At 37.1% G+C, this 576,716-nt stretch overlaps 2 protein-coding genes across 2 annotated transcripts; both read left to right on the plus strand.

The window, feature by feature from the left end:
* The first annotated feature begins 7,298 nt into the window (after window positions 1-7,298).
* SEMA3E (semaphorin 3E) lies at window positions 7,299-66,200 on the plus strand. Its single transcript, XM_084206030.1, has 16 exons — window positions 7,299-7,409; window positions 14,872-14,931; window positions 19,585-19,704; window positions 34,363-34,456; window positions 40,703-40,822; window positions 41,373-41,515; window positions 43,264-43,378; window positions 43,714-43,783; window positions 45,121-45,265; window positions 49,803-50,025; window positions 52,593-52,684; window positions 53,844-53,885; window positions 57,146-57,312; window positions 62,837-62,904; window positions 64,353-64,492; window positions 65,491-66,200. The coding sequence occupies exons 1-16, from the start codon at window positions 7,314-7,316 to the stop codon at window positions 65,941-65,943; spliced, it is 2,148 nt and encodes a 715-aa protein (XP_084062156.1). The 5' UTR covers window positions 7,299-7,313; the 3' UTR covers window positions 65,944-66,200.
* Window positions 66,201-155,964: 89,764 nt separating this feature from the next.
* On the plus strand, window positions 155,965-475,255 carry PCLO (piccolo presynaptic cytomatrix protein; the record flags this gene model as incomplete). Its single annotated transcript, XM_084205371.1, has 26 exons — window positions 155,965-156,206; window positions 162,665-163,913; window positions 175,194-176,576; window positions 295,932-297,152; window positions 303,274-308,344; window positions 308,720-310,731; window positions 338,539-340,747; window positions 345,881-346,029; window positions 353,903-353,984; window positions 366,403-366,528; window positions 394,122-394,230; window positions 394,846-394,913; window positions 397,399-397,610; window positions 402,330-402,380; window positions 403,239-403,369; window positions 404,987-405,013; window positions 408,421-408,514; window positions 414,531-414,602; window positions 417,204-417,384; window positions 418,551-418,745; window positions 419,998-420,180; window positions 431,127-431,268; window positions 434,567-434,634; window positions 469,749-469,883; window positions 470,506-470,651; window positions 475,115-475,255. 26 exons carry the CDS (start codon window positions 155,965-155,967, stop codon window positions 475,253-475,255), a joined length of 15,699 nt encoding a protein of 5,232 aa, XP_084061497.1.
* Window positions 475,256-576,716: the final 101,461 nt, after the last annotated feature.

A 576,716-nucleotide genomic window follows, 5' to 3' on the forward strand; every position in this document is an offset into this window, starting at 1 on the left:
GATATTTTTTATTGGACCAGCATGTAAATTTAGAAATGTATCTTAAAATTGCTGTAAACTCAGCTTGTATGAATATGGTGTGTGATTTCCTTTAAACTGATGTACACTGTAGAAATTTCCCGCAAGCACTAAAAGTATTATAAAATACTGTGTAAGCATACATGTTTTTACAGTTATGTAATGTACTAACACTGGAAATTCTGGTATTTTTGTAATGCTTATATTTCTGTTATTAAGTGACTGAAGCCAAACCAGCTACAGTGTTGCTAACTGAATATCCTATTTTTCTACTAGGGAAGAAAAAAAAAGTATTTTCTAGATGTGACATGTTATATGTATATCACAGTATGTATGTGACATTTAATAGTTTGAAATGGAAATATCAAGGATTGGGACTTGAGCTGCATTAAGGACTTTCAAGCTGTGTTAGCTGTGTTAAGGACTTTCAAGTTACACAGATATTTTCTGTCATTATCTGAGTGTAATTAGAAGAAACTAAAATATTTCCTAAAATTTATTGCATTTTTCAGTTTTAGGTTTTTCCAATATTCTTAGGGGGAAAAAAAGCCAGAAGAGTGTTTTGTCTTCCATACAGATTGAAACTATTCTTGTCTCCCCAAACTGTACCTTTTAATTTCAGAAACTTTTGCCTCTGTAATTTTGACAGACTGACAGGGAAAGATTTTGTTTGAAGTTTTGACTATAATTTAAACTTCATCACTAAATCCAGAACACTTGGAAAAAGAGAACCAAATAACCAAAATTATTCATGGGCTTTGCTGCACTAGCTCCCTTCATGAAGCCAATTGCATTCCCCAAATAAAGCTCGACAGCCAAACTCACCTGCTGCTAAGAGCAGAGGTTGGATCATATGAAAGTAGTTATGGACTAATGGGTTTTTGCTTGTTGTTACCAGAGTTTGTTTTCTGTCTCCTTCTCTGCCAAGTTTCTGAGGCATCTGCCTGGCAGCCACATAGATAAAACCTCAAGCAGTGAAAGCTCATACTTCAGTCTCCCTCACAGACTTTTAAACCTATCTCCTGCTGATTCATCTTCTCCCAATAAAACACTGAAGTATCTTAAGAAGCATGCTTTAAAATTATAGTGGTGTCTCTCAGCATTACTGCTACCCTGGATTTTTTAGTTAGTTTACTATTTGCAATTAATTCTGCTCTTACGGTCCTTAGCTCAGATTTTGCGACCAAATCTAATGCAGGAGGATTTACTTTGGCCACTGCTGGCCAGTTAACACTGCTCCCTTTTTACTTCCCAACCAGTTTAGTTCCTTGCTGTTTGACCTGAGTTAATGTAACTTTCTATTACCTGATAATCACTATCATGACTTTATAATTATTGTTACAGGGTTATATTTGACTGAGGACTGTAAGCACAGAAAAGTAAAAATTGCCAAACTCTTATTCAACAGAATTGGGGGGTTTAGGTGAATTTTACTCTCTACTTTTTCCCATGGGAAGAAATCTTTTGCTTCCTACTAATTTTATATAGAATATTCCCAGTTAGAGGTCTTACCCTTGTCCAAAAAGATTGAACCACTGGTAAGTTTATATTTTTGTCCTTGTGATGGATGAGTCTTTAGAGTGCCCTCAAATAAATATGTGCCTTTAAGTATCAGTGTTTTAAGATACATATATTGCCTGGTCTTACGGTTGACCTCTAGTTCATAAACTGTGTCACAGATATTTCAAGCTCTCCTCTATGTATCTTTTTATTTTTTCTCATTTTTGTTTCTGTCTCTTTCTTTTCGCATGTAAGCAGATTTTGTTATCGCTTGTCAGCAATATAGCAAAAAGCTAAATTAATTCAAATTACATCAGGTTCACAAAGTTCTTGTAAAACTTGTTCCACTGCAGTATCTGTATTCAGGACTTTTCCAATAATTTGAAGCATAAGATGTCATACAGGTGCTCACATTACCTAGACTTTATATCAGTGGCCTTTCACATTATTGATGGGGACAGAAGGCAACCCCAGCCATTAACTCTTCCTGTAAAGCAGCACTGAAACATCCACCTTATGTGGGCTTATTTGTCAGTGCCCTGCATCTGGAAAACATCTTTGCTGGGAGAATGATCTGCAGCATGGAGTAGTGTGGGAGGTGAGACTATATTTCTGAAGAATTTAAAAGGGGAGCCAAAGATTTTTATGAGGGCAAAAAAGGGCAACGGCAATAGACTTGTGCAGTTGTGATGACATAATGCTATGAAGAACAGAGCAGAGCAACAGCAGCTTTGTCACTCCCTGAGAAAAAGAAAAAAGATTAAAAATTTGCAGTGGTTTTTGTCTATATACGAGGTCCAAAATTATATGTTACTCAAAGTGTGCCTAAATTCTGAGAATATGTTAAGAATGAAGTGGCAATATAGTCTGGTTGCTGTGAGCAGCATTGAGATTTTTGCACTAAATTTTCTAAGCATATTTAAGTTATCAATAATTTATATTTAAAAAACATTGAAATAAAAATAGACTGATTTTTTTTTTCTAATGGAAGAAATGACTGTTCTAAAATAATCTTAGAAGTTAGAATTATATACTTCTCATTAAAATATCAAATAAATTGCCTATTAGGAATATAATTACTATAGTTAGACCAATGTGTAATAGAATCCATTTTGTCAAACAGGATGCAGTGTGAATACATTCACCAAAGCAGATCTGCTATAAGAGATGGTGTGCTAAGCATGATCAGCCTGAACATTGCCAGCAAGCTCTGTCAGACAGATAGCAAACCATCAGGTTTGTTCTCAGCTTTTAAAACAGAAAGAAATAAGATTTGTTCTCTTATGAAATGTAATTCAGCAGCGCAGACTTGCTTTAAAGCTTTCACAGGTAAAGTGAAGTGCCCTATAGGAGTATGTAAATATTGAAGTAGTCTTTCCTTTGTTGAGTAAAATGCTGTTTGTGCTGCAGTGGGGTGGGTTTAGTTATGGTCTTGAGAGTTTAGATTAAAAAAGCAAAGCACTGTTGCACAAAAGATAACATTTTCTCAAATTTATGGATCAGTACTCCAGAAGATTTGTTTTTTACCAAAAGATAGGAAAGGTCTTTTGTCTTTTTTTCTATGTGCTGAGTACTCACAATATATTCACCCTGAATAATTCATTAATTCATCCTCTGTGTCTCTGGCTTTTTGCTTCTTTATGCCAGATCTTTACAGAAGAAGTAACTTTTTTTGGTGGTTTGTTTGGGTTTGTTTTGTTTTGTTTTGTTTGCTTGTTTTGTTTGTTTGGTTTTTTGTCAATGAAATCTATAGAAACTCAGTAAAAGGAAGGGTTCTGCTCAACTGAAACCCTTAGTCACTCCCACATGAAGGAGAAGCTGAGGGTTTCTAACCCATGTGCTGGAACAGTTTGTATAATTTCTTAAATATAAAATATTTATATATTTTGTTGCACAGCTTCAACAGGAAATGGATAAAGCATCCATCCTTCTCTACCAGTCTAGTAGCTAATAACTTGGGATTAGACCTCTTTACAGAAGGAGAAAAATCTGAGTTTCAAGACCTTTAGAAAAGGAAATTGACCTCATGTCTTCAATTCCTCAGGTGACTGATTTAGCCCTAAAAATATTTTAAAAATTTTAGGTAGCACTATATTTTCTCTGGCCAGGTTGTTGGAAAAAATTGCACTTGTACCTGAGCTTGTAAGTGTGCTAGATGTGCCCAGCATAAACATGGACATTAAAACCTAATATTAGGTAAAGGAACAATGTCTTTCTGGGTTATGCTGAAGTTTAGACATTGTCTAGAAATTGATTTGCCTGAAGAAGAGAAAACTTTAGGAACATCTTTCAGCAGCTTTCAGTATTTAAAGGGGCTAAAAGAGAGCTGCAGTGGAATTTTTCACAAGGACAAGTGGAGAAAGAACGAGGCATAATGGCTTTAAGCTGTAAGAGCATAGGTTGAGGTTAGATGTTAGAAATCTTTTACACTTGCACAGATTGTCCAGAGATGTGGGTGCCCCATCCCTGGAAGTGTTCAAGGCCAAGTTGGACAGGGCTTGGAGCAACCTGGTCTTGGAGAAACTGTGGCAGGAGGGTTGGAGCCAGATGATCTTTAAGGTCCCTTCCAGCCCAAACAATTCTGTGGTTCTTAGGATCACAATGCACTTGTGTGAGCATGAAAGCTGAGCCATGTGTGGAGGCAGCAGCTCATCCAGAAGCAGTACAGCTTCATTCCTACCCTGAAGCCAACCAGATTTCCTGAAGGGGCATAGCACAACACAAAGTATGTTCTACTGCTTCAGAACCTGTTTCATTTACAACAAACCACACCATGGTGAGATTCACTTGCCTAGAAATGGCAAGCTTCTAGTGCTGTTTTAGACTCCCAGATATACCACTCATTCTCCAGGTATTCAGGATGTGCTGCATTATCCTAATACCTCATGTATCCTACAATGTATGGAAATTCTACTACCTATCAAAGGATCTACATAATACTGCTGCATTTGTGATTCAGTACCAAGTCACTCTCCAAACCAACCTGTTGGGTTCCAGTCCTTTCAGATGTTGGGTTCATTCCTATTCTTGTCTCTATCCCCACAGAAACCCCATGTCTGTGTACTTTGCTGGACATAGTCCTAGAAACATATCTTCTTGCAAGTTCTTTCTTAAAAGATATTAGTGTTCTCAACTTCCATTTAAGACAATAAGATTTGCAGGTGTGCTTTGTGGGACTGAGTCTTATTTGAGCAGTTATCAGTTTGTGTGATCAGGTAGAGAATTGTTCATCATTATGAGAACACATGAGTCATATCTCTGATCTATGTAAAGAAATATTGTCTCATTTATGAACAATTTGCCTTCAGGACAACATGAAAATAAATCAGGGGAAGCTACCACAGTAACCTTTTGTTGCTTGTATATAATTAGAATTTAAAATGCAAATCTTTTCACTCCAAGACTGATTAAAAAATAAAATATATTGAATGATTTATATTCTTGCAAATAAAAACTGGCTTTATTTAGGACGAAAAACATATTTCTAGCTCTGCTTTCATTTCATTTCTAATCTGTTCAGAAACAAGCAATGTTCTTCCAAAACAGCAATCTGCTCATTTGCTTGGCAAGAGCAAGCTTTGAAAGTGCCATTTCCACATTGCTGTGCAGCTGTGTGCTGAGTGTGTCACTGTCAAAAAATGTGTATCTATGCACTGGTTAGTATGCAATACTTAGACAAAAAAGTCTCTTGTTCTCTTCATCATGATGTTCCTCTCTGTGACTTAGTTCTCCATTTGTTAGGTGAGGCCAGTCACACACAGGTACAACTACTTAATAGATTCTGCTTGAAGATCAGTCGAGAAAGACATCATATGCCAGGCTGAATTTTTAGTACAGCTCCTTTGATGTAAATTTTATCATCATCTATGGAAACAACTTTCAGAAACTAGTTACTTTTAGCCTCTGCTGACCTGTACTCAGCCTACCTAGTAAATGGAGTAAAATATTAATCCTATTACTAAAATCGCTTATCATCACCCACACAATATACATAATAATTTAAAATTAATAGAAATGTTGTCAATTTGTTGGATTATATTAATGCCCTTTTTGAGCATTAAATTTTTTGCTTACAGAACATCAGCTGTAGTTTCTATGTTCATGTTGGTAAGAGGCAGCATGGACAAATGAACATAACTGCTGGTGTGGCATGTGAGCAGGAGCCTCCAAATTGGATTGGGACTCATTTGTCCTCTCTAGCTCAGGGACAATCCCACTTCTTCCAACATCAGCTTTAGGACCCCAACCAAATAATTGAAAAAATTATGCCTATGGAAAGCTGTGAGGATAAGCATATTTGAATAATTTACCAAAAGAGATTTCTTAAAAATAAAATAATTTGCCAGAGTACAGACATAACATAGTTGCTTTCCCCCAGTTCAAACTCTGTTGTTTTGGAGAGAGTCCAAGGGAACTCTCTCAAATGACTCCTTTTGAAGCTTCTCAACAACAAAATTATTTTCAGCCTTTCTGATCTGCTCCTAGCCAGGTTGTGCTCTACACCACAGTGCAGAGAGATCCCCATGTTTTGCCTTTCTTGGTTCTCGAGGCCTGAATCCAAGTTTCTGCAACATTACCCAGAATGAATTTCCTTTTCTCAGTGGAACTGGCTTTAGCCTAGATCATGTACAGCTAAACTTCAGATTCCCTTATCAGGTCAGTGCATTTCTTGACAAAATCAGTGTTGGAAAATTATTCATATGCATTTCACAGATTTCATATTGTTTTCACTGAATTTAGAGGCAATATACTCAGTGAACTAAGTGAAGACAGTGCTAAGCTTAAAACCCCCAATACCATCCTCCTAAAAATACAAACCCAGGAAAAATAGTGTGTACACTGAACACCTGAAGTTTGACATACCTGAAATACAAGGACACAATTTCCAGTATTTTTTTTTTTAATTTCCACTAATTTATTAAGTTTTTCCTCATTTGCAGTTATTGTTCTAAGTACTATTCTATTTGCAGGGAATGCCTTGACAAAGGCAGGAATGGTGCATCTGACTCCATGTTCTCAGAAGGCTAATTTATTACCTTAAAATACTATATTATATTAAAGAATACTATACTATACTATACTATACTATACTATACTATACTATACTATACTATACTATACTATACTATACTATACTAAAGAATACAGAAAGCATACTGACTAAATGCTAAAAAGATAATAATGAAAACTCCTGACTCTTTCCAGAGTCCTGACACAGCTTAGCTCTGATTGGCCAATGAGTCAAAACAACTCACACCAGAATCCAATAAAACGATCACCTTTGAGTAAACAATCTCCAAACACATTCCACATGTGAGCACAACACAGGAGAAGCAAATGAGATAAGAATTGTTTTCCTTTTCTCTGAGGCTACTCATTTCCCAGGAGAAAAATCCTGGGCAAAGGGATTTTTTCAGAGAATGTGAATGCCACAAAGTGCTTTTTCCTTTTCAGAATATGTCCAGGAGAAACCTAATTTTCATCTCTCCCTATCTTGTATTTTAGGCATAAAGATTATGATGGAAAGACTCAGAGACAAACCTCCTTGAGAACTGGCTTAGTTTAAAAATTGTTCCCAGGCGTTTTGTGTCTCATTCTTACTCTAAGATTATATGTTTAGCGTTTTAATGTCCCACAACTTCTCACCCAGTTCCCTAGGAGGATATGAAAATGAAGCCATGAAAGCTAAGCTGTTTGGTATTTATCACAAGCACTCTGATTGTATTTCAGAGCTCTGGGATTTAAACAGGACGTCAGTCTTTCGTAGCCCGTTTGGATATCTTGGACTTCATGTAATGCTGCTGGATGAGTATCAGGAGCGACTGTTCGTGGGAGGAAGAGACCTCTTGTATTCCCTCAGTTTGGATCGGATCAGCGACAACTACCGAGAGGTGGAGTAAAAAGCCATATATATATATTTATATTTATAAATATTAGTCACTTCATGTCACAACATGTAGCACAGGATATTAGAACTTGCAATGGAGTAATGGAGTTTTTGTAGGTGTTTTGTGCATGAACTCTAAGGCCATATTTATATTTAAGAAAAATACACTAATTATCTTTTTTTACCCCCCTCTTCACCTGTAAGGCTCACTCTGTATGAGGAGACTGGGGGTCGTATAACTATCTCTCACTGAATTTCAGCATGGTTACAGATGTTTAGAGCACCTCACATTTGCAGACATCTGATTTATCTCCACTACATTATTGAGGAATTATATCTCCCTGGTATTTTTGGGGGTTTTCAGAAGTGAAAATGTTAAGGGAAGAAAAAGTAGCATAAATAAAAAATAGTGTAGTATTTTTACACTTTTTATTTTTAGCATATAGTGTACTACGTACTAAGAAATAGCACATGGTAAACTATAAGAAGTTTTCAATAGCAGCTTAAACCTTGAAGTTTTTTGGGTTCTTTTAACTTTTGCAAATGGGATTTTGCATTGGTTTGAGCCAGAGGTGCTATTACATAATGACTGAAAGTGGCATTTGAAGGCTACTCAGTGGTCTGTGGGAGAAAGGTGGGTTAAGTCATAATCCTGCCAGAAAACTCAGAACATTGCAGAAACCACAACTGATTGGCAAACTGACAACTGAAGTGGAGAGGCTGGAGTCTGAGCTGATGTGAGCTTTGGGTTCCATACTGCCTTCTGCCCTTGGAAGCTAGAATTGGAAACATACAGTGGCAAGGGAAGCTGGCAGGAGCATTGTTCCATTTTGAATGCAGATAAATGATCTCTTGAAATATTTCAGTATTTTCTTTATCTACTTTAAATTTTCCCAATGTGTTTTGATGTATTTTTATTTATTTGCAAATTCATAAGTAGAATAAAAAGTGAATAAAATAAAATAAAGTCACTTGGGAGAAATATTTTTGTTGATTTCTATACTGCAATGACCGCTGATGTTTCAAGTTCTTTTTTTTTTGCCCTCTTGCTTAAAGTGAATATCACTATTCTTAAGTCAACACCAACTTTACCATAAGTATCTTTGCTTATCTCCAAGCATAATTAGCACGTTCCACTACTGTGAACAGGTATAATATGTTTTATACTTTTTATAAAGTATGTCAATCCTTGTTATGGGATATGAATCTATTCAGGGAGGCTATTTGAGAATTTATCTACATTTAAAAAAAAACAAAACAAAACAAAACCACTCAGAATTAAACTCCTCAGGGGGCAAAGTTACATACTGAGCTTTGTTCCTCAACAGTGAGATATAAGCTAATTCCATTTCACTTTGATACAAATTATTAATATGCTGTGACAAGATGTTAGAGCTCACAGATATGAAAACATTTAGACAGCATTTGTTTCTATAAAACAAACTTTTTGTCCCCACTCTCTTCTTCTCCCTCTGGCAGGAAATCTGTGAGGAAAGATGACAGGATAGAGCACTTCGTGCTTCTGTCCAGCCACCATCATCCCATCTCCAAGTTCATTTCTCCCCTTCTAGTTTTTAAGTGGAATATCAGCCATTTACTCTGAAACCATGTTCTCTGTCAGGAGACCTGTGTAGGGTATGGCAAAGGGATGAAAACTCTTCTTGCCTTTTTTTTAATGCCAAAGATGAGAAACTGAAATAAATGAAGTTCAGCCTGGCACGTTTAGAACGATGATCCCACTGGGACATATCTGCCTTGAGTACAAATGGCCTGAGCTTTTTCTCTTTTTCCCAGAGTTCACTCAGTGCAGATCTCATTCAGGAACAGTGAAGGAAAGTATGATCGTTCTACAGCTTTATCAGAAAATGTGTGGAATGAGACATTTCTGTTATAGGAATCCTTGATTGCTGAAATACATTAGAGAAAGTTCCTGGAGTTGAGAGAGTGGTTGATTAATTATTACCAAAGTTCTTAATTAATCTATGTTTAACTGTGTCTTGGTTAGGTTTTGACCTTTTCTTTTGACTGAAGAGTTTAATTAATCTAAACTGGAAGTTGTAATCTACTGAAAGGATATGAGTGCAGGCAAGTTCCTGGATTTTATGCCCTTTCTGGTAACCACAATGACTCACTATCTGCAAAGGAAAGGTTTCATGAAATTTTGGGCAGATTTGTATTGATCTTCATCTTCTGTGACCCAGAAAAGGGTTTGTGTCTTTTAATTCATAGTCATCCATTTCTCCACAATTTAGAATATGGGTATGCTTTCTAAAAACCAAACTGAATTCCATTCCCAACTAGAGATTTATGCCTTTTTGCTGTAAAATGACCAAAGAATTCAGTTCTAGCCAGCATTTTAGAAGTTATCCCAAAGAAAAACAACTAAATGCTGAGTGGACATAAAATGCTTTTGCATTGAGACCTGCTGACTGCCAAAGTAATCCAACATTTCCAAAAAACTTAACTTGTGATCCATATGAGGTATGCCTCCTATAAATCTGTGTTTAATAGACTACATGTTTTCTTCAGGTTCAATTCTCTTCATCTATCAAATACATTGCAACACTCTGAAGGGTAGATTATAGGTTTTTCATGTAACCTAATGGCCATTTATAAATCTCTACAAAATTATTTTAAATAAATTTTCTCCTCACCGATTTTCATATACACTAAAAAATTCCTAAAAAAATCGGGGAAAAAGACCTTCAGGAAAAAAATACTACTACTGTCATTCTTGCATTGGTGGGGAAATCCAGACATTTGGGTTGAGCTCTCAACTGTGACAAAAACCTTCCACGTCACTGGGAAAGGGAATGACTCTCACTTCTCTATTTGTCAAATAAACATTATTTTGTCCGTTTTGCTCTCTGTATCTCTCATTTATTACATACAGAGTGTATTATATTCTTGCTTAGAGTATTTAATATATAAAGCTTTATGTTTTTGAACATTACTTAGATGTCTTGTTTCTATGTGAAGAGTGCCCATACACTAAGAGTACCAAGAATGAGGGAAAATATGAAATGTGAGTATCAGTGTTTACAGAGAATTGGAGCCAAATAAGCACTCAAAACCTTGTGTAAAGACAAAGCTTTGTAGGCACATTTCATTTAACCTTTGTTTTCCCTAAGAGCTCATTCCCTTTGACACCATCTTTGCAATTAATCCTTACTCATATTTGAGATTTGGTCCAAAGCCTTAGAGGCTTGTGGTGATCTAACAGATAGAGAACTTTCTTTGGTATCTGATGCCAAACTTGTTTTAAAAACGTTGCAGTTTGTTGTCATTGGTGCCAGAGAGGATCTTTGTTAACAGCAAACTTGAGCCAGTGCCAGTAGCTCATCACCACTGGTCAAACAGCTCATGAAGAAGAGGGACCTTTGTTCCTCCTTTGGTCTCATGTTGGAGTGAAAATAAACTGCTCTTCCTATGTGCCTACAAATTCCTTACAGATAGCTTCTGCTTCAAGGGCCTTAGTAAGATCTCAGTCTGAATAGAAACCTTCCTGCTTCTCTAAATGGGCTTGTGCCGGCAGATTTAAATTGTGCTCTTTCTCACCTTGTGTGAGATGGCTCCAGATTCGGTTTTATATCTCTGCTGCAATAAATTATGGAGATCTCATCATATATCTTGCCTCTAGTGGAGCTCTACTTCACTCCAGAGCTGGCTGAACACAAATCTGCAAGATCAGGGCCTGCTTGTGTCTTCTTTGAATACTGTGGAGGAATGTGCACTAATGTAAACTGAAATAAGAAGCAAACAATTTAGTGAATTTGATTATCCATTGGAATAACCTTCCATTTGTTTGTTGATAAATATATGCAATATTCACTCATCAGCATATATTTTTAAAGAAATTATGTTTCAGCCAAGTACAAGTTAGCTGTTAGTTAAGCACTATTTATTGACTAAAACTGGGGACAGGCTGGTTGAATTGCTTAATTGCCCTGTCACACATTAGAGTTCAGACTAGAACACACAGTGGTCTATTTTGGCCTGAAGTGCTTAAAAGCTCATATAATTTCTTTAAATTTGTTTTCAATATAGATATCATCCTGTTTTTTAAGGCTAGTGGCTGAATGGAGAGGACGTTTGCAGACACTGATTATCATTCCAGCTCCAATTAAAGTTTCACCCATATCTGTACTTCAACTCCATTTTTTGCCCATGATGAGTATATTTAAAAATATCTTTTCCCTGCAGTGTTTTACCCTTTACAGAGCTAAAATTACATCATCGAGGTCAAGGATGAGAATACTGTGGTACAATAGGAGAAAACATCACTAAACAAGCAATTTTAAAATTTAATTCACAGGAATCTAAAGTGGTGAAAAATTTTGAAAAATTATGTTCAAACCAATAGTTATGTCAAGACTGCAGCCCAGTGGGATGTATGCCAGTGTGATGATAGTACAGTCTATATACCCAGGCAGATTTCCCAAAATACTTATTGATAGGTTTTCAAATGATTGTAATCCCAGCAGAGAACCAATTAAAAATTAAGGCTGGTAATTGTCACACCTCTTAAATATAAATATCAGGAAAAGTAATCCATGGCAGGTTAAAGACTACTATTGCAGCTGATTAATATCTGGATTTTTGCAATGCAAACACATGCTATGTTAGGCTAATTTAAAATTTGGTATGATAGCAAAATCTGACATGCAGAGATTTTTTAGTCTCAATTCTAAAATACTCTTGAAGATATTAAAATTGCAATACTTATTTATGTTAAAACTCAACAGCCTTGCAAAAGTTATGAGTTTTAAAAATGATTCGTGGATAGAAACACTTCTTCAGGAGACATATATCTATTACAAGAGTTATAATTCAGACGTGTGTACCTCAGGCAATGAACATGGGCTTGCCTTAGAAGTCAGTAATTTTTGAGGAGGGCCACAAAATTGTCAGAGGGCTGGAACATCTCTCCTATAAAGACAGGCTGAGAGAACTGGGGTTCAGCCTGAAGAAGAGAAAGCTCTAGGGAAACCTTATGCTGGAGTTTCAATTTGTAAAGGGGCCTTACAGGAAAGCAGAGAATTTTCTCAAGGACTGTAGTGACAGGACAAGAGACAGAGGTTTTAAAATAGAAGACTGTAGATTTAGATTAGATACTAGGAAGAACTTCTTAACTATGAACGTGGTGAGAGCCTGGAGCAGTTTGCCACACAGAAGTTGTGAATCCTCAATGCCAGGAACTGTTCAAGGTCAGGCTGGATGGAGCCTTGAGCAATAGTGAAAGGTGTCCCTGACTATAGCATGTGGTTACACTAGTTGGTCTTTAAGGGCCCCTTCCAACCCAAACCATTCTGCAGCTCCATGGTTTATTCTTTTTTTTGTGTCAAGGACCAAATTTATGTAGCTCCACTGCAGCTGCTTTTCGACATTCCAGACAAAGCCGGAGCCTTAAGGTTACCTCTTTGGCTTTTTTCTCTTAATTCTGTATATGTATTTAATTCAGTATATCTTAAGTGGAAAATGTACATACAAAGTACTTTCAACAGCACTGGGACTAAGTCTCCAAATGCCAAAATAATCCCCTACACACAGTGTATTTAATATCAGGTTACAGAGTCAAGTGTTTTATTCCCTCGGTGGTTTCTCTGTTCCTAACAGCCACCTACACCTGGTGTGGGCAAAACCTCTCATTTTAGCCTGCTAGTAAGAACAAGTCTTTGGGAAGTGAAAGCTGTGTTTTCATACTTTTAGCCTCGAGAGATCTTAGAGATCTCATAACTTAGAGGTTTTTTGGATTAAGGACAGGCTTAACCCAAGCTTCATTCAGTTCTGAGCAGTGACTAAAATAAATGACTGTGGACCCTGAGTTTTGCAATGAATGAACCATGAATGGTCTGGCCAGGATGACTGGATGAGTGCCTTGATGGGAGTTCAGCAGAGTCCAGGTACCTTTCCAGACTGTACAGCAGCAATGTAGAGACTAGATGAGAGTAATTTTTGATCACTCCTAGATAACTACAAGACCACGTGACTGAAAACATGTTCTGATTAACTTGGGTTTAGATGGTGTGAGACCTAAACACTGCCAGGGCTCTGCTGACCACTCAGTTTGCCATTGACCAGGACCCCCAGGTCCCTTTTTTCAGCTGCTCTTGTCTCGTTCCCTGATCCATCCACAGCACTGAGGCTGCACTGTCCCAGGTGCAGAATGTACTTGCTCCTGTTAAAATTGATACAGTTGGTGATTGCCTGGCCCTCTGATTTGTCCTGGTCTCTGCAGTGCCTTGGCCCTGAAGAGAGAGAACAGCTCCTCCCATTTCAGTGTCATGCAAATTTATTTAGTATTTCTTTGATTTCCACAGCCCATTTGTTAAGGAAGATATTAAAGGGAGGTGGGTCTTTTACTTTCAAGCCCCAGGAATCTAGGATTAATAATTTATCCCCATTTGTCTGCAATTAAGTTTTCTAATAATTTATCCTTTTCTCAGATTGGAATTATTTCAAGAAAACTAAGAAAGTTCAATTACCTAAAAAAAATAAAAAATAAAAGGAGAAGAAAAAAGCTTAGCAGAAGAATTTCATTTAAAAATGTTTTCCAGACAGAAAAAAAAAAATTATTGGATTATTGACAAAAATGTCTTAATGATGACATCAGTTTTTGGATATTTACTTGGTTTCAGCCAAGCCTGATATCACTGATGTGAACATGTTTTTGTTTTCACTTTTAAATGTTGTAAGATATTAAGTAATCATTCCAGTGTGATCAGTCATTGTTTAATATTGTTTTCATCCAAACAAATCATGCATCTGGGATGAAACCTAAATGTTATACAGTAGATAGCTGAAGAAAAACTCACTTGTGTAATTTGGCTTCACTTCTAGTAACTGACTGTGAAGAGCCAATCCTATTCCCATAAGGTCAATTGCTGACCCTTAATAACTTCACTGTAAGCCATTTTCTTTCCTAAGTGTCACTTCAAGCAGGAAATCAGTAGTTCAAGATTAATAACTATGTTGAAAATCACTTGCAGTTTAGCATAGATTTTTCTACTGAATTTATTTAAAATGTTCCAAACATTGGCTACCTTTAAATTCTGTTGACTGCTAATAAATTTGCTGTGCTGCCCTAATCAAGGGAGTTGTGTTCCAACAAAGGAGAGGCTGAAGGTCTTTCCTCTCAGGGGAAGGAAGGCTCAGGGGGAGCTCATCACTGTATTCCAGTACTAAAGTATTTAGGTGGCATCTAAAGAGGAACTCCCCCTTCACCAGGAGCCAGGGACGTGGTGGAGTTTCTGTCAGTGGGGCTTTAAACATGTCCAGGGCAGAGTGATAGATAATCTCACCTGGGCTCCCATTCCCACCAAACCTGGACCAGATGATCTCTGAGGTACCTCCCAACCTGGGCTGTTCTATGGTTTTGTACTTCTGATCTGAGAATGTTTCACATGAGAAGTAATGGAAAAGCTGCATTTCCATGATCAGACTGCCTTTTTTTTTTTTCCCCTCAGATCCATTGGCCTAGTACACCTCTGCAGGCAGAAGAATGCATAATTAAAGGAAGAGATGCCGTAAGTATCACTAATTACAGATCAAATATACTTTAATTATACCAGTGGCTGGTCCAAAACAAGGATTCAGGCATCCCTAATTTAAGAGAGATTAAAGCACAGATATAAAGTGAAGTGTTGCAGGTTAAAAAACATGTAACTACTGTGAACACATTAAATTATTAGTTTAATTGATCTTAAACCAGCTCATAAACAGGTAATGAACACTTTTGATCACCTGAACTTTCTTCTAATTCTTAATCTGGTGCTACCAAAGAAGGTACCTGAAAAATTTTCCTTTTCCATTTCTCTGTCCTTTTCTTTTCATAGACATGGATTATCTTCTCCATATCACATTCAAGTTTATCTTTAAAATTCACATTTTCTAGAATACATTAAAAAAACAGTTATTAATAATTATAAAATACACTGTAATTTATATTTTCCTATAGGTTTCTTGCTCTATTAATAAAAATACTCTGTTTTAATGAACCTCAGACTTGTTCTGTTCTTGTGATTCAGTGTAATCATTTCCTGGGAAAAGACTTGAAAGCTCACTGACACACAGCAGCTGATATCATTGGCAGCACAGGATGAAAGTTCTTCTGGAGGGCAGCTCTCTTTAATTCTGCAGTGCACCAAGCTCATTATCTGCACCTCATAAACACACAGAGAGTACACCTAATAAATCCCACAGCTGAGAGAGCTCACACTGAACCAAGGGATGTGAAAATTATGGTAGTTTTACAGCAACAGTGACAGGAATGTAGGACATGGAAGGAACATGCAAGCTTTGCCTAGAAACACAGCAAACAGCAGCCTCAATGGTAACCACCATAAATTCCCAGTAAATTAGGAAGCTATAAAGATTTCTTCTGAAGTCAAAGCTTGAGAACTGTCCACATTAAAGCACTGGAACCAAATTGGAAAGTAGCAGTAGTAGTAATAATAATAATAATAATAATAATAATAATAATAATAATAATAATAATAATAATGAAATGCTAACTCTTCCTCTTCGCCTGGTCTAGAACTGATCCTTTTTGAAGATTCTTAAGAGTTCATTGTAGTTTTTCAGGTTATTTTTATATCCTTGATAATTTCAGGTGGCTTTGTTTGAAAATGGTGCTTTTCTACAATGGCTGAACTTTATGGTCATATTAAATGAATTTCAAACCTAAATAATTTGGCCTTTATTTGATACTACCTCTAAGCACTGGCTGTTGTTATTTAAAGCTCTACCATCCTTCTTTCACCACTACATGTTTTCTGCTAGTCTGACAATATCTGTTTATTTAAAAAATGCAGAAATAGGTACTGTTGTTTCAAAACAAAGATAGCTCCCTCAGGCTTATGTTTCCCTCAATCTCAAAACCTTTTTGCAATCCAGTTTGTTGTTATAAATCCTCAAATTTGCATTCTATGAATGTGGTCATTTAAAGAGCTTCATGTGTTTCCCACATTTCTCTGCACATGAAGATTTGGAGTAACTACTGCTTTTACAGAAAAAACACAGAACTTTTAAATGATCACAAGATTCTAGAAGTGGAGTCTTTAAGAAAAATGTATTAAAATTTTAAAACTTCATAATATTGTAATACCAAAAAATATTCTGATCCTCACATGAGACTTAATTATGTACGAACTATGTGAATGAATAACACTAATTAATATCAAGGAAACCTTAGTAATTTTCATCAGCATGCCCAGCATTCAGTAAGATAAATTACTCAACCTGAAAGTAATCTAAATTAGAATAAAAAAAACTTTCCTACTATTTTTATTTTCACCCTTATTTATGTTGCCATAAGCCAATATTGACTTAACAACATAATGTCTTAAAATCAACCCTTTGTCAATTTAAATTTCTTAATGCTTTTTTTCCCACTACGAACACTAGAAAAAAAATTCTGTATTTCAAACTTTTTTGCTTATTTCCATGCTGTTTCTATTTTTTTATTTTCCTTTGCAAAAGACCTGTTACCCAAGGCATAATTATTACGTAGAACTGGTATTTTAATAAGCTTCTCAGCACTGAAATACTTCCCATGTACTTTGCTGCCTCTTTCTATATCATAGAACTGGCCACTTTTACAAGCTTGTATAACCTTAAAAAGTTATCAGTTCATGTTGTAGCAGTAAAATGGCAAGTACTGTAGTCATAAACATTTTCAGAGCTTGTAATAGACTTAATAGGACAATTAAAAAAGGCTTGTCCTAACAACACATGTATACTGCTAAAATAAGGTCATGCATTTCTGATTTGAGTGAAGGCAAAGAAAAAAAATCCTTCAGCTGTCATCCAGTGTTCCAGGAATCACACCTGTTAGCCTGTGGTGTGAGAGTTTTCAATTACTCTGATTTACTTTATCAGAATTGGAAATCATTCAGATATAAATCAAGTTCTGTAGAGATGCCTCACTCCTCCACACTGAAAAGTTTCAGATTAATAAAATTCCACAGATCTATTAATATATCTGTGGAGCATCCTAAAGACAACCCTGGTATTTAATAATTGATATAGTATAAAGTCTTATTTTAATGTCGCCTTGGATGATGCATCTCTTCCCTGCTCTGTGTAAAGTACATTATTAGTAGGGTTATCAGCAATGCCTTTTTTCCTGACACTGCCCAGAACAGCACCTTTTGTCAGCTGTTTATAAATGAACAAGTCTAGCCATTTTGAATTAGTATTTTTCTGTGTTTGTTTGCAAAATCCTAGGGGGGGTTCTGCAGATTTTTTTCAGCCAATCCTACAAAGGCACAGAAGAAAAAAAAAAAGGTGTAGATTTTTCCCATTTAAAAGAAATCTTAAATCCCAACAATGATTTTGGTAAAAGATCAAGAGCTGAAGGCACATATGGATAAAAAAGAAAAGCATGGAGTCAAGAGCAGACCCCCACAGAGAGTAAACAAAGGGAATAATTCAAGACAGAGGAGAGGGAGAACCAGGAACAGCACCAGCACCCAGTAAAGCATCTATTCAAAAACTTCATGGCATCATAAAATACTTATGGAATAGCATTTTGCTACCACAAGTCAGCAAACATTTGGGAAATGAACATAAAAAGTGGACACCTCTGTCTTTGAGTGCTGATCCATACAAGGAGGATCACGTGCTGTTGATTTAACCCCATACTTCTCTCCATCGATCTGAATTTATGTTTGTATTTCCTTAAAGAAAAGGAACAAATTAGTTACAAATCAAGACATTCCAAAAATTAGATATTAAAAGGTTGATTTGTCCTTTGTATATGCATAGTATTTAATTACAAAATAGGTTATATCTTGTGTAGGTTACTTACTTCTGTGAATTAGCATGATGTATCCTGAGGATGAACAGTTAAGGACAATCAGGTGGAGGGGGGAGATTTCTTTCCTTCTTTATTTGCTGGAGAATTTGGAAGACTTACATGTAATGATTCAGGGATTTGAAGAAAGAAGAAAGATGGTTTCTTAGTTTTGAACCTAATGTGGATTTGCAAGTGTTGAATTCTGCCCCTGAATTCCCTGAAGACCCTTCCTTTTGATATTAATTTCTTTCATTTCTTTACTAAGATCCAGGATTGTTCTCACACAAACACAGCAGTCCAAAAACGAGAGTAGCTATCAGTGAAAAACTGGAAATTTTCAAAGAAGGATATTCCTCCACTCTGTTTTACATGTTCATTTCAGGATGTATTAGTTGCCTTTTGGAGATGTCTGGCCTGCTTCACTGGCTATTGGAAAAGCCAGAGAGAATTCCATAAATTACATGTCTAAATGCCAGAACAGCTAAAGTTAGCTCAGATTAATTCCATTTTAAATGGAATTAAATGTCTAAACTTGATGTGACTCTTAAAGCTCAGGGTTCTAAGTTGCAGAAATGTTGAGCAATGAATTGAAATGAACAGTAATTTTGCTCCACTCACAGAAACCATTGCAAAATGCCAAAAAAAAAAAAAAATTAACAACCAAATCCCAGGAATCCTAGGAGTCCCAAAATCAAGGGGTACTTTTATCTCACTGTCTCCATTTCTAGTTTAGCACAGGAATAATGACCCCACATCTCAAAGGAATGTTTGAAAATGTTTTAATTGCAAAATTTATTAAGCTGCAAATACACTAATGAGTCCCAAAGTATTGCCCTGGGGGAAATGAATATTTCTTCTTCAAAGGTGTTTAAACAGTGGAAACGGACAAAGTATGTATCTATACGATATAAAAAAATATTGATCAACAATTAATTATACAATAAATTAATGGTGCAATTAAAAATATTTTTTTATTGAGATAAAGTTTATTTAACTCTATAGAGAAGCTGTTTGCTGGCCATTCACATCTTATCCTCTGAATCTTATGTTTGTCTCATATATATCTAATAATACATAGTAAAAATCTATTCAGGTTTGGAGACTGTCTCCAAGACCAAAGAAGCACAAAAGTGTGTTTTTATAATTTAGTAACTCCTAACTGGTTAAGCATCTAAAAGAAGACATGATCAATCAGTGCTCTAAATTTGCTTTTTTAATGTAAAAGTGCTCACCCATTGAACGTATGGTACAGAGTTAGTAACATGAAGTGAAAACGAATAGAAAGACTCAATACTAGAACATCACCTCTGGGCACATAGATAATAAAAAAAAACAATTTAAAAGCTAATATTTCCCCATGTTTCTTTTTTTTGTAAAATAGGATGAATGTGCAAATTACATCCGTGTCCTTCACCGATACAACAGGACCCATCTTCTGGCTTGTGGAACAGGAGCTTTTGATCCTCTCTGTACTTTTGTAAGAGCTGGACATCCTTCAGAGGTAAGAAATTTGGTTTACAGTACTGATTCTTTTTGGTCTAGATTCCAGCAAAGCCTCTGTGTTTAAAAAAAAATATTTAAGTTCAATTTTTCACACCTCTCATCTTATAGACATTTTCCGTGATGAAATGAAATGCTGGATTATAATTTATTTTATGATCAGAGGAACTCACTAATATTTGAAAGTATCTTCAGGAGAATTATGCAAAGAATCCAAAGACTTTTTCATCTTAGGTTTTTTGGTGTGTTTTTCAGTAGGAAAGCTGATATAGTATTTCTCAAGAAAAAAAATATTAAATTGTTGAGGGAGTAATAGCTAAATCTTTTGGGGTCTGTTTTTATTTTTTTCATTGTTGTTGTTTTTTGTTGATTTAAAAGAAATTACATCACATCAAAATATGTGCTAGTTTGATGGGAGATTGAATTTCTTATCAAATCTTTGGTAAATTCTGCTAGTTTATATTGCTCTAGTTCAGCAAGTGCATGTAAGCTCCTTAATGATGCTTACAGCTGAGTGAAACAGTACTGCAGAGATCAATTGGAAGAACATATCATCAATATTTTGAATATATGTCTTATGCAAAAATAGAAATTGTCTGGACATCTCAGGAACTGGGATCCTTTGTGTCTCAGCTATATTAGAACAGGTTTAAAGACTCAGCAGAGGAACCAACCTCTCATTTTAAATTAGCATGTTAAACTCCTTGGGCATCAAATCTAGGCTGATGAAGGCACATGTCATGACAGCTTTAGGAGCTGAACCAGGGATTCTTGGAATTGCACTTTGTGACGTGGGACTTAATAGATGGAGATGATCTATAAGCCAGAGATAGGATTGCTTTTAACTGGCAGGTGTCAGTAAGGGTTGCTGGTTTTGGTTTTGTTTGGTTGGTCCACATGATGTCTCCTGGAGCTGAGCACTTGTCATGGAGCTGATGCTACAGCATCATCCAAGGGAATTCTTGTTTTCCCCTATGGACAGGAACTCTTGTCTTGAATAAATATTAATTTTATATATAAATTTTTTTAAAGTGTACTCATAGAAATCAGGTAAGGGATGTTCTTCAGGCAAATGTTTTTGATTAATCTTTTCTGAGTATGATACATCCTTTTGACAAAACAAACGAGAACAACATCAGCAGAAGCAATCTCCAAGGATCCAATCCATGCTGTGCACCTCCAACTGCTGTCAAAATGAGAAGCATCTCAGAAGTCAGGACTCCAGCTCAGCACTTAGATTCAGAGTTGTATGAATTGCAGAATCACACTGTCTTCTACAATTAAGGAAGGAGCTAGATAATAAGCAATGCTAAAAGAAGGAGAATTTGTATGTCTTCCTTGCTCCTCTCACAAACCTCCTGTCAGGCTTCCCGGTGCAGTTTGAAGGAAGCAATGGCTGTATATGTAGGAACACTATTTTGGAAAGCATAAACAACAGACTAATAAAAATAGAAGCCAACAAAAAAAAAAAGACAAACAAGATATATATAAGACTGGGTTACCCATGATCATCCCCTTATCTTATCCTTCCTTCCTTTATTTTTGTTTATTATTCTCCCTTGTCACACTGAGGTTCTAAAATTTTACCCACACTGAAATCATGGGAAAATTTCTTTTTTTTGTTGTTTTTTGTTTTGTAGACAGGAAATATATTTTCCACACTAACAAGTAGCTATAGTTTTTCCTGTTATCTGAAAAGCTGACCATCAGGATTAAAAAAGACAGATGCCATTTATATGGCAGGTTAAAAATACCACATGGTATGTGGTTGAATGGGCAAATTGTAATCTTGCTTTCTTTGAGTGATAAGGACGTGGTGTAACTGCAGGAAGTGAAAGGACAAGATCCTTGTGCAGAAAGCTGCAGCTCAGTCTCTGCTGGTCTATCTGGTCAGAGTATCCTCTTCCCAAAACATTTGATTACTGTCCTCTGTTTCTTCCACCTTATCTCTCTGGCCATTTTCTCATTGCCTGACTGTCATGGAAAGGACAGTAGCAAATGAAACAGTATTTAAAATATGACTATATACCTCTTTACACCTCCTCATGCCTGGGTGGCACAATTTATGTTTGAGGCTCATATATATTTGAACAATGCCCCTTCTCAGACATGTTGAGATGTAAGGTGTGGGATGTAGGAAAGGAGGGAGCCTTTTATGACAAACTTCTGTGTATCCAGATACATAACTAATGCAGCATATTAGGGTGGATGCACACATTCATATGGAATTATTAACCAGCAGTATCAGCACAGAAAAATATTTGCTCTGTGGTCAGGGACCTTAACTACAAGTTTCAATAGTGCTCCCTGAGCTGATGGAGTGGGGAGGATGGGACACTCTCAGTAAAAACTGAAGGGTTCTTAAGTTATTAATGGTATATAAATGTAACCTAGAGATGAATTTAGAGAGGCATTTCAGCAGCTGACAGAATAACAGGACTGTATCTTCTGCAACACTGCCTCTTTCCCTTTACTGAGCAGGCCAAAGAGGAACCTGTTGGAACCTCACATCCAGCTCTTGGGAACCTCACATCAGGATCTTGGTGATCACTAGTCCTTTGTTGCAGGGATGTTTATTTAGTAGTTGGCTTCCTACAGAAGTTTACATAGTCACCCATTTCTGAATAGCCATTTGGTAAGAAAATGAAGCATTGCTGGTTTCCCTTTGAACAGTGAAGATTTCCCAAAGCCATGATCACAAGCCCACTGATTTACCATGGGTATGTGAGATGCATCAGTTTGTGAAAAGGAACATTCTGCCTCCTGTGTAAAATCTTACATCCTTGTACACCCACAAATTCATCTTTTCATATCAAAACCAGGTTTGAGCTGTGCCTTGCAGAACACTGAGCTCTTGTCAACAAATCATGAAGCAAAAAGGAGACTTCCAAAAATAGGCAGAATTTGATTGCCTCATTGGCAGGTTATTATACCTTGGAACTGCCTTAAAAACAAAATGTCTCATGTTCTTGAAAAACACAGCAATCATGCCCATTGCCCAGCCAGTCTCTGTAGAAGGCATTAATCTTACAATGCAGTGAATGGAATGTGCTTTGAAATCCTTCACATGCACATTGTGCTATGATACATTACAGCTTCTTTTGTGCTTTCCCTGGTTATAGAAATTTCATTATGCCGTGCATTTTGTCTTAATATGTTGGTCATAGAAACCAACAAGAAATAAATATTGGTTTTATTTCATTCTACATCAAACTTGTGTTGTACCACCAGAGTATAACCAAGTGTATTTTTCTAAATCAAATTACTTATAAGTTCTATTATACGCTATATATCCATTTGAAAGATTAAATATAAAATGGTTTACTGCATTCTATTTCAATATTGGTTTAATTGATTTCACTTTGGAATTCCAGAATGTTGGGTTTCATAAAGCTGTTTCAGTTGCTATATGTCTAAAAATATATAAGTATAGTCAGTGACTGCAGCTTTTTATCTTTTTCTCTGTTTCTAATTACTTTGATCAATGTTGATTTTCCAAATTTAAACATTTCAGCAAAATACCCAATGTTCTTCTGCCATTTAGAAATAAGTTACAAATTAGCAAAAGTAGTAGTGCTGACTTTGCAGACAGAACAAATACTGGTGTTTGCAACAGAACATATTACAAAGTCTTGTCCAGGAAAACATAGCCAGCCAGTAAGTGAATTCATTATCTCTGACTTCATGAAATGCTTCCAAATGTCAAAAATCAGTGTAGGTCAGAAAAGATTTGGTTCTTCCAGGGTTTTTTTGGTTTTGGTTTTGTTGTTTTTTTTTTTTTTAATTGTTTTTTTCCTTTGAGTTTTTTGTTTTGTTTTGGGGTTTTTTTTAAAATTTGTTTGTTTCTTTGTATTTCATCCTGAAATTAAGGTGAATTAATTAAAATAAACATTATTTTTCCTGAAGAAAGCAAGAGTCAGAGACCCTGAACCCCAAATGTCTCATGAGGAAATGCATATGCATCATTCCCATGTACTCTGTGAGAGAAAGTCTGAGATAAGTGTTCAAACAAAATATAGAAGATGAAGAAAAGTTCAGAAAAAAATCTTATTTTGCTTTGATTCTCACCAAATTGACATTTGTCTCTCTTGTTGACATTGATGCCAGCAAGGAAGGGTGGGGCAGAGAAGGGGGGAAGCACCTGCATTTAGGGTCTTCCTTTTGCATTTATATAAATTTCTCAGTTTTGGCAGGTGACAAGTGTTGAAGGAAGTGCTTTCCTTACTCAGTCTATGTTTCACCATATCTAGCTGCTAGTGAAAGAGTGCTCTGGCTCTGTTCTGCATAGCTGAAAATAGCCTGGGTGAGTTTTAATGAACCTTAGATAAATCAAAGGACCTATCTGCAGTCAGGTAATGATTTATCTTTATGAGTTATCTATTCAGTCGAGCAACAGGTTGTAGGGGTGTCCTGGAGGCTTTCCAATGATCCCTACTGCCTTATTCATGAAGTCACAAAACACCTTTAACAAGTCCACATGGGAGATTCACCAACTACAGCTAAAAAATTACTCTGCCTCCATAGGACCTGCAAAATTAGTAGAAATTCCAAAAGAAAACCATGTACAGAAGCAATATCCCAAGTTTTTGCAAGCTACATGGGGACAAGATAGAGCTGATTCCTGAAGAGGAAGGCATCTCTGCTTGACAAAACCTGTTGAGGGAATTTAATTTATGAGAAAGAGCTATGCATGAAGAATTTCTCCTCCATAACACACTGTAAATTTTTAATATGTACATGGAGCTGGCAGGGTGCCATTTCAGTGCCTCATTTAACTCAGTAAACTGCCTCCAGCTGTATTTCTCCACTTCGGAATGCTGATGGATTAAGCCACCCTTTCCACAAAATGCACTGGTGGTTTTTGGAACTCTCCTCTAGGTGTTCCTAATCTGATATATTCCTTATTATGTCATTATGTTATTTGCTCCTCAGTTTGCCAATTGAGATTCTGCTTATCAGGGAAGACCAGATCTAAATTCTGAGTCTTCAGTCCTGTTAGAGAGGACTTGTTTTTAGTAAGCAGCAGCTGTATTTTTTTGCTTGGAAGACAGTTCAGTCAAGTTGGAACTTTTTCTTTCTAATCTACATTGCCTTTAACATTTTGTTGAGTGTGGGGAAGGACCCTTCTTTCTCTATACACTCTGTGATTCAATGCAAAACCAAGACAAAGTTCAATTGTGCAATAAGACTTCTGTTTACCCCTCTACACCAACCAAACATAGGCAACATGAGCTCCTCAGCTCTTGCTTTAACAAACTAGAGTGAATTCACAGACAAGTTGTAAGATAATATGCCAGTCTTATCTCAGCTTATCTTTGACATGACATAAATATTCTGCTCTTGACCAGCACATGGTAATTGCCATCATTCTTCCATCTTTGTTGAGAAGCAAAATTGCAAAAAGCAAAATTGTAGACATATTTCTATCTATTATTTTACAATAATAAAGTTGTTTCTGATGTGTTTTTATAATCAAAACAAGCAATGACCTGCCAAGTTGATCCCTCTCCATGCTTGTTCCTATTACCTCATCTCCACACTGTTTTCAGAGGATTAAGGAGGAGGAACATCTGGTTCCACTGACCAAAGAGAAGTGGGTGTTGGTCAGTTCTTCATTAGATAGAATGTGTGACAAGTTCTTGCCCTGAAAATATTTGCTCAGAGACACAGTGTCCTTCTGCATGAGTGAAAAGCCAGCATTTGGAGCACCATCCACTAAATAGATATGAAATTCTGCCAAGTGGACAACTGATGTCATAAAATCTTTTATCAGAAGGGTTCATTTACATGCTCTGGTCAGCATGCTCCCACCACAGACTGCCAAATTGTACCAAAACATCCATACACCCCACACATCATTTAGGCTAAAGCATTTCATATTCTGGAAGTTGAATATGCAAATATTTCAAGAGAGGTTAAAATGGTACCTAACTCAGACAGAAAATTAATTAGGTGAAGACATGTATGCTCACAGCAAACAACAAAGGTGCTGCAAAAGAGGAAAAGGGGTAACACCACCATTTCTCTGACCTAAATATTAGCTGTTCTAATATTTAATTACTTGTGTTATGAAATAGCCACTTATTCAAGGGCAATTTTTTCTAACTTCAGCTTCCTGTCATTTAACCTTGATATTCCTTTGATAGCAAAGTTGAAAAGTCTCCCACTATCTTTTCCACATCTTTTTCTCCTGTAAGTACCTATGCACAAAGATCAAGCCACCTCTTCACTTTTTTTGATAAGCTGAACAAATATACCTCCTTAGACCTCCTATCACCAGGACTCCTCAGTCTTATTTGTGTCCTTCCTGTGAACTCTCTGCAGTATTTTCACATCTTCTGGAAGTGCAGACACCAGAATCACACATGCTATTCCATGGTGTGTGTGTACAGGCAAGGTCACTGCCCCACCTCTGTTTGAGATTCCTCATTCATGGACTCAAGTGCTGAGTTCTCAAATGCACAGTATCTCAATGAGAAATCTCTTTTTAGCAGTTTGCACTTAACCCAAATTTCTTCACTTGAGCACAAAGTTATCCCAGGTTACACGCTCTGCTGAGGCACCTAATTATCAGTCTTGTATAACAAGGGAAGTGAAGAGATTTCTGTTGTTGCCTGTCAATGTCAGATTTAATAAGGCTTCTGGGATATCCAAGATCATAAATGAATCTAATCCATGAAAGCAGTCTGAAGAAGGATCTGAACTTCCATCTTCTAGGGTGTTCTGATATACTTCAGATACAAACTCTGTTCCTTATTCCAAGATGCAACTCTTTGGATATGGTAATATCAAAATCTACTTAGCAAGCTTCAGACCTTTAACTCAGTATTCCAAACATTCCATAACCTGAGCTCTCATTAACCTTTTCTCTTTCTTATTTTGGCCTCCTCACTACTTTTGTGAACTTGAGTAGGAAAGAAATAATGTGATTGTTCAAATCACAGCTAAATTTAAAAAAAAAATCATCTTTCTAGCAAAAAATAAAATTTAGGGAAACCTTCAGTAAAAGAGGATTCATCAATGATACCTCATGAAACTGTGCTTTTATATATGTCAACTGTTTGTATTTCTTAACAATTCTACAATGCACATTGTTTATCAAATATCTATGTACTTAGTGAAATGCTCTGGAGAAAGTCAAGTATTCTATAACAGCACAGTTGCTATTGTCATTCTTACATTTATAACAGACAACACATTTTTTGAAAGTGCTCTCCATCCATAAAATGAGGTGAATAACATTCATTACTTTTGAATATTGTCTAAATATGGCCATACATGAAGTGTTAGTTCAATTTGGGAGATTGGTAGAGTATGTGAATTGATCTGCCATATGAAATGAATTTTCCATCATATTAGACCTGCCCCTTTGCAAGATTAAACACAGATGGTCCAGGGAGAATGAATCCATACAGAGGAATAATAGTGTTATACCACAGAGAAAAAAATCCTCCACCTGTGTGGTAATTAGATGGGGGTAACTGAAATATTCCAGCTCTCATTATAATGATTTTTAGATTCTGCCACATTTATTTATGAGAGAAAGTATTTTTCTAAGTGACAGCACCTGGTGAAGTCTATATCATTGTTTGAAGAATAGACTTACTAATCAATAATTAAAACAAGGAAAAAATGTTTCATTAATATTTTTACATAATGAGATGAACCCTTAATATGGCATTATCCTTCTATGATATATGACTGATATTTTTTCTTATTAGACTGATATCTATATAGAAAGTAAAAAGAAATGTTGCTAGCAGTTCATCTGTGTCATCAGGAGCCGATGGATCCAGTCCTCTGTCCCTTTTTCCAGAACAGCCAATTCAGCCATGCCCAGCTGAAGCTCTGCAAAGGGGCTGTTGGCTGTCTAAGGCTGCACCCCATGGGGACAGACAGAACAGGGTATGTGAGTCCTTCTGAAATCCATTCCCTGTTCAATGTAGCTGTTCTTTTCATGCCCAACACACCTCTTCCTCCTTTCACCACCAAAGCCTAGACAGAAGTTCAAACCTTAGAGCTGCATCCTTCTTTTTTTTATTTCTTCATGACCATTGTACCCAGTTGTTATGATAGCAATCACTAGATTAGGTCATTAGAAAGGGTTTTATTTGGTGTTTGCTCTGATATGACCCTCACAATCTCAGCACAAGTTTAGCCTGTCACAACCAGGGAAGAGGAAAAGCCTTGGTTAGTGGGGCTCTGTGTAAAAACTCTGCACTTACCACAGAAATCCCTTCCCTTTTGTACAGTATTTATGGACTCTCTTTACCTTCTCTTTCACTTGGCTATAAGGCTACATCACCATATACAGCTACTCATACATTTTAATTCTAGAGAGCCTTTCATACATATTAACTATCACATTAGTGCAATCTAATCAACATTTCTAATGGCTCTATTCTTTGCCATAAGACCCCTAACGAGTTCATGTGACCAGTCCAAGGTTGCACAAAGGTGTCCCTTCTAAAATTCTGATCAATGAATACACATCTGCTGAAACACTGTGAGCTGCTGAGGATAAATACCTCTGATTTCTATGTGCACTGCTGTGGGATCTTTTTTTCTTTTGCCAGATTTTTTCACATTCATTAAGTTAGGAAAATATATTATTTCAGTCACTTTAGGCCAGATATTTTGACACAAGTCACAAATTGCTAATCCCTTTGCAAACTCAGACAGCAGTCTGACACAGCTCCAGATTTTAAACACGTTTTCAGATCGGAGCCCAATGTGTCTCAATCATTTAACTGTGGAATAAAATGCACAGACCTGAAAAATGCATCTGAATTTTTAGGGAGGATTTAATGTCTATAATATTTTATGTACTCTCATCCCATAGGGCGATTGATCTTTTCAGTATGTCAGTGGATAGTAAAGAGGATTGAAAACAGATCCTCAGAAGAAATGCTACCTCCCAAATAATCTTAATTATGTCAAATAGCAGAGACCTGACTATTGCAGACAGTTTTTGAGGACTCTATTCCTAATATTGTATCCCCATTTGGCTTGGAAAATAAAGTCGAGTGAATACTGAAGGTATAATTTTAAAAGTTAGTAATCCTCTGACAACGAGAAGAGATTTTTTTGCCAGTGCTTAGATCCTTTTGAAAATTAATGTTTGGATTAGTTAAAGAAGATATTACATGAAAAGTTCTTTCCCTGTTGGAGCATCCTTGTCTTGATCACCCATATACCTGTATGCCTGTTTTAAGATGACTTAAATAGGGCAGCGTGTGCAATAGGAACTTGTTAGTATTATTGTAAGTATCTGGAGCACAGGTTCCTTTCTATAAACTGAATTATAATCCACTGGGTTTAGATTTTTAATTTTTCAATGAATCCGTTGGCTTTGTAGCAACTAGGCACCTAGCTAATCTTTGAGTCTATATTTATCAAATAATGCTGGTGCACATTTTTCTTAGCCACAGAATTTAGTCTGCTAAATACAAATGGCCAAATAATATGAGACACCTTTTCTGACCCAGTAAGTTATTTTCTGCTGTTTTACAAGGACAAACTATTTTCCTGTAGATCTTTTTTACCACGTGCCTTCTTGATGAGGCAAGTGTACAGATTAAGGCAGGTCATGGAGTTGAATGTTCGTTTTGGAGACTTATATCTGAATTATATTTTCTGCTGATTTACAGACATGTTCTGTGATATTTCATTTTTTTTTTTTAATGGGGAAGTCAAGGTTCATCCTTCCTAAAAGAAGCCTCTGCACAGCATAATCAGTGTGTCTGTCTATGTTGAAATACAAACGTAAGGATAAGTATAAAAGAAAGAGAAAAGATGTGAAAAATACTGTTTTGAGAATATACAAAACAAAAGAATATTTGCGAAAAAAGTAAATTTATATGTGAATTGATACTAAAACCATTGTAGTGTGAAAGAGAATGGAAATCAAGATGAGGTTTGTAAAGCATTTCAGTGGTGTAACTGGATTTTTTTCTCATGTGAGTGATTGAATACTGAGTTAATGCATACAAATTTTTTGATCACGACAAAAACTGTAGTGCAATGTACACTCCCATTTTTGATGGCTTAAGAATTACTTGAATATAAAAACGAATGCAACATGTATGACACTAGCACCATGTGGCTTTATTAACAGTTTTAAAAGAATGTTTCTAATAGCTTTGCACAAGCAGAGAATCTCTATTTTCTCTAATTTTATGCTTTTCCTTTCAATTCACTGTGCATATGAACCTCGTTTTTCTAGTTGTCTTCAAAAAAGTACAAATCACATGACCCCTAGAAATGGATAGCAACAAACAGCTCTTGGATGTAATATCATTCTTACTCTAAGTTGAAGAACTATGAGATTGTTAAAGCTGAGAAAGAATTTTGTCCAGTGTTTTAGAGCAGTAGTGAATAGTATAGCCAGTGTTTAAAAATACACTCAAAAAAATCCTCACAGACTTTCCCCACTGTACTCTAAATATGATTTACTATCCGACAAGGTAAACAATATGGATTTGTTAGGGGAAAAAAAAGGGAAAACAGAAATCAAAACACCAGGAAAAAAAAAAAAAACAATTAAAATTGCTACCAACCACAAAAATGCACAGGCTTCCTTGAGAGCAGACCATGTCAGTAGTGTTGCAATGAACATGGACACAGTTAAGGGTGTAATTAAAGATTATGAAATGGTTTCAATCTCCTTTATAAAATACCACTATGATATGTTTTACTTTTTTTTTGTTGTGTGGAAAATAATAAAATTTACAGTGAAATAACCAAAACACCACAAATTCTTGTAGAAAATAAAATTATTTTTCTCTCATAAAAATAATATCCCAGGAAAGAAAACACAAGTAAAACCTCTGTATCTTTAAGTCCCTGGTTTAGTGAAAAGATACAGCTCTTATATTAATGTTCAGAATAGGCTTAGGTACTTTGCTGAATAGGAATGGAAGTAAGCATATGTTTTAAATTAATCACATGCATAAGTGTTGTCTTGACCCAGAGCAAAGCAGCACTTCGCATTAGTGAAAGCAATTTTCTGCAACAAAAGTTAAATTCAGTCTTTAAATTTTAATGCCTCTGATTGACCTTTTCTTTCACTATTGTGTATAGCCTACATTATTCTAGCTTTCATTTTCTAAAATTATCAATTCATATCAAGGTAATGGCAAAATGTTGGATGCTTTGAAAATATCTTCTATTTCTTTGAAAGAACATTATTATTTTAACAATAGTTGAAAGTGTCTTATGTTTCCTGAGTCACTGGTATCATAAATCAAACCCAGAAGCCCATTTCTTTTCCCAAGCTACATGTAGAAACACGTAATTCCCCTCCCAGCCCTCCATATGTGCTTTTGCATGGTTTTTACCCTAACCACTGAAAAATGCCCATAAAATAAATTGTGATGTTGAATTGAAGGGCTGTATAATCTGTGAGGAAACTGTCAGTTTTACTCTGATGTTTCTCAAGGGATTTCAATGTCAAAAACTGCAAGGAGGGTTAGAATTATGGAATTAGCCTTCAAAGCTGATTATTAATGTGCAATGCTTATTTCATTTAAACTGGCATCCCATGGAAGCTGACACATCTTACACCTGAACTTCAGTTACTTGCCCCAGTGATAGGAATAACTTATTGCAACCATGGAATATTTGGCATGCTGTCCTAAAAGGTGGAAAATATCTCTTGGAGGAGTCATTGCTTACATATTCAGCAACTTTTCAGACAGTTACATGTGTCTGTAAGCATTTATGAGCTACACATCCTGCTTTATATCAAAACTAGTGACATCCACTTAAAAATTCCACCAAATTGCACTAAAATCCAATTTTTTTGTCTACCTCCAGTGTTAACACTAGATTGTATATTTAGGCTACAATCCTTATTCATAAATTCCAGACAATGAAGGATGCTATGCATATTGTTTAGCATTTACATTCCATAGTCATATAGTTAGCTGTTATAAACACATTCATGTTATGAATGTTAAAAGAGAGGGATTTGTCTTTACCATTGATTTAATTCTGGTTCTCAGGGAAATGATTAACTACCTCATTTTGTGTACAGTGTTGAAAAGTTCTTCCACATCATCCAGGAAACTCCTCTACTGGCCACATCTCCCTGCTGTGAGGACCAGTGGCATCATGTCAGGGAAAATATGAAGTGTGTTTTATGATGACCTGGTGGGATCATGTCTCCTCCAACAGCAGGAAAGCTTTCTGTTTCTATTCCCTTTGCAGGACAGAATGAGAGCCACAAACTATAAACCAGTAAGAGCTAAATAATCTATCAATTTTTGGTTCTTGGTTTGTCTCTACTTACTTCTAAATCTTTATTGAACCAATTCACTGACAAATAGCTGAGCTCCTGGTTTAGAAAATTTTCATGAGTAACTTTATTTTGAGTACCCAACTAGAGAATACATAACTTCAGATGTTTTTTAGAAATATTTCCTTTACAGCAAATTTTATGCCATTATGACTCCAAAGTATTTTTTTCCTTATTTCAGAAAGGTTTTCTTTTCCTTCGTGAGTTCACCTCACTCTTTTTTTATCCATTGTTGATTCAAAATGTTACAGTATTTAGTTTTGAAAAATACATGGTATGTGATGTTTGAAAAGTATGGAATGGGACTGAGATTTCCACACACAGGGAAATATTTCTTCACTGTTTGACATTTACCCAACAGCAGAGGGGGAATAGTTACTACTGATGTGAAATTGTTGCTGATACAGCATAAAACAATATTCCTGCACCATAAGTCTCTGCACCACAAGACAGCTATTTTCTGCTACATCAGCTTTAACAACCAGGCACTAATATACCAGGGTTGGGCCAACAAAGAAGCTTTTAGAGAGGTGAGATTATAGATATTTTGTTACCTCATGAGCTTTAGGTCCATTACCTAAAATTTTTATGACATTTATTTTATTTTATTTTATTTTATTTTATTTTATTTTATTTTATTTTATACTTTTTCACTGCAAGTACACATGAAACAGATGTCCTCCTTTTACAGAACTGCATTCTGAGTTGCATCCCATTTTTTGTAGAAACTCTCTAACTACTGGGAATATTCCTCTTTGACCAGAAGTTGCAGCAAAATTACATGTGTGATTTAGACAGTTGAGAATGGAAGACAGGTACATCAGCTTGTGTGATGAAGGGATTAAGATGTGAATAATGCTTTGAAGTCAAGGGGCTTATGAGAAATTTAAGAGTGACTCTTTTAAATTAAATGCACATAAAGATTCAATTATTTGTCAATTAGAAGGAACTAAGAGCTCTACAACTTTTCACTTTCCTTATATATATTTTATTTCTGTCCTTTTAAAGTATTATTTTATTACTATTATTATTATTATTATTATCTTTCGTTTTTCCACCTTCTGCTTCTTTGGCTCTTGTCTTTTTAGGCTGGGATTTTTTTTGCAGGAGAGCATTACTGTCATGAAGTCACCTGAAGAGAATATTCATTTAATTTCTGGGGCAATTGCACTTGCTTGAGAATTTTTTTCTGTTTTAGATTACCAAGATTTTTTTTTTCTGTGCAAATACTGAGTTAGTCTAATAAATATGTGAAAAATCCAGTCTAATAAAACTTGATTTTTATGTCTAAAAAGTCCCTTGGACATTATTTTTGGTAATGTCTTCTGTAAGGGAGACACTGAGGCAAGTATTTCTCAAAATTCTGGGAGATTTATTTTCCTGTTGCATGTAACTTTACTCCTCACAAAATATTGCCTCATATATTAGGAACATGAACCTGAGATTTAGTTCAATGAAAAGGTAGGTTAAATTTATCCGAAATATTTATATAATCTGCATTTCAGCAGACTTTTGAGTAAGACTACAGAACTGGAACTACTAAATTGTCCAAATATTTGCTTGTCACACATTTGATGGCTGTGTGGCATATTTTTTATCAAGCTTTCATAGCTTTCTATCTATTTGCCCTTTTATTTTCCCCCTTCTCTATGTTTTTGGCATGCTGTTCTGTCAATATCTAAATTAAAAATATTGTGCTCTCACTTGATATTTTAATCAGACATTAATGGGCTTTTCTGTGAAAGCTGAGACAAACGTACCATTGCAAATGAAAATTTAAATTGTAAATTCTTTCTCAGTCTTTACAGCCTTATACAGACAATTTAAACCAAGTTGCCAATATTTTTTATACTGATATTCTGTTAAATCCACTGAAGAAATCACATCTGCTATGAAAACCATAACTGGGGATTCATTCCTAAACATACATCTATGAAGAAGATATATAAACATCTCCAAGCTATGAAGGGAAGATAACACAGTCTGATATATTTAACAACTACTGGGAAAAAAAAGGTTTAAAGGGGGAAAACACATTCCATGGAGAGATATCTATAAAATGTTTAGACAATTTGGAGAAAATATAGAGGAATCTTTCCTCCCTACTCCCACAGAAATGAAAAAAGTGCAATTTTAGTGCATATCTTTCGGATTCTTTTTGGGCAGTGCACAACAAAGGTGATTTGTAGAAACCCAGAGAATTTTTACTAGTACATCAGTGAGCAACCATAATTGCATTTTCTTCCTAATGAAGTCAATCCTCTACAAAGGTTCAATGAAGTTAAAGCTTGTCATTAAGGACTGTGTTTCTTTGCCTGTAGGGTTTATGGTGTTCTCTGTCTTTTTCTTTTTTAATTTAAGGATCATCTGTTTCAACTGGAATCGCACAAATTCGAGAGAGGACGAGGCAGGTGCCCTTTTGACCCCAGTTCTTCCTTCACCTCCATCTTAATTGGTAATGATCTTTATGTCACAAGCTTCACAGTCCTGTCAATCTGTCATTCTGAGTCTCTTTCTCCAGCACACCAGAGTGTTGTCAGCCTTCCATTGCAATCTTCCACATGTCAGACTTCATCCTCATGGTGCTGCCCACATTAATATTGCATTCCAGGCAGCATTAACGCAGCAAGGGCGTCTCACTGAAGTGAAATGTTGAATGACATGTGCCATCCTGGAGGTAATTGATTGTTCTGTAATTATGGAAATGATCATTTCCTGCTTTCCCTAAAAGCAAAGAAGCATGACTGGCTTAGTCATTTACACCGCTTTTGTTTTCATCTACTGAGATGAATCTCAGCAACGAGCACCCTGTAAAAATCTGAATTTAACTGTTTTTATATCAAGCTTTATTGATTATATAAATTACCATTTTTGAGATGATTTTTTTTTTTAATTTCAATGCTGCCTTCTAACAAAGCTATCACAAACTGGTGATTCTGTGTTAGAAGAGCTGATCTCATGCTCAAAAGTTATAAAAATAGAATTCAGTCTAAGTCCTGCCTTGCCAGGATGCTGTGCTGAGATAGTGCTCCTCTGGGCCTTGCTGGGAAGTGTGGCACTATAGGACTGGGATCTTTGGAGCTGTGATATAGCAAACCATATGGGCTTTCCTCAAGAAATGTTTTCTTAAAATATTTTGTGAGATGAAGCAAAGACAGTCTTGGCACTATTGACTAACTGTACAATGACCAAAAATAGCCTGGAACAGCAGGTAAATGGTAAAAGCTAGATGGAGTTAGGGAGGAGCACAACGATTTCTGGGTTTAGGAAATGTGAACAGAAACTGAGCATTCAAAAGGGATAGAGATTAAAAGAAAGCTAGAAAAAGAAGCTAAAGATTAAGTGAATGTTCTATTTTTCAGGGATAAAAAAAGAGGATTTTAGGGACTTTTTGATATTCACATTTGTCTCTGCATCTTAAAATCAGGCAACTAAATTCTCTGATGGTTAATTACAATGGTATTTCTCATCCATGGTGGTGATGAAATATTGGACATGAGTGGCAGTTGTATTCTTACATGCTAGGTTTATTTGTTCCTTTACATTAACAGATTAATTAAAAGAACAATCTTCAGCAGTAATGACAAATCTTTCACACGGCAGCAATTCACCAAAATATCCCTTAATTTAATTTTAAGAAAGTAAATTAGAGCTCTGATTCTTGAGAGTTAGTGGGTTAAGAAGTCATAGAAAAATCAGAAAAACATACTGTATTTTGCCTGACCCTTCAAAATCCATGAAGCATAGATTGTCATGCTTTTATCCCACCCTTATTTCTAAATTGTTTCTACAGTTTTTGACAGATTCCAGTCTCAGTTTAGCCTGGGAACAAAGACTCATGGAATTGCTGTAGGCCTGAAACCTCACGGTCTAATCTTGAAGTCCTTCTCAACCTTTCCTGAGATAGAACTAAGTAAATAAATTAACCTGATCATGTTCCTACTGTGAGATCAATGTGAATTTTATTTGCTTAAATGGAAGCCAGATTGTCCCACTGAGCTTTAAGAGTTTGCCTGAATTATGGGAGGTCCTATGGATCCTCATATTTTTTTCTGAAGGAGAAAAGAATTCTTTTATCTTTCCCTGGTAAAGGCTGATGAGAGTCTTGGAAGTCCATTGACAAAGATATCTGACAAAGCTAAAAATTCTGCAATGTAGCAAGATTAACAAGAAAATAATATTTTTGTCAGATCACTGATACACCAAAAAACAGACTCACTTTCATCTCTTCATCAAAACTAGCACAGTATTTAGAGGGTGTTTTTCTAGCTATCCATTAGGAAATTCTACAATTTCAAGTTATCCTGCAATGATATTTTAAAAGCATAAGAAAATTCTTCCCAGATTTTATTATTTGTTTCATATTTTTAATTATTGGAGTTAAACACTTCCAACACTTAGGAAGAATATCTTAAGGAAGTTTAAATTTCCATTTATTCTATTTTGTTCTACCAATTTCTACTACCAGAGACACACATTTCACAGAATACAATGCTGCACCTTAGACTCCAGGATGTATGTCCTCTGTCTCTGCAGGTAGCCAGCTTAAAAGGTTGGAAGACCTAGATGCAAACACAGTGAATAATAATCTTTTAATTGACATTTGAGAATGAGAAGACTTCTAATGCCAAACACACTGAGAAGGAAGGGATGCTCCTTCAGTCAGACAAGCACTGAGTTCAGCTCATGACGGACATTACCCCATGACAGGAGATGCAAACTACACCATGGACCCTCCAGGACTGGTCTTCCAGTCTTTCTTCCAATGCTTGGAGGTTTAATTCTTCTTCATGCACTTCAATTTCCTTAGAAAGTGAAATCTGCTCCAGGTATGAAGTCAGCATTGCCTTGGAGGCTGCAGCCCACAGCTGTCTGTACTCTCTGATGCAGGTTCAGCCAATGTGCATGTCCTTGAAAAAGTTTTATGCAAACCTGTTAGCAAAGCACACCCCAGCACCTTCTTCCTCCTAAGGAAAGTATTCAAAACTTGCTCCCACTTCTGCCCCTCACATTAACACAGCACCTACACCAGCATGGCCATTGACTAACAGTGAGGATTAGGCTAACAAGAAAACTTTACATACCCCTCATAAAGTTTTAAAGCTTTTAAAATTGTGATCTTGAAACATCATTTGCACCATAACCATTTAGGACCAGCTTTAGTTGGATTAATTTAAGAAAAAGGATATCCCTTTTTCCTCATCTCCTTATGGATTTCAACACAAGAGTTAAAATACCCACTCCAAGAAAACAACAGTTCGTGACTTGGCTTTAAAATGAAATATCTGTGCTGTTGTAAGCATTATTGCAGGTTATCTGACCCACTAGTGAAGTAGCTTGTGATGAATTCCTCAATATATGAAGAATTAATTTATTGCCAGCATCAGGAAACAGAATGGAAGTTGGATGGCAGACAGGCTGAATAAAATGTTTATGTTTAGCTCAACGGTATATAAAACTTTTAGACTTTTATTCCTAATGAACTCCCCCATCTGCTTTCAATAGCCAGAACTATTTTTTGATCCCAGATCTTGCACACTGATTAACTTAGACCACACTAGCTGAGAAATTAGTTTATGTTCACATATTCTTACCTGCAATATATCAGAAGCAAGTGGTGAAAAACCTAAAGTACATCTGAATAGATTTAGTTCCAGGGAATCCATTCCAAAAATATTTTCTGTTTTTACAGTTTTAAAAGTTAGGTATTTCTGTCTTTTATTCTAGTCTAGACAAAAATACATTTTTCTCAAAACAAAAGACAAAATATTTTTCTAAAATGTGAATTAGTATTCTGATTTTATTCATCATGTGAGTAATAACTGACTGACAGTCAAAGACATGCATGAAAGGTGCAGTTTGTATTCTGCTCATTACATTCTAATGCTTTATTCATAAAATAAATTTTCAATTTTACACAAAAATGACTACTGATGAATAATAGCTTGTGTTTGCATCTGTACCTTCCAATTTCATGCAGGTACAAAAACCATGCCACCTTTAAGGTGTAGCAGCCTATTTATAGAAATCATTTGTATGAGTAATTTAATTTTAATGCTTCAATCTGTTTTGCTTTAGGGTTGTCACCTAGGAATTTTAAAGAGTTTAGAAGAAAAAGTTTGAATTTTAATTTTTTAATATTTTGCCTTGAATAAAAGGCAAAATGAAGGTATTTTAAAATTATCACCATTGAATTTTGATATATTTGTTAGCTCGAAAAGATGCTAGCTAAAAGATGGAAAAATGCTTGCTAAAAAGTGTGTGTGTATCATTTGAGCTAAAACTGGTCTTTGAGGTCCACGGGAGTTTTCTGTTTGCTTAAATAAGTAAAGAAGAAACTCTTCATTCTTTTTAGAACTTGATTAACCAGGCTGTTAACCTGATTTACAAAACCTAAATTTCAGCATTTTAACATGAAGCTGAGGTTAGACTGGAAGAGGGGAGGAGTAGTGATGGTTTCTGAAGTTACTCAGCTGATTTTCACTGGAAGGTAGAGGTTAATCAGTGTGATGTGCAGCAATATAAAACCCTGCAACCAAGACAGGATTGAATTGATATGTGATAGTAGTTTTTCAAGGGAGGAGAAAAAAGTAGAAATCTTTCCAGAATTCTTCAAGCCTCAATCTTTGGTTATCTCTAAATCTGGAATTGGTCAACACCTGTAAAAGCGTAGCAGTGTTCAAAATTTTTAATTTACATTTACAGAAGAGTATTGAAAAGGACAAGAGAAGATCCTCTTAGTGCCAAAAGTGAAAAATATCTTGGAATTATTATTATTATTATTATTATTATTATTAGTCAGCATTATGCTGAATGTTTTTGTGCTGAGATATTATTTGATAGTCACATTTGTCAGTACTGTCTTAGGTGAAATGACCTGTCTGCTCACACATAATACTTGTATTTAGTTTAGTAACTGCTCAGTGTAAAAATCAGATTTAATTTCTGTATCTGTACAATATCTTCCATGGAACAATATCTCCTCAGGACTGGAACTTCCATTTACCCCCCTCAGGATCTCACAGGTACAATCAGTTGTAACTTCTTCAGTACACACTAGAATGCTATACCAACATGTTATTTATTTATAACAACATTTTATACCTATGTCAAACAGAAGGAATAGACTTTATATTCAACTTGGGAACATCTGGACTCCCAGATGTCAATCCTGATCATTGGCAATATGTGAGGAATCATTTACCCTACATTGATGCATTTTCCAAGATTCATTATACTTCTGAAAAGATGAAATGTCTTGTTTTGGATTACACACCACCTAAATAAAAAGAATACCAACCAGTCTGATATATATTTTTCCAATGGAATTCCCAAAGGGGGATATATGACTCATTAATTAGGGATTATTTAAAACAAATAAAGTTATAAAGACGCTGGCAAATTCTACAGTTTAGGCAGCTCTGTGTTGTTTGAAAAATAAAGTTCTCTATTAATTTTGGTCAACCTTCACTTCTACAGATGCTATAATTTATACTTACTTTTTACTTCACTTGCCAGTATTTTACACTAAATCTCAACCAATGTATTTTCCAGGGCAATAACCATTCTGTATATGATGAGGCCTAAGGCAAAACTATGCTCAGCTCTGGCTCAGCAGAGGTGTCAGAACCAGCCCCAGCTGCCAAAATATTAACTTTTTAGAATGATTATTCACAATTATCATTCCACCATTGAATTGAATGCCATAATTCAATTCATGTGTCTCTCTTAAAAGAAACAAAATTCACACTTGGTGGGAGACTTGCAAACAAAATTCTTGCTTTCTGCTATCATCTTTTGTAAGTGCCAGCAAACGTTATTTGGATGTATCAGTCATGTTTATTTGGATTAGGATGCAGGAAGCTGTGTCACTGAAGCCTCCACTCAGATTAGCCTTCAACTGGAAATAATTTTTTTTCCTCTCCTTGCAGTTTAATTCCTTTTGTGTTATTTTCTAGTATAAGGATGCCACCTAGTGACAATTGCTTGCTGAAGCTGCCTGCTTCTTAAATTGGAGCTAATAAATTTGCAAGCCAAGTCCACAAGGATATGAAATTAGTTATTGTTAATGCTTGGTCAGTTACGAGGAATAGTGTCCATGCAAAACTGAAAGGCAGAAGTATGGATGGCATTTTCCCAAGGTGAAATATATCCAATATCACAACTTAAAAGGGGTTGGAGATAGGCTTGATTTTTGAACATATTAAATTGTAACTATATACATATTTATTTTTCAACAGTGTCTGTCATTCAGTATATTATTTCTAAATTTTCTGATGATTGCTTAATTTGTGAATGCCATCTAAATCCTTTGAAAATGAGACCCAATTTCTGTTTTCATAAATTTTTCAAGAACTATTAATCACCAGTTGTGGAAGAAGTATGAAATCTCCGGTTCTGTCCTGGCGCTGGTAAATATTTCAATGCTAGGAAAACAAGTTATTGCTGGACCAGAGAAAATAATCCCATTTTTTTGTGTCCACTGAGCGCAGATTCCCCCCAGCCAGCAAGTTATTCCCAAACTGTAATTATTCCAGATGAAGTGGAACAGCTCCAGTAGGATGCCTGGAAAACCTCTCAGCCTAGTAATTAGCACATACCATATTTATAATGCAGCTCCTATAACGTGCAACGAAATTAATATGTAGAGTACTGCCAAATTGTTTAATTTTAGGTTTTTGTTGGAATGTCTGGTCTGCAGGTGGTGAACTTTTCAGTGGTCTCTACAGCGACTACTGGGGAAGAGACGCCGCCGTGTTTCGCTCCATGAACCGCGCAGCCCATCTTCGCACAGAGCCTGACAACGAGCGCCTGCTCAAAGGTGTGGGGCAGAAGGAGCTGAAACCAGAGGGGTTTCAGAGGGCTGGGGGCAGAAGGAGCTGAAACCAGAGGGGTTTCAGAGGGCTGGGGGCAGAAGGAGCTGAAACCAGAGGGGTTTCAGATGGCTGGGGGCAGAAGGAGCTGAAACCAGAGGTGTTTCAGAAGGCTGGACCATTTCTGGTTTGCATGGGATCACAGATTGCCGTGCAAATATTAGCGTCGGGTTTTAGGCTAGTTCAAATTAAAGTGTGGAAAACACAGAGAATGGGACGGGAAAACTGTCTTTGGCAAAAATACAAAGGAATATTAATTTGTCAACTGAAGGTAGAAATATACTTCAGCATTAATCTATTCTACATGTTCTATGCACAACTACTAAAAAACCCCTTTTTTTACTATTACTAGTAACTATTTTACTATTTACTATCACCCAATTGCTCTCTGACTGACAGAGCTCTTACCTCTAGTTTTATTTTTGGGTTGCTATAGGCTAAGAAAATAAGGCAGTATTTTAATTACTGGAATTAACTCCTTTGTCTTTTTTTTTAAAGAACCAAAATTTGTTGGCTCATACATGATTCCTGACAATGAAGACCACGATGATAACAAAGTATATTTCTTCTTTACTGAGAAAGCTTTGGAGGCTGAGACAAGCACTCATGCCATATATACCAGAGTGGGGCGTGTATGTGCGGTAAGAGCCTTTCTCTGATTGTGCAGATAAGAAACTAGAACAAACGATGAATTGTCCAGCAAATTATTATCACAAACAGACTGAAGTTTTACCAGGGGAAGAAAGATCATGAAGAAGGATTATGCTTCCCTGAACTGCTCTGTTCAATACTCCATTTCCCACTCGGGCCATCCTCCTGGTGTTGATCTCATCCCTTTTTGGCTCCCTGGCCCCACACACAGCAGTAAGGTCTCGGGCACTTGCAGGAGAGGAGCACTATGAACATATGATCTCCCAGCTGCCCATATTGGTGCTCTTTAAACACTGAGGAATTTTGGGTGCTTTCTTCTTCTAATAACCAGCTATTGTAAGGCTGATGAGAGGAGCTCTCCCATTTTCCCACTGGGACTACATCAGCTTGATTAAAGGAAAGAAGGAGAAGGTTATTTCTTAACACCTGATTTTTATTAAAAAAAAAAGTTTGTATTCCCCCTCCTAACTGTAGGGAATACAGTTTTGGGCATAGTTCAGAGGATTCCTAAAACTATTGAGCAAAGAGCAAGATACAAGTTAATTATTTTCTGTCACCCCAATAAGTGGTATTTGTCCTGTATGCTCATCAGCATACCACCCCTTAAACTTTCTTAGGTACTCCTGTCTAACTTAAAAACATCTGATGTATGCAAAGTACCAAACTGCAGCCTCAGACATTAATGTTCACAAAGCCACTTGGATTTCTGGATTCCAACCTTCATCAAGATCCAAGCTGGAATTCTTTGGCTTCTGTTCTGAATAAATGCCTGGATAGATGATTTTAATAGTTCCCCCTACTCTGCAATATATCCACCTGGAAGTCTTATCTCTAGCTATGGGTTAAACCAAAATCCCACTGACCTTTCTCTTGCATTTCTCCAAAACTTAACTGGCCATTAACTTCACAGCTGTATGTCACAATTCAGATTTGATTTAGTGAATACAAAAAAGTACCAAGCTGATGATTGAAGAACTGGCTTTTTTTCCCCCACCTTTTACATTTTTATCTGAGAAGTAACAGTTTTTATAACACAGAGGCATCTACTCTGCATATTTCTACTTTTCTAAGGAAGACAGATCTCTTTTTGTAAGAGGAGTTTTGCAAGCCTATTGCAGCGCCTTCAATAACCAGTTACACAGATCTTGAATTTAAGACCACAGATTGAGGATGCATCCTAAAACAAGTAGTACTAAATGTTCCCTTTTCTTCACAGTACTAACAGTTGCAAGGGCAAGAAAAAGGTGAGACAGCCATAGCAAGGCAGGTGTTATTTAAAGTCGGTGAAATTGTTAGAAAACCATGTAAATAAATGCCTCAGAGTTGCCCCAGCTGCACCAGGTCTATAGATATATTCAGGGCTTCAGTTTCCAGATACATTGAACTGAGCTCTTAAAGCAAAGCTAAACTTCAGTAATGTACTCAGTATATCTAGTTTGCAAAAATGAGCAACAAAAAAAAAGGTTTACAACAGCTGTATAGCTAAAACTATGCAGGGATGTAGTGCAGAATTTAAAAATTCTTATGAAACCACAGATCTTAATGAGACCTGGACTTGATCAGTGCAATCCTGCTTGAAAACTGACTCCAGAGAAATAATTCTAGTAATAGAGATGTGATTTGAAAATGGATGCTTTTGACATTAGAAGATATAATGAGCAGCTAATTCATCAGAGATGTTTGTGCTTCTAGACTTACTCATTCATGTTACCACTGGCATTTGTTTCTCTCTACACAGAATGACATGGGAGGCCAGAGAATGCTCGTCAATAAATGGACCACTTTCCTCAAAACCAGACTAGTTTGTTCTGTGCCTGGGAAAAATGGAATTGATACACATTTTGATGAATTAGGTAAATATCCTAGCCAGCAAACAACTAGAAACCATGGAAAAAAATATATACCTTCATCATAACACATCTACTGTCAGATATTGCACTTGTGTTCATTATCAGGGAATGGTGGTTAGTGTTGTTTCCAATGTGTATGAAGTTTTTACACATGTGGAGTTCACTATCACCAATTACTCCTTTATGTACTGCATTGTTATTAAAAGATTAAAATTTGCATAAAATAAAATGGAATAAATGAATAAAATACGATTATGCTTTTAAGAATCAATGAATTTTCTTTTGGCAGGCTGAGAAAAGTAGCTTTTTAACAATAACATTGCATTTAAATTTTACAGAGGATGTGTTTTTGCTGCAAACCCGTGATAACAAAAATCCAGTGATATTTGGCCTCTTCAACACGACAAGGTAAGCAGCTAGAAGAAGTAATAGCAGCCATAGAGGAATGTTTTAACAGTCTATTAATGAGCTAGAAGCTGGATGATATCTATCCCTCAGCAACTATATAGTAAAGAGTTTCATCTCAGTTCTATTCACAGCAGGCTTCCTTGTTAATGTAAAAACTTCTCCATAACACTCAGGGGCTTGAAGTCTCATTCTGTGATTCAGTATATCTGTATCACAAATTAATTAAGTGTTTCTCAGCTTGACAATTTCCCATGTCAAAGCATATGCACATCTGCATGCTTATAAGAACAGCATCCCAGAGCCACCTCTCTGCCTTTAAGAGCTCCACTGTAATTCAAGGTTAAGTGGATAGCAGCTTTAATTCCTACTAACTTCTTAGTGAAGCCTAAAGCAGCAGCTGCACTGTCACTGGTGGCCTCTTTTTCCTTTTCCACTGCAGCCTAGCTCAGGTGCAAGCACACAGTTCTTTCAGCTTGGAAGCTGACTATTATTTTAGGATGTAACTGGTAGAAAAGAACATCTCTGCTTTTGCCACTTTCTCCTGATTTGTTTTTTTTTAGTAACAAAAGGCAGATCTGCTCTTCTAGGGTTGCAAACACCTATCATTTCCTCATGACTCTTGATGCCAATAGAGAAAGTTGGGCACCAAACTGAAATTTTCTGGATCACCTTCTGCAGTCTTCAGAAATAATTTGTTTGCAGAGAGTACTCATGACTCTTTAAAAAACAAACAAAGAAAAAAAAAAAAGAAAAACAAACCTGAAAAAAACTAAAAATTATTGTCCTTCTGGAACAAAATAATATAAAATTTAAATATGAACCAGAAACTTTTATCTGGATGGTTTGACATAAAGTGATCTGATCTAACTAATAATACCAACCAGCATTCCCACTCAATACAAAAATGACTCATTTCAGGACTGCTTATTTTAGTCAGCATTGGTTGGTTCCCATCTTTCGAGGCAAAAAACAGTAGGAAAAATGTTAAAATCTTAAACAGTTTAAGTCACTAATCAAAGACATACAGGACCTGAGTTCACTCTGTTTTGCTTTTTCTGTTTCTAAACAAATAATTTAGAGTTTGTGTACACTAGCATCAAATTTTGGCATAACAACACAGGGCTTCCTTGGAGAACTGTTATGAATACAAATAAATTAAAGACTTTTGAAGAACATTGGATGCACTATTTAGAAAAAAAGCATATAGGAAAGAATAAGTGTTTTCTCCCTGAATGCTGTTGAAATGTGACTTGTTTTTAATTACATAATAATGCCACTACTATCTGGACAGAATGTGACATATTGCTTTAATGATGTCTTTAAATTTCACTTCCTAGCAATATATTCAGAGGATATGCTATATGTGTTTACCACATGGCAAGTGTCAGAGCAGCTTTCAATGGACCATATGCTCATAAAGAAGGACCTGAATACCACTGGGCTCTCTATGAAAGAAAAGTACCTTACCCTAGACCTGGTTCAGTAAGTACAGTCTATATTCCACTGCTTTGCTATGTAAGTGATTTTGGAAAGAAAAAGCAGACTGCTGCTAATGTAGAAATCCAGGACATTCCTTGAGTATCTACATACTCCAGTTGTTCCTGGAAAAGTGTGGAATGGCTCAGCAATGGGTTTAATCAACTACTAGAACCATACATTTTCCAAAGGAAAATAGTGGGATTAAATAGACAAGATTTTTCAGAATCCTGTTGGGACATGATTTTATCAACATTATATAAAGGTCCTAAGGACTCAAAATTAGAACCCCAGGCAAAAGGGATAGAAGGAGCCAGATTAAATGCATTCAGTTTCATTCAGAAACATTAAGTGCATTACCTGTGAAGGAACCTTTCTTTTTTTCTTTAACATGTTAAAACTGGGACATTTAGCAAGTGTTGAAGGAAGGGGAAAAAACGCCACCACCAACAACAAAAACCACACCAAGAGAATCCGCTATTTCAATGGTTTCAATATTTCAATAGTTTCAATATTTCAATAGTTTTCAGGAGGTTCTCGTTCCTTTTTTCCACCTCATTTTCCAAAAGGATCAAATTTAAATACTTCTGTAATTTAGATCAATGAGCAGGTAAGAAATCAGACATATTTTAATAAAACTGACTAATCAGAATAAATGCATTTGTAGATAAGGAGCAAATTCTCCATTATTCAAAGTCCTTTGCTCAAGATTGGTTCTTTCTGACACCCTCACAGTCCATTGATTTTCTTTCAGACATCACAGAGTGAGATTTTTCTACCCTTCAATCAGGTTTCTAAGCTTATCTACATTCTTGCTCTGTACCAATTACAGAGAATATAAAAATATTAAAACAACACTGTAAAAAACCAACCTCATAAAAATCACTCATACTTTTTCACACAAGTTTCTTTATAAACTTTTTTTTTCGCAATGGTTATTAACTGAAGGAAATAAACAAGATGTATTTTGAAAATGCAATTAAATGAGAATTAATGCAGCGAGCAGCTATAGAAGAGCTGTCATGTATGGAGCTGTTCCTGTCTGGTACTTAGATTTCTGGAGGAAATCACAAACTCATGACTTAAGAGACAAATAATTAACTCCTACAAGGAATTGCTATGTTGCTTTCTCAAGGGCATCAGAAGTAATCTTCACCTCAAGCCCTTTTCCTGTTTCAGTGGTTTTTTAGGGGTTTCTGCATTTTCTGTGCTGGATGCTCACATCCCCACCCGTTGGTGCAGGTCAAAGGTGCCCTTTGCATTGCAGGGCCTGTCACCATCTCACAGGGCAGGCACAGCCTCCAGGAGGAGGCAGGCAATGCCAGCCTAACTCAGGGAAGCACAGCATCCAGGATTTCTTTTTTAACTTTTTAATCCTTTTGGGATTACACCTACCCAGCCATGGCAATTGTCATGTGCTGCAAAGCTGCTTTTGTTTACACTCGTGAAGGTCTGCCCCTTGTCATGTCAGCACTGGGCAGATTTCTAACTCTGAGCAAAGACATTTCTAGCAGCTGTCTAGCTAAATCCTTCACCCCCCCCAATTTTTCACACTTCACCTCCTAATCTCCTCTCAGATTTGGGGCTCACTTCCTTGAATTTAAAGGTGTAATAAACAGTTGCTGAACATTCCCTTCAGTGCTGTTTTCCCTCTGCTAACTGAATCAACATTCCCTTTTATACTAAAAGCAGTCATTTCTATTAGTAAGCATTGCATACAATTAATTCATCATCTAATCTCATGAATGAGAGGTGGAAAGGCCTATTAGCTTGTCTACTCCATTGCAGTGATGCCTTTCTCCCTGTTGTATGATTTCAAATTCATCTACTTTCTCATTTTTAATTTATTATTTAAAATTATTACTTTTTTGTACTTCTCTTGAAGTTACAGATGGAAGTCAAAACTTAGAAGCAGATACTCCAAAATAGAGATTATCTAGGATTTAAACATTGTGAATATGATTTCACCATCTTGGCCAATGAGCTACCCCTGTAGCAGTGCTGGCATCAATATCAATTTTTTTTTTTGGTTGTTTGACATCAATTGAATTCATTAGTACTTAGTCAGGATAGAAAAACAGGTAAATAAATTATCAGGTTTTAGGAAAAATGGTTGAATTCACAGGAATTATTGGTTTACTATTTGATATTTTATATAGCAAATGTATGGGTTTTGCAGTTTTACAAAATAATGAGAATATACTGTGCATGGATTGCACAATAGATGCATATTTTGCAAAGATGATGCAATCCAAGTTCTTTGAGTGGTATTCATTTTTTTCTGGGCAGTAGAACACCTCACATATGTTATTTGGACTAGCATTAAACACAGGCATGAATTCAGTGCTAATGACTGCAGTTATTACATTCATATCTCCTAGCACTGAAGATTAAATGGTGTCTTTTTGGCAAGAAGGAGAGAACACAGAGCCAGCACTTCAGCAAGGTTGACAATGATTTATAGGAAGACTGTCCTAAGTTCCACTTGCTTCCAATGCTTCTCTTCCTGGCTGTGTTTGGGTCAGGCTAGAGTGTCACCTCCCCAAAACGGCAAGGCATAGGAACAGAAAAAGGAGCTAAAGAGTGCCAGTAATTTCACTATATCTGGGAAAGAATTAGCTGAGGAAGCAGGTCTCTCCTGAGTCCTGATTTAATTGTGGATTTCTTTATATGTTGCAGAGCACATCAGAGGCTGAGGTGGATGGCTCTGCCAGGTAACAGAGCATTAATTGATTCATTAGGACACAGTTTCGAGGTCTTTTCAATGTTTATCCAGTAGCACAAAGAGAAATTGTGTAGCAGGCTGTAGCCAAGTGTTAGGCTTCACACTCATATGTGCAGTATGTTGGTAAATTAAATCCCATTCCCTTTCCTATTACAGGAGTGACAGTGACAAGAGGCAAAAAATAACCTGCTAATGGGTGTCTCTGAGAGTCAGCACTCATTGATCTCAGGTTTTGAATGAGCAAAGAAAAAGTCTATGGGGAATGAGAGTAGAGCTTAAAGCTAAATAAACAGAGAGGCACTGTTAAGAGTCACACAGGTTCTGACAGACTCCACAATCCTCTGCCATAATCTCTCCTGGTTTTTTAAGTTCATTTAGGCTGTGATGCTTCTGGAAATGACACCAGCTACATCAAGTGGGGTTGATAGACTTCAGAGACAGCTGCATCTACTGTTTCCTTTCTAGACTACTTGATTTTATTTAATTAAAATGAAAAGCCTGTGAATGATTATTTTTATTAAATCTCTCCAGGACTAGAAGTTTGCAAAGGGAACCTGGCAATGCCTATTCACTTGACATGATGAGCAGTGTATGGGAAGCACAGGCTCAGCCTGTCTTTGTGCTCCAGCTCTGTCTCTTTATTGCAAACAGCCAGAAAAATCCCATCACTAGGTTGATTAGACAATTACTTTTAAGTCAACAGTGAACAAATACATTCCTGCAGCTAAACCCAAAAAGTGGAAACAAACATTGCCATGCTTGACAAGTGCAGGAGTTTGTTATTGTCGATTACAGCTGACCACAAGTTTAAAATTACTGTTTCTAGTAAACTTAAGGCGTATTGTATTTCATTTTATTGATTGAAAAATCCAATTTAAATAGAGAAAGGCTGCTACTGTGGCTTTGCTTGAAATGTTTCTTAAAACCACATTGTCTTATGAATATTTAGAGAAAGTAAATGATTACTGAGATATTTCCAGCTTGATCATAAATGGTTTCAATTAGACTTCATGAAGCAAATTGGATATGTAGGATCTATGTTCAGTTGGGAAACACTATCTCATTCACAAAGCATCCTAAAATTGACTTCTCTCTTTAATGCAGTAAATTATCTCTAATTGCACATTTAACTGAAGGAGTAAGCCTCTTTTAATCAGTCATTGACATAAAGTTTATTTGCTTTACAAACTGGTAGATTGATCAGTGCAAACATTGGTATTTGAAGCTAAACTGTGATATACAATACTGTCATCAAGAGCCAGGAATCAGAATCAAACATAATACTGTTAGAATGCCTGAAATCAAGAATTACTGTTGGCATAATTTTTAACTGTGTTTAGTTTCTTATGGTAATACATTTTACAATCAAAAAATAACAAGACTAGAGATTGATTTCAAGCATTAGTGTTCTGCTGACTTTGCATGGCTGTTTCTCTATTGGGATAGAAAAGCCCTTTCTTCCTACTCTGTCCATGGCCATTTTGATTACATCTTCAATATGAGTTTGGGGAAGAAATAAGCACTATGGCTTTTCTCAAAATCTCAAAGTGTTACCCTTTATTCTATCTTAGTATGCCAAAGAGGGACAAACTCCTGCTTCCTAAACACTACAATGCCAAGGCACTGTTCAGCATTTCCTTTCTTCTCATGATTAATAATCCACACTTGCATAAAGTACAGGGTTCACTGTCCTAATTCCTGCTGTGGTCTTGAGGGCTTGGTTTTCTGTAGACTTATCTTTATCCCTGAAAACAAGATCCTTTTCTGACAATTTCTTGGGCAAACCTCCAGGATAATCTGTGTTCTGTGCTTTTGCAGTGTGCCAGCAAGGTGAACGGCGGGCTGTACACCACCACTAAAGACTACCCTGATGAAGCTGTGCATTTTGCCAGGAGTCACCCACTGATGTATCAGCCCATCAGGCCTGTTCATAAGAGACCAATACTAGTTAAAACAGATGGAAAATACAATCTTAAACAAATAGCAGTGGACAGAGTGGAAGCTGAAGATGGGCAATATGATGTTTTGTTCATTGGCACAGGTAAATAAAGAAAGCAAGAAAGAATTTTTATATTTATGATTTTGCAAGGGTTTTTTTGTTTTGTTTTGTTGTTTTTTTTTTTTTGTTTTGTTTTCCAGGATGAAGCACATCAATACAATATTTATTTTTATCAGCTTTTATTTTCATGCCTTCACCTTACAGAGGATGTTAGTCATTCTAGACTTGTGCTTCACTGTGATGCTAACGTATAGGAAAGTAATGGTAGGGAACTAGCAAGAGAAACAAGTATAGGATTCCATTTTAATTTATTTTCTTTTCAAAAAACAGTATTTAAAAAATGACAAAACAACCAGCCTTATTTTTTAAACTTCAAAACACTGTCATGTATCTAAGCTGAGACCTGAGAGAAACAAAGGTGATATGATTTCCAAAAATATCTGTTCAAGTTATTGGCCCAATTCCACAGTTTCTTTTTCCCAGTTCTGGAGACAACAAGTCTAGCTGATACCATTAAAAAACCACCCAGCATCCAAATTTGGGTTTCAACACAGATCAAGGAAGGAAGGAGGAAATGCCCAATTTCAAAAACCCCAAAACTTTTAGAAGTTTCCAGCCAAGTTTTCTTGTCTTTCCTCTGTGCCACTTTATTAAAATATAGAGAGCTTGTTTAGCAAGAATTTGAAAGCATCTTCCTAAGAAACACAGTAAAGGCAAAATATGGCATATAGCTGCACTGAGTCTAAGAAAGCAGAGGAAAAATAAATACCCAAATGGTATTTGAAAAATAGAAAAACTTAAGAAAACAAGAGGAAAGGCTGGAACTACACAAGACTTAAGTCACATCTAATCTGTCTGGAAAAAACCCAAGGATTCTTACATTCACATTTAATCAATCTAACAACAGGAGTGGTATCACAAATCATTTTGACCATTTTGTCTAGGAAAGCAGTTCCAGTGAATTATTTTTTTACTAATGAAATTCCTCTGATAAGTACATTTCAGTGTTGAGAACATTCAAAAAAATCGTGCTAATAGAATAGCAAAGGCCTATTTATATTAGTGCTGTTTTCTAAGGTTTTAAATAGCCTCAGAACAGTCTTGGTAATGGACTTAACCATGGTCTGTAGAACATCTTATCATGTGTCACTTATTTTTGTACAGCAGATTTTACACTGGGTCCTACATCCTTCATATTTTCTCCCTGCATTTCTAATCGAGACTGTGACAGGTATCCTTGTACACAAGTCTTTTGTTCAGCAAAGTTGAATCCAAAGTGGCTTAAGTGTGTGCTTTAGATCTGTGCTGGATTGGCCCCCAACAGCTGCCTGGTGTTCTCAGGCTACCTGATCTCAGGTGACATGAAATCCCAGAAAAAGAATTTGGGTTTTAGAAACTCTGAAATTAAACTTGCAATCACTCCTCCATCAAAGCTCGCATCAGAAAACTCACTGCTTATTTGGGCAATATAATGTTAGACAGGGTTGTTATATTTTTTTTTCCCAGTCCAATACCTGCTGTGTAACATAAGTAAGCAGCATCTTACTGCTGAGCAAGTTTCCTTAGGGTAGCAGTGCAGGTTAGAAAGGTTCATCAAAGGCAAAGTCTGAACATCAGAGCTTTCACATGTCAGTCAGCAGGATTTGAAGAGGGACTTATGAAAATCACAGCTCAGAATACAAATTCTTTCCACTGTTCTACTACAAAACGGTTGCCTTTGATTACATAGTCTCTTTGAAAAATGGTGTATGACCCCAGTTTAATGGTTCCTCTTTTTGTTCTACCCTTTGATCTTTTGCTGAACATTTTCCCCAATGCTTCCCAGCTTAATATGTCCCCTGTAAATCAAAGGTGACTGAAAAAAACAGAAGAAAAAAGTGATATTTGCCATTGTTGATGACAGATTTTCAGAATAAGGAGAGCAAGGCTTTTCTATAAATAGCCAGCAATGCAAAACCAAAGTGGTGGAAGACCAGGTGTTATTTGCATGTTTTACTTTCCTGCAAGAGTTGCAGAGACAGAGAGGTTGATAAATCTAAGTCCAATGTGTTTTTTTGAATGTGCTTCTTCTATTTTGGTTCATCTCCCTTCTACTACACCTTCATTTCAACATTGTGCACAATGAGACCCTGAAGGTTTTTTGTACTTTTGCCTGGGAGAATGGAGCTGCTGTCAGCAATTAAGGATATTAGTAGTTTGCTATCTAGTGTAAACACTCAGATCCTATAATTAAAGCTACTTTATACTTGCTTTCCTCAATGCACTAGGCTTCCACCTACTCCCATTTCTTTTTCTGAAATATGGTTGCCCTCTGTGATCCTTTTGCTATTCACAATGGGTTATGACCCAAGGTTTGAAAAACAAAATTAATTGTGTATCTTGCAAGTATCTAAATTGACTCTTATTTGCCAGGGACAAATTGTCATATATTTCATTGTCTAAGAGTAAGAATTCCCATTAGTGAAAGCACAATGCAACTAAATTTTCATATTTATTAATTTCAATCCATTATCAATTTGAAGCCATTTCAGGTATTTGAAGGCCATATAAATGTTTCAACCAATCATAACCTTTACTTTTGTTTTTTTTTGTTTGAAATTTGTGTCCAGATAATGGTATTGTGCTGAAAGTCATAACAATTTACAATCAAGAGACAGAATCAATGGAAGAAGTGATTCTTGAAGAGCTGCAAGTATTCAAGGTGAGCTGTGCTGTATACGAAGTTTATACACAAGTCTTGAATTTTCTACAGAAATAAAATGTCAAAAAAATCTGAGGATAGTCGAATATATAATACTCGTGTGCAAGAAATTTTCTAATTATCTAGCAATTTTATGACAGGAAACCTCCTTTTTCAAATGAAGTTTTTCTAATGTCCCAAATACCAAAGCACACTGAAGCAAATCACAATCACTGCCTTTGTATTTTTGTGCTTGGACACTGGAGTGCAACTTTTAATTAGAAACTTACTGCATTTTGTTTAATTTTCCCCTGTATCCAATTAAAAAATTAAAAAAGTACAACTGCATACATAAAAATATGCCTGCTACAATCTTGGGAACTTAAATGAGATCCAGATAGAAAAAGTTCATTGAGAAAGAGTAAATCAGTTAACCTGTCTCTACAGTGGGCAAACATGGGTCCCAGTGAGGCAGAACTCCATTCTCCTAAAGAATAATCTATGACTAAAGCTCATTTCTTGGCATGTAACAAAGCTAACATAATGAAATTCTCTGAGTATTCTTATCACATCATGTTACCCAAATAAAGCAGGAGGCTAACCTGCTTCAAGCTATAGGGAAAATCTAATATCAAAAGTTAGACATTTAAATCTGGTCCCTGAATTTAAGGAGTGTAACTATTGACTTGTTGCCTGCAGGGAAAATAAGAGAATTTGCCCTTCTTCATAAAGCCAGTTATCAATAGAACTATGAGGGGCTATGTATTGCTCCAAGAAATCTGAGCAGACAGCAGAGAGGACAATGGTAAAAGAAGGAATTCCTGCTATTTTTGTCTTATCTTCAATGAATGCTTTGTTATAAAGAACACTCCACTTATCACTCTCAAGCAGGACAAAAGACATTCAGTGGTGACAAGAGCTAATGTCATGTTTGACAGGGAAATTGTAGTGTTCCTGTACCTCTGATAATCCTGAATTAAGTGTTGGCTGCTTGTTTCCAAATAAACTGTTTTAAAGCAATATTTCTTAAAGTCACAATTTCCTCACATCTTTCTTAAAGTCAAAGTATCTAGCAAAGCTGAATGTGATAAGTAAATACCAATGCTATTTTACCTGATTTATTTTCATAGCAGAAAGATATTCTTTTTTCTAAGCAAACAAATATTTCCTAATTTTTTAGATGCCAGTTCCTATTATTTCTATGGAAATCTCTTCAAAAAGGGTAAGTATTTTACAAGTTTGAAATATGACGATTGTGACTCAAATATAATGAAGCTGTAAACTGCTCAGAGCTAGGTGCATGGATAGACAGATGTACATCATCTATAATGAGATCTAGTTGGATATATGTAATTGTTCTGTAATATAAACTTATGGCTATATGCTCTGTTCCTTTATGATGTATTTATGTTTTTCAATTCTAGTGTAAATATCCTTAGCTCACAACACCATACATATCAAAGCAAGTAAAAACCAATCTGTGTCATAAGGTACTATCACACCAATCACAGTAGGGATCGGCTTGGTGGATATGGCAATTCACAGAAAAGTTCTCTGCTGATAAATGCAGACAGACTTCAGCCCCATGGGGATATCAGCAAAAAGAGCTGGCTCTCCCACATATTCAGTTGCCCCATAGGGCTGCTTGGATCTGAGTTCTTTTTGAGTTTCTGAAAATTTCTGCTGATATAAACACCCAATTTATTACTCTTGTGGGCAGATTCTCTCCCATATCATATCATATCATATAATCATATCATCTCAGCAGGGAGCTGTGGTAAACATCCGAGGATAGTTATATCTTAGTGTTAAACATGTTCAACAGTGATGTTAGACATCTGGGGCAATGTAGGTGCACATAAGTACAGAGAAACACGAGTAAAAAAGAATGAAAACTGCAGTGTTAGGAGGTGTGACTGGGTGTCTGGGTGTCTAATCAGCTTGCATTCTTCCTGTACATAATGCAGAAAGTCAAAGTCCTGTGATGGTAATTCAGAGAAGGATTTGGGTGGAAGTATTTTGAATTCTTTCCTGCCTCAATCTTTTCCCACAGACTGTGAAAGCAGCTCTGGAGACTAGATTACCTAACACTTCACCAAAGTGATTATTTGGAAAAAGACTTGGTGTCTTTTCAGATGCCTCTCCTTTAACTCTCAATGAATTGTCATGGTTAGAGGTTTGTGTTGGAAGAATAAAACAGAGATATCATAAAATATGAAGTAGCGTTCATCCATTATATTCATCTCCCAAGAGGTGTGCTAACTCTACTAATTCAAGGCATATCTGGAAAATCTGGACAGTTCTGCAAAAAAGCCACCAGAGCAACCCAATAGTTGAAATAAAAACTTCTTGTGAGAAGTAAAAGTTGCTTTACTTTTTCAAGAGATCAAAAAAGAATAATGAGAGAGAACAGGAAAGTCATATATATATATATTTTACTGTGTGAAGTGACTTTCTACTGTGTATATGAGGATTCTTAAACATTGATAGCAAAGCAATATCAGATTAAAAAACTCAGATCAGATTGTTGAATGTAGATAAACTTCTTGAAATAGGATACAGTTTTCTGACACTGAGGACAATTAAATGTTGGAATTTGTGCTAGGGTCAGAGTTGGCACCAAGTAATCTCGTCTTTAAAATCAGCAGGAATATAACATAGTTGAGCATACATGAAAAAAAATGTTGTACCTCAAGCATTTTCACTGATCCCTTTTGAACTTGGAGTTACTGAGCCTGTGGAGATCTCCTTGCTACCTATGTCTCCATATCCTTATAACACTGACCAGTCTTCACCAAGTCATGGTACAGTAAAATATCACATTTCAGGGCTGAGCTTGTTATCTGCAGAGACTGGGAAAGAATGTCCTTTGATGTTCAGTTGGCTAGATATCAGATGCTTCTTTTCCCTCCTGTGATTTACCAAGACTTAAAGAAGTCTTTTCCCTTGCTAAAAGATAAAAGAGAAAATCTCATCTCATATGTCTCATTGAAAGTGTTGTTCATGTCTTCTGGGACAATCCACTGCAGCACTTGCAGACAAAGAATTCCCCTCAAACACGTATCCTAGGTTTTCTCTTCACTCCAGTTGGCAGATTGAGTTCCTGCTACTATACTCTGGTTTATCTCACCAGAAAAAGTCTTCAAGCATTGCTGCTACCTGCCTTTCCTAGTTTATTCCCCTAGCATCTCTGAAAATTAAATTTCTATGATCTAAAGAGATATAAGAAGTATAATAAGGAACAAGAACAGACTATCCAGATTAAAATTTATATTTTGTGATAGACTAAATAAGGTGTCAGTATTTTCTAGCTTTAAGTAACTTCAAAATACCAGATTTTGACAGCTTAATCGAAGAGTAGGAATTATGGACTAAGTTTGGCAACTCGGATGAGCACAACTTAGGAATCCTTTTTCTGACTGGTAAAACTGTGGAAGTGAGCTGTGCATAAGCAGTTTCTATTGCAGTGCACAATGCATATTTCTGTGTTCAGAAAATTTACATTCACCAGCAACAAGACTTTTTCTCAAATTCCTTTCAATTCAAGCTATTCTCTTCTGAATTTATTGTGCTAGCCTCTGAAGAATTAAATTGATTATCTGTTATTTGATTTGAAAATGACATCTATGTGAGCTGCAAAGATTCAAACAATGAATGCTAATGCTGAAAAACCCCCACCCAAACCTTGCAAATAAATACTAAAGAAGTAGATAGTGACCAGGTAATTTGTAAGGAAAGACTGCATGGCAACAGGAAAATAATTAAATATCTATCTATCTATCTATCTATCTAGTCTATCTGTCTATCTATTGAGTCTGTCTATCTATCTAATCTATCTATCTATCTATCTATCTATCTATCTATCTATCTATCTATCTATCTATCTGTCTATTGAGTCTGTCTATCTATCTAATCTATCTATCTATCTATCTATCTGTCATCTATCTCCTGTGTACTGAGGTATTATACAAACCATAGCACTACTGTGCAAGTAAATATATGACCATATTCTAAATAGCTGCATCAAGAGTTAAATTTACTTGAAGACTCCCATTTTAAAAATGAGTTTGCTTGCAACCCTTGCATATTTGAACTTCTTTGTTTAAGATCTTTCATGTCAAGTTGGGGGTTTTTTTGCAGATCAGTTGGGTGACAGACAAGTGTAAAGAGGGAGGCATTGGAAAATATCTTGATGAAGAAAAAGAAATGTAAACCCTTGCCTATCCAAACACAAAGCTGAAACTTCAGAGGCAAGAAAATGCCAAAATAAACTTGTTCATTTTGCCTTCTTTCTGTTTCTCTGTCCTCAGTAGGAGAGTTTAATCTGTAATCAGATATTTTCCTGCAGAGTAACTCTGCCTCCCTCAGGTCACAGGCTGGAAGCACAACAAGCAACGATTAATTTACCAATTTCAGTACCTGCATTGGGAAGGGAAGTTTTAGTGGGCATTCTAGGAAGCCTGTGTGGTGCATTTTTTGCAGCAACAGCTCTACGTGGGATCGGAGGCACTCGTAGCCCAGGTGAAGTTCCACCAGTGCGACATGTACGGCACAGCCTGCGCCGACTGCTGCCTGGCTCGGGATCCCTACTGCGCCTGGGACGGCATCGCCTGCTCCCGCTACTACCCCACCGCAGTGCAGGCCAAGAGGTGAGAGCCCTGCTTCTTCTGGTGCTCTTTCTGTAAATGTCTGCATCCACAGTGTCTACTGCAACACAGAGCACTTCGTATTGCCCCCTCAGACATAAGCCGTGAGACGTCGCCTTCTAATTTCTCAGCATAACCTTAGAGGATTGCAAGGAACAAAACTCACAGGGTGGCAGAAACTGCACTAGCAGGAATATTTTTATGACTACAGCTAAGACACTTCGCAATTATCTGCATCCCACTGTAAACCCTGATTTCCTCAAACGTCTTTTCGTGTCTTTGCAACATCAGAGACCTGGTTTGGCAGTATTATGCAGCAAAAATATCACAATGCAGTAACATATATGACAGAATTTCTAAAAAAAAATCAAAGATGCTTTGTTATTAGCAATACACCTTCACCAATCAAAATCCATCAGAACAGATGTTCTGCAAAAGCTAAGTTTGGGTTTAGGTTTTCTGCAGTGGATTGAAAGGCAAATTACTCTAGAGGGAAATTCAAAGCACAGACATGATTTGGATGCTTTAATTCTTTCTTGTGGAGACTCTCGGTATCACCCTTCACTTATTTATGGTTCTTGACATTCACTCTTTCATTTAATGATTTCCCTGGGACTTGTCCTCCCTTCCCTCTCAAACCCAGGTTCTGCAATTCAGCTACACAGATCAAGTATCTAGAGCACGCATGTCTTAACCCAGACATTTTCATAAATATGAGTCAGCTCTGACACCTAGACAGAGCAATTTCTTACCTGAATCAGCAATATTTCAGTATTGCATAATTCAAATAATTTCTGTGGCTTTTTTAGCAATTACTGGTTTTAAAAATATATCCTTATTTATATTAGGCCTACAAGGACTATAAAAATAAATTGAATAAATTCCAGAGAGAGTTTTAAAAATTTATGGAGATGCTTAAGTCCAAACCAAGTCACAGTATCCCAAATATATTATTGTTTCTTAAGGAAAATCAGGACTATGAGGCTTTGTATTTAGTTATTTTTCATCTGGCATAGTTTATTCCATGAACCTGGATGCACTCAAATGCATGCTGACTATTGTCAGGCATAACAAACATTTCCATATGCTTTTTTAAAAGATAATTAATCCAGTGATGTTACCTTTGGTAGCATCATCTTTTGGATAAGGCACATTTAAAAGTACAAATGAGAAACACTGTGTGTGACTCAGCATAATTGAGAATCTCTTGGATTTACTGCACTAAGACAGAGGTTAAACCAAGCAGGAAACCTACACAGCTTTTGTAAGCAGGACTGCATCATTTTCTTGTGCCTTTTGTGAATATAGGGAAGGGAAGAAGCGGGCTCTGGTTGACTGCTCAGGGTGAGATGAGTGTGGTTAAACCCTGGATTAAGAAAGATGAGCAGCTATACAGGGAGCCAGGGAGATTAATGTCCTGCAGTATAAGTAGAAATTGGATTATCATAATGATAAAGCATATGGGTTACTCATCTGATGATGTAAAAGTCATTTGGGAGGGAAGGGGGGGTTAAAAATTTCCCATCAGCATTTTAGCTTGCTGGCAGTGTCACCATTTATGTTGTGCAGGCTACTTGTTGTCTAAGAAAAGATGAGAGGAGCTGACTGTGTCCTGGACTTTGTTGTACATGTTTCTCACCTAAGACAATTTCCAGAGTACCAGCCTTTAAGTTCCCTGAAAACAATTTTATCCAGGGTGGAGTGATATGGGCAGCACCCAGGCACCTTCCTGTGCCTTACCTCCTCAACATTCAGCAGGTCAGCCTCTAAAAGAAGAAAATGCTGCTATCTCCCTCCTTCTCTTAAGATAAGCACTGTAGCAGTGGAGAAGGGATTTACACTCAATTGAATGTTCTTGAAGTCTGAAAAACTTGTTTTCCATATCAGAGTTGGGGTGGGGGAACAGCCAGCAAGACTAACAGTGTTGAGAGGCATGAAAGGCATTTGCTTTGTTCACTTTAGGTCTCAGCTGAAGCTCAAAGCATTTCTAATTTAAGGCCTGACACTAACTGTGTGGTACAGGGAGAGGCACTAGAGACATGTGTATGGAAATTGTTTTAGGTTGCTTCCTGCCATGTGAAGAGGACTAGAGGACAAGGCAGGTCCTGGCAGGCAGCACGGAGCTCTCTGATACCAAGTGGCACCGGCTAGTTGATAACCCTACCATGGCTTTTAATTTGATTAATGCCATTACCCAGGGCATTCATATCTTAGTCTGGCCTTCTCTCAAGGGTCCAGAATTCTGCTCAAGCTGTAATGGAAATACAAGTAATGTGAGTGCAAGGGGCATTGCAGAGCACTTGTTTCTCCTGTTCCTGGGACCTGTCCCTTTATGGGAGTCATGGAGTTGTGCCTTACGTTGCAGCACACTTGAGCTGACCTTAGTACCACCTATCTCTGCTCAAATGTGGCCTCCATTCTGTACATTTATGTGGACTTTTGATCTGTAAGAGCTGTGCTGCTAGTGGGTAAGGGCTCTGCTCAAAGCTCTCCTTTTAATTCCAGTCCTACTGGTGAAGAATTGAATTGGGGCAGGGATGTGTCCTCCCCATTTTGGTCCAAATGCTGTCTGCTTTAGATCCTGATGCCTCCAACCTACAAGTGTTTAGAGCAACATTAAATAGAAATCTGTAAACTAAGGCATGTAACAGATTTAGAGAGAAGTGAAGCATAAATATAAAAGCCTTATGCTTGGCATCTGGTAATAATTTTTTAAATTTTAAAAACCCTTGTACATATATATCCTGGATACCTAATTTAATGTGGGGTTTAATTAAGGAAAAATAAAAATTGAGTCCAAAATCCCATATCTTGATGCTGGCAGCACAGCAGAATTCCATGGTAATTACAGGTGTATGGCTCCTGAATACTGCAAATACCTCAGATGGCAGAAGGAATTTCTATTGCATTCAAATTTCATGAAGTGCACTTGAGAAAGTAGAGGTCCAGGACTTAAATGCTTTAGTTTGCTATTAGGTCTGCAATCTGATTTAGTCAGTTTCAATTTTTATCTTCACAAGCACCAAATTCTACAAGTGAGACTCTTTGCTGTACCAGCTCACCATCCAGGCTGAAAAAGGGCTGAAGTAATTTAAGTCTTTGAACTTGGGTAGGCATAGGGTGATTCTTTAGCTAATTTTTAGAAGCTGACAGTCTCTCCCCTGCCTCCTCTCCCTCTCTTTCTCCTCCATCACTTACTCCACCAGCAGGCATGCAGTCTACTGATTTACTTATGAAAACATAGTGGTGTCTTTTCTTCCCAAGACTTTTTGATTTTGCCTCATACATTCCTGGGAAATAATAAAGAAAAACAAAAATTATGGTGATGGTAATGATGATGATGATGACTGCATTGTTTCTTGCAGATCATTTTTACTAGGTTCCTGGAAGCACTGAGTTAAGGGTTGAAATCTAAATCAATGAAATTATAGATTGCAAAAGATATTTCCCTACATTCAGAACATTTGTGAATCACTGAAAATTGTTCCTTACAGTAATTTATCTCAGGGACTGTCTGATACTCTATTATTCTGAGTAAAATAATTTCCAAGAAAAAATAAAATAATACCATGCTTATGTCAGTATTTGTGAAATGAGTTTATCTCCCAGCATCTCCCTCTCTTTCAGCACCTCTCTCCATTTTTTCCTTCTGTTTGAGAAAATAGTAAGTGAAGGCACTGAAAATAGTAAGTGAAGGCACTGTATTTGCCCCAGTCTTCACAGCTGCAACAGTAAAATTCCATCAAAAAAACATTTCATTTTCTTTAATGATTCTGACATCTGGAGAAATAATCCTGTCTTACAGAACTAGGTTTTAAGCTTTACAGTGATCTTAAGGAACTCATGAGTAAATAGAACGTGCTTGCTACCTGTTCCTGCTAGATAGGGCTGTTGGACCTGACAGCAGCAGGATTGTCTCCTTTGTTTTTTTAAAGGCTAATGCATATCCTACAGTGTTTATGTATATTGCACAGGAGAACATCTCTCCTGAGTCATCTACACACACAGACTTGCAAACCTGGTGACAACATTTACCAGCACTGACACGACACATTGCAATGACAACACCCAGGGCAGAATAAGGCCCAGTTGCTACCTCTGTTTTTCTTTAATAGGATGCAGGTATTGTTAGCATTTCTCCCTAAAAGCCTAATGCAGTCCTTGCTGAATTTCCAGATTGCCCTGAAACAACAATGGAAAAGCACTGGTTCTTCTCTGAATATCAATGGAGGTTAATCTTTGTCCACCAAGAACACTAGATCCTATGGGTGACAGAAGTCAGAAAATAATCACTGTCTATGGCCAGATTAAAAATGAAATTAATAACATCCATGGACAAGACTTTTAGATGGTGTAAATCTAAATAGTTTAAGTAAATTCGATTTGAGACAAATTAAAATTTTGCATTTTAGGTTCACATAGAGCTGGAGGATAACCTTATTTCACTAGTAAAATGCAAAGAATAACAAAACTCTTCGGCTTTGTTTGTTTCTAACGTAATTTATACTGTACACATACCTACTGTGTAAGATTTGCTGCACTGCATATTTCTTCTGTTAATCTGTTATGTATGGAATTGGCAGTACTGTATAGAATTACTCTTTATACAAATATAGGAACAGTAGCCTCAGAAAAACTACATTTGAGGTTTCTGGACATACTAATGCAGCAAGATACAGCATTCCAATAGGCTCTTTTATTTCCCAAGTAAACAATCTTAATTTAATTTTCAAGGCGCTCAAGGAAAATAAATGCTATATGAAGGCACAATTATTCTGGGAATACACTCTACAATAATGATTTTAATTTTTTTTTCTGTAAATTCAATGAAAAACTGAAACCTCAAAAGTCAGAATGATTTTTCTTTCAAAAGGACCTGTATTTTTTCCAGGTCAAAAAACAGGGCTCACATGTTCTGACCCCAGTTCTTCTTCCGCCAGTTCACTTTCTAGGCATGGGCATTCATGAATGTGTATATTTCCCTGTTGAGAAAAATGAGCTCAATAACTGTCTGGCACAAAGGTGAAATAAAATAAAGTATTTCTTCCACACGTTGAGATTCTCAAATGAAGAAAAAAACCCAAAAAAACCCCATGAGAGTAAAGGATAAAAAAGTACCATTCACATACATGGGAAACTATGCTGAATTAAAAAAGGAAAATTTCCTTCCTTTCTGGAGCGAGAGAACCCAAAGACAGGCGAAAGATCCCTATGACTGAATGTTACCCTGTCAGTTCAAAGGATCTTGTTTTTGTATTTGTAACATTTAGTAGAGTTACATATAAAATGGACACATAACTATATCTCTTCTTCAGATAAGTATTTCTTTTTTTCAGACACACGACTCCCAGTAGGTTGAGTAGAGACAAAATACTGATTTATAAATGAGCACTTCTCACCACAATGGTAAATTGTTAGCAATCAAGGTTTAACTCCTGAAGTTTTTAAGGAAGGCTAGTTTAGCATAAGCCAAACAACATGCAAGCTTAACATGTTCTCTCAAATAATTCCACTTTTTTCCCTGCAGACGTTTCCGCAGACAAGACGTTCGGCACGGGAACGCAGCGCAGCAGTGCTTTGGCCAGCAGTTCATTGGTAATCTGTTCTCTCACGTACAAGTGCTTGTAAAGGCTGGAACAGCCAGCACAGAGCTTGCCAGGAACATGAGCCAGACCATGATCTCACCTGCTGTTTTCCCTGGCATGTTCCTGCAGTGTTGTAAGAGCCGTGGCGCTGAGCCCCTGCCATCCAGGTCTAAGGGTGACTGTCTCATGGCACGTCAGGTGCATCCCAAAATGTTCATGTGGTGCTGCAGCACTGACATTCAGACTAAAGATGTGGAGAATGCATCACAATGGGTCCCAACAGAAAAAAAAAAAAAGCAGAAAGATGAGGCAGGGATAAGAAACAATGGAGCTAAATCCTGAAATGTGTATGAAATAGTCACTTAGAATTTAAGAACAGGCATGAGCAGTGACATGACAGAATAGAAATGTGTATTTATGATCAAATTTTCTCTTAAAAAAAGATAGAATACTGTTATCCAAACCTTGAAAAGTGAGGATTTCAAACATGGGTATTGGGAATAGAAAACCAGAAAGAAAACGATTACATGCAAATCGTCTCTATTTTGCAGGATGATACACAATACATTTATAGAAGAAAAATAATAAAACATAAAAGTTTCTTCTAGAATGATATCCAGAGAAACCCTATTTTATATATTTACATATATGTATATTTTACCAGAGAAAACTTCATTAAAATTGAAGTCCATTGGAGGATATTGTACATTTTGGAAAAGTATATTCCCATATTAAGTGCTAATTTTTCCACAAGTTTGAATACAACAGAGAAATCACAATTATATAAAACAGTGTATTTTTTTTAAGATATAAAGCTATTTGGGCTCAAGAATCTTTCTCACTATTATGGAATAAGATGATTTCATTAATGAAGCAGTTGGTTTTGTCCAGTGTAACAACTATTTTATCTTCCTCCAGATGTTTTGTTGGATTGAAAACCAGAATTAAATTTTGATTTAATTCATTCACCTTGTTTTTATTAGCACCGTTGGGCCCAAACTGCACATTCAGTTAATACATGTATAGCATGGGTATGTATAATATTGGTTAGAGTATTTATAGTATCATTCTGCAAACAGTTATGTGCTGTAATTATCCCTAAAAAATTTGATTTTTTAAATTATATTTGAACATGTTTTGGATCCTCCTGTTTCACTGAGTGAAAATGAAATTAACTATCCGTAAGAACCAGGCACAAGCAATTAGCAGTGTGAAAAGCTGAGATCTGTTTCTCTGTAATGTTAGGTGAGTCCCAGCACAACTTGGTCAGATGCTGTGAAAGCCTAGGATGGTGGGAAAATTAATTTAGCAGGTCAGATCTTCCTTAGACATTACTTTCCAGTCACTGTCTGGTTGGATCTGAATTCAGCTTCACTCCTAAAAGTAAATATACCCTGAACATGGAGTGTAACAAGTACTTGCAGTAAAACATTTTTGAAACATTCATTTCCCTTCCAGGTGAAGTTCTGGAGAAGACTGAGGAAAGACTTGTTTATGGAATAGAGTACAACAGCACCCTTCTGGAGTGCACCCCTCGGACCTTGCAAGCAAAAGTCATCTGGTTTGTCCAGCGAGCACATGACACTAAGAAGGAAGAGGTAAATATTCTAATACACTAACTTTTCTTAATAAAACAGCCCATTGTTAGGAACATTACCTTTTCACTGAATTTCTGCCACCAGTTGCTGAAATGCACATGGGTGTCAGGGAAAATCACTATGTTCATCTGGTCTCTTGAATAAATAGACCTGAGAATTTCACCTGGTGTTTGCATTCCACATCTTGAATGCAGATGTTAGACATGTAGTGAAGCTAATTTAGGATCTCAAAACAAAGGAAAATCCATCACTTCTCTTGGTATGTTTCTGCATGGAAGAAATGTGTATGCATTATTTACAGCGTTAGTCTAGCTTAACTTCTATTCATTCTTGCTGCCTCACCCATTTATTACAATTTTTAAAATTTTTTTGCAAATGAGTGTTGGTGGATTCTCTGCCTCTTTTACATGTACTTTACCATTATGAAAGTGCAATCATATTCATTCCTCAATATCTCTCTGACTGCAGTGTAGATATGTCACTATAGGGCCTGGTAAAAAAGTGCCCATCTTTCTTATAAGCCCACTCTAAGTGCTGAAAGTCAAAATAAGGCCTGGGACCTCCTCTCCTCTCCTCTCCTCTCCTCTCCTCTCCTCTCCTCTCCTCTCCTCTCCTCTCCTCTCCTCTCCTCTCCTCTCCTCTCCTCTCCTCTCCTCTCCTCTCCTCTCCTCTCCTCTCCTCTCCTCTCCTCTCCTCTCCTCTCCTCTCCTCTCCTCTCCTCTCCTCTCCTCTCCTCTCCTCTCCTCTCCTCTCCTCTCCTCTCCTCTCCTCTCCTCTCCTCTCCTCTCCTCTCCTCTCCTCTCCTCTCCTCTCCTCTCCTCTCCTCTCCTCTCCTCTCCTCTCCTCTCCTCTCCTCTCCTCTCCTCTCCTCTCCTCTCCTCTTCCTCTCAAAATTTACTATTACAGTCATGAAAGTACAGTTCAGAAATAATTGAATTGGTTTAATGTAATAGCAAAGGCCTGTGCTCTATAACTGCATTTTATGTTTTTTTTTTCAGGTGAAGACCGATGATAGAATAATAAAAATGGACCTTGGCCTTTTATTCCTGAAGTTGCATCGACTGGATGCAGGGACTTATTTTTGTCAGACAGTGGAACACAGCATTGTTCACACTGTCAGGAAAATCACCCTGGAAATAGTCGAGGAGGAGCGTGTAGATGAAATGTTCAATAAAGACTATGAGGAGGACATCCCTCACAAAATGCCATGCCCAATGCAGAGCAGTATACCTCAGGCTTCAAAGCCATGGTATAAGGAATTTCTTCAACTGATAGGTTACAGCAACTTCCAGAGGGTGGAAGAATACTGTGAAAAAGTGTGGTGTACAGATAAGAAGAGAAAAAAGCTGAAAATGTCTCCATCCAAGTGGAAATATGCCAGCCCTCAGGAGAAGAAGGCAAGGATCAGGCCAGAGCATTACCGGCTGCCCAGGAACATAGCTGACTCTTGATGGACAAAATCCATCCACTGTTTCTGAGCAAAATTTTATTTGGACTTAAGAGGGAGAAATCAGTCTTGGTTTGAGTGAATTTCACAGGTTTATATATGTAAAATATTGGGACTGAAAACAAAAATGCTATGGTAAGTTATATTGTACACTCATGATGACTGTTTAGAAGCATTTTAAACAAAATCTTCCCAACTATCTGGTTCTAAGTGAGTAAATGCAATCAGAGTTTTGCATTAGGGAGGACATGACAATCTTCAGGTTTTGAGTGCTTGAATCAGTTCCCTGTGTGGATCGTGCTTGCGCTGTATATTGTCGCACATGATGGCATATTTAACAAATTCAAATAGCTAAACATTCACAAGTGGATGAAAAGTATAAGAGACATCTTTTCTTTGTTTCACAAATTTCTCATGCTTCTGAAAGCAGCACGTCTTCAGATCTTATTCCTTTTGATTGTGACCTGTCTGAGTTCATCACTGAGAACAATGAGTTGTGTTAATACAGTGTACTGCTACTTCTAAAGATAATGAAGGGAAATCCTATTTACTTCCCACCTTTTTTTCAGTATCAGCCATTTATGAAGCTCAGTGTGCTTCCACAGCCAAATAATATTGCCTAGTAGCTTCATGTAAGCCACATGCATGCTAAGAACACAGACAGAATGAAATTCACCAGTTTATCTACATAAGAAGCTGAAATAATGGTTTAGATAGAAAACGAGTCCATCTTGTGTCGGTGCGTTGCCTTAGTGGACATGAATTAAGGGATCGCCCTCTTGTGGCAAAAGAAAGCAAAACACGGTATTTAAATTGCTTTTTTGAAGAAATATGTATAAGCAAAGTATTACTGAGATCCCCAGCTGGTTTGCTTTCAGCAGACACTTTCAGTCTCCATGTGCTAAAGCCACAGATTTAGAAGGTTGTTTTGGAAGTAATTTATACTGGGAAGGCAGCATTTTAAATACGTGATGTTTTATGTTGTTAATGTGCTTTTGGGGTAAAATGCAGTCACAAAAAGTTAGGATGCAGATTAAAAACAAAGCCAGCATTATGCAGCTGTGTTTCTATAGTTTCAGGATCTGGTCCACATAAATCTTTTTCTGATGTGTGATCTCTGTTCAGAAGGGATGCTTTGCTCCTCTTGTGAATGATACCAGGAAAGGAGATCAAAAGAACTAAGTCATTTACAATCTAGGTCTTAGTTTATATATATGAGAAAAGTTTGCTTTAAGAAACCAGATCCAGAAAATGCAGAAAACCTAGCATTTCAATACCTGAGAATTTTAATATTACAGCATGAATTGGATTGGGGATTTTTTTTAAATTAAAAATTTAAAATAAGCAAGAGAAGTTAAACATAAATTAAGCATAAATGCAAGCTAAATGTAAATACAAATGAGTAAAAAATGAATTTACTCCTAAAATAAGAACATGATGCCAGTAGGGGAAATAGCCAAGCTGATCCAAACTTTTACACTATGAAGAAAATATACAAGGGATTCATCGCCTACAAAGAGTTTCATGTCAAGCTTCAACTTCAAGCCCTGGAAGAGTGGGAAGCAGCAGCCTGGGTATCAGAGGTTTGTGGTTTGCAATCAGTGCTAACCCAGTGTTTTCCAAGCAGGTGTTTGTGAGAGGAGCTCACAGCTGCAGACAGGACCAGTGAGCTCTGCTGTGCTCCTCTGGGAGCAGAGACCAGCCCCGTGTTTGGAAGGAGCACATGGCACCCTGCCAGCAACCAGAGTGTGAGGAAAACAGGGTTTCACCTGGTGTGGGTACAGCAGCATCAGCCTGCTAGGGAATCAGTGTTTCTGGGGGTTTGCACTTGGTTTAGCTACAATATCTAAGAGATGGGACTGGACACTCTGCAGATCCTTGCATGAATTCATGCAGCTGCTAGATTTTGATCTGAGAGAGGAGACCGGATGAACTCGTGCTTCTGGGACAGTTTAATGGAACTTAGTTGCATGTAGGATCTCCTATTTGTATACAGCTCTGAGAGTTGTGGCAAAGAACACACACAGAACGAGCATCCCTGATCTGACCTTAATGCCCTGCACAAACCTCATTGACACCCTTGGTGAAAAACTTCTAAAACACTACTAAAATCCTTTTCTGATGAATGATGGAGTCCCTTTCCTTCAAACAACAGTGGGAGTTATTTTTAATTTTTTTATTCATTTGCAAGTATCTAGTGCTAAATGTATCATTAATGAATGATTGGAAGGGAATTACAGCATCTCAGCCTCATGGAACAAATATAACTTTGTGTCTCATTCTCTGAGATTTCAGGTGGAAATCATCTTATATGGAAATCAGGATTCTTGATTTAATATGAGAGTGTATATTTTTAGCTACCCATCCCTTTAGTGTTTACATGTGGAGAATTACATTATCTTTTTATTTAATGTGGAGAATTGCATTATCTTTTTATTTGCCTTTTAAAACTTAAATTTTTAGCTTACACCTTGCTCCTTTCACGGTTGCAATGCCTGTGAGAATTCAGAACTACAAGGTCTTATTCAAAGAGTGCTCAGACATCTATGGAAGAAGAGAAAACGTGACAGTGTATTTTGGAAGGATATGCACAAATGTGCATTTAGCACAACGTTATTTAAATGCTTCTTTGTATATTTGGGGGCCATTGTCTGCTTCTTATCATTATGAGTTTGATGTATTTTGTACGTGCATGAAGTGGTCAAATTATAAATATAATTAAGAACCATATTTGGCTGAAATAATCTTTATTATTTCTTATCATTTATTTTCCCCAGACAGCATGATTATCTGCAGCTCACTAGTCACACATTGTTAATTTCAGATCTCCTTCAGCATGCATTTTATGAGCAGAGGCCACAGATAAGGACAGAAAGATGTATGTATAGAGTTGCCAAGTGGGAAATGTGGAACAGGGCAATGAGTAGATATAGTCTGCCTGATGCATGAATGTATTTTGAGAGGGGAAAGTGGTCACTTAAGCCCAGAAGATGCTAACCAATGGAAATTCACTGAGAAGCCACAATTTGGATGAAGCTTTGGACTCTTCCCTGTTACATGATGAAGGAAAATCCGGAGTACTTGGATTAACACTTCCTTTGCTTTGCTCTTGCTCTTTGTTGTCAGTGAGATTACTTGTACAAACTGCTGTGCTCTCAGATTGTCTTGGGACATCAGAGCACGAGGGTGTTATCCTGATGTGCAACTCCTGGCTTTTATATCTCAAAAGAGGCATTTAGGGTATATATACACTGCTGTTCTGTAGCATGAAACAGATCTCCTTCTGTAGGCAATCAAGAAAAATAATTGCCCCAAAGGGGAATTATTCAGGTACCTGAATAGCACAAGTAACCATCATATTTGAAAAAGTGCTTGAATCAATATAATTATCAGAGTTATAGAGTTTATCTTGTTTTTCTATTTTCTCTTAAGTTTCAAGAGTATGCTGTTTTTTTGGCTGGTGTAGAGTTAATTCTCTTACAGTGGCTGCTGTGAGGAAATGTTTTGGATTGGTTCTGAATTGGTTGATAATACAGAGAGGGTTTTTGTTGTTTTGTTTGTTTGTTTGTTTGTTTGTTTGTTTTTATTGCTGAGCAGAGCCATGACCTTTCTTTGCTTTTCATACTGCCACACTGGTGAGGGACCTGGGGATGTGTAAGAAGTTGGGAGGAGATGCAGCAGGGACAGGTGACCCAAACAAATATTCCAAACCAGGCAACATCATGGTCAGTTTATAAAGTGAGTGGAAGAATGAGGCTGGGGGGAAATTTGGAATAATGATGTTTGTCTTCTCAAGTCACTGTTACATGTGAGGAGGCCCTGCTCTCCTGGAGATGGCTGAACACCTACCTGCCATGGGAAGCAGTGAATTAATTCCTTGCTTTACTTTGCTCGTGTGCATGGCTTTTACTTTCCCTATTAAACTTTCTTTATCTCAACTCACAAGTTTTCTCTCTTTTACTATTCCAGTTGTCTCCCTGATCCTGCTTGTTGGGGGAGTTTCTGAGTTTCTGCTTTGGGGCTTGGTTGCTGGCTGGTTCTTAACACTGACATAGGAAAAAAGAAATCAATTTTCTCCTAAATGTCGGTCAGTCAGGTTCCCTCTATTAAAAAAAACCAACAAAACCAAACAGTAATCTCCTTATTCTACCTTGGAGCACTGAGACTGGAGCTATTTATGCAACTTTATATCTCTGAGTCCAGAAGGCACAAATGTCTCTGAAAGCTGCACTGTCCAGATAAGAGGCACTGAAAGTGAGCTTTTTTACAGCTGTAACCAAGCAGGATGCTTGCAATTCCTATCAGCCCTGGAATCCTGTTCACTTCACCAAATTACTCGTTTTAATGGAGAATTCCTATCCAGCTGACATGAGTATTTATTGTAAATGAAGCCATGATTGGCAAGTTTTCCCTTTGGGTGATTTTTTTTTTTAAACTCTCAATGAGTGATTTTTTTATTATTAACAATTTTTTTTCGAAATAAGTTATCTGACTAGCACTGTAAAGATGGCAGAGCTAGCAATGTCAAGTAAATCTCTTATCACTACGAGTTAATCAGCTTTCTACAGGGATGCACATCTTGAAGAACACATTTGCCAAACATCAACCTCATCCATTACTGTAATTACATTTCACAAAAGAGCTTTTTTCCTTTGAGACATGGCTCTCATGTAATGTTGAACCAGGAAATACTTTGTTAAGGACATGTGCTCATAATCTTCTGTAGTGAGAGTAGCAGAGGAGAGCACAACTGAACAAACATGAAGCACAGAAGCCTTATCTGCCTAATTCATAGATTTCTTGAGGTTCTTAGAGATGCCCATCTAGAAAGAGCACATGTGGCTGCAGGAGGAGAAGCCTGGATCAATGAATGGTTTGGTGCAACACAAGTCCTATCTCAGGACATCTGTGGGCTGAGGATCCTTTGTGAAGTTGTTACAGTAGATTTCCCCAATAGCAGCACACAGAGAACTCCACTGAAACAAAGCATCTCTTTACTTGCAATGTCAGTGAATTCAACAGCAGAATTTCATGTCTTTGAAAGTGTTTTTGCACATCTTTGGAAAGCTATGTTTTAAGAAGAATAGTCCAGGGTTACATTTGATGTGGCTACATTTGTTGCTTATAATTTATGAACTCTCAGAATATCTCTAGTCAATTTGGGTTTCAGCATTTCCAGCATACATGCAGCTCATGATGATTTTTTCTCCCTCTGAAGAATCACATTTGCCAAGTCCCCTCAGCCTGGACTTCAAGTATGTCTGTGAAGGCACATAATAATGCCAATAACCAGCATCATCATCATAAACCACAACAGCTGGAATTCAATGTCTTCTCCCTTTCCCAATAATAAGAGCTGAAATTTGCAGACCAATGCACATCATTAATGCACCATGAGCATTTTTTTCATTTTAATTTGTTAGGTATATTAAAAAGGGCTGTTAATTAGAACTTGAAGAATGCACTATGGACCTTATCATAATCAAGGTAATAGAAATATCCCACCTGTAGCTTTACCTCAAGCATACAGATCATAAGTATTTAATTTACTGCATTTTCTTCTGCTTCAATATTTTTACTTGATACAATATTGCTCTTCAATCATTAAAAAAAAATCAACATTTGCTAGTGTTTTTTACATTTGACATTGGCTTAGCTTCACAATAGCCACCAGAGATATGAAAATACTTTTTTGCATCCCTTGATCTCTTCCTTACAGACCCTAATCTCTTATTTATTTATTTATCTCTTTGGCCTGTGGCCTAAGCTCCACCTTTCACAGTGCAGTGTCCTGCTGGAGCAATGAAGAGCAATGCCAGGTGAGCAGGGAAGCTGAAGCAGCAGGAGGACCCCAGCTTGCAGTCCAAAAGCAGAGAGGGAATTTGTACTAATCAATATTTTTTCCCAGGCAGTTTCTGGTACTATAGTCTAACACAACCTCCTCAGCCACTCCTGTTATAGAGTGGAACCTTCTGGAAAAGGGTAAGAGTGAAAAATCAGAGGTTAGTAAGTCTGTTAAGGAATACAAATTCTTTTTACAGTGATGTTCACTCATGCTCTTGTCAGATGGAGTCTAGAATACAGCCCATACAAATACTCAAAGCACAAGAGCAGCAGTTGTTCAGATGTCTTCAATTTTTAATTTTTTTTTTTTTGGTGGGGTGAAGGGGGAAGCTGTGAGATTTTGATTTTATGTTTGGGAGTTAGTATTTTTTTAAAGTTTTTCCATTCTAATTGTTGATGAAAAAGAAACATAAATTTTTAAACTGCAATCTGTCCTTTTAAGATGTGTTCATTACAATGAGAGGATTCATCAGATTAACTCCACCATGATTACATTTCAGGTAATCAGAAAAAATATTTCAAGCTGATTTTTGTCTCAAAATAAATACTCCAAAATATTAGAGCTATCAATATACATGAAAATATACTTCTCAGCAATTTTGCTTTAGAGAACTACTAAACAAAGTCACTGGGGAGGGTGACATTGACAGCATTCAACAAGAAAACATATATTGCACAACAGTTTTGTTCAGAGGAATTTTTTCAAAATGTATTCTCATCTCTCATATTTCATTAGAGAATAATTTTAAGGAACAATTATTATTTATATTTGCTTAGAATCTGGGGGATTAAATTTTCTCACTCTTTTATACCACATTTCTGTAAAAAAGATATATTAATGAACCTGAAATATAATTTTCAAATAGTATCTGCCTTTTTATATTCTGCCTTTTAATCATCTTGGAAAAGATCAGAGATGAGATTTTTTTTATAATCTGAAAACTATAGTATTCTTTTTTTAATGTGCACTGACCTTTTTAGAATGTGTACATGAAAAAAAATTAATTTAACCTCCTATATATAAAATTATGGCTCCCCCAGGCCAGGACATTACTCTGTCTGTTCTGTGCTGTGGCTTTTTGACTGTTTTCCACACTTTCATGGCATTGTTTCCCAAATTTCATTAAATGTCACAGGGAATTATCACCTGGCAGAAGAATATTGGGCTGTGAGTTATTTATATTGGTGTGGGGTTAGTGTCTAAAATGATATAAGAACTGCTCACCCACAGAAGATTTTGAGTTGTGATTTTTATCATAGTTTTTGTGCCTGGATGGATTATGAAATGTGGAGAAATTTTTAATTGCAAAGACAGTATGCTCCAGAAAAGCAGAAACGTATTTTATTGCAAAGGGTGCTGTGGGAGGACTGGAATGTGGGGAAGCCTTTCTCATTTACAGTTCACTGCATTTGATACTGCACAATGCAGGGGAAGGAGGCAGAAAAAAGAAATAATTGTTAGCAACTTCTGCAGTTTGAATTTTCCCTCTTGAAAGCTGGATTTACAAAATTAAAATTAAGTGAATGGAATCTTTGGTCAGCAGATGTGATATGCTCCACAGAGCTTCCAGCTGCAAAGCAACTGCAGAGAGGGCCATCAACTCTGTAATTGCACAAAGGACACAGGAAAAGAGAATTTATCAGTCTTTTAGCTTGGTGGGAGCTGAATATGAACATGAGCTAAATTTGAAAAGGTTGCAGAATAATAATGTCAGTCCCCATTCTATTCAGGCTATAGAGGAAGTGTGTTTGCTTCCCTTTCACTAGACACAAGGCTATAAAGGACTTAAAAGGAAGGAGAGATGAGAAAGAGACTGATCTCTTTCTTGTCTCATATTTAGTCCATCTCCTTCATAAGAATTCATGGGTTTAAGCCACATAAAAGCAATGTATCAAATGAAGCAATTAGTCTATTTTTGTAGCCATAAACAAAAGGCACGCTGTGGGAAATCTCTTCTTACCTGAAACTGAACCTTCCTGTCATCAGCATAACAAAGGCTGTTCCCTCACACAAGATCTAGGCTGGCAAAGAGACCAAGGGCTGAATAATTAAGGGCATAGCCAAGGCAGTGATTTATGCAGCACAGATGGTGTGTCTTTCTTTAATGCATACAAGAAGTTTACCTGAAATAAGTAAAATCAACCCGATGAGTTTGAAATCAGCAGCTACTTTGCAATAGAATTAAAGTTTCTACTTAGTTTCTTTGGCAGCAAACTATTTTTTTTCTTACAGCGAGAGCTGGTTATTGTGAGTGACTGAAATGTTAATGACTCAAAAAAACCACAGGGTTGTCTGCTGAGGCCATGTCTGCACCCCCAGAGGGTGGAGAGGTGAGTTTTTGGGTGGGTAATGGCAAGGTTCTGGTCTGCCTAAGACAGATGAGGTGAACAATCACTACCAAAGATAACAAGCTTGGCTTTGAGGCCAATAAGAGACAGATCCCAAAAGGTGGGATGGTGCTTTTTATCATGGCAATGGTCCTCCCTTTCACAACTGGTTCACTTGTAAACCCACAGGCACTCACCCTCTTCTCCTGGAGAAGTTCCTGACAGAACCTGATGGTTGCATCCAAAGAGTTGCAGGCAATGGCTCGGTGTCCAAGTGGAAATCAGTAAAAAATGGCCTCCCTCAGGAGACTGGGACATCTTCAACACCTTCATTAATGACAGACAGCGAGACTGAATGCACCCTCAGTGTGTGAGGGACACCCAACTGAGCAGTGCAGTTATTTGCTAGAGCACAGGGAGGCCATCCAGAGGGAGCTGGAGTGGGAACTGAGAAACTCATGTAGTTCAACAAGGCCAAGTCCACGGCCCTGCACTGGGGTCAGGGCAAACCCCAGCACCAAGACAGCCTGGGGCATGACTGGGTTAAGAGAAACACTTGGGGATATCAGGAGAGGAAAAATTCAATGCGACGTGGCCGTGTTGACTTGGAGCTCAGAAAGTCGCCCCTATCCTGGGCTGCCTCGCAAGAAGAAAGGCCAGAAGGTCGAAGAAGGTGATCATCCCTTTCTACTCTGCTCTTGTGTGACTCCACCTGGGGTACTGCATCCAGCCCTGGTGTCCCCAGCCAGGAAAGACCTGTTGGAGCAGGCTGAGAAGAGGGGCACAAAGATATCAGAGCAATTCAGCACCTCCTCTATGCAGAGAGACTGAGAGCTGGAGCTTGGCATGGAGAAGAGAAGGCTCTGGGGAACAGCATTCTGTCAATATATAGAGAGGGCTTATAAGAGCAGTGGGGAAGGCCTTTTTACTAGTGTAGTAACATGACAAGAGCTAATTATTTGAAACTGAAAGGGGGTACAGTTAGATTGAATAAAGGAAGATTTTTTGATTTTTTTTTTTTTGTGCGACACTGGGATGGGTTGCCCAGAGAAGTTGTGGTTTCCCCATCGATGGAAGTACTTAAGCTCAGTTTAGACAGGGCCTTGAGCAACTTGATCTAGTGAAAGCTGACCCTGACCTTGGTAGGGGGAGTAGGACTGCATGGTCTTCACAGGGGCCTTCCAAATCAGGCATTCCATGATTCCCTAATTCTATGATTCAAAGTCCTGCTGTATCTGTAAGCCACATGTATGGCTCATGGTCATAACAAAGATGGTAGGAATCTGCTTCACATGGTATGAGCTGAACCTTTTAGAGTTCAAGATTGCCCAGTTCTAACAAAAGTACAGACAAGAGTGGCAATTATACATTAGCTGCCAGGGACTACTGAATTAACAGATAATTACTACACATGGTAGTGTGCCTGTAGACAACTGCAATTTCTATTAGTACCTTGAGATTTTCCTAGTCCTGCCATTTTTATTTATGTCATAATTTTAAAATATTTTCAAGTTACCTGCAAAACTAGTGCACCATTTGGGCTTTCTAAATGAAAACCTGCATTCTATTCCCAGAAAATGAGGATTTTATGCTAGAAGTTTTCTGCTATGACTGTGTTCTCAAATCTCTTACTATATCAGTGTGGTTTTTCTTGCATCAGCAGTCTTTTGAGTTCCCCTTATTTCTGCAGTGAAGATTTTTTAAAATATTACTGTATTTAAAAACACAATTGCTTAGAATCAAACACCATGCTAGGCCCTTCACAGATACCAGCTAAAGACTTTCTTCTTAGCAGGGAGAGATTCTTCTTCAGATCAGGGATTTAGCTTGAGGAACTTGAAACCAATCTATTAGCACACTTGCCATGCTTAATATTATTAAAAGAGAAATATCAGCAGTGGATTAGATTTACACAGCAATGTGTCTGGTCTTATTATATTTTTATTAAGTTTTTCTGTATGCTAATAGGTTGGATGCATACAGCGTTTGCTATTTAGGTAGATTGCAGGGTTCAAATTAAAAAACCCAATCATTTAAATATCTGTAGAAATATACAGAAAAGAGATCTGGACAAACACATTCAGATAATTTGTTTACTGTATATTTTTTCCAAATTCTCATTTCTGCACCACAACTCAATTCCTTTGCCCATAGCTGAGATAATGGCAAAGAAGCAATTTTGCTGCTCAGCAAATAAGTAACATATGTCCTACTTTTTGAAAGGAACAAATAATGACACTTTTGTTATCCGACATTGCAGACCAGGACAGCTGTAAGACATAACACTCTTGCACCCACTACACACATCAGAAAGAGGGGGCAAACAAATGGCACAGCTTATCAACCCTACCACTTCTATGAAAATCGAATTTTGACCCCATTTCATTCCATAATCATATTCTCAATTCTTGAGCAATTTTTGCCTTCCAACTACACCAGCATTGGCCCCTCATTACTTTCCCTGAGTACATTCTCAGCTGTGTCTGAACAGGGGTTTGTGGGGCTCCCTACAGGGACCAAAGCCAAGGATTCACAAACTGATACAATTATGCAAGAGGCACAGAGGGTCAAAGGACAGTAGGAACAGAAAAAAAACCCAAACAAAACAGGATGAATTTATTTGTAAGCTGACTTTCCTATTGCAAAAAGGATCTATGACCATTTCACATACTCATTTGCATCAGAAACATTTTTGTTTTAGATAAAACTCACACATTTGTTTGACAGCTATTTGATTTCCAGAGCTATTTCAATTATTTCCTTGTGTTGCCCTCTGTGTATGAGTTAGGGACATATCTGAGGATTTGTAGTCACATAAACATGTACAATGTACATACAAAATACACCTCTTAGCAAATAGTGCTGTAGAATATGTGTTTACAAGCTAAGCCTAAGAAGTTAAAACTTCTCTAAATTAAAAGTATCTGACACTTGCATGAACTGGCCTGGCTGTTATCACTGCTGCATTGAGTGAGCACCATAAATATCTTCATTAACAGATGGAAAAGCTCCAATACCTGGCTCAAGAAAGTCCAGAAACTGAGAATTCAGAAAAACTTTTGACATATGGCCCCTTTAGACTTTGTTGGTGCAGCTAAAATATAACAAACCTGAATAAGAATCAGAATGAACAGCTTTCAAATAACTTTTTTCTTAAAAATACTGAAAACCCATATTTGTATCTGTCAGGAAGAGCTGAAATTTATGAGCAATTAAACACAAAGGAATATGTCTCCAGCTTGGACTGTAAGTAGAGGAAGACACAGAACTGAAATGTTCAGGAATAGAACTTTATATATTTAAAATGCAAATTAGCACAATTCTAGGCTCAATAACAGAGTAAAAAGTCTGCCTTTACCCCAACAGAAAGTCCCCAAAATGGGATATTTTATCTGCCTGGTTTCATTTCCTCTTACCAAAATACAAGGTCCTCTGCTCTGGTTCTTACACAACCTGCTCCAAAACCTTCTACCTCTGACAAGTGGCTTGCAGACATCTCACCTGTGCAGTGCAATAATCTATTGTCTTACAGTTATTTACAATCTGCTCCTAGGGCACAAATAATGGTACTTGCAGCTGGACAACCCCAGGAACAGCTGGAATCCACAGGTGATTTCACGTTGAGTGCTGTTTACTCTCTACTCTCACAACCACCACAAATGTGTACATGAAAATGTGTTTTGCAGTGCTTAAAAATGTGAATTATGAATTGTGGGGAGGAACACAAGGCCCCAGCTGGCATTCACATGAAGATGGAGAGCTGTGAAATAAAGGTGTCAAAGAATGAGCCACAGCTGTGTTCCTGCTGCCTCTCTCAGATCTGTGCTTGAGAGGCTCAAGATTTACATAACACAGGATGGGGAACTGGAGGGTAAGTTAAAAAACCTGTGTTCAGGGGGATTCTGGTTCTAGAGTCCATTGAATGCAAACCAGGCACAAGAGACTGAAGCAGCCTTTTAAAGGGTGCAGGAGGGGGGCTGGTGATTGGCAGCTCTTACAGACACCACAGAGGTTCTTGATGGCAGATGTAGACTTTTGTCTGGAGGTTTGGATCAGAATTTCTTGGACAGTGTTCTTTGAAATATTTCTAACTCTAACTAACAGGGATATACAGGCAGGCAGAAAGACAGTCCTCTCACTCAGTGAAGAGAAATTGTTTAAATTTGACAAAAAACAAGTGAAAAATCTTCAAGAAATATGGAATATGGAGAAAAATGTGTTCAGTTGCCTGCACTTAATTTTTTTTAAGTTTTAGAACTAAGCATCAATAAAGATAAAAATAAACAAGCAAAAAAAAGAATAAAGAAAAAAGAGTTTGAGGTAATTAATTCCTTGCAAGGATTGTTATAAAGAAAAGGCTGTAAAAGCAGTAAAAAAAGCAGGCAAGCAGGGAAATAAATGCTAAAAGCATAAAATTCGGTTAAATGGGGAAATAAAAATAAGCACCTGGATTTAGAGTATCTGTACTGGTAGTTTACATTAAATTACTTTTCATATAATGCTACTGTGTAATTATATTTTTTGCAAAATCCTGGATGATGAAAATACCCAGTTTTGAATAACATATATTTATGATGAAAAACATACTTTTATAAGACAAATATATATTTAATATGCCAGTTGGAAACTTGATAGAAAGAAAATAATCATTATGCTGTCTATTATTGTAGTTCAATAATATCAGAATGAGAGTCTACTGCATTGGTGAAGAGGAGAGGGGTTATATCAGAAAATAATAGTCAAATAAGCCTTTGCTGTCACAGTGTGTCACATAGTCTTCACAGATTGAAATTCCTGCTTCAATGAGGAAAAATGTAAAAGTAGAGTTATTGACAGAGCAAATTGTAAAAGGAAAAATATGCTCTGAAAATGATGAAAAATATTATAATAATTGTGAATTCAAACAAGAATTTTGTAAATCTTCAGTGAACCCTCCTAAATCAAAGTGAACATGGGAAACATGGCATATAAACTGCACTTTAAAACTGCTGTTGTGTATTGGAGTAGTTAGAGCATTCACAAGAGAGCAAATGACTTTTACATCAGAGCCATCCTAGCTCAGGACAGAAGACTGAAGTGGCAATAATATATCCTGGGGCCATACAGCAGTAAAGTCTGATAACGCTTGGAGGATACTCCTCTATAAAGGTGGAATCCACACATGCAGGATGAAGAAAGTTTGAAGGAGATAAACCAAACTGCTGACAGGATAAAATACTTCCAAGAAAAATTGGTTAAAAATGTCTTAATAGTTAAATTAAAAATATACCACTAATCAGAAGGTGAGAAACAAAATGTATGAGGAACACACACAAACACACACACAAAGAAAGAAACAAACAAAAAAACCACAACCAAACAAAATCCAGATATAATGGTTAAATAGAAAAGAAAATAAGTATTAAGAACAAAAAAATCAACTTTCCAAAAAGGGAGGCTTTGCAACATAAAGACACACAAGATGATAAAATGTCAAATTAGATATAAAACTGCAATGAGGGAAGCTAGAAAAGAATAAAAAAGAAAAGAAAAATATTTTAGGGAGAAATTTGCTAGAGGCATGAAAACCAATAATGAAAATTTTCAAATACATCAGAAGAAGGAAACCTGCTAGAGAATTTGCAAGGCTGATAGATGATACCATTTAAAAAAATGTTTAAGCAGGATAGGAAAAACAGCTAAACCAAATTAATTTTATGTACTGTTCAATAAACACAGGCTAGAAAGTTTCCTAAACAAAGTTCACACATATTCCCCAGAGAATGAGATAAACAAGTGTTCCAAATAGAATAGAATAGAATAGAATAGAATAGAATTCAGTTGGAAGAGATCTACAATAATCATCTTGTCCAGCAGCCTGACCAGCTCAGGATTGACCAAAATTTCAAGTGTGTTATTAAGGGCATTGTCCACTTGACTCTTGAACACTTGGGGCAAGCTTGGGGCATTGACCACCCATTGACCATTGCTCCAGGAAACCAGTTCCAGTCTTTGATCCCCCACTCTGTAAAGAAATGCTTCCAAATGTCAAGTCTGAATTTCTCTTGATGCAGCTTTGAACCATTCCCATGTGTACTATCCCTGGATATCAGGGAGCAGATATCAATATCTCTCTTTCCACTTTTTTTTGTGTGATTTTGGAAGAAATGGATAAAAGGAAGAGCAGCAATTTTCCAGGATTGGTTGGCATCCACCCAAAAATCCTTAAGAATTCACCAGTTTCATGAAAGTGACACTGATAAATTGCCATTTGTTGTGTATTTTATGAAAGAAATGAGGCAACCAACGCTAATGAAACCAGCCTGGTTTACCAGAGGGGATGTAGAATTCTGCAGAGTCTTTTTGAAAGCAATTTTTGTTTGGTGAACAGTATGACAAGACATGCCAAACATTATTATCTATCATTTATGAAAAAAAAAAAGCTAAAGAATCTGATTTAATCTCTGCACTTCACAATTTGAGTTTCCTTAACTGTCACTTAAATTTAACACTGTTGTAAATGGAATGCTGGACCAGGATTTGTCATGGGAAGTAACAATGGCCATGCAAGCTGAAAGCACCTATCTACCAATCATATAATTGATAAGCTCACTTGCAGCATAAAAAGAAAAGAGAGGTGCAAAAAAACCCATTTTTCCTTCTCATCTTCTGTAAGTTAAAAAAAGAAAAAAAAAAAAAAGCTCTGAAACTTTGACATTTATCCCTTTTTTAAAACTCCAAAGTTACCAGAAGACCCAATTTCATGTACTAGACAAAGAATCTTTTGTCTTTCAGTACAGTACTCCAAGCAAACAGATATTGGGAAAATGAAGTGAAAAAAATGAAATCTGTACTGTTACATTTCTCTATGTAAATTGGGGGCTTTAAAACTAAGTATTTGCCTTAATATAAAAGACAAGGCTCTTGACCACTGAAGCTGCCAGGATCATGAAAGAGGAAAGGGGAGGGACTTACATTCTGTCGTGAGTTTGGCTTGGATAGAGTTTATTTTCTGCCTGCTAGCTGGTACAGTGCTGTGTTTTGGATTCAGATAGAGAATATTGTTGCCTGATGTTCCTAATAGTGATGTTTTAGTTGTTGCTCAAAAGTACTTACTCTAAATCCAGGACTTTTCAGTTTCCCAGGCTCTGCCAGTGGGCAGGTGCACAAGAATCTGAAGGGGAAGCGTGGTCTGGACAGCTGACCTGAGCTGACCAAAGGGATGTCCCACACCATGGAGCATCATGCCCAGTACATAAATTGGGGGGATTTGGTCAGGAGCTGCCTGGGGACAGGCTGGGCACTGGTCAGTGCATGGGGAGCAATTGCATTGTGCAGCACTTGTTTTTATTAGGCTTTATTCCTTTCTCCCATTATTGGTATTGCAACACAGACATTATGTGTAAGTAACCATTTGAGGAAGATTATTCAAGGAAAATATTATAACTACAGATACATATTAAAATAGGTATAAATATATAAATAAATGTATAAATACAGTTTATATACAGTTATATAAAATGCTTGAATATATACATGTATTTGTAGAGAGGGGTCCTAATAAATTTCTACCGTGTGTCTGAAAAAAGACATTCATTCTTAAGGATAGCTCTAAAATATGTATTACTCTTATCTACCATTAAACAAAAAGCAAACCAATGCACAGAACTGTCAGTAGTTTTAATTAATCTGTGGAAAACATACATTAGGTTGTATCTTCTGTGTGGAGGAGTCTGTGAATAATGGTGACTTAATTTTCTTTTTAATTAAAAAAACCCCAACACCCTGTACATTGAAAGTTATAAATTGGATGTAAAATATTGGGTTAGTCTATACGTCATTCCATTTTTTTCAAAATATCTTGGAAGCTACTGAAGGACGCTCCACCATGATCAATGTCCTGGCAGTGCTTTAAAAATTTATTTTACATCTGCTATCGAACACCAAAAGCTAGCTGCATCCTAGAAGCTTGGTAATGAACTAGTGAAATCAGCAGAGCAGTGTTGCTGCCTTTGCTCAGAATTAAGGTGGAAGGCAGGGTATCCATTCCAAACCTGGCTGGGGCTGCAGTGATCCGCAGCGCACAGCTGCAGAGGCACAGCTGCGTAGAGTCGCTATTCGTGAGTGGGAATGCTGGGATCCATTTGCAAGGATGTCACTTGATATGAAGACCACAGATGTCCTGGATGAAGAAAAGCTCTTCCACCCCGTGTGTATGTCCATGAGGAGGAGGAACTGCGGCACGCGTCTGCAGAACATCTGACTGCCCTCAGATCATCTCTCAAAGAGCCTGTGGATCACAAAACGATGCTGCCTTTACCATGCCTCTTCCTCCTTTGTCTCTTTACCATTTGAAGGGATGAGTATCTGAATCTCAGGCCTGGAAGTTGTCCAAATTCAAGTATCCAAATGAAGGTACTCTTGTGGGAAGGCAAAAAGTTAAATCCATCTGTCACAGAGTGAAAGAAATAAAATAAAATGTAGCCTATCTGAGGCATAGAGGTACACCTTTTTGGTGTATAATGCTCTGTTCAGGGCTCTTGTCCTAGCAATCTTTGGGTTAGAGAAGAGATTTTCTTTTCAAATCCTTCAGTAACACTACAATAAAGCATAAATATTCATTGCCATCTCTCCCAGCAATTAGAAGGGAATCCCTCTTAGTTCCTGAAAACGCCAAGCTCTTTGTCAGACAGACAGACAGAGTCTATTCCCTCCATACAAACTGCAGAGAGGCATACTTAATCCTGGAATTGGAAATCACTGCACCACTGATCATAGTGACAAACTTATTTCTCAGTTCACTTATTTCTGTGCCTGGATGAGCTCAACTGGGCCAGGTGATTTTTGCCGAACGTTTTTGAAGCTTCTCAATCCAGGTCAAGGTAGACAAAAATAAAAAATAATGATGAAAAAAGACAAGAAGCTGTGCTGACAGTCCTTATTATACTAATGAGCAGATTGGTCCCTTTTGCTATGAGATAGTAGTTTCCCTGGGTGATGATGGAGAAGAAGAGCAGGCTGACATCTAGTAAAATAGGGAAAGCTATTCTGTGCTTTACAGATGCCTTATCTGACCCTTGAGCTAGGTGTACTTGCCAGCTCATCAACTTCCCAGTGTTTGGGACATTTTCTTAGAATCCTAAAAATGGAAACGATGGGAATTTCTTGACCAGTGCAACAATTCATCTACCTTTGGGGACAGGTCTTTTTGAAATGAATCATTTAGCATTAATTATGCATTCAGATACCAGACTACCAAAGAAATGAAAAATTTTGCTCTTGGATGTGTTCAAATAATGCAACAATAGTACTGTAGTAAGGCATCAACAGTACAAGCAAAGTATTGAATAACCTAGCATTCCTTTGGTGCCCTGAATAAGGGAAGGATCCTATTGGAAGAGCTGTGATTTCTTTTAGTTTCACATTTTAAAGAGTGATTATGCATGAAAGGATCAAATGAAAGCTACAAATATAACATGATGTTTATTTTCTTTTAGATTATTTCTCGGATTTACTATTTTTAATAATATTTTAATTTGTTTGTGTACAATACATGGTCTAGTGCAAGTGTCTATCTCTGCTGAGGTGCATTTCAGAACAGATTTTAAGCCACTGATTTTTCAGATTGATGTGACTGCATTTTTTTCCACTGTGAGTTGCATCCAATTGCTAATAATAATAGTAGAAAAATAATAACAGCAAAAATACAATATAAATGTTAAGACAGAAGCTATGAGAATAATTCAAAGAGTCTGTGGAGAATCCAGATGAACATGCAGTAACCATCTGATAGCCAGAGATTTATTTTTCATCATTTTCTTCTTTGGTCAGAGGAGAGGAAAAGTCCTCTCTTTGATCTTGGCAAACAGATCCTCATCCTCAGAATCAAGTTCAGGATGGGTCAAATAGTTATAAAAAAAATTATTCAAGTTATGACTTTTATATACAAATACTAAATTTTACATTAAAAATAGCACAAATGAATACATAAAGTATGAGTGCTTGTTATTGAGGAAAATTTAATATTTGCATATGTGCACTGCTCATCTTAATCTTCCTTCTGATTTTTTGTGGGGAGAAATGTTGGTTTAGATTTGGAAGAAAAGTTCAGTGTTCACCTTCTAAGTAAGTGTTGATTTGGAAAAGCTTCAAAGTATTCATTTTATCACTTCATTGCAAGACTTCTGATATGTCATTAACACTTTAAAAATATAGAGGAAAAATCAAAGTAATTCTTACTGAAAAAACGATTTAATGAAAGGCTTAAATATATATAAATAACATTTTTAGCTGTTCCTGATAATTTGGAGGCATTTTCCAGAAAGCATATCACTTTATTTCAAACATGCTCCATGGCCTCTGAGCTTTAGCTAAGAAGTCAGCATGGGACAGTATTTTAAATTTTGATGCTGTTATTTGCCACCTTAATTAAATAGTATTGAGCTGTGGTATCTCAGTCCTTTTTTCAGGTCCCTTTTATCTCCAATACAGATGGTTCAGGATTTAATTTTAAAAGATTTTCCTTTTTATTTTTTTTTTTTACTTTTTTCTAGCAGCTTTGAGCAGCATGTGGACAGGAACAGACTGACAGGCAGCAGCAGAGGATGGGGACGTGCCACCTTTGTCCACAGGGCAGTGGCCTCAGCAAGCAAGACCAGTCCCCCTGCAGCTCAGTGGGGTGGGTAGCACAGGCTGGGCACAGCACCTGTGCTCAGCCCAGAGTCCAGGTGACCAGAGAAGTCCATGGCAATGCAGCAAGTCCAAGATTTGTGTGGGAAGCCAGCTCTGATGATCAGGGTCATGCTCAGCAAACCCAAGGCATGTTTGAAGTGTAACTCAGGTGTGGTATTTTCAGGGTCCCCTGCGGGAGGAAGGAAAGATGAATCTGACTCTATGCTCTTTGAAGGCTAATTTATTATTTTATGATATTATATTCTATTAGAGAATACTATACTAAAGAATAGAGAAAGGATACTTACAGAAGGCTTAACAAGATACTAATGAAAAACTCGTGACCTCTTCCAGACTCCCAATACAGCTGGGCGGTTATTGGTCATTAAGTCAAAACAATTCACATGTTGGATAAGCCATCTCCAAACCACATTCCAAAGCAGCAAAACAGGGAGAAGCAAATGAGATAAAATATTCTTTTTCTCTGAGGCTTCTCAGCTTTCTAGAACAAGAAATCCTGGCAAAGGGACTTTTCAGAAAATATGACAGTAACGCTCAGGCAAGGACCAGGACAGGTTCTGAACTTAAATGCAGTTGCTAAGGAAAGGGCCAATAGACCTCTTTTCAAAGAAATCAGCAAGTTAACACAGCTGCTCCATATCAGAGCTGACCTCCAACATCACTGCCCAAACTCCTGGAGAGGCAGAGTCTGCACTCAGGTTCCTGCCACAGACCTTGTTCCACAGCCCAGTGGCTTTAACGTGACAGCGTGTCACCATCTGTTATGTCCACCACAGCCACATTACAAGCCCTGCCAAGGAGCTGTGCATACCCTGTGAGCACAGAACAGCCCTGCAGCTGGGCAGGGTGAAAAGCTGATTCTTAATTTTTTTTTTGTCCCCTGGCTGTAACCAGTTTTCTCACTCCAGCTGTGTTCGGGTGGTGAGTCATCCTCAGTGCTAAAGGTGTAAGAAGCACTCACAGAAACATAAGGAGCAGACATTACAGGGCTGAATTGTCAAAACTTCCCTGAATGTCTCAGATTTTCGTGAAGCAAGAATCACAAGTCTCATATTTAATGCATGAAGGGAAATAACTTAAAATTCCTTCTATGCAAAAACCTTAGAATAAAAGTGTCACATCCTGAAAAATCGTGCTCTACAGTGAGGACCTATATAAAAAAAGTTCCTCTGTCCATAAAATACGTGGAGTTGATAGGACTGTGAGGTAGGACTAAGAGGAAAATAGAGCTCCTCTCTGTGTTGGCAAAGAGCCCTTGGAAAGCCAAAATCTGTATCTGCAGCACTTGGCAGTGGGCAGCATTATCCTGACTGCACACACTTCAGAGACTCTCTGAAAGTGAACAGATCTAGACTAAGTCATTTTGATGCTTCTGAGATAAGAAGAGATATAAAATTCATGTTTTGGAAAAGAACACAAGCCACCATATCCTTCTTGATAGCTATTATTTGATATGTTTGACTACCTTTTCTTGTTCTGTGTCATCTGAAAAGTTTAAGGGCAGTTTTTGTTAGACTAGTAATGTCTTGCTGATATCATGACACAAACACGGATTACACCAAAACAGATGCCCAAAATGGCTGACACAGACTGATATTGCTGGAATATTTATGGGCAATCTTCTATTTCATCACTGTAGAGGCCCTTATGTAATGTTAAGTTTAACAGAAAAAAAAAAAAAGCATTACTTTGTCTAAATATTAAAAGATCAAAGCAATTAAACAATACTGTTTCCTTCTCCTCAAAAGAGGCCCTTCTCAATCCAATCTTGAAAATCAAGGAGTGCAATTTTCTGTAAGAGGAATCCACTTCTGTTACTGGAGCATCCATCTTTACAGCATGGTATTTTAAGCAGTACTGTCAACCTCTAAGAGGTAGTCTTGAAAAATCTGAAGATCTATGATCTTTCTTGCTTTCTCAATAGTCACAAAAGTTGCTAAAATAGTCACAAAGTTGATAAAAAGTAGCTTGAACCCTGTGATGCAAAATTTGTCACAGGTGAGACCAAGCCCTGTGGGAAGGGCTTGGTCATGCATGTTGATTTTGTTGAAAACTTTTACCACTCTCTGATGACTTTCTTCTATCATGAAAATCTGATAAACTTCAAAAACAACCTCTTTTCATGCACTCTGACACTGCTAACACTTGAGCATCTTAAAGATTTTTAAATAGTTCTAATTTGATTATGAGAGCATATTTTTGTGTTTTAGGACAGTGAGTTGTATGTAAGTGTGAATTGCTGTATTTTTGGTTATAGAACAGGAGGACATTTTTAATTGATGCTATATTCCAGTCTACTTTTTTCCTACATACATCTAGTTTGTGAATTCTTCTAATACTGGGAAAATATGAAGATGATTCAGCTTTCCTGTAGCCTGCTGGTAGGGGTACTAAATGCAGTCCTTTATTCTGGTAGTGGGGAGGAAAACAAAGATAAGTGATTTTTCTTGTGCTAGCCTGGGTTATTTGTGCTTTCAGTTTCTTGAGTGTGAGGTCAAGTACAGCATCAACATAATCACAGCTGCCTGGATGTATTCTAGGAGCTGGTCTGGTCTGAGGATGCACAGAGGGCAGGAATTCATTTTCCTTGTGTGAGGTTAGAGGAGGTTAGAGGAGCTGTTGGTTTTCAGCTCAGTATCAATTGCTAAGCATTTTCTTTCAGACTAGCGCTGAAAACACCATCCTCTGCAGCAGCACTGTGCTCCAGTTCCAGGAGGAAAAGCCACAGCATTCTAACACTGCAAATTGGAGTGAGGGACAAGGAGCTATAAGCCATGCCCTCTTTCTGTGCTATTAAACTGCATTAATCATCATGTCATCTGAGTGTTTGCTTTCCTTTGCAGGTTTTGTGAGCTACTCAGGTTATTTTACTCCTCTGATTTAATATTGATTTCCTTCATTCTGTTCTCTGTACTAGCCAGCTAATCATTAACTCTGTGTGAGAAGTATGAACAATTATAAATACAATAAAAATAATGAGAATTCTATCATGCAACTACTGTGAAAAATAAACAGATGATAGTTTTAATAGTCTTCAGAAAACAATGTACTGAGAAAAACCAGAATAAAGGAGTAGTGGTGTTAAAAGTAAGAATCCTTAAAAAAATGTATTGAAAGCACAATAATAAGAAAAAAAAATCACTTTTATATCCTAAAAAAAGCAAATTTTAAAACTAAAGTTATATAGCAGTTTGTAGGAACCCCAGCCTATTTCACTGCACAGACTGTAGATCAAATAAAACACCAGACTTCCATGTTTCTGCATTAAGGTATGAGACAGTGTGTCCTGATTCCCTGGTTTGAAAGAGGCCTCAGGCATGTCAGGTAACTTCTGCTTCTATACCTTTTCATTCCTGCTCTGCACTCAAGCTGCATCCCTGGAAACCTGCAACTACTGACTGCAGACTGGAGCTACAAAGCCAAGGTACTGTGAAAACCTAGATTTATATACTGGGTAACCAGAATATCAGCAAGCCCCTTTGTAGATATAGCTCTGCTGCTTTTTCAATGATGGCAAAAGATAAAACAAATTTAATTGTTGATAGTAGCTGTGATTTTGCTGGTAGCCAAGAAAAGAAATTCTCAGTGGTTGAAGCTGCTGCCCATTATCAGCTGAAATTGCAGGTCTGACTCAGTTCTTTCTCCTGATTCCTTCTACTTGTGGGGCAAAATAGGCTGGATTGTGCAGCTGTCAGCCTAAATGCATCCTGTTTCATAAATGAGAGAGTGAAAATCATGTCAAAAGGGCCAGAAAGGTAGCACAGCTGTGAAGGGATAAGTTGCTAAGCTGCTGCAAGTCACACTCAGTCACATAAGCGCAGCCCAGGAGCCAATGGTCAGTGTGTCACCTCTTACAGCACTGCCACTGCTGGCTTTAAGAGCAGTATGAAGTGCAATGATTGATTTCTTGTTGCTCATTCTGCTCAGCACATTGTCATGGGACATTTCAAGCTATTTTTGGCCTCCTTCTACCCATCACATTTTCAAGACAATGGGAAGACAATGTGTCTGTGTCTCATTCCCACTGTTATAATGATTTAATATTGTGCCATTCTCTGTTCTCATTAATAACCTTCTTAGAGAAGCAGTATAACAGGAGATACACCAGTCAGAAAAGCCTTCAGTGACAACTCAGCATTGTGATAAAACATGCTGCAGTACAAGAAGAAACTTGTATATGCTCATTGTGAGGAAATGGAAGATGGAAAGAAGAGAATGGAGAGCAAATTAACCCCTTCTGATAACTGAAGCTCATAAACCTCTGGAAGCTTCTCTGCCTTAGTCATAAGATGTGACAGTCGAGGACACAATCTCTATTGCTCCCCAGGGGATATTTTTCCCCTTTGTAGCAAAACAACCCATTAGGTAAACAGAGCTTTGTTGCCCATAGCAACAGAAAATTGCATTCCGGCAGGATAACAATGTATTTTAGCTTTGCTTATTTCTTTCAAAATTAAAAGTAAAGATTAGCAGGAAAACAGAAGTACAATTAAAATTAGGCCATGCTTAATTAAGACCAGAGAATTAAAAGAAGGAAGAACAAGATTCATTAGCCAAATGAAAAACACAGTAAAATTGTCCTGTATTTACCTGCTGCTTACTTTATTTACAGCAGTTATAGTCTGGCATTCAGTTATTTCCACACTGCCAGACAGCTTGACCAAAAGAGGCTGACATTGTCCATATTATAGAATTAGTGCATGCCCTGAGTTGTTAGGGACCCATGGGGATCACTAAGCCCAGCTTCTAGCCATGCACAGGACACCCCAAGATTCACACCCTGTGCCTGAGAGCATTGTCCAAACACTTGAGCTCTGTCAGGATTGCTGCTGTGAGCACTTCTCTGAGAAGCCTGTCTGGTGCCCAACCACCCTCTGGGTGAAGAATCTTTTCCTAAATCCAACCTAATCCTCCCCTGACACACCTTCAGGCCATTCCCTTGGGTCCTGTCACTGTTCACCAGGTTGGTAGCACACATCTTGTCATTAGGAAGGGTGGATGTAGGATTTGGGTATCCTGCAGGGGCAAGGATAAAAGGGGATGAGGCTATAAGTTTTATATCTGTGCTTTTACTTCCTTTAGAAATGCTTTGGAAAACTTTCCTTTTGACCTTTTATCTTAATGGCTCCTTTTTTTCCCTAACAGTCCTTGGCTTAAAAATTTTTTTTCAAGGAAGTCTATGGATAGCATTGGTTAAAATACTACTACAAAGAAAACACTACATTGAAGCAGAATAATGGTAGATTTTATCTAAAGTAGTGGATTGGGGATACTTTGTAATCATCTAGTTTTCTTCAGTTTTCATTACAACTGAGTTACAAGGGTGGGGAATAAGCTTTGCAATTTTTTTTAAAAAGCTACAGACCTGGCTACATGGATGGTAGGTAGTGACACAAATTGAGATGTATTAGTGTTGCTATGGGGAGAGAGTTTCCAATAATTCATAAGTCATGAGGGAATTAGAGTCCATTTCTCATACTCAGTTTAGCAGCAAGAACAGTCTTGAGAACCTTTTGGTCTGTTTCTAAAAATAAGTGAAAATAAATTCCAGCAAATTACTTTCCAAATATCTCTTGATTTTTTTTGTTTGTGAGAAACTCAGAGACCCTCTGATAAGTGTTCCAAGGATCACCATCTGCCATTTTACAATGGAAGATCATGGAATCAAGTTATTTTAGACACTAACTTTTTAATATGCTTTTGAAAATGAAGATTTGGATCATAAAACTGAAACAATGTGAAAATGTTGAATTCAAATGCATTTTTCAGAATGCATGGAGCAAACGTCGGTAACAAATATTTATATGTTTCTGTATTTCAAACGATTAATTATTTTAAGGATAAATTCATGATTTGTTAGTACTTTACACCTGATTTCATTTTCCTTGATTGCATACTATAATGTAACTTCAAGAATCACATTTCTAAAATAAATGCTATAATTCAAAATGTATTTTCTGTGAATATTCTGAAATACTAGCTAAAAAATTCACATTTCATTGCTGTATTTGTCAATGTGGAACTGTGTCAATGTGATTGGTGCAGAAGAAATAGAGAGTGAAATTACCTGGGAACTGATGAGACTCTTTTGGCTACAAAATGCAAAAAATCACCCTTAATGGAAAAATAACCCTCTCAACCAACTGTTGCCTCTAAAGTGCCTCCAGGGTGACCTTGGTCATGACCCCACATGCACTGTTGTGCTTTGACCATGGCTTGATGCCAAGTGCCCACCAAAGCCATTCTGTCACTGCCTTCCTCAGCAGGACAAAAAGTATGACAAAAGGCTTGTGGGTTGAGGTAAAGGCAGGGAGAGATGGCTCAGCAGTTATGGTCAAAGGCAAAACACATTTGACTTGGGGAGACTAAGTGAGTTTATTATTTATCAAATTGGAACAGGAGAATAAGAAAACATAACAAAAAATCTTAAAAACACCTTACCTGACCCTTCTCCCCAAGGCTTACCTTCACTGCCAATTGCTCCACCTTGTCCTCCCCAGCAGTGCAGGGAGAATGGGATTTGGGGTCGGTTCATCACGTGCTGTCCCTGCCTCTCCCTCTTCCACAGGGAAGGTCTGCCCAAACTCTTCCCCTGTTCCAGTGTGGGGTCCCTCCCACAGGGGACAGTCCTCCACAAACTTCTCCAACATTGCCCCTTCCCATGGGCTGCAGTTCTTCACAAACTGCTCCAGGCTGAGTTCTCTGTGGGGCCACAAGTCCTGCCAGCAAACCTGCTCCAGCGTTGGCTTCTCTCTGGGTTGGTTCTCAGACCCAGCTGGAGCCTGAGCCAGCCTGGCTTTTCCACAGGTCACTGCTTCCTTTGGACACCCTGCTCCAACACAAGGTCCTCCACAGCCTGCTCCACCACCACCACATCATCAGGTGTGGACTGACCCTTTGGTCAGTTTGGCTCAGCTGTCCTGGCTGTGTCCCCTCCCAGGATCTTGCCCACCCCAAGGGCACTGGGAGGGGGGACTGCTGAGGGATGGCACTGGAGCTGTGCCCACCCTGCTCAGCAGCAGCTCAACACTGCTCTGTTACCAACACTTTTCTGGCTACCGATGCAAAGCACAGCAGTAGGAGAGATGCTGTAGGAAAAATTAACTCCATCCCAGACTGACCCAATAATATCAAAAACTATGACCCAACTATCAAAAGCATCTGATAGCTGAGAAGGTTTTATATCACATAAATTTTAAAGAAATCAGTTCCAAAATATAAAGGATCTGCCATCCTATGTTTCTGATAACTTCCCGTGCTTTTGAAGACATGTAATTAATGCAGTCTCTTTCATACATTTTTTTTCTCTCTCAACTTTTTCCTGACTCATCACCATTTTTTTTCTCTCACTACTCCATTTATAGATCTTGCCAAACCACAGAAATGCCTTTTTTCATATATTCAAATGTTTATATTTCTTAGACACCAAATGTTTAGTTATACATAGGATCTTATTTCTTCAAATCTGCTTGTGAGTTCTTTCATATTAAGCATCACCTACAGAATATTTTTATAGTCAAACCACTCCTCAAATAAAATGCAGTTAATTTCTCTTCTCTATACATAACAGACTAACCCCAGGGGTGAGGAAACAGCTCTTTTGAATTAGTGGCCATTATCACAGTCACAGGCAATTTACATGCCAAGAGTTAGAATCAGGACTGGCACACGGACATTTCTGATTGCCTGCCTTGCATCTACTGATCCAGACTGTTAAATAAAGTTTAGCTAAATAGAAACTAATAGACTGATTTTGTCCCAACATTCTCCATGTCTACAATATTCCATGTATTCAGGGATACTTTTATTTCCAAGTTATGCAGTGCAGTCCAACTATATTCTTTCTAGATTTTTTTGAGTATTTCACTTGACTGTGACTTATTTGTGAAAGGCTGTATTAAAGTATGATTAGAATTCAGAACATATCTCCAAACCATTTTCTACAGGATTTTGTTCACAGGCAAGAACTTTTCTCCATTCAAGCAGTAGTGCCAGATCAAAATCAATACAGATAAACACTCATGATTTCTCTGAACTTGGCAGAGGTAGGAACTGGTTTGGAGCCACTATGAGCAAATTATAAACAAAATTTTTAACCAGGGATCAGGAAATTGCTGTAGTGATTTCAATGTGCTTCTTTAAAACTAGTAATCCTTCCTCTCCACTAAAGTCAAATAGTATGGGTCAGGAAGAAAAAAAAAAAGTAATAAAAGAGATACAGGATATTTTGCACTCTGGAAAGTGGAAAAAAACATAAAGGTTGAAGTGTGTGGGAGTAGCAGAAAGAGATTGTGCAAAAGAACCAAGATCTGTTCCTAAATCATTAAATGGTGACAACTGTATATAACAACCACTAATATTTACCTTACAGTCTTTCTGAGATGGATTTTTCTTTCTTGGTTCTCTGTAATAATCTTAATTTTTTTACCACAGCTGTCAATGTTATTTTTACCTAAGGAGCTGATAGCTGGTGTGATTAATACAGACACAGCACAGCTAAGGGAGAATGACCAGGCTTGCAAAACAAAGGTGAGCTGCAGAGCTGGAAGTGATTGATTGGAATGTCTGGGAAATGCAAAGGACCTATCATTTAGTATGTAGAGGCAGTCACATCAGAAATCTGGTAGAAATCAGGCAAGGCAGGAGTGTACACATTAACCTTGGTGGTGGGATAGAACACTGTATTTCAAACACAATTTTGTGTCACTTGGATGACTGAGAGCAAACACAAGCTTTGCTGGAAGTACTTAGATGCATTTTTACCCAACTTTGAGGTTTCATATTTTACAGGGCTGCAAGGTGCTCCTGGGTTAACTGGATTTTTTGGTATAAAGTACACATGGTCTTGAATTAGAAAATGAAAAACAGCACTGGACAAATGGACATGGGTTAGCCTTGATCACCATAGGATTGACAATTAAATAATCACACAATGACTAAATATCATATTGTGATGATTTATAATTTTAACTATTGAGCCCAATATGCTCTTTGAACCCAACCACTTGAAATCAAATCTGATTAAGCTGGTGGTTCTTCTTTCAATAATTTCAGCTAACCTTGAAGCACCCCCAAATATATTACTGTGACTATTTCCTTTTACATTGGCAAAGTAATGGTTGAGACCTCCAAACACAGGTGAGGTATTAGGATCCAGAATATGCTGTTTAGTCCAACTCCATGGTCTGAGGTTTATGGCAGATTTTCCTTCAAGCAGCAACACAAGTAGTGACATTCCCAGATAAACCCATTGCAAGCATAAACGATATAATTTTGTAAATTATCTGCCTTTCTTCTGATAGTAGGAGGTCAGTCCTATCTTTCTAACTGCTAAATAATTCATATTAATTTCACTGTCTGCTCATTTAAATTTGAAGAAAAGCCCTTACTTAATCCTTCAGGTATTGACACTGCACAAAGCTATTCAGTATTTCTTGATTAGGTAAGATGTGAAAAAGCAATGCCAAGCACACAAGAGTCAAAAAATGAACCACAGAGAAAACATTATGAACTATTGTCTGTTTAAAATAGCTGCTTTTCCAGGTTATCCTGTGAATTATTATTTAACTTTGATTTCTTTCACTAGAGCTAGATGTGAGATTTTCTCTTCCCTTAATGACTTTTTAATCTGTCTTTTGTATATTTACATACAAATGTGATTAAGAAGAAACTTGCTTTTATGTCTTCAACATATTTAATAAATGGCATTGTTTAGTCTGAAGAAAAGGAGTGCCAGAGGGACCTTATTGCTCTCTACAACTACCTGAAAGGAGATTGTAGCCTGATGGGGGTCAGCCTTGCTCCCAGGCAATAGAATAAGAGGAAATTGCCTCAAGTTGCAACAGGCTGGGGTTTAGACTGAACATCAGAAAAAAATTTCTTCACCTAATAGGTTGTCAAGTATTGGGTCAGGTTGCCCAAGGTTGCCATCTGTGGAAGTATTTAAGAGATGTGTAGCAGAGGTGGCACTTGGGGACATGGTTTAGTGGGGAACTTGGCAGTGCTGGGTTAATGGCTGGGCTCAGTGATCTTAGAGGTCTGTTCCGACCCAAACAATTCTGTGACTCAATGACTGGCAGAAAGGCAAGACATACAAAATCAGTTTGATGTGACAATCCTGTATTGTATAACTACCTGATCAGTGGATGCCAAACTCAGGTGGAAGTGTTGGATCTTGTAACCAGACAGATCTCTGGCTGTCCTAACTCCAAAAGTAAACATTAAGTTTGTAATGCACACGGGTAGGCTCAGGACACTTACGCTTGTCACCTCTGTTGGAACTGCTGATAATGTTAATTTATAACTCTGTGGTGCACCTATTATGTGTTGTCCTGTTGTCAGTCCCTGTCTGGCTACACAGGAAGCCTACAGGGGTCTGAGCTCTGCAACATCTGGTGTCTGGAAAGAGAGGGAGTCTGATGTCCTGAGCAGAGGGTAGATCTGAAACATCATTGTATACAGGTTTGGGCAAAACTTCTTCTGTTGCCTTATAAATTCAAGACATATGATTAAAAAATTATCTTGAAAACAAAGGATTAGGTATGGGAAAGTAAGTCAAAAATCCAAAATGTGCTACAAAGATATAGCAAAATGCAGAAACAGAATTATTACCCAGCTATGATTTTAGAATTATTGGAGGTGGTAGTCAGGATTTTTTTTCAGTTATTTTAATGGAGCTAGGCACTGTCCTCCACTGCTAATAAGCTGTTCATATAGTTGTAGGAAACAATACCTAGGATGTGAATATCATTTAAGTAAAGAGATATAATGTAAAGGAAAATTTTCTAAGTTCCCTTATCTCATTATTACTAATTCTAAGCAAGTTCCTTTAATACAGGCTAATTATCTTAATAAATTAATCCTCCACTACATTCTACCAGGCTGTTTATTTCCTATCCAGTGTACCTCTAACAGGGACAGCATCCAGGTTATGTCCTGTGTGCTATTTTGTTTTGTTAAAAAAGCTGTACTGCAAACAATCAAGTCCATGAAGTTTATGTCCAACAGTCAAAATGCCCTGGTTGTGAATGTCATTCATCTAATCTAAGACTGTCAGAAGAAAACATATGGGCTATTTTAACATTCTCAGGCTAATACCTACAAATTTAACTTTTGTTAAGTTTGCTCAACAAAAAAAGAAAAAAAGACACATTTACATCCCTCCATGTTTCATTTCCTGTGGCTGAGTATTTCCCAATTTACATATTAATTCAGCTTAGCCAAAAAGGTTTACAAGACCACCCTGGAAAAATTCCACTAGATGGATGGTCGCTGCAACACTGGAAACAGAGTTCAGCTGAGTATTTTCCTCATTGCTCTAAATTTAAAAATGACAGAGTTAATGTCAAATACAGGACAGAGTCTTGAATGCAGTCCAGAATCCAGGATCACCTTAGTGAGCTCCCAGAAGAACAGTGATGCTTTGACTTTTTTTGTGTTTTGGGCCAAATGTATATTGCAAAGCAGTCCTGTTTGCCCACTGGGATATTGTCACACCCGATTATCTGAAAACAATGACGTTAGGGCAATGTTAAAATTAATAAATTTTTCACTTAGAGATTTTCAAGTTATTCTGGTTAACTTGAACTCAAGCCACTCTTTCAAGAAATGTCTGCTTTTTCATTCTTGATGTTTGGAAATAAAGATATTGAAAATCCTTCATTTTGTGGGGAGTAAATAAACATGTCCAAATGCAATATTATTCTCAGTGAGAGTAGCAAAAACAGGACATACAGATAGTTTTTCTATTTACATCTTATTTAATAATTTCTTCTGCATTTCCAAACTCTAATACAGTTTTAGAGTTAAAAGGGTCTTTTTTGAAGGGCAAAAAAACCAAGCCACAGTGCATGATGCTGACAGGAATTTCTTGCCCAAGAAGTAAAGCAAGGCCTTTCACACAGCCTTGGTACCTCCCGACAGCAACAGCCAGCTCTCTGCAATATGCCAAAATGAAAACCAGTCATCCAAGCCTGCCCTTTTCCTGTTGTTGTTAAAGGTGTCACAAACTTCTGTATAATAAATTTCTGGCAAAAATGAAAGACTTCAAAGAATAGCCAGGTCACTCAGCCTCGCTCAGAAACATGGCACCGTCTCCTGGGGCATATTGTCCAGCAATGCCTGATTCAGAGGATGAGTTTGCTGGTTTTACTCTCAGTCCTTTCCTTTTCTACACTGTGAAAAACAGGTGTGTCCCATGGTTTGGATCAGACTTATTTAGCCCTAATTTGCTGCTGCATTTCTGTCCATGGAACCCCAAGATGAATGACTTTTCTTTGGTCTGATAAGGTCCCCTTTTCTAGGTATGTCAGAGTTGAATATTCCCTTCAGGAAGATGCCCAGCAGCATTATTTCCACACACATCTCCAGTTATCCCCAGCATGTTTTTCTCCCCTGTAGAGCTGCCCCCATGTCCATTATTGAGATTCATTACATACACAGGCAAGTGAGAGTGACTCAGCAGCAATAGGGACATTATTCCCTTTTTCACATGTCTACAAGATGGGTGCCTGTGGAATAACAGCAGAGAGAAAGACACATTATTGTGTCACTAGGGTGATGGCAGCTGGAGCTCCAATTTATAGTAAAGTGTTTCTGCACACATTTGCATCCATTTTTTGTATTTTGATCTGACAAAACTGCTCTATGTTGGGACTGTCAGTGTGTGTCTGTGTGAGGTGTAAATGCTTTGCCCAGACCATGGGGTTATTTTAAGGGGTTTCTGTTTCCATCATGAAAACCACAAACCCTGGAAGTGCCAAAGTCAGAACCCTGACATCATTTTTATGACTATATCATCTTCTGTCCATGACACTTGAAAAAATCTGACAGGGAGAGCAAGAAAAATTTGTTAGTCTGCTACCAATTTTCCATGTGGCTTTGGAAATTTCTGTCTTTCATAATTTGTTCCATTAGCTCTTCAGGAGAGCACTTTCCCTTTCTGTGCAGTGGATAGTCTAAATGGGATCCTGCCCTCAGCTTCAGCCTTCAAGTCCTGCCATAGAACAAAGACCTGTAATAAATATATTTTCTGGCCTTCTCATTAAGGTGCCTTTTGTGACATCTGTTTGAAGGAATTGTTTCATAATTACCTCAGAGTGAAATCCCAGGGCTTTTAAAGATGGAAACCAGGTCACATACAAGTGTGTTCATCTGAATTTATTTTAAAAATAAAGGCACTTTGACTGCCATCACACATTTCCTTATACTGTTCTCACTAATTAATGCTTTCAGTGCAGGTAACAGCTACATTTAAAAGTTGTTTTAGTATTTAAAATAAAAACAACAATCTAGGATTGAAATGAGAACTCCTGAAAGAAATAAAAACCACCCAAACTCAGATATAAAATCATCTTTTTTTTTTTTTGCTTTGTGGAGTTTTGTGAAGGAGAGAAAAGCAGGGGTTTTGTTCTGAAGTAACAAAAAATATAGAAAACTATAATAAAAATCACGCTCTAATGATAGCTGTCGTGGAGGGACTGATATATAATTCATGACTCCACTAATGCATTCTGGCAGAGGATTATTTCACATGCATGGCAGGATGTGTCAGACCCTTTGATTTAGGGTCTTCTCTAACAGACTCCATTTTCAAAGAAGGGCAAGAGGGCTCTTCTTCCTCCCCCATAAGCACTATCAAATTCAATAGCAATATTCTAAGTGATTGACTACACCCAAAGAATATTGGGTGCAGATCAAGCAAATCATACCCACAAGATATAAATTAACTAAGCTTTTGGAAGCCCAAAGGTACATTTGAGAAAATCTGGCAAAACTGCTTCTTAATATTCTTGGTGAGAAAACATATGTGGATCCTTATACATTTTAGCATTCTACTTCCTATTCTCATACTGGAAGATTAGTTAAGTAGCACTTTTTTGTAAAAGAAATAAAATTCCCTGTATGTCTATCTAACAAAAAAACCAAAAATTTTTGGATTGACAATGAATGTAATTTACTTTTACTGTCTCTCCTGAATTGCATATCAACCAAAAGGATTTCCATTCTTTTCACTACATGGCTTGAGCTACACATGCAACTGTTCTACTCCCCACATATCCATCACCTGACCAAAAATCAAACTCCATGTGCCAAAGTTGTCTAAATGCACAAAAAAATTAGTCATTCTAGGCCTTCTGATATTTCAATTTTCATAATTAATCCACATTAGGGAAATTGGAAAAGAGAAAATAGACTTAGCAAAGTGTGCCTATTTTCAGTTAATCTAATTCTTATTAAACTGTTAGTGATTAGATTAATTTAAAAAATGCTGTCCCTTAGAAGACCCTCAGTCCCCCCTTGACTAAAGGCAGCTGAATTAGCTGATTTCCTCCAGCACAGTTGGTGGTGAACACTTTTCTCTCCAGCAGTTACATGGAAGATAGAAGTTGACAAAGTTCCTAATCTAAAACCCAAAGCTGTTTTTTAAATGAAAGGGTGAGAATAATTTTCCCTGTTTTCCTTGATGCAGGAAATAGACTTGTTTGCTTCAATTATAAAGGGCTTTAAAACTGCTCTTAAAGCATACTGGCTTAAAGCCTGGCTTTATTTTTGTACTTGAAAGTTTATGATTTAGTCTGTGAAGCTGTGTAAGGCAGCATGATTTAATAATCTTCTCTAATCTGGAAATCTGTCTGTATGAAAGATTACTCAAGAAAAGAGAAGCTATTCCTTGCATTTTGATTGGATTTTCAGACCTGAGTCAATTTAGTCCTCAGAGGTTCTAGAAACTCTTATTTATAGAATACATGTCTCTCATGTTCTGTTCAGGAACTTTGGACATGATGGCTCAAACTTTCAGGATTGCATAGTTTTAATCATTTTAATCTTCAAATTTCAGGTTTTTTACATCTATCTTTAGGATCTCCCAGATTTTCTGTTTCCTGTTTTCACTTTTCTTTGACAAGCATCTGGAAATTTTTGCAAGCCAAGTGCACATTCTGTATCTATAACATTAGAAGATGAGATTCTCCATCTTGCTCTAGTTTTTAATTCCCTCTCCCACTTTCCTCTTTTCATATTTTGTAACCAATTACAATAATCATAATTACCATAGCCTATCCTACATAGCATCGATTTACATTTTTTCTAAGAGCAACCATACAAAAGATGCAAATGTCCTGAAAGCAGATCAAAGCTCATTCTTCCATTGAAAAATATTTAAAATTTATCAGGAAACATGATTTACAATTTGTGCTGCGGGGCTGAATCAGAAAATAAATTTTGGGCTGAGGCTGGCCATCTGTTCTTAAGTCATTAAAAAAAAAAAAAGTCCTACATGACTTAAGGACAACATTTTCAGCCTGAATTGACTTCCTTGGGCTCTTGCCTCTCAAGACTAAGTTAAGGCACGCAGATTTATAGTGTATATTTCACACCGTTTCTCTCTTACTTATTTTATTGTCCCAAAATAGTGACTATGTTTGTTGGTATTCAGTAGGTAAAATTATTAACCCCAGTGATATTCAGTTTGATAAACATAGACTGGAAGATAATCACAGAAATTCTTGAATGATTTTTTGGGAATTATTTTTAGCTATGAACAGAGGCAGCACCCTTTTAGCACCTTAATCTTCCATTTTTACTTTAATTGCTGCTTGAAACTATTTTCCAAAGCTTTTGACTAACCCTGTTACAATGTCTTATTATTCTTACCGTATTCTTAATGTGCTCCTAGAAAATTAGATCATTTTACATCAACACATTCGAGATCCAATTTCAAAATTTTATCTTTGAGGCTGTCTTAGAGTTTCGTAGGGGGGCTTAGGTATAATATATTTGGGTCAATTTCTTCAAGGCTTTTTTTTTGGGTTTCTTGAATTTCTTTACAATAAATACAGTCTTAGTTTATGCTGAACAAATTCCAAGGTGTGACTACTTATTAGACTACTTTTAATGGATAAGCTATTGAGTTACCTTTATTTGCCAAATAATTGCCTCATTAAATTTATTAGATATTGAGCGTACAGGACTTGATCATGAACAAAAAAAAAAAGACCTTACTAATATATTCTTAGAAAATGGAGAGGAAAAGAAATGGAGAGGAAAAGTATGTTGGCTAATACAAATAATCTTTCAATGCTAGTTTTGCATGACTCAAACTAATTCTCCTGCTCACTGTGTTTACATTCTGATTCTTCTAGCAGGTAAGTTGTGCAATTATCCTACTTTATTGTGTGTTAGTGGGTGTGTGAAATGTGTACTCTATATCTACAAATATCCACAGCTCATTTGGCAACAAAATGGGCAAAAGAAAGATATGCCTCGTGGTCTGTGTCCAATTGGAACATTATTTATGAACAGCTACTTGTAACAATTCCAGTTTCAGGATGGGAATTATTGCCATGGTCTGGCTGGAGTTCTGCAAGCGCTAATTTGGATGTATATGGACAGATTAGTTGTTTTAAGTTCATTTGAGCAGTGTACTGATGTCAGTAAAGGGGGCTGTTTAGAGCTCAGCAGCCTTGGAGCACATTTGCATGAGCTGCAAACATCAGTGATCACATGGCACCTCTGTAGAGCTTTGCTTTGCTCGGGGGATCATCTCAGCAGCGGAGCTCTGCCAGAGAGGCTTCAACAGATGTTTCCAACAGCTGGGAGCTTTACTGGCTCCTCTCTCCTCCCTCACTACCACCCTTACAACTCATGTGGAGATTCTAAAGAGGGATGGCTCATCAGAGAGGGACTGTCAGGGTGTTTCTCAGGCCAGCACAGCCTCTTCTCTCTGCCTCCCACAGAGCTTCAGGTCTTGGGGTGCCGCAGCCCTGGGAGTGCACAGCCCTGTGTCTCAGAGCCCGAATCTTGACTCCCACCCACCAGCTGATGTCCCAGAAAATCTCCATCCTCAGGGAGAAGCCTGGTGCCAGGGGCTGTGGCTGACCCCCACATGCCCTGCCCTAGCCAGGCTGAGGCATCAGGCTCTGTCTGCTGGGTTCTGCTCACCTGGGAGCCCCTGAGATCCCTGGCCCCCAGCCCAGGGAGCTGCCATCTCCCCAGCATCCCATCAGATTCACTGGAAAACTTGACTTTGTCTTTGAAGCTTCAAGAGTAGTGACCTTAATACTCAGATGGAATTAAAATGCACTTTTTTATTCAAGAAGGTAAGAGACAACTCGGTGAAAAGTACAGTTGTTCACTTTCTAGTGACTTCCTTACTGTAAATACCGTGGAAGTATAAATTTGAAGAAATAAAATTCATGCAGCTCATTTGTTCCAGTTTTGATATCTTATCCATTGTTCAGGATGAGTATACTGATTGAAAAATCAATAATATGAACATATCCATCTTCCAGCAGGATGAATAGGGCCTAAGACAATACATACAGCATTGTCTGGGCTAATCTACCAGATTATCTGAGTCAGCCACAGAAAATCTGAGCTATTTTTAGGCTCTGACATGTGGTAGGAGAATTTGGTTTAGTCCCAAGGTGAATGGACCATATATTCTTGTTCACTTATAAGCAAGCTGATCTTCTCCCTTGCTGCTGATTAGAAACTGCTGTCAAAGAGCTTATAAACTGAAAAGCATTTTCAGCTTGAAGACAGCAATTCTGTGTATTTCCATCACATTGATTTTCAATCTTGGATATTCATTTTTGACACTCAACACCCACACTCACTAGTTTTTACACATCCACATGATTACACCCAGTGACCTCCAGCTGAGGTGTGGAGATAAAGTAGTGGAAATGTGCCTCTTGAGCAAGAGAGAAAATTTTCTCAACTTGAAGACTGCATTTCATATTAGATTCCTAATCAGATGTTTTACCTTGATGAGAAAATAAAATGCTGATCATGAAAATTTTCAGGAAAGTCAGTTGTCAGGATTTGTCAAAAATGCTGTGTAACCCAGGAAATATGATTTTTTCCATAACCAGGAAAATAATTGAAATAATGTGGCATTGCAGGATGTCAGAACATGTCTTTGTCTTCGTTTCAGCTGAGTTTTGTATTCACCTGGTGGCAAAGTAACTTTTGCTTCATATTTGTATGAGCTGGAGCTTTGTGAACACCTAGAATGGTAAAAGTCTGGCAGAGCTGGAGAGGCACTGCCTTGCAAGAAACAGGCCTTGATGTCAGCTGGGGCTTGGGGGAGAAAACTTTCTGACTTCAAGGGAATAAGAGGATGATGAAGAGGAAAACTACAATACAAAAATATTTAAATATAGCTCTAAGAGAACCTCAAGAGGAACGAGGAAGAAACTCTTATCCACTGAGAGTGAACATCAAACAGGCAGAAGATGTGAGTTTCAGAAGTAAAATTAGGAAGCATTTCTCGTGGAAAGGTGGCCAAACACTGGGACAAGGTTCCTGGAGAGGTGGGCAATGCCTCAAGCCTGTCTGTGTTCAGGAGGTAATGCCCTTAATAATATTCTTTAGCTTTTGGTCAGCCCTGAAATAGTTGGGCAGCCAGACTGGATGAATGTTGCACATCCCTTCCACTGCAAATATTCTATTTGACTCAGCTTGATTCCTACTTCAATTCAACAAAAATGACAAAGGCTGACAACTCAGCCCAATTCCTGTTTGAAGAAATCTGCAACTGTAGATGTCAGCCTTAAGACAAGAGGGGCATTGGATCATAACATGAGAGAAAAAAAGGACTTTAGGATATAGGAATATGTGTTCTGTGTAATGATTTTAAGTGTATTGTTAATATGAATTGCTGTTTCAATTAGATAAATTGGAAGATTAGACTATTAAAAAAGTAGTTTAAATTATATCAGTTATTAATTCAGTTATATTCTTGTTAGTTTGTTCATTATTCTTTATGTTTCAATTCTATGCATGCAGTGTATCTCTCTTGCCAGCAACATTTTATCTAACACAAGCCATACTGTGAAACCCAGTCTCAGAACCAAGCTGAGATTTGGCTGTAGAACATAGCTGTATTTGTTTATATGATGTTGAATTTCAGCTCCCATGAGTATATTTTGAAATGGCAATGCTTTTAACTAGCATATTGCTGCTCAGTTGGCCTATTACTCATTCATTTTTCTTGTCCCTAACATATGCAGAGAACACCCACAGTTACATATAAAGTGCTTTCGATAAATACAATATCATCAGGAATGAGGAAGTGATATGGTAGCACTTGTCCTTTTATTTAGTCTCAGGACAGCACATAGGGTGGGATAACTGAGTGGGTTGGGCCATTCACCCATCTGTCTTTATTTTGCAGGTCTTCTGTTGAAACACAGGAATTATACTTCTCTGCCATATTTACTTTAGCTAGATGTTCTCTTGTCCTTTTGTAAGTCCAGCTCTTGGAAGATCTAGGTGCTCATTTTATTCTTTAAGATAAAGATCTTTTTTTTAGAATTCATGATTGTCATGGAGGCAGTCATACATTTTAAGTGGTATTACTCAGACAACCGGAGGTGTAACATCTTGCACGGTAAAGCCTTTAGAAATCATGCCAGGTCTTTAAGGTTATTTCCAACCCAAGGCATTCTATAATTCTATTTTTAAAAATGTTGGTCCTTCAAAGAACATAAAATGCTAAACTCTCCTGCCACCCTACAGGGAAATTTTCAATATTTACAAGTTAAATACTGTGAATTTAACCTGCTTTCTCTGCTAAATTTCTAAAGGTATCCAGAGTTTTTCTTCTGCATGTGATTAAAAATTCTGCCTTTTTTGGTAAACATGACCAGCTCAGCAATTTTTTTGTCTTGTTCAAGATCTCTAAACTGCTTCTCTGTCTGCTAAGCAGATCAATACATGAATTGTCCTCAAAGTTCTCTTTATGTGATGATTGTATTAAGGGCTAAACAAAACAACTTCTATTGAAATAATTATATAGATGATAGTTGCTATCCATTTTTTTAATTCAAAAGCTCTAGGTTAAAGGGAGGAAAACAGATTCCCTCTACTCTCAGCAACTCCTGCCCTACCAGCAGCCAGTTCTAAGGAAAAGCTTTCCACCTGTGTGGTGAAGTCTTAGAATCATAGAATTTGCTGAGTTGGAAGGGACCTATCAGAATCATGGAGTCCAACACCTGGCCCTGTGCAGGATGCCCCAATCACAACAAGTATTTCTTGAACTTTGTCAGGCTTTGTGCTGTGACCACTGCCCTGGAGATCCTGTTTCAGTGCTCAGCCACCCTTTGAGAGTAAAACAATTCCCTGATATCCAACATAAACCTCTCCTGACTCAGCTTTAGGCCATTTGCTCAAGTCCTGCCACTGGGCACCAGAGTGAAGAGATCAGTGTCCTCCCCTCCTCTTCCCTTCATGAGGAAGGTGAAGACCACAATTAGGTCTGACCTCAGTTTCCTCCAGGCTGAAAAAACCAAGTGACCTCAGCAAATCCTCACAAGGATTCCCCTCCAGACCCTTCACCATCCTCATGGCCTCCTTTGGACACTCTCTAATAGCTCAATCTCTTTTTAATATTGTGGCTCAAAACTGTCCCCTGCTCTGTAGGTGAGGCCACCCCAGTGCACAGCAGAGTGGGACAGTCCCCTCCCTTGCCCAGCTGCCAGTGCTGTGCCTGATGCCCCCAAGACAGGGATGTCCCTCCTGGCTGCTAGGGCACTGCTGGCTCACATTAAATTTACCACTTGTTATCTTAATGTGGAGCTCCCATGCCTTCTTGGTAATTGCTCATGGGCAGCTCCTTGCAGCACTGACTCCATCCTCCTCACAGCACAGCCAACAAACCCCAACTCTCTTCTCAGCCACCAAACCCACTCTTTTATAGCCCTCATCCTTATTGAACACAGCTATGTCCTGCTGAGGGCAGGCCTGTTCCTAATCTTTGGTGATTAGTACAGCTGCAACTTTTCAGGGGTGAGATAGCCTTCTGCACTCTCTTTATTTTCTTACATTCTATCCCCTCCCAGACACTGACCAGGACCCCCAGGTCCCTTTCTGCAGCTGCTCTCCAGCCTCTTGCTCCCTCCTCTGTACATCCCCACCTCAGCTGCAGAACCTGGTTCTGTCCCTTGCTAAGCCTCACATGCTTGGTGAGTGTCCATCCCTCTAATTTGGCAGTGTCTCTGCAGGGCCACCCTGCTCTGACACCTTCTCACAATTCAGTGTTGTCAGCAAACTCAGCATTCCTTACAGGCTGGGTTTATGAACCCAAAGTCTAATACCTCTGCTTCAGGGAAAGAACATATCTGCTTTTTCATGTAGACTCTTAGTTTAGGAGCAGGTAACTGAGAAAATCCTGGTCTCTTCTCCAAGAGTTAATTAAAATATATACAAACAGTTACAAAAAAAAGAACTTTTTAGTGCTAAAGTCCTGTGCTAGTTGTTATAAGTTCTAGCTTTTATATTTTAAACCCCTTAAACTTTAAATAAAAATTCTTGCTCCACATTTTGAAAAGTGGTGATATTGACTCCTGAGAGTCAGAGTAGCTATATCTGATTTTGATCCAATTCAGGAATCCCCCTCTAATCTTTATTTAGTTGCCACACCACCACAAAAGTGGTGTGTCTTTGCTCCACTCATCCCAGATTTCCCTGTTTTAGGCTTCATGTTACTTACTAAGGAAATGATAATGAATTCTATTTTGCGGTACTTAATTCCCTCCAGGCACTGATTAAGGAACATTAGGTATTTAACTCAGAGATATAAATCAAAGCCAACTTCAAAGTTTGGGTTTAGATTTGTTCAATGCCTCTTGAAATTGCCTTTCTTATTGGCAAGATTCATGAAGGTGACAGCGGTTCTATTCTGGTGAAGGAACACTGGAAGCTGTAAAAATTAAGTATACTTTTAGAAATATAGGATTTTTTTGAAGTTTCTTTGTCTCTGGGGCAGGGGGGGGGACAGACAGGTCCTTTTGAACTGAAAGTATATTCAAAAGAAAGCAAAACAAACCCCAAAACACCCAAGCATATGGAAATTCTGCTTTTCATCCAGTCATACAGATTTTATTCTTGTTGACTAAATTCTGGTGTCTAGTACCTGATTAATAATCCTCTGAATGATTTAACCTTATTTAATGTGTGGGCTACAATACCAGTTAAAAAAAAAAAATACCAACAAAACCCTGAACTGAAGAAGACAATAGAAAAGCACTAGTAAATATTGTCATTTATGGTTCAGTACCAAAATTCATTACAATCCCAGATGGCCTCGAGGTTCTTAGCAGGTAATTTGTTCTTAACTGGAAGAAGCATTCCTCTTAGGCAGAGCTGAATTATCTTACTTTATTTTGTTTGTTTGGGGGTTTTTTTGGGGGGGGTGTTTTTTGTTGGTTTTTTTTTTTTTTTTTGGTAGAGAAAACTACATGAGGGACAGGCCTGGTGGAAGGCATTAATATTTTCCTTCAGGGGAAACATAGGAATTCACGAAGGAAAAATGGAAGAATGGTGCCTGCATGAAGAGAAAGTTAAAATTGCATCTATATCTATCTATGTTTGTATCTCTATCTATCTATCTATCTATCTATCTATCTATCTATCTATCTATCTATCTAAATATATCTTGGATATAGCTATGTCTGGTAGCTTTAAATTAGACCCTGGCTTCCCTCGAGTCCATTGCACACTTCATTTGATCTCCTTGGGGACAAGTTTTCTATTTAAATTTTCTTCACCTAAATTTATGGGGTCAGACTACGTTGAACAACTAATGAGTAGGTGGGAGCATTTTTTGAGGGAGAAATATCTCTCAAAATCTCAAAATTAGCCTTATTTTCTCAAAGCAAACAGTAAATTTTTCATTAATACCATGTAATTTATACTTCTCATTTAAACATTTTAAACCTGAATTTGCTCCTTGGCTTTTTTTATTTTAGACATTTTTTGGTGCACCACCACTTCCCTGAATGATGGCACTGAAGACAGATTGGTGATGTGAGCATGGTACAGAAACCCAGCTAGAAGGACAACTGATTTTCAAAGACAGTGCAAAACTCTGGATGCCCCTAAGGTCTCCACACTTTTTACTGAATTTGCAGTGTTTCAAAGAGGGCAGGAGGGAATGGAAGAAAGAAAGTGATGGAAATGTATCAAGTTCATTATCAGAAAGCAACATAGAAAAGCAGAGCCTCAATAACACCAGTGGTCCTCCTCTGATTGTCCTTCAGTTAATGGATCTCTTGAAAGAATCACTGCATTCTGTCTCCAGCTGCCTGCTGGACTTCACCTTTCCTCTTCTTGACTCCAGCCTTTATTATTCAAAAGGGTTTTAGACGTACAGAGCAAATAGTTGGAAGACCTGAAAGTGGTTTTCTCATTTGTAGTTGACTAATAATGAAGTTTTTTCTAAGTTCTCTTTGTATCCAAGTGAAATGGGGCTCAAATGCACCTAATTTCATAAAGTACTGAAGATTGAACTGCATGGTAATTGCACTAATTATTACTATAATAATATAGTAATTTTTGATTCTGCTCTTTGCAGCAACTTTTTAAGGAACAAAACAATTTGTGTTTCCCAGGAAAATGTTGATTACTGTAAGTATTTTTAAAATTAGTTTTCATCTTGGTTGCAAAGAAGAAAAGAAGAATATAGATTTATATTTAAGGAGTAAAAAAAAAAAATCATCATAATAAGAGCAGACTAAGTATTACTTTAATCACCAATCCAATTAAACAATAATAATAATAAAAGTAGAGGTACTCCAGCTAGCTTATTAGAGCTAAGACAGTTTTTAACATCTAAGGAACATCTTGATAACCACCCTGCTGTTATAACACACACAGCTGCCCTGCTCCTCATCCCAGACAAGGTGTCTATTTGAAAGGAAGATCTGCATCCTCAAAAGTCAGCTGGAGCAGATCTTCCTCCTGCATCTAAATTCAAGTGTCAGAGCAATCTGCATTGCTGAAAGTTCGGGGGTATGGCTTTTAGTGCTTCATTCTCGAAGGAGGAGCGGCCGGCCGAAGTTCACTAGATGGTGCTAGGCGCAGCCGGGCGGCACAGCCCGCCTCGGGAGCATCCCTGCACCGCGGCAGCTGCCGTCGGAATGGGGGGAAAAGGAACCGGTGGTGAGCATTTGTTGGATCATCCCTGTACGTTAAAGAGGCTTTTCTGTCTTATAATAAACAACTTGTTGCAGTTGCATCAGTATTCCCCTTTTTATCTCGCTTTAACGTTGTCTTTTGCTGTTCCATTTTTCTTCACTTCCATATTAATTACCTCATTATTGTTTATTTTCAGCTCCTCTTTGAGTGACAAATGTATCATCTTGTCAACAGGTTGTTTTCCTCAGTGTTGGTTCCTGCGTGTAGTTTTGAGCCCACCAATTCTCCTCTTCACCCTGCCAGCTCTCCTTGGGGTCACCAAGAAGAGCTGTTTCTCACTTCCAGCCCATCTCCTGTTTCTCACTTCCAGCCCATCAATACCTGCAGCTGAGCCTCCTGCAAGCCTGATTTATGCTGAGCTGCATCCTGCCCCAGGCCAGAGACAGTGAAGTGTTTCCCACCCGTGTGGCTGCTGGCTGGTGCAAGAGCAGCACCAGAGTCTCATCCACGCCTCAGTGCTCCCATGTGTCAGTCCCACCCCATCAACTCTTTTCTGGCTGAACTTTTGGATGCAGACAACATGCATTTGAAAAGCAATAATTCCTTAAAGAAATGCTGTGGTGTCAGTCAGCCCAGCACCTCACGTTAGTCTGATGAGACTGTGTAAATCACAGAGAAAATGTTGGGTTTTACTTTACAGAGCGCACAATGCCACGTGAGTTTTTAAGTAGAAGTGTATTTCTTCCTCTTAACTGGTGAAAACACTACTAGAGATATTTGCTGCTGGATAACAGGTAAATATTGTAATGTTAGTAGTAATTACTCTGTACTTCAACAGGTTTTTAACTTGATGGTTTGTGGGACAAGACAGCAGCTGCCTGTTGAGGGTTACCAGGTGGGACAGGCAGGTGAGCACAGACTGGTACACAGAATCAGATTTGTAACTTTTAATTCATGGTTCTTTCCAACTAAGACTCCCATGATGACTTTCTCCTAAGTTCAAATTAAAAAAAAAAAGAAGAATGGGAAGCCTGATTTAAAAACAGGGCCCTGATCTGCATAGAATTTTCCTTTAATGGCAGACTTACAAGGCCCCAGGAAATATTATCCAGATGCATGACTTCTAGCAGATGACAAAGCCTTTGATGTCCCTTATTACATGGAATTAATTCTGAGATTGTAAGTATGTGTTTAGGTATGCAAGATGCATTCTACCCCGCACAGCTAAAAAAATAAATAAATGCCACCACATTCCTAAGGTTTTTTTAAATCTTGCATCCAAGTCTTCCTTCTAATTTGCATATTTATTTCTTAGTAGTTGCACTGGTATAATGCATCAGTTTCTCAACAGGGTGTGTGGGTTGATTCCTACCAAAGTGGCAGTAAAGCTACAAACTACCTATTCCTGTACTCTCACTGTCTGAAATTTCTATTTTATAAAATATATCACAGGGGTAAAAATAAAATAAAACAACAACAACAAACAAAAAAGACATAGACAATACAGTTCACTTTTTTATTCATTTGAAACAGGCAGTAGATTTAGGCAGGTACAATATGTGAACTATATAGGAAAATTTGCCAATTTCAGCCCTTTAGTCTTCTTAATGACTTCCAGTTAAAAATGAAGCTAAAAAAAATTAAAAGTATATACAAAAAGTCTTGGCACACACACAAAAAAAAAAAAAAAGAGAGAACAACTACATTTTGAAATGCTTTTACTCAGCTGAGTGGACCTGACTGCCATGGAAAATGTTCCATTTTTGGGGCTGGTAGACTGTACCTATCAGCATTTAACAAATTGGCTCTGAATAAAATTACTTTGAGAAAGGATGCTTATAAGTAATTTTTCTGAGTTTGTGCTCAGAAATCTACTGTAGACCTCCCATGGTCAGACTGAGATTTGGTTAGTCAAATGATTTTTTCAGGGGTGTTAGTGAAACAAATCATATCAGAGATTCTCTCATAATGAGGATGTAAAACTGAGATACTGATTGGAATGAAAGGCTGCTAATGCAGCTGTAGGGCACAGCAATCCCTGGATGTAATTGCTCTCATTTCCTACTAAATAGTTGTTAACCAACCTGAGGCAGCATTGGGTGGGAGTTGATTCTGGTAAAAAATGAAGTTCCCCTACAAGGTCTGTTTGTCAGAATTAGTCAGAAATAGAATTTTATCAGATTTTTCCAATTATGCAATATGAGTTTAAGTAAAAAAATATGTAAATTGGGATTTAAAAAATAAATAAATCTCTAAGTTAGCTGATTAAAATCATTGAATCAGAGCAAGGACACTTTTGATACGTGACACTGTTGCTGGCATTAGCTAATAGAAATAAATTCTCAGCGGTACAGATTAGGATACTGGTTTAGATCAATTTTCAGTTTTTAAAAATAATGATTAGCTACAAAAACTGCATAATATGACCATAACATTATTGATTAAAATGATAACTGGTATTTTGTGTTTGACTTGTGTATCAATGAAGCCAGTTTGGATTTTTAGCCCTTCATGGCCACGCCATATAGGTATTTTTGCCCTCTGGTGTACCAGAATATTGTGATTTCTTGCACTGGGTAAATAAAGAAGCAACAGTCTGATATCAAGTTGAGCTTTTAGCCTCCAGCTTGGGGCAGAAGGAAGTGGATTATTGGTTAACACAACCTAGAAGAGGAGATCTTTATGTTCCACAGTTTAAAAAAGTGTAAATTCTGATGATGTATGTGGGTTTTTAAATTAAATTCCCCCAATTTAGGAGCTGTAAGTTTCAGTTTGGAGAAATCTTTGAAGTTAAAGCAGCAAACTCTATATTAAGCTTTTATTTAAATAAGAGGTGAAAATTTCCACTCCCAAACAAGTGGAGTAAACAGCTTCATCTAGAGAGATATCAGGAAATAATAAATATTAGCTGTAGAATGTAGGAATGCTCAACAACAAAGTCCTGTAAGCCCTGTAGAGATGAAGTAAGCTTCTTAAAAACACAATAATTTTAAATTTTCATGGGAAGATGGAAAAAATAAAATGCCTGGGTGCATAAATAAAAAATATAATAAGAAATTTAACTTTTATATAGGAAGACATTAAAGAGAATATAAAACACTTGGGTCAGCTGTCCCCAGAATTAGTAATTAATTGTTCAAAGATATATATGGTAGCATAACAAGAATAACAATAAAGCAGCAGTCCTTTGAGGTACATGTGAAAAGGACAAGAGGCAACACACTTGCTACAGCAGGCATGCGTACCAGAAAATTATGAAGCTGAAATGTTTTTAATGAGTGGTCAGAAATTGGAACAGTTCCTCTATAAAGGCATCATCATTTTCATCCATGAAGGTCCAATAAAGTCTACTGGACAAAGCCCTCAGCAACCTATGATTTTGAACTTAGCTGTCCTTTGACGTGCATCTGGTACAGATGACCTCTAAAAGTTTATTCCAATTTAAATTAATCTGTAATTCTGTGATCTTTCTTAATTAAGGTAATTGGTTTTCTATACTTATTGAATGTGATTGGCTTAACGTCCCTGGACAAATCAGACTCAAAGGGAGTGACACCAGAAGTTCTTTAAATGTGGTATTTGAACTATAATTTGGTTTATACGTGTGTAATTCCAGGGCAAAGTGGAAAAGAAGTGTCTGTACAGCTTTCCTAGGCTCGTAGTAATGAGTGGCCTCATTCAGCTCTGGAAGGTTTAGGGAGTATAATTTCGAGCTAAACTTAGATGGGATCATCTTTGCCTTATCAGCACTTTTTCCCTGTCTAGGAAAGAAATAATATGCATCAAGATCTCCTGAAGTTTCTGGATTGATCTTTATTTTGTAGATTTTAGAGGCATCCCCATGCATTTTAATAATTTTCTTGAATGGTTTTGCTTGGTGTGCTGTCAGATTTATTGGCTCCTTCACAACTTGTATAATTTTAAGTTTTAATGATGAAGCAGATGCCAGCTTTTGTTGTTTGCTTATTTGTTTGCTCCTTCACTTGTTTGTTTTTAAAGCTGGAACTTCCTTATGTTTTGTCTGTATGGCTCAATCTAGTATCATCTCCACAGCATCAGGAATAAATCTACAAGTGCAGTTTTTTAGCTACTGATCTCTTGAATGTTTGATCACTATAAACAGTTTAGCTATGATGAGTCCTTGACATAGTACCCTTAAGTAGATGCTTTTATGCTTTTCCAATATGATTTTATAACAAGCCACTTTTACCATTTACTTATATGTAATCAAGTAACTTGCTTCTAAGTTTTTAATCATGCAATATTTCAGCAATTTCTGTGTCAGTTTTCAAAGTGCTGATCCATTGTGTAGTAGTACCAAGAAGAGATGTGACTTTGCAGGTTTTTTGAAATGTCCTTTCAATGCTTTCAACTTCATTTCACACAAAACTATAGAGGGTGAATGCCAGAAATCAAAAGCAATATGGTTACAATCATAGTGTACTTGTGTTCCCCCCAGACTAAGGAAAGAATGATGAATCTGACTCCATCTTCTCAGAAGGCTAATTTATTACTTTATAATACTATATTCTATTAAAGAATACTGTACTAAAGAATACAGAAAGGATACTTACAGAAGGCTGAAAAGATAATAATGAAAACTCCTGACTCTCTCCAGAGCCCTGACACAGCTGGGCCCCAGTTGGCCATTAGTCAAAACAACTCACAGCAGAAACCGATGAAACAATCTCCAAACACATTCCAAAGTAGCAAAACACAGGAGAAGCAAATCAGATAATTATTGTTTTCCTTTTTCTCAGAGGTTTCTCAGTTTCCCAGGACGAAAATCCTGGGCAAAGTGTTTTTCCAGAAAATGTGAATGCCACGACAATCATAGTTTTTTTCAAAAGGACTTAAACTCATACTAGCCAACCTGTAAGTCCCACCCCTGCTGCAGTGGGTAGGTCACATCTCAAAGCTGAAGGCGCAAATCAGGGTCATACATTTAGCAATTACATTCTTTACTGATGTTATTTATGGACAGCATTTCAAGAGTAGTGAAAAATAGATACATATTATGCCATTATTTCCAGTATTGTTACCTGTGGCATTCACATTCTCTGAAAAAATTCCTTCTCCCAGGGTTTTTCTCCTGGGAAGCTGAAAGGCAGCGAGAGGCCTCAGAGAAAAGGAAAACAATTCTTATTCTCATTTGCTTCTCCTGTGTTGTGCTCACATGTGGAATGTGTGTGGAGATTGTTTACCCAAGGTGATTGCTTGATTGGACTCTGCTGTGAGTTGTTTTGACTCATTGGCTAGTCAGGGCCAAGCTGTGTCAGACTCTGGAAAGAGTTGGGAGTTTTCATTATTGTCTTTTTAGCATTAAGTATCTTTTTTGTACTCTTTAATATAATATAGTATAATAAAGTAATAAATTAGCCTTCTGATAAGGTGGAGTCAGATGCATCATTCTTCCCTGCCATGGGGCTTGCTGTGCATTTACAATAATTACCAGTATTATTTTCAAACATACATCAACAGCAAAGTAGTGAGCTACTTTTTTCTGCCTCTTCAACTACTTTATGGGCAGTGTCTCTCTTTTTAACAATATTATATGCTGATGAATTGCTTTAACACTTGTGGACCAGAAAGATTATTCCTTTTTGCAGGGCACACTTGTTGAAACAGACCCAGCTCACAGTTTGATGTCATCTGGCTACCTTTGAGCCAGTAACCCAGAGCCCTTTAGAGGTGGCTAAGAAAAACAAACATCTAGGGCATGACTCATCCAACCTATTTTAGACAGCAGCTTCAGGAGATGAGATGAATTCCTGAGAACATTTGTGCTTTCCACTGAATATAGAGAGGGGTAAAACAGGTAACCCATGGGAAGATCCCTATGCTGTGGGTTACTGGGTTTGGTCTTATGATTTCTGATCTTAGCCCCCTGATTTTAGACCTGAAAAAAACTCCCAGTTTTATTATTATTATTTCTATTGTTGATATTGTTATTTTTGTTATTAGTATTATCATGATCATTACTATTATTGTTTTTACTGAATTTTTGTTTAAGGCAAGGGATTACTTAAAATACAGATGCTCAGAATTGTCATCTCAATGGTATATTCACATACTTACTTGCTTTAAAAAACTAAAATGAGGCATAATTCTCAAACTGTTTTTTTGTTTAGTAAAATCAAATATCTTATGACATGCTGAAGTCACAATGTTCTAGCATCAAAAACTTTTTTATATGTTTGGTTCTGGGTTTTTTGATGCAACTTGGAAGGAGAATTTGAGGGGACTCAGCTTTTGCAAATTTTCAGTGTAATTTCTAAGCTGACTGCATAAATTTCAGTAAGTTTCTTTATGTTGCAACATATTTTTGAAGTACTATCTAGGAAAAATCTACAGTAGGATACTTCTGAAGACAGTTTGTAGACTGTGAATTTCCTATTAAATATGCCATAATAAATGTTAATTTCATCTTTATCTTTTACAATATTTTATGATTAAGCCCTCTTTGACAGAACAATTTGCAAATAATGCTAGTCTATAATTTTAAATTGTATTGAAATAGAAATTTATTAATGTTCTGCATTCAACATAACCTTAAGTAGCTTCTTTCCTCTCAGAAATTTTTCTTTTCAGGGAATGAAGGAATCTCATAAGAACATTTTTTGTCATGATTATTGTCTCAAGGCATATTTGCATGGATGTAAAGTCTTATACAAATGATACAGCACTCAAGATCTGTGAAAGATAATATTTGTAGCTAATAGTTAATATAGTTAATAAATATATAATATAGTTCATAAATCCTTGGAGTCTTCTTTCAGGTCATATAAAAACTGTTTTCCAGGTCAAATTAAGCACTAAAAGAGTATGGAAGTACATTTTATTAATTTCAAAATGAAGCTATGTGGAGAGAATAAATATTACCTGGTAATGATACAGCGACTCCATGTAGCTAAGCATTGCTTTAGGTTGTGAGAAGCAGTGTGGAACTACAGGATCTTATCCTCTGAGATTGCCCTACTTAAATCTCCTTTTTTTTCTGTTTGCTTCAGAAAAAGGTACTTGTCATAGTAACATAAAAATAAAATAAAGCAAAATTAAGACTCCTTTCTGTGAAGAAATAGGTAAATACTTTTATTAATTTCACAGAAGCCTTTCTTCAGCCACTAGAGTAGGAGGCATTTCTGATTCAGCTCAGGTTGATAGTGACTTGAGTGGCAGATTAACATAAAGGTCAAAGCTGTTTCATAAGGCATTTGAGAATTTCTAGCTTTCATTTAAGTATCATTTAAACATTTATCTTTTAAATACAAGAACAATTAAGCAATTTGAGATCACTATCACAGGTTATTTTTATCATTAGGTGAAAACATTTTTCCTCAAACATTTGTTGCACATTAAGTAAATTCTTCTGTGTTCAATTTGCAAATCAAAAAGTTTCACTGGTTTGGGAGGCACAAAAGAAACCAAACTAGATGGTCATATTGATCCTTCCATTTTTAAAATATATTTATCTGCTTCTAATGGATGGAATGTTACAGGAATAGTTCACCAAAAATAAATCAAATAGTTTAAAAGAATAGTTATTCATAAAAGTGCTGACAGGTACCTTCTGTAAGTGTAAAATCAGACTTGAGGTGGAGTACAGTTAGGCACTTCTGTAAATGCCCTCTGTCATCAAAATTACTTTGGGCAATTTATGCTTTGACAGTAAAAATATTAAATAAAACAGTAAAAGACCATCTAGCATTTCCTCCTGCCTATAAGGTGACATATATATATATTTATACTCTTTTATTTTTTATCTTTTTTTGTTTTAATGGATTTAGGTGCCAACAGCATTAATATTTGAGCTGTAGGTGCCTCAAACCCACTTGGAAGTGTGATTGAGCTCTAACAGACCCAATTCCTTTATCTATTAAGCTGATAATTTTTTCAATATAAGAAAAGATATTTGACAAATATTTGAACAAAAATATGACTGTATACAATCTTCAGTGGAATATACAGATAGTCTAGGCCCATGTACAGTGCTCCATTTCTTAGACTTACCTGTTTATTTGGGGGAAAATCTAGGCTTTCTCACATATTGCTCCTATGAACTATGTGGCTTCATTCTCAAAGGAGAAGAAAATAAAGTCTGAAAGTTCACAGGAGCCAGAACTAGAGAAACTGTGGTGCTGGTTCATGAAAATGTTATAAAATGGCTTCTGGTGAAGGTAATCATGACACTAAGTTTGGTATCAGACATTTCACTTAGTACTCCCTTGCAGTCTTCAAGCAAGAGATAAGTGAGAGTGGAGGAAAAATGTGCTGCATAAAAGATGTGTGTTGAGAGAGCAAACATTCTCATCTAGTGTTCTGAATCTGTGAACACAGACTTCGTGGTTTGGTTTCTTTTAGAGGGAATTTCACTGTTTTCTGATTTAGGTGCATGTTTTCCAGGGTAGGAAGACAGGCATAAGAATTTGGCCTGTGTGTTAGTCTGACTGCAAATGGGAGCACTGTAAATTAATCTGAGGTGTATTCTCTACTTCTTTTCAGCCATTTCTCCGAACCTAAGGCAAACAGATGGCTGAGGATTTCTCTGAAAGATTAAGTGCTTCGATATGAACCTCTCTCAGGATGTAATTTACATGCTACTTGAAGCCTAACTTTTTTTAATGTGATTGGGTTTTTTCTTCCCAAAAATATTAAATCATGAGGGAAGAAAAGCTAGAAGACATAACAATAACGTTTACATCACAAGCTACTTGTTCCTACTGTGACATTGTGTTTTAACTTATTATTCAAGCACTCATTATAGTTCCTCTAAGTATATCTTTTTCATCAATTCAAAGAAACAATATAATATTATGATTCCTTAATTTTTAATGTACCTAAGTATGTTTATATGGGTCATAAAAGCCTCAGGGATAGCAGGAGGCTTTTGATAGATTGTGTTCTTCATGGCTACTTTCCAGCTGATCAGAGTTGCTGATTCCAGCAATAATGTAAGTTCTTGACTACCATGATCCTGTATTTTTCTCACTGCAGCTTCAGATGCAAGGGGTGACAGAAGCTGTATAGTCTCTCCTGCAGCAGTACCAGAGAGCAGCCTTCTATCCTAAACTCAGAGAAGACAGAGAGACTGGAGACTGGCTTTTTTTCTGTGAAAAAGGAATGCTGAGATATTCTCATTCCTTTTCTAGAGGGCAGATTTGATTAATAAGGTGATATTTTTCTTTGATATTGTAAAAGCCTTTCCAAAGATTGATTTACTCATCCAAATTTAATTTTAATCTGCTTAATCTAAATATTGGCTTACTATGTTGATTTTGTTAGCATAGATCAGTATTTAAGTGACTAAAACATATATGATTTAACACTTTTGAAGCTGAGATGGGATGTCCAATAAGAACTCAGAATCACAGGACTGCTCTGTACTTTACTCAGTAATGCTGTTCACTCAGTGACAAGTTTACCTGCCATACTGTATCATCTTTTGTCTTTCCTTCACTAAAACATCTATTCTCTTGTGGAGCAATTACTGCTAAACACAAATATTTGCTTGGGTGGCTGTACTTAGCACAGAAAAAAAATCATGAGATGACATTTCACAGTTAGAGTATTCAACAACTTCCAAAGACATTCTCTATTTTGTTTTCAAACAGTCCATGTTTCTTCCACTTTGAAATAAAAAAAAGACATCAGGGATAATCCATCTCCACTGAAAAGTAGAAAATACTCTACAGGTTGTTCTGATTTAGATGGTCGTAAAATGTTTGACTGATCAAAATTTTGTTCTTGACATGTGCAACCTCTGATCCACTGTAACCTCAAATCTTGGTCTGCTGCCTGCCTGGTCTTTCTTCACCCTGTGTTTCGTTAACTGGATGGGCTTGTTCAAATAAGTAAATTGCAGTATTTACCTACAGAATTCCATAACTATCAAGACATTTTTTTAACTTTTCACTGTAATGAAGTTAGAGTTAAATATTTTCTTTCAGCATATTTATAGGTTCCCCCAGACCAAAGTAATCCAAAGAAAAAAGCTAGCAAGTTTTTTGTTTTTTTCCATAATCTCAGGACAGATTTTCTATGCAGTATAACTTGATTTGTTTTTCATTATTTGCCAATGCATTACATTGTTCTGCAGCCATGGCTATCTTACTAGTCTTACATTCAACTGTAACACTTTTATTTATGCTGTTTTCCTTTCAACTTTATGAGCTTTAATGGACCCAAAATAGAACATCTATTTCTTCCCCCCAGCTGCAAGGCCTACTACTGTTATAGAAGACACTTACACTGGTTGGATATGTGCCAGATTCTACTAATTCTTCCTCTTTCATTTTTCCCAGGTCATTAAAATACTTTGGTTATGACTCCAGTGTTTGTCTGCTTTGCAAAAAGAAGATCCAAGAACTAGAATAATAGGAAAGCAGGTAAAAATTGGTGTGCCTTGCAGAGGTGCTCAAGAACTCTGATTGTTCAGCCATCTAACTTTTCTAAGACAGTTTGAAGCTGAGACATTTGCATGTGGAAAATATTTTCCTCAGAGAGTTGTGAGTGCCAAAAAAAAGGTTTTGATTCTGATTTCATTTACACCAGTGCTTCAGTGAAGTAACAGAGAAAAGCATATAAAAATGGTGTCATTATCAAGCACCACCTAATTCCCTTTTGTCTTGTACATCTGCAAGTATGCTCCTATTGAAAATAACTGTAAAATAACATAGGAAGGTCTTTGTTTTCTAAAAATTATTCATTGGTGATCTCATGGATTTACATTTTTAATGGATTTTTTATTTCTTATAAATAATTTACATTTTTAGTAGCTATATATTCTTCTTCACAGCTACAGATGATGGTACGTTGATTGTTTTGGAGAAAGGGTGAGAGATCTTGTGGGGGTGGAGGAGCTGTAGACAAAATGTTGCTTTGTCATTATTTGTGCTAATCATGTCTTCCCAAATGCTTGTGATGCTTTTAGTTTGTGAAAATTCAGCTGAGAATTTAACTTCCCTGTGGAAGCAGGGTAGCTTCTAGTAATGAGATTATTCTCCCAATTCTTTGGCTATGCTAAGCCCAAACAGTGCATTCAACTTTGATTCAAAGCCATTATTTAAAAACAATGTCATTTGGAAATTAACAATGAGGTGAAAATATCTTGCTACAGTAATTCCTTCAGGCTTCTCTTGGCTGCCTCAACTTCATCCCATCTAAAAAGTGATGTATCATCACCTTGGCAAAGATTTCAGATGTTGTGTTCCCAAAAATGAATGTAGCACTTGCATTCATTTTGCCTGTTGCTCTTGGTTTGCTTTTTTAAATTTTAAATCTTTTTATTTACTTCTGAGAGCTCCACTCCTTCTTCTCCATCATAAGCAGTAATGAATGTATTCATATCTTCTTTTCCATAAACAAAGAAGTGTGTATCAACATTAGCAGTGCACAAATGGTTCAAAGGTGCTAAAATTCATGCCAGATGCTTCAGTGACTCAGTACCAAATGGTGAAATATATGAAAGCTTAACAAGAGATTCATTTTTCTGTTGAAAATGTCTTCCTACAAAGGCCTTTTTATGTTAACAGACATCATTGCTCACAGTTCCTCAGTATGCAGAATCAACAAGCTGAGCAGTCAGCTTACCAAACAGAGCAATTTCCTTCTGCTGCTTGTATTAAGCCATGATTTTATAACAGTCAATTTTTGAGAGAAATTTAAGCAAGATACCTTACAGAAAAAGATTCTTTTAAAAATAGTGTTAATATGTTGTTTGTTGAGGTTTTTTTCAGCTTTAAAGGCAAGTATTAGTTTGGACTCTGTGATTTTCTTTTTTATTCCTTACAGCTTGATTAAAAACAAAATCAGTTGTCATTTGGAAAGAGAAAAGGATGTGAAAGTTGTAAATAATAAGTCAAAAGAAATTTAGAAAGAAATCATTCAGTCTGATTGGAGGTTTGGTAAGTGCCTCAGCCTCATACCTGTGCCTCTTCTGACTCACTTTTATTTCACTTTCGACAAGATGGTGACTTATTTCAACCAAATCAATTCAGAAAATAGAGAAGAATTGTGAATTGTAAATTAATAACCATTATTTTCCCTGTCTCATCTGATTTTCACTCTGATATACGAAACACTCACATTTCAAATGGACTCGTGTCCTGAGACACAACATTGAATATCACATTGAAGATTATTTTTTATTAATCAACATACCGATTCTTTAAGCTGTTTTAGTGGCCCTTAGGACACTTGGATAGTTGAACCTGACTTCTACTTGATCACTAGTGGTGAGCTGCATGATGTCTTGATTTCAATGCATTTTCATTTTTAGTACTTTTTGACTAAACTGATCACTAAAGCAAAACATGTAGTGAATTGAGAACACAGAGATTTTCTTTTTATTAATTGATGAAATTAAATGCCATGAGGACAATGCCAATACATTTTCTCTTTAACATGTGGATACCCACAGAAGTTACTGTACTTTCAATATTAAAAAAGAACCTATAATTTATATCTTTTAATCCATTTATTCTGTAGATAATATTTTCAGTTTCCATGCTAAGTGGAGGAAGCAATGTGGGTAGAGTCCCATTCCTAAGCAGTATCACTTAGATGTGAGGCAGTACTACATGGATACTTTGATTAGAATATTAATGTTATGAGGAACTGTGGATCAAGCAAAAGTTTTTCATGGATTGACATTTTTTTCTTGTAAAATTTAATGAAAATGTAATCCTCTGAATTAACAGCTTGATATAAATGTCATTAAAATAGATGGAAATGTATCCATTTATTTAACAAGTCTTTAGAGCAAGCATTTAAGTAGCTTTTAATGCTTTTTGCTCCAGCCTGATGAGTATTACTGCCGTTATACAGATGATGTTGTGAAGTCATGGAAAAGTTAAATGTTGATACCAGGGCCACAAAAATGAGACACTTGGAAACTCAAAAACTTAAATATTAATAGTTTTCTGTCTGTACTTCATGTTTAAGTTAGTTTTTATCTAAATAAATGAAATGTTAGATAATTTTTTTAAAAAGGCAAAATATATTAAAATATTTCTTGATCTTTATACCATAAAAATCATGATCTGAACACTTTTTATTTACAACAAAGAGTCTATGTGGTTCTAGAGAGACTGTAGTCAAGACTTGCTAGATAATATTATGCATCAAAGTGAATAAGAAGCCTGTGTAGGATATATTCATATATTGATAAAAAATATTGTTTACAGTGGTCCTTGCTAATAACTGAAATTATATTTTCTTAGTTTTTATCTTTGTTCTCTCTGATATACTGGTGGAGGTAGTAGGAACATTTTCAGTGGTATTTTGACTGGATTGCTTAGGTTAATTGTTAAATTAGAGAGGAATGCAAATAACATTATATCTGCAGAAAAATCAGCATCCAAAGTTGACCATACAAAGTGCTGTGAGAAGAGAGGAGAAAGGCAATATGGAAACCAAGCACCATAACACAGTGATAAAAAAAGAATTGTGCAAAACTGATGAAAAACAACACAAGAAGATTAGAAATCATGCACCAGTGACTATTTAGCAAGGAGCCATCTAGGCAACCAGTTGTAATGGATTTAGATGAAAATTACACATGCGTTTACACAGGAATTAAATGCAGAAATTATTTATGTGCTTCTTAAAATGTTCCAGATATGCCCATGTAAGTTATCAGTGCACTTAAAATGTTGCAAATATGCCCATGTAAGTTACCAGTGAAGTATTAGCTATTATTGCAATGCTATTAAGTCTTGGAGAGGGTGATACCGGAGCTTTGGAAGAAAAAATCCCTTCTGCCATGTGCTGCAGAGCAGCTTCCATTGTGGGGTTTCATTTAATCTAATGTGAGCATGGACAGTCCTGGGGCACTTCCTTCAAGCAAGGAAGGAAGGAAGGAAAGCCCTCTTCCCATTCCTCATCATTCCTCAAGCAAAGCCTCCGTGGGCAGAGGTGTTGTGGGTGCCCAAGGAATTAGGAGGGTCAGCCCTCACCATATGGAGTTGACCTCAGGGGGCCAGAACAGTAATCCTGGCAATCACAAAATTAAAGAATCATTAAATGATTTGGGTTGGGAGTGACTTTAAGGTTATCTAGTTCTGACTCACTTTCCAGAGCAGGGATACTTTCCACTAAACTCAATTGCTCCAAGCACCATCCAGCCTGACTTTGAACATTTCCAGGGATGGGGCATTCATAATTTTGGCCAGAAAAGTTCTTTAGTTCTCTTTTCCAGAAGAAAACATCCTGCAGTTTACACTGACTGTTCAAATATGCCTAAAGTCTTGACCTAGCAAACATTTGGAAAGACATGATCACTCTCAAGGCTGAAGGTATGTCCCATGTGAACATGGAATATGGAAGGATTGAATTATGATCTTGAGAATAGTCCCTGAAGATGAAACAAAGATCAAAATACAAATGCTTTAAGAGAAACTCTAGAAACATTGGAAAGGAAGTTAGAAGGTTAAAAAAAGTGGTATAAATTAATCACTCCCCAGTAAAAGAGAAGTCATTTGAGACTTATGGTTGGTTTTATTTTGCCCCAATCAAAGCTTTAATCTCAACCTAACCATGAAATATGTTGAGGGAAATTGACACAGCTACAGTCAAAGTAATATCTGTGGAATTTAGTTTATAAGTATGCTGGTAAGTCAAGAGAAATTGATTTAAAATGAGTGGTACTCACACTGCATATCTATGCAGCTATACATTAGGTCATTTCTCACATTGCCCTCCTGCATTCCAGCATCTGCAGGGAAAATCCAGCTTCTCTGTAAATTGTATTGGCTTTAAGAGACCAAAATATAATCTGTTTAATTTTTCACTCCCTTTAGGTGCCCAAGACAATATAATTGACATTTCCAAAAAACACATACTGTAAAGCTGAGCTTTGAAAAGGAGGTCTAGAAAGTCCCAAGAATCACAGCTAGAAGCATAAATCAATATATTTAGTATAATTTAACTAAACTACTGCCTCCAATTTGTGTTCAGAATCGCTTTGTCAGTGCCTTGACAAGAAACGGCCAAAAACTCATTGCCAAACAACTGTCTGAAGAGGAATGAGATGGCAAAAAATTCTCCACTCAGTTTACTTATGTCCTCCACTATCTTCACACAGTACAATGTGTTCACATTACAAAAATGTAAAATGACATATATTCCTGGATTAAATGATGCAGAAAAAAAAAATCACAATTGCTTTACACTGAACTTTATATCTAAATGTCAGGTTATATTTTGAAGGCTTTTCATCCTAATGAAAAACTTCTTCAAAGTCCAGAAGATTTTGTAGAGCAGAAAAACTGAGTTAAAAATCTCAGGTCTGATCCAAAAGCTGAACAGAAGTTCTTAAATGTATCTAATTAAATCCTGGTTCACTTTTGCTGCTAGTAATTGTTCACATTTTCTCTTTCATTCTATAATAGGAAGAAGGGAGAGTCCGGAGAGCAGAAAAATATTTGGGTTTTAAATGGCATTATTATAAGGGAGCAAAGGGAACTGGGGTGGTTGTAGATCTTTACCACTCATCCCAAGACAGTATTTGCAAGCAAGCTGTATTTTTATTAGCATCCTATTATGCATTTTTGTTGTGGTTTTTGGAGAGGATTTTTTGTGTGCGTGTGTGGGGGAGTGTTTCTGTGGGGTTTTTTGTTTTGGTGGTGGTGGGGCAGGGGGGTTTGTGGGTTTTTTGTTTGTTTGGGGTTTTCTGTGGTTTTATTTAATTTTTTTCCCCTTGAGATCTTTTAAATTCTACCCTTTCTACTCATCTCTGCTTTTTTTAACCTTATTTCCATTCTCTGTCACAATTTATATTTATTGCTACTGTCACCCCAAAGGTAGTTTACATTTCTGCACTAAGAATTATTAGCAGAATATTAACAGCTAATACTTCTTTAAGAGGGATAAGACATGTCCTGAGGGCTGAGACATCTTTTGATTTGTTCAGCATCATCTTAACTCTAGAAGTAGTTGTTTTGTTTAACATTGCTTGATGGAGCATGCTCACCATGAGCAAAGCTTAGACTGTGTCCCCAGAACTTTTCCTGTTACTTATCAGAGCAGTTCCCAAACTCTGCTTTGCAGAAATGGGGTGCTGGATTCCTAGGAGAAGGACTGACCCATGGCATTGCTTCCTGAGCTCCCTTGCTATCCAAACAGCAAAGTAGGGAAAGGGTTATTCAACTGATTTGCTGCATTTTCTTATTTTCTGTTTAAGCCGCCATGCAGAAGATGGGCTGGCTGTCACTTAAAGCTGACATTTGATTTTCTGTGGAAGTGAATCCACACACTCTCTGATAAATGTTCAGATAAATAATATAATAAAAAATTTTCATATCAATTTTGCAAAGACATTCCTGGGCTACTAAAGGTCCTGATCATTTTTGTCATGCTGAATACTCAGCTGTTCTGCTTTCCCTTGTGCTGCATACATAGCTCTTCACTATATATAGTAACTCACCCATTATATTTTTTGGAGTTACATGAATTCTTCTACTATAAATGTCAGATTAGTCTTACACCTGTTTTGAAAATGTTCTCCATCACCATCCTTACAAGGCCTGTGTACAGAGATTTTTTTTGCAGTGGATGTATTCAGCATGGAAGAAGGCAGTCTCCTTGCCTCACTATTGCATCTGTTGCTCTCTTTAGCAATTTAATTCTGGATATCTTGAGTGAGGAGTCTCCTGTGCAGTGACCCTACCACACTGTGTTGGCCAGGTTATCTGTGAATTTACAAAATGGGTTTCAGTTAATATTTTCTCACAAACCAAGAGAAGTAAAGCACTATGGTTTTATTTGATCAGAGATATACAAAAGAGCAACATAAATAATTTAATATAAAATTCCAAACAGTGCCAACAAAAAGCACAGATGTGAAGAGGAAAATAATTTTCCCCTTAAAAAGTCCCCATGGAAACACACACACACACACATAAACAAGACCCTACCAGATAATCTTTATGATATAAATACATGGGTATTCTTTGATTACAATCCATTGGCAGGACTGGATACGGTAGTTTTCCTACATGAGACCTGAAATTCAAAAGATATAAAAAAACATGACAAATTTTTTGAACTTCAGAGCTTCTAAGCCCTGAGCTATATTTTTTTTTTTTCTCATTTTGTACAAGAAAAATCACTGAAGTTGAGAATAGAGATCAAAAGATATGTCCCCTTCCTCTTCAGTCTTGCCAGGATTTCTCTCTGCGTTTGTGAATAAAATAAAAAGTTACAGTCTTTATCAACTTGTTTTCCTATTTATATTTCTGATGCCTTATGGTAAAAATCCCCTACAGGTATAGTGTGATGGCCAGTGCATTCTGCCTTCAAATCATTCTAAATAGTCTGGAAAGAATAAGGGATCCTGGGGAGTGGAATATCATGCATGACAAGTCCAGCAGCTGGTCAGAGCTGGGCTGGGCAGAAGCAGGGCTGCTCAGAGAGATCTGTCTCATGACATCCATTCTAACAAAGAAAATCTTTGGTCTCAGGTATCAGAAAAGTTTGGGAAATATTGCCTGTTCTACCTGGATTAATTAATAAGTTCTACTAACATGCATTAAAACATGCAGCCATGATTTATTTTTTTTTCTTTTTGTGCAGTCAGGGATCTCTTCTCTTTTAAAAGAAAGTTCAGTATGTCACATTTTTTGTTGCTCTTGTGGGAATTTCTGAGCATGCAAATCTTTAAGATACTGTGTAAAAACCTCGATGTCTTCTTGGAAAGTCTTCCTGACCTCATCCAGAACTGGAAGACTTGAGTCAACAAATCTTTACTTCTTCATTCAGGTTCTAGTCCTTAGGGATCTGAAGACTTTTGAATAATTGAGTTCCCACTCTTCATCTCCTCCAGTGGGAAACTACCAGGAAGAAAACATTTCTGATTAAATGTGAATTGGAAAGAAAAGACAATGATTGAACCATAGACTGTCAGTAAAAAAAATACCCAGCCAGGCCTTTGTCACCCCACAACAAGCTTGAGGTTCTGTAGTTCCAAATCATCTTAGTTTATTTACAAAACTGAACTAAAGATTCACTGGTATGAACACATACATCTCCCTGTGAATACTTACACCATTGCAGAAAAGCAGGAGTATCTGGTGCAAGTAAAGGGATATTTCTTCAAAATAATATAATTTAAAATATTTTAAACAAAATTCCAAAGTATATCATTCTCAAAAAGTGCTAAGTGCAAAAAGTTGATTATGTATGACTATATGAATAAAGCCAAGTAAGATTTTTAAACCTGCTACTAAAATATATTAGAATGCCCAAAAGCTGTAATACCTCAATCTAAAACACAGAGAGTTTGCAAAAAACGTCTTAATCCTAATTAGAATAGGTCACAACTTACATAAAATAATATTTGGTTTGCATCTAGCTTTTTATTAATTTTTTTTTCCTCATTCCTGAATCAGTTGCCAAACAATCTTTAACTGTCCATGCAACTGCTCTGGTTCCAATAGTTCCAAAGTACAGAAAATTTTAAGAACACAGGTTTATGCATTAAACCATCAGCTAAGACATTAAATATACCATGTAATAAATAATCAGTCACCATATTTAGGAGTATTTTTAATGGGAACAGCTATCACAATTGGCCATAGGGACAAATCAGATGAAGATTGTTGTAATACCAGGATTTCTTTTTTGTGCTCTTATGCTCTGATGTCTATTTTGTCATGAAGATTAAAATTACTGAAAACAAAATCTGAAACCAAGCCACTCATGAGCATACTAGGAAGAAGAACTGAAAAGTATAATGCTCATTTCTTTTCTTAGTTATGCAAGTCTCATTTTCTGGGAAGCTCTTATATTCTACTGATGGGCAATTTAGAAAATTCTTAGATGATTTGTCGTCACTAATTGGGAGCATTTAATTTATTTGGGCAGATAAGAAATGTGAATGTAGGAGCTGCATACTTTTAAGACAGTCAAGAGCCAAGACAAAGAAGAGGGAGAGAAAAGAGACCTAAATTTCCCCGTGCCAGCCTGACACTTTGGTCTGGCAATTAATCTCTTTGTTTTAATTTGTTTTAAATCAGAAATAATTATATTTCTGTAATCTGGAAGGACTCTGAGATTCTAAATTTAGTGGTGCTCATAAGGCCTTTGAGAGGCTTCACTGGTAGATGCTCTAAATTAGCACTATGTACTTACAAATATCCTCTAATTTTCTTAAAGGTTGATAATTCCTGGCAGCATTAACTCAATATTTTCAAGGGAGAAATGACTAATTAATTTTATAGTATAGTAGAAGCACACTAAAATTAATAATTCCTACTTAGCACAAATTATTTAACGCTAAAGAATTGCAGTGCTGTGTTTCAACACATTTGTCATATTATGAATATCTAATTTAAGTTTAAAAAGGATTATGTATGAAATAACATAAGGCATAATATGGAAAATAGGGAAAATTGTCTCTACTATTGATGGAATTATAGGAACCAGGTATTTTTTCTTTTCCTTTCCATCACAACTCCCAGATGTTCCTTCCAGGAAAAAAAAAAAAAGACAAAATAAAACCCCAAACCAACAAAAACCAAGCATACAAACCCCCAAAAACACCAACCAAAAAAAAAGATCAACCAAACCAAACTTAAAGAAATAAAGAAAAAATCCAACAAAAACAACCAAAAAAGCACTATAGTTATAGCCCAAACCTGAACAATAAAGCAACTTCAGTGTTCTGAAAACCTCCTGCAGCAATGATTGAACAGTTCCTGCCACATGTGGTTTACTGCAAACTCACTTTTCCTCCTTATTTAGACTCTACAAATCAGCTTTGTTTTGTAGCCTTTTCATCTTCTCACAGTGTCTCATTCCTTTTGCTTTTTTTCTGCTGACTGGTAGCTTCTCCTAAATAAAATCCCTCACAGCTATCCAGTAATGGATAATTGGTACATAAAGGAACTACAGATGGAGTTTTTTATGCCATTCTTAGCTTTCCATGTCTTCTGACTTTTTCCCCCTTTTGTACCTTGAAAATTAACATAATTAGTTGTGGTTTCTACAGTGAGCTCACCAGAGATTGCAAGTTTGATAAAATGAAAAGTGGAGTGATTGCTTTTCAATAATACATATTTAAAATGTAGCAAATGCTCCTAAAAAGACCAGGACTAGCTGGAAACCCATTTAATTTAGGAGGGTATTCTGAACAAAGAACAAATTAAGCTTGTAAAAGGAGAGACTTAGGAAAGATAAACAGAAGTGTCTGCATTTGTGAGGTGTGGGAGCATCTCCTCAGATGAGGTGTAAAAACAGGGAGAGGAAGGGAAAACACAGATTTGGAACAAAAAGAAGGAGCCTAGACTCCTCATAGGCAGTCTCATCCAGGAAGGTGGATGGTCCTCTAACCTTGAAACCTGAAATTTGTTTCTGGAAGGCATTTCCTGGGGGTAAGGTGAACCTAGGTAATTATCTTGACTTCTACAGCTGATAAACTTCAAGAAATCATAAATATCATCTAAACCAAGAAGCTGGATACTAGGATTAAATCACAGGGCATATTTTCTTCTTTTATACTTTTTTTCTGTAACACCCTATACAGCTGGGTGAGGACAATAAGGAAGTTGACATAACTTTGCTAAAATAAAAGCTCTTATTTTCATTTTAGGCTTGACTAGTATATAAAGTAATAATGCACTTTTATATTGGTCTTTCTTCTCCTAAAAAAAAAAAATCAAAATAATTGCATGTTAGCAAATAAGTCACTTAATATCTATTCAAGCAGTTCTAAAATCTCAGGTCTTGTGTATTTGTAATTCACCTGCAGAAGTCAGGCTGGTGCCTGACCCCCATAGTGTGTGAAGCCTACTCCTTTATTTATGAGTGGTTCTGCCAAGAAACAGATAGTGAAAGGACAACCTATGACTCCAGGAGAGCACATTTGCTTTCCAGGGTAATAAATTACTGGTGACGATTTCAGTAGAGAGCAGCAGTGTCCACAGAGTTTTCCCCAAGAATGTTGAAAAATGCCTCCTGATTCTATAGCAATTTCCTTCACTTGTCAATGATCTGCATGTAAACCAGTTTCTTTGGCACTTGTATACATAGAGGTTATTCTGAACAATCTTGTAGCAAAAAAATGAAATTACCATCATAATTAGCAAGAAAAGGCCATTTGAGTTCCATATAGTAGAATTCTGCTTATTTATTTTTTAAATGTCAAGAGTATCTTGTTTCCAAAAAATTATGTTACTCAATAAATAAATTATCTCCATTGCAGTCTCGTTTAATTAATAAAATGCAATCCTCACAGAGAAGGAACAGAAAAATATACACCTGAGAATGGGCTTTCTTCTTCCTAGAGAAGACAAAAAAATTCATATTTCACTCCAGATGTTTTATTTCCAGAAAGGATTTCAGAGCCTTTAATAACTAGGTTATCAAGAAAAAATAAATTAGAAGACAAAATGTTCAGAGCATAGTAAAAGAAACTGTTTTTTTCTCTTTTTTTGTTGGTTTTTTTTTTTTTTTGGTTGGTTCATTGGTTGGTTAGGGTTTTTTTGCAGACTCTTTGAATATTGCTGTTTTACAAGTAGAAGCCTTGCACCTTTTGTCTAAAGCCTACTGAAGGATAATAAAAACTGCCTATAAGCTTTTTGTCAGATTGCATGAAAACAGTTTCATTTTTCCAAAAAAAAATCCCCTCTATTCATGTGACATAAATAGCAAAACCAAAAAAAAAAAAATTCTGCAAATTTTTCACATTTCAGTAGAACCTTTAAATACTCTAATACTGATGTGGCACAAAAAGAAGTCAAGTGTTTGGTTTTTTTAAATTAGTGTTGTCTCTTATTATTTGATCCTGATTCTCATGCTTTTTGATATTTCATTTTAAGTTCCATACCTTGGGAGAAATTAGTTGGTTCAAATTCTTAGCCTGTTCATTGGAACAGAGGTTTTAAATAAAATACTGCATGTAAAGAGATTCATAATGCTATTAGTTCTTAATATTTTATCTGATCCTTTGCCCTTCAGGTTGTGGAGAAAACCCAAGATCATCATTCTTACACATTTGTATCAGATGGGAAATAAAAATAATTTAATCTATAAGAAGCCTTAAAATTAATGAGTTCATGAATTCTTTTTTTTTGTTTGTTTGTTTTTCCAGGAATCTCATGACTTATTGTGCCTGGATTTTTTGAGTGTCTGGCTTTGACAGCAAAGTTAAGTATAGAATGTTCATTCATTTTCTTCAATTTTCTTTCTAAAACTTAGCTGTCAAAATCTTTCTACCTATTCAATCAGGTTCTCATTTGACTATCTGATTGCTTTTCAGAAAAAACAATCAAATTTTTACTTAGCTATAACTTAATTGTTCTAAATATTTTGTTTTGTTACGATAATGTAATAGTGTTCAATACTCCAAAAACAGGTTTTTTTAATTTTTCTATGTTGCTTTCATAAAGTTTTATGCTCTTCTTAAAATCTTAATTAAACATCTACTAAGGCACTTTGTACCTCAGAATCCTGTTACTACTGAAACTATTGAGTGAAGAAGATGGAAACACCTAGAACATGTTTAAGAGTGAAAAGTATATAGATATGCTAGTGTGGTAAGCAACAAGACAGGCTGCTTAGGAGCACTGATAAATATTTGTTGGGAAAAAAAATTGTAGCATTAATACAATTAGAGGATAGAACAGTTTAGACAGACAAAACAGAACCACTTTTTTTAATTCACATTTTATTATCTGATCCAATAAGTATTCATCTTAATTGCAAAATGTTAAAAATGCCCAAAGGGAAATAAACAATCTTACCACTGAACTGACATTACAAATTCAGCCAAGCATATTGGGGAGTGAGATTCATCTACCTCTTCCTCTGCATGTGAAAGGGCTTTCTAATCTCTACAATCTTTCTCTGTTTATTAATATAATATTTGATTTTGAAACTCTTCATTTCAGTGCTGGCAGTATAAGTAACCTATTCTTTATTCTAGCAGAGGAAATGGAGTTTGTCCCTTCCTCTGATCAGAGAGACACAGTCATACCTTTACCCTTCATTGATCTCATATATAATCTACCCAACACAGCCCAGGTGCATTTGTAGAATCCATCATGCAGTTCAACAAGGGGAAGGGCAAAGTTCTGCAGCTGGGGAGAAAGAACCACTTTAGGCACTGGTGCTTGCTGGGGCCAATCACATGGGACACAGCTTTGAAGAAAATGGATCTGGGAGTCCTGGTGGACATCTAGTTGAAAATAAACCAGCATATACCATGGCAGAAAAAGTGTCTAATGCAGCGCTGTCCCCAGGCTGAGGGACACAGGTCACAGCTGGAGTCCTGTGTCCAGTTCTGGGCTCCCCAGTACCAGAGACACAGGGACCTGCTGGACAGAGTTCAGTGAAGGGTCACAAATATGGTTAAGAGCATTACTTCTATGAGAAAAGCTGAGCTGGAATTGTTCAGAACAAAAGGCTTGGGAGACCTTAGTAATGTATAGAAATGCCTGAAAGGAGAATACAAAGGTGGAGTCAGACTCCTTTCACTGGTGCCCAGGGACAGGACAAGGAGCAGTGGACACAAACAGAGATGCTGAAGGCTCCATCTGAACATCAGGAAACAAATTTTTTCTGTAAGGGTGACCAAAGACTGGAAGAAGTTGCCTTGAGTTGTGAAGTTTACTACCCTGGAGATATTAATGACCTGATATGGTCCTGGTCAGCTCTAGCTGACCTTGCAGCAGCAGAGATTGCACTAAATGATGCCAGAGGTCACTTCCAACCTTATCAGGCTGTGCTTCTCTAAATTGCTATCTGTTGTTACAACATTTCCAAAATTAGTTTTTCCACTGGGTCTTGGTTTGGGAATTATATCCCACTGAATTTGAACAGAACTTATAAAAAGCGTGATGAAAATCAATCTGCTGTGCCTCGTTATCTAAGCTAAGTAAGATTGAAATAACATTAAAATGTTTTTGCAGTTGGCTTTGATTATAGTTAGGTCCAATTCTATTTGAGTAAAATAAATACCTGGCAAAATATTTTTTTTCTGTGAAAGGCTGATTTTCCTTATTAGTTGTCTTCAGTCCCTCCATTCATGTACCTTTTAAAAACAGATCTCTTATTAGAATGCTTAGACACATGATCAAAGGTAACTTTTTTTCTATAACTTTGTCTTAAAATAAATATCAGTGCCCAGTATCTCTATCAAATGTTCTGTTAATTTATGGTCCTCAGAACAATTTTGCTGTCCTGCCAATAATTCATTCCTATTATATGTTTTAGGGGAAAGTGTTTTAAAACATAACCTTTTAGATTAAAAGCATCAATTAAATGAAGTAAATGTGCTATAATTACAACAGAGATACATGGATAGGTCTCAGAGAAGATTAACTTAAAAGCTAGCTGTGAACACTTAAATGTCAGTTTAATTATTAATGCACAATGTACTGTTTGTCACAGATGATTAAATACACTCCTAGACAGTAGTTATTCCTGTGCAAATAGGAAGGTGCTGCATATCTTACTGTTTCATATCCTACTGATTATGGATGCAGTCTACTCCAGTAAAAGCTTTCTCTAAAGCTGGCTGGTCGGTCTTTATGCAATTTAATGTGTGGCATACCTACTTTGAGTGTCATGACATAAACTGTTGCTCCTGTTCAAGCAGAAAGTCGTGCTCTGGATATTTCCATGGAAATGTATCAACCTTTAAATGTTGTATTTACAGGTCAAAAAATGTTCATGTTTATGCTTCATAAGCATTAGATCTCAGCATTTGAACAAAAAAGTATTAATATTAGGTCTGTGTTTGTTGTGCATGGCAAGGTTTTGGTAGGCAGGAGTTACGGGGTAGCTGCCAGAATCTTCCCCCATGTTCAACAGAGCCAGAGACACCCAGTTCCAAATCAGACCCACTGCTGGCCAGGGCTGAGCCCTCTGTGATGGTGGTGGTAGGGAAAAGTTACTGTGCAGGAGAAATTGCAGCTGGAGAGGGCAGTGAGAGCGTGTGGGCAGCAGCCCTGCAGACACAAGAGCCAGCAGAAGGAAGGGCAGGGGGTGCTCCAGCAGCAGAGAGATTCCCCCGCAGCCGGTGGGGAAGACGTGGTGGCACAGCTGTGCCTCCCTCCTGGAGCCCAGGGAGGACCCCACATGCAGGTGTGGGGCCAGGGAGGCTGTGTCCTTGTGGGAAGACCACGCTGGAGGCAATCTCCTGGCAGAACCTGTGGACCCCTGAAGAAAGTAATCCATGCTGCAGAGTTTTTTGCCCATGCTGGCAAGGCTTGTGATTTGAAGGACTGTTTGTCCCTGTGTCAACACTGTCCTGTGGATTCTTGCCTTCAATTGCCTTCAATTCTTGCCTTGCTTGTTTTTCTGATGCAGGGGCATACAATCATAACCCTTTTTCAGCCTCCATTTTACCAGGATTTAAAGAACTGCAGTCATTTAATACCAACTCCAAAACCAGGCTTTGTGATACCTCTGACTGAATTTTTTATCTGTTTTATTTCAAGTTATTTTCTCTTGAACCAGAGCTACCATACTTAATATAACCAGTACTGCAGATGGGAGTAAGACCTTAAGGTCTTTCATAGTGACATAAAAAATTTTCTTTCTTTACTGCAAATACAAAGCCTGAAACAGTTTTAAAATGTCTTTGCTGTTTTTCAGAACTTTTTCGCATCAATGATTTCTAGTCATCCTGTAACTGATATATTTACCCATGTTCTTTTCCTCTCCTGTTTCAGACTCACCCTCTCTGCATTGTGGCATCAATTCCTGTTGTTTAGCCTTAAGTTCACAAGCTATTGAATTTCACTTCATTTCTATTATTACCATCCTCAAGGTCATCCAATTTTTCCTACATAGGAGAGAATTTTCAATTCTTTTCTGTACAGATGATGACTCCAATTCTTTTTAATCAGACAATCTCATTAACCCACTCTTCCACTTTGTGCCAAGGACATCAGATAGCATATTAAAAAGATTAACCTCATGACCAGTTCTCAAAAAGATCTACTTGTAAGCCTTCCCCAAGCTTGTTCTTCTCTTTATTGTGCTTTTCTATATTTCTTGCTTTTCAGTTCCCCACAAATGCAAATATCTCAATATTATCCAATTTTCCCCAGTGTGGCACTATCTCAGGTATTTCACTGATGCCCAGATAGGTAAGATGCACCCAGCTTCTAAGGAAAATGAAAATTCAGTCTCTTATCAGTAGAAAATTTAGGTTAATCTAGACCAGTAACTCATTCTTTCTCATATATTTTTACATCAATATATCAAGATAAACATCTCTTTTTTCAGTATGAACATTTATAGGAGCAAAAAGGTTCTGGAATGGCAAAGTAATTTGATAGATGAAAGGAAAACTTGGAGTGTTACCTTGCTTTCTCTCCTCTTGTGAGTGAAACGAGCGGGAGATGCATAAAAGGAAATGCACATGTAGTTTTGTGTACAGAGAGGTAAAAACTAAGGATCTGCAAGAAAGTTCTTCTGTTAGTTACCTAAAATATGACAACCACAATATCTTTCTGTGTCCTTTACAATGGTGGTCATCTTCTCTTTTTAATCCCTGGTTTAATGAAAAATCTTTTGTACATTCCCACTCTTTGTTCTTTCCACGTCCCCTTTTTTTCCCCTGCTCTCTAGTGGCTAGCCTGAGAAGCAAGCTGAAATCACTAGCAAATTGGCATCTAACTTGTTACATCTTAGAAAATGTGATTCTTGCCTGCTGACATGTACAGGTGCTCACACAGTGTACAAGCTGTGGCCCTGGCAATTTATGGATAAAATAAATACCTAGTCAAGGCTGGCTAAACTGATGCAAAGGGTCATTCCTTTGATCCTCTTGTTCACTTTACCCATTCTCTTCCCTGTGCTTGACTGGAAAAGAAAAAGGAAAGGAAAAAGCAAACAAGAGACAAAACCTCAAACCTTTCTCAAAAATTATGTCTTGTCCTGCCAAGGCGTTAGCATTAAGTTTAGCTTAGCTCTGGCCTTTTATGAACCTTTGACTGCTTCTTACTAGAAGCAATAAATCATTACCACTGCAAACTTTTATTCTGCAGTATTATACACATGGAAACTAGACTTAAAAGGCACATTGCAGACCAAAAAGCAAAGGCAATGTTTTCAACCCAAAGGCAAGTGATTTCAACCAGAGTCATGCAATTTGCTGCTTTAGACTTCTGCTCTTTGCATACCACATCATTTTCTCTGTGCAAAGTCTCATAATACTTTGCACCACTTTCTGAAGACCTGGCCTTTTCATCCCTCCCTCCACACTTTACATTATTAAAATGATTAAAAATATTTTTTTAAATAACCTCTCAACAATAAGAACAGTGTTGGATCTCATTCTTGTTCTGTGAATTACCATAAAGAATAGGAATACATGTAGGAGGAAGTCAACTCCTATATTAGATTTTTTAGGGATGGTATTAATTGTTTGGGCTGTGAGTAGTGTGAAATTTCCTTCATCTTCCATATTAAATTGGGGTTTTTTTCACTGATGCTGACATCTTTGTGCTTTTATGGACTTTCCTCTGAATACTTAAGACATTTGTCTGCCTGTGAATAAGCAACAGTAGCATTTTGAGAATTTTCTCAAGAAACTTTGAGGAACTGTCCATTTACCATATGCAATGCCTTAACTCCGTAAAACTAAATAAAGAAATAGTTATGTGAATAGTTGTGTTGCAGTGAAAACTGCATGAACTCTCTGTCCAGTGCAGCCATGGTCACCTCTGTCAGCAGTTGGCCCTTCTGTGCCCTGCAATGGAACACAGCTCAAGGGAACAGCATGGCAACCTCAGGGAAGGAGAAGCCCTGGCACAAGGTGACTGTAATCTCAGTAATTTCTTTAGATAATGAAAATTGCAAGAGGTTGTTTGTCCTGCACTGTAAAGGACAAGGTAAATAATTAATTACAGCTGTAAAGTACCTGCAAGTAAAACTTTATTACGGTAAAAAAAAAAAAAGGTCCTCTTCTTTATGATTTTTTTTCCCTTCTGTCTACATTTCACACTTGTATCATTAGATTATTGAAGTTAAATACTTCTGACCTTTGAGTGGAGTTTGGAAAAGGAAACTTAAATGTGCTTTTAAAATACTGTTTTCTCCTCCTGATGCTCCCTGAAGAGTTCATTTTCCCTCTTCCACACGATGTTAATTATATAGCAGATTGATGTTCTAATGAAAACAGTAGTACATTTGGTGTCCTTTTTAGAAATCTGTATAACTATAAGCAATATTTCCAGTAATTACAGCTCAGTTGGAGGAAAGGTTGAAAAACATGGCAAAGTGTATACAGAAAGGGTTGTAACAACAATAAGGCACACAAAAATATCTTCTGAACACAGTGAACTTTTGAGACCTAGTCAAATCTATGTTCTTTCTAAAGGGTAGAGGTCTCAGGGACTCTTTTTTAACATTTGTCATTATTTCTCTCATCAGTGTTATGAAACTGAACCTGCTGTTCTCACAGATGACCACACAGCCCTAGAAATAGCATTACTTTTCTTGTCACAAGACAATTAACAGTAATGAGTTTGGGAATATTCTTTCTCCACAGCTGAAGAAAGTAATATCTTTCACCAGAACTTGACAGAAAAATCTCTAAATCGTGTCTAGGAATATTCAGAAGATTTTACCACAGTGTAGGACAAACAAAACAATTTCTTTTTTTTTTTATAGTATAGTAAAATTAGGAGAACTGTGCAAGAGCCAATCCTGACTGAAATTAAATCAGGGTAGACTTTTACAGAAGTTATATTGAATTTGACAGTCACAGGTAAAAGAACTTGCCTAAAGTATTAGGAACAAGGTAATAAACTGCATTTACAGAATTTTTTTCCACTAAAGGAAAACATCCTTCAAAGCTATATCACAATAAGTCATAAATATGTTTTTACTTTTGAGAAGAGAGAATGGAATCTTTTAAAAGAGTTTGTTAATTAGGAGTTAAAATGTTTGAAGTAAGAAAAAGCATTTGTACTAGCAGCATAAGCAGTTGTTTTGACTTGCTTCTGTTTATGCCTGTGGAAATGTCTAGCAAGCTTGCAGGCAATGGAAGGAAACATGATTTATAATAGATATAAAAGGCAAAGTTCCACCTTCAAGCTTGAGGGCAGGAAATAGGATTGTGGCTGAGCATAAATGTGCTTCACAATTCAAGCTTCATTTCTTCTGGTGCAGTCCCATGGCATCAATGTGTTGAAAACTATGGTAGAAGTTACCCCATAACTAATTCCTGCAAATTGTGTGATTTCATTTAGGGCTGAGGTTATAAGGTTGCTGAACAGATCCCTGTGTGTTTCAGAGGAAAAAATAATAGTTTCTTCTGTACCAGAATTATCTGCTAGTTTAATCACTCTATAAATCATAAGTCCTTCCACAGGGTGAGTGCAGGGGATAGTCCATGGTGCTGGGCTCTGTACCAGGGCTCACAAATCATGGTGGTGTTCAGACACTGTAAGCCTTGATGCAGGACTAAAGGGAGTCAGTGGGATCGTTCACTGATCAATGATTTGCAGTTGTAGACTTCTGTGGAATTCAAAAGCCACCTGCTGGCGTGTCTCTTCGGGGAAGATGTCAATCCAATTAACTGTTAAGAGGTTCAGCACACAAGAAATGAATGTGTTTAATCAGCCTTATTTTGCTAGCACATACAGAGTCTGTGTTTCCTATTTTTGCCATTAATTAGGAAGCATTTGGTGATAGGGTATGCACCATTCAAATTTGCAGCAATGTCTGCTGGCATTTTTCTGATTTTTAAGTTCAAGTATTGAGACATATTATAAAAATAAAACTACAGATGGATGTTTAAAAATAAATACTAATGTCTTTATAATTTGGAATTATTTGCAAAATTCATGTCTAGAAGCTGAATGGATGCTCAAAATATAGAAATAACCAATTAGAAAGGTATAAACTACAATACTTTTTTTCCAAAGTTCTTCAAAATTTAGATTAATCACATGTGTATTACGCTTATATAATTACATGCTTCCTACCCTAAAGAAGCAGAAGGAAGATTAAAATGAGGAGACAATAGAAAGAATACTGCATCCTCATAAGTTAATGATGAAAAAACCACTAATTTCAAGAGGATAATAATTTTATTCTTTATGTTTTATAGCTTCAGTGGATATATGTTAGTCAGTCTTGCTGAATTAAGAATAAAAATTGGAAATGGGTATTTACATTAAAAATATATGACCCTTAAAGACATTAAAGTGCTTGAAGCGTGAGATTTTATTTCACATGTTCTGATAATCAAAATTCTGAAATGTATCAACCAGCTTTATTGCTTCATATGTTGGCAAGGAGATACCACACTTTAAATGGTAAGCTGTATTCATAACTGAGATATCTTTGGAAGAGATTATTAATGAATACTATTTTTTTAATATGTTATTTGGAATATCATGAAGAAGTAGCATTGGTCAGGAGAGATACTCATTAGTGGAAAGAAGCCTTTGCTTTTATGCAAATAACTAAGAGAAACAATAGCTCCTGTTTCTCAGAGGTCTGCAAAAGAGACCTTATATCTGCAGAAGTAAGTACGTTTTCTGCAGAAGTAATATAACAATTTAATTACAGTTAACCTTAAAACACTAAAGGCTGTTCTAGAAGGCTTTTTCTGCCAAATGATCTCCTACATTTCAGGAAAAATAAAAACATCTTCTTGCAAAATCACTCTAGCACAGAAGAGTAGGAAAATGTCATCTGAGAGAGCATACATGAGATGGAAATGAAAGTGGTTACTGCGATTTTCTTTGGTTCAAGTCCAAGGATAATCACTGTTTCTTGTGAAGGTGAAGCAATAATTACCTTGGATTGGAAAGGATTTTTTTAAATGTTGAGGCAAAAATGTAGCAGTTGCCTCTCACCTTGTATTGTCCCTTCATCTGTATCCAGAGACATAACTTTGCAGAAAGGTTAAGACAACCATGGAGATAATGTTGAACAATATTTGCATAGAGAATTTCTGCTCATGTTTCTATCAGTAACAGAAAACTTGTAATCAGATACCAGATACCTGACAGATCTTCCTGTTTGCTTTCATCACTGATTTTAGAGCTGAAATGTATAATTTTATATATGTATAGGTATATAAATTGTAGTTTATAGAATTATAAAATGAACAGCCTGGTTACCCCATAAGTCCTTCAGAAAAAGTATTCAGTATGGGAGCAGTAATGACAGCACCAGACAAATTCTTGTCAGGAGCCTATTCCAGTGTAGGTCCTTCCTTCAGGGAATATTCACTGGCTCCATTGTTGGGTCCTCCATGGGCTGCAGTGTGGATATCTGCTCTGGCATTATTCCCTCTCTGGGCTGCCAGGAAGCCCTGCTCCCAGGAAGCCCTGCTGGAGTGCCCCTTCCCTGACCCCTGATCTGTTTGCACTTCTGTTGTTCATCTCTCAAAGGTGTCTATGGCATTGAAAATAAATGAAGCAATTACTTTTAAAAATATTATTTATAGTTACAGTAAATTATAGTTTATAGTTATGGTTTATAGTCATAGTTGTTATAGTTATATTTTTAAAGGAAAATAAAGGTCTATAAGGTGTATTAGGTGTAAGGGGGAAGAAAGTGGCCTCTTAGAAGTGATGGAAATAGTCTAACCAGTGAGGATACAGCTCTACACATGATGTACTCTATGTCACAGTAAGCTTCATAGTAACAGAATTCAGCATTTTCTGTTTAGTCCTGCTTTTTCCATATTTTAATGAGCAGATATGTTAATTTTGAAGTTAAAGTTCTTGGACAAAGTTACATAGACTATATTGTAATTCTGAAATATTTTGCTTACACAAAATCTTGAGAAGTTTGAAGATACTGGATATTTTGTGTTTGAACAATTAACATTCCTTAATGGCACCTTTATACTGGTCATGTACAGCAGAAGCACATGGGAATTGAAAATTTTAAACAGAAGTTCTGATCTGAAGACAGACACTTAATTTTTCACTTCTTTATTTCTTAATTTGCAAGTTTCTTTTCCTACTTGCCTCAGGGATCTCTTACAACTGTTACAGTGAAAAGAAAGACTTGAAGAAAATGGCAGTGTGACAGAGTCAATCACTAGCACAGCAAATCAGGAAGGTGGCAGCTCCCCCACGTTGAACTCTGCTATTGATCCAGAGTCAAGGAAAATGCATAAACCCCCTTACACCAACTCCAGTGACAGGCAATCTGCAAATCCTGAAAACCAATTCAAAGCTACTGGTTTCCACATAAACCTTAAAACTGGCCAGCAGAATGTTGAAGTGAAAACATGTCACCTGAAGCTTCAGCTTTTCAATCCACAGTTGATAGCTTCAGTCAGTGGGGACAACTAATCAATTACCTGGCATGAATAATGATGGGCTATTAGAAACTTTCTTCAAACTGTTACTCAGCTGCTAAACTGTGTTAAAGCATGACATTGATAATGAATGCAGCATCATGATTTGGAAGAACTGTTGCTTGCAGACAGCAAGGACATTTCCCTTCACCAATATACATAAATTTTAGCATAATTCATTTTTCATCTGACAGTGGAATACACAGGTCACTACAGGAATTAAAGCATACCAAAAGTAGAAGTCCAAGATTGTAATATGAACTCCAACATTGTAGTGGTCTAAGATAAGCTTCAACCATGTGATTATGAGATCAGGGAAAATACAGCAGATTTTTATAGGAATTTTCAAAATATTTAAATAAGATTTTTAATATATAAATGGATTGTTTAGTTGCAAATGTCTGCAGTGCAAGGTTTTACTTTCTACAGGTATACTGAAGCATAGTATAAAGCAGAGTGAGATTTTAAAGGTATTTCAGCAATAGGATAGCTGTGTCTAAAGGATTAAGGACCGGTCATGTGGACAGTTTTGTGTCACAGGGAAACAGAGGTTACCTCATTTGAATTTTTTCTTGGGGACTTTCATTCCAGTACTGCCTGTTTTTTTCTAAAGGAGCTTCTTAAGACCCATCTAGGACAGGTCATGTCTGTTATGGATGTGCACAAGGGCAGCTGGTAGAAGTAAACAAACAGCTGTCACGCTAATTTTCAATCAACCTAAAACATGACGTAGCAAATGCACAGATGAAACTGCACATGTGAAAAGGCACTGAATGAGCCCACCCAAATGTTAAAGTTACAGTAAAGAAAAGAAATCTGAGCTCTTCATAGACATTCATAGAATCAGCAGAGTAATCTTAATCTATAATCCTTGTGTGATGTAATGTGCTTTGGTCTACCGGCAGAAATCATGCTGGGTCAGCTCATTCCAGTTACGCTTTGGGTTTGTTCTTTTCAATTCTACTAACTCAGAATTAAGGGGGAAAATGAAGTGGGTAACAAATAATTAACTGTGACTATTAAAAATCTTTACCCCTATAATACATTTAAGAATTTGCAGAAACCAGCAAGTAATTTGGAGAAGTTATTGCGAAGAAAACAGGTTTTACTAGTTGCATTGCCATTAAATCCTTTAAAAAAATAAATATGACACTGATTAAAAACAGTCAGCACAAATATGTTGCTAACTAAATGAGAAACCCCACCTTGGCCATTAGTTTGCTTGAGGAATAGTGTTTATCAGTGGTAAGATCCCAGCTCAGACAGGAAAAGTAACTGTGAACTGGCAGCTGTCCAGATTTGGGTTTGTGTGTGTGAGAGTCGGGCATGTGGCAAATGGGTTTTGGATCAGGATTGGCTATGCTTTGTATCTTATTTGTTCTCTGCTGCCTAAAATTAATTAATTATATTACTGACAGTTTTCTAACTTAACAAGGACTATTTGGAAAAATGCATAATGAAGCAAGGTATACCACTGATATATGATATATTCCTGCCCTGAAACAAATGGGTTTCTAAACAAAAATATCTTGGATGAGCTAAACCTTATATAAGATGGGTATGTTATAAAACAGTATGTGAAATTGAATTACTCTCCTGCTATGATGAGTTGGAATCACTGATTTTGCAGTCTGTGTTCAGTATTAAGGGCTACACAAAATACTCAGCTGCGCCAGGGAGGATATGAAGAGATTAGAGAGACTAATATATCACAGACTAACCTCTTTGCTCTGGACATTCACAGGGACACAGGCAATTCTCATTCCACGGCTCTCTGGAGCCACTAGATATCAAAGCAAACAAAAAAAAATCAAGATTATAAGAAAAGCTGAAGTTCAAGGTAAGCAACTCTTTTATTAGTTATAATTTTCCATGTTGAGCTGATTTTCCATACTGAATTGTGAATTTAAGTACCAGCTATAATTTTTTTAGAAGAACATCACTGGTTGAATGGTTACTAGCAGCAACTAATTCACCTTTTGTTTTATACCTCCTTAGTGGAATTCCAGAATGATAGTACTGTTGATCTCAGCATTTTGGAATGGTGGTAATAAAGGTACTTCCAGCTAAGTGGTAAAAATTAGAGTATTATTAGGAGATGCTTATTCCTTGAAAAATATCAAAAGTCTCTATCGATACATAAAAATCACATGCTAAAAAACAGATAAGCCACACAAATAATTTTTTATTTTTATAAAATCATATATTATGTTGAAGGGAAATGTAGTCTTATATAAAATAATCTTTTATCATAACTAATTTTTTATAAAATAGGTTAATAGTAGATAAGAAGTTCTAATTAAACAACACTTGTAGGGCTTTGTCATACAGGAAAGATGTCCCAACAGGAGAGATAATCTAGTTGATTTTCTTCATATTTTAGAAACACATAATAAACTGCAAGACTTAGGCTAAAATTTCTGATTCTTGTGTGGTTTACCCTTTTCTGGCTGTGTTCTCCATCAGTGGTATCAGGAGTCCTGTGAGGAGGTTTAGGACATCATGAATACAGCCACTAAACAGTAAAACATCAAGTCCATGCTATGGAGAGAGTGGTGTTTCCTAGAGATGTTCACAAACAGTATAATAATTGTATTTCAGATGTCTGCTTGAGGAAGGGAAAGAAGAAGGAACAATTATCAAAGATGGGAGTAAAAACTGAAGCAGAATAACAACTTCAATCCAACTATTGCAGTCTTAACTGTTGTGTAATACTCTGTGTAATCGTGCAGAGAAGGGAACAATCAAATTAGTCATATTGCTAAATGCTACTGTTTTGCATTGCTAAACTTTCATGTATGTAGGAAAAATGGTCCTAAAAATAGTTTCAAGTAAGTTATTTTGATCTTTTTGGAAATTACTGTGATCCTCATTGCTGAAGATATTTACTAATTCTAGAACTTTGTAGATCTTAAAAATATCTGGTGAAGAGGCACTCCACTTGCCACTTATAATTTTTTTAAGCAGTAAATGTGGGTTAAAAATGCAATTTTGACAAAAATTTATTAAAGGCATGAAGCTTTATGCTACTTTTAATTAATTTATAGAAAAAATTCTTAAATGTAGGTATAAAATAAGAATTCTCAAATAGACATCAATAGAAGCTCAGTGACAACAGCAGGAGTTTAAAATTGAGCAGGACTTGAAATTCTTTTTTAATGTTGTCTGTAAGCCTGTTCATACTGTAAAGGGAATTTTATGCTTATGCCTACAGGGTTTTGTCCAAAAATACTGATTTTTAGCAACTGGGCTTTTGTGCTTCAATATTTTTTTTATTTTTATGAGAATAAATAACTTCTCAAATTATGTTCTAGGCAATTTAGGGCCAAAATGCAATAAATAAGGCAAGGTGGTAGTCCTCTGGTGCTTGTGTGATCCTCATGGTAGCAGAAAAAACCCGTTTCTACCAGCTGAATAATTCAGCATTTCATAGAATTACCAAAGGCAAGTAAATGAGTCAGGAACTTCTGGTGAGGAGTTACAAAGGGACTTAACTGGGAAGGGATTTGAAAAAACAAAATAAAATTTTAAAATGGAGCTAGTCCTTAGAGAGGAACTGAGTCAAGATAACGGAAAGATAATACAGAAACAGCTCAAAGTTCAAACCTGAGACTGTTGGGAGTTAACAAATCTCGGCCTTTTCAGAGCTTTGATTTGTTGCTCTTGAGCTGTTTCTGGAAGGAGATATCTTCAATGAGTGGGAATTTTGGCTGTGTAGTGGATTTCCTTGATTTAAGTTTATTTTGTGGATTTTTAGGTTCAGGGGGCATAGTCAGTAGCAAACATTTCTGTACTAGAATTTGTCTATGAAATTTTGGGTTGTAGATGATATTGGGAGAGAGTTACCTCTTTAACATGGAGGAAAACATTTGAATTTATAGAACTCTTCTCCCATATTTTGCTGCAGGCAAACTCAGAAAGTAAACCAGTGAAAGGCCTAAAAAGTGTCTAGATCATACTTTAAAAAGATAAATCTTAGATTTCAAAGTCACTTTTCTAGGTCAACAGAAAGAATATAAAGGAGAAAAGAGAAAATCCATTTATTTAGCAGAGCACTGTAGATGCATATTTCTTCTTAATCTCTGCATAAATCCATTCTTTTAATGATAAAATGGCTTTTTTCTTCTCTACAGTTATAAGACTGTCAAAGACACTGGTGATGGGCAAAGTTGGGAACTCAGTTAGGTCATACCCCACCACTCCCATCAGGACCCGTGGGGAGTGCTCAGCTGCGCTTTGATTCACTTTGTGTGCCTTCTAAGTTAGAGCTGATTATTTTTACTTTTATTTTTGTAAATGTAGTACAGGTGTTAAGGGAATTATAGATAGACAAAATGATGGCTTAAAGATACTTCAGGGCAGGGGAAGAGGAAAGATGAGATGAAAGAAGGAAGAGGACCCATGTGGGAGGGAATATTTGCTTGTTTTAGCTAAAATTGTAGATTCATCTGTCGTTGCATCCTCAGAATTGCTTTGTGTGAATTAGTACAAAGGACTTCAGGAACTGTTAAGAAACTTGATTAAATTTGCTACAACTCTGAGTATCTCTGTGCTATATAAATGAACTCTGTTAAAGTGGAAATTCTCTTTCAGCTGCTGAGAGTTAATCTGGGATGTTAAAATCAATGGATGCAATTGAAAAAAATAACCAAGCCCAAATGGGTGAGGTTTATTTCAAGCTAAATGAGTTTATAATAGTAATTTAAATTTTTTATGAGTTATTTTTTCAGCTGGTTACTACATTTTATTTAACAGTAAAGCTGGTAAGTGAAATGGACTGGGTACTTGCATTCATAGTGTACTTGCTGCTGTCCTGCAATCTCTAAAAGCGACTGTATTTTGTTGGTTGTGCTGCTTTGGGAAGCCCTGTAGCTGAATTAAATCACAGGCATGTTTGTAACTTTGATGCTATATTATTGCAAAACAGCAAGTTTTTTAGCAGTATTCTACTGAATTAGAGAAAAGCAGTGGAGTCTCCACCCTCAGATGTATTCAAAAGCTGTCTGCACATGCTCCTGGGCAATCAGCTGTGCATGATCCTGCATGAGTAGAGGACTTGAATGGGGTTGTGCAGAAGTTCCTTCCAACCTCAGCCAGTGTGTCATTCTGTGAACATAAAAACATTCTACCGAATCTGTAAAAATATATTTCAGGCCTACGAAAGGCTTGATCATTTTTCAGAAATAGCACTTGAAAGAGTTCTCATAACCCTCTTCCTCCATGCCTCCAGCTGTTACACAGATTTTTCCTTGAGGCTTAGAAACTGTTCTTGATCTTAACTGCAGGTGTTATTTGCACTGGATTTGTCAGCCAGGGGCTTGTACTGTGAAGGAAGAGAGCATTTAGGAAAGGCTTATAAACTTTACCTTTTCAGGATACACTAAAACTGAGATTCAGCTTAAGACGTGGGGACATCTAAATTTCAAGATGTGGCTTCCCACAAAGCTGTCTAACTTTATTAGGCATGCACTGCTCCCTTAAGTTATGTGCCCACAGGCAGGTATGTAATGCCATTTAATGTGCCTTATGGTAGGGCGGGCAGATATGACTGAGAATTTATAAAATAAATTATAGATCTTATAAAAGATCTCTTTCTCTCTGCACTGGCAGCTGGAGTCTTAAGTAGCATATAACATGTTTATGCAATTGCATCCCATCTGTTATTCACCTGATTCCCCCTTAATGGTTTATGGACTGGCTCTCATCCAGCTGCAATGGGAGTCTGAACACTCATCTCACATGTAGAGTTTGTTTGTGGGTATTTAAATGTAGGCATCCTCTTAGCTTAGTTAAATCCTGCTCTAGAATCCAATTGCTTAGTGTGAAAATGATGGTAAGGACTCTGAAAATCTGAATGCTTATTTAAAGAGTGCAAAAGCTGTTAAGGGCAGTGGACCTTGGGACCTAGGGGAGTTTTCCTGCCATGCCTCTTGAGATAAAGCTGCTGTGGTTCCCTGTTTGAAGTCCACCCAGTAGCAAGGCCGACCTTGTATAATCAGTACACACATATATGCACACTCAATTGTTCCCTGAGTAAAGACACAGCAAGCAGATGAAGTTGTGAATTGCAAATAACAAGAAATCATGAGATACTTTTTTGTACGTCATGGCTAGAGCATGTGAGTTTTTAAATTCTTAAACCATAAATTACCACTGTTAGAATAAGATGTGTCACTGTTCCCATATAATAGACAAGAAAGCCTCCTACACAGTGGTATCCAGTTAATCACTAGAAGTGATTATCTTCTAGTGGCTACCTACAGGTATATTAAAAAAAAAAATCTGTTTAACAACAGGAAGTCTTGATTTCTTAAGCTGTGGATCATCTTTTAGGTTTAGCAACTTGTTGAGGAAAAAGAGACTTCTACATTTCCAGATGATACAAGCCACTGCAACATGCCTAATTATCTAAAGAAAGTGATATTGTAAGAGTTAGAAAAGTGTACTGAATAGAGTAAACTTGGGGGTTTTGGACTATACTGAGCTTCATTGTTTCTTATTTCATTATAGCAAAACTTTGACATACAGGCAACAAATTATAAAAATATGTTTTTGTTTGTAAAGGCACTAGATATTTAATAAGAGAAGATCTGTTTCTAAAGTTGAAATTGCACCATGTGGAGTTATACTGCTGCAGAAGTTGTAAGAGGCTAATGAAAGTTGCACATGGCATTGAAAAGTATCACACAACCAATGGTAATTTACATTTTCAGGTACTGGATACTATGAAGGATGTCCTGTGTGGTATGAGACCTATGATAAATGAGAGCAAGATTGTCACCCCATTTTATTAAGTTTTTCTAAGCCTTCTGATGTTTACATTCTTGTAACTAACTTTCTCACGCACTTTATGTAAATAACATATTGTTTTGCATTCTTTTATGGAGGAGGAGAAATTTGATGGACTGTTGGTTTGTCCAGTGTCATTGGAGAGGTGGCACTGTCATCCTGCAATCCACTGTCACTTTTGGAAATCTATAAATGTTGGAGTCAGAAATTAAACTTCCCTTCCTTTTACCTTGGAGAGCTGCGTGTCCGCGTTGTTTTATTTCGTGTCCTATAGCGACAAAAGATATTATGCATTCCTGGGTGCTCATCCACATGGGCACCAATGACACTGCCAGGGAAGATCCTGAGGCTTGCAAAAGTGACTAGAAGGGTCTGGGTGCAATGGTGAACAGCATGGGAGTCCAGGTTTTATTCTCAACCCTCCTGGAGAAAAGGACAAGCTTGGGCAGGAGTAGATGTGCATTTCATGAGATCCCAGGTCTGTCTGAGGTTTAGTGGGGTCCCTTGTGTGCCTGGTGTGCTGAGATGGACAGAAAGAATGTCTTTACAAAAGATAAAGGTAAAGAGAAAGGGAATTGCTGCTAATGTAAAGGAGCATCTCTTCTGTGGCATGGGCAACAGTGTAGTTGAGAGCTTGTATGTCAGGGTCAGAGGAGAGGCCAGTAAACATGACATTGTGGCAAGAGCATGTTACAGACACTCTGAATGTGACTGAAGAAGTAGACAGCCTTCCTTAAATAGTTGAATAAAATCTTTGTATTACAGACTTTGTTTTTCAGAGGATATTCAAGCCTCCCTGACACCTGCCAAAAGGGCAGTACAGCAGGACACGTCCCCAGAAAATTCTGGAGGTTGTCATGTACAGCTTCATAATACAAATATTGTGTGTGACAAGCAGAGGTGATGTTTTCCTGGACATTCATGGCCTCTGAAGAGCTTGTTGGGGATGTCATGGTCAGTGACAGGCAGGCTTGGTCAGTGACAATGAAACTGCAGAGCTCAAGATCCTGAGGGGATTCCCGAGGAAGGCAAGAAACAGAACCCAGACCCTGAATTTCAGGAATGTAGATTTCAACTTAGTCAGAGAACTGGGAAGCAGTATTGAAGGGCAAAGGAGCTCATGAAAGTTAGATCTTTAAGATCAGTCTCCTTGAAACAAAGCAATGATCCATCCTAGTACTCACAAAAATTAGTGTATATATCAGGAGTCTGTCTTGGTTAAACAAGGACCTGGCTGCGGTCCAGTGCAAAAAGAACATTTATAAGAGTAAAGCAGGCTAAGGAGGAATTTAGAAACATTGCTTGGGTAGGTACAGATGGTGTTAGGTAGGTCAAACAGTGGAAGATGATAGAGTCAGTGATCTGAGTAATCTCAATATATACAGATCCACAGGAATATAAGAGATGCATCTGTGAGTACTCAGAGATTTGGCCGATGTCATATGAGGTAAGTCTTAGGTGTCCTTGAAAGGTTGTGGAGACTGGGGGAGTTCCCTGATTACTGGGGAAAGGAAAATGCTGCAACCATCTTCAGAAAGAACTAAAAATAATAGCAGTAAACAAAGAGCAGGTCAACCTCACCTTTGTTCCTGGAAAAATCGTGGAGTGAGTCCTGTTGTAAGCCATTTCCAGACAAATGAAGAGGAAGATGGTGAATGAAAATATCCAATATAGATGTACAACATGTAGGTCATGCTTTGGCCAATTGGATTGCCCTTAACTAGTTTAATAAGTGTATCAATGATCTGGAGGAGAAGGACCCTCATGTTTGCCCATGATTCCAAACTGGCAGATGAGGTCAATGTGCTCTATGGTAGGGCTGGCATCCAAGGAGATGTAGACAGAGTGGAGGAATGGGCAGACATGAACCCATTGAAATTCAGGAGGGATTTGTGCAAAGACCTTCACTTTAGATGGTCAACAGTATATTGGGCTGTATTGTAGCCAAGAAATTGAGGGAACTGATTATTCCTTTGTACTCAGCATTTGTGATATTGCATCTGGAGTGCGGCAGCCAGGTTTGGGTTCCTCTGCATAAGAAAGAGATTGACAAACTGGAATAAGTCCAATGAAGGGTTGCCCAGACTGTTAGGAAATTGGAGTAACTGTCCTCCAGAAGCTGAGAGATCTGACTGAATTTGACTGAAAGTTGCTCTGAGCAACCTAATATATTTTGGCCTTGTTTTGAGAAAGTGGTTGGTTGGGGTGACCATTGTAAAATTGGTTTTGGACTAAAATGAAAATCAAAGCCTTTGGGATATATGACTGGTTTGGTGCCCTTATGAGCAAGGAGCTATTTCTAATGCCAAGAGTATAAAACCTCTAAGTACATATCTGAAGAGAAGGATAAACTTTCTTAGTCCTGAAGAGTTCTACTTTTTGGGATAAAGACTGTTGTTTACTTTACCTGAAATGAACAGTATTCAGAGCCCATTTTAAGGACTATAGAACAAAGAGAATGTTTTTACATTTTTCTTTCTAATTCTGTCACAGAGACAGCTGGTAGCTCATGCCAGTAAACCTAGTTAGTGTATTAAACGTGCTCTACAGCATGTCACTCAATATGTGGTAAGCAATGGAGCAATGGGCAGAACCCACTGGAAATGTATGCTCTGCATTCCTGTTATCATTCTACTTGTGAGCTCCTACGGAAGGAAGTGCTTAACTCTAATCTCTTATCCTTGGAAATGGTAACCTTGGCCAATATTTAGGGGTTTTGGTTAAAATTCATGTAATACAGAAGAGTTACATTTGATTTAATATCCACTCCCCTCTACCCACTACCAGCCCCCCTGCCCCCCCCCCCCCCACCCCACCCAACCCCCAACCACCTGGATTCATTTAGAAGGAAAAAAATATGTAACATTATGTTTAAAATGACCCTGTTCTCTGTGGCATAGGCAGGACCTGAACATATAATCTGTATTTGTACTTCACTAGCAAGACTTTCCTCTGTTTAGGCTATGAGGTGTTCCTACTGTGTTCTTGGCATGAAAGAGATAACTGCTAGGGGAATTAGAACATTCAACACTCTTATGTTACCAGTTAAAATCCTAAGAGAAAGATCCTGAGGGTCTCACTGTTATGCTCGCTGGTACAAACCAAATTCTTTATTTTAATTTGATTTATCAGAACTGGCTGCTAATGACAGCTCCAATCTTCCCCTAGGTTCTTCCTTGGGTTTGCTTTTGAATTGTAATAATTACACATATGAGTCTTTCACCATATAAGCAAATAAAAATTGAACTCTTTGTGGTGGCATCTGTACCACATTAATTTGGACTCAACTGCTGCAGGTGAATTTGCTCATATTAAAGAAAGCAACAGGAGAGCAATAGGACAGAACAACAATATTGCTGTTGCGTGTTGTTTAGGACACAGTCTTTGAGATTAGTGGCTTTTTTCCCATCCTTCACTTTAAGATGCAAATCACTATTTGTGTAGTAAAAATACTGATTGCAAATTATGTTTAACATTGTGACTAATCTGTGCTATGCTCATATTGTGAGCATGTCAGGATTCCTGTGCTGTACTCAGGTGCCAGACCTTGTTTTGCTGAAGTAAGAAAATGTGGTTGTGAGATTGCTGTGAAAACTTAGCCAGGTGCCCATGCCCTGGCTATTCAGTAGGGTAAAGTGCATGTACTAATCCTGTTTCACTTAGACTATGATAATGAGGCTAGATATCTGCAGAAGCTTCTCAGAAGTGATTCATTTAATCTTAAAAAGGATGCTATAACAGTAATGCTATTATATCAGTGTGCATGGTGTCCCAAAAGCCCAGACACTCAGGTATTCTGGAGTACCACAAATGATTCTGCCCAGGACATTTTATAATACCTGGTAGTTTTAATGCTGTATTCAGTTTTGGGTTAGGTGGGTTGTTTTCCCTTAAATAGGTGAGTTTTGAAGGAGTTTTGAAACAGGGTAGATCACTATTCCACTGGTTTCTCAACCTGCATTTAAAAAGTAATGGAATAGAGAGTTCTATGCAGAAAGAGAAGAGTTATATATGTTTGAATAGAAGAGCAAAAACACACAATGCTTTGCAAGGTACCTTGTTATCATAATTTACTGGTTGTTTTGGTGAGTAGTAATTCAGGTGAGACTGGAGAGTAGTCATGACCTTCAAGAACATTTGCTGTGCAGTATTTAGCCAAACTTTGGTTGGTATGTGGATGAAGACACAGAATTTTGACACAGAATTAGAACTTGTGAGGCAAGCCTTGCTGGTGGGAGCTATCATTACAAGGCACTGCTCATTCTGTATAGCAGATGGACTTAACTGCTGGAGCATCTCTTTTAAACTCCACAGTCTCTGTATCTCTGAAATGAGGAGATAAATGTGATAGGGACACTGCAACATTTACCTAAAAATTTATACAAATTAGAATAAAAAATATTAATATGTAAAGTTTTAGAAATATGTTTATGCAAATTCTAGCTTCTCTGCTAGTTTCCTCTATCTTATTTTGTGGTACTGATCAGTACAGCCTCTGGTAATCACTAACAATTAACACAACTCTACCCTCTTCACTTTTGTCTGGGCACAGTGCCAGGCAGATTATTAAGGTATAAAAGTTTCTCTCATTTTGCTAGTTCATGCCAAGGTGTTACTGACCTCTTCCTCTCTTCTGATGATCTTAGCATTACTTCTCCAACTACTCTGCACTAAATGACTTTTTCTCAACTGTAAAATGTAAAGAGCACATCTATACTAAGTAGCCCGGTGATGAAAAAATTGGATGTCTTCAATGTTGTTAATCAGTATATTAACTTCCAGCACTCATTTTAGTGCTGCAGATATACTCTTAACTGAGATTCCCTTACCCCAGATTGCATTCAGCACCGGCAAAGGATGAACTAGTGTCCTTGTGCTGCTTCTGCATCCTCAGCTCTAACATGGACTGGCTCCTTTGGAGATTTGATGTATCTGTTTGCATACCAAATTGGTCAGGCCTTGTTGAAAGTACTGCATTACTGATAAAGCACAGTGTTTAGTCTGAATGAAGTTATATCACTTCAAATATATGGTGCCTCTGTTTTGCAGGAATAAAGATGCCATGTATGTCTCAATGTAAAATATAAAAATGTTTGTGATTGTGCTCTTCTATTTTGGATTCAAACAGATACAATTAAGATTCTACAAAAACTGTGATCAGGTCCTCGAAGGGCAGTTTGATTTGCTGCTATTCATGATTATCCTTTTATATTACCTAGTATCAAAGAAAAGGTAACTTGCTTCTGTATCTCTGCCTCTAAATTTTCAGAAATTTGCATGCACTTTAAAAAAGACTGTTTTATCTCTGAAAAGGTTTTAATCATATTTTTCTGTGCTAGAGATTAAGCAATTTTTTTATAAGGGTTTTTGTACTGCCACCAGTGAGATGTTTCTTGCAAGTTAGATATTACAATTTTTGAGAAATGGGCTGATTAATTTGATAACTTTTCTTTCCTTGCTACATCAGAATCTTAAGACTCATTAGTTTGTGCGTTTCATCGTTTACACCAAAATGAGAGAGTTCTTGTGACTTTTGGACAGACCATAAAGTACATAGGGAGAAAGATGTGGAAATTATAGGATGCAGGGAAACAGGCCTGCAGCAGAACTTCTGGAACAGATACCTATTTATTTCATGCTCTTTCAAAACTGTGAAAAGAGACTGTTTCCACAAAAATCCCTAAGATATTTGAAATCATATTTTAAGGTGAAATCCTTGGCTTCAGTGAAGCCAATAACAAACTTCCCACTGATGGTCATTTCTCATCCTTTGCCTCTTTTTGAGCTCATCTTACTTTCTTAGGCCTTAATGTCTCTTCCTCCTATTTTCTATCTCTGTTTTGTACTTGTCTTCTTCCAGGCAGCAGCACTTTGCACACCTATTCATAATTATATATATGATGTCCATTTGTGCAAAATGATGTTGGGATGTGTTTCTTTCTAACCCCCTTAACTGAACTTTGTCTTTCCTTCCCATGTCAAGGGAATCCACCTTTCTTTAGGTGTGACTGCATTGTGTGCAGGCTCTCCCACAGGCCTTTCTAATATCTTTACCTAGAACATCATGTAAAGAGGCAGCCACTTACACTCATGTCATGCTTCTCCACTAAGACAGTTTTCCCTCTGTGCTTTATCATGTTCTCTGCTGAGCTGTTCTCTTGATGTGTTACTTGGAGCCACTCAGGAGAAAAGTAGTAAGCCCCCAGCTGCTACTAGTTTCATCACTTACTGTGAACCAGTACTGGAAAAATGATCGCTGATTGCTGCACTACAAGAGTACTATAAATATTTGTACAGCATCCCTATGTAGGTCATTTTGGGAGCTCATATGCATACAGCTGTGTCTGAAGCAAAGCACTAATGAAGCTAAAGGAGACAAGCAAGAGTACCAAATGCTAGCACATCTTCCTCAGTAAAACAAATTATATTTGCGAAGAACTAGTTGCTTAACAAACATATTTGAATATGCAAAATATGGCCACAATTTAGTAAGATCTCTAGAAAGGATTTGGTAAAAACTTGGCTTTGATCAATGAGGCAGGAAAACTAGTGGTAAAGACATAGAAAGGCCAAGGCATTTAGTGGCTTTTATGGATTGGGTTTGTCCTTTAGTCTCCCAGGTCTCTGAGGGAAAGTATGAGCTGTAGTAGAGAGTACTTAAACCAGTTGGACACGCAGAAGCTTATGGCACTAAATGGGATGGATCAAAAAGTGATGAGGGAGTTGATGCTACTGCAAAGTCAGTAATCTTCAGAAAGTCACTGGTAAAGTTTCCTAATGACCAGAGAAAAGCAAGCACTGTACCCATCTTCAAAAAGTAGATCCACAAGAGAACTACCAGGCAGTTCGACAAATGTGGCCAGTACCCTTCCTGGGAAAGTTATGGAGCAAGTTCTCTTAGAAGCCGTGTCCAAACAGACAAAAGATAAGGTTATGAAAAACAGACAGCATGTGTTTAACCCCAGGCAAATCACTCCATCAGGCTTTCAGCATGATCAACTATAACATTCTTATAGTCAAATTAGGGAAACCTGTACAGTGGATGAAAAATAGACTGAACTGTTGGGCTCAAACCAGCTGTGGTTATTTGCATCACGTCCAACTGCTGGCGTGTTACTATTTGTATCTTTCTGACTAATGGTATGTGATGTCTCTGCTACTGATGTGAGCAAGGCATGGAATACATTCTCTGCAAATCTCAGCTGGGAGAACAGTAGATACACTAAAGAGCAGGGCCACTCTGCTCCATCCAGGTGGGAGGATGAGCTGGCAGGAACGTCTTGGAGTTGAAGAATAATGGCAAGTGGAGAGTTCTGTATCTGGCAAGGAGTGTACTGGGATAGGTTGTCCCAAAAGCAGCTTTGCAGCAAACATCCAGGTGAAATGCATTCCAGCAGTACGTGGTTGTGATGAAGAATGCCAGAGGCAGACTGACCTCTGCTACCTCAAGTGTGGCTGGAAGGTTGGAGAAGGTTATTCTCCTCAATATATTCAGTAGTTGTGAAACTGCATTAGAAGCACAGTGTCCAGTTTGGGGCTAATTGGTCCTGGAATGTCACTGATATGGTGGAGACAGTCATCACGATGGTAGTCCAGTACTGAAACACAGAACGAGAGAAGCTGTAAAATCTCTATCCACAGAGACATTCAAAACTCTGCTGTTCTGGGCACGGAGCAATCCAACCTCTACCCTTAAGGGGTTGCTTGGAGGGGGCGTCCCCCAGACGCGCCTTCCAGTCCCTCTTACTTTCCTTCGGGCGAGCGAGGCTTCCTCAAGCTTTAACCGCTCGCTAGCACATCCTTGGCCGCAGAGGGAAGGAGAGCGGGAGGCAGCACCCGCAGGGACGGCGGCGGCTCCCCGCTCGGTCCCTTACGATGCGGCGGGTGCGCGGGGCGGGGGCGGCGGTGCCTTTAAAGGCCGGGGCGCGGGGCGGGCCCGGAGCGCGGGGGGAGCCGCCCGCCCGGAGCATGCGCTGCGCGGGGCGGCGGAGCGCGGCGGGCGGCACCGCCGCACTCCCCCGGCAGCCGCGGCGGCAGCCAGCGAGCCCCAGCCCGGCCCCGGCGCTGCCGCCGCCGCGCGGGGCCGTGGTGGCGGTCGCGGAGCCCTGATTGCCCGCGGGGGAGCGGGGCTGCGAGCCGCCCCCCAGCCCGGTCTGCGCCCGACGGGAGAGGCGGCGAGCCGCGGCGGCCATGGGCAACGAGGCGAGCCTGGAAGGAGGCGAAGGGCTGGGCGCCTTCCCCGAAGGGGCGGCGGCGGCCGGGGATGGCGGCGGCTCCGCGGCCCCCTTGCAGAGCCTGGTCCCGGCCGGGGTGGAGGCGGACCTGAGCCAGCTGAGCGAGGAGGAGAGGAGGCAGATCGCCGCTGTCATGTCAAGGGCGCAGGGGCTGCCCAGAGGGAACCTCGCCGGCGCGGAGCCGCCTCCCATGCAAAGGCATGCACGGAAAATCTCCCTTCTCCCGCTCCTCCCTTCCCCCTCCTCCGTCTCCTCGCGGTGGGGCGGGGGGCGAGTCGCAATACGAGCTGGGCCCGCTGCACCCGGAGCCGGCGTTCCATTTTGCTGGCAGAGGGAGGGAAGGGGTGGCCGCACGGGCGCGGGCACCAGCACGGATCCTGCCCCCTCTGGCTCTCCCCACTACAGCGGTCTCTGATAATAGCGGCGGTCCCCGGTTCCGTGGGCTGCGCCCTCCTTTCCTGCCTTGCACTGATCTGGAGCACGGGCAGTTTGTGTGTCGGGGCGGGGAGTGATGTGCAGACACCGTTGTGGTTTTCTGTGTGCGGGTGTGTGCTTTACGGGGCTGGATGCCCCACATCTCTGCTAGGAGCCAGGGAAGCGGCTGGGTTCTGCAAGCGTCTGGAGAGAATCTTGTTGAATCTTCCAAGGCTTTTGGGCATAATACATTTGCTGGCCGTTACTCTGCCAATTCTGAACCTCTACAACTATCATTTGGCTTCATTAAATAGTCATGGATTGAGGAGGTCTGTTTCAGCCTATTTTTTCACCCTTATTTTGCTTTTCCTTTTTTTTTTCCCTTAATAGTTGGAAGGGGAGAGGCTAAATAGACTAAATTGCTTGCCACGGTATTCAGTGTTCTGGAGAGTCATGACTTTACCTCACTGTGCTTTTGCGAAGGCTGGGGTAATTTCCTTCCCCGTTCTTTGCCTGCCCCTTGGCGAATTCACAGCCCGACGTGCAACAAGCCCGCCCCCCACCCGGCTCTTCGGGGCTGCCGCTGTCCACGGTGCTGAACCCCCTCCTGGCCCGGCCCCGTGTCGCTGTCCTCGGTGCTGAACCCCCTCCTGGCCCGGCCCCGTGTCGCTGTCCTCGGTCCTGAACCCCGTCCTGGCCCGGCCCCGTGTCGCTGTCCTCGGTGCTGAACCCCCTCCTGGCCCGGCCCCGTGTCGCTGTCCTCGGTGCTGAACCCCCTCCTGGCCCGGCCCCGTGTCGCTGTTCTCGATCCTGAACCCCTCCTGGCCCGGCCCGTCACCCGAGGCCGGCGCCTCTGTTGCTCTCCGACTCCTGGAGCTGGGTGTGTTGTTTGTCTTGAAGGAGGAAGCTGAAAGGAGCCTCCTCGAGTGTTTCACGGTGCATTGACCTCACCCCACCATACATGCATATTCAGTTTATATAATATCAGGTTTATATAAGTGAATTCTAGAAGAGAGGCAAGGAGCGTGGGACTAAATTAATTCTTGGGCAATTATTGGAGTCACTGAGATTATACCTGAGATGATGGTCTCCATTTTTTGAAACTGGAAGTCAAATCTTCCTACTTCATGTGTTGCTTAATTATTGATCAGGCATTAGCACTGTGTGTAAAATAAAATTTTCCATTCAATTCAGGTCTCCGCACAGCTTCTGTTAATGAGGAACATTAATGAGAAAAAGAAATATTCTTTAGTTCCATGAAAATAAGCTCAAAATTCCCTTTTGTATAATCATCTATGAACAAAGACACAAGTACTTTGAAACTTACTTTTTACTGGAACAATACCATGAAAAAATAAAGATAAATGTTCTTGGAAGTCATTAGAGTAGGCTGAACTCATTGCAATGTGAATATCTCTGCATTTATAAATGGCTGCTTTCCTACAAACATATTTATATCAGAAGCTACTTTGATCTTGTTAGCATACCATACTTCCACCCTCTATTTAAAGTAAGAGGACTCTAAATTTGTGAATTACAGCCTTTTACCTTGCGTCAGATTGTCAGCTTTGACTATTATAGCAGCTCCCATCATAGTATCTTCATGCCTCTCCACTGTAATGAAGTTACTACTTGTCTTGTCTCTTGGTTTGTGGCTTTATTTGCTCCTCTTGCTGTTTGCTTTCTTTGCTGTTGAGAGTTACCAAGAATGTTTGCAGTAATTATCAAGAACCTGATACAAACAAAACCCTTGGAGTAAGACTCTCCTAAGGATTACAGATCACCCTCTTCCAGACTAAAACTGGAACTAGGTTTTTTTTGGTTTTTTTTCCTTTTTTTCTTTCCATTCCAAATGTTAAGTGACAGAGTGTCATCAAAAGAGGAATTCTGGCGTTCAGTCCATATAGCTTTGCATTTTGGCAGTGTTCTTATTGTAGCATCTGTTAATTTTTAACTTATTAAATGGATTCTTCCTTTGTGATTTCCATTATAACATTAGAGTCTAATAATTATTTTCTATTCTAAATGCTCTCATTCCTGCTCCCAAAATAACCCTAAAGTGTACAAATTCCTTATGATTGCTGGTATCCTAAGGTAATATTTCTTGCAAATACAGGCTTTTTAATAGTAAGTCATACATGTCCCAGGTAACATAGTTGCACCTTTACCACCTTAAAATGAATGCCGTACGTTCTAGAACTTCTGTAGGCTTTGAGCTTTTAAGTCTTGAGAATTTTAATATAAGCATTTAGATCTGGAGCACCTAAAGTGAACTGTCTAATTAATATGTCCCTATTTTTTTTTGTTAATTTTAATGAAAGTTTCATTCTCAAGTGATGTGTTTAGGATCTGTGGAAATCTTTCTATCTTCTTTCAATTACCTGTCTTCAGAAAATTCATGGTTGGAAAATTTATCTGAAACAAACAGTCAATTTGTAAGCAAGTTCCATTTGTTCTAGCTTCATCAAATGACTCTGTAAATGTGCCAGTGTTCACTTCCTGAGGAATTACACTATGTCTGAAAGGATTAGATGGCCAGCTGAATATATGGCTATCTAATATAGCTGCTTGGGTTTTTTGGTCATTTTTTTTCCCCAGTTCAATAAGTTGGTCACAATAGATATAAATAAAATCAATTTTGCTTCATTTTGATAAGAAAGGCTAAGACGTCTTGCTCAGTGTCACACTTCTGAAGTATATTTATGTTATATTTTCTAGAAGAAGTATATATTTTTTAAAAAGTTAGCCACTGGAGGATGCATAAGTTCATACATATATTTTCTGCAGATATGAAAAAATTGAACTACCTTTGATTTGCATTGTTACTGCATTTGTCTTTGAAACTATTAATACTGATGAATGGGGAAACGACATGCCTTCTTAAGAGGTGCTTGTAGTTATGGAATTAAAGAACTGGACCAATAGTCCTTTTTGTTAAATCTCTGCTTACTCCAAAGTAAGCTTTGATTGGGCTCTAATATGTAAATGAATAACGATGCGTTCCATGAGTCAAGACCAAAGTGAGAGGAAACATAGCGTCACAAGGAAAAGCATGCAAGGAAGAACTAACTTATTTTGAATGTTGGTTCTGGTTTGAAGGCTTTTTCACGATTCAAAAGATTTGAAAGCTAGAAGATTCTTTTCAAGATTTAGTTTGAGGTTTCTGATTCTCCAGTTCAATTAAGATTTTTCAATATCAGTCTGTAGTTGGTTGTAAAATGGTTGTAGAAAAGAAGACTACAACTCAGGTACTTCAAACTAAATGAAACAAGTCCTGGCTTCTGACAGAAGTAACATTTCTCAAGAAGCTTGTCTTTTCAAGGCTTTTTCTTCCACTAGTTAATCACGCGCTGTCTCCATTGCTTAGAAACATTGGTATGTACAAAGGCAAGACAAGTCAGCTCTTCAGAATATAACAATAGCCTTGAAGAGAATCACCTGAGTTTATTTCCTAGATTCATGGGTTTTAATCTCATTTCAAAGCCTGATATCTGATCAGGTGGAAAGTTATGGAACACAATATTTGATAAAAATGCAAGCTGGAGTAGAATTCCACTCCAATCCAGTTATTTTTCTTGTTAATTTCCAAGCTGAATTTTTAAAAATGGTTGGGTTTTTTTGCTTTGTTTTTTGTTTGAGATTCACCCCTCCCCCCAATTCTGTTCTACCTTCACATTGTAAGGTTTGGGCATGGGCATGGTACCATATTTATGGACCTGAATTTCAATAGCACTGTTGATTTTTTCTTCCCCTCTCCCTTTTCAGTCTTATCATTGTTGAGTGAAGCCTTCCAAGAGTTTGAACATTTACAAACATAAGGCTAATAGACTAGTTGCTAATATTTCATATGGTAAGCAGTGCCTCTTCAGATAAACCTAGAGTGCTTATCTAAATAACGAGAAACAGAACTGCAGGTAGACCTACCTAGCTGCTAATCAGAGTATAGTGTTGAAACCCTAGCTACTGGGAATTTTTGACTTTCTGTGCTGACAGGCACTGACCCTCAAGAAAACGCTGCATTTGACCTGAGGCCGTAGAGAAAACTTCCAAAATTAAGTAATAGAACTAGGATTATGAGTGTGCAATTTGAGTAGAAGTGTATATTATCACATAGTAGAAAACTTTTAAATTTTAAGATATAGTAATATATATAAAACAAAATAAAGATTTCAGAGCAGAAGCTTGTCCTTCTTCACCTTCTTCATAAGTTTGAAGTTTGAGTAATATTACATAATTAGATTTAAAAAATCTGTATTGCAGGCTACAGATAGTTATTGAGTTAAAAATGAAAATAATTTAAGTGTCATTTCTTAATTAAACAGTTTATCCCTAAGAAACATTATAGACAGAGATACAGTTCCAATTTTTTATTTTGTTGGAGTAAAATACTTTAAAACTCTCAGTTTTTAAAACTGTAATATAAATAAAACTAATAAACATCTAAGGCTAAACAAAAAAATACAATCTCACACATTTAATCTCAACCCTAACAAAAAAATTAAAAACTCAACAGTATAAAACCACTCTTTTAATAAGCAAAAATTCCAAATATTTGGAATAACTAGATTATCATTGGGCTTTTCCGAACTATCCTCTTTATGAATTAATCAATGTTCACTGATGCTAATGGAAAAACACCTACTCACTTCAGTGGGTTGTGCATTAGGGTCATAAGCTTCCAAATATTGCAGTCAATAGGTATAGAAGAGTGGGAAAGGATAAATGGAATTGTGGAAAGCTGGGAATAGTTTGTCCTTAAAAAGTATTGCTTGAGGAAATTTTTAATTAACAGAAAAAGTCAGATACAAGATTATGAGAAATCCCATGTTGTGAGAATTATAAAGAAAAGTCTAGCACTTAGACTTTTGTATTGCCATTGCTGGCCATGTAATGGAAACTAAATGCTAATCACTAATGCTTCTAAACTCATGGTGACATTAACAAGGTAAAAGACATTTTTTAATGTGGCTATGGTAGATGATTCTGCAGACTTCTGAAAAAAACTCTTTAAATCATGCATTTATTTATCCGTTTATTAGTCAAGGAATTTAGTTAAATCTAATTAGTGATTGTTTATTTTGCTCATGAATACCCAAGAAGAAATGCCATGTCTGGCAAACTAGGATCACAGGTGACTGGTTCTCTCCAAGTGAAAATTTTATATTTTCATCATTTCTGCGACACTGAAGAGAACCCTGTATCTTCCAGCAGAAGCTCAGTGGTAGCACTGAATAGAATATTTTATTTCATCCCTGAGCATTAGCAGCAATGCATCAATATTATTATATTGTTGAGCAACATTATTATTTCCTGTGCTACAGCCAAGTATAGCAACAAGTGAAATACTGTGCCATATATGAAGCCATGATCTTGATTTGGATTCCTACATTCTTAGTTTCATTTTCTCCTGTATGAACATACAGCAGAATATTGTTGCGTGGATTTTGCCCAATTCTCTAATGTAATGTGGTGGAGTTCTTTTTAATACTGGTCAGTGTGAATTGTTCAGATGATGTTGAAGAGGAGTATGGTAGCTATTTGCAAAGAAGGAAAAAAAGAAGGCTCAGGGCTAACTGTGAACTGAAATCTGTTTTATTTAATGGAGAACTCTTCTGATTTGTGAGCGGATGGGCGCCAAAATAAATACTTTACAAAGAAGAATACTTTTACAAAGAATACTCATTAACATACATGAATTTTAGGAGTTTAAATCACTGCTGCATATTGAATTGTAAATCTATCCAAATTTTGTACAGTTTTATCCAGAAAACAAAGTACATAAACATATTGCATTGTGCATTTTTTTTTTTGTATGGCTCTACTTTGATCTGCTAATTTTGACACCTCCATTTCTTTTAATCTTCTGTCTCCCTGTTTTTTGTATCCTGAGGAGGAGGGTGGAGACTTAATAATTTGTATATAGGTATAATAGGAAGTGCTAGCTTTGATCTCTTCAGAATTCTGAAAAAAAGGATATCTGGTTAAATATTGTCGTATTAGATTATTTTCTAAAGAATAAAACACTCTATGTCTGAATGCTTGTATAAGCCTTTAAAGAATAGTGATTATTTAAATACTTTTTACATGCACCTTGTTATATGCCTTGGTCTTGAAAATGCTTAAGCACTGAGAAACTTCACAGCGCTACCAGTGCACTTCTCAGGGTTACTGATACATCCTATTTTATCTGATTTTTATTATATCATGCATTATTTTAATCTTATTACATTTTCTCTTTGCAGACATCCTGAAATTGATACAAGCCGCCATCCCAGACAACCAGGTAAGCCTCCAGATCCAGGACCACCAGGTTTAAGTAAAAGCAGAACAGTAGATGTGCTGAAGACAGAACAACGGGCACCTGGACGGAGCCCTTCTACTCTCAGTCTACGGGAATCAAAGTCCAGGACTGATTTTAAAGAAGATCAGAAGCCAAGTATGATGCCCAGTTTTCTCTCAGAAGCCAATCCATTGAGTGCAGTCACTTCAGTTGTGAACAAGTTCAATCCTTTTGATTTGATATCGGATTCAGATACAACTCATGAAGAAGCCGGTAGGAAACAAAAAGCTGCCCCAAAAGAGCAAGGGAAACCTGAGGAGCAGAGGAGTCCTGCGAAGCATCCAACTCAACCACAGCCTCCAAAGCCAGCTGTTCAACAACAAGGACCTGCCAGACCTACTGTCCAACAAACTGAGTCTTCCAAGCCAGCGCTGCAGCAGCCTGGGGGACCAAAGCAAGTTCAGAAACCAGGCCATGGCCAGCCAGCAGATGCGAAGCAAGAGCAAGCGAAACAACCACCCCAGACGAGAGGACCACAGAAATCTCAGCCACAACCGTCAGATCCAACAAAACCCATTCAACAACAAACTTCTGCAAAACCTTCATCAGGCCCAACAAAACCATCCCCACAGCAACCAGACAGCACTAAAGTGACGTCCCAAACAGCGCCTCCCGCAAAACCATCATCGCAGCAGCCAGGACCTGCCAAACAACCGTCGCAGCAGCCTGCACGGCAAGGAGGTCCTGTAAAGCCATCTCCCCAGCAGACAGGGCCTCCAAAACAGCCTTCTCAGCAACCTGGACCTGAAAAGCCATCTGCTCAGCAAACAGGACCTGCAAAACAACCACCTCAGCCTGGATCTGGGAAGCCACCTCCACAGCAAACAGGGCTTGTAAAACAGGTGCCACCCCAGGCAGGCCCTACAAAACCACCTTCTCAGACTGCTGGGCCCACAAAAGCCCCAGCACAACAAGCAGGACCTACAAAACCCCCCAGCCAGCAACCAGGGCCTGAAAAACCCCCACAGCAAATGCAAGCTGGTGCAAGTCAACCTACCGAGTCTGCCCCAAAGAAAACCTTCTGCCCTCTTTGTACGACCACTGAGCTGCTGCTGCACACTCCTGAAAAGGCCAACTACAACACGTGCACCCAGTGTCACACTGTGGTCTGCAGCCTGTGTGGATTCAATCCTAATCCTCATATCACAGAGGTGAGAAATTTTCAAACTGATATTCACTAAAAATTCAGTTTGCTTTTATGTTGAAACATCAGATGTACTGCATTTATCATCGTGATAATTTAAGAAGTTCGGTAAAAAAAAATGCTATTTCAGATAACTGCTTATGTGTAAAACAGGGTGAAACTGGAGGAAAAAGAAGAAGGTAATGTTTCTCTGCTTATATAGATTTAGAAATGTGTTCTCATCTCTTCATATAAAAAAGAGGAGAAACCCCAGTGTTACTTTTGTCTCATTTTGATTTTTTTTAATCACCTGCTATGTTTATAATCTGACCACAATACTCGTGTGCAAATACATTTATAGATAAATAATCTTTTCTGCTATAAGAACTAATAAAAAAAAAAGCAGTCTTCATAGCTTCAGTGTGGGGCTAAGGAAAGGATGTGGAGTGGAGTTGCTTTACAACTGTGTCAGTGTTCAGTTGTGTTAGTTGAAAGCCTGAGTCATGAGTTTGACTTGGTGCTACGTGGGTTATTTCATTCTTGTGGGATGTTGAGATCTGTGTGGACTATTTCTAACCTTGATCACCATTCTTGCTGTAATTCTATATTATAAAAATGGAATAGTGAGAAATATTAGGACTTCAAATGATTTTATTTTAGCCTGATGTTTGTGGTAGCTTGATTTATTGCTTATACATATCCTGTATTGCTCTGCATGGGAATAAGGCTTCATGTGACTGTCTGGTGAGCTTCTTGTACATCCTGATATGCTACTTTTAAATTTGCAAAGTAATTGGAGTTTGTTTTCAGTAACAACATTTTTATCAATTTATGGAAATTCAAAGAGTGAACCTGGCACCAAAGGCTAACTAGTGATAATCAGAAGGGATATTTGGAAAACCGTTTTTTTGTCTTGCTGTGGTATTAATTTAGCTGACATGAGATGATTACAGGAAGAAGTACAGACTACTACTGTATTTTGAACCTGATAAATAATACCTGTATATTTAAAATTAAATCAAAGACTTTCTGGAGCTGGAAAGATGCTCTGGATATGGTGTAGTCTAAACTTCTGCTCCAAGTAGCGTCACCTAAAGCAGGTTTAGCCAGTTTTGAATATCTTTAAGGATGGAGCCTGACAACCTTCCTGGGCAATCTGTGTACTCAGTATCACAATGATTTAAGGCTATTGTAAGCAGCTGATTTTCCTTCCAGTACATGTTTATTTGTGGCTACCTGATAGCAAACAGCAGACTTTTTGCATCTAGCAATATATATATTTTATATATATATATATTTTTGGGGTATTTTTGTTAAAATTGCAAATTTAAGACTGAAAGAGTAATAGCAGTAACTACTGGTAGCACTTTGCTTGGTTTAGGAGTGTTAATGTCTTCTTTGAGTTTAGGGAAATTGAGGATTGAGATAGCTGGCACTGAAGCCTGGACTGGAAAAGGAGTGACCTGAACATCTGTGCAGAAACTTCAGAGCATCTGCAACTAACCAGGTGTCAATATTTCAGGGTCTACATGAGGAAAGGTCATTGTGGACTGTTGGTGTGAAAAAAAAGATATATAACACACAAGAAGTGTGACATATTAATAGTAAAGTCAACAAGGAAGTTTTATTGCAAACCTTTGCCTTCAAATTCTGCCAATGTTTTTTTAGGCAAGAACTTTTTACATTTATTTGTGAGCGCTGAGTTGTTCATGTCTGTAGTGTCCTCTTGGAGTCTCTTGAAGCCCTAAGTTTGTTCTCCTTTAAAAGCTCCAGATTTCCTCTGGAATTGGTCAACAGCTTTGGTGTGTTCAAATGAAACAGGTTTTGAGAGAGAGTTTATGTAAGAAGATTTCCAAGTATTTGGAAATTCTGTGAATAACTACTAGTTTTTCAAGTGGGTACTCAGTAAGTGTGAAATTCAGGATTTTTAGACAATAAATACAGCTGCATTTAAGACTAACTGATTGCATACATATGTAAAAGCAAATTTGAATTTCATATTAGACATTGAAATAAATACAGGATATGCATTTATTTCATGATAAAATCATTTCAGAAAATGAAGGTATTGGACATCTAATTTATTCAGCTATTAGTTCCAATCTCCTGACTCCCACTCAGGCTTTTCTCATTTGCTCAGTTTGCACCACCAGCTGTCTTGCTGAAACTTCATTGTGGGTGTCTTGCTCCAGTCTGCCATTGAAATGCAACAAAAATCACACCTGACTTTATTACTGAACATTGGGATCAAAGGCAATAGAACCTGCTCTGGCCACAGACAAAAAATTCACTTATTTCAGCTGCCAAGATTCTCACTTGAGTTATTTTCAAATTTTCCTTCTACTTTTGGTTTCCTTTAAGTATTTAGCTTATTAACAAAAGTTCCTGATTCCTTTTTTGTAGTACTTTACCCACTTCTTCCCAACTATCAGGAAGATTATGGTTTGTGACTTGGCTGTCCGTTTTCTTGCTTATGGTGCAATTTTTTTCTTTTCACTTCTTATATTTTAACTTCTCCTGAAGTGTTATTGACCAAAATTCTGTGTCTTACCCATGCACCTACTGACTTTACTGTTTTACTTTAGCATTCCCTGCTATTTTTTTTGGTCATGTTTCATGATTCTGGAGTACTACATTGTGCTTTTCCCAAGTCCTGTATAACTACTGATTTCATTGCTTATGTTAAACACATTACTTATAGGGAAGCATTAATTTCAAATTGGATGTGGGGAGTGGAAGGCATTTATTTAGAAAAACATTTGACTTTTGTTCTCTAAAATTTACCCTTTGTACAGCTGCTGGAATTGCTTTCCTAAGACAGCTTCCTTACAAGTTTCTTACAAGGTAGCTCAGTCTCCAAAACTAATCAAGTGAATAATTTTTCCAATCTACATCTTTCTAAATTTCTGTGTTTTATATTTCTAGCTGATCCTGAAAAGAATTTTACAAGCTTTAAAAACTGGCTTAGGAAGTAGATTGCATACATTGTAAAGCCATTATAAAATGCAGATAAGAAAATTTAATTCTTTTTATTAATTTCAACCTTTATTTAAAATTCAGTATTACATGCACTCTGTCTGTTTTAACCCACTAGAGAGAACTCTGTAACTAAGAGCAGAAAGTGATACCTGTATTGCCACAAGGTCAGACCCCTTGAACTGTTTCTCTGAACCATCTGACACAGCAGTCCTCTTGGGGAAGAAGGATGGTTGGTGTCTTTTGTACAGCAGTCTGGAGAGAAAACGCATCACACATAAGTTTTCAGTAACATATGTCTCTCTAATCTGTCTAGGTATTCATACTCCACTCATCACCATGGCACATGACTGCCTAGCAACAGTTGCATAAAGTAATGGAAAAAATTATATAAGCAGGTTTGAGGACTGGCACTCTATTCCATTTGCCTTTCATGCACATCAGAACCTTATAGGAAGTGTATCTTTTCCTATGTGGTGACTTCTTTTTCTAATCTTTTTACCATTTCATTTTCCCAAACCCACTCCCATGAGCCATTAGCAACAAAAAGCAGTGCCTCCCAAAACCAGATTCAGCCCATTAGAGCATTCAGATAGGAGTAGGCTTTCTGAAAATGAACAAAGGTGTCTTGAGGAAAAAAGGCAAAAAGCACAAACTGCTATAGTTAATTCTAAATGATTAGCACGTATGCTCAACAGCTGGAGTAATTTTTCATTCCCTGTGAATTAGTTATTGGAAGATGCATGCAAGACAGTCTGAGCAAGGGTGTAAAGGGTAATAATTAAGTCATTATATTCTTTATGATGGTCATCTGTAGAGCTGATGATCAAGTGAAGTGTTAGAGCTGTCAATGTTGGACCCTTGGCCATGTGTGGGCTCTGCTCCTGGAGCCTGCCTGGGATGTGTATCTGTGCACATGGGGATGCCTGTCCTCTAGGAGGTTTTTGAGGAGAGATTATTCTATGTGAATTTTATATACATTAGATCATATTTCATCCATTGTTTTGATGTTCTCCAAAGAGAACATTTGAAGTTAATCTTGAGGCCAGGTATAATTTTATACATAGATACTTAATGAAGATTGTACATTCAAATAACGGGAAGCTGTGTATGGATACAGAATTTGTTTGCTTGCCAAAAGTTCTTCTGGGTGGAGATAAAGTGAATTCTTAAAAATATTTTATTGCTTCTGATTTTTTTTTTCAAACAATGTGTCTGTACCAAAGCGGACTTATTCCTACTGGGAAAAACAGGAGGGATAAAAATTCCAAGAGGAGGAATCAGAAACCCCAAGCAGTTGACTATCTCAAAGTGGAGTGTATGGTTTCTCATCAAGTAGAATTTTTTACTGGATTGCACATTTATTTTTCAATTCAATATGGAGAATTTTAAACTCTGTCTGAAATATTTTCTTTTTTGTTAATGTAAATTTTTGTGGGGGACGGCATGTCTATTTTTTAAACTTTTTTTAATAGGATAGAAATTTTCCATATCAATTGTACCACATATTATTGCCTTGATTTTTTTTTTCTTTCTTTCTGCCTCTCTTTATATTTACAATCATATCACAAGATTTTATTTAAAATATAAATTTTTGGTTCAAATCTTTATAATTATTTTAGGTATTTGTATTTGGTTTTTATTAAAATCCTGCAGTTCTAAATCTCCTAAACATACTTGGGCAAGAAGTAGGATCAATAACTAAACAGAATTTAAACCATCAGAAAGGCATTAATTTTTGTTTGTTATTTTCATTATTATTAGGTTTTATAGGGAGAACAACATATAATAATTTAAAATAAGGAAGATGACTATAATTTTTGTGAATCCAGGTAAGTTTTGCTTATACTTACAATAAAGTTACTAGAAGTTACTGTATTAAATCTTTGTTGATTACATGACAGCAGAGGAAGCTGTTGATTGAAGTATTGCCTGTGGCTTGCAGTCTAGACCCTGCTGTGTTGTGATAGTACATGGGAACAAAAATGCAACTTGGACTGGAAATGATGTATAAACAAGAATAAAACTGCCATCCCTGTTGGCAGTGACATGCAATAAATTTTAAGTGTTTTGAGATCAGGGAAAATAGCTTTGAGTTTGTACACCCTATGTGAACTTGGTGGGGGGATATTAGGGCTATATAAGTAAAGCAGAAAAAATAGAAAAAAAAATCAAAAACCTAACTCTAAGCTGTTATAATCATCATAAGTTGTATAGGAATGAGTTTTAAAAAAATACAGCAAATCCCAAGACTTTTAAACATTTTTCAAAGTAGTTATTTAAGTACCAGCTCTTAACTGTGCTGAAATAAAGTGAGAAGAGTTGTGTTGGACTTTAGTCTGGGTTCAAATTGATCAGAGAGCAGATGCAAACAAGACTTGTTTAGTTGCTATTTAAAAGCCATAAAAGTGTCAAGTATTTGCTCTAGTGCAAAGAGTACTTGGAGCTTTCCAGTTTTACTAACACTGCAATTTTCATGCAAATGGGGATTATCCACAATTTTTGTGATGATATGAAGTTAGTATAGTTCCTGTAGTTCTGCCCCTAGCCACAACTTCTGCACAGACATTTGGGAAAATTGTAAAGATCCTCGAGTAGAAGGGTTATGGAAGTACAGGATACTGTTTCTCTCCATGGAATATTCTTAAACAAACTCCCACATCGTTTCTGTCTTAGAGAAAGGCTGTGTGCCTACAATTCTGCTTTACTTTAAGGATTAGATGTAGAAATAGCAGTGATGCCCTGTGGTTTTTCCTTTTTTTTTTTTTTTCCTCTTTACATAAGGGGCAGAAAATAGAGGCAAAACCCCTCTGTATGGGGAATAGAGTCCCAATAATTTAATTGAGCAATATTCTACAATATGTTGGAGTGTTTTCTCATTAGTCCAGAAAGCTGGCCTGTATGGTTTTTAACACAAGTAAATAATAAATTAATCTGCATAGCTAAAGATGTCAACTGCAGTCAGCCATCTGTGCCAGTATTGCTGTTGCTCAGCAACTGTAATTTACTACTATGTGAGACCATGTGATGTGGGATGGCGTTTGCTGGGCAACCACTGGGCAGGCAGCACAGCCCAGCCCTGCTCTCACCAGACAGCTTAATCCTTTTCCTGATTCGCTCAGTGCAGCACAGATCAACTTTGTTAACCTTTTCTTTGCCACTCTCTTGATTTGCAGTTAGATTTTTTGTCAATCATTCATGTTTCTGGCATATTAAATCTCAGTGCAGTTGATGAAAGCAATGAGCATTTGTTGCATTACTGCATGATGCAGTGCACTGAGCTGTGTTTAAAAGTCTTTTTCCTTGCTATGTGCATGAGGCAGCTTAATCATATTGTTTGCTATAAAAAACTAGTTTATCGATATCCTGACATACTGACATTCAAAAAAAAAAAATTCAAAAATTCAAGAGGTAGTGTTCATTATTTTGCTTTATGATTCCAATTATGTAAACTCTAAAATAATAGTTCCCCAAACATTCACAATTCATGTGCAAACTATAGATTTTCATATTGGTAATTTAGGAAGAATAGTGGAGTATGTTTTAAGATTGTGATAACTGCATAATATATTTAATTCTGTAGTGATCAGTAGCTTTAGAACAGCTAAGTAACATTTAAAAATTATTTTGCAATATGTCTGTTTGAGAATTTTGTACCAGCATTGGTTTGGCACCAAGCTACAGAGCTTGTAAACATTGCTGTGGTTTGAGGAAGGATACCCATAGACCATGCTGCTGACTAGAATCTGGTGTCATGTTTGTGAGCATCTTGAGTCAGTGTTCTCTGGCAAACTCATCATATACCTGAAAGGAAGGTAAATATGTATTTTGTAGTGATGATGTATTTGCCTGAAATTAGGATCAGTTGCATACTGTGTACAATTGTTAAATGTTTGGTTTGGTGTAATTACTTTGAACAGCTGAAAACTTATAAATAAAAGAATGGTGTAGAAGAAAAAACTTTGTCTCCAGGATAGCACAAGCTTATTTAGAAGACATTTTAACTTGTATGTTGAGGTACCAATTTAATTTGATTTGTGATAGTTTTTTTGGGTTTTTTTTTCATGACAGGATTTTCTGATTTAGCTTCTTGTCTTAGAGTATTCTACCATGCTGCATGAAGCTGCATAAAATCATGTGCTTGAGCACTTTATTTTTCATGTATCTCTCATCATCTTGGCAAAAATATCTGCGAATAGCCAAATCTGGATTTTCACTGCTCTTTAAAATTGTCAAGGACCAAATAAGTTAATGTGTTTTCAAACTAGAAGCTGATTTTGTCAATAAAGCTTTGGAGCTGAGCAGTGTCAGCAAAGTCCATTTTACATACCTGTGGTAATGTAAAGGGATGTTAATATTTTATGTATATTTTAAGTTCCTTTTTATAGCAGCAAATGACTGTTCTAGATGAGAATGAGACCCATTCACTTGGAGTGTAGCTCTGCTCTGCACAAGGGCTGTTAACATGGCTTCTGAGAGCCACATTCATATTGCGTGCCAGTAATTTTTGTATGAAATATGTGCAATCTGCAAGTCAAAATTTATTTCTCACGTACTTCTGGAATCATAGAATCAAGATAGGTTCTCTTCCTCCCCTACATAATCTGCAGGGATAGAAATTAAGCATGCCAGGCAATGCACTTGCTAACAGCTTTCCTGTTGCTTTTGATGGGTCTGTGTTGTTAGAACGAATCTGAACCATTTTTGAAGAAAGGAATAGACACTGGATTGCCTTCAAATGTGTTGGCTTTGTTTGGGACAGGAGGAAGGACTGAGCTATAGTTGCTATTTGTTACCAGTATCAACTGTTAGCTTGCCTTTCTTTATGCACTCATAATCTATGATTATGAGTTATAATTCTCTTCAAAGCAATTCACCATGGATGTTGTTACTAAAATACCAAATAAATTCATTTGGTGCTTCAGTCTAGAAGAGTTGGTGCTGTGATTGATGAATATATAAAATACATTTTAATTACTTTTTTGTTGTTCTGAGGGCATATAGTTTCTACAACAGTTAGAAAACAAAGCAGCAAATTTCTTTGAGTTGAAATCTGAACAAAAATGCTGCATGAAATCTGTCAAGTTTACTGTCCTAGTTATGGCACTTATTGGCATGGGTCTCAGAATGAAGAAAATCACTTACAGATTTCTTCTAGAAATGAGACCCAGCTCCCACCCCTATATATTGGTGTAAAAACCAGACAGCTTGGGTTTCTCAGCATCAAAGAGGAATCTCCGTCACAGACAGGAACAGTGAAAGCTCAAAAGTTCTTCTGGAAACTTTTGCTTTTTAGTCCATATAATGTTATTAGAAATGTGGAGAAAGAAACTAGGAGGTCACCGAACTTCTGCCCAGGAACACCTTTAAGGATAGAGAAACATTTGGATTTAAGTTATCCGTAGTAGCACTAAGTTTTACTTCATCTGTAATAGTGTATAGAGCATCTGTATTTAATGGAAGCCCATTCCTGTCAAAATGTATGGAAAATCTCTGTAATTCTGGTAGAAAAAACAGGCAAGTATTTGATAGAAAACTGTATCACATAGCACATTTCATTTTGAACTCCTGCTGTTCCAATCACAGGACTATACTTTGTGCAGTTTTGCATTTGTTTGAAGATGTGTGTAACCTCTAATGACTTGAGCATTTTGGCACTTAATCCACCCACTAAAGTGCATGGGAGGAATTTTATGTTTAAACCAGAAAGATGTAAAAAATAATAGAGTGAAGTGAAACTTTGTCCATTTTCCATTTTTAAGTTCAGCTGTAGAAGTTGCAAATTCAGTTTTGGTTCAGGAGACTTGTTTCATACCAAGAATGCACATATGTGTATATATGTATATAATTTTTTAAATAATAATAAGGAAAAATTAGTGATGGAGGGTTAAGGTTTTGTCTTCTGCAAAAGGTTGTTTTGAAATCTGTAGCATAAAAGTAATGGTTGTTTGGACTCCAAGATAACAGAATCAGACTGGACTTCAGGTTGAAGACAAACCCAAATGCTTACAAGTGCAATTTGAATCTGGACACTTTAAATGTAAGAATTATTAAAGTGACTCATTTTATAGCTCTACCAACTCTACAGCTGCTTCATTTGAGGCCTTGAAGGTGTCATAGTGACTTAAACTTAGATTTCCTGAAAGCTGAATGAGAACAGATAGGCACCTGGTATTGCCATGGTGTAAAAAGAAGCAGAAGCAGTGAATCCCTATGGAAAGCAAATTTTCCAAATATCTGTAGGAATCCTTTGGATAGGGGGAAAAACCATTCCTTTCTTAGGTCCATTAAAAAACTCCTCACAGGATCTTGTCTTTCTCCACTGTAGAGCAGAGCCAACCTCCCTAATATAAGCAATCTTAGTTACTTTGCCAAAGCCAGACAACTGTCACAGCCTGGTCTTTGATTACACTTAAGCCCTAGAAAACCCTTAAGGATTAATCCAGAAATGGTATTAGTATGTATCTAATTAAATTATGTTACTAATATCTAAAATCAGGTAAGGGAAGTGATCATTAAGCAAACAGGGAGTTTGCTAAATGTAATCCTTGCTCAAGTCCTCTATACAGGTCTGAACTTAATTTCTTTCATAATTCGAAGCAGAGTTTAAGCATATGTTCCAGTTTTTTTCAGTTGTTTTCACTTTTTAACTATCATTTGTTATATGGTTTGCTAGTAAAAGAGAGAATTGTTTAAACAATCTAAAAAAATTGCACTGAAAATGGAAGATAAGTGCAGCCTTATTATGAATGGAACTTTACAGCTGAAGCCAAAATTTGTCATTGCTTTGTGAAGCTGTTAGTAATAGTGAACTTATATTCCAGAGTGTGTGTTTATACCATGTTTATCAGAATAATTTAAATAACTGTGTTTTAGGGAGCTGCATCCAACTCTTAATTTTTGCTGCTACAAAAACACAAGGCTGGCAAGGCCCACCAAAGTAATGAATTCATTGCCTCAGTCCGTGATATCAGAGCTCCTTTCTTCCAGTGAGCTCCGATATTACACCGACAAAATCCTTCTTTGCATGTAGACTCTCTAGATTTGTTCCATGGTGTATAGTAGAGATTTCATAGCATCACAGTATCATTTATGCTGTAATAGATCTCTAAGACCCTCAAGTCCTGAGTGAGAAGCAGCATCCAGGAATCTTTCACCCTTAGGGGAAAAGAGTGTTGTGTGTTCTCTGATGTTGCTGTTCCCTCCCTTGCAGTGGTGTGTGCCAGTGCTGTAGCTGCACTCTGAGTTTCACACCAGGACTAAAGAATAGGGAAGAGCTAAAGGTGACCTGCTTAAATATCTGCTTGCAGGAGAGGGCCCGTGAGACTCTGTACCATATTGAATGGCATTTTTGCTGCCTATAATGTTTCTGCTAGTGATGGAAAGTGTGGAAAGTAGCACGTGACCACGTTTTAGGCAATTTGATCCTTTCTCAGATGGTGAAGCTGGGCTTTTCTGTCTTACCAGAAATACAGTTTCCCTCTCATGTAATACTGCTCGGGAATGATAAAAAAATGTTTTAAAGTTGCAAGGTACTATAATTGATGAGAAACACGAGTAACTATATTATTTGCATTATTCCTTCTCCTCTGTGTGACAAGAGGGGCTTGTTGTATACAGTAATAACCCTAGAAACTTCTAATATCCAATGAGTTGGGAAGCCTAATTATGGCTCTTGAAATACCATCAAGGCTCAGGCAAAGCTCACCACTGATTTTAGATGAACACTTGCCCCCTGAAATTGGTGGTAATTCATAAGTCTGTGTTTTACCGTTTACACACCTCTGTGGTTAATTCATAGGATACATATGTACTGCCAATACCTGTGCTCTGTAATTTAAACCATTACCAAAAGCATAAGCTGCATTAAGAGCTTGATAGATGTATGCCTAAAGATAATTATGCATTTACTGTATTTTAATAATTCTGATTATTGTTTTCTGTCAGCAGACTTGATGTGTTAAACTATTTTAGCAGTATTTGTCATTATTCTGGCAAATCATTGCTGTAAATGAATCACTGGGTCCCATGAAATTCCAATGCATTTTTTTTGTTCTGATGGGGTTTTATCCTCCAGTATTCAGCTGTATGTAAACTGAATGTGAAGCCATCAGAATCATGGGCTCAGTGATAGCTTGACTCACAGCAATGTGGAGAAGAATGAAAATAATCAGCTGTGCATGTTAATTGCAAAACATTATTAGTGCTATTTCTCCCTTTTTTCACAGAAGTTTAAAATTTTAGGGCATGTCCTATATTAGAATAGCTTACTGTTATGTTTTTTTTATTAAATTTGTCTTCTTATAATTGCCTTTTTTTTTTTTTTTTTCAGATCAGTGAATGGCTCTGTTTAAACTGCCAGATGCAAAGAACGTTAGGAGGTGACCTAGGACCAGGTCATGGTCCTGGGCCACAGCCATTTGCACCCAAACAGAAGACACCCATTCCACCTTCAACAGCTAAACCATCTCCCCAGCCACAACCTGTTCAAAAGAAAGATGTAACCCCAAAACCTGATCCTTCACAGTCAACAGATTCGAAAAAACCTCCTCCACAAAAAAAGCAAACACCTTTGCCTGGGTCTCCTCCTGTAAAATCAAAACAACCCGGTGCAGAGCCCACTGAGATTTCCCAGCAAATAGATGCCACTCCAAAATCTGAGCAAGTCAAGCCAACACAGGCTGAAGATAAGCAAAAACAACCCAGTGTACAGAAGCCCCCAGCAGACACTGTATCTACCTCTGTAGCACCAGAGCAGAAGCAGGATTTGGTAGGCCCCAGACCACCAACTCAGCAAAAAGTGACAGACTCCCCAAAGCCTGAGCTTGCAAAGCCATCCCAGGACACACATCCAGCTGGAGATAAACCAGATTCCAAACCTGTTCCACAAGTATCCCGGCAGAAATCAGATCCCAAGCTTGCTTCTCAGCCTGGAGCTAGACCAGACGCTAAAGCTCAAAAGCCTGTTGAGCCAGCTCAAACAAAAGATGATCCTAAAAAGTTACCAACAAAAGCAGCCCCAAAGCCTGAAACAAAACCAGCTGCCAAGGGCCCACAGGCAGGGGCAGGAGCCAAGGCAGTGCCATCACAGCCGGCACCTCAGCCCCAGCCACCTCAGAAAACTCCAGAGCAATCCAGGCGCTTCAGCCTTAACCTGGGAGGCATCACTGATGCCCCTAAGCCTCAGCCTACCACACCCCAAGAAACAGTTACTGGGAAACTCTTTGGATTTGGAGCTTCATTCTTCAGCCAGGCCTCAAATTTAATTTCCACAGCGGGTCAGACGGGGTCTCAGCCATCGGGCCCCCCTCCGCCCGGTCCTGCAGCCAAGCAGCCCCAGCCTCCAGCCCCTCAAGCAGCCCCCAAAGAGGCTGCTCAGGCTCAGCCTCTTCCAAAAGCTGTTCCTGTAAAGAAAGAGGCCAAGCCTCCTGAAAAATCAGAGCCAGCAAAAGTGGATAGTGTTTTAACTAAAGGATCTGATTTAGAAAAGAAACCTGGTTTGGCTAAAGATAGCAAGCCTCAAGCTGCTGAAGCTAAGAAACCTGATGGGCTGTCAGAACCAGAGAAGGCTAGCCAACCTGAAATGTCTTGTCCACTTTGTAAAACTGCACTAAATATTGGTTCTAAGGATCCCCCCAACTTTAATACCTGTACCGAGTGCAAGAAAGTTGTGTGCAATCTCTGTGGATTTAACCCAATGCCGCACATAGCTGAGGTAAGGTGATGGAGTCTATATTTACCTTATTCCTACTTACAGGTTCCCTGTGCTGTGGAGACATAAATAGATGGTTTTTAGCAATTAAGAAATTTTATTGAGCATTTCATCATCTGGAGTCTTTTAAAATTGTTTGTGCTGTATGAAACTTTGTCACTTGATGAATTTTTGGCATATTAAGGAGGCCTGGTAGATGTGGTTGCTAGGGCTTTGAGACATAAACAGATGTGGTTATGAACTCCTTTGAAACTGGTGCTGCTATGACACAGCAAACTACTGTATTTTGTCTGTTATGAGCTTTTTCTTATACTTCAGCGTTGTCTCCTAATGTGTGCTTCTTTAACCAGTGCCTCTGATCCAAAAAACTATTGAATGAAGAAATGTGTTAATGCTTAGTTATTGCCCTTCCCTCCTGTTAATATATGATAAATTTATTCTATTAATCTCATTCTGGCTCTGGAGTCTTTGCATATGCCGATGCATTCATTAGGAAGGATGAAGTTTGAGTGATACCTGTGTGGTGAAAGATGTAATTTTTTGGCAAGAACAATACAAGGCTCACAAAGTTACTTCATTCATTAAAGATTGTCACTTTGAAAGTGCTTTTTTTGTGATTGCCTGAGACAGCAACTCATGTTTAAAAGAATTACACAACTGATTTTCAACAGTTTCCTTGCATTGCATATTTTTATCTTTCCTTTCTCCATGTATTTTTTTTTTTTTGACAAGGGGATTGGTAACTTAACATAACTAGTTTAATGGAAAGATGGAGGCTCATCTTATTTGCCCTATGAATTTGGCAAAATTAATTCAGCAGAAGCAGACCAACTAAAAATACTTGTGAGCAGTTGAAATGTTAAGTTGGTCTGTGCAGCACATGAGGACTGTGGCAATTGGTGTTCTGTCTTTGAAATCTGAATAATAAATGACAAATGACTGCCAGGATTAAAGGATATCATATCTCTGTCTTAAGGTGAGAATAAACGTGGGAATAAATAGCATATTGCACGGAAAATATTGCTTATGATGTTTGCATATGCCTTTCTTTGCGTATTATTTTCTGGAATATACTATCATCAGAGAGGTCTTTTTCCTAATATAATAAGCACATTTTATCCAACACATTAATATGTTGTCTAATGTATTTGTGGTCATTTAGGTCAAAAAGAAATGTCTGAAAATGCAGGAAGAAGATTGATCAGGGATTGAAAATTGGGATTCAGTTGATTTTTAACATTGTTTATGCACTGAATACCATCACACACACACTCTCCATAATTACCCAGCTCTGGGAATGCACACACACACACACACTTACATGGATTTAATTGTGAAAAACGCTTCTGGCTTTCTCCAGGGGCTCTCTAGTATGCATACACAGAGTACCATGGAAACAAGATATGTCAGTCCTGGTGAAGCATTGCTCAAATGACAGCTACTCAAGTCCTGGTGCATGACTTGTCTTCTTCAGTGTTGGCTTAGTTGTGATGTGGGACTGCCTTGTGGTGTGCAGACATGTTACCTAAATTTCTTCTGGTAATGATGAGAAGGCTGATACTCTGTTTCTGTTTTTCCATCACAGTTTTTTTAGAAGATTCCCTCTGTTTCTGCTCTTTAGAATATCCAGAGCCTGAAATATGAATGATTTTCCTTAGTCTTACTTCCACATGCCTTTCTTTGTTTCTCTTTTGTCTCCTGCTTTTATAGTCTTCTTTCTTGTGCTACACATTTCCACCTCTGTCCGCATTTTCTGTCTTGCCTTCTTTTTTCCACTTAGTTTTGCTAGAAAGTGGCAATGTACATTTCCCTTCACAATAGGCGGTGGTTTACTTGGCTGAGAGCATCCTGACTTTCCTTTTCAAAAAGACTGGACAGATAGAACAGGGGCAGACAGTTACATCTCCCAATGTGCTGTGTAAATAATGTATTTATGGTCAGATAGCAATTCTGTCCCTGGATGCACAATATAGAGTACATATCTTTTACATGACAGAACCATGATGATGAGCAAATAGTTTATACTCACTTTCATGCTCTTTTCGTCCACAAGATACTTCTAATGTGTTCAGTACTGTCTTGGAGGTTTTATTTACTTGTGTCTTTCTTTGGGAGTTAGGAAGGAGAAATAAAGTGCTTTTTAAAATTGATCCTTCTGGTGGTTTTCTACCTAATTCTTTTATTCCTATATTGTGCATTCAGATAAAAAATGTAATTCCAAAAGCTATATGCCATCTTGGCCCCAGAAGTGATTTTGGATGAACAAACATACTGCATCTTAAACATAATCATAGTTTTTCTTTGGGCCTGCAGCTGTATCACAGTTATGCTGACAGTTGCTTATGTATGGTCTACATTTTGTTCCCTCAGTAATGGCTGAAAATGATTGGAGTTTTATTGACTGAGTGATGGCTGAACTCTCGTTGCCAACAAAGCTTGCTATTAGGCTACATGATAAGGATCAGTCCAAGGAAACCAGTGTTTCACTGTCAAATGCAGAGGAGCATCTAAACCCCATGGGCACTTCTACCTTAAGATCTCTCTGCAGGGAATTTTTCCAGCCAATGTGCTGCTGTACTGCAGACTGGGCTGAGAGTACTTTTAAGGGAAGAAAGTGCTTTTTTACAGTGGCAGTTGCTTGTTCTTGCCTGTATGTGACAGAAATAACTATCAAAAAAGTCTTTAAGCTCCTACAGTCAGTCCTCTAATAACCCCTCTACTGCACATAATATAACTGGACTCTTACCTAGTCAAAATCAACAATATGCTATTTACTTCAGTGAAATTGTTTTAATTTGTGCAAGCCGAGAATTAGGCCAGAATACATTTTCTTAAAATGAGCTGATTGTTCTTTTTCTCCCTGATTTGTTGCTACAACAGTCAAACAGTTATTTACTTAAATGGTAATTTATCCATGATGCAAACAGCCACAAATGATTAAATAAATGACACTTGATAGATTTCAGAGACCCACAGGACCATGGGAGCCCTAGTGCATTAGCAGACACCTTATTCTGCCATTTGCTCAATGGGGAGGAGAACTGTTTACCAGCTCTGTAATTAGCTTTCCAGCTCAGGTAGTTGGAAGCAGCTCTATTTTTAGTAACAAAGCACAAGATCACAACTGCTGGAGCCAGAAATGAAATGTGTGGCAACGACCATTTTGTGCATTTAAAACTCAGTGAACTGTTCAGAATATTGAGCAGGAGCAGAGATGGTTGTCTATAATGTGATTAAATACGTTGAGATCAGGAATGTAGAACCTGTGATAAATTAATGCAGGAATAAAATGTAAAAAAAAAAGATAGTTTAAAAGCTAAACTAAAGAAAAATAAGATAATCCAGATTTTTAGATTCTATATGGGCAATATGAAGTATAGCATCTTAATAGAATCACGTTATGAACAGAAAGAGTTGAAAATGTTAAGTATGTATGTTACTGTGCTGATGGATTTAATCTAATAGAACCACTAGGAGAACAACAGAAGCACTTTTTAGTCTGCTGATAGCTATAAAACCACCTGGAAAGGCACTGGGAAGTAAAGAATGCTCCATGTGTGAAAAATTACTGGCGCTACAGAAAGGAGAAAAAAGTTTCGAATGATGCTGAAGGACAGGGATAATTGGGGAAGGGCAGAGGAGACATCATATCTCTGACTTGTTAAGGATTTGTAGTTTGAAAAAGAGGTAATCTGTTAGAGATATAATGAGAATACATAATATAAACAATTTTAGAGTGATATTTCTTAATACGTTTATTATGGCACATGTATTCTGTATGAAATGGTGGTTATGATGACAGGAATCTATAAAGCTTGATAGTTTCTGTCCAGTCTATATTCTTCTATGTCTCTGTTTTATAAATAGTTGTATAACTTGCCAAAAGAATTTAAGTGTTTTTCTGATAACTCATTTTACCACTCCTACTTATTAGACTTAACTAAATAATTTTTCTTGTTCCCACAGACTATGGAGAGAAGGAAAAGAAAAAATAGGAATGATTTTTTCTTTAAAGTAAGCACAGGGCCATCATTAAACTCCATATCCTAACCAGGTGAAAAATTGGTACCTTGCTCTTCCAGTATGAACTTCTAGAAGTAGCAGTAAATAGCATTTTGGAACTGATAGAAGCCTCTCTGGAGGGTGGTGGCATGGTGTCGTGTACCTGGATACATCTTGGGTTTTTCTACCTCCTCCCAAAATCCTGCAGAATGGCAATTGGCATGGGTGGATGAGCAACCAGTGTAAATAATTCTGCTAGATTCTGTTTTTCCAAGACTTCAATGATATTTTAAACAGAGTGAGAGCCTGAGCAAGTGTGCCCTTGTATTCAAGCTTCAAAAGTAGGCTTTAAAAAATAATTTTTAAAAACCCCCAAACCTTAACTAAGTGAATCAAGCCCTGCTGTTAAATGCCCAAATGTGCTTTGGACTTTTTCAATCACTGTGCAGCAACATTAAAAAGTAATAATCCATGTATTATTCTGAAAATCCCTAAAATAGTGTACTGCACCATCTGAGGTGACACCCATTGCCTATCTTTAATTAATTAACAGCTCTGTACTGTCATGTATTTCCTGCTTGAAAAAGCTCAGACTGCTCTGCAAACTGGCAGGTTTAGCTCCTATAAGGAACTCCTATCTTCTCTCTTATGTTTGGTGATGAGTTGTTTTGGAAACAGATGGTGTCTGGGAAACACAGTGAAGAAGAATTTGCACTAAAGAGACAAAGAGAAAAACAATCACTCCTTTCAGTTGCATAATTTATCTTCTCTGCTTCTTCCCTCTCCCCTTAAAGAACCTTTTAAAATTTTGATTGTAAGAAAGTGAATGCTATTACTGTTTAATAGAGTAACTAAATAATACAGAACATAATAGGCTAACACAATATACTCCCTAACATTTATGGAAATTTTATCCATTAAATGATAATTCTTTATAATTGAGAAAATATTAAAACTACTGCTAATTATTACTTTGAAAGATAAAATCTGGCATTGAAAAACAGTGCATGTTAAATGATAAAAACCCCACAGTATTTCTTGACTATCAGAACAAAATTAATCTTATTCATAATTAGGCATCTTACTTTTCTTTTTAACTTATTCAATATGCATGACAGACAAAAATATTGAAATGGAAATATTTTCATAGCAGAATGACTCACCTCTACCATTTTTCCTATAAAGCACATATATTGTATGTATGCAGAATAGAAGGGCTAATATGAAATTACTCTTTGATGGATGATTTAGTCAAAATTGAACACAGCTGAATTATTTTTTTTTAAATTTACTGCCTGAATTCCCTTTTTAAATAAGGGTGAAGAACTTAAGCTTCTTCAACAAAGTTAGATTTTGGTGTTTCACATTTGCAGAGGTATTTAAATGCCTAAAGACAGACAGATACTTGTAAGGATGTTAGGAGCTCATGTCCTTCTCAGATGCCTCAGCTAAGCCTGTTCCAAAAAACTCTGCTTAGACCTGGTGATTTTACAGAGGCTGAACTTCTGTGTCCTGCACGTGGCTTGAGCTGTTCTTTTTGAGCAGTGTCTAGCTTATGTTTAAATCCCTTTGAAGTCCAGGCATGGAAACCTCTTGTGGGGTCTGATTTTGGTGTGTCTTTGAGAATAGTTCAACCAGAGGCAGTACTGCTTGGCATTAAGCAAACCAGCTACAGCTACTTTAATAGTTAATTACAAGAATTAATCCTGATCGTGGTCAAATGTGATGTGGTGGTGGTTTGCCAAGTTTATTTCTTCTTCAGTGGTATTATATGCAAAATACAGACCTGCAAATAGACATGTGACTTCAGGACTCTCACTGTCTTCTCAAGCCTGTTGCTGCCATGGCACAGCCAAGCTTCTTGTCCCCCAGTTTCCTGCAAGACTCCACGATTCTGCACTCAAGTTTCAACAAAGTAAACCTCTGCATCCAGATAACCCATCCAGTAGATGTCCTGTGATGGTTTGGTTTGAATTCCTCATCACTGGAGAGGGAAATGAAAACATCCTTACTTTCTCACGACTTTCTCTCTGAACAGGTGTCTTGCAGTTCAGTGGGGCTGCTTGGTCCAGAGGAAATTATACACTTATGCAGTTTCATTTTTTGGCAGTCAGGTTTTTGTGGTTACTTCTGAATGTGATCTTGGGACGATGTTTGAAAGCAAAGCATCTGAGATCTCTGTGGTTATTAGCGAAGGCATGAGTTACAAGATTGCATTCTTGTTGATTCTCCTTTTCAGTATTTATGACCATAAAATCAGGTTTTGTTTTTCCCCCATGAAATTAAATTCAAGGAGTGAAGATTGGTCTCATTGCTCAAAGTAATAGTGTGACCTTTGGAAGGACCATTACCATGATTAATTGCCTGCTATTTGTTTCCTTTATTCTAGTCTCGAAAAGTTTCCAAATTGCTGCTCTGAACAAATAACTCCATTGAAATCAACAATGAGATATAGACATAAAGCCCTGTAAGGCCAGATGGCTTTTGTTAATGTTGGTAATGGCCACTGGTGGTGTGAAATCCAAAGGGATGTCTACAGCAGCACTGCTGCTGGCACACACAGCTCCTGTCTATCTGGCTATTTTTCATCCACTTGGAATTCATTTGCGATGAGTTCTTTACTTATATACGTTTATTCCATCTTAGATGCCTTTGCAGTTTTGAAAGATAAAATGCTTAGGTGAGTGATTAATGCAGAGCTTTCAGTGCTGATTTTTGTGTGTGGTTTATTTTTTCTCCTGTGCAGATAATTTATAGACTAGAGTATTAGAGACAGGCAAGCTGGAGTCACAAATGTAAAACAGATTATCAAGAAAATTACTGTCCTGGCCTTGAGCCAGGTGATTTTCTTCTCTGTTACTTCATTAGAAATTTGGTTGGTGTCCTATTATTGAATGAGGAAGAAGTCCTTTGAAAGCTAAGCTGATATCAACTTTTTGAATTTTTCTACTCAACTTTATAGTAGCAATTTAAAGAGAATTTATTTCTTGAGATAAAGGTATTTCATGTTTTTCTTTTCCATTACAGCATAATCCATTTTTGTTCATGCTTTATTGAGAGACAAAAAATACTTACTTTAGAGACTTTAAATATTGCTATGAGTTTTAGTTAATGTCAATGTAAGACCCAGTGATCCACTTCCAGATTTTCTTAAGTAAACAAGCAAAATCTACTGTATGTTAAGTGTCTTAATTATTTGGGTTTTTTGGTGCCCATGTAAGGCATTATATGCTATCTGATCCCATTGACACTCTCCTAAGTTGTGTGGCCATAAAAATAGAATGCATTTAGCTTTTTGTAAGAACCCTCACGTAGTTTTAGTGTTCTGATAGATTCCCTAATAGAAGGGAGCTTCAAATTAATTTTTTTAAAATATTCTAGGGATATGAAGATCTGATGCTCTTCTAAGGAACAAATGCTGTAACAGCATTTTGAAAACTATCAGAGGATTTTATATCTGAAACCAGGATATTTTTCCTTGAATATTTGTGATTGACTGTAGCAGGACTGATAGATGTTCTAGTATTTAATATGTTCTGAGAAGACAATATACTGTCAATTTAAATATTTGCATACATTTTGTGGTCTCATTTATTGAATAACAAGGCCATTTATGTTAAAGAAGTTAAGTTCCAATTCCTGCATATGTTAAAAACTTCATTAATGTTTCTGCTGACCAAAAGCCAAATGTTGTCACACCACAACAGCTTATTAGTAAAAAAGCTCAACATTTCACACAAAGAAATTGTATAAAATCCCTTGTTTCTAACTACTGTGGGGTGATTTTAAACTAAATTGATAGCATGAGCGTAATCAAAGTAACTTTGCAACTAATTTAAACTGTTTGCAGGAAGTATGGCCAGCTGTACAATAAAAATTCAGATGCAAAGGAAGAGATGAAATGAGGAAGAGGGGGCATTTACCTGATTTCTGTTTGTATTCTACACATTAATATTTCTCCCTGAGTAATGAAAAGATCGTGTCATTTAAAGACACAGCGGTCAGTAATTATTTTTATTTTGCTGAAAAACTTATAGTTCAGTGGACCAGAATGGAACAAATGTGACTTTAGATTGAATGTTCTGTCTCTATTAAATTGATTTCTGCAGTATTAGTAAAAGTAAGGATGGAGGCTGAGGGGGACCTAAGCCATTATACAGTAGTGGAAAGGCGATTAGATCCATGGCCGTAAGCTGCTGGAGATGCTGTCCAGCAGCATTCGAAACAGGAGGTCACAGACTGCTGTTGAGGAGGGGGATTAGCTGCTGCTGAACTGTTCTGGCTGAATTTTGCACAAAATGCTGTTGAACTGAGGGAAAGGGGGAAAAATATATATATTTTTGCATCACTAGAAAAAAAATGTAAGAGTAGGTTGTATTAGACCAGAACACTCATAGAGAAGAATGATGTATTAGTTTTCCATCTGTGTTTTGGAGGTTAATGAAAATTACTCAGTGAGGTAACTTAGGCTTCTAAGGACAAGACTGAAAGACCATCTGGTGGTCTTCTGTTTTTAGTATTTTTAGGTTAGTAAATTTCTTTGTTGTTGTTGGGTTTTATTTTTTCCTCCTCTTTTTTTCCTTAACAAACAGCCTTCACATTGGAAATGGTCCAGCTGTCAAGTACAGAGATTAGAAATTGAACATAAGAAATCTTGTCCTCATGCATACTATTTTAATGCATGTATTTACTTTTTCAGTTACTTTTTGTAGTTACCTTAATAATTGTGTTAAAGACTGCAGATATATTTTTAATATTCTAATTTTATGGAAGGATTTTTGACCACTTTCCTGGCATCCAAAAGGAGTATACGGTTGTGATTTTTTTGTTTGGTTTTGCAATGGCATTCTTATAATTGCTGAAGATGTTGAAATAACTCTGATCCTCATCATTATTTGTCAATACAAATATCTGATTTTTTTTTGAACTGTCACTTTGTTAATTGATCTTAAGTTTTGTATCTTCCCTTTTAAATAAGAAGAAAAAGGTGTATTTCTTTTTGATTGCTGACAAACTCTTAACTAATGTCTTCAGGTTACTGGTTAGTAACTATAGTTTGGTACATTTACAGCAGGATATTAGGTCCTTTACTGTCTAGGTAAGCTGTCAGATATGCTTGTTCCTCATCCTCCCCCAAACCAACACACCAACTCGTAAATGTCTACATAAATATTATTCTCCCACAGCTATTCAATGGCAATTTTCACTGAAACACTGAACTTTGACACAGTACAAGAGAACCAGCCTGGGCACATGCCCAACTTCAGATGCTCTCTTCTTGCTTTTGATTTACAGTAGGAAAAAGACTGGAATGGTTGAAATACCTGTTTTTTCTTAAATAGTTTTGTTTTGAGATGTGCACTAAATATTTTTTATTGCTCAAAGGTCAGTCTGACACTGAAAATTGGCTAAACAGAAAAGTGAAAACATATTCTACCTTCTGACTCTCGATTTTTGTGTTTCATAGGCAAATTTTTTACTTTTCTTAAAAAGTCAGAAGTGGACATTGGATTAAAGTTTCAGCACTATCTCTAAAAGTAATTGGATTTTTGTGAAGTATAAATTTACCTATGGAAAGGAAAAAACTCAGAATAAAACCAAACTCTGCTTAGATTTTTTTTTTTTTTAAGTGCAATGTATTTTCTACTTAATGTGGCTGAAGGTTGATGTCATGGCATGGCATTTGTAAGGCTGGGAACGTGCAGGCTTTGTACTCATTACAGAACAAGTTTAAAAGCTAAGCTGGTATCCACCACCTCTTTCATTGGCTTCTCTATGCTCACCTTTGTGCTGAACCACAATGCACTTCTGTTTTTTCCTGGCAGTTGTAGCCAAGAACACTTGTATATATATACACAAGAACACTTGTATATGTGCTGTGCAGTGAATTTTTGAAGTCATGTGCCCAGTTTATCTGGGACTCAATTACACTGTTATGCCAGACTTCTAAAGAGGAAGAACACTACTGTTTTTCTTCTACATCACCTATCAGCAGAAGGATCTCCTGATCAAAATGTGATCTCTCATTTGATTGGCATCCCTTTAAATACCTTAGCTGTGCTGCTTCTTCTCCAGACCTGTAAGAATTGTGTTGCTGCTCTGTCACCCTACAAATGACAAGTCTGGTCAATGTATTTTTCATGAAGTGCAATGAATGCACATTTTAGCTAAAGGAACTTATGTTTGAATACATAATGTTTTACAATTAGTAACAGACATAATTAGAGACATCAGTGAAAGCCATACTCGTCCCTCTTCTTGCTTTCTTCTCTATGCTATTGGTAACTGGAATCAAGAAAGGTTCAGCTTTAATGTGGTAAATTGGCATCTTCCAGGTGTTGGTCTAAGGTGTGATGCACTTTCCCTGATGAATTCCTTAAGCTCTTTTGAGTTTGGTTCTTGTTGTCTTTCCAGGATAAAATGAAGATATATTTGATGCTGTAAGGATTGATAGGTTTTTAGTACCCGTAAAAGGCAAGGTGAAACTCCCTCTAAACTTGCTCTACAAATCAGAGTAGATCATCCTGTCCAAATCCCTGTCCAAAGCAGGGCCAGTTGAAGCAGGTTCTTGGGGCCAGTTAGGGTTTGATTGGTTCCAGACTCAGACTCCACAACCTCTTTAGACAACCACTGCGCACCTTCCTTTTTTTTCAAGTATTTTCTTAAAATAATATTATTTGAAGGAATTGAATTCAAATGAACTTAAATGAGGAAATTAAATGCTTAGTATTTGAATTTATGTTAATTTGAATTTTCTTCTGTTCATTGGATACCATTGAGGAGACTGTCATTATGTTTTTTTCACTCTCCCCTCGGCTATTTGCACACATTGAGGCAATCTTCCTGAGTCTTCTCTTTAGGCTCCTTTTTTTTCCGATCTCCAGCTCTCTCAGATTCTCCTTATATGATTGATGCTTCAGACCCTTAATCATCTTCCTGATCCTTTTCTGGACTTGCTCCTGTATTTCCATGTCTCTATTTTACTGGGAAGCCAAGAACTGGACAAAGAACTCTCCCAGCAGTACAGGGTACAGGGGAATAATCACCTCCTAGACGTGCTAGCTATGATCCTTACTAAGACAACCCAGGATGTTGCAAGTATTTAAGCCTGGCTTTTGCTCAATGCCTCCCCTTATTTTCATACCATGCTCAAGGGCTCAGAATACATGTGTGGTGTCTTCCAGCACTGTGGCAGCAGGGTGAAGTGAGGCACTTTGCTGTAAACACAACTTATGCATATTAACGAAAGTTATGGGGTCCAGAGGATGGAGTCAGTCCATGCTAAGGAATGCTAGCTTTAAACTGGCTATCAGTCACTGTACATCAGTGGACTTCACACAGGCAGAGGTTCTATAAAGTGCAAATTTTGCATTATTGTGATATATCTACAAAATGTGTCCTAGCAGATCTTCTCTATGGCAGGTGAGTATTGACTTCTCAAAGTTATATTAACAGGTTCAACAGAAAAAGGTGTAGATACTGTTTTGGAGGAAAGGAATGGTTAGGACAGAATCCAAGCTGAAATTTCATAAGATGTTGTAAGAGTTGGACTTTGAACTTGATCTGTATGTCTGGAATGTTTATATTTGAATCAGTTCAGATAAATGTCACTTTCCACTGTCTCCTCTTCCTAATTCAACTTCCTTTCTATACATGCTGAAAGAGTTATTATTTGTATTTAAAATTATTTTCTTCTATTAACTACGGGTCTCCTTTGTCTTGTCATCTTTTTCATTACTGATTTTTTAAATTGTCTCTTTTTGCTCCAAGCAGTAGAGGAGAAAAAAATTCAGGGTTATTGGGAAACTTCAATATTTAGTAGCTGGTTTTCAAGGTGCAACACCTTCTGTTGTTGCATCTTGAATCAGTGGATGCATTTTCTAAAGTGTAAGGCTTTAAAAACACCCCGTAATTTACAGAGCTTAGAAGCATGCTGGAATGAAAATTTGTTAGTAATGATCTACTTTCTGAACCTCTATGCATGTGAAAACAGTTCATCCCTATGTCCAGTGGGGTTTATTAGGTGTTTCATGCTCTCTAAATTTTGTTTGGATGACTTGTCCATATAGAATTAATAATTCTATATATGAACATAATCTATATTTCTTGGTCTTAAGATGCTACTCAAAAATAAGTAGTCATTTTTCTTTTAGGTCCAGGGATATGACATCAGAAATGTGTTGTCACTAGAATGAAATTATACTAGAGCAGATAATATAAATTCATTATTAGTAGCAAACAATTATTGATATAATTATAATAGGAATCAGGGTGAAATGGTGAAATGTCTGGGTCTTCATCAGCATGCAGGATATAATTTTCTGAGCATGTCAAGGAAAATTTACTCTAATTTTGTTTCTGAATCTGAAGCTATGATAGGGATTGCATTTCTTGGATGGCTTTTTCCCCTCTGCTTGCTTTGTTCCAGTTCACATGCTCTGTCCTTATGACTTGGATTAAATCTGTGTGCATTGCAAGGTATTAATATCCCTTTTAATTAGTTTCCCATTGCCTACATAGACAAAAAGTGACTTCATAGTCTGTGAGAAGTCACTGAAAAATGGACTGAAAAGCATTTAGCTCCTTTCAGTACTAAAGCTTGTATATCTGTAGTAGAAAACAGGAGAAATTAAGGTGTCCTTGCAATGGCAATTCAGTTTCCTCTGCACAGGTTCCTCTCTTTATGCCTTGGAATCTTATTTACACAAGTCAGTAGATCCACACAGTTTTAAAAAGGTGATACTTTGTATTTTTAAGTACAAAATATGTACTTGCTGACAAAATAAGGACAGGTGCTGGTTAGAAATAGTCATTCCCCTGGCAAACCTTCTAAGGCCTTTCACATTTTTGAATGTACCTTATGTGTACATAAAAATATTTCTTTTTGCTGACAAGTCTCATCTGCTGTTTGCTTAGCATCACTTATTTCTCTGCACTTGACTTCAAGTCTGCTGTACTAAATCTGTCTGAGAAAAGATACATCTTGAATTTAGTGTTTGTAAAACTAGCACTGCTATGGTATCATTCTCTTCTCTCCACCTTTTATTTTCAGACATTTAAAGCAGTCATTCTTATTGCCTGTTTCTCACTTGATTGTCAAGTTAAATGTGTGACTGTCATATTTAACTACCAAAAAGTAAGATCCATTTTTTAAAACATTAACAGAAATGAAACAAGGAGAGTGGAAAGAAGGTTCTGACAAAAAGACAATGATTTGCAAGTTAGTGCAATAAAAACTAATAAGTCCAGTTAACAAAAGTGTATTTCCTTGCAGTTATATTCCTTATATCTCCTAAACGTACCCAACCAGAAGCCAGGTCTTCAGCATGGCAGAATATGGCAGATGGAATTATTTCTATGCAAGTATTAAAAAAAAAGGGCTCTACATTATCTCCATCATGATTTAGTTTTGGGCTTCAGTCCCTATGCTGTCTATTATTAGCATCATAAAACATAATGGAAGCATTTAGAGATTCAAATGCATAGATTCATGCTGGATTTAACTTCCTTATGTATCTGCAGATGGTGTGTATATTTTTGCATACTGGATTTTATGGTGGTTAGAATACATTTGATGGGGTATATGTAGGGGAGTGCAAAGATTCATTGCAAATGATTCATTCAAAGACTTATATGCATCTTTTGTGAGCTGTTTGGTTTCCAATGAAGACTGAATCATTATCTTAGTTTATCACTACTTCTTTTTTAACTCTGATGAAACTTTTTTCAAAAAGGCTGGGAGTCTGATCTATTAAATACTTGGATGCTTGATGTTGAAGGGTTTATCTTTACATGAGAAGAATAAAATGAAGTAAGACCTTGTAGTGCAGAGAAAGAGAATACAGGAGAAAGAGAATCCATTTTTCTAAGGATTTTGATTTGGACCCCGTATGAGCACTCCAATGTAATTCTAAATGAGGAAAGTGAAAGCAGTGTATGTTTAAATTATGCACAACCTGCAAATATAAAGAGAGAAAATCATGGAGGTTCAGTCAGAGGAATGGATTTCAGTGATCAGTTACAAGTTGATCAATTCAATTAATCAGGGTTTTTTTCCCCTGGTCTCAGTGGAGTTTAAAAGCCATGAAGTTCCCAAATTCATTTCTTGAGGACAGGCTTTCCTCACACTATCCAGTTTTTAAAATTTCTTCACACAGGAAGTTACTAAAAGGGAGAGATGAGTCTGAAGTACTGAATGGAGGGTGCTCACCAGGAGAATTGCCTTAACTTTTGCAGTGGCTTTCACTCTTCATCACAGGTGGAAAATTTATGGAACCAACAGCTTGCAAACTAGACAGAAGTGTTTAATTATGGATTGTGTATGACTGGAAAGCAAAGGCACAGCACAAGTAATTTCTTCTCCATTTGTTGTTTCATGAGAAGGAGATGTCCTTTGCCTGGTCTGGAATTCCACAGCACCTACTCTTGTGACAAGTTGTCTGTCACCATAGTGCTGTCGAGCTGGCTGAAGTGATGTGAAAGTGGAGATAACAGAAGGAATTACAAGACAGTGATGTCTTTTAGATGAAAGGAGATTCAAAATTAATCAAATAGGTAATATAAATGTCATTTTCCTTGATTTATTTCTCAAGAGTTGATGGAAATTTCTCTGATTTCAGATAGCCTGGCGTTGCTCAATCAGCATCATGTAGCAACTGTTCAAATCAATAGATGTTTCTTGGTTTTAGCAAATCGTGTTGTCTGACAGGATGTGACTGAAATAAGTCAGCCTTAAGAGGCAGAATTAAATACCAGATTTAGTGCTTGCTTTCTGTCTGTGGGTATATATTTTCATAGTGGCATTTAGGATTTTAGAACTTCATCTTCTAAACTGATTAGCTAAGTGAGAAACTTTGGCTCTCATTAGTAGTTATTTCCAGATATGTTCAAAGATATGCTACTAGAACCCTAAACATTACTTCACCAGGCTTTGAAGGATTTTCAGGAAATAGCAGAAACTTACAGTTCAGTCTTGCAAGTAAAGAGCTTTCACATGAGTAATTGTATCTACTTCAGCCTTCTGGTTATGGATAGGGTCCTGCTGTGTCCCACTCCTTTGAAGGAGTGACTTATTCTATGAGGAGCTCCATTCATTTGACTGAACTTTTCAAAAAGAAAGAGAAAGCTTATTAAGAAAATAGGTGACAAATTTTGTACTCCCTGAGTAAAACCATGATGATGTATGAAATCTTTCAAGAAGGTGACTAATGTTGTACAATCACTTGAAGTGATGCATGCTGGTTTTTCATGGTACTGCTCTGTTTCTTTGTGCGTAGAAGTGGAAGTTTTGAAAATATGTAATTGGTTTGTGATTAGAATCTTTAGTCACATCCCCATAATTGCTATGGTGAAATTCAGAAAATGCGTCCTAAGCAGTTAAATGATTCCTCAGTACTTTTAAAGTCTTGTCTCAGGCTTTTCTAAATGGGCAATTATTTGAGAAGAGGGGGAGTTGTTTTTTAAGACAACAGAGCAGGTTTCATACAAGCAAATATATTAAAAGTGGTTTTAGTCTATGCATATTATGTCAAGAGAGAGAAATATTAGAGTTTGGAGGTGAAATTTGGAGGAATGGCATATTGAAGCAATACTACATTTAAAGAGCATACTGAAGGCATAAATTTTGAAGTTACACTTTGAAGACTGCTGTGTCTCTATAGATTGCTGAACCTGAATAAATCAACAAGATGACCAAGAGTCTGAGTCAGTGCTAATATACATTGATCATCTATGCTTCCATTTGCATTAGGGGTGATGCTACTGAATCCTTTGCTGTCAACTCTGCCAGCAGCCAACATGACCAGGCTCTGTAAATAAGAGTGTTGGGGCAACAGCAAAACCTCACTGCTGAGGTGTGCACTGCAGCAGCATCTGAACAGGGCAAGCAGAACAGGTGGGACATAGGATGGTAGACAACTAACACAAACATTTAAATTGCAGATACAGAGTGGCTGAGTTTAGAAGGTACATCAGTAGGTTATCTAGTCCAACCTTCTGTCCAAACTAGGGTCCACAAACCACACCAGGCTGCTCAGGACTTTGACATCTGGTTTTGAAAGCCTCCACGAACGAAGGCTGCGTGAAATCTGTGGACAACTTGTTCCAATCCTTCAAAGTGCTCGGCGTGAAAAAAGTTCTCCGTATATTCAGTGTAAACCTCAGTCTGCAGTTTCTTGTCCTCTCAGTGGGCATCACTTGGAAGTGCCTCTGTCTTCTCAATGGTCTCCTCCTTTGGTTTCTGTTACTTTCCTGAAAAGCAGACTTCTGCATGCTGAACAAGCCTCTTCCCTCATCTTCTCCTTACAAGGGAGTTTTCTAGTTTCTAACCATCTTCATTGCCTTTTACTGAGCTTTCTTCAGTTTGTCACTCTTTGTTTTGGTACTGGGAGAATGACACAGGATGCAGTGTGTTAGATGCAGTCTAATAACTAATGGGCTCACATCTATTGGCTATGGGCCTTTTAAACAGCCCAGGGTTCTCAAATGTTCTTTATAGCAAGTGTGCTATATCCACCCTGTTTAGTAGTGGGCCCATGCTTTTGTTGTCCAGACCTTTCCTTGCAGATTTAGCATAGAAACTATTCTTTTTGCCCTTGATGTCCCTTGCCAGTTTCAATCCTAGCTAAGCTTTGCTTTTCCTAGACAGATGGTTGTGCAGTGTTTCTAAATTCCTTCTTTGTAGCCTAATTAGAATGCTAGTTCTGGAGTAGAGGCAGGGTTCAGAGGTTCAGGCATCCTGTCCCATGTGTGTAGCTGGTTGCTTGAATAATATCATCCTATTGTAAACACTATATGCAGGAATATTTTGGAAGACATAGCAAGTGCAAAGAACTACAGAAATATGCCCTTTACAGTGCTGTTTGTGGTTTAATGTTTACATATATTACTGCAAATCTTTTTTGACAGTCTCCTGGTCCAAGCATAGACAGTGCCTGTTATGGCAGTTTATATTTCTGATAGCCAGAAGAAACCATCCCAGCTTCTCAGAGATGATAAAGCTATTGCCACTGTGAGTCAAATTTACTTGAAAGTTAATGCAGTTTCCCATCTAAACTTTATGATAATGTCTTGTTCTTCTGCGCTGAGCTACTTGGCACCATTGTATCTGTCACATTTAATAAAGATATATTCATCTTCAACTTTATTTCATATAGGAATTGCCAAACTTAGCATATCAACACATCACATTGTATCTTTGCTATGAGACTGGGTTGGTTTACCATAGCAAAGAGTTTGGCCTTCAATATTAAAAGTAGTGTGAGTTATGTTTATCACTACTCTTAACAATACTTACTTTCCTATTATAATGTATGATTAAAATTCTGACAGATATTCCAAGGTTGCCTGACAGAGGTGTTACTGCCTGTTACTATTTTAAATGACTGCTTATTTGCATTTGTTCTTTCATTATCTCTAATAGATGATGACATAGCATAGTGGGGGAAAAAATTATGTTAAACCAATGTTGTGAAAGAGACAGTTTTAATGTGGTAAACACAAAATTATCTTGACAAGCCAAAGAGATTTTCTAGCTCAGTTTTAGGAAAGGGAAAAAAAAAACCAAAATAACCAAAACAAAACCCAATTCTTCTTTAAACACAAATACCTTGATGTTTAGTGAAGATTTAATAGTTGTGTAAGGTGAAGAAGGAAGCATTGATGTATTACTGGTCTGTAGGAATAGTTTGAATGGAAGTTTCTATTTCTGTGTAGATTGAGTGTATATTTTTATTTTGAGATTTAAATCACAGGTTAGATCAGTCTTGGTGTTGGGTTGCGTGTAACAACCAGAAGCAGTCACATCCATGGTTCTTTCCCTAAAAGTCTGTGACCAATCCAACTCCACTTGGCTGAATCTACTGACTCAGAGTAGGAATGCAATGTTTGGTTAGGCTCAAAATTTGGGTGTCTTCCCCTGCAGCAGGGCACAGCCAAGCACCATAATGAGACTTTTGCTACAGCTCAGCTGGAGGAAGGGCAGGAGCTAAAGGCATATTTCCCACCAAGTCTGGTCCCAGGATTAGATTTGCAAATTGCCTTGGCAACTGTTGACCATCCTTCACTTCTAAAAGGTAAGACCACCCTGAATACTTATGAGTACCAGACACTGGGAAGTTGGTCAGCAGGTATGAAAATCTGTGCCTACCCAGTAAGTTTCCCTGTTATGTCATCAGATATTTTTTCCTTATGCAAGAAGAGGGGTGTTAGAATTATCCTAGAAAAGATATATAACATTTCCGTGTGAACCTCTGAGCTGTTAAAGTCAGACAGCAGATTTCAGCCCAGCTTTTGCTCTCATTTAATCAGTAGGAATCTGAAGTAGCTGCACTGACACGGTAGAATTTTCCTCATGTGCACCAGTGTATCTGAGAAAGGAATTCAGCTTTAAATCATTGAATTAAGGCAAGCCATCTTTTTCATCCCAGTGGATGTCTGCAGGCTTAGGAACTCATAACATTAGCTGTACGTAGAACCTGAACTGTGTTTTTGGAAGTCTCGATTCTAAAACTGATCATCCTTGGGCAATGTTTTTCATTTTCTCTTTCCAATCATTGACTGGTTTGCCAGCTCTGTTTGCTTTCCATTTTGCTCAGCACAATCCTAGATATGTTTTTTAAATGATGCTGAAGTATAAATGATGGCAACAGCTTTTAAAAGAGGAATCATTAAACTCCAGAAAGTCTCCATCTGTTTGTATATCAGCATACAGAATATTTGCTGCCCAATGCCTCATGCTCAGTAGAGAGAACATTTTTGATTGTTTCCATACATCCTGCTCTGACCCAACTAGGAATGTAAATCATCAGAAATTATTAGGCATCTGTCTTTGGGAGATTACTACCTCTACTTTGTAGAGCCAGGATGTCTGTAGATTTTCTGAAAGGTTTATTTTCGAATTTCATCATGTGTGTTTATCTAAAATGAATATACAGATCTGTTTTGTTTGTTTATTCCCATTGTTGGCTACTATAATGCTTTTGCATAAAGAGGTGCTGTACAATAAATAGCTTGCTGGCAAAGGAAAAGCATGATCTTATGGCCAAAAAGAGGAGTTTAGATTAGTTAAAATTACTGTGCTGTAAACATGAATTCTAGCACAGTCTCTGGGATAGAAAGTAGTGGTCATATGAATCCTAGATTAGCCAGAATTCTGGTGTGCTGTAATGCCATAGTGGTGGACTGAAAGGCCAAGAAGTCTTTGGCAATTTATTCTTGTTTTACATAAAACATGTTTTTGTGACTGTGCTTCAAAAATAGGCTGATATGTTGGAAGGGTTCCCAAGAAGCTTTGACAATTATTTTATATGTAAACAAAGAGAAGACCTCCAGAAACAGAGAAAAAGGTATTTTCTGTCTGTTTTCGTGAGGAAGAGTTTAAGATCAGCTTTTGTAAGGTTCTGTGAGTATCCATTGAACATAAATAGCACAGAGCTCTTGAGGTAAACAATTCTCATTGCAAAGTGAACATAGTCAATTTTAGACAATCAGAAGAGGTGCAGGTTTGAGCACAGCTGGTTATTGCAACCAAGTACTGAGCATTGGTGATAATAGGCTGTTTATCAGTTGTATGACATGAGGAACTACTATCAGAAATGCCATGGAAATCAAGATAAAAATAGATGCAGTTTATGTAATATAGGTTGTCTTAGGTTGGGTAAGACTATGGTTTGTGTTAAATGCTGCATTAGACTAATTGAAAAAAGTGATTCCTCCTTCCTGTGAACAGTGTAATTGAAGACGATCTCTCAGTTTAAATCCTCTCTGGCACATGGATGAGCAAAGTGCAGAAAAGTGTTATCACCTGTAAAGACTGTCAGATTCATGAGCAAACCACTTTCTCTTTCACTTTTCAGATGATTCATGTGCCACCAAATTTTGATTGGGGACACTGTTGTTTGGGTTTGTTGTGTTTCTTTTTTTTTTTTTTAAATTCATTAATACTAGGCAAAGTCTTCATCTATTTCCATTCTTTTACCTACTGTTCATCACATGGTCAAAGAAAGATTCTTATTTAAATCTCTTTTGTTTAAGATTTAGTCTAGCTTCAAGATGAAAAACAGAACTCAAGGTTTGTGCAGCTGACCACTGAGCATTTTCAACACCATGTATAGCACTCATCCTAGCACCATATTAATTAAAACAACTTGGAAAACAGAAGGGGTTTTCACTGAATCAGCAAATCAAGAATTACTTGGAAAAAAATCCATTTCTTAATATTACCTCTTCTATAGGTTGCAAAGTCTTGTAGTTCCCTTTTTTTTCTGACAAACTATGACAAGACTAGGCTGTAGAAAAAGGAAATTTGCACTCCAGATGTTAAGGTCAAATAAAATGAATTACTTGCCGAATGGGTCTGTAGTCAGATCACTAGATCTGAACCCTTCTGTCCTTTTTTTTTTTTAAAGTTCACCTGTAGAGTGAGATGTAAGCTTTGTACTTGGCACTGTTTCTTCTTTTTATGTGGTTGTGGAGACAAAGGTTTCTTTCTCTAGTCTTCTACTTTCACTTTGTATGTTGTTTTTCTAATGTGGAGAAGGAAAAGGTATCTTCAGGTTTATTACTTTCTCCTTTAATTTAGCTGATGTTGAGATTTCAACTGGATGAAAGCATTCCTATGCTAATAGCTACATTCATTGCACTTTTATGCTTTAGCAATGGTAAATAATCGCCCCAAGACAACATCTGTTCTCATTTGTCTAGTTTCATTTATGTTAATGTATAAACTGAGCTTTTGATAATCGCTTACCCACTTTAAAACTTACTTCTGTGTGTTGTACCACTGGTTTTGGTTGCCAAATTATGTATCTAGGTAAGGATCTTTAATTTGTAGATCAGCAGCAAACCCAAGGCTCAGAAGAAAGTTCTCGAAATAACTCTTCCTCTGCTCTGTCTGTGCCATGTCTGTCACTGCACTGTATTCCAGCACAGGATTCAGTCTGTTTTATCACATTTCTTGCAGCTGCTGTTACATACTGTCAGGTCTTGGTTTCGTGCTAGCAATTTTCCCAGTTTTTATGGATGTATTAATTTTTTGCTTCTTTTAATTAAAACCACTGGCTCTTCACAGGAATATTCTTTCATACAAGAGCTTGTTTTTGCTTGCATATGTGAATGGGGCTAAACCAAGTATCTCAGGGACTGGCCTCTGCTTGCTGTTCTGCCAATGTGTCTAAACTCTAGGAAAGTTCAGTGTGGGAGTGGATACTTTTCTCATTTCTTTTGTTTGCTGAGGAGACTCCTAAACCATATCAACACACCATGTTCCTGGCTCTAGGACTGGAGTTTTACCTCAGATTACCAAACAGCTGTTGCAAAACATCTCTTCTTTTGTGATACTCCTGATGTGTGGTGGGATGGAACCATAATAATTCATACCTTGTTTTACCAGTCTAGTTATAGAAATAATCTCTTTTATTGCAACTGAATTGCAAGGAAATATGATCTTTAAATTCAGCCATCTTGTTAGCCAATGTGGCAAGTGTGGCTTTGGTCCAAGAAAAACACTATGAAATTATATCCTTGACAGATGCTTCAGCATAGTCAGAGTGACTAATCTTCCTTTAAACTTAGCCTTATGCCAATACAGCTCCACTAATGATTATATAATTGTGAATATGAAGCAAGATTTACCTATAGAGAGAACCGAAACCACCTAAATGCATTTTGTATATTTTCCATGCAGCTGAAGTTCTGACAGGTGGACTATTAACTGCCATTGTATTCAGGGAAACAGTGTGGTTCATGGAAATTTCAGAGATCCTGAGGGTCTTGTCTGTATTTGCTTCTCTGTCTTCCTTCCCCTTGCTCTAATATCTGAACTTTAATATCTGAACTTTGACCACAGCCTGTGTCCATGAAACATCTAGAAAAATATGAAGCTAGCATATCTCTCAGAAAAGTACGAATTTTTCAATGTAAGCATATTTTGGGATGTTTCATTTTTTCCTTCATTCTCACTTCAAATGTGGCAAGTGTTAATAACACCTTAAAAATAGTGTTCTATAATTTGTCCCAGTTTCTTTAAACCTGTTTTTGTCTCTTCATGAACATTTTCATGTTCTTTACCCTTTGATTGGATTTGTTTTTAAATCTAATAACATCTCACTTCTTATTCTAATAACATCTCACTTCTTATTCTACCTGAATTTTTCTGTGCTCAGTTTCTGTGAATCAAATTGCATTGCTCTTCTAGGTTACATATAGGGAGGACTGGTTATTGCTGCTGCTGCCAGCTTTTACACAGCATTTTGTACAGTTTTAGCTAAGAAGTAGTATGAACTTAAATGCAATTGGTTTTGTACTATCCTATTTATGGTTATTAATCGGTAGCAAAGGGGTAAATTCCCCACCTGTTCTTACTGCTGTATCCAGGTGTTTCAGTGATAATTATAGTTTATCAATATGGGAGTAAGTCACAGACAAATAAAAGTGTAAAAGCCATTTTGGTTTGGATTGAGGATAGAGTGAAGGAAATCAAAGATGCCCTGAAGTTCCACATCAGGGCCTTTTCCACTGACAGTATCTCTTCATATGATCTGTGATATTGAAATCAAGACAGGGATTTGGCTTCTGCAGTTTCTACTGTGACAGTAGGAGCTGAGCTAAGACAGCATTGCTGAGAGCTTTGAGTGTCTGAACAAGGTCAGTACTTCTTCCCTCTATTTCCCAGTTCCTATGTTATTGTGGCTTCTTGCAGCTTGTAGAAGTGATGATGTGATACCTGGTTCATCTCCATATCCCATCTCTATTCTCTCCATCTACATTTCACACCCATCTTGAGTTTTGATATTGGAAGCATCAAAGAGCTCACTTGGGAAAATTTTTCTTTATACTATTCAAATGTATGGGTCTTATGTGTGGAAGTAAAACTTTTTTGAGCCTGCCTAGGGCTCTGGGATAGTGCCTATTCTTCTGCCTGTTATCCTTTGTCTCCAACACAGAACACAATAAGTACTGTGTATCTTTCTTCTTGCTTAGAACTAACAACAGTATCTCACCATTTCTGGATTAAATACATTCTTCTATAAATCACTGAGTTTAGAAAGACCAAATAGCTGAAATATTGTGTGCTGCTTTGGAAGATGTGTGAAGAACATAGGCTTGCAATTGGAGCTTCAATTTATTGTTTTACCTGGAACTGTAGTTGCTAATGTCCATAAAATCCATCCAGATGTATTCAGTAATTCTAGGCTGCTTTCATGAGTTGTTGTAGATAACCTTAATACATAAATTTAATGTAATTGTGAGAAAAATAATGCATGCTTTACTATTGGCTTGAAGGACATAAGTGTACAAGTTCTTTGCATTATGAAATTGTAGATAGGAACCCTGTGTAGTTGAAGAAAGCTTCAGTGTTATTTTACTTCTGTTTGTCTGTTTCCCTGAGGTCAGGTTATAAATTTTCTCATCAGATTTGTCCTTTCATAGTAGAAAATAATCTGCCTTATTTTCCTGGAGGCAAAGTGTTGCAGGAGAAGCTCCCTATCTGACGTAGTAATCCCTGATTAAAAAGGTATGTCAAATAGCAACTGTCTCAAAATTCAGGCATTATCTGACTGACACTGAGCCTCCCTTCACTTTGAGCACAATTGTGAATTTCTCATGGAGCTGTCAATGGCATTTAAATAACTAATGCCACCTGGGATTGATTTTTGGGATTGACATAGAAAAAGCTGTGCAGATACAGATTGGTTATTGTATGCTTTTGTACACACATGCATAATGGAGGGGACAGTATTCTTCCCAAAATATTTTTAATTTTTATGCATTTATAATGAATCAAACCCTGTGAAAGAAGCACTGATATGCTTAGTCTTCTATTGCATACAGAATATAATGTACAGTGTTTCAGTTTAAAAAATGGGAGGACACTCAAAGCCAAATGAACAATAGAACTCAATTCTTTGGTATTTAAAGTGACAAAATCCTATTTCTAGCCTATTTTGATGACAGAAATTTTGTTTTGAACTTGTGCATCTGTCGTCTGTATCTGAGATTCTATCATTCTTCATCACTGGGGAGATGCAGCAAAGGAACCTCAGTTTCAAGCAAAAGCAGTGTAGTTCGAATAAAATCTGTCTTATTTTTAGCAGCCAATTGGAGTAGGTTAATGAGAACGAGCCCCAAATCTTAAAAATGCCCTTTATCCCATGCCTCCCTTCTTCCTAGGCTCAACTTCACTCCAGAATTCTCTGCCTCTTCTGCCTAGTGACACAGAGGGATGCAGAATGGGAGGTTTGCTTGGTTCATCACATATGGTCTCATTCCCTGCATTCTCTTTCTGGGAATTTCTCTCACCCTTCTCCTGCGCCAGCATGGGGACTTCCATAGAAGTCCTCCCCAAACTGCTCCCACATGGATCCCACATATTCTCCCTTCTTCCCAAGTCTGCAGAGGCTCTGGCACAGTAGTTTTTTCTGTTCTTAAATATGGTATCCAAGAGGCTCTACAACAGTTGCTGATGGGCTCAGCCTTGGCCATCTTGTAACTGGCTTGCATTGGTTCTATCACACATGGTGGAAGCTTCTGGTATCTTCTTAGAGAAGCCACTCCTGTAGCCCCCACCTTGCACCAAGATCTTGCCATGAAAATCCAATACAACCTGTTAGTGCTGCTGAGAACCTGCTTCATTTCATTTAATAGCTTAACAATTCTGACTCTAACTAGAGTTTGAGAAACCTATCTCCTAGAGACACTTATCAGCTTTGGTAGGGATGATATGCAGGTGGACATGCCATATACAACTTGGACTGAAAATTAATTTGTGCACCCCAGGCTTTTGGTCTCTAACTCCTTCAGTGTGCTACCAAGTCTTTCCTAATAGATGAAGAGTGTGAAAGAGCCTGGAGCGTTCTGAGATGGGAGAGAGGCAATGCAAATGGTGGGTAAGCAGGAAAGTGGGAGAGATCCAGAATAAGAAGCAGCAGAAAGGAAACAACTGATGTGATTTCTGTGTAAAATCAGGGAGTAAAAAATCAAACAGAGCAGCCCTACTTGTGACTAACCTCTCATCTTGGTTACTATCAGGTATTTCAGAATAGGGTCTGAGAAACTCAGAGGATGGTTGCAGAATTCCCTGTGCATCAGGGACAGATGAATTTTCTAGATCACATGTGCTCATGTGCTAGTGAAGAGCTTGAGACTGTGCTAGCAGAGTTTGTATCTCACTGTGGACATTATTTTTATTTTATTATAATCAGGAAAAAGAATTAATATTTTGTGCATGTAAAGATCTTCTTTAAAGCTTGACACTGTCCTCTGCTAGTGTATTAGCTAGCTTATCTTTTTGGAATTTACTGAGTACCAGGGCAAGGCTGTGTTCTGCATTTCATGAAATGACCCTTTATTTCTGCTATTTTGATAAAGTGTAAATTAGTCTGCATAGCACTTCTTTTTCTTTTTTATCTTCTCCAGAATAAGCTGCAGGCAGCTTTGTAGTGTGGATACAAATGATTTTTGCCACTCTAAGAAAGTAAGGCCATAAGAAGAGGGAGGGGGCAGTGAGAGCACCTTGTGCTGCATCCCAGGGCAGCTGCTGCCTGTGTTGGAGAAGGGGAGTGAGGAGGGGGAGAGGGGCACCAGCAGGAGCCCTGACTTCCCTGGGTTGTGGCCTGAAGTCACTGGCAGGGGCTCCACGTCCACCTGGCAGCTCCTGGCAGCCTCTTGCCAAGGACAACCATTTGTTTTGCCTGTGGGGTGGGGTCTGACTGTTCTGTGGATCGTTGTGTATCAGCTGTGTACATGGGGTTACTCAGCTCCTCTTTAACCAATCCCAACCCTATCAAAGGCTCTGTCTTTTGGAGTTTTTACAACCACTGAAAATTATTTATTATTAATCACCTGTTTCTGAGCTATTGTCTGATAGCTCCTTGCTTTGTATTTCCCAGAATGCTTTCAGGAGTTTTCAGGTGCTGGGCTTCCTTGCCTTTTATATCTCAAACTGTTATCTGCAGCTTTATAACAGCTTTGGCATCAAGGCTTTGGTTTTGCTCCTTTAAACTACACACTGGTGGGGAGAGGTTAATCATTCAGATGCCCTTACTAACTTTCAGCTTTATTTTCTGGATGTTTTAAAATAAATTTGAAGCCTGGTAATGTTCATTCATTTTATTCTGTACCATCATCAGGGATATTCTGGAACAGATTTAGAAATTGGTGATTTGCTTATCTTGACTTGCACCTTGCCAGCCCTGCCCTTCCCCTTTTGAAAAGTTTTGATATTTAAGCTCCCAGTTTTGGGTGATGCAGTTTTCATTTGATATGAAAGGAACAGATTTGTCCTTGCATGTGCTGTGAACTTCCTTTTACTTTGCATTCTCTATTTTACTAAGTCCTTCTGCAATGCCTGGCAGCCTTTCCAAGATGTGATTAGAAGGGAAGTAAAGTAGTATTTGATTGGGATATATTGCAAGCTCAAATTTCATTTGACTGTATATTTTGTATTTGCAAATGTGAAAAAAAACAGTATAACTGAGCACAAAAATGCACAGTTTTAAATTCCTTAAAAACTACTAGATGTTCCCCTCCCTTTTTTTTTTTTTTCTCCTATAATTACATGTAGGTAATTAGATGGTGGATTACCAAAAAAGCATTTCTTACTGGGTTACAATTATTTTCAGAAGATAAATTTTGACTACGTGTAAGTGTAATATATCTGACTTGACATTTGATAACATGATATGAACATGTATAAATAGGTGGATTTAAATGATCAACCATGGAGTGATTTATTATTGAGTGACATTACCTGCTATTGGCTATAACAACTGAGTAAAGTGCATTTATACTGCACAGAGATATTTTTCTTGGCAAGAAAATAGCCAAGGTACCACGCTACCATATTTTTCTTTCCTTTGTTTCTCTCAACCCAAACCATACAACTGGAGATAGAACTTTTTCTATTAAATTAATAAAATAGATGTTATGATTTTAAATTTGAAGCATTTATCAAGTAAATAATTATTAACACTTGCATAATAGATCAGGAAAGTGAGATTCTTGACATCAAAGTAGAATTGTAGCTAGATGACTAAAATTTTTTATGCTATGGAAACAACAGTTCTCAAGGTACTGAAATCATGAATATTTAATGACTTGAAATCCCAGTAAAGCATTATATTCAATTATTATTTAAATATTTTTATCCAAGCTATTTTGTGCCATAACCCACTGTTTTATTAATGAACATACTTCTGTATTTTTTTGTTACAATTAATACTCATTGCACAGTCTATTCCCAGGGAAAAACTATACATTTGACAGGATTTGCATTTGTATTTGTTGAGATGTTTTAGGTTGAAGAGGTACTACTTCTTGCCTAATCCCAAAGAGAAATAAAACATCTCAGAATGTTAATGATATGATTTTTCTCCATAAACTTGTGGCAAATGAGATGATGGATCTGTTACATAATATTTTATGATTCCTTAATTATCATGTTTCTGTACTGGTCATCAGATTTAGTTTAAGCCTAATAAATTATTAAAGAAAGTGTATGATATGGGCCAGTCCAGTATCCTAGAAAGGATGAGGAGATATTTTACAGTTCTTGCATAGTTCTTTGGGATGAGGCAGTTGTGAGCAATTTCAGCAATGTTGCCATTTTCTATCAGAAAAATCTTTATTCCAATGTTGTTGGAATTAAGATAAATTGTCATTTTCTATTAAATATCCATACATTGCTGTAAAAGTTAATGGCAAACAACAAAATTATCCAGCAATAATGGTAATGCAAGTTGAATTAAGGAAATAGTTATGTGCTTTTTGCTGAGTTTTTACACTGAGCCTAATAGGCTACTGGGGTAGTTTAGAGGCTTCCTCAAAATCATGCATTGCTTGTTGAATACATTTCTGTCAGCATTTGAAAATCTGAACAGAAGATAATTTCTTAATCTGAATGTTTTTATTAAGCAACAGAACCAATAAGATAAAACCCCATCCCTACCTGCAAAAAAGACAGGAAAAAAAGCCCTCAACCAAGCCAATAAAAACCTGCCTTTAAAGTGTTAGCAGGAGGCTTGGTCTGAGTGCAGTGGCTTGGTGTCAGCTCTCTGATAGGTACTGCCTCTGTCCTGGAGATTCAGACCCTGTTAGGGTGGGAGGGAGGTGTTCCTACAGACTGTACAAGCGTGTGCACTCAAGAACAGGCAGAACTCAGATCTGGCACGTTTGAGCTGTCTGGAGCTAGGCTTGACTACCTCTCCCTTTGAACACAAGATCAAAAAAGGAAAGATGATTTAATATGGTGTCATTGGTTTCACCAAAAATCACTTGGTCAAGGATGCAATAACTCATTATAAGAACTAGGGAAGGAGAAGGTCAGCTACTTTTTGATTATTTAATTAGTGAACATTTGGTAAACTCATTCCACTAAAAACATGTTAAACAATCAATTTTTTTGGTTGAGGCTCCATAGATTTTTGATTTTCACAATCTAAAAAAAACCAAAAAAAACCCCAAAACCAAAAAACAAAACCAACCCCACAAACATAAAGAATCCACCCCAACCAGAAGATTAAGTGGAAGAACAATGTGAAATAGTGTTAATTTCCTTTTCATTTTCTGCTTTTTGAAGACATACAACTCAAAAACAGAGAAAAAAAGTGTTGACTGAATATTTCTGTAGACACTTACTCTTGCAGAGATGTAACAGCTCCAGTTGTAAAAACTGGATCTATTAATAACTTCCTTGGATGTTATAAGAGCTACCTTGTTTATAGAATGACTTTGTAGATGACAGTTGTTGAAATATTGGTTTCAAGTAATCAAATAGTTTGATAAATAAATAAACCTTGATTGAAAGAGAAAAAGAAACTTGAAATTGCATCAGGCAAATATTAAACCCCTAAATTGTCATCATTAGCATAAAGTTGTTATAAATAGGTGAAATTCAATTAACAGCTCTTTAAAAAGACTTAAGAAGGTTGTGGTAGAGAATGCTGCATGTTTTCTTGTGTCAAGTAAAGAGTTTGCTGAACTTCAGCATGATGTCTAAAGCTGTTGCAGTTGCACTTAGGTAGTCACCTCTTCCTCTCTTTTCCTTACCACTCCCTGCTCTAGGAATATTTGTTCTTGCTCAGAAAAACTTGTTTTGTCTCTCAGGACAGTAACTGCCACGGCTGTGAGTTGGGATCTTCAAGACTGAGGAAAGGGGAAAATACTAAACAGAAGCTGATCATTATCTTTTCCACTATTCAATGTTTGGAGTACTAATTAGGTTATTTAATTCTGTATCTGACTATGATAACACTGAAAACAGATTAGGACCCCATTCTAAGAGAAGATTCCTCAGCAATTTAAAAAGAAAGATCAAATCAGTATCTTCATTACAGTTATGTAGGAACACAGTTTAGGGAGAGTGTCACCCCACCCAGAGAGAGCTATAGAAATACCAACCTGCAGAACTACTGCATTGCCTGGCAGCCAGTAGGTATTCTAGATACACTTCTGAAAGAATAAGTTAATTTTATTTTTAGTGGCCAGCAGGCATAGCTATTCATTTTGACCTCATAATTCTGAGGTGAATTTGTTTTAAAGTCAAGAAAGAAAATATTCTGAAATGAAAATGTTTGAAGTTGAAATTACTATGTAAAGAAATACACGTACATAAATACAGGATACTGAATATAGACTAAGGTTCTAATGTGGTAACACAGAGTTTTGGGTTCTATTTGTTTAGTGTAAGGGTTTTTTTTCAGTGTATAAGTACTGAGTTGAGGAAGGCAAATATTTTTCTCTAGCAGCAGATGTGTTCTCTCTTCAAACAATATTCTCTTTTATACAGAAGATGAAAAAAATGTGGGAAAAAAATTACAATTATCAAGTAAAATAGTCTGAAATACTTGTAGCAATGAGTTTGTAGCAATAAATTATGTTACTGTAAGTATACTTTAATAAATTTTGTGCTTATTGAGGAAGATGTGATAGGCATGTATGAAGGTGCAGAGGAAATAGGGAAAAGTCTATGTTAAATTTATGAATTGAGGATAAAATTAATTTCTTAATTCTAGGTAAAATGTAACTATCATGTTAAACAAGATAACAACTTAGATGTGTCATCTTTTATCACATAACTTAATGAAACTTCAGTACAAATCTGATATAAACAGCTGATAAACCTTTCCTTAGTACAAATTAGCATATTCAAACCTCCCTCTTAAGAGCAAATAAACACAGAGGCAGATGTTTTGTAGTAGAACAGTTATCTTGAAGTTCAGGTGTAATAGTAAAGGGCCAGATTTTCACTGGTGTAGATCATTACAGGTGGCTTTAGATTCTCTGAATAGTCCAAGCTTTTTTTTTTTTGAAGAGGAGTTATAAGTGCCATTGTGGTGAAAATGCTAAAAAAAAATGTTGGTCATTTTTTCCTCAATTTTTTTGTTGCTGCTGTTATTTTGGGTTTTTTTAAGAACAAGCCATTATTTTGTCTTTGTGTTTCAAAAGCTACTTTTAACCAGATGGATTTTTCTTAAAAAGAGAATTGCAATCAAAGTATAATCTGAAAATTCCTAAACTTTATTCAGCCTGACTACTGAAACACTGTTGGAGTTATTCACATAAAGGAAAGAACTTTTGTTTCATGTCATTTGAGCGTTTGGGACATGAAAGATTTTTAAATAATTTAAGTTCTTACCCAGAGAATATTGACATTTTTGAAAGACTATTATCCCATTAAATTCAATGTGACTGCATATTTTGTTTTTTGATTCCCCACAGCATTTACAATCATGTGTTGTAGCCTTTATAGTAGTACATCAGATCACAACACAAATCTTTGTAGGTTTTGTTAAGGCATTCTTGAAATTTTTTTTGGTTGTCAGTATGGTTGATGAAATATCTAGTGAACTGGCAGGTAGTTACATAAAGAGTGGTAAAATCTCTTAGGGTGAATGTAACAGTATATCTAATGTGACATGCAGAAGAAGAAGCTGTGTTTTAACAAAAAACGATCTTCCAGAGTTCAATTTAAAGTTGTTTTTGTTCTTGATTTAGATTTATTGCAAGTGAAAGATTATCCCAATCAGTCACTTTCTCTCCTTTCTTTTGACGAACAAGAAGAGGTGCCAGATAAAACAAAACTTTTGATTTAGTGTTACTCTTGGCTTACAAGGCTGGAGAGACACAGTTAATATTTTAGGTTCAAAGGAAAATATCTGGGACTTGGTCCTGTTCCAGAAGAATGCCCAACATAACATAGAGACCACACCATAATATAACACCTAATGGATGGCTAAGCTCTGCTCTGCTGCCCTTTCCATAAATCCATCCTTGAGAGGAGTTGTTGCTAGCAGGGATTACTCATCCTAATTGTCATCAGAAAAGAGATCAAAGTGGCAAAACCTGCATGTCAGTTGGAAAAGGGAGAAAAGCAAATAGCTTCAGGGTGTACCAGCTGATTCTGAGGTTTTATGTTAGCTTGCACAAGGTGTACCTCTTTTCCATTCCACATGGATGCAATGAAGATGAAACCAATTTGGAGTTGCTTAACCATAATTACACCCACTTAGAAATCACTTCTGCTTTTGCATTTGTGCCACACTTCCAATCCATTAGTGAATGTGCTTAATAATAATTTACTGCAAGTGTTACTGCAAACAAAGATCTCCTGCTGAAGGAAAACAAATGACTGGGTTAGAAAATCGACTTCTTCTTTTTTAAATGGAAAAAAAAAAGAAAAAGACCACAACCTAAATGACAGAACAGAGTTTGGATCCTGGTTAAATACTAAGCAGCACAAGTGTCTTATCAAATGAAGAGATACTTCAAGAAAATGTGTACCTTGGCTTTTAATCCTTACAGTAGAATGGTTAATTTGTGTGTGTGTTGTCTAAAGGCACAGAGTAAGGAAATCTGCAGTTGGCTGAAAATCTTCGCTTTTTTAAATTGTTTTTTTATTCTTCCCCTCCCCTTTGCCCACCCCAGCCTTTCCTCCTATCTTCTTTCTTCCTGGTATAGTAAATCATGCTGGCCTGCCCTTTACAACACATGCTCAGGTTTGGAGAACACCAAAGTCCAGCTTATATCTTTGTCTGTCTTGGGGGATTAAAAAACTTCTCTCTCCAGTGACTACATAAACAATCAGATTCTTCTGGAGTTCCATGGTTGCTGAGTTTTCATGAATGTGAATTTGTACTTGAGCACTATACTTTGGGATGGGTAGGATCCAAACACTTAGGTGAACTTCTGTATCTAGATCAGATGCCTAGTAAAGCTTTTACATGACTGGCCTGCTAATATTTTTTTTTTGAAAATTTGTATTTCTTCAAAGAAATTGCTGCATTCTTATCAGGGCAAGGGAAAATCATTGGTTCTTTGGATCCCCTAATTATTTGCTGTCAGTGTTGAATTATTTAGAATTTATTTATCACATTATTGCTGTATTATACAGATCAGTATATGAGTGAAAGTATAATACATAACATAATAATATATAATAACTGTTATTTAGGATTAATAGGTCAGATGTGTATTATCTGTGTTGTTACATGCATTTACACATATAAGTTGTAAGTATTTCCCTCATTGATATTATTCTGATGTGACAATCAATATGAGAGGCTGAAGGAAGGTTGTAACACATGTGCTCTACCACAGCTTGCTGCAGTAGCACTTAAGTAAAAGCAAAACTTTCTGTAGCCTGGAGCTATGGTCTTAGGCAGGTCATTTAAGATTTAAATAGGAATTTGACATGAATAGTAGGAAAATGAGACAAACACACACTTTTTCTTAGCTGAGTGTCAGTGGAGCCATGTTGTGATTGGACTCTGGCTCCTGAAATTGTTTTTCTTGACAATAAACTCTAGGCTGTGTAACCCCATACAGTCACTCAGCTTTGTGGTTTGAGGGTTTCTGTTAGTGTGGGTTTGAATCTGCTTTTACAGACAACAGAATTGAATCTGGGTCACCCATATCAAGTGTGTAAGTGTTTTAACCAGCAGTTATTACATAAAACTGGAGACTACAGATTTTTTTTTTTTTTTTTACTCTTGTGGTCTTACATAAGAAGGCACAAAATGCCACTGCAATTTGCACTGAGTTTTCCAACTTTCCTCTGAAAGGCATACTGGCTCAAGCCCTTCATGGGTTTAAATAGAGGATTGACTACTTTCTGCTCCCTTCCTTGGCTTCAGTACAGATCAGCTGTGAAATTTATACCATGACCCTTGGTGCCTGGGTGTTACTCCCTAAAATGGGGGGGATATGGCATGGCCTTCAGTAGTAATGTTTGCAACCTGTTACGGACTTAGAAATATTTAGATAGCTTGATATAAAGCACAGCTTTCTAGGCTGGGAGTTTCTAAGCTGAATATCTATGTTTATGTAATTCTCAAATCATAGCTGTGCAGAGGGCTTTTATGTTCTTTTACTTTTGGGAAATAAGAAGTTGGGACACAAAACATTTAGAGTACAAGCTACTATATAAACAGATAAATGTAGAAAAACTGCCTTAAACTGAATTAGTGATTTTGGCCTAATTTTTGGTAGTAGTTAAATTTCATATCTATTTGATTATTTCAGTTGAAGAATATCAGGGCTAAAGCATTTTCCCTTCTACAAATGTTAATGTCTTAGATCATCAGTTGGCATCAATCCACAATTTTCTTGGAGCTGAATCCATTACATCAAAGGAGGATCTCTTTTTCCCTTCGTGTCCAAAACCTGTGCTCATCCAAGATGAAGTTTCCCTGCTGTGTTCTCATTCCTTGTCTGCCTGTGCCCAAACTGCCTGTGCATTTAAAAAACAGTTAGGGAAACACTGTAGTGAGGTTCTCTTCTTGTCTAAGGAAAATCCAGGAAGACAAGAAATTTACTGCAGTGTACTGCTACTGTGTGTACATGTATGCATATATATATATATGTATATATTTATACAAACTCAGGTACATGCACATATTTGCAATATATACAACATATTATGTAATATATCATTTGACCTAACATGTGGCAGTGTGTGCATAGTATGTATACTTTCATGGTGTGTTTTGTGTGCTAGTGAAAAAGAACTGAAGAATAAATAAACATACAATCTTCATGGAGGCTGCAAACCCATTTTCCATAGTATACAGTTTTTGTCCCTTTGGGAGATGGAAGAAAAAGAAAAGCTTAGATGTTAAATCATAGAAGTAAGCAGAACCATCAACATTCTTAACAAACTGATAGGATACAATCCTGAAAATAGCTGCTTTATAGGTAATTCTCAGAAATGGGAATTATGGGCAAAATTTAATTTTAGATATTAATTTATATTCTTCCCAATAATTTTGCAATGTGAATGTGACTTGCAAGTAGTCAATATCAAAATAAATAACATTCACAAATGTTGAATGAGGTCAGGGAAGTGTTCTCTTTGTGTTTATGTATATGTGTATACATGCAAGGTGCATATGTGTAAACATGCAAACTATGTATGTATGTATTTGTGCATACTCTACACTTATATGTCTGGCAAAAACCCTCAGAAAAATTAAATCAATTATTGCATATGAGGAAATTGTGTGCACAGAACCAGACCATGTGCACCCACAGACACAACACCAGGTTCTGCATGCTCCCATGTAATCCAAGGGATTATTTTCCCCCCCATGTTTTTATTTGAATCCTGACCTTGTTCAACACTGGGAAACAACACAGGCTTTCCTCTTGGCAGCAGTAAATCACAAAGAAAAGACCACTTGGAAAGCACCAGCATATAGAAGGTCATAAAATACCACCAGCATTTATGTTTTTGGTATCATTTCTGTCCACAGGAGGTCAATATATTGGAAATATCTTGTCCTTATTGACATCTCAGAGTCATCAAAGCAATCTGCTTCCTATCCAGTGGAATTTCCTAAGGAAGGCATCTCATGGTCCTCTCGCATGCCAGCGCCGTGCTTGGCTGAGCAGAGGCAGCTGGAAGTGATTAGAATAGACTGACATGTGAAATCACGTGGGAAGAGATTCATCTCGCTGAAGAAGAGGAATCAATGCTCTGTTCTGTGGGGGAAGAGGAGTTTAAGTACAAAAATGAGCAGATTTTCAAAGGGGCACATGGGAATTGAGCTACATGATTGCACTGATCCCATTTAATATTGCAAATCACATCCTACCCTCAGTAGATTATAAACAGACTGATAATCACAGATGATAGTTTCATAAGAGCATAGGAACTGCCAAGCAGGAGTGAAGCAGTGTTGCTTTATCCTAGTTGTTCCTGCTAGCTCTCCCAAAACACAAAATTATATCAGGCAAAAAAAAAAAGGAAAAAAAAAGAAAATGAATAAATAGGTATCTGTAAGTGTTACATTTGTAAGGTGAAAGCAGCTATTTCCCAGACATGCAATGTTTGATGATTTCATTTTAAATGTGCACATTATTAGGGATGGGTCAATTGAAAATCTTTCCCTCTTGAAAGGGAATGAATGTTTGTTTTCTCATAAGCAATATCCTTTAAAAAACCCAAACTTGTACTATGTAATGAATTTTTTTTTTCTCCAGCTGAACATATGTATTTTATGTTTTGCTTTTATCATGCGGTCTTGTTACTTAAGCCTCTCTCTGTAATTTCAATACCAATATGATGCATGCAACAATACCTCTGCTGAGGTAGCTTGCCCACTGTGTTCATCATCTTGGCATCAGTGTGATATTGTGACTTTGTAGATTCTTGGTGAACAGCAAATTATTAGTCTAATTTACTGTTCTACAATACAAACACACACTGGGGACAAAGGCATACATTTGGGAACTAGGCAGAGCTTTTCTTCTACTTTCATAAACTAGGTGAGTTTTTGGTTTCTAAATACTGAAAAATTAAATGAGAAAAGTAATTATTAAATTGTGAGAATATTCTCATGTGTTTTTTTCATCTTCCTGAAGAATTCTGAATTTTATGCAGATTTGGGTAATCATGGAAGCTGTGGATTAGATTCAGAGATTTTATAGTTTGTCCTGCATCTGAAGTGATTTTCCTTGTTTTAATATTCGGTAATGTTCCGGCAGTGATGCCTTCATAGGAGAAAAGCAGTGCTGTTGATGCCCTAAAGTATCGTGCTTGTCTGCCATCTAGAGCTGTTGACAAGTTGCCTTTTGAATGTCATTTCTCTGCGTGACATTCTGGCAGTCACTTCCACCTGCAGGTGTCCTTCCTCTTGGTTGTTTAGCTCAAGCAAACCTAGTGTCAAAATTGTGTACAGGGGCTATTCTGGAAGGAAACAGCCTTTTTTGTTCTGCAACAGCAGTGAGAAAATGCCATTTAGTGTAACAGCTCTGCTTAACAGGCCAATATAGCATATTATAAACTAGATATAGGATGTTAGAGATGAGTATATTCACACCACTATCCACAGAGTCTTTGAATTGAATTTTGTTCTGGTTGTCCTACCTGTACTGTGCTATTAGAACTAAAATATGTCCCTTTCAGATCAGGGAAGGATCTGTGTGTTTCCCATATTTAGCTTCATGCATACTCAAAGAAATGTACATGGTCATCTGTCCAGGGGGTAGAATTACTTATTAGAATTTAAAATTTATGTAATAAAGTTTGATAATTTATTAAACAGGCAAATTTAAGTATTGTACATTAAACAGAGCCTGCAAGGTAAGCCTGTCATAGAAGGCATTGCAAGAGGAACCTTTATCCTTGGGTACAGCAGCCATTTGGTAACTGGTTTAATTCCACATTGCAATCTGGTCACTCTTACTCTCTGATGCTCAGATTAATCTCTTCTGGCTCTAGTCATTAAAAAGTTTAGCATGATGCTGAAATTATTCATTTGGGCTCTCTGTGTGAATTTAATGGAGAGATGTCATTTTTGCAGTAAGTTAGACAACCTGCAAAGAATGTCAGTTCTTGTCCATGGAGGTCAATTCCCCTGTGGACTCCAATAATAAGCAAGATAACTGATGTGTTATAAAGCAAAAAATGCTCATGTAGGTAGGAAGGTAGAAGGTATCATGAGCTTGGAACAGCTGTTCCAGCCAAGAATGCACCCAAAAAAAAGAGCAGAGCCCTTTGATGAGTATTTTGAGCACATTGTCTCTCATTCACTGAATGATCCTCTAGTTAAAAAATAAATAAAAAAATATTGAAAGTGAAATAATAACAGAAAACCTTTCTGAGTGGGGAAAAAGTTAGTATTTTGACTATTTCTTGATGAGAATAGCATTTTTTTCTATTATCTGTTACAAACAGGATCACAGAATTTGCTTGTTAGAACAGTGCCCAGCCTTTTCTGAGACAAACTAAAAGACCCTAAGAGTCTCCTAGCAGTCAGCTGAAAAAGTCAGTAATATCTGCTTCTTTGCTGTTGGGTCTCCTACTCCACCAAGAGTAGGCATCAGGTAACCTTGCTAGAAATCCCAAACATGTGTTCATTGGCTTTTTTTTTTCTAACGTTTGAGAATTATTTTTAACAAGCATTTAAAATCTTTGATTTTATCTATGTGTATCTGCACACACACATAAGGATGAGGAAAAGTAGAGGGGAGTAACTCAGAAAATCATAGAGATTGGAAACATGAAAATTATTTTTCAAGCAATATTCTTCATTTTAAAGGTAGGAAAATGTTTACTTATCTATCCTATGTGTGCTTGTAGGAGTGAAAATTCTGTGTAGTGTTTTTCATCTCTCTCAAGATATTAGTAATTAATTCCCTGAAGAATTGACTAAGACAATGTCTGGCTGCTTTGTTTATGATTTCAGAATAGGACATAGTCATCCATTCTGTATAGAGTACTGTTTTGTTTTGTTTTGTTTTATTTTTAGCCTGGGTACAGTGGGATTATATGAACATAGGGGTGACAGTATTGAGCCACACCAAGGTGCACAGAGCAAAAAGTTCTGTTTCCATCAGCAACAGATACCAAAGGAAGAGTGAGAACAGGGGAAACATATTTTATACTTTACCCTTATACTCTTATAGCTTCTGCTTCTCTAGGCAGTGGTCCTTTAATAATGCATATGTAGGCTCTGCCAGCTTCCCTTCTTCCCTGAGTCCAGATTGAAGTTCTCTTTCTCAAATTCCCTTGAGGTTTCTCTGGCCTTTGCTTTTGGATCTGCTTTCTGCACATATTGCCAGTCTTCATGGTCTCTTTCTTCTCTTCATCTATTCCATTTGTTTTTACCATGTGTCTTCTTTCATTTCATATTTCTTAAAGGACTGTTTTCAGTCCTTTCAGCTAAACTGGTAATTTTTACTCAGAATTTTCCTAAAACCAATTTTTTTTTCTGAAATTTTCTTCCATTTGAAGGAGTACTATCAGTCAGAAATTACTGTTATCAAGTTTTTTGGTATTTTTTTTTCCCAACAGAACTGGTCATGTCAATAGGATTTTTGTTTATTTTTCAAATTAAAGAAGGAAAAGATTATATTGAAAGAATACTGCAAGCTGCAAAGTCAAACACTTAAAAATTGGATATGTAGGACTTTAGGTGACAAGTGTGATCTTCATGTACACTTTCCTTCCTTCCCAAATAAAGGATATTTAATTATGTAACAACTTTCTGTTTGGTGGGTTTTGTTCCACCCCACAGGAATAGCTATAATATTTTTTGCTTTTTAGTTTTGGATATTTGACTTAGTTCATTATTAACTGTATGTAGAAAAAAAATCATGGAGTGAACACAAAGCTATCAATTTTTTTTTGCAGTATTACACAAAGATTAAAGCAAAAACCTATGCCAGGCTGATTAGAGAAACATCAGACCTTCAGTGTTCAGTATGTTTACTATGTTTGCACTTCAGAGCTCCCACATGGGTGAAGGGCTATAAGTAACATTCTTGTCTCAGAGTTTTACACCCCATCCTTCAGTTGTGTTAACTGGGATTCTTTCAGCTGACAAGATAAGTTCAAAATGTTTTATGTGAGGGAAATAAAAAAGGTCTATTACGCTGTGCCTGTACCTGTGCTGTGCAGCAGAGCTCATCCACAGAGGAGCTGCTTCTGTCTTTGCCATTAAAAATCTTTTACTCTTTAAAATGGAGTGGTGAAGTTTGCAGTGTGCACAGAGACTGATCCCCTGCTTTTCCTTAGAGTGGTTTGAGGGTAACCCAGGTCAAACCTACACCAAAAACTGTTCAAACAATCTCACAATGTGCACAAGTGCAGGCCAGGACTTTGCTCTGGACCAGGTTTAATTTAGGCAATGGTGGTTTAGTTTAGACCATCAGTGGTGGTGTCTGTGAGGAGTCCCTGTATTTATCCTTTCTGAGGTGCTTTTGGGTCAGCTATAAACAAACATCCTGAGAGGGTGGCCTGTAATGATTCCACTGCTTCCCCCCTAAGAGGGGAAGCCATGTCCCAGCTCTAGCGTGTATATTCAGTACAAGGTATGGTTCATATAAATGTTTGATGGAGAAGTGTGACCTTTATTTTCTTGCCAGGCATCTCATGACTTTAGTACAATAACCTGTGACAGATTGTTTGAACTGAAGAGCCCCGGAGCCCTGCTGTAAGTGAAAAGTGGATGCTCCTTACTTACACTGAAGCATGTCAAATGAGGGGACAAAACCAGATCTTTAAAAAAACCCCACAACAAAGCAAAGCAAACAAAATAAACAAAGCACCCTATGAATAAAATAGGCAGCAAACCAGGGGTATAGAGTTAGGAACCCATTTTGTTAGACTTGTATCACCATGCATTGTTTGGTGGATAAGTGGCTGTTGGGATGGTTGCAGCCAGACTGTGTTATTGTGGTCAGTGACTCCCTGCCTGGCTGGCCATGTACACTCACAGCCCAAAAAGCCAACCCAATCCTGAGCCACAGCACCAGCAGCATGGCCAGCAGGTGAGGAAGGGGATGCTGCCCCTCTACTCTGCTCTTGTGAGAGCCCACCTTGGGTTCTGCATCCAGCTCTGGGGCGCGCAGCACAGAAAGGGCATGGAGTAGGAGCAGCTCCAGAGGAGGGCTACAAAAATGGTCAGAGGGATACAACAGCTCTCCAGTGAAAACAGGCTGAGAGAGCTGGGGTTGCTCAGCCTAGAGAAGAGAAATCTCTTATATGTGACTCTTATAAGGTGAATTTTCAGTACTTAAAATGGAGGGGGTCATAAGCAATTTGGGCACAAACAAATAGGGTGTGTTGTGATAGGACACAGTAATGGTGTTAAGCTAAAAAAGGGTTTTAAACTGAAGAGTAATGGATTTAAATTAGATCTAACCTATTTTAAACTAAAAGAGCATGGCTTTAGGCTAGGTATAAGGAAGTAAGTTTTAACAATGGGGCAGCGAAACGCTGGAACAGATCGCCCAGAGAAGGACCCCAGCTCTGGATCCATTTAGGGTCAGGGTGGATGGGGCACGGAGAGATGTTCAGGGTGTCCCTGCTCATTGCAGAGAGGGTTGGATGAGATGACCTTTAAAGGCCCCTTCCAACCCGAGCCATTCTGTGGTTCTATGTAAAGGTACCAGCTTTTAGTTGTTCTGAATTCATGCACATAATAAATGAGTCCAGCAACCTTGCACTACCCACGCTACATTTGCAGTCGTGGGCTATATCACCTCTGCTGATGTTTTCTCTTTGCTTTTTAAAAGGTGTAAACAAAGGTGTAAAATAGCTGTCTGCTTTCTGCTAAATAGTAAATACTTGGTACTGACCCAGCTTCACTGATTTTTTGAGAGGGTATCTTCATTCTTTGTCTCTGCTCACCTGTTACGTGGTTGTATGCTAGAGGCATTGTGGGCAGCTCACAGAGGAAATCTGTACAGGTCACCTCACAAATGAACACATCCTATTTTGTCAAATATAATGCTATAATTAACTGCTTCTACACTTTATGTTCTTTGCACTCTGTTTATTTTCCTTAACAGTTAGTCAGTGTTGTGAAAGATTTAAAAGCAATGTATGTGTAGCTGACTAGAAAAGAATTAGAAAAGAGCAAATGCATGTTTTCCTCTGGGAAAGAGGATGAAGCCAGTTGAATGTAATTTTAGTGGTGGTAAAGCAGACCCATACCTCTGATTTCTAACTGAATACATAAAGAAATTGGATTCATAGCAGTTCAAGGAATTAAATGCCTTGGTTAAGTGCCCAGAATAAGTTACAGAATACAGGTTTAAAATGGTGGTTAGATGTGGTGAGAAGGTGTCACTGCTGCCAAGGAGAGCTGATGAAGAACATGAAGGGAGTTGTGCAGGAATGGGGCTACTGAGAAGAAGACATAGCACTGCAGAGGTTGGAGAGTACTACACAGGAGAGGTTTTGTTGTTCTGGTAGGAAAGCAGAGCTATCACCTCAGTATTGTATTTTGTTCAAGTTCTGCATATTAAGAGGAATTGAAGGGTCCTGGTTGTCTCATTACATCTTCTGACACTGAAGTTCTGGCTCAGATTATGAGTTTTGCTATAAATTATGCCTGGTAATTATGTTCCAGTGGGATGTAATGGCTGTTAGTTATAGTATGTTGTGTTTTGGCTGTCATGTCAGTACATTCTGAAGTACATCAGCACACTGCCTATTTTTGACTTGACAATAGGAGCATAGAAATTCACTATGTCATCTTCATTAAACAGAACATGTTCCCAGAGGATGATTCCACCTAGTACTCTGGAGTCAGTTTCTTTTCATCTGTTATTTTTTTTTTCTGCTTTACATCCAAATCTCAGGAACCCCTTTTGAAATGTTTAATAGGAAATTTTTAAGTAGCTTTGACAGTGTCCAGGAAAAATTAGTTTCTCTGTAAAGAAGGGAAAATATATTGGTTGGGCTGTTCAGTGACACAGCAGGGACCTTATACATCATAGCAAAATGGGACTTTGGTCAAGAGGAAATATTTGGTATGTCAGTCTGTGAATCTCTGGATGGACACAGCTCTCAAGACAATCAAGGGAATTATCTTGCCTTGTGTGGGGAGAGCTGCATACTTCACCTCTCTTCATAAAATCACAGGGTGATACAGGCTGTAAGGGACCTTTGCCTGAACATGTAGAAGAGAGTCTCACAAAGCTCTTTGCTTACAGTCACATAAAGGAATTTTACTCAATATTCTTCTAGTATGTAGAGATTGAAGTACTTGGTCATAGATATTGCCAGCCACTTTAAAAACAGTACCTGAGATTTACCAATAACTTGCCAACAATTACTGCATGACAACCAAACCCCAAATTTCCCTGTGTTGTAGGAGCAATATATCCCAGATCACTAGACCACAAAGGACATAGCTACAGGGACATGTACAAATAGATACCAGCTGTGCTGTCTCATTTCCTGAGCTGCTCAGAGATAAGACACCTCCAGACTTGAAGCCAAGTATTCATCTCAAGTGCTGCTCCAAGCCTGAGAAAGTTTGACCTCTTTCCCTGCTGGGACATGCTGGGATAATGACAGGGCTCTGTACCACTGAGCTAAAGCCATCACATGCTCATTGCACAGGCAGCATGAGCATAAATCTGTTAGCCCTTGTCGTGGTATCTCAAATACTGCTAGGTTTATTTAGACCTAATATATATTACTCTTGGTTTTTGGCAGTGTATGGCAAATTGTTGCTGGTTTCTAAAGGCTAGGACACCTTATTTGACTGTAGCATTTTAGGAAATCCTAGCTTGATCTAGTGCCCTGTTTAAGGGGCTTTATCTTTTCCTGTGGGCTGCTTACTCCTAAGATCCTGCTGTCATTTGTATGCAGTCCTGTGTGGCAGCAGCCTTGCTTCTGCACCATGAAATTCCATTTTTAAAAAGACATTTTCAGTGATTAACACTTCTTTTTTATTAATATCTTCCATTCAGTAAATAGATAACTTGTTTTGAACACTGCTATCTTTTTCCTCTAGTGATAAACACTTTCACTTGTGCTGTAAGTGAGTAATGATTTCTTTGAAAGTGTGATTAAGGCACTGCCTTCTTCATAATCACACTTTATTTTATATGATAAACTTGATTCAATGAATAGCTGTCTGAACCACACAACAGTAATAAATATTTGATTTCATGACTTCTTCTCAGTAAAGGCTGAAACAATACCTCTTATAAAGCTCTGTAAGTGAATGCATCAGGTTGGAAGGCACTTCAAGAAGTTTTGCTGTCAGCTCTCCTGCTTAGAGCAGGATCAGTTCTCAGGCCAGACCAGGTTATTAAGGGCTTTATCCAGCCTTGTCTGGAAAACTTCCAAGGCCTGCACAACCTTTGGCAGCAGCTGATTGCCTCTTAAAAAGAGAAAGATCAGAGACTGAAAAAGGGAATGAAAATAAATTTTTAAAAGGAGAGGCTTGATAAAGCAGATGTTGTAAATCAGATGTCTTTTTATGCATTTCTTTATGATCACTTAAGTTCTTGACTATTTGAGTGTTTACTTGTTCTCACCCAGTGTTTCGAGTACACTAATTGGCACAGCTTATATTCTAAGGAGATGGTGGGAAGCATTGAAGGAAAAACTGCCTTGGGTTAAATCATTTGCCTGTTTCCTGGCCTTGATAATGTGAAAATCAGTGAAAACTTCCATTGTGTGCTTGCCTGATGAGAGGGTGGAGTGTACCCACCTGCTGATGTTATTTTGTGCAGTTTGCCTAGACTTGGTCTCATCTCAGCTTTTCTCTTACACCAGTCTTTATCAATACCCTCTTACATAACCTCAGTCTGCTCAAGTGCTGTCCAAAGAAGATGTGAAGATTGACACTTCTCTTATTCAGAATTGAGTGTGAGATGCTTGGAAGTCATACCAATAAGTTGTATGCACCCTTCAGAGGAGCACTTTCCTGTTGAGCTGCGCTATTTTCTATGCATCAGTTCCACAGTCTGGCTCTGAGATCTGAGGAAGTGTTAATGAGCTTGAGTCGTGAGAGCAATTGTCTGCTCTTCATGGGAAAGGAAATGGAGTCTTTGATCATAATTGCAAATATAAATTGCCCATCCTAAAAGCTAAAATGTCAGAAAGCTTGTTTTAATTTATTTTGGAGCAACAGAGATGCTTCTTTGAGACATGATCAAGGACAAATATCTCTGCAGTTTATTTGCTTATCTTAGTATGAAAGACTGTATTACTGTGTGTGAATTAAACAGAGGGATCATAATGAAAATGATGCTCAGCTAACTCCATAAAATTTGGTAGCTAACAGATGATCTATACATTCCTTCCCTCCTGGTAACTGCAGGATCTCTTCCTTAGGATCTCTTCCTTATATAACCACAGGAAAAATTGTCCATTTTCAGGGGTCATCTATTGCTAGGACTGGTCTGGCAAAACAGTGGTTTGACAGTATAGTGCTTGCTTTATGAATTAATTAATGAATTCTGACATTAATCAGCTTTTCTTTCTGGCATTAGCTTTTTGTGCATTTCTGATACGTATGGTATAGATATTTTAGGGGTATATAGAAAGGGGAACATTTTACATCTTTCAAGTCAGATGTGCTTCTTGATCTTGTAATTTCTTTTTGCAGTTTACCAGATGGCATCAGATTTAAACTCATGTTGAGACTTTGTACTATCCTGAAGCATATAAGATTGATTAAATCCTTTGATATTCAGTTCAAATTGAGGTTTTAGTTAAGTTTCTTGTTTAGAGTATTGCAAACAACAGGTTCAAATGTCCTCAGAGGTATGACTGCAGGGAGAGGACCTGAAAATAACTGCAAGTTTCTCTTTCACTGTGTTTTTATACATTCAAGCATGCAAAATATGGTCCTAAGGCATCTTCACTTTATTCATTTTAGATAAAAATTCTGGCTGGGAATTTATAAGATTTTTTTTTGGTAGCAGGAGTAAAGGAAGCAAAATCAACTCCTGGAGCAGGTGCCATATGAATGTGATTTGTTTAAATACGGGATTTGCCATGCTGACTGGTCAGCCTCTCCTCATATAAGCAGTTCCATTTTTCCATATCACTGTCAGTGGTGAGAGAGAAGCAGAATCTGCTTTACTGCTCCTGATTAGGATCAATCTCAGAAAAGCCATGGTCACAGTATTTAGGAGCAATAGAAGCATCCTTGCCTATGAGAAATGTAAGTGCATGTCTAGGAAACCAGATAGCCAGAAAAAAAGCCTACAGGAGAGTGACTTTTGTAAATGCTTTTATATATGACTCTTTTCAATATATATATGCTTTTGTATATAGCAAGTTTATTACCTTCCATATTTTTAGTCACAAAAGCAGATTTAGGTACTATTCAAGCTTTGTGTAGACACTTTTTTCCTAAATCATACCTAACTCTTCAAGCACTTCAATGAAATGGAGTTAAAATTAGGAATTGATAATTTGCAAATTGTAAATTTATCCTTATGGAAGATTGAACAATTCAAGAGAAGCAAGTACAAAGGATAAGTTACAGTAGGAGTTTTTGATTTGTGGGGGAAGAGTATGGGTAGATATAGTTAAACTAGATCTATTGTGAAACTGTAGCTCTTAAAGATGCCATGGCTGAAAAAAGAAGGGAATGGAAATTAAATGGAAATGGAATTTAAAATGGAAATTATTCATACCCCACAAAATTCTGGATTTCAAATTCTTTTCTTGCAGGTGGTTCCAGTGAAATTACTCACCAGTGTACCTTCTCAGCAGCTATAAACAGAGAGAAGGGTCCTGGCCAGAGTGAAACAAAATTATGTATAACTTCTTGTGAGGATATTTGCTCTAAAATTTTGAATGTAGAAGTTTTGAGTTTGGAGGTGCTTATAATAACTTTTGAAGCCACTTTGAAAAGTAAACAGTTCCACAACAATATAAATTCAGTTCAAGAAACTGAAACACGTCTAAATTAGTTTATATATTAAGCAGTTGAATCCTACTTGGGCTATTAAATCTTTATTATGTCAATTTAATGCTAGTCTTTCAAGCTGATATTAAAGTTAAAAAGAAGTCTTTCAAACTTCTAGAATTCTGCTAGCATTGCTTTCTGGAAAGTTAGTCCTCTTGCACCTTATCTAGATACACTGTGAAATGAAAAATTGACTTCTGCTAGAGCCTGTTCACTTGCTCTCTATTTAATCAGTTATACCTTTATGACAGGATTGCAAAGTAGATGCCAAGTTCAGCCAAATCAGTGGATTTTTCCAAATATGCTTCCTTTTTTACATGGCACAAAGCAGTAAAAAGTCTGGTCTATTAAATTTTGCTCACTGCTTTTTTTTTTTCTCAGCATCTTTTACTCATGAGTTCTTGTGTCTGCTTGCTGAAAACACTGATCCCTCCACAGAATGTCTGGTTTTATGCTACATATTTTGGTCTTGCATGGGGCTTTTCTGTAGCTTTTATGATTCAGGAGTTTTCAGAATACTTACCTGATTAAAGTCTGCAATATATAATTATAGATATTTGCAAGAGGAGAGATTCAGGAAAGCATTATTTTTAAGGTTGTAATTAATGGGCTAATCTCTCATCCTTGCATCAAGAAAGAGGATTTGCTACAAGAGAATCTCTGAGTAATGTTGTTGTAATCCACTGAGCAACTCAAGTGTCTAGACCCATGATACTTCCAGGCTCTTAGAATTGCTGTGAGTGATCTGCAATATGTGAAAATTGAACTGTTGGGGGGGGTTTGTTTGTTTTGTTTTCCTTTTCCCCTTTTTTTCTTTTTATTTTTTTAATTTTTTTTTAATTTTAAGAAATCTTTTAATACAAAATAGATCAAGTACTTTGGAACAGCTCCTTATATAACTTATATATAACTTAACACAGTTGGTCTTGCTATCCATAAGCCATCATAAACCTTTCAAAAATACAAAACCCAAAAATCACTCTTCAGGACATTTTCATTCTCAGCACATCTATAAACAAAAAAGCGAAAACTGGTGAGGTTTTTTTTCCTATTCTTTTTTTTCTGTATTTAAGTGTGTGGCCCAATAATAATGCATTGCAAAAACACATGATGATGCATCAACTATTTCATGTCCAAATATATATCAGAAATATCTGCTTCAGAAACACACATCCTAGGTAAAACTTGAATGATTTTTTTTAATAAGATGGTTGTTTTCTTCAGCTGTATGGACTCAGAAATAGATACATTTAAGCTGTCATAACGGAACTCACCACTTGAAATCGTGGGATAAATTGTATTGAACGGAACCTCAGATTTTCACCTAGTCCAACTTCTTGCTTAAAGCAGGGTCAGCCTTGAAATCAGACCAGGCTATTAAAGGCTTTATCCAGTTGGTCTGGAACACCTGAAAACATACACAACCTTTCTGGGCAATCTGTGTCACTCCCTGGCAGTCTTGAAGGGGCGTTTCTCCCTGCATTCATTCTAAACATCTCCCATTTCTATTTATGCACCTCACTCTCACCAAGCCTTGCTGTGAGGAGCCTGGAAGCATCTTCCCAATAATCTCCCTATAGGTTTTGGGGGATTGCTTTTTGCTTTCCCAGAAGCAGCCTCTGCTCCAGATGTCCCTCAGCTGCTTCCACCGGTCAGAACTGATTTCCTTGTAGACCCTATTGAAAGGAAGGCAGAAGATTCTAAACTGTGTGTCAGTGAATGCATAGGTGATGAAACTCATCAGATTGCATGAGTAGAAATGAGTGGGGATCTTGGTTCAGCATGAAGAAAGAAGGGCTATTAGTGGCTGAGGTAGAGTAGAATTCAAGTTGGGCTTCCCATGCAGAATCACAGAAACACAGAACCATTTAGGCTGGAAAAGACTCCGAGCTCATTGAATCCAACTGTTACCTCATCACTGCCAATTCACCACTAACCCGTGTTCCCAGCTGCCACATCCACTGTCTTTCAAATAATTCCCAGGGATAGTGACTCAGCCACTTCCCTGAACAACCTGTTCCAATGCTTGACAACCCTTTGGATGAAGAAATTTCTTGTAATATCCAATAACTTGGTTAACTTGAGGCCATTTTGTCTTGTCCTGGCACTTCTCACAACGGAGGTAGGATCAGCTCCCACCTTCCTACAACCTCTTTTTTGGTTCTCTCTTCCTCTACCTGTAGAGGAAGTTTGGTTCATAAACTTCGGTAGCAATTTGCAAAGTTTTCCATAAAATATCCCTGCCAAAGCACAAATCTCTAGACTTTAAAAACCTATTATGATATTAATAATGAAAGACATGCTCAAATGATTGGAGTATTTTGAAGGAAAGTTAATAGTTTTATGAAATATCACTTAAAAATTTAAGTTGTACTTTTGCCTGTTCATTTTGATAAAAGAGCTGTAAACTCTAGCTTATTAGTTTTCTGTATTACTGTTTTGAAAATATTTTCAGAATAGCTGATGCATAGTCGTTTGTAGTCTTTACCTGTTTTTTCTGATTTTGTTTGGTTTTTGCCTTAGATTCCTTCATAATAATTTTTTAACAAAAATAGCAAATCCTCTGCTCAGAGATCCTCCAGAAGATTCTCTTCAGAACTAATTATATCTGTCTTTAAAATCTCCTGGCTTCTACTGCCCAAAAGTAGTTTTTTACTGAAAGATAATAGTCTAAGCAAAATGCTCAGTTTCTTTTTACTGCATAACAGTAACTCGATGTGACATTTCTGCATTGTATTATTATCAAGCTCTGAAAACTTACTAAATCATGTTCTGAGTGATCAATGGATTTATCCTTTGCAAACTAAAGTGCTCATCATTCATGGCACTCCTTTGTTCTGGTGGAATAGAGGACAGTTCTAATGCATCTTGTCAGGTCCTCTTTATTTCTTTGAACATGAACTTTATTTCTCCATAAGAAATTGGATAAGTAGGCATTAGGTAACAGCCAGATAAGTTTGTGTTTTATTTTTTTAATTTCTCAGAAATAAAGATAATCTTTTTTGAGGCAGAGTGCAGTCAACTACGGCCATTCCATTTGTTCAGAGAGCTTCTTCAATACAACTCCTTCATTTTGGGAATTATGTAAAACTGAAAATAGCAGAAATGAAATTTCTGTCACAGGGAATGGAGAAAATCAGATGTTGGACTTGGTCCACGCTGTAAATAGTTCAAGTCAGTGTATTTCTGTGTCAATTCTTAATGTGAACAACAATGGTAAAGTGGTTGCTGTGCTCTCTTACTGAAAATCACTTTTAAATTTACTCACAGGCTGGAATTCAGAACAGATGATGGCAAGAGGCAAAATTTTGATTCCCCACTGTGATCCATGGATGAATGACCTTTTCCTTTTGGATTTAGAGAAGTAGCTGCAGAAAATATTAGGTGTAATATTAAGCCCCCAAAAAGCAGTCTAATGCTCAAGTATTAATGTATGGCAGTTTATGTGTTATAAATTATGGAAGCGATGCTCCCCAATTTTTTAAAACCTAAACATAAATATGCACTTGATTTTGTTCATAATTTGACAGCACAGAATTTCCCTAACTGTAAGGAAATATGAGCATGTTGTAGAAAAAAAGGAAAATTCTTCCTGCTGCAAAAGCCAAATGAAACAATATAAAATGAAAAATATATATAAGAGCAGACAGAATAGCTGTGTCTAATTCTGGAACATAGTACTTAATGTCAAAAAAGAATTGGTTTATAAGGATTTATATTAGGGACTGTAAAGTAGGCAACATACCTTGAGAATTGTAAGTTTTTATTATTTTGTTTTCAGTCTTACGGTTTCAGGATTTGGGGTTTTTTATATGATGAAGTGAAATAAAAACATTTCCCAGTGTTGGTATAAAACACAGATATATGGGAATTTCTGTTCACTTGAAATGATGAGGTATCCTTCAGATACCTTCAGATTCCTTCTGAGAATACACTGCGTAAAAGATGAAGGGAAGAAAAACCTCACAGTTACATTTAAAATAGCTCATATTACTATAAGTTGCCATAAAATAATAAAAAACCAAAGAAAACCCAAAAGAAACCCCAAACAACACTTTTTTCCCATATTGTCATTTCCGCATTATTTCCTTTGTTTCTCCCTCTCAAACTTTGTTCTTCTGTCATTAGTGCTGAGATATTTAACTTGAAGTGCACTATTTCTGGATTTTATAAGGCTGGTGGAAAGATCTCATGTCTTAAAAATGATTTTTTCCTGGGCACCATTTGCAATCAGAAACAGACTAATTTTTCATTTTGATATTGCCATAGGTACTGTCCTTCATAAATGTAGGCATATTTTTCAAATGAAGTGGAACTCTGGTAAATGGAGCTGTTCAGTGACAGTGTCTGCAAGGGGCTTTTGCAGTCGATGGAGAGCTGTTCAGTGCACTCTGTGTGCAGTTTAACAGGCAGTGCTTCCTCAAGCAGACCCCTGTACTTGGTGAGATGGATGGTGCTTTACATTTTATTGGCTGTATTGACCAGGAGCTCGGTTCAGTTGCCTGAGCAGTGGCACCCAGTACTGAATGTCTGTGGCTGTTTTCCCTGCCTTCCATCCATGCAGGTGTCTCAGGGCATGTCTGTTGGCACTGGTTAACAAGGATGGTCCTCTGCTGATATCTGTTTTGGGCCACTAAGGTCTGGGTCTTCATTCACTGTAGTAGAAACCTAAATAGCAGTCTGAGATGCAGACACCTGCTGTGTTCCATCTGCAGTTAGATGAGATAAATGCAGTTTTTGTAGCTCTTTGCATGCATCAAGCCGGTTTTGTTCAGCAGCAGAGCAGTATGCAGACAAAATAGTGGTTTTGTTTATTTCAGTAACTCAAGTACTGAAAAGGAAGAGCTTAAGTGCAGCCCACCAGAGATAATCTACATTTTGTGTAAGTTTGAATAAAACTAGTAGCACTTGAACTATTAGAACACATATTTTTCATTTACAAATGGAATGCAATTAGCCTTGCTTTAACATTTAACTCACATGTGATGTAAGAATTGCCCTCCATATTATAGTAAAGGTGCACAATATCAGTCATATCTCAGCATTTCATCATTTGGGATTTGTGGAATGCTGAAGGCAGAAAATACTTCCTACATAGATTACAAAGCCAAATTGTCAATATCCATTGTTTGAGAAGAGGTGGTCACTGAACACATGCAATTACAGAGACAACTTCTCTGTCCTTGGTGACTCAGAGAACCAAAACCACTGGTGGACAGATTGCAGATCCTGGGGCTCCACTATGGCTCAGCATGCTGGCCCTGCTGTGCAGATGAGGGTTGAGAGGGATTTCTAGAATAGAAATGCAACAATTTTAGTTCACATGCATAATGAGCAGAGTTTTACATCTGCAGAGTGATAGTTCCATTTTAGTGATAATCTTAGTGCTCTGAATTCGGTATTCAGTTACTAATTCTATGTTAATATTGATATGTTTGGTTAATTCCTTTTTCTAAATGGAATTATTGGACAGAAAATCAGTACATTTACTTACTGTAAATAAATATTAATTATATATTAATAGTTATTATTTATGAATGCAATGTATTTTTATATTGAAACTAGCTCTTCTTTTTTATTGTACCTCATTCTACTTTAGAAGTTAGAAAAACAGTTCAGTAAACCATTCTAGACATTTAAAATGTTGTGATAGATTTAATAAATCCTAGAGTACTAACAAAGTAACATATTCTCTGAAAGAATACATATCTTTTCAAAGCTCCAAAATATTTGATAATATTTAATCATTAATTATGCAATGAAGGTACTCAGAGGTTCTAAAAAGACAAAAATATTTTTGATATTTAAATCTCACATTTAATTTTTGATTTATTTAGATATTTAACTCATTTTTTTCTTTTAGAAAATGTGAAATCATTAAATACTTTTCCTGTCTGAAAGAGATGACTTGAGGTAAAGATCAGATAAAGATCCCACACTTAAGTCATCCCTAATGGTGAGAAATTGACTGAAGTGTTTATGCTAAAATATTTTCTTCAGCAAACTGGAAGTTAATAATGTAATGTTTAGAGGATGAGGCTGATTTCAGTTGTCATAACTGTAGATTCAGCATAAATAACCCATCTCATGTAAACTGTCCTTGAAAAATGTGCACATATATCTGTGTGACAAGTTCCATCAGGTTGCTTATTTTTTTCTTATATAAAATCATTGGCATAGTAGTTATGTCTACTGGTTGCCAGTGTTTGATTATATTAGCAATTTCTCACATCTTATGATGTTATTACTCAAGTATGCTTCAAAATCTGGAAAAATATATAATTTTGAAAAGCATTAGGTGTTGTTCCATGAGCTTGTAAATGTTCAAGTTTAATCACAAAACACAGACTTTCAGAAGACTTTTCCCAGTTCAGAATTTAGAATAAATATAAGACAGAAATAGTCCTAGCCAGAAATGAGACCTTGTTATGCTCTTGAAGATAGTCTGAAGGTGAGGGATGGTTTTGGGCCTGACAAAAGTAGACAGTAGCTTAAAGCATAAAGAAATGTTGGCATTATGCAAGAGAGATTTCTACTCCAAGAGAAGTGTCTGAAGTGCTAAGCCTGGCCCAGAGGCAGCCAGATCACATCCCTCACAAATCCATTCAGGAGCTGGACTGAGCAAGTCCCTCGGCTCAGTCACAGGTAGAAGGGTCTCGCTGCTGGGGTGTCCAGCCTGGTTTTGCCCCAAGTGTTTAGAAGAGAAAACTATGAACAAAATGCAGAGTGGGGTGTGTGGAATCAAGAGAGGGTTGCTCAGTCTTGGCACCCTAAAGCTTATAGGGGAAGATGACAGACATGGAAACAGCTCTGCTGTGACGATGCACTGGAGAGTTATCCTTGCTCCTGGGGTCCAGGGAAGTCTTGTTCCTTCAAGAGTTGCTCTAAACACACCACGTGCTCATGAAAAGTGAACTAGAACTGTTCTGAAGTATAAATAATGATAATATATATATAAAATCTTAAGAGGTGAAGTATTGGATGTATTTTTTTAAATAGTGATTAAAAGTTGTTTATTTCTTGGGGGAAGGATGAGGAGCCAATTTAATTTCTACAGAGCACCTGCAAGGAAGACAAATGGAATATGAGCTTGTCTTGGCAATAGAAGAAAAAAACCCCAAACCATTATGTATATTACTATTTTGAAATAGCACAGGTTCCTGTGTTTAATCTTTCACTGTCCAAAGCCAAGATAATTTCCAAGCTTCCCTTGAGTATTAATTGTTAATTTAAATGCAAACCTTTTTGGCATTAAATTTTGTACATATAACCCAACAGCAATAGGGTGTGTTGTCTGCAGCTTTCAGCTCCTACAGACGTATTTCAAGGGTGTGTCAGAGTCCTTTGCCTCACCCTTGTCCTGGAAGCACAATTTTAGTTTACCCTTGATGAGATATTTTACTGGATGATTAGACAGAATATTAAAGAAATGGGATGAGTAAGAATTTAATTTGGGTTTTGAAGATATTCAGCAGTTCATTTAGGGATTCAGGATCTGTTCACAACTCAGTGTCAGTCTCTGATGCTTACTTGTGATTCAGAACATCTCACACCATGTACGCTCTCAGGGAATATATGATCTTCTGATTTTGAGTGTTTCATTCAAATACCACAGTGATTTAAATAATAAACCACTCTACAGCAATCATGACATCCTGAAATAACAATTCATGCTAAATTAAGCAAAGTGGCGACAGCTGACAAATGTCTCTTTTAGGAAGATTGGAGTTGTGTTGTTCTTTTAGTGTTGATTTTCAGTTTGTTTCCCTTTCTTCAAAGTTCAGTTAAAATTTTTAAGATACAAGTGTGATCATTTATATTGCTTCCTGTCATATTTAGTGAAAATATCTACAGGACCTTTTATTTTCTGGTTATAGCAAGCTAGCTAGGTAGTTAATTGTTCTAAAACACTTTAATTTTATAAGATCCTTGTGTGTCTACTAAAATATTAACATTTAGCTGAGCTCTTCTGTGATTCCTAATGATAAAATATCCAGGACCTCTGAAGCACACTCATTTTATAAACTCCAGTTAGTTTTCAGAAAATGAACAAAACCCTAAATTGGTCTTTTAGATTGCAAAGAATTACTTTTCTATTCTGTTTTAAATTTATATTTCCTTCAGTCTGTTACTTTAAGGGTAATAAAACTGATTTTGTGAAATCAGTTAACCACTTTATCATTATTTTTCTCTTAATAGAACAATTTCTTATGGGAGTAAATGGTAGTTGTAGATATCTCCAGAGAGAGATGATTCCTCTACTTACAGAATTAAAATAAAAGTAAAATTGGACATTATTGTGCATCAAAATACTGCACAAATTGTGGTTTTTGAAAATAAGGGAGAGGAAAAAGGATAAGAATTCTGTCATTTATTTTTGCATCCAGAAACAATTCTATTTGCATTACCGAGTACTTACCACATTGTAGAAAAGTCTTAGTAACCTACTTGTAACCTATTTGAAGGTATCATTCTTATCTACTTTCCATAAAGACAGAAATCTGGTAATGCATTATCAAAAGCATATGCTACAAACCAGATTGTTTCTACACTTTCTTTCATCAATGATCTCAAAAGGAGAAAATAAAGACAATGCTGTATTAGATATATTTCCAAATTTAAAGATTTAAGTCAGAGAGCATTGTTATAAACACAGAACTAATCTCCAACACAGTATAGATAACTAGTTTCCTCTGGTAATTTTTTTTTTTTTTTGTCAAGCTCGGAATAGCACAAGGGAAATAAAGTTTAAGTACCATTGTAATTAAAATGGTCTGCACACTTTTCCACCCCATCTGTCCAGCTGAAGGAATAAAGGAAGATCTGATAGAGCACTGCTTTGTTTTTTTTTTTTTAAATATCTGATTTATTTCCTCTACATAGATAAAGTTTCCCTGATAGAATCCTGGCTGTCTTCTCCAAATTTGTAATGTACAAATTGTGAGGAGGAGAAGCATAGCATAAATGGATCTTGTTTCCAGAGCTGGTATGCACATATGGAGAAAAGTGTGCTTAATAAATGGAGGTTATACTTTAAATAGAAAAAGGAGGAGGAAGGCCAGAAGGTCAGAATGTTTGCTGCTGCAGCTCTGAAAACATGAATTCCCCATGACTGATAAAAAGCTGAAAGTGCTGGACTGAGTTGGCAGTGCAGGGTGTCACCATGAGTGGGTTTGTCTTGGCGCGGTTTCAGATCGCTTTAACGAGTCCAAGTGGCTTTTGCCTCCCCTTTGTGTGAGCAGAAGCTCTGTGGACACCATGAATAAAGTAAAGGTGTGTCTGATCTGGGGCAGCACTGCTGTGCAAGCAACAGCCCTTGGTGTCAGCTGAGGCCAGGCAGGGAAACGATCAGACTTCAGCAGGGAACCAGTGAGAAGGAGGCAGAGTGTGATGAGAAGACATATAAATAGAGCTCCAAGTATATCACAGGATAGAAAAGGAAGAAACTCCCACAACTGTGAACATCATACTCCCAGCAAGGATCCCAGGTTGTTCACAACATGTTCAACTTACCCCTCCTTCTGTTTGAGGAAGTCTATAGGTCTTGACCCTAAGAAAAAGAGGAATATTGAATAGACAAATACATCAAATGAAATTAGTAGATCTTACAAGAGTTTGGTATAGCTATGATTAATGGGTTTTGTTGTGTTAATCAGATAATTTGGATGATGTAACTGTTTGAACTAACAGTAAATTCTTTTCTCTTTATATATAGTGTCTTTCCATATGTCCATAATAAGATTTTGAGTAAAATACTGTGTTCCATTTTTAGGACTTTAAGCAAAGGGCAGAGTACAGTAATGTGGTGAATAGTCTCAGAGAAATATCTGGGAGAAGCCCAGTAAACCACTAACAAAGGCAGACTGAAATGCCTAGAGAAATCAGAGGATATCCTCTTCTTTTATGGCTGTGGCCAGTACATTCTGCTGGATTTGGAGACAGTAGGCTCAGGAGAGTCTAGAATCAGGTTTCTAATCCTCTGCTAAGTGCTTTAATCCCTTTGATGTGCAAAATACCACTGCATCTACCACTGCTTCCTCCTCTGGGAGGTGAATGGTTATCCACCAGCCGCAGGCACCGCGGTGCTCCGGGTGCTGAAGAGGAGATTGGCTGCCCAAGGACAAGCTTCTGAAAATTCAACATAACAAAGGATCACCACAGAGGGAACTTCCAGGCAACCAGTTATAATATGAAGAAAGTCTAAGCCCTGCCAGAGATGGCCTCTGGGTGAGATGTAGGTTGAATTGCTTTCTGCACCGCTCTGTCACTCTCTTTTTAAAGGATGGATCGTCCACAATTAGTGCTGTGGGTTAGGGATTGTGCTGTGAAGCCAGTTGAACTGGTCCATTTGGTGGAATTGCTGGGGGTTTGTGATCATGAAGTTCACAGTCCTTCTGTTCACATCCCTCTCTGGAATGAAGAGAAGCTGTGACTGCAGGATCTCTGTGGGAAGCTTGTTGATGCGCATCAGAAGAGATAACTAAAATCTTGAAACTGTGATGATGTTAAAGACAAGAAAATGTTCTTATTCATATGGTTGCAGCATCTGTAGTGTGGAATAATGGAACCAGAAACACTTTTAACAGGAAGCAAAAAATACTCAATTCCACTGAAATATGGGAAAATACTCAACATGAAGTTGAGTATTTTCAGGTTCTGTGAAATGCTTACAAAATTCACAGGACAATATTAGAATAGCACTAGTTCTCAAATTGTAAAATCATCAGTCAGATTAAGTTAATTGCCCTGGCTAAACAAAACCTTTTAAGACAGAAAAGGCCTTCTGAATGAAAATACTTTTACTAATTGTCACAAGCCTATAAGTAAACTGTTTTACCAGGCCAAATTGTCACCTTGAAAACTGAGGCAAGAAAGGAATCCTGTAGTGTCTCCAGCATGAAAGGACACTTCAGAGCATGACTATAGCACAGTGAAGGGCAAAACACTGGATACCCCAAATGACCACCAAGGTGCAGTGGTAAACAACAGAATTGGATATTACCTGGCATGACTGATCCTAACTCTAAGGATAGTTCACATGATCCTTCCTCAGATATCAATTTGCAGGTTGCTTCATAAGGAGTCAGCTGGTGTGTGTTTTTATGACATAGATGTGATCTTAACCACAAACCCTACTGTTGTAGCCATCTGGAAAGTTGTGCCATTTGACAACAGATGCAAGTGTTCATAATCATAGAATCATAGAATAGTGTGGGCAGGAAAGGACCTTTAAAGGTCACCTAGTTTGCTATAAGGTCTCCCTGCAGCCTTTCTTCTCCAGGTTGAGCAACACCAGCCCTCTCAGCCTTTCTTCACAGAAGAGCTGCTCCAGCCCTCTGATCCTTTTTGCAGTCCTACACTGGACTGACTGCAGTGGGTCCATGTTGTTTCTTGTGCTGAAGATTTCCGAGTTGTCTTAGAGGTGTGGTATCACAAGAGCAGAGGGGCAGAATCACCTCTCTGACCACTGACCAAGCTTCCTGTGGTGCAGTCTAGGATACAGTGTGATGTACTCACACCTTACTAGTTCATATCCAGCCTTTCATCCACATCCAGCCCCTCCACATTCCTTCTCAGCAGGGCTGCTCTCAGTCCCTTCATCCCCCAGCCTGTATTGATATCAGAGATTTGCTGTGAGCCGTGTGCAAGAGCTTGCACTTAACCTTGTTGAACATCATGAGGTTCACATGGGCCCACTCCTTGAGCTTGTCCAGGTCCCACTGGATGGCATCCCATCCTTCCAGTGTGCCAGCTGCATCCCTCAGGTTGGTGGCTTTAGGAAATGGACTGAGGGTGCACTCGATCCCCCTTTTCACTGACAGAGCACTGGTCCCAGCACAGACCCATGAAGGACACCATTTGTCACTGGGACATGGAGCCACCACGGTCTGGATGCAACCATCCAGCAAATTCCTCATCTACCAAAGAATCCACCCATCAAATTCATCTCTCTTTCCTTTAGAAAGGATGTTTTGGGACACCATGTCAAAGCCCTTAGAGAAATCCCGGTGGTACAGGAATTGTTCCATTGCTTCATAGATGCTATTAGTCCGCATTAAGTATTTTGCTGTCAGCAGAACTTCTGCCTGATACAGAGCCTTTATAAAGTGCAAATCTCTTGATTCAGAATGGTCTTACAAGCTTAGTTCTGCAAACTATGAAATAAGTTTGCATTCACTGAGAAAAATGAAGCCACAGAGACACAAATAAATGCCAGCACTGCTGATGAAAGTAGTTATTTTTAAGATGTGATTGTTCAGCTTCACATATCTTTTTTTTTGTTCCTTCCTGTTACTGAAAGGGAAGCCACGAAGAATAATACAGCAAAATTTCTTAGACTTATTAGATTTCTCTAACATTTCTCAGTTCTTTCTGAAGCATTCATGTTAAAGATTTTGCAATGATTTTTGCATGCAGCCAAATTTTACTGAGAAGAAACCTTAGATGGCAACACTGTTTACATGAGCTGTCAGTTTTGTATAGCAGAGTTTTATGATGTGGTGTTTACATACTCAGATCCTGCTCACATTGAGAGATTTACATGCTGCAGCCCTTTTCTTTCTATTTTTAAGGTTTACCAAAGGTTATTAACAGTTTTGAGGACTCCTATCAAAGATACTCTCAGTCCTTTTTTCTCTAACTATTGTTATATGTTTTTATTTTAAGAAAAATCTTTCTGAAACTGAAAATTTGTCCACATTTTCTGGTTGAGCCTTGTCCAAAATAAATATGTCCTTATTTTCACTGTGAGGAAAAAAATATATATTTTCAAATACATTTTTCTCCAAAGTTGAGGAGTATGTTCAGTACTTGCAGGTTTGCAGAACATTGATAAATTCTGTACCACAGTGACATTGGCATTGTATGTTGGCATTGTATCCTGAGCATCACAGGATTAAGGGTGGTGTATTGTAGGTGCCTGCTTTCTCACATACCCTTGCATCATCACATGAAATTAGAGCTTGAATAGAGTATCTAGAGCACCAATTTTCAGGGTATTATTGACTCTAGACATCTAACACAGGAAGATTCAGAGTAAGCTCTTCCTCTGTGTCACCTCGTAGAGTTGCTAATACCTTTCCTTTTCCTTCACAAGGAAGTGTGAATAGTAACTACCTGGCTGTCAAATAAGGGTAATAATATGTATCACCTCTGGGGAAAAAAATTATTTGGGATAAGTTGATAGTCTTTCAGTTTAAGATTAAGAATGAGGAGAGCAAGAAGATAAACTGCTTTATGCAAATTGAAGACTGCCTCTCAGCCCTCTCCAGAGACATTTTTCAAGTTCCTTTCCATACCAGACAACATCACAAAGTGGCTCAGACCTGTGGGTGAGGTGGATGCCATGGTAACAAAACCAGGTGAGTAAAGCTTTTAGTGAACATTTTCATAGAATCTGGATCACGAACTCTCTGTCAGGGTTTAGATCACGACTTTTACTTGTGTTCTTCAGAACTGTAGGGTATGTGTACACCAATACACAATTGGTGTAGATTAGTAATTGTTTGACATGCTATCTCTCTGTCTCTGTTTCTGTTTTATTTGAGGTTTACACTTGTGATTTGGCTTGGTCAGGAGGGAAGTTTGGTTAGATGATAGTAAGTGTGACACTTTATCCTGTCCTGACAGATGCTGTATCACCATCTTGCTCTTAATAGAGGAAATACAGTGTAGCATTAACTGCCTGGACATTCTAAAGCATGGACAAATGGGGTTAGTGCACTGGTGAACAGTTAGTGCACTGGTGGACACTGAAGCCTTTCAAGAAACAGCCCTGGGAAGATTTTAGGGCATTGCTTACTGGAGGCAAAAGGCTCTGTGATACTCAGCAGGTTTGTTTGGCTCAGGGCCCTGCCTTAGCAGCACAATAAAGTTCTGGGGTACAAAGGATGCACATACATGCATGCACATGACCTGTTTTCCTTTGATTTGTCTTTCTCTCCCTCCTGTTTGATTCTGCAAACGTGAGGAAATTTTTTAGCAAGATGCACAAGCATCTGTTTAGCTATGCAGCTTTTTCCCTCTTAGTTAGCATCTCTGAGATTCTGTAATTACACTTCTGGGTAAAATAGGCTGTCATGATAACTTATGCATGGAATGCTATATTTAAAGTAGTGGGCCTCGTTCTTCTTAGATTTACACACAAAGCAGAGGTAGGTCCTGATGGAATAAATTAGAAAACATTTGGTCTTCCTCTGAGAGAAATAGTTGAAGTTCATTAACTCATACATACAATATGAAATTGACCAAATTTTAGAAAAAAAACAGCTAGGGAAGATTCCTGTTTCTAGTAGAATATGGAGACTGGATATTCCCATGCTTATTCTGTAAGATATGCACTCCTTTTTAGGCCAGCAGGTCTTTTGTTCAGGTTGTGCTACTGACCTTTAAACTGACACATTAACAATGGGGAGGAATACAGGATTGGCAGATGCTGTGGTCCCAGTATGGATTACTCATTTATAGAGCTTGAGAGTGAGATTGATGATCTTGGGAGCATGTTAAAGGGGATAACCCAGAAGATTATTCTAGTGAAAAATATTCCAGAGAAAAACAATTGCTAAGAGAAAGCGAAAGATAATCTAGAAGACAATGTCTTGTAGCATCTTTATGGTTTTCTTTGCAAAGTTGTCTGGAAAAGATTGTTTGCTCTAATCTGAATGCCTATCTTGCAAAATACTTATCAGGCTGATTCCAGCATGAAATTTTGATATCTGCTGGACTGAAATATTTAAAGGATAAGAATTAAAGTTGATAGTATTTTCACATGACAGGCTGTAAATCAGGATGCCTGTTGTGGTTAAACCCCAACTGGCAACTCAAGCCCCATAGCTGCTTGCTCACTCCTCCACCAGCAGGACTGGGGAGAGAGAGTCTGAAGAGTTCAAGTGAAAAATTCATGGGTTGAGATAAAAAAAGTTAAATAGATAAAGCAAAAGTTGTACATGCAAGCAAAGCAAAACAAGGAATTAGTTTATCAAGTACTCTGTAGCTTTCTCTGAACCACCTCACCTGCCTGTTTATATTTCTTATGCAACAAAAATTTAGTACAACTGCAGTTCCCCAGATTCCTGATAAAATAGAAAGCAAATCTTGTTTCTAATTACCCTGGAAATAAATTTAAGGAGCAACACAAAGAATGTATCATTAATTTCTGTCAGGATGCCAATCTAGATATTCACATATTCACATATTCACATTATAAATATATATATAATTTAGTTTGCCTTCATATAATGGAAGGCAAAAAACTGCCTAATTTCTATTGTCACTAGCTCATCCCCAAAAATAATAAAAATTTGAGCATGATTTTATAGGAAAAAGATTTTTAAAAAAGATTCATTTAATATGGTTTAGTTTTGTTATTCCTTATGTAGGAATTAGCGTGGAAATACCCAGAATAGTAATACAGGCAATATTTGTAAATTTCCCTTTGGCTAAACAGGAAGGAGAAGTTGTTTTATGTCATCAAAATTGCTGACAAATTTTCAGGCAGCGATTCTAGTGCATGACCAGCATGAGAATCTGCTGGTGAGAAGCCTCAGTCACTGACCAGGGGAGCTTAGGAAGCTGCACAACAGCAACCACACAGTTTCTTGTGAAGGCTGCCACTTCTTGACTGGGATTTAAAATCTGGATTGTAGCAGAGATTCCAATGTGCTGTTTCTCACTAACTAACACTTGCTTTTTATTTCTCCTCAAACTATAAAATGTCATTTCCTAGGTTTGAAATTTGAATTTCCTAGTAAAAGTCCCTATGCAAAGGGATTTTGTATATATTCAATTGTTCTTCCACCAGTATGTTCACACTAAAATTAAGATTAAATAAGATAACTTCCTAAGATTTTTTTAAACTTTAAAATGTGTGGTCCTCTAATTTATGCCTTTGAAAATTGTTATCTAATAGCTTCTTCTATATTTAGAGATTGCTGCTTTCTTAGTTTTCAAAAATATATTAAGAGAAAGAAACATGGAAGTTGTTTCTGGAACACACAGTGATAGGTATAGGGTCAAACTGGATTACAGGATTTATATGTTGATATCAATACTCACATACAATATTTAAAATTTATGGTATAGCATGTATTCAAACTTTTCAGACATGAATTTTATGTTACTGTTTTTGCTTCACATTGAAGAACCCATGTGGAGATGCTCTCCCATAACTGATCAGTATTTTTCTCTATGTTTTCCTCAGAACTGTTTTGGAGAAAAATATGTGTTTTCCATGGGAAAACATAGTTCTGTCAAAATGACAGTTTAACTGGATTTTCAGACAGGCAAGAAGGTCAAGAGAGGTCATTAGGTTTTCTTGCAGAAAAGGGGTGTGATAGAGTATGATCAGGTAATGTAATAATGCTTCATTTGGAGTGTTAGCAGCAAAAGGATACGATGAAGGTGGATAAAAGCAAAACCAAGATAAACCAAAATTATTTAATTCTGGAGGGACAGATGAATATCCAAGTAATTTTCTCAAAGTACCTCCTGGTAGAATTTCAGACAATTCCTTTTCTAGATTGTCCCTCTTTAGTCAGTTTCAAATAATTGTTTTGACTTTCTTTAATCTTAAATCAAGAGGATTTTTTAAGCTCTTCTGGAAAGCAACGGCTTTTTTTTTAGGTGTCGGATAGTTGATAGTTTGTCTTAGACTCACTTTAAAGAATTATAGATTTCTTTCTGTAATATTTGCATTAAGGTGTCTGCAGGCATTATCTGAATATTTATCATCACAATCAAAGTCTAATTGATTTGTATATTAAAACCTTGATTGTCTTTAGGGAGTGAAAGTTAACTGCAGATCTCTAGGCAGCTGCTATCACCTCTTGTTTCAATTATGTTCTTCACAATTATTTTCCTTTACTAGATGCATCTGTATAAACTTTGCCAAACATATAAATCTTTTATTATAATACATAATATATTTAAATATAGCAAATGTATGCTTGTTAGTGGAAATAAGCAGATGGCTAGTATCAATGTTTTCTTCACATGTTTATATACAAGTCATGTTCTCCATTCTCTTTGCATTCCTTATTGTCATGTGTGTCCCCAGATTCTCCATACACAGTATTGTAATAATATTTTGACACTATTATATTATTTCTGTTAATTTTTGTCCTGTATCTTGTTCAATTGCCTTTTAAATTTTTTTTTAATTCATTCCTCATATCTCGTCAAGGAGTTAAGGTAAACTGAGTCACCTTCTCTGCACTTAATTGTCTCTTCTCCTTAATCACCATAGCTGCTTTGAACAAAAAAGCAGAACTAACCCTGCTTTATTCAATCCTTTAACTTTCCTTTACCTTATTGGCTGTATTTTTTCTTTTCCCTCAGAAATTGAAAAGATACATTACATGAGCACTTGCTGTTTATGAACTCAGCCAGTGCTTGGAAAATGGGAAGTATGCCCAAGAGTATGGAAAAGCTAGTGAGAACTGGATCTCCCAGGAAGCAAAATCCATGGCATCACCAATCTGCTTAGCCAATTATGAAATAATCTGGTTAGAACTAATACCTGCCCATAATATGCCAGTTTTCCAGAAACCACATCAGAGAAATTAAACTAAAACAAAGAAGTAAGGGAAGAAACAAATGTAAAATAACTTCAGATTCTGTAAATCAACTGTGAAAAATAAGCCATGAATAAAATTTAGAACTGCAGCTATGCCTGTGAAATTGGAGAAAATCATGACTTTGAGAACTTATCCAGTTCTTCCTGAATAGCTGAAACTGGATATGGCCTGCCTTAGCTTTTTCTAGGGTCTGTGCTGTGGCATTTCTTGTGGATTAAAATTCCTAAGCGTAGAGTTGGTTGTTCAAGGAAGTTTAAATCTTGGCAAACTTAAGTTCTTGGAGCATTTCTATTTGCATGTAATTATTTGAGGATCTTATAAAGGATTTAGTTAGCAATGGGACATTATTCATAAGTGCCTTGACAAAAGAGTGTTAAATAGTTACAAAATACCCTGAAAATTTGCAGGTGCTGCCTCATGGTCATATCATACATATGTGATAGCTTTCACCAGTGAAATTCAACCAACTGTTGGAAGTGTATTTAATCTCAGCTTCAAGATTTGCTTTGTTCTTGCTCCTTTGTTTTTCTTTGCATTTCATATCTTTATAGGTAGTTTTTTAATGGTGTTTCATACCATACTTTCAATAGTACACACAATATGTGAAATATAATTTCTGGATCTATCTAGTCACTTGTGACTAGATAGAAATTTGTCCCATTGTCATTAAATCTTCAATGAAGATGAAGAAGCATTAGGAATCACTACTCTTGCTGCAATATTGCACATGTTGCTTCACAAACAACTGATTTCTCCAGAAGCACTGGTCATGAGTGTATATCCATCAGATCACTCAGACAGAAAGATCTAGCAAGTGTAGGCCCAGGTGAAATGAACTGTAATTAAAACCTGCTGGTGGCAAATTCATTCTATTCCCCCGCTTTTGTAAGCTTCCAAGATTAAAGGTGAAACACAGCAATAACTGCTCATTAGTTGGAGTCATTGTGCAAGTTATCTGGTACCCCCTTCATCCCCACCTCTCTGGGCTTTTGTCCCTTTTTTCTTGCATGTCCCTAATTTCTTTCCTTCTCTTGCCATCTTTCATTCATCTTTCTTTACACTCCTGAGTTTCCTTCCATTATTCCTTGCTCATTATATACTTCAGAATTGTCAGAAAGAGGGCCAAAACCAAGCATTCTTAGGGGAAAGAGGTTACAACCAAATTAACATGTAAACTCTATTTGATGTGTAGAATCCAATGAAGAAATTATGCATCCTGGAAGAGCAGCAAAAAAAAGACCATAAAAAATTTAATTGAACAAATCAGGAATCAAGACCTTCACACTTCACCTCATTTTCCCTCTGATTTGATTATTATTGTGTGAGAATATTTTCTGTGGTATTACTTTCTGTTTTGTCCTATTTTAGAAATGTCAAAACACTAAGTGATTTCCTTAAGGAAAATATTTTTCCACTCCCTAACTTCCCATTTTATGACATAATGGAAGCAAATTATTGAATATACATACAGTTCTCAGTTTTGTCATATTCAATTTACGTGGTTTGCTGAAGCAAAACCTTTAACTTTTACACAGTAAAATGCTCCATACAGGCTTCTTTATAAACTGAAAATCAAACTATTTTAAAATGAGAAATATTGAATCAGTTTTACAAAACTTGATTGTTTGATTTCTGAGAACTTGGTGAAATTTAATGTGTTTGTTTTTTAAAATAAAATTTAAAAAATAAAGTGAAAAAACAATTTTAAAAGGAGTACTCAGAACTTTTAAAAAAGCTCAACCAAATAAGCAAATGATTTTTTTTTTTGCAAGATATTCTTGATGCTTTTTACTCTCAGAAAATAGAATAATGATGCATTACTATTTAATGTATTTTACTATTACCTTGACACCTTGTGGTGAAAGAGAAATTAAACTTTTTTTCAGGAAATCTCTTTTTCTCTGCTGTGTTAGGTTCTGTTCAATCATTTCTACCATTTTACCTCATTCCAAGTTTTTATTTCAAAACTAAGATCCTCATCTTCCTGTTCATTTCCAAGCACCTGACATGGTGTGAGGACTGTGTTGGTGTTTCCCTGGCAGAAAAGTGAAGGTGCATGATCTGCCTCCTATGGTGTGACATAGTAGGAGCCTTTCTAGGCTAGAGAGTCATTCTCCAGTCCCATGAGTACATAAGTGGAAGATCTTCAAACAGGATGGAATAATAAATCAGTGTTTCATCTGTTAGGGTTGTTCTCTAATTAATTCCACTTCAAATGAGAGTATCTCCATTGAATCTGAGAAATGTAAAAGAGTGGTAAAGGTACAAGAGGAGGCCCAGGCCCCAGGATTGTGTGTTCAATCAAATTAGTTGAGCAGATGGTGTTTAGAGAGGAATACAGAAAACAAAAGGCTCCAGGGACATGAAACTAAAAACTCTTAAACCAATGCAAAAATAATAAACAATTGTATAATTTTATTTTAAGTGAGGAGAGGCCATGGAGGCTAAAGGTTCTGAAGAAACTTTAAAATCATTTAAAAAAACCCAAAAAGTTGCTAAGGAAGGTGTCATACATGAGCATGAGCATACTGAATGAGAAAAATATAGGTGTGGAAAACACAAAGAAAGACCAATGGAAGGGCCAGTAGGGGAAAGATCAAAGACAAGAAAAAAAAGACAGTGAGAAAATATCAATCCAAAGAGTTTCTTTTTTCTCTCCTTTTCCTCTGCACTTCCATCATCTTAGGCACAATGTCCTGGCATTGCACAGCATCAGGCTGTGATCACTAGCAGTTTTTATTAGTAATGTGTGCACATGTGTATCCAAAGGAATTCCTTCAAAGCCTAAATTTTAATTATTTGGCACTTTTTCTTCTGTGATTAAATGGAGAAACTGTCACCAAACTATGCAAGATATCATATTTCCCCTAAGCAATCAAGGTGATGAACCATTCAGAACAGCAGTGTGAAAGCCTGAATTGCCATTTTGTGAGTAAATTCTTATTTAACTTTCAAGACATTTTAGATCAGCAAATGCTTATACCTTGGGGAAAGAGAAGTTTATGAGCAAATCCCAAAGTTGTCAAAGGTAATTTATTGAGTTTGTTGCTTCTTTTATATCAAATATAGGAATCCATAGGTATTTTGTTACACATATAATGACAACTTCCTAAAAAAATATTATAATTTTGTTTCTTTCCAAATTAAAATCAGAAAAAGTCACACTACCTCACTGGAGCAGCACACTGTAGTTTTAATTGACTGTCCATTGAAGACTTGAGAATATCTTTGCTAATTTAGAGATATTTCAAAGCCTACTGAATATACTATCTCATACTTCATGCAGCAGTGTTTTGCTTTTAACTTTTCAAATGAGGATGAGAAATTTTCATGAAAATTAAGAAAGTGAGATAGAGTTTCATGAACATATATTTGCTGTTTTCAGTCAGATTTCTCTATTCCACCAAAGCCTAGTAGGGTTACTGACACAACTAATCTGCAAAGCTGTGCTTTCAGTGTGAAACCAGACAGAGAAATACTTTAATTGTCTGCTACTATATTAATGTCTTAAAGAATACTCAATTATTCCAGTAGTTCTCTTCTTCTTGGTAATTATCCTTACTCTCATGGTCTGGTCTACCGATTGCCTATGATGCCTCTTCTCAAAGATGTCTTGTTAGAGGGTACAAAAACACTAATGATGGTTTTTGGCTCTCAGTTTTTAGTAGTATAGCACTGAAATAAATATTTGCAGGTGGACATTGCAATCATCACTTTTTCGAGCTTAATGAAGAAAGCTCAAAATGAACTTCATTATTGAACTCTGCTTTGAAATCACTTTGTAATTTTTCACAGCTTGTTGGAAAGGTTTATTGTTTTGACTTGATGATTGAAGAAATCTATTTGGATTTATGGAAATTAGAATTCAAATAATATGCAGTTCACATTTAACACATAAGAATATGTTGCTGTGTGAAAATTGTGAGGCCTGCTGGTTTAATAAGCCAGTTTATGTAAACAAAGATGTCATTTTTTATTGTGCTGCAGCAAGTCTGTGATACAAGAATAGATAAGCTATTCTTGGATAGATAATTTCAAAGCTTCAGTTCTCTGACTCCCATCATTATTATAGGAGAAAAGTCATAAAATAGCTATGAAGTTGTATTCCTGGTCCTTCCAAAAAGAGGATGCATATTGTTTTGATGCATAAATTTCAGTGTCTTTTCTCCCTTTATTTTTTTCCCCAAATATATACTTTTATATTATTCCTGACACATTATTCTTATTCTTAGAAAGTCTTTCACTTCCAGATCACCAAGCATGCATCTTTTTATTCTTTCCTGATGATGCAATCACTCTAGTCCAGCTTCCCAGGTACTGAGCCATTTCTATTCTACTGTTAGAAGTACTTTTGAGCCCAAATTTTGTGAAGTCTTATGCCCTTCTGCAAAATTTTGGCAATGCTTTCTCATTCTGAATAGTTGATTTTTTAGTGTCATCCTCATGGTTGGAACAGTTCTTTCATCCAGAAGCAAAATCAGTGAGGCTGATTTTCCCTGGGATGAAGGCTCTCCATTCTTTCATGATGTATCAGTTTGTGGCCCTACTTTGCAAAGATGTACACATCTTTTAATTATGCACTTTGAGAATCTGATTGCTCTTAATGGTGCTAAGCAAAATATGTAAAGCAGTGCAAGAAGTGTATTTTTCCAGGCAAAAAACTGTATTTGCAAATAGAAAACCAGAAATAACATAAGCCTTATTTTTTTTTAATTCCTTTAATGATGTCAGAGCCCTTTGTATGGAATTATCATTGACTGCACTAGGAGTCTATCCATAAAATATAAATCATTATAAAGCCTCTGTGCTTTCTTCCAGAAATAAAACCTTCTCCCTTCTTTGTCATTGAAAATTACTTGTAAAGGGAGATAAATAATAGTTAATAATTGCGGATAATAAAAAAGCCATTCTTTCATTTCAGCATCAAAAACTATTTTTTAGAATGGCATTACATTTATTTTTCACAAAATGAAAATATTAAAAATTTCTGTGGTCAATAAAAAATCTTGTGCAGACTAAACTCTTATGTCAAAACTTGTTTCTGTGGTCTTACTAGTGTCAGTAAAAATAAAAAGGTTAAACTCTTCACCTTCCATAGCACAGATTATTCCTGTTTGGCTGAGATTTTCATTTCCACTTTGAACTCTCATGTTAAATGCTCCTTTTTTACAGGGGGACTGCTGTGAAATGATTATCAGCTTTGATACCTTTAATCAACTTTCATATGCTAAAATAAATCAGAACTTTTGGTAGTCTTGCATATTATTTCATTAAGGAAGTGTGATATTCACTCACCCTGAGGCAGACATTTAAAATCAGTTGAATTAATCACACCTCTCTGGGGACTGTAGGGGCATCAAATGGAGCTCTGATGGCACACATTTGGGCAGAGAAAGCCATTGCAGGAATTTATTTTTTTAGGAATTTTTTTTGCAGGGGATAAGGCCAGTCCCAAAATGAAGTCTTATGTCCAGGAAGAGTGGAGTGTGACTCCAGTTACATGGCACTAGAATTGATGTCTGCATTTCCTACACACAATTAATAATAATGAATTCAATGCCCTAAAGTTAATGAAGCCAGAATTTGGTCTATACTGACATTAGCATATACAGAGCAACAGACAGATCACTGTTCTTATTATTAAGGAATTGAAATTTGCCTCAAATAAAAATTAAAAATAAAAAATCTAAGAGGGCTCAAAATGCAAATTATGATTCAGTATCTTTGTTTTAATAATCTCCTGAACTGAAATGTATGATCTTTTATTAATATATTTTATAGTAATATTAGTATAAATGTCTCTTGCAACAAATGAAAATTTGTTTTCAAATTCACTTGCATACAAGTGGGATGTCATGGTGTTACTAAAGACTAATTTTGGAAATAATTTCACCTCAGTGCTAGTAGAAGTCAGACTGTGTTATGTAAAATTTTACAAAAAGTAAAATTTCAGTGCTGTGTATGCTTTGTTCACAAACCCTGTGTAAGTATACCTGAAGAAGCAATTAAACTATGCAAGGTGAAATGCTTCACTGAGAAAATTCTTGTATGGGCTATGCTTAAGGATATTTTGGTAATCAGTAAAGGACAGAGGTGATTGATACCAACATATTCCCATTTTTTCTTTCCTGTGATATAATAATTATTTCTGTGATTAGTTATATACTTCCTGAACATGACCTGGCACTTTTTAAAGCCATGAGTGGAAACCAGGGAAGTATTGTCCACAGTAATTAAATTCTTGCCTCCTATTGTGCCACCTTTTCTAGCATGTGTATACAACCACACTCACATATGTGGTCTGAGCCATACAAGGCACCACTGCACTCCAGGGCAGAAGATGAAGAAACAAATACTCCTTGTCATATTGTGTAATATTATATAAAGCATTCATATGCTATAAAAATAAAGTGAAATTAATCCATTGCAGCCTGTCATATGATATAAAAATAAAGTGAAATTAATCCATTGTAACCTGGTTCAGGAATTACTTCCATAATCTGGAAAGAGCAATGAGATTTTACAATTACAGACTGCTTTCTCATGTAAATAAAGAAACTAAAGAATTACTCACAAATACTGAAAAAATCTGTGTTTACCTTTATTATTAACCATAAGTGAGTGAATTTTGCTTCAATAATTGTTCTTCTTGTTTATGAATAGGAGCTGCAACTGTTTATTTCTATGCTTATGTTTCTAAAGTCAGAAAAGCCAAGACTGTTCCTCTTACTGGAACTTTTTGGAATGTAGGTGTCTGGATTTCATGCACCAGACATTTCTTCTGCTTATCTTTTACTAATGGCAATTGAAAAAATGTGGCAGATGCCAGTGAAGTAAACAGAAGCCAATATCTGTATGACTTTAGATGTGAATGTCTCAGGCCAGATATTCATTGCTCCCTAGGCCATGGCTGCTATGAATTTAGCCTTGATTCCTGAATTGAAGGAGGCTGAAAACCAAGTAAGACCTGCTAGTCATATACATTTCTGGGGAAATTCAAAACCTTTTTGTTCCACAGGTGATATTTACCATATTATAATTGTTTCTCAGTAATTGCTAAACTACATTAAAGTGGGTGCTATGTACGTGAAAGGCTTTTTTTAGTATTTTTATTAATTTTTAAAGACTTATTTTCAATAAAGTGAGCTTCCTTAGAACATTATTGCAGTTAGAGCCTCTCACACTGCTAGTGCAGTGAGTTAGTAGGTTGCTCTTCCCACACCATTTCTCAGCCTCCAGGAAAGCCCCACACCCTGGCTAGTCAGAGTATGATCCACTGCCATTCCTGAAGCTGTTTTACCTGAGTGCTGTACAGGTTTCCTTTGATGCCTTGAGAGGCTACCTTGAACAGAGGCTAGACAGTGTGAAAGGAATAAAGTAGGTATTTATTAAAAAAGGCCATCAAAGGATAAACCTTGGGCTTTGCCTTTAAGAAAAAACCACATTTGTTTCTCGTTTCAGTGACTGCACGTGCCCACAGGAGCCTCAAAACACCTCTCGTAGGTTGTGTCCAGTGAGGTCAATCCATAAAAGTACAAAACTAAACGAAAAGATCAAATAAATGCAATGCCCAAGTTCAAGAACATACAAGTAGCTCCCTGACTTCAGCTCAGTTCCTTGATCAATTTTTAAAGCGGTCTTGCTTGTGTGCTGGCTTTTCTAGGAAATTAAATATTAAGAGCTTGTGAATCCCTTTATCCTGGTGCCTCCATTTTCTTTGCTGTGGTTGGTGAGATGTTCCAGATGAAAGCTGTAGGCTGGATGGGCCTCCACACCCCTTCCTCTGGGGTTATAAGAGGAGTGTTGCCATTTTGTCCATCTTGTCAACAACTGCTTTTATTGCACCTCCCAAAATTACAAACGTACATTACCAAATATTTCTGAAAACATGGCAGATGCAATTGCCTGAGAGATATCAGCTGAGATCCTCTTTTTTGTCTATTTTCACTTCTCTTTCCACTTTCTTCACAACATGCTCTTCCAAAAATGCTGATCAAAAAAAGACTGGTTTTTTTTGTTTTTTTTTTTTTTCACATCTCTGCTATGTATATGCTGGCTTCATTTGCAAAAGTTTTGTATCTCCTGGGCATTTTCTTGGCTTATTTTCATTTTGACAATGCATGCAACTGTGTGTTTTGTTTTTGCTGTGCTGCTGCTTTGAACTCTCTCTGCCTTACTGCCGCAGGTTTTTTTGTTTTGTATTCCTTTAGTATTTTGGATACTGTCTCATGCAATTCTTTTGTCACTTGTTATAAGCCTCATTTTATTAGACAATTTCTTTTGCTTGGAAAATTTTAGTTTGCTTTTTGAAGAGTTGATTCTAAGAATTCTAACTACTCTTTTTATTCTTGCTGGTCCAAATCATATCCTCCTTTTTTATTAGGAACTTATCTAGTCTTTGCAAATTGCAAGACTGTTTTTTAAACTTAGGTGAGATTCCATGTGTGGTATCATATGCCACATCAAATTGCAAATTCTTCTTTAGCCTTCTTTCTCAGAACCAGCAGTTATGGGACATCAGGCTCCCCAGCATTCTCCCTTTTTGCTGAGGATGATTGCTTCACAGATCACAGAATATCCTGAGCTGGAAGGGACACATCAGGACTATGGAAGTCCAGCTGCTGGCCCTGCACAGGACAACCCCAAGAGTCACATCATGTGCCTGAGAGCATTTTTCCAGTGCTTCTTGAATTCAGGCAGGCTTGATGCTGTGACCACTGTCTGAACATCTCTGGGAGAATAATCTTTTCCTGATACCCAACCTAAACTTCTCCTGTCACAGTTTTAGGCCATTTCCTCGACTCCTGTCACTTGTCACTGCTCAGAAGAGATCAGTGCCTGCCCCTCTGCTTCCCCTTGTGAAGGAAGCTGAAGACCACACTGAGGAGCCCTCTCAGACTCCTTTTCTCCAGGCTGTACAGATAAGATCCCCTCAGGCACTCCTCATAAGGATTCCCCCCCAGATCCTTGACCATCCTTATTCCCCTCCTTTGGACATTCTGTAATAGCTGAATGTCTTTTTTTTATATTGTGGGGCCCAAAACTGCCCCCAGCACTTGAGGTGAGGCTGCCCCAGTGCCTGGCTGCTGATGTGCCCAATGCCCCCAGGACAGGACTGGTTCTCCTGGCTGCCAGGGCACTGCTGGCTCAGGTTTAATTCTCCATCGACCAGGTCCCCCAGGTCCACTTCTCTGCTGCTCTCCCAGCCTGTGCACACAGCCAGGATTGCCCATGCCAGGTGCAGAATCAGGCACTTGCCCTCGTTAAACCTCACATGGTTGGTGATTGCCCGTCTGTCTAATTTGTCAAGGTGTCTCTGCAGAGTCTCTCTGCTTTGGAGGGAGTCACCAGCTCCTCCTTATTTTCTATCCTCTGCAAACTTAGAATCCCTTCCAGTCCTGCATCCAAGTTTTTGATGAACATGTTGAAGAGCACAGGGCAGAGCCCCGTTACTGACAGGTCCCCAGTCTGATGTCCCCCCATTCACTAAAATTCTTTGTGCCAGACCCATGAGCCAGTTGCTTACCCATCCCATGATGTGTTTATTCAGCTCTGTGCTGGATTTTTTTCCAAAAGAATACTGTGAGAGACAGCACTGAAAGCTTTGCTGCAATCCTAAAAGATTACATCAACTGGCTCCCCTTGATAACTAGGGGCGTTACGTTGTCATAAAAGGAAATCCGATTTGACAAGCAGGACTCCCCTCATGAACCTGTGCTGGCTGTGACCAATGCAACTAAAGAGACATTTTTGTTCCCATCTGTGTTACTGTTGTCTTCCAAATTCCCTAGGTTTTATTGCTGTGGCAAACTTTTAGCTGCAAAATCCTTCCAGTGTTCTTTGACACTTTCCTTGTGAGTATACCAGTTGTGGGGTAGAATCCCATTGCTGATTTTGGTGCTTCCAGAAAATCTGCCTGATGCTGTGGCCTCTGAAGTAGCTCTACTGAAGCCTCTTGGCTGGCCTTGAATGGCACAAGTTGCATCTCTGCAGCTAAAATTGCTCACCCTCCTGCAGGAAGGAGCCTTGCAGTGGTGGGGGTCTGTCTAACACTGTCTTCCAGACTGACCAGTTTTTTACAGAGGTAATATCAAACCAGGATGCATGCTAACAGCAAAAACGGGTGGAAGACATGGGCCTGAGTCTGTTCCATGACCCTGTTAGTTTTACTGGACTAGAAGCAGTGTCAATATTGGTCAGTAAATTATATATATGTGGGAAATCTAACTTTTGAAAGATTCAGTACCTCAGGAGAAAGAGCTGATTTGCTCTCAGGAGCTGAAACAACAGCGTTGCCTCCCTTTATAATCACAAATAGAAAGCACTTAGGCATTCCCCAGGACAGAGGGAATCCCACCTTCAAATATCTTTTAAGCTTTATTTGAAGCAAAGGTATGAGCTTTGATCTCCCATCTCTGAACCCTTAGGCTTGCCAAGTCAGTCTGTCTATATCTGTAGTCCAATGAATATTTAATTATTGAAAAGTGGAATAGTGCTTACAGAACACATTATGGTGTCTGGTTACAGTCTTCCAGCTGAAAAGTGAGTCTAATTTTAATACCTGACTTTGCTAATTTATCTGAAACAGTCTAATTCACTAAGTAGTAATGGTTTATAGCATTTGAGTGAAAATAGAAGGTTGTGGACACCGTGTGCTAGGGTAAACTGATGGTATCTTGCCTTCCAATTTGGCTTGTTTATACAGAATTAAAAAATAAATGCTTCTGACATGTTTCTCTTTTCTGCATTGCTTTGGAACATTATGTGCCTTTGGCAGTTTGCAGTTTTGGTCTAAGTGCTGTCATTGCTTTTGCAACTTTAATCTTTTAAGATAATTTAATTTCAGCTGACTTTTTAGATTTTTCACTAAGACATCATTTAATTAGTGTGAGTGTGAACTGGACTTTCCCATTCAATTGAATGATTTATAATTATCATTCTAATTTTTCTGACAAACTGCAATAGTACTCTGCATTCTTTTTAATCAGTTTTGTTTGTGATATTTATTTTTTTTTTTGTTCTTTTCAAGTTGTTCTTATTTGTGTTCTTCTGGTAAAATGCAGTAATTATATCTTTATTAATCCCAACCTCTGCCCTCTTAATTACAATTAAGGGAATCCATTTATTATTATATTTAGATTTCTGGATAATTTAAGACAAGAAAAATAAAGTGGTTTTTAGAAGCTTGCATTATTGCCTCACCCTCTCCTTTATTATCCTGCTTATGTCTGCAAAATTCAAGAATCAGATGGAAACTAGAAATAACCAGTTCATAACCTCCCATTCAGTCTTCATGCTTTTAGATGGGAGAACCTTTCTAAAAAAAGTTTCTGTAGTTTCTTTTTTCCAACCATATTTTAATGTGTCCTCTATGAAGTATTCTGTGCAACAATAGTGTGATGACCTGCTCTTCTGTGTTCCTGGAACTATCTTGGGAATTCACATAGTGGATATTCTATCTTCAGCCTTGTAGGGCTAGAAATAAATCTCTGTGCACATGTGGACAAAAACCAAACTAGCACCACAAAACCTTGTTAAGCTAAAGAAGGTCAACAGATGGAGAGTTAGTTTTCATCTTTTGTCAGAAAGTCTTTATCATGCTGGGTATCTCTTGTTTACATTTCTTTGTTTATTAGCATTAAAGCAATTACAAGATAGTTCAGGCAAGTACAGACCCTAAATTTTTCTTTCCTGGGTGATTTTTTGCCTGCAGCAATAGATTAGTGTTGCTTTGGGAGGTGAAGTAGTTGGTGGTGTTTCCCCTTCTGGCTGTGAGCCAGCACCTTTCCCAACACTAGGCCAGGGGGAGCAGATGTAAAATAGTTCAGTGGCAGCTCCACTCACTTCTCCTTTCCCCTGAGAGCTTGAGAGAGTTTTCTCTCAGATTCATTCTCTCTCCTCCATGATGCATAATTGGAGATGGACCAAGGAGGGCAGGAACTGCCCCTCTCTGCTCACCTGGAGAACAGTGTTGCTGCTGTTGGGTGTTACCCTTCTCAAAAGCTACAGGAAGGACGAAGAACTGGCCAGGAGAAGCAAAAAAAGAAGGCAAGGAAAAGTAGTGGAGCACCCTGGAGGAGAGATTTGACAGGAAGATGAAGCACAGGAGTAGCTGCTGTGAAGGCATTTTCCTCATCTACACAGATGGCCTTCCTGCCATCATCCTAGATGCAATCATGAGAGTTTAATGCTTGCTATTCAGATGTATAGCTTCAAAATTAATATCCTATTTACTGACTTTTAAACTATGCCTTGCAGATCAGTGGAGCATTTTGGAGTATGGAATGGAGTATTGCAGCATTTTGGAGACCTTTATTCTTAGGGTTGGGTTATTGAGACCCTAATGAGTGGACCAGTTCCCCTGGTTACAATTGATTGACTGAGGAATGTACTACTGCTTTTCAAAAGCACTGACATCACTATTACTTATGGCAAATAAAAACAATATGTGCTATTGAAAATATAAAGCTGTTTGGATAGCTGTTGTACTTAGAGACATGCTCAGGCATACCTGACAACTGACTGTTCTCAAGTTTAGCTTCATGTAATTTTTCTTCTGTTTCATTCTGCTGAAAAAACATTCACAGTGTCAGCTGGTACTCAGAGATCAATGAATCTCACCTTGATATTGCCTCCACCCTGAGAAGTGATGCTCATGCAATAGCAAATATGGTTTTATTTTTCTGTTTACTCCCTGACAAATGCAATGAGACATCCACCCTTCCCTTAATTGTGTCCTGTAGATCATAAATGTGTCACTGAATTGTGAGATATGTTTTTAACTCACTGACAAGAAAACGTAGTTTTTAACAAGAATTTAGACAGATGTGGAACAACCTCTTTATGAAAAGTTCAACAGCTAACACACATTTTGCTAAATTAATTACAATTTGACATGGCCTGCTGTGAAAGAAAATTCTTATGAGGTCTGATGGGATGAGGTTTACACCTTAGTATCAAGCTCTTTAAACATACAGATTTTGATTTACTCTCTATATTTATAATGTAAAGGGGGAAAAGAACTTTAATTTACTACTAGTTTTCAATAGAGAATCAGGAATTACATCATTAAACACATGTGGGACATCAACATTTTTGGGGGATGCTAAAGATATCTTGCAGGTTCTGAGGAGCACCAGGGAAATCTGGCCTCCAAGACACTGAATGTGACTCTCTTATTTTGTATTATCACATTATTTCCAATCCCAGTTTAATAATGGGAAATAAAGAATGTAAATAAGAGAAGTATTAGTTTGTTTTAGTATTCATTCTTGATATTCAGAAGTTTTAATTTAACTTCTGCTTTTCTTCATTGATAATTGGAATTGGGGATGCTCATGAGGTAGTTTTTTGATTCTGATTATCTAGTGAATTGGACAACATAGGAGATACTGAAATGACAAAAGCCAGATGCATTCTTCTATTACCAATTTTCTAAATAGGGTTGAGTGACTGGAATGACAAAGGAATTGGCCAGCTGAACATGCTGGCCTGATCCAGGCCTGGCTACATTGCTTCCTTGTCAGCTGGGTTCCCCCTGTGCACTGTTGTACAGATTTGTTGCACAGTTTTAACTTCTCTGCCTGCTGCTCAGAGCCATATTTAGCAACACTGTGATCACTGTGCAACCAGCAAACAACTTTGGGTATTTTTCCAAAGGATTCCCTCCATTTTGCTATAAAAGATAGCAAAGAAATCCATTTTTTCTTTCTGTTTTTCTTTATCCCTCATCCTTTTCACTTGCATTTTGAGCTTCTTTATGGCTGGGAAAGTCAGAGATGAATTAATTATATGTAAATATTGTGTTACACTTATGTTCAGTAAAACAGGGCTAATCTGCACTTCATTAAGCAGCTCACTTTATAATCTTAAAAAAAAAAAAAAGAGGAGGAGGAAAGAAAAATTCTTGTCTCTCTTTTACAGACCTCAGTAAGGACTTAAGAGCAGATGCTGTTGTGAGATTTCATATTAATAAAGCTTGATTGCATTTAGTACATATCTGCTAGATTACTGAGCTATGACTTGTCAAATAAATACAGCACAATTTGTGATAGCCACTTTATAATGGAGTTTATTCCTTTCTAATTTGCACAATCTAGTCATTCATAAGAAGTTCCCTTGACACTGGTGTCAAGTGGCTTAATTCATTGCTATTGGATAAATTATTTTATTTTTGTAAAAACTCTACACAAGGCTGGTGAACACAGTGTCTGAGTATCTGAGTTGGTTTCCCAGAGTATTATCACAGCAGGGAAGTTTGGGGATCTGGTTTTGCTGAGCAGAAAGCTGCTGTATGTGGATCCTTCAAGTTTTGAGCAATATGGTGCCTGAATGTTTCTCATCTGGCCACAGGACAGGGGTGAAAGCTGGCTCATGTCTCTACAATTGAGGCCAAATCACCAGCACACCCAGGGCTCAGTCCAGACCCTTGGAGTGCACATCCTCAGGTGACACTTGGACATCCTTAGTGTTTGACTCTAGAACTGGGGTGTGGGGGAAATGTGCATTTTTATGGGACCTTCCTTTTGCTGCCGTGGACCACCACTGCCTGTTCCATGCTCTTTTGTGCTGCAGGAGATGAGCCACAGATGATCCACAGGTTTGAGGGGACAGCAGAAGGGCTCAGGAGCAGTGACACCAGGCTGTGGGTTCAGGGTGATGGGGTGTCAGCCTAGCAGTGTAGGATGGGAACTGTGTGCATGTGGTTACTGTGGGAAACCTGGCAAGCCTAAAATCACAGCCTTTTATCTTCCATGGCACAAGTCCTCACTACTTCATCTTCAGCTACATTTATAAAGGTGATTTGAGTATCTCCAGGGGGTGCTGAGACCTTCTTGCAGAAAACAACATACTGCCCTAGAACGGAACTGTTTCACCCAAAAAAGTGGTCACAAAAAGTGGTCACACCCATACCTGGGCCAGGCAAATTCCCAGTGTGCTCATTGGAGATGGCTTGGGAGAGTGCTATTCACATGATAAGAAACCAAGGCTAATGGTCTGTCAAACATTTAAATGACATCAAGTGTTGAATTTTTGTGACAGAAGGCACTTCTAGCTCTCCCTAATTTGATATGGTCAAAGCCTCTGGAGCTTTGATAAAGCTTCCAGCTTGTTTAGAAAGTTTGTGCAGAAGTTGAGTTTACCCAGATGTCCATGATCCACGATAACTTCACCCCTGTGACAGAAATTACATTAATCCTCTTTTTTGCTGTCTTGATTAACTGTCACATCTAAAGTTGATCCCAGCCTCGAGGAAGTATTAGTTTTTGGCAGGGTGGGGAGATGTGGAATGTAAAGATAGATTTGACAGTAAGGGTGCCTTTTAGTTTTGCAGTGGTAAAAATAAAAATAAGATTTTAAAAAAAGAACAAGAAAGAAACAAAGATAGAAATCTTGACTCTGGTGATTCTCATTTTGGTGGGATCTGAACTGTTCTGTTGCTGCTGAATGAGTCACACATTTAAACCAGCAGAACTGCAAAACAGGTTGTTGAGTTGAATCAAACAAGAGATTTATGCAGACTTGTTGTGCTTCAGAAGAAAGACTGTAGAAAGCTTATTGAGGAAATGCAGTCTTGCAAATGCTTTCTGCTGTCGCTTTTGATGTTCCCAAATACAGAAGATGTCAGCTTAAAAGAAGAAATGTTCTTGGTAGGGAGTGTTGTTGACTATATGAGAAATGGATTTGTATTATAGCACTCAATTCCCCTTGGAACGTTAATACAAGGAAGTGCAAGCTATTTTATTAAATCATGGATTCCAGCATGGAACCTGTCAGTTCTGCCAAGATGTTGTATTTTTAGCACTTCAAAGTTGCTTGTCATGCTCCCACATCTCACCTGCAAATTTTGTGTGAGAAACAATGAAAAGTAGTTCAGCAGTGGCTTCAAGTGTTAGGTACAAACCTCAATCCATTTATATAAGCAAGACCTTCTAAAATTATATTTTAGTTTAGTCCAAACAACTGCATTTGGTGAGGCTAGCTGATACAATGCATTTTGGTTAATCCTGTAATCTAAGAAAATTAATTTGCTGCTTATTCATGACGAATATTTCTTTCAAAGAACTGGGGAGGGTAGGGAGGTGGTATGGGAAACACCAGAAAAACTAACAATACATTATCTTCCTCTTGGCACATGCATTTGCTCAGTCATAGATAACCTGACATTTCCCTTTGAATGCTTCACAGTTGGAAGTTCTGGTCCTTGTCAAGAGAGGCACACATGCCTCTATGCTTTGGGTCACTTATAATTCCACAAGCAGAGAAAGAGTCCAGGTGTTTAAAAATCTCAAGGTGTAAGTCATTACAGGTACTTGAGTGACATTGGGACCTGCTGTTTCATGCTATAGCCAACTTTTCTGTAATGTAGCTCTCAGCTTTTCAGTGTTCTCATGTCTGTTACTTACACCATGGGCTTTTTTTAAAGTCTTCCATGTGCTAAATAACTGAGAGCCAAACTGAAATCTGCATAGAAACATGAAGCATATTTTTTGGAGTACAGAGCTGAGTTCTCTGCTTTTCTCCCAGTGCTTTATGATTCAGATATTCTTTCTTTCACTCTGACCAAATTACTGACATGGTGGGCTGAGCCAGTCACGTAATGTGGAATCTCCAGTCAGTTCTCATTTCCCATTTAGCAAAAGAGACAGGCACCTCTGAGCAGTAAACTACAACAGCAGAGGAACTTTATCTTCCTGTCACTCAGCATCAGTGATCCCTTAACCCTCTACAGCAGGATGCTGTTAGGCTGGTTCTGCTGGGAGCATCCTGTCTTTAGGGGCATGAATTTGGCCTTCTCCCTTTTATCTGGACTGCACATGCATTTCAATCCACCAGCTGGAAACCAACTACCTGAGCTGATCACACTGCCTGAGTATCATTTTCTTAGAGATAAGTCACTCTTCCAAGTTTTGAAGGATCCACATTGTACATTGAGTGGTGATGAGAAACTGTGCACTGCAGAAAGATGCTTGACACTAACCTAGTTTCACATTTGTAAATCTTACCTGTCTTGTCTGAAGTTATTTTTAATTTACACTGTTACAAGGGACCAGTTTCTTTTTGCAGAATGGTTTTCTTATTAACTTGTTCCATTTTTGGCATGGCAAGTTGTCTTGAGAGAAGTTATTGTACAAGTCAATATCCCCTTTTCAATATCCTTCTAGAAGTCCCAAACCTGTCTTCATCCTGCCAAAAATTAATTCCTGTAAGTAATTAATTTTTTGTGAGTGCTTCCCTTGAATTCCCCTTATTCACCTACGTTGGAAATTATCCCAACATTTATTGCAGAAGAGACTGCTAGACACAGTTTGGGGGCTTTTGGTGGTTTTTTGGGGGGGTTTCTTTTTTTTTTTTTGCGGGGGGTGGTTTATGTTTGTTTGTTAAACATCTTCTCACACAGAATCTCGAAGTTGTTGAGGCTGGAAGGGCTCTCTGAAGGTCTTGTTCAATCCTTCTGCTGAAGCAGCAGCACTGGAGCAGGTTGCTCTGGGCCGTGTCCATTAGGTTTTGAACAGCCACAAGGAGCGAGACTGCACAACTTCTCTGGGCAACTTGTGCCTGTGTTCAACAACACTGACGGTAAAAAAAAATTTGCTTATAATTAAATGGAAATTCCTGCACCTAAAACTTGTGGCCATTGCCTCTTGTCCATTCTGCCCTTTGGACTCATCCTGGAATAGCAACAGGCATCCATTGACTTTGCAGAATTCTGTTGAATCATAAATGCAGGATTATGCAGGCAGTAACTCAAATGTTTTTGTGCTTTATGAGTTACCACTCACACTTTGTGTAATATCTGCAGGTGAAGGGCATGGTGTTTATGGAGCTAGGACTGACTTTACTGATCAAAAAAGAAGTGCCACTAAGGTCTGATTATTTATTTCTCATCACTTGAGTCCTTCTTTGTCTCTTTCTTAAACTCCCAGAATTACAACACTTTAAAGCTTCATCTTAGTATGGCAACATTTTTGAAGTAGTTGCATTTAAATTTATTTGGGTTTTCCTACCCACCATTTTCAGAAGATAGAGCTGGGTGGTCATAAGAAGCTAACAGGTCAGCCAAGTGAGACAGTGCCAAATTGCAATGTATATTAGATGTAAACCCAAGTAACTCAGATTTCATGTGTTAAAGTGGGCACTGAAATGATTACTAAAAGTAGAGTGGAGGTGAAATAATTTTAGAGGAGAGTCAGAAAAGGAGTCCATTTCTTAATGAGCATTTTCAATATAGTTTTGGAACAATAAATTTTGATCCACAGTTCTGTATCCACAGTGTTCCAATCAGTTGCTAAAAATGGGAAAACAATCAAATTAAATCAATGTCAAAAAAACTGATAAGCCTTTAGAATTTTAGTGAAGTGGCACAGATGATAATACAAAAAAATTAATCACCGAACATAATGTATATATATCTTGTATTGGAGCACCAAGATCATACCAGAAGTACCAGCATGTGAATAATTAATTTGAAACTACTTTTAAATTCTTGCATTATGTAATGAAAGCATGATGGTTGTAACAATTCTGGTCTGAAGTTGTTGTAAGCTATGTTTTATTTCAAATTTTAATTAGCAAAGAAGGATATAATTGGGATTGGTGGACAATGAAAGGTTTTGTCAATAAAATGTAATAATAAGTCATTCTTTTTCACTGAATAAAAGAAATTATAATTTTTCTTTCTGTAGCCTTTTGACTAAAATATTTAATTTCAAAATCCATTTCAAATATATTTTAATATTTCTTTTGCTACAGTGTTTGATTTAATGTTTATTTGTATGAAAATTTGCTTTGCTAGATATAAAATATGGCTGCAACCCGAAGCTTCCTTGCGGGTGTGTTTGGTCTTTGGGTTCTGTGAATATACATTAAAATATAAATTTCAATAGATTATATTCATGTAATTGTTTTTATGGTCTTCTAGACCTTATGATTTTGTATAATTTTTGATAGCGTATCAGTGGCCTGTAAAATTCCTGTTTTCTCTTAGTAGCTGACAATCTGCACTAAACCAATTACTGGATAAATTAATGTGACTACATGTTGCTAAGGAAGTAGGGAACAAGCAATCACAAATACCCTTTGGAATACATATGAACTGTATGTGAAAATCTTCTCTCCATATTTTCCCTCCAATTGCTGTGATCCAGTAGAGCAAGGTGTTTGATCACTGATCCTTGGTAATTTGGAATCCTTAGGCAGTTTTGTACTTAAAAAAACACCTCTATTTGTCAGATGTGATGACTGCTGAAAAAGTGTTTTTTTCTTTGGGTGGTTTTTTTTTTTTTTTTTTGTTTGTTTTGTTTTGTTTTATTTTCATCCCATGCTTATCACTTAAAATCTTGATGTTCATGTTTTATTAGTTCGTTAATGCTTGCAAAGCAGTTTGAAAATGAAAGGGACTAAATTCTTCATTCTTAGGCAAGTATTGAGAAGAAAACTTTATTATGTTTTTGACTTCTGTGTAAGAAATTTCCCAGGCAGAAATGAAAGTTTCTGTTCAGCCTTCCATTGACCTTCATGCACTTATCATTTTCTCCTTTTTTTCAGTTATTTCTCCCAGCTGAAGTTTTGCTTCAAGAAGGATCAGTATTGAGCTTAGTCAGAGGATCCTGGATAGTAACCTTGTTCATTGGAGTGCTGAACCAAAAGTGGAATATTTTTATTCCACTTTTGCCAGTAATTTATGCCATGCTCCTAGCTAGGTCAGTTATCCCAGGTCAGTGCCCATCCTATTTGAAACCTGAGCAGTGGTCACTGATGCTGTTCTTCATATTTTAGTCTCACATAACCTCCATGTGGCAAAGAACATAAAGTAAAGAAGCAAAGTGGTAGCAAATATTTTACCTGTAAGATATTATAGGTATCATTCAAAGCTTTATCACAATATATTGAGAACTTTTAAGTTTTCCAAGTGTGAGAGACAATTAATTTCTCTTCTTCTGCATCCTAGAGGGCATAAACATTTTCTGAATATAATTGTAATATTGCTGGACCAAAAAAAGTCTTGCTGTTTTATTGCTCCATCTAGAATCTTCAAAAGGACATAAAGCTGAGTGCTATGGTGCACTTACTGAGTTCCTGCTCAGTAAGGTGGTGATGAGTTTTAGTGTGTGAGCATGTAGCATTTTACCCTGACGTGTCTGTCCTTCAATCTCTACAGAAGTATGCCTGTAAATGTCCTCATTCTGCCTACTCATGAAACAAGACAGATATGAACAGCAGGAAAATAAATGGTCATATGCTTATCTATGATTCATAATAGGGAACAATATGATCTTAGCAGCATCCTTCTCAGAAAATGACAGTAAGCCAAACTATGAGCAAACAGATATAAACAAACCACATTGGTCAGGGCTTCCAGTCTCAGGCAGGAGCTGGGCTGCAGCTTGTGCACTTTTGTGCAGAGCAGTGGCAGGTGGTGATTCCCTCTCCACAGCTGCCCTGGTCCACAGAGGATGTAGCACTGCTCAACTCCACCTCGCTGAACCAAAGCTTCCAGTCTGCACCTCAAGACATTGCTCAGAGAGAGGTCTTTGGAGCTGTGTATTTTCCATTCTTTTCACTTTATTTAAATTTGACAGGGAGATAAAAGGTGATTGACAGAACATGATTAGTGATTAAAGTATTAGTGTAAAAAATCTGAGAGCCATTGGTGCATACAACACAGTGTTGCTCATTCCCCCTGCTGAAAAATTAAATGTTCTAAAATCTGCTTCAGCTTTTTCTATACATCAGCCAAAATGATTTGCCAACTGCACATGAGGAGTAAACCCAGAATAAAATCAGAACATTGATAATTTCAGTTCATACAAAATATAAAGCTGTTAGACAGATGGAGCCCTATTTTTTTACTTTCTCATCTTTCTTTATTGTTATACTGAAATAAAGAGATTCTGTTATTCACAGACCACCAGCTTTTATTTATATCACTTTAAACTTGGATTCCAAAATGTGTATATTATTTAATATTTTTAGTTATTTAAGAAATATGTTTTTCTTTCTTTGCCATAGTTTTTTATGAATGCAAATGGCAAAAGCTTTCCTAAAATCCATATTAGAGTATTAATGTTTTGTTTTCTCTTTAATTGGACCCTGTTTATCTGTATTTACTCATGATCTTGTTCATAGATGCTCTTGTTTTTCCCTTTCCCTCACAGAGGTCTGGAAGTGGTTAGAGTAAGCAACAAATCTTGTGTCTATTTCATTTTGGGAAATTTAAGCACATTTGGCAAATCTGTTCCATTCATAAACATTTGAAAGATCATGACACAGATGAAGCTTTAAAAACATTCAGCAAGCTCCTTCACTGAAAAGGGACTCTTGATCTATCAGTCTTTGTCCAGGTTTCCCCCAAGTGAAAATTATTCTTAATAAAAGTCCTGTGAGTGAGGAATGGCACAGGGAAGTTGCTGCTTTATAAATTCTATTTATTCTGATTGCAGTTTATGAAAACATCGTGTTGCTTTCTAATTAGTTGCTACCTGTGAGCTCCTGCAGTGTTCATAGGCACATAAGCACAAAATGTAAATGTGTTTCTTGTTCCTGTTTGTTTTCCTTAATCCTTTTCTGGCAATAACATATTTGTGCAATATAACTCAAACTCTCAGCTTTAATATATGCTGCTTTCATATATTTTTCTACTACTTATCCCAAGGGGAAATAAAATTTATTCCAGCTTCTGTTTCTGAAAGTATTTAAGACATTGAATGGATGTGTTTCATTGAGATTAGGATAGATAAAATATATTAATGAAACCTAGGTAACTTACCTGTCATTTTCCAAAACCTAGAAACTCGGAGTCTAGGGCTCAGATTCATAAAGTTCACCTTTTCTCTCCCCATAGGAAAACATGATGAATAAGTGAAAAAGAACAGAATTTATTTATATTTATTAGAATCTGGAAAATTCCTCTTATATTAGATGTATTAAGAATAACCAGAAAAACCTTGATTTTTATGGGAGTCAGTGTTCCTGAAGTGTATACCATTGCAACAGGTAGTTATAAAAAAAGAACCAAACCAGCCTTGATTTCTATGTAGCATTTATTAATCTCCTCTCTACTATGCATTTTACTCAAAGCAATACGCTGTGCTATATCTTATATGTGGCAAAATGTACACAAAGCACAGAATATAGATAAGTATGTGCACTATATGAAAAAGTAATTTAAGTATGTAGTACGAGAATAACACTGATTAATCTATTTTGTGTGATGCTAAATTTATTCTACTGTGTTGAAATTTTTAGAGGAAAGAGAGGGGGATCTCAGACTTCCTGGGTACTTTTCATAGTAAGGTATGCTGGGATGGATAAGGGAAGTTAATATGGGTGGTATTTGCATCAAAGAATAAATGCATTGTAAAACCTGAAACTCACACAATCATTGGTATGAACCAGAGAAACCAGAGACAAAGATGACTTGGTCCCCAAATCCTATCTCATGTTGATATTCAGATTATTGGTGCTTTCCTTTTATTCTCAGCTTTCATCTGACCTTGCCAAAGAAGTTCCTAAGAGTTTTCAAATTAGCTGTATATTGCCATCTCCCCTTGGAGTGTATTTCCTGTAAGGTACATGGAGTGGGGTTTTCAGGAGAAGCTGTGGTAAGCACTGGCATTATGAAGGAGTCATCCCATGGGACCCGCTCATCGAGGTCTGGAAGGAGGCATCTGAACTAATTAGAATTCATCCAAGAGACTGCTTTAGATCAAGTGTGACAACTTGGAGGGAAGTTAAACTAAAAATAAAGCTAATAAAAGACTAAAAATAGAAATAAAAATAAACTTATGCTGCGTGAAGAATTACACTTATATCAGTTTCCATAATATGGGACAAAGAGATGGAATATAATTGCAAGCATCAGGAAACTGAGATTTTCATGCTCAGCTCTTGATAAGTCAGGCTCTGACTGAAGAAGTAATATGAAATTAAATACACTTAATTGGACAGAAATAAATTAACTTGGAGTATTTTTTTTTTTCCTATTCCTCATTAAAGCAGTGTAGTTTAAAATTTCCTTGCAGGAAATTTAGATTTTTAAAGGACAGTAATTAACGGATTTTATTTTTTTACTAGCTCTGCTTGTTACTACATTTCTATTTTTTCAGACTTCCAAGAATAGCAACTACAGGATTTTCTTATTGATAAAAAACATGAATAATATTTTTTTAATGGGGGGAAAAAGGCCAAAATATTTTATGCTGTCTGTGGGCTTGGTTATAATGCTAAAAATTTGAATTTTTTTCTGTAGCTAGGAAAAGGCTATAGGAATAATTTCAGGTTTCAGAAAATCAGTTATCTGTTCTCTGATTTCCCTATGATTTTTTTTTTTAATTCATATGCACTGAAATTTATTGAATAGTCACTGAGGCCAGTGAATTGAACCATATTGAATGCTTGGAATTTAATTATCCTAAATGCCTTATGTTTATATGCAGTAGTTTGGCACAAAATTGATTATATAAATAGTAAATGGTTCAGTTAAAGCACTGTTAATAGCTGAATAATGGAATGAATTAGTGAGTTTTTGAAATAATTCAGCCAGCGACTGAAAAAACAAAGACAGTTTTAGTAATATATAACTTCAGACAAAAGTTAAAACACCAAAACTATGAAGAAAAACATGAAAACTTAGGAAAGTTCTAGAACTACAGGGATACAAATATCACATTTGTTTAAGGTTATTGGTAGAATCACAAAGTGCCTTTGCTAAATCCCATGAACGTGCCTACTGCAAAACCACTTTTTGTCAGGTGAATCATGACATAAATGGAAAGAAGGAGATACTTTTAAAGATCTGTTCATTAAACCCTCTATGTAAGTGCCTCTTACCACTGATAAAAAACGGTGACCTAGAAATATCTACTTTTCTCCACTGTCTCTGATGGAAACCTGGCATAATCAAGTACAGTTCTTTTAAATATCCTGTTTTAAATACTGAACTCCTAAGCAAAGGAAGGGATTTGTATTTGATGACAGAGTTATTTACAGTGATATAAGTGGCATTTGTTCCCTCTTGCTCCTTCCTGTCTTTGGATTGTACTGTCAAACTATTTCTGTGTCCATGAGATGAGAAAGTTCCTTCAATCCTAATAAAAGTTAAGCCTGAGAAAGATTTGATTTTTTTGCCATGTCAGTTCCTTAGTCAAGTTCTCATATATTTTCATAAAATTTTGAGTAAATGGATGGGAAGGCAGAGGCTTTTTGTGTTGGTATTTTTCGCCAGAGAAATATAGAGAAACCAGAGACTATATCAAGAGGCTTATAATGATGTATTCTTTTGGGGAAGGAGTGGGGAATAAAGAGCATCAGCCTTCATGGAAGTCACAGATGGAGTGACATGGAATTGCAGACCTTTGTGATTAAATTATTTTAGTTTGTATTGGTTTTTAATGGCTTAAAAGTTCTTTTATTTTGGCCTGACATATATTGAGCAACCTGTGGCACATTAATTCTCTTTGTTCCTTGTACAAGTGTGGCAAACAGAAGCTTAATCAAATTAATCAAAAACAAAAAAAAAACCCCAACAAACAAAAAACACACCAAAAAAAAAACCAAACCACAAAAGCAAAAACAAAACTCAAACAAACAACAAAAAAAACCCTGCAGTAATACAAACACAATAATTTTCAGTATGAATAAGCCTGGACTAGGTTAGAGACAATTAGGAAAATATGAATATTTCTATTTAGTGGGTGATGGTGAAACATCTGATGAGGGTACTTAAAGATCCACCCTAAGCAGTTTTTGACCTTTATGGGACTGTTGTGAAACTCTGGGAAGGACAGGGAAAATCCCAGAGGACTGAAGAAGCAGCAGCATAATTCATAGGGAGGGATACTTCCAGTGGATCCCAGTATTTTCCTTAGTGACATTGATAGAGAGGGTACAGCAATGAAATTGAAGATGGAGTAAGACTAATTGCAAATACTCTGGAGAACATAGTTAGAATTCCTAATTCAGATAAAAATATGCTATCTAAAACCAACAAGGTAAGTCTAGTAAAGACAAGAACAAAACTCTAGTTTTAGTAGGAAAAAATATCACAAATACATGACAAAAAACCCCCTGCATCAGTCAGGCAGAATGGTATCTGAGGCTATAATGTACATGAGTTCCATGTAAATTAACAGTGTGATATGGTTCAAAAGGAGACAAATCTCTTTCCTAGATTAACAGACACTTTATAAGAAGGCTGTTACTACATCTGCATTCACTGCTGTTAAGATCTCAGCTAGAATTTTGGGTCCCTCTTTTGAGCAAATATGCTTTAAGAATGGTATAGACCACTGAAAGGTAGTGCAGTAGTAAATAACAAGAATGGCCTGTGAAAATAGAAAATAAAATAATTAGTCTTCATTGCTCAAAAAATACAGAAGATTTAGGGAGCCATTACAACTGTCATCCAAAATGTGGAAGACCATTCTGGAGAAATCCATCTATTGCTATAGTAAGAGTGAGATACTAAGACATATTTTCTGTATCTACTAAAAAATTTCACCTGTTTGCAAAGATATTAGAATAGTGGGAAAATAGGATTTGGAAGGCTGTCAAATTTCCTTACCTAATTATTTTAGCATTCTTTTAAAATTAATTTTTTTTAAGCATAAGGGTTGGATTAGGCTCGAAGGGTTTTGCATCCTGCTTTAAAGGTTGTAGAGGATACTCTTTATGTGAAGCATGATTTGAATTTAAAGATTTAGCTTTGTGTTGATGACATTGGCCAGGTTATAGGTTTGAATTACAGCTGGTATGTGATTACTGTTTAGAATTAACAGGGAGAGTTTGAAGCAGAGAGGGAAAATTAAGCTTTGGGTGGGGTCAGCTGAATAGGCAATGGCTGAATATTGTCAGCATTAGATGACAAAGTGCAGGATCTTTAGAATAAAAGTTGTAGGAAAAGCAGAACCAGTGCAAAATGTTAAATTCAGGGGCTTCAGAACTGCTGAAAAACACTTAACTGGTAAAGATTATGAGTGGATCCTCTATAGATTACACATCTGTCTGCAAATTTTGAGCCAAAATATGAAAAAAAATACCAGCACTGAATAGGGTAATATTCTAATGCATTTTAGCTGAATACATCTGGTAAATGCACTGAAATAACATTTAACTTGAGATAATAAATTTTACAGCAAATTATGTGAAATAAACATGAAACCAGAAAGCATCACATTTTCAGAATATAAACAGTTAGTTTGCAATCCAGTCAAGTACTTCGATTTACACTGTGATAGAAACCCAACTAATTTCTTTGTTCCCAGCTCCCCTGTCATGTTACATACTGTAGAATGAAAAATAAAGCTAAAGAAGATTTACACAGGTGTGGAAAATAGTACAAAAAATAGTAACATTCAGGTCTTTATCACTTCCTTCTTTAAAATGAAATAAGAAAATCTCAGACCTTAGTAACTTCTGAATGTGGGGACAATTTCAGCTCTGACAAAGCCACACAAAACTCAAAAGAATTGAGAGGTCTTCCTATGGTGGAAACCACTTGAGGTAATTCTTTGTGAAAGCTACTTTAAAGTGCTTCTTTAAATTTACACTTGTTTAGCTGTAAAGGCAAATTGTCCCCATGCTATTGTGATTCCAGAAATATATACAAGCATATTTAATGTTATCCTTAATTTGTATTCCCTATTGTGGTTAAGAAATTATAGAGCCATGTGTAGGTGCTGATGCATGTATATGTAAGTATATATATGGATTTCTATGCCTATACATGGATTTATTGAATTGGTATACACAATGAATTTTTTGTTTTTGTTTTTCTGAGGGTTTTTTGTGGGTTTTTTTGGTGGTTTTTTGTTTTTATTATTAGAACCTGGAAAAGTTCAGCAGAAACTATGACTTTTCTGTTTTCCATTCTGTTTACATGCAGTAACACCTATGGCTGTTCTGCCATACTAGGTAATGCTCATACATGTGGAAAACATGAGGAACAGTGCTGATTCCTGGGAATTTTGCCTTGTGTTCTAAGCACAAGAAAAGGGATGTGTGTGTCAGGATATATACTTCTACCTTTTCATCATCTTAAGTTAAACAGAAGTAAATTTATTGCAGGGGTCCAGAGCAGTTCACAAGGGAGTTTTTAACTCTTCCATTTATCTCTGACATATATACCATATGCATTTTTCTAGCCCTTTCTTAGTAGGTTTTCAAATGCTTCCTTGGGAGTGTATGGTATTTGTATGCAGTGAAACTGAAGCAGTAGCTGTAGAAAAGAACATCTGGCCCTCTTCAGAAGCAGTATTTTTCTCAAAATTGTATGTAATATCCAATAATGATTTCTGTCCAGCAAAAGACTAAGTGAGCACTGATTAGGAGCTCTGTGTATTTCAGATTAATTATGTCTTGTGGGCAGTGTAGCATATGCTTCAGTATCCAGAAGGCTAAATTTAAGGATACAGAAATTTCCTCTTACAAGAAAATCAAAGTCACAGGAGCAAAGTGATCTTAATCCCATCTGCTGTCAGGAAAGAGACAATCATAAGCCAAGAAAAATTTAGAGGTCTCCCTGATGACTTGCCACTGGTGCTAGATTACCAGCTGGACTTAATGATTTTAAAAGGGTCTTTCCCAACATGAATTATTCTATTATTTTATTATTCTACAGTTTCTTGCTTTATTTCTTGCTTTATTGTCAGCTTTAACCAAGTGGTTCATTAGCAGTGCAACCACAGATTCTACTGAGTTTCTTTAAACTTAGTTTTTCAACTAAGTTTAAAGTTAGTTAAACTGATCCTGTGTGTTGTTGGATTTATTATTTCTTTTCCTTCGTGGTTCACTTCTTTTGTGTGGGGGTTCTTTTTTCTCCTAATTTGAAAAAAAAAAGAATATAATGACCTATTCCAGTGATCTGCAGTCTCACAGCCATTTTATTTAATTTATCCAATTTTCTTCTTTTTTTCCCATGCATAGAAAGTTCTCCTTCCTGAAAAATTATCACTGGAACATTGAACATCATGTCTATATCCGTTCTGGTGGGAACATTGCAGGCAATGAATATTGAATAGCTAAGAAACAGCTTATAAATATATGAACAAATCAATAGAATGTATCTTGTATCATCACAGATAATGAAAGTTATTCTCTTTTTCCCTCAGCTATGGATTAGCATGTATTCACATTTAATGGCAGTCTTTGTTTCAAAATTTAGTGGGAAGTTCTTGTGGAAACAATCCAAATCACTCCCTTTTCCCCAAATTCGGCACATTCTTCCCTCCAAAACCTGTGTTTGCAACATGACTGATTTTAATCAGAATTAATACTTGCTGCATTCCTGAGGAATCTAGTACAAGACTTCGGAGTTTACACACAGACTTCAGAGTTTACACACATGTTTATTATACTGCAGGAAATGAATTAGAGAAGCCTGTACTAATACTGGGGTTTCTTTATAGCCTGGCTTTGATTTTTAAAGTATCTCAACCATTTAGCCCCATCTGACTGAGAAGCATCTATGAAAGGATGATTGACATGTACACTCAATTCCTAGAGCAGGTGGTGTGGCAGTGAAAGGGGATTGTGGTGAGGGGACTGTGAGGCTGGTTCCTCACAAGTTGGAAAGCAGGAGGAGGATGTGTGACCAAGAGTATTAGCTACTGTCCCTGCTCTGTAGCTTGAAATGGGCAGTGTGTCACACAGCAGATTCTCTTGTGATCCTAAGGCAGAGCTCTGCTGTCCTTTTGGTATTGACCAATGTCATGGAAAGGGGTGATGTGGGCAGAAGGACACAGTAAACAGAGGGACTCAGCTTCAGCTGCAGAAATAATCTACATTCAATGCATATGGATAGGAGCCCAAGCCTACAGCCTCTCTCTTGGCCCAAGAAATGCCTTTTTTTTGTCCAATCAGTGACATGTTTAGGAGGAAGAGTCACTGCCCATTTTTTCTTTCAAAACTGAAATTTTTACAGCCCACTATTTGTGATAGTATTGAACACCCATATTTGGTCTCTCCAGAGCTCTCTGACTCTCTCCATCTCTTCACAGATCCAGCATGGAGACAGGCTTCTTCCTATGCATCCTTGGAGATAACTGAATTACTCCAAAACAGTGCAATGAGAGACCTTTTAAAAACCATTTTAGTTGGATAGAATAAATGTTAGAGCAATTTTTCTTTCAATTCCCGAATAATTACATCTATGGCAATTTCAGAATGGAAGCAGGAGAGAGCTATGCCTTATGGCCAAGCAAATACTTGTTTTGCCATAACCAGTGAAAGGACAGCCTTTTAGACTCATGGGACAGGGGAGGCAAGCATGATGTTTCTTTTAGCAATTGTTTAATGGCCAGGTGTCTCACCTTTGTGTGAGCTGAACCCCTGTGAAGAATATGAATGTTTAATGTCTGGAAAACCTTGTCCAGACTAAGTGATCTAGATTATCTTCCATCTCTCATGATCCTGTGAGTCTGACAATGTATTCAATGAATGATCAAGTGTCTAGAACATATGAATCAAAAATTTCAAGTTGTTTCCTACTGATGACATAACCAATGCCTGCCCTGTTCCTCAGGGCTCTGAACAGATCCTTAAGAATCAAATGAATTTGGTTTTAATGCATCAACCTCATCTGTGTTCCAGAATCTAGAGAATGCAAAAGAAGCTCATTAGGAGGGAGACTTACTAGCCATGCCAACATGAGTAGATATCTCTCATAGCATTTGTTGTATGACATATTGCAAAACACATAAAGGTGCTTGCTGGGCTGCTTGCCTTTGCAGCTCTCAAAAGCTGCCTGATACTAAGTACAGAGATTAGTCATTTTCTGTGTTCCCAGAGCATCATTTGGGATCCCCTCAGGACACAGGCACTAGCTTTCTGAAGCTGTCATCACGTGAATGGAAGAAATCATTTACTGAGCCATTATCAGATTAAACATCTAGGGAAGAATCCCGGAGTTAGGAAAGTGAACCAATGCCAGATTTTGAAAAGGTTTTTTCTTGTTGGCATTAGACCAACATATTGTACTCAAAACAAATGTGCTTGCTTTTGAATTTTCTACTCTATGCTGTAATGACTAGGAAGAACTAGCATTTCAGGATTTTGTTGATTTTACCAATATATTGCTTTATTTAAGTAACAGAATACCTTTTCATAAACAGCCCTGCAAAACTCCAAAGTCCCATTTCTGCATATGTTTCACTGCACTAGCAGCTCTCTCAGGACCCAGAGCCCTGTATGCCACATTGCAGTCCTTCCCTGCCAAATCACCCTTTGTACATGCCCTGATGTGAGGACTGTATCTCACAGCAATCTTTCAGCTAGCAGATGGGCTTGTAATGCTTGGTGGGGGCTGTTATCCTGCAGACACAGACCAAATACCTGAACATGGCAAACTGCTGTGCATGGCTGACACACTTGGTGAATCTCTATTCTCTAAAACTTTCCATGGAGTAAAGGAATTTCTGTTAAATCAACCTGAATTTGCCAAGTGAGTCTGTGGGTTTGATTCCTGTATGGAATCACTTAAGAGCTGGACTCAATTATCCTTGTGGGTCCCTCCCAACTCAGAATATTTTGTGATTCTTTGAAATGCCCTGAAAATCAGAGGCATTCCTAATTTTCACACAGGTACTCCCTCTGGTTCTAGTCTCCCTCTTTTCCAATCTGTAAAAAGAGACTTTCTAGAAAGTTTCAAGGCTTGACACCTGATTTATCACCTGGTGTCAAGTGTCCGTGTCTCTAAAATGATCTGTTCAGTTATAAAGATACTTCCCAGGTAGTGGTAGTGTTCCTTATGGGATCTGAATTATAATATTCTTAAGTAATTAACTTCATGTGGTAACTATTTTATATGGGAAAATATTATAGACTCAGAGTTGGAAGAGACCCTTAAGATCAAGTCCAACTGTTAACCCCAACACATGCATCATCAATATTATATTCTTCTTCACATTAAATCAGTCTAACCCTTGGAAAAGCACAAAAAATACAATGCTAATATTATTTTGAAAACAACTGATTTCCTTGCATAGGTAATAAATACCATGTATATATTTTATTTATATTATACATGTATTACCCCACGTCAGAGAAGCGAGCTTTAGATCATAGAAGGTATTACAGTCTCATTTAAATGAAGTCTCTCATTTAAGTACTAGCAGACAGGAGCTATATAAAGCTTTTTTTTTGTTGTTCCTAGTACTAAAAGAAAGGAGCTTTTTTCAAGTTTGGAGGAGGGCATTTCAGGCTTGACACTAAAATATGTTATCCGGTTGTATCATGTCTTGTGTCATATCTTTATTGTTACAAGAATTGGTGAGCCTGTGATGTAGCATAAAAGCTTTCTGGAAGGCAAGTTTGTTTAATAAATGTCCTGTATGCTTTTTGAAAACATTACTTGGTACAAGAGTTTTCATAACTTTTGTTCTTCCTTCCTCTGTCCCATGTCGCTCCATTTTATATTGTTGTGGGGTTCTGGTTAAGATTTATTAGAAACTGAATTTCAGCTGCACTGTGAGCTGAGGTACACACAAATTTAATTTCTGTGAGCCTTATTTTGAGGTCAGATTTCATTCTGTTTTTTCATATACTACTGTCACACTGATAACTATGGAAGGAGACCAGGAAGCTGGTCTCCTCCATATAATGGAATGGTGATCTGTATTTGGCAGGAAAAAAGCAAGCACTTTCCCTGTGCAGAGCTAACCTCACAGCTGCCTGCCATCTGAGCAGACACTGCTGAGGAGCTTTTTTTGCGTGGGTTCTTTTTGGCTTAATCAATTGATCTTTGTCTGGATACAGTCCTATTTGATTTAATGTTGAAACCTTGGATGTAAGAGTCAGGAAAATTTTCTGTAGCAGTTTCCTGTAACCAGACTGTGAAAATCTGAGTAGAAAACCCTTTACCCTATTGACAAACCAGCCAGTTGTGTCTCTCAAGAGCTATTAGAGGCTTCCTCCTGCTAGTCTGAAAAGCTTTTACGTAATGGGGTGGAAAACCACTTTGTCAAAGGGCACAAATACCTCTTCAGAGAATTCTGAAAATAGCAACCTTCCTTCCTCATCTGCAGCACAGTAGGGGCCAGCTCAGCAATTACTGTGATGACTAAAGTGCTGATAAAACAGCACTACTCGCCCTAAGGAGTCTTGTAAATAAAGATCTCCAAGGCTGTCCCAATCTTGTGTGGGGTAGCTACAGCAACAGTCCCAGACCTGCCAGCAGAATGGAACACCCTCAAGTCAGATAAGACTGAAAACATGATTTATATTTACTGTAAAGCCTATTTTCCTACTGTGTTATCCCTAACTTAGAAAGGGCAGAATGTATGTGCTTTGAAGCGTTAACTGAGGCAAGAGATGAATTGCCATTGGCGAACAATTCTGACCATAGAGTTTTATTTCAGTCACTTGAGTCATTCCTGAATAGGTTTTCCAAGTCTCAGTAAATATACTGGATGCTGGTACATGCTCCTATTGCTGCCTACACTTTTATCCATCTGTTATCATGGCACGATTCCTACTTAGAAGTTGGTCAGACCATTACACTAGGTAAGGGGTGCCAAGGGAGTGTGGGTTTAGACATTTACAAAAGCCCTTCTGCAGGCTATCTCTGCTCTGAGAGAGGATTGCCACCTTGATGCCACATGCTTCCTCACCTTATGACATCTGTTGATGCTGAAATGCCAAAAAAAACCCTGTGTAAGTACAAAATGGACCTTTCTGTTGCTTGTATATGTTGAAAAAATTATTTGCAACAGATATGTTCCATGAGATCACATCCTTTTCCAAATACAGAATCACCTTACTGTTGTTTTTAAAAGTTTTATGACTCATAATATCAGCCAGTAAATCTGTTGGTCCAAGAAAGTTTGTATTGGTCCTAAGTCACCTTGGCTTATTAGCTCTCTTAAGACATATGTACTTTAAGGAGCTTGATAAATAAGTCTTGTTCATCACCATGCAGTTGTTTGATCACAATTTCATCACAAAGTAGTGGTTTGATGTATTATAACCACATTTCTCATATTTGACTTTAAGTTTTTTCTCTTGGCCAATTCCTTTACTTGATCAGTTTATACAAACTATTTGCTTGAAAAAGGATTAAGCTATTTTAAAGTTCTAAAATGTGCTCAAACACATGATCAGATGTGAGTTGAATTGTAGCAGCATGACAAACCAAAGATCAGCTGAGCTGTGGTACCTACCCATGGACTGAAGCATGCACCCTGCCTGACGAGTGCTCCCTCAGCAAATTCACAGATCACCTCCAGATGGGGGGAATGTTGATATTCTGGCAGGTAGGAAGGCTCTGGAGGGATCTGGAAAAGCTGGATTGTCTAGCATCAGTGATACTGAGGTTTAACAAATTGAAGTGCCAGGTCCTGCCCTTGGGTGACAAGAACTCCATGCAATATTCCAGGCTTGGGGGTGAGTGACTGGAAAGTGGCCTGGCAGCAAAAGACTTGGGGCCGCTGGTTAAGAGCCATCTGGACACAAGGCAGCATGAGCCCAGGTGGCCAAGAAGGCCAGTGGCATCCTGGCTGTATCAGCAACAGTGGGGCCAGCAGGACCAGGGCAGAGATTGTCCCCCTGTGCTCAGCACTGGTGAGGCCACACCTCAGATCCTGGGGTCAGTTCTGGGCCCCTCCCTGCAAGAAAGACATTGAGGTGCTGGAATGTGTCCAGAGAAGGGAACAGAGCTGGGGAATGGACTGGAGCAAAAGTCTAAGGGGAACAGTTGAGGGATCTGGGGGTGTTTAACATGGAGAAAATGAGGCTCAAGAGGAACCTTACCACTCTCTACAACTCCTTGAAAGGAGGTTTGGTTAAATGGGGGTTGGTCTCTTCTCCGAAGTAGCAAGTGACAAAATGGCAAGAAACAGCCTCAAGTTACACTAGGGAAGGTTTAGATTGGGTGTCAGGAAAAATTCCTTCACCAAAAGAGATGTCATGCATTGGAACAGGCTGTCCAGGGAAGTGTTGGAGTCAACATGCCTGGAGGTACTTAAAAGACATTGAGATGTGACATTTGGGGACATGATTCAGTGGTGGACTTGGCACTGCTGGTTTTACAGTTGTATTCCATGACCTTAAAGGTATTTTTTGGCTTGAACATTTCTATTATTCTATATTGAATATCTACTGTTAAATGAACGCAAAAAATTAATATGACATTTTAATGAGTTAGCTTATGTCATCATAACAGCATTAAGTGATGATAAGACAACTTTGTTACAAATGTGACTAAATATATGCCTATAACACATTTTAAAATTCAGTCAGAATGGGAATGAAATTTAGTCATGTGGTGGGGCTACATTGGAAGCTAGGTTCAGCAAGCAATAACTTCTTTGCTTATAACAATATTCTCAGTTTATCCTTACTTTGTATTAAAATGCATTTAACTAAACATTGGTAGAAGTAGTGTAATCATAAGGAACTATTCTGTTTTAATTTGTACTGCAGTGGGCTGAAACTGCACATGCTGGTAGCTACATGAGCTTATCTAATGAGAGCTTCTTCATTAAGCACCGTATCATGATTGTGTTCACTGATGTGTGTGAATCCTTGTATATAAATATTTATAGGAGTTTTCTTCTATAGCTTAGGATGTTTCTAACAAGTTTTCCATTGCTGTTTCATAAACAGAAATTGAAGTAGAAATGTAACTAATTTTTACACCAAAGAATAATGAGGCCTGGGAGATTGCATTTTAATCTTATTTTCTATTCACTTATTTTCTACCATTGTTTGTAGGATCATTGCTGGAGTCTCTTTGTTCTTATTTTGAATTATGTTTGAACCTTTTAACTTAGTATTATTAAGATTTTCATTTAATATCTTAGAAAGAATTTGAAGTCAATGTACAGTAAATGTACATTTTTAATACAAAGGTCAATGAAGAAATGGCAAGGATTTTGGATCAAAATCTGAGTTTTCCTGTTCTGTTCCTGGTGCTCACTGAGACTGGGTGGGATTCAGATAAAGATTACTGTCTGTAAATTTAGTTAACTACAAATAGGTATCCATCCTGCTATTAAAGTAAGTGAAGATCCAGTCAAACCACCTGATGAAGCCTCGAGAAGGAATTGGGTATCCTAGGGAGGTCCCACTAAAAATACACTTTAATGTGAGCTCTTGATAATGTGAACTCAGAGCTCTAGACAAGGATTGAGGTGACTAGACATAAATACCTGATGCCATTTCAAGCCTGTTAGAGTATTATTATTTTCTTGCTTGTTTGCAAGATACTGGCTCATCTCTCCCATCTCATTTCTTATGTTTTGGAGTGTTAATGAATATTTTTAAGTGAAAAGACTTCTCAGTAGAATGTGGTGGCTTGCACTTCTTACCTATGTGGCTTTTTCACATTCTGCCAATATGAGGAAATTACATCATCATTATTTATATATAAGCATTTTCCCCAAAAATAATCACTCAAAACAGAGTTTCAACACAAAACCCCCTATTTCTTTATGCAAATATACACATTTCCCATCCCTATGCAGTAGCTTGTCAGTTAATCTCTGAGCACCACAAAAATATTCCTTAAGTGTCCTGTTGGTTGACAGTTTCTATCAGTGTTAGGTAATCATTCCTTTGCACATTGCTGTCACTTCAGACACATAAGATTAATCAGTGCCTTTCATAACACCCTTCTGGAAATGCAACTTCTTAGTGCACTTATCTTTTCCTCTCACCGTTTTCTTCTTCCTTCTTTCTGTGCATGTCAGTGAGGGAGAGACTGTGAAGACTTTAAGGGAAATGTTGCTGAATTAAATTAAATGCTTAAATAAACATCAAATAAGTTCTCTAGAGTGGAAGTGAGTTAATGTTTTCTGAATGCTGGCTAAACAAGAAAGTAAGATTACAGTTGGGCAGTAATTATAAAAATTTCTTCATGGGGAAAAAAAGATTTCAAACTTTAGACATGACAAAAACATTGGAGAAAGATTCATTTGAAACTGGGCAAGAAACCTTTACTACCTTAATCTCTAGATTTTTACAAAATATTCCCAGGTTAGGTATTCTGGAATGCTTTAGAACAGACAATTTCATATTTAATCTCTACCTGATTCAAGTGAAGGTTTATTCTTCAAATTTCCACAAAGTCTGGGGTACAATAATTTAATTTTTTAAAGGATTGTAATTTTCATATATAATTAACATTTTAAAAATGAGTTAAAAACTTCAATTTATATTCAAAAATCTCAGCTCTGTGATATCTAAGGCTCCATTAATATGTAGTCATTTATTGATCATTTATAGCAAGTGATGAGGGAATTTTTATTAAAAATGTATCACACAGACTGTTTGTCTCTTTCAGACCATAGGAACTAGAGACATGCTTATCATATTCCTTTTTTTACCCATTTAGAATACTGTTCATGTCATTGAGTAAACATTTTATTATACAACACTTAAATGAGTCAGGTGGGTATGTCACAGGGCGGCTCAAGCCTTGTGCATCTCCATGAATAGAGCAGGGATTCCAGTCCTGGTGTACCTCAAAGAAATCTTAGATTTAATTTACCTCTTGCAGAAGTGAACAAGAAATTTCTGTAGTCTGAAGTGCTTTCCTCTGACCCTGTCTCAACAGCAAGAAACACGTGTGAATGACTCTGTCAGGCTTTATCAAAAGCGTACAGCAGATGGTTAAAACAGTGAAATCCTGCTCCTGACAATCACTTTCTATAGGTGTAAAAAAAAAAAGCAAAATCTTAACTTGTCTGAGCAATAACAAAGGAGCTTCTAAACCTTAATCTCTTCCCAGAATCCAGTTATTTCTTTGGAATTGTTTCCTTTTGAAGCTAAGCATTCGGTTCCTATGAATTACTGGGAAATTGCATTTTGTGCCATGTCAGAAAAAAACTCAGTGCACTCTCTCAGTAAGACACCATGCACTGTGCAAACTGTTTTCAAAGATGCCTAATCACACTTTCTATTCATCCTGATACACCTTAGATTATGAATGCTGTGAGTGTTACTGGATTCTGCAGCTTTTGTGCTATAATATCTAGTTTAGCTCTGATTTGTAGTGGGAATTGTACATTCATACTGTTGTTTGCAGACAGATTACAAAGGTAAATATTCAAATGTTTTCAGCATTTATTGTTCTATTTAGATAGAAAGCAGTGATATACTCTAAAATGTATACCCTACAAGGGAACACAATAAGGTAGAACAGTAAATTTGGCCATTTATATTATAGGGTTTTTTTACTTATTTTGAAAGTATGACTTATGACCATAGTTATATTTCTTGTAAAGCCACATAAAATACAAGCTGATGCTTGAATTCTACCTTCAGTCAGAATGAATTCTGTTAGAAAAATACATGTTTGACTCTCTGCTCTTCAGTGACCTCTGAACTTCTCAGTTAACTTCATTTCAATGAGCCATGGCTAACCTGACAAAACAGCATGTTGTCAAGAAGGTTGCTATGCTAGGAGAATGAATAAAAATAAAATAAAATAAAATTTCCATCTAGAGAAATGGCCTAGGCTACAGATGTGTTCTGGGGTTGAAGGCTCTTAGACTTGCAATACCATATGAATGCTTTGAAAAGGAGATTCTAAAATATTGTTTGCCTTAATTTTCCAGATAATTTAAGAAAGTAAAATGAATCATTCTAAATGGAAAACTAAATTAAAAATAATATCTGTAATTGGAAATTCAGAAACTTTTGTTTTACTTATTAATCTCCACATTATCCCCCTGCTTTTAGCCTCTCATGTTCAGTAATTGAAACTGCCAAGTGTTTAATAACTGTTTCATTGGATTTTTCACTGTTTATGGTCAAAAGTTTCCAAATTATATGTAGGTATTACTGAAGACTTCCTCTACCTCTTGTATATTTATTCAGGCAGGTAGTCAAGGTTATCATCTCTATTTTTTTTCTCCATTGTGGGTTGATTTTGGTTGTGGGCTTTTTTGGGGTTTTTGTTTTTTGAGTTTTTTGGGGGTTTTTTGGGGTTTTTGCTTTTGGGGGTTTTTTTTGTGTTTGCTTGTTTGTTTGTTGGATAGAGGGGAGGGGCTGATTTGTATGGATTGTTTTGGGGTTTTTTCCTGAACAACAAAATTTCTAGTATAAACTCTGATTGTGCAAGTTATGTATAGAATTTCTTCTATACTATCATGTATTAGAGAGCTAAACTAAGCAATTAAGCAACATGGTTTGCCTTTTACATTTGGTACTTCTCTCATAATGTTCTTATATTCCTAAATGTGATTTAAATTTACATATGCTAGAGACAGATTATGTCCATAAAATCTGAATCCTGATTTCAAATAGTGGTTATTATAGTAAGAGCCAATTGCAATATTCTTTTCAGTATAGGTATTTAAAATAATGAACTTAATAAAAATTATCACTTACAGCTCTTGCATGAAAATGGAGTCAGAAAATCATGGAAAAGCTGTCATGGACATAAAATAAAATTGTAATTCATTGCAAAAAGTTGTTCATAAGTGTAAATTGCAGAATTAAACAGGACTGAGCAACATGGAAGTATAAGAATTTGAAATTATGTACCAATTTGCAAATTTTAGTAATGACCAAACTACACTCTTTTAAGAGCTTATCTGTAATGCAAATAATCTATGCTGTGCTATTTTAGAGGTTATCATTAATTTGTATCAAGTTAAATATGAGTGAATTCATTCATAGTGTTAATTCAGAATTAAACTCTATTCTTAGAAGTAAGAATCTGTTTTTATTTTCAGCTACAATGCTTAAGCTGATCAGATTTAACAATTCCCTTTGGTCTCTTTTAAAACATAAATTTCTCCTGAATACATTGAAATGTTTAATGGAATAGTAAAAAAAAAAAAAAAGTGTTACTGCAGTATTGAAATGATGTTCTTGTCCAACACAATGGATATAATGAGACCATAAGCAATATAAACTATTGGTGAACTAATTATGAGTTGTAGAAGTAGTTATACACTGAAACTGCTTGTACTGTTGATCAGCATGTTTCCTGGAATATTTTCAGCACACAACAACTCATAATAATACAGGTCAGTTGATGGTCAAAATTTGCATAATAACTTGCAAAAAAGTACCACAGCCAGTGGGGATGGAGTCATTCTGGTTTGGGCTAAATTGCTTTTAGGGGAAAGGGCTAGCAAAGACTTACAGGCTTACAGCTCTGCTGTGCCACTTGAACTCAGTGTTAGAGAACAAACATCGACCCATTTGTTTTAGGATGTGGCCATGGGACCCTGCCCATTAGGGAGACTGATGGCCCAAAACAGCACAGCCTGTTCCTTGAGTGGAAATGCTGGAATGGCTCAGCAGGGTACAGATTTAACATCTAATTTTCTCTCTTAAAATGTGTTAGGCCTGTGTTGTATTCAATTTTAAGACAGATAAATGAGACTTGTGTTTATGAGAAGCATGCTTCTTTCACACCCTGTAAAGTTAGTTGTACCTAGCTCAGGTATCTTGTCAGGTATTTCAAGACAGGAGAGATTAATGTCCCACTGACATCCGTTCTCCTTTATCTCAGATGGTGTTTGTACCCTTGAAGAGGGGGAGATAGATTTACAGTTCTGGGCTTTGTTCTTTTTTGTATTTTCCAGAAGAGAGGCTGAGCAGCCTTCAAAAGTTGCTCTTCTAGCGCATTCAAATTATTTTTTTCCATCATCTTTTTGTTAAGTACTAAAGCGTGATCTGCCAAATTAACTATTTATAAAATTGAGTTGATTCCAATTAAGATAATGGTGAGTCCAGGTATTAAATTAGAATATTTCATTTTTCTGTCAAGGTTGAGTGGTGGATACTACTAGACTACACACTTAGAAACATTAAATTTGCAGACAAACAAACATACATATCCCCACACAAAGCATGTCAAATATTCTCTTTAGCTACTGTGGGCTGAACAGATATTATTAACTTTAGTTAAAGTCTGCTATATTCAAGGAATAGTTAATCCTTCTGCAGTTCAAATAATCTTTTTTTTTTTTCACATGTTCTACACAGGAAAAGTTTGATTACCTTACAAACATTTTATATCTAAGTCATCTGTTTAGGATCAACTTTAACAAATCTCCCTTAAATCACAACGAATCTTTAATAGTTCATAAGTGTTTCATTGGAAACACATAATTTCAGGTTACCTGTGGGGATTTTTTAATGGTTTTTTTTTCCCCAATGACAATTACTGATGTGCATTAAAGCACATTAACAGATTTTGAATGTTACAACAGTCACCACTGTGCATCTCTTCTAGATGTGTATTGCATAAGTCAACAAATGCTCTTTATTACATCAAGACTTCAGAGTGTTTATCCAGAAATCTTTTATGGGGTGAAATAATAATTGTATCCCAACACTTTTAGAAGGCTAACTGGAGTTTGTGAAAGTGCTTTCTATAATCTTGATATTCACAACGGCCACATGGTCCCTGTGTAGAATTTTAAAAAGGCCTTAGAAGGAGTTCATAGATGAGAAATGATCTATACATTTTTTTCTGCCATTTTTCTGGAATACCATAGTAAGCAAGAGTTTATAACATTTGTCATCAAACTTTTGGGATATTTCCTTTTCTACAAAACTAAAATTTAATTTCCTCAAAATTAATGTGAGCAAGGAGCAAAAGGAAATACAGACACTAAACCAAAGATCAGTTTCTGGGCTTGTGTCTGGTTCCCTAAACTGTCTAAGATAAATCATAAATTCTCCAGATACTTTTTGACTATTCCACAGAATGCTGTAATGGTTCTTTTTCTTATGAGCATTGTGATTTTAAGTCTGAGCAGGACTCTAACATTCTGAAATGAGCAAACTATCTAAATGCAACCTGTCATCATCTGTGTAAGACATAAAGAATAATGGTGGAGTCTGAAAAAGGAATAATATTTTAGAAAACATAACAAGGGTCTCTAGAGACTGATCTTATAATGAACAGCCTAGATTAGACAGAAAAGCTAAAAAAAGAGAGAAATATTTAAATATATTTATATAATATTTAAATGTAAATATTTGCACCTCACCTGTTGTGGCACCAGATTTGCTGTGGGTTTTTTTGCGTCTGAACTCTGTAGATTAGCCTCATGTTTACTCAAATCTGGCATGACATTGGCAAAGGTCTCAGTTTTACAGAGGACATTTGTAAATCTCAGCAGGTAAAAGTGAGATTAAAATCAGATACTGCTTGCCCATCTAGTGGGTCTGTGCTCAGAGTGATAAACTGTCAACCATGAATGCCAGTACTATTTATTCCTGTAAAAATGATTGTAAAATGGATAGAAAATGGCAAATTCATAATGCCTTCTTGTCACATAGATTGTAATGAGAACAAAAAATATCACAAAATTTTTTTTTTTTGTGAAAATCATCAAGCTGTAATGAGAACAGAAAGTAGCACAAAATAGGTACCACTTCCCTGAGCTTCCTAAAATGTGATCTTTCTGTTGCCCTCAAATGGCATTTTTCAGGTTCTTTTAGTCTGCTCATTCTACAGTGGTTTTTTTTGTTCCCTTAGCTGTTTCTAAGTGGCTCATTAAAAACATGCACAGATTATAAAAAAGTAATGTGGTCATGCAGTTTTTTCACAAGACACTAAAGAAATATTTTATGCCTTTCATCATTGCAAAAATATGTAAGATTCTGACACTTTCCAGCTAAGCATGAAGAGTTGAAACCAAGTAGAATCGATCTGGGTCAGCTTGAGAAGGGTTGTGGGTGGTTTGGGGCAGCAAATATAAACTGCATTCACATTATTGAGTGGGCTTTAAGAAAAGTAGCTTGAGTCTGAAATACTACACTATGTTTAATGTGACTTTTAATTATTTCTAGAACTTCATTTATGTCTTTTATCTAGTTTCAGTTTTTTATTAAGACTGAGCATGACATGTTTTTTGATCTCCAGAAATTCTAGAAACTTGGTGAGTTAATTTCCTAATTTGTGGCACAAAAGACTCTATCAAGCATATATGTTCTGGATAGTCCTTTTGACAACAAGTTTTCAGTTTCTCACATATTGATTAAAATGGATTCATATTAATAATAAGCTCTTAAAAATTATATTTGGGCTCCCATGATCCTGCGATAATTTTTCAAGCCGCGCTTTTGCAGATGGAATCCTTTAACAATAGATCAACAATGACATGTTTTTCAAATCAAACCAGCAAACATACAGCTTTCTGGAGAGTTCACCAGGTTTTAGAGAGGAAGCTCTAAAGGCAGATTAGCCAGTCCTACAGAGAAGCATTTTTATTTAAGTGTGTTTTTACCATACTTACTGCTGTTATATAACACAAAGTGGTTACCAAACCATGATAAATAGAGCAGCACTCATTTCCTCCTTTTTAAACAATTGGGCTTTTTCTGAGAAGGATCATTATTGATGGAATGGGAGTAAAATGTGTGTTTTGTAAACTTGCAGCCCCCTGAGTCCTCTGGGTTTTGCTGTGCTTTTCCTCCAGCAGCTGGTTTTCTTTTTTGTGATGTCTGTTTGTGAGCATTCGTCCTGTCAGGCCTTGTGGTACTGCCTGTTTTCCACAGCTTTTGTAATTATTGACTTTTGCTGGGTTTTTTTAGTTTTTGTTAAACTTTTAAACCATTTCCTACTTTTATTTGTGTATCTGCCTTTAAATTAGTTCATGTTGTTTGTTGATTTAATTCAGGGAGTGCTTTTACGTAAAACCAGGCTTGGTTCAGCACAGTTTATTCTGCAATTTCCTAGATGAACTTTTGTCATTAAACCCTCAATTTTGTTGTAGATATGGCTTTGTTTTCCTACTTCCATGATCAACATTGTCAATTAAATTCATTAATGATTATTGACAGCAATGCTATTCCCGTATGTCATTTCTAAGGAATGTTTTAGCAATATTATGCACCATCTACAAATTAGTTCTGTAAGATGCAATGTCCCATGACGAATTTATTGAGCAAATACTCTTTTAGAAGAAGAGAACTGAAAGGAGCTGGTACTATCTGAGGTAGCTACACACTTACTATAATACATTATAGATGTAAAGCACATTTTTAACTATGATGGAGAAGTACTTAATGAAGCATTGAAGGATAATGTTTTTTCTAAGTGCCAATGAAGCATAATCAGGGGGATTGAAGCAAAATCTTAATAAATGAATGAAGCAAAATAAAATGAATCTGTCGGATTGGTTACAGAGGTAAATGTTCAATCAACTATAAGTTCTCTTAAGATGGCAAATTTTATGAATCTAGGTAGGCATTTTTGTATGATTTCACTTCCCAAACATCACTATGGAATGAACAGTCAGCTGAATTAGTATTGAATTAGTATTTTCACTTCTTTTTTCTTTTTTTTTTTTTCAGACACTGGCACAATATAAACACTTTTCAGTCGCAATTAAATGTCTTTTACACGATTTTAAATTTATAGTACATAATATCTGAAAATATAGCACTAGGAACTCAAGACTTTTTGGAAAAAAAGCTCTGCTTAATTGTTTTTGCAAAATAATTAAAATAATTGCATCCAAGTTCCATCTTGAAAGAAAAAAAGATTATTTCTGAAGTACCAGGTTTATATTAAATGCAGATGATTGCAGGACATAATTTTAACTGCTTTGATGTATGAAAAAATTCACTTCTGCACACTGGAAACTGCTTCCTGATCTGCCCTTGAAGACAGATGTGAACTTTCCACTTCATTGCCTAGAGATGTTTTTTTAAAAGAGCTCCATAAATGGTTCATTTTACAAGCAGACTGCATATTATTCCGGTGTCAAAAGCTTGGGAATTGATTACATGGACTATAATACAGATATGATAATTTCTGATTTGTTTTAGGATGCAATTTGAATTCTCTGGGCCATACATCTGCAGTTATGATCTCTGTAATGCACTCTTCATGATTTTTTATCTGCAGCTCTCCATAACCCACTTTGACAAAGCTCCTTCTTTCTGAGGTTATTTAAAATTTCTATCAAATTATAGTATAATTGTTTTGTGGGGGTTTGTTTTTTCTCTGGCAGATGCATATTTTACTAAAAGTTTGTAGTTTTTTTTTTTTTTTTTAATGGCTTACATGATATATATGATTAAAAAAATAGAATGTAAATGCAAATTCCCAATTTAAGCTATATAGTTTAATAAAACCATGAGTAAGTTTCTATTAAAGATATATTTCTTTAGAAGAAAAAAACCCCAAATTATATCCTGGTGTTATAAATTATGGACTAAGGTGAGAGTGAAGTAGCTAAATTTTTCAGGTGCCACAAAATCAAGAACTAAAAAATTGTTTTGAACAGTTTTACAAAAAAGCTGTTGTAGTCTTTTGCTTGCTTTGTTTTGGTTGGGTTGGTTTGTTTTTTTGGTTTTTTTTTGGTTTTTTTTTTTTTGGTTGGCTTGGTTTGGTTGGTTAGTTTATTGGTTTGGTTTTCTTCCTTTTTTTTGTTTTTTTTTTTTTTGTTGGAAATTGTGATAATTTTAGGAAAATAAGCTGATTTAGAGATGACCAACAAATTCCATCCCACTGTTTTGTTTTGGTTTTTTGTTTGTTTGTTTTTGTAAAATGCTATTTCATTGGTTTAAGACCATTCCTTGTATGAGTATCCTGAGGTGAGTGGAGAGCTTGTAAGTAGCAGAAAGCTGTGGGTCTGTCTCTGAAGAGGAATAAAAGAACAATAAAAGTGGTTGTAGCATTTTTGCTGAGGATTGTTCCACAGAAAAGTGGAGGGGCTGCTTGGGTGAGACCCTTACTTCACTTTAATCATCAGGATCCCATTGGCCATCTGAGGGATTTCATAGCCCAGAGAACAAAGATAAGCAGAAAGTTTGGGCGTTTGGGGTGGGTTTTTTGGGAGATTTTTTTTCATTTTGTGATTTTGGGGTTTTTTACTTTTCACTTTTCATCAGACCACTGAGAGCTATTGACTTCTCTGTCATTTTTATCTCCAGATGTTTGTCCTTGACTTATAAGAGAACATACAATTAAATTAATTAGAAGCTGACATTAGTATCACTTATCCTGGAAGACTGAGGATTAGATCATGTTATTTATGATGTAAACAGGTTCTTTAAAAGGGTGTTTCAAGGATTGGGCAAATGCTTCAAATTTAATTAAGACTTGAAAATTGACTTTTAATGAGAAAATAAGATCAGTGTATTTTGAATAACAGCAACACATTTGAAAACATAAAACTTCAAATGAATGTTGCTCTTATTTGTTTATTATTTATGTTAAGGGCTATTTTTTGCCATTTTGAGTTTTTTAATAAGGGATGAAAATATAGAATTCAGTCCAAGGTTTGAAGAATTAAAATTTTTGTTTGTTTTTATAACAGATGTTAATATTTTGGGTTTAGAAGTAAAGAAAGAAAACTGTGTGATTCTGAAATGACAGAGTAAAAACAGCAGTTAACATTAGAACTCAAAAACTCTTTATATTAAAAGTATTTTAAATATTTCTAAAACTCTTCAACAACTTTCAATTTATCTAAAAGTTTTATTAGGGACACTTGAGCATCAAGTACCTCTTTAAAACATGGTTCAAGACAGGCCATGCTTTCAAGATAAAAATTAAGCTTCTGTACAGTTTCTGCTGTCATTGTAAGAATGATACAAATATTAACCACAAGAATAAGGTTTGTCAAACGTGGCATAAGGTACAAAATTATTAAGTATTAATACATTAGGTATAGTAGTAATAATAATAATAATAACAATAAGAAGAAGAATACAAAAAATTCAAATAGCAAATGTGTTATTTCACGGCAGAGCCATATTTACTATTTTTTTAGCATTGTTGTTGTAGAGTGCTATGTAGCTTAAACCACAAGCTATTTTCATGACAAAATAACTGTGATACTTTTTTTGCCAAAAGGGGCTGTGAGAATCACTCCCATTTACAGTTCAGCTACATGGTGTGGGAAGGTGCTGAGCTTGTATCACATGCATCTTGGTCTTGCATGACTTCCTTTAGAGATTATATTTTTAATGTTTTAATATGGTTCTTTAAAAAGTAAATATAATTAAAATTCATATCTTCTCTAGCTTTTGTTTTCGTGTTTTTATGCCATCTAAGAGCCAACATGTAAAAAATTGGAACAATAATCTTTGAAGATAGAGAAGTTCCCCCCATAAATTTGGTTATCTTTCTAAGAAATGCTGAAACGTTGAGAATAGAAAACTCTTTGTGAAACCAGAAGGATTTTGGTATTAAGGTATCAAATCTGTTGAGAATAATGGCCCCTTCTGCATATAAAACTCCATGTATAAAAGTTTGTTTGGCTTCCTGTGTTCTGCATTCCTCTGCATGTGTGTGAATGTCTGTCTGTGTGCCATTCATGCATATATGAGTGAACGCTGATGGATTTGCCCTTTCCCTGAGATATTTCTGAAGATGTATGGAGGGATCCTCCTCTCATCAAGGAGAAATTCTGAATCAGCTAAACTACAGAAGTAATTGTGTAATTAGTATTAGACCTGAGGTGACTAGTTGATTAGAGAAGATTCTTTTTCCTTCTGAAGACAGCAAAAAGAAGTGAAAGTGCAACTAAGGAATGCTAGGAGGCAATTTTGGAAGCACTTCATTTTTCACTGTCTGTGGAGGGGTTTTTTTCCCCACTTTGTAGTACTGTGTGTATTTTGAGACATGAGGAAAAATTATTTTTAGAAGGATAAAACAAATAATTTTCAAGCATAATGTGTCTATTACTTGCATTGCAAGCCCATTGGGAAATGGAGTACTCCTACTAGAGTTGAATATTTTGAGGCCTTTCCCTTACTTCCAAGGAGCTATGGCAGATTTATTGACACTAATGAGACAGAAAAATAAAGCTCCAAATTTCACAGGTTTTTGTTCTGTAGGGTGGGGTGGGGTTTTTTTTGTTTTCTTGGGGTTTTTTTGTTGTTTGTTTTTTTTTCCCTAGCAGGTAAGAACTGTATTTTTTTATATTTTTAATATTTATATTGAGAGTTAGCAGTACTTCTGTTTTGGGCAGATTTACATGGCTTTAGATTATTTGTTATTTTCTTTGCATAATTTTATGGTGTCTCTTGAAAGTAAACTCTAGCTTATTATGTGGGATTGCTGGAGTAGATAGGATTTATTTGCACATTAAACACCAAGAAAACATCTGCTTTAAGTCATACTCTAGCATCACAGTATGTTATACTTTTAAACAGATTGCACTCCTGTATCTGTACAAAATACTGAGAAGGATTTTAATGAATATTGGTTTGAAATTTACCAAGAGAAATATTTTATTTTTTATTCTTCTTGCACCTATATTCCAAACTATGGGAGAACACAGCATGCTCACATTTTTGAGTTACAATTTTTTGACAGGATTTTCTTGCTGACTAAATGGCATGTTCCTTTTTAAGACAATCTTTCCAATATTTTCTATTATGCGGTGGCACAAAGGAAAAATTGTAGGCAGGAAAGTGCAAGGTCAAAACAATGAGCTGTACATACAGAAAAGATTATTGTCACTTAAAACTTGTCACCACAGCCTCCCTGAGAGCTGATCAGCAGCAACCTCAAAAGAGGATGAAGCCAAGAGACTAAAAAGTTTGTTTTTTCCCTTTTGCACCTGCACCTCATCTCTCCCCTTGCCCTTCCCCAGACTTTGCACTGCGTTGCCTCAGGGCTTGGGAATTTGCCTCTTATCAGTAGCAATGGTCACACCTGCTGATAAAGTGTTATTCTGCTCCTGTGTTGCCAAACCAGGCAGTGGCAATTTCTGTGCTGTGCTGCTCTGCCATCTCTGCACTCTGCCTGAGGCAGGGAGGTCAGTGTGGTTTTCACCTCCTCATTTTAGGTGTTCAGGAGAAATGTGCATTGGGAAGAGCTGCAGAAGCTGCTGGAAGCCCTCTGTGCTTCTCAGCATCAAACAAAGCCATGGTCATTCTGCGCAGGTGTCATCTATTTCCTTTGTTTATTTCTTTTATCTCTTTACTGCCATGGCAGCTGCCAGCAAATCAGAAAATGGTTACATGCAAACGTCTTCCTCTATCTGTAGTTAATATTTAATATAATTTTCCAAAGCCAGGTAAGGGACCTTACTTCCCTTTCTGCTGGACCTGTGTTCTCTTCATTGAGAACTGTTTCCTTGACAGTGAATTATCCCACATTTTGTTTTGTTTGCTTGTTTCTTTGCCTGCCCCCCTAATTTTTCAGGCACCTAAAGGATTCAGATATCTTTCACATGACCCTGAAAGCAAACATTATATGCAAACCATTGCTAATAAACTGAAATTATAAAGCCATGTAAAATTAAAATAACTGATGAAACAGATATGTACAATGTGATTTTGATAAAAATGATTCAAACATAAGAGACAGACTGAAAAGTGGAAGAGTCAGTAGGACTGTCTTCAGGTATTTAGAGATTTTGAATATCAGACCATTTATTTAAGAATCAGATTACAGATTTAGGTCTTTTCTTCAGGCTACTATTTTAAGAAAGGTTTATCTTTGGACTTTAGTGTAGGCTCTGAGCAAATCTAACATTCAGTCTTTGAAGTGAGGTCTGTGTGGAGCACAGTTTGCTGCAGGCTCTCTCCCTAATCAGGAATTGGTTCAATAGTCAGACCACCAACACTGTTCATATCAGAGAGAAGGTCCCATAGCCTGCTGAGTGCATCTGGGTAGCCAGGGTCATAACTTTAGTTCCTCAGTTAAGTATTTACAGTTTGGGTTAGATGAGACTGGATGGGGCTAGGGCTTAAAAAAAATAAAATTAAAAATCAGCTTTATTTCTTTAAGTATTTACATCTCAGTTGCTAGCATTTCACTTGAAGCATACAGATTCTTCTTCGTTAAAAAAATAATGCATTAATAGGTAAAATGGAGACAAAAGACACACATTTCAATCTGTCTTAGAAGAGAATTTGGGTTTTCCAAAGCATATTTTTGGGGTGAACTGCACATATTATTTTTAGGATAGTCTGATTTGCAAGAGCAAACAAAATACAAAACGGCTTTTAAGAGCAATGATGTATATCAGCTGTCTCTGCATTTCTATTGGGGATGACCAAAATAAAAAGTTCTTACAAAGAATGATTAAGGTGTTTATAGATATGATCCATTAAGGTTGAGGTAGAAAGATTGCTTTTGTAGTTTATAACTAAATACATATTGGGAGATGTAATAAAAATGACAGTTCTCCTTTTTGCTATGGAACCTAGTTCCATAGCTAAGATCTGGTTTTTGAACAGAAACAATTTCTCTATACTGTCTGCAAAAGGTCAGCATTGAACACAGAATTGAATAGATCACAGAATCTTCAGAGCATGGTGTTGTTTGTTGTTTTAGTGCCATCTGTGACACTGGACATTTTGTCAGTTAAGAACAAATAATAGCAATGGTGGGATGGAAATACTCACGTATTCTGCTGACCAATTTGTGGGAAATAACGATTCAGCAGCTAGGAGGCACAGAAAAGAGTTATTCTTTGAGACTGTTGTGATAAAGGGTACAGAGGAGCACAGTGAGGCCTCTCAACATCTACATATAGCCAAGAAGGATTACAATAGCCTACCATTTTTAAAGCTCTGACTAAACTGGTTTATAAAATAACAATTTAATAAAACTTTACTTTTGCCATAAAATTATGACTTCAAACACTAACACAACCTTGGATTTCTTTGTCTATGGAATCGACAGAAATCTTTAGGAACTACAATTCTCTCAAAGCAAGTTAAGAATAGCACTAATAGAGGTCACATGCTGCTATTCATTAATGCACAACTGTGTGGTCATCTGTCACATATGCAAGCAAACAGAAATCATTTTAGTCATCTAATTGGGAATTTTCTTAGAAGAACCTGTGAAAGAGAATGTCACTGCAACAATTTTTATCTGACTCTGGTTGTCAGATATACACTGAAATATGTTTATGAATGTAACTATTATCTTCTTATCCTGACAGTAAATTCTCTATCTGCAGTGGCTTTTGTGAGTTAGATGAGAAACCAAAAATAATCCAGAAGCTCCTCTAAGGTGGACTTGTAGATTAGAAGACTGCTTTATAAAACAATTGTATAGTCATTGACATGTAAGGAGAGAAAGCTGATTTTCATGTGTACTTCATTGTAGAAGTCAATATTAAATTTATTTTACAAAATTATGTTTAAAAATGTTTTATTAAAAAAAGGTTGAGCTTTGAATGATGTCCATATGCTCTTTATTGTTTTTGCCTTCACTGGGGTTGTTTTTGCCATGCTAATAGAAGAAGTGGTCACCAGGAGTAGTAAAGTCCTTGACAGGAATTTCTCTTTGTAAGACTGAGGAGGAAGGATCATGCCTTTGTTTTGGGCAGCAGCAGCCCTACAGCTAAGCCTGGCAATACAAAGGAGGGCTTTTAGTCATCTTGTTATAATGATGCATGAAAAAATCACAGTGCAGTTAGATGCAGAGTAAAAATAAATAGAGTGATGCTAGCCCCCTCCTCAATAAAAAGTTATTTTTCCACAGTTTTGGTTCGTTTGCATCTGTGGTGGTGTATATACACACTAGGGATACATTTTTGTGCATTGAGAGCATAATTCTAAGTCTCTAAGGGATTTCAGCAAAATTACTAAGGGAAATTAAAGTATACACAGACACTATACACATAAAAATCCCATTATCTATTAAATTTAATTGCTAAAATAAAAATTCCCATACAACAGAGCAGTTGCTGAAAAAACACAAAACTTGAGCTTTTTCTAAAGGTGCTGAGATGTATCTTGAAGTAAGGGAAGGGTATACACTTTTCAGAATTGTCATCACTTGAAGATGTAGGTTATCTTTGTGTTGTCATACTCAATTTCATCTGTACATAATTGAGTGAAATATTCAGCAGTCACAACCCTATTAAATTAAGGAGCAGGTAATTCCTGGCACATGGGAGAAACACAAATTCCTGTGTACTTTTCTGGCAATCTACTACAGTATTTAAAATTTTATCACTTGGTGTGGAAGAAAAATAGATCATTGAAAAGAATTTATTTTATTTCATAGTTGTGACGGCTTACAACTAAACATATCAATTAGTAACAATAATGACAGGCTGAGATAAATTAGTCTTCCTCAATCATATACTGAAACTCTTTATTTGAGAAAAAAGATAAAAGACGGCATTTTGTTTTGCATTGTTCAGAAAACAATTTCATCTTGGTTGCAACTTTAGCAATAAAAGACCACATTCTTAAATGATAAAGGTAATCCCTTACTCCTCCTGTTGACAAAATTCTTTATTCTGCAGGGATTTTTGCAGGGCTATTTTTAATGTGAGGCTTTAAATTAATCTGAACCAATTTTTGGTGTTTTCTATGATCTCTCTTTAGTGGCTTAGAGACACCTTGATGCTTAAAGTCAGGTAAATTCTGTGAATCTATTTAATAATAATGATATAATGCATTCTTCTCATGATTACCATTACAGAAATGCAGTTTTTAAAACTAGTAGGATTTCATGAATCAATGAGTGATTTTGGTGGCAGTCACATCATATGTTGAAATTAACAGTGTTTCTCTGTATCACACACCTATTGTATCATACTCCAAACTTCAAATCACTACTGGCAAGGAAGGTGTTCTAATTTTAAAGCTAAATTTTTCCATGGACCATTAATATCCATTTGGTTTGCAGCCAATATACCTTTCCTCCCATATAAGTCATATTTGTGAGGTTCATTTCCCTAGGTTAAATTAGCCACATTTTTCTAACCTTTTCTCCAAAAATCCACCATCTGACTAAGCATTTGTTTGCACATCATTTCTCCACTTGGGGTGGAATCCAAAAATAAGTTTAAGTTCCTAAGTGACATTTTAGACAAAATTGATGTGTAAATTCAGGAGAATGAGCCTGGAAAACTGCCTGTGACCTCCACAGACACTATATCTGTGAAAACCTATCTGCATTTTTTCTAATTCTGGATGCTATAGAGGCTTCACTGTGGACCCTGTCTCTGCCAAACTGGCTTCATTTAGACACTTACTCCTGCCTGCATAACACTGTTTGGATAGAGAAAATGTGAGATTTTAGTATTTTATTTTTTGTATTTTTTTTCTTCTGCCAAACCTACAGTCTTTGTGGTCATGCTCTGAATATTTATGTTTCTCTATCAATCTGTGTGGCATAGGTGGTAACTTTTTTATATGTGGATCTAGCAATTTGAATATTTCTTCTAGAGGTAGGAGATACAAGTCCTCAGTTTGTGTGGGATTTGAATTTGTAGATCACACATCCCAAAGAACTGCTGAGGCCAGCATTCCCTTTCTACATGGGAATGCAGCCTTCCCTCTCTGCGTTTTGTTCAGGCAGTGCCTACCACAGGCAGAGCAACACAGCAAGGAGGATGCACAGGCTTGAGGAGCACAGAGCAATCTGGGGATGAATACACACAGCAGACAGATAGCAAGGAAGAGTTGTTAATATTAACATATTCACCACCTCAGTGAGGCCTCTGGATAGTGTCTGCTGGCCAGACAGTCACCAGTCAGGTCAGCAACTTCTCCACCTCTTTGGAACATAGCAGGCAGCCTTTGCACTTGCTGGGTTGTTACCATCCACTTCTCTGTATTTTCCTTTTGGCTTTGTACCCCTTCATGTCAGTACATTTCTTTCTGAATTGTTCTCCCTGTGACGCTATGTGGTTTTACTCTATTTTTTTTTGTTTTGTTTTTCTTTTAGTCTTATATCACCTGGTTTTCTCTAGAATACTATCTCAGCAGTCTTTTTCTCAATAAAATTGAGATGAGGACTCTCAGCTGTGCTGTGCCAGCCTAGGCCTTGAATCAGACCCCTGAAACTCTGAGCTGAGCCTTTCAAGGGTTCCTTCACTCCTTGAGTTTGCAGAAAGGGCCGTTCTGCAGCAAGCAGGGCAGAGCTCTTGCTGGATGACTGAAAATCAGACATTCACAAGGAATGTTAGACGTGTGCCCTTTTCATAATGACATTTGTTTATTCCAAAGCTGTGTGAGGAGAACATTGTGACAGAGCTATTTTGTTCTGCCCAGCAGTGTTGGGTTGTAAGGGTTGCTGAAACCAGGGAGAGAGCTGTGGATTCAGGGTATTAAAGCACTTGTACACTTGTAGTGCCAATCATAATGTCTATGGCCAATTCAGGGACCAAAGGGTGTGAAGAATTCTGTAAAGAACTAAGATTTATCTAGTGAAGACTGCTAAAAGAAGATGATGTCCATTTCCCAAGTCCTAATAAATTTGGGTTGACAGGCTAACTGAAGAGACAGCCTTAGGGAAAAGCTTGCATTAAGGGCATGAGGTTAACTGAGGAAAAGACAAGTCTAAAAGACTAAGGCATATGACTTCATGGTACAAAATTTAATTTTACAGAGAACCATTCTGACAGAAAATCAGGAGCTAGAGGCCTGGTGCTATAAGATGATTTTTGTACATTCTTTTGTGACCAAATATCCGCATGGTAATGAAAAACCATTATATGAAACACAGAGCTTTGGGTGTAGTTTGTGCAGTGCTTACACAGCAGCACTAAAAAACAAAGTGGCAAATAGATGCAGATATAGAAGTTAAGAGAGAGAATGTTAAGAGAAGTTAAGAGAACAATGGCAAGGCTCATTAAATCCCTGGATATCTGGACAATTCCAGGTTATTTCCCTACTATCACATCCATCATTATGGCAGAGAGGCACATCTGGGAGTTCCACCTTTTGATAAGATTTAGTGCATTTTGCCAATCTGCTAATCATCAAATTATTTTCTTCATGTTAGTTGTCATTATTTTCCTTTTTAAGAGTTCCACCATATGCTCAGCACAAAGCATAATCTTTGAGTTGTAGAAATTTATTCCACAAAAGACACTAAATAGAGACAGCAAGCAGTTGAAACAGTGACTGGGTAGCTAAGCTCTTAATACTGTTCCTAAAGTTGCTGAAGTTCTTATAGGCATCCAGAGAACTGAGCCTGTGAAGGATTTAAAGGAGGGAAAGGGAAGTGATGATGAATCTGAGAAGCAGCAAGTGTATGAGCAGTGAGTAGGCTGCAGCTGGGAGGTATGAGATGGAATCTGCAGCAGAGATAGGAGGAGAGCCAAGTGTGGATGTACCCCAAATGTAGATAGAAAAGAAACACAGAGACCCTAGAAGTAGATATAAAGAAATAAAAGTAAAATAGGCAAACAATAGGATTGCAAAAAGAACATGTGAATTTAAAGTATATATTAACATGTTCATAAAGAATATCTACATAGCAGTAATTTTTTAAACTATGGATTATTTCATGGCAGAAGCCACTTCATTATGTTTTTATGTAATTAAACATGGCTAAGGCTAGATTCTGAAAAGCTTAATGAGTTTAAGTAGTCTTATTCTCGTGCTCTGTGCTGACTGAAGCTATATTAGCACAAATAATAATGGCATTATTTCTGCTTACATTGGGAAATGAGCATTTTTCAGGCTGAATGGATAAAGCAAAATCTACCCCCTTTTTTTGGGTTTAAAATATTTTCAGCCCTCCAAGAAATTTAAAAAAATAACTATGATAATTATTTTGCCAACTTTTTAATATTGATTTTCACAAACTTTATGAGAAAACAATCAAAGCTACTATGAAATTTGATCTGGTTTTCAGTAGTCTTTTTATGCTAAATGTTATCTAGCATTTTTAGACTTCTAATAATAATATAATGATTTTCTGCAGGGCAGATTTGTTTCCTGGAGCATTGCTTCTATTTTCAGTTTATAAATGACAGTACACAACATATGTATGGCTTCCAATACTGTCTTCTAGGAAAAGAGAGGAAACTGTGCTAAGAATTCCAGATACCTTCATCTAAAAGAAATGTTTACAAGAAAAATTAGTTATATTTTGCACATTTATTAAAAAAAAAAAGTATTTCTTAATTAGTGCTTCCTCAACAAATGATGTGTAGTTGGAATACTTTAATTCCTAGGGAGGAGAAAAATAGATCCTGGAGGATTATGTTTACTGCTTTTTTCAGCAGAAAATAATTTAAGCCTAAATTATAATTAATAGTCTGATACAGAGCCACATTCAGTTTGGATTTGCAAAGGATACAGTAAGTGTTAGGGGAGACTACTGATTCAGCTGATAAACTACTTTTATGGGACAATATTATCAGATACTTTTATTAAGTGTTTTTGTGTCAATTACTAGGATGTTCACTAGTTTGGTCATTTTTATAAAAGTAGAATAATAAATACACAAGACAATTTTTTGATGACCTGAATGATAATGCATATATTCTTGCTTTGCTTGTGCCTCAACCCAAATTTTAAATAGCCTCTCTTTAGTTGCATAGTTCCAGAAAGCTAGCCCATTTGAGCTATTCTTGCTAAAGATTTTTGTCATATCATCTGTGTTTTTTGTAATTTATATATCACTTATAAAAATTGCTGATCGGCTATTTTTAAATGTAGATTTTATTGCACGTTATGCATCACATTCACCAGTGAAGCTCATATTGCACTAGTGAAATAAACCTTCATTAGCTATTCTAGTACCCAGAAGAGACTGTTTTTTCTTTCCTTTCAGTGTCTTTTTGTGCTTAAAATTTTCTTTTGCTATTTTAAAGGAACCATGAACTAAATCCCACTGGAAACAGTGTGATTACTCCTCTCATGTAGTAGCTAGGCAACTGGCAAGGAGATCTTTTGCACAGATAGAAGCACTTGTCCTTTTTCTGATTTTTTGAGAAGAAGAGTACAAGGAGCCAGCGTGCAGCAGGGATTTAGCAGTAAAGTGAGCAGAGAGGTGATCTTCCTGTTGAGTTACAGCCATAATGAATTTATACAGACACCTATACCAAACCTCAAGAGAGGATTTCCTGAGAGAAATACAGCCATGAATGACAGTTGGATCCCTTTTTCTCAGGCTAGCAAAATTATAGGGACCTATTGATAGATTATAGAGGCTTTAGAAAGAAATATTTGTTAGAAATATGTCAGCAAACTTTGCATATATAAGTCATCAATACTTGGGAAAAATGTTGTTGCTGTTAGTTTTCACTGTGCCTTTTTATATTTGTTCATCTTGGCTTTCTGGAACCTGATATGTTCCATTTCTGGAATGGTGCTATGGAGCTTCCTGCAAGAGCAGGAAAGAAAATAAATAACTTAGCAGTATGCATAGCATTCAGACTGAAAGAATTCAACTGTATCAGCTGAAAGCACTGTATGATTTTATTGTTACTTTTTCAAACAAGTAACTTCATGTGTTTGTTGTATCACAGGTACAGGAATGGCTGTGCTTGAACTGCCAGACCCAAAGGGCAATGTCAGGGCAGCTTGGAGATATGGGCAAGGTGCCACTTCTGAAAACAGGCCCTCCACCACCAGCATCCAAACCACCTGCTGCTCCTCAGAAACGGCCTGTGCCTGCTGTCTCCCATTCCCCTCAGAAGACTTCCACACCACCCACTCCAGCGGCAGCAAAGCCAAAAGAAGAACCGGGCGTTCAGAAGGAAGCTCCGAAACTTCAGCAGGGGAGATTGGAAAAAACATTGTCAGCTGATAAAATCCAGCAAGGAATTCAAAAGGAAGATGCAAAAGCTAAACAAGGAAAACTTGTCAAGGCACCCTCGGCTGATAAAATCCAGCTTGCTTCTCAAAAGGAAGACCCAAGGATTCAGCAAACAAAATTGACAAAGACAGCCTCCTATGACAGGGTTCTGCAGGAAGTTCAGAAGGAGGATGAAAAACTTCAAGAAGCAAAGCTGGCAAAAACATCCTCAGCTGATAAAATTTTGCAGAGAGTTCAGAAGGAAGACATAAAACTCCAAGAGGCAAAATTGGCAAAGATACCCTCAGCTGACAAAATTCTACAGGGAATTCAGAAAGAAGACCCAAAACTCCAACAGATGAAAATGGCAAAGGCGCTGTCAGCTGACAAAATCCAACCTGCAGCTCAGAGGGAAGATACAAAACTTCAGGAGGTAAAATTGCCAAAGGCAGCTTCAGTTGATAAAATCCAACATGGAATTCAGAAAGATATAAAACTTCAACATGAAAAAATGAAGAAAACTTCATCGGTGGATAAAATCCAAGAGGAAGGTCAAAAAGAAGAAACAAAACTTCAGCGAGGGAAACTTTCTAAGACACCTTCAGCAGATAAAATTTCTGCAACAACAACTGCAGACCAAAAGACACCCCTAAGCACATTGGAAGAAGATAAAGAAACTGTGCTCCCAGAAAAGAGCACGCCACATCCAGAAGACAAAAAGGAAGAAATTACGGCAGAAATTAAAGACCATGTTGCTGAAGAGAAAGCAGAAGTTGAAGCACCTTATAAGGGACTGCAGGCTAAGGAGCAAGAAGATGTTAAGAAAGAGGATTTGACAACTGGGATTTCACAAGAGGTTTTGAAAGCTGAAAAAGCTCAGGAAGCAGAAATTCCCGTTCAAGCAGCACCTTCGTCAGGAGCCGACCACGTGGAAGCAGTGAGAGAAAAAGTAGTAAGTGTTTTTCTGCCTCCCACTTCCCTCTCTCCACCTTAGAATCTGATCCTTACAGACCCTCTCCTTCCTGTTTTACTGTTATTCTCTTTACAAAATAATTTTAAATGATAAAATCAATGACTCCCATTGAGTGAAAGTTTCACTAGTTTGTCCTATGCTCGACATGAACATTTCAAGGTTACTTGTCTGATTTTAAGTCTCAAGCAGTTAAGCATTTGAAACTAAGGCAAAGCTCCTGTTCAGTAATTTTTCCAATATTTCAGATTTATTTACCTTGGTCTCTTGAATCTTCAGACCTCAAATATTAATTGTTGAAATTGGAGTCTTTTCACAGTTCTCAATCCCAAAAGGGAATAATCTTGAGAGAGTAACGTGTACAATGCTTTGCAATAAAAAAATATAATATAAATTTTAGGAATACTTTTTGATGCCTGAACATGGTACATGAAAGTATGAAATCTTTACATCTTTTTACTATTAAATTGGTTTATCTCATATAGACAAGTACATTCAGGTAGAGTACTTGTGGGCTCTCAAGTCAGAGGAATGGTTGAGTTTATGATAGCATGTACTAGAGGTCTGTATTCAAGTCACTTTATCAGCTGAAGAGAATAGCATGCACAATTTGTTGAGAAATTAAAAGTTAAGGGGTTTTGTATCAGCACTGCAAATTAAGTGCTGATTACTATGTTATGAAAGTAGTATGTTATGAGGGTATATTGTAAACTCAGGGTAACCCTGACGAAGGGAGGAAAAGATGCATCTGACTCCACTGATATCACAAGACTAATTGATTACTTTATTATACTGTATGATTCTATCCTATATTACAATACATCTAAACTGAAACTGCACAAGCACTCAACTCAACCAAATCTCGTGGCTGTCTGCTGACAGTCCCAACACACACATGTGGATGCACTTGGTCACCTTGGGTAAACAATCTCCAGAACACATTCCACATGAGCACAACAAGAGGAGCAGCAAATGAGATAAGAATTGCTTTTTCTTTCTCTGAGGCTCTGGTGATTCCCAGAAAATATCCTTGGGAAGTTGTGCCTTGCTTTTTTCTGTAAACAGAAATGCGGCCACAAGGGTAGGAGTAGGCTTAAGGAAAGTGTTTAACCTTTGCCAGAATTATGTTTTCAAATAATCCTAGTCAAAAAGGCCAAGGATTTGGTTGATTTTGTTTTATGTATTTCCTGGTATTAATTAAGATAACTGGACAGAAAAATATTCTAATTCAGAAATTTTGGAAAATACTATTTTTATGAACCAAGTCTCCTGTCTGAAATAAACTTTCTATGTTATGTTTACTGCTCTTGATCATATCAAGAGTCATGGTGTATGATTGTACTGAGGAAATCCCTGACTTGTGCTTAGAGTAACATAGCCAGAAATCCTACCTTTTGGACCAAACAAAAAGAAGATCTGGGAATATCCTATTTCAAATTGTTCAGCATTAAAAATAAAGAAGGTTTCTCACCTAGCTTGTGCTTAGTAAAATTGACTCTGATTTATTTTTAATTTTTCTTTATTGAAGTACTTCAGTGTTGTCTGTGCAGTGTTCATCAAACACTGCTAGACACAGCTCTTACCAAAAGAGCATGTGGTAAAGTGGAAGAGGTGATGCCAATTTAGGTATCACACGTTGTTTCCATTTCAATAGGTAAAAGAGAACATGTACACGCTGAAGAATATAATTTACGTGTATTTCAGAGTAGAGTCATGTGGAGGATTTCAGCTAGGTATATTTTTAATTAGGGATGCAAGGGAAAACCTTTCTGCACTTGACAAACTACTGTCATTTTATATTCAATTCTGTGGAAATGGTAGTTTCTAACTCTTCTAGCTTTCCAATAGTAGATAAGCAATTTTTGCTATCCTGTTTTTCACTTAAAAAAAAAAAAAAAAGCAGCAATAAGTCCCTGAAGCCATGAAAAGGCTAAAGTCCTGATTCAGTACAAACAGTAGAATAATCCATGGGAAATCATAGAATCATGTAGTGATTTGTATTGGAAAGGACCTTAAAGTTCATCTCATTCCAGCCCCTCTGCCATGGGCAGGGACACCTTCCACTAGACCTGCTGGCTCAAAGCCCCATCCAGCCTGGCCTTGTGCACTTCCCTGGATGGGACATCCACATCTTCTCTGGGGACCCTGTGCCAGTGATTCACTACCTTCACAATAAAGAATTCCTTCTTCAAATCTAATCTAAATTTGCCCTCAGTAGTGTGAAGCCATTTTGCCTTATCCTGTCCGTGCTCTTGTAAATATTTTCACTCTGTCTTTTTCGTAGGTTCCGTTAAGGTTCAGGACAAATCACAGATATCAATTAAATTTAGAGATCTAGTATCCTTTAAACAAAAGAAAAAAGTGACTTCAATATTGAAACATTTTAAAATACTTGAGTCTCAAAGTGTGATTTAAGGAATCATAAAGCCTTTTTTTTCTTGATGAAACCTAACCATTAGCTCAGCACTGCTACCTTCTCCACTAAAACATGCCCACAGGTACAATGTCCAGATGGTTTTTGAACCATAAGCTTTATATTTTCAAATAAGAATAGTAAAAGTGAGGAAGAGTACAAATAAATAATATTTACAAAGCTAAAACTTCTAATACAAAATAGTTGTATAATGAATTGACTCTGGCATCACAGAAATGCCACTGGATTAACTCAAATACAGTTGAAATTAGATAATTTTTGATGTTAGATAAAGAGGCTGCATTTGCTGTTTTTAAAATCTTATCCAGACTGCAGCTTTTACAAGTCTCCTTCTTCCTCATTTCTCAAGAAATTTCTCTCATCAATGTCTGTTTTATTGGTAAATTTGTCCAGTATTAAAAACACACAGTTGGCAAACTCAGAGGAAACACAATTGAAATATTCAGAGAAGCCTAGTACTGTGACATGTACCAAAGTATTCCCTGATTTACAAGGGGAAAAAAAGTACTTTTTATTTAAATGAATTCTTTTCAGTCTCAAAGAGTTGTGGAATATATATATATATATATATATATATGATCCATATATATAGTATCCTTATCAACGTTGTTTTGGCAATATTTTGTCATTCATCTAAAAATCTTATGTTTATGATACGTTTGCAAGTTTAACAATGTTGCTGTCCTTGTGGATGGGATGACAAATACCACAGAAAATAAGTTAGCTGTCCTTTAAAAACAGATGTAGCTAGTGACAATATCCTAAGTCTCAGACTACAGAAAATAGGGAATAAAAGCCCAGAGGCTTTTCTTGTAAGCATTGCTTATTGTAAATTACATGCATATTGATCTCAAAACATGATATGCAGGATAATTTCTGCATGTACCATGATGCAGGCAATGATACAAACAAAAATGTTAGAAAATATATTCATATTTTGGTGACCTTAAAAAGAAAGTTGCATTTTTCTCATCCCTTTTATTTCTACTGAGAAATGAAGTCTGTCCTTTATGTAGATCTATTTCTTCTCCTTACTGTACCAACAGCAGACTTTCTCACATTCAGTTTCCTGGGATTCATAGCAGTCATTTATGGCATTCACTGAAGTTCAACACCAGGGTGGGCAGCAGCTGCCATCTCCTCTGGTGTGGTCACAGTAGGTGTTAGATATTGGACTCAGCTGTAAGGAGAATGGCTGAAGCTGTTCCATGGCCAGTTGTTCTCTACCTTTTTCTGTGATTAACTGTTCAGTCAACGCCTTCTGTCTCTGCTTTGCAACCAGCAGTATCACATCATCTTGGAGAACCAAGGTCTGAGAGGTTCACTTTCACTAGATGGATACATTCTGTCCATCAGCTCCTGGGAAACCTTCTGACCTTGAGCAATGTTTGTGTTTTTCAGTAGCTCATCTAAACTGATCATAATGAGTTTTGCTGGCCATGTCTTCATAAGTATGAACATACTGGTCATAAATAAAAATCAAATGTCATAGGTGAAGTTTTAGTGAGGAATATGCTATTTATAGAGGGAAAATAATTTTATTTTAATTATACATTTATTTTTTGAAACATAGCAAAATAAATTTCCCTTAAGAACTTTTTTCTTTAATACGGGGGACAAAAATGCAAATATAATACACAAAACCTGAATTTTTAAATTTTGCTTCATTGCTGACTTTCTGTAAAGGCCGTACATAATTCTGTCCTTAAGAGCTAGAGAATATCAAAGACTAGATTCTTCAGAATATTGAGAGCTGTAGGTTTCAAATGGTGATGCCTTTCCAAAGCTGTTGTAAGTACTGCAGGTTTCTCCCTATTCATATATTAATCACAGCCGTAGCATTCAAGAAGTCCTTAGAAATGTTTGTTTTCACACTGGATTTTTATTTGCAATGGATTTTGCTGTGACATCAGATATTTGAATTTGCAATATTGGTTATAATGTTAATAAGAACAAATGTAGTTTATATTCAATGTAGTATCTTATTTTGCAAACCATTTAATAAATCACTCCTGTGAATGATGATTAATAAAGTAATAATTAGTATACACTGTAATAATAATATAAATAATACGAATATAAATATTAGTGTTTGAATGTAGGATTATGTTCAAAGTGATATGTCTAAAAGCAAAAACACATAACTTAAATGTAAATTAAATCTTAACCTGATTTGGTTATAAAAAGTAATATGACTGACTATGAAAAATGATGTTTTGACCCTAAATGTAACTTTAGTGTGAATAAACTTTGAAAATACCTGTAGTTGATAGCAACTTGAGTGTAAATGAAATTATAATTAAGATTAATTATATTTTTTCTCGTATATTTATTCCACAGTATTTTTAACTACTTTTCAAATAATCATGTTACCAATGAAGTTCATAAATTAAACCTTTAAATAAATAATTTGCTCTACTTCAGAAATCACTGACTTGACTTAGATTAGCAAAACTAGTAAATACAACCTACTTCTATTATTGAGATCCCTAACAAAAATAAAGATCACTTCATATTATTAAAATCATAAGACTTTGGGATGCTTGTTCTCAAATTGGCAGATTTGGAGACACTTCTTAAAATTGTCAGCCCAGACCAGAGCTAAGGTGACCTGTATTTTGGAGAGTAAACTGGGTTTTAACTGAACAATGAGGTACTTTCACTAAGTACAGAGCATTTCACAGCTGCAAGAAGCAGGAGTGAAACTGGTGCAGAAATACTTTCTGTAGGATATTTTTAGGTTTTTTTTTTTTTTATTTATAGAAGGAGATAGAGATACATGTCAGTCAGAATGAGCTAGAATAATCTGGAATGACTAAGGGTGTTTCATTAGGGATGAGAAGGAAGACATTGGTTCTGATGCTCGAATGCCTGCCTTGTTTGCTTCCTTTAATCGATGGCTGACCATTGTGCTTTCCTCCCTGCGATTACACTGCCCTACCAGCAGCTTACTCTCCACTACCAATTTACCAAGGAACTTCTTTTTTATGAGGAACTCAAAAAATATTTGTACAGTGCCCAGCTGTAGGGGACATTCCAATATGTGGGGACATTCAAAATGTCATTAAATCATGCTTCCCTGCTCTATGTATTCTGTTGCATGTTGAAATGTGTAATACTTAAATCAACAAAATCAAATCATGAGTGCAAAATTTGAGAAGATTGACACATTTCTAGCCAATTAAAAAATGCTGAATGGGCAAAGAAAGGAGCAGACTTCAGAAATTCTGCAGACGTTTGTCAAGCCATATTACTTTGTATTGAAAACCATGTAGACAGCTTTGAAACATAGTAAATAAAATCTTCAAATAAATGAACCTCAGGGCAATTTGTCCCATGAATGTGTGATCAAATGGCAGGATATCATTACTAAGTGTTCCTAAAACAATTAAAATTTATGCTGAAAAATAGAAGTTTATCTTGAAACTAGTAAAATCAGTTGCCAGTGTGGACAGCCATGCAAAGCTTAGTTAGAGTCAATGCAAAAAATCAAAATTTGAGGATCTTTTTTGTTTTATTCTAATAGCTTTGAATAGGAAAATTAGTGTTCAGTCTTCATCTAAGGCATGAACCCATCCTTTAGAAAAAAAAATCACTTTTTAATTGCCAGGGGACATTAAGGATTTATATATAAATATATACACACGCGTTATGTATTTATTTTTTTAGGAAAAGGAGGATGACAAATCAGACACATCAAGCTCTCAGCAGCAGAAAAGTCCACAAGGTCTGAGTGACACCGGGTATTCTTCTGACGGGATATCAAGTTCACTTGGTGAAATTCCAAGTCATATCCCCACTGATGAAAAGGATTTACTCAAAGAAACTAGTAAGAAAGACACCATTTCACAAGAAAGTCCACCAAGCCCCTCAGATCTAGCTAAATTGGAAAGTACTGTACTCTCAATTTTAGAAGCTCAGGCAAGCACTCTTTCTGATGAAAAATCTGCAAAAAGCAAAGAACTTTCTGAAACATATGGTGAACAGACAAAGGATCAACTTAAAACAAAGCCTCTGCCCGTCACTCCAGAATCTTACAGTTCAGATGAGGAAGACTTAAAAGCTATCAAAGAAGGTGAAGGAACCATTGTAGAAGAGGGCAAAGGAACTGCCTCCTCCCAGGCAGACTACAAGGCAGAACAAGAAGGAGATGACATATCAGCAAGAAGACAACAACGCTATGACTCTGTGGAGGACAGCAGTGAGAGCGAAAACTCACCTGTCCCGAGGAGAAAAAGAAGAACTAGTGTTGGTTCTTCAAGCAGTGATGAGTACAAACGAGATGACAGCCAGGGATCGGGTGATGAGGAAGACTTCATTAGAAAACAGATTATAGAGATGAGTGCTGATGAAGATGCTTCAGGTTCTGAAGATGATGAATTCATTAGAAATCAACTCAAAGAGATTAGTGCAGCTGAAAGCCAAAAGAAAGAAGAAGTAAAAAGCAAAGCCAAAGGAACAGCTGGAAAACACAGAAGAATGGCACGGAAAAGCAGTGCAGGCTATGATGAGGATGCAGGAAGAAGACATTCATGGCACGATGATGATGATGAGACTTTTGATGAAAGCCCGGAGCCAAAATACAGGGAAAGTAAAAGTCAAGACAGTGAAGAACTTGCAGTATCTGGAGGAGGAGGCCTTAGACGTTTCAAAACAATAGAACTAAATAGTACAATAACAAACAAATATTCTGAAGTATCTGAACCACAAAAAGGTATTTTATATTTTGATGAAGAACCTGAGCTAGAGATGGAGAGTCTTACAGATTCACCAGAAGATAGATCTAGAGGAGAAGGATCTTCTAGTTTGCATGCTTCTAGTTTCACACCAGGTACATCTCCTACTTCAGTGTCATCACTTGACGAAGACAGTGACAGTAGTCCTAGTCACAAAAAACTGGGAGGGGAGAGCAAACAACAGCGCAAAGCAAGGCATCGCACCCATGGTCCTCTTCTTCCCACTATTGAAGATTCTTCAGAAGAAGAAGAACTACGGGAAGAGGAAGAACTGCTAAAGGAACAAGAGAAACAACGTGAATTAGAACAGCAACAAAGAAAAAGTTCCAGCAAAAAATCTAAAAAGGACAAGGATGAACTCAGAGCCCAGAGAAGAAGGGAACGTCCAAAGACTCCACCAAGTAATCTTTCTCCCATTGAAGATGCATCTCCAACAGAAGAATTACGACAGGCTGCAGAAATGGAAGAGCTACACAGATCTTCTTGTTCTGAATATTCACCCAGCATTGAGTCAGAACCTGAAGGTTTTGAAATCAGCCCAGAAAAAATAATAGAAGTGCAAAAAGTTTACAAATTGCCTACTGCCGTCTCTCTATACTCACCAACAGATGAACAACCAACTGGACTCCCAAAGGAAGACAGTGGTCAAAAGACATTGAAAAGTGCTGAAGAGGTATATGAGGAGATGATGCATAAGTCCAAATCATTTCAAATGTCAAATGAAAAAGATGAAGTATTTGAAAAAGAATCTTTATATGGTGGAATGCTAATAGAGGATTATATTTATGAATCTTTAGTAGAGGATACTTACAATGGAAGTATTGATACTAGTCTTGTTATGAGACAAGATGAGAGCAGTGAATATATACAACAGAGAGGAAAAGAGAAAAAACCTAGAGCTTCAGAACAGGTCTATGATGAGCCACAGAAAATTAGTGATCTGGAGAAAGACTACTATAGTGTTGAGACTTTGCATACTATTGTGCCTCAAGAAGATATTGTTTCTAGTTCTTACATTATCCCAGAAAGTCATGAAATAGTTGTATTAGACAGCACAGTAACTTCCACCATGGAGGAAAAGCATTTGTTAGATGCAGAAGCTGCTTATGAAGAGCTTATGAAAAGGCAGAAAATGCAGCTAACTCCAGGGTCTAGTCCAACACATCCAGCTTCAGATTTCATTCCCACATCTGATACAAAGGTATCTGGTGGTGGAGAAATAGTGGATAGTACATCTTTAACATCAAGCACTACTTCAGCAATCTCAGATGTATCACCTGTCAGTAGCACAACACTTTCTATCCCAGATGTTAAAATAACACAGCATTTTACAGTAGAGGAAATTGAAGATGAATACTTAACAGATTATGCTAGAGAAATTCAAGAAATAATTTCTCATGAAACATCAATATTGACATACTCTGAGACATCAGAAGGTGCTGCGTCAGTTTTACCTTCTGATACAGCTTCCTTAACATCATCTACATCTTCAGTTTCTACCACAGATAGTTCCTCACCCATAGACAGTGCAACCACAGGTTTTGTAGGTCCAGCAGATGGTGTAAGTAAACCAGCAGATTCTGAAGGTGTCAGGATAGTAACACAGGTTCCCTTAACATCTGCAAAAGAGTACTCTGAAGTGAGCATGCCTTATGAATCTATTGATGGAGCCACTAAAAAACCATCTCTTGAATCAGAGGCAGAAAGTGTGGAGCAAACTGCAGTTTGTTTGCCTGAAACTGCACCTTTAGTGGTGGCACCTACAGTTACAAAATCCAAGGAATATGCAGCTGACATCATTACCTTTGATACCTCCAAAGCAGAGAAGGAAGAAGCGAGAAAAATCAAAAGTATGGTAGAGCCTGGCAGTGTCAAAATTCATTATGAAGAGCCACACAAAGAATTGAGTGTTGATATCACAAGGATTGATTTGACTAATGCTGCATCTGAGCAACCACCTATCTGTATAGCACCAGTACCAGTACCAGTTACAGAGCCTGCATCAGAAACACCTTCTGTAGTCACTCACAGTGTTGCAAGTAAGACCAGCATGGTCTCTGTGCCTTCCTCAGCTCCTGCTGTTTCAGCCAAAGTATTCTCTCTTTTTAGAAGCTCTTCTTTGGATTCTTCTGCTCATCCTTCTCCACCCCCACCTCCTCCTCCTCCACCTCCTCCTCCACCACCATTACCACCACCACCTATTTTACCCAAGCCAGCCATTTATCCCAAAAAGAAGCCACAGATTAAGGCTCCAGCAGCAACAGCTCCCACAGCGGTACCTCCAGTCACAAGTGTTCCAACACTAGAGTCCACAGCTGTATTAAAGGATCATGTGGTACCTATCACTAAAACATACACCCCAACACCACCTCCTGTACCACCCAAACCATCCTCCATTCCAGCAGGGCTCGTTTTCAGTCACAGGCCACCTGAAGTAACTAAACCTCCAATTGCTCCTAAACCAGCAATTCCTCCACTCCCAATAGCTGTTCATAAGCCAGCAGAAACACAGCCCAAACCAGTAAGCTTGGCATTGACTTCAAGTATGACTCTGAATTTGGTGACCACAGCTGAATACAAAATACCGTCTCCCACTTCCCCTTTGTCTCCACACTCTAACAAATCTTCACCAAGGTTGGCAAAACCCTCACAGGAAACCTATGTTGTCATCACTTTGCCATCTGAGCCTGGAACTCCCACTGAAGCTATAACTAGCCAGGCTATTACCAGCTGGCCTTTAGAAGCACCTTCTAAAGAACAGATTCCCCAACCTATGCAACCAGTTTTTACTACATCCATGAAAACTATGGATATTCAAAGTATGGCAGGTCAGAGTATATATATTTCAGGTGCTCTGCCAGCTATTCCTGTGACAACACAATCAACTTTTGAAAAAATACCTAGTTCAAAGCCAGAAGTAGTAACAACAGACATAACCAAGACCACAGTGTCTGTGGTTAAGGGTCCAGTGCCTGGTTATGGTTTAGGTAGTGTTGCTATTACTATACCTCCAGAGCCACTACATATTGTAGACCAACCCAGATACAGAGAGAATGGAAGATTCCATCCTTTGGGCGATGTCATCGATCTTCGCACTTTAACTAAGATGGACATTGAAATGAGGGACAGCTGTATGGATCTCTCTGCTGTTTCCATGGATGTGAGAAGGCAAATGCCAGCAAGTGACACAGGTGGACGGCCAGTAAGTACTGTCCAGCCATCCATAATAAATCTTAGCACTGCATGTGTTGCTGATACTTCTCTGCCTGCAGTCACTGAGACAGTAACTGTAATGACTTGCACTGCCACTGTGAGCTACACCACCAGCACAGACAGCCTTGTGGATCTGGGGCACGCCATGACAACGCCGCTGCAGCTAACAACATCAAAACATTTTGAGCCTGCATACAGAGTAACAGGCAGCCAGGCCTTCTCTGTAGGCAGAGATGAAGTGCCAATAAATTTATCACTAGGTACTTCAACACAGGCAGTGACATGGGCTACTACAAAGCCTGTTACTGTGCCACCTGTTGGGGTTACAAATGGTTGGACTGATCTCTCCACTTCTCAGGAGCCAGCAGAAAGTGGAGCAGTTGACCTTAGCACTACGAAATCCCACAGAACAGTAGTGACAATGGATGAAACTGCTTCAGGTATCGTAACAACGGTAATAGAAGATGATGAAAAGCCTGTAGATCTGACTGCAGGGAGAAGAGCTGTCTGCTGTGATATGGTTTATAAATTGCCATTTGGTAGGAGCTGTACAGCACAGCAGCCTTCTACTACACTTCCTGAAGATCGCTTTGGCTACAGAGATGACCATTATCAGTATGATCGTTCAGGGTCGTATGGTTACCGAGGAATTGGAGGTATGAAACCATCTATGTCTGACACAAATTTATCAGAAGCTGGACTATTTGCATACAGAAGCAAGAATAGCTTTGATTATCGAGTTGGGGCAACTGATACAGCAGTAGATCTTACTTCTGGAAGAGTAACTACAGGTCAGTATGACACAGCAGCAGATCTTTCTTTGAAATATAATTTTGATGTTCCTCACCTCATTTCAGGATAATTTTTTTATTGTTTTTTTCCCCTCCTTCTGTTATTTTGTTTTCTTTTGGACAGTGTGACAAATTATTCCGGATTACACGTGTTTTTCATTTCTTCATTTTACGTATGTGTTTGCACAGAGGTGCCTGCATGTGCCTGCATGTTCAGAAATGCTGTTTCCTTCACATCTAAAGTAGATCATTAACCTGAAGATTTGCATGCAGTTTCCCCTTCCCATTTATTTCATCAAGATGGGATGACTTTCAGAATCCGCAAAGCAGCATTCTTTTGTGGGACTGGACTGTAACTTTGCCCTGTAATTTCAGGTGAGGTTATGGATTACTCAAGCAAGACTACAGGTCCATATCCAGAGACTCGGCAGATTTCTGGCCTCGGGCTCAGTACACCACAGTATTCCCAAGCAAGAATGGTGTCCACTGTGGGTTCCCAGTTTGGCGTTGGAAGTGTTTTAAGATCATCCAATGGTGTTGTTTATTCTTCAGTAGCAACTCCAATCCCATCCACATTTGCCATCACCACACAACCCAGTTCTATTTTCAGTACAAGTGTCAGAGATCTACCTACTCTCCAAACAATTGACTCAGTGCCCTCTTTATCAACTTTGCAACAGACTCAACCACTCCCAAGATCATACAGTTTCTTGACAACTGTGGCAGCTGAAAAAGATAAAGCAATTTCTGCCATTGGTGTGGAGACGGGGTTGCCACCTCATTCTATAGAAACTATTACCTCTGAGCCGGCCAGCTTGATACCTGCTTTAACTACAGCATCTGAAGTTTATACAGATGTAATTGATGATGAGGTTGCCCTTCTCATTGCCCCTGAAGAAGGCAAACAGCAGCAGCTTGATTTGGAACGGGAACTTCTTGAGCTGGAGAAAATTAAGCAGCAGCGCTTTGCAGAAGAGCTGGAATGGGAACGTCAGGAAATTCAAAGATTTAGGGAACAAGAAAAGTTTATGGTTCAAAAAAAGCTTGAGGAGTTGCAATCCATGAAACATCATCTCTTATTTCAGCAGGAGGAGGAACGACAAGCTCAGTTTATGATGAGACAAGAGACATTAGCCCAGCAGCAGTTGCAGCTTGAACAATTCCAACAACTTCAACAGCAGCTCCACCAGCAGTTAGAGGAGCAAAAACTTCGTCAAATATATCAGTATGGTTATGACCCTTCAGGAACTGGGTCACCACAAACTACCACAGATCAAACACTTCTGGAAGGACAGTATGCAAGCACAGAAAATGGCCAGTTTTGGCCTACTGATGACACAACCACTACAGCTTCAGGAGTGCTGGGTATTGAAATTCCACAAAGTCAAGCATGGTATACAGTTCAGTCTGATGGCATCACCCAATACATACCCAGGTCTGGTATCCTAAGCTCAGTTTCAGAAATGTCTCTTAAGGATATTGATGTTAGAGAGGAGAAGCAATTGAAAAAGAGAAGTTCTATGCCAAAATTACGAGGTCCCTATGAGGAGTTTGAGGGGACCCTGGAAGAAGAGCCCCGGTGTTTCAAAAAAATAGTGGACAGTGGAGTGCAAACTGATGATGAAGATGGAGCAGAAAGAGGTTACACCAACAGGAGACGGAGATCTAAGAAGAGTGTTGATACAAGTGTTCAGACTGATGATGAAGATCAAGATGAATGGGATCTTTCCAGCAGATCCAGAAGGAAGCCTCGTGTAGGGAAATACAGTGAGAGCACCACTGAGGCAGACAAAGCCAAACCCTTCTCCAAGGTATCTAGTATTGCAGTTCAGACAGTGGCAGAGATTTCTGTGCAAACAGAACCTGTAGGAACAATAAGAACACCTTCAATCAGGGCCCGATGGGATGCTAAGGTTGAAATCATAAAGCACATTTCAGCTCCAGAAAAGACATACAAAGGAGAAAGTCTGGGATGTCAAACAGAGACAGCATCAGACACTCAAAGTCCCCAATATCTGTCAGCTTCATCTCCTCAGAAAGATAAAAAACGTCCAACACCATTAGAGATAGGATACACATCCCACCTTCGCCCAGACTCCACATTACAGGTAGTCCCTTCCCCTCCCAAATCTCCCAAAGTTCTCTATTCACCCATTTCACCTGTTTCACCAAGCAAAGTTATAGAGTCAGCATTTGTACCTTATGAAAAACCCATGACTGATGACATCAGCCCTCAGAAGATGCTGCATGCTGACATGGCCAAGGTTCCTCCATCAAGCCCAAAGACAGCAAAGATGATGCAACGCTCTATGTCTGATCCTAAGCCCCTGAGTCCCACAGCAGACGACAGTTCCAGAGCTCAGTTTCAGTACACTGAGGGTTTTATGGTAAGAAGTATTTGCTTGCTTTATTTTTTTTTTAATAATATGCAATTCTACAGCTATCAGTACAGCATGAGGACAGACACACTCATTTCCAATACATGTGTGTGTAGTCTTTTTTGCACACCTTGCTGAAGAGTCCAGAGGAATATCTGCTGTCTAAAGCAATGGTTAGTTCATTCACTGCTTTTCCAGGAAACAGAGAAACCCACATTACTAATATTCAGGAAATAACACAAGAAGTTCATTTTCAGAATTTGGATGGCATTTTGTGTTTTATATGGCAGTTCATTGCCAGTGTAGGGGTTACTGACAATGCTTCAAAAAATGAAAATTGAAAGTATTTCTTTCTAATCATACAACATCCAGCTCTTGTGTCACAGTCTGTAATGCATTTACCTTGAAATTACTGCATGTGCCTTCTGAGAGGCAGATAACACCAGATTTATAATTGCCTTAGTTAGTTGTCCTTTTTGACCCTCATGAGGTTTCTTAGCCATGTGTGATTCTGTGGATAATCTTCTGTCCCAGTGTGTACATCTTTTATCTTTCCCAGACCAAGAGGTCTCATATCAAAAATCCATTTTTAATTTGTTTGTTTTGGATAAGGAGGATTATCAGGAAGTTATGCAAGTTTTGAGGGCTATTTCTTATAGGGGTCAGAGGAGGCTGACATCAGTAGGATAACATTTTTCATTTCTGCAGTATTTCTTTTCCTTGAGAAATAAGATTTCATATTTGGGAATCAGATTGATATTTATGAATAAGAGAAACAAGTCTTGACAAAAAAAAAAAAAAAAGTACCTTTATAATATAATATGTTCTTGGCTGTCCTTTTATCTGAGACCATTCCCTTCTGTCAGTTGATGCATCAGTATTTTTCAGAACTCTGGAAGAGTTGCCATTCAGCAGTATTTATCTTTTATGTTTTCTGTGAAAACCAGTGATTAGTACAGGTTGGATAGGATAAAGAGGGTTGTTCTCTCTGTTTGATACTTTGTGGTGGCTTTCAAATGCAACATTATCTGGTTATACCCTCCAAGGCTCCCACTGTAAGTAGTTCCTGTAGCTTCACATATTTGTGCAGTATTAAATGCTTCCCATGCTGTTACTGCTTGGAAAACAGTACTTGGAAGTTTGAAGGGAAAGCCATAGTTATGGTATTGGCACTCTGTATAAGCATCATTCACTAATGAGCGATAAGCACATTGGGGGAAACTAGAATGACCACTAAAGTTTCATGTAGAGGATTTGGAGCAGCATCTTGAAGAACGTTGCTCATAGATTGTAAGCAAGTGTGGGGTCCTACTTAATATTGGAGAGTAGACATAATACTGTAAAATATATTTGTAAAAGTATAGTACAACTATTTCTAAGAACAAATTATTCAGTTCACTTATTTCACAGATTGACAGAAATATTTCATATAAACGGTATCCTTCTTTGACAGATGATGAATTCTTTAAACAACTCATTGTTTAAAGGTCTTTACAGTGGAGTTTGAACACATCCATTATTCTTTAATGAGACATGAAAACAAAGAGCTTGTACACCACTGTTTCTTTTTGCCTTGAACCCAAACATCAAAGATCTATATGGTTTTCACTAGTGTGGAGCTATCAGGCAGAAAATAACCCGTGTCTCAAAGTAATTGCAGGAGTGGGACATTTTTATGGAAGACAGGGTACAAGTAGACAAGCACAAGAAAATAATAAAAAAAACCAACTTCCATAAATATAAAGTGGACTGCACTAACTTGGCCATGTATTAGAGGGTGAGGAAGCTACTCTGTAAACTTCCATGAATTAAACTTCCCATGGTTGACTCCATGACTTCCATGGTTGACATGGCTCTGTAAACTTCCCATGGTTGACTTCAGCTTCGATGCTATGTTAAGCATTAAGCTTGTTACTCTCTGATGGAGTTTTGTTCTGAGGTTCAGATAGCTTATGCTGAGGTCAGGTACATGAAGTTTAAAGGAGGAAAAGGCACATGGCCAACAAGAAAGAAAATATTTACAGTGATCCTTGAAGAATGCAATCAATTGTCCTCCTCAGCATCTGGAAATAGGGCCATAAATTGCTTTTGCAGTTTCTATAGCAGTTTCAGTTCTCAATTACTCAGTCCAGTTATGTTATGAAGGAGAGTTCTATGGTACAAGATCTAAATTATCTAGTTTCCACAAGACTTACAGTATTCCCTCCAGCATGTCCATTTCTTATACCATGGGTTTAGGGCTGTATCATCTTGAAGCACAGGAAAGACTGCACAGTGATTTCTTTTGTATATTTTATCACATTCAAAAGTTCTGTGAAATCATACACACATGTTGGCAAAGTGTAAACCTTGTTGACATTTTTTCAACTGTACATCTGTGTTGTTTGAGCCACATGGTGTTGTTATACTTAAGTTTAAATATAGGATCACTTTTGGACTATCTTTCAAAGTGTGGAAGTCAGATGCTGCCTTAACTTTTAAATATTTTTAGCACTGGTACTGTTTTTTATACATTCTTTGTATGTACAGTGCCCACAACAGCTAAAGTCTTTGTTAATACTCTGTGTACACTTTTGTGCCTCCTGACACAGAGTTCCTAATTTCCTAGTTAACAAATGGAAAGGTAGAAGGGGACAGTTATGTCATTCAAAAGAGTGAAGATCTGTACAGAAAAACTTACAAAACAGCTCACTCTGAAAAAGAGAATTTACTAGAGCTGAACATAAAAGAATAAAATGGAAATGAAAGATTGATCTTCACTACCTTAAGGAAATTGAATGTGTATATGAATATTTTTTGCATGAATGAATATCCCATCACTTTTTTAATAGTTCATGAATCAGGGTTACGTCTTTGTCTGCATTCATAAACACTGCAGGTGAAAAGGGTGTTCATGTATTCATGTATATGATTCACAGGCACATTTTTCATGACAATTGAGCAAAAAAGTTGATCCTTACACCTTACACAATTGGTGGGACTAAAAGAGTAAGAATAAAACTGATATCTTTTGAGGATTTACAGTGAAATGATAACTTGTCCTTCAGACGGTGCCCTTTCATCAGTCATGCCCTTCTTCCAATAGAAAATGTTTTTTTTACAACATTTCAGGGAAAGATGTTATGGTGACTCTGACTAAGATGACTAAATATGTCTTAGAACTGTTGCTTTAAATATGATTTTCTTCTTTAAGGCAGCTTGTAGAGGAAATCATTACAACATTTTATCTAATCTAGTATAAGTGAAAGGCTGAAAAGTAACCTGCTAGCTAATCACATAATAAAAAAATACAAATAACATTACTTTCAGTGGTGACACATTTAATTTTCTGACCACAGAAAATTTTCTGTGTAGTTATGTTACAATTCCACTTGCTTGTCTATTATAGTCATTGTCTCTATGTGAACACTAGAAAGAATATAGATGGTGCCTTCCTATTCATCAAAATAAAAAGTATTGCTTGCCACTCTGTCCCCTTTTGTAGTCCTTATGTGCATATATATTAGCAATCAAGCATAGCCGAGTCAAGAAAAAATCAGGAATTGTAAATTGTCAGCAGCAGAAACAGTTGTGAAAGCGACCCATTGGAATTGACATTTTGCAAAGATACCAAATTTTTCCGTTTTGTGAGCTTTGTGTCCCTTGCACTCCCTGTGGCAGTGAGCTCCCCAGCACTGGTTTTATTAGACAGTCAAGTAGTCCAGCATGGTAGGGTTCAGTAGAGTGAATAGCCGTAGGAATGGTTTCCATGAGAGCACCAGGAGCTGTCAATAGAGTCTGGAAGTGAAGATTGCAATTCATCCATTCAGCAGCAACACAAAAATTGTGAGTACCTAACATAATAAAGAAAGAGCTTTACACCAGTGTGCCACAGAATCAAGTCACATGCCAGTCACAGTCGTCTTTGGCACTTGTACAGATTGCATATGTGTAATTAAAGATGGGAGTTGTCTTCCTTTTGCCTTTGGATGCAAAATGTCTGTTCAGCTAAAATGAGACAAATTGCGGGAGATCTTGCACATGACCTGTCACACACATAAAACATCCACAGCTAAGCAATGCTCAGACTCAGCAGAAGTGTTTGTATTTGTGAAACAAATGCAAAGACACATCTGTCAACAGCCTGTCAGCTTTAGGGTAGAAACTGTACATTTAAGCTTTAACACTTGGAGTAAATCCTATCAATATGTTTATTAAGAGAGACTTTTCTTGACATTTTTATCTGGTGTGATTTACCATACTTGTAAGGCAAAAATAAATCAAGTCTTCATAATGTAGTAAAAAAAAAAAAAGTAATTATTTCAAGCAAAGTCCCCCCAAAATGTGTATTTATTTACATAAGAAATGCGATATTTCTTCTATTGCTATATTAAGAGAAGAATTTCGCTGATTTTAGGAGTGGAATTTATTTTAAATGGCTTTATTAGCACATTAATGAGTTTTATCTTCTGTGGTATTCTGAAGTTTTCAACTTTAAAACTAGAAGGTTAAAACTTCACGATTTCACAGAATCACAGAATGGTGTGTGTTGGAAGGGACTTCAAAACTCATCTAGTTCCAACTTTCCCTGCCACCAGGGACAGCTTTCACTACATCAGGTTGCTCCAATCCCCATCCCACCTGGCCTTAAATATTTCCAGGGGGATGGGGCATCCACAAGTGACCTCTGCAGTGTCAGACATCTGAGCACTGAAAAGGGAAAACAAGGTAGTTGTTCCCAGTAGAATTAAGACTTTCCATCTATCATATCCATGATGCTTTGCTTGTTTATTCAGGACTAAGCTGATCACCAGAGTTGTAGTTCAGCAAGGAGTGTTCTCCCTGGGTAATGAATAGAGAGAAAAAGGTGGGGATAATTATCCTGTTTGAAGGTGGATTTTTCTGTTTGCTCAGGTTCCTCAGAAGCAGGGAGCAGGCTCATTTCTTAATGTCATGCCAGAATGACATGTATCATAATTCTTCTACTGCTGAAGCACAAGACATAGGTGTTTCCCTTAGTTTCTTGTTATCTGAGCTTAATTCCAGCTAACAGGGGTTAGAACTTTTTTATATTTTTTTTTTAGTTACTGTAAAACATTATGAAGTGATTTTTGGTCTGAGGCATAGGTGGTCACATCGTTGTACTGCAAAAGGCTTAATTCAATGACTTTAATTTTCCATTTTAGTTCAATGATTCAGCCCAGAAAAAGGGAATAACATTTTGGTTTCCGCAAAATCTATAATTCCATATAAAGGAAGAATTACCTTTTGCAGAAACAGCTGCTATTTGTGTTTCAGTACAGATGGGTGATGAGTGAGGAACCATCTTTGGTTTAAATTTTTATTTTAAATTTTTTTTTTTTTTAGCTTTGCTTCTAAGTGACATCGCTGGGTTATGGTTTAATGAAAATTCTCCAGATGCTGCTGGCGACTGGTCCTTCATTTTGAGCATGCACAAACCAGTCCTAAAGAATGATCTGGGAGAAGTCTGATTTGTATCATTCATGTGGCTTTCATGCAGTTTGTGAACTGCACATGCAGGAATGCCTGGAAGTGTGTTAACACACTTAGGAACTGAGGTCTTACAGGCCCTACACTTAGGCCTGAATGCTGCTCCATTGCTTATGGACAGGAAATCTTGTCTTGAGACTGAATTCAGGCCAACAGTCCAGAGAGGGTGTAGATGTTCCCCACCAATTTTATTTTGTGCTTTAATATTGTCACATGCTTTCTTTTGTATTTCAAACAAATTCACTGGGAACTGAGTTACAAAGACATTCTCTGTTACATTTACAAACAATTCTCAATAAGTTTATCCCTGTGTAAATAATAAAATAGGACCTATCTATCTTTTTATTTAACCATGTGGTTTTAGCAAGATTTAATTTTTTTTTCAGCAGTTATTATTTACAATTTAGAGTCCTATTAACATTTCAAGCTACTGTTTCCTGTGAAGTATTTCCTATATATATCTTTTGGAATAACATTTATGTGACTGAAGTGAAACATCTTTTTTCCATCTGTCAGGTCTTCCAAAGAGACAGAATATCCCACATTTAGGCAACATGTCATATTAACATTATTTTCTAAAGCACATTTAACTGGGTCAGTCTTTTCTGCCTGATACTTTTGTATTCCTTGGTTTCACACCTTCTCTATTCAACCCAGGGATGTTCATGCATAATAGAAAATCATTATAGTGTTCACTCTTTTTCCTTAACACTCTTTTATAAAGCATGAGATTTATGGCAAAGTTGACAAAGAGCCTTGGTTTTATGTCACTTGGGCCTTTTCTCACCTGCTTTCAGCTTATCCATCTTCCTTCATGCCAGCTCTTATACAGACAAAAAAACCATCCCTGGCCACGATTCCCATCCCTCAGTCTTTTATCTTCCAGAAAGACAAAGAAAAGCAGAGGTACAATAGTATCTCTGTGATCCTTTCTGGTTCACTTGGTTACCTTGGTTATCCATCTTAAGAATACTTGGAATATTTGGTGTGGAAATAGGTAAATATCATGTTTTAAAGTAATAAATACTGGATATAAATTTATACAGTGGAATCAAGCAGGCTCAGAAGAAAGACAGAGGGGCACATACCCATGAGCAAATTTTGACCTACTTCAGCTCTGTTTTGCTTCAGTCCTTCATCTCCTCTCAAGCCAGAGATTATTGTAGTTAGCATGAAATAGGAGGGTAAAAGTTCTACCAGTGGAATTGTCTGACTGGAATAAAAAAGAGGATTTCTTTCACATGTTCTCCTGATAATTCTGGCTTCCTGCATTTTATTCTGTCTACAGTTTAATGAGCATCTTTGACTGAAGCTCTGAAAATTATACTGATAAAATAAATGTACATTCTCCAAGAGGAGCAGAAGAACAATGCCTACAAAATCTTTGTTAGACAGTGAGTGCTATCTGTGCTTTATTAGCAAGTTGTTTGGTGCAGTAGAAGCTGAACAACAGATCAAACTAGCTGATGTAAATCATCTGCTGTACTGCATTTTTGTCCAAAAGGAGCCAGGCATGGGTTTGGACTGGTTTTCCCTGCTGGGATTTGAGCTACACTTAGGACAGAGCTTCCTATTGAGTTTCTCCTGAAGAAGGCTAACTTGTTTATAGTAATTCCTAACTTATTTTTAGCATATGAGATACTAAAAATTTCAAAACTCTGCATTATTCTCTTAGGAAAAATATGAAAAATATTTGCTGAGCTAGATATACCCCATATAATCACCCCAAAAAATAAAAACTACAAAGGATGACAGGAAGGTAGCCCAGTAATCTTTGAGCTAGATGTGTTTGTGTTGGTAATACTCTTCACAGCATTATTAGCTTCATAATTCATACCAGATCTCTGAAGGTTTGCTTCTTATCTGTAGAAATACTGACTAGACCAGATCCTCTTGTGCTATCAGTGTTTCAAAATGCAATGTGTGCTAATAGCAGCTGTTTGTTTGCTTGTTTGTTAGTTTTTAAATTATTAAGGCTTGCCTATGTTAGTTCTAACTTTACTTTTGTTCTGAGGCTCAAAATCCTTTTAATCAGGCATTGCTTTTCTGAGACAGTGATTTCATATTAAAAATAATTTGTTAAGATAGACACATGGTTTTGCATATTGTTGCTGCAAGATCAAATTCCATTATTAAGTATTAAGAAAAATAGACCCTTCTGCTGCACTTCTTTACATTCTTACTCCAGCACATAATTGCTAAGCTAATTCTTTTTCAATGATTTTTAAATTGAAGTTTTCTTTCTATCTGACAGCTGGAAGTGAACATCTTAGGTCAGTATGGTCACTGTCAAACAGGAAAGTAGTTTCAAGTGTATCAAACAGGGTCTTGTCCTAGGCTTTGCTCTTTAATAATTCAATTTGCAATTTAAAGTATGAAGAAATGACTCGTAGCATTTTTAGACTGATATAGGAAATACAATTACTTTGGAAAGCAGAATTGCAATTCAGAGCAATGTTCCAAAATTTCAATAATGATACAGACACTACAGGTAAAGAAGAAAAGAAAGACAACAAAACAGGAATATTGCTGATTAGGCAATAGCAGAAGTGAAAATGGTCCAGTGTACCAGTAAATGTTCAGATGTAATATGACTTAAAAATATCAAGTGCTTGCAGGAAAGGCAGTGGTGTTTTGGGAAATACTGACAAGTGGTGCCTGTGTAGGAGACGTGCTGCAGTTGTTCTGCCCTGCTCAGTGGCTGGTGAGATTTTAGCTTTAATACTAAATGCATTTTAGCTGAACACCACTGAATAGTTAGAGGATGAGATGTTTCAAAGTTGAGCATAAGAGAAAGGATAAAAGATTTAGACAATGCTGGTTAGCTGTCTGAAGGATCTGGCTGTGTTGATCTAGAAAGAAAACCAAAGCTGGACAAGATAAGAGTCTTTCACTGTGTTAAACATTATTTTAAATAGGACAAATACTAACTCCTCTTTACATCCAGTAGAGACACAGGATAGATTATCTCAATCTATGCCCTGGGATATTTGGTAGATATGACCTTTATAACTTCAATAGCACAGATGCCTTAGAACTGATATATTTTAGTGAAACTGTGTTACATCTGAATATTGGGAATACCATAAAGGGTTAGATAACTTACATGACTGATTTCCTTTCCAAGCCAAGAATATCTTGAGCGCCATGAGTAAGAGAATCATATTTAAAAATTAAATTCTAAAATTAAATACAACTTTCTTTAGTATTTATGGCTCTTCTGACATATCATGCACATCTTTGCTCTGAATTTGTATCAGTACAGCATTTGCCACAGAGTGCTGAGTAAACAAACCTCTCAGATATACATGGCCCTTTCCATAATATGGGTGAATTAATATGAATTTAATATTTTTATTAATTTTAAATGAATTCAGTATTCATTTAAAAGATGGGACAGGCATAATCAAATAGCCAAAATGTCCCCTATTTTGTTCCTTCCACCCCTTAGTTGAAGTGGCATTTATTCCCTACTTTACTTTTCTCCATCCATTTCTCTTCTGAAGCCTGGAAGTCTCTGTCTTCCTTGCCTGACACAACATAGCCTAAGGTATGAAGGACTGGAAAGAATACTGTTACATATTGGTGGTGTAAACATTAGATATTGGTGGTGGAAAATCCCACCTGATCTGGTCACTGTATATTCGTGTTATAATCTGCAGGCAGAAGTATTCCAACGGAATGATAGATAATCCATTTATTTCGTGGTTTTACTTTAGATTAAGAATAATCCCACTCATTTCTCAGATTACTACAGTAAGGTTCTGGATGATTGAGACTTCTTTTGGTCCCATGGTCACTCAAAAAACCTTTCTTGTGATTCTTCTGTGTTCTTGTTTCCTGTTTTTTCTCTCTCAAAACAGTTAATTTCTTAATTATGTACTAGTTACTTTTTATCAATTCTTTACAGAAGAAGTTATGATTCAGTTAAAATTTGGTTTATAAATTGTTTTTTAGGTGCTAAAGCTTAATTAAAGAAAAATATTTTAAAAATATTAATTTAAAATAACTTTCATTTAATTCAATGAAACATCATTATAAAAAACCTTTCCACTATTTTCTGGTCTCTTCAGCATGCTTTTAAGATGAATGGCTGCTGATAGATGAGCATCATAGTGCAGACAGACTTCTTATTTACAGGACAAGGTTGACTCTACTGATGCCAATTCAGAATTTCAGAAGCTATCCTGTCAACAGTTCTCTAAGCTCATTTGGAAAGAGCAAGTTTTTCATTTGTGCTTATCTTCTCAATTCAAAATAACTTTCAGTTTTGTTACCAAGAAGCAGCTGAAATCTGGTAAAAAAAATGTGATTTACCTGCTGCAATGTTCACCTCAGGGAGTGGAATCCATAATGGCATGGTAAGTGCTTGCAGTCCCTGCATTTAAAATGAAGATATGAGAGACGAATTAACCAGGTTGGTTAGGGCTATTCTGCCTAAGTCAACTCTTTAGAAACTCCAAATACAGGGGTAAGTCTGTCACAAGATATGGCTTAGACATCTCTGTGAAATTGTGATGCAGAGCCTGAAATTTCTCCCTTGGTGTGAGACTGCAGAGGAAGTCTGCCTTTTGGCTCTCCTTCAGAGCTTCATGCATTTTGTACCTCATGAATTCGGGTCTTAGTTCAATTTCTGTTCACATTCTCCATCTGTCCATATCTTCCCTCTAATCTCCTTGCTAAACCCTACTTCTGTTTCCCAGCTGGTCTTTCTCAGACACTCTCTCTCATCCAATCTAAGTGGTTCCTATCAAAATACAGCTTTGATTATCTCACCTTACTCACTTTGCAAGCTGTTTCCTGATGCCAAATCCAGCTCAAGCATGGAGTGTGCTGGTGCTCTCACACTGCCTGGCAAGCCTTTTCTCTGGGGCATTGTGGCCAAGCAGGCTAAATGGGCCAGCCAGCCACTGAGAGTGAAGGCTGGGTTAGAAATTTAGTAACTAGTATGGAGGAAGGTCTGAAGGAGGATTATATGCTGAGGATTTCTTTAGTGTGTGTGGGATGAGAAGTTTAACAGGTCTGATTTCTCTAAGTCTGGATAACTCCTTGATTTAGACAGTCAGCAGTTGCCAGAGGTGAAAAGATGGTCAGGAAGGGTGATGGATGGAGAGAATCAGGAGAGTTACCCACCTAAAATTTAAATTTCATGTAGGGAAGATTATTTCAAGACTGAGAGTTTATTTTCTGCTGCTGTAGAAACATTATTAAATCATGATGACATAAGACCCAGGAAGTGATAAGTTAGTTTGGAGATAATATTTACTGCATTTGTTTCTGGACTACATTTTTTGTAACCTCTTTCATAGCTGTGTTTTTGCTGTATGTATGCAATGCAAGAGGACAACAGTGAAATAAAATTATGCTTCTAGTCCGAGTTGACATTAGAAGCAATTACTGCCATTTTTTTAGAAATTTTACTGTCTGGGTTAATCACATCACATTGATGCTCCTTTTATGATTCCTAAGTTATAACCAACAGAAGCAGCATCATGATCTTCTGGGAAGAATGGAATGGAATAAGTGAGTTTGTGCTTTGCCCATTTGATCAGACTCACTGTAGAATAGAGAATTTTATTGTAATGCTTTCACATACTTCTTTAGGCAGTAGAAGTGATTCTTGTGGCAGTGGCAGTGTAGGCTGCTCTGAGTCCTTATGTTCTTACAGCCTGTTTGAGCATTGCTTGTCTGAGGAATGATAATCTGGGAAGAGGAACACATTTTATCTCTTTTCTTCTTTTTTCTTCATCATTTGGCCCAAAAACTCATGATGGAAAAGAAGAAGTTTTGACACTGTTAGAGAAGTAGCATTTTTACCATATGTGTACATACAGACAGTCACACAGACACACATACATACATTTCAGAAAGCAAATGGCTTTTCTGAAGGGTGTTTTTATCTCCCACTACCTGCAGTTATGGGACATCAAAGCTTTAATTTAATTAAAATAAATATTGAAGTCCCTAATCTTTCACTCCTTACACAGCATCATAGCAGTATATCCATTAAGATGTTGGTGTCTAGTTAATATTTTCAAAACATTTCCTCTATAAATTCCTCAGTCATCACAGATGACAAAAAAATCAGGTTGGAAACATGCTGTGGAGGTCTTACAGCCCACCTTGACCTCAAAGCTAGGCTAATTTCTAAGTATAGATCAGATGTCTACAGGACTTGCCAGGTTGAATTTTGAAAATCTCTAAGGATGGAGATTTTACTGTCCCTCTGTGCAATCTATTCTGAGAATTCACTGCTCTCATGTCAAAGAGTGCTTCACTTCCCTTGTGCAACTCGTGCCTTTTGTCCTTCATTGTGCATCCCTTAGAAGAGCCTGACTGATTCTCAGTACTGCTTCATTTTAGAGTGAAGACAGCAATTTGGTGTTTTATTCAAGCTCAGTTCCCTTAACCTCCCTTCTTTGAACAAACACTCTCCCTCAAGCCCTGACCATCTTACTAGGCCTACACTGGGATCCCTAAATGACATTTTTAATGGTTTCTGTGGATATAAAACAGGGTAGGAAGTGTTGGGAGACTCTCCCATCTGAGTCCTTCTCTTCCAGTTAAAATTGTTGTTCTCATTAGCTCGAGTGCAGACACACTCCAACTCCTGTGCTGCTTCACTTCAGAAACAAATTACATTTCCTAAAGCATTTCCTATGCAGCTTTATAAAGAAACACACAGTACAGTTCAGGAAACACTAGTCTATGCCCCTCATTAAGCTCTCAAGCCCTGTAATTAGGTTTGAGTAATTTGGGAAATTGCTGGGTTTGGAGTTTTGGGTTGTTGGGTTTTTTTTCTGCTAGAACTTCCTCCATTTTTTGTAGTTTTTTTTTTTTAAATACACTTAAGTTTTAAGAACTCATTGTTTCAAAGAAACACCTGGTATTTTTTGGGTGCATGTAGTTTATAGGTTTATATACATTCTGTAGTATGTATATATATATATAGTTTATATACATTCTAAGTTACTAATATCTTATCATCATTATACATAGAAAATATTTTATAAAAGTATTTATGATTTTTTAACTCATAGATAGGAAATGTCTCTTTCCTTCCCATATTATGGGTAACTAGACTTGAAAAAAAATTCCACAGTATTCTGTAAAACCTCTCTCTGAAACGCTTCTTCAGAAAATACGAGATAAAAATATTTCTGTGTTTTGTACAAATATAATAAGAAGCTACAACTGAAGGATAAGTGATATAGCACTGTCAAAACACTTTTAAGTTACATCAGAATCCTAAATTCTAGTTGGCGCTCATTAATGGGATTGTATTTTGGAATTTCTTAGAACATGAATTTTACTATCTTAATGTTGTAGTATTTTGCTCTATTTGGGAAGATTAAAAATAATTATAACATTGCTGCTGAACCCCTTATGGTCTATTATGATGAATCTACTGTGATGCTCAGATCTGTGTATTTCCATTGACTTTTGAAACCACAGAGGCTTGTGCTTGTGTTGTAGAATCACTAATCTGATGGTTCATATAAAATTCTCTAAAATTAATTATACACTCTATTAATTCAGTCAGCTGTGGATCGTGCCTTAAGGAAATTAAATTAATAGTTTTTTTCTTTGGATTGGTAATTCCACTATTTCAAATACAAGGAACTTTTTGCACTTCCTTTAAAAAAAATTTCTCAGCTCTGATTGTTATAAAAAATGGAACCCCTAAACTGAGAGATTGTGGGGAGCAGGAAGGAAGGCTATTCATTTAAATGACTGAGGTATTACTGCTGGAATTTTTATAGTAGAAACTAACCTTTAAATCTGAATTTTATATTTAAGAAGTTCAAAGTTATACAGGAAGAAAGAAAGGAGTTTTGTACAGTAGAGAAAAAAAAATACAGTGATAGATTTTGGAGAGAAAGAAAAAAAAAGGAGCAGGCCATTTTCAAGCTGACAAAAAAGGTAGTGATTCTCTTTAAACACATTTTTTCCTATGCCATTCAAAAGAAAAAAAAACAAAAAAAAACCATCAGAACAATAACCCACCAAATCAAAAACCAGACAACCATGGGGGTTTTTCCCTTTACTACCCCTTCCTACTGGAAATATTTTAAAAACAACAACAACAAAGAATGTTTTATTAATGGAGAAGGATTTTCTGTCTTACTTTTTCTGGAAGTATGGACAATACAGTCAATAAAGTAAATGGTGGAATGAGGAAAGTGACAGACAGTGATAATCAGATCCATTTGCTTCAAAGCCCAGAAGGAGTTCGATATATAGAAAAGTTCTGAATGTGTGCGTTGAACTGGAGAGATCAATAGAGTAGCTGAGACTCTGGAAGTCTCATTTTTGTATCAAATTTTTGATTCTGTTTTTATTTTAGTATTTTTTGATGTGCATCTTAACCATGTTGATATATTACACAGATAAATTAGTAATAAATTAAGAAATAAGGTGAATCAAGAAAGGTGTCCTGCTCACAAAAAGTTGGAATTTGAAATAAAGTATGTTTTAACTTCATTGTACTAAACATTTTGTAATTATATAATGGGAAGAAACATGCAAATGCTTTCCAATATTTCTGATCCTTATTTCTGAAAGTCTTTGTCATCAGTTGTGAGTTTTCTGCTGAAAGCAGAGGATTATCAATAATTTAGTATTAAACTTCAAAGCATTAAAAAAAAAAAAAAAAGCATGTTACAAATACTTTTCCTGCAGTTCAGAATATTCAACATTTAAACACAGTTTGGAAATCTAGCGGCCAACTGAAAAAAAGCAAATTGAAATTTGTGCTTTATAATTTCTTCTGAGCTGGTTTTACAGAAGAAAGAACAGACTTAAGAACAAGTTGAAGGTTTTCAAGTATTTTAGTGTTTTCACATGCAGTTCAACAACTGGAAATCAGTTTCATGACAATAGAATCTGCAACACAATTTCAGATCAAAATCCACCTAATTCATCCTTTCCTCCATGATATTGACTCTATATATATATATATATTCAGTAAAAAATGAGATCATCAACAAGTGATTTAAAGTTTTCCAGAAAGAGAGCAGAGCAGGTAAAGAAAAATGTTTCATCATGAATTCAGTACTTAGTGTTTATGTATAAAATGATGTACAAACAGCACAGTGAGGAATTGCACACTAACACACAGAGCTCCTGGATGAAGTATTCTGAGGTAAAAGCCATCAGTGCCTCACCATGTGAGATAATCTTCATCACTGTTCAGCAGCCTGGCTGCTGCTAGAAGTACAGCCAGGTACTAGAATGATTGCTGTGCTTTCAGGAGAGGAATCTAAAATTAAATTATTTCATATTTCCTGATGAAATGCAAACTTACAGCTGGTGCTGTAAGTTTGAAAATGAGTTCTGTAATGTTTCTAGAAAGGCTCTTTTGTTTATAGTCTTATCAAAGACCTATGAGCATCAGCATTGTGATCTGAAAATTGAGTAAAACCATATAGATACTTCACTTGATGGCTTAGAAATTATGTAACAGCAGTGCTCATCATGGAAGATCACTTGATGTTCACTATCCTAGTCTTTACAAGGCTCTAAAATCAGTGCATGATGTTTCCAAACAATATCTTTTTGTCAGTCTTAGCTCACAGGCAAATAAATATGTGGCTTATAAAGCTGAGACCCTTTAAACATTAACTTTTCTGCAGGATCAAATATTTCAGCTAAGAGATGTTGCTTTGCTTAAATAATATACAATATTTATATCTTAAATTATACCAAAGTAATACAAAAAATATTCAACATTTTCAAAATATTAAATAAAAATATTTTAAAAATTTTTTCTCATTTAGATCTAGGTGCTCCTAAACTGCTAACAATCTTAGGATGCCTAGAAAATCAGATTTGACTCAAAATGAGACAAACTGAAACAAAATCTCTGCACCCATTGACTTTATATAGGTGCCAAAACTATTTTTCTCCATCAGACACTGTTTAGCATCCAATTATTTAGTGTTTCAAGCAGGCATTCCTCATCTCTATAGTTCTGTTAAACATGCCATTATGGCCTGTTATTGGAGGGTGACTTTCAGAATTAAACTGTTTGAAGTTTGTGCTTCTTGTCTTTCCATCCTAGCTAAAGTTCTCAGTGGTAGCATCATGCAATGAATGTTTAGAAGAACCATTTTCATGGTTAGCCAGCTTTTCTTGTTTTCTGACTAAATACTAACTAATAAGTGTTCTTGTCATGTTCATCCTGATACTCCACAGCCCACACTTGTTCTTGTTTTGTGTAATAATGTTTTCTTAAACTTTTATTGTCCTGGAACTGTGTCTCCAGAGACAACTTCTTATGACATCCTCACCAGCTAAAAACCATTAGTCACTCCTGCCTTTTTCAGTCTTTGGGAGCACATCTCTGACAAATCACACTCACACACAACAGTTCTGCTCTGAACCCATAAATGCTGCCATTTCTTATCTCTAAGGGGATGTATCGCCACTCTGTGCCTCGAGCTGCTATAGGTCCAGTGAGCATTGAACTGTTTGAGACTTGAGAACAATCACTGGATTTTCTGGTATCATCTCTGGACCCAAAAAATACTGATTCACATGACTGCAAAGCCTGATACTTTGTGAAGATAGGATGTCGCTAAGATATTCAGTAGGCATTAGTTTACAATGGTTTAGACTGATTTTTTAGCTTTTGCTCTTCCCCTGGTCTAGAATGTGCATTTGGATGATTACAAATATTTCAGGGTTTCATTAATTTTCTTTTCTTTGTATACTCTGTGTTTGCTAGAAATTTTAAAACAGTGAATAAAACACATAGAAAACAACAGAGAAGGGAACTGACCGAAATCTGTCATTATCCTATGAACATCTTTTAATGATTATTTCCTGTGTTTCTGTAATAGGAAACATCATATTGCATGTGTAGGGTGATTGGTATAGTCCATATGGATAAAATCAAGCAGAGCTATTTTTTATCTGGATTTTTTTTTTTAAATTACCTATGGCAGCAGTGGACAAAGAATGGTTTAGAACAAGAATAGGAGTTCTGAAAATGAGGGGGAAGAAAAGAGCCTTTTTCCTTTTATACATGCAGTGAATATATATCATAGATTTCAGGCCAACTATAAGAATTTTCATTTTCTTTCGTGTCTTGAAATATTGCTCTTGCATTAAATTCTGTTTCTCCCTTTCTTTTTTTTTTTTTTGTTTTTTGTTACATATGTAGGTTTAGAAACTGCAAATGGCACATTTTTCACATTAGCTTCTGATTTTTCTGCTGCCTTATCTTAATTTTTAGCTTCATTAGTGTTAAAAAGTAGGCTTTGCCAACTTTCTGTCTTCCTGTCCTGCTTGTCACAATAAGCAGAAATGGGAAGAGGAAGGTCATGGTTCTAAAATAGTATAATTGCTATTAAAATAGTAGGAGGAAAAATTCATTAAAGGTTACTGCTTTCTTCATCCTCAGCCCTACACAGTTGCATTAAATATCACATTGCATGCAAAGTTGTCATCTGATGCAATTTATCCAGGAGTGAAATACTTCCTCCTCTGAAAAATGAATGTGGATTACAATGCTAGAAATAGAAATTATATTTAATAATTAGAAAAATAACAAAATATAAATATTATTTCCATGTATGCCCTTAAAGAGGAGAAAGAGGATGTTCAAAAAACTCAGTTTTAGTCAGTTGAGCTAATCAAGACCAAACTGAGTTCCTTGGCTGAATTTCTTTGGTAAAGAGAGGGAGTGGATGTCCTATCTAGTTTTAAATACAAATGATGAAGCATTTGTCACTTCTCTGTCCCAGCTGCATGGATTAAATCTGGTGCAGTATCCACAGAGAGTAGAATACATATAAAAGTAAACAAGCAAGCAAAAAAAACCAAGCAAAAAGTAAACTCTGAAAAAATGGTCTCATACCTTTTAAAATATTTTTGGAAAAAAAAAAAGACAGGTAGTCTGTTTCACTTTGGTATCTGTTTAAACAGAGAAAGCTGTTTTTCTTCAATGAGAAGATGCTCAGTTTTGTATCAGTATAGCAGATTTCTGTATGTGTTTATTCAAGTGTAAATGCTTTCTTTTAAAAGTTGGCTTTTTGAAGGTTTGGGGTGGGTTGGGAGGAGAGGTTAATTTGGTTTTGTTTAATTTGTGTCACTTGGAAATGGATTTGTATCAAACTGGAAATGCCATTTCTATATGAGAATAAGAATAAGAATGTGGAGTTTTGTGTGGTCTGGCTAGTGCATGTTCTCACTGTAGAAAAATGTAATGGAAAATCCGGACATACTGTGAGTAGTTTTCACACCTCCTAAGTTTTGCCATCTGTAGCAGATGATCCACTCTGTTTGTTGTCAGGTTCAACTACATTTCTTTAAAAGGTGTGAGGATTACGCCTGCCCTAGGATCAACTGAGCGTATTTGAGAGGGAATTTTTATGCTTTAGAAAATGAGGGATGGAGGGGGAGAGGAAAGAAAAGTTTCAGGCAGAAGGAAGTTCAGGGGAGACATTGAGAAACTTCATAGAAGAGAGAGAAATATATTTACAACATGAACTGAAGGAGAAATTAACTTGTCTAGCTGAGGCAGAGGGGCTTATGCAGAGTCTACTGCAAGACCTGATAGCTGGTGAGTTCTTGGATTGAAGCCTGGAAGAGTGGTATCAGCAATCAAGGAGAGTTTCCCAAACTTCTTTTACTTTCTATTCTATTCTATTCTATTCTATTCTATTCTATTCTATTCTATTCTATTCTATTCGTTTCGTTTCGTTTCGTTTCGTTTCGTTTCGTTTCGTTTCGTTTCGTTTCGTTTCGTTTCGTTTCGTTCTATTCAGTGGGTAGTGTTGGGACCACAGTATAGAGTAGCAGAGCTGAGTCAGAAATATGCTTTCCACCAACAGAATGTGTTGTATTGGTAATTTTAAACAAGTTTTGGAAAAAGTGGGGGGGGGAATTCAATGCAGACCATTCTGCAGGTGCACAGCAGTATGGATGAAGCCAGGTCTGAGCAGAAAGGACAAAAAGAAGGCTTTGCTATGATGTCTGTAGAAATGCCTGAATTAGGCAGGTGGGCACTTGGTGACTATCTAATGTGTGCCTTACAGCAGCAGCTACATGGCCATTGTTCCCCAGCATGAACCACATTTTAGAGAAAGTGGTTAATCAGGGCTCTGCTCACTCTGCCACCTTTAATCTTAGACTGGGGAAGTAAAGCATCATGAGTACAGAACAAAGTAAAATAAATATTGCCTGAATGATCAAACTGAGCCAAACCCAGAACTTTTGATTGCTGAGGAGAGGTGTAATTTCTGAAGAATTGAAGATGTGGTGAGATTCCTGAAAAAAAAACCAAAAAGGATTAAAGCTCTGCTTCAAGCAGAGGAGTCAAAAGCAGGAATTGAAACTGCTCAAGTTGTGGTGAGGGGGAATGACCTCCTGTCCTGGGACATTTCGTGGTGGCATCTGTGTTACATGTGGCTGTTTCTACAGCTGTCAAGAGAAACAGGTTGATTATGGAGTGAGCTGAAGAAAAATGGCACTTTTCTAGCATTTCAGTAGTCTGGAGGACTGGCTCAGATTAACTCAGCACAATGTGCCTGTGCTTGGGCAGATGAATCCTCACTCTTGTGAACAAACAAGGGCTGTGGCACAGCATGTGGTGTCTCGTCAGCTCCCAGCCTGTGGAGGAAATCTGTACTGAAGGAGAGGCAGAAAAAGCCAAGATTTTCTCAAACCATTTCTGTTTGGTTTTGTGGTTTGTTGGTTTGTTTTTTTTTTCATTCCCTATGAAACAAGATTGATATTTCCTTTCTTTCAAAGATGAAGGGAGGGTTAGTGTTGATTGTTTCAGTATTTTTTAGTTGTTTTTTGTTTTTAATTGTTGCCAAAAGTTTGCAAAGTAGCCTGATATCTGTTGAAAACAGATGGTGCTAATTCAGCATATGCATATCATACTGATAAGTATAAACTGTTCTGAATTTTTCTCACGAGTATTTTCTGGCCAGGATTCTCAGTTAGATTGCAAAGGAAAAGAAATTAAAGTATATTCTCATTTACTGGGAAAATATTCTTTATAATCCTGTAAAATTTTCCATAGATGAGAGCTGAGTTTCAAAGAAAATGTATTATTCTTACTGAGGGGTATGGCACATAATGATCTGTGTCTTACATGATGGGAAATGGTGTATTATTGATTCCTATTAGTGAAAGAGCCCATGCTAAGGCTATTTCATTACATGCAGAAAGATTTATTCCAAGGATTTTGTTTTTTGAAGATAAAGTTGACTGATGCCTTTCTCTATTGCCACAAGTAGCTTTGCAATCAACAAATCCCAGCACTAGCAGTTGATATTTTGGTACAATATCCTTTAATATAGCTTATTTAAATTACCAGTGGGAGGATCACATTGCCTCTGTATTGAAACACATTACTAAGGTACAGTTCTTTGTTATCAGTTAGTTAAATCCAAAAATGGGTTGTGTTGGAGACAGGGCTCATCATGTGCAAACAATATCTGTATCTTAATCTATCACAAGCATCAGATTGTCCATCCACATCAAAGAACTTTTGATAATTTCTGATAATCTTTTGACAGAGAAGTTTGGAGTATTTTCAGTTCTGTATTTATGTAAAATTCTTTTTAAACTGTCAGTGAAACACCAGAGGGGAGAAAAAGAAGTGATGGATGATTAAGAAGCACTAATTATGTTGTAGTGTAATATACAATGTTATACTACAGTCACCATGAATCTACAGGCTTTGAGTTAATCTTGTTAAGTATCTACCTCAGAGGAATTCTTGTTTTGCCATTTTAATTTCTCCATATAGTGAATCTTTCCCTTGTTCAGGTTATTGTTATTCAATATATAGACTCATACATAGACTCTTTGTCCTCTGTTTAGTCATTTATATCATAATCTTTTGGGTTGTCAAAGTAAAATATGCTTAAGAATTCTCCTCTTCAGAAACTTTCCTGAGTCATGTGGAAGACAGTGTATAGAAAAAGCCATTCATTCTGTCATTTTTTTATTTTAAACAAAACTTGGATATCTTTTTGAAAGTAATTAGCAAATGAGGAAAGATTTTAATTCACAGACAAAGGGATTTGTTTTAAATTCTTTATCAGGCTTTGACCCTCGAGTAGAGCTGTAGTACTTTAGCTCTCAGAGTATGAGCTGGAGTTGACACTGAAAACACACTAGTGCAACAAGGGTAGAATAGTATTTTCTTTCTGTAAAGTCCCTCAATAGTTTTTGGCATACTGATACATAAATAAAATACTTGAGAATATTTAACATATCTTAGTACAAAACATATAAAGACAAGCTTTTAGGAAGCATCTGTAGCTATTGCCTACATAGTAGCTGTGTATTTCCTGCAATGTTTTCAAGCCTTTTATAGCAAAGTATGAAATCTGTGTTTGTCATTCAGAAAAGAAATTCTGACCATGTTTCCCTGGTCGGAGGACAGACTTTCCCCTTCTCTCCTTTCCCCCCTTTCCCTTCCTTTTCCTTATTTTTCCTTCTCTTCTTTCTCAGAGATTGAATAATGGGGAAAACAATGAGCCCATTTGGTGAAGAGATTCCAATGCAGAAGCAATACTCAACTCTGACAATTTGACTCTTTCTATTGGCTTGACAGATGCCCATTGTCTGAATCAATCTGCCAGAGATTTTTTCCATTGCAAAATAACTGAGATACCTGTAATTCTGTATACATTTAATATAATTAAACAGTGAATCTCTCACATAAACTACTATCCTAGTGTATCTTGCAAATACAAGTAATATGGTTGAAAATATAAATAGCAAAGGGTAGCAGAGGGGGAAAAGAAATTAAGAATAAAAAAGGAAATAATGAGTTTTGAAAGTAACATCACTGTGAGTTAACCAGAAATATTTCCCTTTTACATAAGGCTTAAGCTATAAAAGAAAAAAAAAATTACAAAAAGTGGTGAATTGTACTTAGGCAATTGGGAAAATGGACTGTTTTCAGTGAGCAGAAAAAGCAAACAGTATAGATATGATCTGTAGAGGTAAAATAAGGGAATTAAAATGTAAGCTCCTGAATAATATGTATGTTGTCTAAAATCCTTTGAATGCACATACATGGAAGGTTGTTCCAATTCCACTATTTAAATCAATGTTTCAAAACAATGGATTTAATTTTTTCTTACAAACTGATTTTTCAATGATGTATTACTGCTAATTTAAACTGCTATTTCTCATTTTTAGAAATTGAGATGGGAATTGCCCCATTACCCTTTATAGGCAAATTTGTCAGTCCTGTTCCAAATGAATCCCAAATCTGTTACTGTGTAAAAGTGTCTTCTGTGCAAACAACTGGGAACAACTATTACATCTGCTCTCATAAAGTAGATGAAATGTAGATTTAGATCCCTTTGAAAATCACAGTGTAAGGGCCACATCTGTCTGTCGTTTGCATACCAAATTTCCTTTGAATTTCTCCTTTCTCCCCTCATGATCAAAAGAAGCATATGGGCTTTTATGTGTTTAACTGAGGATAGAAGTTGGTATCTCACGTCAGCTGTCAGGAAGTGCACTGCGCTGCCTCCCTTGCATTTGAAGTGAAAATGGCAATTTCAAACAATTTCGCAGAGGAAATGAAGGAGTAAGGGGATGGAAAGTACAAAAGTGTTTATCTGAGGAATGAACGACTCTGACTGACATGAAGGAAAGCAAAAAAAATGGAAACAATCTTATTGTTTTGGAAAAGTATTTCTAAAAATTGTGTATTGGTGTTAACAGGAAAGAAATTTATCTTTAGAGGCCTCCAAAGGAGTGGGAAAAAAAAAAAAAAAAAAGAGAAAAACGGACTGACTGACATCTCAGTGCTGCTGTGTAGTGATTTAGAAACTAGTTTTCTGCCTGACCGCTCAGTCCCCAGAGAAACATACTTGCAGAAAAGAAAAGGACAGGACTTACATTGAAGGAAAGCTCTCGTATATTACTCATGAAGCAGGGTATTTCACTCCCCTATACAAGGCCAAATTCAGCTCATAAAGTTAATCTTGCACTACCCTTGCCAGCAATGGCACACAAGCCGAGGCAGTGCTGATTGTATGATAAGGTTTTACTACGGGTTAGAATTTGTTCAGAGCATGCATTACTCCATTCTGAGCACTGCTGATGAGACCTGCTTTTATTAAATACACATTTTTATATATTTTCCTTACCATACACAGCTCATCTACTTCCCTTAACCTGATGGCTTCATGGGAGGGTCCCCACCTTCTGTAGTTCTTCATGCTGTAGAAGTGCCCCTGTGCCAGCCTGAGCCAGTGTAGATAAGCTTCTCATTATTCTTGCTCTAACATTTGTTAACTAGGGGTTAACAAACGTGGTGCCTTCTCATCAGCAGTTACCACACAATAGTTATTAAGTCCAGAAGTGTCCATAAAAACTTACATGAGAAATTTTCTTTGCACAGGACAAGTTACAAAACATTGTTCAGGACCTCTGCACCTATAGGAAGATGTAGTTAAGGATTCCATAATTAGAGTGAAATAATCTAATATTAGTGTTAATATCTTTAGGAGCTGGGTCTCATTTGCAAGCAGTTTTAAAGATACTGTTAAAGTACCAAGAAGTCCTTAACGAACTATATCAGATTTCCATGGATTCTTTGTACTAAATTAAATAATGAAATGCCAAAATTTTGACTCTTCTGATACATTTCTAACAATAAAGAGCACAGGCTGTAGTACTGAGTAACACATTCCAACCCTTTATAAGTAGAACAGCTGTCTTGCAATTGCAATTTTAACTGTGCATACTGGGGCTTTGGGAGGGTTGCATTTGGGAAGGTTTTTGTTACATGAAAATTCCAAGATGTGAGAGCTGTAAAGTGAGATACAGTACAGGTTTCACCTTAAAAATCTGCATTGGTCCCAACCCTAGGTGAGTTTTTTTTTCTGAATGGGAGAGTAATTTCTATCCCTCCACTACCTGACATCTTATCTGGTTAAAACAGTTTATTCCCAGTAATTTCATTAACACATCATCATTCATCTCTCAACCTGATGCTAGCCATAAGTTTTCTGAGACAGTTTATTGACTGCATGGTCCTTGTTTGAAGAAAAAAAATACTATTTTCATTGTTTTTCTGGTAGCAGAAAAATCAGAATGCAGCCAACTTTCTGCTGACATTTCAAGTCTGTTGCAAATTAGCATCAAATGTTTCAGGGAATCTAGCCCTGCAGAAAATGAGGGTTTTTTTCTTCTCTAGTACAGAACAGGATTTTCACCATGCTGTTGACTCTTCTGGGGATTGTGGCAGAGGAGTAGCCTCATCTATTATCCACTTTACTATTGCTTTTCACAGCACCACAGGCTGTAGTAGTCTGACATCACTGTGTCTATTATATAGCCTGGTGATGACAAACTAATAAGATGCTGTCATCACAACTGTAATTGGCTTCTGCAACTGCATATATCTATATATATTTTATACATTATTTTCAGGATTTTTCCCTACTTATACAAAATATACATGTATATATAAGTTCAGTTCTGTTTTATCAGCTCTAAAGAGGATTAAAGAAGTTGAAGTTTGTGTTGTGATCACAGAAAATTTTAAAAGAGGAATGAACAATAAGTATTACATTTTTATAGCAAAATTCAAAACATGCAAGAAGTTTGCAAGCCTTTTATGCTCAAGTGTCACAGCTGAGCTTCTGAACAAATGAAACTAATATCCAAACATGGCTACCTGAATGGAGAGCAGCATATCATGTTCAAAAAATCAGTTGAGAAGAGGACAAGAAAGATTGTGTAGCTAGAATCAAACACAGTGTTTAGAGGTAGAAATTCATCATAGGTATCCTGAGCCATTCAGTCCCCCAAAGTAAACTATCTCTTTAAAACAGATAAAAAGCAGCAGAACACATTAGCATTTCCTAGTAACTGCGGATTCTTGTAGTGGGTCAGAGTCTTGCTGGCTTCATCAACAGTGACATCAAATTTAAAGAGACAAAAATAGGTAGAAGAAGGTATTTTTAGAAAGATTCCCAAGGAACAGGGTGATCATTGCAAAAGAGTTATTCCAAAGTCACCACACAATTTAACAGTGTTCACAAGCCTTTGTCCAGATGACCTCTATCAATTCCAACTCAGACAATAACTCACATCAAGACTAATGGGTATTGGCAAGGCAGAAAAGCAACACTTTGCTAAATCCATTTGCATGCAACCTTCAGCTCAGTCTTTTGACTTCCTTACTGTGATGTTATCTTGTCACTGAACTGCAAGGTTGAGAAGATTTCCTCCTATGTTTACTACAAAACTTTGTTAGGCTTGAGGAGTGGTGGTGGAAGATTGTTCATCTGTTCTTTAGTTTGTAGTATTGCAGAGAACTTCTCTGTGGCTTTATTTCAAGCATGAGCTTTGGCCGTATTTTAACAAGGTCAGCTTTGTCTCAGAAGCAAGCATATATGATTACCATTAAGTCCACCATGAAGGGATATTCCAGACTATTGTAAAATTATACATGGTCATCAATAAAGTAATAACATTTATATGAGCATCATGGTAAAACAAAAAAACCAGAATATTTTACTTTTAGTTTTTGGAAGTTATGCTCAGCATTTAGAGTGACGGTTTGCTGAACAAAATGTTATTTTAAAAATTAGTGAGGATGCTAATAGTTAACTAGAAGTAAACTGACTAGAATTAAGATGGAAAACATGGTAAAATATGGTAGGAAACTTCATTGTTATTCAGTGAGAGAGCCTGCTAAGGCCACCTGTCTGACATCTAACTTAACCTTTAATCAGTGATTGTAAGGTCTAAGAAATCCTGCTTGTATTTGATAGGTTTATGTGGCTCCAGAGTGGTCTCATGAAGGTTTCTGCCCCATCTTTCCTTTGGGTACTTCAAATGTCAAATGAGCATACATTATAAATGTGAGACAATGACCAAAAATACAGAGATAGGACTAGACAGCACAATTACTCCTTTCCACTTCCAATTCTTTTTGATAAAGAGATTAGAATTTGGCAAAGATCAGCCCTAGCTTGCCTTTTTTTTTTTTCCATGTTATTTTACAAATTCAAAGGAAATGCAAAAACTAGTAACAGTCACTTTAAAGTTTTCTGTCAAAATATTGTAGTTGAACTTCCCTTCAATCTACTAAGACAGTTCCCAGGGAGCATGCTAACATAAGTGATGATGAAAATATCCAGGAACAAAAAAAAGACACAAATTTTATCACAGTACTAATTTTCTTTTTCTTGTCCCAGTATAAATCTCAGGTAAAAGCAATTAAGCCTTCCTTTTGTGTGAATGGAACCTAAAAGCTAGAGGTTATCAATACTTTTTTTTCAAAATCAAGTGTAACATCTTCCTATAATATCTGCTAGTCCAAGTTTCTTCATATACAGAGAGATCTAAAAGCAATTCTTTTTTTGTTAAAACTCACAGTAATCTGACACTGAGATTTATGCATCACCAACTTAACTATTATCTGAAAATATTAATTCCATAAAGTATTGTAGACCTTTTAATGATTGTTTTATTAATAGCACTTCCCAATACCAGTGACCATCTGTGACTGCTTCACCATCTGTGATCCCTATTTCAGTTCAGGAGGGGGAAATAACAGTGGTATTACACTGATTTTACAATATAAAGCATTAGCCAACTAGACCTACTGTAGATGATTAATTTGTCTTTGCTTATAAGTGCACACTGAGCAAGATAAAATTAGCTCCTTTGATTTGTTGGCACAACATGGGTTTGTGAAATGGCCACGGGAAGCTGAAAAGATTAAATTGCTTTTATTGAAATCTGAAATGTGCAAAAGTTGATGGAATTTAAATGAAGAGAATAAAAGAGCTTAAATGGCATTTGAAAAGGTGGTGAATATTTCCTTAAAGATCTGTGGCAAATGATGTGTTGATTATTACAATTTTTTAAAGCTAGGTAACAGAGGACCAGCAAAAGGGAATTGTCAACACTTCTTAAAAACTTGTACAGTTTATTGATGCCATATCAAAATAAACTGAGAAAATACTGATTATAAACTCCTACTTAAAATTAATATTATTTATATCTTATCTGAATGAAGTAGCATTTATTTCAAAATAAATTTTTAATTAAAAGCAGTTAATCCTTGCAGAAATGCTTTCCTTTTCTGCAGAGGCAGGAGAGTTAATTTGATCAATATTGGTTTTATTCTTCTCTTATAAAACTGGGCTAAGATGTTTCCATATGTTGGTAACAACGTGTCTGCATTCTGTAATGGCTGAGCTGATTTTTCTTTTGTTTTAGTATATCTGTGTAGATCAATATCTTTTCCTTTGCTAAGGCAAGATTTGTAAGAAGCTTTCAGGGAGATAGGATATAATTTCAAAACCATTCAGGTCCTGCTTCTTAATCTGTATATATTGTGTGGGAGCCTAAACTTTAAAAAACATTTCAAAAACATTAGTGATTTAGGATGCAAATTGAATTGCATCTAGCCAGTTGCATTCTCTACTTCCTTTGCTGATGAGAGACATTGGCACCTCAAAAAAAATTAATTCTCAGCCTAAGGTAGATAGTTCCACATCAGGATGAATCCCTCTTCCACCATAAACTATGGGGAGGTTTGTACATGAGGATGGAATTAAATTGTTATAATTTTATAATGCTTAATTGTTTTAAGCTCTACACTGTAGCTTCCTAACTGGAATAAATTTTATTTATGAAAGTCTTCAGTGAACTGAGGAAAGCTTATACAAGTTTTGTAAGGGACAAGAAAATCCCCTGAAAAAAAAAATACATATATAGCATCACATATGAGGCAAAAAAATTACAAGATCATGTAAGAACTATCTGTCTTGTCACTAGAAAGTTCTGCTTTGTTGTCTGGATTTCAGTACAAGCTTATGGGTATGCATTCAGTGTCTGGCTCAGAGTCATCTATTTGAATGCACAGATTATATATAAATTTAATTATGAATGCCTAGATAAGTACGTTTATAACTATACATAGCTTTTTTATTAAATTGTTATATAAGAGAGAGGTGTATATATACATATATTCCCCTCCCACACACATATGCATTGAATATTTTTATGTATAACCATGCAGAAATTAAAAATACTATTGATTAAACTTTAAGAATATAAGGTAGATTTTTTAAACTTAGGCAAAACAAAGTCCTAGTGAGTGTCACCCATATTTTTGCATTAGATTACTCATCTTTAGTAGACTGATGGCCACTTTCCCTTCTACTTTCTGCTGCTTAAGCACAGATACAAAATTTCCTCTGTCTTAAAGAAAGTATGTGGTTAAGTTAAAAAGCCATACCCTGAAAAAATTTAAATAACTTGTGATTAATTTCCCTTCAGAATAGTGATTCAGTCTTGTTTCTTCTATTGCAGTCAAAAGGTTCTTCAGGCTTGACTCCATCCAGCACTCAAAAGAAGGTGAAGAGGACTCTGCCCAATCCACCTCCAGAGGAAGCAACAGCAGGAACTCAGTCCCCATATACTTCTGTGGGATCAGTTTCACGGAGAAGGATTTGTAGGACCACCACTATGGCCAGAGCCAAAATTCTTCAGGATATAGACAGGGAATTGGATCTGGTCGAACGTGAGTCAGCCAAGCTTAGGAAGAAGCAAGCAGAGCTAGATGAGGAGGAAAAAGAAATAGATGCCAAGTTGAGATACTTGGAAATGGGCATTAATAGGAGGAAAGAAGCCCTTCTAAAAGAAAGAGAAAAGAGAGAGCGTGCCTATCTCCAAGGAGTAGCCGAAGAACGTGATTATATGTCAGACAGTGAAGTTAATAATACCAGGTCAACCAGAATAGAAACTCAGCATGGCTTGGAAAGACCACGTACTGCACCCCAGACAGAATTTAACCAGTTTATGCCACCACAAACCCAGCCAGAAACACAGTTTGCCCCTGCTACAAGCCCATATGCTCAATATCAGTATTCATCTCCTGCCCTGCCAACTCAAGCACCAACTCAGTTCACACAGCAGTCACATTACCAACAGCAGCAGCCTTTGTACCACCAGCAGGTTTCACCCTATCAGACCCAGTCAGCATTCCAAACAGGAGCTACTATGTCCTTTACCCCACAGGCTCAACCTCCACCATCTCAACAGCCATCATATCAACTCCCATCACAGATGATGGTGATACAGCCCAAGCCAAGACAGACCACATTATACATGGAGCCTAAGATAACAACAAACTATGATGTAATTCGCAATCAGCCTCTCATGATAGCGCCAGTTTCAACTGACAATAGTTATGCAGTTTCCCAGCTGGGCAGTAAATACTCCACCTTGGACTTAAGGATAGGATTAGATGAGAGAAACAGCATAGCAAGCAGCCCTATATCAAGCATATCTGCAGATTCGTTCTATGCAGATATAGACCACCACCATACACCCCGAAATTATGTGCTGATTGATGATATAGGAGAACTTACTAAAGGAACAGGAGCTCTTGGTTCCAGTTTTAGCCTCCATGAGAAAGATCTGACCAAAACAGATCGACTTCTTCGCACAACTGAGGCCAGGAGAGCACAAGAAGTCTCAGACTTCCTGGCACCACTGCAGACTTCCTCTAGGTTGCATTCCTATGTTAAAGCTGATGAAGACCCAATGGAGGATCCTTATGAGCTCAAACTTCTGAAACACCAGATAAAGCAAGAGTTCCGTAGAGGTGCAGAAAGTCTCGATCATCTGGCTGGTCTATCACAGTATTACCATGGAGAGGGCAGCTACAGGCATTTCCCAAAATCTGAGAAATACAGCATAGGTAGGCTTACTCTTGAGAAACAGGCTGCTAAGCAGCTCCCAGCAGCCCTCCTTTACCAGAAGCAGTCAAAACACAAGAAAGCCTTGATAGATCCCAAACTAACAAAGTTCTCACCTATCCAGGAAAGCAGAGACCTTGAGCCTGACTATTCAAGCTATATGACTTCTAGCACTTCTACACTTGGGGGAATTACTACTAGGGCAAGGCTTCTTCAGGATGATATCACTTATGGACTTAGAAAAAACATCAGTGACCAACAGAAGTACATGGGGCCACCACTGACGTCATCCATTGGAGCAGGCCTTGGGACTGCACTAGGTCCAACAATGAGATCCGCACTACAAGATGAAGCAGACAAGTCTTATAGCAGTGGTAGTAGATCTAGGCCCTCATCTAGGCCCTCCTCAGTGTATGGGCTCGATCTGTCATTGAAAAGGGATTCTTCCAGTTCTTCTTTAAGACTGAAAGCCCAAGAAGCTGAACCTTTAGATGTTTCCTTTAGCCATGCCGCACCTTCTGGAAGAACTAAACCCACCAGTCTACCTATTAGCCAAAGCAGGGGAAGGATCCCAATAGTAGCACAGAACTCAGAGGAGGAGAGCCCACTAAGTCCTGTTGGACAGCCAATGGGAATGGCAAGAGCAGCAGCTGGACCCTTGCCACCAATATCTGCAGATACCAGGGACCAGTTTGGATCGAGCCATTCCTTACCTGAGGTCCAGCAGCATATGAGGGAGGAGTCACGGACTCGAGGCTATGATCGAGATATAGCCTTCATCATGGATGACTTCCAGCATGCCATGTCAGACAGTGAAGGTAAATTAGGCCTCAGACTGGTATCTTACTATCACAACGCAAATCCTCATTTCTATGCATGTGTCTGATTTTTGTTACACTTCAAAGACTTGTTCTTTTTCTGTTCCTTGGTGCATCTTCTGTGTATCTACATTTTTGGGGGTTGATTTGTTTTGTTGTATTTGATATTTTTTATTTTACCCTAACAGTTTCTGAATGGTGTAAGCTACTATTGCATGCTACTATATTGTTGTTGATTTGCTTTCCTTTTTGGTTTGCTTGTGCATTTTCCTTTTCACTTGTTTATGTCTACTTTTCAATGATACTGTGTAGAACATTCCATGTACAATACAGACTCTGCCATCAGTCTTTACGTGCAGCTCTCTCCAGTGACTGTGAATCATTGAACTTATTTGCAATAGTTTTTGTTGGGATTTGGAAATAATCTCCCAAATCTCTAAAAAACTCCAGTAATTTTACGTGCATGAAATTTCATGATAGAACTCAAAAAATGATAATTCCATCTTCTGATGCACCAATTTAGATCTGTGTTTTTATAGAAATAGTCTGTTCATTAGGTACATATTATATGTTAGAACCATATAGAGCTTAACGTGATAGCAAAATAACATTCTACATATGGTTTGTTGAAAGCATCCTGTCATGTGGACTTCTGTGCATTCAGAATTGTGATTATGTAAGATAATTTGTCTTTGAATGGTGCAAGACAATCTCATATTCAATAAAGGACATAAAGTATTTTACTTCTGTTCATGGGTTATGCAGCGTAGCTGGTTTTATATGCACCCCATACACGTCTGCCAAATAAGCACAAGAGTTTATCTCACTTAAGTTCATGAAAGGAACCTTTCTGATGTATTATAAATAGTGCAATTAAAAATGCTGCTTCTGAATAAGTACAGCAGAATGTTAAAGCTGATGTTGAGTTAATAATTGCAAATTATGTATCAGTTTTGTTTGAGTCAGTTCAGAATTAATATATTCTAAATTGTTTAAAAATCATAAAGACAGTTTGAAGGCAAATGAAATGAATATGTTCAAAATTGTATGCGCTCCATTAACTTTTTCTTATGTGTATTTACTGCACAATAAAAGAGACTTTGCATGCGCTCTATTGTCTGTAAATGGCAATGATTGTCTCAAAAGACATATTTGCATGATTATGAAGTAGTATGGTTTATTTTTCACATTTCTACTAACCTCCGTTCATTATTACATTATTGATTTTTTACACATGCTAAATCTATCATAAGCATTAGAAAAAATTATCTATTTGCCTTTCTCATACTTCATACTAAAAGCTTTGCTCTGTAGGTTCCTCCTCATATTTCTTAGATATCTATAACACCCTCATGAACTCTGTGTTTCAGGAGAGACTCAGGGTCATCAGCTTTTTTAATATTTATCAGAAGTTTAACTGTTTTTATTGTCCTTCAATTCTTAGCACACAGAGTCCCATAATTAAATCTGAAAGCAGTTGAGAGGAACTCCCCGAGTTGAAACTCATATCATTCTTCCTAAATAAGCAGATGCTATCTTGTCTCCTCTCAGCTTGTGACTTTCATGGGTCACTCTAGAGTCACATTGTGAAAGATACAGGACTTTTCCTCCTGAAAACTGAGGAGAACGAACCCGAACCAAAAAGATCCATTTTGATACTATTCTACTGCATAGGAACAGGCCATAGGGAATTACATATCTGCCCTACAGTGCATTAAAGTTCTCACATATATTTGTACAAGACATACATGAATACTTCAAGTTGAACATGTTTCAGTTTTAAATTCAGTCTCTGATTAGTTAGACCCATCCCAGTGTATTCTGTATTAGACTGATATGTCACTCAGGGCCTCCTGTTTCAGCAGTCTTTTTTTAAATTCTATCAAATTTTGTCTTCACAAATGGCCTATTTCTTGGGAAACCAAAACACTTCATGACATTATTTTCAAATGTGCAGTCTCATAGCAAGTAACCTGTATTGAAAATAATTAATATAATTTGGATGTAAGATAAAAAGTGTTCAAATGAAGCAATTGCATTTCTACAGAAAGTCATGGCCTTCTCTTTTAGGGACTGCATTCTTCTCTGTAGTGATCTGATGCCCTGACAGTGGACAGCTATTATGGCATGTTTCATCCAACCTTTTAGCACAATTTGCTTTGCATCTTCTCTTTATTTTAAGCAACTGCTGCGTGGTCTTGATGAGATTTCATTTAAAGAAATTAGTCTTAAGCACTGTCTCAGGAAAAATCTTTTTGTGCTACAGCTTGATTTATCATCTTAAAAGACCTTTAAAAACTAATTTAAGTTAAAATGTTAAATTTTAATTGTTTTGCTTTGGTTCAAATTCAGAGACATGCATGACTTTCTGTTCATTTTTTATAGGTGACATCCCATAACAAATACTGGAAGAGAATGCAAATAGGACTTTGAGTCCAACCTTCTGTTTTTCACTAGGTACATACTGTAACAAATCTTAAAACCAGGCTTCAGGACACAAGTAGTGCTTACACTGAGATTCCACACTTCAAACAGGTTAAAAAAGTAGCCTTAGTGCCAAAAGAGCACAATATCCAGAGCTGCCCATTGAAAATAAACAGCATTTTGAGATCTTGAAACACCTGGGATTTTCTCAGGCTTCCCAGTACCATGAAAATTCTGATCCAGGAAACAGATCTCTGTCAACCCCACAGCTGCCACTTTCCACACATTATTAAGTATGCCGAAGATACTCATTTTCAAGAATGCTGAAGCTAGTATTCATTTTTTTTAATATAAATAGCCCTTGCTGTTCAGAAGTTATAAAATGTACCTTCTCTCACCTCAAGTTTTTTTTCTTTAATATGCTAATTTGGAAATTCTTCAGCAGAGTTTATAAGTTTAAAATTGAGGTATCAAGACATCAAGATATCAACACAGCTGATTCCTTGTAATTTTTCATTTCTGGGATTTAGAGTGATCACTGTTACTTCTCTGATTGACTTTCTTGGATCCCCTGGCCTGGAGTTCAATCTCACCTGGTTAATCTGCTTGGGTGGAACCACCTGGCTGCATTCTGTTAGCCTTAGAATAAAAGGATGACTTCTCTAAGACTGTCAGTGGTTCATCTTGGCTGTTGGGCTGTTGTCAGGTTTCCAGCTGTGACAAATCCCAGCTGTGCAAGCCAAAACAATGGGGTGTGTGTGTACATGTGAATGTGGGGTGTGTGTGTCTGTATACACATATATTTATAACTTCTTAAATTTCAATAAAATACACACATTCATCACAGTTTGATTACAAAAAAAAAAAAAAAAAAGTTGGCTGGTCTGAACCGCAGTATGGAATTTTACATTTTCAAGAGTAGTAATCCAGGAAATGTTATTTCAACTGAGGCAGGAGGAAAAAAATATCATTCTTTCTTCTGCTCAGATGATGACACAGATTGTGATAGCCAGCATCAGCATTTGGGGTCAGGAATATGTATTAGGTTCTTCATGCAAGCTTCAGAAAGAAGTTCTGTCAGGATGAGTTATGGACACACCTGCTTTGTGCAGGTACTGATCAACTGGCATAAATGTGCAAAACATGAAATTTTTGCATGCTAGATCATAACTGCTCTCAATTGGTTTATTGATAGCAGTTAATAACTAATCAGTGGTGAGATAAGCATCAACCTCTAATAATGTTTCTGGTAATTCATATATTCTTATCTAAATAATAATTAGTGAACCATTTCATGTTAGATTAAGTTTGTGCACAATCATGAAGGAAGAGACTGTACAATTAACAACTAGAATATGAATCAAGATTTAAAAAATTTTTGAAGGGTTATTATATTATATAGAATGTTTGTTTTACCCGATACAATGTATTCTTTTAAAATAAAAATTATATATATATATATATATATATATATATATATATATATATACACTATTCTTCTTTTTGGAAAACTTAAAGAAAAGAGTAATGAAAAACTACAACTTCCTTTTTTTCCATTAATATTTTTAAAAATTATTTCTTAAACCAAATAGATAATGTTTATTTTCACAACTAAATAGGAAAGATTATTAACTCTACCATTTTTACTTTTAAATTATTTTCTGTGTCATGTTCATTCACTCTTGTCAATTTAGCAAAATGTGGTCTTAATTAAGTTTTGCAATTCCTTGTGGTTTTGCTGAAACAAATAATGTCTTCCTTTGATTTCCAAATTTATTTTGCTTAATAAATCATAAAATTCGAACTTGCCTTACATTCTTCATTGAATTACCTGAACATTGCATTGGTTTACACTGATTGGCAACATACAAGAAAACAGGACATGATTCTGATCCCAATGGAGTGACACCTATGTCCCAATAGTCAGTAAGCTTAAATATATCCATTTGCAAAACTGATTTCAGGGAAATTATGTTATTTGATCCCCAAAAGATGCCTAATGCAACATTTACTGTTGCAAAGAGTAATATTAGTCTTGCAGAATTTTTGCAGAAAGAACATTAAAATCCATACATAAAAGTTCACACTGTAAAATCAGGGGATGGAATTAAAAATGAGAACATCTGTAATATTTCTGCTTAGAATTTCATTTACATAGGTTGGTTTCCTTTCTTCTTTGATTTGGTTTGATATCAATTTCATAAAGAGGTTGTAATTTTCTTATATGTAGTTCCAGATTTTTCCCAAAATATTTTGAACAGTACTCAGTTCAGAAATTTGGGAATTAGTGGAGTCTGCATTTTTTAGGGTTGGTTACTTTGCGTTTCGATTTGGATTTTCTGAGTTTGGGGATTTTTCTTAGTCAGCTGCAAAATACCTAATATGACTAAATTTTTCTCAACAAACATTTTAGAGATATGTGAAATCTGCAGTGTATTTCTTAGCTGCCAGAAGGAGGAAGTGGCTTTAGCACTTGGTAGATATCTTCTGTATTTAATATCCATGGTTCTGACATAAACAGAATCTCCTCCCTTTGCTGTCTAACACCTAAATAATGCTCAAGTTCAATGTCTCAAGTCTCACCTCTAACTTTGCTTTAGCTGCATGGCCAATTAGTAACCACTCTGCATGTTTGCTATGCACAATGCACATTCTTGCCCTTTGCCCAGCACTGGACCAGAGCATTTGACCTGTCCTTGGTTTTCAAAGCCTATCATCTCCGTCGGGAAGAAACAGATTGGTTTGACAAGCCCAGAGAGCCTCGTTTGGAGAATGGACACATCCTTGACAGAAGGCTGCCAGAGAAGTTGTCACACTCTCGACCACTAAGTCAACACCAAGATCAAGTAAGCTGTCAAATAAGATGTGCCTCTAGTTTTATAAATGATTGATAATTTAATCATATTGTCCAACAGTTCCCATAGGAACTACAGGATTACTCAAAATCCAGCTGCATTCGGCTGAAGTGCTGTTGAACCTGTATTCATCATCAACATTTGATGGTGAAATTAGATTAACTTTCCTCTACAATTCAGTATTATTTTTATCTTGTCTTTTGACTTCTGAAATATAACTGAAAATATCTCTACCTTAAGTATTCCTATCGGTGAAAAAAAAAAGAAATAAAAAAAACAATTAGTCTAATTTTCCCTTACCAGCTTTATCTCATCCAAATTCAAGTCCCTTTTTTTAGTAGTTGAAGGAAAATAATTCCTTTATCCTGTTGACATTTTTCCACTTTCAGTTGGTAAGTATAATCCCAACAGTTTGTGATTAATTATTGAATAAATTAGTGAGACTTTATCAATCTAATACTTAGAATATTTCATTTACTAGAGAGAGAAAGAAAAATACCATAGTCTGCTTTTTCAAGCATTCCAACTTTAAAATCTAGTTTACCTTAGGGTACCATTCTATTTCCACTTTTTATTAACAAAGTTTATGTGTTTCAAATCTCTAAGATCTTCAGTTGCTTGTTTTAGTTGTCATTTTTACTGATTGATTTAGGTTATATCCTGATATATTCTTATGTTTTGATTTGGATTACATTTTTACATGAGATCCAATGAATGCAGTGAGTGCATTTCCTCAAAACAAGAGGAAATAACCTGAAGTTGCGCCAGGGGAGGTTTAGATTAGATATTAGCAAAAATATCTTCATGGAAAGGGTAGTCAAGCACTGAAATAGGCTGCCTAGGGAAAAGGTGGAGCCATCACCCCTGGAAGTGTTCAAGAAACGTGGATGTGGCACTTGAGGACATGGTTTGTGGTGAACATGGGGGTGGTACTGTGTTGGCAGTGGGACTTGATCATCTTACGATATCTTTTCCAAACTTAACAATCCTGTGATTTTGAGAGAAGGTATTGCATGGTGGTACTTTGTGATACTTAACAGCTTCTATTGCTCACGTTGATTCCTCAGATAACATACAACACAGGAATATCTCTGTCATGCAGCTTTTAAAAGTTTTAGGCTGGTGAGCATTTTCCCTGACATTTGACAATGATTAGGTTTTATAGAGCAACAGTGTAGATTTTATGAAATAAGTGTTGAAATGTCTTACAATACAAGCTTTCATTTATCTTTCCCTCCTTTTCTATCCCTAGCATATGTTGAGATTTACACACCCTAGGCTGTACTGAGCCTACTCATTTCTTGTTGAGAAAAAGGGCTTTACATGATATAATTCTTACAGCAATCTATTCAAATAGACCTTTGATTCTATGAATCAACTTAATTGAATAATAAAGGATCCTTCCTTCCTTCCTTCCTTCCTTCCTTCCTTCCTTCCTTCCTTCCTTCCTTCCTTCCTTCCTTCCTTCCTTCCTTCCTTCCTTCCTTCCTTCCTTCCTTCCTTCCTTCCTTCCTTCCTTCCTTCCTTCCTTCCTTCCTTCCTTCCTTCCTTCCTTCCTTCCTTCCTTCCTTCCTTCCTTCCTTCCTTCCTTCCTTCCTTCCTTCCTTCCTTCCTTCCTTCCTTCCTTCCTTCCTTCCTTCCTTCCTTCCTTCCTTCCTTCCTTCCTTCCTTCCTTCCTTCCTTCCTTCCTTCCGCAACTTTTGAGTCTTGACATCTCTTCAAAGTAGTTCAAAAAAACTGTCTCTCTGAGCACTTTAATCCTCATGAGAAGCACTGATTATTTTAAGAATACATATTTGTATTTTACCACTACAGCTTTCTGAGGTAAAATTGAAAATTTTCCTTGAAAATCATGTTAGTCCAAAAGAATTACTGCTAACCCTGAGCTCTGTGATCAGGAGGTGGTTAGCAGAGATACACTTAACTTCTACAGCTCCAGAGCTTTTATCCTGGGAAATAGTTTCAAGGCAAGGTTATAGTCATAGAAATCTGATCTTTGCTTTTTTTCCTCATACAAATAGTACTACACTAGGACTGGTTGAAAAAATTTGTTCAAAATTTTTCAGCAGAAAGGTTTAAGGGCCTAAGAGTTCTTGTTTTCCTGGAAATTTCCAGGAAGAATTTTTTTTTTCCTTCAAGCTGTTGCAATATCCCCATGCTTATATAGTAATAGAGATACAGCATCATAATCTTGCCAAAGGCATTTTTTAAAGTTTTATGAAATACGGGATGTGAATTGGAGAGTGACCATATTCTAAATAATTCTATCTGATGCCATGTAAAGCCTTAGCAGAAGAGAAGTGATGTGTGAGGAGAAGTTTTACAGCAGTTCCTTCTTCTTCTCTTTCCATCCAGGTTAGCTACTGTCAGTCACACACCAGTACAAAATAGTATCAATGAGTCTGCAGAAGGGAGAAAGGCCAGGTCTCACCAGCTCCACATCATCTACCTAATCAAAATGTTACTCAGAGCTTGTGTACATTAAGAATCTTCTGTGAACATTTGTTTAGGATAACTTAAAAACAAATATATTTTCAGACACATCCAGAAAAAGTTTCATTATCTCCATGATGAGTTGTGAAACATTTAGCAATAGAAGAAAGTAACTCAGTGTTAACATCTCTATTTTTTAGCATTATTATTACCTTTTCAAGTGATGAAGGCAAATAAACCATATCAAGGCAATGAGAGTGATGAGGCAAAGCAATCCCTCCCTAAGGGCTTTTTCAGCCCTGTGTGTAATGAAAGGCTGGCTGAGTTCATTGGCTGTACTGTCTGTCTCCTGTATCCACACCTCACTACTGCACTGGGACCTGTAGTGCCCAAGTATGATGTACTAAAAATGTACAAAAATGGCAAGTCATTCTTCATCCAGAACCATCTGAACATATCCACCTTCACCAAGAGCTTCCTTTGCTGCAAATGATTTCCTGAAATTGGTTAGGAGGGAAGTTTCCTGGTTAGCACAGGGATTAAGCCACTGCAACTCCCTTACTATCCCTTACTGAGCACAAACCAGCCACAGAAAGAATAATTTGCATCAATAGCACTAATCTGCTTGTAATCAGTGTTTCCAAATACCCTTGTTGGCTCTAAACTTGCTATTTTTATGATCTTCTGTGTGAAAAAATGAAAATATTTTAATGACCACTGCAATACATGTATTCCAGAAAATTTTGATTCACACATGTGAAATATCAATTTTCTTACTAGATGAAATCAGAACTGCTTGATTACATCCCACAGAACCTGTACAACTGAAGGTAATAAATAGATAACAACCCTGAGCTTTTGAAGCAAGAATGCAGTGGAGTGACAGCCCTGAACCTCCAGGTTTCCATGGATCTTATAACCTAGTAGATTAAGCTCACATACTGTATTATAAATTTAAAATATATTTGTTTCTATAGCAACTTCTGTGGCGCTATTTAGTACTCTGAAATCATGTTAAATTGCAGTTCAGTTGAATATCTTAATAGCCATTTCTCAGATTCTGGACTGCTTCCCTGAGGAGGGTAAAACCTTATCAATACATACTCTGTTGTAGATTCCCCACTGCCCACTGTTGACCTCAACAGTTTGCTGTCACTTCCAGTTCACCAGCAACTTCTTTAATCCTCCTGACATCAAGAGATTTTTTCTTATTATTTTCTGTGAAAATTATTTGCATATCCTGAACTAAACTGGCTGTTACAAACAGTTTGGGAAAGAACAGTAGGAGAAGGTGTCAGGGCAGCAAAAGTTCATGACAAGGGCATGGACAATGAGAGTATATTAAAAGGCTATAAGTGGTTTTTCACTGAGGGGTTTTAAATAGTTCCAGCCATCATGGCTGGGTCTTTTTAAGTCTTAAATGAATAATAAAATAATAAACTCATCATAATACCAGTATAATGATGAGTTCACTTAGTTCAACAGTTTTTTAATCACAAAAAGAAGGCAAGGGTCCTAGACATGAAACCTTTTGAATGCAATCACCTATTTCTAAACACCATAAAAAATTATATGCTTTTCTCTTCATTCACGAGTTATTACCATTTTCTTGAAATTTAAGTCAAGCCTTTCTAGGGGCACTTGGAAAATGATGAAAAAAATGAGTTGAAAGGAGCGTAGTGGGGCTAAAATGACAAATACCATTTGTGACAGAGATTCAGAAGGTTACCTGCAAACTTTTGTTCCACATTTTACTTAGTTTTGATTGTTTTCCAACTAGCGAGGAGAATTTATTTTAAATTGTAGTAAACTTTTTCTGTTAGAGATTTGGTTGGGGGGGCATTTTGTGGTTGAGATTCTCTGGAAATATGATGAGAAATTGGAAATTTCCAACTTTAACATAATTGTTCAAATATTTATTATAAAGAGTGGATTGTTATCCACCCCCTCACTGTAATTCAAAAAGGAATTTATCTGGCAGTGCCTCATTTCTTAGTCACTCAGAAATGTTTTTATCTCTGCATGCCAGAATGACTTCTGAAGCAAAGGTCAGTGTTGAATTTACCTAATTGCAGAAGAAAATGCAACTCACTATGCAATTTATTAATGAGCAGGAACATTGGATTTGTTAAGTTTTATTACGTATGTCTTTTGGAAATTATCTGCATCTGGGGATCTTTTAGCAGAAAGAACTTTCCACCTTGAGGATTTAGAGACAGCTCAACATTTGTGCTCTGCACTGAGGGAATTTAGAGGTTCAAAGGGGCAGAATTACCACAGCTGGAGAAATTCTTGGTACCAGCTTGCCCAGGCCTTGTGTGCTCGTGCAAGTACCTCTGGTATTCAGAAATTCGGATGGATACTGCCCAATCCACCACCTTGAGCATGCACCATCTTGTTCCTGGATACCCACCTGAGGTAAAGTTTGCCTTGAAAATGGTATTTATCAGAGGACAACAACCAGCTGTGGCTGCTGAGAGTCACCTTATCATGCCCTAACACAGGAAGGGGAGATGCAGCAACATTTAAAACCAGGAACGACTCTGGTGATCCAATCCAAAGCAGCTGATACATTATGGGTGTGGTATGGCCTGGAAAATTAAAATACAATTCATTAATTTTATTTCTTAAACTTAAATACAGCACTGGGGAAATTTTGTCTTCTTGATTATCCTCTTTAACTTATAATACTCCCTTTTATGAGGCTTCCATAGTGTTTGTTTATCAGACAAAACACTTAAAGACAACGGGAAATGAAGTGCATTTTTAAACTCATGTTCTATTAGAAGCCCTCAGCACAATTATTTCCCATTCATTCCATTTTTGGAGGGCCTTTGAGCTGACTAATAACATGAAACACATGACCAGAGCTTACATTTCCTGAGGAAGAGGATGATCTGCCAGTGCTGAACTACAAATCAAGTGCACTGAACGCTCCCAAAGGGGTGAGGAAGGATGGCAGGGACAAGTGGCAGAAATCTTTGGGGTTTATAGCAGATATGTGGGGTCAAGTCAGCTTTGCCCTGTGACCTAAATCTGGGCTTGTGGACTTGTTCTCCACTCCTGCAGCTGTGCAGGGGAAGGATGGCCCCTCTGCACCAGTTTGGATTTACAGTTGTGTGGCTTCAGTGGGTCCCTCTCTGCCTTCACTGGGGAAACTGGGGAAACAGTCAGCTAGAAGGGATTCCTGGCAAATATTCAGGTGAAGGGAAGCCAACTTTAGTGGAAGCAAGAAGATGTGAAGAATGGGAAACACAAAATAATGTACTGCAGGTTTTGAAATATTCTAGTACATTTCAGATAAATATGCTCACTAATGATTAAAGCAAAACCTCAAGAGCAATGTAATTGCTGTTGGTATTATCTATTTACAGCAACCTCTGTTTTTTTCCTATTTGTTCTGCTGCTTTCAGAAATGTACTGGTCTGAAAGTAAAGGCCTAATGACATGTTCCATTTAAGTACTGATACCCACCAACTATAAAAGAATAATATACTACCTGGGATGCTAATAAAATTCAGTGCTTTTATTCAGACCCATATGGATCAGAAAGATTTATTCTTCTCATAAAATTCTGGAAGTAATGAGGAAGTAATAGGCTAAAGAAGGAGACAGTCTATATTTTCTGATGTATTTGTTAGCAATCATGTACAATATGGCACTGAATATTCTTGGATTGTTATTTATTAAAAAAATTAAATAAGAGCAAGTGAAATAATAAGAATTGAATTTTAAGAGCTGCAGCATTCCTCAGTTAAATTGAATTACTCCCACAAAAATGGATCCCAGCTAAGGATCTGTTCAAATGTGTTCGTACACTTGTAAACTGCAATATTTCATTTTTTTATTTAATTAAAAAAATTAGATGCATTCTTCCAGATTTTTTACAATTTTATGTAAGCTACCTGTGACAAATGCATCATTTTTATTGTTATATAAAACTTGCTGAATACAACTTTTATTGTTATATAAAATTTGACACTTCTGGCAGCGTCATTAAAAACATAACACTCTCCCTAGCCATTAATGAGTGTGGAAGCCTCATGGAACTTTATACCCTCCTGGTAGTATTAGACTCTGTGTTCTGACAAAATTCCATGATAAATTCAAATGTCTGCCTGATCACATGTTCTGATTTACTCTGGAGTACTTGTCTGCTACCAAATCCATGATCTCCTTTATGTCTGACATTAATTACAGTCAATGTTACTGTCACTGTGTTAGGGGAGGATTTGAGTCTTCTAGATGCAACATCATTCACTGGATAAGTAACTGAATTATGACAACAGATGTATAAACCCTTCTGCTCACTGTGGGATTGAGCTAAGCAAGTCTCTTGACTTCTCAGTTTCCCTTCCCATCATTCATCCAAATGCTATCCATTTACTTCATATAAACTCTCCAGGGCAGAACTAGGTTTGAAGTGCTTGGCTCAGGAGGAGCTTAATCCCTTTAAATGCTACTTAAATATAAATAATAATAGTAAACTCTTGGCAGCAGGCTGCTGATGCACTCAAGCTGCTGCATTGCCCTGCTGAAGAGCATTGTCCCCTTGGCTCCTTGAGGCTGCTCCCTGAGGTCCCATCCTGGAGGAGGCTCAGTCATGCTCTTGGTCTGGGTGCATTGCCCAGGGCTGGAACTGACATGCAGAGGCAGGGAAGTGATGGGTTCAGCTGTGATGGCTGTGGGGGGAGCACTGCAACCAACACTCTGCAGAGGCATTCTGGTGTGGGATCAGGGCGACCACCCCTGGAAGGTGGGTCAGTGCCTGCAGCTTGGCCCCTCCTGTGCCCAAACCATGGGGCAGGTGGGATCGTTTCAACAGGAAAACTGGCTCTGAAGAGTCTGTTGTAGGGTGCATTACTGTCAGCTTTGATGTGGTCTAGGATGAGCCCAGGTAAATGTTGCACAATTTCAGACAATGTAGTCCTACAAGTCTTAGTTTGGGTTTTTCAAATGGCTTTTAGGATTTGAAGACAAGAGGTACATTGGACCATGTGGTTTTGCTGAAACTAAAGCAGTAACTCATGGATGGTAACACATTAAACAAACATTTTGTTTATATGTCTAAGAAAAGGATTTTAGAAAAATACACTAATAATGTTTTGTTTCTTTCTCATGTTAAGCATGGCTTGAATAAAGAATTAAGGTTAAAAGAAGCTACAGAAGAGAGTGACCACCTTCTAGTCACTCAGAAAAATCAGAACTAAAGCCGTATTTGAAATTAATCCTGAGTTCTGGAAGCAAATATTCATTACCCCACGGAAAGCATTTGCAGTCTGACAAATGTCTCCAAACTTGGGAGAGTTTTTGAATTGAAAAGTTGTGATATTTCCCTGGATGAAATAAGTTTGTTTGCTTGTTTCTGTTTCAACTGTCTGAAATTATTTATGCAATTTTTGTTGGTTTATCTTTTCATGACATGCATATTTGTGTTCCTCAGATAAATGGGAAGCCCCTGCAGTACATTTTCCCTCATACAAGGCTCAAACTACTGAGAGACCCTAAGGACCACACAGTTTCAGGTAAAAAACCCTCTACCAGACACGATAATTAATTTCATTAGCATGAATTATACAACAGATTTCCAGTATTAAAAATAGTTCTTGTGTCTATGCAGCAGGAAATTCAGTGGTCATTTTAAATCTTGCTCATTGGCTTTAACAGAAAGCAGCAGTGCATAAAAAAGGTCACGACATCTGTTCAAGATATATAAACTATACAAACATTAAAAACAGAGGAAAATTGGTTGTGTTATCCATATGAACAGTCTGTTTTGCTGTTGCTTTTTATGTAACTCTATATTCTCTGCATAAAATAAGTTTGTGTAGGTGTTCAACATGTACAGAACTGAGAATTTTATTCTTTCTGTTCTGGAAGTCTCCCCCTGGTCCCCCCCCCCACCCCACTCCCCCCATAGAGGGGATTAGGAGAACAATCAGATCTCATTTTTCTGTGATATCTTCACATGGAGACATTTATCACAGGACTTCAGATTTATCCTCTTTTTCCCTAACACTGACATAAATGTTCCTGTAAGTCAGAGTCTGCTTGCCAAGGAGATGAAAGTAGCAGAGGTGATATTCATTCACCTTCCAGGCTGAGACCTGGAATGCAGTGTAATATTTTCAGGCGTCAAATTGTAAAAGGCTGCCAGTTACAGGACCTGGCACAGGTAAGGTCTGTCTGAGCTTCTGGAATTGCACCCTTTCTCACATCTAATACTGATATGGAACTCAACTTTATTTCAATATACTGGTTTTGTTCTTTCAGAGCTAGATGCTTTAAGAGGTTCTGCAGTGAAACCATCAGACTTTCTTTTAACTTGCTTGAAAGATTCTAATGGTGTGTGTCAAACTCTGTTTCTGCACAGAAGTAATTACTGACTGCCAGCCCTGGTGTTCCCTCGAGCATTAAGCAGAAAGTGGCGTGAACTTACTTGAATTGCTAAATATTGTTTTCACAGGGTTTCTGGCAGTAAAGTCTTGATAATTTCCATCCTCAGTACCCACCTCACATTCAGGGTGTTAAATGAATGCTCTGTATGCATTCTGAGGTATTTTCTTGTTAGTCAGCGTAACACCCACCGATGATTTCAGGCTGCAGAAAGACCCCTCCACCCACACAGCCCAGTCTGAAAGGAGCTGCCAGCTCTGCTGTGTGTCAGCCTGTGCTGCTCCAGGCCCTCCCAGTCCACAGAAACTCCTTGGCATCCTTGCAGGGATCTTTGCCCTGCGGGCTGATGAGTAATGCTGTGATCCAAGCTGCTGTCTTACTCAGAAAAAAGAGGAATTACAACCACGCAACTGTAAAGCTCGTGATTTAGTGTTGCTGAAGCCTGCTTTCCTATGTAAAATTACTCACCCTTATGCAGTGGGAAATGCCTGTTCCAAATTCTTGATTAACTCTCATGCTGGCAGTCACAGCAACACACTGTGCCCCAGGGAAAATGCCTTGTGAGCAGTGATGGGCAAACCCAAGGTGTAGATATTGACGTCTCATTGACTAATGCCTTGCACAAATGAGGTCACATAGGATCCAAAATTTACTCAGAGTCCTGATAAGGTTATATAGCCCACACTGGGATTTCTCACTGCTATAGCTATATAATATTGTGCTTAAATTCTAATTGGAGAAAGCAAGCTTGGTTCAGTCTACAAGCTGCAGTCATATTTTTTGTTTTACTCCAGATACCTGCTTGGAGACCTGCACAGATATACTTCTGTGTGATGCATACCTAGATTTCCCTACAAGTGTTTAAAGGCCTAAATGCAAATTTACATAAAAGAGCCAAAGGTAGAATAGGGTGGCCCTGAAACAGAAGAATTAGTTGTAGTTTTCACTCCTTATACGTCTTTGAGGTATCATAACTTCTTGACTATGTACTCCCTTCCTTCCCTTCTCTCAAGTGTCTGAATGATTTAACTATATGAAGACTCTCTTCAAATGTGCAGTGCATTATGCTTAGCCTTCAGCTTTCCAAATGACCTCTACCAGAGGTAGGCACATGGTTTTAAAAATAACTAATTTTTATCAAACATTATCTTCAAACTAATAGTAAACATCTGTGTTTATTAACCAGCCAATGACTATAAACCAGAAGAAGACACAGAAGTCTATTATGGAGCAAAAGTTACTTAAAATATTGGTAAATTTAAAAAAAAATATATACTTTTATACCATCACAGTTATCTCACTACAAAAGTTTTGGATATTCATCTAGATTGCATGTCTGATTGCTTCCCCAGCTGGTTTCTTTCTCTTTCTTTGTTTATTTATTCCCTTTTCCTCTTTTTGCTCTCCTTTCTCCCCACCCTTCTTTCTTATCAAAAGTACCAAAATGAGGTTTTTACTCATTTTGCCTGCATTTATACTTGCTGCATCAACACAGGAAGTGTGTATGACAAAACCACAATCCTTAGTAAAGCTCACATGAGATCAGATCTTTCCAAGAGAACAGTCACTGTTGAAACCACCCTTTGAGCAGCATCTTCAGCTGAATTGCTGGATTCTTACAAGCCAGCTGGCCTGTGGTCCTGGGTGACCACAACAGTGTCAGCACCATCCATTGTCTCCAGTTTCCTCACAGGACGTACAAAACCTCCTCTGTCTTGGCTATGCACAAAAGCCTCTCCCATGTGATCATTTCTAGACATGCAAGAGCATTTTATGCTCATGTTTTAAATGATCCATGTGCAGTTTGGTCAGTTCTGAGGCAGGAGCTGTCTGGGGAGATGCCTGACACTGACAGATTCTCCTCAGGGGATTCATGAACACACCTTCAGTGTACAAATAGTGTGTCCTAACTGGAGTGTGCACAGCAGGAGTTAGGTAGGAAAATGTCCTGAACTGTACAGAATTCCCACTTGGAGAATTCCTGTAACTGTTGACCAGCTGCTTTGCTGGGAAACTGGCCAGTGCTTCAGCCCATTATCTGATCTCACTGGAGTTCTTGGGCCAACCTGGGCATTAATGATTCAGTGTGCTGGGTCAGCCCAGATAACTTTAGGACAAGATTTCATCCTAATATCACCTTCATAAGCTGAATTCCACAGGTCTCATTATAATCTTACCACAGCAAAATTTGCTGCCTGATTATAAATGCAAAAATTGTCACATTCTGAATATCAATAATAAGGCTAATCCCAAATATTTTAAAATTCAGTCTTTCCCACTACATATTACGTGCACATGTATTTGGTTTATTTGCTTTCTTGATTAATGAAAACTGACTCTGAGGTACAGATGCCTTTGATGCCTCTTACATAACCTGGCATAATTTTGCACACAGAAGCATATAATGTGAATTTTGGCATGTGAATGAGGTGTTTGAGGATTGAGAAACCAAGCCAAAATTGTGATGACAAGAGAATGAAAAATAATTATATACTTGCTCACTGCGTGCTCTCTTGAAGGTTCTTGTTTCTTTATTATATACCACAATCTAGAGCATACAGATCTACTTTTAGAGATATGCAGTGTCCCCTCCTCAGAAAATGAGGGGTGTGAAGGAATTTACAAGGATTTACTCATTAAAAACTGATTAATAATTTGCAATTAAGAAAAAAAAAAAAAAAGAAGAAGAATTGGCATCACAGATGTGCTGATGTGCCAAAGCAATGAGGGCAGTGCTCAGTGAATGATAATATAGCAGTGTTTAATGCTCCAGAAACTCACTGTTTGTTTTCACTGAGTCCCTTGTTCTTTTGGATCCTTTAGCAGAGCAGCATAAGTGCTGTTTTATACTGCCAGAATTTTCTCTTCTGTTTTTTATCATGTCGTCATTATATTTGAAAAAGTGAATTAAGGATGTGGCTATTGAAGGTAGTGCAAGCACTGGCAATACCTTTGGAAATGCTGCAGGCAAAGGTAGCTTACATTGTGTTATTCCTGATCAGGAAGCTGTTTAGGCACACTCAGGGGGAAAATCCAACAAGGCAGACACATCTCAGTAGGTCTATAGGTACAATGAGTGCACTCAGTCAAAGGTAATTTTTACTCCTTTACCTCACATAGGCTGAGTCAGAAGTAATTCTTCCTTTTTGAAAGGAGGGATGTTCTGTGTTTCCAGGAAAAAAAAATGTACCTTTGAGCAGCCAGACTGTCTGTGTTGGGGAACATCCTCTTCAATTCTGGTTAAAAAAAAAGAAAAAAAAAAAAAGAGGCAGAGAAACGATTCATAAAAATCTGCAAACTTTGTAGTGGAGCAATAAAGTGAATTAGATGGTGGGAAGAAGAGTGAATCCCTAATCTCTGCCTCAGCAGTGATGTCAGTGAAACTGCAAGTAGAATTACAGGGTAGCTGTAATGCTGTGCACACGTCAGACATGCCTCATAGTCTCCCTAAGGAGTGCTAATTCCTGCAAACAACACTACACTTCTGCAGTGTGCCAGCTCATGCAGTGCTTATCTGGATGGACAGGAAGGGAATTCAAAGAGTTTTCCTGTGTCAAGACCTCATTACTATAGTCAGTCTCAAAATAAACAACCCTATATATTTAGGATTCTTTCACCTGCAAGTTCAGCAAAATTAGTTCTTACAGAAAAATACTAAAGGGCAATGAATATGTGATTAGTAATCAGTTAAAAACATGTCAAATACAGTCACAGTCTATGTTCAATGAGAGAAGTCAGAATGAGAAGTGCAACCCACCTCCTATCCTCACACTCTTAGAGGATTACCTATCCTTTCATTTCATGTTGGGAAGAACTGAGATAATACTTTGTACAAAAAAGCAGTACCCTCCTCTAATATTCCCTTGTCACTGGGGAAGGACTTAATCCCTAATTAATGGTCATCATTCTCTCAAACACTCTCTCCTTATCAGAGACATGGCACAGAAGGTAAAACCCATAAACAGAAAGGGACTGAGCTGTTGCAGTCAGGCTACATCAGAGATTTTCCTGGGAAGTCACATGGTAGTAAATGAGGACAGGACTGGAAATCAAAGGACAGAAGAGATGTCTGGTTTTGTCTTAATATCAATTTTAGAAAGTACTCAGCACCATTAAACTTTTCTAAATAAAAACAAAGAAACAAATAAATTCTTCTGAGTGCTAGAAACACTCTGTAGAGGAACAGACCATATATTTCATTTATGTCTCTTGTCTACAAATTATTTTCATTTGAAAAGCACTAGTGAGTGTATTTAAAATACTTTCCATGAAATCTTTTTGGCAGTTCAGTTGTTTATGCATATTGCAATATATGAACACTTGAGATTTTGAGAAGAGAGTTGAAGATTTTGAGTGGAGGTAATTGAGAGGGCAATGTGTCTCCTGGATATAAAAGCTCCATTTGTTTTCATAGCTGTCATGCACAAAAGGCTGCATAAACAGATCACTGCAACACTGAAAGTTAGAGTTCAGTCAAGCCCCCAGATTTCCATGGAGGTTCAGCTGTCAGTCAGTGGCATTGAGCCATTGGTGTCTATCAGTAAACACAGATGAAACTCAGTGCCTACAAGGGATTTTATAGATTTAAAGCTACAGTCTACCATAGATGGCACCATAGATTCTGATGTGACAGATTGTCCAAAAAGATGAGACTTTTATCTTGTTTTCAAGTAGATGTGATAAATGCTTCAAGAGGCTAATTCATAAAACACTTTATGATCCTTCAGGATGATAACCAGTGTGCACATCAGCATGAAGCAGATTTACAGCTGATATAAATCAATGCTGGGCTATTAAAACAACTGCAATATATCTGAATTTCATCAGCTCCTGATTTGACTTCATGTGTATTTTATGCCTTAATTGCCAATGGCCAAGAAATGCAATAGTTGAGTAGATACAATCACGCTTCTAGGAAACAACTTCATTGAAGCTAATTTGGTCAGAAGCACCAAAACAATTTTCCTGAGGACACTCTTGAAAATCCTGTACCTATATAGACAACCAACCTCTGATATGGATCATCATGTTATGTATTCCAGAGAATTGCATAAGAGTAACAATGTAAATTAAATTTTAGGCTGGATTTTATTATACACATTATTTTTCCTTCTGTTTTTAAGTTCCTGAGTTAACTTGGTTTTGTTTGCTTTGTCATGTTTCCTTTCTCTCTGCTCTCCAGACTTTAGAGATTGCTTTATCACCACTACAATGTCTAAATAAATAGCTTGCATTTCTTCATGGTACTTTTAACTCTGACCTTTCCAAGAAAAGTCATTGATGTTTTTAATGTGTTTGAGCCTTCTGTTCCATACAGACAATGGAACAGGGTGTAAAATTGTTCCAGCAGATAAGGGCCTACCAGCACCCTAGCATATGTCTGGTCTAGATAAGGCTGGAAGAGGAATGAGGAGATAATGTCTAGTAAATGAACACAGGAGGAAGGTATGTGCTGTCTCCATTCACAGCCAAACAGTGTTGAAAGGCTTCATATTGTTTGATCATTGATAAAACGTGGTACATTGGCACTTGCAAGGTCTTTCATGCCTAATGTCTCATTTGCATGCTTTCTTCTCATGCATTTGCTACCACTGGACCTTCACTAAAGAAAAGATCACCCCTGTACTTCCTTGCCTTAATTCACCATTGTGGTTTTGTTCTGGTTTGGGGATTTTTGGTATTATTAGAAAGTGATGAAAAACATATTTCAACAAGTCTGTGCATTGGCTCCTGGATCCAAAACACAACACTTAATCTCTATATTGAAATTTAAACATATCTCTCATTTCAGCCTACTCAGAGATAGGTGTTGTAGCCCTGCATTTTGCAGTTAAAGCCCATTTCAATTTTTCCTATTTTACTTCTGCGTAGTTTCAAAGCACACAATATCTGAAGATGTTAAAATGGCCATGGGTTTACAGAAATAGTGAGTTTCAGCTACCATCTTGAAGGGTCTACTTTAAGGCTCTTAGAAATCAAAATCAATAACACTTTTTTAATGTCTCTCTTAAACTTCAGTCACTTTAAAGTCTACTACAAATTCATATAGCTCTAGCTGTTACAAAAGTCAGATTGCTGCTGACACTCATACAGTTCCCTATGCCAATTCTCCCAAACACGTGTGATTACTGAAAATCTGTTGTAGATTCTAATTGCTTCTTTACTTTCCTTGCTCATATAATTAGAAAGACAAATGGTTTCATACTTTCAAAAATTAGCCCAGAGGAAATATTTGCTTGAGTTAACACATGAACAATGTTTGCACAGAGCTTCTGAGTCACACGCCAGCATTCTCCTGCATGTGTGGAAGTTGTTGCTACTGCATAGGACCTGTATGATGATTAAATATAACCAGTCCTAGCATTTGCTGCTGCAATGCTATTTACTTTCATAAGATAAAACATCCCTGGAAAATTAATTTTCACTTTTGCATAAAATCAGGACCATCAACACCAGCAAAACCCTGCTGGGCCTTGAGCTGTTCATTTTTTTTTTGCTGTTCTTTTTTTTTCTTCCTTTCCTTTAACCTTTAACTTATGGATGGGGTTATCAGCAATTGTTTATAAAGGCAAACCTAATAATTGCTTGGATGCTGAAATGGTTCTAGGAAATCTAGACTTTTTATACTCTAATGTCTATAATGGAGCTGCTCAGCAAAGCAGTGAAAAGATGGTAAAATTTCATGATCTTCCCTGTGTCCTGAGAGCAACAGCAACAGATTGGCTACAGCCTGATCTTTATTATCTCCAGAAGAGACAAAAAGGATTGAATTGTAATTGCAGAGCTCAGGGTATAGTCAGCAAAGTAAATTACAGTCTTTCTGCTGTGTTGCTGCTGTAACACAATGAAGTATACAAGGAGATAGGACTTCATAGTGTTTGAGACACTTTGAGCTACAGAAGTTCAGAATAAATATATCTAAAGGGACAGAAAGTACTTCATGGTGGAAATAAGAAATAAGGATGAATTTTGAAAATGCATTTACGGTAATGCTTGCCAGTTCACCAGTGACAGAATTTATTAGCAGCAGGTTCTTGGCTACTGATCATATATAACATATATACAAATATAAATATATATATACATATATAAAAATACATGTAATGAATATTCATCACTGAAACAGTTTATGGTGTCTGGAAGGATATGAAATGATAAGTGAAATATCCTTTTGAAAGTCACAGTGTCGATTATTTGCCAAAAAGCAAAAAAGGTCATTCAACATTTTTCCTCCAAAAATGGATTTCTCACAAAAATAACTCTGCAGTTATTAAACACTTGAAGTCTTTGCTAGCATAGAATGGAATGGAATGGAACAGAATTAAATAGAACACAATGAAATACAAAATACAAAATGCAGTATTTCAGTCAGAAGGTACCTAGAAAAATCTTACAGCTACTGACCAATTCAGAGTGGAAGAAAAGTAAAAGTAATTAAAGGCATTGTTCAAAAGCCAGCCTTGTCAAAAGCCTCTTAAACCCTGACAAGCATGGAGAATTGACCACCTCTTGCAGAAGCCCGTTCCAGTCTTTGACCACCTTGTCAACCTAAACTTCTCCTGGTACAGCTTTGAACTACTCCCACAAGGTCTATTACTGGATACCAGGGAGGAGAGCTGAGCACTTCCCTTTCCACTTCCCCTCCTCAGGAAGCTGTAGAGAGCAAACAGGTTGCCTTTCACAGCCTTTTCTCCAAACCTGACAAACCCAAAGCCCTCAGACTCTCCTTACAGAACATTCTTTCCAGCTCTTTCACCAGCCTCACTGCCCTCCTTCAGACACATTCAAGGACCTTGAAAATCCTTCTCAAATCGTGGGGCCCAGACCTTGGAACTCAAGGTGAACCAATGCTGGACACAGTGGACAGTCAGCTCTTCTGAGTGTCTGGTGATGCTGTGTTTGGTGCCACCCAGGACAGGGTTTGTCCCCTTGGCTGACTCACACCAAGCTGCAGCTGAGCAGCACCCCCAGATCCCTCTGTGATTTACAGCCATCGCTTTCCCACTTACACTTGTGCCCAGTGTCACAGGTCCAGGATCCAGCATTTCCACATGCTAAATCTCACCCCATCAATCCCAGCCCAATGCTCCAGTCTATCTGGATTCCTCTGAAAGGCCAACAGCACCTCCCAGTTTTTGTCATGAGCAAAAATGCTAGTGGTGCATTCAACTCCTGCATCCAGACTTTTGACACACATCTTGAACAAATCTGGCCTAGAATTGATCCCTGAAGAGCACAGCTGGTGTCCCATCCCCGGCAAGATATCATGCCATTCACTACAATCCTTTCAGCTCTGCCCTTCAGCCAGTTCTTCACCAAGAGCCAAGTGAACCCACTCATCCCACAGCTGGACAGCTCATCCATAAGGATGCTGTGAGAGCCAGCCTCAAAAGGCATAGTAAAATGCAGAAAAACTACATCCAGCACCTTCCCATCATCCACTGGGCAGGTGACCTAAAGCTTCAAACTCTGATTGTTCATATGTTCAACTGTATAAATCAGAGGCTTACCAGTTAACTGTGGTGGTTTAGTATCCTTTTTTTTTTAATTTGTTTGTTATTCATTGTATAAAAGCCATTTAGTTGCATGATCATCCTTGTCAAAGTTCAGCATTATAAATTTTATTGTGTATTTGATTTGGGTGGGGTAGGGCATTGGGGTGTTTTTTTTAGCTTAGCATGCTCCATCTTAAGGCTTTAGTTAAGATTAGATGGGAGAGTAGGATCACAGCCTTGGGAGATCAGTAAAAACAGTTTTAATTAATTGCCAGTCTTCTCACTTTGAAGTATCCTAAAAAGAATTGGATTTCTAGGTGCAAAATTCCCTTTGAAGAGATGTTCTCCTGAACATATTTTTTATGGAAATCAATACTCATAATTCAGAAAGGTGCCTTCTCTTATTCAAATCACAGTGATTTGCTTTTTGATGGTTTACTAATCCTGCATCTTCTAAAGAAAACAGAAGTTCATTAATCTGGAAATCTAAATGAGAAAGATGAATGTATGGTTATATCAAAATAGCCTGAGAGTTGGAAATTAAGATAAAATTAAAAAAATAAAAGCAACAACAAAAACAAGGGAAAAGAGATCTGAGAAAGCATATGACAGGTATTTTTAAACTATCTGCATTAAAGGTTATAAACTGGACAATGTCATTTCAAACAGAAGTAGAAAGCTCCATATTTTCAATAGATAAAATAAAAATAGGCCTGAAATCCCATCTCTACATGAAAAATTACAGTAAGACCCAAGCAATATTTCTTTGTCAACCAGAACAGAGCACTTCGAGCTCATTGGGGGAAAAGTAGCTCATTCATTCTAACTACCAGGAATGGAGGATTTGTAATTAACCTTAATTTAAATTTAAATTGTAATTTAAATATTTTTCTAGTAGTGTTTTTGCAACACATACACACAGTCACCAACTCCTGTGATTCTCCCTTAGCAAACTCACCTCTACTTTATCTATAAGGTCAGTCATACATTTGACTCTTAAAACAAGCATAAAACACAAGCCCTTTCAAAGTATCTAGGAATAAAAAAAATCATCATATAATAGCATGAAAAGTACTTTCTTTTATTAGCAGTAATATGGACAAAACCCTCCAAAAGCTAAACAAATATATCAGCCAAGATTTTCAGTTCCCCAGTATAGGTATCCATGTGAATGCCTCTGGAATCAAGTGCACACTCATTTTTATGACAAACTACTTCTCTGCCATTCTGTCACAAATGTGAGGTAGAAATGCTAATACTTTGCATCATGATAAAATCCTGACTCTGAGGAGTTCCTGCCCCCTGTGATGAAAAGCAGCCAGTCCTACAGATATATTTAAAATTCCACGTGTTGACTGTTTGTTAAGATACTGTGTCCTTGTCCTTGTGTGTCTTGTGTACAAATAGTTGTTTCTTGGATTTGCTGAATTCAATAGTTCCCAGTTGTGAGCTTCAGATCTATAAACATATTAATTACATTTTTCATACTGCTTGATCAGAAGTTCTCTGTGCAGAGCAGCCCACATGAATTTCTAACTTCTCAGGAGAGACTTTTTAAAAATGTTTTTATAGGTGTATGCACTCACTTTATGCAATGAGGTATTTATTTTTTTAAAAACTGTATTGTCTAATCTTTTTTAAAGGACATCATCCTTAGAATGGTGGTTTTCCTTTCCCTGTCTAGTTAGGAAACATATACTTTGCCTACCAGTGCAAAATTTCCAATTTGCTCTGAAATAAGGGCATTAATTTAAAATATTAATGCAGTTTGTTCCAATTAAATGGAAAATCACTCTCCTAAAAAAATATATTTGGAAAATATCTAATTATGAGGAAAGCTGAGTCAAAAATATACATTTAGCTAAACTGGGATAGAAAAACTAATGGAACCTTTTTTTTGTCAGAAACGCAATGTGGTAATCCTTGGACTGAAAGAAACTCGGGGCTGACTTATGAAACACTAATATCATTATGAAAAGGAAAAGCTTTAATCTAAAAAGACAAAGCTTTGCAAAGAGGTGGTGTGGTGACCTTTCTACAGCTGGTTAGTCTAATCACTCAGCAGGTTTGGTTTATGAAATTAATCAATTGGAAAATATTTTTTTTAGCCATTACAATAAAGGTGGGTAAATCAGCCTTTTAGTTCTCAGACCAAAGTGTAAATAATCTCATATGGAATTTTCTTCAAAGAAAAAAATTGTTTAACTAGTATAGGAAGTTTAGGTTGTTATTTTTTTTAAAGAGCAAAATAACATGAAAAATTGGTAATGCATAAGATTATTTTATTTTATTACTTTATATTTTAAGATTTTGTTTTCACTCTCATTATTTTGTACATAAGTGAGGCTAGCGATCTGCTTCTCTTCAGCTGAAACAATGAGTGATGAAAATGTTTTTATCTCTGTACTTTTTTAAAAAGGAAGAAAATATGTGATTTAATGATGCTTTACACAGAATTATTGTATGCTTTTCCCACCATTAATTTGCACATCCTTTGATGTGAAAGATGTCAATTAAAAGCAAATATTTCGGAAAAATAATAGCATTTGCCAAATATAGGTTCATGTAAATGTACATGCTTTGCTGCTTGAAAGAGAAATCTCAAGGATCTCTGTCAATGTCTCCATAATTAAGTGATTCTAAAAACTCAGATATTATAATTTCTCAGCTAACTTGCATGCATGTTGTAGGCATATGATGAAGCTATTCTCTGAATCCACACTTCGTGTGGATCTCTAGCAATTTAATTCAATTTATTAATATTGCAAATAGATTGCCAGAAGAAGGTAGGATAAGCTTCAATGTAATTTTTAATAACTCAGTTGTTTGTGTTATGTCAGTCATGCAGTAGCTGCTCAAGAAGATCTTCCCAAATTTAAGTCTTTAGAAGAGCATCAGTTGTGACTTCATTTAACCCTGATCTTCCAACTACAGATAGAAGTTATCTGGGACATCTTCAGTAACCTCTGATGACTTGTTCTTTTCCTTTCTTTCCAGTGAATTATTCATTGCTTCATTTCTGTTCAAAGTTTTCTCTTTCTTTTGATCACAGGCAATGGACTGGGAATCCGAGTTGTAGGTGGGAAAGAAATTCCAGGAAGCAGTGGGGAAATTGGAGCTTACATTGCCAAGATCTTGCCTGGGGGCAATGCAGAGCAGACAGGGAAGCTCATAGAAGGTAAGATAAATGAATTATTAAAAGATGAAGCCACGAGGCTGTTGGGAGTTTGTTATGATTATTTATAACACACATTTTCTCTTGCAAGAGATGCAATCTTGTGCAAGGAATGAGAGCTACACCTCCATGATGCTTAAAGCAGAAAAGGCCTGATGGAAAATGATTTTATGGCTTCTGTGGCCAAAGAGAGTTGCCACAATGAGCATTATTTAGGCATGTCTTCAATAATATGTGTCAACATGCTGTCTGCATGGTCACATGTCATCAGCCTATATCATGGACATGGGTTTTGAAGATCTTCAACCTGTCTTGATCATCTAAGTATCCTTGTTTGAAATTACTTTTATTTCTTAGTTTTATTTCTTATATTACCTATATTACTTATATTTCAACTTCAAATTACTTATATTTCTTAGTTGCACAGGTAAAATAGATCCAGTTGTCTCCCACTTACATGCACTAACTATTTTTCTTAGTCCCCTATAAGTCATACCTAATGTTAGTTGTTCAATTTAAGGTAACCATCCAACCTGCCCCAACAGGCAGCAGAGAAAAAGAGGTATCCACAGAAAAGCAGTTATTTCATCTAACTTAGACCTCTGTTTCAAGAACTGAAAGTGTCTTCCTCCGTTAATTTGCTTTTAGAAAACTGCATTCAACTTCACATCATCCTTAAGGCTACCAAAGCTAGGTGGAATGATAACTTCATTATTAATACATTTTCTAGAATTATTGCAATGTGATCATTCTGTCTAACAATTTATTTTTGGGATTACATGAATGCCACCTTCTTTTTATAGCTATTTTCTAGTTTCCTTTTACAAATCTATATGCCCCTGAAGTGTCAGTCTGTCCATAGACAAAAAAAGAGTACATTTGTGTCCAACTCATTAAACTCTTTTTTTTTTTCTTTTTCTTAAATAAAAGCATGTGCTCAGGGAAAAATAACAAAAGAAGAAAAGTAGGAAGAATAGCTATTCCAGGCAGAATTCAATTCACATAAGTTTTCTGAATAGTAAACAAGCAAAAAGAAGTCATGATTTAATCAAAAGCACTTTACAGGCAAAAAAACTGAGTAAATTGATTAAAGAATGTATTTACAAGGAATAGTTTAATTATTCTGTGGGCACTACAAAACAGTGTCACCTGCATTCACCCTGCAGCTTTATACATCTTTGGTGTTTTCTTTGCCAAAATTTTAATGATATACAATTAAAAAAACCCCAAAGGGACACAAACCCCAATGTGCAATGAAATTAAACAGAAAATTAAAAAGAAATATATATTCAGTTTTGGCCTATACCATTGATTCTGATGTTAATTTTTAATGGGTAGTATCTCACTCATCAAATGATAGAATAGTGTTATTTTTTGTGCATGAATGATGAAAGAATTGACCTTAATTTTGTGTGTTTTGAAGCAAGTGTTTATTTTGGCTCCCTCTGTACAAATAAGTAGGTGTTTCATAACTGTGCTAGATTACACATGCTTTGTTTCAGTACCAAGCAAGTAAAGAGGAAAATGTGGTTATTCAACATTTGCCCAAGACTGGACATTTCAAGAAAGAGAACAAGCAGTTACAGATTGGAATTATCTGTAGTCTTTTGGTTTATTTTGCCAGGAAATTTTCTGGGAATTGAAGTTTAAAACAGTTCTTTACTCACCATATTTGGTTCATTTCAACAGTGATCAAGAACATCTTGGATTTACAATAACTACAGCAGAAATCTGACATAGAAATTTACTTTTTAATCTGTTCACATAATATATTTTGAAGGTTTATTCCTATTTTGTAGAAAGATGAACATGACAGTAAAATATTTATTCCTTTGTTTCATTCTCCTATCATATGTTCAGTCATGTTTCTGATCCAACCTTTATTAAAGTATACTAGACTTGGATAAATTGGCAGAAATCAACTCCATCAAAATCCCTATATTTCACCTTTAGAATTTTTCCACACAATGTCTCAGAATATGTTTCAGTACTGATGTGTTAAATGTTCTCTCAGAGAGAAAAAAATGCCTCCTGCAGAATGCACTTTGACTGTGACATACAAGACAAACATCTCCTCTCACTGTCATTTACCTTTAGGTCTTGCCTTTATATCTAGTTTACTTTTTTATGTTATTTTAGATATCTATCAGAGATCAACAAAGAATATTCTCTACTTCACTGTGAGTTGTGGTTGGCTTAGTGGAAATATGGCTGGTGCCCATTTAAGCTCTACCCCTCAGAAGAGCTAAAACCCACTGATGTCTTCAATCATTCTCATATTGATCTGTGTAAATCCAGCCAGACTGCTAATCTTACCAACATCTCTGAAAATAGAAGCTGGCCTTCTTTTCTTTTTCAAGTTATTGCTGTCTCTCACACCACAGAGAGAAAAAATAAAGAAAACTTTGTATGTCATTATCTGTAAATGCATTACTTTTTTTTTTTTCAGTAATCATGAGTCACTTTTCCTGATTAAATGCTGTGTGACTACAAGTTAGAGTATAAACAGTCATCAAGTAAACATATACTAATGTCACTACAAGTTAGTATCTTGACTCATTAGCCTTTCTAAGAACATGAATCACTCTGAAAAATCCCATCAACTTAATTAATTCCTCTAATTCTAAAAACACTGGGTTAAGTCTGAAAATCCTCCCAATAGCATAAGAAACAAGGATGGATTTATTGTGGTTATGAAGGAAGACAAACTCCTACCTGCTCTCTGTATGACTGCACATAAATAAATGACACAGAGAGAGCATTCCTATCCTTAGGGAATAACATAAAATTTTAGCCTATTTAAAAAGCTTTGGAGGCGTCTTAGTGCTGAAAAATTTATTTATAGTTCTGACTGGCAAATACCACTCTTCTCAGTTCTCTCACCTTGAATTGCTTTCAAATGTCAAAAATATCTCTGATTCATCACTCACTGGCATAACAAAAGCTGGAGGTGGAAGACTCATTCCACCGAGCTCATGGAGTGCAAGGACTGTGTCAGTTTGATAGATGTGTCTGTGCTCCCCCTCGTGTTGACAGAAAGAGTTCAGTTATCTTCCACCTGGTGAATCCACTGGGTGAGTGCCATTTCAGCCAGCACTTTGCAGAAAGAGAAGAACGTGGAGTAAAGAGCAGAACTGAAATGTTTATGTGTGTTACCTACTCCCACAAATTTGCTGGATGCGCTCAGCACTCCTCAGTTTTCCCATTGGACCATTTCAATGGGCTGAGTGGAGAGCCTGGGAACTGATGAACATCAGGTGTCTTTATTCCAGGTTTTCAATCAGCCAGACAAGCTGTGTTGCAATGGTTAGGTCATCTGATATTCACTGGGATGAAGATATTCCCTGACTTTCCACTCTTCTAGAAATTTTGGTAAATTAGCACTGTAAAAAAGTTATGGTGAACTTGATTTGTGGTGATCTTACTGCCTTTGCTTCTACCTCACTCAGCAGCACTAGTCAGACTTCTGTTAACCTCTCCTAAGCCCTTAGGTGTGCCTGACTATTTTTAATATGTATGGATCATTTAAATTATATCATCCCAAGCTTAAAAACAGGAAAATCATATTTAGTGAAGACAAAAACTCTCGTCATGAAAAAAACCTGAAATAGAACTTCCTGAAAGAAAAACTACTTGATAGACATAAGGTACTGGAAGATAATGAGACCTGTTAAAGATGTTAAGTAGGTCAGGGCAGAGAAACTGCATTGCTGTTGGAGAGTTCCATCTTAGATGTGATCTTAGTTAATGGTGCCCTCCCCTCAGTCCAATCCTTCAGCACTTGTTTTGATCTAAATTAATAGTTACTCTTCTCAGGATGCAGGAAACATTGCTCATGAAAACACTGTGAGGGTCCTGTCAGAGCCACCTGCCTTGCAGAGTAGGTAAAAGCACATCCAATATCCTCAGCATCAAAGTCTAAAGATTGAGGATAAGTTCATAAATGTACTCAGCACCTTTTAGACTTTGATTCACCTGCTAAGAAAGAGATGGTCCGCTTTCCTAAATTCATTGCTTCCCTCTAGTTGTGCTGAAAGTTTCCCAGGCCACTGGCTGGTTCCCCTCAGGAAAAAATTTTAAATGAGCGGGTCTTTGGGAATGCCAGAGATCTCTTTCATCTTTAGAAAACTGCAAACTCAGAACTTTAAGATGCCTTCAGGAAATTAAATTGAGGTCTCCCTATTTCTCATCCATATTTATTCATGTTTCTTTTCCCCTCACGTATTAAGTTGTACATATTCTTATACATTCAATTGTCACAATTTTCTTCTGTGAGAAGACTTTTGATACAGATCTCACTCTCTCTAATGCCTAATAATGGGTCAAATAACATCAGAATCATTCCTCAGACCGAGACTTAGAGCCTTCCCTTGGACTTTGATGGGGTGGCACAGCTTATGACCTCTTGGATCCACAGACCACAGCCACTGTGTCAACAAGAATACTTTCTCACAAATCTGGAGCCAGTAGACAGAACATGTTCACTGCTTGTCACCAAGCAACTTTCCACACCAAACTGACATATGAGATGAACAGGGTGTACCAAATAACATGCTGTTCCTGGCAAAAGAGGGACACATCTAGACCAGTGGAATGTGATTTCCACCCAAAGCAAAGTATGATAGGGGAAAGGAGAAAAGAGCTTTTTGGATAACGTCCATCAGAGAGCAGCCTAGCTCTCAAATCTCAGTTCATGGAAGAAGGAAGACTCAGGAAGCCCTGTCAGAAGCCTGCCTTAACCAGAATGCTCTACAGCTCCCACCCATGGTGTGGACTTTGGCTTCTCACCTAGTTCACTTCAAGCATCAGGCTTCATAATAGAAGAATTAATTCATAATAGAATTCTTCAAAGGCAGAGAAGAAAAAGCCAGGGTTCAGTGGGACTCTTTTCTATATGTGTTCAAGTATGGTTAGCACAGCTCTTCATTATTTCCAGAACAGGCAGTTAATCAAAAGGAAAATTATTAAAAAGACATAAGGGCTTATATATGATGATAAGGAGAGCAGCTGCTATGTTAGGTAAAAATCTACTAAAAAATACTAATCAGCTGACCACCCAGAAATGAGAGTGAAATGTGAGAGATTAACAAATATGAGAGCCCTTGGTAGCAATTTTGAATCTGGGGAAGGCTGCACATGGAAGCTGAAAGATAGCCAACGTGTTCATGGTGTTTAAGCAATCCCTCATGCATAAAGTAGTCTGCATTAAATGGAGAAAAAGAGTATTTATACTACCTACAGTTCTTCCTCTGAGGAGAATGTAAATAAGACTAATGAACAAGCTAGAGAGGAGATGGCCAATGTGGGGAGATAATTATCTGTACTCTGGTTGTCTAGTATAAGTAAGATAAGAATCTGGCCATAATCATATTGGGTAGAGGCTACTGGAATATTAGAATTATTGCTTAATCTTTAAAGATTTTCCTGAATTCTGGGTAAAGACATCTTTGAATACAGGTAGTTTTCTCACTCCTCTTTACAGTGCCAACTACATAAGTTCCAGAACCTGTTTCACTTCAGCCATGCCCTGGGAATGTGTCCCTTCAAGTGTTTTCAGATCATAAATTTTCAATCATAGCTTTTCAAGTTTTTAAGTCTTTGTCATCTTAGAGCTTGTTATTTACTGGCATTGGAAACACATGATTTCTTTCAAGTCCTCTCAGAAGGACAGTGGGATGCAACTGGATTTTTATTGACCAGTCCATGAAAGGATTATAAAGAAAATATTAACAGATTTTCTACAAGTTCTTTGATACATTTTTGGACTATTTTGGATAACATCAAGTGCTGAAAAGCAAGGCCAGACTGTTTCAGAAGGTCTTTTGCAAAGGCACAACAGGTGTAATGGCTGTCCATCTTATCAAAGCTGTCTCGTGTCGTATCGCAGACGTGCTTTGCATGTTGCTCGGAAAATGCAGTGTGACTGGAATGGTCATGGCCTCCTAAATAGCTGGAAAACCAGAACAGAAGCAGTAAGTCACTGTTCTTCTCTCTACCCTTGTCCAACTTCCCTCTTATCCCTGAGTTATAGATGAACACAAGTGTAACTCTGGCTGGCCTTTTATCGGTCACTGGCTGGTCATTTATTGGTGGGAAGTGCAATAGAAACCAGGTCTTCCTGAGTTTTAAAATACTGTGGTGAGCACAGTGCTTGCTGTTTAGACAGCTAAAATTGGAAACATTGATTGGAGCATCACAGTGAAAAGAGATTTTACAGTCCCCACGAAGCAAAGGTAGTGAAGAGCCAGCATTCCTTCTTGAGTCCCTCTGATAATTACACTTCTGGCAAAAAAGTAGATAGCACAATGAAGCTGGAAAATGATGAAACAAAATTAAAAGGAACACAAGAAGGGAAGCAATAATTCTCAAAAAACTAGATAAAGTCTTAAATGAACAGTCATAATCTTTCCATCCTGCACTTCCATTTTGCTGTTTGACTGCTTTAATTTATTACTGCATTGGGAAAAAAAGTATTAACTTTACCCTGTTCTCTGAGTGTTAGTCTTCGTGATCTATTTTTCCATCCATGCTTATTCTGCTGGGTCAGAAGAGAAGAGAGCTCTCAACATATCCCCTGGGCTACAGGCTCAGGTTTCTCTGTCCCAGCAGAATCTGGCTTTATCAAAGATAATGTGCACAAAATAAATCACAGAATCACTCGATTGGAGGAGATCTTTAAGATCATCGAGTCCAACCCATGCCCCAACATCTCCACCGATCCAAGGCACCCAGTGCCACATCCAGTCTTTTTTAAACACATCCAGGGATGGTGACTGCACCACCTCCCTGGGCAGGCTATTCCAGTACTTTATCACCCTTTCAGTAAAAAGCTTTTTACTAATATCCAATCTATCCAATCCAATAACAAGTAATGCCATTTTTTTGGTATAAGCTTTGCCCTAAAGTTCTTTAGAAAGGACTGAATCTAAAAGAAAACCCAAAATGCCCTCCCTCAGCTGTAAATCATAACTTATGTAGTTGTGCTTCTCTCATCCATGCCTTGTACTTCTTTGTCATAGGCAACAATCAGAGGTAAAGGATTATTCTTATTAAGCATGGCAATGGACATTCAATATATTAAAAAATGCCTTTAAATATTTTAAAATTAATTTTTTTAAGGAAATTAGGTTAGTAGAAAGGACACCCTGCCAAAGTGTATCACTTAACATGTTGGAATAAACCTAATATCTGCTAGAATAAAAAAAAGAAAGGCAGAAATCTTTATCACGCTGGTTTGCCTGTTCACTATGCTGTCCCACTGACAGTGGTCTCAATTCCATTCTTAATATGGCAGGAGTTGAGCTGTTCTGAGAATTTTTTTTGGCCTTTTGCTAAGATATGAGAAAGAAATGAGAATTATCAGAAGGAATGGGAATTGTTTCAGTACTTGTGTGGCACTTACAGAAAGAAGTGAAAGTAGAAATAATTGCAGTATAAACAATTGGCTTGGAGATTTATTGAGAGCTGGTTACTGTAACACTGTGCACCACTTAATTTACTAAATCTCTTTTGTGGTGGTTGAAACACACTCAGAAAGTAGCACTTTTCCCTGCTTTAGAAAACACAGAACATGTAGTTTAAGGAATTTTAGTTTAATCCTATGGTGTCAGAATTATATAACAGGTTTTACAAGGATACTTGATTAGAAAACTTCTTGAATACTTAAAATACTTTCAATGAGATAAAACAGGTAATATGAGTTTGTAATCTTTCTGCTCAGAATGTAATTGCTGTACACTTAATTTTTCTGCAACAAAAATCAGCACTTAAAAGAGATGTTAGAGATTAATTTGCAACTAGGAAGTAGATGAGCAACTGTAAGGACTGAGATTTTAAAATCTTTTTTTTATTTATTCTAAAGCAGAAGGCAAAACTTAAGGTGTACTTATAAATTTTGTAAAGCTATGGGAAAGAAGCATTAAATGGAAACATATTATGACCAGTAAAAATACGGCCCCTTGCATAATTCCAGCTACCAGTTTTTTCACTCCTGCATGTAGTCTTCCTATGTACCATATAAACTACTATAGTTTATATCTTCTTTATGATAAACAACTCTGAAAAGAACTTGAACAATTAATTATTGATGAAAATCAATTTTGCTAGAAAAGGCATATTACACAAATTGCACAAGGAACTTGGATTCCTAATAACAAAGAAATAATTTTATTAAAACACCCCTATGGGTGCTTTTTTTTTTTTAGTCTACATAGATAAGTAAGATTTTTTTTAGTTTAAATAGATAAGTCTGATTTATGGAAACAAGAAAAATGGATGCTTCAATCAGAGGGAATAGGCAAATACAGTCACTAGATAAGTGAAGAACCATCACAAAGGCCATGAGAAAAACACTCATCACATGGTCTAAATACAAATTGTGGAAGGTCACTGGTAAATGTCATTGGTGTCATAACTAGCTTTCAGTAACACTCCACCAAGACTGTATTAGAAACTACTGCTAGCTATTGTAAAGCACTTATGTGGAGCTGTGCAGTTAGTAATTTTCAGATGCAGGGCTTTTGGCAGCGGTTATTTTTCAGGACCCTGATGAACAGTTCCTGTTAGAAAGAATATCCCCTTCTTGGAAAGAACCTTCTATGCTTCCAGAGAATGTGCCTGAAGCCCTGTTTCTCTGAGCACAGCAGGTAGAGCAGCAGGCAGCATTGTTATCAGGCTGCCCACAAAGCTTTCTTGGCTCCTGCTGGCACCATGCAACTTTCTGCTGTCCTCACACACATCACAGGTACTTTGTGGTTCTTCCTCTGACATTGACAGATTTAACCCATCCAGGTGGTTGCAATCTTCCTGCCTTACTCTTGAATACTTACTCTGCTTCTGCTATATTCTGACACTGTGAGTACTTTTAAGGCTCATTGGCCTCCATAGACGAGTTAATTCCTTCTTTCACTGTTTTTAAGATACTGAATTAAAAGCAAGGGGATGTGTTTTGCTCAGAAGATGCAGGTGTGCTTCCTGTGTCAGTACTCCCAATACACACTGCCAGAGGTGGCAAGAGGTCTGTGGCTTTTCTGGTTTGGGCAATGCTGGAGAGAAGATGGGTTTGGTTACTGCTTCCAAGATTCAGGGATAAACCTGCATCTTCAGTCAAACACAGGCAGTCTGTCTGAGATTGTTGAGCTAGACATTCTCTAGATCATGTTATACCTGATAGCAAATAGCACAAGCAGAGACATAACACCACTGTGCCTGCCCCCTTTGCCCAGCTGCTTCCTGAGACTGATGACAGGGACTTGAATTTCAGCCTGGAGCATCAGAGATATGTGCCTGTATTGCTCTGGTGCTTGTCTTCTTTTTTCAAGAACCAGCTTCTGTGCAGAAGATTTACAAAGAAATCAGGCAAATCTAAATCCTTCAGAGCCTAAACTGAGGCCAGTTTGTTCTACCAATGGAAGTTATCAAACACACCCTCCCATCTCCAATCACTATGCAGGGAGCTTAGGCATTTCTTTAAAGTGAACTCTCTCACTAACAACCTAAAAATCAGACTCTATAGACTTACCTTAGGCATTCTGGGCCACATCTCATAAAACAAAATCAGGACATTTTTGTCTGTTTTTTATAAGGGACAAGATCTATTTGGGCTCACACACACGGGCATTCCAGAAAAAACATCTCACTGCAGTGTGAAAAAGCCTTTGGCATAACCACTGAACTATGTTGTTTGATAGTGACTTCCCAGTGAACTGGGAAGCTAAAAATACTCTAATTTCATTTCCTATTGTGCAGATTACTGTGGGCTCAAACTAGCAGTTTGATGTGATTGTAGTAAAAAAACAAATCTAGTGAAATCAAAGTGAGGGTCATCTCTAAGTACAAGTTAAACAAAGCTATGTCCTTGTGGAGAATTTCCTACCCCTGGACTCCAAAAAGTGTATTAAAACATTTTGTGTTTACATGTAGCAATTTTAACCTTCAATCCCATTCCTGAAATCTGGATCTCCAGGAATATTAGGCTGGCCTGGCCACTCTGTGGAATGCTTTATTGATGTAAAACACAGCAAAGACTCAGGGCCCAGGGTGAATTGTCCCCACTCAGGGTTTGTTCTGCTGAAATTCAGGTGGACAGACAGCCCCTGCCAGTGACTCTCAGAGGCTGTGGGTTGTTTGCAAACCACAGTTCTCAGCAGCAAACAGGATTACAGAGTGCATTTTTCTGCCTGTGAAACTGGGTACTGCAGCAAGCAGAATTTCTTTAGTCACTTGTTATTTCAAAGTACTTTCCAGGGAGGTGCGTGCAAATTCTTCCAAGACCATAAGAATCATTATGAAGAATTGTTAATAATTTACTGTTAAAAAAGATGAACTGATGGAAGTGGGTTTCTCACAGTAGAACATTATCTGTCTTTTAGATGGCTTGGACACCAGTTTGGGATGGTTTGTCACAGAGCTTCACTGCAGTGGTTTAAAAAGTGACATGGGCACATAAAGGCTCTGTTTTCTCTAAGTATTGGGTAACACAGGAATAGGAAATAGAGGTAAACAAAATATTTCCTAAATTACTTAAATTGAATCAACCAATCTCTTGAGGTAATTAGATAAAAAATATAGTTGTGCAATTAAATTATTTCAGATTTCCAAGGTTTTATAAAGAACTCCTGAAGCAGCTGGTATCAGTTTTCAAAGGAGATGATGAACTGCATTGTACTTTGCTCTGACCTAATCTCATCTGACCCCTTGATTTTCTTATTCAATTGAAAGGGTAAAGGAACTCAAAGAACAAAACAACAATTTTCTGCAATTAGTTTTGAAATATAGTACATTACAACATAGAAATATTATGTAAAATAAGACAGAAAAAGCTTTAGTTGTCAGCTTAAAGAAATAAAACCACTAGGAACACTCTCAAAAATTGCACAAGGACTTTATTTCAAATTTATTGATGCATGTTCTATTCCAAAAACCTCATTAGATCATACATAAGGTGTGACTGGGAAAATCTTGTATGGGGATATTCATGTTTCTTTGAGAAAAAATAAACAGGTGATTGTTTAATTTGACATTAAACAGAGAAAAATGCTGATTAAAAATGATTAGTCTTTAGCCAGGTTTATAATTTTGATGTTTGAGGACTACCAAATAAAATTAGGTAAATATGAGTTCATGTTTCTGTATAAAAAGTCTGTAAAAAAAGCTACATTAACTGTACTTGTACTGTAAAAATGGAACTTAAAATTCAACTGAAATTGAAGTAATTGAATTGCAAATTATCTAATTTATTAATGACTGAAGCTTGAAAACATTTCATCAAGCAGAAATTGAGCCTTAAATCCCTATCTTTGCTCCAAATTTGAAGAAAAAAAACGAAAAAAAAACCCCAAAAACCCAAACAAACCAAAACACAACCACACAAACTTTTGGAAAAAAAGAACTCTATTAAAGAATCAAAAATTTTGGGGAGTCCTTTAAAACTTGGTAAAAGTAACTGATAACACAACTGTTTGAACTGTTTCTAATTAAAAAAAAAAACCAAAAACTTGTTGCCTGAAGTATTGCTTGAAAATTGGGAAGATGTGTTATGGGGTTTTTTACCTGTACACACCTTACAGCGTTTGAGCCAAAACTCATTGGGGTCTTTATTATTTCTCCTTGATTGTCATGGAATCAGTCAGATACAAAATAGACATAGAACACTTTGATATCTCTCTAAATACAACAAGAAGTGGTATTTATTAAGATCTTTGTATTTTATGGTCCATTTGAAAATTTATTAAATTACCTTAATACAGTAATACCTTAATAATTAAGATACATTAATATGTTCTAGGCAACTTTTCAAATATTTTTTAAGAGACTTAAATATTATCACTTCATGCAAAACTGAATTAGTAATTATTGGGGTGGTTGTGGGGGGTATAAAATGCAAGGATTTGCAGACAGCTTCATTCAAATCAGTAAGATGACAATAATCTTATAGTATAGCTATTTCCTCTGCATATTGGAGATCACATTTCATGAACGATATCTGGTGGAATGAGCATTTTTAGGTCAGAATGTACTGACATTTTCCTTCACTGAGTCAAACTAGAACATAAAATGTAAAACACTTGAAGGCAAAGAGATTTCAGCCAGCCAGCCATGGTGTCTGGCAGACATGGGCAGGTAGCAGCTCTGTTCTCCAGGGTCTGAGCTCTGCTTAAGTCTCTGGAAGGGCACAGCATCTGTGAAGTGGTTCACACTGCGTTTGAAACATGCAGAGTATTTCCAAGTCATCAGATATATATGATGTAGCTGATCCTGACTGCTTTTATGTGGAAATGCAGTGGTTCAGTACCTGCCAAGGGAACAAGAAACCTCAGTTCTGGTCCTTCCCCAACACAGATGATGCTGAGGTGCTCAGATACTTCTGCTTCTAAGGAGAGCTCTGTCTGAAATGGTGCTTAGTATTGAATTTCATTAAAAACAAGTGCTTGGGATCATTTTGTTTTACTTGGATCTTGCTTTCTGATTTTCAACTAGTCCATCTTCCAATGTATAAGGCCTAAGTTATTATTTGGTGTGGTAATTCAGGTACTTTCTGGGAACTGTCCTTTTATGTCTAATATTATGCAGAAGTGCAACATAGTTACCGTTTCTTGATCTCATGTACATTTTCCCCTGGCATTATTGCACATGATTTTGTTATTCCCCAAATCATGTAGTTATAAAAAAAGGAACTTTCCTAATAATTATTTCTAATGGAACCATTAAATGCTCCAGTCATAGAACTGTGATCCTCATTCCAACTGATTTTTCTTTTTTTTTCTTTTTTTTTTTTTTTTTTGGTTTTTACACTGACTTTAACAAAAGAGATTGTTCATTAGTATACTGCTATGTCACAGACCTTTTATGTCTAGTAAGTACCTTCTTCCTATGTTTATAACATTTTAAAATTTCTTCTCTTTGGAAGTCAGCACTGTCAGTCCAAAATAAAATGTATAGAAGAACTCTATACTTTCATTCAGATCTTAAATTGGATTTTTTGAGTAATAGTAAGGCTTCACATGGAAAAGATGGGAGAAAAGTGTCTGTCTTCTGATACTATAGAAGAAAAGAGTATTTGCAATTTTAGTGACATTTGTAAAAAGATACAGAATAATGAGGCTACAGCTCTATGTCTACTTCTGAGTGCCAAGAAGAATTCCACTGAAGATTCCCTTACCTATGTAATATCATGCATATACCTATGCATTTTGACTGTTAGGGACCTTTCCCTGGAGACCCATTGCTGCCAAAGCAGAAGGGCATGTTAATAACCAAGAAGTATTAAATCTTAAAAAGTCCATAAGGCCTTCAAGATAAAGAACAATCATCCTGTAGTAGTGCACTAAAGTGGTTCCTTAGTATTAGAAGAGTAAAGGATTTTCTGTTGGCTTGATTTGGTTTTCTTTCCTTTTCATAAATTTATTGCTGAGACCAGTAAGGACAGAGTAGAGACACAGTGATACACATCTACTAAAAGAAAGTCAAATTAAAGACACTGGGAAAATATTTGCAATCTTTTAGCATGTTCATGTGCTAACTTTCCGTTCCAAAGCAACTCACATCAGGAGGAAGCATGTCTGGAACAGCCTTTAAAGACACCCAGAGAAGCAGTGTTAGTTTTGGTACTGCCCACAAGCTCTGTTCCAGGAGGGTTCAACTTTCAGAGGCAATTCCTCTTTCTCAGCACTTCTCATCAGAGCCAGAAGACTCCTAACAGCTGCTGTTTTGCACAGCAGCACCCAAATCGCTTCAGCCCAGGCCTGTGAACTTTTATAGTGCTCATGTGCAGTCAGACTGCAGCACAAAATGCACAATAAATATGGGACAGGCCTGTGTTGGAAGATTAGGCTGTACTTTATGGGCAGACACAGGGTGAAAAAGAGCAGGAAGGAGAAAAAAAGGGCATGATCTGTTTAGAGGAAATGAAAGGTAAAACAGAGGAAAGCAGTGTGGTGAAAAACAAACTCCCATGTTGATAATCTATATTCATGATGTATTATCAATAATAGAATCTATTTTCATGGGAAAGATGAGTGCCATTTACCTGCCCAAGTGCAATGACAGGGCCATTTGCAGATGCTGACCAGTCACCCCAATGAACAGAGGGTTTCATTATTTACTAATTACTAGATAATGTGCTGAACAGCACCCCATGAAATTAACCTTTAAGATGACAGTAAAAGGAAATGAGTCATTCCAGGCAACGCTCATCATGGTGTGAGCTCTACACTTGCTAAATGAGTTCTGTCATAGTGTGGGTGAAGTGGAATCAATCCATATAATTCATACATTTGCTGCTCATACAGACAGCTTTGGAACTGCTAAGTAGAAATAAGCATTGACTTATGTCTAACTAAAGCAAAGTTATGTATTACATTAACTGATTATACTTTTCAGATGGGTCTGAAGTCACTGAATAGAAAGAACTGAGAGTTCCTGAGTGTGTGAAAGAGAGGATAAAATTAATCAAAATTCTAGGAAAGTACTTTCATGACTGGTGCTAATGGGGAGGTAGAAACAGTTTTAATCTTAGACAGTGCTAAAGAAAGAAAAGATAAATCTTTCATCATCTTATTCACAGACCACTGTAGTATTCTTAGAAGTATCAGCCTATCTCAGTGATAGTAATACCTCTGCAATTCACACAGTAGAAGCTGACTGTTTAGTTACAAAACAGGGGCTTCCTTCTGATTCGAGAGCTGTAGAGAACATGAGACAAGAGAAACACTTCCCACTGTTTTGGAAGGAGTGAAGATCCAAAGAAGGAACTGAAAATACCTTCAAGTATGACAGTGATCCTTGTTGAATATGATACAGGCAGACTGGCAGATGTGATAAAAACAGCTTCACTGCAGATGAGCATGAAGCACACCCTGCTCTATCTGGATGAATACCCTTCAGTGGTGCACATGGATGGGCTGCAATGCCACCTCAGAGGGTCTGTCACTGAATGGAGACTAGCTAGGAAAGCACCTGACAGCTACAGCAGATAAACACTTCTCCATTGCCTCCACTTTTCATAGATATGGAAAAATTTGGTGCCACCTAATGGACAGCCCCCAGCTACCAAATTTTGAATCTGTTTTACAGGAATTCTTTTGCAAGGCATGTAAAAAGGAATCTCCCTCTATTTGTTAATGCTTCAGATGAAGAATTTCTCATTCAGCATCCTTAATCACACATCTTCAGATGAAATATGCATTTTTTATAGGTGAAGCTGTAATAAGCCCCATGGGTAATACAAAGATTTCTGTATTTGCTGGCTTTAAATTTATGAACTGGGGTCATCTCACAGCTTCCTCAATTGCAGCAATATAGCAACACATAAAACTAAATTACTGCACCCAAGTGTTCTGATCTGTTTATGGGTGAAATTAAACTAGCTATTCTGTCAGTCACATAAATTATTCTAAACCATCCTTAAGCAAGTTTACTGCTACAGTTACATGGACATTGCCATCTCTTTCAGTAGAAATCATGACTACATCAACAAAAATATTTAGCCCAAGGGGTTTATATCACTTGTACACTTGCAGAATACATTAGCAAAAATTAGTTGGACTATGGACTATTGCAATGACTGCCATAATGAGTAATAACTGCAAACAATTGTTGTTCTTGAAAAAGTTCTTAGGGAAAACCTGTTTGCATGTCATGTTCTTCAGGAAGCAAAACAGGTAAGAAAACATTAGAGTATATCTCTTTTATCAGATGAGCCAGCAGATGCAATAAATTCAACATATCTCTGATGTCTGAATAGATGTATTATGTTTATATATGTTGCAAGATGCAATATCTCCTCTTGCTTGTTTGAGCCTGCCCTGCTGATGCCCCCAGTAGCATCATCCCTAGCTGGAACATGAGCATTAGTATTAGAATTGCAATTTGAACATCATGCTTTGTGCTCAGCTGTCACTGAATTCAGTGGTACAAGTAAAATCATGGTCAGTTTGATGAATTCAAATTTGTAAAACTGCATGCTTTGAAGAGATGCATCTCTGAATGAAACCAATTTTCCATCTGCAGTTTACATTTACAGATTTTCAGGATGTATTATGGGTTTGGTTATTCTCATTTGCCTGTGAAGAGAGATTCAGTAGAATTAGGAGTGTTCCAGAAGGCCTCCAAGCAAAGGACAAAGAAGGAAAAAGATTGGAAATTGTATTTCTATTGCTTCCATTCACTGGAATGAACAAGGAAAAAGGGATTGGACTTTTATTATTTTCTTTAAAATTTATTGTATATATATCAAGATCAGTTTGGAGGGGCTTTGAGCTACCTGGCCTAGTGGAAGATGTCCCTGCCCATAGCAGGGTGTTGGGAACTATGTTATCTTAATGGTCTCTTCCAACCCAAAGCATTCTATGATATTATCATTCAATGATTCAATACAGTATTTATTTTCATCTATTAAAAAAAATCAAATTAGATTAGTCTGTTTTGTTACTTTAAGAGAAATTATTAGTTGTGGTGAAGATAAAGAAATGCCTTTGAAATGTGATGAGTTCATAGGCAATTTAGTAATTCCTTGGATACTTTTCACCAAAGAAAAATTGTTCAAAGACTTTCATCTCTAAAGGATACGACATCATTTCTGACTCACTCTTTTATTGTATTCAGTGTGTTTGGGGGATTTTCAGTCTCAGTTGGCTTTTTTTTTTACTTCTTGCCTTTATTTTTGCCTTATTTTTACCTATTGCTGCATAACTGATTCCAAATATTTTACATATGAAGTTGCTCAGCTTTGAGTGGAGGCTCCTTTTACTTAATTTTTCTTTAAAATAAAGAAAATATGCAATTTTTATACTGTTAATTACAGCAGCTATTTTTCCTCCTTTTGCCTGGGAAAGAATATTTAATGGTTTGACATGAAAAAAGCAGAAATGGTTGTTTTACTCTTGTACACTGTTTGACACTAATAATTTTAATATTTGGCGCCTGGGAAAAAGACTTAGACATGTTCAATAGCTTTGGTGAAATGAAAGAATTCTTAAAAGATTAAGCAGTGAAGTGATCAAACTCCTTTGTCCTTGTTGACCCATAATATACATCTGAGCTTGAGTCTACAGGTGAAATGCCAGTTTAACATTTATGTTTGGCAGTTTAAAAAAATAAAGCTCGATATCTCACTTGGGCATATATTTGAAGGGGAATAAGCTGCTGCAATACCCAGTAAAGTTAATGTGAGGATGCCATGCTGGGAATTTGGTAACAGTTCAGTGTTTAAATGTGGTTTTGATATGTAATTAAAACAAGTTTCAAGAAACAGGGACAGTTTGTCTTAGGACTAGACTGTAGTGGCTAAGTGGAGACTATGAAAGGGCCAAAGTAGACAGGCTGATTGCTGCTGTACAGGACAAGGGGTTGCCTCTTTGGGCAGCAGTTTCTGGTTGCTGTGCAGTAGCAGGAGCAGTTGGTGAGGCACCTGCTCCACACCATTGTCACAGAGCACTCAGGCTGGGGACACACCTTTCCAGCACCTTTCCTACCTGTACTTGCCACAGTTCCACCAAGCCCAATTCTCATCTTTTAGACCCATCTCAAAACCATAAACCACATCTCCTAGGCAGTTTCATTCCTTAGGAGTTTCTACAGCTGTAGCTATCAGTCAAGGAATTTGGTGTCATAAGTTTGTTTTGCTTGTCTTCTGGGTGCTTACATGGTGAATTCAGTCCATTAATTGTTATCTTCAGAAACACATAAATACGCAGGGACTGGCTGGTAAGAGATCATTTGTTTTAGTGTAGATAATGAGAAGAAATGGCAGCGGCTGCTAATCAGTATGTGTGTGAGTATTCATAGAAGTTGATTAGGTAAATAGCTGCCAGATAATCACCATCCAATCTTGCATGTACAGAACAGCTTCAGTAATTGTGCATTCAAATTTCTTTTAAAGAACCTTACAGAGAATGACGAAACTATGGGCATAATCCTGCATCATTTACTTGCAATGATCTTTCGTCACACATGAATTCTGCATTTATTACAATGAACCTATTTGTTAGAATAATGCTACTTTTTTGATCAAGTACTGCAGATCAAATTTGTTTAAAGAGATATTAATTAAAGAATTCAGCTGACAGTAACAAGTATGTTGGAGATGTGTAAACACCAACAGAATTACATTCTAAGGTATTGAGAAGAATATTAATTATTTAAAACTATTTAATTTGAAATTTAAATATTTTATATTATTATTTTTAAGACTATTTTAGTTGTCTATCATGGACCATTCTCAATGAAATGTATGACAGCCATTACAGGGGCTCACTTTCCTTTCTCTAATTCTTGTTGCAGTTCTATAAGTGTGGTTTTACCCTTGCAGGCAGCTACACCCTTTGCAGCCTTTCTCTGACTCCTCTGCAGTGAGGTGAGAAGAAATCACTCTATCACATCAAAACCAGTGCAGCCAGTTGAACTGCACTCTTAAATGTGACCATGCACATGTTTTCATACCTAGATTGACTGGATCTCTTTGATTCTACTCATAAAAACTACTCACAAACCACATTTAACCAAATCAGATTCTGTTTTGATTCTTAGTTCCCTAACTCAGGTTGAGCAAGACATGACTTGAGCTTCCAGGAAAGGCTACTCTGGGATCTTTGGTCTTGGCTGAGCTGAGCAGCCTTAGCATCATGAGGGAACTTTTTTGCTCTGAAAGCAGCACCAAAATTTGACTATCATTAATGCTGCTAATCAGATGTTCCTAAAAATGAGCTTTGTGCCTACATTTATCACTAAACTCTGAAGAACAAGTAATTATTGAGAACTGAAATCCTGCAGTTTTTCAACTTCCTGTTAAAACGACAGTTAGTCCTAACAGGTAATCATTAGTGTCTCTCATTTTTCTAGCACATATGGAACCTCTGTTTCTTAGGGTTGAATAAGCCTAACATGTATCACTAAATTCCTTTATGAATGAGTTATAGGGATACAAAAGCTGCAGTTACTACCCAGCCCTTAATACCTCACAAGCACTACCTCCTACAACTCTGTTAGTAAGATTTCTGATGCACTTAGCTTTACTAACAGCATATGTCACTTGGACATCTCAAAGTTAATGTACAACAAGATTATCTTTTCACTGTACCTTTTAACACATAAAGAAACTAAAGATACTAGTTTTGTGCTGCTCACCTGGCTGGTTGTAGCAGAAGCAGAACTAACAGCTCAGTCTCTGATGGTGCCCCATTAATTCCCTTCACCTGAGGTTCACTATCTGTCTGTTCCTTCTTCTCATTGATAAGGTACAGCTGTCAGTTTGCTAAACTGAGAAAAAAAGTCCTTTTCATTTTCTAGGACAGATTTATCACTTTAAATGACAAAGGAGGGGATCAATACACATATTTTTAGGTGTCTGAAAAGTAAATATCTAACCTCACCTTGTATTATGGGCTCTTTTTCTAACCACAAGTGGAAGAAGGGATGTGATTCATCTCATTCCAAAGAGGTGTCAGCTGAGATGAGCCATCCTAAGAGGAACCTGCTTCTCTTCATTCATTAAGTACTCAAAATTCCTAGACAGCTACTGAGGCAAGACACATACCTTTTTACAGCCAAAAATTGGTACATTGACTCTAAGCCCACAAGAAGGTAAAACCAAAGCAGCTGTACACATGTGTGCCTGACAGGTGTTCCCTGCAGACACACATACTGCTTTCCATGCTCTTTTATTTATTGTTCTACATCTCTTCAAAACTAGATGAAGAATAAAAAAAAAAGTAATTTTATGAATGTTCACTTGTGGTTGATTGAAACCACATAATAATCAAACAATTTTTTTCTGCATACTTTCTATGGCTATGGACATGTATGTGTCAGGAATTTGTACAAACATACATTCAGCCACTACAAGAGAAACAGAAAACGTGATCATTTAAATGAAGTCATTCCAATGTTGGAAAAACGTAGCTCAGCTTGATTTAGAACACGAACAAGTTCTGGAAGATTCAGAAATAATATCAGGGATTTACTTTATCTTGTATTATGAAGCAAAAAACTTTTCTTGAAAGGAGAATTATATGCATTATTTGAAAAGTAGATACATACAGGAGATGAGAACTACATAGCACTGGCCAGAAATTTGTATTCACTTTCTTCAGCTTTCAGGTTACATGACTCTCACAAATGAGATAACAGTGTATAAATTCTACTTTATATTTGAATAACCACATAATGTCAGAACGGTAAAATTACTCCCAGGGTACAGAGGATGATTATTGACAGAGTGACTCCTATTAAAACCCATCAAGTAAGGATCTCACTCTATGCCATGTGACAGACTGGCATTTTAAGGTCTTCAGCCATTCTCATTAAGGCTTGACTTTTTGCTTAAACAGTGGTGTTTGCTTACTGTGAGTCACAAAAATTTTCTGTTCTTGTTTCTATATAACCTTAAGTAGCATTGGCATGCAATGCATAACCATGGCCTTTGCTCATTTCCAGCAGACTTTCAGCATTTAAATTATCCTAATTATTCAATTATTTTCTGAATTGGCCTCTGTATTCCCTTAGTGGTGACACTGCTGGAGACCAGCTAGGAATCCACCAAGCAAGGGTTAGACCCCTGATGTGTGAGGACAGCCTCTTCAGCAAGCCCCAAGAGACTCAGCCTGTTGGGGGTCCACATTTAAGAGCAACTTTTCTTTGGCATCAGTTCTTTCTCTCTTGTACTTTTCAAATATAACCGTTCTGTCCCAAGCTCCAGGATGTGCATATGCAATTGGTACCTCCAGAGAGCAAGGGATGCCAACTGCTGAGGTTGTTTCTCACCCTCTGGGATGGTAAATTGACAACCATAAGATGGTCTCAGAGATGTGTCTTTTGCACACTTTCAGAAACTGATGGTTATCTTTTGTTTCTGTACCTCATACCCCTGAGAGACACTAGAAAATGTTGCTGGGTTACTTTTTGTCCTTTTTTCCTTATCTCAGGGTCTTCACCCTGTTCTTTATCTTCCTGCCAGTCTTTTTAAAGTTTCAGGCTGCACTTTGATTTATACAATGCTTTGCTAAAGTACGGTTCTGCCTTGTCTTTTTTAAGCTACTTTTCCTTACCTGAGCAAAGTGTCCTATGAAACTGCATTTTAATGAGTTAGGTTAGCATGTCATCAAGATCCTATGCGACATGAATCACTCTTTTCTTCCAGCAAAATTCTTCTGGGAGTTTTACATACATAAATTCCCACTCATATTTAATTCATAGAATCACAGAATATAATCATAGAATATCCTGAGCTGAAAGGGGCCCAGAAGTATCATTGATTCTGACGCCTGCCCCTGCACAGGGGAGTCCAAAGCATCACAATGCTGACTTCACATTTTCTGGAAAAATCCCTTTGCCCAGGATTTTTCTCCTGGGAAGCTGAGAAGCCTCAGAGAAAAAGGAAAACAATAGTTATCTGATTTGCTTCTCCTGTGTTTTGCTCCTTTGGAATGTGTTTGGAGATTGTTTACCAACAGGTGATTGTTTCATTGGTTTTCTGTGAATTATTTTGACTTATTGTCCAACCAGTGCCAAGCTGTGTTGCAACTCTGAAAAGAGTCACAATTTTTATTATTATCTCTTTAGCCTTCTGTAAGTATCCCTTCTGTATTCTTTAGTATAGTTTAGTATAGCATTCTTTTGTATAATATAGTATCATAATAAATAAATTTCTGAGAACATGGAGTCAGATTCATCATACCCTCCAACATCGGGGCACCCCGCAAGTACAATATCACACCATGTGCCTGAGAGCCTTGTCCAAGTGCTCCTGGCAATCTTGGAGCTGTGACCACTTCCATGAGAAGCCTGTTCCTTTTCCTAATATCCAGCCTAACTCCCCTACCAGACCTTTGTGCCATTCACTAGAGTCCTACCACTGGTCACCAGAGAGATCAGTACCTGTCTGAGGAATCTGTAGACCATATTAGAGCTCCCCTCAGTCACCTCTTCAGCAGGTAGAACAAAAGTGACCTCAGACTCACAAGACCATTGCAAAATCTTTGAGAGAGGTCTCATGATGACAATAGAATGGTGTTTTTTATAGACTTCATATGACATGTGCTGTCACAATTTAAATTCTTAGGCAGAATAGAAACTAATTAAGAGAGAGCAATTCTTTAGACATACACTGTAAGTTCCACAAGAACTGTTTGTTTGCCTCTCATGGCATGTGATTTTTGCCCCTCCAAAGGAAAATTTCAAAGCGAAATACCACTCCATTCACAGATATAACTGAAAGAAGACTAACAGAACTGCATTTGTGCAAAGAAGAATAAATTATTCCTCAAAAAAGGGAAATTGAAATAAACCTCACTGAATTTGGAATCCAAAAATATAAATATATAATGCAGCCAGGGATATACTAGTCTAAATTCACATCTGGCATTAAACTCCTAGGAAAATAATAGGTTTAGCTATTTACCATTCATGAAAGAGACAGCAAAGAGAAATTCTTGCAACCTTTTTGTTAACTGTCTCTAGGTGAATCTTAAGGTGACTTGGAATTAACATACTTTTTCATTCTACCATATATTATTATATAATTTTAAAAAATCTGAATTCATAATAAACTGCTTTTAAAAGCAGAGGAGGTTTTTTTTGAGCGCAGCCTAACAATGAAATGTTTAAGACTTTCTAGTCAATTAAAGCAGTTTTCAGGAAGGTAATTTTTCTGGCAAAATCATTATAATCTCTTATATGACGGTGATGAAAACAAAGTAAATACACTCTGCTCTACAGCTTCAGTGAGCACTGTGAAGGCAGAGGGAGTGGGATAACCACTCACCTGATGCTCATGCGGCAACAGAGAGCTCATTCCTTTAGCCCCTGTTCAAAAAGGGAGTTTGCCTGGATGGCTCATTGATCTTTGACACCACCCAGCTCCCAGACCAGTGAGATGTCAGCAATTTAGGCTGAAATGTCATTGGTTGAGGTTCCTGTCTGTCCACCCAGGGGCTGGTTGTGTTTCTTATCTATAGCCCTGTTAATGGCCCAGTACAAGCCCTCGTGTGCTGTGAAATAATGTGACAAACACCATGCTGCAAAAAACCACTCATTTTTCTAAAATACTGAATAATTACAATGCACCACAACATTTTGTTCAGCGTGGTATAACTGATCATCTGTCTGCAACTCTAGTGTAAACTGATATTTGAGGCTATAGTAATGGTGAAAGCACTGTAGACACATCATTTGTGTCATACTTATTTTCATAAACAGTAACTCTAAGCTTCATTTAACTTGCCAGAACTTGAATTAGGTCACACAAGTACAAGCAGATCATCCCCTGTTGCTCTAGCATCGTTCAGACTAAAGGGTGATCTATGGAACCATGTGCCAGCATATACCAAAATCTGAAGGCAGTGATGGGGTGTATAGCTGCCAAAAAATGTTGAGTACCCCTCAAATGCAAGGTTCATTTGCTCTGGCCATACTTTTATAAATGTCATTTTCTAGTAGTATAGCAGCCATAAGGCATAGGAGGGTCCATTATCTAATTTATACTCGATGAACAACATACCCATTTTTAAGAATCGTGAGTGTTGCCTATATAATAATTATTGTAATAAGTGGAAAATATTCAGCCTGAGTGTGAATGACAAATGGAAGAAGAAGTTAAGGTGTCAACAGAAAATAATGAGTTTTGGTGTGATTCATTCAGTTTGGGGAAATACATTAACACATTGACTTTCATCAACCTATTTTGAACCATCAAAAAGGTTTAGAAATAAGAGAAAAATAACTAGAGAGCATTGATCATCAAGTAATATAGTGTTGAATATTAGACTGCAGGTTTATATTGTTTCTACTTATTCTGAGTGCACATTTAACTTTTATAGCACTTTCTGGGATTTCAAAGTAATGTTTCTGAATTTTAATTCTTACTTGATATAGAAAGGTACTAATATTCACTGATTTTTATTTTAGTAATTGAAGTTGCTTATCTATAGAGTCCAATTTTATTTTCCTCTATGAGCATTAGATCAGTGAAAAATGCAATTCAAACTGACAAGTTTATTATGAATAAGAATAAACAATACAAACTGTGAAGAAGCAGAGAATGAACCTCAGCAATCTGTGGGTATAACTATGGTGCAAACAAAATCAGAGGCTGTATTCCAAGATTTTAATGTTTAGATATTTTTAAATTCCAGTAGGACAGCAGTTCTGAGACTTTAAAATGAATGGAAAACTAATAGGTTCTATACACAAATAGAGTTGGAAATAATTACAAACTCTTAGTGACACAGCAAACAACAGTTTTTCCACTTCTTGTGTGCCGTGGGTATACTGAATAAGGGAAGCTGCAGTATAATAGTGCATTAAAAGTGACTGAGAGTAGCTTTATAATAGTGTACATTATGTTACAAAGGGGAACAAAATTCAAGAGATGTTCCATGGTTCGGTTTAATATTTCTGTATTTGAAACACCTATGTCAAGACAAGTGTTTAGGGTAATCAAATCCTTGGATGATTTTCAGATTCCTTTCAATTTCAACTTTAATCATGCTGCTAGCTTATGTTTGAAGGATGAGTCTGAAGAGGAGAGAAAATATTAGAAATCATGTAAGATGGGTGAAAACTGAGATAAATATTGTGCCTTCCAGTTTACAGAAACATTAATACAAAGAGTTTATTTTATATTTTATAATTTATTTTGTGCTGATTTATTAATAGGAATGTTATATCCAGAACCAGATTCAGTTAAACAGGACAGATTTATCACCTGGGTGATGGAATGAAAGATATATTTATTGAGAGTGTGGGAGCTGGTATTGCTAAAATTAAGTTCTTGCTCACCCAATAAAATAATAGTGAAAGAAAGAAAAATGTTAGAAGAAATAATATATTTGATTATCAGGGCAATTACTAGTACTTCCTCAGTCAGCAGAGTTTCCATGGAGCAACGCAGGTTTTCTCATCTTCCTATTTTTATTTGATTTCTTACCTACTACACTGATGACCTGAAGCATACAAACTTTTGGAAATGTGGCTATCATGTCCTGACTACCAAAGACCAGTGATAGAATGTGATTGGTTTTAGGAAAAAAAAATAAATTATCACGAGTCTCTTGTAACTTCTCTATACTTTTTTTCTCTTTCTGTTAATTAGAATTACATTCCTTCTAAAGGTTTTCTTTGTAATGTTACCTTTTTTTTGAACAAAATGTGTATAGCAGTTACATGGTGAGAAAAGAGAAATCAGCCTCTCATTTACATTTTTTTTTTCTTAGACCCAAGGGCTATCTGTCTGATGGGTTCAGTTGTGTTTAAGTTGCTTGATTTTAAACATTCATGGATCCACAAGGCACACAATAAAGAGAAAATACCCCTGTACTGACGACCTAAATGGATCTCTGTGTTAGCTGAGGCTGTTGAAATTCAATTTCCTTTCAGTTTGTTGCTTTGTTCATGTGTGTGTGGCCCTTCTGACCAGGTGAGTGATTGCAGTGCTGCTACACACACTGTTGAATCTCTCACCAGTGGAAATCAGACTTGGTTTCCAAATCCTGGCACTTAAGTGGTACTCAGCTAAACTCTCCCTGCCAGTCTTTTAAATTAAAGTGAGTTGTTGATAGTAGCTTAAGTAACCATAGTATTTTGTTGAAAAAGCTTTTTTTTTCTTTTTTTTTTTTTCTTTTTTCTTTTTTTTTTTGGTAATAAAAGGATGTTAGCTGCTCTCTCAAATGTCTAAATCTTTCAACCTTTGCTCTTGTTCCTTGCCACTACATAGAAGTGGGGGTTTTGTTTGTCTTAATCGTGAGGTTCATAATTTCATACCTTACATCCTATGCCATGATAGCATTATGAGGGCACACATTAAGAAAAAAAAAGGACAAAAATAACTTCAGTTCCTTCCTTTCTTGAAGCCTAAAGACCAAGCTCATGCTGTTATATTTGTATGACTGAAAATCAGGGGGAAATGAATTTGCTCATAATTACTGTTGCTTTCTTCCAGAGGAACTGAGTTTTAAATCAGATCTGCTTTAACAAGCAAAAGCAAGATCATGTTTTTGAATCATGGCTGGTAAATGAAAGGGGCTAAATTTTAGGAAAAGTCAAATCTATTTTGACATTAGGCAGCTGGCTTTATTGCCTTCTGAGCATTGCTTTTTAGTCATTCTGCACAGTTTGTTTTTCTGTAAACTTCTACAAACAAAATAATAAATTCTGGCTGACAACAGTTATGAGCAATTCTGATATTTCAACTCCTAATTCATGGAATCCTGTGGAAAATTTTGGAATACAAATGTGTATATTTATTTTTCATATTCTTTCATTGTCAAATAATTTAGTCTGATTTATTCCATGAAAATTTTTCATTATATTTTAGCAGCATGCTTTTCTATGAGTTCATCTCCACATTTCATTTCATTATTTTTCCCATTTGTTATATGCAACAGCACAGGATTTTGAGATTACAATATGACCCAGGTGAAGACTTGGTTTTATCTGTGTAAGTGGTAGTGAGTTAAGTGTTTGTGGTTTTTCTTTGCTGTGTGGGTGATGTGGTTTTCAGATGTTTTGCATTGCTTTTAGTGGACTATTAATAATTCAGTATCTTGTCCCATTAAGCAATTTTTTTCCCACTAGAACCAGAGGCTTGGATTTTGACATTTGTACATCTGTTTGGAGTTCTTATGACTAATTAATTCAAAATTTGAACCCAGTTCTCAGGACTTCAGTTGTAAGTTCCAGATATGAATTTCGGGTTTGCTCTGTGTAAGCATTTCACCTTAACCAAAAAAATTGTAATTTTATCAGAATATACCTCACATGATTTATAGAAGGATTGACTCTGCAAATACTGAGCAAAAATACTGTGCAAGTACTCTGCAAAAACTTCATTGTACAGATACATTTAACCATATTGAGTCTCCTGACTCAGTCCTGGGACACTTGGAAGACGCAGCAGATCAGATCAGTATTCAGTAATTTCAGCCTGATTAATATAGTTCTGTTTATATCTTCCACAATGAAGTATGTTAATCTGTTTTGTCCATTTTTTATGAGAAAAGGTACAGAAGAAAAATTTAAACCTGAATACTACCAGGCTGATGTTTGAAATCTGGAGGCACACGTTTTTCATTAAAATTTGTTAGTCCAATAGCCTTCACTCTTTTTGTATTTTTGTGAGTGACAAGGTAAAGAAAATATTTGAATTATCTAATCACATTCACAAAATTCTTCATTTTGAGGCTCAGCTTCTTAGCAGCAATTTTTCTCTATAGAAAACAGTTATCTTCCAAGACCATGGCTGGCCAGGAAATGTCTGGTATATAGAGTGTTTTGGTTTCTTGCCATGCTGGTAGGTGTGCATGGTTTTGATATTGGAAAAAATTTTCAATATCATACAACCCAGAGTGGAGAGTGCATGTATACTTTGAAACAGGGAGAATTAATCTCCTGCCTTGTTTTGACAGGTAAGTTATAGCTGAAGGGACAATAACATTCAGCAATTTAATCTGTGTGAAGTGAAAGGGCTTTGCAAATGTCTTGTGCCATTTGAACAGCATTCACTGAATGTCACATCAAATTATCTTGTCAAAGCAAGGCAAGAAGGATCTAACTGATGCCTTTGTCAAAATCTGAGCTCTTGACCTCTTGCTGCTTTGCCTTCTTAGGAATGCAGGTGCTGGAATGGAATGGCATCCCCTTGACCGGGAAGACTTATGAAGAGGTCCAGAGCATTATTATTCAGCAGAGTGGGGAAGCAGAAATATGTGTAAGACTGTGAGTTTTTCCCCATCTTTCTGTTTCCATTTCTTTTCGGCTTTTCATGGCTTTTGGTTTTTTTTAAACTTTTTAAATTTTAATTTACAGTTGTTAAGGTGGAACCTTTGTTAGCACAAAACATCAATGTAATAATAAGCAAGAATTCACTGTGACTGTGGGAGATCCTTTTGTTCTGTTTTTCTCTTAAAGTCAGAAGGAGAGATAAACTGAATCAGATGCTAGTAATTATGCTTTTATAAATGATAATGCCATTGTCAGGACACAATTTTCTCTCATAACAAACATACAGTTCTCTGAATTTACTGATGTTGGAAAAAGAAGGTAATTTAGTAATAACTGGACTTCTAGTGAAATCTGTATCCTTTAGATGAAAGTCATTTAAGCATCATGAGAAATGCATACACTTGCATTAAATCCATTAAAGATTTCACCTTAAAAGAAGCTTTTCTTCTCAGCTCTTTAACAGCATTGCAAATATAAATCAGCTAAGGAGGGACCATGCTTGGGAGCTGCTTTCTGTCATGAACCACTATTCATTTACCTACTTAATACAATAATGAGGGTATGAGGAAAGAGTTTCTTTTGTCTCAGGCTTCTAATTGCTTTCTTTAGGGACCTGAACATGCTCTCGGACTCTGAGAATCCCCAGCACCTGGAGCTGCATGAGCCAGTAAGGGCAGGTGAGACACAAGAAGCTGCTTTGATGTTGTAGGGCTGGAGAGCAGCTGAAAATTGTGTGTGATATAAGCTAGTATGTTAGTATTGTAAACTCTTTGGTGTTTCATCCCAAATATTTCCATTGGTGGAAAGACAAGGGGATTCAGTGCACCCCCAACAAGTTTGCAGAAGCACCAATTTGGGCAGGAGTGTTGATCTGCTGGAGGGTAGGAAGGCCCTGCAGAGGAATATGGGCAGGCTGGATTGATGAGCCAAGGCCAATTGCATAACTTCCATCAAGAGAAAGTGTCAGGTCCTGCAGCTGGATCACAACAACCCCAGGCAGCCCTACAGGCTGGGGGCAGAGGGGCTGGAAGGCTGCCTAGAGGAAAAGTACCCATGAGTGCTGGGTATGGTGAAGTTTGCATGGGATATGTTGCTGTCCTTTTTCCTTCTGTTGCCCCTAAAGTTTTCTTTGCCCAGCCCCTGGGTTTGCACCTGTGTCAGTACCTGGCCAGTGAGTTGCTGGTGTCCCCAGGCCCTCATTTGCCATCCTGTGTCCAAACCTTGCAGCACTCTGCTTCCACCCCAGGCCTCTGCTCTATAAGCTGCATTAATAATCTGGAGTCATAAATACTTCAGTCTGCTCAGTGCAATTACAGCTGTGCCTTTCTGTATCAGAAGAATGAAGAATGGGCACTATACCACACCACTATACAAGGTGAAGTGTAACTCAGACAAATTTAGGTTGTAGCCATCTGGTCATTAGACAGTTGCAGCCAGAGAGGCTGAAACAGAGCTCCCAGCAAACTCCAGAAGTCCAGATAACACACAGGTCCTAAGACCTATGTTCATAGAACTGTAGAGTTGTCAGTGTTGGAAAAGACCTCAGTGAAAATACCTGTTAGCTTAATACAAGGTTTATGACCTGCTATGAGTGACAAAAAAATTAGTGTTTACTGGATACAGGGATGCAATAGCAAGTATTGAGTTTTGTATGTGAGTTCTATGATGGCAGTGCTTTTGGGGGGATTTCCTGCTGTTCAGTCAATACCACAGCTGCAGGCTTCAGTCATTGTATCAGTCTTATCTAAGCTAACTTTGGATCAACATCCACAGTCTTAATAGTAATGCAGCCCCTCAGCAAGCTCAGTGCAGATTAGGATTGCTTCTCTCACCATTCTGTGGGTCTGCTCTGGGTTCTGTGGTTTTGTGGGTGCTCTTTTACCAATCAGAATCTAAATTACCTGGATTGAATCCTCCATTTTCTAACCATGTAAAACTTCCTAGCTATTAATATACTTGCCATCAAGCTACCTTTAGTTGAAAATTGATGTTATTGATAGTAATTGATAGCAAAGACTACATATGACAGAACTTTGAAGCAGAGCTACCCACATTATAAAAAAAACCCACCAAAAAGCATTGAAAGACACTGAAATCAGTTTTGGAAAGGACAAAAGCAATAAACCAGCTTTTTTGTTAATGAAGAAAACTCAAAATGAGAAGGAAGAGGAATAAAAGAATTTTTTTCCATTTTTGCAGGCATGTTTCCTCCTAGTCTTGAAACCTTATAGTGGTTTCTAAGTTGGAACAACTCTGTAGAGTTATTGCCGTTACCTCTGAGGTTTGGCAGACTGTTTGTGCTTTAGAAGGGAGCAATCTCCATTTTCTCTGAAGGAAAAATTAATTAGCCAAGCAGGCAGGATAAAGCTGAAGTCTTGTTTTAAACCTCTCCTACTTCTGAGAACCTGGGAACCAAGCTGTGCTTAGCATCCTTTTACTCTATTCAGTCTAGCATATATGAAAGTGCTTGACTTCATTTCTGTGTTAAATAGAAATTGCTGTCTCCAAAGGGTAAATTCCACCCACTCATTCCTGGTCATCAGGGAGGGCAATCAGACTCCTACTACAGATGCCTCACAAAGGTGTGAGTAATGTAGGAAAGATGAATCAGGGCTTTTAGCCTTCATTTGTTTACATTTTTTCTTCTGTGATTAATTTGTGGTAGTAAAAGTTTGAGGCTTTTTTCTCTTTATTTTTGTGTAAATTAACTCAGGAGCAGTTCTGTTCAATGTTCTGTTCTGTTCAAGTTGATTTTTAAAAAGTTAAAATGAGATTTAAACCTTTAACAAGAAAGTTTAGATACTTAGTGAAAATGGACCAAACAATGAGTGATAGCACAGGCCTGTCTTTAGAACTGTAATTTGCTTCAGTTTGATTCAAAATGATCAGCAATGCTTGTTTTTCTTCACCTAGAAGTACCTGCTCAGAAAGCTTTTAGGTAAAGAGCACTAACAAGTAGCACTAGCACACAAAGATTGTAATTGGGATGCCAATGCTGTGGGAGAGATGTCTATTTTTCACAGGATGCCTTTTGCCTGTTCAAAGCATGCAGACAGAAGACATGAAAACTTGTAAGGATTGTTTTGCTGTCCCTGTGCTGTGGCAAGATGGATCTGGATGTGCTGGCAGTTTTCAACACAAAGCTCTCTTGCTTTAATCCAGTAGATAAAGCGAAGTCCCCAGGGGTTGATCCCAAGCAGCTGGCTGCAGAGCTCCAAAAGGTTTCTCTACAGCAGTCACCTCTGGTTGCTGCTTCAGGAGTGGAAAAGGGATCTCATGTCCACTCTGGAACCACTTCTGCCACCTCCAGTGCTGTTCCCAGCCCTGGTCAGCCTGGTTCTCCCTCAGTGAGCAAAAAGCGGCACAGCAGCAAGGTAAGAAATTCCCAAGTTATGGAGCAAGACCATTCTGATGACAGGAAGAAACTGCCTGTTTGCCTCCTTTAGTGCAGCAAGAAATCCCAGCACATCTTGGGAAACTCATTTCCTGGATGACAATGAGTATCACTGTTAAGATATTGAAAATGGACACAAAGAAAGATTACATGATTTATCCAAGAGATTTGTCCCTCTCAAAAACAAAACAAAACAATACAAACCTAATATCATTGTTTTTAAACAAAATAACTGCCCTTTACAGCCTTTGTTGCTCTTGCTTTTTAAGTGCATCCTACATGGTGGTGAGGTACTATTTCCACTGGAGAAGCTGAGAGTGCTAAGACTATAATTTCTCTCTCTGTACTAAACTACTGCTTAAAGTGCTACAAGCTATGAATAATCATAGCAATAGTGAGTCTCTGAAAGCCAGGGAAAGATTGAAAACAAAATTTGCCATTAAAATGTGTTTTGTCATTAACTAATTCCTGTGACCTTGCCAAGCACAATTTCTCATTTTCTTTGCCCCATCCCGTCCATTCCTCAGCTGAAGTTCTTGTGCATCTACACAGGGAAAAGTGGGAATTTAGTGGCATTTTTTCACAGTTAAAACTGAAAACTAGATCATAAAGTCATCTGTCACATTTTTGCGTTTTGTGTCAAAAAAGTCAAGACCTGAAGTGAAACTCAGTTCTTTGAAGAGTGCATTTGCTTAAGCAATTTGCAAGACTGCTGATTGCTATCCTGAATATCCAGCTTCTGACACACTTACAGTGCTTCACGTTGCAAAGTGCTTTCTAAACATTTTTTACTCTGCACCTTTATTCATTTTTGGGACTGTCAGGTTCCTACTGCATTATAGTTACATTTTTAGTTTTGTGCTGTTGAAACTATGCCTGTGATTTGGGCAGGTGAGTTAGGTGCTGCACGAACCAGAACCAGCAAATGGTGTCTGCTCATTTCAGACAGTTCTTAAATATGCCAACATTACTTTCATATGAGAGGAAACACAAAAATCTTTTTCATCCAGCAATTTAGTACAAACTGGGAAGGTATTTATTGGACAGTTTGGTTTGGATAGTAATTCTGTCTTGCCACAATGCCCATAGACTTTCTACAAACTAATTCAGGCGTGTGATGCAGAAGTTAAATCCATATGCCAATATTTACTGGATCTAACTTCAGGGATGTGGCAGAATTTCTTAATCCTTAGGTCAATAGTTAGATTCACGACAGCATACTCTGGATATTGTATACATTTACATATGAACTAGTTTTTCATGTGCATGGTTTCAGGGCTCTTAGTGCACATGCCACCATCTACACTGAAATGCAGATCTCACATTTGGTGAGATGAATCACACTCCTGAATTCACAGTGTATGGAGATCAATAAGCCCTTGCTGGGCAGTATATCCTGCAGAGGTGCCCCATTCTGTCCACTTGAGGAGACTGGGTTCCCAGCTTTGGCACTGTAGCAGGTCACCTAAAGTTAGATGCATAAATTTACTTTTCTGCTTCACAGAGGATTTAGGATTCTTTTATGAAAATTCAGCTCTAGGCTTATAAAGATGAAACAAAAAAATTATTAGAATTAATGCCTTTATGTAGGAGATGCAAAAGTCAGAACTAGTCAGGTAAATATCTAAAACATTCTTTGCTTATTTGTGAAAATCATGTTGAGAGGCATTTCTTTCATAACAAGCATAGCTCTTGTTGACTTGTATAGTTTCTGCTCATTGACTTCAGGCCAAGTTTATAATGGTGTTGAGCTCTGTTAGAAGAGAAAGCTCATCCTTTCTGGAACTGCTCTTTGCCTTGGGCTGACAGCATTTCTAGGCAGGCTGCAGCCCTGCCAAAATATCATGACAGACTAAATATCCAAACTGCCTAGATCTTGTTTTTGCAACTGTTTTTATTTTTAGCAAGTACTTTTAAAAGGATTTTTGTATAAAATACACACTAGAAATGTTGTTGTGGTCTCTGCCATATTCTGCAGTGCCAATTTTCTCATTTTTATTGTTACTTTGGAGGGAGATAGTGCCTAGTGCATCAAAGCTTTCCATTAACCAGTTTCACCCCATGGTCATCACAACCTGCTTGAGCAGGTGTGATGGCATTACAAAGCACCATCTCTTACACAGGGTGTGTGAGTGCACGTGGGAGTATCAATAGTAATTAAACAGAAATTGATTAGCCATCACAGGAGAGATTTAACCCTTGGAAGCCTTGAGCTTGTTGTGAAGACCTGTTTCTTTTGTAGTGTAAATGCATGATCGTTCTACGGTAAAGATTACATCCAGGACATAAATGACCTATAGAAACATTTAATATGAAGCATGGATTGGTTTTTTTTCTAAATCCTCAGATCCTTTAGCTCCTAAAAAAGTCAACTGTGGAATACTTTCCCTCTTTACAAATTAATCCTCACTGAGGCTGTGGTAAAGGAAGATACTTATTTGCATCTCAGCTTTAAAGCTGGCCCAGCTCCGAGCTGGGGGTTAGACCAAATGGCCTTGAGAGGTCTCTTTCAGCCTAAATTATTCATGTTTCTTTAAAATATATGGGTAATTCTTCATGATCAGTTTTAAATTTGCTGACATCAGAGAAAAGAGAATATTTTATGTATTGAATCACAGTCTTGTAAATGATGCAGTGATTCAAGAGTGATATAGAAACATAAAAGTGCAGATTTATTTTTACAGAGTCCACTTTACAAACTACAGCTTAATACCTTTGGAAGTCTCAATACGAATTTCTCATGCCCATTCCCTTCTCTATGAACTCCTCCTACATTATCCATACTCATACATTCCATATTACATGACATTCAGGTTGAACAAACTCATTATTCTTGCTATTCCAACTCATGAAAAATGAGAGCATTTAGACTAGCTGGCAGTGATTTTGTAGCCACAGCACAGCTCCATGTTATTTTTGGTGGTGTCAGTATTGTCAGTGCTAGTACAGCCTGAGGTCAAAACTATTAAGTATAATAAAATCCATTTGTAGAGATAAAGTATGAGAAATATAAGCCATTCATGCCCTACTTTGAAAGATTGCACCACGCTCAGGTAGCTCCCTGTCTTTGGCAAAATCAGTGAAATTCACTCTCTGAATAGTCTTGTCAAGGACCTAACAAGTTTTAGGAGCATATTGCTATCAATCTAAAATTTCATTTCAGATTCAGAACTTTTTATAGACTACTGATGACTTATTTTAGCTGTTGGATGAATTAAACTTCTTTAAAAGCTTTGTAAGGCACCAAGAGAAGCTGATTATAAAAATTTTTCATGAGAATTATTTTTTGGATGCAACTGCATTTACAGACAAATCAAGTTTGAATTAGTTTTGGTTTTGTTTGTTTGTTTGTTTTTCTGGTAAAGCTTGTGCGTAAAGCAACAAGACAGTGAGTATAACAGGCAGATTTGGGCTAGTTTTCTCCTTTGTTTTCATTGTGATAGTGTTTGGCTGGGACTTTTCTGGCTATTTCTCATCAGATCTGATTGACTGAGAGGATGTTTCTTCAACACAACACTGAAAAGGGCAGTGCATCACCTTAACTTCATGCTGTGGTCCAGGAAATGTGGGCACTTCACATTTGCCCTAATTTAAGGCAGTTGATCTCCAACACCTTAAAAGAGCCTTGAAGGATTTTCTTGGAGTGTCTAGTAGCACAAAAGAGGCAGATGGTTTTTACTCTTCTGGGAAAGTGATAGAAATACAAATTACATGGAATAATGTCAGGCAGCTGCTCACATCTGGAGGAATAGGAAATTGCAGCTTCCAGAGCAGTCTTCAGAGAACAGGAAGTTTGTCATTGTTTGCACCATTTGTTTTTTGCTGCATCAACCAAGGAAGAAATGGAGAGAACACAAAAATATTCAAATTCTACTACTGAAACAGAGCTTTCTTGCTTGACTGATGGCTTGCAGATTAGAGATTGGCCCAGACTGGCTTGAGGCCACCAAATTTAAAAGAACATCATATTTTTGTAACTTCAGGATTCTAATCAAGTGATGATATTATTTTCCCCAAACAAACAGGAGGGGAAAAAAAACAGCAGAGAGAAACATTAAGGATTCTATTGCTGTTTGTCAAAAACTTAGGCAATTTTTAATAAAGGAGAGAGGAAAGTGAGGACAGAAAATTTAAATTTCATGTCACAGAAAGTGTGGGGAGGAATTTGAAGTGTTGCAGCTGAATTGACTATCAGAAAACACAGAATAAAGTAAAAGACATTATATGAGGTGGCTTGCAATTGTGTACTCCACTTTCACACACATCACTTAGTTTTACTACCATTTCCACTCTTTCTCCCTACTTTCACCTAAACTCAGTTTAATTTAGACCAACTTTTGCCTCTCTCTGCCTTTCTCATATTGACAGAAATATACTGCTGTGTTTATGTGGCATGGTCCTTTCTCTTGGCAGCATTCATGTTTGTTAGGCAGGGTTGATGCTATGTGTTTTTTTCTCCCCATGCCTCCTTGTCTGCTCAGACTGTAAAGATTTGAAGTTGTTTGATTCTGTACCTGCATAAAAGCTGATCAAAATGTCTGGGCTGGACTTTAAGTGCTGTTGAAATACATAACCATTTGTTTTGACTGTAACAACTGGAGACAGTTAAAAAAAAAATAAAATTGTGGCAATGCAGCAGTATAAACCCCACTTGTTAAAAAAGCTAACTTTGAAAATCTATGTATTTTTAATCTGGCAGCCCACGGAAACTACAAAGTCTGCTTCCCATCCAATCACTGGAGAAATACAGGTAAATGTGTAGTTTTTGCTGTGTAGATTGTTGTTGATACTGGCTGTGTTTTTCTTTGGAAAAAGTTTGCAGAAAAATATCTCCATCAACTTATTTTTTATTCAACTCTAATCCCTTAAAATGTCACTAATGTAAGTCAGTGCTAGATTTCTGCACCTGTCTTTAATGCTGAATTATAATATACAACCAGAAGAATGGAAAACACTGCTGTTCCCAAAGGGACTAAAAGAATAGTTAATTCATTTTAATCCTTGATCTTTGGCCACTTATTTTGGTTTTTCCTTGGAAATTCCCAGTCTATTTGCATTGAAGTAAGAATTGCTGTTGATTTCTTATAGTGCAATGTATTTATTTCCATGCCATATCAAGTTTCTGGTTATCTGTTATGTAAATTGACTTTAAACTTTTAAAACACTCAAAAAGAGAACTGCAGAACAACTGAAGCCTAACTTCCTATAGATTTCTGGGGGTTTTTTTTACTCTTGTTTAATCTCTCTCTTCTGTATTAGTACTGAGTCTTTTCATAGTATTATAACATCCCTGGCCTCCAGATAGATAAGATTTGTGTAATTAACACTCAATAAACTGGTAATTGTTCAGAATCACATCAAGGGTTCAAATTTCCTTTTCTTTTTCCTGATTGGAATATGGGTGTTTCCCTTTTTTTCAAGGTCCAATGTGATGATCTAGCGTCTCATTCTACTCAGGAGAGAGAGACACAGAAACTTCTGGAATTTGTTTATTTGGAGGGAACATAAGGGTCTAAAACTCAGTTTATTCAAAGGGTTTAGGAGATGTTGAATCGCTCAGAAACTAAAAGTAACAAACAACCCTTCTGTGTTTTAATGCATTCCCTAGCTTCAAATCAACTATGACAAGCACCTTGGCAACCTTATCATCCACATCCTTCAGGCAAGAAACCTTGCTCCCAGAGATAACAATGGCTACTCGGACCCCTTCGTTAAAGTTTATCTTCTTCCAGGGAGAGGGTAAGTGTAGGACAAATTTTTACTTGAATTTTCTTTTAGTTTAGGTTTGCTATGTGGCATTAATAAAGAGAACTAAGAGTTGTTGCTATAGAAAATCCACGTGCAACATCAGCAAAAATGGTGGATTTTTAATACAGAGTCAGATCCTATTCCCAAGAGAATATAGATACTTTGCTAATGACCTTAGGAAATTTATGATCATTCCTGTAGATACATGTTTTCTTTTTTTTCGTGTTTCCTTCTAAAAATTACAGTACATGTAAAAATATTTAAAATAACAACAGTCTCAATGAAAATGTACTAAATAGATGCAATACTTTCTGCAATACAGAAAGCTGCATGTTAAGTCTAACATGGAATGGTTGCTTCATCTCAAAACAATTTGAATTTAGGATTGATTGATTGATTTGCAAAAAAAGCAAAATTAAAGTACCTGAGATAGATTTATGGTTACAGTATAATAAAAAAGCCAAGAAATACTTGTCAGAAAATAAATTTCTCTGCCAGCATTTTAAGGAGCGCTTTTTTTTAAGAGTGAAGATACGGTTTTAGAAATACTAATAATTTTATATTTAATGACTATACAAGTCACTAATCACTTTTTCACAGGTCATTGATTTTTTTGACTCTGTAATTACAAATAGCTCATTATAACTTCCTTTAAAAGATGTTTCTGTATCAGCAATATCATAACTATTTTTTAATCCTAATGTACAGAATGTCATATGTCTATGGAGAATGCATAAGAATACATGGTTATAATAATGCTGCTGACCTCAGTGACACAATAGATGTATCTAAAATTAAGCTGATGGATCAGACTATATTGCAAAGACACATTTGTGGAAACTCCCCTGCTGGTGTAATAATGCTCATACTAAAAGACTCTTAGGATAGAACAATGCAAATAGAAATCTGTATTTCTGTGTTACTCAGACTAACAGGAAAGTGGATGCTCAGGTCACAGCTCACCATTTGGTGTCTGGGCAAGCACCACTAAAAGCATGAGTGGTACAAATAAAGCCAAACATCTTCTTTTGTGGCTTGCTAATTGCAGCTATACAGTACTCAATGCTGATCAGCAGCACTGGGCCAAAAACTGTTACTGAATGCAAGGGGAAGAGGTGCTTAAACTTGAGAACTTTTTAAATTCACCTAAGAGTCTGGTAAAATGTTTGTCAAATCACTCTTAATGGGAATTTTGCAGGTATATTCACTGATACTTAGAAGTAAAGGCATGTTCGTCCTTTGACATATCAGTTTAAACTTGTTGCCAAGATATGAAATATTGGATATTAGTTTTGTTTGGGTTTATTGTTTTAAAGCACACCACTGGTATAGTTTTGCATGTAACTTTGGTATTTAGGGAATAATTAAAATTAAGACCTTCTTAAAAGTCCCAGACATTTTTTGGAAAGTAAAAACTTGGGTTGCTGCTGAATAACTTTTATTTGTAGTTCAGTCACTGCTAGACTTCTTATTCTTCCTAATACCTCTGTTTCCTTTGATTCTGATACTAGAAACTACCCATTATTCATGTTTTCTTCCATCTCTGTTCTCATTTTCTCTTATGCTGCTTTCTCTGTGTTCCTAACTCTGTAAATTCTGGATGTGCAGACAAGTCATGGTTGTCCAAAACGCCAGGTAGAGTCTACTATCTTCCAACTTTATTCTTTCATTTTCTGTGTGCATGAATGAGACAGTGAGCCTGTACATTGAACTACAGAGTTCTCTTGAGTTCTGATGGCATGAAACTGTGGTATGGTTTTGTTTTTCATTTACTAATTAGGTCATTTCAGGAACTGGAAACAAGTAGTTAATGCTGCTTTGTGCAGTATTATTCTAAGACCAAATTCTGACAAGAAGCAAAATGTCTTTTGAAGTCTGGAAGAATTTAGTTCAGAGATATTTAAAACCACATTCTCACTCACTGAAAGTCAAAAAATAATTAACTGTGAACCTGTGTGAAGATTTTGAACAGTGTAACTGCCGAGAGAAACAGGCTCTGTTTGGTAAAGAAACTGAATATTTTCTCTATTTATCTTGAACAGTGTAAAGACATTAAAGCCAGGTATCATTCTAGATAATTGCCCAAATGGACAATTAAATCTGCTTGACCACATAAGTGGGTATTTGTGGTAAACAAACTTAAAATTTAATTATTGAAATTAGGAGTGCTTTGTTTGTCCCGGAAACATAAGGCAAAGCTCAATTCTCAAGATATGCTAATATCAGGCAGGGCTAAGCACATAAATTTAAACAATTTTAAATTTGTTTAAAAATAATACCCTGACTAAACAAGTGAGCAGATTAATTTCAATAAACAGGTTTCTATAATCTGTCTCTTTTTTTAATTACTAAAATTATTTTATGAATGTGTTAGAATTACATATTTCATATGTGTATTCTAATACAATTTTTAACACGGTTATTCTATTATGTTTTTTATCATACTTAATCAATTTCATTATATGTTAATAATTTATAATTAAGGAATCAGAGAGAAAATATAAATAAAAGACATATGCCATTTGTATCTTCTCACACAGTATACTCTCTGAATTTCAAATGCAAATTATTTCATATTGTGACATACCAGTGACTGGTCTAATGAATGCATTTTATTAAAGCACCTTCATGTGTCAAACTGTTAATTGTTGGGGGGAAGGTGCATCAGGGGTATGAACTTAATGTGTTTGCCAGATCCTCCCCTTCAGAGGCCTAGAAACTTTCATCTCCCATCCAGCTGAGCCTGGTTCTGCACCTCCCTGGAAGAGGTCAAGGGCTCCTGGCTCCCTCTGCAGCAGACACAGAGCACAGACTACATGGATGTGGGCTCACCTAACCCTTGCAGTATAGATCCACATATTCCATGGACTTCACTGGAAATATTTCACAGCTGCCCTGTTAACAACAATTTCATCTTTTGCAAGCTCTAGAGCTCAACACTGAATGAATCACCTTCTCACATACTTCAAAAAAGAATCAGAAACTTTGAAAAGGTGATGAAATTCTACTATTGCAAAAGGCAATCCAGAAAAGGAAAGGGAATGTTGGTGTAATTTTCTTGGCTGAGTGCCCAAAGGTTTCTTTCCCACTTTCTTCAAGAAATGGAAGTATACCAGTTCCCTAAAACCATTAGGTCATAGGACATGTAAGCAGGATGTTCTAGGCAGGGGATTCTTTTCTCATACCAGACAGTGTGAAAAGAAGCTACTGAGGTGCTTTAGAATTTTAACTGCATTACTTAATACTATTCACATTGAAATCTCATTTTGAAATGGATTCGGATTTTGTATTTCAGCTTTCTTTCCAAGATATACAAAGATATAACTTTGTGTGAGGTTCTTTTTCATATGCTCTTGGTCCCCCTGGATTTTAAATCACCCTTGCCATGCTATGCTATGGCTGATAGAACTCCCTGAACTCTGGAGAGCTGCTGCTTTCTTCTCATAAGCAGAGGTGAATAGATCCTTTGTTTCATGGGTCCCAAAACCATTCACATTTTTCAATAAACTGAAAGACAGTGGATACAAAGATGTCCAAGAAAATATAGACCTTGAGTTTTTTTTGTTTGACGAAAGGGTTTGGTAAGTTTTTACAATATTGGAAATACATAGAATAACCAGAGGAAAAAAATGAGGAAAAATAGCTGCAAGTGCTTCACTTTGAGGCTAGTAGGCAGCTTGGATAGAGCCACCTCATTTTGGAGGATAAAGCCACTCTGCAAACAAGATTAATTAGATGGGATCATTGCACAGCAGAATTGATTTTACAGAATGAAACTGCTGGTGCCGAAGTCCCCACATCCACATATGTGTGCCAGTAAAGCACATGTATCTTTCACATGGCCATAAATCAGAACTGTTCCAACCTGGAACCAGCTGTGGTACATCATTAGTGACTGTCTGATTAAATGTATTCCTGAGTGATCCTTCTCAGTTAATCTCATATGAAAAAAAATTGTGTATTTGGTCTGGGACCATGCCACAGTGGGAACCAAAGCAGTTAAATCAGAAGCAAGAATAGTACAATTCCAAAAGTTATTGTAGGGGAGCCATAAAAGAGTTTAATATGACATATTCAAGCTATGTTGTGCCATTTTCTCTTAGAGCTGGAAAACAGTCCTGGGAACATCTTGTTTAGTAGTAGATGCAGCAGATATATACTTTCAGATTGACAAAAAGAGTTTCTTTACCTTAAATCCTGTGGGTTTTTCTAACTATTAAAAGATTCTCATGTTCTCCTACCCAGGTTTTTTAGTTTTCCATTAAAATTTATGTTAAATTAAAATTGGAATGAAAGCAAATCTAACATCAAAACTCAGAGAGCTTGATGAATCGGTATTCTGTTTAAGATTAGTGTATTGCTTTCTCCACACTCAGGAAATGTAAAGTACAATAAAAAGCATTAGTGAATTATTTTTAAAACAGATTATGCAGCCAAACCTTTGTTCTTGGCTATTGACAAAAGGAAAAAAAAAATTGTGATTCTGATGCACTTTTATGTTTCGTTCCAGTACAGTTAGAGGGTTAGGCAGAGAACAGGATCAATAAGAAATTAGTGTTTCAATCATTAACAGGATATTAGTTACTTTATGGCATTCATTAAATGTGTTTGTGAGATGGGATTCCTGTAATTAGAGATTGCAACCTATAAATATAATGAATTTGTGCTACTTTAAAGTGCTAATGGGATGGTCATGGAAAAGAAGTCAATGCATTATCACCTCAATTTAGAATCAGAGCCCAATGAGAGGACAAAGTCTGTGTGCATGTGCTGACTGATGCTTTATCTTGAAATGGTTTTAGGCAGAGCAAGCCTGCTGAAGAGTCAGGAGATGTTTTAAAAGACTATCTCATAAAAGCATACCAAAGAAAACATCCCAAAGGCTGTCATTGTCCTCCCATAACCCTGAATTGCTGCAGAAATGAAAGATACAGCTCTTTTTCTGGCTTTTGCTTTGTGGGTGTTTTGGGTTTCTTTTGTATTAGAGCTGAAAGAAACAAAAGATCACTAATGTAATGTTTTGTTCCTTTGTTCAAATCCAGTGCTGAGTACAAGAGGAGAACCAAGTACATACAGAAGAGCTTGAATCCTGAGTGGAATCAGACAGTCATCTATAAAAATATCTCTGTGGAGCAGGTGCGTGACTGGTGCTGCTCTTCAGTGCTATTTGCTGCTTTATTTGCTGCTTTATCATCTGCATGGTCTGCCGTGCTCACTGTGAAGGGAGCAGTGTGCTACTGGAAATTCTCTGCCCCCTGAAAAATCTTGCCAGATTTAGGAGAAATTCGGAATTCTTTCCTTGCCTCTGATAGAGCGTCCTATGGAAATGCTCTTTTCTTGCCCTTCTACTCATTAAAATGATAATTTGTGGGGATTACACTCATCACCATGTTAGAAGTACAGATGTGACAATTTAAAAAATGATAATGGAATAAATTAATAAGGTAATAAATTAAGACATAAGTTTCTGAAGTAGATGCAGAAATCATAGTCACTCTTTGTTCCAACAGCCATGCAAGCTAACACAAAGCACAGTTTCTACAATTTTTATTTTAAAAATATGTATAAAATGTAGGTATGCATTTTTAAGTTTATCACCAATTTCATGAATCACATGAAAAACATTAGAAGATATTTGATTTCCTTTCATAGAAAGATTTAACTCACATCTGGGTAGGATGTCTGCAGAGTCTTCTCTGTTTCTTGGTGGCTTCCTAACTCCAGCTGTGCTTCTGAAGCAGTGTGAAGCAATTGAGTGCTCTACTCCTCCATCTCTTCTCACAAAGGAAATTTTACCAATTTGAAAAAGATATAATTGGCAAAATAATGATCAGTTCATTTTTTTAGAACTATGAAGTGTGTTTTATAGAGTACTGGATTTGAATGCAGTCCTGAATCTTTTTGCCTTTTTTTTCTGTTTTGTTCTTGATACTTTCAACTTCACTTTACACTGCCATTTAATCTTTCAGTACTTGTAAAAAAGCCCAGAATAACCAGGCTCTTCAGCAAATAGATTTCCCAATGCTTTTAATGTTCTTCTGCATCACAACCCCAAGACCTCAATACAATCTTCCCAATTTAGAATTTCGTTTTTCTTTTTTCTTGTCCATTGAGAGGAACAGATTAAAATGATCATTTTTGCATGGAACAAAACCCTTCCCACAGAGGGAATTGCCTTGCTGCTCATGTAATCTACATGTCTGGACTTAATAGCAGTAGCTCAGATTTCCTTCAGAGCTGTCCTGTTGTAGGTAGTGGTTTTTTGGGGTTTTCTTACTGCTTCATGCAGGCTTTTAGAAATGGAAGCTATTTGACAATTAAAGCATCAGAAAAAAACCACACTGATGTTTGCCCAGCTGCAATATAAACCCTAAGTTTTCTTCGTTTTATGAAAGGGTTTACTAAGTCTTTACAATATTTCCAAACTCAGCTTTTCATCTAAGAAAGATCCTTGTGTTTTCTTAATTTGCTTGGGGGTTCTGCTGTGACATTTCACAGAGCTGTTATTAAGAGTACTGGAGTGTTGTAAATTCAGTGGCTGTTTGGTACTTTGTAAACAGATAATGATATTAATCTAGGGTTTCCTGGACACTGATTTTTATGGCAAGAAAAAATCTTGTCTCTTTAATGTCGGTTTTTGGACCATTATTTGATTAAATTTGCCTTTAGTTTGCATGTTGAATACTTTGCATTTTTGCTTTCTGTTTGCAAATCCCCTTCTTTTGCCTTTTTCTGAGACTTTTATGCAGTGTTTATGGTTTTAAGTGTGTAAACTTCATTTGAGCACCACATATCTTTTATATTTAAGCATCTTGTCACACAGAACTGGGTGCAGAGAGCACTGTTTCCTTCCACACCTTTCCATGGCTTTTATCTACTGCTAAGACAGCAGCGTGTGTGACTTTTCTCCAACAAAATTCCATGCCCCGGCTTAGAGAATCTACAGTTAAGCACATTTCTAAATCCCAAATAATTCAATGCTGATGATAAGTATCCTCTACAGTCTGAAGAACTCTTACCATGTGAGAGACCATCATTTGTACATAATGCTCACAAATCTATATTTCAAAATAGTTACAGATAGAAATAGAAATACGAGACAATCATTGCATTAGACTGAGAATGAGAGTTTTGTTCACCAAACAAGCAAAACTGCATCACACATTGTTACACAGAGTTAGCAGTCAAATTCAAACATAAATTCATGAATTTTTATAAGCATTATTTCTTCAAAGAAATATTTCCTTTCCCCCATGCTTTTTTCTCTCCATCAAAGCATGCATTGCTTGCAGACAGCCAATAAGTATTATTAAATATTTCCTAATATAGTTCTTTTAACGTCACTGTCTAGACTTCAGCTGGTTGTACAATTATTTTATTTTCCTTTTCTCTTTCATAAACTAGTTGAAATTAAAGTGAAAATAATTATGGGAAATAGATCACTCTTTGAAATGAAACAGGATTTTTCAAGGTCAGAATGATTAGTTTTATCTCATTTATAGCAAATTTTCCTTTGACAGTTGCAGAAAAAATAAATTAAACTGTGAATATTTAGTAATTTAAGGGATTTGTTAAGTAATAAAGTAGAAATAATTACAATTTGAGAGGAAGGCTGAGTACCCATATTACAAATGTGCAGTAATTGCTAACTCAAGTCCAATACCTACTCAGAGCAAGCAAGAAAGAAAGCATTACAATAATTTAAGAAGGAGATGATAAAAGATGTAAGTTCTGTTGCTGGTGACACCATTGGTATACTGTATGACCACCATTCTTTGCCTCAACTTGCCAGAAAGCAAATAAAAACATTTACTTATTTGAAATCATTCCACAAAGCAAATAGTTTTGTTGTAACTTATGTCTGTAATTTGAAGGTAATATATTTAGAAAGAGTAATAGTTTCAAAGTCTTTGAGTGAGGTGGAAGCCTAGGTCTTATATCCAAAACTAAGGAAATCTTTTGTATGAATCAGTGAGGTGTTGGTATTTAAATCTTACTTAATATCTAACTCAAAAGAAAGTAAGTTCCTAAGTGACCTATAAAAAGTCTTTTTGTCCTCCCATATACCAAAGTACATCAATACAGAGAAGAGAACAATAAAATGGTAAATATGAATATAAACAAAAATAACTGTAATGGATTAGCCAATACATTAAATTCTACTCATCAAACATCCTGACTGAAATTACAATATTTTGTATTACTTCTGAAGTAATTATAGTAATAAGCTTTTAACATAGAGGAAAAAACAAGCTGCATTAAAATTATTTCTTTCCTAATGCAAATCCTAGTATGAAATTTTAGAGGATTATGGGTTAAATATTTTAATTAGTGCATATTTAGCTACAGGCAGACACTATCCATAACATCCAGATATTTACAATGAGAAACAAGCCACTCTGTACCTGTGGGGTTGGTTATGCCTTCCATAAGAGACAATATTTTTCACATTGGCTGTTTCTGCAAATTCCTTCATTTTCTTTAAAATATGGCTGTCCCTAGACAGCCTAAAGCTATCTGGAGTTCACTTGCAATAATGTGCTTTTATTTATTTTATTTTATTGCTACTTTTTTTTTCTACAATGCTAAGACTGAAATTGTTAGGTAGCACTTTTTTCAGAGTATGTTTGGGACTCAGATGACCTTCCCAATATGTGGAAACCATGTTCCTTCTTTTTTGTGACACTCATTTTCCTGTTGGTACATTGCCCACTTGCAGAAAGCTATGGTCAGGCAGATAGAGGGTTCCTAAAACCCACTTCAGTGTTGCTGTCTGTCACATTCCTGATGAGCATCAGAACTTCAGGGTTCACAGCCTAAAAGTGATTGATGTAAGGCAGAAGCCTCATGCAGCAAGGCAGAACTGTGATGGTGAAATGGCTGCTTTTAAAATCAGCAGCCATTTAGTGTTCTTTGCCACCATAGGGGCACACAGATATATCTGCAGAGAAGCAAATTTTCCTCTGCTTTGAAACTAGTTTCATGCAATCTTCCTAATAAAGGTCTTTCCATGGTTTTTCATTGCCATAATATTTAATAAAAGCTTTATTAAACTAAAAGGCTTAAAACAGATTTTGCAAAGTATAGAGTACTGTAAGTTTTCATCACAGTTTTATTATCACATTATTGCAAAGAAGATAGCAAAATACGGCTGCAGTTACTTGAAAATCTTTTCTTTTTTCCCATTTCTGCCAAAAATTCTTTAAACCTCAGGGTTTTTTTCCCCATTTCCTGGATCTATTAATTTTTCTCTCTGTCCTTGCACAGCCATCAAGAAGAAATCTCGTCTCAAAATAGCAACATCAGTGACAATACATTTCTGAAAAGTATTTGTGCTATCCCTTATTTTCGTGGTAAAAATACATATACTTTATATAGGACCTGTCAGAAATTGTATCATCCAGGAAGCCAAAAGCATCATGGACCAATGGGTGCTTGGCTCACTTTTTCAGGTTATTTTTCATGTTGCAGTTTCAATACTGTCTTGGAACAGCAAAGAAAAGTCATTTTATTCAGTCAAGCATATCAGCTTTAGAAATATTGTGTGAGAAATTTTTTAAAAATAATCTTTTTGTTCATTCTTGCAGGATAATTTTTAAATGAATCCTTAAGAAGAATATTGCTTAATTATGTAAGAATAAAACAGAAAGATTAAAGAATTGCTCTCAAATATTTTTTTTTAATCTTAGGTTTCAAGTCATGCAGTTGCCTGTTTAAATAGTACATTGTTGATGCTAAAAATAGTTTAATTCCCCCTTGTGTGGGTTTTCCAGGATATGCTGATTGAAATTTTATTTTCATAGACATTGGCTTTACATAGTTGCACATTTTTCCAAAGCTGGCTGGGAGCAGATGATATTCTGAATACATAATGATGAGATTAAATTATCACTTAAAGGCAATTGCAGGTTGCTAGGAACTGTTTTAGTCTGGATGAAGAGAAGGGGCAATGGAGGCAAATTGATGAGATCATGGAGCTAATAACACCAATGTTGTGGGGATTTGACCATCCACTTAAGAGTTGCACTCAATGATCCTTGTGAGTCACTCCCAACTCAGAATATTCTATGGTCCTGTAAATAGCCAAGAGTGCTTTCATTGCAAGTATGTGCAATATGTACAATGATTGGTAGAGCTTATCATTTTGAGCAGTGACTTGATCCTTTGCTGTCCCTCTGTGACCAGCAGCCAATTAATAGAGCAGCGAGGTTGTTTCTGTTAAGATGATGACCTCAACTATCACATAAGAATTCAGCAGATGAATTCTTTAATTCAAGTGTGTGAAGAGTCCACTTTTCCTTGGTAATGCTTGCATTCTTCATTTATCACTTCTCAGCCTGACTTTGCAGACACCCTGCAACCCACAGGATTTTGTCCTTTTCTCTTTCAAGCCACATGAGCCCTTGCAGCCACTTTATAGCCTTTTGCCCTAGAATACAAAATCAATAATCAATCCTGCCCCTACATGTCCTCAGAGACCCTGGAAAAACACTCAGGTCAGTCCTTACAATGAGGTCAACTGCTTTGGTCAACAGTTTCTCTGTCTTGTGCTCTCTTGTCATATAAAGATTACTTGTTTCTTACTGTGTCCTGAGTGTTTGACACAGCTATCATGCCTAACAAGATCAGCAGATAATGGGTTTTGACAGCTGTCATTAGTGCCCAACAGTACAACTTGTCTGCATGCCTGGATCACTCACAGACTCTCACTGACTACACTGAATTCTGCAGGCATTAAAGCCTGGTCTTCACAGATGAGGTTATGTAAATAGGGTGTTTGATATCATACATTTGAAATTCACACTCAGATGCAGTTCAGGCAGATGTCTGCGTTCAGAGAGATCTGGTGATGAGAAAAGCTGCAGGAACAAAAAATGAGGCCTTAAAAATCAGTTTGACTCTTGTAGTAGACATAAATTCTGCCCAAAACAACTTGTGGGAATTCCTAAAATAGGACCAAACCCAAGCCCATCTTGCTTGATAACAAATAATAGTGCCAAGTTATTTTTCTCAGAATAAGGTTGGTGAAACGGTGAAAATTACCTACCTGTCTCTATGAAAAAGGATACGTGGGGGAAATAATCTATAGAAACCACAATAAAGACTTGATCTGAAGTTTATGAATTTAATTATCCTTTTGCTTAAATTGCAGCTGAAAAAGAAAACCCTGGAAGTGACTGTGTGGGATTATGATAGATTTTCCTCAAATGACTTCCTCGGTGAAGTGAGTACCTTATTTCTTCCTCTCTACTACTAATAACTGCAGGCTGTTATTTGGAGACTGTTCTCTTTCAAGGTATGGTACACATGTTAAGTAAAACATTTTTACATACCAGTTTTACTGTTGTCTTCTTAACAAATGGTCATGATTTCTTTAATTTAGACATGAAAGATAAATCCCTTTTTTCTTGATTAACTGGGGGCAAGCTAATTTTGGACCCATCAAACTGTTAATTTGCTGAAAATTAATATTTTTTTGAGTGTGAGGTAGCAAAAACATTCAAAGTGACTCTAGGGGAAATTCTCTTTATGACTGAAAGCTGTCTGACTTGATTTTACCTTAACACAGAAAGGTTGAGGAGGTATTAGTCTTTGTAAATGATTAAAGGATTAAATTCTGCCATCAAACCATATTTTAACACATGCACAAGTATCTTCAAGTATGAGCAATTTAGTCTTGCTGATCAGTCTCATTTTTAACATTCTGAAAAAGTAACATCTTTAGTAAAGTATGAATGAATGCAAAATCTAATCTTATAATTAACAATAAATAAAATGAGTGTTCATGAGAAGAAGGATTTATCTTTGAAAAACAATTAAACAAGCATATGCACATATAATACAGAATTACCAGCAATAACTATGAAATAAAAATAATTAAAGATGTAATTACAAATAAAGATTATAATTAGAAACAGAAGCACAGGAAAATCGATCTGTCATGCAGAGTAACTGGGAGTATCTGGGCTCATTTTACATTTGAATTCTGCAAAAAAGCCACACAGTTCAACTCCAGTTCCCCTTTGTGTAACTACCAAACTGAGCAATCAGTGTCACTATTTGAACAATTACTAAAATAAATGTATGGGAAGCTGCTACATGATTACTTATTTCCTGCATCCTGTGTCCATATTCTTGTTGAGTTCAGCATGTTTGTCCAAATGCAGGGCTTTACTGAATACTTACATCATGGTTTTTTTGAAATTTAGAAAGGGGATGCTCTAGCAACTGCTTTTACATGAAGATTTAAACCTTTCCCCTTCAAATTGTCTTCAGCCTCTAGAACTGCTTTTTTTTTTTTTTTAATTATTTTTAAATTGTGAAAGCAGTTATTTAGGCAAAAAAGCAACAGAAAAGACTATCCAGTGTATCTCAGCATCAGGATGTCCAGAGGAATCCTGCACCATAACATCAGATGTGGGATATCCAAATTGTGCCCCAAAGACTTGCTTGAATCGAGCCAGCAGCACTTGTGTGCCCCAGAAGAAAAGTGCCACATCAAGGTCCATGTCCATGGGAAGTGAAATCTGTCCTACAAAGCAGAGCCCCAGCCTACACTGCCCATTGGCAACAATCCTCAGCCGTGCTCTCTTCCAAGTCATTTTCCAGTCTTGACTAAAATCCACAACAGGGAGCGTGGTAAAGAGTTCATCTGTTAAGATTAGGTATAGGTCTAACCAGAAAGACCAAGCCAGAGCACGGACAACCTTTAAAACTGAAAGGAAAAAAGGAAAGGAAAAAGGCTTTTAACACAGAAACCATCAGTTGTTAGGAGACTTCCCCATCCCTATACTTGAAGAGGCTTTCTTTAATTCAGGGTCTTGTAATAAAGTGACAAAAACATTGTTCCCTGAAGTAATTGCACACTTTATTTGTCTAGCAGTTTTAAAACTTCCCTACCTGGCATTAATTTAACCCTCTCACCTTAGAGCCAGTTGCAAATCTATTTTTGACCTTCCTTCCTTCAGGATCCTGTGATGAATTTTACATCCCATGGGCCCTCTCAACTGCAAACTTATTGAAAGTTTAAGGGTGTTTTTGGTGCCAATGCTCTTTATTTTGTTTTTTTTTAACATCTATTTTTTTTCTAAGAAATTTCACCAAAGTCCTGCTAACAATGAAGGTGGCTTAAAGCAGATTTAATCTACAATTTTTTGGAAGGTTTATTTGTTTCATTCCTACATTACCATTGCACCTCCTTTTTTCCCTCAGTAATATTTAGATGCCTGAGTGGTCAGTTGAATTCTATTATTTTAGTGAAGTGCAAGAGTAACCCTGTTTTTTTTCTTTTTGTTGCTACTTCGGCATATGTGGATTTTTTAAAGACTCGAGAAGCATGAGCCTCATATTATTGAAGACCTTGATAAAAGCAAATATGCAACTTTTCCCCCTTTAAAAGCACTGATAAAAGGGAGGAAATTACACTGCTTGCTTCTCCTATTAGAAAATGTCTGTACAGAGGCAGAATGGCTGGATGTCTTTTTAATGTCTTTTTACTGTAGCTGTCAAGCTAGTGCTCACAAGCTGCCATCTAAACTGCCCAGCTGTCTTTGTGTGGAGCTATGCCACAGTCAAAGGACTCAGCTCACAGTTCTGACTGAGGTCCTGGTGAGAAGACATCGATTCAGACACATCAGTATGCTCCTGAATCTGGGTTTGGGGTCACAGCATGCCCAGAGTCCTGAATCTGTCCACACACAGCCTCATACCCTTCAGTCTTACATTTAATTGCAACTCCTGACAACACAGCTCTGGTTTCTTCTGCTGAGTGCAATCATAAATAGGTCAGATACAGGCCATATATTATACTTTGATTTCTTTGTAGGTTTTGATTGAGTTATCCAGCATCTCTCAGCTTGACAACACTCCTCGGTGGTATCCTCTTAAAGAACAGAGTGAAAACATAGATCATGGGAAATCTCATTCTGAAAAGAGTAGCCAGCAATCTCCAAAACCATCTGTCATCAAGAGCAGAAGTCATGGAATCTTCCCGGACCCCTCCAAGGGTAGGAATGACTTGGTGCACCTGATACGAAATATTTTCCCAGATGATGTGTAAACCTTTGCTATGTGTAAGTTCTAATAGAAAAATAAAGATACTGGTATGAAGTTTGTATAAAATTTTATTAAAAATGTATTTATCTCTGTGATTAATTAGTTGGAGACAAGGTTTAAGTTGTCTCAATCTTGCCAGCCAGTTTACTGAGCAATTATGTCCTTAAAACAGCAGCATACAGATTCTACTACTATTCTAGATGTGCTTTGCACATCTGCTATAGATTCTGTGCCCTTTTCATTTTCTTGACAGCCTTGGGCAAACTCAATACATATTTAGCTTTCTATTTTTCATGTTCCTTAAATATTCCATGGATTTTTTTTCTTCTGAAAATGCCATGTTAATATTTTATAGAACAACAGTTATGCTGCAATAATGCATATGCATTTCCAGTCAATGATAATGGGCACATCTCAGTTGTATTGGAAATCAGTGGAGCTGATACAGTAAAAATATACTAATGTTTATAAAACCAGAATTGATCTCAGTGTCTCCGGGTTCACGAAATTTATCTCTCTTTTTTTTATACTAAGTAGTCAGTGGACAGGTGCTCTCTTAAAACACATTATGTGTCCTATCAAAGCAAAAAACATTCCATCTACAATCCAGATGAGAGCCCCAGAGGGACAAGACTCTGCTCCATCTCCTTTCTATTTCCCTGTTTAACATTTTGCCAGGGACTGGTGTCTATATAAGATGTCTGTTTGAATCAGAGGTAAGTATAAAAGATACTGTAAGTTAGGCTGTGATTTTCCTGATGGCATTATTCAGGATAAAATTACTTGTTTTTTCTAAGTGTTTGGTACTGGTGTAAGTGATGCTGCCTATGCCATCATTCCACCGGTCTGAACCAGCACAGGAGGTCTAATTAAAAGGTGATAAACAAGCAATACTAAATAAATTATTCTCTGGGCCAGGTAACAATGGGGAAGTAGAAAATAATGGTTTATAAGAGTTTCCTAATCGTGATATATCCTGATGCTTTAAATGGAAAGGCACAGCTTAATCTTTATTCCTTGTTCTGGAATTCAGCTAGAGAGACCAGTCAAGAGAAAGAGAATGAAATTGTTTGTTTTTAATAAATGCAAGAGTTGTACTTCTTCATTTTCCTGGTAGACATGCAGGTGCCCACCATTGAGAAATCCCACAGCAGCCCAGGGAGCTCCAAGTCTTCTTCTGAAGGCCACCTCCGCTCTCACGGTCCCTCTCGCAGCCAAAGCAAAACCAGCGTCACTCAAACCCACCTTGAAGACGCTGGGGCAGCCATCGCCGCTGCTGAAGCAGCTGTGCAGCAGCTTCGCCTTCAACCAAGTAAAAGACGCAAATAAATTCCTCAGCATGGCAGCTTAATGTTCATCTGTTGCCTTTTTCCCTGCTGTCCTTCCCTTTTCGGCTATTTTCTTTTTTTCTTCTGTTCTTGGCACACTGTGCTCACTCTGTTCAATGTCTTTCTTTGTGTGCCTGTGTGTGAATACATATAATTACAATATACTCTTGTATTTAGGAGTCTTTTATTTAGTTGGTTATTTATTTATTTTATAAAGACTGCAGTGAAACTGGCTGTTTCTCCATCAGTCCCTTCACTCATGGTCCATGATGTTCCATGGTTGTGCATGACTCACAGAGAAGTCCATTGTGTTTTGATGTCACTAAATACCTACCAATGAAATAATCAAAACCTGCAGAGATGCAACTGCCAGCTCTTCAAATTGCTTACAAGACTGAGACCACATTAATAACATGATGTATCTATAAGTAGTAATCATGAAGGACAGTACTATACACACAAAAGAAGATTTGAAGTTAAAGAAACTTTTTTTTAACTACATGGATGAGATTTCTATTTTTGAAACATGACTGTAAATAACTATTTTATTTTTTTTGGAAAGGAAATATAAGGCAACTTTCTTTATATCTCAGATAAGATTGTGTTAGTGATGAGCAGAACAGAAATACAATAAAAACGTTAAACACAATAATTGCAAAACCATAAAACACACAGAGCCAGCAACGACATCAGATTTCAACATTGTTGTCAAGTTAGCAAACTCGAAGGGAGTTGAGAGCTAAGTCAGGTGTCATAGTTCAATTTTTAAGTAGATTTTTACCATGGATTGATTAAGGGTCAAGGTAGATTTCATCTGACAACTTCAAATAAGTTAAAATAAATTAAAACTATTCCATTCAAAAGGATTACTCTCCAGAGTATACTTCAGACCAGTATCATCTGATTTCTAGCTGAGGGTTTAGATGATGGCAAATTAAATTTCTCTGACTGTGAAGTCATTGTGTTTGTCTTTAGGATTTGTTGATATGCCATAAATTCACCATGGTATAATGCAAAACAGAGGGAAAATTATTTCCCTTGTCTTCACTGTCATTACTACAGAAACAGCCAGTTTTGATACTCTTTAATGCTGTGCATGTGGTGTCTCTTTGGTGTTTGAAAACACTACTTACTTAAATACAGAAAAAACCCACTTCTGTTTGCATGAATAACATTTAAGCTGGTTCCATCTGAGGATACATACTCTGGGTTTCCATTTCACCCACACTGCCACAGCAGCACACAAAAGCGGTCAGTCTAATCATGCCAGGAAGCAGCACAGACACAGCATAGCAGGAGTCCTCCCTATTCAAAGAACTCAGTCTGACAATCTGCCTCCACCAGCCAATGACAACAAAGACCAAAGCCAACTAGCCCTCAGGAAAGTGATGTCTGATGGACCAGTCAAGCCTGAAGGAGGTGAGCAGAAAGACATGGTTAAGAAACCAACTACATCCCAAATACTTCTTGCCATGTCAACTAATTCATTGCGATATTTAATTATTTATTTTACCCCTCCATTAAGTGCTGTAAATGTTAACATGAATCAAGAACTCTGCTTGATTTTTCCACCTATCAGCGCATAAATCCATAATGAAAAACTGTGCTAAGAAGCATTATGAAGCAACAAATGTGTGCACTTCCATTCCACTGGAGTACTTGGAATTCTGTTGAAAAGTAGTATAGCTTTGCTCATGTTGTTGCCTAATAAAAAGCATGCATCCAAGCTGGTCTGCATAAGCATGATTGGACATTTCTTGTACTGTGACAAAAACCTAACTGCACATTTTTGTTTCTAAAAATGTAATTGGGACAATAACGATTCCTGTTTCCTGTTCCAACACAATTATCATGTCAACAGTCATTAGCATAGATAATTTTTCAAACCACCAGTGGAAAGGAAAGGAGTTTTGATCCATGTATAGCTCAATCTCTTGATACTTTTCATATCAGCATCTTTAAAAATTATTTTCTACTTGTAGGCACCTGTAATACCACATATCATCAATTTATTCCCTCATCACAAATAAAGAGCCAGAATCTCAATCAGTTCAAATTGCCACTGTTCTTTTGACTTCTGGAGCATCTTGTTTGTTTTCATGGAATCTGAGGGATAATCCAAATAAATGTACTGACTGAACTCCCAGATGTTCTTTTGTGCTGTAATCCCTTCCTAAGCTCTCAAGATGCATTGAAGGTTTTTCTCTCAACACCATTGCACACACTGGACATTATAAGCTGGCTGAGGGGTGCAGAAGAGAAAGAGGAAATGGTACTTTAGACAATATATTCTGAAGGCAGCAAGTCATTCAGACAACTAGTGTGATGTTAAAACAACTAACAAACGGGGCAAAAGTAGCAGGTCTTTTTAAGCATATTTAGAAATGACAAGTTTTTTTTCCTTTGGAGAGCCTTTAGAGTTCTTCCATAAATCCATGTATTTACACAAACATACACACACACACACATTGTATTACTCTACAGCTCAAATCTAGACACTCAGGCAGAACTAGGGAATATTGTGATACAAGCTCAGTCATCCTGTCTGAAAGCTGCCTACCACTGCTGGGGGGTAGACCATTCAAATCTAAATTACTCCTATGATCTTTTGAGATATTGTGTCTGTCAAATTTTATCGCAGACTCATAGCCCTGTGGTGATGCCTTTTCACATAGACAGGTAATGCAAAACATTTTGCTTGTGATGTAAGATTGAATATATAAGGTTCAGATATACTTTTAAATTAAAGAAATAGTGAGTCTGTTGGCTTCAAGTGCCTGTGCCAACAAATTTTTATTCTATCTTCTTTACTTTTAAAATTGCAAAAAGAATATATACCGATATGTACTTGGCTCAGCAATAAAGGAAGCATCATGGAGAGTTATGGGAATAAGAGTCCCCATTATAAATAATGAGTCCACATTATAATAATGAGTCCAGTCCCCAATAATATATTTTTAAAAAGGTAGAAATTGTTATGAAGATATATAGTACTTTTCTCTTTTTACTTCTGAGAAATAAACACAATACGCGGTCGCCTACACATACTTAAAAGTCTGGTTTCAGACCTGTGAGATTTTTTGGCTTTTCTTTATTGTTTCAAAGATAGTTTGTCCAAATGTATTCATATGTGGTGGGCCAGTAGTTACCATTTTGAGGTTAATGACTCTCATGGCTTTTAGCAGGAATGAAAAGCAAGATGATTTCACAGCAGTTTTGTGGAGTATGAAAGTAAAATGAGATGAGTCTATAACCTCTAATGGAAAAAGCACCAAAGATACTCAAAACAGCTTCCAACTTATGGACTTCTTTGTGGGACAAAGAGATAATAAAGAAAGGAGAGATTCCCCTTCATTGTGAGCTGTGAATATCAGGGCATTGTCAGTTTCCCAGTCCATTCCTAAAGGGATGATGCACGTTTGTGGTACCCATCTCCATTATACCCTACTTTATTGGTAGCTGCAAAAGGACACATAAGGAACTGGTTTTAATGACTGAGCAGTCATGTTGGCAAGTTAGTAATTTTTTGTTACTATGTCTCACAGATAATACACAACATTATTATTATTTTTTTAACCACAGCTATTTCTCTGTGCATTTATTAAACAGTGCCTTTTAGAAGAATTGTTTGGGTTTTTTCAGCCTAAGTACACAGAGGTGATGGAAATGATTCTGTGCTGTGAAGTCCTTCTATGCCTATGATAACCCTCAGAAGGAGTGTCCTCCTTTGATCTTGTCTCTCAATAGCTCCATTTATTGTCTTGAATTAAACTGACTCTAGAAAAAACAACAAACCAAGCAAGACAAGAATCCTCAGTCATTTTGACCATGCCTTAGAGAAATCCTTCTCTACTTCTGATTCCTAGGAACCTTTCTGTTGGGTCTATTTTGTCAGTTATCAATTGTATGTCTGTTGAGAAGTAACAAGGAAATCATAAACAAGATCAGCACTTATAGCATAAATAGCATATTTTGTGAAAACAAAGGTCTTTCATCAGTTTTTTCTTGAACTGAATTGTTTCTCTATTCCTTTTAAAGAGCAAAAATGTATTTAAATCAATCTGCTTTAAAACTAAGGTGAAGATGCAACAGAAAACATTGATTTTTTGCTGAGAACCTTCGTTTAATCCAACATTCAGCTACAGCAGTTAATTAAAAATAAACCCTGAAGTAAAATTTAATCATTCCCCATGAGAGATAAGAGTGTGATCTACAAAGAAACCAACTGCATGCTACACTTTCCAATCACATCCCTCAGAGAGGAACAGTAACATTTCAGAACCAACTCTTTGAAGTCAGAACTTTGCAAGGTATCCAAGTCAGAGGATGGCTTGAGATAATTTCATCTAGGTTTTGTGCAATATATGAATCATTTCCAATCACACATTCACTTAAAATTAAGCACATTCCCTTCAACATAAATTTGTGTATTAAGAGTTTATCCACCTGATGAGTCAGTTTTAGACACAGTGTCAATCAGTCCATCACCTTTTCAGTCAGTAATTCATCCCATAGAAGAATCTTCTCATTTTATGGAATTTTCCTGGTAGGTCAGTTATGTTTTAAATAAATTATTTTAGAGTTCTTCAGATACTTGAAAAGTTGTATTCAGAACACCACTAGTTCTCTGGATACATGCATATGAAAGAGTAGGCGTATTTGGAATATAATTTTTACTGATTTTATTAAAAAAGTCTTTTGAAACCTAGCTTTTAGATTTTAAGGAATGAATAAAATGCTTTAGTTTTAATACCTTTCATTTTTTAATTCACTTTCATAAAGTGAATAAGAATAACAAGGAACAGAAAAAAACTTCAGCATCCATATTAAGCAGAAAGGTGCACTACTTCTGCCTCACCATAGTAGAAATTTGATTGGCTTGTCTTTCTTTGCAGAGAAAAAGATCCCAGCTTTTCCCCTAAAGGACAATGATTGTACAATGAAAAATCAATTCCTTTATTACATTGGAATATCCAAGGGTGAAAAAAAACCCATTATTTTATGACCAAATAAGAGAATTTCTAGATTTTTTTTTTAATTTTGAACCTTCCTAGCATCTTTGAAGAACAGTAAATTAATATTTAAATAGTAAATAGCTCAGTAAGTGAATTTAAGTCTCAACATCATTGTAGCCCTATACATTTTTTATTCTTTCCAACAGACACTCATGAAAATAAAACTACAAGTCAATAGGCTATTGCTTGAATATATTTTGTTGATGGATGCCATAGGCAACTCCTCTTCTATTTGGCTTACATTAACCCAACCAAAAAATGAAGCAACTTGCCACAATAAAAACACTGTTATACTCACCTGAACTAGTTAGCAAGTGCTCAAGATCTAGAGAAATTGTCATGGGTTTCAGTTAAAGATCCAAACATCCCTGTTAGTTTAAGGTAATACCAGCATTATAATTCTACAGGAAATTCTGTCTAACTTTCAATAATGGAAAAATTTTATCAAGATCAAACCTCTACCAACTTAAAATCACATTTCCTTAAAGCATCCTCTGACACATGTACCTGTGTTATATTTTTTGTCACTGAAAATGGTGGGCTGGGGGAGGTGGGGGTGAGGAGGAGGGGAGAAAATGGAGTCCCACAGGATTTCATAGAGAACATTTCATCTTTTACATTACACATTTTCCATCATGACACAACAGCTTTTCCAAACAGCTGTATCTACTCTCAGAGATGATACTGTTAGCTAGAATCCCTACAGTTTCAAAACTCTACACCAGCGTTTTCAGAATGGTACCCAATTAAACCTGTCAATTTAAACATCTCAAAGAATGCCATTTTAAAACACTTCAGTTCAAAAGAAAGCACACCCCCTTATAGCTGGCTTGAACCAACAACTTTGACACGAGTTCACTTAAGTGTCAACATAATAGGTTAAAGCTACACAGAAATGTAATATGATGCTTGCATCAAGGCATTGTCATCTCTGTACAACCCATGATACAAGGCTGAGCCAGCACTGTGTAATTTCTAGCCATTTAGCTGCAAGAAATTAAAATTTATATACATTTTCCTTATCACAAAGTTCTATTTGCTGGCTTTAGCAACAATGGAATGAAAGGATATTGCTTCCTAGGTTACATAAATCTTCTGAATTGGATATGATTGTGGTTTCAAATACCTGCTAATTTGGGATCCCTTTTGGTCTGTATCCATTTTCACACATTTAATAGGCAATGCCATGTTTTAATTTCCTACATTATTTTAAGATATTTCCTTCACACTTAAATAATTTATAGCCCAAAGCTGTTAAGTGACTCATGTCACTAGTTTCTTAATTTCCAAGTTAAATGGACCTTCATATTGCTCCAAATAACCCATTTTCAAGAATCATTATCAAAACAAGAACAGTTTGTCCCCACTCTCTGCAGATAGCAGAGAGTGTCTTTTCAACCTTGTTCCAATCTAATAGCTGGTCCATTTTGCTTTGGGTATTCCTGCTATTTACTCTTTCACCATTTTAAACTGACATGTAATTTCAGAGAATTGCTCAGCTTCTTCATTTGATAACTCTTATTTCGAAAGTATTTTTTCAACATTCTGTAAGGTAGACTAACCCTACAGAGTGCATGGAAAGTTATTTCATCTAAATTGCTTTCCTGGGAAAAGAAATTACTTCAGTACAGTTTAAGAAATGTGTTGTTCTTCTGTTACTCATCTCAAATGGTAAATTTCTCCATAAAGGGTTGTCTTGAACTTTCACAGAGTATCTCTGCTCAGTGCGTGGTCAAATCCATGTCTGATATACAGCTGTGGCTGAGATGGGTGACACCATGGCTTAAAGTCCTGTTCAGTATGAGGGACCATTAGGAAAATAAACTGTCTTGGCTGACCTGAGGTAGATGTGTTTGATCACCAGTTGTTTAGGTATTCCCAATCTGTTGCCAGTTCACAAAAGATGCAGCGAGCAGTTCAACAACAGTTTTACCCTTACCGAGCAAGGTGGAGCAGCTCTTGCTTTTAATGCTAGCAAACACTTCATGAAAACAGGAAAACGGGTGTTTGGGGGCACTTTGAGGTTGGAGCATTTGAAACACAAGGCTACAGAGAGTGAAGGGCAGCCAAGGTTCTGCCAAAAGACATTGTATGAGATGCCCAGTCTGTTGGTCATCAGAAAATTACACACAGCAGATGGGTGCTTTCACCTTCTCCCATGGGCTTGCATCTCTTTTTAAGACTCAGTGTGATGCTTTCAGCCTTTTTTGTCACCCAGAGTTTCTCAGAAGATGGACAGTTAAAAGAACAATTTATTTCAAGTAATTAGAGGGCAATTGAGGAAACTTAATCCTGAATCCATACTTGATGAAGGTGTTTTTCCCTCCTCCTGTTTGGTTCACAAACAGAATCCTCATTCCCAATGTGTTTTGACAGTGCAATTCTGTTTCTAGACAGAAACTGTAGAAAGGGGACATCTACAGTTTATTTACCACGAGAAAGTGCTGGTTGAGTCCATTCTTTTCTCCATATGAACCACAGAACTGTAAAGTCAACTTTTTAAAATTTAAGTTTTAAAAAAAACATCCATTCACCATAGAAGAATAGCTGGAGTGTCTGAGAGTGCTGGATTGTTTCCATTTTCCTGCTGACTGATTTAGTAGCTCCTGGTTACAGGTCTTGTGCGTATGAGCCATCTTCCCTGTATTAGGTCCTAACAAAGCATCCTCTATGTTGTCTGTTGAAAACAGACTTTTCTGAAACATTAAGTGAAATCATATGCTTTCCAAGCTTTCCTCTCTTAGTGATTTTAATACTATATTTTCTTCATACTAAGGCATGACTTACTTACACTTTTCTTTACTCTAAAGGTCTTTTTTCTAACTGGGTCCATCAGCCAAAGCTTAAGCAAATACATATTTTTGCCATACTAATAATAATTTTAAAAAGTAGAAATAAAAAATGGAGCTGGAAGGTGAGGTCAGTGCTAACCTCCATTATTGAATCAGCAATTCTTTTCCAAAAAGGCATAAGGGTTGAATTTATCATGTTCAAACATCATTCTGTTGATTTTTTTTTTTCTGTAAACCATCCAGAGTACAAAAGGTATCTATCTAACCAGGAAAACCCTGGTCCTACACCAGGTATAAAATTATCATCTACTTTCTTGGGACCTGAAATAATTACTGTGAGCAGCTGAGAGTTTTCCAACTCATTTATATATTATTCACTAGAATGATTGACCTGAAATTTTGCTCATGCCTGTAAAACAGGCAGTTTAACAGAATCACTCAGAGGCAGCATTAACACCACATTTCAAACTACTAAATGTGACATATGTACCCATTAACTCCCATTCCAAGTAGAGAACATTTCATCTCATCGAGGGAACTACCAGCTAAAATAGGATTAACAGATGAAAATTAAGTCAAACCACAACAATAGCTTTTTTATAATTGGAAAATCTGTGCCCTGTTTCAGAGAAAGCAGCTTATATTAGGCTTTTAAACTTTCATTTCATATTTCTATTCTTCATAGTTAAATTGCTGGGCAGCCCAGATATAATGATATTGAAGTCCTTAGAAAGTGCCAAGCACCTGATAAACTGTGTAAAGAGTTTACAGAAATAGAGCTGGAGGGAGTGAAGGGATATCTCCTTTCTCCCAGAGAGAGGCCAAATGAAGGTGCATAATGACTTTCAGTAAAGTTCTGTCTCTTTCATCTGCTGAGGCCTGAAGTCTTTTCTCTAAAAATGTAAGGCTTTAAGAATCATGTAATTGGCAGTAAGAGCTTGCCTTTGACAAGTATTTTAAAATTTTTTTAAGCTTTCTAAGAGTTTCTAAAAGAGTTTCTAAAAGTTGTTTATTGGGTTGGTTGGATTTGGGGTTGTTTGTGGGGGGGGCATCACTTACGAGCCAGAGAATAATTTACAAAAACAACAACAACAAAAAAGCATAGCTCTTACACATTCTGCATACTTAATATTCAAATGATGAAAAGTGCCTTCACCTGCATCCCTATTCAGGTAAACATTGTAGATTTCTGTAAAATAAGACTGCACCTTCTAGCTTCAGGCACCTGATGACAATATCTAATCTTTGGACACAAGTGAACCCATATGAAACTGTTCAAATGCTACAGACCAAAGCAACTCCTGACAGAAATTTGCTGTCAAAATCCATAGATTAAAGAATTTTCTAGGATAGGCAGATGTAAGCAGAAGCTCTGTAACTCAGAATTAACCTGCCCTAATACCATAATTGAAAGTAAAATGAAAACTAAGTATAATGCAGCAGTTGTCTATACTTTATGTGGATACGAACCCAATTGACCAAGGAAGGTGGAAATTGTTCTGACACTTTCAGGACTTCACAGACCTTACACAGACTGGTAAGACTAGAGGAGCAACAGAGTGAACTTGGACTTTCTTGTTAAAGCTTCTAAGACAATGTTTGCATGTGCTCAAAGAGAAAGGGCAAGACTGCAAATGAGTGTAATTTCTTGAATATAAGAGCTTGGAACTAGTTCTGTCTTTCCACATAGAGTAGAAAAATATCCATAGTTATACTATGGATATAACTAGGAAAATATCAGGGAAAATATTGCATGGCAGGAAGCATTGCCACGTCATCAGAACTCCGAAGTTTTGTACATAGCCAGCAGAAACTTGGAGGTCTAGATGTATTGGTAAAAATCCCGACATGTAGAAAATGTGGGTGTCTCACAAGTTATAAGATGATCTCTGTATCCAGATTCGGAATTTGTCACGAAACCAGCTGTAAATCTATTTGTGGATTGCATTTCTCGTCACAAACTGACACCGTGATTCATTACTTTCATAGACCAGACAGGAGAAAAAAAACCAAAACGAATAGCATTAAACTTGAGAATTTTCAAAATCCAGTCATGAATCTAAACTTGGATCCATCATAACCATTCACCAAGTGAAGTGACCTTATGGAAAAAAGCCCCATCAATATGGAAAATTATGTGAATTGGTGAAAACAGTAGAAAAACTAAAAATACAGCATACTGAATGTGTAATCAGGATACAGCTGTTTCAAAAGAAACAGCTATGCGTTGATTATAAATAGCTGAAGCAAAACTTCTAACCCATTTCTAAAGGCTTCATTCAAGATTTTATGGATTGAACTAAATTCTAGGTTCTTACTGGTTTTAGAAATCCACCAGGAGAGATACAAGAAATACTAGTTTTTACAGCAAAGTCAATTAAAAAAAAATCCTAGATATGAAAGATCCTTTCAGGCCAGATATGTTATGGTGTAAATATATGCTGCACAAAGTAAATTCATGCCTAAGGGAAGAACTGAAGATTCTTTCCTGTGCTGGCACAATATTGTTTTGGCCTCCATGGGTTTTGCAGATGTGTTGATCTCCCATTTGTACTCACCTGTGAGGTATTTGTCATGCCATGGCATGAAAAAAAAGCCAACAAAACAACCTAACCTGAAGGAACCCCCAGAAGTCCAAACAGAAAACATTGGGGGGCATACAGGTCATGCAAACACAATGAGAACTGAGGTAATGAATCAGTTTGGGACAGGCATGAGAGAGCCACAATTGAGGCTGTTAAATACAGGACAACTGGAAACAATGTGTTATAACAGAGAGTTTGACCTGTCCTCTCTGAAACATCACTCTTGCCCAGCATTTCTCAGCAGCATTTTGCTGACATGTCACCACAGGCATAGGAATGCACTCACAGCACCACCAGCTGAAAGATGCTGAAAGCAACCACTGCACACAGCCACCCCAGCTGTCTGTCTGTCTGTCTGTCTGGAAAAACATGGGTGCCTTTTCTCCAGGTGAGATATTGAGAGTATCTGCTAATAACACTATGATTTTAAAATTTATTCCTTTGTATTTACATCCAAGAAGGCAGCCTATGATCAATGTGTAAAGTCATGGAATAGAGCTAAAGAATAATTTTACCTGAAAACAACGTAGACTGACAGATTCCATTTCTGGCTGTGGCGATAGTGGAACAAAGGAGATTAATAGAGTTGAAATGATAAAAAAGTTGTGTGACAACTTGGTTTACCAGTGAAGAATCACCATGGAGAATATGGATTCCTTATCCCAGTTCCTTGGGATTGCCCAAGGATTGATGATATGAGAATTGCTTCATTTATTGCTTCTAGTTCAAATTACTCACCTGTTTTTGCATTATGTTTGAGGAGTACACTCAGTTTCCTGGCTCCACACCCGGCAGAATGCAGTGTTCTTCACCAAAAATATTATTCAGTTAATCAGAGATAAAAAATATTGATTGCTAGTTTAAAGCAAGACACTCTTGGGGCTCTGGCTCTTATTACAATTCCAGTTAGATACTTGTCTATTTGTAAAGAAGAATCTCTTTAAATTACTTACATAGGAGTTTCACAGCTCAGCAAAATAACATAAAACCTCATTAAGTCTTCATAGGAAAATAACTTTGCAAAACATTATTTTCAATCTTCAGTATATATGCTCAGTAGGTTGAAATAGATGAAACATGAAAATAGCAGATCTATTAGAGGATATTTAGAAACAAAAAATTCTCAAATCTGTATTAATATTCCAAGACAATTGTGGTATTCAATATGAGAATAGCTACTCTATTGTTCCTGTATTAATTGCTATGTGTAATGTCACTGTGTCCTTTTTCCTTTGTGTTTCTCAACTTGCAAAATGCAAAATACTGGATGATTTGTTCATGTAGTGCAGCAATGTCCAAAACACAAAATAAGGCAATCTGAAGTAAAACTAACATATGGTATGCTAACACCAAATTGTATTAAATTAGATGAAGGCATCTCCCATCAAGTTATGTTCATTAAAATTCTGTGCATGTAGTAAGAGAGATCCAGATGGGTAGGAGCAGTTGAGAAATATAATGCATAGCTGTGTTATGTCTGAAGAGGGGTGGGCATATTCTCTGTCACTATAGGCTGCCTGCTTATACATCTTTGCAACTCCTCTCCTCAAAATCACCTAATGCAAAGAGCATTTCATAAGGAATATGAGGAAGGCCCACTGGGGCTTTCATTTTCACAAGATTATTGTATGAAATGTTTCAGATGAATAACTGGTTTTCTGCCACTTTAATCAGAAAAGCAGTGTTAGCCATTCTATCCCAGTCTTTTGTTTTTCCTTCAGGATGTTGATCTGAACTATTAACATGACTGGAGAAAAAAATATGGTGGCGTATTATTTGGTTCAGAGCACCTTATTGTACATGAAAACAAATTTCATCTGCAAAATACAATAAAACAATATTTGAATGTAAAAATATAAAAGTGAAACTGTTTGCAGCATGTGATTTTGATAAATTACTTTTTTTTTTTCTTAATGCCAGTGGTACTGATGTCTTACAAGTTTTTAGTAACCAAATGTTCCTGCCCTGTACAGCAAGGTCTGCTAATCACCGACCTGCAGAAAGCTCAGTCTCCACTGGCTCATCTGCCAGCAGCTTTGGCAGTGGATACAGCATGGATAGCGAAGGCAGCAGCAGTGCCACGGGAGAGAATAATCTATTTCCCATCCCAAGAATGTAAGGTTTTTCCATTCCTATATTGTATCCTCCATGCACAATCTGTAGCACTTTCACTGTGCCAGTCTTCTTCTTATGCAGTTTCCTCTGCAGACTTGAGTTAGGCAGTTGAATATCAGATAAAGGGGAGAAATTGCCAGAGTTCACACTTTTATTCTGCTTTGTTAAACATTGAATTGTTAATAACTAATCAAACCTCTGTCTCAATCTTTTGAATTCCTTCCTGTCATGTAGGAGATGTGCTGGTCTCAGACTTTGTTGAAAGTGGGTAGAGATGGGCTTAGCTTATGTTTTAAAAGTACAACTATTGTTGGATTGAGAAAGCTTCATTTAAGTTTTCAGATTTTCCTCCCTCTGTAAAGAGATGTTACTAGTGCAAGGGGAATTCATATTCTGGATAAAGCCCAGCTTTCCCCACGTTTTTAGGAGTTTCAGAAGAATTTCTCAGTTCTTGGCCGGAAAAAGCATTTTGGTACAGAGTCCCTGTTGGAATTATCAAGCTATTATCAGTGTAATAATCTTATAAAATGATTTAATTTTCAAATTTTTTACCCAGTTAAGTACTCCACAGAGAAAAGTTTTGCCAGGTTTTTTTTACCTCCTCTGTCAGCCTGTACCATCATTTATCAATTTCATTTATATTCCCTAATAGGACAAAGTAACTTCTTATCAACTTAGTGATTCTGGCCTGAAAAAAAATTTAGAGATTGACTATTCTCAAAATATTAGTTGGTGGTCATTGTTCATTCATAGTTGTTCAATATTTTCTCTGGAACAAAAAAATGTTTGCTTTTCCCTTGAAGTTGTGAACTATTAGTCACAAAAGATATAAGCTTCCTAGAAAAACTCGAATGAAGTAAAAATTCTCTAGAACTGTGATATTTCTGAGTACTTATCATTTTAATAAATAAAGCTCAATGGTGTTTGTCTAAATCTTGTTAGCAACTAAAGGGAAAATAGAGATAAATCTAAGACTTGAATCTCACCTTCAGAATCTAGGGGGATTATGTGAGTTTAGATTGTAGGGTGCCAATTGTTTGATTTGTATTGTATTTTTCACTCATGTTGTTCTAAGCAAAAAGGGAGGAAAAAAAGACTGTCTTTGACAACATGAGAAAAAAAAAGAAAAATACTGGACTGTCATTCCAAGTTAGAAAAGAAAAGATTCATAAAATTTTTGTGCACAATAACACAAGATGGAGCTCTCAATAAAAATTTTCTGTTCACACATGCCAAATTTGAGTCCAAATAACACCACTTGCTGTGTATTGACTAGCAATGTGACAGTTCCTACAGTTACTTGCTGTTTGGCTGACAGACTCATTGGTCTCTTAAGCCTGAAATCAGCTCTGCTTCTATTGAAAAGCAGGAAGAAGTCTCCACAGCTTCAGATTTTCTCATACAGAAATGTGTGGTCATGAATTATACTTAATTAAATAAAATATATCCATGTCTCGTTTTTGTAAGGCCACACTGTTTTTTTTTTTTTTTTATTATGGCATTTTAAACTAAGTTTTTTATATGTTTCAGAGTATTTAAAATTACACAGGAAATTTATACAGACAGGACCTGCTTCTTTTTTCATGCTATTTCCCCAGGGCTTTACATAGCAATGTAAGGAAAATGAATGACAAAATAACTGTTTACCATCAGATCATGAATGGAAAGAATGTTTAAAATAGATAACTTTCCATTTTGAATTCTGTAAAACAATTCTTATTTATCTGAATATATATATATAATTGAAATTCTACTCATCATTTGCATTCACACTGGCTTGATAATGACTTCAGGGACTCTGACCTTGTACACTAATTCAGTAAATGCACAAGACCACAGCTTACAATTTGGATGTGAAGTATTAAGAGGGCTAAATATTTTCAAGTATCTTGGCATTTAAATTCTTTTTTGTTTATAAGCTCTCTGCTTAGACTAAGTTTCCGGTCTATCAATAGAAATTGCTGGATATGCTGAGTTTTAAACTCTTTGTTTTATTTCAAATGCTTTTAAGCATAGCAACAATTAGTCTTGAAGTAAATAAAATAATTAAATAGTGACACCATGGGAATTGTTTGATGAGGTAACTAATTAGAATACTTGCCAATATTAAGTAGCTATAACTATCAAGGGAAATTAATAATTGTTATACAGTTACATAAATCTGAATATATCTTGTAAAGTCTTTCTAATTTGTTTTTATTAAAATACTTCAATTATTCTGTTGTAATATTCTTAAAAGCTACTCATGTTCTTATCTCTGATAAAGACGAGATTCTCTATGCCTTTGTGTTGTGTAACCCTTCATAGGAGTACATTGGCTGTAAAATAAAATTCATTTTGAATGCAAAGGTGAAAACCAATTTAATGATGTATAATGAATATAACCCTTGGGACAAATAATTCTTGTATCATATTTGTAAGGATTTATGAGGCATTATCTATAGAAGAAGGAAATAATAGCTTTCAGTAAAAACTGAATACAAAATCACTTGAAAAACTGTGATTTTATACTAATTTTTTAGTTCCATGTGAATTTGGCAACTTCAGACATGAATTTTTCTTCTCACAGGTAGAAACTTTTATACTCACAAGTAAAAAAGAGCAGTGCTGACCCTTTAACCCCCAAGGAATCACATGCAACTGAAGATAATGCCTTATAGTCTCTATCACAGCAGTCAGAACCTAAGGCAAAAAGAAAATTAGAAGCACAAATGTTTGAGAGTGATTTTAATCATGCCTTTGAGCTTGCAACAAGTATATTTAAAGATAACTTATATTTTACCTAACTTTCATTGGGTAAAAATACACATTAAGATTCTAATGAAGGTTCTTTCTACATAAAATACAGGAAAATAGTGAACTCTAGGGCATGATTTATTCCACTCTCTTTAAGATTAATGTTGAGTTTTCAGAATTTTTCTTTTGCTTAATCTAAACTATAAAGTAAAGCAATCATTTAAGAAGATGACAACCACAAGTATGCCTTACCTTTGAAGTAATGGTGTGGTAGACCAAATATCAATTTTTATGACTGCTTATTATATGTTTCACTGTTGACTGTAACAAGATAAAGTGAGAAGATATTCAGCCCCAGACTGATGTGGGGCAGGTGACAGCCCCTGATGGACCCATTCTGTAAGAATGTACAGGCTTAGCAAGATGTGCTTGCAGCTGCCTTCAAAAGAGAAAAGAAGATGATGTTCTTAAAAGAACCAAGCCTCATTGGCTCAGATGTATCATTGTTTTAGCTCTTATCTTTTTATGTTTTATTGACAACAACAACCATATCTTTTCACAGAGGGAAGATGAGCCAGAATGGACAAGAACCAGTAAAGCAGTCGGGAGTAGGAGGAACTGATTCAGAAGGTAAAAAGAAATGCAAACAGCTCTGCAGTGGTACCCCATCTTTTTAGGAAGGATGTGCTTATTTCTTTGACTTGTCATGCTATGAAAAATTAGTCTATGCTCTCTTTGTGTTGTAGATTAAAATCCTGACCTTCATTTACTTAAGGGGCCTTTAAACAGAATGGCAATGTAATGACTCTTCAGTTTAAGTGAGAATGGTGTCCTACCTGCATATTTATAGTAATTAAATGGTTAGATTACAATGAATGATATATAATAGTATCTGCCTTCTGATGTTCATTGCTTTTCAAATAAAACATACAAAGTATGGAGCTGACTCAATACTCAGTGGGTTCGAAGAATATGTCTAATGCCTATCAGGCTCTATTTTTATAACATCTCAGAATATTTACTTCATAAATCAATTATTAATATTAGTGTTTACATAAAACATTAATTTAAAATAAAAATATTAGCTGAGCAGGCTTGACTGCTGCACTTAAGGCAGATGAGCTATAATAAAACATTTATTGGATTGCGAAATTCTAAGTGATTTTGTTTTGGTATTAATGTGGTGCTGAGAAAGAAAAAGATATTGTAATATTGGAGCTGGAAAGCACCTGACAGAATGGCTTTCAAAATTTCATAGGGAATGTGATTATCTTTTTCATGTGTAATAATGGAAAAACACATGAAAATGGAGAGTGTTTTGTACTGAAGGACACGTTATGAAAATTACATTTCCCTTTGCATATGAGGCAAATTCTTTCAAGTGTATGTTTATATTGACCTCAAATATAAAACTTCATTATCATGACCTTCATTTAATGATTAAAATAAGACCTTTTTCATTTAGATAAATTTCAATGAAGCTTTGAGTATCAATTAATTCATAAATCAAAATTTTTAAATTGAATTGATAAATGGGCCTTAAGTTTAGTCATTTAAAAAATCAACATTTTTCAGGTTTCTAGAATCTCTATACATGAGGAAAAAATTGCTGTTTCCATATTTGAGGTAAAAGCAATCTAATGTTCCACAGAGCTGAAGAAATCAAATTAGAATTTACAGGTAGATCTGAAAAGTTCTCTTTTCCAAAACAAGAATTCATACTCATGTCTATGCATTTTACTAAAAATTTCTATACATAGTACTCATTAAAAAATACTTAATAATTTTCTTTAACAAATATCAAATATGAGATATTTTGATAATCTTCCTATTAAAATTGAATTTTTCAATAGCATATTTAAACATTTTTTAAAAATCTGGTTTTTAAAAGAGAAATGGTGGGATGAACATGGGAAGTTGGGAACTTTTCATTTTTATTTCATCATGATCATGGTTTTATACAGATTTATAATTATAAAAAATATCTTTTCATTATTTTGTTCATCATAAGTTACCCCTTAGGTAATGTGTTGGATCCTAAATTTCAGAGCCTACAAATACAAAATATTTTCATTTCTTATTGGTACTATTAATTAACCTCAAACCCAAACACATACAAGTAATAATAAACCAAACAATACCCAAACCACCTTTTGAAACATTCTGAAAGATGTGTATGTAACATTTGGTCTGAAATTACCTTTCCAAAGTTGTGTTTCTTCTTGTCTTCAAAATTTGCAAATGACTCAAGAGCTGCAATTCCCTAATTTTCTCTTGCAACGCAATTCACCTCTGCTACCTTGGGAGCCCTGTTACAACTCCTAGTCTGATAAAATGACTGGTTCTTATTGAGTTTTTTGTGCCATTGAGAGAGGCTGGTGCAGTCAGCCTGGATTTTAGTGTCTGATTTTTAGCTGACTAAGAGGGGAAAGGTCAGTGTCAAAGGATAAATTAAACTGAAAGCTGGAGAACAATTCAATAGCATTTGAGTTTCAGCATGTAAATGTAATTATCTTTTGGGAAAGTAGTTCAAAATTTAGAGGAACTCAAGATTAACTGAGAATTACTTCAGTATTACAGATTTATTGTGGCATACTTTTTATAGATGAATAAAAGAGAATGAAAATCTTAAAACCATGCATTTTCTGTAGTTCACTTACCTGTGTTGTGGACCAGAGGAGCTGTGGAGTTAAGTGGAAGCAAATATTAATTCCCACTTTTCATTAACTGTAGAGATCTCCCACAGTTGGTATTTGTATTCTTATTTGCAAATAATGACTGGGAGTTACATTTAAAACTTTTTAATACTGGTACTCTTTTTTTTTTACATTTTCAGACATTCTTAGGGTATAACTTCTGTAAAAAGTAGCCTTGAGTTAGGCTCTTTAAAATGGTGAAGAAAAAAATTATTTGGTTGAACATGCAGTTCTACTACTATGTGAAATGTTTTAGTCATCCCAGTCATTCACACAGGCCTGAAAAATGTGGCAGGGGACTCAGAGGATCTTTAAGAGCAGTAACTGCAGGCAAAAAAAAAGGTGAGATCCTCAAATGTCAGTGAGAATTGGTTTCTGGGTGGCTGAAACAAAACTGTAGCAACAGGGTTTGAGTTCAGCTCACGGGGGTATGACAACAAAATTTAGGCATTTACATAAGTGGAATCTCCAGGGAAAAAATGCTCATTTTGTAATTGTTTGTCCACTTGTGTTAAGCTTTTTTTTTTGGGGGAATAGTTTTTGTGCTTTTATCATATATCAGTAATTTTAATTAAATACTGGAAAACAGTGCTATTTACTTTGCTGACATAACCAAATGGTCAATATAAACAACTGTGATTCTGTCTATGATAATCTTTGTTTCTCTGAATATAGTATCTTCTCATGGTCTGTATTTTTTTACTACTTAATAATATTAAAAAAAAATCAGGGTTATATTCTTGGACACTGTATTCGTTATTTTTATTATATGCATTGTTGCACACTATCTTACTCTGGGCTTTCTGCCCTGAGCAGATGAAATACTTCATTTTTTTAGCTTCAGTAAATCTTATTGTAGGTATTGTGGTCTCCATTAAGTTATGTAAGCCAGCTTCTGTATTTGTTTCAGAAAGTGCAATATACCTTGTTCAAAGATTTCTTATGGCCTGGTATTACAGACATTATAAAAAGCTCAACTGCATCCATGTAAAGTTGAAACTAACAATGAAAAACACATGATTAATGTCTTGATTCAGTTGTAGAGCATGGTTGGTCTATCCATCCTATGAAGTTGCTCAGTTGCTCAATAGGCTCCAGATGGTATTTTCCACCTACCAACCATTCATCCATTTAAAAAATGTATGGGGAAAGTATTTCCATACATTTTAAAAGTGTGAATTTCCTAGGTAATCCCAAGATGCCTTTACTTCTAATAGGAGAGAGATATATAGATATAAAATAGCATTGTCATGAAAACGTTGTATCTTCTCCTGTTGAAGATTCTGTATGCATGCAAAATATCATTCCTCAATGCTCAAGCACTGAGGTTCATCTCAAGTAAAGACTTTTAGGAGTATGTCAGGGGTTTTGGAGTGAGTGAGTACTCACAGTGCTTCTGTAATCCTCTGTGGCTGGCCTTATTGTTGTGAAGATTTTCAGTCAGAAAATTGTAATCTTTCTACAGCAGCAGTGTCGCACCTCACCCAAATCTTCCAAGGCAGTGGGGTTTTTCTACCTTTCTTTTTTCTTTTTTTTTTTTTTTTTAAATTACTGTCCATGTCTGAATACCAAAATCTTCTGTTCACATGTTCAGTTATGTCTTAAAGGTTCGCTTTATGACCTTTTCAGTGGTCCTTTGAGCCTCATACTTTGAGTGTAATTAAACAAAGTTCTCTGAGTAAGAAACTGTCTCTCTCTACAGATGATTGAACCTGAACAGAAATTTTCAGAATGTTCTAGTAAAGCCCCAGTAAATATATTTCCATAGGACAACAGAAGGAATAGATTTGCACTATTTCAAAATCTAAAGGTGCACACATACTTACTGAATTTCTACAAAATGATAGGATAGAGATGTGTTCTCATTTAGTATAACCTTTGGTGAACTCTTTCAGGAGTTTTCCTATTTGTTTTTTTTTTTTTTTGTCATGCTAGTAATTTGCCTAAATTAGAGATTAAAGGAAATAACAAAAAGCAAGCACAAAAACAAGCTCCAAACATATTCTGTGATCATATTGTAACAAATTTTACCATACTGTGGGTTTAATTTCAACCATTCAGAGTAGTCTAAGATAAAAAAAATCCTTTTTATTCTTAATTTTGAGCTCTGTGGTCCATCAACCAAAATGATAAAGTAAGAAATTCATAATGGTTTAATTTCTTATCACTGTATTTCAATAATTTAGGCAGTCTAATCTTTATTCATGACAAAAATTGTTGAAATTCCACAGAAACCTCAAAACATGCTAGGAAGTCATTCAAATAAGATTTTGGAAAGGTGCATGACCCTCTGACTGGGAATAATTTGACTTGTAAATGTTCCTTTATAGCTTTCTCAACTGTCCTAGTGAAATTTTCATCCATCCTTCCTGCACAGAATAGACCCTGGAGCAAATTGTCTTGCAAACAGTTTCATACTGTTTCTCCTGAAGAGGAGCACCCAGGAGTGATAAGTGGATTAGCTCTCTTGAGTAAAACAAGGCATGAAACAAATTGACAGAATAGGCACAGCTAACCAATGCCATATTCTTCAGATTTATTAAAACTCTGAGAAAAGAATTCATTTTTACTTGCTCTTAAATTAGGCTAAAGTAACACTCTTTAAACCACAGGATTCATTGTCCTGTGACCAAGAACAGGCTGAGGGCTTGTTGCATCTCACACCTTAAAAAACTAGCATTTTGATTTCTTTAAATCCCAAGGTTGAAATATCAGAAGTATAACATTAATCCTTATGGGAATGTTTAGAGAAAAATGTCCTAATATTGGACCTTCAACCAGAAAGAGGAGGAGAAAAAAGGCAGATGAAGAAAATTATTGACAGCTAATTATGATACAGTTACTGAGATTTGCAAATGCTCTTGTACATGCACCAGTCTATACTTTGATATCTGGTTTGTCCAGGCTAAAAAACTGGAGGTTTACTGCAGGTGAGAAACTTTCTTGCATTAGAATAATCAGAGACAGAGCACCTTTCCTGTGGAGACAGACTGAGAGAGTTGGGGTTGTCCAGCCTGGAGAAAAGAAGACACCTAGGAGACCTTGTTGTGGCCTTGAAATAGATAAAGGGGACTTACAAAAAAAGGAAAAAAACATGGCAATGGTTTTAAACTGAGAGTAGATTTGCAATGAATATATGAGGAACTGGATCAGGTTTCCCAGAGAAGTGATGGATGCCCTAACCCTGGAAGTGTTCCAGGACAGGTTGAACACTGGGGGTTTGAGCAGCCTGGTCTAGTGGAAGGTCTCTGTCATGGGGTGGGGTTGGAAGCAGATGATCTTTAAGGATCCCTTCCAACCCAAACCATTCTACGACTCTTTGATATGAAAGAGCTGACAAAGATTTTTGAAGGGCTCAACACACAAACTGCAAATATGCCTGCTTGGTGTGAGTGGTGTTTTGGGAGCTTCTGTCCACTGAGGTGTTTGACAATTGCAGAAGTAAAAACATTTCTGTCCTTCAGCAGTGATTTCTTCTGTCCCTTTGATTAGGAGCATCAGGCACCCACATTTCACACACTTCATCCAGTGTTTTGTTTTGAACAGATAGGTCAGTAACTCTGTGCCAGGAAAATTCCACTTTCCTTTTAGTTTCTTTGGATTGTTTCAACTACTGAAGCAGCATCAGAGTGTCACATGTACAGTATTGGTCAGCAAGAATCTGAGAACTGCTATTTCCAAGGAAAATTGCAAGTATAATTACATAGCATACAACTGCTCATTTCTATATTTATATCAGGAGGTGACTGAATAGACAGAGGAACTGTGAATTCACATGCTGGAGTAGTCTTCAATTTACCTATAGATCATATATATATATAACTATATAACTATATGTAACTAGTACATATTTATTTTTCTTAAATTTGATTAAATTGAACTAAACCTATTTTTTTTTTATCTCTCTAACATGATTCCTGACTCCTGGCAGTATAAATAACAGCATATAGAGCAGTAATAAGTGACAAGTCAGAAATAGTAACTCACCATGGTGGAGAACAGTTCTATGTTTCTGGACCAAGGCTGAAACCAATTCTTTTTAAGGCCTTTTTAGATTGGTTTCTCAAAACCACAGGAAGCATCAGCTATTTAGGTCGAATACTATCTTTTACATTTGCTGCCTTCCCGACAACTCAAATAATTCTGGATTTTTGCACATTTAGTCCTAATATGTACTAAAATGTATGAGAACCTGGAAAAAGTCTGGAATTGCAAGTATTTTTTTTAACCAACAGAGTCTTTCACTGACTATGAGACTGCTGACTTGATTCTAATGGATATTGAACCATGGATGTAAAGAGAAATACAGAAAATCTGAAATGTTACCAACGTTTCATCACCACTCAGATTGTCACTGCCTTGAGCAGTGGTTGAATTGTGTTTTTTAGTTTTGAGTTCATGTGATGTACATAGCAAAAGAAATTGCTGTACATTGTCATTGCCTTTCCTCAAGAGCAATATAAACATGTTAATCTCTTTTTAAAAACCCATTCTTAGTGTCTGTAATACCTGCTCTTATAGCCCTATTGCCCTTCTGATTTACATGTAGAAAACATTTTTTTTTCAAAATAAATATTACTGATTAAAACATAGTCCTTTCTCAGGAAGTTATCTAATTGAAAGAAGAAGAAAAATTGCCAAAGTTCTCTACTATCCCTATAAATAAAAGGCTAAAATTCAACCTGACTTTTTTTAAACTGCCTTTAATATAAAATCAGAACCTTGCTTTCTGCTATTACCTTCTAGCAAGGGTCTGCCATCTACTACTTGACATGATAATTTTAATCAATGCCAACAAAATTTAAAGCAGAAAATACCAGCAAGGGTAATTTCACATGAGCAGCTGCTACATTACAGAGCAAAAAAAGGGACATAAGGGAATAGAAAACACTGAAAGCACTTGCAGATAGCCTGTCATATGCTGATTTTAAGAATTTAAAAGATCAGATATACTTTTCTGTCACAAGGGATCCTTAAGCAACGAGTCAGGCCTATGCACTGGCAGTAGTCCTTATCCTCTCTCATTTCTTAAAAAGAAATCTATATTTTATACATGTCCCCTTAAGCTAGGAATAGCCTTACTACTAATGCCTAAAACCCAAACTTTAAAAACTCAGCCAAGATAAACAACAGCAGCCTTAAAAACCTAAGTATTATCAGCTTCCTCTCTAAACTCTGAGAAGTATTTTTTAATCTATCCCCAGTTGGCCCCAAATTCTAATTTCCCACCTGGCTCTCCAGTAAGAGTTGGAGCAATTAGTTCTGCCTTCCTGAGGTATTTGCCAGTATAATCCAGCTGGTTTTCCTAAAAAGAAGCAGAAGGAATTTATATAAGAAAAAAGTTTACAGCCAGAGATAAAAAAATAAAGGAAAAGAAGGACAAGTTCTGTGTTCTTGTATCCACATCACAAACAACATTGATTTACAGAGTTACAAAGCAGCCTGTTTCTGAACTGTCACTGTAAAGTGTCATCAAAACAAAAGTAAATAATACAGGGAGACTGTGCTTAACTGGTAGCTGGTATACAGTTTCTGCAGTTCTGAGTTCTGTATGAACTTTTAAAAGGCAATTAGCCCTTAAATTATGTCTCAAACCTAAAACAAAATGGTTTTTTTTAAGTTTTAGTTTTAAAAATTATGCTTTTCCCATGGTATCTGTTTAAATTTTTTAAAAAATTACTAAGAAAAATGAAACAACAAAAAAACCTGAAAAGCACAAATATTTTTTCTGAAAACCAAAATATCATGCCTTTGAAGTGATACTTCAGTAATCACCTGGAAAGTTAATTTATTTGCTTTATATTATCAATCACTTTCACTGGCCTAAAAATACATTTCAGTTAACATAAAGCTTCTTGGAACTTTCAGGAAGCTTCTTTTGGTGACTTCTTGGAGTTGCAATGAGCTCTGAGAGTTTGAGCTTGGAATCAGAATGTAATTCTGATTCAAGTGTAATGGTGGCAATTCAGAATGTTATTCTGATTAAGTTTGAGCTTGGAATCACTAATTCCATAAAAAATCTGACAAATATATATCATTTAATATCAGAATAAAAAAATATTTGTAGAATTTTGGAACCTCTTTTAATAAGATGTGGTTATGAAGGAAATCTGATTTAATACTACCTGGCACATTTAGTATAAATAACCAGTTAATAATGAAGACTGTCAACACTGGAAAGCAAGCAGAGGGATCCCCCCACCAAAACTGAGTGAGGGTGAAGGTGCTGGAGTGTGATTAACTGAACCTGACCCATGTCTGAAGAAGGGCTGCTTCATCTAGTGAGAAATTTAAAATAGAAATAGAGTCACTTTCCATGATTAATGTTCATTTAAAATCTGTAAAAGTCAGGTTGAGGCATTAATATGATAGAAGGTGAATTGCTAAATCCTAAATGGTTTCCCCTCTGTCAGGAAACTGAAACTAGGACTTAAAAAGTAGAGCTTTTAAATGACAGTTTCGTGGAAAATTCAGGTGATCTCTTCTTTTTAGCACAATGATTAGGATTTGGATATTTGTGCATGCTCCAAAGGAAAAAAAAGTAAGTGAAATACATCTGTTCTAAAGTCAATAATATTCAATACTCAAATCCATATAGACTATTCAGCAGTTGAATGATGTTAAGGGGGCTTCAAGATGTCATCCCAATGATTCAAGGCACTCTATTGCCCCTAAAAGGCTTTTTCTAACTTGCACCAAAAATTCTTAGTATTTATAGAGACTTCACAGCTTCATTAGTCTGTTCTACTGATTGATTATCTTTAACAGTAACATGTTTTTCCTATGTTCTAGTCCAGTTGCTAGATGAAATTAATACTTAAGGATAGAATTAAGAATCCAAATCCAAGAGCTTCCATTCACAAATATAGCATATTTATCAAGCACTTCCTGTAAATAGACTGTTCTAAGTTTGCCTACAAATGATAACACAGCTTTCCTATGGAATAGTTCTGTATTAGAACTTGCTGTATTTATTTGAAAGGTTACAAAAACCAAGATTTTCATAACTTGTTTCTATACTAGAGAGTCCTTTATAGCTCCTTAATGCCTTAAGATTCTTAAATTTTTTTAGGCTAATTTATAACCTAGAAATTAAACTATCATCCTGGGGATTCAGAAAAGAGGGGATTTTATTACCCTTACATATTCTTGAATTCAACCCCTTTTTTTGGACTGGTATTCAAACTGTTACTTGGGAATGCTGTTTAAATGCAGATAAATCTAGAGCATTTCCAGGTGGGATCACATGGCAAGCTAAAATTAAACTTCAGCTGATCTTCATTTTAGCATGTGAGAGTCCTCAAAATTATTGGACTTTAAATTGTGTTCCAAGAGAGAAAGCTTAAAAAATCAGTGTGTTAGAATGAATGTAAATCATTCCTATGATGACAATGCCAGGACATGTCCAAATCTTCTGGTAGAGAGTGTGCTTTCATGCCTATAGCTAGAAACTCCTGCTTTGCCCCCACTTAATTTTCAGATTAATTTGCTTTCCATAATGTTCATCTTTGCATCCTATGATAGTAGTCTTACAGGCTTGCAGCTCTAAGGAAATGTGTTATCCACTGCTGCAGTATGTGAATAATGGCTTGTCTGTTAAGGGAAAGCTTTGTGTGTGCATCTCTTATAAAGAATTCCTAACAGTTTGTCCTGTGAAGGCATTTGTAATTACTTTAGGCTATTATATGTTGGTCTTGCCTTTTGTGCATTATTTATTCTGACATTACTATGCTATGACTGGGAGGGAGTCAAATGGACACAAGACTATACAAATCTAGTAAAAAGCAAGGTACTCTGTGTGCTGAGTTGACACAAAAGTTTATTTATCCTTATCTGCAAGAGGATTCGAGATCTTCAAGCATAGGTGTATTCTGCTCTTTGAAATACTCAAATTTTCTGCCTCAAACAGAAAACTTACTGCTTCAGAAAGTTATGGGTATCCTATAGATTGGTAATCAAATCTGCCATTCCAGAGCAGCCAGTCCTTTTCCTTTGGTTAGGAGCCAAAAGATTATAAAGAAAATTTAAAGCATTTATTTTAGCTTCCTTATCTAATGTTTAAGTGGGTCATATCAGATGAGATTAGTGCTCCAAATGGTCTGGGTTTGCATGTGTGGTAATGCCATCCATTGCAGAAGTCTTTATTTTCTGAAAACACCCTTTGGTATGCCTTCTTTCTGTCATACCTTCTTTTTGAAATATTTCTTTAGATTTTATTTTTTTTGTCTGCCATATTGGCTTTGCATTCTGACTGATTGTGATAACAACATGACTGAATTTGCCTGCCTTGGAAAATGCACAAACCTTCTGGAGGTCAGCTGGGTCAGACATCTGATGCACACACCTGCCTTCATGTTCCACACCACTGTAGTACCTGCAAGTCCACATCCTTTTCAGAAGCCTGCTAACATTCTGCCTACAATAATTAGCCAGTTTGGGGGATTTACTAGTCCCATGTGTAACTTGCATCAACGCCTGCTGAGTGTGCTTTGGATTCTTGCTGTTTCCTCCTGCTGCTCGTCCAATATCTATAGCATGAATCACCAGCCTCCTGGTTGCCTTGGCTGTGCCTGGCTGAGTGTTTAGCTTTTTAGAAACACATTCAAATTCATGGAACACTCTGTTATACTCTTGAAGGAATTGGATTCCCACTGATCTGAATGCAATTATTTGCCTTTTCTGTAAGCTATGCCCTTCTGACTAGTCTGATCGCCTGAAAAGTTCTTTTTTCTTGGCAAGTGAAAGAGAGAAAGGGGGATCTTTCCACCCTGTCTCTGGACATTTGTGAGACTAACAAAAAATACACCTTATCTCCTTGTTTATATGTTAGTTTTAAGACTATTTTGTGTTTCATTTGTATTTTAAAGCAGTATGCAAGTCTCTAACTTTATAGAGACACATTTTCCCCATCATATTTATGTTTGAAAAAGTGAAGCCTACACAATATCTGCACTGAGTATCTTCCTTCCTACTTGGTGCATCCTTTTCCAACACATCCACAGAGCAATGTTATCTAAATTCCTGTAAAATTGTATGATTCAGAAACTATCAGTGCAACAATAGGTTTTTAAAGCCCATGATAAATCTATACATGAAAGCTGCCATTTCCAAAGAAAGGAATCTAAACAGTGTTAGAGAAAGAATAAAAGAAAAATAACATTAGATTTTTTTTTCCTTTGGTGAACATTTTGGACACAAAAAAAGGGCTTTCACAGCAATAGTTAAACAGAATTTAGAAAGCAGATCCTAGGAGATGCTCTTCACCTCTCCTAGCAACCACACCTTACCTAGATGTTGTTCCACTGATTAAAGGAGCTAGTCCAGATATGCAAAATAATAGAAACAAAATGAAATATTGAAGACACTCACCTTTAGAAAATGGGTATACTTGGAAAAACCCTGCAGCAGGAGAAATAGATTTTTACAATTTGTCTTCAGTAGTGGAGACAATGCCAAAGCAAACTGTTTTCCAAGAGCAACCAGAAAGGCAGCATGAGTGAGGCAAAACCAGTTTCTCTAATAACATTTCTCATTCTTTGGAAAAAAAAACCAAACAGCTGCTAATGTGTCATTGTACACTGTTTTTTCTCCAGATTCTTGAAATTGTCTTGTTGAATCTACTGTCTTATGCAAATACAGATCTATCAAGGAGGAAAGGTAAAGAGACCATAACCTTTCCATAAATATCTCATTATTTTGGATATGTGCCTTCTTGCATTATAAGGAAAAACCACTCTGATATCACAGCTGCATCCAACTATAATATGACAAATCAGTTCCCTCTTTATTGGCAGCATCCACTGCCCTCAGGTTAGTTGTTCTGAATAAAATTCCAAAAATTAAATATTGCTGTTTTCTTGTTGAACAAAGCTGACTAATTTGTTTCAAGGACAATTTTCTGCCACTGGCTAAAGATTCTAAACTGAAGACAGCTTGAAAAATGGATATAATAGAAAGTGATGCAAATCCTGAGAGAAAGAACACCCACACAAACAACAAACCCATCCTTTTTTCTCTGCCCCTCTCTAGGATCAACTGAATATGTGGGTACATATTTAAAGCACTGACCAAAGGTAATAATTATTCCAATTTCTGCTATACTTTTGAGCAAAAAGTTCTGTCTTGAGGATACTATGTCGGGTATGATCATGGATTAAAGTAAAAAAATAAATCAGATTTTTTGATGCATTTTGTGAATTTATCTACATTATTATTTTTATGTTAATAATCCAAATTACACCATGGCAGGTTTTTTTTTCATAAAAAAGGTCCTAAAAGTTATCTGAGCAGATTTCCTAAAGAAATACAAGTTTTGATGAAGTTTTAACTGTTTAATTAAAACAATCCCACCAAATTTTAAGAAGGGATGAATATAATCGACATCTTCCTTATTTTCCTAATGAATCATTTGAATGAATAACCTGATCTTTATAATGCCGTCCCTTGTAATGACAAAATGAGATTTCCAATACATTCTCAACTGACTGAAGTGTTTTAAGCCTTGTATGAACACTTGTTTTATGGTACCAAGTTACCTTTGATGGTTGGCAGAGGAACTTCAAGGTTTCCACATCATTTGAAATCAGTGTAAGTGGAAAGACAGAGCTTCTATCTGGAAACTTTAGACAGTGCACACTGGGCATTCTGTCCTTCCATCTGTTCTGATGACCTTTAAATATCTCCAGTGAAGGAGACTCCAGTCTCTCTCTGGGCAATCTGTTCCACTGCTTGGTCCCCCACAAAATAAAGAAGTACTTCCTCATGTTCAGGTGGAACTTGCTGTACATGAGTTCCTGCCTGTTGCTCTTGTCCTCTTGCTCAGCACCACCGGACAGAGCTCAATCCATCCTCCTACCACCATCCCTTCAGGTACTGATAGACATTGGTGATGTCTTCTCTCAGTTGTCTCTTCTCAAAGCTGGATAAGCCCAATTCTCACAGCTCTTCCTCATGAGAGGACATCTTTTTTTATGGATGGATCTGCTCCAGGATCTCCATGTCTCTCTTGAACTGAGGAGCCAAGAACCAGGCACAGCACAGCGTAGCATATATGGCCTCAGAAGGGCTGAGGAGATGGGCAGGATCACCTCCCCAGCCTGCTGGCAATGCTCTTCCATTGGCCTTCTTGGCACCTGGGCACACATGCAGAGCTAGTTGTCCACCAGGACTCCCAGGTCCTTCACAGGTGTAATCTGTGCTCCTCCCCAGGTGCAGGACCCTGCATTTGCCCATTCCAGTGGGTTCTTCTCTCAGCTCTCCAGCCTGCTGAGGTCCGTCTGAAGGGCTGCACAGCCCTCTGGGGGACTGGCCACTCCTCCCAGCCTTGTGCCACCAGCCAGCTTGCTGGGCAGTATCTACCCCTTCATCTAAGTTATAAGTTGAACAAGATTGGACCATGAAAACACTTGTGGGATATCACTTGTTGGAGGTTTTCATCCAGGTCTCTGTGCCACTGAACAAAACCCCCTGAGCTCTGCTCTTCAGCCAGGTCTCCATCCATCTCCCCCTCCTCTTGTCCACCCTTCACTCAATGACTTTGTCAATGAGGATATCATGGGAGATAGCATCAAAAGCCTTACTGAAGTCTGGCAAGCAACATTGCACTGCTCTCCTCTCACCTATCCAGACAGCTTTTGGAACTCAAGTGATGGTTGTGACAGGACAGACTGCCTTCAGTGAATTGAAGGAGGTTTTACCTTTGGAATTCAGTATTGCCCCATTTGAGTTCTGCAATAAATTTTGAAATAAATTAATATATTTCATTGCATTGTGCAGGAAACATTGCTTCACTTCTGTATGAATGTTATAATATTTATACATGGTCATGACACATATGGATTACATAACACAGCCAAATAGATGTAGTGGCCTGGATGAATAATGTTTAACAGTTTAGGTCGGGGAGTACTTCATGAAAGTCATGGAAATTTCAGAAACCTAATATTGGCATGAGAGAAGAGAGATAACACAATGAGAAACTTTCATGTGAAAAATACAGGAGTGGTGCTGGAGAATGCAGAAAAATTATATTTCAAGCATTTAGATGACTGAGCAACTCAAGTTTTGCTGATGATTCCGGAAGTTGGGAAATCTTTCCACTGAGCAAACCTGAGCTAAAACTCAACAGCTTTTACTCTATTAGCTAGAGTAGCAACATTTTTGTTCTACTCTCTAGGTGATCTTCAGCTCCCCAGGTTATCATAGGGCTGATTCACTGTACTGTATTTACTTTAAATAAGCAGAACTATACTTCAGAAAGTTGCTTGCATAAATGTAAGGAATCCTTTGTGACACAATTTTTTTGGTATTCAGATAGCCTGTCTGGTTTTCAGAGAAATATCCAAATTATAATTTTTTTGCTCCTCTAGTTGGTTTCTGTACTGATGCTAGTGGCATTTTTCATGTCTTTTTTTCCTTTTTTATTGAAAGGGAAGGTAGGCTCTATAAACCATTTCAAGTGGAAAATTTGTATAATGCTACATGGTAGGATCAAAACTGTTATCAGCAATTTGAAATTAACTTACATAAGTCTAACTTCATAAACTTTAATTTGAGACCAAATATTTAGATTTGATTGTTTCAACAAGCAAACACTTTGTGCTGAGGCAAGGTAGATTCCTTGGATTAAGTCTACTTCAATGATATATATGCTTACATTTGAACAAATAAACATCTATTCATACACATGTGTTAGGATCTGATTATCAAAAGATGCTTCTGCCCAAATTAAGGTGCAAATGAGACCATATGCCAATGTCAGGAGTATGAATTTTATTGAAGAGTGGGTGTGTGGTAGGGAGGGCAGAGAGAGCAGAGAGAAAGATTAAGGAGCAGTGTGGTCACCACCACATGGAAGCTGTGGCATTCTTCCTGCCCTTCCTCCTCTGGTCTTCTCACTGGTGGGGGCCCTTAGAGTGTTCTTCTGGAGGTATCACTTTTATAAAATCTAACTCCCAGGTATCCACAGAATTTAGATGCTCTTCCCACAGTTTGGGCTGGCATGTGTATAAGGACTTGCTTCCTTTCTCACAGTTTGCCATGGTGGGAATTTTTGTCCAGATAGGTTACCCAGACCTGCCTCTGCCTGGCATCTTCCTATTTTTGCCATCTGCACTTATTGCAAGTTCCCACATCATAGTGGGGTTTTGTCCAGTGCGCTAATTCCAAACCTCCACCTCAGTTTTGGCCTGGAATTAATGCCTTCCTGGTTGCCACCTGTGCCTCTTGTGGTCCTTTATCTTATGGGAACTTTCTTCCCTGACAGTATTTCGAGGTATTTGACTGCATTCTTTAAGTCCTGACAGCCTGTGTGCATGTATATATAGATGTTTGTACACATGTATAAGTTATTGAATCTCATATAGATATATACATACATATGGACACACATATATTATGACTTAATAGCTTTTTTACATACCTCTTTGGAAATAAAACACAAGCCTGGGTTCTGAATGAAATGCTTCATCTGCATCTGTGGGGTTCTTCATTATTCAAAATACTTCTTTTGTTTCATTAGCTTTTGTTATCTGGAGAATGAACATCATTGTTTTTAACTGCAATGGATAACAGAGCAAGATAAGACCTGTGTTGCATAGTGGCTCTGATATAAAAAGGCAACAAATCCTATTAATATTCAATTTTACAATTGACTTTTACATGTTCTACTAGCTTAATGGTTTTCTTTATTATAAACATTTACAATAATTTGATGAATAGTGATTTCACTGGAAATTTCTTTTGAACATTAAATAAAAGATAAGGAAAATTATGATCTGATATTTAATATTTTTCAAGCAGGACCTGCTTAAGTAGTTTCAGCATTTCGCCGAATAAAAAAGTTTTATTTCAGTCTCTTACTCATTCTGTTTCTATGTTAATTGCCTAATTAAAAACTTAGAGTTCTGTCTACTATTTATAAAAAACCCTAATTCAATATCTTTTTACAGCTGGGACCTCCGAAATAGGCAATACAATGAGAAATTTCATCATGGGATTTATGGGAAGAGAAGCCACTTAAATAAAAAAATTCTAATCAGTGGAAGGAAATAACCAATCTGAAGAAACAATTGATCTGACCTATTTTAGAGCTCTATTTGCAAGTAAGACCAACTGCATTCCAGATGAGCAATCCCTCAGATAAGGACAGCAACACTCAGATGAATCCTAGCAGCTGGGTTACCTAATGTCCAACAGATGTTAGGTGACAGTCACTGTAAAACATTACTCTAAATGCATCAAGTAGTAACTTTTAACCACACTTAACTTTATTTGAAAAAAATGCTAATTTGATTTGGTCTGAAGTTCTAAAACAACTGCTGTGCTCAACACTAAGTGCAATTGCCATTCAGAGTGTTAAGTTCCATAATCATCTTGAACTTACAAGAAGCACAAGAGGGTGTCAATTTGGGGTTTTTTTGTTTAATTTGTTAGAAAAGGCTCTAATTAGGGCATGAAAAATAGAATAGGGGAGAAGTTTTGGGTTTACAATTTACTCAGATACAACATAACCATTTTGAAATCATAGACATATAATTGTTATAGAGAATCAGTATGAACACTTAAGCAGGTCAAAAATCTACCCATTTAGTGCATCTGTAGATAGCAAGTACTAATTCTATTTTAATTGCATTTATAGAATTTATTATTTTCAGTTCTTAGAATTCAGTGTTTCTAACCAGTCTGATGGGGCTGCTTTTTCATTTGTTTTTGTTTGTTTGTTTATTTTATTGATTGGTTAGGGGGTTGGTTTGTTTGTTTTTTGTTTGTTTTTTGTTTGTTTTTTTGTTTGGTTGGTTGGTTGGTTGGTTGGTTGGTTGGTTGGTTGGTTGGCTGGTTGGTTGGTTAGTTGGTTGGTTGGTTGGTTGGTTGCTTCGTTGGTTGGTTGCTTCGTTGGTTGGTTCATTGGTTGGTTGGTTTTTTATCAAGGCAAAAGGAATTTTGCCAGGATTAGTGATCAATTTAACAATAAGTTTCTCTTTTGTTTCCTCTTGAGGAAAACCCCACACTAGTCCTCTCTTCTTTCCACCTTTCAAATCTCCCTGGAAAAAGTAAAAACAACAGCACTGTAGAGATGATATCCTGTAGAATTCTTCTGTAGATTCATTTATTAACATAAAACTCATTAGAAAGAAGTAGGAACATTCCTGATTCACTGTATCTTGATTTCTGCAGATCTGCAGTTACTGAATGCCTCCTAGGGGTTTTTTTGGGTTTTTTTGTCTCTCAGAGGAGTTGGTTGTATTTGCTGAAAGAATTTCACCCACAAAAGAAGTTAGCAGACAGCAGGCTCCCTCGTTGACCTGTGACAAGCCTGGCAAGAAGCTCTGGGTGCCTCAAGAGATCAGATGTGCTCCTCTCTGAGTTCTGTACCTCTGTGGAGGTAGTCAGTCTGTCCCTGCTCACTTCACTGCAGCTCACCAAGAATCATAGCAGACAGAGTTAAAATCTGCTTTAATCTTGAGGGAAAAACCACAACAGAAAACTCAAGTAGATCATATTAAAACACAACACATAGAATTAGTAACTTCCTGGGTTTTTTTAGACAGTGTCACTAATATTTATCATCACTGACAGTTCAATCTGTCTCAGATTTGAGCTATATATATATACATCATGTAAATTAGAAATAGGCTTTAGGAGAGGCATGGAAATAACATCAACAGTTCAGGAAAGTGTACTCTCAAATACTTCAGTGATCTCTTCAGGGCTCAAAACCCACTGTATTTAGTATTTAGACTTTTAACTCACTGTTGGTTAATGGAAGGAAGAAAAGGATCCTTCACCAGCTGGGAAGGTGGAAGATAACAAATTCTGGGAGCTCCTAGAGGAGCAAAGATGAAACTGGAGAATAGGAGACAAAGGTGATGTGGGAACTTGTCAGAGGGCATATAATAATTTTAATGTTCCATGCCATGGGCCTGTTTGCAAGCACAGACTTTGAAAGTTTGGGTGGTGGGCACCCCATGAGGAAATCTGCCATATGTATGTCAAAACACAAGTGAGGAAAAGCAAAAATTTCATTCTTGAGATTTTTCTAGTAAAGAGTAACAAGGGACTGAGGTATCCTTGAGCTGTGAGGTGTTCCCAGGCTGTTACATTCCTTCTTTTAATTTTTGCCTAACAGCTGGGCCAAAGAGACAAGCCAACCTGCTCACTTCTTAGAGGTGCCAAATAAACTCCACATTCTGCTGAGTTCAGCACACTTCATGAGCACTCATTCTCAGCATTAAAAAACTTTGGGATTCACAACCAACCTTCAATTTATACAGAGCACACCCAGCAATACATTATCAGACAGAAAGATGTATCCAAAGCATCTGAGCTCTCCAGCTCCCTCCAGCAAAAAAGGAGCAATGAAGAACTTGGCTTGCATTCATGCTATGGCACCACTGACTTCTATCTCCTGCAGCAAAACTCTGGAATGAACTCTTGCTTTCATGCAGAAGTGCAAACTTGTTGATAGCACCACAGCTATATTTAAAGCTCTTTTCCTGAAGCAGATTTTCTATATTGTTGACAGTAAAATAGATGTGGTATAAAAAGAGATTTTTGTTTTCAAACAGTTGGGAAATAATGCAAGGACCACAAAACAGCTTCAATATTCTTTAGAGCTCTTAAAACTGAAAATATGCAATTGGTCCCCAAAGTGATTTTAAAAATGCTCCAAGTCCTGGCATTGGAGACAATGTCTTTTTCCCACAAAGCAACAGATCTTTTTTTCATGGTCTCTTAGCAAAGTGTGCAGTGTCCACTCTGTTCTGCTTCAAACAGAGATTAAAACACTCTTCAGACCAGTTTTTTTTTCCAAGAAGGTCACTTGCACAATGACAGCAACAATTTTTCTTGAAACAACATTAATTTAGAAAATGTCTTTGTGATAATTATTACTCGCATACTGGGCTGTAAAATGAACTATGCAGGGAGCAGGTCAAAGGAAAAGATTCTTCCCTTCCACTGGGTGCTTGTTAGTATGAAGGAGATGAAGCCAGACACTTCTCAGAGCTCAGCAGTCAGAAATAGGAAATAGATAACATTCACAAGCTGAAGTAAAGGAAATTCTAACTGAATAAAGGGAAAATAAAAAGCAAGCTAAATCAAGCAACCCAACAAAAACACACAAAGTTTTTGTTCAAAACTCTACAAAAACACCCTGTTCAGCCTCATCTAATGTGGAAGTTAACTCTGTGAGTGTGAGGTTGGACTGGAGTGCTCCAGCAGTCCTTTGCTCTGTGAATCATTTTATCAGTTTAAAATTGCTTCATAAAGCATGCTTTGAACCAGCATTATGTCTGTAAAATGCCATTTTTCCTTTCCCTGGACCTCATCTCGCCCTTCCCGGTGACATAAGGCATGTGCTGATTCAGGTTAGGTGACTAACACAAAATCAATACCCTGGGGTGGGGCAGGGAGGGGGTGAGGTTACCCTGAGCAGGATCCTTTCTGCCAACAGGCTCGTTAGGCAGCTGTACAAACATGATGGCCACAGCAGATAAAGTCAGGGACACTGTGTGGGAAGCAATAAGCAGGAATTTGGAGAGAGCTCTTTCAGCACTAGTGCCTTTTTATGACTTTTTAAGACTTGGTGATTAGTTACAGGTAACAATCTTTTCAGCTAGACTGAGGATGGTATAATTTTCTTTGGGGGAACATCTCATCAGAAACAGTTAAAAGCAGCAATCTGCTTCAACTGTTTATTAAAAACTCCATAGTGTTTTTCATAACCACTGAGCTGGTTGAATTCCTCCCGGGTAATTGCTTGATGTTCCTTGCTGCAAATGCCTACAATTAATGTATTCTTTTCTTTCCCTAATGACAACAAAACCTGGAATATCTGATCACAGGCTTTGTAAATAAGGGGTTATCAAAAAAACCCAAAATTGTTAAATAACAGAAAAAAAAAAATCCAAGCCAGGTTGTTTATTTTGTACATTCTTTTTCCTGAAAGGATGGTGGTTTTATGGTAAATCACTGAGGAAAACTCAGGATTTTTTTTTTTTGTCAATGCCAGTTGCACCAGTTTTGTCCTTTGACAGCAGAGGAGTTAATTCTGCCTTTACTAGTGCCTGTTTTCAAAGCATAACAAACAGCTTTCAAAGTCAGAAAGCACAGTACTCAGCAGGGTAGCAGACTTGCCTTATGTTTCTTGAAGAATTCTTGATAAAGAAAATACTCCTTTGCTGGAGTTTATATGTCACATGGAAAAAGGCAGTAAATTCAGCATGAAGCTTGAAAGCTCGTTATCTTGTTATAGATAAACTATCTTAGAGAAGCCTCTATATGCTTCTCTAAGATAGTTTACAAAAGTCATGAAGTTTACCAATGTACATTTAGTTGCCATTACTCTCTTTAACACTAGTTGCCTCACCTTTCTGATTAGAAGTACTACATATAATTACTTTTATTTTCGTGAAAATATTGGTTGTAAACATATAATACAGACCCCTGTCCTTTCTAAATTTTGGTGGTTTGCTAACTACCACTAGCATTATTATTATTAAGGGATAAACCCAAAAATTTTACAAAGAAGAAGTAGTGCAAGCTGCTGAAAGTATTCATCACAAAAGGTCTGAGATATAAATTTGGATTTTTTTTAATGGAAATTGTGACTATTAGCTTACAGCATGGTGGACATGTCAGGCTAAGCTCTAATGTAGAGGGTTGTTTATGTTGTGCTATTGAATTGTATTGTATGGATTTTATTTCGAAATTGGAAGTTGAGTCTTTTGCACAGGATAATTAGATGCCTTGTGAGCCATTTCAGTAGCAAGCTTGCAGTCTCCACAGCATTATGATGGTCCTTGATCAGAATCATGGATTTAAAAGTCTGCATTCTTTCCTGCAGCCAAACTATGTTGGGAAGAAGGCATGAAAATGTCCAGAGAAGTTAAATTAGTGCTTACCTGAATTACAATGTATGAACATGCTCAAATTTCAGACATGAAGATGATAAAATGTATACATTTGACCAGCAAATTAAACTTCTCTCTCTTTGGAAGAGCTACCAACAGAGAGACCTTTTGATTTCAACATGAGTCTCACAGCACTCAGAGAGTTGCAGTTCATCAATGGATCCACAAAGTTTTGCTTTTGAAACCTCATAACCTCGTGCAAGGGGACACTTGTGGTACATGTGGTCAGGAGAGGGTAAAATTGGGCTAAAATAACTTTAAAGATAAAACATGGGCTTCAGCTTCTTTGGCCATGAAATCCTGTATTTCACAATGATAATCACAACAGAGAAATAATTAGCACTACCACCAATCAACAGGCTCATTTAAATTCATATGAGTATGAACATGTCATATTTTCCAAATCAGATGAACAACTTGATCCTGCTCTCAGGGAAGAAAGCACAGGTCAATTTTACATGATGAATCCAGATATCATACTTTGAATTTGAGAAAGTTGGCTCATGGATTTAAGCAAAACATTCCCTTCCTACAGTAGATCATAATTAGTGATTTTATTAATGTTCCTGAACTAATCTACATCAATATTTGCATATTTAAATATTTCTGCCTTTATTTTTCTGCTTATGTACTCAGTGATTTCTTACTTTCATTGGGAACTCAGTAAAGATCTTTTCAAGTCACTAAATACTGTCAAATGCTAATGAGAACTACTGAATCAGTCTTTGAATATTTTTTTCCTCAGTCCTCAATCATTAATTTTTTTGCATGTCCTTTAATCAGTTAAAATTATTTCTGAGATTCCATACAGCTGGTAATATTTTTTCTGACCTAGAATTAAGGGACTTATATTCTCTGAGAAAATATACATCACAGACTGTTTTTTTGTGACAGATGCAGAAACAATTTGTTGGGCATAAGATTGCTCACAAATAGCACTGAAATTGCAACCTGACACTGTTCTTCTGTGTGATGGTAAAGGAGGAGGTTGATCTGGTACTTCACTGTTCTTTGCAAGGTTCTCTCTAGTGGTGCTGAGCGTCTCAGCTGGTGTGGTTATCTAACCATGGCTGGGCACCAGCTTGGCAAATCATTCTTCATGAACATTACCCTAAGGAGGAGTGTTTTCTTGGGTTTGAGCCAATTCCAAACAGATATTCAATAGTCATATTGTGTCTCTTTAGGGTATCTAAAAAGATAATGCTGTTAGAGTTTTTAAATATTCTTTACTTCATCAAGATGCCTTTTGTGGTAGCTCTTTGGAGTAAAGCATCTTTCTTCAATTCATGGACAACTGAACTGGAGGTTTAATAAATCTGAAGATGAGATTTTTATTCAATCTTCTCTCTTACAGTATGAAATTCTTTCTAAATAAGTTAAAAATCCAGGAAAATATATGTTCTAGTTTCCAAAATCTGTCTTTGTTTTTAGTACCTCCCACCCCCCACCTTATTTTCTGTTCTAAATTCATTGAAATTGTAAAGAAAGCCTGTGCAATTTCTTCAGGTATTGTCATCATATTCATGGATGATGGTTGCAAAGGCAATGCTATACTTTATTACAAATTAATGAGTACATAACAGTCATAGCTCTTTTCCATGTCCCAGGTATTTTACATTTCAAAACTCACCAAACAAGTTTTAAATAGAATCTATGCTGCACTTTCTGTTTGTGAGGTCTTGCAAAACCCTACTTTCAATCCCCATATGCACAGCTTTAATTTTTATATGTAAATTATGAGCAAGACTTCAACATCATCTTCAAAAGAGCAGTATTGCATCTCAGAGGTTCTTGACAAAATCGTGAGGGTTGGCCTCAGTGCATAGTCTATGAAATATTAACCCTCAAAACAAGAGACTGAGTTTTTCAGTTGCCAGAAAGTAAATCTACAGGAGATATCAGAGCATTAGCTCAGTATGAAATACTCCTTTGTATTCATTTTTGGAATGAATACAGCTAATTATCAAAGTTCCACTGCGTGCATATTGCCCAGAGCAGAAAAGGATTTTCAATTAGTTACAAAATAGTTGGGTTTCTTTTTATCTACAGATAGATGGTGTATACTTCAATGACTTCAGAAAATGGAGAGAGAGTTTCTAAGCCAGATAGATAGAAACATCAACATGTGTGTGTTTGCTTATTCACCTTTTCTGGTGCACATCATTTTGAGAAAACTTCCATCAGAAAAGTTTTCCAGTTGCAGGTAGAATTTATTTAAATTCCAGGTGAAGGGCAAGAAATCATAGCCTCAAACAAGACCCCTCATCTGGGACACCCTCAGATTCCAAGAGAGGATTACCTCTTTTCTGTGTGGTGCCAGGAAAAGGTCCCAACATCTGAAACGAATCAGTCTCTGAGTTTGTTTTTTTTTCTCTAAAAGGTCCAGAAAAAATATTTTGGGTGATCATATCAAAAGTTTTCAGTCCAGCACTATAAATCAGCTCTGCTGCCAATCTATTATATTCTCCCATGACTGAATATTAGGCCCTTTTATTTTACTAAAATCCATGATTCCCCAGGCACCTTTCTTTGTGAGAGGACTTCCACTGTCTCTGCCATTTCCCATGGAAGTTCAGAAAGTCAGAAACATTTGTGACATTTTCACCCCTACAGAAGATTGTGACCTCTTCCGTAGCATCATTTTGCCACCTGAAACATGGACTTAAAACGTTGACTTTTGCCATTGTTTTTTATGTTACATATAATTCCAGTTAACTGGAATTAACTGTTAACTGATTTCTTGCCAATTCACAAACACTGTAAATAGGAAAACATTTCCCTTTCCTTTTGTCTTTCCATCATTTCAGTCTTCAGCACAAATCTGAGTGGATTTGCATAAGTGCTGTACTGTCCCTGTACTTTTTCTTCTGCTCTAGGTTTTTATACAATATTTTTATTCAAACATATCTCTGTGGTGCTTAGCCAGACACATCAGTTCAACAGTGCAATGAAATACCAACTTTAGGATGTCTGTTACAGCAGCTCGAGGGAACCAGCATTGCATGAAATAAAGAACAATGGCACTGCTGAGTGCTGAATGAGAGGGAAAATGTAAAGTATGCATTCCAGCAAAATGCAGGCACATTAGTCTGTAAAGATTTCTGGTGAGAGGTTAAAAACTCAAAAAAAAAAAAAAAAAAAAGATTTAATAGAAATCCTTAGGCAAGAGCCAAAAGGTAAATTGATATTTCTCCAGACTGGCAACTTTAGGAAATATGCCCATATTACTGTAAGATACTTTGAAGCATCAGTCCTGCACGGACTATAGAACTCTGAATAATACAATGGAATACTCTGCAGATCATTTCTGTTCATCCCTCCTGAGCAAAATTTGGATTAAAAGTTGGGGTTTTTTTAGTTTTGACTGAGGTGATTCCCTTTTTATCCTGATTAATGGTAAGGATCATCGTCCATTGCTCTGTTGGGCAGATTATGCAGGTAGTAGAATCCCAGTAGAGATTACAAGTATTCATTCTTATGCTAAAATTTTTGAGGTTCTCTACAGCCAGCCCCAAAATGCTCTGATGGTCCTCAAGGCAGATTTGTTTTTCTTTCCTATGTTAGTCACAATGAGCTTTGTTAGAATTACCACAGCTCTTACTGTCACACAGAATAGGCAACGTCTCATACCCTTACACTGAGTCCTATTAGCAACAATAATTTCAGCAATCATTCTTATTTAATGCAAGAGAAAGAGCATCTCAACAGTGAGCTGCTACCACTGCACCAGGAAATGTAAGTATGCAAAAGGAAATCTATGAATATAAGAGCATACCTGTCTTCCACATGAACAGTCAGTGCAGAAGCTTTTGCTCTGGTGCCCAAGCTGTGCAGCACACACGGCTGTGCTCTCCAGTGTGTAGCTCCAGGGAGGTATGAGCAAGACTTTAAGCATATTTCACTGAAAGTGTCTCAGAGCTGCAGTATAAATCTGAGGGGGAATCTGGAAATCATGATGTGAGGAGTGAATAGGCTTGTTCTTACCAAAAATTTTCATCTCCAGCTATCATGATAGTGTGCCTACTAGGTTTATAGCACAAAAGAGTGCTAACATATTGTGTTAGGTTTGGTATGTGTATGGATGTATTTGTGTATACAAATGCCATCTTCCACCTCCTTCTCAAAGAAAGCCTTATTAAGTTACATATGCCACCATGTGTTAAGTAATTTTTTTGTGGGCTATAAATGACTTGGCCAAGCTGTGAAATGAAACAGCTTGTTCCACTGCACTAGCAGTGCAGGCTCAGTGCTTATTGTCTGTGCAGTAAATGTTCGATGAGTCACTCTCCAAACGAAGCCACATCATATGTGGTTCTTACACAAAGTCCTTTCCACTGTGTGTGCATCCTTGTGATAGGACAGCTTTATCCCAAAGAGAAAATATCAAAATATACTATTGTCTGCACTTTTAAGTCAGAAAACAGTGTTTTGGTTTTTTTTCAGGTTGATTACCACTTTTAAAAACTTCAGCATGTCTCATAAAACTAATTCTGTATTAGATGTTTAGGTAACATCTACTCCTGAAGTTAGAATTTTACTTTGAGCTGCTTTTTTATTTATTTTTTCTAATGAAATCAATTCTCTTAAGACATGCATCTAATTTTATCCATCTGCCTTTGAAGTTTGTTTTTTTGTTGTTGTTATTTTCATTAGACTGTATGTCCAAAACACTACAAGTAATGAAAAATCACTGCTCAAACAGCCTTCTGCCAGAGCAAATAGGGAAGTTCCTAGGTGTTCCTGTTATGCAACACGTTCTTGGTTTGCATTCAAATGCAACATGACTGTTTTTGCTTCTGCCTGACCCACAAGTTCAGCAGACATTATATAAATAAACTTTGTCTTCATGTCATTCTTCCCACTTCTGAGTGGTCAGCAGGTTTCCTAACAGAACACTACTTTTTTGCAAAGGCAACCTGCAAGCATTTTGTTTTAATTGTTTTCATTTTTAGCTGGTTTTATTTAGGAAATACATTGTTCTTACAACATCTTGTAAGCATTCCATGTATTTTAATTTAGGTTGGTGAATATTTGTTTTCATCCCAAGTAAAAAAATATTCTGTTCAAATTATTTGTGTCTCTTTGGATTCCCAAAAGTGAATACAATAAATGCAAAACCCACTTGGTTAATCTAGTCTTTCCTGTCCTGATATTATGCTACATATGACTTCTGAATTGTAGCTGTAATTATTTGATCCTCTTTATTATATCTTTAAGGACATTTTCCATTATCTCTTGCTGCCATCCACGTGACTAATTTTTCTCCCCTTAAAGTTCTTATAATATTTCTATTATACTTTCATCATATTGGAACATAAGACAATTGGACTTTAATCCATTTGAAGTTCAATTAAAATCAAATTCCTCAGATTTCCAGCATTTTAAGCCAGAATTTCTTAAAATCAATTGGACACAATGAATAAATAAATCTGTTGTGATATTTAATCTTCATATGTATATTCAGAGAAGGTGTAAAATTTTTCATTATTTTGACATAGAAAGTGAAGGCTGTCTCAGAAGGGATGTTTTCATTTCAGACTATGTTGTTGAACTCTCAAAATCTTGCATGTCAAAACTAAAAAAAGATTAAAAATATCTTTACCATGAGAGAGGAAAAGTAGTTTAAAATCTTTCAATTTTTTTAATGAGAACCTGAGCAAATCTAGCAAAATCCTCCCTGGTTTTGTGTAGGTGAGACCCATGTTGTGTTCTCATACTGACATGGAAAAAAAAATGCAGACTCAGCCATCCCACTTTAATAAAATATTTATTCTGTGTTACACAAAGATTATTGTAGCATTGTGCAAATGCTTAACTGAACTGTTGTTGTGTCAAATTCAGACTTTTGCAGGCAGTTTGCAATTTTTTTTCTCCCTTTAGCAAAACATTTTCTCCTTGGTAAAGCTGCAGTAGAATAAGCTTAAATAGGCAAGATTCAGGTTGCTCTGTATCTACAGCATTAGTTTTCTTCTTCTTCCTGTATGAAGTTTTTTTTATACAAAAAGCCAGGGCAAAGTGTGCTTTTCATCATCAGCATTTCAGATGTGCTGTGGCAAGCCATCTTTTATGCAACTGAATCTGCAGCCTCTGATATGTCTCATTATGTAAGATGCTAAAATTGTGAAGACTATGAATAGATATTTAGACTTGGGCAGTGATTTATGGTGAGGATGAAAGGGAACAAAGGTGGTTGAAGAGAGTTTTTCCTTCTGAGATTTCATAGTTTCCCCTTTCAGATTCAGGCTGCGCCTCTCTTTGAAGTTCAATTAAAATCTCAAGAATAATTTCAACTATCATTTTAGCTTCCTCTCAAGTTTTAGCTTTCTCTGAAGTTATGGAAAATTATGGAGCTGTAAATTTTAATTTTGATACTTTTAGCCTAGTTTCATTGGCTAAAAATCTGTTTTCTAAATGAAAGCCATTAACTCACCTCTCCACTGACACTTAAAAAAAATGCAAGCATTGCCTCCAAAGGCATTTATCCATCAAAAAAAACCAAAAGCTTAAAAAGATATTATCCCTACTGCCTACATAGTTCAGGGAGTTTGCCTTAGACATAAAATTTCCTTATGATTAACCTGACATTAGTTTGTAAATATAAATCAGAGATGAATTTTGGGTAAATCTGGTACTTGAAGGAAGTGCAGAGAGCGTGTTAATAGAATTATCAGTTTAGAACACAAGAATTCCCTTCCACAGAAGAGGAAGATATAAATAAGGGACAATCTAGTAGGATGTACTGTGAGTTGTGTAAATATCTTGACTTCCTTCACTTAATTTTTATTCTCTCTCTAGCTACTACCAGTTAAATGCACACAGGTATACTGTGTTCATCTTCATTGTTACCTGTGGAGTAATCTCTGATCACCTAAATTTGATATTTACAGGTCTCATTATTTTCCCTCTATTTATTCCAAATTTTTCTATGTTAAAGGGACAAGTCTGGCTATATTACTGGAAAAAAATCTTACTGGAGAAGCCTCTGACCCCCTATACTGTCATTTAGGTTACTGGCTTGGGCAGCTTCTGATACTAGTGAAACTCTTTCATCAGATTCACCTCCTCTAACATTATTCCTTCATTAGATTCTTCTCACCACCTCACTTTTCCTACAACATTTTAGCAAGTCACACAACAGAAATAAAGCTGGTTAAAGCGGATTGGTACACGTCTTTATTTTTCATATTTGAGCATATTGTGAAGTATCAGTGCTATTTTCCCACACATCACATTACTTCAGATCAAGAATTTTTACATATGGTATCAATGTAGAGTCAGAAGTGAGTTTTGGTTTCGTTTATTTCTTTTCTTTTCTTTTCTTTTCTTTTCTTTTCTTTTCTTTTCTTTTCTTTTCTTTTCTTTTCTTTTCTTTTCTTTTCTTTTCTTTTCTTTTCTTTTCTTTTCTTTTCTTTTCTTTTCTTTTCTTTTCTTTTCTTTTCTTTTCTTTTCTTTTCTTTTTTTCTTTTCTTTTCTTTTCTTTTGCTTTTTCTTTCAAAATGATGAATAAAAACTATGAAATAGGGGCACACATAGAATGACCAATAAATGGAAGTGAGCTTAGATTTTTTTCTGGGAAATATTCCACATCTCAATAGGCAAAATACTTTCTCTGTTTTCAGAACATATTTCATAAAACAGGGTGGGTTTTTTTACTTAAAATACAGATTTGGGGCATACAGACTAAATTTCTTCAGAAGTACATTTAAATTTCTCTCATCAGTGAGCCTGCTAAGTCTGAGAATCACAATTTAACGTTGTCAGCTTGTTCATATGCCCGAGCTTCAAAGTCAGCCACCCTCAGTGCCCACAAAATTGTAAATTGTGTTTGCTGTGAGCAAAGATCCTGAGTTCTGCTGCTCTCCCCATTACACAATTGCATGTGCATCACATCTGAGAGCACTGGCAGACATTAATGAAAGACCTTCCTTGCTCATTTACATAACATATCAGTACTGCACAATGCCAGCTAAGGAAGGGGAAGGAGAAAAGAGAGGAGCTCCTTTGGTTGCTGTCTGCTCCCAGCACAGAGCATCCCTGTTCCCAGAGGGAGCAGTTTATCAGGAGTGGAGCTGGGTTTGCCATCCCGGAGGAGAATGGCTGCCTGCACAGAGTGTCCAGCCTGTGTCAGGTAAGGGGACAGAATAAATCATAATAACACCCAGCCCTCCTTTTGTAACAGCACACAGCCTTTCCACAGGCAGCAAAGAAGACTCTGAACACATATTAGGGACCCTTAGCAGCTGGAGTTCCCCTTCAGAGCAGAGGTAGATAAATACAACCTTTCTCTGAGCTTCAGGTTGCCCCATGAGCTGTTGATTGCACTGTGAAGAGCAAACTGAGTATCCAGTTGTGAGAGGAGCAGCAAATTTCAGAACATATTCAACCTCATATTTATTGAGAAAAACCCATGGTAGTAATCTCAACATGTATTTAATGCACTGTGAGACAGGAGGAAGTAGTAGTTAAAACTGCATTAGATGTCTGATTTTTCTCACTGCAGAAAAAAAAAATATAAAACTAGCCCACAAGAGAAAACTGTGGCAATTTTCTTAAAGAAAGAAATATGTATGCAAAAGGTAAAAGACAAAAAGAAGGAAATTAAAAAAAAAAATCATAAGGACAAAAAATGTTGAAGCCTGTAAACATTGAGAAGTGCTGTTTATTAATCATTATTTTGAAGCAGCTTTGCCAGTAGCTCATGCCCCAGCAAGAAGATGAAAGGCATGAATGCAAACAGCTGGTACTGCAAGTAACTTGTGTGATGGTAAAAATAAAAAAAGAGAGAGAGAGAAAGATTGACTTAAAAAAAGAGTGGAAGGTTTTGGCTGGCATTTTAACTCTTGATATATGTATGTTTAAAATTATACTGACTACTTTTGCTTTACTTTCAGCTGGAGTTGTTTAGCTCTAATACTGAAATGTATATACTCTATATATATATCCTACTATTTGCAGTAATACTGAATTATTTATTGCAATAAGATCATGTTATCTTGTTTTTCTGAAGCACAGCTGTCTGCTGGAGAATGAACATGTGATTCTTAAAATAGTGTAAAAGGAATCCAGCAGAAACATGTTTCTTGGTACAACAGCACTGTGTTAGACAGAAAATGATGTCTGTGCGAGCTTCATGGTTACTTGGAGACATTCTTGACAGTGGCAAGGTCCTCATCAGCCTTCCCAGGGCTTTGTGTTTTCTCCTGGGATCACACTCCAAAGTCCTGTCTATGTTTACACCATCAAAGTCCCTCCCTTCACAGAAAACCCAGTCTCAGTTACTGAACCCAAACAACTCTAAGAGATGTTATTAACTCCATCTCTGAGAGATGAAATCTGAGATCAGAAAGCTACTAAGGAACATTGATCTTGTGATAGGACCCATGTTTTTCTGTTGTCTTTGATCATGTCCCATTTTTAAAGCTGTAATTTTGTCCTTTTTTTAATTCAAGTTATCGAGACATGGATTGGAATCTCTGATTACTCAGATTTTATGACATGCTACTGTATGTTCTAACTCTCTAAATATTGCAAACATATGCTAACATACCTGAATACAAGATTTTGTTTCTTTAAGAAATACAGCTACATTGGAGTAGTTTATTTGTTTTATTCTGGAATATGTTATTTCTCATTACACCATGTTAGAGATAACTATCCAAGTCCAAGATATTAAATACCTCTAAGAAAAACAGTAGTTAAGTACATCCAAAAAATTCCTTTATTCTATCAATAAACACTGTACAGAACCCTCAGAGGTACACTAATTTAATCTCTCTGTGTATCAAAACATATAAAGACCTAAGGAGATTATGCTTCTCTTCAGTAGCCCAATACATCACTGAGAGCTGTTTAGAAAGATCTTTCTCTGATTTAAAATCTTTCAGCATAAAGTGTCTGACTCCTGAAGCTCCAGAAGAGGATTTTCTACCTATTTTGTAACAATAATTTCTTCTATAGGCCTCATTTGAAAAAAGAATGCTGGGAAATATTTGTTAATATTTTCACCTTTTATTTTATGTTCAATTCCCCTGCTCTAGATCCCCCCAGTCATTCTTGTGGAACAGGAGAGCCCATACCAATTTATACACAATTATGAAACAAAATGTCAGTTTATGTATTTTCCTGATTCTGTTTTCTGGCCATCTGGCATCCACTCAGGAAATTACTCAAGTATGATGTTTATCAAGTAGCAGCATTTATGCATCTCCTATTTAAATTTCCTAGTTTAACCTACTCATACATTCTCCATCTATGGAAAAATACATAGTCAACCTCAGGAAGACATTCAACTTAATTCTGAGATAAAAGTACAAATTATCTTAGGACTTTACATTTAGACAATTGAACTGAATAAAATTCCTGCCATTCTGCATTTACTTGCCCATTCAATGCATTGCTGAATTAGGCTTGATAACACAGAAAGACGGGAGGCAGCTGCTTACTTCTATCTTGGGTAATTCTGTGTGATAGCAGGCATTTGATTAGAAAGGAATGGGAGCACAATCCATGCTTATCAATCTCTGGAATTGACAACAACAGTGCAGATGACACATCCTGTGATTTACAACAGCAGTCAATTAAAACTAATAGCAAAACTAATAGCAAAACTAATTAACCTTTCACAATGAAGAGTGTGACAGTTTTACTAGAACAACAGCTTTGGTGTTGCCTTCACTACAGCAAATTTAAACTCCTTGAATTCTAAAACACCTTGCAGCAATTTAGTTAATAACCACCTCCTTTTAATTGTTAAGAAATAATTAATAAATACGGTCCTCTAAAAGAGGTGTGCAGTCATTAAAAAAAAAAAAAGCATGAATTTTTTTAATCCTTTGTATAGATATTGATATATTTCAGAATTGGTTTCCTAAAGGGGGCATGTTGCAAAGGTGAGCACAATGGTGGTGTGCATGACTGTGCTCCTCTTGTGGTATATCAGTGTGTGTTTGACACATATGAAACAGGTAACTATCACACAAATTAAGCTAAAATACCTCTTATCCTTTCAATTTTTACTCTAGCATATGGTTGTAGAACACCTCTTATTCACTCCTCGTTTCCTAAATTAGACAGTAATTTTTTAGTGCTTTACTATATGGTTCCCTGCCACTGTGATAATCCTGGTTTGCAACTCTTTAATCTGAAAATAATTTTTATTGAGGAAAATGTTACTACTCAAGTTAAAAATTGGTTTTCACTTCTTTGGGAAACCATATTAGTACTTCCCAAAAAGATATACACTATCTCTTTTTCAGAGTTGAATTGTAGCATTTACCATCATCCAATGTATCAAAATACCTGCAATCAGTTCCATTCTCACATTACGTATGATTTATGTTTTCTAAACTTATATAAGAAGGCAAAAGATTATGACTGGGTGCTGTATATTTTGTTTTATTCCCACCAATGCAACCCTTGAGGTTATCCAATCCCATGACACCCTGAGGAAGTTCATTTCTGTAACCATGACATTTATGACACATTCATGTCCAGCTCAGCCTGCTGTGAACTCTCACCAGCTCTAAGATGGTTCACTATTACCTATTCCCTTCATCACTGTATCCCTCATTTTCATTTAAAGAATCAACTCCACAAAGCAAGGCACATATGCTCTATTTGTGCACACCCACCAAAGGAAAGATGTGTGGAAATTGTATATGAGAAAGGGGTAAAAGCTAAGCAATAGAAGGAATAGGAATCCTTTCTGAGTCTACAAAACTCTGGTGGGTTCTGAAGTGGTGATTTATTTTATTGCAATGTTTCATGAGCCTGGTGTTAAGGCTCCTTCAGTCATGCTGTGGGAGAAATGAAAATTAGTATGGAAGCACAATAAAGCTATTATCCTTCCTGTGTTTGCAGCTGTAGATCATTGTTTTCCCCACAATGCTTAAATAGTGAAGCAGGATTGCTTGTCCTAAAGAGTATCTGGCAATATAGAATAGTCCATGGAAAATTCCCAGATGCTGAGAAAGAGCACTGGAATATTTAAATATAACTTGCTGGAAGAATGTATCCTTTTTTCTGGCTCACAATATCACAAGTGGCATCCAAGCTACCTCATCTCATCTTAAGCTTAATGCACACTTAAATGAAAAAGGAGGCACTAAGGCAATCAAGATGAGGTCCTAACAGCTAATGCAAATAGAGCTTAAAGGACAGAGAGGGAATAAAGAAAATAAGCCAAATACATTTTTCAGAAAAGCCTGTGATTAACTAAAAATTGCCTGAAACTAATATTTGGTTCGTCTTACAACTGTCCATGCTGGGCTTTTTCCCATATTTCTGGGAGTCAGTGCAAGAACCAATACTGATCACAAATTCAGATTTAAACAACACCTTTCAGATGTGTCATGTCTTCATCTGTGGTTTGAGAATTTTATCTACAGAAAAAAGAAGGCATTATAATTTTTCCTTGTATCTCTTTCAAGTTACTCAAAACCCACAGTTTAATCAAGACAGGCCCAATGTAGACTCACTTGTTTTCAGGAAAAGGGCATTATAACAATGGAGATATAATTAATAACAACAGGGATTGTTGGCCATACCTTCTTTGATCCCAGCTACCAATGATCTTTTCTGTTGGCATCACAAAATGAAGACTTCATTATCTTTGCACAACCATGTAGCAGGAAAATATGCTATTATTGTGTATTCAAACCTATAGGAATGGTTTTGTGATTATTGTGAAAGAATATTATGGAAGAATCACTTGCCTCATAAAGGGTCCTCTCACACCTTAGAAACAACAGAAGAAATGCTGGCTCAGCTGAAGCTGAATTAAAAAATTTATTAGGGACTGTAACTACATTAAATTCTAGCTTTGGTTTGAGAGGGGAGTTGGGAGCCAATGTATAGCTGTGATTATTTGTTATTTCACTTTTACTCATGATCCCTAAAATGATTTTAAGTAGAAAAAAAGCAGAATTTAAACAGAAGCTGTCATTTTTAGAGAGTGTTATTCAATTTGATTGTATATTTGTGATACAAGAAGTAGTCTCCACATGCTACTTGGCAACATAACACTCTTTAATTAGGAACCTTCTCCAGATGTATCATAATTGTTTACATTCTGCAGAGTTGCTTTGCACCTTACAACACCTTGGCACAAGCTTCTGGAATGTCCAGTGAAGCGTTAAATCCTGCTGGCACCAGAAACTCTGCAATGAAGTATCCCAACTGCTTTATTGATTTATTTTGAACTAATGTCTAAAGTGAAAAGAAAGGTGAAATAATATTTTCAGTAGCAGGACAATGGATTTAGAAGCTCAACCCCCACTCTGAGATGATGTTAGTACGGAAAGAATTGAGCTGAGGATGCTCTGCTCCCACCCCCTACGCATTTAGGAGATACAGCCCTGCTCCTCTCTGCCTGGCTTCTGTAAAGGCTGGTGGGAGGACAGGCAGAGGAAAGGCAAAAGAGCTTGGTCTACATTTTCTTCTGTGCCTTCTCTCCATCTCTGAACTGATTTAGAGAGAAATCCATAAAATGTAGAAATAATAGTCCTGTATTTCTACCACATAAGCAGAGAAATTACCTTTAATTTTAAAGGTCACTCTAAGCCCTTCTCTTTAAACTGTGTGAATGATATTGCTCCATGTACACAGGAGGGTGAAATAAATGCTGACTTCACCAGCCTTACTTCATTGCCTTTGAATATCTTACTTTTAACACTCTATTGAAAGTTTTCTTTCTTCTTTTCGGACTTTTTTTTTCTTTTTTAAACGAGATAACTTAAGAGTCTTGTAGTAAATGTTTCTGAAAAGGTGAATTGCAGTGACTGTTATGTGACCTGTAATAACTCCTAGAGAGATTTCTATTCTTGGGGGAAAAGCTCCACTGAGGCAAATACATTCTGGAGCATATAATCTAGTTATACAAGTGTATGGCATGTGCCTACCATTTGCTCATCCAAGCTATACATTTTCCTTACATTTCTGACTTAAAACTATGAGCTATAAGTATAGCTATAAAAATTATAAGGAAAAAAAATCAAAAATAAATTAAGCAAACAAAAACAAAAACAAAACAAACAAAAAAACCAAAGCAAAACAGAAAAAAAAACCCATGTCTCCAAGTTAGAAAGATACTTTTGGTTTCCTTTCACATTAATGAGGGTTGCTTTTTCTGCTTTTCCAGGTAAAACACAGGTCATGGGTGAAATCAAGATTGCATTAAAGAAGGAAATGAAGACAGATGGAGAACAACTGATAGTAGAAATCCTTCAGTGCAGAAATATCACATACAAATTTAAATCTCCAGATCATCTTCCAGGTATCTCTAAGAAAACAGCTTCATGGTACTTTGAAAACATTAAGTAGGTTGTATATCAAGTCATTTAACATCATCACTAAATTGGAAAACAAAATTGCTTCTTAGCCAGGATGACATATTCTAAAGGATTCTTTTTGATGTACTTATTTTTTCCTATGATCAACTTTAATGAAAATAACAACATTTTGTAGAAGCAAATTAAGTCTCAGAAGTTAATCTTCTTTGTAATTTACTTTTTATTTTAAAAAATTAATCCATTTTTAACTTTAGTAAAAATTATAAATCCTTAGGTTATAAAAGAACAGATATAACTAGTAGAGGATTGTATTTTTGTGAAAAAGATTTTTAAAAACAGAATCTCCTGTTCATAATGATATTTTCATACATAGATAAAGTTATCAATGTATTTTTTCATTTAATCACAGTATTATAAACACAAAGCAATTTCTTTGGATTTAGTGGGATGGGATGTGGGATTCACATTTTACACCATGTGAATGAGAACAAAATATGACTTGGTAAAATATCATTTTTTCACAAAAATTCCTCTCTGCTGAAATCATTAACAACAAAGATTATTTAAAAGCTTCTGTATTTAACTCATTGCACTGTTCTTCCCCAGACCTGTATGTGAAGCTGTATGTTGTCAATATCTCTACCCAAAAGAGAGTAATTAAGAAGAAAACCAGAGTATGCAGGCATGACCGAGAGCCTTCGTTCAATGAAACATTTAGATTTAGCTTGAGTCCTGCTGGGCATTCTCTTCAGGTAATTTTGCATTTTATTAAATCCTAATTTTTGATGTTGTCTGTGCAGTGCTATGGGGATTTGAGCTCAATATACTACCTCAGTTGTTTGCTAAAAAGACAAAACTACAAATAAATTAACATAGTTATATAATAATGAAAATATCAGGCAAGAGGAGACATTAAAAGATGGATTACTCCATCACACCACACTGAGGAAGGGTATTTATAGATCAGGCCTGAAAATTTTAGGCTTGATCTGTTCTTAAAATCCCCCAGAGAAGGGAGTTATACATGCATTCCAAGAATAATTTTCTATGTATTTAGAAATTTTAGTGCAATATCAAAATTAAATATGTCATATTTTCAAATTAAGCTCATTTATCCTTAAGTATCCTCACAAAGTGCAGAGGAAAACTGATTTGCCTTCTTTTTAATTAAAAAAAAATGGGGTTTACAGTGACAGGCTGCTATATTACTTCTCCTCTCTACTTTTCCAGGTTGAGTCAACCAAATTTCTTTGCTATGTCCTTTTGCCTAAATGCTTAATCATTTTATCATTCTCTCAAGTTCTCCAACTTCTTTAAAAGTTGTGATACCCAGAATTTGACACAATAGTCATAATCTCAGATGCTGAGAATTAATGATTATGCCCAGCCAGATATTCTCTGGTCCATGTGTAATGGAGTTGACTTTTTGTCAGTCTGTGACACATCAAATCATGCATGGAACTGGTTCAAGAATAGTCCCCCTCCTGTGTTTTAGTTGCTTAGACAGATTTGGTCATATGGCCAGATTTGGATTTTTTTTGATTGGTTGGGTTCAGTTTCTCTACCTTCATTTATTTTCACATTAGGAGAAAAGAATAAGCCATATATTCAGACTTTCTCCAGTCAGTGGAGAGGAATGAGCAATTCAAGGGGTATCTCTATGTCAACCCTAAAAGTTAGTGGAAGGCATTGTTGGGCATATTAGCATCCAGTTAATGAACCTTTAAATCTGTCAGACCAACCTGAATAAGACAGCTACATTGTGAAATAAATAAAGTTAGTCTGGATTATCTAAGTGCCACCATTATGCTTATTGATCATTTCAGTAACATCACAAATGGTTGTTACGTACAAAACAAGACCCCCTAAAAACAGATACTGCATTTTCTGTGTTAAGGTATCCTAACACCTTATTGTTTCAACAGACTAAATAAAAGACTATTTAAGAATGGACATTTTCTGGTAAAAGATAAAATTATCAATAAAATCTTGCCAAAGTTTAAGAGCTCCCATAAAAAATTTGCTTCCAGTGGTGTTTTGAAGAGGAAACCGTATAGGGTAGACCAGTAAAGAAGAATTCACAGTCCTAAGGAAAAATATTCCATGTAGTTTTAAGGAGGGAGATAGCAATTGACATATCCATTAGAACAGTTAGCATGAGACTTGACAACATTTCCTCTGGAAGTCTGTGATATAAAGCCAAGAGGGGACTGAGGAGAGACCTTGTTGTGTTTGTCACCATGCTCCTGAGGGGAAGCAGAAGGGCAGGCACTGATCTGTTCACTGCTGTCACCAAAGGCAGGACTCAAGGGAACAGCCTGAAGCAGAGTCAGCGAGGTTTAGGTTGTACACCAGGAGAAATTTTTTCACCCAGGGGGTGGCTGGGCACTGGAGCAGGTTACCAGGGAAGTGGTCATGGCACCAAGCCTGGCAGAGTTCAAAAAATATTTGGACAACACTCTCAGGCACATGGTGCAATTATTGGTGTGCCCTGCACAGGGTCAGGAGTTTGATTCAATGGTGCTGATTGATGTCTTTAAACTCAGTATATTCTAAAATTCTATGATTTTATGATATGTGCTGATGCTGCATACCAGAGCTAAGAGAATGAAGGCCATAAAAATATCCTGTAAAAGTATCAAGGAAAAAGTTAAAAACAAAGAAAAAGTGTTTCTGCTTCATGAGAATTGGAGTTTGAGCTGTAAAATGTATTGCCTTTATATATTGTAAGCGCCAAACAATTTCAGAGAAATAGTACCTAGAGAAAATTATGGGAGAAATTTACAGATGAAAGACATCAAATTCTGTTAAATACAAACTTACTGCCTGTGAGTCAGGATGGTCCACAGACCTTAGTAGGTATTTAGGTATATATAGAGTGAGTGTAACTACTTAATTGCTCTGTCCTTATATTCTGCCCTATACACTGCCCTCTGCACTTTTGCAAGTAAAATATTTTTTCTGGAGAGAGCTTTAATCTGACTCAGTGAATCTGTTTTTATGTGCTCTTCAAGCTCAACAGTCTATTTGTTCCTATGGCAAAGCATGAGCCTGGATGATTTGAATGCTGAATTTGAGTGATGAACATTTAGGGCCAAAGAGATGTACACAGTCCAAAGAGATTTAGGGGAGATGGAAATTAAACAACCCAGAATTTATAGAACAAAAATGGAACTGGAAATGATAGGAGAAAATAAGATCAGAGAGAGGGAGGAAGATAAGATCAAACATGATAATAATGAAAGGTACAATGTAAAGAGTGAAAAGAGCCAACCAGAGGCAGAAATTAAGACAAGGGACTTCAGTCTAGAAATCAGCAGCAAGAGCTGTGAATATTCATCATAAAAATGAATCCATGGGCTGTTGAGAAAAAAGAAAAAAGAAAAAAATATAAGAAAAGGTTGAATTGTCTGGTACAGAGTATTGGGAATAAATAAGAAACAAAACCTTGGGCTTAGAAACTAAGATGAGCTGATCCAAAATAACAAGACAGGAATTTAAGGCCTAGAACACAAAGGAAACAAGGATGAGAGACAGAAAAGCTGGAGAAGACAGATCCTAAGGTTCCATCTGGGAGTGGGGAGAAGGATCAAGGACAGAACTAATGAAAAATTGGATAAATTTTTTTCTGTCCCATAACTGTAATTGTCTCAGAATGAAAACATTCTGTGGAAAACACTTGGACAGTTTTCAGACAGGCACTTTCCTCAGCCCCTTGCAGTTTTCTCCTTGCTTCTCTTTGCAACTCACCTGGGACCCTTCTGGAAAGCACTAAACTCCTGGCTCCTGCCTCACAGCAATTGGAAATCCATAATGTCCTATGCGAGGATAGTCAGAAAAACCCAGAAGAACGAATTTCACAGATGTTCTGGTTTGGCTTCCCAGCTTCTGGGCAGTCCCTTCTTCAGCAAACACCAAAATTAGGGACCTGGAAAGCCATCAGCAGCAGAGCAGGCTGCCTGTTTCCCTCAAGGACATGTTTTCTGATGAATGGAATTTCCTATTAGTTCAGTGCCTAAGAGTTTTACCTTTGACTAGTAGCCATTAGGTATCTAAACTGTCCAGGTATCTAAACTATCCAGGTTGCCAAGTGATATCAAAACTGGACAAGGAAGTAGGAAGCCTGCTCAGAAAAACATTTGCAAATTTCTTCCCTTTTGAAATTGATTTTAAACTTTATTTGTAATGTAAAGTTTGCATTTTTTGCATTGCTTTCCAAATCAGAATGGAAGCTTTTTGAAAATGGTGACGTTCTTGATTACAGGAAATTCTATTTCTTCTACAGACCTGTTACATTTCTACTACCATGTGGTTTCAGCAGAGTACAAAACCCCTGTGTTCTGTCATTTTTCTTCTAGCATAGATCTTTGAAACCAAGCAACAAAATGCTCATTTTTCTCTCTTGCTTGTTCACATGGAGAGTGACAACCACCTCCCATTATCAGTTACTTCCCTTGCTTGTGGCTTGTTGAGGTCTGCTCAGTAACTGAATATTACAAACCTGCTGCTAATGCTGTCATGGAGATGCAAATCTTCATTATTTCTTTCTTGTTTTGAAAAACTTAGGAAGTTAAAAAACCAACCAAACAAACAAAAATCCCCTACATTGTGCTTGGTAATTTACCTAGAAATTAAGAAATGCTAAAATTTTTCTGAATATGTAACTATAACTCATGCCAGGAATTATGCATATTATCAAATGCATTTTCTTAGAAACATCTATAATGAACCTATAGATTCACAGAATGAGACAAGCCCTTCAGAAAAGTGTACTGTTTGCATGGTATAAACCTCTTTGGCTGGAAAATCTGTAGCTGGATGACATTTCACAGAAAGCCTTGTACATCCAGTCAGCGTCAGACTTCCACAGACTTAACTGGAGCTGCTATTCACTTGTGCAAAGCTTATCTTGTAACTTAAAACTCGACCTTGTGCTCAGCTTTGGTAACCAGCAGGTGAACAAATTGCTCATTAAAATTCAAGATTGTCATCTTCTAATTGCTGTACCCCATGATAAGGAAAGAGAAGCAGGAGAAGATTCAATTTTCACAGGGCTTTCTGTGAAGGGAAAGGCGACTCTAAAAAGCGATGGTCAATGTTCCTTTCCTGTGCATAGCATATTTGAGCTCAACATTCCTGAGTCTTTCATGTTTTGCTAGGATTATATTTCTGTGCACATTGATGATGATGTTGATGATTATTATTATTTTCACAGATTCTGCTTGTCTCCAATGGAGGGAAGTTTATGAAAAAGACACTGATTGGGGAAGCTTATATCTGGCTTGACAAAGTGGATCTAAGGAAAAGAATAGTAAACTGGCACAAACTGTTGGTCAGCTCCACACAAACACACTGAGCAGAGCTGTCTGCTTAGGGCACAAAACATGCAGAGTCTGCTCTAAACAGAATCACTTCAAGAATATAGTTTGATATCATTGTGTTTAGCTAGTCTTTCAGATTACAAAGTAGAAAAGAGCAGTCTCTGGGCTACAAAGCACACTTAAATGAGGGCTAGTACACTTATTTTTGCTGCAAAACACAGCAAAAGGAGAAGAAAATCTGGGCCCAGAAGTTAAAGTGAGGCTGTTTGAAACGAAGACTGATGAGAGGGCTCCGTGTTGTTGGACTCTTTGTGGAGAGAGTGACTGTGAAGGAAATGAAGAAGGCTGGAGGCAGGCGCTAACGCAGAGCTCAGCTGCAGCTGGAGTAGTGTGATGGGAAGTGCAGTCTGGTTTTCTGTGCCACCAGAAGGAGATCATTTTATGCAAAACCACCTAGGGTGACTGACTTTTTCAAAGTCTCACTTATTAAAAGTGCAAAACTTGCTCCTCTGCACCTTAGGATCTCTGATAATTTGCTGTAGTGAGATTATACCACTTGACACAAACTGCAAGGTGTTTGCAAGAGTGGTAATGTTATTTTACATTACTTTTTTCCTTCTTTCTTTTTCCTTCAAAAACTAGGCTGTGGAGAATCAGATCTGATTGTTTCATTTGTTTCTGTGTGTTAACAATGGATATAAATCACTCTCCTAGAATGTGATGAATGAAGTTATATAAATGGTCTATAACTTGGGATGTGGTTTTAAAGAGAAAGGACAGGTTATAAATTACACTACATCAGAAAGATAAAATGCTGTTTCAATGTCAGTGACACTGTGTCTCACCCCACCCTTTGAGTCAGAAGGTCTAAATCAGTTTGAGGTTGAAGGAACTTAAGGACTGGGACTGATGCAGTTGATTCAACTAGTCCTCACATTTTTCAGCAACCAGTGTCACTCTGAAACTGCAGAGACACTATGAATTTGAGGCTGTATTGTGGGCACTTGGAGCAGCAGCCCCACCATGCCAACAGTGACCCTCTAGATGCAGGGCTCTGCACCAACACCAGTGACACACTTGAAATCCAAGGGGAAGGAACAGCAGGGCAGTTCCTGATTGGAGGCTGCTGCAGCAGAATGAAGAATAAAGAATATCCTCTTGCTGTCTCAGGTGAATGTCTGAGTACAATCCACTCAACAGCGTGGCTTCTTGGTTAGGAAAAAAGTACATAAGAAGGTAACTTGCAACTTTTAAGTCTGTGTCAGCACTTCCAAGCATCAATTTCCTCTTTCAGGGGTTTGATGCCAAGCAGTTAGCTCACTTGGGAGGAAACTACTGCCTGCCATGGCTCAGGCTGGTTGCTGTATTTTCCCTTGTGGCATGTTTGAAGAAAGGAGAGCTTTTTCTCTCATTCCTAAAAGTATAGCAACTTTGTTAAAACCCAAGTATCAATGGTACTAACTCCCATGTTACTCAGAAGTCATTTAATATTTCACAGCTTCAATAAAAAGTAGTTTCCCTGGAAATATGATTTCATGACCTTTGCATACTTAAAAAGAAAATGAACAAATTTCTGCATGTCAGACATATTTTTTTTTCTGTCCCCAAAAGACTTTCCAGTTTTCATTAAATTATTTGATGCACATTGTCTTATATTTTCTGGATATATGTAGTACACTTCCACAGGTTGTGCAAGACCAGATGAAAATATTCTTCTGAAAAATATTATATGCTTAAAAAAAAAAAAAAAAAACGAAAAATAAAGCTTAGGTTCTTAAGCAACTGGATTGACTGTGAAAAAGCTACACTATTAAATCTGGTGACACTTCCCACATACAGTTTTTGGTTTATGTTTATCAATTTAAAATAGCAGCATGGAACAGGAACATTAGAAGAAACATACAAATTATATTAATGCTACACACACCAAGGAAACTCCTGTTGTTTATAACCTGCTGGTAGACTGCTTAACTTGCAAGCAGAGCAATCTTACCAAAATCTTATTAGGTGTCTTAAAAACACAACATCACTGACAGTGGAAGTAGGGTGTGTGCTTTAATGTTGAATTTTATGCTTTCACCAGTATATGTATACCCTACCTCTCATACATTTTAAGAACAGTCCTCTGGAGTTATTGTAAAAATTCTATGTTTTGATGTTGTATCTGTTTTTATAAGAAAATACTTCAAAGAAAAAATCCCCAACTGAAACAAAAAACCCTGTGTGGATACATTTGACATAAGTGTTGCTCTCTTGGTGGGTTATCTTGCATTCCTGATGACTATACCGTGTTTGTACTTTGAAAAAAGATCTGCAAAAAAAAAAAAAAAATCTGTGTGAAGTGCAAGTCATGAGGTGTGCAATTTTGTGCAAACTGCTGGCGATTTTGCTCTTGCTAAGATTTGCTACAAAGGCAGCAAGTCACACTGGCAGTTGCTATGGAGATTCCTGAGAGGAAGGAGCAGTCTCTGGCTGCCTGACTGGAAGCCTGTAATCATCATCTGTGACTGAGAAGGTGGCCAGGAGTGCTTTGCTCTCACACCCCTACAAATGTGGCCAATATTTTATTCAATACCTTTGTGCAGTGAGTCTCTAGGGCACAGCTGCCTCTGAGGCTGATCAGCTGTCGGCAGCTGGTTTGACTCGAGCATCTTTGGTTCCCTGAACAACACCCAGAGATGTTCCTGCATGGTGAAATGGCAATTTTGGACTCCTGTCATGGAACAGCAAGAGCAGAGTTTGTGAGGAGGGATGGGAGGGATGGCTCCTGCGGGCTGGGCGTGTGTCACACACTTGGCTGTCTGAGGCAGCGTCATGCAGAGGTCAGAGAATGCCACCAAAGTGTGCCAAGTTCCTTTTTTTGACCAAATTTCTAGGTTGTACTGAAATCACTCTATGCAACACAGGTTCATGTTTGAATGCATAGTTTCTTTTTTTGTTGTTTGTTTGTTTGATGAATGAAGTCAGGAAAAACTCTCATGACAATGTTTTTTAAAAAAAATCAACAATCAAACAAGGACTATTAGTATTTTTTTACCGTTTTTTGTATATATCTCAATATATTTTGTTTTTCTTTTCCCTCATTAATTTTTGTTTATTTTATCTGGCCAAATGTGCTTAGATGTGACAACAGCTTTTATCGTTTCTGAGTGATTGATTATTAATGAGTTCACATATTTCTATGATTGCTTTGAAGATATATATTGCAGGGAGGCAATAGCAGAGGCATTTAACTCTTTTAATTCATAAATCTTCTGAGAAAACAGAAATTGAAGCTGCTTCTTAGTTCAAGCCTTGTAGAGTGGAAACAAGCTGAAAAATGAGCAAAAGCACAGTGTGTGTGTTTACAAATGACAGGGATTTATTACATTATCATTGTTATTAGTATGCATAAAATGAGCAGCAAACAGCCATTTTTTTTTCCAGTTTAAAACGAGACATGAGAGTTACTATGATGAATTCTGAGCTAGTTCTTTATCATTACACTTTAAAGGGATAGTATCCAGGGGCAATGAGTGCTGCTTCTTTATTATTACCCACAGTTTTACATTACATGGATCCTGTATGGAAGAACCAAAAACCAGTTTAAGTCAGTAACAACCAGTCTGCTGACTTGAACTGGCTTTAGATCAAGACCTAGGAAATATTTGAGTTATTTTTTCTGGATGCTGGATGTTTGCATGGCTACATTGTGGGATATGGTAGCTGGTAACCAGCTGATATTGATTCATACTTTGAGAATGATGATGAAGAAAAAGAAGACATCTATTATATTGTAAGCGAGTGTGAGCCCAATAGAGATTATTTAATTAGGATTTAGTTTCATGGAGATATCATAAAGATGTTGATAGTATTTTTTTAAATTATTATTTGAATCATAACTGACACTATTTTTAACTAGTTTATTTTCATTGCTACGATGTTGAATGTCCCAGATTCATTATTTGAGTATATATCTAGATATGTACATACCTATGTGAATAGCAGAGAAAATTTGTGTGAGTGTAACTTATAAAGGTAATTAAACAGAGAGGAAATTTAGCATAAGTATCCACCTACATTATATTTAAACACTAGTCCTACATGCCCTGTGAATTTTCTGTACACCTGACATGTAGGATGAATTGCTCTTTATAAATACATATTGCCTTTAGAAGGAAAATAGGAAGAATAAGTGACCGGATACTCTCTCTTTAAACCATAAGAAACATTTCAATGTTTTCTATATGTTCTGTTTTATTCTTTTGAAAAAAATAATAAGCAAATATATTGATGAGCTCAAAAGTTATAATATATATAGATATCCATAATTAAAGCTAGATGATTTGATGAGAGTCATTTTCTTAATTTGTTACCCTGTAAATAAATATACATTTTTGTAAAACGAACTGAGTTTAAATTATTAACTCCATTTGACAGCCAAGCATGTGAGTGTGTCCTTATTTGATTGTATCTTATAGATGTTCAGTGATGTGCTCAGGTGCTCAACAATGGCTGACCAATGTGTGTGCTGTCATGCTACAGACAACATGTACAGCAGACACGATGTTTAAAAAAATCCAAAAAAGACCAAAAAAACCCCTGCAAAAACAACAAAAAAAGAAGAATAGTCCTTGGGCAAATGTAATGTTTCCACAGTGAATGTTGCATGCATAGGTGGTGGTTTGTTGATACTCATTTCGTTTTGAATTTCTTTTAATTTTCATTTTGCTTCCAGACTCATCAGAAAAAATGAAAACAAAGCAGATTTGTTCTAAAAGTTGTAAAAACTGATACAAAAGCAGTATGAGATTGTATAAAAATGCTTGTAAATCTGTCCCGGTTTTCACTTTATGTATAAATCCATGCCATGGTTTTGTGATTGTATACAGGATGTATCTTGATAACTTATGCAAATTGTGCTCTATAAAGGCTGTTATCCCAGTCTGATAAATAAATATTTAAAATATGTGGTTTGGTTTCTTTTTCCTGATTAACATGAAAACCTCTTTTGCTGGTTTATATTTCCCATTTGTTGACCACAGTGGTTTTATGGTGCTGCTGTACACATTGCCTATATTCTTCTGTCCTATTTCAGAATTAGCAAAACTCCCAGGGTATAACTCATATCCCACACTTTGTTTTGAAATAAAGAATGGTTCATTCCTCAGAGCTTTTTCCTAAATAACTCAGAACCAGAATCACATTCAGCTTATTGATATCTTCATACAGTTTCAGCTCTGGCATCCAATATAGGCAGCAAATATGTGTATGCAACAGTAAAGTTTAGGAATATCCAGGGGTTTGTCTCCTCAATGTGAAGAAAAGATGAATTAAAAATGTAGCCTTACTCTTTATCCTTGTAAGTTCCTGATGGAGACATAATAAGAAAGAATGTGATAAACTCAAGAAGGATTTTCTCTGGCTCTTTCCTCCCCCAGAAAGAAGGTTTCCAGGAACAATATATTTTAATTTTGCTGTTATAAACAAGAAATCATTTTCTTTAAGCCATCATTTTTGTAGTACTGAATTTTACCTGACTAGTATAACATTTGTGATGCTTTCCCATTGAGACTGTGTTTTTGAGCCATGTTTAGATCTATATTCATTAGATTTGCACAATGTCCCTATTTGATACAAATAATTTAAAGACCCCCAAACATGCTCCCCGAGCAAAATGAATTGTTTTAGTCTGGCACCTGAACATATAGACTAGATTTGTTTTTCTGTGAGTTGATGCCTTTTCCTCCAAAAAGGAATGTAATGGGAAATAGAGAAGAACTTTGAGGATGCCTCAAGAGCAGAGGTGCCCTTTTTCACACCACAGCACTGACTTTTGTAAATGCCCATCAGGAAAGAAACTCAATTTCCCAGTGCCTGCCTCAATCACTAAGGTATGAGTTCAAGGTACTTTGGGTACCTCTCTCTGAGAAAATAGTTATTATTACAATAAACACTTCACCCCAAACTCAGCCCAAATTTTTGGCATCCTCTTTTATTTTGGTGAGGAAGCTCCTGCTCAGCATACTGGCCCTCTGGAAATGGTTAGAAAACATCCCTGAAGTGTTAAGGGAGAGAGAGCTGACTGGAATTATCTGCTGTGGAAGCTGTAGGTTTTTCTGAATCTAGCTCTAGGAAACTAGTTTACAGACAGAAAACCCCAGTGTCCCTTCTCAGACACAGAAAGAATGATTAAATAATATGCTTCTTTTTAAATAATTAAAAATATTTAACAAAAATATGTGTTTACTTACTCAGAGAGCTCAGCAAAGTGCAAAGTATGCATGAGCTACTTCTTCACATAGCTTAGAAGCTAGGATATAAAAACTTGGGAATTGGGAAATTCATGGAATGTTTTTAAAATAGCTGGACTTAAAATTCATGGAGAAAGACGTTCCTGAAAAACATACATAGAGATTCAGCTTAGCATTCTGGCTGTGAGGACAAGTCTCCCTGGAACTCAAGCAAGAATATCTTCAATATATATCTTCAACTTTATTCTTTTCCTAGAATCATGGATTCATAGGATAATTTTCATTGGAAGAGACCTTTCAAGGTCCTGCAGGACAGGGGCCTGAGCAGGGACATCTCTGACTACATAAGGTGAGGAGCTGAAGCAGAAGAAAGTTACAAGCCTCTTTACAAAGGTTTTCAAGTTACCATGACTTGCTCATCCCTCCTTTGTAAATTATAGACCTTATTCAGTCTCTTCCTCTAAGAGGAAATCAAATAAAAGAAAATCACATTTCAACTCTGTGTTCTGAAAATTAAATTAATAAAATCTGGAATAATTTTGTATATCTAAAGAGAGGAGGTCAGAACAGAAGCTACAACTCAAGGACATTAAGCAGTTGTTTTGACAGTAAGCATCTGGAGCTTTCATGTTGTTTTTGAAGCAAATTTGGGCTGAACACATTTGGGCAACTGCTCAGAGCATCTTGTAATCTCTGCTCTAGCTCACTATGGTAATATCAGGGTTATTTTCATTAATGGCTTTGAGAATTCAGAGATTTTGCAGCCTGGAGGAACTTCATTCTTCCTTCGTCCTAGGCATTCAGAAGATGTAATACAGAAAAATTACCTCCCTGAAAGCTAAAACTCACTTTGTTAGAACTAGATTCTGTTCTCAGTCACATCTAGTGAGACTTCAGGGCACAGTAGAATTCAGTATTGTTGTCTTCTTTTCATTTTTGCATTATAGATGAAAGGATGCAGGCATGCAGACTTTTCAAGGACTCTCCCTCTCTCTACCAAAGTTCACTTGATGTCATCTTTATTCAGCCAATATTGGGGCTTTCTGCTCTGCTGCTCACAAGAGTTTTTTTCCCTAGGTGTGGTGTATACCACACAGACAGGATCCCCTCACCTGGTTCACCCCTTGTCTCCCACAAGCATTTGATGATGGTTCTTCACCTCCTTAGCCTGGATTAACTCTATGTGCAGCCACAGAAGAGCAGCACAGATTTAGAGGTCTGCATTGTAGGCAGTTAAATTTAGGTAAAATAAATAAGTTGTAACTATCATGACAAAATTTCAAGCCAAGGAGCTTGCAGTTTCAGGAGGAGCAACAGTGCCTGGTAAGCATTAAGGCTGATGAGGTTTAATGAAAATAGATCCTGTACATAGTTTGAAATCCCCTGTTCATGACAGACAGAATAATAATAATAAAAAAAAAAAAAAATCCCACAGCTACAGACTGACTTTGCTTACCACCACTCACCAAAAAAAAAAAAAAAAGAATTGATCTGAGCTATTCAGGGCATTGCAGTGACACTTAAAGCTATCTGAAACTAATCTCTTTTGGTTGTTTTCCTGAAAGGCTAGCTTTTCCCTGATAAGGAAGTCTATGGGTTCTCAATAATTCTGAGCACATTTCAAACCACCTAGTATAGTAAAAAGACATAAGACATGTACAGTGTACACTCTAATAGCTTAGAAATACACACACACACAAAAAAACAGGCAATGTCTTTTAATGTTTTTTTCATATACAGTGTAAAAATATATTTTTAAATAACAGAATATTGCTAGTCCTGGAATGAGTTTTCCCAGAAAGAACTGTATTGCTGAATTACTTTCCTCTAAAAAATAGGTAGTGCATGCATGCCAAGGAAATGTAGCTTAAGTCCCTGAAAGAGCAGTGTTTGGTGATGTGGATGACAGCAACTTTTGCATACCAATTTACATGAGAACAGCAAAGCAAGTCTGTGCTTTCCTAATAAAGTGTTAGAGGGGGAAAAAGTAGCCTGTATACAATAAAAGCTTATTAAAATCAGGCTTAAAAACTACATGAGATTTTCTTGAGTAAAAGTTAGTGTTTGGTGCAAGGGCTGTTTTCTCATTCCTACCATGATGCTTATTAAGATCTTTAAGTTCAACACAATTTTACAGGCTATGTATGTTGCTTTACAGCCATGAGGCTTCTCAAAAGTGTCAGTGAGGGTGAAATTAGTTTGTCACTATCATTAAGCTTATTTTATGCATCTTGGTATGATCAACATAAAGAGTAAATATTTGAGAGCATAATAAATCAATGTGTCCCCACAGAACTCCAAAGGGCAATATTAATCATTATAATAAACACTCAAAGGCAAGGCTTAATCACATAATATCATCAGCTTAAAAATGAAGCAGTTGTTAGTGTACAGGTCAACAAAAGAGTCAAGAGAAACAGAAAAAGTCTTTAATTATAGTGTTAATGAGGGAGCCATGTAACAACATTATAAAGTCTGATGCCTGTGGGATAAATGATTCCTTTTATCTCTTCATTACCTTGAAAAAATTTTATGGGCACATCTTTGTGCATGTTCCAGATAGAAGAAATAGTCTCTGTAAAACATGTTCTCTATATTTTTGTTTTTGCAAAAGTGCTTAGCATTTGGGGAAAGAACATCAAGAATTGAATGTTTCAAACTGATGCTTTCAGTTTTTAATATCTCTGACAGATGCTAATGCAGCAAGTGAAAACAATCACCACTATTTTCTATTTTTCTGAGGCTCTTAAAAACCCTCCTGCTATGGCAACACCAAGTAACAATAACAAGAAGCAGAATTTTTAACGGTGCTGTCTGACTTCAGTAAAGGTCTGATGCGTCCAAGTTTGCTCTGATTCAGCACTGTGCTGTCACCTTACTGTGTGGGGAGGCTGAAGAAGAAAACACACACACACTCACACACACACACATATGCCCCACACATGCCCACACACCTGCTTAAAATTCTGATATCCTTAACCTAGTTGCATAGTAAAATGTAACACATTGGAGATGACTGCTGAGTTACAGCAGCAAAACATTGGGAATGGCAAATAAAAGAGAGACTGTTCTCTACCAGAGGAGAAGGAAGAGGAGGAGTAGGAGGAGTTGCTGCTCCTACCCACCAGCACTGCCCAGGGGCAGCATCCTTAGCCAGGGAAAGAGGATTGGAGTGATCCTGCTCCCCCTCTTCTGCTTTCTGTTCCTGCAGGAGCTGGGGCTGCCCTTTATGCCTTCTTGTTATCCCCTTTAAGCTCTCATGCTCTATGGGTCACTTTTCATGCAGTGAGTGCATTTGGCTTTGCCTGAGCTGTGTCTGAGCCAGGCTCTGCCCAGCTCTCAGAGCTGCATCCCTTGGGTGAGCAGCAGCACAGCAGACAGGATTTGGGTTCCTGCCCTTAGGACCCCTCGTGTCACACTGCCCTTGCACTCCTGTGGCCTCTGCTTACAGGGAGGACAAAAAGACAGCACCAGGGAGTTGTTTTCCTTGGAATGAGTCTAGTCAGTAATTACAAGTCCCAAGTGGTTTCATGCCACTTTCCAATTGCACAAAAATTCAATCTTTATTTTAATGGCTGTAATGCACATTCTGTCTACAAGCATTCAAGAAAGAATCATAGAGCCCAGTGAGGTTCAGGTGGATCAATGTGAAGAGCTATAAAATAAAACATTATTTTAAAACCTTGGAAAAAATTGTGGCATGTTTTCAAATTCAAAAGAAAGAGAACCTCACTATTTCTTTTTTTTTTTAACTCTGTATCTTTTGATTATCAAAGAAATGGCTACTTTTTAAAGATTAAGGCACTAAACTCCAGGCTGGAGGGAGGCAGTTTGTCTTTTTCAAGAGTAAAAGTTAAAGACCTTTTGCTGGTCCTAGACACCTACAGTGGACTGAAAAAGAGAAGCTGGTATTTTCATTCATTCCACAACAACTAGGCACTCACCTGAAATGTGATGGGTCGTGGTTCATACACCTCTTTCCTATTTGCTTCTCATGAAGGTCTGAAAAATAAGATTTTCTTCTTTGGTGACTTTAGCAGGCCCTTACCCTGCCCTGTGCCCTAGTACTCTGGTCTGGCCTCCTGCAGGGCTCAGGGTGGGCACAGGGTGGGCAAGAAATGACTGCTTATACATGGGCTGGGCAAGAAATGACTGCTTATACATGGGCTGGGCAAGAAATCACTGCTTATACACAGGCTGGGCAAGAAATCACTGCTTATACATGGGCTGGGCAAGAAATGACTGCTTATACATGGGCTGGGCAAGAAATCACTGCTTATACATGGGATGGGCAAGAAATCACTGCTTATACATGGGATGGGCAAGAAATCTCTGCTTATACATGGGCTGGGCAAGAAATCACTGCTTATACACAGGCTGGGCAAGAAATCACTGCTTATACACAGGCTGGGCAAGAAATCTCTGCTTTTACATGGGCTGGGCAAGAAATCACTGCTTATACATGGGCTGGGCAAGAAATCACTGCTTTTACCTGGGATGGGCAAGAAATGACTGCTTATACATGGGATGGGCAAGAAATCACTGCTTATACATGGGCTGGGCAAGAAATCTCTGCTTATACATGGGATGGGCAAGAAATCACTGCTTTTACCTGGGATGGGCAAGAAATGACTGCTTATACATGGGATGGGCAAGAAATCTCTGCTTTTACATGGGCTGGGCAAGGAATCACTGCTTTTGAATGCTTTTCTGGGAACTGCAGCATTGCTGAGTCTGAGAAGATTCTTTTCACTCCTGCAGCAAAAACCTGACTCACCACATTGGTGTTTTCCAATCATTCCAATTTAAATTGTTACTCTTTGAAGTTAAAGGTGTTTAAAGAGGTTGTTGTCAACCGCCCTTTGCAGAGCCCAGCTCAGTGTGTAACATGCAGAGCCTGCTCCCCAAGCCTCTGAGTTTGATGATTACAGACAGAAGCCAAGAAGAGTGGCTGAACTGCCTTGGCTGGATTAACCCAGTGGGGCAGTGCCCATATGGCAGCACCTATTTCAAACTTCTCAGGTTAGCAGGGCCTGTGGCATTCAAAATATTGCTCAAAATCCAGGCTAGCTGAGCAACTAATCTGTCTAAAAATTTTAACATTACAAATTTGGTTTATCAGAATTGAATGTTAACCGCTACTGTAAGATTTTTTAAATATTTTTTAAGAATTTACTATTTCACATCTTTATAGATGACAGTGAAAGTAAGTAAGCATATGGAAAGTTCAGGTTTTATGAAGAAGTTGCTGACATAGTTCTGTGTTAACCTGAACAATAATTATAACTATATTAGATAGCTATTTTTGCTTGGAAAAAATGGTATTAATTATTTCCGAGGTTCCCATGTGTTCTGGGTTTTAATATTAATTTTTAATCATAGTAGTCTTGGGTCTGTGATCCATTTCCAGTATCAAATACAGTTCAGCCTGTCTTTGAAAACATTGATTCAAACTTCAAAAGAATATGAAGAATGCTGACTAGGAAAGAGCCCAGAGATTTAAGCATAAGGAATAAACAAGTGAGCAAACTCTCTGAGGAAAAAAACCCAGGGGCTACATAAATCTGGGGCATTCCTCACAAATATATGCAATCATTTTTTATTTAGAAAACAGCAGTTGAAGGTGAGGACAGTAAGATTACCTTTTAAGTATATAATTATGGTGATAAGTTTAGGGGGAAAAGGGCATAAGAATTTTTTTTAAAATTATGAACTAAAAAGAAACTATTTTATGGTAATTTTTTTGTGCAGACACTTCAATAATTTCCACATATTTTAAATATTAATGATAGTGATATGACTACTTAGAATACACCAGTTAAATAATTTTTATATTTTATTCAAAATGAAGTTGTAAGCTACAGTTCTTACAGCTTTTACTATGATTTGTGAAATTCAGAAGTCCTAACCCTAAGCTGCAGATCTTTTTTTTTTCTCCTGACTTTGAAAGGTTGTGGATTTTAAAGTCAGCAGCAGATGGCAGCAGTGCCATCAGCAGGGCTCTCAGGTTTTCTCATCCAGCATTCAGACCAGAGAGAGAAAGTTTTAGAGCTTGCAGTCGACTTCAGAGGGAGAAACTACCCTAATTAGTCTGAACCATAATTCTAAGGCAAAAAATTAAGCAGAAGCATAAAAAATCATTTTTTCATAAAATAAAATATTACGTGAAAAAATATATTTACAAATGTTCTCTTAGCCATGTCAGTGCTAAGGAAGTGTTGGGTTTAGAAAGTAGCAAAGGCTGTGAGTGGATCTAATCCTTTAATTTTTTTTTTTTCATTAAAATATTTGTCTTTAAAATAAGCAAGAAATTCATTAGAACAAGAACTTTGAGGCAAAGGCTTAACATAAATAAGATGTAACCAGTGCACAAGTTTCCTTAAGGTATTTCTGAGGTCCTTTGGTGGCATATAAAGTTCATTATACAAGCTTGACATGTTGTGGACAGCCCAAGATTTTCAGCAGCGTTGTTATAAAATTCCAGACCTATGAAATGTGTAGGGCTCTCCTCTTGAAATCTTTGGCTGTGCAGTCAAAAATAGCTAAAAATAATCTAACATGCTGGTTAAAAATCTAACCTACCCTCTCTGTAGGACTCCTGCTGAACTTCAACTGATACCTTTTTTTTAATGAATCATTTGCACAGAAGGGGTTATTTTTGGAAGGACTGAATAAGGTTTTAGAAATAATGGGAAATACCTTTCAAAAATTACCATTACAACATTAACTGCTTGCTAATAATCACATCAATAAAAATAATCATAATCAAGTCAAATGAAAAATCATTTTTGATAGTTTTCAAGGAGGTACTTGACCCTGCTGTGTTTTTTATTGCATACACCAGCTGTTCACTCTCTTCTGGCAACCCCCAGATAAAAGAGCAGAGGAAATCCTCAGACAGTCCTTCAGCATATCTGAATTCAAGTATCATCATGATATGATAACAGACAATTGGTGTCTGTGGAGATGTGACAAAACATTGCCAGCAACCTCCAGGTCTGAAAAATTAACCCAAGACCAGGCCCTCATCAGTTTCTTTGTGTTTTTGTACACCTGTAATATTTTTCCTCAGATCTATAAGCAACTAAACTATTTCAGAAATTATTTTAATAAAAGTTGGTAGAATCACATTGTTGAAGGATCCATAGGATCAAAAGAAAATTTCTGCCAGGAGGGACATTAGAAGGTTGTGCCTTGTGTTCTTTGCACTGTGGAGACTGAAGCAAGAAGCAGAATAATAAGTACTCCAGAAATCTTTTGTGGCATCCTGGTGACACACACTTTCTAACCTCAGAACTGATTTTCTGTACCTACTCATTGGCTGCTGGATGTGGATCTGACTCCTCCATGCTAGGAGGAGCATGAAGGAAGAAAAGGCTATGGAACAAAAGGGGAAAAAAATCTGTTTGTTTTCACTGAGGGATTCCACCATAGGGTTGTACACACAGCAAATGAGAGGATGTGCCACTCTGCTCACAGACCACAAAGTACAACTGCTCCTGAAACTCTTCACAAATTCTTTAATATTTCTATTTCTGGTCTATTATTTTTTTAATTATTTAAAAGGTGTATTAAATTATTTAAAAGATAGTATCATTCTGCTCCTCCAGCCCTCTTTAACGTACCACAGGCAATTGGGAGCTCTGGTAATTGAAATGAGCTGGAGATGGGAGCTTCAGGGGAAGCACACAGATATTGTTTTTGATTGGATTTATAAAAGTTACTTGCAAACACTCCTTTTTGCCAGGAGATGGTGACATAACTCCATAAAATGTGGGTGTGTGGTTTCAACAGGAAAGCAGAAATACAGATTTTAATACTGCTATACAGAATTTTAAAATCTACCCATGTAGTATTAAGCCCCAAAATTATTTCAGTTTTGAATGTTTCTTAAATCTCTCTGGTTTGGGGAGTTTGCTTGCTTTTCCCTGTAGGAAACTAGTCACGTGAGTAATTATGCTCAGAACATAATCTAGAGTTTGGTTTCCTTGGCTTGGTTTGTTCTTTATCTCAGTTTACATCAGTAAATGTGGAATTTTATTAATTAATTTATAGGTTGAAACTACAGATAGAGAGATAATCTAAATACTGATAGCTGTTATGAACTGCTAGTGAAAGAACAGACAGGTATTTTGCACTGATAGATAAAAGAAAAAACATGTTTGATTGCAGGATTAATTTGAAAACACCAAGAGAAAAAACTGATTTGGGATTCTTAGGATCATTGAAGAACTCTCTCTTCTTTATATCTAGCTATGCTTCAAGCCAGAATTTTGCACCAAATCAGAATGGCCCATATGAATTGAACATGCTCAGTATTTTTCTTTGTTCCTTTCATTTTATTGCTCATTTAGGAATATTTTAGCCTTAAAAAAAACCCCAACAACCTGCTTACCTGTATGTTACAGAACTTGAAAGAAAGAGACACATTTAGTTGAGATGAGTTCTGTTAATGCCATAGCTAGGAGAATATTTTGTAAATATTTTCCACACAACCAACATCCAAAGTTTTAAATTTTGATTTTCAGTTTTTTTGTTTAGAATTGAGAATTTTCTGGAATAAATTATTTTGATCATGAAAGGATCTTGCTAGATCAAAGATTAAACAAGCTCTAGATTAAAAATTTGTTTAAGCTCAGACATGGGAACATCCTGAGGAGCTGGGACACTGCAAGTATGCAGGTCTAAATGTCCATGTGCATCACCTGAATCCCACCTGAGGTCAGGTTATTTACAGACTCTGGCTGCCTTTTTAGCAGGTGCCAGAGGAAAACCATTTTAAGACAAATCCCAGGTTGTGAAGCATATGTTTGATGATAAGGATAAACCATTAAACTGGATACAGCATAGTCTGTCTCTGCTACTTCTAAACTCAAAGACCAACCAAAAACCTCCTTTCCCTATCAGAACTCAAATGGCTGACTCAAATTAAATCTTACTCAGGGCATAACCCAGGTTTTATATTTCCTTCTCTCACTCATGTGGTCCATTAGTTTGATCTATTGTCCACTGAAGCCCAAAATTATTCATCCATCTTTACCAAATTTATTTTGCATTTTATGCCATTTTCTGCATCTACCATGGTTTCTTCTTTTGGAATTTTTAACAGTGACCCAAGTCAGAAGTCTAATGTATTGACAGACTTGAGGTAACAAATTCCAAATGTCTTGAAGATATCTATTCACACACTTCTTTTAGATATAATTTTTTTTGTGTCATCTAAGTGATAATTATGATAATATTCTCACAACTGAAAAGAACCATATTTATGCATTAAAAGCCTACTTTTCAACAAAAATTTTTTAAATAAAAAATAATTGTTTTTAATGAAAAATTGCAGGAAATACTTAAGGGCAATATTAAAGCTTATTAGCACTTTTTACTGAGCTTAAAATGTGTAGGTTTGAGGCTTCTCTGTCTTGTCTGCCTGGCTTGTCTTGACCTACAACTTTTTTTTTAAGTTGCCAGTGGTGAATTTGGAGCTGCACAGAGGTGGTCTGAAAGGTAACAAGGAGAAGAGACAAATCTAGTATTTTTTGTTTAACAAGCACAAAGATCACAGCACATGGTAAGTTCCTGTGTGGTGTGGAAGTGCAGAGCAATGAAGACAGAAAGGTGCAAAGGGATGTTAGTAAACATTTAGAAATGGCTCCATGTTCTGCACCTGGTGGGTGATGTGACAGCCTCAGTAAGGCCTGAAAATAAATGGCTTAATAAGCTGACTGCTTTTATATGGCAGAATAAGGAGAGTACTGCAGACAGGGAGCAAATCCCTTCAGGTTTCAGATGCTGGGCAGCCTCTATCTGTACAGCTGCAGATGGAGCCCACATGGGTTTTCCCCCAGCATGCTGCAAAAAGTGAAGCAAATCCCATCCACTGAGAGATGCTTTCCCTTGTGATCATCTGAGATGTTATATAATTTTCTTCTGAGAAAACAGCTCTGTTCCTAACAGATGTTCTCAGGAGAAATTCCTTGCTGTACTGTCAGATAAAGGCAAGGCCAAGCAGGTGGCAGTGCCACCTACCTGCTCCAAGTCACCATCTCCTCCAACTCAAAGTCTGCCACAAGGCTCCCAACATGCCTTACAGAGATCCAGACATGAGGAAGAAGAAACCATTGCCATGACAAAGGTCTCCCCAGATGCTGGCAACTTGCTGCTTCCATTCCCTAAAGGAATGGAGCCAGCCCCAGGAGCCGGAGGAGCAGGGTAATGATGAGCATCACACCTGGAAAGGGGTAGAAATGAAGCACATATGTAGCAATTGTAACAATTTTACTTCTACTGCTGACATTTTTTTCTGTGTTCTAGCTGTATTCCTTTTTGTCTTTACAATTAGATCTGGGTTATGAAAGAGTTGCTGACGCAATAAACAAGGAATGACCAAAAAAATGTCATCTATTTGGACTTCTACAAAGCTGCACACATCCTTATCTCCACACTGAAGACCTGTGGATTTGTAGGGTGGACTATTCAGTGGATATGGAATTGGCTGGATGGATGCAGCCAGAGAGTTTTGGTTAATGTCTCTGTATCTGGGTGGAGGCCAGTGATGAGCAGTGCCCCTGAGGGCTCTGTCTTGGGACCTGTGGATTTGTAGGGTGGACTATTCAGTGGATATGGAATTGGCTGGATGGATGCAGCCAGAGAATTTTGGTCAATGTCTCCATATCTGGGTGGAGGCCAGTGATGAGCAGTGCCCCTGAGGGCTCTGCCTTGGGACAGGTGCTCTGTGATGTCTTTATCAATGACACAGTCATGTCGAGTGGCTGTCCAGCAGGTTTGCAGATGACATGGAGCTGACACAAAACAGTTGGACGCAAAAGAAGGAAGGGACATCACCCAAGAGAACCTGGAGAAGCTTGAGAAGTCGACCCATGAGCACCTAAGGAAGTTCAACAAGTCCAAGATGCTGCACCTGGGTTGGGCAGTCTCAGGGATGAGACTGGGAGAAGAACTCCCAGAGAGGAGCCCTGTGGAGCAGGACCTAGGGGTTCTCATGCATGAAAAGCTGGCCATGATCCAACAATGTGTGCCTGCAGTCCAGAAGGCCAACCTTATCCTGGGCTGCATCACAAATAGCGTGGCCAGCAGGTGGAGGGGGTGATTCTGCTCTTTACTCTGCCTCTTGAGAACCCACCTGAGCTACAGCACTCAGCTCTGGGGTCCTCAGCACAAGGAAGAGGTGGATCTGTTGGAATGAATCCAGAGGAAGCCACAAAGATGATGAGAGGGCTGGAGCACTTCCTGTGAAGGCAGACATTGTTGAGATGTTGGCATTGTTCAGTCTGGAGAAGAGAAAGCTTTGGTACTGAAAGTAGGCTTAAAAAAAGAGTGACTTTTTACAATGACAGCTGGTGATAGGACAAGAAGGAACAGTTTTTAACTAACCCTTTAATTAAAGGGTAGTGATTTACATTTGATGTTGGGAAAAAATTCTTTACTCAGAGGGTGGTAAGGCACTGGAACCTGCTGTCCCAAGAATCTGTGGATGCCCCATCCCTGGAACTGTTCAAGACCAGGTTAGACTGAGCTTTGAGCAATCTTCTCTAGTGGAAGATGTCCCTGTTCATGGCAGGGGGGTTGGAACCTGATGACATTTAAGGTCCCTTCCAACTCAAACTATTCTATGATTCTATGGTTCTGTTATAATAATAATTAAAGCTTTGAGATTTTGTTGACACAAGCAAAAATTTCCTGGCCCTGTATTAATCTAATGCATGCTTCTTCTTTGCCACTAAACAAGATCTTGAATTTAACACTGCCTTCATCTGAATGAATCAGGGGATGACACTTCTGAAGCTTGATTCAAGTGTGAGTAAGAATCTGGATTTCTCTCCTTTGTTCCAGGCATTGCAGCTCTCTCACCTCCCCAGAGCTGTAGTGGTCAAGGTCCAGCTCCTCTCCAAACCTTGCAGACTGACAGAGGCAAAACAGTGTTGCTCTCTGTTCTCCATGGATTACTCCAAATGTTCAAGTCTGGTGGCAAAAGTTTGAATAGGATTTCTCCTTCCATGGTGCAGCATTTCTGTTCTCTCAGCATCTATCAGTGCTAGCCTATGCAATTTTTTGGGTACTGGAAATTGTCTACAACACACAGTTCTTTTTGGGTTTGGATGAACACTCAAAACATCTGTAAGAGGCTATATAACCAAGATGATATTTCTAAAACAATGAAATTACTTTATTTTTGATCCCTAAGACTGTATCTGAAAAGGAAACAGACAAATCATGGTTTTTTCAGTGATGTTGGGAGCTGAGATTCTACTGGGTACATCAAGAAGCAAACTCAGTACTGGTATTGCTTTTAGAACACGCTCTTTTTTTCTTCTCCTCTACTGAATACAGAAATTATCCAGAAGATAACTGCTTTATGATATTTATTTCTTTCTCTCTCCTTCCCTGCTCCCTGGCTGTTTTCTTCTTAGAATATGCAATCTGCTTCCCAGAAATCAAGCACCTTTTCTCTCAGAGATGACCTTACCAATATCTGACTGCCTGAACAAATGTTTTTAATTTCCATTTTGCTTTAAAATGTACCTAGCCTATCTTAAGCCTGAAAAGGGCTTTTACACTCAAAAGTTTGCTTAATTTTTTCCAGCTATGCTGAGTACTCTGTTGAGACATATTATTTCACATTGAAAAACTGCTTTTGCTTGGTAATAAATGTCAGCAATGCTTTTTTGATGAATTACTTATCTCTCTATGGAAACTAACATCTCATCAAAGGAGTTTATAAATTGTTCTGCTTTGGGTCATAAACTGAAGGATTCTCCCTGCTTTGTTTGTGTGAAGAAGGCACATGGTATTTACTGAGTTGTGATTCAGTCCTGAGATTAGATGAGTTCATGAGTCACTCACACCTGGTATTTAGATGTGCCTATGGTAAATCTTTTTCCACTCCAAATTCATGACATGCTGATTTTCATTTGGCTGCTAAGCCTTTTTCTAGCACTACACCACTCCTAGTAAGTTGTCCCTCAAACACACAAAATTGCCTGTCATTAAAATGTCTAAAATATAATATTAATCTAAAGTGGGTTTTTTAAATTTATAACACTTGTGTTACTTAGTTCATTCTTGTACCTCCCTCAAGGAGGAAAATCTCTAAATTTGGAATTTTTATCCATCTCAAGAACAAAAGAAAGATACTTTCAATGGACACAAACATATCTGTTGGTGTAAAACAGTAGATGCTTATCAGCTTTCAGTCCTTCCCCTCATCCATACCATCATCCCAGGACTAGGTTAACAGCAGAGGAACTGATGGTACAAGCACAGGGCAGTACCACTTGTTCTTGGGGAGTGGCAGAAATCTCAACTCCTCTATATTGCTCACTAAAGCAGTGCAGTCCCAAGAGCTGGCCAGAACCTGACTTGGGCACAGCAGAGACAATATTAATTGTGTATTAATTACATGTAAAATACCCCAAAAAGCATGAAAGAACAAAGGGGAGTACAATAAGGTGTAAAGGAAAATCACTGCCCCTGCAGGAACAGGGGCAGGAGAGTGAGAGCAGGATTCCTCCAGCCCCTCTTCCCGAGGCACAGATGTTGCTCTGGGCAGTGCTGTTGTGCAGGTCCTCCTCCTCTGCTAGGCAAAGTTCACTTCTTTTATTTGCCATTCATCACATTTTGCTACTGCAGCTCAGCACTTATCTCCAATGTGTTGTCTTTTACTGTGTAACTAGGTTAAGTATATTCTGAATTTCAAGCAGGTTAGCAGGGGTGTGTGTGGTTGTTTGTGTTTTCTCCTCTGGTTTCCCTGTGTAGTAAGATCATTGGTACTGCAGCCCAGAGTCAAAACTTGGGTGCAAAGCTCATAGAATTGTAGAATATCTTGAGTTGGAAGTGACCCACTAGGACCAACAAAGTCCAACTCACAGCCCTGCACAGGACAGCTCCAACAACCACTCCATGTGCCTGAGAAAGTTGTCCAAACACTTCCCAGCTCTGTCAGGCTTGGTGCTGTGACCACTGTCCTGGGAACAGTTCCAGTGCCCAAACAACCTTTGAGTGGTCAGCCTTATCCTAACATCCAACTTAAATCTGCCCTGACACAACTTCAGTCCATTCCCTTAGGTCCTGTCACTGGTCAGCAGAGAGAAGAGATCAGTGCCTGCCCCTCTGCCTCTCCTCATAGGGAAGTTGTGGACTGTGATGAAGTCTCCCCTCAACCTCCTCTTCTGCAGGTTGAACAAACCAGGTGACCTCAGCTTCTCCTCCTCAGCACCAGTGCAGGGCAAAGTGGGACAATGCCCTCCCTTGACCATGCAGTGATGCTGTGCTGATGCACCTCAGGCTAATCCTTTCTATCCTTTTCAGCACAGATATGCAAACAACACCTTCAGTTTCTCTACTGACAGCAGCAGGTTGCCTCTTCTCTCTTTCTCTGTGCCTTTGTACCCATATAGCTGAATGCAGTATGCAGCACTTACCAAGCACTTCATGAACCATTTATCCTTTCCAACTGTTGTTTTTCTTCTAAAGAACAAATTTCATATTTTGTTAATACACTTGGAGACTTCAGTGACTTTATGTACATTTTCTGTAGAGCTCAGACTTTCTTATTTTAACACAATAACACTCAAAAGATTTTTTCATTAAAAACATGTTAGGGAACTTCTAAAAACATTCATTCCAGTCCAGGCTTTTGAGATAACTAGAAATTCATACCTTTCCAAGTTTCTGAAGAAAATTGAACTAAAAGTTACATGAAGTGATGCTGAGTGTGAAAATGCTCCTACTGGGTGTCTCTACCTGGTCATTAACCAGCTCCACAGATAAGCTTTTTAGATCTGTAACATAAAATTCTATATACTGAATCTAGCAAACAAAATGAGGACTAATTCAGGCAAGTGAGGATACTGTAAACATCGAGCTTACATTGGAAAAACACGTCTGAGATATTACATTTTAGGACTAGTCTGTGAAGTTCTATTTTTTGCCATTTCAAACCATACCAACTATCAATTTACATAGATATTTATCACCTTAAAAGTTCTGATAAAGTGTTAAATACTTTAAATGTTTGAATTCTTCAGGCTGTACCCCCCAAAGTGAAGCAAGGATTTAATTCACACTGGTGACATTTTTCTGAGGAAGCTCTTCTTACCAAGCCACATTGCAATCATACAGAAAATAGGGCCAGATGTCAGTGGGAAGGTTCTTATTGATTTTGGTGAAAACTGGAAAACTGGAGAATGAAATGTGGGACCAACAAATCTATGGCAATTGATAAGTCAGTTTGTCACCTAATGGGATTAAAATTGCCTATAGATCAAAGAGCTGGAGAAATAGCACAGCTTTTAACCCTGCCAAACATCTCAGTTAAGACTCCCTTTTTTCCCAGAAGGAAAGAACAGAAGTAATTTAGCAAATTACAAGTTGTAAATGGCTTAGACTGTTCCAAGACATAAAGTGGGATGAGAAGGTGGCACACTGGGAAATCATATGGGGAATAAAGGATACAAGGAACTCCTGGTGTGTTTAAAGAGCTCAGTCTACCAACACAATAATATACATGACTATCCAATAGTTTTGTGTCCATACATCTCTCCCTCTAGTCTGAAATATGTTCTTAATTATTTTTGTTCAAATGACACACTGTAATTTAATGATCCATATTTCAGACATAGCAATTTTTTCTATACCTCTTTTATTTTCTGGAAACTGTATTTAGAAGATTCTTTTCTTTCACTTTTGTCCATGCACTGCAACGTGCACTAGATGGCACTCAGTGCTTAATGCTCAATTCTGTGCCCGGTTCAGAAAAGAATTTAAAGGGCTTAGTGAAATGATTGCTGAGTTCATGTTACCTTGAACTGATAGAATTGCTAAAGACAAAAATAGGAATTTATTACTGTGTGATTATATTTGTAGCACAATGAAATGTTGAAAAGGTCTTGTTTACTCCAGGTTATCATGCAATGAAATAGCAATAAGAAAAGTTTAAAATCTCCTAAAATGATATTGAATTACAGAATTCCCACCAAAATTCAGGCAACAAAGTCCTAATTAGAGCCTCTACCAGATGGGAAAAATGTAAAAAACAAAGGAACTATGAAGAAAATATTTTCATGGACTGTTTCATTTTTAACAGTGTAGCTGGAAAAGGAAGGCTTGAACTCCAAAGGAGACTTCCATGCAGAAGTCTCCAGACTGTTATGTTCTTTGATATGAAGATTATTTATGTTCTAGGAAAGTATCAATATATCACAGTTTTCTCAAGTACAGAGTTACAACAGAGTTTTAATTTTTTTTTTAGAGTTTTTAAGATAGCTGAAAATAATAGGTAAGTTTTAACATTTATTTATTTCATTATAAAATTCTTAATTTTGAATATAACAGGATAACTCAGGACATAATTTACAACAAAGTAAGAATACACAGAGTTATTGGAGCATTTCTTGTGCTCCTTTTTCCTTCTGCTTGGACTATGTCTTTCTGCTTTCATACATAATCATGTTCTTCTCCAAGCATAGTAAGCCTGGGGATGCAGCCAAGACCAGTTCCCATTATCTCCCAAACTGTGATAGTCACACAAGGAGGAAATCTCCATGATATTTTTCAAGAATAATGAAAAGTCACATAAGAGCAGCAAAATTATCCACCTAAAATGCCAAGCAGCTGTGGCACTGGCAGGGTTTTAGGAGCTGATATCACATCAGAACAGCGTTCTTGGCTCTCCTGCCTGTCCCTCAGACAGCCACTGCACCTCTGGCACCCAGAGATTCAAGTGCTCTCTTGAGCCACCTTCAGAGCCACTGCATTCCCTGTCCCTGCTGAGATTCCAATCAGCCAGGCTGGAGATAACTTTCATAACTAAGAACAGACACAATGAAGTCTGAACCCTTTCACAGTGAACTGAGATGGGACCCGAGACACCATCTAGAGTGGAGTGCATAGGTGTAAGAATTCTATGAAACACTGAAGAAATGGCAAAACTAGGATCCAAGATAAAAGTCTCTTCTATTGGATCAGGGTTTCCACCATTTTGATTTTGATTACTTGCTGGAATGATGAATGTTTCTCATCAACCTTTCATAAAATATATCTGAAAATCTGATCTGGTGTCTCTTGAATCTAAGAGTTGTTGAAAATATCATTCTTGTCACTCAGTGGGGATTGTATTGGGAACCTTCATCTGACACCTCATGAGGTAGCTATCACAAGTTTGGTGTCACAGCTTTTGCTAGATTTTGTTGTTCTTGTTGACTCTTTTTCTTTTAGTAATAGCCCATGTAAATAGCAGAGGAAACTTTTAGCTTTTTATTATTAGGAAAGCTTTTCTCAACAGGCTGTGTCCTTAATCTAAGCTGAATATCCCACAGCAAATCAACTTTTTACCAGGAAGTCTACCCTTTTTCACTGTTAAGGAGTGAGTTTAAGTGCAAGGCTCTGTCTCTATATGTAAAGTGTTTCCAGACAGAACTATTGATATCAGTTCTACTCTTACTGTATTTTATTACTTTGGTTCTCTTAAAACAATTTTGTTTACTCTGTTTTGTGGACTGAGAGATCTTTACCCCACTATTATTTTGTGATGCCCTTCTGTATGCAATAGGAGAGATTCATTTTCGCTTTTGCACTCTGTTAGCATATTTTACCTGTACATAGGATGTGAGATCTCAGCATGTAGCAATAACATACCGTACTGGAAACAGTGGAAACATAATCTTTACATTATTTTTGTTCCTTGTCAACAAACAAATTATGTTCCAATGAGTGAAATCAGGCTTTTACCATGAAGCTTTCAAAATCTCACAAGAGTAATTTGCATGAATACTACACTAACTCTCTAGTTTTCATTCTACAAACAGTAAAATTTCATTCAAGAGACTGTAGACTTGATTTAGATGGCTAGTACTTGCTAGTAGAAAAGAGATTTCAAACAATTTTCATTGTAATTAAGAATAAATAATACCTTCTGCTACATTGCAGTCCATAATAGCCATCCCATTAGTTACTCTGGATTATCTCCTGGCTTTTGATGCTCACTTCCAGTTATAATGGGCACTTGTGTTCCAAAGGAATGTCATTAATGTTTTGCCCAGAGGACACATGGAGTTAATCATCAGGCCATTTAGGGAACCACAAGTCCTGCAGATTCAGCCACCTCAGAGTGTGATAAATGAAGGAAAATGTAAGAGGAATAGTACTTCAGAAGCAATCAATATGAGAGAAAAATTTCCCATTCTCTCTGCACTAAGATCGTGGCTTCTCCTTACCTTAGTGTATGTCATACCTAGGTAGGTACCTAATCACAGATGACAATCTTTTCATTATTAAACTTCTCCTATGTTCACTTACATAAAATGTTATTTTTAATCTGAATGTGTATTGTTCCTCATCTTGCCTCTGAATCATCTGCACATCTGAAATGAAAACTATCAGGCCACCTTTCTCAGCTACTGCTTCATGAAAATTTAACTTTCTGTTACCCCATACAATTCACATGAAGGTGCCAGAGAGAAAGAAGTGCCTGTGAAAAATCCATGGGGGGCATTCAAATTCATCCAGTTCAGACATTCTACTTAATGTATGGATTAGAGTAGTGGTTAAATGTCTAGCTCTTTTCCTAGATCAACAGAACAAGGCAGACACTTGGAGCAGCCTGGAGTCTGGGCTAAATTTTCTTGCTGCAGGAACGTGGCATTATGGTGGTGGGGTTTAACATAGTAGGGTTATGGAGCCACAAGAAAAGCAGGCAAATTGGATCCTGTGCTTTACACTGACATTGTCATGTCTGGCTGAGTGGGTGAGGTCTTTGATCCCTGCTCCCAGGATCTGCAGTGGCTTTTTTTAACCTGATGAAGATATGAAACCCCATTTCAGGGAGGCAGGTTCAAAGCATCCTGCCTCCTCTAAGAGCAGACTTGTGGCACCAAATCACATGTACTTGAACTGGGCTCTCAGTCACCAGTTCTCCAACTGGTCTTGTACTTCCCTCATGTCTGCATCCAGAATGGCTCCATTTCACAGTTCTGAACTCTATTCTGCCCACAGGCAAATGGAATAATGCAGATCTCACCTTACTGTGTCACTGAAACCTCCTGTGTTTCATACTCAGAAATTAAGTCTTTTGTGTCCTGGACTCAGACACACCTGATCTAATGTGGACAGCTATAGTTAACTTTCTGGAGACAGCTAATACATAAAAGCCCCAAAGATAAAAAACCCTAGAGAGCAGACCTTCAAGATATCAGTTTAGATTGGATATGTAGGATGCAACACTCAGACATAAGACACAATTTATCCAGGAAATAAGGAGATTAAGGGCTTATTTATCTAATAATAGGGTTAATGGGAATGTTTTGTTTATAAATTCAGTAATTAAAACTAAGGGAGAAATGAAGATATGAAAAAGCAGATGTCAAGCACCAGAGGCTTCCTGAGTGGGTTCCAGAAGTAGTGAGTGTTTGCTGTGGCAATGGGCCACAAAGAGGATTAACATTCCAGGCAATCATAAAGACTAGCTAAGTGAGCACACTCACCAAAGATCCTACAGATTCATAGCAGTGAAGCTGTAGCTTTTCAGAAAACAGCAAAATTACCTCCTATGACTCATAAAATCATAGAATGATTTGGGCTGGAAGGGACCTTACAGGTCATTTTGTTCCAGTACACTTTCCATTAGACCAGGTTGTTCAGAGCCCCATCCAACCTGACTTCAAACACTTCCAGGAATGGAGAGGTCACAATTTCTTGAGCAGCCTATTTCCATGCCTCACCAACTTCTCAGTATACAACTTCTCCCTAATATCCAATTCAAACCTTTCCTCTTTCAGTTTGAAGCCCTCCTTCCTTGTCCTGTCACTACATGCCCTTGTCAAAAGTCCTTGTCCCCCACTCCTATGACACCCCTTGGGTACCAGAAGGGGCTGTAAGGTCTCCAAGCCTTCTTTGCTAAGTCATTCAAAAGAACAGGGTTTTCTAAAGCCAGACTGCTGTGTAAGGAGGGACTTACCACACAGACAAGCCTTTAAAGAAATGTTTACATAAAGTCAAATCCTGAATTCACAACAAGCTCTCATTGATGCAGAGGTGCAATAATTTTACAGAAATCAATTTATCTGAGTTGGAGTGTGATTTTCACTTAACATCTAACTCTGTGACAGTGCTTCTCATTACCATATTTGTTCAAGCCCCCAAGATTTTATATTCCTATTTGTTCCAGGAAAGCAATTCTCAAGGTCTGCAGTACTTTACCTGCATTAATATGCTTACCTGATGCATTTCTTTGCAGGTGAAGAGGTCTTTACTCATTTCCTTGTTTTTGCAAACACTGAATGTCTGGTAGTTTCTAATGAAATCCATGAGATATTGTCTGTTTACCAGCTTTAGAAAATAAGGCTAGAATTTTGCTTAATTTGCTTAATTTTGTATTTCAAAGTCAGGTTACATATCTGTGTAACGAACGTTAATACCATTCAGCACAGTTCTAGGCTTTTTTAAAATTACTGCCATTATTTAATTTTAAACAATTCCTTCCCTTTCTAAAAACCTCCTAGTTTTATCAATATTCACAGTCAGCACAAGTTTCAATACAAATGGTAAGAAAATAAAATATTGCCTTTCACAAAACAAAGTAGTTGTAACAGTTCCCCTAAAGTTATTATTGTATTTCATCATATTTATGAGGATACAGTACACTTATGAAATATAATACAAACAAAGAGGCAGTTAACAACAAAGCAAAACAGCTCATTTTATGCTTAGCATGACAGTTTCATTACTGCCCTACACAAATTTCATAGCTGTAATAAGATCTGTAGTAAATGTGAGCTATTTTGAGACTAAAAACACAGCATGCCTGACTTCTGGTTAGCTCTGCAAGTTTTGATTTTATGAATCATAATATCTTAACTTGAAATTTATGTTAAAGTAAGGCTAAAATGATAGAAAGGAATTGTGGGACTCTAGTTAATCTCATCTAGTCATCCTAAATGCCTGATTCCTACGATTAGAATCAGTCGTCTTAAACAAGTTGGAGAGAAGGAGAGAGAGAGAAAGAGAGGGAGAGTAAGGGAGGGAGGGAGGGAAGGAGAGGTATTTCTGAAGGGTTTAGAGAGAGATTTGGTCTGTTAAAGTTAAGGCATTTAGGTGAGGTAGAGTGGCTCCTATTCCAGCCAGTCAGGCACTGTAACTGGGGACATTACTGCTGCACAGCTGGCAATGGCCTGTTTTACATGGTTGCTGTGTTTATAGAAAACCAGACAGTCAATCCGTCCAATCAAGGCAACCCATCCTCATACAAAAAAATTAGAAATAGATATTAGATTTTTGTATGAGGTCTCCATGTATTGTAGCCTTTTATGAGTGTCAGCAAATGGAGAAGCCATAATGGTTCTGTGAAAACCTTTCCAGCACTTTTTTTTTCTGACTATTAAAATGTATTGTCTTCCATATAAGGCTATATATATATATGTAAAGTTATGGAACCCTATAAAATATTAAAGCTGTTCCATTATTCTCTATCCATAATATATGAATACATACATATATTCTATGTTGGACAAAGTAGAAAGTGTATGGTCCTGCTTATCAATTTATCAATTTTAAATTGTGGTTACTTTCTGAAAGAACCATAATTTCTTTCTAATGGGAAGTGTGGGGATTTGGTTTCATTGTGCTTAGCTACAAGGCTGGTAGAATCAAAACTCCAATCCTACATTTATAAATTAAACAAGATATAAAGGGTTCCTGTTACACCTTGATAAAGTTTTAGGCTAGATGTGGTTTTGACCCATGCCATGTAAAACCCTTCCTGAAATATCTGCTGGCACACTTCAGGAGTTAGTCTGGACAAAAGACACATGCAGAGGTGAGGCAGCTTCACCATGGCCACCTTTTGGAAGGACAAGAAGATGGAAATGCCAGACAGTGCCAGAGTGTCGGAGCCATGCCCTGTGCAGTGTCAGCTTCTCAGTCTGCCATCTGACATGTTTTGCCTTTCTTGGGGAGCAGGTAGTATTTGAAAAGCTTAACCCCAATGTCAGTGCCCTGGATTTGGACTCCTTGGAGATAAATTCACACTCACATCAGTTTCTTTTCTCTTTAATAAAGTTGATTAAAGTCACATACTTTTCTTGTGCCATAGGCCTTTCATTATAAAATGGGGTATTATTCCCTTACTTGACATCTCTGTATCTCTCAAGACAGATATCCATTCCTGACTGAAAAGAGGAAGCCCTGTGAGCATCCACTTGTATAATGAGGCAGGTTATTTTTCAAGGTACAAATTTATCAAAAAGCTGCAACAGTGGGAATTCCATTCTCTTCTCTGGGGCAATTTTAGTAGCTGTTTCTTATATTAAAATTAGAGTCCAAAAATAACTAATGCTTCATTATGGATGATTAACCTGCTGTAACTAAAAAAAAAAAGACAGACAAGATTTTCCCCAGAAATAATTGTGTTTCAAAGTGGTGAAGTGGAAAACATTCTAAAGGAAATCTTGCAGCTCAGGGAGAAAACTCTTGTTCCCCTTACACTGCAATACCCCATATGATTTCTAAATATAAAACCAATGGGACTCTGTGCACTGAATTATTCTTCTTTTCTCATTAAGTTTGAATTTTAATAGTGTTTTTTTCTCTTGTTCTTTTATTGAGGGAATTATTTGGAGTTGTACATTGCTTTCAGATTCATTTGGGAGTACAAACCACCAAACCAGAAAAGTTTACAAGCTTTTCACAAGTGCTTGTGAATGGAAGCCACCAAACATTTGACTATGTGTTACTCATTGTGACTGCAGCATCAAGCAGGACGATGATAAACTTTAAACCTTGCAAAGCCATCAGCAATTGCAAATTCATATTTCAGATCTACCTCAAAGAATTCATCCAGAGATTTCCAGCACCTCCTGAGTTTGAGCACTGTATGTAATAGAAGTAATAGATGTAATTGTCAGTGGCACAGTTGAGAGCCTCTGGGTAAGAATCAAGGGACAAACAAGCAATGTGGATGTCATCATGGGAGTCTACTTTAGACTTCCTACCCAGGAAAATCATGACAATTAATTATTCCTTGAGGAACTGAGGGATGCTTCTGGGTCCACTACCCTTGTACAGCTGACACAACCCGGGACAGAAGACTCCTAAAAAACCTAAATGAAAACTTTATGGAACAGGTGCTTAGGAAGCCAATTGAGAAAGGTGTCCTCCTTCATCTGCTGCTTATTGCCAGAGTGGACACAGCAACCACATAGGGAATAATTTCAAAATCTCTGTTGACAGGAGGAAAAGTGCCAGCAAAAACTCAACTCTGGATGAAAATACAACAGATTCAGGCTGCTCATAGAACTAGTGATTAAAAGCCCTTGGAAAAATGTTTTTGCAGGTGCTGGGGTCTGTCAGTGTGAGTCACTTATTAAGCCTCAAAGTGCAAGAGCACAGGAGCAGCAACTCCAAAATTTCAGAAGCCAAGCAAGTGAAGCTTGGGGTTGGCTGAACAGGGGAACTTCTCTTGGAAATAAGGCAAAAAGGAAGGTGTAGGCCCAGTGAAAGCAAGGTCAGGGGAAGAATATCTAAATGCTGCTTGCCACTGCAGGGAGAAAATCTGTAAAGCCAAACTTCAATTAGAGTTGAAGCTGCCCAGAAATGTGGGGGACAATAAAGAGAGTTTTTCAAAATTCATTAATCGCAAAAGGCTGTGAAGAAATAACATTGTCCTGTTACTGGGTGAGGATGGTCACCTCATAAACAGGGACAGAGATGAGGCAGGGATTTTTAATGCATTCTTTGCCTCTTACTTCAACAGAGATGACAGACCAAGGGGGGTGAGCTGGAGGATCATGACTGGCAATGTCCAACTCCCAGGTGACCCTGAGCTTGTGGATCCCTACAAATCTATGGACCCTGATGGGATTATTCCTAGAATCTTCAAGGGCCTGGCTGATGCCACTGCAAAACCTCTTTCAATGATTTTTGAGAACTCTTGAGGATCTGGAGAGGTCCCAGCTGACTGGAAACTGGTGAAGACTGTCCTGATTTTCAAGAAGGGCAAGGAGGAGGACCATGGAAACTACAGGCCTGTCTGTCTCACTTCACTACCTGGCAAAGCTATGGAGAAAATTAACATGAGATATATTGAAAAACACATGGAGAACAATGCTGTCATTGGTCACAGCCAGCACAGCTTCGTGAAAGAAAAGCCCAGCTCATCAAACCTGATTTCCTTTTATGACAAGGCAACCCCCCCTTGCTGATCACAGGAAGCCAGGTAATGTCACAGTCTTGGATTTCCATAAAGCTTTTGATAATTTCCCCCATAGTATCCTTCTGAATAAAATGTAAAGCCTAGAGCTGGATAAACACAGCATACTCTGTATTTGCCACTAAAGTTAGGCACAGCATCATACTTTAAAGACTTAAGAGGAAGTTTCCATCAGCAGTTCAGTGTATTTACTTATTATAACTAAATACAGAACCCTTCTGAGCTTCAAACACACTGGCAACATACCTCTATTGACTGTAGGGAACACAGTATACATTTGGGAAGAATTTGGTTCTAGGAGTTTAAAGCTTGAAGGAAAATCTAAAGGAACCAAGGGAAATCAAGAATATTGAATGAATTCCTGATGCATATGTATTCTTTTTATTGAATTGTCTCCTCCAGGGTTTATTATGGATGCATAATTTTTTGTTAGAAAAAGTTGTTCAAGATTTATTTTTTTAAAGACAAAGAAATAGCCATACCATGAAGGATTATAAAATTATCTTCTATATTAACCTGCTGTTGAGACAGAAATTTCAGCCAAGATTATAAGATGTTTAACAAATAGTCATCTCTACCCACTGAATTTGAAATGTTTTAGGCTTCAGTGGTTATGGGTGCCTCAGGCTGTAAGATGTTCTGCCACATTCACATACATCTCACATCTCTCCTTGAAGGCTTGTATTCTTGGAGGATGTTAGGAGATAACAGTAACCTATCAACAAGTCCTACCAGTAGCAGCCAAAAATCTGCTGCTGACAGTTGCCATGCCCAAATAATCAATCTCAAAATTAGGTCAGCTGTTTTTTTACCAGATAAACAAGACACAATTACATCACTGAGATGACAACAGAGAAAATCAGCCTATGATCCTTTCATAAAGGACAATTAAAAATATTTTAATTTTTTTTCTCTTCCAAATAAATGTCCTATGCTTCTATACAGACACTTCAACACATAGGTATAAAGAACTAAATAAAATATATAACTCAGAAATCTGGCTTGCTGAATGGATTTATAAGTGACAAATATGAAACATGTATCCTTAAAACAGAGTGTAAATAGTATCCAATACTGAGAATGTTGCTAACACCAGATGTTCTTCTATTTAACGTGGCTCATCATACCTAAGCTTTTCCCACTAACTTGCAAGGACCCTATCTAATTAATAAGCCTATCTAAGCAGCCTGAGCTTTTAATTAAGGCAAAACCAGTGCTTGCAAGGCATTGATCTAAGAAGATATTCAATCAAACACACGTTACTGCTGTGGTGGCCTTTGGGGAGTATTGTCTCCAAGTTGTGACATAGGAACACAGAGCCAGATTTTGGCTATGACTAAGAGATGCTGCAATAGTATAAATGAAATAATCACACACTTCTTTCAGAATCATCACTAAGGATATGATAGTCTAACAATTTTACTACATCCACTATGATGTAGAAACTAACTGCTCATTATTTGGATAGGTGCACTCTTTCCTGGGTGAAAAACTTGCTGGAAGGAGGAGAACAGAGAGTGGTGGTGAGTGGAGTTAAAAAACCTCGGTGGCAGGCCACTAATGGTATTCCCCAGGGTTCTGTATTGGGGCCAGTCCTATTTAACATCTTTCTTGATGATTTGGATGAAAACTCAGCAAGTTTGCAGCTGGCACCAAGTTCGGTGGGAATCTCCTGGAGGGTAAGAACACTCAGCAGAAGGATCTGGAGAGGCTGGATTGATGGGCTGAGGAAAACTGTATGAGACTCAATAAGGTGAAGTGCTGGGTCCTGATCCTCAGTCACAACAACCCCAGGCAGCTCCACAAGCTGGGAACAGTGTCTGGAAGTGCCCTGCAGAAAGGGACGTGGGGTCCTGGCTGAACATCAGCCAGCAATGTGCCCAGGTGGCCAAAAAGCCAATGGCATCCTGGCCTGCATCAGGAATAGTGTGACCAGCAGGACTGGGGAAGAGATTGTCCCTCTGTGCTCAGCACTGGTGAGGCCACACCTTAAATCCTGTATTGTTTTGGGCCCTGGCTGCAAAAGGATATTGAATCATGTCCAGAGAAGGGCAATGGAGCTAGGGAATGGTCTAGAAAATAAATCCTCTGAGGAGTGGACGAGGGAGCTTGGGTTGTCTAGCCTGGAGAAAAGGAGGGTCAGGGGTGACCTCCTTGCTCTCTACAACTACCCAAAAGGAGGCCACCTTAGTGGGGTGGGAGTCAGTCTGTTCTGTCATGTCTCAAGAGAAAGGATGAGAGGAAATGGCCTTAAGGTGTACATGGAGAGGCTCAGATTGGATATTAGGGAAAAAATTAACTGAAGGAGTGGTTAGGCTCAGGAATTAGTTGCCCAGGGAGGTGATGAAGTCACCATCTCTGGAAATGTTCAAGTGTCTGAGTGTGACACTTGGGGATATGTTTTAGGGGTGATTATGGTGGTGCTGGGTTGATGGTTGGACTAGATGAATTTGAAGGCCTCTTCCAAACAGGATGAGTCTCTGATTCTGTGATTCTCTGTTTTGTCTCTGCTGTAGAGTCTTGAATATACTTTTTTTTTTTTTTTTCATCCAGACACAATCTCTCTCACCCAGCATCTACCTGGAGTGCAGCAGTCCTTCCATGCCTGTTTTCACATCATCTGCCTGGCAAACAATTGTTTTTTCATTGATAATTCCTTCCCAGCTGAATACTCCTTTACTCCCTCCATCCTAGCACATAGTCCTTTCTCTATTTTCAGTGATTTTGCCAGTGTTCCCAGCTCTTTGTACCCATGTTTGCAAGAGGGAGGGCTGAGTTAGAAGTCTTCCTTTTCAGTTTTTCCAGCTAAACACAGGAAAGGCTGACTGTTAATAAATGAATCTGCTCTCCATTTGAGTGCCCTGGGCAGCATCTATGTAGCACAGTATGCACTAGTCCAGATAAGAATGAGGAATATCTTGTTAACTGAGTGGAGGGCATCTTTATTGAATCTAAAGAATTATGGAAAGTATGTTTTAAAATTTAGTAATTTGACCAGATATGGTCAGCTTTAAAGACATGATTCACATCTCTGAATTATAAAAATCACCTACCTGTCATTTATCAAGGCCCTATTGCTTGAAGGCACCAGAATTTTAAAAATAAATGGGAATATTTTCTGCCAAGATCCTGGCTTGACCATATTATTAAAAAGCCTTGTAATAAATATAGAAATTAAACAGCTCCTTTGTGTGCCAATACTTTATTATTTATCACAGATTAACAGATGCTATAAATCCTGTGTAGACTTCTAGGACTATCATTGCCACCAACCAGTTTAACCCCTTTTAGAAACAGTATGTGCTCATCCCTGCATTCATGAGCACAGTGTATGCACTGGCCTAGTAGCCCTGCTAATAATGAGGGAAAATAGAAGTATTAGTCCTTTACTGAATAACACTTTAGAAGGAAAACATTGCAAAAAAAAAAAAAGTTGGCTGAGCTTACATTGTGAATATTATAGTGTTTGTTCTGTCTCTCAAGAAAAGTTTAAAAAGCTAAGCATCCTCTATAACCTGAACATGGGCTTAAAATAAAGCAATTAAGCCAGATCAAATAGACAAAGCTCCTGCAGGAGACATAAATTAAAACCAGTTTCAAATTGAAGATTAATTGCATACTGCTTGTATTTGTGGGAATTTCTATACTCCTTACACAGTCTAGTTCAGATATTTTCAGTCTACCTTTAATTTTATCAAGCAGTCATGTTTTTGCCTTAATGCTCACACTCCTCAAATGTTGCACAACAATTTTAAACAATTCATAACACTGATAACACTAAGATAACATTAAGGACTCCTACCACGTCAAACCTGATGTACCTGATCACTTTTCCTATTGAATGAAAACCCCTCATGCCACAGAAATGTGACTAAGTTTATGAAGCATATAGATAACAGAAAAAAGGACCAAAATATGGGATATGGAGGAGAGATGGTACACTCCACATAAGATAAGAGACACACATTTTGATGTCCATCCTGGAGATTTAATACAGGTACTGCTTTGCTAACAAAGCCATTTGCATTTCACACCAGGAATAAAAGGAATTGCAAGGGCCCTCAGTTGAATACTGAAAAGTGTAGTGTAATAAATACCAAGCAATTATACCACAAATCTGTACATTCCTCTTTAGATCAGTTCCTAAATGCAAAGTTTTGCCACCTTTGCCAACCCTAATAATTTTCAGTCCTCTCTAGAAAGAATATGAATTCTAATGAAACACTTTTAAAAAATGAATAAATCATTGAGTTAATCCCCCTTGATAATGCATGTGCTGAAAAACTTAATTCCTAATTTCCATTGACACGCACACAAAAATGAAATTTTCTTTTCATTAAAGTTAAAATGGCAGATGTGAGGTGTTTTTATTAAAATTGATGGCAAGCAATAAATTTTTTAAAGCTTCTAATGCTATATATGGTATGCAAGGTATGAGCAAATCATCCCCATGGGACTGAGTTGTGATGCTAGTTTACCAGTGATTGTTAGTGATTAAGGTTTTATTTTCTCCATTATATTAAAAAGTGAGAAAGGAACTAGGAGCAGTAACACAACAGCTCAGGCCTTATTATCATATTCTTTGCTCATGAAACCTAATGAATGTCATTGACAGTCATAAATATCCAGAGGCAAGTGTAAAAGTAGAAAGAGAAAAATCTTAACTTTCAAATTATCCAAAGAATACAATAGAAAAAACAGTTCATTTAATTTTTGTTGGTTGTGCTCACGTTGAATATTAAACTTTCCTATTAGGCAGACACCAAATCCCCTCATCAAAAGAAAAACTTAGGTACATATTTGCATTAGGGTGTATGAATAAATCCATATAAAAATCAACCAGAATCAATCATAGAATCATACAGGTCTAGCTTGAAAGAGATCTCAGGGAAATAAATAGAGCTCCACAAGAAAAACTCCAGTTTTACCAACATTATACAGAGACTTGAAAGTCTAATTTGACCTTCAGTATGTTTGCATACAGGATATATATAGATAAATAGAAAGACTGATGCTAGAGAAGTAAGGGTTCATGTTAAATATAAGGTTACATTAAAATAAATTCAAGTCTTGAAACAGCCCTCAAAGTCTTCCCTGGACCTGTCATACTTACTATTTTACCAAAATATTCACTACTATCCTAATTTAAATCTTCTTACATTTTAAGATACAGAAAACCAGCTTTGATGCTTTGAAATTTGTGTAACCATCAGACTATTGTCTGTTCTGGGTATTTTACATAAGCTGAAGGCTACAGATATATTTAAGCACTGCCATATTGCTTTGAACAAATTGAGAGTTACAATGTGAAGAAGCAGAACTCCATTTTCTAGCTAAAGATATGGCAAATGTGGTAGGAGGGAAAAAGGCATAAAACAAAGCATTTACAAGACTATGTGGGATAAAAACATCTCAATTCCATCTCATTCTTATGTAAAGTTTTATTTCAGGGTAACATAATCAAGATGACAGAGTTGGCTAGTGGCAGGGTTCTGAAAAAACTCCAGATTCCTGATTTCCACTCGATTTCCTCCACGTTGAAACACATCACATCTTCTTCAGAAGAGTAATTGTATCATGGGGAAGCAGAACTTCCAGAGGCAGAACTTTCTGTCACTTCAGCAAAATGCTTTACACCTCACACTTTGATGAGCAGATCAGCATAAAGAAACATAAATTTTACATAAAGAAACATAAATTGAACATAAAATATATGCCAGCTCATTCTTTCCTTCCTAAAAATATCTTCTAATAAATTACCCATATTTGAAATGAGAGTTTGATGAAATGAAGTGTAAAATACAAACAGATCCCCATTTCCATGGCAAATTGAATCCTTACTGCTTTATTCCAGAATGTCCATAAAAATACTTTCAAAAATCTTTAGAAACATATTTTAAATTATTCCCTTAAGCCTACTCAGATCTGCCTTATGATGAATGTGGGAGGTTGAGTGAGAGCAGTTTATATGCCAAGGAGCAGGAAAAAAAAAGACAAAGGACAGATTTAATAATAAGAAAGAGGGTGTTAGTTACACATCCTTATGGTTTCTTTTCCCTAAGTATGTCTCATGGCTCTGTTCTTATTTCCTTACACTATAGCCAAACAGACATTTTTGCTGTGAAAAAAGACTGCTGGTTATAATTTGTATTGTCTTTTGTATCTTTTCTGGTGTCTTTACCTCTTTAAATGTCGGTTACAGGCAAAGCACTTTGCTAATCACAGTATTTTTTAGATGTTTGCCATCTGAGTTTTACAACTGGATAAATTCAATAAGTGTAATGTAAAATATCATTATCTAGGTTAATTTTGCTGCCTTTATCCTGGAAGTTTTGTATTCCCCTAATTACTTTAAACTTGCAAGGAATAGCAAGATATTTCCTTGGTCAACATAATTTTTAAAAGCATGCTTGTCTTCATTGAATACTTCTATTTACAGAATGCTTTTAAATTAAATTGAAGTACAGATTTTCACGGGCTCTGTCACAGCTCTTCAAAAAACACTTAAAAGATGATAATTATTTCAAACAAGTAACAAAAATTTCACTGAGAAGGTATGCTCAAGTGTTTATATTAGCACAGCTTGATTCCAACACACCTTCTCAAAACACCACAGCTGCCTACCAGGACAGCTATGATCTAGGAAAAGACCAGACCTTCAGAAAACCTACACCAAGGGTATATCTCACCAGTGGGAAATGAGCCAGAATCACAGAGGTGAACATCATGACATCTGAGGGACACAGCTCAGAATCCAGCCTCCCAGACTGCTGTCCAACAGGGATAACACACAGACCTTTTCATACCACTGAGCATTCATTAGCCTGCCACCAGTTATAAATATTTATAACATTGTATGTTTTATTCATTTCTCTAAGTGGCAACTTTAGGATTCTTCCCGTTTTACATGGGCCTCTAAAATATGTCACACCAAAATGTTCTAAATTAAAACAAAAAGTCAAGATAAATTTTTTCTACCTTTATCATAAAGGAGAAAGGAAGTCATATGTTACTGTCACTGCACTGGTTACTGCACTCTCTCTTCTGAGAGAGGATCCTGCTGTTAAACTGCTACACATTCTTCACATATCTTTGTCCACCACATTAAGACCAGGTTACCTTTTTGATTTTCAATGCAGTTTCTCTCCTGTCAGTCCCGATTTCCCCAACATTGTCTCAATTCTGCATGGTCCTTTTAAATAGATTGCATACAGATTGTATGTGCCTTTCTTTATGGTGAGACAATCTCATACAGCAGCCAATATCACAGTTTATATCCAGAACAAAGCAACTTATGCCCTCTCACTTTACTCTAGTAATTCCTACTCAGAAAAATAACATTTAGGTCTGATATCTTCTTTGCACCTCTAGGATTTAATTCTTCTGAAAACAGGTAATTACCTATTTAAAATGCTTTCTTTGGATGTCACAAGGCATCCACTCCAGAGCATGTTCTCTTTGGTAATTGCTAAAAGATTTTAAAGCAACAAGTTGAATTTAAACATATGGATGCTTAAGATGGAAGCAATGGATTCCATCCAAGTTGTCTGAATGTACATTTCTGTAACAAAAGGTAGCACTGGAGAACTGAAGATATTTCATTTCTACTTCAGCTGTACTCATAGGTCACAGATTTCTGAGCCAATTCAGTCCTCTTATTTTGCTTATTTTGCAGAAGATAAACTCATTTAAAGATTTAGGCTTGACAGCAGAGAAGTCTGTAGCTCCCTACACAGAAGAATTGAATTGCAGAATAACAAGACAGACAGTTCTTGCAGAAAAAGAGAGATATATCTCCAAAGCTAGGAAGAAAAGTACTCAGGGATATGAAAAGCTCATGTTTTCTCACAGAAGAGTCCTTTTTGCAGTTCTCAGGATGGGATGCTGGCTTCAAGGGTCTAGTAAAAAGATATTTACCAATAGGTAGGAAACTATGACCCTGGACACTAGAGTGGGCCAAAAGAAGGATTCAGAGGAGTGTTACAATACACTAAGGATATAAGCAAAAGCCAGAATCTAGACTAAGGAATGAATTTGGGTGAGTCTTTTTTTCATGAGTCTTTCTTACACCAAGCAATTCTCAAACCATCAAGCAAATGCAGGAATCCATTCCACTAAGCATCCAGAAATGAAACACAGGAGAAAATCTTTAACCAACTATATGTGATTTCAAATGCCTTGCTTGGGAAAGAAATAATTACTAGGCAATTTGAAGTTCTCAGTATGTATTTAGTTAAAATTTCATTAGGATTAGGTGGAATCAAAGAAAACCAGTCTATACCAAGATGCTAAATATAGATTCTGGCTGTACTACTTTGCTTTATGGTTGGCTAGCTAGGCAATGATCCTGTTATTACAAATATTCCTGAAATACATTGTAGGATGTTCTCTCTTGGCAAGCCAAGAAATCACCCATGCTTACAAGAGGTACTACATCCTTAAAGTGAACAAAGTTTTGGATCTACTTAGGAAGGCAAAAAAGCAAGACAATAAGGAAGGGTAAGAAACACTTGAGGATTCCCCAGTTTAGACCCTTTATGCTTCTGTGATGAGAATGTTATTCAGAACGTGGTAACTCAGTGGCAGCTCTCTCAGAGGTGATTCTAAAATGACACAAACTATTTAATGTGGCTTAAATACAGGAAAATATCCTCAGATAAAAGGGTGATATTTCATTTAATCTTTATTAGAAGACTTCAACTGTGAAGTCTCATGAAAACTAAGCAAGAGAAGGAGAAATTATTGAAGAAAAATGGTTGCTAAGATTTTGTGTTGGAATAAAGAAAGGTAGGGAAAACCGAGCAGCTGCTCGTGATACCACAGTCAGAAAATAATCCAATTCTCCTACTCAAGCATTGACTAAACTTGCAGAAGTCAATGGAATTACTCACATAGTTACTCACCTCTACATGACTAAGACTATGCAAATCCTCCCCAGACAATGAGAATACTCATTGGTATAATTCTACTTGTGCTTCACACTTCTTTAGTGAAATGTCATCCCTTTTTCCTGGGAAAATCTTTCCCTTACCAAAACAACTCTATAATTTGGTGCCCATACAAATTTTAAAGCCTATAGACAGCTAAAGATGTCAAGAAGAGTCATTCACCCATTCAACTTCTCATGTCATCCCACCATGGCCAACGCTCGATCCCCAGCCACAGTCATGGTAACGTCAAAGGACTCCTGAGACAAATCTAACAAAGAGACAGGGTTAATTAACAAATATCAGTTTGTGTTACAGATTCAGAACAGTTCTCAGCCCAAATTTTCAAGGAAAACCTGCAAACAAACAAAAAAACCCAAACAAAAACATGCTAATGAAAAAAAAACCAAAAAAAAACCCCAGACAACAAACAAACCAAAAACCAAAACCAAATGCTTCAAAAAAAAAACCCCAAAAAACCAAAAAAGCAAAAAAACCAAAAAAACCCAAAAAACCCAAACCAAAACAAAATCCCCACAACAAACCACCTCACAACCAAGAAACAGCAACTAAATTGTTTCTCATTCTGAGATGTGTACAGATATTTAAAAAAAAATTTAAAAAAATATCTCAATTTCTGAAATTTTCAGCATTACAGACTGAAGGAAAATGCTCAGGTTCATGCTTTGGCCTATAGAAAAAAGACAGATCTTCCCAAAAATCTTGTTGTAGGTAATATTTAGTAGAATTAACTGGAAATGTGGTAGCATTATTACAGAGAGATGGGTACACATTTGAGATGCACAGTTTATTCTGCCTTTGTTTACTAGATTCCCTGTGAAACAAAAATTGGCACAAGGAAGACACTTTGCTCTGATAATTTTAATTAAAGTTTGTAATGCATCAGTGGATACCTAAACCCAAATATCAAACTCATCAGCTGTTCTGCCACTGCTCCTTCCCCTGAAACACGCAGAGCATATGAAATGGAAAGAGCTGAAGATCTGACCATAAACCTTCATCAGCTATAGAGCTGATTTCAGCTTATTTTTATGGATTAGAGCATATCCGGGAGCCCCTCTGTCATATGCTATTGGGAGCAGAAAAGGTTAGGCTCAATCTGCCTGGGAGTCCCTTCAAATATACATGATGGGAACAGAACTTTCCCAGAGCCAAGCACTTTATTCCTGTCTCCTGGCAACTGACATAGAATTTCCTTGAATAAATGACTAATCAAATTGTACACAGAAACTCCTGCTTGGCAAAACATTTTATAAAGAGCAGGCATTTCTAAATGTCATGGCAAATGTTGCTGTTATCACAAGTGGTTTATGGTTAATGCCATGAAGAGTGCCAGAACCTCAGGATTTATGAAAGATAACACACATGATCATCATTATACATCTTTTTCAATTTTCCTGTGTTCCTCCTTAACTCCACATGTTTCTCACGTCCCTTACACTTGAAGGCACACTACCCATTCCCTGAAGCCAGTGTCTCAGCTTGCCAAATGAAAAATGCATGTTTTATTCACTCTCTAGGCTTGCAACCACCGGGATACTGTGTGCCACCCCAGCCCCTGTGAATGAGCATGCAAAATCAGCTCCTAATGGTTGCATTTGTAATGTCTTTATAATATGCACAAACACGTGCACTATCCTCTCTTTCCCATCAGGATTTATTTCATAGATGGTCCAGCTGCAGGCTGGGAACAAGAGAAAAACAACTGAAAACTTCTTTACAGGAAAATATCTTGTTTACATGAAAGAAAACAAGTGGGAATTTCTCTTTCCTGTATATATAAATCCAGAAAGAAACTGGAAAGAACACAGAAAAATACCAAACTGAATGCTGAAGAATTTTGTTAACATCAAAAATTATCATTTGTTCTTCCTTAAAACAATTAGACATATTCCTGCCAAGATAATAAAACCTGGTACAACACTGGTACAAGAAACAAGGGTTCCATAATGCTTTACACAGAAGTTGAAACTGTAAAAAATTCAATATAAAAGTATAAACTTTTACATTTCCCCTCTGTTCTTTTCCTTACAGACTAGCCATATGAAAGCCAATGTCATCTTTTTGATACCCTGTGATTTCCCAGCAATATGTTTGTTATGAATGAGTGTTGAAGATCTTAAAAAATCATCAGCAAGGCAATCAGCAAAAACCAGATTTGATATTAAGCGACGACACAAGAAAGTCTTTTGGCAAAATTCACTTGACTACTTACAGGACAGTTGAGGCACACCAAGGAAAAACAAGGAACAAAAAACCAAACAAAATCCAAGCAATCAAAACAGAAATGAACTGGGAACCATCTAGGGTGTATGTATATGTGTGTGTTTGTGTGTGTGTAGGTACATGTGAAAAAAGGACAAGGGCAAGGATAAAAAGGAATACAGCCTAAAAGTTCATCTGCCCTCAAACTTAACAGCACTTTAAAAGAAGTTAAATCTAACAATTTAACAAAGGAGCAACACTTACATCTAACTTAATGTTAATTTATGACTTAACAATTTAGTAGAGAAATAACACTTAAAACATTTAACCTAACTCAAAACTTCAAAGTTATATTTAGCAACTTAGCACATCTAAGTAAAGTCATAAGTCACAAGCTTACAGGCCTAACTTAGACATCTAAGGTATTTAAACATCTAATAAAGCAGTATTTCTCCCAGATTTGCTCAAGCATATGCATAAGTTTATGCATCCAGACATAAAAAGTCACTGCAAGGTACCTGTGAAAAATTCCCCCTGGAGGTCAGCAAACTACTCACGTTGGAGCAGGGATATCAGCCCAGGAGCCATCATCACCCAGCGATCTCCAGGCACAGCAAACCTGAGTTCCCTGGCTCTGGGAGGCCCCACTCAGAGCAAGGTTGCTGGTCCCAGCCTGATGCAGCCCAGGAGAGCTCCAAGGGTCTCCTTTTGGACCTCTGTTCGCAGGGTCTCAAGGCAGTGGGCTTTAATCATATCAATGTTTCATCCTGGCCACAGCTGGGGTCGTCTTCTTCCAAAGTGTGAGAACAGGGATGCTATACTGTCCAGGGAAGAAAAGTATTTTCCAAGGCTGTTTGTGCAGAAAACAGGAGCTTGTTAGCAATTCCTGGGGGCAGACAGTATTTCTGATAATCTCAGGAGGAGCTGAGCCCAGGTGCTGTTTTTCAAGGCCAAGGCCTAACAACTATTTCTGAGATCACACTGCAGCCTGGAAAGGGTATGGGGGAAATGCACCACCATACACTGTTCCCTCCAAACCACAAAAGCACTATTTAATCATAATGTGAAATAGATGCAGATATAAAAGTGTGACTGTAAGACAAATACACTGGTTTTAGTTGTTTAAAACTTAGCTAGGCACTATGCAATCCTTCCAAAACTTTTCATTCTTTCTGTCTACCAGATTAAATTTTGGAGCGAATATCTCTATATAAACAGCCAAGCCTTTCTGCAAGCAAGAAAGATATTGGTTTTGTTCAGACCAAGAAGCATAAAAATCTTTGAGGGTTCAAGTACCTCCACCATCTGGGAAAGAAACAAAACACTTGACAGAGCATTTCTCCTCGCTTCAGAAATGTTTTAGCGTCCTGTGAGATTTTCCCTATATCTGAGCATCTGAAGATTTCTTCCTGTGCAGTTTTACAGAGCAGCATATCCATGCTGAGCATGTTCCATCCCAGGAGAGTCAGAAATTCCTCAGACATTGAGGAACCATTCCTCCCCACCACTGCCCCCTCACCCCCCAAGGAATAATCTGATTCTGCATTCAGGAAATGAGAGAAAGGAGAGTGTCTGGGGATTCCAACAGACCCAAAAGGCTGTGTGTCACAATTCTTATGTAAAAGGCTATAGAGAAGGTTGCACTGCATATATTAATATATTATATTAATGTCAGCATTTGACTACTTAGGCATAACATTCTGTAAATTGTATGTAATTTTCTGTAAATTGGAGATACAAAGATCTTTTAATTTCTCTCTTTTTTATCTCAGGTTGTTGCTATTGTGTATTTGTAGTTGTTTCAGAGGAATGGCTCATCGGTTACTTCTCCTAGGAAACCTTGTTTTAAGTTGGGTTTTTTCTCTTGCTGTACATACAAATTTTTTTCCTTTTTCATCCCTTTAGTGGGTGGACCCTGGCTGGATGCCAGGAACTATTCTATCACTTTACTCCTCAGCTGAACTGGGAGAGAAAATGTAAGGCTTGTATGTTGAGATAAAAACAGGGAGAGATCACTAGCCTGTTATTCTCACGGGCAGAACAAACTCAGGGAAATTAACTGAATTTATTACCAATCAAATCAGAGTATAATAACCAGAAATAAAGCCAAATTCTAAAAACATCTTCCCCCCACTCATCACTCTCTCCAGGCTCAACTTCACTAATTATTCTCTCTCTCTTTTCCCCTTCAGAGTCACAGAGGGACAGGTAATGGGTGTTGTAGTCAGTTCAGCTCATGTTGCTTCTGCTGCTCTTTCCTCCTCAGCAGGAGGACTCTCACTCTCTTCCTCTGCTCCAGCATGGAGCACATCTCACAGAATGACAGAGTATTCTGAGCTGGAGGAGACCTACAATGTGGTGCATCTTTTAAGGGAATGGCCCATACAGACAGTCCTCCATGAACGTGCTTCCCCAACAGGAGCCTTTCCTGTGGGCTGTAGATCTAAGGAGCTGCTCCAGGGTGTGTCCCTTCTCATGGGTGCTTCTTTCAGGAACAGGCTGCTCCCCATAAGGTCACAAGTCCTCCTCTCTCCATGAGTCCACAGGTTCTTCGGGGAACTGCTACAGCTCAGGCTTCCCACGGGGTCACAGCATCCTCCAGGCATCCACCTGCTCTGGTGTGAGGTCTGCTCCACCACGGATCTCCCAGGGCTGCAGGAGCGTGGCTGCCTCACCATGGTCTGTACTGCCAGCTGTTTCCAAGCAGGGAGCACCTCCTAGCCCTCCCTCTTCACTGCTCTTGTGGTCTGCAGGGCTGTGGCTCTCACATGTTCCCACTCCTCTTTCTGACTGTGGTTGCTGCTGTGCAGCAGTTTCCACCCTCCCTCCTGTCCAGCTGCTACCAAAACCTTGCTGTGCAAACCAAATACAGAAACTGTGAATGCATTTCTATTCAAAGTTGCAGAGCCCTTGAGCCAGAGTAGCCAGGCAGCTCCACTGGTGGAGTGGGCACAATATAAAACCAAAAGCAAAGAACATCTACCTAAAGAACACCCAGAAACAATCTGTGGGATTTTTGTTTGTGGGAACAAAGCAGAAGAGAAGTGCAGGAGTGGTCACTGTGTAAAATCACTGGTTGTGCATGCCTGAAGTATGGGTGGACCCCAGCACCCCATCAGCTGCTCAAGCTCAGTGCAGGGCACATTGCAGTCTGACAGCAGCTGCCAGCAGACTACTTCTAGGAAACAGACACCTTGCACAGTGGTTTCCTCAGCTCCCAACTCAGTTCCACTTGGTGGATCTTTGTGCTACTTTAAATAAAGAATCTGATTTTTTCATGCCTGATCTGTTGATTAAATTTTGGGTTTCAAGTTTCAGCAGATCTTCCTGTGTTTCACAAGTTCTTATTTATGTTTTCTTCCAAGGAAAAAATGTATTGTAAGGCTGTTTAATTTGCAAGGAATTGTTTAACGAAACAGTATGAGATGTAGCTGATTAAAAACGCAGCCAACAATAAAGTGATTATCTTTCAGCACAGTGTGTGGTGCCATATGGTGACTGAGCAAGTGGGAAGAACTAATGCTTGAAATGCAGCTCTGGTGATTTATGGTTACTGACTTCCTGTAGAAAATGACTTCTTCTTTCATAAAAAACTAATTAACCTAAAAAGTACATGTTCACAGAGAAAATTCATATTGATAAAGTTGCCAGTGCAATATTCAAGTGAATTAATGATCTATAAAAAACTCAAGAGGTAGGTGCTTTTTGAAACACCTGTCTTGATCTATCCTGCTGACCTTGATCAGGAAATTTGCTTGAAATAACAATGAGCAGCTGTTTTTAATGGTTTTTTTAATTTGTTTATTATATTTATAAACCATGTATAATTGCACCAAATGAAGAAACATACATATGAGCAAAAAATTTTTCTTTTGTTTAATTTTGACTTATAAAACTGAAGACTTTGTAAAAAAGGGCTATTATTTCATAAACTCAGGGAATCTTCTCTTCCTATGAAGAAAGGTAACAACCTGAAAAACAAAGATTTAAAGCAGCAATCATATTTTCACCAAGAAAATTTCATGCAAAATTTTTCATTGATTTGACAGAACCACATTTATCCTTATTAAATTCATTCAAAAAAAAACCTCTCTCACTGCAGTATAAATCTAAAATAATGCTACTGTGATAATATGTATCATTCTGAAAGGTAGGCACATTAAGAACTGTACTTTTAGCCTGGTAAAACCATTGGGAGCCTTTACACTCAAGTGTCTTACTCCATAGATTAGATAGAAACATGTCTTGTGCATAAGACATTAGATAATTTCTAATATGCAAAAAATCTGTCACGTGGGATATCACAGTAGATGCTTTCATTATTCCTGTGTTTTCTCTTCAATCCTTTCTTCTATTATGTAGGTATCTAATGTCTCCCTTTTATTTCCTGAATGCAGTATTACATAAGTGAATTCCTTTCAGTCAGTCAATCTCATATAGAAAAAACAAGCTGAATCCCACAGAGGATTTTAGTGGCTCAAAATATGTCCTTCATTTCCCTCTGAAGATGACATGTGCAACTGTCCTGTGTTCATCCTCCACATTATTTATAGTCTCATTTCTCTCTTTTTTCCCTTTCTCACAGTTAATAATAAATTAATAAAATTTAATATTATTTATATGAAATTATATAAATTAGAGCCTTTCATTTTTTTCTCTACCCTAATTACTTTAAAGGCTCACCACCTTGAGTGAATAAAGCTGTCTGTTCCTTCTTTATCCTTGCTCTTACCTTTTTATTTCTCCAAGAAAACAGAATCATTATTTATCACACAATTATATATTCTAATTCTTCCCCTTATCTTGTGCATATTTGAGTTTGGTGATCCTACATGGTGGCTCTATTTTCTGTAATTTTTATAAGCTCAGATGTGAAGTCAGCATAAAGAAGGAATCATGCACATGGATCTTTATGTCTACTACTGACGGATGAAGGTCCAATACTGTTTTAATATTGGTGCAGAACAGTGTTAAAGAGAAGCAACCTTACTGAAAATAGCAGCTGCAATGAATTTTTTACTTGAATTTAATTCAAATTTAAAACCAGCAATCAGTTGAACGAAGACTGAGGGTATTCTACCTGTTCATTCAGCAACAGAGTAACCCATTGCTTGAGGGATATAATGGAGGGACTTTTTATTAATTAAAAAAATAGAAGATCTGGGGCTTAGTCTTTCTTCTGCATATATGCAAATCTTTAAAATCCACTGGGAAAAGAACATGCCCTAGCAGAATACCATAAATCATATCCATCTGTTTCTCTACTAATACACTCACAAAATTGCAATAAAATTTGTAGCTTAATACAAAAAATAAGGTTTACTCTCTAGCTTTAACCAAAAGTTGCAAATATTTGCAGAATGTTGAACTATATTCTGTCTGTTATTCTGAATTTGGTCTTCTTCCTAACAAAACAACATAAAGAACTTATCTGCTAACACTACTTCAAATGTACTATTGTAACATGAGTAATAGTGTGAAAGTACCATTATTATAGAAAAGCCCCTAAGAACTCTATGCAATGAGAAGACAAAGGAATTGCAAGTACAGGGGAAATTTCAAGTTTGTTTGTCTGTTTGTTCTTGAGAGTTTAAAAAAATTAGAAAATCATAAAGAAGATACTGATCCCAGAAGACAACGGAGGGAAGGGAGAAGGAATATCAGAGTACAGGACACTCATGCACAGGAAACACAAAAGCTACGAGTTTAGATGAAAGGATTTTCCTTCCTCCTCTAGAATATCCTTTCTTCTCTGGCAAGTTTTGTTGCAGAAGTGAAAAGGATGACAAAGCAGCAAGGACTGTAGCATCTCAATTCCATGGGTTCCATCAGAAGATGCAGTTGCATCTTCTTACGTGTTGCATGTCTTACAGAAACTGGAGTGTTTCTCTTGTGTTGGGGTGGAGCAAAAGAAAGGATAGAGGGCATGACATAGAATGAACACTGAAAGAGACTGACAAAGTCCTGCAGCAATTTAGTTTGGGAGAAATACCTGAAGATCATGTAGTCCAAGTGTTTGCAGGAAGAATGGTTTACCTCAAAGATAGGTGAGATTGCTTAGAGTCTTTGTCAAGTTCAGTTTTGAGTGTCATCAAGCACAGAAATCTCATACTTCCCTGGAAGACCAGTTTTCATTTTTGCCCACCCTTATATGCAATCAAAACTTCTGGCAGATGAATTTAAAATATTGCTGGCAACTGTCAAAATCAGATATGCTCAATGAGATGAGCACATTTTATTGTGCTTTGTCACATTTTGATGCATTATTAAAACAAAAACATCTCAATTCTACACACTAATAAAACAGTATGGCTGAGCATGTTTGATGGCTTCTTGTGAATTCCAGATCCTTATTTTGTAGTCCACACTTTGCCAAAATAGTACATCAGATATCCAGAGATGGTGTCCTGAGTCTGTCTCTTCTGTGTGAATGCATCACAGCCTCACAAATGTGGATAGAATATAAAAAGGCAGAGAATTTAGTTCATTTATCCATTCTCAGATCCATGTAAAATCTCACAGTGTAGATATTTTAATTTCAGTTAGACGACTAATTTTAAGTACTTAAGTGCTTCACTAGGTAAATGTGAGAAAAAGAAATTCTATCTTCTCATATAAATGCTCCCTGAGCATGGATCACAGCCACATTGGAAATGCAGTCAGTGCAGGGGATTCTTATACATCACAGCCCTTTCTTACACGGCATTTTTGTGTCTGAGGGTATTTTTTTGATCTGAACATAGAAATTATAACATTTGCTGGTTTCTGAGATAAAAAAAAAGTGATTTATAGGGACCATTTACAACTTCCTGTTGCTATGTTTCAAAGTTCATAGAACACAGGTCATTAGCTTAAATTAAAATTTGCACATATAAAAAGCATGAAGGCTAACATGATTTTTCTTAACAAAGAAGAATAGCATACTTAAAGTGTATCACATTTGGCATAAAACAACATGATGTAACAGAACCAATCCCAAGAAATGGGGAATAGAAAACAAAGATTTCTTTATCCAGCTCTAATTTACATTACATTTTTACACAGATATATTTAAATTCTTTAAGCTATGTCCTAAACAAGAGACTACAACTAAAACCTGATTTTGCATAATTGGATTTTAGTAATTATAACTATTTTAGTATTTTCCCTCTGTTCTCGTAGCTCTTGTCATTAAGAAAATGATTTAAGATTATAGTATATCATATTTGAGAAGAAGAGGTGATGTGATGTAGAGGAATACAAATTATGATGGGAAATTTAAAATAATTGCGACATCCAGACTTGCAGAAAATGAGGAATTTTAATATATTAAAATAGGCAACTGCTTGTCATTCACAAAGATGAAAATGCACAATGGACAGTCTTATTTCAACACTGCTCAATAATAAATCAAGAGGCCAGACATGACTCAGAGTCTGCTCATAAATTAGTCTTTTGACATGGAACAAGGAGACACAAGGAAAAGGAAGGAAGAAAAGAGAAAAGGAGATAAATAGCAAAACTATGCCTCAAGTGGCTTTCTGCTCTATTGCTCTTAGACAATTACATGAAATATTAAATAGTGAAAGTACTGACAAAAAGAGTGTGTTAAACAAAGATGCTGTAATGGACCAAGTTATTGAAATCAATAGTAGATTAGCTATAAATTGATGTAAGACCGTTGTAGATGAACTGAGTTCCTTAAGATACAACAATAAGCCTAGACATGACTCCCATTACACTTACAATCCCCAAATTGGCAATTTTGAGAAAACAAAAGTATTTTTTATTCTTATCAATGGCAATAGCAAGGAAAAAAAAGGCAGATTAAATTGACATAACATTAGGAATTTACATGGGTCAAATCTCCATTACACAGAAGTCCCACATTATACCTACAGTAAACACAACCAGGTCTGTCTGTTTACCACCCAGGAAACTGGTGTTTGATTTAGAGATCTCAATTAAGGACTTATTTTATGCAGAACCCAGGCCTGTTGGGCTTAACTTAGAGTTGAAAGTGATGTTGGAGGGACATTGGGAGTGTGCTGTCCTCTGCCTGCCTCTGTTGCATGCATATCTGAGGAGGCTCAGTTAAAATCAGAGACCTGGCAGATCTCAGCTTAAAAAAAAAAAAAAAAAAAAAAACCTAAAAAAATTAAAACAAACAAAAGCAAAAAACCAAAACAAATCTATCTATATCTTTTGAGGTGTTTTCTATGTATAACAACAATCTCCTATACATCCAGGACACTTTTACCAAATAAATGGGGTTCAGATGTAGAAATTAAGTTGATGAAACTGAGACAAATGTCTACCACGTCAACCTGTGTCATGCAAGCCTGCAAACAAAATTATTACTGTGATTTTGTAACAAAGCAGCACCAAAGCCCATCCAGCTGTGTGGCATTTTACAGAAAAAAATGGGGGTGAGTTGTGAATTAAATAGCTATTTAAGAATCTTAAGAACATTGTCTGCATCTTAAATGCATTTTCAGTGTCATACTAGGAAAAACTATGAAGAAAGGATGAGTTCCAGTAGTATAAAATTGAAACCAGTAGGTAACAATATTTTTTTAATGTGTGAAGCTGAGGAAATAGGAGATTTTTGAGAAATTGGGAGTATTTTGAGGTGGCATTAGCACCACTGTTAAGAAATATACATATCCTGACTCTGTTTCCTCATTGTGACTAAAGAATTGTGGCAAATTAAGTGTTAAAAATTTCAGGAGAAAGAAATAACAGTAAAAAAAAAAAGCATAATGGGCTCAATTAAGGATTCAGAAGCAACACAAATGAAATAATTTAAGTTTACTTTAGTTATTATGATTTTAACTGCTTTGATAAGCCTCTGAGCATGGCCAGGATAAACAAAAAGCTTTAAATTTAGATTTAATTGGGAACTCATTAAACTGTTATGTACCAGATTCTGTTGCTTGTGGAGTGTTTTATTTAACACCACATTTCTCAGTCCAGTGTGAGCAGGAGGGACTGGTTTGGCTGGCAAACTGAGTGCAGACCTGCATCTAGCATTGATGATCACAAACTCTATGCCAATGCAACCAGATGGCAACTGGTGGAGAAAAAATCAGGCCCACTCTACCATGCTCAAGATGTTTTCTTTTTGTGTGGGCTTTAATAAGCATGTTGCACCTATACCACAGACAGAATTGGCATATTCCTGTCTGTTTTCCCTGGATACCAGCATATTTCTGTAAATCGAAGAAACTCATTGTGCTAGACTGATTGAAAGGTGATACAGTTCAAAAAAGATTTACAGCTTCCAATATGAAAAATTTATGGGTAGAAGTAACATACCTTGTTTTTCTACAAGAGCTTTTATGTCTCCTGCCTGAAAGGTGAAAGGGCCTGCAGAGATGAGCAGCTAAAGTTGCCTTTATGCAGTGTGGGCAGCAACCTGCGGGTGATGACGGTGACAATGAATCAGGGTCAGAGGACTGATCATCCATCAGTGCACTCTCTAATCCCAGCCCCTGAAACATCATCCAGGGAGCCAAAATTTTGGCCCTTTTTAAGGAATTATCAACCTTTTTGCTGAAAACCTGGACTTATATCTGTCTCAAATTCCCAGTGAAAGGAGAATTACAAAAATGCATGGGCCAGGAGGAGCAAACCCCAGAGAGTTTACCCTCTGGAATTTGCATTGGAGGATGACACACAAAACCAAACAAAAAAAAAGTGAAGGGAAGTCTGCAATGTTAATATCTAGTTCTAAGGAGCTTCTAAATTTAAATTTGAACTGTTTAATAAAATAAATTTTCTTAAAGGACAAATGTAGATCAGCAGGGACTCTGGAGAAAGTTCTGCTTTTCTCATTTCCCTTACCACAATCTGTTTTCTTTTTCCTCCAGAAGACAGACTTCATAATTTTCCTGTATGCATGGTTGAGACCTTCTTTTTTTCTCCAGTTGCCTCCCCACCATCTATCATAAGGACTGTTTTCCTTTACAGCCAACATATTTCTCACTTAAAAGGAACAACATCCAACAGCCCAAGCCAAAAGAAGCCAAGCAGAAAACACAGGAAGATACATTGAAATGATCTATTTTGACCAGATATTGGTCATAAAAAGACAACAAGTTCAGACAAGAATTGCTTTTTCTGGGGGGCTAAGTAATTGGGTTTCAGTTGCAGATGTGTGGGGTTTCCAGAATTTATGGTTCCAGTGGTCAGCATGATGAGTGGACAGGAAGAGCAGACAAATGAGCAGGCAGTACTGGCACAGGTGGATGCAACACCTTGAGTCTGTGCCTGCAGCCCTTCAGCTGGGTGGGGACTGCAGGTGGACACTGCAGGGTCTGCATTTGGGCAGCTGGTCCCTGCTGAGTGTCCTGGAGCTGACACCACTGGCACTGCAGGGTCTGTTGGGGTGAATCACCAGGGAGAGGTCTGAGTGCTGGGAAACCAAGAACGAGTCTGGAACTGACAGCAAATAGCTTGAAAATCTTACAGAAATTAGCTATTCAAGATAGGGAACTCTTAAACCAAAATTAGAGGCCTTTTGTCTTTTGTCTCTGCTTGTCCCTTATCCCAATAGATTTTTCCTTCTGAGGATCACATTGTAAAGAAAGGGGGTGGCACTTGTCAATACAGAATGAGTATGAACAAAACTAAGTACTGTTTATGCAATTTTTGTGTTGTAAAGAAGAAATAGAAGAAATGGATAGCTAAATTATTTATTAATTTTAGCTTTTAGTATTAATTTATCAATTACAATAAACAGAAGGTAGTGCATTATAGCTTTTAAAAGCTGAAACATGGATAGTTGTAATTTTTTTTCATTTAGCCTAAGATCCTGTCTTGGTCTTCTCTCCATTTCTCCATGTTGCTATTCCTCCTTGGTAGTCCCAAGTACCTTAATCTTTCTAGGCCACTGAAATAAATATTAAATACCTGACACAGACATCGTGTTATCCTTATCACTAAAAATTATTTCTGTCATCCAGATGACACCTGACCCAACAGCATTCTTGAAGTTTTCATACATTAATTTGCTCTATATTTTCTTCTTTCAGTTTTCAAAATAAAAATAGGCTATCAAGCTAGAGCTTTAAGACTTATCAAGGTTATCATATTGAGTGTTAAGGTTACTCTTTTGTGTATTTTCAGGGTGATTTTCAGACTGACAGGGATGAGAAGTTACTTTGTTGAAGGTTCATCAAGGTAGGAAAAGCAACTTTAGAAGAGCTAGAAAGACAAAAAAAAAATCCCAAAAAACCAGTAACTCGACAGTTGACAGAAGGGTGAAGAACTTCTTCAGGTCAAATGGAATCTCTCCTTTTTGATGGATAAAGGCATGAAAAACTTGTCAGTCATACTCTTATACTAGCTGGGATAATAATATGATGCTATTTCTTCACAGAAGGCAGCTGGAAAAGGATGACAGTCCATTGCAAATATTCATTTTTATACAAATATTAGAAAAATAATGATCAGCTTACACAAACTCATTTTTTTTCCAAGTGCAGTATTTCTAATAGTGAACTGTAGTATTGTTAGAATAATTTATTTCAAGATAAAATTATTTCCTCAGAAAATAGTGGGAATCAGTTTAATGAATGCTCCATCAAAGGGCAGTTAGACATGAATCAGATCTAGGCTTGAAAGACTGTGTTCTAATGAGATGTCACAGCTGTGGATGCTTCTGTGGATAATACCTAGAGCTACTAGGTATTATCTACACTATTATCACTACTAGGTAGTGATTTCGCTTCCAAGTATCTCCATGTTCCTGTGGTTCAGATCTCTCTGAGGACCATGAGTGAACATTAATCTCAATTATTTACCTGGGCTTTAATAACTGCCTTTTGGACCTACCAACTTGGAGCAACATCCAGGGAAGGTACTCAAGAAGAGGAGCTTTGGAGTTTTTCGTTTTTATGATGGACCAAAGTCTCAAGTGGTTTTTTATGTTTTTAAATCATATTGCAACATATTGATGAGGGGTTCCATTTGGCTACTTCAAGTAGTCAGTGATTTGTAAAATATAACAGACTTCCTTTACCAAGAGCCTTTGTCAAACGTTTTGGACTCATAAAATCTTCTTTTGAGTTATGTTAGGACATAGATCTTGCAGTATTTTTTTTTTCATTCCACCAGTTTCAACATCCAAAAGGATGACAAAATACTTCTGTCAAAATTTTATTTAATAATTTAACAACAGAGATACAAACGCATGGATTTTGATCTTTATTAGTCATCTTGTTTACTTTTAAGATTTTCCCTGAGGTTTAATTTAAGAATCCTTAAGAGTTCCACAGTCAGATAAAGCTCTGTTGTACAACACTTGGCTGCTTATGCTACAGTTCAGAATGTTAATCGGCCTCTGCTTAATGCACATTAATTCAGACTGCAAGGAGCACCAGACATCTCTTCCCCTGAATTTTAAAGGCTAGAATTAGCTGAGGAGCTAAGACTTCTGTGCTGCAAATATTGCCATTTTCTTACACCAGTGACTTGATTAGGTCGATACATATGCATAGGCAATGTCTAGAAAGGATAATGAACTCCATGGACTTCAAGAGAGGCCCTTCTTTGCTGCTTCTCTTTGACTCCTAGCTATTTCACAGTCATGCTGTATTGTAAATTAGCAATGAGGATTTGACCATTTTGTCTGTACTATGATAAAGTCTCGAGGTAGCATTATTTAACATTTCTTTTGGAATTACATATAAAATAAGGAGATTTTTATTCCTTTAGTTCAACATTGGCAGTAAAGAAATGGGGATACATACAAAGCCAGAGAGAAAAAGCCCACAAATATCATAATCTCAATGGAAAATGAAATTAAATATGAACTGTGTGCTTTTTTCAACCCTCCTCTATTTCCAGAAAAAGGGAATTATAAATCCCAAAGGGAAAGAAAAGCTGTGGGAGTAATTATTCATCACCCTACAAATTCACACAGGAAATGAATTGCATACAGATTTCAGTCACAGAATGGCTTGGAAGGGATCTCAAAGATTATCTGATTCCAACCCCCTCCTCACTGTGGGCAGGGGCATCTTCCAGTAGATTCTACTTGGATCCTACTAAAAGTTTTCCATGTATTTTTTATCATTTTTTGGCTTTTAACCATGATTTTACAGCTTGTTCATTATCATCAGCCATAACCCAGACAGCTACTGGGTTAAGACCCTTGAAGAACTACATGTAAGAGCATTTATGGCACATACCAAGCAATTACTTATATTTAAAGGAAAATATTATTAGAGTGATAATTTTTGCTGTCTCAATCCAACTGTGTTTTATAGATCTGCTACTTTGACTGAAATATTCTGCCATTTACTACACTCTTTTTTCACTGCAATTATATTTAGTGAATCAACATAAAATAACCAGACAACATCTTGCAATGATTTAAAGAGCTTTTTGCAATAGCTGTTCTATAAAATTTTAATGAGTACACACAAAGTGATAGACTTGTGTATTCTATAAAAGGCAGACAAATCTGCAGGTAATTTTTGCAGAACTTCTACAGAGTTTATTAAAAACAATATTTTACTGATGCTTATGAAACTAAACAGCTCCAACATCCTGCCAATAATTTATTGGCTAATAGTTTTCAAAAGTTAATTTTTGAAAGGAATGGAAAGAGAGAGAGCGCAATTTAAATTCCATACATAGGCTTTTGGTTACTATCACTTACAAAAGAATAAAAAGCATAGCTGAAGGAGTTTGGTACTGTTCATGTACACTATTGCTGGTCACCCTCATTAAGCCCTTAGAGGGTTCTGGAAACCTCACAGAGTTCCATGTGAACTTCCACAGAAGTCCTGCACCAGTTTAGCCCCAGCCCTGAATCCACATGTAAGTTGCTTCAACTACAGGCTTGTCAACCCACTTGCACTTTTATCCATGCAAACACATAAAAACCAACACAACCTAACCCAAACAAAGAAACAAACCCCAACCTAAACAAAAGCAAAATCCCAAAACCCGCCAAAAAAAAGTCAACCAAAAACCCAGAACCCTAAATAACAGGGCAGGAAAAACCAGAGAAGGCTGAGAAGCAGTTGAACCTACTTAAAATTATTTCTGAAATCCATGATAATTCTGTCACCCATTAACACTCTTCTTCTTGTGCTCTTGGTCAATAGAAATCCAAACAGTTCAGTTTTAGTTTACCAACTGCAATGTTCTATGACAAGCAGGTGTAACTCAGAAAATGCACAAGGGAGGTATTCCTTTCATACCTAAACATATTAAACCCCTCAAATCTTCTTTTCTTTATGTGGCCTGAACTCCCAAATTGTACTTTTGATATCTGCAGTTTTGGAGGGTGGAATACGGAGTGCCTCATGAGTGGCTTGCACTGCAGGTCACAAGCTGGGACATTCTCCAGCTGCTGTGGAACCTCTTTAACTTCCCTACTGCCTCCTTCCTTCCTTCTTTGGCCAGAATAGCTTCCCTCTTGGATGAAATGGCTTTTAACTCCCACCATGACTGAAATGAATTTTAATTGGAGCTGTATCCATGCTTGGCCTTGCAAGCCAGTTTTGTGTCCTTGCACTTAGTATTTCCTTAATAAATGAGACACAGCAAAGAGCATGTGAATTACATTTATCAGTGGCAACAAAGTTATTTAGGAAAATATCAGATTTGCACTTACATGCCCAGCAGTTTGTCTAGGCAACAAATATATATGAAATCCATTGTGGATGTAGAAATTTGTAGAATGGGAGTATTCCTGCTTTGACATGTTTAGATTCTCTGATATAAGCAGAAGCTAAGGTGGTTAAAAAAATCATGTAGTTTAGTTTGCTGAGTATTTAATTCCCCTAGAAAAGAGTGCAACATGCACTAACTAGGGCAAATTACTTAATCTTCTCATCACTGCATGTTGTAAAATTACTTTTGTAAAATGGGCTGTTCAAACCCAGCCAATAAGTTTCTTTTACAGTGAAAAGATAAAATTTACAGGCTGCATCGTCTTGCTTCATCAATACATGATCAAATCAATACTGAATACTATGTAATATCCTACAATTCAATATATATATATATATATATTAAAAAAAGATAAACTGAATCTGATTAAATATTTGTCCTTAATTATTTTTATTTCTTAATCAATATTGAATTACATATCTTAAAAATAGTACTTTCTTTTGTTATCAGATGCACAGAAAATTGGAATGCAATTTGCTGTCTGTAAAATATTTATCAGTTTCTTAATTCATTTCATAGACTATATTGTAAAGTGACACAAGGCACTTATTCCTCTTGCTTTCAAAAGACAATGAACTGAAATGATTTTATCCTTAGACATACTGCAATAGAGAGAGCACATAGTTAGTATCTGGAGAGACTGCTATTGACTAAAACAGGAAATAGAAAAACTTACAGCAGAGCTATACATTGAAATAGAAAAACCAAAATAAAAGGAATTAATTAGATTATTCAGGGCAAAGAACTTAGATGCCAGTTCCCTGATCATCATGCTGTGTTCTGATATGAATCCAAAAAATGACCTTATTTCATCTTTGATATTTCATTCTGTTATGCTTAGCAGGAAGCCACTGCAGTCACTAAGGCAAGGTAGGTCATCTTCAGCTGTGTGCCAAATTGCATTCAAATAAGCTCAGAGTATTCTAATGACCAGCAATCACTAACTTGTCAATCTCCTCGATCTAACCTCCTTTTTCTTTCATATTGCCCACGTGTCAGAATTGAGTTTGAATCCAGTATAGTCATTTTGTCATTTCAGTTCTATCCAGGACATTTCATTTTGGCTGTAACCTCTGGATTTTGGCACCAGCTCTGCATTGTCCATCACTAGGATTTGTCTGAAATGCATAATTTGAATTTTTACATTTAAACTTTTCCTGAACTCCTTCTTGAGGATGTCTTTTTGGCTTTAAAGTATACAAAGTCATGTCAGATCTTTCTCTTGTATCAATTCCAGCTTTAGAAGATAACCTTGTGTAAAAAACTGTCATAAGTGTATACACCAAAAATATGGAGTCTTATTCTATGTGAGAATCCCCATTTAATTGTGTGCACGTTATACTGACATAAATGGACTGTAACCATCATTCACAGAATCACAGAATCGTGGAATTGTTAGGGTTGGAAGAAACCTCTGGAGATTCAAGGCAGGGTCACCTAAAGCAGGTCACACAGGAATGAACCCAGGTGTGTTTGGAGTATCTCCAGAGAGGGAAGCTCCATGACCTCCCTGCACAGCCTGTCCCAGTGCTCTGCCTCAGTGTGAAGAAGTTCCTCCTGGTGTGTAGGTGGAACTTCTGCGTTTATGGACGTTGTAACTCACCCTGTTGCTGGGCACCCCTGAATAAAGCTTGGCACCATCTTCTTGGCACGTCCTTTGAGACATTTATATGCATTAGTGACATCCCCTCTGTCTTCTCAGACTAAACAAGCCCAGCTCCCACAGTCTCTCCTCACAAGAGATGCTCCAACCCCAAATCATCTCTGAAATAGTTCTTCACTGAACCATTTCCAAACTGGCCTCATCTTTCGTGGACTGAGAGCTGAGAATTGGACAGAGCACTCCAGATGTGCCTCACAAGGGCCAGGGAGAGGGGGAGCTGCCCTCAACCTGCTGGCCACACTCTTCCTGATGCACTCTTCGTGACTCAGGATACCCAGTATTCATGTTAGTTCAAACAGACATGAAAAAAGTGAAATACTATAACCTTAATCTCATATAAAATCTTTTCTCCTGACCCAAGGCCCTCAGAGTCAATAAGAAACTTTTTGCTTACCTTGAGGGACTACTGAGTAGATTCTTATAATTCAATTTTTAGGCTTTTTGCTCTTTTCCTTAGAAAGCACTGAGATAAAATGCTTATTGTCTGAACTGTGTTGGAATATCTAAAAGGAGGGAAGGTTTTTCATACTACCAAAATAGCTCCTCATAGTACTCTTAAGTTTCTTCTCTGGTTATTGATCTGTTTTAAATTAACATTATCAGAAATGTATAGAATATGGGAATCCTAAAATTAAATTCTCCTCACTGATTCCAAGTAGTTCTGGTGCAGTTGAAGCTTCAGTTATAAATTCTGCAATATTCACATCCAAAATTTTTTCTGATTAACTAGCTTATAATATCAGGAAAGTGATATTATGATATTTGAACATTCCATTGGGCATCCTTAGTTAATCCTCAACTACCCTCAGATCTGTTCAGATTTATTTCACTTAAATTTAATTTTGTCTGACCATTGAGATACATACATACCTCATACACACATATACAAATCATAAATGCTCCCAAAGAACCTTTCTTTTTATTATTCATGAATAGGTACCTAGTAATGATCATTTCCAGTCACTGTGCTGGGATGAATCCAAACCAGATCATATTTCTTTAATTATCCAGTCTTCCAGCTGCACCTTTTTCTTCAGGAAGAACAAAAGAGAGTTTTCCTTTGCTGATAAAGCCAGTTGTATTCATTAGACAATGAATAGTTAATGAATTATACAAAATGAAAAATTGGCTTGTTTTGAAAAAGTGGACAAAACAAAGACTGACCTACACACCTCTGGAAATTTTCTATATACAGACTGTACATTTAAACTGGCTACAGACACTTTTTTGGACAGATTTATTTTTGGGGCCTTTTTTCCCTTCTAAGTGTACATTCCCAGAAAAACATGCTGTTCTTTGACAATGAGTATGCATTGCCCAAAAACTAGGTGGAATTCTTTCACTCAGAATGAATTGCTCATTAATGCAAAACGTGGCTTTTTCATTTTATTTGTGCTGCCTGAAACACCAAAACACTTCACGAATGGACAGCCTGGCACTTCTTGCAGGGTAAAGTAATTTAACTCCACAGAGCTCCTGATATATTGGTAATGTCAGGCTGTCATGTCATAGAACCTTTTCTCATGTGGAATGGCTTCCAGCAAGCATTTCTATTGCTCCTAGTCAAAGCCTGTGCAGCACTCTGCCATGAATAGCTTCATGCATCCTGCACATTTATTTCCTGAATTATAGGCCATACACTGGCCAGATTCACATTTCATTTTGATAACTTCTTTTGTTGACTAAGGTTGAATTGCCATGACTGCAAACATTGTTATATAGCCTTTATAAATATGTTGGAGAGGTATGATTCATTATTATTATCCTTATTGACATAGGTTTTAATTCAAGTCATTTACTGAATAGCACTTATGTCCATCTGATCTTCCATAATAATTTCAATATACAGAACATTGTAATGCATTGGGGTTTTTTTCAGCATATGGCCTTGGATGCCTCATTTGAAAATCTGCATCTGAAATACTGAGAATATGCAGAAAGATGTACTGGAAGAGTGCTCATTAGAGCACATCTGCTTTGCTTCTGAGGAGGGCAGCAGTCTCAGGCAGGTTGTTTCATGTTTGTTTACAGAAGAATGTTCTCTTCCTGGGCACTTCAACATTATGAAATACACAGTTCAACACATTGAGGTCAGCAATCTCCTTTCAACCCTGGAAGCAGGAAAAAAGGGCTTTTTTGGTGTGGGAGGAAAAAGAAACAAACAGCAAATTGGTCTCCCTAGTTTGTGTCTTTTTGCAAGAAAGAGCAATTGCATTATGAAACAGGTCAGTTTGGCCAGGCTTTAGGAACATCCTTGCCTCACTCATCATAACCTGTTTCCCCTTCTCTATAACAATATTCAATGAGCATTGCTGCATGAAACATCATTGCTTGAGCACAGTACGAGTGGAGCACTGAAAGAATGCATAAATACTGCACTTTGCAAGACTTTGTAAAGGCTTTTCATAGGATCATAGAATTGCTTAGGTTGGAAAAGACCTTTATGATCATCAGATTTAACCTAATATTGCCACCAAACCATGTCCCTAAGACTACATGTCTTTTAAATACCTACAGGGATGGTCAATCAACCATTTCCCTGGGCAGCCCATCCCAGTGCTTGATCATCCTTTCCATGAATAAATTTTTCCTAATATTCAATTTACACCTCTCTTTGTGCAATTTGGGGCCCATTTCGTTTTGTCCCATTGCTTGGTGCTGGGAAGAGGAGACTGACCTCCACCTCTCATAATTTCCTTTCAGGTAGTGATGAGTCCCCCTGAGCCTCCTTTTCTCCAGGTTAAACACCTCCAGCTGTCCCAGCTGCTCCTGTGCTCTAAACCCTTCCCCAGCTCTGTTCCCTTCTCTGGACACATTCCAGCACCTCAATGTCTTTCTTGTAGTGAGGGGCCCAGAACTGAGCACAGGTTTTGAGGGGTGGCCTCTCCAGGGCTGAGTAGAGGGGCACAATCACTGCCCTGGTCCTGCTGGCCACACTGCTCCTGATACAGGCCAGCCTGCCTTTCCTCAATACTGACAAAAAACCCACATGCATGCAAGCAAACAAGCAAGCAAGCCACTACTGACAACACAAAGTACAGAAAATAAATATAAATTCCAATACACACTGATTGAAAGAGTCATGACATTGGATGAAGACTTCTTGACTGGAAAAAAGAAAGTGCAAGAAAGACAAATCTCAGTGAAGGCAACTTAAAAGCCAATCCACCTATTTTTAGGAGCCTAACTTAGCCAGGAACTCTTATTTTTACAGGAGCCCACTTGTCTATATTGATACTAAAGGAAATTTAGGATTTTTAGCCGAAATAAAGCATACATTTTCATTAATTTCACAGTGTAATGTCACTGTTATCCGTATTTTCATGATTCATGAAGTACTACTCTACTTCTAGGCTCTGCTGCTGCATCAGCTGATGCTTCAAGTGTTTTATTGCAAGCCCTGACTGTCCTGCTGGTGAAACTGTCTACATAAAGGGACCATAGAGAAGGAGAGTGTGGGCCTTGCAAAAACCTCTCAAATTATTGCTGAGAGGATTCTGAGGGCACAGGCATTGCAAATGGATTCTTCTTGGTTCAAGTAAATGCTAGGGAAAATCTAGCATCTAGCCTCAATAAGATAATGAGGCCAAGCTTGAAGGAAACAGGAAAATCAATTCTCAAGAATAAATTGTATCACCTTCTTCTGTTACTGTGCACATGCAGATTTAGAAAAAAAAAAGACAAAAAAAAAGAGTAAATGAGATGCAATTTGTGACTGTTTATTCCTGTAACAGGTGAAAAAGAAAGTATTTACAGTAATTTATCTGTTCCAAGACATATTGTTGTGAACTGAAAAGCTCAGCTCAACTCATTGGTTTAATGTCAATTTAACCTCATCAAGACTTTTGCTGGGGCACTTACATAGCTATTATGTCTATTTTCACTCTGTCTGCAGAGAGAAATGCATATTCTAATGCTTTGAGTGTTGCTATTGTCTTAATATCCCACAAAATTCCAGAGGAGAGGAATCCTAGACCTTGTATTTGGAAATAACAGATGGGAGTATTCCTCAGGCCTCGTCTTATGTTCAATATTTCAGAATGAAAATCTGGGGTTGGGGGGCATGGGGAGGGTGGGTTGTTTGTGTGTTTGTTTTTGGTTTTTTATTGCAGTTTCCACAGGTGCCATTTTCTCATGGTAGTAAATAACCAAATCTAATATGATTCTAGATGGAATAGTTGGGCTTCAGGAACAGTGTCAAGCACCACTATCCTTGCCACAGATAGTCACACCACTGTCCTTCAGTCTGACTTTATTTCTTACTTAAAGGATCTTTCTTGTGCAAACATTAGCATTTGCTTGAAGACTAATTTCTGTTTTTCTAGATTGTGGAAAGACTTTCATGGTTAATGCTAAAAAGTGCTCCAGAGCTCCAAGCAGTGAATGACAAACTGAACTGTGATCCTGGTGACAAAGTCTGGAGCTGAATCTAGGGTCAACATCCAGGCCAATAGGTTAGGCTAGCTAGAGCTCATCACACTTTAGCTTTCTAAAACTGCAAAACATGCACCAAAGAGCCAGGAGGCAAAGCAACATGACTGTCTCTATGCTTTAATTAATACCCCAAAGCATCCTCTTCACAGTCCCACTGATCATTCCTTCTAGATCTTATTAAAAAAGCATAAACAAAGCTGTGGGATTTCAGATATGTATTTTGGGCAAGAAAACATATTTTTCTGCACATAGTGAAAAATGATACTAGTCTCCAGAGCTGTCATCATAGTTTGAATGGCAGCAGAGATGAAGATAAAGTTTGTCCAAATTCTCTGCTTGCTCATGTGTTAATTGAGTGTGATGCTGGAAAGGAATAATCTCTTCAGTAGTAATTGTCAAGTCTAGGATCTCAGACATTGCCATATTATGGGAGATTTTGACCTTCATCTGATATACCAAAGACCAACTACTGTGAAAGACAACACATTATTCCCATGTCTTCACAGCACTTTACAGACAAAGACAGATTCCCACCCTAAGGATCTTGCTTCTAAGTTAGCTACAATAAGCAACAGATATCAATAAGGAAAAGACAGAGGGACATAAGTTATTTAAGGTTGAAATACTGAAATAATGAATGTCGGTCCAATTCTCATGATCAGGAATGAAAATTATAAATTCAAATGTCTTTTTTTTTTTTCAAATGCATTATTATTATGAAAGTATGGACAGAGAAAGAAACTGGCACGATGCTTTGGATTTAGAAGATGCTACATTTTCCATAATAAATTGTCCACAGTAAATCTTAACCTTTGCAAAAGAATTTTTAATTCATTCTCAAGCATTCATTCTAACACTGGAGCCAAATATTTTTGGCCTTACCCACACCTTTTGTCATGCTCACCCTCTTTAGACATTTTTGTTATTGAGTTTTTTAGCAGAAGTTCTCAGAGATAGTAATTTTTTAAAAAATGGTTTGATACAACCATGAAAATTAAAGGGTTTGACTTCCTTATTCATAGATACATGTGTGCAGCTTTTTTTCAACAGGAATAGTAATTGGGGGAAAGAAAAACACTTTTGTTTTCTCACAATACATTTTAACAAGAAATGACAACATGAGGAGTAGTAGTCAAAACCAAAAGATGGGAATACTTTTGTTACAAAAATAATAAAATCAAAATTTCCAGTGGGAAATTTTAGCTTCTCCTTGCTGAAGAATAATTCTACAATTCCAGTGATATTTATGCTGCTACAGTGATTTAGTAGCTGTAGAAACATTTTCTCTTCTCCGTATTTTGGTGATTAGATTTGAATCCCCTAATTTTATGTTATCAGAATTATGTAGTGACATCTTCTCTTTCCACAAACTCTAGAAATTCCCCATCAGTTGAAATCAGTTGAAATGCAAGACTAGAGAAGATTGCATAATGGGGCTGATTTCATTTCACATTTCATGCTGACATTTTGTCTACTCTACAGAAAAAAATCATGTAGTCTAGGAAACTTACAGACATGTTTAATGCTGATTGCTGCAGCTGGAATATAAATTTTAAAAGTCGTAGAATTTTAGAATCAAGGGCAAACTTTACTTCAAGATTCGCTCAAAAGATTGATGACTCAATTCAAAATATTTCAAAACCATCTAAGTACAGTCTTTATGTTTGGAAATACCCACAACAAAAGCCATCAGCTCCTAATTTCTACCAATAACTCACCCTTCAAAGTCAGAATAATACAAATGTGGAGGCACTGCAAATTCTGTGTTAGATGAGATGTAACACCAGCCTCTACAACCTACACATTCCTCTAGGAAAATGAGCAGCTTCATTCAAAGTACTGCAGCAAATGAAAGCTCTTCCATGAACGAGTGGCCAGTTTAAATCAACCCCTCGTTTGTGGGTGACTAAAAGCTTGATTCAAAGCCTATTAAAGTAAATGTCAGTTTTGCCATCGACTTCAAAGGGTTTTAACTTACAACTGAAAATCAAAACCTGCAGACATCTGCTGGTGTCTGCTCACAAGCCAAGATGAAATGAATTATTGTTGGTGGATTGGGTTTTGATGTTGTTTGTGGTGCAGGCAGGGATATGAGATAAAGCCCACCCTGTGCCAGTACAGAGGAGAAAAGAATAGTGGGAAACACTGCCTACACAACTCAAGATGGAAAGTTCTTTCTTTCCCTTACACCACAATGTTAATCATCCTGCACGAGAATGTGAGAGTTGAGATTTAATTCAAAAACCATGATGTGTTATCATGACTCTAAGAATTTATTTGGTACAAATTATCCAGTTCCCCTAGGCTAATCACATACATCTGAGAATGAGTTGCCAATTTACCAGTGGGTTCTAAATAGACAGATGAATCCATATTTTCCTAAATCAGCATGTAATTCATATTAGATACTTGTGCATTGAAACCTCTGAATCTAACCAGGTTAAGACAATGTTTCTAAAATTCCCCTCCTACAGGTATTTTATTCAGTTACTGTAAGAATCCCTGATTCTGGAAGATCTTTTGGTGCAGACTGCCAACTCAATTTCAGCAAATCCAACATTTTTTTACACTAGTAGCTGTAATAGTTACAGTAAACTACATCTATGAGAGCGACTGAGAAATTAAGATTTGGAATTGGTAGGATCCTGCCCAGGAGATAGATTTATCTGCAGAAAACCACTGAATAAATCCTTAAAGGAAGCTATGGGGAAGGGGAATCATTCATTTTTCAAATGAAAAGTTGAAGTTTAGAGGTGCAAAGTGTAAAGCAGTAACAAGGCATAATGGGATATATAAAACCAACGAATTAGTATTTCATCATCCATATATTATCTAGACAATACAATTTCTTTCATAATTATAGATGCTATAAAATAAAATCAAAAGTAATTTTCAAGATATCTTTATATGTATCTAGCTACCAGGCAATTAGATTGGAAGACTATTTAATAGTTCCTAAAATATTTGCAGCAGTAAAGATTTCAATTCCTATAAGGGTGTGGGTTTGCAACAGTGGGAAATCAACCAGTTAGTGAATACCAAGCAACATGAGAAGCATTTCCAATAATAAACACAATTAGCAATGTAGATGAGAAATCTATCTGATTTATAGGCTGCATATGCAATTATAACACATTAATAAAATGTTACCCACAGAGCAATCCAATACATTTGTTTACCCGTGCTCCCAGATTAAGAAAGTAATGTTGTCAACCAACCAATTGTGGGCATTACATATTCAAGATTAATTACCATCTGCATGGGACAGATGTTAAATCTTCAATTTCACAGCAAGGCATCTATAGCTTATTTCTCTTGGACTGCTTCTTTCTCTGATCAATAAATGTATCAGCCTAGCTGTTCATCTTGCCACAGAGGTCAGAGGAATGACAAAAGTACATCTGGTTTTGTGTCAAATAAGGGCTGAGGAAATAAATTCTATCAAAGCAGATAAACAGCTCAGCTGCAATTGTCCTTCAGTCTTTTACTCATCTGCTCATGATTAAGTTTTGATCATTTTGGGAATTTGCTAGCAAAAAAAACCCTCAAAAACAAAACCAAACCCCAAGACCAAACCACAAAAAAAAAAAAAAAAAAAAACCAAACCAACAACAACAAACCTTTTAAGTGATTTCAAACTAGAATTCATGAGCTGGGCTCCATTCCCCACTGCACCTTCACCTAATTCAATCATGCCAGTGTAAAAGCAGATTTTGGCTAGGAATATACTTGCAAAACCTCTAATCTTTATTATTATTGTTACTATTATAATTTAATTTTGTTGCATAAAGAAAGAAAATCAACAGTTGAATTATTTGTCATTTTAGTGACCAGAGAGTGCTGGTTTTGAAATAAAAAAAAAACCCTAATATATAAATTATACAGGCACAATGACTTCACAAAACAATGCATAAGAATATTCTCAAATTAGGACTTGACCAAGAATGATGAAACAGTAATCTTGCTATGACACACCATACAGATCTCTACTCTTCAGCTGCTTCTCTACTTTGCTTAAAGCTCTCTGCAATCTCAGCAACCTCAGTTTGTGCCACCTCAGTCACCCATGCCTGACTGCTCTGAATTGTCTGCTCGGTGAAGATGGGAGCTCTAACACAGTCCTGGTAAGGTTGACAGCTGTTTCTGTCCTGTTTAAGTTCCTTGGAAATGTCCAGAGGCACAGAAGGAGTCAATAATTTCCTTCATCCGGCCAGGTGGCAGCTTTGCTCATCTCTCACACACACACCAGGTCATCTCAGTCATATTCCATTGTTACCAACTGGGATGTGACCCTTTCTATTCCTACCCCAGAGGGGTCCCCTGAGCACAGAACACCTCTCTGCTGCTGAAGATCAGTCCCTGTGCAGTCAGGTGTGCAATAGTCAGGGCAAGACAAAAGGCCTGACAACAACTGGGAAGGAAAGACTTCCAGTGCCTGCCCAGAGGGGAGATTTTAATAAACCCAGCAAAACTCTAATAAAAAGTACAAAAGTTACACCCTGCTTGAAACCTTGCATCTCTCTCAACATGTGTGTGGGGTTAGGTGGCTTTGACTGGGAAAATCAAGGAGTAAATCCTCCTTTTGCAGTCTGAGCTCAGTCCCTGTGCGTGTGTACAATGGTCTCAGCTCCTGGGTGACTGATTTGGCTGCTGGACAATTATGTTCAAACAACATGACATTTGCATACACCATACTATTAAACATGCTCTGAGTAAGTGTTAGTGATGTTTTCTCCCAAGAGTGGAGATGCCACACATTTCTACACAGTTTCCTGAACTGCCAGAAGCCAATTAAACTGGATATTCTTGTGAAGAGGGAGAGAGAGAGTAAATTAAGAGGTCTAGATCTCCTGCAGAGGCATCTGAGTAAGGCATTCACATGTTTGTATTAAATTAGGCTGAGCATGGTTTCCTGACTGAGAGTGTTTGTAATACTTCTGTGAGGCAATGACTGCATTAGACAAAACACAGGCAGGGTCTCAGGAGTTTTAAGTTCTATCCAAGAATCTAGATGCAATATATGCGTTACATCATTTGCTTAAATAAAAACTATGGACAATTGCTACAGCCATAAAATTGCAGAATGGTTGAAAAGGACCTTTAAAGATCATCCAATTCAACCCCACTGCAATGCTTAGGGACATCTTCAACTAGACCAGGTTGTTCAGAGCATCATCCAACCTGACCTTGAATGTTTCCAGGGACTGGACATCTACCACTTCTTTGGACAACCTGTTCCAGTGTGTCACCACCTGCATTGTAAAAAATTTCTTCCTTATATCTAGTCTGAGTATACCCTTCCTTTCATTTAAAAACATTATGCTTTGTCCTAAAACAACAAGCCCTGCTAAAAAAATGTCTTCATCTGTCTTATAAGCCCCTTTTAAATACTGAAACAATAGATTTTCCCCAAATCCTTGCCTACAGATTGAGCATTCCCAACTCTCTCACCCTTTCCTCTTTGGAGAGGTGTTCCATTCCTCTGCTCATTTTTATGGCCTTCTTTTGAACCTGCTGCACCAGGTCTGTGTCTTTCTTGTTCTGAGGATCCCAGAGCTGGATGAGATCGGCTGGTGAGAACTCCAGGTGGGTTCTCACTAGAGCAGAGGGGCAGAATCACCTCCCTCAACTTCCTGCCCATGCTGCTGGTGATGCAGCCCAGGATACAATTGGTTTTCTGGAGTGTAAATGCACATTCCTGGGTCATCTCCAATATTTCATCCACCTGCCCCCAAGTCCTTTTTATCAGGGTCACTCTCAATACCCTTTATCTCCCAGCCTGAACTGATACCAGGGGTTGTCCTTACCCAGGTGTTGAACATCATTGCCCGACTCTTCAAGCTTAAAATACTATTTGTAAAGGCAGAATTAAGGTTGCACAACTAAATTTTACTTTGAATTTTTATTCTTCATCACCTTATCGATACCGGCACTGTTACTAGGTCAGAAAATTTAATTCCCATTTTATAAAGGAAAATGGTAATCTCCATTTTGTAAATGGAGAACTAAAGACAAGCATAGATTTAGTAATCTGTCTAAAAATTAATTTCTTTACATGTATTCTTACTCCTTCAAGGTGAAGTCCAAGTGAATTTGCTTCCACATCCTCCTTATTTTTTAAAAAAGTCTCAGATATTTTACAGCAACAATTGTCACCAGCACTTTACTCTGCAATGAAGGCAAACACACTGCTCTCAAAATGTTATATCTTGTGGACACTGTGTCCGGGACACAATGTTTTTGAGAATCTGGTTTATGATGGGCCATTTTATCTGCTTCCATTGACAAGGCTCTCTATAAAGATAAGTACACAGCTGTGCTGCTGGAGTTTTGTGCAAGAGGAACTCGTTGACTTTGAACCTTTGTTATTTTGGTTATATTTGTTTCAGTGGGAAAAAAGGATAAACAAGGCTCTGAATCACTTTACACAATACATTGAAAACTTGAAGATTTTATTTATACTCTTAGCCATGAACTATAGGAAAAACAGCATTGTCCACAGAAATACTGTTTCCATTAAAAATAAGCTCTTCTCACTGCTATTGTTGCAGCAACATTTAAAATGTGAACCGAGTGAAAAGTTAAAACTCCTACTAAAGACCTGTGGGGACCTTGCTGTTGTTGCTAGAGGAAGTTAAGTGGAAGAAACAAAGCAGGCAGTGGAGTTAGTCTAACAGAGGGAGGCTCAGAGAAAGGCCAAGGACATCGCCAGGGAGCCAGGAGCTGCATTTCACATGCTGGACTCACATTTGGGCATGGGAGAAGAGGTGTTTCTTTCATGTATTTATTTCAAAATACACAGAACACCGTGATAAAATTATGATACAGCTCCAATGGCTCAAATCTCCTGACTTCTTTTGCTGCCGTCCTTGTTTATTGCCTGCAGGCTTCAGAAAATAGTTTTAAGAGCCCTGTATGCCAGGTAGCTTCCTATCTAGTGGAACAGACAATGTTGATCTTTTTCTTTGGACTTTTAAATATAGAATTTGTATTGTGATTATCTGCACTTCTCCAGTTAAAGGGGCCTCATTTGGCAGGAAAAAAATAAAAGGATTGTAGTAAGAAAAGAAAGGCAGAAAGGGGGACTGTGATTCTGCAGCTTAACAATACTGACTTAGAAAAGGGGGTTTAAAAAACACCAAGGAGAAAAAGAAAGGTGGAGCAAAAGAAAGTTGTCAAACCCTAGAATAGGCTGCCCAGGGAAGTGATGGAGTCACCATACCTGGAGGTGTTTCAAAGACACACAGATGTGGTACTGAGAACATGGTTTAGTGGTGGACCTGGAGATGTAAGCCTAATGTTTGGACTCAATGATCTTCAAGGACTTTTCCAGCCTAAACATGTGATTCTATGTTCTCTATCAGCACTCAGCTAGGTCAGGTTCTGGTGTCCATTTCTGCAACTGCTTCCATGTATCACTTATTGACCAAACATTTATTAAAATAAAGAAGAAGATTGCCTCCTGTGCACATTGATCAAACTATGAAGGTAAGTGGAGTTTTAAGGATGTCCCACTATGCAATATCTGTTGCCTATCACCAGAGTTTTCTCATGAAGTAAAGAGATTTTCTGGAGTTGTTACTGAGATTTAACTCTTTTTAATTGGCTTTTATTTAACTCTTTTTTATTGGCTTGATAGTCAGCTTTTTATTGGTGTCTTATATAACTTCCAACTGATCTCCATGGTATGATCTTGGTAAGAATTTTTTTTTTTTTTAAAGTAAACATAAAGAGGAAAAACTAGTTGGTAGGAAATGACAAGTGACAGCTACAAAGTTGATTGGCATATAGGGTGGAGAAAAGGACAAACCCTGGAAAAAAATGTAGGTGATCTGTCTCACTGGAAATTCAAATATTTTGATGCCTGTTTTGTCTCAGACAAGAGAGAAATATATTAAAATGCCCCGCTATAAATATATTAAATATAAATAAATAAATATATATATATATATAATAAAATGTGGGATGTGGGACCTGCTATGGTACACAATGTTGGCACAGGCAGAGCTGTGAGCCACAGGAATGCATGGCATTCCAGCCCATGGCAGACATTGGAAAAAAGAGAATCTAAGAGCCACTGTTGTTGGTTTTCATTTAATACTTGGAGATATTTTCTTAAATAGCAATAGTGGTACAGATTCTCTATATTATCAGAACACTTCATCCAAAAAGGAATATATTCCCTGCAAAATTCACTCTAGATTTCACCACTGAGACATGGAATAATTTGTAATTGCAGAGATGGAACTTGTGATTCTCTCTCTGCAAACCACTGCTCCTTTTCTTCGCCTCCTAAAGCACATACTTGAGATAAAAGAGATTTTTTTTTAAACTTTCTGCATCATTTTCTATATGGAAGATTACTCCTATTATGTCTGTTGTTACCTGTTCCTGCTACTCTAGTTTCTGCTTGTGTTTCCTCACACTCATGGGTAATATCTCTGCTTTTGTGGCTGTGCTTTGCCACAAATATGGTTAATAAATGACTCATAAAATGTTTATTATTTAGTATGGTACTGTTGCACTGGAATATCAGGTGCATACTTTATACCCCATAATGATACAGGAAAGGTACTGAAGCAGTACAATTTTAATTTCAAAGTGACATGGGTTTGCAAAGTGCATAAACATCAGACAGATAGCAATAATCAAGGGTAATGAAATCCTGCAGGTATTTTGTAGGAGCCCTCAGCAGTGCAATAACAGCACAGCCCACAAAGGGGCACCCGGATGCTGCATTTAAATCCACAGTCCTCCAGTGCCTTCCCATGTGTATTTCCAGACACTTTAACTTTAGAAGTTTCCAGACAAAAGTTTCCTCTCACTATGACACCACCCCCAAGTCTTGGTGAAATCCCAGCCTATAAAAACCTCTACAGTCAGAAGGATTCATTTGAATATACATTTAATTAATCTCCCTTCATTTATTACCCTGACAACTATGATACAAGAGTAATTTACAGATATTGCTTTTTTTTTCTACAAAACTACCAACATGTTTTAGACTAATGAAATTGAGGCCAACAACAACATTAAAAAACAGCCTCAGAGGAAAACTGCCAAATGCTTGTTTGGCCAGAATGTTTATCATAAAAATAACATTACACATGCTCAATTCTTATCAGTCAAATGCTTCTTGAATTTGCTCTATATTCATTTGGCTTTACCCTTCCCTTTTCTATTGAAGCCTAGCCCCACAGACATTGCAATTTTGTCCCTTTCCATTGCTGAAAGCTCAGATATGACTCAGCTTTTCCAATAAACCCCCTACATTCCCAGTTTTTCTGGTATGTTGCACTGAACATATGTATGCTAGTCCTTTCTTGATGTTAGTCTGTAGCATCTCTGAGCAACTGAAGAAACAAAGTTTTGAGGCAGTCGTGATGCCAATGTTATGCTCAGCTGTAAAGAAACCTGAAATGAAAGGGGATTTACACCAATTGTATTCCACTAAAAAAACCTGAGTAATGAATATATGGCCATGATTTCTTCCCTGTTGCCAGATCACTGCTTTATATACTAATATTCTCTGAGCAACAGAGCTCTGCTTATTGTATGGCTGAGAGGCCAAATCAGGAAAAATCAGAATAACTCAGCCAGTGAAAGTAATAGTTTTACTCAGAAACAGCTGACTGGCGTGTCTACATGAGCATCCTGTCCTAGTGTGCAGCTTGTGTTTTAAGAGAGCACATTCTACAATTCTAAGCAGCATGAAAAGCATCTTCTTGTATATAAAAAAAAAAAAAAAATCACTATTTTGCCTTCTAATTAAAGAGGAAAAGTATGCCATGACTGAGGAGAGGGCATTAGGGGAATGGCAAGCCATCAACTTCTATGACTGTAAATTCTGCCTGTCAGTTTTAACTCTGCCATTCTCTTCAGAACAATGTCTAATTCTGTATCTGCCATGACAGCATCTTATAATATGCATTTGCAGATGTTTAAATCAATTTACAAAGCTAGAAAACACTTCACATTTCCAATAAAAATCACACATTACATCAAATGGCAATAGCTTTGTCTCAATAATAGTGGCTGGAGAAGGGTAGGCACATGGAAGTAGTGAGATTTGAGAGATTTTATTTGGAATACTGTGCTGCAAATAAACAGTGTAGCTATTATCTGAGAATCCTCTCAATTTTACCTATCTTTTTTCAAAAATAGAATTGTGCAGTGAGGTAAGAAATCCACAATACAGATTCCAGCTGTAGATGATGCTTGTTCTCACTCATTGTTCTGTTCTTTTGCAGACTGAAATAACAAAGATGGCAAGATTTTATGTCACCAGCAGCTTGCAGGAAATGTCTTTGGAAGTAGGGGGTTGTTTGTCACCACCTGAACTTGTATGAAGCCATTGAGCATATGCTTGCTTAAAATCTTGCTGCAGAATGAGAAATGAAGTGTCATGAACTCAGCTGTAAGATAATAGTACTCAGCCAAGCACATTTGTATCTTGATATGTCTGGTACAAAAGAAAGATTTATTATGTCCTACCCATTTACTGCACATTGTAGGCAGAGTTGTAATTGGCCAGGATGGTTGAGATTTGATTGAAGACAATGCTTCTATCAGCTTGCTTTTTGCTAATAGGGCATAAGTGTTCCATACAGAATTATTTCTTCCTATGTTACAACCTGCCCTGGGTTAACTGTGTGCTGAAGTCTCATCTTTTCCTGCTTTTTCATCATTTGTTATGAGAGAATACAGAGGCATTTATTTGATCACTTCCCATATTTACACAAGGAGAATGATATTTCTCAGCAGTTTACTCAAAATGTCACCATTTTCAAATCAATAATGATTGTCAAGAGGATTGCAGACTCCATTTTGACTCACTAGGGCATTTGATGGATTACAATGATCATAGCTAAATACCCTTTGGTATCAGACAAAGGTCTCTTTTTTATACTTGTTATAGCCCAATGCAGAAAAATAAGAAAATTAGATGACAAATGAACATTAGTGAAGTGAGTAATTAGAAGTATGGTTTATGGCCAACAGTAGTTAAATGGCTTAATCTTTATTAGAATTATGGTTCATGGCCAATAGTAGTTAAATGACTTCATTTTTAAATATATATGATGAATCATATTAGCAGAATGGAGTGTAATGAAGGTAATGAATGCCTAATTCTCTTATGGAAATGCACAATGCCAGTTTCAGACAGAATCCTAATGACATAATTGTGCATGAGGACTTTGCCTTGTGGGTTTTTTTTTTCTGAAGTCAGACCTTCAGACAGTTTTAAACCACATTCTTAATAGCTCTTGGTTTTTTTTGGTTTTTTTTTTTTCTGAGAGAAAAGATGGCATAAAAGCAGGCATATGAAATCTTCCACCTCTAATACCTTATGGCAGTGATTTGGATTGTCCCCAGGCTGATAGCAGTCATGTATTAGTAACTTTATTGAATGGCTTTTTCAGTAGATTTCTCACTTAATTTTTCTCATGGACTATAGCATATGGAACAGAGCTAACAACAGGATTTGCATCTTCACTGGAGGTATGGAAAACACTGGAAGCTGATGGATGACGTATGCTGGTGGGGCAAGCCTGCATTTAATTCAAAAACTGCAGCAGCTGGTAGGAGCTTCCTAATGCTCTGCTGTGGAGAGATGCCACAGTTCTAATCTACTGCTGTGTCTTTCAGAGGTGAAGAAACAAAACAACTGAGACATGTCAGAGACTGGGATTTCCAGTCCATTCCTACTTCCTTTGGTCAAAGGATCTCACGGGCTGTAATTAAATCCCCTCCTCCTTTAACTCGTCCTTCATTTAGCTGTCACTAGCGGTTAAATGATACAAAACTAAATTAAAAGTTTAGAAGTTTAAAAGTTCCTTTCTTTGATGTCAGTTTCTCATTTGATTTGTGATAAGCCAACTGGTCTCTCACACTCCTTGTGCATGGAAATAACCCACCATGATGTGCTTTGGCTTCTGCAGCACCTCTTGTCTCAAATATCCAGGTTTCCTTGACACAGGGAGTAGAACATACAATTGAGGACATCACAGAAGTGCTTCCAGGTCCCTCAGTTTAAACTTAGACGTGGTAGAAAAGAGAAAGAAAGAGAACTTTCCTCTTACCATGCCTTAAACTTTGTGGGATGTGTATAATTTGGAAGTGGACTCTATTTGTTACATTAAAAATTAAGTCAGAATTCTAGGAGGTGCTCCTGCCAATGCCAAATGTGAAGACAGTACAGGGAGGTGTTTGGTTTTTTTTGCAACATAGGTTGTGCTGCACATGCAACTTGTTATCATATTTTCACAGGCAATGACAACACCTTAGGAACTTTTTGGATACGCTGACTTCCAGGATTCTCTTGCCACAAGCTTACATCTCAGCAGAAACATGATCTAGACAAGTTGCCTGCCTTTTTCCCTCAGCCTTTCTACACTGCCAGGCTTTAACAGTAAATAGTTGATGCAACAGGCTGAAGCAGCACATAGAACACCTTAGGAAAGGAAGAGATATTTGCTGTTCCAAGGGAGAAGAGTTCATTTATTTTTCCCATTTTTTTCTCTTTCAGAAAAATTCCAAATGCAAAAAAGGTCCACATAGCTGTGATTTAACCAAATATTGAGCCTCGTGTAACACCAAGAAAAGGTTGCATTTAAAGCTACTTATCTTCAGACACTTGTGCTTTCAGAAAAATGCCTCTGGTTAGGAGGTTTCTTGCACCTCCTGTTTTAATTCCTCTCGTAAAAAATAAATTTGCAAAGTTGTTCTGCTTTCAGGGAAAAGGAGCTAGGCTACTGTGTGTTGGAAGTTCCTGAGGGAGAACTAGAGAAAAAATCCTACCAGTCAAAGTCAATGCAGAACAATACATTGCTTTTAATGTGTTTACCAAGAATCATTGTTCTACCATTTTTTTCAGTCTTTTTCCATGAAATATGCTTCACAAGGGACTGCTGGCATGTACACAACAAAACAGACAAACGCAATGTTAAGGCAGATTGTTTAAAAAGAAATTAATAACAAATGTTAAAGAACCACAATATGATACTCTGGAGAATGTTCCAAGGGAACAAATGGCTTATGCAATTCAGGGTATGCAGCTCTGGCCTGCACAGAGCATCAAATAAGGGTGAAGATAACCATATGATTTTAATTGGAAGATTATGCTTTTAAGCCAGTGCTGGTTTCATTTGTTACATGATGCACCAAACCACTCAAAGGACTCAAGTGACTGAGCTGACATTTGAACAAGCACTGACTATTTGGCTATTTTTTATTGCCTCCTTTAATTTGCAGGGTTAAAAATGCCCACTAACATTGAGATATGACAACATTCTCTAAACAATTAGTCATTCTCTTGGTTAATAAGTAAGATTGGAATCAAAAATTTTTCTGTTTGTGAATTTAGTTGTGTTCAAAGAAAATTCAGTTGCCAATCTTTTACCAAAAAGTGGATGGAATAGGATTTTTTAACAATTGCAATCCTATAGATTACATTGTTTAAATAGTTTCTAGTATCAAAAGGAGAATTATTTATCACATTCATATCTCAGGTTTTATGTACAGCTTCCAGTGAGGCTACAATTGTTACTAAGTTCAGGAGTGATTATTTCTTAATTTCCTCTTTAAATTTATATGTGCTGCTGAAAAATCCTTGAACAGACTGCAGTTATTTTCAGAAAAAAAAATTTAAAGGCTGTATTGATTTTTCAACAAAGTTTTCTGGCTATCGAATTTTTTATACAATTTCTCAAGTTTTAATACATAAATTTAATCTATTATAATCTGAATCTCAGTTTCTAAGCAGCAAGGAATCTAAGTGAAGATTATTTTCGAAGGCCAAGTAAAAACAATGCATACAAGTGGCTCAAATGAAGATATTTGAATCATAGCACTTCAGGCAGAATTTAAAAAAGAGAAAAGTTCCAAATATCCAGAGTTTTAATGTACTATTTTAGAAAATAAAGCAGGAATAAGCATGGAACAAAAATAAGCCCCTTTTTAAAATTAAAAATTTTAAATTTAAGTTCAAAATTTCAAATCAAACCCAGCAGTTACTACACCTGTCTGGCCTAGGGGTGGGGCAGAATATATGGGTGGCTCTTCTCTCCCATAACTTAACGTTGGCTTATTTTGATTCATTCATCACACCCCAAAAAGTGATTGATTGTCTCTTATGGTGTGTGTGATATATTGCTATTTCATAGAGCTTTTGATGTAGCCCATCTTTCAACATGTTTCAGGAATCAGAAGCTCCAGTAAATACACAAGCATTGTTTATAGTGGTTCTGCATCATATTTAATGTTGTGGGTGTGCTGGTTATCCAGGTAACTCTGTTATCTAAGAGGCATTCATCTTTTTTCCTTTCCTTTTCTCTCTTCATCAAAAGTTAAAAATAGGATTGGCTTTGATGCAGAACAATAATTCAAGGGAACTGATGTGAAGACCACAAACGAAACCTGTCATCCCCCACCTGCAGCTTTGTCAAATGTGAGGTGGTCTAATTTGCCAAGTTTCCCAGAGATGTCAGGCACAGCTGCTACTCATTAATGGCTTATAAAGGGACTTTAATCAAACCTGTGTGGACTCTCAGGGCTTGCACCAATGGCAGGGATATGCTGAACTCACCAGATCCTTATTTATTGGTGTAAAGTTAAAAGGTTTTCAAAAAATAATATCTAGATGCTGTAGTTGGAAAGATTGGTAGGATTTAATATAAGTACAGTAAGGGCTGTATGATAAATATTTGTTCTAGAAGAAAAGTCAACAAAGATGTAGCTTCTGAAAGGTAAATTCTGCAATGGTAAATGTCAAATATTGGGGCAATGCTAAGAAAGAGATTTAATATCTGATGTCTTAGGAGGAGAGCCAGATAATGAAAGCATTGAGATTAGGCACTGGGTTTTTTCTTCACGTAGTAATTTAGGAGGGGTGGAAAAAAATCAAGGGTGTTGGTACAAAGAAAACTTAGAATCTGAAAGAACTGCAAGTTTGTTCGGCAATACGAAGTTTCCAATGGTCTTTAATAAAAGAGAGTGTCTCTGAGGTGGACCTGAAAGCTGAATGATAGGTAATAGCTCTCACAAAAAATTCAGCCTTCCATTTGAAAATTTCAGCACAAATCTCTTTTTCTAATTTTTATGTCTTTATTCCTGTTAATAATTCTAATTTCAATGAGAAATATCAGCTTGCAAGCTAAATTATTGTTTGAACCAGGAAAATCATACCTTGCTTATCTGGCAAAAACAAAGAGAAATTTTAAGATAAGTTCCCACAAAGGCATAGAAATTCATCTTGAAGGGAACTGCCAAATCAGTTATGAAGGACAGAGAGAGTGACATATGTTAGCATCTCACAACTCAGCAATTGGCTGTAGACAAAAATGGTGATTTAATGCCAAAGGCAACCAGCTGATGTATAGTCCTACATGAGCTCCAGGTTTAAAATAAAAAAATAAAATTAAAAAAAGAAGCTTGTCAAAATCAGCCATGATCTCATTATGGCTGAGCTGATAGTGAAATACAGGGCGCTGTCACTATCAAAAAAAGAGCCATGATGTATTTCACTGGCTGCTTGTAAGTAGGTAATGGATTATTTCAGTGGGTGACTGCAGTGGTCAGGAGATCACAGGCTAATCAGAACAGGATGACTGTGTGCCAACAAACACTAATGAGCAGCTATTCTCATAATCAGTGGTGGGACTTGCAGTGCTGGAAAGGGCACAGCACAACAGCACATGCAGATGGGACACATCCAAGTCTGGCACAGCAGGCTGTTTGCCTGAATACAGGAATTGAAGCCACAACACTGATAAAACTGGGCCACTGATGTCTACTAGATATATGAATAAACCCATTGACCCATTTCAAAACATCTAATATTGTTTTTGTGTATTCTGACAGTGGTGGAAGGTAGTCAGTCAGTAGGTATCTCATTAAATGCACGTGGGACAGGGAGCATGACTCAACAGCTTTGATCTTGAGCTGCTGCTATAACATTCAAACCCATTGTGTATTGTTTGGTCACTATCATTTTGCTTCCTGCCATTTATTATTGCAATTTTTGAATACAGAATATATTCAATAATCCAGGATTTAAATATTTCAGAAAAACTTGATTATGGGATAAACAAACTTTGGAGGAATGAAAACCTGGAAATATTATTTTATTGAAATGCTAGGAGAATGCAAAAGTGAAAGGCCACAGAAAGCTGGAAAAGGACCAGAAAAAGATATGAAATTTTCCACAGTACCATGGTCCTTGCAGACTGAGCACTTTTTCCAGGTCACCCTCAGAGCACAGATAGTTACATTTGCTAAAATAAAAGAAATATGAATAAAACATAAAAAAAGCTTTACAGCCATTTTTGTGTGTGTGTGCATGTATTAATCGTTTCCCTTCTGGTGAAATTATTCTCATCACTAAGTTGAGGAATTCAAGTCCTTTCCATGCTGTTTTTCAGTCATCTTATCATAACTGCTGACATTACTCTGGCTGAACTCCAAGACTGCCCTATGCACATGCCACAACACCAGCTGACAGGCTGGCCTTATCCACTAGATTTCAGTTTTTTCCTTAGCCTAACTTTAAAGGCTTTTCTTTTTTTTTCTTTTCTTCTTTTTTTTTTCTCCCCAACACAGATTTCTTCCCAAGTACCTTCAACATCTGTTAATTTACTCTTCTACTCTCAGCACGGGACCTCCACTGACTCATACCAAAAACTCCATTCCTTGAGCAAAGCTCAAGACAGCCCCATATTCTTATAAATAGAGCTCCAGTAAAGTCATCTCCTCTCTGTCACATGAGCACAAGAAGCTAGGGAGTAAAGTGAACTTTAGACCTGGAATCTGTACATCACAAAGGCCCAGTTCCTCTTCCAGTGTTTTATACCTAAAATGGAAAGACTTGCTAAATTTAACTTTTATCCTCTGCATGAGAATGCAGACTCATGTCCTCAAAATTCTGGAAGCAAGGGTTTGGTTTTTTCTTTGAGAGTAAAATATTCTGGAAACTGCTCTGTCTGAAACCTGGTATTAGGGAAGCTTAGCAGTAAGAAAGCTGACCTGGAGAGGATTTTCTCAACTCTGCAATATCTACAAATAGATTTTACCTTTTTGAATCTAATGCATCAAAAAAAAAAAAAAGTAAAAAGAATAGCTTAATGTCTTGGAGCTTTAAATATCAATTCTGGCAGGGTTCCTTTCAGGGAGGTGAGTTTATGTACGTTCAAAGTAGAGGTACTTACCCTACATTGTGGTAGGGAACTGTCCTATTTCTATAGATACTACCACTGGACAAAGAGTCCTTTTTATTCTGTTCTTTCTTCATTTACAGTAGAGAAACAAAGCTGCTCTTTTCAATACCAAATATTTTTATTTGAATGATGTCTGTCTGTGGACCTTTCTCACTACTGTCTGACATAAGAGCTTCAGGTGCTCTGCTCATCACTGAGCTTAAACAATCTGTTCTCTCAAAGTCAGATAGCATCATTATTTACTTTTTAGAGTTTCTGTTCAGGGCTAAATATATCCAACCAGCCAGGCCACCATAAAGACTGTGCCTGGAAAATAATGTTAAAGCTGCCCAGGAAGGGGAAGCATTGTGCAGTATGCTTCAGTAAATGGATTAAAAGAAAGGCAGGCCGTTTTTCTCTGAACTTGTTCTCACAGCAAACAGGAAAATGTAACAAACAGGCCAAGTACCCACTGTTCTCTTTGTCCATACAGTGGTCAGGTTCCCTTATTTCATTTGTGGCCAATGCAGTGATTTTATGAGTCACCTATACCTGTTTTGACAAAGTATTTGGCAGGATTAAATTCCCTGAAATATCCATTGCTTCAAATTATGCATAATGTCATTTGAATGTAAGATTGTATTAGCAGTAAAACTGCCACTGAGCACGTGGCCATTTCCTTTCATGGCGCAAAGATATTCTGCTCGTGCTTTAAACCCTGGATCTGCAAATAGAGAAAAGTGCCACTAGAGAGAGAATAGACAACTAATATTTTGCTGGGCTTTTGGACTGGGTTAGGGCTCATTTCCTGTCTAGAGAGCAGCCTGGGGCTGCAAGATCTGGCCCCACCTTGCTGCATCATCCTCACTCACACAACTGCATCACACACATCTGCTGCATCCATGTTCTCCCACCTCCACAACAGATAAGCCAATGCTTATCTTCTTTGCATAGTTTTTAAATTGAATAATAGCTGTTTATGTTTTGAGATATAAGCAACTAATATTGCAAAAGTACCTTTCGTGGTTTAATCCCACAGGGCAACTCAGCCCCACACAGCCACTTCCCTCACCTCCAGCAGGATGGAGGAGAGAATCAGAAAAGCAAAAGTAAGAAAACTCATGGCTTGAGATAAAGACAGTTTAAGGATACAGAAAAAGAAGGAAAAACATTAATAATAAAAACAATAATAATAATAATAATAATAATAATAATAATAATAATAATAATAATAATAATAATAGTAATAACAACAACAACAACAATAATAGTACACAAAGCAAAGGATGCACAGTGCAAATGTTCCACACTCACCAGCTGATGACCAGCCAGTCCCCGAGCAATGGTCTCTGGCCAGCTTTACCCCCAGATTATACAATGAGCCTGTCACCACAGGGTATGGAATATCCCTTTGGCTAGCTGGGGTCAGCTATCCAGGCTGTCTGTCCACCAAAACTTCTTGTGCCCCTCCAGCCTTCTTCCTGGCAGGACATGCAAAGCTGGAATGTTCTTGACTTAGTATAAACACCACTTAGCAACAACTGAAAACATCCCTGTGTAACCAACATTATTCTTCATACTGCGTCCAACACACAGCACTGTATTAGATAATAAGAAGAAAATTAACTCTATCACAGCCTAAATCAGGACAGAATTTCAAAGTCACAAAGAACAAATATTCTGCTTCAAGCCATTATTCTACTCTGAAATCCTTTTCTTTTTTAGCAAGATGTGTTGTTAATTTCCTAGGTCTCCTTTCCCCCATGTTTACCATTCCCATTCTGGATATGCATCATACACAGATATTACAGGCTTCATGGGTAGACAAGGGCAACTCTATCACTTTCCAGTGTAAAAATTGAGCAGTGTGTGCATGGTGGGATAGCTCACGTTGGAAGGAACCACTGGAGGTGCCCTGGTCCAGCCCCTGTGTGAGTGCTGAGCACACCCTGAGCCTTGGAGGATGTCAGGCCTGGGCAGAGCCACCTTGCTGATGGCAGCACCTCCAGTACAGAGTGGTAGGCTAGAAATAATAGGTTGAAAATCTGGTAAAAATACCAAAACCAGAACCCTCCCACAGTCTCATTATCTTTTGATATTTACTGGGAAAAGAAAAGCTTTAACAAACAGAAAGCACTTGCTCTATATTACCATTAGAAAAATACCATACCCCCAGTAAGGAGCCTGTGCTGATATTTAACAGAAGAACCCCTCTAAGCATTCATTGTCTAATCCAGCTCTTATTGAAGTCTCTGAGGAAATTCCTCTCAGGGAGCAGAATCATTCCTATTTCTCTTTTTCACAGATTAGTCTGTGTTTACATGAAGGCCCTGTGGGCACCAATTAATCTGTATTCATAGAGCAACTGCAGAGCTTAAAAATCCCTGACACTCTCTTCTATTGGTAATTCAGAAATTTGCCTTGGCAAGCAATGGGACTGAGAGCATCCATCTCTTCTCAGATATTAAAATTCCAGTATTTCTTTGTTGAAATGTTTTTAACTCATATGATTCTAAATATTAAACAAGTATAAACCAAATACATGGTAGTTTTAAGGTACAGAGAAATCCCAGAGCTTCTGGTCCTGCTCACAGCTTTGCTTAGAATCCTCAGAAAGGAATTTAGCAAGTGTGTTCAACTTCACAGTTACACTGTCAAATCATGTGGGCAGAAGGCAAACAGTCAAGAATTACATGAACCAAATGCTGCTGCGACTTTTCAGGAAATTCTGAGCAGCAAAAAAGGCAGACAAAGAAGAAAATCACATGAAAAAAATGACCAAAGCCTAATTGCTTCACCTCGATGCTCTCCAAGGAGAATCTTCTGGACTTTCTCAGCTCCTTGCCCATCCATATAGTTGCATGCCTATAGAATGCTTGCAACACATAGGGGAACACATCATGATGAGGGGAACCATGTGTTTTATACACTCCAGAGGATGTGTCCTGTTTTTTCAGAATGCCCAATTTGCAGGATCATTGACTGCACAATAAATGGGTTTGGTTTTGAAATCAGCCTAGGGGCTGTCCTTAGGACAGTGCAGAACATGCTGCACTCTGCAGCCTGGAGGTTGAAGGGAAAATAGACTGCTGAGATCACTGCCTATTCTCAAGGGCCTTAAGAACAGAAAAGAGGCAGAAATATTTCTTTCATGCAGCACCTAAAACAGGCAGCCAATGATTATATATATATATATATATATATATATGTAAAAATGTAAGATATAAAAAAGCCTCCCGAATATGTTGAGGGCTTACTTCCCAGAAACTAGGAATTCAAATTATTGTTTGGATGAAGGGGGAAAACTGGGGTGGAAGGGAAAGGAGAACAAAGCATTATCAGTGTAGTCTCTATTCCTGCCTTTTATCTGTGCTTAGTAAATCTAATCCTGCTGACTGATCTTCTTGTACATGTTATTGAACTGAGAACTTCCTTTTCTACGGTGCTCCTTTACCCTCTTCCTTTCTGTATAACACAGATATCCAAGGCAAATTCAAATGTTACTGCAATAGAGAGAGTTATTCCTAATTACTACTAATGTTAGACTGTCTGTGCAGGGTCATCTGGTGGGACATAGAGCTCTGGTGCAGGATGTGGTGGCTCATCACTTAAGTCTTAATGATACAGGTAAGTGGTGGATAAAAATAGGGTAGAGGTAGAGAAAGCCTTGTCAAATAAGACTCAAAAAGAACTGCAAGTAGTAGCAATATGGTGAAAGCACTGCCATGAGAAAGTATGAGAGCATGGTTTATTTAGCATAGTAAAGAAAAAGCTGAAGGCAACTTTGATTGTTTCCTAAAAATATGCAGGCAGAGTGAGAGAAGTGAGAAAAGGAGAATAAATATCACCAAGGGAGAAGAGCTTCACTTTCTAACCAACACCAAGACAGGGATAAACATATACAATGTCCAAGAATAAATTCAGGGAAACATTTTCTTTTAATTATAAGGGAAAAGTCCTGAAAACACAGAATGGATGAAAGAAAAGTCTTCAGTGTTAATAAGATAGAATTTATAGATGATCTGATAGACAGAGAAAAGGGAATATGTAATTAAAAATCTTCCTTTAGTCCCTCTAAATATAACCCATAGTGTTTTGTGGAGGGGGTGGGGACAAAGTTAGGCAAACAAAAGATCTGCTTTGGGGCACACCTGGAACACATCAAATTGTCAAAGAAAAAAGGAGTAAGACTGGAAAGTCCATTTAGGTATTGTACATTTCCAACATTAGTATGCTGCAGTTGGGTTAATGAAGTAAGAGTCAGAGAGTTCCTATGAAGCCATTTGGAGTATGAAGGCATTTTTAAACAAAAGGCAAAAGTGTAGGCTGCCTAAGGAACCCAGAAGGTCCAAGCATGCTGAAAGATCTGTTGTGAGTCACCTGGCCACTCTGAGTGCCCTAGAAATAGCAGATATTTTTATGAATGTGTTCGGTCTGGTTGGGATGGAGTTACCTTTTCCCACAGTGGCCCTCTCAAAGCTGTGCTCTGTATTTTTGGCTAGAATGATGTTGACAACACACCAATGCTATGCCTTTAATGAATCACAAATAAAAATCATGGTAGATCACCTGCAGATAATCAGTATTTTTCATTGCTATCTGCTAACTGTATTTTTGTTGAATTGGATCATGCATTGACAATGTCCCATGGGTCAGGCAGACCAGGAGTCAGTGTGCCCTCTTTTCCCAGCACTAGCAATGAGCAGTCCACTGAGCTTAGGGGTTTGGTCTTCAGCTCAATTTCCCTGTTGTGCAGGAATCTTACATTTGAATTTCCTGTGCTTTAGGCAGGGGGTCTTTGAAATGAATGACTGAATATTCATTAAGCCAGACAGAGTGTATATAGCCACAATGTGATGATTTAAACACCCCTGTGTGAAGAGACAAGCTGAGCCTGTGTTTGAACCAGTGCTATAGCCTGTGACCATGACTGTCTGCAGTAAGGAGAAATTTTCACATTTTCACAAGAATAATTTTCTTCCTTACACCCTTATAAGAAATTGCTGTGCTCACATACATCAGTAAAACTTTTGTAACCCTCCCTGCACATGTATTCAGTCTAAGGACAATGTGACTTGATTGTAATTAAAGAGGGTTTACATTTTTCCTTACCTCACAATTGTCAATACCCAATGCCTACAGCAGAGTACAGACACAGGTGAAGGAGAAGCACAGCACCTGTGTTGCAAGAGCAACTTACCCTGCTTGAAGGTTCCCTGGAGCTGCTAGAACTTTAGGCAAACACATATCACTCCTTTAGATTTCTGATGTTATGAATTGTTTATGTCTCTGCAGAAATGAAATGATCCCTCAAAATCTTAAAGCAGCTATTGATATATTTTGTCTGTATTAAAATTTATTTAATCTAAAATACTAAATCATTGGTATAAAAGGTGGTAAGTAGTTTTCATTTCAAGCCATGGTCTTTGGTTGAAATTGTCAGGCACTCTTATGGGGTTTTTTGCCCTGCACAAATCTTTTCAGCCAGTACGTTATAATTATCAGGATTTCTCATGTAAGTGGAATAAAAAACCTGGGCTTAGTTTGAGCTGCAGAGCCCTCAGGCACTGCCTTTCATTTGCCAGCTTCTAGCTATTATGCATTAGAAATACATGAAGGACTCTGGGAGACAGGTGTATTTGGATATGCTTCACTCGAGTATAATGTGCCTTACAGAGGTCACTGAAGTTGGAAGTGAAAAAATAAGGAGTGATAATGCATTTTGTCCCAGACCATGGGCACTAACAACCCTATTTCCCATTGTGCTGTTAATTATATATCAAGGTAGGAAGGGCACTTCTCCAATAGACCCCACTTCTAATAAAAGAAGAAAACAGATCATAGCCCACAAGATAAAAATGAACCCTATTGCTACCAGGAACAACCAGATCAGTCCCTAGGAATCCATTGTTTATTTCATTTTTCCAAGAAGGAGTTCCTAGTCCTGGATAATTATGTGTAGGAAGACCCTACTTCCCAGACCACTCTACCTCAGGGTGGCATTTTCACACCCTTCCAGAGCAAGTTCCACAGGCAGAGGGTTGCAACAAAGGAGAGAGATCCTAACTGTGCCCTTCCACTACAGTTTAAGTTACATGAGGGGAGAGATGTTGGAACAGCCATCAGTGTCACAGGTGCCAGTTGTCTGATTTATTCCCTCTCAGAGGAACCTACTGGCATCTGTGTGCATAGTGACACCTTGCCAGCTGGCCAGGAGGCTGTCCTCTCAGCTGTCCTTACAGACAGATGAACTGCACAGTGCACATAGCTGCCTGCCAGAGGACAGACTTTCCAGGAGAAGGAGAGGAAAAAAACCAAAAAAACCACTTCACATATTTCTGACAGTATTTTTACTTAAAATTTGTTTACAGAAATAAGTTTATTGGACCAGCTTATCACCAAAGCCATCTTTCTGACACTGCAGTAAGTTACTTGGATTGTGCACCATAAACCAGAGCAATTCACATACCAATTTACATTCTCTCTAACGTTGCTAAGTGGGGTATATTTTTCTCAGTCTGGTCATAACACAGTATGGGCAATATGATCTTACTTAATCTCCTTTTTTATAATCCTAGATCACTCAGCCAAAATAAATACCTCTACCGTTAGGCAACTATATTAAATAGTTGGGTTTTAAAGCCTAGCTTTTTGAAGCTTTAAATGGTTTGAGCACTCAAAACTCTTGATAGCAAGCAACTTGTGAAAGTGTGCAACAAAACCTCAGCTGCCTTTAGGGAAAAGACAATTGTTAAAACCCTCACAACTCAAATGTTAGTACCAGCCAATGAGCTGGTAGGGCTGATGTACTGTTTTTTAAAGGTTTCTATAAAATAAACCCAAATGAGGTTCTTTACTCATTGACAGTTTGAGAATCCTGTGCAATTTAACTATGAAGTGAAAATGAGCATTCCTAATTTTGTTTGCAGATTAAAAGCACATGTTCTGGTGTGTAACTAAAAGAATGGTAAAAACAGTATTTGTCCAAGGCTAAATTGAGTTAAAAAAATACAAAAAGATAAATACTGGGCAAAACTATTGCACAAGATTTGTACAACTCTCGAGGTAGTAATATGCCAATGGCATTCAGATACTGTGAACAGTGGTAATGCTTTAAAAGAGCCTGGGAACTGCATCTATTCACCCCTAGAATGTACACCTCTTTTCCTGAAATGAACTAGCAATGATTTTTTTTTTTTTCATGTTTATACTTATTAATTATCTCCTCTGGTTTCCAGTTCATTCTGCCCACAGAACTTACATGGTTTGGCATAGAGCCTTTTACAATGCTGATCACATTGTTTGAATATAAGAAAAAACTATCTATGCTATTTTAATGATAGACATGTCTGCAAATGTGAATGCTCATTGTTATTCTCTCTAAACCTCATGCCCTTTTACTCACACATTTAATATATTTCAGCTGAGTGAATTAAAAGCAGCATTAAAGACAGTGAATGGTTGTTTCTGGCTCATCTGGGTTTACCCAGTGCATTCTAAGTAATATACCTGGTTTCTCCACAGAGACAGGAGTTTGTTTCCTAACCTTTCTGAAGCACGACTTCATACAGGCAATAGCCATAAAATCATAAAATCATAGAATGGTTTGGGTTGGAAGGGACCTTTAAAGGTCATCTATTCCAATCTTCCCTGCAATGAGCAGAGACATCTTCAACTAGACCAGGTATTTAGGCATAAAGGTAGTACAATGACTGGACTGCACTTCAAGCTCTATAATGTTCTCTGCCTTAAGTTCTAACCTAGGAAATTTGAAACCCCTCATTTTATGGTAGAGTAGCAAAGGAGCTGCTGGATTTCATCTCTGCTATGTCTCAGGTAAAAGGGGAAATGAGGCAGTGTACTACTCTTATATCTGCATCAGTGAAGAGGAAGTAGTCTCAACATTTATATGGCGTCTTAGCACATCTAAATAAGGTCTTACTTCTGCAATTATAGTGGTTTAAGTTTCCATCCAAGGTTCATTCTTACTGATTCTTTCCTGAGAATACCAGTTCTGTACCAGAGACAAGTCATGAGTTAGTAACACTAAACAAAATCATTGGCTTGGGTGTTTTTAAATATGTGAGTGGACTTTTCATCAAGGATGAACAATGTTCATGGTAAAGGCTAAATGTGGTTTGCTTTGCAAACACAAGTGAACAGCTGGGCAATAGAATCTTAAATCACCATAACCAGACATGCAAGGCCACACTCTTCATGCCCAGAGCTCAAGTTCCCATTATTCATCCATCTATTTCCCACCCCTATTAGAATTGGACTGTGTTCAGTCTGATTGAAATTGCAGGGACTACTCAAAAAAGCAACGTCTTCTATACATGTGTTTGTGACTGCTGAACTTTCAAAACTATGTTTTTTCTTTAATTAAAAATATAATTCTGTTACTTTCCACAGATGGACACTGGCAACATGAGCTTCTGTCATGTTCCTCCTCATGTAAAATTTTGATGTCAGGCTCTGTGATGCAAAGTAGCAAAATGAGTGCAGAAGCCATCCAAACCTCATTTGGATTCCCAAAGGAATTTGACCCATCCTAGCAAGCACACTTTAGACTGATTATGTAGCTGTCAATTAAACTGCTGTTCTGTGCATTGAGATTACTCAGACTGTATTCTTTACCACAACCAAAATAAACCTACTGCAGTGGATTGTTTTTTCCCTACTAAACAAATGCATATTGAACATGCATAAGTAAGTTTAAGCCCTGAATCTTTTTGCTCAGATTTGCCAGTGACATACCCAGTAAATGTCTGAAGTTCAAAGCTGACAACAAAGGTACAGATACAATTCTGCTTTGTGAGGTGAGGATTGTGACACTGTATAAACTTGGGTTTATGAATTATGAAATGAAGCATTCATCATGTATATATTATAGGATTGCATGGCATTAACAGCCTTGGTCTCCATGACAATACCAGAAAAAGATGTTGGAGGAAAAAATGGCTATGAAGAATATGATTTAAATAAATATCACAATACTTCTGAGTCTTTTTTATTTAGCAAAATTTTTAACACATTTAAAGTGACCAAACTATTATTTTCCTTCTTTATCTAATAAGATACAGTTTTCTCAGAGAGAGATCAACATTTTTCTACCTGTATGTAAAAGTCAAACTAGATTAGAGATTTATGGGTGATGGGTTGCATCTGGCCAAATGGATTTAGCGTACCCTGCACTCAGTTTACAAAACACTGGCATTCCAAAATGCAATGCCAACAATTATATCCCACCCTCAAAGTCTTTGAGTTTCCCTCTTGATTACAAAACCAGCCTCAGGTGACCAGACAGACAGAGATAGACACTATGAGGGTGGGTGACTGCAGTATTAGCAAGTCAGGCAGGCACAAACTTCTCTGGGCACCCCTCTCGAGGAAAATGCAATTGTATTTTCCTTGTGCTTGTCATGTTACTAATTAGATGGATTTTGAATGGGTTCATATTTATGTTGTCAAGTGAACATGTGGGTATAAGTAAACTGTGACCTTATATGGAGCTCATTAGCACCATTGCTATACAATCCAGTAATATCCATCATTGCACAGCATGCAACAAAGACAACTTCTTTGTCTTCGAATTTTAGTTCCTTCTTCTGGACCCATTCTTCATTTTCCCTTTCAGGACCATAGGTTCTCTGAACAGAAGATGAATTCAATAATAAAAAAATAAAATAACCCCACACAAAACAAACAAAGCCATACAGGATGGTCAGGACCATATAGCTTAAGTTTGAAAGGAGTCACACAGATTATTTTAGGCTAACCACGGATTTTTTACATTTTATTAAATCAAATGCCTAATTCTAGCCTTAGATCTATTTTTATCTGTATGAAATATTCACTGGAAGCATGCTGTGGTGCTGCCACTCTCTGTCACCTCACCGCTTCATATTTGTAAAGTGGTGCAATAGTAATTTGGGGGCAGCATTAAATTCTTGTTATTAACTTAGTGCCTGATCTCTTTTTAGTCTTTAATACACACTCAATTCTCACATTGTCCACAGAGAGATAAAATGCTCTATTTTTCTCCTGGTTTATGACATGACAATTTGAGCAGAAATTACACGGTGTGCTTTATGTAACTCCTGCCTTGGAACAAATGCTCCTTGTTTTGTTTCTTCTCAGCCCTCTTGCCCTCACCTTTCGCAAGGGATGATACCAAAGGAGGAACTCAGACTGTAAAACTCAGAGTTTAAGATTACATTTTTCTTTAAGCAAATTATTAATCAGAAAATATTCTCTTCTAATTTGCACTTGAACATCCAAACACTGCCTGACTGCAAATAAAGATAGCTTCTATGAAACTCCTAGGTAGGGATTCCTAATGGAAGATGAAACCTGAATGCTCTAGCTGCATACATTTGTTTCAGTCAGGATGCCTCACTTTGGCCATGTCTGTGCTATGTTGGATAGGTAATTCCTGAATTCATTCTAGATCTAGTACAAAGAATAAACATTCTTCTTTTTTCCTCATGGCTGGTGCTCTTAGAGGACTTTAGCCTGCTACAAGATGACAGGACATGGCCTTCCATGGCATCCCTTGTCTAACAGTTCAGTGGCTGGAATACCAGTTTTGAGAAACATCACACCATACTGAAACTTCTGATAACCACTTTTGTTTCCCTTTTGAAAAAAACAAACTTCCAAAATTATTTGAAAATTGTATTTAATGAATAATTTGCTTTTGGCACAGCATAATTGAAAACTAGAACATTCCATATTTTTAAAATGTGACTTGCAATATTTTTTACAGAGGCTTCATTTAGTTGGAAGCAATCTTGAATGACTGGAATCCAAATCATATTACAAAAATTACAGCTTCTTTTATTCAAAAGGTTCTTCACTGACATCAAATATAAAACAAATATATGAAAGTAATTTTTTTTTAAGAATAATGCATTTGAGGCACAACTGTCATTTCAAAGTAGTTCTAGGGCATTATTAAGGAACCCTATTCCTGGATTTCACTAGACTAATAAAACCATTCCAGACAGATTAATTTCAATACTTCTCTATTTATAAAGAAGGCTCACCTTATCCTCAGCTAATCATCCCCAGAAGGTACCATTGCTACAGTGCCTATAAAAATCTTCTTCCATTTAGAAAAATTGCAAACTCAGGTTACATTTCCAAAGCATTGGCAACAAGGCTCTGTCCTGTCTCCTGGCTGGTGATGAGGTCTTCAAAGTACCATGGAGGTCTCTCTGACCTCAAAACAAAGGTTTGATAATGCAACCAGCATGGATATATGTGATAAAACTCAGTAAATCATATGAAAAGAAAGCATTTTCTCAAATGCTTTTTTTGGGCATATGACTTCCAGTGAACACTGGACTCAATATCATTTTCAAGTCTAATTCACATTTTTACATGTTTTATCAGCTGTGTGTTTTAGAAAGCCAGAATTAAATTGAAACCAGAATGCCAGGTGGTTGCAGAGAAAGATAGAAACCCATTACAAACAGGAATGCAATCAGCTTTTCCTTAAACAGGGAGATAGAATACATTAAGTATTTTGATCAGCCCACATTTTAAAGAAGATCTGATAGATTTCTTTTTTATTGCCACAGCTGTGAAAAATACCTTTCACAAATGATTTTGAGTTTCCATCACAAAAATGAACAGCTAGGCTATTGCATCAAAATATTACCATTCCTAGAAAATAAGTTTTAATACTTAGTGTTCTTTTTAGAAAATCAGTCTTTTCCAGACGATTCTTCTCATAGTTTCTAAATTACCATGGGATTACTTCAGCTACACTTTTCAGATTTTTCCTTATGGGTTCTAAGATGTTCTGTGGCAGCTGTTTCTTCAACTTGTCCTAGAATACAGAACACACTCCATCACATCTAGCAAAAAATTAAGTCTATGTTACCAATGTCCAAACTAGCTATTAACTCAGTGCATCAGCTGAGGAGTTTAGGTGTACTTAAATCTTCAGAAAATAATCTTTTTCCCCTCCTTTTCCAGCATCAGAGCTTTCTTGGGCTCAATTCACATGGCAACACCAAGGCATGGGAGCAGCTCTCCAGCTTTATGCACATTATTCTGTCTCCCACACCCTTTCAGAGGCAGACACACCAAGGCCCCTTCCCACTCTCCCCTGTGCAAGAGGAGGTAGGATCACAGGCTGCCTAACGAGGCAAAGAGCCATCTGCATTGGGCCCCTGTCTCCAAGCAGACTTAAAACTGAGTCATCTACTTCAGAAGCTGCATAAAATATGCTGGAGGACATAAATAATTCGCACCCCTCAAAAATTAGATTCTTTACTGGCTTCTCTTCCCTACAGAGAAACGAATCCATCCAGATCAGCAGCTACCCCCATCCTGGGCTTGGAACCAGGTTTTACTTTTCTTTACATGCACTGATAGACAAGGAGGTACCTGTCACTTATCTAACCAGAAAAAAAATAGACTTGCTAATATTATTCAAAAGCAAAAGATAAAAGTCTGCATTTGCAGTGAATATCCTGAAAATTTTATCCAAAATGCAAAAAAAGCCCCAAACCCATCTGTACTGGAAAACATGTAAAAAGCAACCAGTATTAATAAATCTGAATTAAAAAAAATTCTTTTAATCACAAGCAGATACCAACACACTTGCAGTGTCACTGGAGGCAGGGAGGGTTCTGAGCTCACAGCCTCACCCTGGTGGTTTGGTATTTGCTCTCTCTCTTCTTATCCTCTTCTCTTAACCCCAAAATCTTTTTCCTGTGCCCTGGTCTAGAACTCACTTGTGAGTAGTGGAAGTGTTTTCACCACTTTTAGGGGCATTATTCTGAGGGCTTCCTATTTTGCTGACTGCATCCCTTCTTCTCACTGCTGCAGTGTTTTCACACCATTGCAGTGCAGCTTTTACTGTTTAACTTACAATTCCAACAACTACTGATGTCAGCAATCTGAGTTTCAGCAAGAAATATGAACACATCATGTGGTGTTATATATAACTATTCCCTGAACTACATTAAAATATAAAATTTCCTGATACCTGCAGATTTGGAAACTTATATGTATACCAATTTTTCTAGCACTAGCAGAATTAAGTTAGTGGAGAACCTCATACTTCCTTATTTTTAGCATCTCAGACTTTTAAAGAATATGAATTTGATCTGATGGCATTATTATTTGCACCTAACTTATCTAGGGACTCTTATCTATGTTTTTTCAAATGTCAGACTCTAATACAAATCAAACCAGAAGAATAATGCAATGATTACTAATATGAAGCAGTTCAAATATTAGTGGACTTTGCTCTTAGGCTTCTCCACTGACACTAAAATGTGTCAAAAAAAGAGTTGCCTATCAGCAGAAACCATATTTCTTAGTGGAAATGCCACAAATAACAAGAATAAAATTAAACTTAGTAATGAAGAATATGGGAGAAAAAACTTGATTAATGCACAGTGATGTTTTCAAAAATGCTTTCAGAAATTAACTACTATATTTTCAAATGTTCATAGGCCAAACTACTGTATAACCTCATGGCTTGACCATGCAAATTCTTCCATATATATGGTTCTTTACAGCACTTTCTGAGTATAGTTAGGCAGCTTTAGGTGCTGCAGTTAAAAACAGAATGAAAAAGGAATATGAATAATCTTTGAACTTACACGTGTAGAAAGCATCTTTAAGGAAATCTCAAGTTCAGTGTCCAGAGGCTTTGATGCCAACCAAGTTTCTCCTCTAAATAAAATTCCCATTCAATTTTCTTAATCATTACATATGCTCATTTTATTCAATGTGTTTTATTAAAAATAAAATAGCCTTTTCTTTATAGAAAAGAATTTTGTCAATCTAGACCAAAACCATTCATTGTTTCTAGAACACAATTTGCTGTGATTTAAATTTTCTATTAGATGAGACAAATGTGTTTGAGCACTAATTAACAGAAAAGACAGCAGCAGTGTTGCAGAAGTCTGACATTTCAGCACTTCCCCAGCCCAGAGAACCTGGTGAGGTAGAGTATATTGCTTCTTAAAATGTAAGGAGTAGACAAGGACAGCAAAAAGAAAAAGAACCTGATTCAAAGTCAGAATGAGCAATGAATTCTTCAAGGTTTAGATCAGCCCAAGAAGAATGAATGAAGAGCAAATGCACACAATTCTTCAGCAGCATTCATATGTGTGAGGGATGTGCACAGATACTATGTGCAAAAATAAACACGTTCTTCAAACAGAAAAACTCATTTTGGTATCATGTTGCAATCTACTTATCTTCTCACAACTGAAATAAACAAGTTATGCAGCTTAAAAAGGATATGTTGGCACAAAAATATCTGCATATTCTTTTTGACTGGAAAGATTTATGGAATGAATGAACTAAAGTCACATGACATTATCAGTGCAGAGCATTAACATCTTTTTTAAAATTGCATTTTTAAGCTGATGTTAGTATACCATTTAGAAGGGGAAAGTGCTTATGCAAAGGCAGACACTGTGACAATCAAATACTTTTGAAAACTTATTTTCAGAGTACATAAAGAATGCAGAAAATAAATTGTCTATTGCTACACAGGAATCTGTAGTAAATGTAATTTTTCTGATTTCTTGTCCAGCAGAACACCTCCCAGGTGATGTTCAATCCTTATTTTTGTACAAAAGTTTTATTCTGATTTTATGAAAAATTTTAGGATGAGAAAAAATAAAAAGTCTACAGAATATGATACGAATCCACAACTAAGCAGAACTCCCAGGACAATGATAGCAAACCTATGTTAATTTTTGCATGGAAGCAAAACAACATTCTTTTAATGGAAAATTTATAACATCTGCATTCTTCTCAGAAATTAGACTCTGTCTTCATAAGCTCTCTTTCTTTAATCACTTGTGAATACTAGCCAAGTATTTCACAGTCTAAGAGTGGTAATAAGTGTTTAATGTGCAAATAAAAACTTAGTCCCTTATTTTTTATAAAGTACTAATGGTGTATATATGTGTATATATATGTATATCTATAGATGTAGATATAAAACCCCATACACATATATATATGATAAAATATTTTTGCAAAAGAAAGTACTGCTGGAAGTAAGGCAATGTCTGTTGGCATGCTTTGTGCTTCTGGATAGCCTGAGATTCATTTTTGTGTGACAGAAACCAACTACTCCTTCCAATGTTTTCAATTTGGTTGAGACCATTTAAGTGCAAGACAGTATAAAAATACATGTGTTATACTCTCTGCAAGCACCAGGGCTGTAAAAATAGTTGCAGATGTAATTTATAGCTCAGAAAACGTCAGAGTTATATTTGCAGTGATCGAGATCTGGAAGAATATATTATCACTGCCTCAGCCACAGCTGGGTTTGGGATCTGTTCTCTGCAGTCTTGGATGCAGTATAAGCAAACCCCATGTGGTAGTTCTGGTCTGTTCAATCCAAGAGACTCTGCAACATCCAGCTGCTCCACAGGACCTCGAATTGCCCAGCAGCTCCACCAGAGTGAAGTGATGCTGCCACTTAAATTTGTCTGCTCACCTCAAATATGTAACTTTTATCCATTCAAGCATCTGAAAGAGGTATTTCAGAAGTTCTGACCACAAAGAAATCTAGCTGAAGGTAGGCAGTTATCTGCAGGATTGTGCCTGTTTGCTTCTGCAGCTTTCTGGGCCTCAGAGGAACCAAGGCAGCAGTGGCAGGTTGTTCCCTGTCACTCAGATTTCAGAGCTCTCTCCAGAGCTGAGCAGGCACTTACAAGAGCCCTCTGAAGGAAGTACTCTTCTAATTTAAAGACACAAGTGGTTCCTATGTCCTGTAAAAGAGTAGAAAAGCTCAGAAAAAAGCTTTGATGAAAACTGATCCTTTCTTCTAGGATAACCTGTGCATTTTTATATGACGAGATAGTTACTAAAAAAATTAAAATCCCAGGAACACTCCATCATCTTAGTATGTCTGATGAGACATTAATACCACTTTCCCAGTGTTTGTTTCCAGGTTCTGGAGCTAATCTGCCCAGACTGGAGGACTTCTGGTAGTGGGTCCTAGTTAGATCATCACCTGTGGTCTCATCCTGCAGGCCACCATGGGTCACCCTGCCAGTGTGCAATTTGCCAAGGAAGGAAATTCAACAGGGCTCCATGTCAGGCTTTCTAACCTGCACAGTTTTATGCAGGAGAACCGATTGGGATTGACACACCATAAAAGCTAGACCTTCCAATACCCGAGAAGTGACACACAATCATTCTGGGGATTTTTGTTGTTTCCTATCTCCCTGTCTGCGTTGGATCATAAAGCCTTCCCTTAAGCTCACACTCACTCTTGTGAGGCTGTGAGTGCCAAGGGAGTTTGAGCATCTGTGTGCTGTCCCCAGGCATCTCCAGAGGAGTGAATCCCCACCCAGGCTGGTTGCCCAGGCAGGCACACCTGCCCTCAGCCCCCACCTGGCTGCAGGATTAACACCCATGTTCCAGATTGCAAGGCAAGATGTATTCTATTGCCATCTGTATGGCAGTTGTCTGGTGTCAAGTGGGCAATGCTCCTTATCTCTCTTCCTGAGTGATCACAATCAACAGGGGACATCTGCTGATAAAGGGCTATTGAATGTCACCCCATGACTGATAAGAACTATAACATCCCATTGTGAGATGCTCTGCCCAGAGGGAGGAGCCAAGCATTCCTACCCAGATATAACCTGGAGGTTCTGACACACCACACAGCTCTTCTCCACTGGACTCCCCAGAGGAACAGCAGCTGCTTCTACTTCCACAGATCTGCAGAGGAAGAAGACACCCCTTTCCTACAGGACTCCCCTGCTCCAGCAGAACCACACCTGACACTCCAGGAGGACTGCAGCCCCTTTTCCAACTGGACTGCTACCAACACCCTGACCCACAGGGTGTCAGGTTGTGTTTCTGACTCTGACAGTGTTGTTCTGGTGTATTGCATTGTTTTATTTTATAATTTTATATTTTTTTCCCTTCCCTATTAAAGAACTGTTATTTCCTGCTCCCATGTATTTTGCCTGAGAGCCCCTTAATTTAAAATTCATACCAATTCGGAGGGGTGGGGAGGGTTTGCATTCTCCATTTCAGGGGAGGCTCCTGTCTCCTTTAGCAGGCACCTGTCTTTCCAAACCAAGACAACCCAGATCTGGCAAATGGAGGTTTGGCCATGTGTCCCCACTACCCATCAAATATGTCTGCACTAAACACTTCACCCACCAGCTGCTTCTATTTAGTATTGCAGCGAGCTGGGAGGACATAGCTCCACGGCAGAGTCAACTTTGCTAATCTTAATAGAGGTTTTCTTGGAGAAAAATGGGCATTAACTCCTCTTGAAGGCTGTAGGACTCAAAACAAGCTTTCAGTCTGCTTTTCCCATTCAGGAATACACCTTACACAGAACATCCTGCATCCACACAACTGATATAAAAAATAAGAGGAGTTTTCTCTGAAAATACCCTTCAAGTTCATTCTGTATTGAGAGAGTTCAACTGGAGTATTTTTCTTTGCTTGCTGGGGAGATAGATGTATAAATACATTCCGGATGAAAAAAAACAAAAGAAATTTCCAATAAAACAGCAACAAGAGCTGGTTTGTTTTCCCTTGTTTTTTTTTTCCCATCCCCTGCTAATGGATGGATGCCTTCTGTTCATTGCAGGTGTCATTGTGCTGATATACTCTTTTCATATATTTCCAAATTCCTTGAATCATTTCTAAGCAAAAGGCACTGGAACGAGGTTTGTCAAAACAAAACTACCCCTTGGAGCCAGAGAAGCTTTGACATCACTCTAGGATGTGCCAAATGCACTCATTTACTCAGAGCTCATTCTTGGATACTATTCTCTCTGGGGAGCAACTATACATCAAACAGATGCTTTGTAAAAAGCTCTATTCATGGCTCTATGACAGATTCATTTTTTAATATCTCAAAGGCACAACTTCTTAAGCAGGATTTCATCTATCAATAGATTTTACCTATTTCCAGAATCATTGCTACGATCATGAACGTTTTTAACCAAAAGTCCATGCACAATGTCACCAACAGAAAAGCTGCAGTTGTACATAATTAATATGATTTTCCCCCTGTTCTCTGAAAGGGTTTTAGTGGTGTGGTCTTACCTACCAAACTAAGCTGAGGGCCCTCAGTGAAGACTGTCAGATGAAATAGAAACAATTGAGAACAATTCAAGAACAGCTTTTAAGTCAGAGGCTGCCTATTTTGACTTGTATCAGAACCCATACCCTGTAAAGCAATTAGGTTAATACATGTTTCAGTGTGATGCAGAGTAAGCGCAGAGTATTAGCAAAAAATCTGTATTAATTCTCACATATAAAGGTAAAAGTGAAGGCAAAAATTGTAAACAAACACCCCCAAAAAAATCCATTTTTCAGATGATACTTTCATTGATTTTTACTAAATAAATTTCAGTGTATACAGAGTGTTCTGCTTGTGTCTTTTTTTCTAAGTAAAATCTAAACTGGCTGTGTCTGGAGATGTGGATCTTCTTTAAAAGTAAGTATTTGTCACATCTGAAGCCTGAACTGAGCATTGCAGTTGCCTGTTAAGGAAGGTAATATAAAAAACTGCAATAGTGGCAAAACTGAAGACGAATGCAAAAATCAGAATCGTCCTCACTATCCTCTTCAAACTCTTTGGATGTATATATAATGTATATTAGCAGCAAGCAAGAGGCAGCCAGAGGCTCCTGTGAGTTTGGAGCCCTCACTGTGCTGATTATTGTATGAGCATAAACAGGAAATATTCCTTCCCTCAAAATGACTCCAGTCGAGACATCAGCAAAGCACATCAGGGCTCTCAGGAAGCAGTGTGGAAGAAGGATGCTGAACCTGAGGGCAAATAATTGGAACACAAGACTGTGAAACCTATTGGCTGAACACTCAGCCACAAGCTTTAGAGATTTTTCCTTTTTTTTATTCCATGAAAGAAGTCGACAAGAGCTACAGATGAATCACTTGGGGCCTGTCTCCTTAAGGACTCTCATTAACCACGGGTATCACAGTGAAGATGGATCTTGAGACAGAAACCAAAGGAGACCAGGGTAATGGTTGTGTCTAATGACTTGGTTGTAAAGGCATAGTATCTAAAAAAGCCCAAGTTAATAAGCTCTCACTATGAGAGGCATGACAGAAAGGCACGGTGATGACAGAATTTCTATAACCAGATTAGATAAATAACGTGGGTTGGTAGGGAGAGCCGTGGACAGAACTTTGCATTAAATTTTAAGCACCTGCGTTACCTGAGCTAGAGAATCCATTGCAGCACTCAGAAAAGTGTTGCATACCCTAATTTCATTGTTTGAGCTGTTAGAAGGGGAAAGAAAAAGCAATAAATAAAGAGTTCAGTTAAGAAATATTTATAGTATCTGAGCTCTGGGCCATTGCTGTGCCCCTGCTGCTCTGGTTATCCCCTGTTTCAGTATATCAGGGGTTCTGAGCAGAGCCTACCACTCCTGAATCATCCTTTCTGACAGGCAGGAGTTGTGAGAGAGGAGATAGACTTATCATTACAAAGTCAATGACCTGAATTTTCCCTAGATTTCTAGTAAAAACAGAACATGATAATGAAAGTCTTTGCCTAGCTAGTTGCAGTTCACTATCTTTCTTAACATGCCAACAGTGAGTAACCAACAATAGAAAATTGCTCAAGGAGAACACTGTGATCCTTTCTCCAATGGAAATTTTTTTCTGGGAGAGGGAGACTTACAGTTTGACCAAAAAAAAAAGAAAAAAAAACACAACAAAAAAGCAAAAAAAAACCCCACCACATAGTTGCTGGTAAAATAGAATTTTATAGGATTGTGAGCAAGACATCAGGATTTTAGGATAGTAATCAATAAAGTCACTTGCTATGTTACTTCAGCTACTCCATCCTATGGTACATTTGCTGTTACTGAGACTCAAAATATTGTGTGAGTCACATTCATAAATATACCATATAATGTCTAATAACTTTTATTGTCACATTTCAAAGATTGTTTTCCTTTCCTTGTTCTGTTTAGGACAATGGTCTTACCATAGCCCAGAAAATATCTTGATTGTAAATCCCAGCCAAGTAATTAAAAAGAAAAAAAAAAGTAGGTGAAAATTAAAATAATTAGAAGCAGGAAAAAAAAAAGAAAAATGAAAAAGAGAAGATGGAGCAGAAGGGAATTTGCAATTTCAAAACTGTTATTAAGTAAATTATTATGATTTGGAAAAGAAAGGTACAAAAATATTTGCATAGCCACCAGTGCTGGAGAATCTGAAAAATAGAAAACTACACTTGCTAAAAGCAAGCTGATTCCAGGGCAGGACAAAATGCTGCCCCCAGCCCATTATTGCTGCTGCTCCCCCACCCGACCTGCCTCCCCTCCCACTCCTCAGCTCCTCTTCCTCACTCCTCACCCACCAGTGAAGGCAGATGGCAGTGAGAGCTGGAACAGGAATAGGTGTGCTAGAGGTGCTCCAGGATGAGCTGCTGGAGGCAGGGATGCTCTCCAAGGCTGCTGTCATTGCTGGGCAGCGGCGCAGCAGCCGTGGCCGCCCTCCTTCCTCCCGCTGCCCTTGACGGGAAGCGCTCTGGAAAGCGTCTCTCTGCACACAGGGCTGCTGAAGACAGAGAGCAGAGCAAACACGGCAGCAAGAAGTGATCACTCCATCTTTCCTCCTCGTGCCTCTGACAGATTCACACAGACCTGACATGACAGCTGACTGCGACTTGCAGAGTCCCATAGCCAAGGGGGAGGGGGAGGGAGGGCAGAGTGGGATAAATAATGATACATCTGCAGTAACAAGGCAGCCGTGTGGAAATCTGTCAGGGAATAAACATTTTTTTATAATAGGAAGAAAGCAAGGCCTGATCTTGTGTAATACAAGGCTGGAGTTAACACATTCTGCTACATGGGAAATAAACCATCTCCTTTCTTCAGGAGCAGAGGTGTCTCTCCATCTGCATAATAGCTGTGCACAGCTTGGGATCACTTGATCTTCCAGACCCCCCTCTCTTCCTCAGCTGGGTTGTTATCATCCTCTGTTATTATCTTCATATTTCCCCTGGTTATTATCAGCAAGTTACCTGTGCCTTTATGTCGACAATCAACCTGGCAATTTTCTCCTCTCCAGCTGGCTTCCGTGTTTCCTAGGTAAGAAAACTAATGTTCTCTGCTCCAGAGTGAATGTCCTATTCATTATTCTCAATGTACTGTGACACAGCAACACTGAATATCAAAAGCCTGCAGTAAATTCTCTTCTATTTCTCAGTCATATAGAACAATTAAGCAAACAGCCCAAGTAGCAACCTGATTTTTATCGTCCCTACTGAATTAAGATTTGACTGTGCTGCATTTAACAATTGCCCAGACCAGCAATGCAAATGAATGTGTGGATAAACACTGTTTAATATTGCCCATTATGATTTGCCAGAGAGCACTTCCATTGTACTCTGGTGTTGATGGTAACCCAGATAAATCACTTTTCATATCGAAACAGGCTGAAGCAGGATGAAATTAGTGAAAGAATTGCTGCAAAGGAACTCTGGACTGATACTGTGATCAGCTGTCTGCGTCCATGCAGCTTCTGGACTGGCAGGGAAATGAGCTCTTGCCAAGGGCTTGTCTCTGACCCAGTCTGTGCTCTCAGCCAAGTCTCTGGAGGTAGGGCTGCCTTGCTGTCACAGCCTGGATATCCTCTTTCCCCCAGAGTGGAACTGAAAACTGTAGTCCCCAGCACCTCACAGAATCACAGAATGGGCAAGGAACCACACTGCATCATCCAGACTGTGGGAGGAACCACACTGGGTCATCCAACCCAACCTCCCTGCTCCAGCAGGGTCATCCCAGAGCACATGGCACAGGATTGCATCCAGACAGTTCAATATCTCCCAGTGAGGGGAACTCCACAACAACCTCAAAATCAATCTCAAAAACCTTAACAAAAGCAACAAAAAAACATTTACCTGGTTCAGAAGTAACTGAGTGCTCCGTCG

Source organism: Fringilla coelebs (assembly GCF_963513975.1).
Source record: "Fringilla coelebs genome assembly, chromosome: 5".
Classification (NCBI taxonomy): Eukaryota; Metazoa; Chordata; class Aves; order Passeriformes; family Fringillidae; genus Fringilla; species Fringilla coelebs.

Coding starts and splice junctions, on each gene's coding strand:
- SEMA3E (XM_084206030.1), top strand. CDS start 7,314: ATGCTGCTGGATGAGTATCAGGAGCGACTGTTCGTGGGAGGAAGAGAC. Junction 50,026..52,592: donor TGTTTTGTTCATTGGCACAG/GTAAATAAAGAA, acceptor ATTTGTGTCCAG/ATAATGGTATTGTGCTGAAA. Junction 57,313..62,836: donor ACCGCAGTGCAGGCCAAGAG/GTGAGAGCCCTG, acceptor TTTTCCCTGCAG/ACGTTTCCGCAGACAAGACG.